This window comes from Oncorhynchus mykiss, chromosome 10, assembly GCF_013265735.2.
Source record: "Oncorhynchus mykiss isolate Arlee chromosome 10, USDA_OmykA_1.1, whole genome shotgun sequence".
Taxonomy (NCBI): domain Eukaryota; kingdom Metazoa; phylum Chordata; class Actinopteri; order Salmoniformes; family Salmonidae; genus Oncorhynchus; species Oncorhynchus mykiss.
The window spans coordinates 24,952,583-25,440,091 of NC_048574.1; the positions used below are offsets into that span (position 1 = coordinate 24,952,583).

At 42.4% G+C, this 487,509-nt stretch overlaps 1 protein-coding gene across 19 annotated transcripts; it reads left to right on the forward strand.

Annotated features, from left to right (window-relative positions):
- The first annotated feature begins 105,144 nt into the window (after positions 1-105,144).
- On the forward strand, positions 105,145-427,007 carry LOC110533530 (neural cell adhesion molecule 1). 19 transcript variants are annotated; one of them, XM_036989936.1, is made up of 25 exons: positions 105,145-105,453; positions 347,860-347,934; positions 348,670-348,879; positions 349,333-349,476; positions 350,822-350,959; positions 351,342-351,459; positions 354,230-354,390; positions 354,553-354,588; positions 355,084-355,226; positions 361,768-361,797; positions 366,675-366,825; positions 368,916-369,100; positions 369,727-369,823; positions 370,832-370,999; positions 376,398-376,523; positions 383,277-383,291; positions 383,573-383,608; positions 387,347-387,394; positions 391,582-391,584; positions 394,654-394,778; positions 395,188-395,368; positions 413,190-413,397; positions 413,597-413,710; positions 414,251-414,808; positions 423,496-427,007. In XM_036989936.1, the coding sequence occupies exons 1-25, from the start codon at positions 105,402-105,404 to the stop codon at positions 423,623-423,625; spliced, it is 3,252 nt and encodes a 1,083-aa protein (XP_036845831.1). In that variant the 5' UTR covers positions 105,145-105,401; the 3' UTR covers positions 423,626-427,007. The 19 variants fall into 19 exon arrangements, with proteins under 19 accessions (XP_036845831.1, XP_036845834.1, XP_036845832.1 ...); XM_036989939.1 differs by lacking the exon at positions 387,347-387,394 and having other exon boundaries at positions 105,146-105,453; XM_036989937.1 differs by lacking the exon at positions 383,573-383,608 and having other exon boundaries at positions 105,146-105,453.
- The last annotated feature ends 60,502 nt before the right edge of the window (positions 427,008-487,509 follow it).

Here is a 487,509-nt window from a genome sequence, read left to right on the forward strand (position 1 = left end):
TCAGTTGTAAAGACAAATGTGAGTAATGATAACAGAAGCAGGCAAATGTTCCCCATGGTATCAGTGCAATTTTGACTGCCAACTCGGACTAGGCTACATCTAAATATCTTATTTCCCAACATGGGAGCATACATAGTATACAGACAAAATCACCATAAACCAAATGAGTTATATCAAAGGCCTGTTCAGCATTGATAACAGAGTAAATTACAGGGTTAGTTCAGCTAAATTACAAATTGATATATTTGTTTATTTACCTTTAAAGCAGTTTATGGACAAGGAGAGAGTATAATTCACACTTCTGTTTTCTTAAACTAGCCACTGCCACCAACCGCTAATACTAAAAACACATGTAACTCCAGGTCTCCTAGTTATAGTTAACGCCGTGTCACCTGCGTTGCTATCGTAGTAACGACTACTCTGTGGCCTCCCTGTTCCATCTATTGCTGCCCCCATGGACCCTATGATCACTTGGCTACATAGCTGATGCCCGCTGGCCTGTCCATTAATCACGGTACTCCATTCGGTTTATTATTTTTTGTTTTATTATTATTATTATTATTTTTAATCTGTCGGTCCCAGCTGCGAACTCAGGCTCTGTGTGTAGTTAACCGACCCTCTGCCGACCCACCTCCATTTTGCCTGTTGTTGTTTTAGCTGATTAGCTGTTGTTGTCTTAGCTAGCTCTCCAAATCAACACCTGTGATTACTTTATGCCTCGCTGTATGTCTCTCTCATATGTCAATATGCCTTGTATACTGTTGTTTAGGTTAGTTATCATTGTTTTAGTTTACAATGGAGCCCCTAGTTCCACTCATTATACCTCTGATGCCTCCTTTGTCCCACCTCCCACACATGCAGTGACAGCTCCCAGTATAACCAGCTTGTCCAGAGATACAACCTCTCTTATCATCACTCAGTGCCTGGGCTTACCCCCGCTGTACCCACACCCCACCATACCCCTGTCTGCACATTATGCCCTGAATCTATTCTACCACGCCCAGAAATCTGCTCCTTTTATTCTTTGTCCCCAACGCTCTAGGCGACCAGTTTTGATAGCCTTTAGCTGTACCCTCATCCTACCCCTCCTCTGTTCCTCGGGTGATGTGGAGGTAAACCCAGGCCCCGCGTGTCCCCAGGCACCCTCATTTGTTGACTTCTGTGATCGAAAAAACCTTGGTTTTCATGCATGTCAACATCAGAAGCCTCCTCCCTAAGTTTGTTTTACTCACTGCTTTAGCACACTCCGCCAACCCTGATGTCCTTGCCGTGTCTGAATCCTGGCTTAGGAAGGCCAAAAACAATTCTGAGATTTCCATACCCAGCTACAACATTTTCCGTCAAGATAGAACTGCCAAAGGGGGAGGAGTTGCAATCTACTACAGAGACAGCCTGCAAAGTTCTGTCATACTTTCCAGGTCTACACCCAAACAGTTTGAACTTCTAATTTTAAAAATTAACCTCTCCAGAAATACCTATCTAAAGTCTTCAAAAGCCAAGTTAATAAACAGATCACTGACCATTTTGAATCCCACCGTACATTCTCCACTGTGCAATCCGGCTCCCGAGCCTGTCACGGTTGCACCTCAGCCACTACATTTCCGTATACTTCTGGCCCTTCCTTGGACACTGTGCTAACTAACCTCCAAACGAGCTTCAATGCCATACAACACTCCTTCGGAGGCCTCCAACTGCTCTTAAATGCTAGTAAAACATTACAAAATGCCCGACTAGCATCACCACCCTGGACGGTTCCGACCTAGAATATGTGGACAACTATAAATACCTAGGTGTCTGGCAAGACTGTAAACTCTCCTTCCAGACTTATATTAAACATCTCCAATCCGAAATCAAATCTAGAATCGGCTTTCTATTTCACAACAAAGCCTACTTCACTCACGCCGCCAAACTTACCCTAGTAAAACTGACTATCCTACCGATCCTCAACTTCGGCGATGTCATCTACAAAATAGTCTCCAACACACTACTCAGCAAACTGGATGCAGTCTATCACAGTGCCATCCATTTTGTTTCCAAATCACCTTATACTACCCACCACTGCGACCTGTATACTCTAGTCAGCTGGCCCTCATTACATATTCGTCGCCAGACCCACTGGCTCCAGGTCATCTATAAGTCTATGCTAGGTAAAGCTCCGCCTTATCTCAGTTCACTGGTCACGATAACTTTAAGCAACAACTATCTGAGTAGCTAACCAATCACTGCAGCTGTACATAGTCCATCTGTAAATAGCCCACCCAATCTACCTACCTTATCCCCATACTGTTTTTATTTTATTTACTTTTCTGTTCTTTTGCACACCAGTATCTCTACTTGCACATCATCATCTGCTCGGTTATCCCTCCAGTGTTAATCTGCTAAATTGTAATTAGTCGCTCCTATGGCCTATTTATTGCCTACCTCCTCATGCCTTTTGCACACACTGTATATAGACGTTCTTTTTTCTACTGTGTCATTGACGTGTTTGTGTTATTGGCTTGTTTATTGTTTACTCCATGTGTAACTCTGTGTTGTTGTCTGTGTCACACTTCTTTGCTTTACCTTGGCCAGGTCACAGTTGCAAATGAGAACATGTTCTCAACTAGCCTACCTGGTTGAATAAAATGAATAGTAATATGGTTCAATCATACCTAAAGTTTCAGAGTTTGAGCCATGCAATCCTTTTCAAACATTATTCTGACAATAATTATATCCTCACATACTTGTTTAGTAGTAGCTAGTCTAGTTGGTTTGTGGCAGGTAGCTTAGGATCTTTTTATATTCTTAATCACTGCCCCTCAAAGGTGTTTTGTTAGATCTCTTTCTCATCCTTGTTTTCAAATGTCAAAAAATGTCTATCCCCATCATAGGGAAGACATTATTTTTCATCCTCAAAGGGGTTTCAAGTCATTTCAAAGAGTAAGCATCAATAATAACATTAATTGAAATATCATGCATCTAATTGAACTTGCTAACAAGAATATCCAAGCAGTCATATTTCTCAAGTCAAGGACACATTTGATGTGAACTTTCAAAAATAGAAGGTACAAGAAAAGTATAAGATTCCCAGGGACTTGTGTGTGGGAAAACTGGTGAGGAGGAAACACTAGGGACAATCTGTGAAAAAATTAAATCAACTCAGTGCTTAATACATTTACTCAGCAAAGAGCTTAGGCCTTATCTCACAGGGTGATGTGTACACTGAGTGTACAAAATATTAAGAACAACTTCCTAGTATTGATTTTCACCCCCTTTTGCCCTCAGAACAGCCTCAATTCATTGGGGCATGTACTCTACAAGGTGTCAAAAGCGTTCCACAGGGATGCTGGCCCATGTTGACTCAAATGCTTCCCACAGTTGTGTCAAGTTGGCTGGATGTCCTTCGGGTGGTGGATAATTTTTGATACACGCGGGAAACTGCTGATCGTGAAAAACAGCAGTGTAGTTCTTGACACACTCTAACCAGTGCACCTGGCACCTACTACCATATCCCGTTCAAAGGCACTTAAATATGTTGTCTTGCCCATTCACCCTCTGAATGGCACACATACACAATCCATGACTCAATTGTCTCAAGGCTTAAAAATCCTTCTTTAACCTGTCTCCTCTTCATCTACACTGATTGAAGTAGATTTAACAAATTACATCAATAAGGGATCATAGGCTACACCTGGATTCACCTGGTCAGTCTATGTCATGGAAAGAGCAGATGTTCCTAATGTTTTGTACACTCAGTGTATGTCTGAGCCCCTGTGAAGTGCTCAGATTTCCCCCTAACAAAATAAGGGTTGAATATGTGGTCATTATCATAAACAAACATGAGCGGTATCTTACCTCAGATATCATTGTGTAACTGAAAAAGTTATTTTTGCAGTTGTACTCTTTTGACAATACAATGGTCAGTGGTCCCTTTCGTAGCCCACCACCCAACCCCACTCCCGCCCTTATGTAGGGACATTTCCTTGAAATATGTTTACTTACAACTACTGGACAGTTTTTGAAATATAAAACTGTGTTCTGAAAAATGCTTGAAAGGAATTACGCCTCAAGATATGCAGAACAGTTTTCTGGCATTTATTCCAGTCTGGTGTCCAGTTATGGTGGTTTTGAAGTATGCAAAGCCTTTGCCTCTATCCATCTGGATGTCGTTTTCTCTCAGAGAACTACAGACCCACAATTCATCCCCTCAAAAGCTACCTCCCAAATTGACAATTTTTGATTCACAGTGCCATTGACTTTGAGGTTACATTTCATGTTGGTTGGGTTCTGGCATACTGGCTCTACCATGTAGCTGAAACAGAAGGTTTGTGGAACCTTAATTGGGGAGGACAGGCCCATGGTAATGGCTGGAGTGGAATAGTATGAAATACATCAAAGATATGGTTTCCATGTGTTTGATGCATTCCATTTGCTCCATTCCAGCCATTATTATGAGCCATCCTCCCCTCAGCAGCCTCCTATGGTAGCTGAAATGTCTAAGGTATTTGCACCAAACTATAATTTTAATAACATATTGCTCAAGGACATCCAGGATTTCAGTCTTCTTCAGTCCCTTCACATTGTGTGTGTTTTTTTTAAATACATCTGTATGGAAATTGTATTTTTTTACAAATAAATGCCATGGACATTTGTCATTATGTGTGTCTCATCATTTGACCTCTTATTAGGATTAATTCTCGTCGAGTCAGAATGAGGCGATTGTGGCTTTTTCACTAGATATCACTTTTAATTCAAGGTTACTTTATTTAGATTTGTGCTGCCAGTTTTGCCTTTAAATTGGAAACAACCTGCTGAAAATTACATGTCTGGCACACTGGCGAGGTTTGGTCATGCATTTTATAGTGTCTGGTTTCTCTTAATCTCTGTCTGGGTTCTCGTCATTTTTTTTGTATCCGGCCTTTTCTCTTTCAACCATCCTCATTATATGTTTCTACCAAGGTTCACCGAAAGCCACTGATTATTTCCACTAGCTAGCTCTTTTGGCATGGGGGACTCAGGTTTCAGGGTTTGAACTTGTGTGTGGACTGTGAATAAGTGGATGATGAAGTGAACCCTAACCCTTGGGTGTCTCTTTTTTGAAAAATAACTTCATATGGGCCTGCTACAGTTCTACCATCCTCAGCATGCGTGTTCCTTCTTCTGGAAGTCGGAAGACAGGAAGCCTGTCAAGATAGTGGGGTGAAAGTTTTGTTACTTTCAGTTTATACAGATTAGAAAGGGGCTTTTTGGTGTTTTATTCCTGTTTGAAATAATACCAAATAAGTATCAAGTGTTCTTTTCTTATCTCATGAAATGCATTTTGTTTCTTGAGAGGTGAGAGGTAAGAACTACATCAATAGATAAAATCAGTGACGGTTCCAGCTTGTATGGCTCCCTGGGTGAACCCTCCACCTTCAGCCCCCCCAAAATAAATAATCATTAAATATAAAATATATACAAAAATAATACTCGTAAATATCAAAAAGAAGTAACAAAGACAAATGTTGATTTGACACTCAAGCATTACCCATCCCCCAACACTGTCAACCAAGAGTCAAGACCAAACCAATCCACCTTGGTGGTGTGCAGACTGGTTTTATATTATCCTGAACGATTTCGCACAAACCAGAAAAAAATGCAACAATATGTCTGTGAAACTATATATTCACAGCTTTAAGAATGAATTGTGGTTTATTTGGTAGCATTTCGTAGTGTGACTGATTTGACTAATTTCATTAGTACTGTACAAAGTTAGAGGTGCGCTATTTGATAGATTCCCCACTCCCCCTACCTCGGGCTTCCAGTGGGGAGACCAGTGGGGAGAACATGATATCATGTTGATGTTGATGTGCAAATGAGCGATAGAAAACCAATTGCGCAAATGTCACTATTCCAAATTGTTTGTGTGGGCACCCCGTGCCGCCAACGGCAAGATGCCGCCCTGGGCGGCTGCCCATGTCGCCTATATCTAAATCCGCCACTGGAGAAAATAATCACATCTGCAAATAAAAATGGCAGGGCTAAACCTTTCTCTGTCTTGACTTCACTGTGGAACACCCAATATTATCCATGGTAGAGATAATAAAAAACAGGAAAACAATCAAATACAACAATTGATAAAGAAATAATAGTACAAATACACTATACCATTCAAGATAGGGAAAGTTGTAAAATAAATAGTATTCGACTTTCTATTTATAGTATTTATAAATAGATAAAAGACAACACTATAATAAAGGACAATTATTGAAAAACAACATCTTCATATATAAGGAACTGGAACACAAAAGTACTCAAAAGCCCAAAATTAGGTAGGAATCAACATGGTAGAGATAAAAACACAGCAAACAGAGGACATAGAAGGAACAGTATGTGGGTATGTGCAGGTGTACATGTGGGGGTAGTGTTGTTGTAATGGAAGATGTGGTGTGTGTTTTTGTGATTGGAAAAGTATGGTGAGTTAAGTGAGTGAAAAATGAAAATGGTTACAAATGCCAGAGGCCATGTGTATCTGCAAGCAGGACGATATTGGATATACATTATAAAATAAATTACAAACATAGTTTATTTATTTATTGTCCTATCATGATGGAAGGGCCCCCGACCTTATACCCTAGACACCCACCTGATCGAACCACACATCATGGAGAAATCTTTATCTGTTTTATAGGCCTACTCCAAGTAGAAAAGTGTTTCCAAGATTATACAATCCCCAAAATTCTAACCTCTGTTGTCATTTGTAATGGTGAGAGGTTAGCATGTATTGATGTAGCTTTCTCACTCATCATTATTCATGATTTTTGTTAATCATGGCATTTTCAGGAATCATTTAGAAGTGTTCAGAAAGAAAATTACTCCAGTCTTTATATAAAGTGCTTTCATTTCTAAACAGTAAACAGATATGTATGAGAAATACACTAAAATAAAAGGTACTGTCGCCTCATATAAAACATTTGATCTAAAATCCAAAATGCTGGAGTATAGAGACAAATAAAACATGTAGCTTCAATATCCAACATATTGAGGAGAGTGTAGTTAGCAATAGCTCATACACTCTTTTTCTAGCTATCGTAGCACTCTCAGTAAAGGCTTCAGTCATACAAAAGCTATACTTAAATCCAAACTGGTTCTCTAGCAGATTAGTAAGAATGGCTCACCCCGTGTTCAACAATGGCCTTTTTCCTTTTATTCAGATTACAACCTCTCACTTTCGATTACTTGAAAATGAAATAATCTCTAAAATAACGCTATTTTTAAAACAAGCCATAAAATGTTGGTTGCAATTTCAGGTTAATCCACAAGAAAAGTCTAAACAAATATTACAACAAATGATATGGTTAGACTCAAATATACTAATTGATTAAAAAAAATTCAGATATTATCTTTGTAAATTATATCATATCATATCGTTGTCTTATCAGGGGTGATAGTCAGGTTCGTGTTTATCGAAGGAATGAGTGTTACACCAAGATCTGTACTCTGGAGACGGATCAATTTGGAGGTGGAGAGTCCGTCATGGTCTGAAGCGGTGTGTCGCAGAAGACATCCTCCTTCCTCATGTGGTTCCCTTCCAGCAGGTTCATCCTGAGATGACCCTCCAGCATGACAATGCAACCGCTATTCTGCTCGTTCTATGCGTGATTTACTGCAAGCTAGGAATGTCAGTGTTCTGCCATGGCCAGCGAAAAGCCCGGATCTCAATCCCATTGAGCACGTCTGGGCCCTGTTGGATCGGAGGGTGAGGGCTAGGGCCATTCCCCTCAGAAATGTCCGGGAACTTCCAGGTGCTCCCCTCAGAAATGTCTGGGAACTTCCAGGTGCCTTGGTGGAAGAGTGGGATAACATCTCACAGCAAGAACTGGCCATTCTGGTGCAGTCCATGACAAGGAGATGCACTGCAGTACTTAATGCAGCTGGTGGCCACACCAGATACTGACTGTTACTTTTGATTTTGTCCCTTTGTTCCGGGACACATTATTCAATTTCTGTTAGTCACATGTCTGTGGAACTTGTTCAGTTTATGTCTCAGTTGTTGAATCTTGTTGTGTTCATACAAATATTTACACATGTTAAGTTTGCTGAAAATAAACGCAGTTGACAGTGAGAGGACGTTTCTTGTTTTGCTGAATTTATATATTCTAGGTGTCACCAGTTTTCTTCATCTTGGCCCATTGTTACGGGTGTGTACTGGAGGCAAAGTCAGGTGCAGGAGAGCAGAGTGTAGTGTCACGACGTTGGCCTGTGGGTAAGGTTTATGCCCCCTCCCCATAAATACCTTTCTCCCTTCCCTCTCTCTTGACTCTACAGAGGGACTCTTGAATAGCCTTTGTTAAACAGAGAGTCTGGGAACATCAAACAAGTGGAGGGAAAGGAACCATATTTCGGTGATAGAACCAGTTGAAAATATGCGTTGGTACTTAATAATACTTGATTTTGAGTGTGAATTAAGTTTGAATGCACCACTGGTCTTTCAGGTAGCCAGCAGGTGTGAGCTTGAATCTTTTTTCTCTGCAGGAGAAGTGTGTGATTGTGTCCCGGCAATCTAAAACAAATTACTTGCCAGTAGACACCCGATGGGCACACCATGTAGTGTGGAGAATTAGGTAATATTTGGTAGAAACGTTGATCAATGAGAACCTTTTTTCACCTGCTCAAAAAGACAGACAATAGTTTGTTGAATGATCAATGGTTTATCACTATTCTTTCAACCATCTAAAAGCACAGCCAAATTCCAATGGAAAACCAATGTTTGATTTTTGGTGTAGTTGTCACCTAAATGATTTATCACTGAGCTTTCACCCATTTAAAAGCACACAAAAGTTAAATTGGGAATACAATGTCAGATATTTTGTTTATGTATACAACAACTTAATGTGTTATCACTGTGCTTAATCTAATAGCACAACCAAATGACCTGGATTGCAGTTAGTTCTGTGCAGCTGATTATGGAAATAGTGAAGATTTCCACAGACATGCGGCCCTGAACATGCACACTTTCTATGATTACATAAGAAGACATTTATTGTTACAGTAAACTCAAAATGTGGTCTTGGATGTGTTACAAATTTTAAGGTTGAATAAATACCTTTACATTAAGGGAGTATGCGAGTGTGCTTTGGCTCCGGCTTGCCTCTAGAAAAAACGTTGTGTGCCCGAACAGCCTAAAAAACCCTCACCACCTACTCATTCAAGGGTTTTTCTTTATTTTTACTATTTTCTACATTGTAGAATAATAGTGAAGACATCTAAACTATGAAATAACACATATGGAAACATGTAGTAACCCAAAAAGTGTTAAACAAGTCAAAATATATTTTATATTTGAGATTCTTTAAATTAACCACCCTTTGACTTGATGACAGCTTTGCACACTCTTGGCATTCTCTCAACCAGCTTCATGAGGAATGCTTTTCCAATAGTCTTGAAGGAGTTCCCACGTATGCTGAGCACTTGTTGGCTGCTTTTCCTTCACTTTGCGGTCCAACTAATCCCAAACCATTTCAATTAGGTTGAGTTCTGGTGATTGTGGAGGCCAGGTCATCTGATACAGGTCTGTTTTGGGTCATTGTCCCTTTGAAAAACAAATTATAATCCCACTAAGCGCAAAACATATGGGATGGTGTATCGCTGCAGAATACTGTGGTAACCATGCTGGTTAAGTGTGTCTTCAATTCTAAATAAATTACAGACAGTGTCACCAGCACATCACCCCTACACCCTCATATCTCCACCTCCATGCTTCACGGTGGGAATCACACATGCAGAGGTCATCCGTTCACCTACTCTGCATCTCACAAAGACTCATCGGAGTCGGTCGGTCTATTGTCCATTGCTCGAGTTTCTTGGCCCAAGCAAGTCTCTTCTTCTTATTGGTGTCCTTTAGTAGTGGTTTCTTTGTAGCAATTCGACCATGTCAGCTTCATTAAATAGTACCCGCAAAACACCAGTCTCAGGTACAACAGTGAAGAGGTGACTCCGGGATGCTGGCCTTCCAGGCAGAGTTGCAAAGAAAAAGCCATATCTTATCTCAGACTGGCCAATAAGAAGAAAAAATTAAGATGGGCAAAAGAACACAGACACTAGACAGAGGAACTCTGCCTAGAAGGCCAGCATCCCGGAGTCGCCTCTTCACTGTTGACGTTGAGACTGGTGTTTTGCGGGAACTTTTTAATGAAGCTGCCATGGTCAAATTGTTTCAAAGAAACCACTACTAAAGGACGCTATTTAATATTTTATGAATCTGCCAGTTGAGGACTTGTGAGACGTCTGTTTCTCAAACTAAACACTCTAATGTACTTGTCCTCTTGCTCAGTTGTGCACTGTGGCCTCCCACTCCTCTTTCTATTCTGGTTAGAGCCACTTTGCACTGTTCTATGAAGGGACTAGTACACAGTAGTATTCAGTTTCTTGGCAATTTCTCGCATGGAATAGCCTTAATTTCTCAGAACAAGAATAGACTGACGAGTTTCAGAAGAAATGCATTTGTTTATGGACATTTTGAGCCTAATCGAACCCACAAATGCTGATGTTCCAGATACTCAACTAGTCTAAAGAAGGACAGTTTTATGCTTTTTTAATCAAAACAACCGTTTTCAGCTGTGCTAACATAATTGCAAAAAGGTTTTCTATTGATCAATTAGCCTTTTAAAATGATTAACTTGGATTAGCTAACACAATGTTTCGGATCAATTTTATGTTATTTTAATGGACAAAAAATGTGCTTTTCTTTGAAGAACAAAGAAATGTCTAAGTGATCCCAAACTCTTGAACCGTAGTGTATAAATATTTTTTATTTGCTAAAAATGTGTCTCAGCCCCACCTGCCCTGAATGACGGATCGCCACTGGTTATTTCATAGTTTTGATGTCTTCACTATTATTCTACAATGTAGATGTAACGAGTGAGAGAGTCGGGAAGCGAGTTTGGGGAGTGAGTGTTTTAATAAATGAATGTCACATAATACAAAACAAGAAACCACGAACAATACACAGACATGACACAGAAACAGAAACAATGACGCCTGGGGAAGGAACCAACGGGAGTGACATATATAGGGCAAGTAATCAAGGAGGTGATGGAGTCCAGGTAAGTCAGACAACGCGCGCGTGTGTGTGCATAACGATGGTGACAGTTGCATGCCTAACGAGCAGACCTAGAGGCCGGAGAGGGAGCACACGTTACAGTAGAAAATAGTAAAAGAAATAAAGAAAAACACTTGAATTAGTAGATGTGTCCAAACTTTTGACTGGTACTGTATGCGCAAACTCTTTCAAACTATTTTGGCTGGGAAGCATGCGGATGCTTTTAGTTTGTAAGATAACTTTAACATTAGGCTACTTACCATATTGCAAAAGTGATACTTAATTGTGTTTGTGTCACATGGATGACGCTGGAGAGACAAAGCAGGTAAGGGGAGTCAAACATTTAGTATAGAACAGACATGGAACGAGACAGGAACAGCGTCAGAATAGAAGAAAATAAAGACAAAAACAATTAATGCAGCAGCGGAGAACAGAGCAAGGGAACTGACAAATATAGGGGAGGTAATAAACAGGTGAGTCGAATATCGCTATTGCGCATGACGAGGGAAGGCAGGTGTACGTAATAGATGGCAGGAATTGCGCACTCGAGCACCGGGGGGAAGAGAGGGAGCAGACTTGACAGTTTGGTTGTCAACGCAACCAAATATCAATGTTTGAAGGAGTATCTTTTGCTTGGATAGGTCCATCTCTGCCACTGAGTCTAATAAGTTGAAGATCTGACATTGTTTTAAAGGTACAAATTCAACATATTTTACACAAGGTTTATCTATGTTATAAAATTGGTTACCATTATGACAAATCCTGTGGTTTAAATTTTAACCCTCAAAACAAGAGTCGATTACTTTTTTAAATCCAATGAATTTTCCACAAATTACGTTGAAACAATGTTGATCTAACCAGTTTGTGCCCAATGGGCCGCAATTCCCTTTCCTAACCCTTTCCAGCATTGCATTTTCTCCAAACCTACTATCTCACTTTAATGTATTTCCAGTCGATGCTCCCACAGATGATCAGATGCATTGCCTCTCAGCTCTGCTCCATCAACCACTGTGAGAACTTATGCAGACTCACAACTTGCATATTTTAAACTTGGTAAATAGAATGTATGTTAGAATTCATTATTCCACCACTAAGCGATATCTGAAACAATTAATAGTTTGTTTTTGTAATATACGCTTTGAGAGAAAAATATTATAATTCTGGCATTTTCTTTGCCCACATCTGACTACTCTTTTAGAGGCAAATGGTTTAGGAAAGGTCTCTTAATGAGACAATGTGTTGTATTGAGCAACTGACATTTCTGAGGTCCCCAACACAGCTTTTACTGAAAACAATCTGCCCTCATGACTGGCTTTTCTTTTTAAAGGAAATAAATGTCTAATATGTTTCTGTGACAACCTTATGAGTGCCTTTTTTCTTTATCATTAGAAATGGTGGTGAACACAATTATATACCTACATTTAAATGTGTTTCAAGAGTTTATTTCCAAAATGCTAGATCCACCAATTTTTCACATTTGTTTTTTTTTCATCAGAAATTATTGATTATGGGTGCCTTCGTGTGTGTGTAAAATATGACTGTTTTCAGATTTTTCATTCACAGAGTTTAGATGTGTTTTAATGTTTTTTTGTAAAACTTTATCTGAGAGTGAGGAGGTTAAATAGCATTTTCAGCAGGTCCCTTGATTTCCATGGAAGCATCACTTATCAGCAGAGATTGAACCAGTTCAGGGAACAGAACCGAAAACTGGACAATATCACAATTTTTGTAGGAACGGAATCAGAACTGAGAACTAAAGTGATCTACATGTATACTGTTGTGGAACAGAACCGTTATTTTTAAAGCATGAGAACCAGTTAATAACGTTCTTTTACATTCCTGAACTTACATTCCAGCCCACTCTCTGAAGTTTAAATAGACTCAATGTTCCATCATAGAAGCCGCTCCTCCGTAGGTATAATTCTGTGAGCCTAATTCAGATAATGCATGTCATAAGAAGATACCCAGTGCTTCAAGCCAAGCCTCCTCCCCTACCCTCTCTCGCTCTCTCCCCTCCTGCAAAATTTCAGTAGCATCTTACGCCCTACACTTGCCTGTCCAATTCATGTAGGCTAAACAACTATAGCTTGCCTGCTCCATAGCAAGATCAAGCTGCTCTATAAAGTAATTTAATGTTGAGCTAAATACATTTTTTAAAGGATTTCAGAGGTTTAAAAAGGAACAGAAAGGAACGTTATAAACCATAACTTTTTGGGGGTTTGAATCGGTTCAGAACTTTATTTTGCTTGTTGGAACAGAAAAATTAAATAATGGTTCTGTTCAGAATGAACCGATTGGAAAATAATTTAGGTTCCAGCCCCTGCTTATCAGACATCTTAAATTGAAGTGGACATCCCACAATGTGGCCCATAATAACAATACAGCAAACATTGGTGGCTGCAATAAAACATTGTATTTAAACTATTTAACTAGGCAAGTCAGTTAAGAACAAAAACTTATTTACAATGACAGCCTACGAGGGAACAGTGGGTTGACTGCCTTGTTCAGGGGCAGAATGACAGATTCAGTTTGGGGATTTGATCCAGCAGCCTTTTGGTTACTGGCCCTATGCTCTAACTACTAGGCTACCTGCCACCCCTGAAGTTTGTGTCAGAAGTGGGATCAGCACCAACAATGCATAGAGGGTTAATTGGGGGACTGGTTTCAATTGGATGAAGATTTTAACCTTTGACTCTTCATCACTTAAGGAAATTCACTCTGTGTGGAGATGGGGTTGGGCTGCTTTGTCCAATCAATCCCCCAAGGGGCTGTAACTTAGTTTGTAGCCCATTTCAATATTTGAGCAATGTGCTACTTTCTTATGGCATTTCGCAAGCACACTAAATAAAATGTTAGAGAATGACCAAATACACTCGATTCCAAGTCAGATGTCACCTTGAGGCCCTCATTTTTGCTGTCTGAATAGAGGGTCTGTCATAAATTCCACAGTGATCAAATGCGTATTTTATTCTTCTGCGTTTCACAGCCTATTCAAGGTTTTATTGCCTCCAAGATCCACATCACAGCTGAGGGGGTCATTACAAACAATCCATTATGCCACTGATGAATAAACTTGAAATAACAGATAGACATTTCAATGAGGATGTTTGCCATTGTAACTGTAATTTGAGAATAACAAAGGCTCAAATGCCCAGGGAGTTGGGGATATAATTACTGAGCGAAGAGTTCTTGTAGAGCGGTAACAAAATCTGAGACTGTAAATCTTCAACTACAAAAAAAAATCCAGTTTGCCACCTGTCGTATTAAATCGTCATTAGTTATTAAATTTAGGGCCAGTCCAGACTCTTTGGCTCAACAATATGATACCGGGATTGGAGCACTAGTGGACTCACCCTGACTCTCTATCAAACTCTCGAACAATAGGTTTCACTACATTACACTACGGTTTTAGTAGATACAAGTGAACTACTTTAGCGAGACATTCTTTGAAACAAATGGGTGATTTTCTCCCTTAGTTGGCCCCTTCTTCAACGTTATCAGTTTTTTAAAAATTGCTCCCGAGTACCTGTGCCACTAGAGTATTTGGGTTTGAGTCCAGGCTTTGTCGCAGCCGGCCGCGACCGGGAGAACTATGGAGCGGCGCACAATTGATTGACCCAGCAGGGATGTTCTTGTCCCATCGTCCACTAGCGACTCCTGTGGCGCAATGCACACTGACACGGTCTCCAGGTGTACGGTGTTTCCTCCGACACATTGGTGCGGCTGGGTTCCGGGTTAATCGGGCATTGTGTCAAGAAGCGGCTTGGCTTGGCTGGGTTGTGTTTCGGAGGACGCACGGCTCTAAAAAAAATTGGAAAGGGAAGTGTATTTAGGTGGTGAAATGAGGTCAGTTATTTGAGACATCTCAGAGATTTAAAAGGACACAATGCTCAATATTGTCACCAAGATTTACAATATTCAACCTCAGCTGGAGGCAAATAAATCTCTTAAATTAAATATTCAAACAACAATCGTAGGGTAAACAGCCACTGGTTTTTACCAATGGGAAGTCAAAAAAGCGATAGATGTGTGTCTGTCAGGATTTTTTTATTAAATCAGTATTCACTGTGATGACTGGCACTCAACCTGCATTTCAAATTCTGCTTTGGGATATTTCCATGCTGGGCTTTCGCTGTCATCGTTGTGTTATCCCCTGGAGCCCTACCACCAGTCACATAGTAAACAGGTCTGTCCAACAACAGTTGGTGGCTTGATTATTATCTTGGCAGCCATAAGGTTTTGAGATAATGAGAATTAAGATGATGTTAATTCTCTCGGTCTCATCACGAGCCCTGTAGCAGGTTTTTAGCTCGGAACCGTCTGAACATCCACAGAGGTTTAGGCCTGTATATCATTCCCAACTGTAGCAATTCACTGATAGCGTAACGTGGGTCTTCACTGTATATGGTAAAATACTTCACTGAAGAATGTGAAACCCTGCCATGGCCCACCCATTATAGTGGCAGGTTTAGGGAAGAGGCCAGGGCCATGATGAGTTCATGACCGATAAATCTCAGACATGAATGACGATATACCCTATATGACCTCCAGCTGTGAGGGTACAATATCCTGCAGTATAATGTTACCATGGTTAAGTAGGTTGTGAGGTCAAGGTCTTTGAGAGGGTCAGATGTTTTTTCTAAATTGCAGTCAGAGATGTGGAACCATCAGATTTTCCTTAGACCTTAGAGTCATATTCAATATGTTTTGAACAAAAATAAGGCGGTCTGCTCCATTTAACCCTCTTGCTGAACTGTCAGCTTTTCTGTATCAGGTTTGCCTTGTATCCAGTATGTGAGCCAATTCCAAATAATTTCTGCATGGCATTCAAGTGTAAATAGAACTGATGTTCACCTCAAAAATTTTGAGTGGCACAATTGCTAGGGACTTTCAAAGTAGCCTACATGCCAATTAAATCTGAAAAGTTTATCACTGCAATCCTTTTAACTTAACTTTAACTTAATCCAAGCAGACAGTGCAAGTTATGGCCTTGATTCCAAAAATTGAAATGTTCATCTTTCCCTGCATACGGTTTCACAGCAGCTAGGACATACATTACCTCTTGGGTATTCAGTGCATTCAGAAATCTTGTTACGTTACAGCCTTACAGTTACGTTACAAAATTGATTAAATACTTGTTGTCCCTCATCAATCTACACACAATACCCCACAATGACAAAGTATAAACAGGTTTTTCAACATTTTTGTAAATGTATTAAAAATAAAAAACAGAAATACCTTATTTACATAAGTATGAGACTCGAAATTGAGCTCAGGTGCATCCTGTTTCCATTTGATCATCCTTGAGATGTTTCTATAACTTGATTGGAGTCCACCTATGGTAAATTCAATTGATTGGACATGATTTGGAAAGGCACACACCGGTCTATGTAAGGTCCCACAGTTGACAGTGTATGTCAGAGCAAAACCAAGCCACGAGGTCGAAGGAATTGTAAGTACAGCTCCGAGACAAGATTGTGTCGAGGTACAGATCTGGGGAAGGGTACCAATAAATTTCTGCAGCCTTGAAGGTCCGCGAGAACACAGCAGCCTACATCATTCTCATTCTTGGGGGGGGGGGGGGGGGGGGGGGGAGATGGGAGAACATTCCAGATGGACAACTATCTCTGCCGCACTTTACCAATCAGGCCTTTATGGTGGAGTGGCCAGATAGAAGCCACTGATCAGTAAAAGGCACATGACAGCCCACTTGGAGTTTGCCAAAGGACTGTCAGACCATGAGAAGCAAGATTCTCTGGTCTGATGAAACAAAGATTGAACTCTTTGTCCTGAATGCCAAGTGTCACGTCAGGAGGAAACATGGCACCATCCCTACGGTGAAGAATGGTGGTGGCAGCATCATGCTGTGGGATTGTTTTTTTAGTGGCAGGGACTGGGAGACTAGTCAGGATTGATGGAAAGATGAACAGAGCAAAGTACAGAGAGGTCCTTGATGAACCTGCTCCAGAGCTCTCAGGACCTCAGACTGGGGTAAAGGTTCACCTTCCAACAGGACAACGACCGAAAGCACACAGCCAAAACAGCGCAGGAGTGGCTTTGGGACAAGTCTCTGAATGTCTTTGAGCGGCCCAGCTAGAGCCCAGACTTGAACCCGATCGAACATCTCTCCACAGAGCTGAAAATAGCTGTGCAGCAACGCTCCCCATCCAACCTGACAGAGGTTGAGGGGATCTGCAGAGAAGAATGTGAGAAACTCCCCAAATACAATTATTGATGTGTCAGTGTCCCTAGTGAATGCACTAAATTAATGGTTTGTTTCATCCAGCAAAAATACTAAAATGAATATTAATTGTGGAGGGATTAAGCTTGTTTTCTTGCTTACACTATTATTCAATAACATATGTGAATATTTTGTAAAGGCTAGATAGAAAGTTCTGGAACTTGAATAGCTCATCCAATGTTCTTGCACAATAGCAGCTGAATCTGTTGAGAGTTGGATGGTAGGCCTACATAGCTGCCTGCACAGTGCACACACAATTCACATGTGATAGATTGTAAATAACCACTTGAGAAAGGCACTAGAGGTACATATTTCAAATAGTAGTGTCGGTTTTGGGTGTCATCAGTTCAGAGCGAGTTAAAATAATGAATGCGGTGCAATATAGGAGCGTTAAAACAGATGCTGATGTGGAGTGGTACAATAACTCGGGTCAAATCCCACTGGGACAGTTTAGTATGACAAATAGGTTGGATGAAAACATGTGACCCTTTTTTAAGGCGTCAACTTCCATCAGCATTCTGTTTATGTTCAGTGGAGAACGCTGTAGCAAATGGTTTGGAAATGTATGTATGATACACAATTGACCGAAGCATATATCACATTAAGAGGGACCCCACTAGGCACAAATATGGTTGAGTCAACGTTGTTTCAACATAATTTGTCCACATATTGTGATGTGGAATCTACATTTAAAATACATAGAAAAGTTATCAATGTAAACTGTTATTATATCTTCTATAAGAAATATTTTTTTTACTGTTGCTATTGAAGTAATTCCAAAGGGTAGGTTTAACCAAGCAAATGAAATGTAACCATACTCTATCATTTATATATTATCAATGATGCTATTTAGGACTATATAGCCATTTGCAAAGTCATCATCAGCTGTTGATCAATTCAACCCAGGATTCACATAGTCCTAGGGTTTTAAGCTCTGGTTGATTTAAAATGTAACGATATTTAGTCATATTGAATTGTGTTTGGTTGTCAACACAACTAAATATCAACATTTGAAGGAGATGTATCTTCTGCTTGGATAGTTCCATCTGTGCCACTAACTCAGTTTGCCTTTAACTCCAGTTTGTCTACAAATTAATAATTTATATGTTGGATTCATGTCTCCATCTCAACCAGAATTCTAAGTTAAAGAATAGGGCTAAATAACAAATATTGATTTGATTTAGTCACATTTTTTTATTTTGATACGTGAACCCAGCATATTGATTATGAATTTGTAGACAAACTGGAATTAAAGCCAGACATTGGCAAGCGGAAGATAAATCTCCTTCAAATGTTGACATTTGGATGCGATGACAACCAAACACAATATAACTCAATTTCACCTTTGGAATACAATAAATAGCTTATTAACTTGTCATATTCACGTCTCCAACTCAACCAAAAGTAAAAGAATGGGCATAAGCCAGTTGCTCAAATGGAACTATCCAAGCAGTAGATACATGGTGTTCAACCTTCCCGAGTTCTCCCATGTCACACCGCTCCTCCGCACACTACACTGGCTTGCAGTAGAAGCTCACATTCAGTACAAGACCATGGTGCTTGCCTACGGAGCAGCAAGAGGAACTGCCCCTCCCTACCGTCAGGCTATGCTCAAACCCTACACCCCAACCAGAGCACACCGTTCTGCCACTTCTGGTCTATTGGCCCTCCCACCCCTATGGGAGGGCAGCTCCCACTCAGCCCAGTCCAAGCTCTTCTCTGTCCTGGCACTCCAATAGTGGAAAATGTTACTTACTATGACTGCTACATGTGGTTGTCTTATCTAGCTATCTGAAGATACGATATCTTATCTTGTCTGCTAAATTACTCAAATGTAAATGTAAAATCTCCTTTAAAATGTTAATATTTGGTTGCATTGTCAACCAAACACAATTCAATATTACTTTTGTAATACAATAAATATCCACAAGGCTATCTTACAAACTAATGTAACATTCAACCTTAAAAGGAGTAATACATCTATGTATTTTTATGTACTTATAGGCATGCATGTTCAAGATAGGTTGTTGCAGGTCTGTGGAGATCTTTACAATTGCTGTAATAATCTCAAACAGCATTGATCACTTGCACCATGTACTTTTAATGTAATCACAACTGAAATCCAGGTTGTTTGTGTCACGCCCTGACCTTAGAGAGCCTATTTATTTTTCTATTTGGTTAGGTCGGGGTGTGATTTGGGTGGGCATTCTAGTTTTTCTATTTCTTTGTTGGCCGGGTATGGTTCCCAATCAGAGGCAGCTATCTATCATTGTCTCTGATTGGGGATCATACTTAGGCAGGCTTTTTTCCACCTTTAGTTTGTGGGATCTTGTTTTTGTATAGTTGCTGTGTTTATCCAGCCAGGATGCGTAGTGCCAGCTCTACGCTCCAGACCTCCAGTGCGCCTCCTCGGTCCAGGATATCCTGCGTCGGCTCTACGCACTGTGTCGCCAGTGCGCCTTCACAGCCCAGTGCGTCCTGTGCCAGCGCCCCGCACTTGCCGGGCTAAAGTGAGCATCCAGCCAGGACGCGTTGTGCCAGCTCCATGCACCCGGCCTCCAGTGCGTGTCTCCAGCCCTGTACGTCCTGTGCCTGGTCCACGCACGAAGCCTCCAGTGTTGATCCATGGCCCGAAGCCTCCAATGATGATCCTTGACACAAAGCCTCCAGTGATGATTCATGGCCTCCTGCGACGGTCTGCAGTCCAGAGTCTCCAGAGACGGTCTGTTCCTCCGGCGATGATCCACGGTCCAGTTCCTCCTGCGACTGCTTATCTCTCATTTACAAACAATTTAACATAAATGGTATCATAACAGCTGCCAAAAGACTGTACAATGTGTCAATAAACAAGCAACAACTTCCAGTGCGCTGGTTTTCCTTACGCTGGTTTACCTCTTAAAGGGTAAAGAAACCAATGTAATTTTGTAATTTGGGTGACCTGTCCTTTTATTGACTTTTAAGAGGTTTGAAGACTGTATGTGGTTCCTCAAAATTTCACCTTTCAACTAAGCATCTGTTATTGTGAAGGTTAGTGGAATGTTATTCCCTCAGAATGAAATTAAACGGGTTCATGCCAGTCCTACCTCAAGATGAGTCATCCTAGTTAATTACGAAACTACAAATTACCCACTCCTTGCATAAATCTATTAAGATATCAGCTAACTAAAAATGGGATAGGCAATCCAAAGGATACTACATGATGATTGATTGATTCTCTTTGAGATCCTCAAGTTTTACAAAGGTAGTCTGCAAGAGACGAAGAGTTTTATTTGTTTCATTTGCATGGCTTGGTATGATAGCCCTAAGGGGCAAATAATTTTCCCTGACTCAAGTTATGCTGGGTTGACAATTATCATTCCTTGTAGGTTGGCCACTTTTGAAGGTAGATATGACATCATTAGCAATATGACATCCTCATAGACAGCAGGGTGACTTCCTGCTCACAGACATGAGCAACATAACTTAAATCTGCCAACAACAAAAACATTCTCAATACATTTGGAATGTAAAGATGTCACAAACCACAATAATGTAAACAAAACTTTGTCTGTTTAGGAGATAGACTTTGCTTCCTAGCAAAGAGTGTTGAGCAGCTAATTAATGGTAAATAGCTATATTTTTTTGCCTCTCAGTTAGCCAAGATGGTTAGCTATCTATGCTATCTACCCAAGGTTGTTTAAATATACACTCCCCTCCATATCTATTTGGACAGTGAAGCTAATATAAAATGTGGCTCTATACTTGTCATGCCCTGATCTGTTTCACCTGTCCTTGTCTCCACCCCCCTCCAGGTGTCGCCCATTATCCCCTGTGTATTTATACCTGTGTTCTCTGTTTGTCTGTTGCCAGTTCATTTTGTTCATACACCCTACCAGCGTTTTGTTTCCCTGCTCCTGTTTTATAGTTTCCCGGTTCTGACCGTTCAGCCTGTACTAACCCTAATCCTGCCTGTCATCCTGTATCTTTTCCCCACTACTCTGGATAACCGACCTCTGCCTGACCTGAACCTGAGCCCTCTTGCTGTCCTGTACCTTCTTACACCCTCTCTGGATTATTGACCACTGCCTGCCTTGTCCTGTCGTTTGTTTCTTCAACACTTCAAACCTTAAAATGTGATAATACTCCAGCATTTTAGATTTAAGAGACTATTTTATATTAGGTGACAAATAGCTTTTATTTGTGGGTATCAGGCCACCATAGACCTAGACATACCAAAACCCCATGGAATTACAAAAAACCCTAGAGAAGACAAAAACACACATACCACCCTCGTCACACCCTGACCTAACCAAAATAATGAAGAAAACAAAGATAACTAAGGTCAGGGTGTGACAGTAACGGTTAATGTGATTGGATGTTAATTTGACTAGGCTACCTGTATTTGCCACTTTGCAGTGAAACGAGACTTCTCAGAAAAATCTTGCGAACACTTTGCATGACACCCAGTGTAATTTTAGTGATAATGCCCTCGAAGCCGGTGTTTGGAGGATATATTGGCACGGATTGCCGACCCTCGACTTTGTCAAGGGCCTAACAACACCCATGCCTACACACCAGCCACTTGGGCATTATCACTTAAATGACACTGGGTGTCAAGCAAAGTGTTACCAAGATTAAACAATCCCAAAAATCCTAACCTCGGTCATGGTGAGAGATTGGCATGTTTTGATGTAGTCCCTGTAACAACATCATTATTCATAATTCCTTTCATGATTTTTCTTAAACTTGGCATTTTCAGGATTAATTTAGAAGTGTTCAGAAATAAAATGACTGAGCATTATTTGAAGTGCTTTCATTTCTAAACAGTAAAACAGATATGTATGAAAGTACCCTAAAAAAGGGGACATTCTGTACTGTTGTCTTATATGAAACATTTGAGCTCAAATCCAACATGATGGAGTATAGAGACAAATAAAACATGTAGCTTCAATGTCCAAATACAGTACATATCTCGAAGTGTAGTTAGCAAATCGCTCATACACTCTTTTGCTAGCTATCACAACACTCACTTTTTTTAAACAAGCCATAGAAAGTTGGTTGCAATTTCAGTTTAATTCACCAGAAAAGACAGAACAAATAATACAAACAATATTATTGTTCAACTAAAATACAATAATATAATGGTATAACCTTTGTAAATTATATCATAAATATGACTGGTGGAGTTGTCACACATGCAGCTAACAAAAATAGAACCAGCTAATTGCAGCATTACCGCAAAAATGGAAGAGGAATGTGGAAGGGGGAGAAAATAAGGAACTTCTCAGTTGGCCCTGCATTAAAGACCAAAATTGGTTAAAGAAAGAAAAATAAATTGTAATAAATAAAAAAGTAGACCAGTTTCATTTAAGGGCAAAAAATGGACAGCTGTGCCATACAGATTGCAAAATAGTTGGGAAGAGATTTTCGATGTACCGATTCCATGGCACATGGTTTATGAAATGATACTCAAAACGACACCAGATTCAAAACTTAGGGGTTTTTCAATTGAAATTATTAAACAAAATTCTTATAACGTTTTTAATATATATGTATATATGTATATATATATATATGGGGGATACAACCGTCCCAGCTCTGCAGACTTTAGTGCGAAGAGACAGAATCATTAGATCATTTGCTTTGGTGCTGTCCATGTGTAGCTTGTTTTTGGGACGCATGTTCAGGAATTCTTGAAGAATTGTAACATTTACCTGGAGTTCACTCTCCAAATAGCACTCCTTGTTGATCTGAAAAGTCAGTCAATTGATCAATAATATAGTAAAACTATTTGCAAAAAAAAATTATATTTAATTTACAATTTGTAACTAGGAGTATAAAAAGGCTGAGAACGTCTGTTTAACATCACAGCACAGTTGAAAAATATAGAAAAAATAGATGGTGTTCAGAGATAGATGTGAGGGGTTGAGGGTAGCTGAAGGATGGGACTAAACACAAACAAAAGATAACTAATGTAAAATATACTGTGTCCGTAAAATGTATAAAGTATATGAATAAGCTGGAAGTAGAAGCTTAAGTGTTGTTGTCCATTAGTTTACTCCAATTAGGGGAGTGGAGGTCGGGTTATGGGAAAATAATAAAGGGGGGGATTATTTAAATATATATATATATATATATATATATATATATATATATATATATATATATATATATATATATACTGTATATACACTGCTCAAAAAAATAAAGGGAACACTAAAATAACACATCCTAAATCTGAATGAATTAAATATTCTTATTAAATACTTTTTTCTTTACATATTTGAATGTGCTGACAACAAACTCACAAAAATTACCAATGGAAATAAAATTTATCAACCCATGGAGGTCTGGATTTGGAGTCACGCTCAAAATTAAAGTGGAAAACCACACTACAGGCTGATCCAACTTTGATGTAGTGTCCTTAAAACAAGTCAAAATGAGGCTCTGTAGTGTGTGTGGCCTCCACGTGCCTGTATGACCTCCCTACAACGCCTGGGCATGCTACTGATGAGGTGGCGGATGGTCTCCTGAGGGATCTCCTCCCAGACCTGGACTAAAGCATCCGCCAACTCCTGGACAGTCTGTGGTGCAACTTGGTGGATGGAGCGAGACATGATGTCCCAGATGTGCTCAATTGGATTCAGGTCTGGGGAACGGGCGGACCAGTCCATAGCATCAATGCCTTCCTCTTGCAGGAACTGCTGACACACTCCAGCCACATGAGGTCTAGCATTGTCTTGCATTAGGAGGAACCCAGGGCCAACCGCACCAGCTTATGGTCTCACAACGGGTCTGAGGATCTCATCTCGGTACCTAATGGCAGTCAGGCTACCTCTGGCGAGCACATGGAGGTGTGCGGCCCCCCAAAGAAATGCCACCCCACACCATGACTGACCCACCGCCAAACCGGTCATGCTGGAGGATGTTGCAGGCAGCAGAACGTTCTTCCCGGCGTCTCCAGACTGTCACGTCTGTCACATGTGCTCAGTGTGAACCTGCTTTTAATCTGTGAAGAGCACAGGGCGCCAGTGGCGAATTTGCCAATCTTGGTGTTCTCTGGCAAATGCGTCCTGCACGGTGTAAGCACAACCCCCACGGTGGACATCGGGCCCTCATACCACCCTCATGGAGTCTGTTTCTGACCGTTTGAGCAGACACATGCACATTTGTGGCCTGCTGGAGGTAATTTTGCAGGGCTCTGGCAGTGCGCCTCCTGCTCCTCCTTGCACAAAGGCGGAGGTAGCAGTCCTGCTGCTGGGTTGTTGCCCTCCTGCGGCCTCCTCCACGTCTCCTGATGTACTGGCCTGTCTACTGGTAGCGCCTTCATGCTCTGGACACTACACTGACAGACACAGCAAACCTTCTTGCCACAGATCGCATTGATGTGCCATCCTGGATGAGCTGCACTACCTGAGCCACTTGTGTGGGTTGTAGACTCCGTCTCATGCTACCACTAGAGTGAAAGCACCGCCAGCATTCAAAAGTGACCAAAACATCAGCCAGGAAGCATAGGAACTGAGAAGTGATCTGTGATCCCCACCTGTAGAACCACTCCTTTATTTGGGGTGTCTTGCTAATTGCCTATAATTTCCACCTGTTGTCTATTCCATTTGCACAACAGCATGTGAAATTTATTCTCAATCAGTGTTGCTTCCTAAGTGGACAGTTTGATTTCACAGAAGTGTGATTGACTTACATTGTGTTGCTTAAGTGTTCCCTTTATTTTTTTGAGCAGTGTATATATACACACACACACACGTATATATGAAATAATATGTATATTTAACACCAAAAATATTTTGGGGATTGGAAATGATGCAGACAATTGCATTGATTGAAGTAACAATCTATTTGCAATACTAAAGCTGATATGGGGTGCCATAGCTTTCTTAATAATAATGACAACAAAATGTATCATAGCACTGTTGTGCCAAACACCTGTCTCTCATAATAACAAGGTGTCTCCAGTTGTTTAATAAGATATTGTGACGCACCTTCCATTACTTTCCATGTGTATTTGTGCCCTTCCTTGAGGCATGTCCACATTAAGAAAAGCCAATAGTGGCAGTAAGTTTGGAATTATTTTATTGTGAATAGGAAGTCTCCCGGGCTGTTTATAATGATGAACTGTAATACTTATTAATATTGTGCTTCAAAAATAAACGTACTAAACTTTCAGTATTTCGTTATACTAGAAGATTTGAAACTCAGATTAAAGCCCTGCACGAGGGAATTACCTCAGACGACAAAATACAAACAATTAGAACATGGCATAAGTTGAAGTAATTTGATTGCACAGTACAAATTTAAATGTATCATGGCATGCTATGTCAACTAATAGGAAGCCTTGCTTCTTACTATCCACTGTTGACAGCACTACTTGAAATGTTACATTAATGGCAACCATAAAAGTACTATGCAGTAACATCAAATTATTACATTTAAAACTGAGTGCGTGGATTGCTGGTCAATAACAAGGCATACTGTACCAATTAATTAGAGAAGACTCACATCTCCTATTTAAGGAAAAGTCAACAGGCTATATTATACAGTTATGAAATTAAACTCCCATTAGTAGGACTCTGAGGTGTATTGTGTTTGACTTAATTGAATTTTTTGGGAAAAGATGAGCTGTGAATCATAAACATGCCCACTGTGGCTACTCTCTGATCGAGTTAATCAATTGATATGAATTAAACATAGATCCCACTTTGCTGGCATTAAAATTATGATTTCCACCACAAGGTCCACTGTTTTCATATTCTACCTTTTCACCTTGTGCTTTATGGGATTTAGTTGTGCAGTTTGAATGCACTGATGGTGAAAATTAAGCACTGATAAAATAGTTTCTAAACGACCTATTCTGTACATGTAGTTTGTGGTCGCTGAACAGCCGCACTACAAACAAACCTTAGTGTTTCGCCTACCTCCAGACATCAAGGCACAGGGTAAATTGATTGTGGTCTGCACACAAGCCATGGTTATAATACCTTGATTGCACAGTACAGCATATTTTTTCTATATTATTATTTGCTTTCCCCATCACAGAAGTATAGTATTTGTAAGATATTTGCCAAGTGCTTTGGTGTTTATCTCTGTCACTGAATCACACAATATGTCTGATGTGGTTGTTGTTTTGTTCCAGAGGAGCTCATTAGGGAGGTTGCAATTTATTCCACAGTGACAGTTGAAACTACTCATCCCCCTACGGTGTCTGTCACAAGTTGTCCTGATACTCATAACACAGAGATCCAGCACCGTGTAGCCTAGAGGGGGCTATACAAGTTTTCTTTTCTTGTTGTTTCGACAGTTCATGATAATAGACTGCAGATATACAGTATATACACTGAGCGTACAAAACATCTTTCCATGACAGACTGACCAGGTGAAGGATGGGACTAAACACAAACAAAAGATAACTAATGTAAAATATGATCCTTTATTGATGATCCTTTATTGATGTCACTTGTTAAATCGACTTCAATCAGTGTAGATGAAGGGAGGAAATAAGGATTTTTAAGCTTTGAGACAATTGAGACCTGGATTGTGTATGTCTGCCATTCAGAAGGTGAATGGGCAAGATAAAATATTTAAGTGCCTTTATTTATTTATAGGGGACAAGGCACATTAATCAACACCAATATAACAATAATGCAACATCCATGTAAATGTGCCGGGGTTAGCCGAAAGCTCATTTACATTACATCCAATAATATATCATTCTAAACGACAACAACAACACTGTCATAAACTCTTGTCTTACATATGAGGAACCACAAATAACTCATGTGCACAGGTTTGGATAGATTTTAGTCATGTTTTCAATTCAAATTTAAAAGTACAATAATCAGTGCAGCTTCTCAAGTCCATGGGCATTGCATTCCAGTATATTATTGCTCTAACAGAGAAGGCCCTCTTGGCCGATTATACTATGTCGAAAAAGGCCGCAATCCCCTCTAGTTACTGCCCTAGTTATCCTGGAGGTGCCTTCCTTGAGCATGAGGTGGAGGGGCAAGACCATGCAGGATCTCAAAGACAAGACTTGCATCTACATACTCCTTAAAGCTAAATTATGTTTGTAACTGTTTGGTTTGTTATCAAAAATCTTAAGTGTTTGTTTGTAGAGTGATTAAATTGCTTTCAGAATAGTAGCTCCTGCTTGTGAGCAGCATGTGAGGTAATATCTCAAATGTGAGAAAATCATAGCCCTTTGAACGGAGTATGGTAGTGGGTACCTGGCGTACCGGTTTGTTTCAAGAACTGCACACTGCTGTGTTTTTCACGCTCAACAGTTTCCCGTGTGTATCAAGAATGGTCCATCAGCCAAGTTGACACAACTGTGGGAAGCAATGGTGTCAACATGGGCCAGCATCCCTGTTGAACGCTTTTAACACCTTGTAGTCCATGCCCCGACAAATTGAGGCTGTTCTGAGGGCAAAAGGGGGGGGTGCAACTCAATATTAGGAATGTGTTCATTAGGAAGTTGTGCCATTTAGCTGATGCTTTAATCCAAAGTGACTTCGAGTCATACGTGCAGTGACCCCAGCAGGAATTGAACCCACACTCTTGGCATTGCAACATGTCATCAGAGGAATTACAGCAAACACACTGAATGACTGAGCACTTCTCAGAATGTTAACCACTGTTAGGCAACTTTGTTCTTTTTTGTAATTGGTCTCTTGCAACTCAGAAGGTAACAGCGAATGTGGAATTGCAACAGATATTATAGAAGAGACATGGCAACGGTGGCATGAAGGTAGTTGACAAATCTCTGTTCATGATGACAAGTCAAGGTTGGAGCATTCAACCCAGCATTTCTCATTGGGGACTACTTTGTCTTACTATGGCCTTGATATTGACACAGAGAAACATCCCACTGGGCACAAACTTGTTGAATCAACGTTGTCAACGAATGGTCGAATCAATTTTTCCACGTTGGAATCAACGTGGAAAATACATTGGATTTGAAATAATGTCATCAACCAGTAGTGTTTTCATCTTATTTCAACCAGCGTTGTAAACATTATAATGAGGGTAAAATTATAACGTAAATACATTGACTTAACCTGACAAACAGATATATCAGTCTAATTTCAACATAATCATCAGATCCATGTATACATTGGAATAGAAAATGATATGTAGAAATGTAAAAATATTTATTATCCTATATTCAATATATACACTGAGTATACCAAACATTACAGCCGTATATATTCCCCCCCAAGCAGACACATCGATGGCTCTGAACAAACTTTATTTGACTCTTTGCAGCAGTGCCTCTTCAACCTCAGGAGGCTGAAGAAATTCGGCTTGTCACCAAAAGCACTCACAAACTTCTACAGATGCACAATCGAGAGCATCCTGTCGGGCTGTATCACCGCCTGGTACGGCAACTGCTCCCCCCACAACCGTAAGGCTCTCCAGAGGGTGGTGAGGTCTGCACAACGCATCACCGGGGGCAAACTACCTGCCCTCCAGGACACCTACACCACCCGATGTCACAGGAAGGCCATAAAGATCATCAAGGACAACAACCACCTGAGCCACTGCCTGTTCACCCCGCTATCATCCAGAAGGCGAGGTCAGTACAGGTGCATCAAAGCTGGGACCGAGAGACTGAAAAACAGCTTCTATCTCAAGGCCATCAGACTGTTAAACAGCCACCACTAACATTGAGTGGCTGCTGCCAACACACTGACTCAACTCCAGCCACTTTAATAATGGGAAATGATGTAAAATATATCACTAGCCACTTTAAACAATGCTACCTAATATAATGTTTACATACCCTACACTACTCATCTCATATGTATACGTATATACTGTACTCTATATCATCTACTGCATCTTTATGTAATACATGTATCACTAGCCACTTTAACTATGCCACTTTGTTTACATACTCATCTCATATGTATATACTGCACTCAATACCATCTACTGTATCTTGCCTATGCCGCTCTGTACCATCACTCATTCATATATCTTTATGTACATATTCTTTATCCCCTTACACTTGTGTGTATAAGGTAGTAGTTTTGGAATTGTTAGCTAGATTACTTGTTTGTTATTACTGCATTGTCAGAACTAGAAGCACAAGCATTTCGCTACACTCGCACTAACATCTGCTAACCATGTGTATGTGACAATTAAAATTGGATTTGATTTGATTTGATTTGATTTTGAACACCTTCCTAATATTGAGTTGCAACCCCCACAGAACAGCCTCAATTTGCTGGGGCATGGACTCTACAAGGTGTTGAAAGCATTCAACAGGGATGCCCATGTTGACTCCAATGCCTCCCACAGTTGTGTCAAGTTGGCTGGGTGATGTTTGGGTTGTGGACCATTCTTGATATACATGGGAAACTGTTGAGTGTGAAAACCTCAGCAGCGTTGCAGTTCTTGACACTAACCGATGCACCTCTCAGCTACTACCATACCACATTCCAAGGCACTCTTTTCTCTTGCCCATTTACCTTGTCAGTCTATGGCATGTAAAGAGCAGGTGTTCTTAATGTTTTGTATACTCAGGGGTTGAAATGATGTTGAATTTCATGTATGATTAGACATACTGTATGATATTTGAACTTGTTTCAATGTTGACAGTAAAAATGGTATGTTTTAATCAACGTAATTTTTTCAACGTCATGCCATCATAAATAAAGCAGAATATTGAAATAAAATGTACCACGTTTCCTGCCTGAACAGGCATTACTAATCAAATAATAACTTCAACCACCCAATATACTGTATATTGAATAAATAATATTTTACATTTATATGGAATTTTCAACGCAGTTCCAACACATACAGTGCATTTGGAAAGTATTCAGACCCCTTGACTTTTTCCACATTTTGTAACGTTACAGCTTTAGTATAAAATGTATTAAATTAACTGTTTTCCTCAGCAATCTACACACAATACCGCATAATGACAAATCAAAAACAGATTTAGACATTTTTGCACATGTATTAAAAATAAAAAACTGATACCTTATTTACATAAGTATTCAGACCCTGCACTGTAAGACTCTAAATTGTGCTCAGGTGCATCCTTTTTCCATTGATCATCCTTGAGATGTTTCTATAACTTGATTAAATTGATTGGGACATGATTTGGAAAGGCACACACCTGTCTATATAAGGTCCCACAGTTAACAGTGCAGTCAGAGCAAAAAACAAGCAATGAGGTCGAAGGAATTGTCTGTAGAGTTCCGAGACAGGATTGTGTCGAGGCACAGATTTGGGCAAGGTTATCAAAACATTTCTGCAGCATTGAAGGTCCCCAAGAACAGAGTGGCCTCCATCATTCTTAAATTGAATACGTTTTGAACCACCAAGACTCTTCCTAGAGCTAGCCGCCCGGAGTTTGAGCAGCCGCCCGGAGTTTGAGCCGCCGCATGGAGTTTGCCAAAAGGCACCTAAAGGACTCTCAGACCATGACAAACAAGATTCTTGGACTCCTTGGCCTGAATGCCAAGCGTCACGTCTGGAGGAAACCTTGCACCATCCTACGGCGAAACATGGGGGTGGCAGAATCATGCTATGTGGATGTTTTTCAGCAGCAGGGACTGGGAGACTAGTCAGAATCAAGGGAAAGATGAATGGAGCAAAGTACAGAGAGATCATTGATGAAACCCTGCTCCAGAGTGCTCAGGACCTCAGACTGGGAAGAATGTTCACCTTCCAACAGGACAACGACTCCAAGCACACAGCCAAGACAACGGAGGACAAGTCTTTGAATGTCCTTGAATGGTCAGCCAGAGTCCAGACTTGGACCCGATCGAAAATCTCTGAGGAGACCTGAAAATAACTGTGCAGTGATGCTCCCCATCCAACCTAACAACGCTTGAGAGGATCTGCAGAGAAGAATGGGAGAAACTCCCCAAATACAGGTGTGCCAAGCTTGTAGCGTTATACCCAAAAAGACTCAAGGCTGTAATCGCTGCCAAAGGTGTTTCAACAAATCAAATCAAAATGTATTGGTCACATACACATGGTTAGCAGATGTTAATGTGAGTGTAGCGAAATGCTTGTGCCTCTAGTTCTGACATGCAGTAATATCCAACAAGTAATCTAACAATTTTGCAACAACTACCTTTACACACAAGTGTAAAGTGTTGTCTCTTGATTTGATTTGATTTGATTTAAAGGAATGAATAAGAATATGTACAAAGTACTGAGTAAAGGGTCTGAATACTTATGTAAATGTGATATCAGTTTTTTTATTTTTTATTAAATTAGCTAAGATTACTAAAAAACTGTTTTGGCTTTGTCATTATGGGTTATTGTGTGTAGATCGATGAGGGGGAAAAACAATTTAATCAATTTTAGAATAAGGATTTAACGTATCAAAATGTTGATAAAGTCAAGGGTTCTGAATACTTTCCGAATGCATTAGTTGATCATAGTTGATTATACTGAAATTAGTTAGGTTAAGTCAATGTATTTAAGTTTATGTTTCACCCCATTTTAAATGTGTACAACGCTGGTTGAAATTAGATGAAAAAATACACTTTTTGAAATCGAATGTATTTTCCACGTTGATTACACATAACAATAAATTGACAAATTACTTTGAAACATTGAACCAGTTTGTGCCCAGTGGGATAGCCCCTAGCACAAAGCACCCCAGGAGGGCTTGGGAAGGTTCCTGTCAAACTCTAGGACGATATACCGTCCTGGATGCTGTAATGGTTCATAGGCCACATGCTACAGAGAGTCACCAGAGACAATGATTAGAAAAGGGCAGGAGAGAGCATACTCCAAGGCCATATTGTATTTCATTGATTTACTATTAACCACGGGTCTTCACATGCCTGGCACTGGGAATCGATGTTTCCATTACTGTTTTTTTCCCAGTTGTCTCAGATAAAACATGATGCAACACTTTAATAGAGTTAATAAGTGTATGCTAAATACACTTGGTGCTTGTGGAGATACCTCAGTCAATAAAAAGATCAGCCACCAATCACTTGAGTCGATTAAAGTAGCATACCGTTATTCAAAGTGTCATCTAAAAGATACAAACTTGGGGTTACGCCTGACCATTATTCATCAGTATCGCCTTTCTCTGGGGATCACCTTTCAAAACATAGGGGCACTTTTAGGCTCCTAAACCCATATTAATGATATATGCTACTGTGATACCGTCAGCCCTACCTCTGCTCCAGATGGATTTTTAACAGACAACACTTACTATGTCCCTGAGATTTATCTCAGCTAGCGTACTTCCCGTTCCTGTGAAATGAATACTCAGGTTATTAGGTGCAGTAATAAATTGCTTAGGCTGAGAGATCCATTGTAATGGAAGGTATGGTCCGATATACTTAATGGTTTACAGATGTAAAATGTTGGTCTTTGAAGTCCTAAGATGGACTTGGAGGGGAAAAAAAGAGTTGAGTGCACTTTTGGAGCCAACGTTGCGAAGTTTCACAGCTTGGATTAATGAATCGCTCTCTTCCTCATCTACTTCTCATTCAGTCCCTCTCCAACTTCCAACACTAAAACGGCTGGCTGTCAACTATACATTTCTTGTTAGGTCTTAACCCCCGTAACATAATTAAAATTAAAAATTTTACAGCACAAAATTAATACATTTAATAACACTTTTCAATTTCAACATAACCTCCATCGCTCCCTCACTTTAATTATTTAAAAAAAGTCATATCAAACAAACAATGAGCCACATGCTATTACTTTAATCAGCACATTCTGCAGCTTAATTTACATGAACTTTGAGTTCAGTTCATATGTAATTTCCTAAGTGAATAAAGACGGAAGACTTTTATAATGTGACTTCAGAATTACTGATACAGAAAGTCAGGAAGTAAAAAATATAAAATAATGGTTTCATTTATTCAGGGGAAAGAAGGAATTTCTACTCGTGACCCACTGTGGTGTCATTATACCAGTTCCAATATTCAGCAGTCAATGCTGGAGAAGAAGAAAACAGCATCCACTCAATGGAACGAGACACTAGATCATGGAGAATAACATATCCCCCCCAAAAATCTCAAAAGCCATATCTGCATTGAGAACAGATTGGATTTGGATGCCGGCTTAAAGGCCCGCTTATGTTGAATCCCCAGAGATAGCCACAGACAGTGAATGGTAACGGATTTCATTCAGAATATGTCTAACTTGGGAACATTTATGGGAAATTACAGCAGCTCTATTCAGCCTGCCAGCCCTATTCAACGAAAGTAACAGCAGGTGGAGCAGATTAGAAGACCCCAAGTCATTTAGCAATGCGACAACGTCAACAACAATGGACCCAAACAGAATAAATCTCACTTTTCTCCCAGTTCGCAAATACTGTCAAATTACTGGTTAATCACTAAAGTGTGGTGCAATAATTCACAATTCGCTTAATGTACCAGGGTGCTCTGAGAGGTCGCAATGATTGTCATTCCAGTGCGCCGCACACATTGCTTTCAGTCCAGCATCTGGCCATTGATTTTGAGGAACCTGTATTTGACCTTTTCCTTGGATGCAAACTTGCCCGACTGTTTCCAAGCTCTATAAGTGACAGGCGGAAGGTGAGAGTTGCTGACACAATGAGCCTCTTCAAGATATCAATGGACCTGGCTTTCCTCAGATTGACAGAGTACCTGTCTCTTCCTCTCTATCTCACCTCTCTCTCCTGCTTTATTTCCCCTCCTCCCCCTCTCTGTCTCTCTCTCCTGATTTCTTTCTCTCATCCTCTCCCTTGTCTTTTTTGGCTAAGGCCCCTCTGTGTAATGGTGTGAGCTGCAGCTGCACTCCAATCACCTCCCCTTAATCCCAACTTCACACCACAATCCAGGGGCTCACTGTTACAGCCAACCCTCTCTACTAGCAATGACTCCCTCCCAACCCCCATGCTCCTCTCGCTTCTGACTCCTGCACAGCAGCTAGCACCTTGTTTATTACATGTCACCCTTATTATTTGTCACATACTGTATACTGCGACATACAGCAGGGTATACAGACAGAAGAGTATCTCTCACACCTACTGTAACAACATCACACTAACAGACACACACATGTGTGCGCACACACACACACACACACACATGCACACACCATAATGCGATACAATTTCTGACACACTTCTCCTCGGCCTCACACACTATTCACTATCACACCAGTCACATGATGACACACACTTACACACTTCCCAACCTTCATCTCTGTGTGTTTCATCACCCCTCCCTCCCGCCGTCCCTCCCTGCCTCACAGAGCTCCAGCGAGTGAACAGGTTGTTTACTGCGGCTTGCCGAACTTTAACCGGCTGAGTCTGCAGGGACTGTGCAGTAAATATGGTGACAGACAGAATACAGGCCTCATGTCTCACCACATCCCCGGACAGCTCGGAGCTAGGAGGAGGAGAGGAGTAGGAAGGGGGCAGGAGTACAAGGCAGAGAGTGAACTAACTGGATGTGAAGCCATTCCCCTCAGGAGGGGTTGTGTGCTGAGCCTGTGGTGCTCTTCTACAGCCGACACAGCATGTACCGCCACTGATAGTTTTTAAATTGATATGATATCTAATGCATTATGAAAACGCTCAGCAGAACCGCTTGCTTTTCTCGCTGGGACACCACAGTAATATGAATTATGGTAAACATATTAGCCTTGATTAGTGGAACAAGAAAGACGTAAAATATTTTGGATTTGTGCTGACGTGCTCTGACAGAGAGGATGGGAGAAAAAAGAGAACTCAGTATAAGGAGCTGCCCACTCTCTCCTTTAACTCTGATTGAAAACAGAGGGAGCGTGATGAACTATAAAGTATGTCCATGCAGAGCCCGGTTGTCTAATTTTGTAATGGTATTTTGGCAGTGACCCCACGGTAGACTATATTTGTGATGTTGTTTCCCATAACAGAAGGTAGGTAGTCACATAGTTAACATGATTGATAAGGGTGCAGGAACAGCTAAAAAAAAAAAAATCTGTCAACACACTTAGCCAGGGTTAGAATGGAAAAATACTCCTTCAAATTGGTTGCCTGAGAAGGGAGATACACCAGACTATCCGTGGCTGATTCACTGTACAATCAACCTACCACGAGACTGGAAGGCCAAAACCTAGGACATAAGTGTACTTACTTGTCCCTAACTGTAATTATATCGTAAAACCATTGACCATGAAATACGAGCTTTCACTTTAAGTCGTCTCATTGGGGGAAAATGCTCAGAGTGGAATGTCAGTAGAAAACGGCAGTAAATAAACACGTTGTCAACAAAAACATAAACAAGTGCTGGAGGGAAACTGGACTGAAGGCAGGGTCAATGGTCAGAAAGGGAAATGAAGGGTCAGTGCAGTACAGTTGATAGTGTATATTACAGAAAGCAGGGTATAGTCTCTAGTATCTTGCCAACTGTTCTTCTTCAAGTTAAACAGTGAGGGAATAAAGGATTTGATCCCCTGCTGATCTTGTACGTTTGCCCACTGACAAAGAAATGATCCGTCTATAATTTTAATGATAGGTTTATTTGAACAGTGAGAGACAGAATAACAACAAAAAAATCCAGAAAAATGCATGTCAAAAATGTTAAATTGATTTGCATTTTAATGAGGGAAATAAGTATTTGACCCCCTCTCAATCAGAAAGATTTCTGGCCCCCGGGTGTCTTTTATACAGGTAACGAGCCGTCAATTTGGAGCACACTCTTAAAGGGAGTGCTCCTAATCTCAGTTTGTTACCTGTATAAAAGACACCTGTCCACAGAAGCAATCAATCAGATTCCAAACTCTCCACCATGCCAAGACCAAAGAGCTCTCCAAGGATGTCAGGGACAAGATTGTAGACCTACAGGCTGGAATGGGCTACAAGACCATCGCCAAGCAGCTTGGTGAGAAGGTGACAACAGTTGGTGCGATTATTCGCAAATGGAAGAAACACAAAATAACTGTCAATCTCCCTCGGTCTGGGGCTCCATGCAAGATCTCACCTCGTGGAGTTGCAATGATCATGAGAACGGTGAGGAATCAGCCCAGAACTACACGGGAGGATCTTGTCAATGATTTCAAGGCAGCTGGGACCATAGTCACCAAGAAAACAATTGGTAACACACTGCGCTGTGAAGGACTGTCTCTCACTGTTCAAATAAACCTACCATTAAAATTATAGACTGATAATTTCTTTGTCAGTGGGCAAACGTACAAAATCAGCAGGGGATAAAATACTTTTTTCCCTCATTGTTTAACCCATCTCTAAAAAATATCAGATATGTGGACAGGACCAAGCTGATTCAACTGTGACCTACAGGCTCAAATCGGCCTTATGTAGCAAAATTTAAAATTGTGTTTTTTAAATTGGATAAAAGTAGAGACTACAGAATGGTATATCATACACTGTATTTGAGGAAAGTAATTCTGCTTTGAAAGTTGATAAACTTGTAAACTCACTTTCGAGAAAATGGCCTTTAAATATTTTGGTACCTACTGGAGAGCTCTTTTGTCTACACCCATTCAGCATTGTTCACACCCTCTTAAGCCAGCACCACCCATCTCTTTAAGGATTCACATGTGAGGTCATATGCTAAACATTGAGTAGTATAGTAAGATTAAGAATAAAAGTAGCCTACAATAAGGAAAAATTCCTGGTAAACAGAAAGTGTCCAGATAAAGATATTCTATAAATATTAAATGACATTTACACAGACACACTTGTCTAAATTGATGGGTCATGTGAAATAAATGCTATAACCCCCAGCCACATATTATTGCCAAATGGATGGGTCTCTACAGAAGGTTTAAACGGTACAGCCAAATGGTTACTTGCATAGTAGCCATATCAGAAATAGATGTGTCAAAATAAATCAAATAATATACAGTATGTACAAGAAGAATATCAGTAATAGATTAGGTAGTTATATGTATACAATCAGGGGTAAAGTGGCTGAGCAGCAGGATGCATTTTGTTTTAAATAGTAGCAGCAACGTATGGTGTTGTAACGTTAGTCTTCGTGCTCCTCTGACGAGGAGTAAGACATGTCAGACCAATGCGCAGCGTGGTAAGTGTTCATCCTTTTAATAAACTGAACTGAACACTAAATACAAAGTAACAAAAGAGAACAAACGAAACAGCTCCGTCAGGTGCAACACACGCTAGAAATAGGTTAATGAAAAGAAAATGTAACATAATGTCATTTTTTAGGCAGCTGGGCCCATAGTCACCAAGAAAACAATTAGTAACACACTGCACCATGAAGGACTGAAATCCTGCAGCACCCGCAAGGTCCCCCTGCTCAAGAAAGCAAATATACATGCCCGTCTGAAGTTTGCCAATGAACATCTGAATGATTCAGAGAACAACTGGGTGAAAGTGTTGTGGTCAGATGAGACCAAAATGGAGCTCTTTGGCATCAACTCAACTCGCCGTGTTTGGCGGAGGAGGAATGCTGCCTATGACCCCAAGAACACCACCCCTACCGTCAAACATGGAGGTGGAAACATTATGCTTTGGGGGTGTTTTTCTGCTAAGGGGACAGGACAACTTCATTGCATCAAAAGGACAATGGACGGGGCCATGTACCTCCTTCCCTCAGCCAGGGCATTGAAAATGGGTTGTGGATGGATATTCCATCATGACAAGGACCCAAAACACGGCCAAGACAACAAAGGAGTGGCTCAAGAAGAAGCACATTAAGGTCCTGGAGTGGCCTAGCCAGTCTCCAGACCTTAATCCCATAGAAAATCTGTGGAGGGAGCTGAAGGTTCGAGTTGCCAAACGTCAGCCTCGAAACCTTAATGACTTGGAGAATATCTGCAAAGAGGAGTGGGGCAAAATCCCTCCTGAGATGTGTGCAAACCTGGTGGCCAACTACGAGAAACGTCTGACCTCTGTGATTGCCAACAAGGGTTTTGCCACCAAGTACTAAGTCATGTTTTGCAGAGGGATCAAATACTTATTTCCCTCATTAAAATGCAAATCAATTTATAACATTTTTGACATGCGTTTTTCTGGATTTTTTTGTTGTTATTCTGTCTCTCACTGTTCAAATAAACCTATCATTAAAATTATAGACGGATCATTTCTTTGTCAGTGGGCAAACGTACAAAATCAGCAGGGGATCAAATACTTTTTTCCCTCACTGTAGGTGAAATAACTCAAAATTGGCTTTTGAATTCTCAGACTGCAGCGCATACACAGAGCACTAAATAAGAAGAGTTTAGCTCCAGACTTGGCTTAACTTAATATGCTCAATTATTCTTCAGCAGCCCAGGCCTAAATGTGATATGCATAACATATGATGTACAGCAGCATCTCTCTGTATGATGAGGCAAAGAGTATGAGAGGGCTGATCATTTGGATCTGTCAGTGTTATTTAAATGCCCCTGGGCACCGTGCATATGGCAGGCAGCATTCAGAGCTTTCCGGTAAACAGAATCCTATGTTTGATATGCCAGGCTTACTGCAACTCAGCTCAGCAATATCCTCCAAAGCTGAGATCAGTACAGCATAACCCCCATCTGTATCCACACGCTCCCAGCCTCCCAGCTAGAGTAGGGTCCAAGTCCAGTTCACCTTTGTTGCATTGCATGATTTGGGAAGCGTTCCTTCTAAAGTAAAAGGGAGAGAAAGCATTGGGAGGGTTAGCGCTAGTGTTTTAATGCATATTCATAGTGATAGCCTTGCTTATTTTTCGCTTCTTTAGCTCGGAACTTTAAATATGTACGCCGCACATCGGCCAACTCTCATCGACTAGGGCCCTGCCATGCATACCAAGTCTATTATTAACAATAACCAAGAGACTTGGATGTGATCGAAGCCACTCTGTGCCAACAACGTGCAAAAGTTATTGTTGTGATTTTCCTCCCTCTCAGACTGAAATAGGTTTGTTTTGATTGTTTTCATATTTATATTTATTGTATTTTTATTTACAAGCACCCTATAAAACTGCATATGCATATGTACCAAAAACACTGTTGGTTTGACAAGTGACAATGAATCACTCATATTGATTAGGACACAACTAAGAAACCTCACATGAACTGGAAATATTGTTTACATCACTGGTTAAAGGACAATATGCTCAAGACAGTCAGTTACATTTTGGAGTGATCCATTTTGATTTAGGGAGGGGGGGTCGCCAAAAGAGAAACGCAACACTTATTTGTCAATCACTCATATCGATATCACGTTGAAATCAATAGAACAAGAGGGTCAGGTTACACATGCTGTTCAAACAAACTCTACTGAAAAAACACAGAATCTGGGAATAACATGTATATCATTGGTAAGAGGATAACTTTTAGAAGAGAGCCAGCTGCATTTTGGATTGTTGCATTTTGTTTCAACTAGGTCACCAACGCACAAAAGTAAACGCAACACAATTTTGTTAATCACTCATATCATTGTCACATTGAAATCAGTAGAACGGGGGCAAATGTTTGGGTTGTATGCATTGTTTAAACTAACAGTATTCAAAGGCCACACTGAATCTGATCAAATGTTTTATATCACTGGCTAGAAGAGACTTTGCTTAAGACAGTAGTCTACATTTTGTCAGATGGAGATTCTGGGAAGAAACAAATCACGACCAGACATAGAATATCAACACTGACAAGGGTTAGATGTTATTGGAGTAATAGTTTGACTCTCAAATCAGTATATTGGGGTGAGGCCAGTGACTTTGATAGAGAGAGCGCCCCAAATTCTATGTACCATTTGAGATAGAAAATGATTGCAGAGTTCTGCGACCCCAGTGCATGACAAAATCAACAGTACAAAACCAAATGATATGGTGTCATCGTGCTGACAAACTTTTATACAAAAATCACCAATCTGATGTGTAATTGCCCCCAATTCGATGTGGTCAAAATGTCATCTTGTGAAATGCAGTTACACATACTGTTCACAGCAAGGAAAGTAGCATCATATACATGATTAAATATAGCAAAATAATTATTGATTTTAATTTAGGATGATAGTAAATGAGGCAAACTCACAGATGTTTACAATAATCACATTTATTTATGACTAGTTTAACCATTTAGAAAGTAAAAAATGCTCATGCACAATTTAACCAGAGATTCTAGAAACAGTGCCCATAGTAGTCCACCCTATCACCAGGGTAGTATATTTTGGTAAACATCCCGAAACGTTGTTCTAATGCAATACACATGTAAGAGAAGGCATTGAATGACCACTGTGGCGCTACCTGGAGAGAACATGCCTCATGAGGATATGAAATATCAAAACAAACCCACACAACTCTCTCTTGGCTTTGAATGTAATAACTGTAATAACAGTTATTGTAATAGAATGTAATAACACTTTCATTGACACTATAAGCATTCATGAACGCTGTCTGAACCCTTAAAAAGCTTTATAAAGGATTGAGCACTTAAACGTTAATGTTACACTTGAGAATGCATTCTATAGCTATCGCATATGAATGTGTTTCATTGTTCTTCTGTGGGCTCTGAGGCATCACCTCAGACTCAAAAAGCCATTGGTAGAGAGTGAAACGAAATTCTTGGCTTTGGAGTCATTTTGAAAGCATGGGGGCGGGGGGAGGGAATGGCAGGAAGTAAGAGGAGCTAGCCCTAGTGCACAATCAAATCAAAGTGATATTGAATTTGTTCGTGAATAAGTCCATTATCTCTCACTTTTCAAATCCATTTTCTCAGTCAGTCCTGCTCTCATCTGTTTTTTCATGTCTTTCTTGAGTTGAAAGGCTCCTAAAGAGTATAATTCACCACTCAGCGGTACAGTCTTCCATCCTCTACCTGCCTTCCGCTTTGGTTGAAAAGAGCCCAGGAGGTGATGCCTGCGGTATGTGCCAAAACCCTGACACCACTTATACTTGTGTCACACTACTGAGCTTAACTGAGCTGTACTGGTTAAGTTATCCACCCTCAATATGGTATCTTTAGAATATGTAAAAAATAGTGACATAACCCTTGTAGTTATATATATACTCCCCTATATCTAACATGTTTAATTTGGCTCTATACTCCAGCATTTTGGATTTGAGATACAAATGTTTTATATGAGGGCATAGTGCAGAATATCACCTTTTATTTGAGGGTATTTTGATACATATCTGTTTCGCCATTTGGAAATGAAATCCCTTCATGTATCCAGTCCACCCATTTTAAGGTGTCATAAGTATTCACTTATAGTATTGTAGCAGGCTCAAGGGGTGGGGTTTCCACGTCACCAAGTTCAATAACCAAACACGCACGCGAACCACAACTAGAATACAAATAGGTTATTTATTAGGGAGATTTGCAAACTGTGGGAAAGGGAATTAAGCAAACCAGTTCACAGTCCACAATCCGTTCTCGCTGTCCGTTCCGTTCTGCAAGGGTAATCCTAAAACTCAGGTCCTCAGCCAAACTGGTTCGGTACACAGTAGGGGTAATCAGATAGTCCGGGTCACAAAGGGTAATCACACAGCTAATTCTCTCTCTTCTCACACTCTTCTCACACTCATTTCCCTCTGTCTTCTTCCTGTTTGTGCAGCCCACTTCATCTTTTGTCCCCAAGCACTTCATGGCCTAATGATCCACAGGCTTGCCTCGTAGGGGTAGGAAGTTCATATAAGGCTCGGGGTGGAGCCAGCGGGCTGCAAGAGATCTCCCTTCAATCACCACTCCCCTTACCTCTCCCTGCCATCTGCCACAGTCTATTCAATTTAGTCAGGAGTTTAATATTTTGTCCCATATTCCTAGCTCTTGTTAGATGCATTTGCAGTTTGTTTTGGTTGTGTTTCAGAAAATTGTTGTGTCCAATTGAAATGAATGGTAGATAATGTATTGTGTAATTTTGGAGTCATTTTAATTGTAAACAAGAAAATAATATGAATACTGCTGAGTGTGAAAGTTAGATATAAATATCATACCCCCCCAAAAAAATTATAACCTCCCCTGTTATTGGTAATTATGAGAGATTAGGATGTTTTGGAGGCATGACCTTTCTGCATCTGTAACATTCTCACTCATTATTCACGGTTCATTCATGATTATCCAATCATTGTAGCATTCACATTAATGTATAAAGGTTTCAAAATCATATGATTTGTTCATTGACAATAAAAGTGACTCCAAAATGACACAATACATGATTTACCAAATCAAATCAAATTTTATTGGTCACATACACATGGTAAGCAGATGTTAATGTGAGTGTAGCGAAATGCTTGTGCTTCTAGTTCCGACCATGCAGTAAAATCTAACAAGTAATCTAACAATTTCATAACAACTACCTTATACACACAAGTGTAAAGGAATGAATAAGAATATGTACATATAAATATATGGATGAGCGATGGCCAAATGGCCTGGGCAAGAGGCAGTAGATGGTATAGAGTACGTTATATACATATGAGATGAGTAATGTAGGGTATGTAAACATTATATAAAGCGGCATTGTTTAAAGTGACTAGTGATACATTTATTACATCCAATATTTTATTTTTAAAGTGGCTAGAGATTTGAGTCAAAATGTTGGCAGCAACCATTCAATGTTAGTGATGGCTGTTTAACAGTCTGAAGGCCTTGAGATAGAAGCTGTTTTTCAGTCTCTCGGTCCCTGCTTTGATGCACCCGTACTAACCTTGCCTTCTGGATGACTGCAGGGTGAACAGGCAGTGGCTCGGGTGGCTGTTGTCCTTGAAGACCTCACAACCCTCTAGAGAGCCTTGCGGGAGTAGGCGGAGCAGTTTCCGTACCAGGCGTTGATACAGGATGCTCTCGATTGTGCATCTGTAAAAGTTTGTGCGTGTTTTTGGTGACAAGCCAAATTTCTTCAGCCTACTGAGGTCCGTGACGTGTAAGCCGAGGAACTTAAAACTTTCCACCCTCTCCACTACGTCCATCGAAGTGCATAGTGGGTGCTCCCTCTGCTGTTTCCTGAAGTCCACTACGTCCGTCGAAGTGCATAGTGGGGTGCTCCCTCTGCTGTTTCCTGAAGTCCACGATCATCTACTTTGTTTTGTTGACGTTGAGTGTGAGGTTATTTTCCTGACACCACACTCCGAGTGCACTCTCCTCCTCCCTGTAGGCCATCTCGTCGTTGTTGGTAATCAAGCCTACCACTGTAGTGTCATCTGCAAACTTGAACAGGGAGTACAGGAGAGGGCTGAGAACGCACCCTTGTGAGGCCCCAGTGTTGAGGATCAGCAGGGTGGGGATGTTTTCTACCCTCACCACCTGGGGGCGGCCCGTCAGGACCCCATGCACAGGGCAGATCGAGACCCAGGGTCTCAAGCTTAATGACAAGTTTGGAGGGTACTAAGGGCGTTAAATGCTGAGCTGTAGTCAATGAACAGCATTTTTACATAGGTATTCCTCTTGTCCAGATGGGTTAGGGCAGTGTGCAGTGCGATTGCGTCGTCTGTGAACCTATTGGGGTGCAAATTGCAGTGGGTATCAGGTAGGGTGGAGGTGATATGATCCTTGACTAGTCTCTCAAAACACTTCATGACGGAAGAGTGCTATGGGGTGATAGTCGTTTAGCTCAGTTACCTTAACTTTCTTGGGAACAGGAACAATGGTGGCCCTCTTGAAGCATGTGGGAACAGCAGACTGGGATATGGATTGATTGAATATGTCCGTCAACACACCAGCCAGCTGGTCTGCGCATGCTCTGAGGACACGGCTAGGGATGCCGTCTGGGCCGGCAGCCTTGCGAGGGTTAACACGTTAAGATGTTTTACTCACGTTGGCTGCGGTGAAGGAGAGTCTGCAGGTTTTGGTAGTGGGCCGTGTCGGTGGCACTGTATTGTCCTCAAAGTGAGTTTGTCTGGGAGCACGACATCGGGGTCTGCGACGGGTCTTGATTTTCTTTTTGTAGTCCGTGATTGACTGTAGACCCTGCCACATACCTCGTGTCTGAGCCGTTGAATTGCGACTCTACTATGTCTCTGTACTGACCCCTAGCTTGTTTGATTGCCTTGCGGAGGGAATAGCTACACTGTTTGTATTTTGTCATGTTTCCGGTTGCCTAGCCCTGATTAAAACAGTGGTTCGCACTTTCAGTTTTGCGAGGGAGGGCTTTGTATGTGTTGCGAAAGTTAGAGTAACAATGATCCAGATTTTTTTCCAGCCCGGTTCAGGCATTCTATATGCTGATAAAATTTAGGGAGCCTTGTTTTCAGATTAGCCTTGTTAAAATCCCCAGCTACAATAAATGCAGCCTCAGGATATGTGGTTTCCAATTTACATGAAGTCCAATGAAGTTCTTTCAGGGCTGTTGAGGTGTCTGTGATTATAATCAAAGATAATTCTCTTGGTAGATAATGCAGTCGGCATTCTAGGTCAGGTGAACAAAAGGACTTCAGTTCCTGTATGTTGTTATGATCACACCACGACTCGTTAATCATAAGGCATACACCCTCGCCCTTCTTACCAGAGAGATGTTTTTTTCTGTTGGTGCGATGTGTGAAGAAACCAGGTGGATGTACCAACTGATAACGTATCCCGAGTGAGCCATGTTTCCGTGAAACATAGAATGTTACAAGCTCTGATGTCTCTCTGGAAGGCAGCCCTTGCTCGGATTTTGTTTACCTTGTTGTCAAGAGACCGAACATTGGCTAGTAGTATACTTGGGATCGGTGGGCGATGTGCCCGTCTATGGAGCCTGACCAGAAGACCGCTCCGTCTGCCCCTTCTGCGGCGCCGTTGTTTTGGCTCGCCTGCTGGGATCCGATCCATTGTCCTGGGTGGTGGACCAAACAGAGGATCAGTTTCAGGAAAGTCGTATTCCTTGTCGTAATGTTGGTGAGTTGCTCTTATATCCAATAGTTCCTCCCGGCTGTATGTAATAAGACTTAAGATTTCCTGGGGTAACAGGTAGAGCAGCTAGTGTTGAGCTGCCTTTTAGTAACCCATGGCTCAGCGTTTGGGCTGGTCTCAGTCATTTACTTTGATAAAATAAATACCAGGGCTGAGATGTGTTAGCCAGAAGGGCTGGTGTCATTTAGCTTTATCGATAAGCGGCATGTCATACATTACGCCCCATTCAAACATTATATGTCCTTAATTAGACCTATTCCCCATTCCAACAACTTCTTGTCAGTAGAAGTGAGTCATGTAGATCACACACACCCTCACTATTCACATAAAACTCACAACTATGTACAAGTAAATATACTTTTGTCATTGCTGTGCAGTTTTTAAGGGGTGGTTGAGTTTGAGATGGACAGGGCTCAAATCAAAGGTGGTTTGTGGATTGCATAACTGTCAATGTTGCTTTGTGATAACTCACTGAGTGTATAAGGATTTGAATGTGCTCATTTCTAAACACCACTCGTTTTGGACTGCACATAAACTGGTTAGAATGTCTTCTTCCCACAAAAACAGACTTCCCAAATGAGGTTTGGGCATTTTGGCATCAAACATGACTGCTGAGACCACATTTTGGAGCTGTCTGTTTTAAAAGCAAATGCAGTTCGCCGTTTTAGTGCTAATGATAGTCTTTGCCTTGTGTGCAAACTGCCATTACACTCCAACCAGTGCTGTTTGTCCTTGGTTGAGCATAATTTATTGTGAAATGAGAGACAGATTGTGTTCTCCCCTCATCAACAGTGGTCATTCAGAGCTTATCATAATTTTGGAGTTAATAGTGACAATTTGGCACACAAAAACAAACCAACACACTCTCTGGTGCTGGCCAAAAACAGAACTGTGTTCAAATCCCTTTGCCTTTTCATTCCACCATAGATACACGTATTTTATAGCAAGAAATGCTAGGAAATTCAAAATTGTTTATAAGTTGCCTTTGCCTTTTATAATTTACATTTCATTTATAATGACAGGAAGAAAGTTGTAGGTCCATTCTTGACTATTCCAAGGAGCAGAAGGCCAAAAACTTACAGAAAGCCATGTCATTCATATCTGCATATGAATGAATGAATCAGAGGTTTCGAACGTCTAATTGAATGAGATGTATTATTTGTTGCTGATAGTGACTCATGCTTGACCTATGAGTGTTTGCTGAGGAGAAATGTTTTAGTAATCAGCCCCCTTGCACTTTAAATCGTCAGTCTGGATAGCTCTAGCAGATTAATGGGACTATGATGGCGTTAGACCAGGTCCATGTGCAGGGAAGAAGAATTTTCCCCAAGTCGTTTCCAGCTCCACTGTTATAGCACAGTGATCACACCTGGAAAATACTTACTGTGATTTAGGAGTTTTTCCTGCCTTGGATGAGTGAGAAAATCACACCTACAGTCCTAGAAAAGAATTGTTCCAAAAGGGTTCTTCGGTTGCCCCCATAGAATAACTATTTTTTGTTCCAGGTAGAACCCTTTTGGGTTCTATCCAAAAAGAAAGGGTTCTTCAGAGGGTTATCCTATGGAGACAGCAGAAGATAGCAATTATTTTTCTATCTAGAACCTAAGAGTGTAGTAGTGGAAAGTTAGAAACTTCTTTCAGGTGTCTGAAAGTCACACACAATGGATTCCTGAATGTTTGAGATCAATAGCCCCCAACGGAAATAGTTGGTTCTGGAGCCAAAATATATTCCACTCTCTGGTCTCAAGGTATTATTCAATTTCATAAAGGATATAGCTACATTTATGTCTAAGAGCTTTCATAAGTTGCAGTAAGAACCTAAGTAGTCACCAAGTTACGGTCATTACTGCACTATGAGATAGCATGTTTGAATTTAAGGGGTAGTTGTCTAAAAATGCATAATTTCTTAATCTCTTACTAGTCCGCTTTTGATTGAGTATGGTCCATTGGTCCTCCCGATAACAGCATAGCACAGGGACCTAGTCCCGTATGACGGTGGCAAAGGTTTTTTTGCCCCACAAAAAAAAACAAATCAATAACCAAATTGATGTGCCTCGTGCACTTATTCTAACAAATCTGCCGATGCCATATTAATTGGGACCACATCCAAGCTCCTATTGTTCCCCTCAAGGCTACCTTTCACCACCAATTAGACATAATGACTTAGAGTGCATTAATGGAAATCAAAAGAACAAAGACACATGGAATACATCAGAACTGTCATTAAGTTGGCAAGGAACTCCAGAGATTTAAGTCTTTGCTGCCTTTTGCCTTTGTTATAAATGCCTCTTTTCATGTGCCATTGAAATGCTGGCTATGGTAAATGTGTTCTTAATTAGCTGTTAAGACGATGCACTGAAATCAGTCAATTATAATACTCTTACATGGTTATCAGTTTCAGTTATCAAAACCTTTGAGTGGATTTATGAAATCCCTTTGAACAATCAACAAGGCTTTCACTCTTCAATACTCCACAATAATACGCCTGTGGGTGTTTTGGGGTATCGTGTGGGTGTATGTGGAGTATGCTCAATACATTTCACTACTATCTTCAAGACATTATACAAACAAATCATACACTGGGCAGCTTGCTTCACCAACAGAGAGAAAATAGCTTTTCTGATTTCCTATACCCCCCAGTACAACAGTCTCAGAATTGTACATTGTGAATAAAAAAAAGTGTCATCCATTCTCAAAAATGAAATTCATGACACCTTGGTGGCCGCAACAGACGTGATGTGCACACTGCAATCATTCACAGACAAATGTTCAGTGGCATTCACTTCAAATCTAATGAAGCTACAAATCAGAAATCATGCCTTAGTTCATCATTAATAACAGCTGTTGCCATTCTAACCTAATTGTATCACATGGGATCAATGATAATGTTTTTGACTCATCGAATCAGCAGCAAACACCAAAATCACTACCATTACACCAACCAAGGTTTATTTTAAGAAGGGGCAGAGAAGTCATAATTCCTCCCATTACAGAAATGGACGTATATATATTTCTGCAGCCAGATAAACGTATTTAGGGAGCTGTTTCAGACTGTTGCCTCTGATATGTCCATACATCCGATAAAAATGTCCCCTGAAGGATAAGGAGCCTGATGCTATGAAATGCCTGTAAGCCCACTGCATGCTTGGGGATACCGTCCAATTTATACATATTTCAAATACTGAACATGTCATATTTATATGTTATGCTATACAGGCTTCTGGAAAATAATATTATAATGCATGCCACTGCTTGGCTTTGATTTATGGGAAGGGAAAAATTGTACCACCATACATTATCATTCAGACGTTACAGTCAACAACTTAATATTCTCTCAACAGTAACCCCTCCATCAGCCAACCTGGCAAAACTATTAACAGTGTGCAATACATTGTGCTTGCTAATGTTCAATGAGTAGGGAAAGGCTATTTTGACAGGGTTTGACAGGTCTTTGCCGGGTGTTTCTCCCATTGCCAATCAACCAATGGCTAGCTGAATGCAAGGGGGAGATACTAACTTGAAGCAGTGCTTGAAGTGTGCTGCTTCTACTTGCTAGATAAAGACGTCAATGTTCCTAATTTGTAAGTTGTTACTACAGTATATGTCTCTTGGACCTTCACAACCCTTAAATATTTCCCAACCCTTGTTTGACCTCAACCTAGTCCTTGTTTAAGACCTCACTATAGCCCTTATTTAAGACCTCACCCTAGTCCTTGTTTAAGACCTCACCCTAGCCCTTGTTTAAGACCTCACCATAGTCCTTGTTTAAGACCGCACTATAGTCCTTGTTTAAGACCTCACCATAGTCCTTGTTTATTAAGACCTCACCCAATCCCTTGCTTGACCTCACCCAGTCCTTGTTTAAGACCTCACTATAGCCCTTGTTTAAGACCTCACCCCAGTCCTTGTTTAAGACCTCACTATAGCCCTTGTTAAAGACCTCACCCTAGCCCTTGTTTAAGACCTCACTATAGTCCTTGTTTAAGACCTCACTATAGTCCTTGTTTAAGACCTCACTATAGTCCTTGTTTAAGACCTCACCCTAGCACTTGTTTTCCAGGAAAAACAGAGATTCAGGTTCAGCCCCCTTTGCTATCCGACACCATAATGAACCTACCGATGATATTAAGAGGTGAAGGAAGGGGATTAATCATTCATGAATTACTCCCCAATGATAATGGCTTCCTGAAGACTGTCATTAAATACTTTAATGGTGACTTTGGCCATTGACATACTCGAAATACTGCAGCATGGCAAGTTTTAGCATAGCTTCATTTAAAAACGATGCCCTTTGCTCCACTAAGAGCAAAAATGAATAGTTCCAGTTGTCAAATTAAAAGCGTTGGTTGAAATGTGAACGTCATATCTTGTGTAGGGTCTGTGATAGTCATTGTACACATTTTGCAACTGAATTTGCTTATTCTTGATTTGATGTGATCAAATTAGCTCTTCTACGTTACAATTCATGTATTGGTACAGTTTTATGGCACTTATTTATTGCTACTAAATATTTGGTGGCCATCTGATCGTGGACTGAATTTATGTAAACTGTAAAATTTGTTAAATTTATGTAATGCATTTGAAAAAAATCTTTCTTACTGCATATGCACATCTGTGATCCATCCATTTTAGCGTTAATAGTTTGAAATGAGTCATTTCTTTTCAAGGTCATCAATCTGTCTGGTAACCAAATGGATTTAAATTAGAATATTCCAATCTGGTTAAAATGGGAATTAGATTATGAAAGCAGGAAAGGCATACAATCTACCATTTAAATAACAAATTATCGCTCTCTGTCGCTCTTAACTTTGCAATCTGGAAAAACAAAGTTAACAGAAGGGAAAAATCTATAAGTATCCCACGGAGAGACACAAGAAAACCCAATAGTAATTTACTTTGACCCAGCCTCCCCTCACTAACTTTGCCCTGATCTGAGTATTGCGGGGCCTCCCCTGGCGTGTGACCATTTCGGCCCCACACCAGCACTGATGGAGGGGACTCCAGAGGGACTCACAACCTGAGACATCTGGAAGGGGAGGAGGAGGAGGGTGTTTCAGAAGAGGGGGTAACAGACTCCCACTTGGCCTCCCTGACAGCCCATTGACAAGATGCAGCTGCTGGGTAGACTCTCCTGCTGCTCTGCTGCTCTGGGGGCTACTGTTGCGCACGTGCCTGAAGTCAAGAGTCCTCTGTTTCATCACTTCCTGGCCCGCTAAGATTCCCTTCATTCCACTTAGTCTTTCTCTCCATTCATGAAATTGAATTAACATAATAAAAAAAAAAAGATTCTCACGAACACCATTTTGCTCTAGCCTCACAAGACTCCTCTGAAGGTCCCCTGATCTATAGCTGTCTATATTAGTTACTATGCTGTTACTAAGCAATAATGTATTACGGCAGTGTTCTGTTATGACACCTAATAGGAAGTGCACATGCGCACTATTGGGCCGGGGACCGCACTAAACAACATTAAACTGTACTCCCGTCTCCTTCCTGTTGATATTCTCCACAACACAAATAAAACCCCCGGTACCAGTTTAAAAAATTAATGGAAGTATATATGGAGATATTTTAGGTACTAAACTAAGGGAATAAATACATGTTAATTTAAATAAAGAAAACCTCTCATATATAGGACAGACACTTCAAAACAAACTTCCTTTAGATTTTTCGGGGGACTAACAGCAGTAATGCCAAATTCAATATTTCATCCAATTATTTTTTAAGTATTTTTTTTATACAGTAAGGCAGAGATCATCAACTAGGTTCAGCCGCGGTCCGATTTTTTTCTTGACCAGATGGTCAAGGGGGGCCGAAACATAATTACAAATCATTTGTAAACTGCAATTTGACAGCAAGAATCCCAAACAGATAATTTAAAACCTTGCTAACATTTTCATACGATCACGTTTCTCTATATTATGAGTGTGAATATGTGGGAACATATTTCCAAAATTAAAACCACTTAGAGCTGATTTCCTGGTGTTTTTACAGTCTTTTTTGCTTGGAAAAGTTGGGGGGCCAAATAAAACCACCCGCCAGTTGAGGAACCCTGCCTTTCAGAGGTCTTAAAATTCTAAATCAAATAGCTAAATTATCCTTGGTATGGCCATATTAAAACATTTCCAGATGTTATCTTAGAATCCCCCCGGCTAAGACCGGGCTAGAATCTAGACGTAAACATATTGCCGAGTAATAATAGGGGTTAAACTTTGTGCGTCCCCTCTCTGACCCACACAGCTCAAAAGAACACACAAGAGTTGGTACCGCCACAGTACAGAACTCCTATTTCACTTTATGGAACTTGAAATGAGATCCCACTCAGTGCTATTTTTTCTCCTTATTTCAAGTAGTCAAGTCATCTGTCAGATGCCTCTCACTTTAATTTCCTGCTTAGTAAGAGCAGTCCACTGGAGAGTTGCTCGAACCAGCAGCCCAGAGTTAATTTATGTATTATGTAAAATGGTCCTTTTCCCTCTCTGTGCCGCAGTTCCTGCATGTCACATTTGAGTCTTTGATTCATTCTTTGTCTCCGTCTGAGGCCTGTGCAGTGCCATTCCTCCCGTGCGCTTGGCAGCCTTCGACATCCATCTTATTTGTACAGGCATTAATCACCTTGCAGTAAAGTGGGCACCTTTTCAATGGAAGAGGGCCACAGCCACTCACCTCCATGGTAGTTAGTTTATTTTCTGTTTGTTCATTCTGAGTTTCTTTTGGAATGCGTAACAACCTAATGTGTTGTGTCTCTATAGTTTAACCATAATGTGTTTTTCTCTAGGGTTAAAAGCATTCAAGAGGTTATGGATATACATCATTGAAGTCTCCAATATTACATTACATTTTTCTACTAGTGTTCAATAGAGGTCGACTGATTAATCGGAATGGCCGATTTAATTAAGGCCGATTTCAAGTTTTCATAACAATTGGAAACTGCTATTTTTGGACACCGATTTGGCCAATTTTAATTTTTTACATTTATTTAACTAGGCAAGTCAGTTAAGAACACATTCTTATTTTTAAATGACGGCCTAGGAACGGTGGGTTAACTGCCTTGTTCAGGGGCAGAATGACAGATTTTTACCTTGTCAGCTCGGGGATTCAATCTTGCAACCTTACAGTTAACTAGTCCAACGCTCTAACCACCTGATTACATTGCACTCCACGAGGAGACTGCCTGTTATGCGAATGCAGTAAGTTGCTAGCTAGCATTAAACTTATCTTATAAAAAATCAATCAATTATAATCACTAGTTAACTACACATGGTTGATGATATTACTAGTTTATCTAGCGTGTCCTGCATTGCATATAATCGATGCGGTGCGTATTTGCGAAAAAGGACTGCCTTGCTCCAATGTGTACCTAACTATAAACATAAATGCCTTTCTTGAAAGTATATATTTTTAAACATGCATTTTTAGTTAATATTGCCTGCTAACCTGGCTCGTTGCGAACTTTGTGAAGACTATTTCTTCCTAACAAAGACAGCCAACTTCGCCAAACGGGGATGATTTAACAAAAACGCATTTGCGAAAAAAGCACAATTGTTGCACAACTGTACCTAACCATAAACATCAATGCCATTCTTAAAATCAATACACAGAAGTATATATTTTTAAACCTGCATATTTTGCTAAAAGAAATCCAGGTTAGCAGGCAATATTAACTAGGTGAAATTGTGTCACTTCTCTTGCGTTCATTGCATGTATATGCAACAGTTTGGCCGCCCAATTTGCCAGAATTTTACGTAATTATGACATAACATTGAAAGTTGTGCAATGTAACAGGAATATTTAGACTTGTGGATGCCACCCCTTAGATCAAATACGAAACGGTTCCGTATATCACTGAAATAATAAACGTCTTGTTTTCGAGATGATAGTTTCCGGATTCGACCATATTAATGACCTAAGGCTCGTATTTCTGTGTGTTATGTTATAATTAAGTCTATGATTTGATAGAGCAGTCTGACTGAGCGATGGTAGGCACCAGCAGGCTCGTAAGCATTCATTCAAACAGCACTTTGTGCGTTTTGCCAGCAGCTCTTCGCTGTGCTTCAAGCATTGAGCTGTTTATGACTTCAAGCCTATCAACTCCCGAGATTAGGCTGGTGTAACCGATGTGAAATGGCTAGCTAGTTAGCCAATAGCGTTTCAAATGTTACTCGCTCTGAGACTTGGAGTGGTTGTTCCCCTTGCTCTACAAGGGCCGCGGCTTTTGTGGAGCGATGGGTAACGCTGCTTCGAGGGTGGCTGTTGTCGATGTGTTCCTGGTTCGAGCCCAGGTAGGGGCGAGGAGAGGGACGGAAGCTATACTGTTACACTGGCAATACTAAAGTGCCTATAAGAACATCCAATAGTCAAAGGTATATGAAATACAAATCGTATAGAGAGAAATTGTCCTATAATTCCTATAATAACTACAACCTAAAACTTCTTACCTGGGAATATTGAAGACTCCTGTTAAAAGGAACCACCAGCTTTCAAATGTTCTCATGTTCTGAGCAAGGAACTTAAACGTTAGCTTTTTATATGGCAAATATTGCACTTTTACATTCTTCTCCGACACTTTGTTTTTGCATTATTTAAACCACTTACTTGGCTTACCGCGCTTTAGCGACTCTTGGCGGCATGCCGGGCGCATTCAGGCTGACTTCGGCCGTCAGATGAACATTGTTTCCTCCGACACATTGGTGCAGCTGGCTTCCGGGTTAAGCAGGCGGTTGTTAAGAAGAGCGGTTTGGAAGGTCATGTTTCGGAGGATGCATGACTAGACCTTTGCCTCTCCTGAGCCCGTTGGGGAGTTGCAGCGATGAGACAAGATCGCAATTGGATATCATGAAATTGGGGAGATAAAGGGGGGTAAAATCCACTCAAAAAAATTGGGGTCTGGGGCGTGGATCAGAAAACTAGTCAGTATCTGGTGTGACCACCATTTGCCTCATGCAGCACGTCATCTCCTTTGCATACAGTTGATCAGGCTGTTGATTGTGGCCTGTGGAATGTTGTCCCACTCCTCTTCAATGGCTGTGCGAAGTTGCTGGATAATGACAGGAACTGGAACACGCTGTCATACACATCGACCCAGAGCATCCCAAACATGCTCAATGGGTGACAGTTCTGGTGAGTATGCAGGCCATGTAATAACATGTTCAGCTTCCAGGAATTGTGTACAGAGCCTTCCGACATGGGGCCATGCATTATCATGCTGAAACATGAGGTGATGGTGGCGGATGAATGGCATGACAATTGGCCTCATCACGGTGTCTCTGTCCATTCAAATTGCTATCGATTAAATGCAATTGTTTTCTTTGTTTATGCCTGCCCATACCACAACCCCACTCTGTTTGCAACGTTGACATCAGCAAAATGCTCACCCACACGAAACCAGCGTTTGTGAGGTCAGGTGGACTTACTGACAAATTCTCTAAAACAATGTTGGAGGGGCGGTTTATAGTAGAGAAATGAACAATGAATTCTCTGGCAACAGCTCTGGTGGACATTCCTGCAGTCAGCATGTCAATTGCACAATCCCTCAAAACTAGAGACATCTGTGGCATTGTGTCGTGTGACAAAACTGCACATTTTAGAGTGGCCTATTATTGTCCCCAGCACAAGCTGCACCTGTGTAATTATCATGTTGTTTAATCAGCTGCTTGATATGCCACACCTGTCAGGTGTATGGATTATCTTGGCAAAGGAGAAACAAAATTAGATAAATAAGCTTTTTGTGAGTTTGGATCTTTTATTTCAGTTTATGAAACATGGGACCAACACTTTACATGTTGCATTTATATATATATTTTAAGTGTAGTATTCTAGACAGAATTAAGTAATACCAGAAGAGAAGCTGCATGAAGAAGCTGCATTTTTTTCCCACACACCCTGTCATTCAACTGTCCCTGAGTAACGTGCTGTAGGTAGCCTACATGAGCCTTTGAAGTAATTGTTTGACAAATCAGATAAAAACATCATGACTGGTTGGTGTTCATGCCACATTAGAAGTTAGACTAATATATTAAAAAACATCTTTACTATTAGGCCCATAGAGATCCTATTCAATTAATAGGGATTCTAAAGTGCCTTCCGAAAGTATTCACCCCCTTGACTTTCCCCACATTTTGTTGTGTTACAGCCTGAATTTAAAGGGGATTACATTTTTTTTTGTCACTGGCATACACACAATACCCCATAATGTTTACAAACTAATAACAAATTAAAACATGAAATGTCTTGAGTAAATAAGTATTCAACCCCTTTGTTATAGCAAGCCTAAACATTTGCTTAACAAGTCACATACAATTATTTGTAAGGTCCCTCAGTCGCACAATAAATTACAGATTCAACCACAAAGACCAGGGAGGTTAAAAAAAAGCAGACATTGAATATCCCTTTGAGCATGGTGAAGTTATTAAATTACTCATTGGATGGAGTATTAATACACCTAGTCACGACAAAGATACAGGCATCCTTCTTAACTCAGTTGCCAGAGAGGAAGGAAACCACTCAGGTTATTCACCATGAGGCCAATGGTGACTTTAAAACTGAATTTTACTCCACAATACTAACCTCATTGACAGTGAAAATAAGGAAAAATAAGGCAAAATCCTAGAGGAAAACCTGGTTCAGTCTCCTTTCCAACAGACATTGGGAAATTAATTCACCTTTCATCAGGACAATAACCTAAAAATCAAGGCCAAATCTACAGTTGCAATCTGCAAACTACAATCACAGCACTGTAAGGGACAGTATGCCACAGAAGTGCTTTCATTCATTGTTTCCCTTTCATGGGCAGAGTAACATTCCTATTAATTCACTGTTGTCTGACAGAAAGAGTCCTCTGCCTGGAACTTTTTGAAGTCTGTGTATGACCTCACATAATATGGAGAGCATCGCTGACGAGAGACTGGCCTTAACAATCCAGAAATGACCCCCTCGACAAACTACACACTTAAATACAGCTTTCAAGTGACATTAAATTCACTCACCACAACTCCTGCTTGGGTTGAGCTCTAGTTTTCCTTATGCTGAAGGTGTATTTTTTATTAATTCACCATGACACCCCATTTTATTTTAACCTATGAATAATAGAGACTTGACCTAATTTACTTTCAGGGATGGAACAACAACTAAAATGTAAAATGTGTCCCAAACTTAATAAACTGTTGTAAAACATGGGTTAGGATAGTTCTTGTGCATGTTGACTTTGTAATAGCTTTAGGGCCTAAACTGTTGCACTGTACATTTTTTTGGGGAGCTCAAGAACATTTCCGATAAGCGATGCTATCTACAGTATACAAAGTTTTCATTTAGAAAAATTCCGGAAAAGGTCTCAAGCAAAATATGAATGGCTTTGTTTAAATGTTATTCTTCCAACTTGTGGGGTTGTCCCTCACAAACAAACAAAAAATTCAGATTACTGAACTATAGTATAGGGTGTCCCTATTAGGAAAGCCTCAGAGTTCCTGGAGATAAGTTTAGATCTCACATACTGTCTTGAATAATTTTGTGGATATTACTCAGTTGTAGGCCTATGCACTAAAGTAGCGACTGACAACTGTTGAATTGCCAGAACTTTAACAGGCACACAGAAGCAGTACTGGTTCGCTAACTCCTGGGAGATCTATATGATCCAACCTACTGTAGCGACCCATCTGGAAGCACTTCCCCATTTCCCCTGCTGGAGTTTCAGATCCCAGTCATGGTGGGTCATAGGAGTATGATTTATGTTCGCACATGTGAAAGCTTTCCAGCTTCAGCTGCGGCCACCAGACTTCCATATCTGACAGCCAGCTCTTTTGGTCCTGAAGTGTGGTAAAAACAGATCTAGAGAGATGGGGGAGATAAGAGAGAGACAAAGAATGAGGGAAAGAGGGAAAAAGAGAGTGAAGGGGGGGCAGTAGTTTGTCATTGGGGGGCACATGTGACAAGATAGACTAGATGTGTTGGATGGGAAGGGGAAGGAATGCTGTCTGGTACTGATTTCACAGCTCAGTGAGCAGTCTCTCCGCAAACACACAGAGCCAGATCTGTTGTGAGGCAAGGCGGAGAGAAATAACAGTCCCTCCATAATTCATTCTAATTACCTCCGCTGTCAGACCTGGTTACTTATCAGTACAGTGAAAGCTTATTATTCCCCCCCTTTTACTATTATCCATGGTTCCCAGCAGTGTGTTGATAGTCACTTTTAACACTCCTTATACCTCTTCAAAAGTGCCTTGCTCATTCCCCCTCATTCCTCATGCCGAACGCTAGTTCAGTTTGACAGGTAATTAGAATGGTTCATTTGAGCAATGTGTTGTTACATTCCCCCCTAAAATGTGTTTTAAATGGAAATGTCGTCAATTTAGCATTGTGGGAAAGGTAATTACTGATTTAAAAGATGTGTTATGGAACTTAACACAGAGCTTGCAGGTGGATTGAGGATCATTGTTTGACTGAATGATAGTCATGATTTACTGTTCGAAATCTGACGTTAATTTAGAGAAATTGTAAGGGGGTCTAGAATTAGCCTACAGTGTTTTAAATTCAACAAACTATGTTTGACCACATTACCTTACTGCTCGATTTAGTCATTAGCACAGCCAGGAGACCTGGTCCACGGACCCTAAAAAAAACGCAGCTAAGCACACTCAATAGCTTACATTTGACATGTTTATATTTGAGCCATTCAGCAGATACTCTTATCCAAAGCGATTTACAGGAGCAATTAGGGTTAAGTGCCTCTTTCAAGGGAACATCAACCGATTTTTCACCTAGTTGGCTCAGGGATTCTAACCAACAACCTTTCGGTTTCCAGCCCAGTGGCAAAGGTTACCAACCTGTTGCCATATACTGCAGCATAAATGAGCATAAATTGTAAACTGCTGATAAATACTGAATAAAAATCAATACCTTACATTGTGGACCTTTGAATGTGGATAGCCTTCAATGACGGTAACTAACTCGCCCAGTTTCAAGATGCTGACAAGACCATTCCATTTTGAAACGCAAAAACTATTTCAAGCATTTTAATGCAATATGAATGAGGGGCATCTGATGGAGTAAGATAAAATACAGTTATGCCATGCGCCTGTACTCCCACAGCATAAACTATTAACTACTCATCTGGGTCTGTCTATGAGGGAGCACTTTAAAAGAGAGCGCAGGTGTTGCACAGTCAGTGACACAGACTCTATCTGAGAGGGCAAACTGCAAAGATACACAATTCTGAGCTGCGTTTCAAACTCATAAAAGAAACACCCTCGTCCACTTACCCTCACCTTCTGCCCTTGGGGGATCCCTGTCACCATCTAGGATGTTGGTCCAAACGATTAGCCAAACAAGGGAAGTTCGCAACGTAAGCTCCTCAGCCCTCATTTTTGATTGAGTTTGCGAGTGTACAATTATGTTCACTTTGGGGCCTGAAACGCCCCATAATTCAATTTGCGATGATTGTACATCCACTAAGAAAAGTCAGCCGAAACTTCAAATCTCAACGTCAATATGGATAAGTAAGTAAAAACTAATGTGAAAAGGTTAGAAATTGTGCTACTAATGCACATGAGGGCACAAACACATCGTCTCGTAAAAGTAATTCTATTTTTGTTTGGTTAGCTTTTGGAAATTGTAGAAATAAAACATTTTACATCTTCAGAAGTTCCAGCTAGGCAGGCTAACTTTAGTGAACTAACTATTTACTTATTATTTATTATACAGTAAGTACACATGCAATCATAGTTGACTGTAGCGCATATAAAGCACCCACAAGCTACCGGTGGCTGAAAACACAATCATCAGTGAATGAACGAGTGACGAATTTCCGGGCAATGGTCGTCCATTTAAAAACCATTCCTTCCTCCTTTGGCCTTTGCCCTGCAAGTGTATACTCTTAACCCTAGCAATTTGACTGGTAAACTCATAATGGCTGCCTGTTATTATGATGCAATACTTTCCATGGTAATGTAGAATGTTCATTCAAAAGATGTTAACCATTGTGGCTCATGCAATAGACCCAGTCGGTATTAGATAGGACATTGTGACCCTGCCAGCCTGTGGGAAAACAACCTGTGGTTACATAGGTTACCCCATTGGCTCACAGCAAAAACTATTTTTGTTGTTTGCTTGTTTTAGTCAATTACAAAACCACATTTGTGAAAAGTACAACCTGTCTAAAGATTATTTTTCAACATTGCCAGCTCCCTAGAATTCTCACTACTTAGAAAAAGGCATTTTCATAACGATGCTAGCAGCCACTTGAGTGAGGAAGTGCTAGCTAGCTATCGACCGGAACATTAAGCTAGCCAAGACTGACAACACAAACAAATGGACTACACATCTACAAGAAGTGAGTGGAATTACAAACAGACTATACTAAACAAGTGAATAGTCTTACCTGCTATTAAATGTTTTCCACACACCTGTAGCCTACTTGGACACCACGTCCCCACATGTCCCACTGCCACCCTGAATAGCCTGGAGCCACAGGGCTCTTCTCTCACGCTCTATTTCCCTACATGGTAGCATTGCAAAATGTAAATCTGGATGTTTTACCTGGCTACGTTTACATTGAACAACATCTTTTAGCCATTTTGTTATTTCTGTATAACAGAACATCAACGACATAGTTCCCTTTTTTTCAATGGGGGTCAATAGGTAATAATGTTGGTTTTCCCCAATTTGTGGGTGTGGTCCAGGGGAATTATTTATTATTAAACGAATACCGAGTGGGACTATGGAATACATTTTTTGTAATGTCAGTCAAGTTGAATCAACAAATCACAGCACATATTGAAGAGTATATTTCCTGCCCTGATCCTACGGGTACACTCGCAATGGCCGCCCATTATGCCATCACACACTTCCCCGGAGTCATGTGTACCCACTGTCACAGGAGGAGACGCTGGCTATGGAAACATATGTCACGGAAGCTCTGAGACAGGGGTACATTCGGCCCTCCATGTCACCCGTCTCCTCAAGTTTTTTTTTTGTGAGGAAAAAGGAGGGAGGTCTGCGTCCGTGCATTGATTATCGAGGTCTCAATTCGATCACAGTGGGTTTTAGTTATCCGCTACCTCTCATCGCTACGGCGGTGGAATCATTCCACAGAGCGCGTTTCTTCACAAAACTGGACCTCAGGAGCGCGTATAATCTGGTGCGTATTCGGGGAGGAGACGAGTGGAAAACAGCGTTTAGTACCACATCAGGCCACTATGAGTACCTCGTCATGCCGTATGGGTTGAAAAATGCTCCAGCCGTCTTTCAATCCTTTGTAGATGAGATTCTCAGGGACTTGCACGGGCAGGGTGTGGTAGTCTATATTGCTGACATCTTGATTTATTCTGCCACACGCGCCGCGCATGTTTCCCTGGTGCGCAAGGTTCTTGGGCGACTGCTGGAGCATGACCTATACGTCAAGGCTGAGAAATGTGTGTTCTCCAAACCAGCCGTTTCCTTCTTGGGTTATCGCATTTCCAGCTCGGGGATGATGATGGAGTGTGACCGCGTTAACGCCGTGCGTAATTGGCCGACTCCGACCACGGTAAAGGAGGTGCAGCGGTTTTTAGGGTTTGCCAAGTACTACCGGAGGTTTATCCGGGGTTTTGGCCAAGTAGCGGCGCCCATTACCTCACTGCTGAAGGGGGGGCCGGTGCGTTTGCGGTGGTCAGCAGAGGCTGATGCACTGTTCACTGAAGGCACTGTTCACTGGGGCTCCCGTGTTGGCGCATCCGGACCCTTCGTTAGCATTCATAGTGGAGGTGGATGCGTCCGAGGCTGGGGTTGGAGCCGTGCTGTCTCAGCGCTCAGGCACGCCACCGAAGCTCCGTCCCTGCGCTTTCTTTTCTAAGAAGCTGGGTCCGGCAGAGCGGAACTATGATGTGGGGGACCGGGAGTTACTAGCTATGGTAAAGGCCCTGAAGGTGTGGAGACACTGGCTAGAGGGGGCTAAACACCCTTTTCTCATCTGGACTGATCACCGTAATCTGGAGTATATTCGAGCAGCGAGGAGACTGAATCCGCGTCAGGCTAGGTGGGCCATGTTCTTTACACGTTTTAGATTTACGATCTCTTACAGACCAGGTTCCCTCAACACTAAGGCCGACGCGCTGTCCCGTCTCTATGACACCGAGGACCGGTCTATCGAACCCACTCCCATCCTCCCAGCTTCTCGGCTGGTGGCCCCAGTGGTATGGGAGGTGGACGCGGACATCGAGCGGGCGTTGAGGGTTGAACCTGCGCCTGCACAGTGTCCGACTGGTAGAAGTTACGTACAGCTTGGTGTCCGTGATAAGTTGATTCGGTGGGCTCACACACTACCGTCTGCGGGTCATCCGGGGATCGATAGGACAGTGCGGGGTCTTAGAGGGAAATACTGGTGGCCCACCTTAGCTAGGGATGTGAGGCTCTATGTATCTTCCTGTTCGGTATGCGCCCAGAGTAAGGCTCCTAGGCACCTTCCTAGAGGGAAGTTACAGCCCCTCCCGGTTCTACAACGGCCATGGTCCCATCTCTCGGTAGATTTCCTTACTGATCTTCCCCCATCTCAGGGGAACACTACCGTTTTGGTAAGTCCTGCCGTCTCCTCCCATTGCCTGGTCTCCCTACGGCCCTACAGACTGCAGAGGCTCTTTTTACCCACGTCTTCCGGCACTATGGGGTCCCAGAGGATATCGTCTCCGATCGGGGTCCCCAGTTCACATCTCGGGTTTGGAAGGCGTTTATGGAGCGTCTGGGGATCTCGGTCAGCCTTACCTCTGGTTATCACCCCGAAAGTAATGGGCAGGTGGAGAGAGTAAACCAGGAAGTGGGCAGGTTTCTGAGGTCGTATTGCCAGGACCGGCCAGGAGAATGGGTGAGGTACGTCCCGTGGGCAGAGTTAGCCCAGAATTCTCTTCGGCATTCGTCCACGAATATGTCGCCATTCGAATGTGTACTGGGCTACCAGCCGGTCCTGGCTCCATGGCATCAGAGTCAGACCGAGGCTCCTGCGGTGGAGGAGTGGGTACAGCGCTCTAGACAGACCTGGCGGGCAGTCCAGGATTCTCTCAGGCAGGCCAGTGAACGGCAGAAGAGAGACGCTGACCGCCACCGCAGTGAGGCCCCGGTGTTCGCACCAGGGGACAGGGTCTGGCTCTCGACCCGAAACCTGCCCCTCCGCCTGCCCTGCCGGAAGCTGGGGCCGCAGTGTGTGGGGCCATTTAAAGTCCTGAGGAGGATAAACGAGGTGTGTTATAGATTGCAACTTCCCTCTTATTATCGTATTAACCCCTCGTTTCATGTGTCTCTCCTCAGGCCGGTGGTAGCTGGTCCCCTACAAGACGGTGAGGTACCGGAGGTCCCTCCACCCCCTCTGGACATCGAGGGGTCCCCGGCGTACACAGTACGAGCTATTCTGGACTCGAGACGCCGGGTGAGGGGCCTGCAGTACCTCGTGGACTGGGAGGGGTACGGTCCGGAGGAGAGGTGCTGGGTACCGGGGAGGGACATTTTAGATCCTTCCCTCTTGAGGGATTTCCATCGCCTCCACCCGGATCGCCCTGCGCCTCGTCCTCCGGGTCGTCCTCGAGGCCGGGGTCGGCGCGCTGCAGGAGCCGCGCGTCAGTGGGGGGGGGGGTACTGTCACGAACCTCGCCGAGGATGGTGCCTCTTCCTGTTCGGGTGGTGCTCGGCGGTCGTCGTCGCCGGCCTATTAGCTGCCATCGATTCCCTTTCCGTTTGTTTTGGGTTATTGGGTAATTGGGTACACCTGTTTTGTATTAGGATTTGTTTGTAGGGTATTTAGGGGCACTAGGCCCGCTGGGTATTTGTGCGGGCTTGTTTTTGTTACTCTGTGTTTTGATGGTGTGATTTATTCTTGTATTTATTCTCCGGACTGTTTAGTCCTGTTGTTTTGGACTGGCAACTTATTTTACGCCCTGTGTGTTGGCGTGACTGTTTTTGTTGCGCTGGGGAATAAATCTGAAGAGATGACTGAACCCTGCTCTCTGCGCCTGATTCCAACCACCACACCTAGTAGATCGTAACACCCATTCTATATCTATGGGAGTGTATCCATAAAGCTGTAGCTGCGACTGCCTCCTAGGCTCTACCACACACATCTTAACTAGGCTACTGTCAATTAATCTCGAGTAGCAGCTTTGGAATGTGTGGGGAGGCTGGAATCAGTTGGGTTTGAAAAATCATTGGAGATTCAAAAAACTATATTTCTCACTGAATGAGAGGAGACTCTATTCTGTGCAAAATACCTCTGCCGTATGGGCCATATACTTTGAGTTGAGTGCATGTCTGATGAACGTGTGAAGCTGTGTGACAGGCCTGCTTCAATCCAAATTAAGGCCCTCATTGTGGGATAACCACTTGGGCCGTTTCCAAAGCAGTGCACCCGAATCATTGGGTGTTTAAGACCATTTGTTACATGCAAGCCCCAAACTGTACTATGAAACATTTATGATGGTGCTGAAACATGCAAGTGTGCCATTTCTACTTAAACTCATTGGGTCTGCCAATTCAAATGTATTCACAGTTTTGAAGAATTTGAAGAATGCTTTGGAATGTTTCAAATATGAGGTCTTCAAAACAAATATGAGATTTTAAAACATGTTGATGTAGTATCCATAGGTGCAGCAGTGGAATTTGTGAAAAGGATGGGCAGGTGCCCTTTTCACTGGACCTTTAACCTCAAGCCAAGCTGGAGCTTGAATAAATGATTCTCATCGCTCTCTTCGAGACTGGACCCCATACCACTTGAGCGAAATGAATGCCAGATCAAAAATAAGGCTAGTAAAATACAACAATACAGAATAACTTTGGTTGTTGAAAGATTATGTACTATCTAGTGTGCCAGGAGACAGGTTTGCCCTGTCTGATGTATCAATGTAAAAAGCCTATTTCACAAAGATTTATTGGTTTTAGAAAATGCATCTCTCCAAGTCTACAGTGAGCATTACTAGGCTTCCGTCCTTCATGATTTTACAAGATAGAGTCGATATAATTTTTAGAAGTTAAGACTTCCTTTGTTCTTTGATAAAGGAAGAGAAAATCTGAAAATAATGTAATGATAATGTTCCAGGCTATGCAAAGGTTCAAAGTCCTGCGCCTCAAAGTAAAAAACACTGATGTCTTTTTATCTAACATAAGGCTCTTGAAACCCTTTTATGTGGCGACTCCACAAGCAAGGCCCTTTTCCAGGAATCTATGCCATGTCCTCTAGGTGTGCACTGATTGCAGAATATCTTCTTATCAGATGTGGCATGTAACAGACAAGTTTTCAGCTCCTGGAAACTGCTGGATCAGGCCAATTCCAAAAATTGGAGGCACAATTGTTTGAGCTCATGTTTCGTATCAAAGGATACACATCTTTTCGACAGAGCCATGCTATGCATGCAGAGACATCCCACTGGGCACACCACATAATTTCAAAGTGGATAATTGGGTAATATTTAGTTGAGATGTTGATCAATGAGATCAACCCACTCAAAAATATATTTACCCACTCAACCAAATTCTAATGGAAAAACAATATCCGATTTTTGGTTTAGTTCTCACCCAAATGTCTATCACTGCGCTTTCAACCATTTAAAAGCACAGTAAAGTTCCAATGGGAATACAATGTCAGATATTTTGTTTATTTATACAACAGATTAATGTGTTATCACTGTGCCTCATCTAAAAGGCTTTTAGATTAGTATTTCTTTTAAACTGATTTGGATTTTACTGAACAGATTTTAGCATTAAAAGACAAAAAAAAACGTCCAATCGTGTCAGGTCCAGTACCATCGTTGGGCCGCGGGTGTGAAAGAGTCAGCAGACTGCTGGCATTACACATGTGCCAGACTGCTGATGTGTAATGCCGGTGGGAGTGTATCCATAAAGCTGTAGCTGCGACTGCCTCCTAGGGGTGTGCTTGAAAGGGTGTGCTTGAAAGATGGCACATAACTCTGCAATGTTGGGTTGTATTGGAGAGTCTCATTTTCCACACACAGTCTGTGCCTGTATTTAGTTTATGCTAGTGAGGGCCGAGAATCTACTCTCACATAGGTACGTGGTTGCAAAGGACATCAGTGTCTTAACAGCGCGAGAGGTATTGACATGTTGAATGCACCGAGAGGTCTGTCTAAACTACTGGCACATAGCTCAGACACCCATGCATACCACACAAAACATGCCACAAGAGGTCCCTTCCCAGTCCCCAAGTCCAGAACAGACTATGGGAGGCGCACAGTACTACATAGACTACATGGAACTCTATTCCACATCAAGTAACTGATGCAAGCAGTAAAATTTGACTTCAAAAACAGATAAAAAACACCTCATGGAACAGCAGGGACTGTGAAGCAACACAAACATAGGCACAGACACATGCATAGACACACGCACAATAACATGTGCACGATACACACACATACACATGGATTTAGTACTGTAGATATGTGGTAGTGGTGGAGTAGGGGCCTGAGGGCACACAGTGTGTTGTGAAATCTATGAATGTATTGTATTGTTTTTAAAATTGTATAAACTGCCTTAATTTTGCTGGACCCCAGGATGAGTACCTGCTGCCTTGGCAGAACCAAATGGCCTGGATTCCAGGACTACATGAAAAGTAAATGGCTGAAGTGAACAATGCAATTGATCAATGCAAATATCCTGCACACATTATTACAGAAATTGTGAAGATCTCGCGGATCGCAGATCGCCACAGATCTGCGACAACCTTCCGGCGCCGACAGAGATGGCCGTCTCGCTTCGCGTTCCTAGGAAACTATGCAGTTTTTTGTTTTTTTTACGTGTTATTTCTTACATTGGTACCCCAGGTCATCTTTGGTTTCATTACATACAGTCGAGAAGAACTACTGAATATAAGAGCAGCGTCAACTCACCATCAGTACGACCAAGAATATGACTTTCGCGAAGCGGATCCTGTGTTCTGCCTTTCACCCAGGACAACGGAATGGATCCCAGCCTGCGACCCAAAAAAACGACTTCGTAAAAGAGGGAAACGAAGCGGTCTTCTGGTCAGACTCCGGAGACGGGCACATCGCGCACCACTCCCTGGCATACTTCTCGCCAATGTCCAGTCTCTTGACAACAAGGTTGATGAAATCCGAGCAAGGGTAGCATTCCAGAGGGACATCAGAGACTGTAACGTTCTTTGCTTCACGGAAACATGGCTCACTGGAGAGACTCTATCGGAGTCGGTGCCGCCAGCTGGTTTCTCCAAGAATCGCGCCGACAGAAACAAACATGTTTCTGGTAAGAAGAGGGGCGGGGGCGTATGCTTTATGGTTAACGAGACGTGGTGTGGTCACAACAACATACAGGAAATCAAGTCCTTCTGTTCACCTGATTTAGAATTCCTTCGATTATAATCACAGCCGTATATATTCCCCCCCAAGCAGACACATCGATGGCTCTGAACGAACTTTATTTGACTCTTTGCAAACTGGACTCCACATATCCTGAGGCTGCATTCATTGTAGCTGGGGATTTTAACAAGGCTACTCTGAAAACAAGACTCCCTAAATTGTAACAGCATATCGATTGCGCAACCAGGGCTGGCAAAACCTTGGATCATTGCTACTCTAACTTCCGCGACGCATATAAGGCCCTCTCCCACTCTCCTTTCGGAAAAGCTGACCACGACTCCATTTTGTTGCTCCCTGCCTACAGACAGAAATTAAAACAAGAAGCTCCCGCGCTGAGGTCTGTTCAACGCTGGTCCGACCAATCTGATTCCACACTCCAAGACTGCTTCCATCACGTGGACTGGGATATGTTTCGTATTGCTTCAAACAACAACATAGACGAATACGCTGATTCGGTGAGCGAGTTCATTAGAACGTGCGTTGAAGATGTCGTTCCCATAGCAACGATTAAAACATTCCCCAACCAGAAACCGTGGATTGATGGCAGCGTTCGCGTGAAACTGAAAGCGCGAACCACTGCTTTTAATCAGGGCAAGGTGACCGGAAACATGACCAAATACAAACAGTGTAGCTATTCCCTCCGCAAGGCAATCAAACAAGCTAAGCGTCAATATAGAGACAAAGTAGAATCGCAATTCAACGGCTCAGACACAAGAGGTATGTGGCAGGGTCTACAGTCAATCACGGATTACAAAAAGAAAACCAGCCCAGTCACGGACCAGGATGCCTTGCTCCCAGGCAGACTAAATAACTTTTTTGCCCGCTTTGAGGACAATACAGTGCCGCTGACACGGCCCGCAACCAAAACATGCGGACTCTCCTTCACTGCAGACGGCATCCCCAGCCACGCCCTCAGAGCATGCGCAGACCAGCTGGCTGGTGTGTTTACGGACATATTCAATCAATCCCTATCCCAGTCTGCTGTTCCCACATGCTTCAAGAGGGCCACCATTGTTCCTGTTCCCAAGAAAGCTAAGGTAACTGAGCTAAACGACTACCGCCCCGTAGCACTCACTTCCGTCATCATGAAGTGCTTTGAGAGACTAGTCAAGGACCATATCACCTCCACCCTAACTGACACCCTAGACCCACTCCAATTTGCTTACCGCCCAAATAGGTCCACAGACGATGCAATCTCAACCACACTGCACACTGCCCTAACCCATCTGGACAAGAGGAATACCTATGTGAGAATGCTGTTCATCGACTACAGCTCAGCATTTAACACCATAGTACCCTCCAAACTCGTCATCAAGCTCGAGACCCTGGGTCTCGACCCCGCCCTGTGCAACTGGGTACTGGACTTCCTGACGGGCCGCCCCCAGGTGGTGAGGGTAGGTAACAACATCTCCACCCCGCTGATCCTCAACACTGGGGCCCCACAAGGGTGCGTTCTGAGCCCTCTCCTGTACTCCCTGTTCACCCACGACTGCGTGGCCACGCACGCCTCCAACTCAATCATCAAGTTTGCGGACGACACAACAGTGGTAGGCTTGATTACCAACAACGACGAGACGGCCTACAGGGAGGAGGTGAGGGCCCTCGGAGTGTGGTGTCAGGAAAATAACCTCACACTGAACGTCAACAAAACTAAGGAGATGATTGTGGACTTCAGGAAACAGCAGAGGTAACACCCCCCTATCCACATCGATGGAACAGCAGTGGAGAGGGTAGTAAGTTTTAAGTTCCTCGGCGTACACATCACAGACAAACTGAATTGGTCCACCCACACAGACAGCATCGTGAAGAAGGCGCAGCAGCGCCTCTTCAACCTCAGGAGGCTGAAGAAATTCAGCTTGTCACCAAAAGCACTCACAAACTTCTACAGATGCACAATCGAGAGCATCCTGTCGGGCTGTATCACCGCCTGGTACGGCAACTGCTCCGCCTACAACCGTAAGGCTCTCCAGAGGGTAGACGCACAACGCATCACCGGGGGCAAACTACCTGCCCTCCAGGACACCTACACCACCCGATGTCACAGGAAGGCCATAAAGATCATCAAGGACAACAACCACCCGAGCAACTGCCTGTTCACCCCGCTATCATCCAGAAGGCGAGGTCAGCACAGGTGCATCAAAGCTGGGACCGAGAGACTGAAAAACAGCTTCTATCTCAAGGCCATCAGACTGTTAAACAGCCACCACTAACATTGAGTAGCTGCTGCCAACACACTGACTCAACTCCAGCCACTTTAATAATGGGAATTGATGTAAAATATATCACTAGCCACTTTAAACAATGCTACTTAATATAATGTTTACATACCCTACATTATTCATCTCATATGTCTACGTATATACTGTACTCTATATCATCTACTGCATCTTTATGTAATACATGTATCACTAGCCACTTTAACTATGCCACTTTGTTTACATACTCATCTCATATGTATATACTGCACTCAATACCATCTACTGTATCTTGCCTATGCCGCTCTGTACCATCACTCATTCACATCTTTATGTACATATTCTTTATCCCTTTACACTTGTGTGTATAAGGTAGTAGTTTTGGAATTGATAGTTAGATTACTCTTTGGTTATTACTGCATTGTCGGAACTAGAAGCACAAGCATTTCGCTACACTCACATTAACATCTGCTAACCATGTGTATGTGACAAATTTGATTTGACCTATGCATGCTATCTGCATGCTTTATTTATATGATCACAAAAATACATTAATAGTTTCAGTAACCTCAAAATGTAGCCATGGTTGTGTTACTTATTTTAAGGTTGAATGTTACATTAACTTCAGGCTATTACAAAAGTAATATTGAATTGTGTAATAAATATTAACATTTAAAGGAGATGTATCTACTGCTTGGATAGTTCAATCTGAGCCACTGGCTTAATCCTATTCTTTAACTTGTATTTTTGGCTGGGAAAGGGGGATACCTAGTCAGTTGTACAACTGAATCCCTTCAACTGAAATGTGTCTTCCGCATTTAACCCAACCCCTCTGAATCAGAGAGGGGCTGCCTTAATCGACATCCACGTCTTCGGCGCCCAGGGAACAGTGAGTTAACTGCTTTAGTCAGGGGCAGAATGACAGATTTTAACCTTGTCAGCTCGGGGATTCGATCCAGCAACCTTTCGGTTACTGGCCCAACACTGTTGAGTTGGAGATGTGAATCCAACATCATTTGTTAACTTGTCGACAAGTTAATAGGCTATTTATTGTGTTTGGTTGTCATCACAAAGAAATAACATTTTAAGGAGATGTATCTTCTGCTTGGATAGTTCCATCTGTGACATTGACTTAGTCTGGGTTTAATTCCAGTTTGTATATAAATGAATCATGTATATGTTGGATTCACGCCTCCATCTCAACCAAAAATCTAAGTTAAAGTATAGGATCAAATCAAATCTAAATCTAAATGCACTTTAAAGTTTGCTTTGATTGTCCTATTGTTTAACATACATTTTTGGTTGAGATGGAGATGTGAATCCAAAATATAAATTATTAATTTGTAGACAAACTGGAGTTAAAGTCAGACTAAGTCAGTGACCAAGATGGAACTATCCAAGCAGAAGCTACATCTCCTTAAAATGTTGGTATTTGTTTGTGTTGACAACCAAACACAATTCAATATTTTAAAATGACCAGAGCTTGAAACCCTAGGCCTATTGTCTATTTTTTGTTGAATTCTGGGTTGAATTGATCAACAGCTGTTGATGACTTTGCGAATGCTATATAGGCGTAAATAGCATCATTGATTAAATATGAATGATAGAGCATGGTCACATTTAATTTGCTCTGTTAAACCTACCCTTTGGAATGACTTCAATAGCAACAGTGAATCGACTTTGTTTTTTAAGTGGCAAACTCTCAACTTTCATTCTCACGATAGCAAATAAGCACAATGCTAATAGTCAGCGAGAAATAGCATTGCTAAACAGGGCTGGGCTTGGTTTAAACCTTGGAGTGGAGACCAGTAGGAGGCACTGCCCAGCAAATTTGTATTTATTTATTGATGTAGATACAATGTTGAAGATCTGATGTTGTTTTAAAGGTACAAAGTCAACATATTTTATTCAAGGGTTGTCTATGTTGAAATTTGGTTACCATGATGACCTATTCCTGTGGTTGAAATCCCCCCCCCCCCTCAAACAATAGTTTACGTTGGTGACTTTTGTTAAAATCCAGTGTATTTTCCACGTAGATTCCACAAATTACATTTAAACAATGTTGATTCAACCAGTTTGTGCCCAGTGGGATTGTTCTGTGAAATAAAACAATTTTGAGTGACACAAATAATACAAAGAAGAAGATAAAGCTCTGTAATGTGATCATTTTTATTCCAGTGTGACGTAGTGTTTAAGAACAGAGCCTTTTTTAAATATATTTTCTATTTAACCTTTATTTAACCAGGTAAGCTAGTTGAGAACAAGTTCTCATTTACAACTGTGACCTGGCCAATATAAAGCAAAGCAGTGTGACACAGACAACAACACAGAGTTACACATGGAATAAAAAAGCATACAGTAAAAACACAATAGAAAAAAAGTATGTTTGTATACAGTGTGTGCAAATGGCGTGAGGAGGTAAGGCAATAAATAGGCCATAGTAGCAAAGTAATTACAATTTAGTAGATTAACACTGAAGTGATAGGTGAGCAGATGGTGATGGGCAAGTAGAAATACTGGTGTGCAAAGGGGCAGAAAAGTAAATAAAAACAATATAGGGGTGAGGTAGGTAGATTGGGTGAGCTATTTACAGATGGGCTAAGTACAGCTGCAGCGATCGGTTAGCTGCTCAGATAGCTGATGTTTAAAGTTAGTGATGGAAATATAAGTCTCCAGCTTCAGCGATTTTGCAATTCGTTCCAGTCACTGGCAGCAGAGAATTGGAAGGAAAGGCGGCCAAAGGAGGTGTTGGCTTTGGGGATGACCAGTGAGATATACGTAGTATAGACTTATAGATGACCTGGAGCCAGTGGGTCTTGCGACGAATATGTAGCGAGGGCCAGCCGACTAGAGCACACAGGTCACAGTGGTGGGTGATTTAAGGGGCTTTGGTGACAAAACGGATGGCACTGTGATAGACTGCATCCAGTTTGCTGAGTAGAGTATTGGAAGCTATTTTGTAAATGACATCGCCGAAGTAGCGGATCGGTAGGATAGTCAGTTTTACGAGGGTATGTTTGGTGGCGTGAGTGAAGGAGGCTTTGTTGCGAAATATGAAGCCGATTCTAGATTTGATTTTGGATTGGAGATGTTTAATATGAGTCTGGAAGGAGAGTTTACAGTCTAGCCAGACACCTAGGTATTTGTAGTTGTCCACATATTCTAAGTCAGAACCGTCCAGAGTAGTGATGCTAGTCGGGCGGGCAGGTGCGGGCAGCGAACGGTTGATAAGCATGTATTTGGTTTTACTAGCGTTTAAGAGCAGTTAGAGGCCACGGAAGGAGTGTTGTATGTCATTGAAGCTTGTTTGGAGCTCGTTTGGACACTGTTAGTTAACAGTGTCTAAAGAATGGTTTCGTCTGCGTAGAGGTTGATCAGGGAATCACTCGCAGCAAGAGCTACATCGTTGATATATACAGAGAAAAGAGTCAGGCCGATAATTGAACCCTGTGGTTCCACCATAGAGACAGCCAGAGGTCCGGACAATAGGCCCTCCGATTTGACACACTGAACTCTGTCTGAGAAGTAGTGGGTGAACCAGGCGAGGCAGTCATTTGAGAGTCCCCCTCAACAATAAAGCACTCTCAACTGATTATCCCTTAACTAATTAAAACATCCAAGATGGGGTGTCTGAGACTGCACCTATACAAAGAGAGAACTTCTCAGAGACTGGATATAACACAAATTTTGGAGAGACGAAGAGAGCGCTTTGTAAGGATATCCGTCCCCGTTACAGAGACACAGCTCTTTTAGGGATTCACAATGCACCGCGCCAATGTGTCGGAATGTCAACTAGCCAGATGTCCTGCCTCAGCCCAGATGCCACAACAGACAGTCACCCTTGTATCTTTCAAAGTGTCTGATGAGGAGACATTGGGTACAATGTTTATGTGCTTCAAGAGGGCCACTGAAATATTGGGACTTTTTATTGTATTCTTTTGAGCAGTCCAGTTTATGTGTGGGAGTGTAGTCCTCACAGCCAGACAGTCACCTTCCATCCCAATGGCTCAGAACATCCCCTGGTAATACTTAACAATAGCAGATGACATGCCAGTTGTAGTTTAAAATCAAACATATAGGCCTAGAAGTCTAAAACATGTTCAGTCTTACTATGCCAGTGGCGATTTCAAAAGTAGGGTGTGTTGTGGGGGGATTTGACAAGGAAATCAAATACAATCACTCAAGCTCTCAAAAATAGTCTCCCCCCATTTTACATCAGTGCTGTTCTCCCCTACATCATGCCCTGTTCTCCCCTTGTATTAAAATGTGCCTAACTTGCTGCTCTGCTGACTGTCAGGATGCAGTTTATATGATGACTGACCCAGCTGCTTCATCATGTTATTGTCATCATAAAAGATCTGTACCCTGCTGAATAACAGTAAAACACCTCCTCCACAGACCTCGTCTTCATTCCCAAACCTTTATCGGGCTCTATGTGTGACAAAATACTTTAAAATGAGAACCACTCGTGTTTTTTTTTATGCAAAATATCCCTGTCCTTTTGTGAAAACCATAATCATGTTTGGAGCCATGCTCAATGAAATATCTGGGGACAGCACATAGAACCATACTTGATTCTAATTTTGTATTTGTTTAATTCAACTGTAAAAGTGAATAACTATGCTAGGTACAGTACAAAAGGTCTGTGAGCTTCAGGGGAGTGAAAATAACCTCTTCAAAGCAAACAGCCTTATTCAGATAATAACTTAACAAGGTCCAGATTGGCCAAAGGTTGTCAATTTGAAGTGTTAAGGCAAATTCATCAATCTCTCTCTCTCTCTCGGTTGCCAGGTCCATTGGTGTCACATTGTCAGCACGGTGTTGACAATCAATGCATTAACATAGTTTTCCTAGCAAAGTAATTGGCTTGACCTGTACTTGCTGCTCGTTGGCCATGTTTTTTTTACGGAACATGTAAATTTTGGGGGGGGGAGTTCGGGTCATGTCGTTCACCTTGTACCAGGAAGTAGAAGGGCAAGGTCGATGTGGGAGAGTTGTCCAAAACTAAAAACTTTAATTTCAATTTATCTATTCTTCTTATGAATATTCCCTAAGGGGGGGAATGAATAGTGCACTTTATTATTTGTGTTGATCCTCTGGGAATGCTGACAATATTGTAACGATTGTCGTTGGTGGAAGAAGGTGAAGACCAAAGTGCAGCGTGGTACGTATTCATAATACTTTTAATAGAGATGAATACTGGAACAAAAACAACAAACCGACAAACGAACAGTTCTGCAAGGTGCAACAAAAACACTAAACAGAAAATAATCACCCACAACTCAAAATGGGAAAACAGGCTACCTAAGTATGGCTCTCAATCAGAGACAACGATAGACAGCTGCCTCTGATTGAGAACCACACCAGGCCAAACACATAGAAAAAGAAAACCTAGACCTACAACATAGAATACCCACATCACACCCTGACCAAACTAAAAATAGAAACATACAAAGCAATCTACGGTCAGGGCATGACAAATATTGTGGCCAAGGTAACTCCACATACAGATTAAACCAGTGCCTCTGTACACAGGCATAATGAAGTGTTTAAGATTATTTGTGTTTTATGAATCAGGCAAAAACTTTGATATTCTGGACAGGTCGTTCTATCAAAAAGGATATCATTGTTATTACCATTCAACTTGGTTTGATTTATATGACCATGAAGCAGGAGTGGTATGTAAGATGGTTACTGGTTAATTGTCACTTCCATTTATCTCATCTTCTGTAAAGGAAAGTTACATTCTCTTGAATTGAACTGACAATTGTGGTTGTGTTATATCTCAATGTTTGTTGTGTTGATTCATTACAGTCTGACATCACCAGATGTTGTCAACCAAATGCACCATTCCTTAGAATCAGTGGTGTAAAGTACTACTAAAGTAGTTTTTTGGGGTATTTGTACTTTACTACATTCCTAAATAAAATATAGTACTTTTTACTCCATACATTTTCTATCACGACTCAGGATATCAAATCAAAGTGTATTTGTCACGTGCTTACTTAGAAGCCCTAACCAACAGTGCATTTTTTAAGTAAAAAAAATGAGTATTGGGTAAACAATAGATAAGTAAAGATAAAAAATAAATTAAGTAAAATTACACTGAAAATAACAGGAGTGAGGCTATATACAGGTGGTACAGGTACAGAGTCAATGTGCGGGGGCACCGGTTAGTCAGGCTAATTGAGGTAATATGTACATGAATGTATAGGTAAAGTGACTCTGTTTATCATCTATGCATAGAGTAGCAGCAGCGTAAAAGAGGGGTTGGCGGGGGGGACACAATGCAAATAGTCCGGGTAGCCATTTTTTTACCTGTTCAGGAGTCTTATGGCTTGGGGGTAACAGCTGTTGAGAAGCATTTTGGTCTCGGTCCTCCTTTTCCTGTAGTCCACAATCATCTCCTTTGTCTTGATTACATTAGGTTAGGTTGTTATTCTGGCACCACCGGCCAGGTCTCTGACCTCCTCCCTATAGGTTGTTTGGTTGTTTTCGGTGATCAGGCCTATCACTGTTTTGTCGTCTTCAAACTTAATTTGGGGCCCTAGCCCCAAACTCAGGCCCTGTGTAGTTAACCAACCCTCTCTGCCCATTCATCGCCATTTGAGCTGTTGTTGTCTTAGCTGATTAGCTGTTGTCTTACCCTTTGTAGTCTTAGTTAGCTCTCCCAATCAACACCTGTGATTGCTTTATGCCTCGCTTTATGTCTCTCTCAAATGTCAATATACCTTGTATACTGTTGTTTAGGATAGTTATCCTTGTTTTAGTTTACAGTGGAGCCCCTAGTCCCACTGAAAATGCCTCAGATTCCTCCTTTGTCCCACCCCCCACACATGCGGTGACCTCACCCAGTATAACCAGCACGTCCAGAGATGCAACCTCTCTTATCACTCGGTGCCTGGGCTTACGTCCACTGTACTCGCACCCCACCGTGCCCTGAATCTATTCTACCATGCCCAGAAATCTGCTCCTTTAATTCTCTGTCCCCAATACACTACACAACCAGTTTTGATAGCCTTTAGCCGTATCTTCATCCTACTCCTCTGTTCCTCGGGTGATGTGGAGGTTAACCCAGGCCCTGCGTGTCCCCAGGGACTATCATTTGATGACTTCTGTAATCGAAAAAGCCTTGGTTTCATGCATGTCAACATCAGAAGCCTCCTCCCTAAGTTTGTTTCACTCACTGCTTTAGCACAGTCTGCCAACACTGATGTCCTTGCCATGTCTGAATCCTGGCTTAGGAAGGCCACCAAAAATTCTGAGATTTCCATACCCAACTACAACATTTTCCGCCAAGACAGAACTGCCAAAGGGGGAGGAGTTACAATCTACTGCAGAGATAGCTTGCAATGTTCGGTAAAACTTTTCAGGTCTATGCCCAAATGGTTTGAGCTTCTAATTAAAACAATTAATCTCTCCAGAAAAAAGTCTCTCACTGTTACCGCCTGTTATAGACCCCCCGCAGCTCCCAGCTTTGTCCTAGACACCATATGTGAATTGATTGCCCCTCATCTATCTTCAGAGTTCGTTCTGTTAAGTGACCTAAACTGTGATATGCTTAACACCCCAGCAGTCTAAGCTAGATGCCCTCAATCTCACACAAATCATCAAGGAACCCACCAGGTACAACCCTAAATTCGTAAACATGGGCACCCTCATAAATATTATCCTGACCAACTTACCCTCCAAATACACCTGTTTTCAACCAGGATCTCAGCGATCACTGCCTCATTGCCTGCATCCGCTATGGGTCCGCTGTCAAACGACCACCCATTATCACTGTCAAACACTCCCTAAAACACTTCTGCGAGCAGGCCTTTCTAATTGACCTGGCCCGGGTATCCTGGAAGGATATTGACCACATCCCGTCAGTAGAGGATGCCTGGTCGTTCATTAAAAGTAATTTCTTCACCATCTTAAATAAGCATGCCCCTTACAAAAAATGTAGAACTAAGAACAGAAATAGCCCTTGGTTCACTCCAGACCTGACTGCACACGATCAGCACCAAAAATTCCTGTGGCGGACTGCACTAGCATCGAATAGTCCTCGCAATACGCAACTTTTCAGGGAAGTCGGGAACCAATACACGCAGTCAGTCAGGAAAGCAAAGGCTAGCTTTTTCAAACAGAAATTTGCATCCTGTAGCTCTAACTCCAAAAAGTTTTGGGACACTGTAAAGTCCATGGAGAACAAGAGCACCTCCTCTCAGCTGCCCACTGCACTGAGGCTAGGTAACACGGTCCCCCCCAATAAATCCATGTTAATCGAAAATTTCAATAAGCATTTCTCTACGGCTGGCCATGCTTTCCTCCTTGCTACCCCAACCCCGGCCAACAGCTCCGCCCCTCCCCCGCAGCTACTTGCCCGAGCCTCCCCAGCTTCTCATCCACCCAAATCCAGATAGCTGATGTTCTGAAAGAGCTGCAAAACCTGGACCCCTACAAATCAGCTGGGCTAGACAATCTGGACCCTCTTTCTAAAATGATCCGCCGCCATTGTTGCAACCCCTATTACCAGTCTGTTCAACCTTTCTTTCTTATCGTCTGAGATCCCTAAAGATTGGAAAGCTGCCACGGTCATCCCCCTCTTCAAAGGCGGTGACACTCTAGACCTATATCCATCCTGCCCTGTCTCTCTAAAGTCTTTGAAAGCCAAGTTAATAAACTGATCACTGACCATTTCGAATCCATGGGTCTACCTCAGCCACGCTCAAGGTACTAAACGATATCATAACCGCCATCGATAAAAGATAGTACTGTGTAGCCGTCTTCATCGACCTGGCCAAGGCTTTCGACTCTGTCAATCACCGTATTCTTATCGGCAGACTCAATAGCCTTGGTTTTTCTGACGACTGCCTCGCCTGGTTCACCAACTACTTTGCAGGCAGGGTTCAGTGTGTCAAAGCGGAGGGCATGTTGTCCGGACCTCTGGCGGTCTCTATGGGGGTTCCACAGGGTTCAATTCTCGGGCCGACTCTTTTCTCTGTATATATCAATGATGTCACTCTTGCTGCGGGCGATTCCCTGATCCACCTCTACGCAGACAACACCATTCTGTATACTTCTGGCTCTTCCTTGGACACTGTGCTAACTAACCTCCTAACAAGCTTCAATGCCATACAACACTCCTTCCGTGGCCTCCAACTGCTCTTAAACGTTAGTAAAACCAAATGCATTTTTTCAACCGTTCGCTGCCCACACCCGCCCGCCCAACTAGCATCACCACCCTGGACGGTTCTGACCTAGAATATGTGGACAACTATAAATACCTAGGTGTCTGGCTAGACTGTAAACTCTCTTTCCAGACTCATATTAAACATCTCCAATCCAAAATCAAATCTAGAATCAGCTTCCTATTTCACAACAAAGCCTCCTTCACTCACGCCAAAATGTACTATAGTAAAACTGACTATCCTACCGGTCCTCGACTTCGGCGATGTCATCTACAAAATAGCTTCCAGTACTCTACTCAGCAAACTGTTTGTAGTCTATCACAGTGCCATCCGTTTAGTTACCAAAGCCCCTTATTACACCCACCACTGCGACCTGTGTGTTCTAGACGGCTGGCCCTCGCTACATATTTGTGGCAAGACCCACTGGCTCCAGGTAATCTATAAGTCTATACTAGGTAAAGCTCCGCCTTATCTCAGCTCACTGGTCACGATAACACCACCCACCCGTAGCACCCGCTTCAGCAGGTATGTTTCACTGGTCATCCCCAAAGTCAACACCTCCTTTGGCCGCCTTTCCTTCCAGTTCTCTGCTGCCAGTGACTGGAACGAATTGCAAAAATCGCTGAAGCTGGAGACTTATATTTCCCTCACTAACTTTAAACATCAGCTGTACGTAGTCCATCTGTAAATAGCCCACCCAATCTACCTACCTCATCCCCATATTGTTTTTATTTACTTTTCTGCTCTTTTGCACACCAGTATCTCTACTTGCACATCATCACCTGCTCATTTATCACTCCAGTGTTAACCTGCTAAATTGTAATGACTTCGCTACTATGGCCTATTTATTGCCTACCTCCTCACGCCATTTGCACACACTGTATATAGGCTTTCTTTTTTTCGATTGTGTTATTGACTGTACGCTTGTTAATTCCATGTGTAACTCTGTGTCGTTATTTGTGTCGCACTGCTTTGCTTTATTTTGGCCAGATCGCAGTTGTAAATGAGAACTTGTTCTCAACTAGCTTACCTGGTTAAATAAAGGTGAAATATAAAATAAAACCAGCTTTGGGCTGGATGTGTCAATTTGTAGTTCATACATGCATAACCTATGAGCAGAATTACTATTTAACATCAATTATCCATGAAATCCGTAGTTTGAAATCGACTATTTTTCTGGAAGTTGTGCTGTGCCATTGTCCACCATGCTGGCCAGCCCCTTAGCAATTTGAGTTCTAGCCTATTAGCTTCAGCCCCTGACCATTTGAGTGACAGTTAGCAAGATGCAGAGCTACTTTCAGAACTACTGGTTAAAAAGTATACACAAGGTATCTGAGATTCTCTTTATGTTTAGTGCCTGTATTCCTGCATTCTTGAACAGATTAAGAGGCATTAAATGCCGTTATGAATTATGCCTCCATACTGTAACAACCTAAAAGAAAGTTTGAGCAGCTGGCTAATGGGCGTCATTATGAGTTACATATTTTCACACATCACCTCTGACCTGCTGTTGCACTACTCCTTACCTCCATCTACCCACGAATGAAGGCCCTTGACCCCTCCACCATTAGTAATATTGCACAACCGACAAAGGCCCATTTGTTTTGTGCCGACCAACACTCGGGACAATTTCACTCTTCGCATAAATGGTATGAAAACACCAGCTACAATTATGTGTGACGGAGTCCACAAGCAATTTATTACTAAGTCCACAACTAGAGCCAGTCTCTTTTGTATTTTACTAGAGGCTTGTTGATAATCATATGTGTTTTTCAAAGGAATACCACAATATGCATTCCATGCATTTCTCACCTTTACAATATCTGACATAAACAAATTGGAAAAGCAATGAGGAACAGCATTAACATGAAAGTGAGAGGCATCAGGTGTAGGTTCAAAGCGAGCTTCCATGTACATGGTTGGATGAAAGTGGTGAAGGGGATGGAAATATTCCTATCTATCGGCATAGACTTACTCCAGTGTGTAGCAGAAGGGGAAGATTCATGTTAACAAAGGGTGCTCTTCAGCTTCAGTATAGAACGTATGACGCTACTGTAGATAATCACCCTTGGTTTCTGTTCTCCGAGGCCTTGGCTCGGTCAAATGGAGAAGAAGAGATAGGTAACTCGTGCCTAGTTAGGAGGCTGCACAGAGATATGGAAGAAGGCCATCGTTCATTAACAGCTCCTCATCAGCTCACCCCGGCTGGCTTTTTGCCACCAAATTTCCCCTTGCTGAGAATCTGAATCGGGCACATGCAAAACCATTGTTTTCCTGTTAGGATTGGGGGGGATAAGCCTGCATGAAAATGGAAACCATGCAGTGATGCCACAACCAGAGAAGTTTTACTTCCTTGAAAGTTTTCCTGGGAGGTTCTATTAACTATCTGAGAATGGAAATTATAAGAATTGTTTGTTAATTTTTTAATAACTTATTTCAAACTTTCACTGAATATTTCAATAAGACTGCTAGCTTATTCTGGGTAAACTTTCTTTAAACTCCAAGCACAGATAGGAAATTAATTTCCATGTGTCCTTCGGCATTAATCATGCAAACATATTTATTCTATATTGTGACACGGCATTAGTGAGATTCTAACCTATACTCTTCTGTTCTCTATCGATGGAATTAGTCCACTGGGCCACCAAGGTAGTGATAGCATGCCATGTTTTTTTACGCATACAAAGCTGTTTATTTCTGTCTATTCAAACAGACCCCATTTCAAAGGAAACAAGCATTCATTAAGGATACTCTCCTTTTTTTCAATATGCGCCTAAAATGACATATCCAAATCCAAATACAACTGCCTGTAGCTCAGGCCCTGAAGCAAGGATATGCATATTCTTGGTACCATATCAAAGAAAACACTTTGAACTTTGTAGAAATGTGAAAGGAATGTAGGAGAAAATAACAGAATAGATCTGGTAAAAGACAATACAAAGAAAAAAACAATCGTTCTTTTGTGTTTTTTTTGTAGCATTATCTTTGACATGCAAGAGAAAGGCCATAATGTATTATTCCAGCCCATGTGCAATTTAGATTTTGTCCACTAGATGGCAGTGTACGTGCAAAGTTTCAGACTGATCCAATGAACCATTGCATTTCTGTTAAAAATGTTTATCAAGACTGCCCAAATGTGCCTAATATGTTAAATAATAACTTTTCATGTTAAATATTATGCACTCTCCTCAAACAATAGCATGGTATTATTTCATTGTAATAGCAACTGTAAATTGGGCAGTGCAGTTAGATTAACAAGAATTGAAGCTTTCTGCCAATATCAGATATGTTTATGTCCTGGGAAATTTTCTTGTTACTTACAACCTCATGCTAATTGCATTAGCCTACGTTAGCTCAACCATCCTGTGGAAGGGACACCGATCCCAAAGAAATTTTAAGATCAGGTGTGACAAATTTGTGAGTGAGGTCAACAAACCTGAACACGCTTAACAAAGATAGAGGAGTTTTGTTGATGTTGAGAACAGAACTGTCTTTAAATAACATATATAACATTCTATAAATAACATTCTTAGAATGTTCTTTGAATGTTATTAATCTTTTCTTGTGGTTTTTATGTAATGTTTTAATGTTCTGAGAACATGATCTGAACCTCTTGCACTTAGCCATCCCGGATCCGGGATCGTGAATACAGCCTCAAGCTCATTACCATAACGCAACGTTAACTATTCATGAAAATCGCAAATGAAATTAAATAAATATGCTAGCTCTCAAGCTTAGCCTTTTGTTAACAACACTGTCATCTCAGATTTTCAAAATATGCTTCTCAACCATAGGAAAACAATCATTTGTGTAACAGTAGCTAGCTAGCGTAGCATTTAGCGTTAGCATTAGCGTTAGCATTCAGCAGGCAACATTTTCACAAAAAACAGAAAAGCATTCAAATAAAATCATCTACCTTTGAAGAACTTCAGATGTTTTCAATGAGGAGACTCTGTTAGATAGCAAATGTTCAGTTTTTCCTGAAAGATTATTTGTTTAGGAGAAATCGCTCCGTTTGGTGCGTCACGTTTGGCTACCAAAAAAAACCGAAAATCCAGTCATCAAAACGCCTAACTTTTTTCCAAATTAACTCCATAATATCGACTGAAACATGGCAAACGTTGTTTAGAACCAATCCTCAAGGTGTTTTTCACATATCTCTTCGATGATATATCGTTCGTGGAAGTGTGCTTTCTCTCCTGAATCCCAGGAGAAAATGCAAGCAATTGAAGATTACGCACCTCAACCCAATTGAGATGGTTTGGGATGAGTTGGACCGCAGAGTGAAGGAAAAGCAGCCAACAACTCAGCATATGTGGGAACTCCTTCAAGACTGTGGGAAAAGCATTCCAGGTGACTAGCTTACAAAGCTGGTTGAGAGAACGGCAAGAGTGTGCAAAGCTGTCATCAAGGCAAAGGGTGGCTACCTTGAAGAATCTTAAATAAACAGTGCCTTGCGAAAGTATTCGGCCCCCTTGAACTTTGCGACCTTTTGCCACATTTCAGGCTTCAAACATAAAGATATAAAACTGTATTTTTTTGTGAAGAATCAACAACAAGTGGGACACAATCATGAAGTGGAACGACATTTATTGGAAAATTTTAACTTTTTTAACAAATCAAAAACTGAAAAATTGGGCGTGCAAAATTATTCAGCCCCTTTACTTTCAGTGCAGCAAACTCTCTCCAGAAGTTCAGTGAGGATCTCTGAATGATCCAATGTTGACCTAAATGACTAATGATGATAAATACAATCCACCTGTGTGTAATCAAGTCTCCGTATAAATGCACCTGCACTGTGATAGTCTCAGAGGTCCGTTAAAAGCGCAGAGAGCATCATGAAGAACAAGGAACACACCAGGCAGGTCCGAGATACTGTTGTGAAGAAGTTTAAAGCCGGATTTGGATACAAAAAGATTTTCCAAGCTTTAAACATCCCAAGGAGCACTGTGCAAGCGATAATATTGAAATGGAAGGAGTATCAGACCACTGCAAATCTACCAAGACCTGGCCGTCCCTCTAAATTTTCAGCTCATACAAGGAGAAGACTGATCAGAGATGCAGCCAAGAGGCCCATGATCACTCTGGATGAACTGCAGAGATCTACAGCTGAGGTGGGAGACTCTGTCCATAGGACAACAATCAGTCGTATATTGCACAAATCTGGCCTTTATGGAAGAGTGACAAGAAGAAAGCCATTTCTTAAAGATATCCATAAAAAGTGTCGTTTAAAGTTTGCCACAAGCCACCTGGGAGACACACCAAACATGTGGAAGAAGGTGCTCGCAAAACGTTATGTTTGGCGTAAAAGCAACACAGCTGAACACACCATCCCCACTGTCAAACATGGTGGTGGCAGCATCATGGTTTGGGCCTGCTTTTCTTCAGCAGGGACAGGGAAGATGGTTAAAATGGATGGGAAGATGGATGGAGCCAAATACAGGACCATTCTGGAAGAAAACCTGATGGAGTCTGCAAAAGACCTGAGACTGGGACGGAGATTTGTCTTCCAACAAGACAATGATCCAAAACATAAAGCAAAATCTACAATGGAATGGTTCAAAAATAAACATATCCAGGTGTTAGAATGGCCAAGTCAAAGTCCAGACCTGAATCCAATCGAGAATCTGTGGAAAGAACTGAAAACTGCTGTTCACAAATGCTCTCCATCCAACCTCACTGAGCTCGAGCTGTTTTGCAAGGAGGAATGGGAAAAAATGTCAGTCTCTCGATGTGCAAAACTGATAGAGACATACCCCAAGCGACTTACAGCTGTAATCGCAGCAAAAGGTGGCGCTACAAAGTATTAACTTAAGGGGGCTGAACAATTTTGCACGCCCAATTTTTCAGTTTTAGATTTGTTAAAAAAGTTTGAAATATCCAATAAATGTCATTCCACTTCATGATTGTGTCCCACTTGTTGTTGATTCTTCACAAAAAAATACAGTTTTATATCTTTATGTTTGAAGCCTGAAATGTGGCAAAAGGTCGCAAAGTTCAAGGGGGCCGAATACTTACGCAAGGCACTGTATGTGTCCATATGTGTTATTTCATCGTTTTGATGCCTTCACTATTATTCTACAATTTAAAAAATATAAAAAATATAGATAAACCTTTGAATGAGTAGGTGTGTTCGAACTTTTGACTGGTGCTGTATACAGTGGGGCAAAAAAAGCATTTAGTCAGCCACCAATTGTGCAAGTTCTCCCACTTAAAAATATGAGAGAGGCCTGTAATTTTCATCATAGGTACACTTCAATTATGACAGACAAAATGAGAAAAAAATATTTTTTTCCCACTGTGTCCCCCCCCACCACTTCTAAAACCAAAGTTGTGCCCCTTGATGGACAGTATATGAAAAGAAAAGGAGTGTACAGCAGTGGTCATATCGCATGAGCTATGACTTGAATACAGTATATACATTTCAAGTAGGTAAAAAAGTATGCAAACATTATTAACGTGGAGGCCGTCTAGTGATGACTGCTTAAAGGTCTGATGGCCCCGGAGATACATGCTGTTTTTCTGTCTCTTGGTCACAGCTTTGATGCACCTGTACTGTCTCTGCCTTCTAGATGGTAGTGGCATGGACAGGCCATTTAAAAAAAAAATCTTAGTCTCACAAAATCCTGTGTTCTTTACTCCGATAATTAATCCACAGATAAAAGGGGAAACATAGTTGGTTTCTAGTAATCGCTCCTCCTTCATTCTTCTTCTGTGGACTTTATATGGCGGTTGGAAACCAACTTTAAGGTGCATTACGACCACCAACTGGACTGGAGTGTGGACCTCAGTTCAGTTTTCAATCACCAACCTGAGTATATGCTGCTAAAAACCAATGAGGAGATGGGAGAGGCAGTTTGTATGAAATTCTTGAATAACATGTATGTGTTCATTTATTTTGCAACACTTGTGCACACAACAGGTCAGCATGTTAGAGGCCAAGCCAAATTTCTTCAGCCCCATTAGGTTGGAGAGGCGCTGTTGCGTCTTCTTCACCACGCTGTTGGTGTGGAGGGACCATTTCAGGTCGTCAGTGATGTGCAAGCCGAGGAACTTGAAGCTTTTCACCCTCTCCACTGCTCTCTCTGCAATCTCCTGTAGACTGCGATCAGCTCCTTTGTTTTGTTTTACGTTGAAGGAAAGGTTATTTTGTTGGCACCACTCCCCCAGGGCTCTCACTTCCTCCCTGTAGGTTGTCTCGTCATTGTTGGTAATTAGGCTTACCATTGTTGTGTCGTCAGCAAACTTGGTGATTAAGTTGGAGACGTGCGGAGCCACGCAGTCATGGGTGAACAGTGAGTATAGGAGGGGGCAAGGTGGTGGTGATATGATCCTTAACTAGCCTCTCAAACCCCTTCATGATGACAGAAGTGAGTGCTACGGGGCGAAAGTAATTTAGTTCAGTTACCTTCGCTTTCTTTGGTACAGGAACAATGGTGGACATCTTGAAGCAAGTGGGGACAACAGACAGGAATAGGGAGAGATTGAATATGTTCGTAAACACTCCAGCCATCTGGTCTGCACATGCTCTGAGGACACAGCTTGGGAAGTCGTCTGAGCCGGCAGCCTTGCGAGGGGTAACATGATTGAATGTCTTACTCACGAGATCAGGAGCACACAGTCCTCGTGAGCGGCAGGGACCCAGGTCGGCGGCTCGATTTTGTTCTCCTCGAATGGAGCAAAGAACGTGTTTAGCTGTCCGGAAGTGAGGTGTCAGTGAATGCGATGTAGCTGGCATTCCATTTATAATCCGTGATTGACTGGAGTTCCTGCCACATTTGTCTCGTGTCTGAGCCATTGAATTGAGACTCCACTTTGTCCCTGGAATGTCATTTTGACCTGACACTGGCACTGAGTAAAGCCTGTGTGTCTATGTATGCTGAAGTCTCAACATTATACACTTCAGCTACCACAGCAATTGAAATCACTGCAACACTTAAAGAGCTGGAGACAGTTTTAGAATGGGTGGCAAGTAATAAGCTATTTCTAAATATTTCAAAAACTAAAAGCATTGTATTTGGGACAAATAATTTACTAAACCCTAAACCGGAACTAAATATTGTAATGAATATGTGGAATATGTGGAAATTTAGCAAGCTGAGGAGACTAAACTGCTTGGTGTAACCCTGGATTAGAAACTGTCAAGGTCGAAACACATTGATGCAACGGTAGCGAAGATGGGGAGTGGTCTGTCCATAATAAAGCACTGCTCTGCTTTCTTGACATTGCTATCAACAAAACAAGTCCTACATGCCCTAGTTTTTTCACACCTGGACTACTTCGCAGTCAAATCACAGTTGGCACAGAACAGAGCAGCACAGCTGGCCCTTAAATGTACACAGACAGCTAACATCAATGACATGCATGTCAATCTCTTCTGGCTCAAAGTAAAAGACAGATTGACTGCATCACTACTGGTCTTTGTGAGAGGTATTGACATGTTGAAAGCACCAAGCTGCCTGTTCAAACGACTAGCACACAAACCCAGACACCCATGCATACCCCACAAGACATGCCACCAGGGGTCTCTTTACAGTCCCCAAGTCCAGAACAGACTCTGGAAAACACACAGCACTAGACAGAGCCATAACTACATGGAACTTTTCTACATCAAGTATCTCTTGCAAGCAGTAAAATCAGATTTTTAAAAAATCGATAAACCTACAACCTTAAGTAACAACTCAGACTGTGAAGAGACACGGGCACACACATGCTAGCACACATATTTATGGTGGAATTATAAATGTTGTTTTGTAGATATGTAGTGGTGTAATAATGTTATGTACTGTTTTATTGTAGTTTTTTCCTTCATTTGTTTGGACCCCTGGAAGAGTAGGCAGCAGCTAACGGTGATCCGTAATAAATAAAAAACCAAAATCCACTTCAATACGTTTATATGAAGGGGAGGAGACAGGTCACATACATATGTTTAAGCCTAGAGACAATTGAAAGATGGATTGTGTATGTGTGCCATTCAGAGCATGAATGGGCAAGATAAAATATTTAAGTGCCTTTTGAACGGGGTATGGTAGTAGGTGCCAGGTGCACCGGTTTGAGTGTGTCAAGAACTGCAATGCTGCTGGGTTTTTCACACTCAACAGTTTCCCGTTTGGATCAAGAATGGTCCACCACCCAAAGGATATCCAGCCAAATTGACACATCTGTGTGAAGCATTAGGTTTAAATTACAGGCCTCTCTCATCTTTTTAAGTGGGAGAACTTGCACAATTGGTGGCTGACTAAATACTTCTTTGCCCCACTGTAGGTAGAGTAGCAGCAGTGTAAAAAAAAGTGTGGGGGGGGGCAATGCAAATAGTCTGGGTAGCCATTTGATTAGATGTTCAAGAGTCTTATAGCTTCGGGGTAGAAGCTGTTTAGAAGCCTCTTGGACCTAGACTAGGCGCTCCGGTACCACTTGTCATGCGGTAGCAGAGAGAACAGTATATGACTAGGGTGGCTATAGTGTTAGACCATTTTTAGGGCCTTCCTCTGACACTGCCTGGTATAGAGGTCCTGGATGGCAGGAAGCTTGGCCCCAGTGACGTACTGGGCCATACACATTACCATCTGTAGTGCCTTGCGGTCAGAGGCCGAGCAGTTACCATGCCAGGCAGTGGCGCAACCGGTCGGGATGCTCTCGATGGTGCAGCTGTAGAACTTATTTTTTTTGCCCCCTTTTTCTCCCCAATTTCGTGGTATCTAATTGTTAGTAGCTACTATCTTGTCTCATCGCTACAATTCCCGTACGGGCTCGGGAGAGACGAAGGATGACGAAGTCATGCGTCCTCCGATACACAACCCAATCAAGCCGCACTGCTTCTTAACACAGCGTGCATCCAACCCGGAAGCCAGCCGCACCAATGTGTCGGAGGAAACACCGTGCACCTGGCAACCTTGGTTAGTGTGCACTGCGCCCGGCCCGCTACAGGAGTCACTGGTGCGCGATGAGACAAGGATATCCCTACTGTCCAAACGCTCCCTAACGACGCTATGCCAATTTTGCGTCGCCCCACGGACCTCCCGGTCGCGGCCGGGTTATGACAGAGCCTGGGCGCAAACCCAGAGTCTCTGGTGGCACAGCTGGCACTGCAGTACAGCGCCCTTGACCACTGCGCCACCCGGGAGGCCCAGCTGTAGAACCTTTTGAGGATCTGAGGACCCATGCCAAATCTTGTTAGTTTGCTGGTGATGTGGACACCAAGGAAGTTGAAGCTCTCAACCTGCTCCACTACAGCCCTGTTGATGAGAATGGGGGTGTGCTCAGTCCTCCTTTTCCTGTAGTCCACAACCATCTCCTTTATCTTGATCATGTTGAGGGAGATGTTGTTTTCCTGGCACTACACGGCCAGGTCTCCGACCTCCTCCCTATAGGCTGTTTCATCGCTGTCGGTGATCAGACACTGTTGTGTCATCGGCAAACTTGATGATGGTGTTGGAGTCGTGCCTGGCAATGCAGTCATGAGTGAATGAGGAGTACAGAAGGGGACTGAGATTGCACCCCTGAGGGGCCACCGTGTTGAGGATCAGCGTGGCGGATGTGTTGCTACCTACCCTTACCACCTGAGGGCAGCCCGTCAGGAAGTCCAGGATCCAGGTGCAGAGGGAGGTGTTTAGTCCCAGGGTCCTTAGCTTAGTGATGATCTTCGAGGGCACTATGGTGTTGAACGCTAAGCTGTAGTCAATGAATAGCATGCTCACATAGGTGTTCCTTTTGTCCAGGTGGGAAAGGGCAGTGCTGAGTGTAATAGAGATTGCATCATCTGTGCATCTGTTGGGGTGGTATACAAATTGGAGTGGGTCTAGGGCAGTGGTTCTTAACCTGGATTCGATCGAACCCCAGGGGTTTGGTGAGTCAGTCTCAGGGGTTCGGCGGAGGTCAAGACACACATCCGATTCATATGATTCATGATGACACGCCCCGCTTGACCATCATTGGCTGCAGGTGATCACGCTACATCGCTTGGCCTATCTGTGCTGCAGGGAATTTGGTGCGCTCAGTAGTCGACTTGTGACTGTCGTGATGGTACGTCTTGTGATTTCTTTCTTAATATTTTAATCCCTTCATACTTACTATGTCGAGCAAAAAAAGAAAGTGGTCGGACGAATATGTACAATATGGATTCACATGTATAATGGAACGTGATGGGAGTCAGCATCCTAACTGCATGATTTGCATTGCCAAGTTGAGCAATTCTAGTTTAGCACCGGCAAAACTAGGAGAACACTTCCTTAAGCTGCATGGAGATTGAAAATACAAGAACACAACGCTCATTGAATTCAAGTTGAAGAGAGCCAGATTCGATGAAAAGGCTACTCTTACTGTTCTCGGCTTTGTACCCATCAACAAACCGATCCTCACAGCATCGTACGAAGTTGCTTACCTGATCGCAAAGCAGGGCAAACCACACACCATTGGTGAAACACTCATAAAACCAGCTGTGTTGAAGATGGCGAATATCATGCTGGGAAAAGAGGCTGAAGTTAAGTTATCCCAAATTCCTCTTTCAAATGACACCATCAGCGACAGAATAGAGGACATGAGCAAAGACATCTTGGCTCAAGTAGTTGCAGATCTGATTTCAAAATTCCCGGCAAAATTCAGCCTTCAACTCGACGAGACCACAGACGTTTCCAATCTAAGCCAGCTTGCTGTATTTGTGCGCTATGTGAAAGACGACGTGATAAAGGAAGATTTTTTATTTTGTAAGCCTCTTACAACAACAACTAAGGCAGCCGATGTGAAGAAACTTGTGGATGACTTCTTCAAAGACAACAATCTTTCATGGGATATGGTTTCTGCAGTTTGTTCAGACGGAGCTCCAGTCATGCTGGGAAGAAAGTCTGGTTTTGGTGCGCTAGTGAAAGCCGATGCACCACACATCATTGTTACGCATTGTATTCTGCACAGGCATGCGTTGGCAACAAAAACCTTGCCTCCAAAACTGGCAGAAGTATTAAAAATTGTAGTGGAATGCGTGAACTATGTGCGAACTAGTGCTCTGCGGCATCGCATCTTCAGTGAGCTGTGTAAAGAAATGGGCTCTGAATTCGAGGTACTTCTGTACCATTCTAACATTCGGTGGTTATCCCGGGGACAGGTGCTGAATCGTGGTTTTGCCTTGGTGTGGAATTAGCCCTGTTTTTGCAAGAGCACCAACATTGTCATGCAGATTGCTTCAGAGTTTGTCATGCAGAGTTCATTCTCATTTTAGCGTACATGGCCGATATCTTCGCAGCTCTCAATCAAAAGATGCAGGGCGGTGGAGTCAACATCATCGAAGCGGAGGAAAACCTGAAGGCTTTTCAAAAAAAAGCTACCGTTATGGAAACGACGAACAGAGAACAATAACTTCGCAAACTTTCCCCTGCTGGACGACTGTGCAAGTAAGATCGAAGATGTATCTGGAATCGGAGACATTTCTGTACCCGCGGAACTGAAGCAAGCAATTGCCACGCACTTAGATGAGCTTGTAAAGTCTCTCGACGGATACTTCCCTACAAGAGAGTCATATCCAGCATGGGTGAGACGGCCGTTCACGTTTAGTGTTGAGATAACAGATGTCAATGATGAATACCTCAATGAAATCATTGAAATTCAGCAGAGCCAGGTTCAACAGCAACTCTTCAGAACAACAACGCTTTCAACGTTTTGGTGTCAACAAATGGTAACGTACCCTGTTATTGCTAAGAAAGCTCTGGAGATTTTCATACCGTTTGTTACAACATATTTTTGCGAGCAATCCTTTTCGAGGGTGCTGGAAATAAAAACTAAGAAAAGGAACAGACTTTGTTGCGAAAATGACATGAGAGTGGCACTTGCCAAGCTGAAGCCGCGCATTTCTGAACTGGTCTCTGAAAGGCAACAGCAGAAGTCACACTGATTTGCAGTAAACATTCATTATTATGTTTCTGTTTTTGTGTGAAAATCATGTTTTGATGATTTTGTTCTTTGAACACAGTGATGTTGATGCACGGTTCATTTTGTGCACCAGTCAAATATATACCTATGTTTTGAATTTGAAAAAAATCATATTTTACTTTTCCAATTAAGAAGGGTTCGGTGAATGCGCATATGAAACTGGTGGGGTTCAGTACCTCCAACAAGGTTAAAAACCACTGGTCTAGGGTTTCTGGGATAATGGTGTTGATGTGAGTCATTACCAGCACTTCATGGCTACAGACGTGTGTGCTACAGGTCGGTAGTCATTCAGGCAGGTGACCTTAGTGATCCACTATGGTGGTCTGATTTAAAAATGCTGGTATTACAGACTGTCAGGGACAGGTTGAAAATGTCAGTGAAGACACTTGCCAGTTGGTCAGCGCATGCTCGGAGTACACGTCTTGGTGGACCAATGAAATCCAAAGATTAGGGCCTAAGGAATTTATCTCAATTGACTGATTTCATTTTTGAAATTGTTACATGTTGCGTTTATATTTTTGTTCAGTGTATATACTGAGTATACAAAACATTATGAACTTTTTCCATGACATAGGCTTGACAGGTGTGTCCAGATGAAAGCTATGATTCCTTATTGATGTCACTTTAATCCACTTTAATCAGTGTAGGGTAGGAGACAGGTTAAAGAAGGATTTTAAGCCTTGAGACATGTATTGTGTATGTGTGCCATTCAGAAAGTGAATTGGCAAGACAAAAGATTTAAGTGCCTTTGAACGGGTTATGGTTGTATGAGCCAGGTGCACCGGTTTGTGTCATGAACTGCAACGCTGCTGGGTTTTTCACACTCAACAGTTTCCTGTTTGGATCAAGAATGGTCCACCACCCAAAGGATATTCAGCCAAATTGACACATCTGTGTGAAGCATTGGAGTCAACATGGGCCAGCATTCCTGTGGAATGCATTTGACACCTTGTAGATTCCATGCCCCGAATTGAGGCTTTTCTGAGAGCAAAAATGGGGGTGGGGGGGTTCAACTCAATATTAGTATAAAATGTTTTGTACACTCAGCACCCACAATTTTGCCCAAGAACACAGCCATGAATAAAGAATGGTACCAACAGGAACAGGAACAGTTTGGTGACGAACAATTGATTTTGCAAGAATGGGCTGCCATCAGTCAGGATGTGGGCCAGAAGTTAATTGACAGCATGCCAGGGCGGATTGCAGAGGTTTTGAAAAAGAAGGGTTCAACACTGCAAATATCGACTCTTTGCATCAACTTCATGTAATTGTCAATAAAATCCTTTGGCACTTATGAAATGCTTGTAATTATACTTCAGTATTTCATAGTAACATCTGATAAAAATATCTAAAGACACTGAAGCAGCAAACTTTGTGGAAATTAATACTCGTCTTGGTAATCCATCTGGCCCATTGGCCTTGTGAATGTTGACCTGTTTAAAGGTCTTAGTCACATCGGCTGCTGAGAGCGTGATCACACAGTTGTCCGGAACAGCTAATGCTCTCATGCACATTTGCTACCCTTTAGCTCAGTGCGGATGTTGCCTGTAATCCATGGCTTCTGGTTGGGGTATGTACGTACGGTCACTGTGGGGACGACATCATCGATGCATTTATTGATGAAGCCAGCTACTGATGTGTTGTACTCCTCAATGCCATCGGAAGAATCCCGGAACATATGTGCTAGCAAAACAGTCCTGTAGCTTTGCATCTGCTTCATCTGACCACTTTTTGGTGGGTCGTAAATATAGTTTTTCTTCTCCCCTTACTCGCCCCCCTCTCCATGCCATCCTGCTGTGGTGCGACGAGTCCAGGCCTCTCCAGGTACTCATCGGCTCGGGGGCCGATGTGAGTCTTATGGATGTTCCCCTGGCTTCTGAGCTGGGCATCCCCACTCAACCCCTCTCCATTCCCACGGTTGTTAGAGCACTGGATGGGTGCTCTATGAGCCGGGTCACCAACCACACCACCCCCCTCAACCTATGAGTGTCAGGGACCCACAGCTAGACAATCCAATTCCTGCTAGTTGAGTCTCCGCAGGTTCCTGTGTTATTGGGATTCTCTTGACTCCAGCGGCACAATCCCTCTATTGACTGGGCTACTGGTGCCATTGTGGGCTGGAACCCATCCTGTCACACTCAATGCCTGAAGTCAGCTCTGCCTGCCCCGGGACATCTTCCTGGCGGCTTGGAAATTGCCCCGGACCTCTCCGCCAGCCCCACAGAGTACCAGGACCTCTGGGAGGGGTTCAGGAAGGCCCAGGCCACTTCGCTTCTGCAGGACCGACTGGTATCCAAGAAGGTCAAGGCACTATAGTCCAAAAAGGTCAAGCCACTAGTCCTGGCACGCCGCTATCGTCCTTCGGCTACACCTCCGGAAGCCAAGACGTTTTCCCCCCACTCCAAGATCATTAACCCCTCTGCTGTTCGTCCTCTGTTGCCCCGTACCTTCCGTATTCTTCCTACCTATCCTGTGTCTAGATTTAAAGTCATGTCTTACAGCCCTTTGTCTCCAGTTTCCTGACCCTGAACCTGCCTGCCGTCCTGTACCTTTGCCCCACTACTCTGGATTATCAACCCCTGCCTGCCTTGACCTGTCGTTTGCCTGCCCGTTGCTGTAATAAACATTGTTACTTCAACACAGTCTGCATTTGGATCTTACCTGAAACGTGATAGTCGGACTCGTTACAGGAAAAAGCTTATAACCAGTTCGTGGTGAGTAATCGCTGTTCTGATGTCCAGAAGTTATTTTCGGTCATAAGAGATGGTAACAGCAACATTATGTACAAAATACGTAAAAAAAAAAAAAGTTACAAACAATGCAAAAAAAATGAACTAGTAACACAGTTGGTTAGGAGCACATAAAACATCAGCCATCCTCTCCGGCGCAATTCTATGTGTGTTGCTTCATTGGCCTCGGCTATTGTTTGTTTGAATTCAAGACCAAATTGATCTCCGTTTGTCAGTTTCAGAGTAGCTGTTCATTTTGGTAATTTGTATGGTATTAAAAAAGATTAAGCTAATGTATTTTGTCATGTAAATGACATAGCATTGCATGAAATGCATTTTTAAAAGGCATATAAAAAATCTGACACTGCTCACATATTTTCCTTAAATGTAGTCTATGCCACATCTCAAATGTTATTATGGTTTTATTATAAGGGGGGGCTATTAAAAAACAAAGCCCCATGGCCTTTGATTTCTGAATCCGGCCCTACCTTTACATGTGATCACATGAAAACCTAATTTGATATTCATGTGCTTTTTCTAAAAGGGCCTAGTTTAATTATTTTTATTTCACCTTTATTTAACCAGGTAGGCTAGTTGAGAACAAGTTCTCATTTGCAACTGCGACCTGGCCAAGATAAAGCATAGCAGTGTGAACAGACAACAACACAGAGTTACACATGGAGTAAACAATAAACAATAAACAAGTCAATAACATAGTAGAAGAAAAAAAATTCTACATACATTGTGTGCAAAAGGCATGAGGAGGTAGGCAATAAATAGGCCATAGGAGTGAATAATTACAATTTAGCAGATTAACACGTGCAGGTAGAGATACTGGTGTGCAAAAAAGCAGAAAAGTAATGTCACGAACCGGCTCAAAGCCTGTAACAAAGGGAGACAAAGTGGAGATAAGGAGTAACAAAATATATATTTATTAACTAAAGCAACTAAGGAAAATATACAATGGTGTGTGCATTCAGTAATCAGTAGTGTAAGTGAGTGTTTTGCATGCATGAATGACTGTGATAATGCAGGGTGTTGAAAGGTGCCAAAGCAAACAAACAAAAGGCCACCAAGAACCACAACACAATCTACAAAGGTGTCTGCATGGAGAGAGTCTCCACCATGAATGTGGAAGAGGTCTATTTATCCTGGGACACACCTGGCCCAGGTGTTTCCCATGTAGCTGACGACCCTCCCAACTCCGCCCACCGGCATCCTAATGAGGAAACAAGAACAAAGAGAGAATACGGCAGACAGAGTGGGAGGGTCGTCACAGTAAATAAAATAAAAACAGTATGGGGATGAGGTAGGTAAATTGGGTGGGCTATATACCGATGGACTATGTACAGCTGCAGCGATCGGTTAGCTGCTCAGATAGCAGATGTTTAAAGTTGGTGAGGGAGATAAAAGTCTCCAACTTCAGAGATTTTTGCAATTCGTTCTAGTCGCAGGCAGCAGAGAACTGGAAGTAAAGGCGAACAAATGTGGTGAGGTTTTGGCTTTAGGGATGATCAGTGATATATATCTGCTGGAGCGCGTGCTATGGGTGGGTGTTGCCATCGTGACCAATGAACTGAGATAAGGCGGAGCTTTACCTAGCATAGACTTGTAGATGACCTGGAGCCAGTGGGTCTGGCGACGAACATGTAGCGAGGGCCAGCCGACTAGAGCATACAGGTCGCAGTGGTGGGTGGTATAAGGTGCTTTAGTAACAAAACGGATGGCACTGTGATAAACTGCATCCAGTTTGCTGAGTAGAGTATTGAAAGCTATTTTGTAGATGACATCGCTGAAGTCGAGGATTGGTAGGATAGTCAGTTTTACTAGGGTAAGTTTTGCGACGTGAGTGAAGGAGAAAGCCGATTTTTGATTGGAGATGTTTGATATGAGTCTGGAAGGAGAGTTTGCAGTCTAGCCAGACACCTAGGTACTTATAGATGTCCACATATTCTAGGTCGGAACCATCCAGGGTGGCTGAACTCCTAGTTGAACTCCTTTCCCCTCTCTTTGTGAGAGTGTGACCACTAACTTTTTGAAATTATACTTCCATCAACAATCTTTCTCTTCAAATGGTATAACTTCAAAAAGAAGTCCTAAATGTAATTTGTTCTATTTTGGTGTGTAAATGCCCTTCAGGAGCAAAGTTCCCTGGGGTGTCAATTGAGTAACTATTGCTCTAATCCGTCACACCCTAATCTAACAACCAATCTTTATCAAAGACAATGTTGGGGGGGGGGGGGGGGGGGGGGGGGGGGTGACGTGGAAAGGCTAAAAGAGGAGTGATCAGGAAACCCATTTGTGTGAAGGTATGTATCATTTTGTGGAGATACTCATGTTACGGTAACCTCTGGTGAATTTCAGGCTAGCTTAATATTGCAAACAAAAGCCTTTTTCATGGCTTTGGGGGTAGCATGTCAGTAACAATATCCTATTCAAGCTTATTTTTGTTCCTCGCACTGTTTTTGTTAAGTTTCACAATTTTTTTTACAGGTTTTGATTTGAATGGCTTGGAACAGCAGAGGCTATTTGAGTGCCCTGATCCAAGCTATTGCCAAAATAGCAACTAGGGCTTCCCCAGTTACACTTGGAATGTCCCTGCATGGGGGGACATTCCAAGTGTAAATGGGGAAGCCCTAGTTGCTATTTTGGCAATAGCATGGATCAGGGCATTCAAATAGCCTGTGCTGTTCCAAGCCAAGTTCAAATCAAAATCCAGCCCAATGGACATCTGTAAAATAAATAATGAAACTTAAAAACAATGCAAGGAACAAAAAATAAACATGAACAGGATATTTTTAGTGACATGCTACCCCCAAAAGCCACGAAAAAGGCTTTTGTTTGCAATGTTTGTTAAGTCATGAGAGTATCTAAACTAAATTATGCATACCTTCACACAAATGGATTTCCTGATCACTCCTCTTTCAGCCTCTCCAAGTCCTCTACTTCTTATTGTCTTTGATAAAGATTGGTTGTTTAACTCAGAGGAAGGAAGCCACTCAGGCTTTCACCATACAGCCAATGGTGACTTTAAAACAGTTTGTTGGCTGTGATAGGAGAAAACTGAGGATAGATTAACAATATTGTAGTTACTCCACAATACTAACCTAAATGACAGAGTGAAAAGAAGGAAGTCTCTACAGAATAAAAATATTCCAAAACAAGCATACTGTTTGCAACAAGGCACTAAAGTAATACTGCAAAAAATGTGGCAAAGCGATTAACTTTTGGTCCTGAATACAAAGTATTACTTTTGGGACAAATCCAATACATTACTGAGTATCGCTCTCCATATTTTCAAGCATAGTTGTGGCTGCATCATGTTATGGGTGTGTATATAATCGTTAAGTACTGGGGAGTTTTTCAGGATTAAAACAGAATGGAGCTAAGCACAGGCAAAATCCTAGAGGAAAACCTGGTTCAGTCTGCTTTCCACCAGACACTTGGAGTTGAATTCAACTGTCAGCAAGACAACAACATAAAACACAAGGCCAAATCAACACTGGAGTTGCTTACCAAGAAGACAGTGCATTTTTCTGAGTGGCTGTTAAAGTTTAGATTTAAGTCTGCTTGAAAATATATGGGAAGACCTGAAAATGGTTGTCTACCAATGAAAAACAACCAATTTGACAGAGCTTGAAGAATTCTGAAAAGAATAATGGGTAATTGTTGCACAATACAGGTGTGGAAAGCTCTTAGAGACTTACCCAGAAAGACTCAGAGCTGTTATCGCTACCAAAGGTGATTCTAACATGATTAACTATGCGTGGGGTTGAATACTTATCTAATCAAAATCAGGTAAATGCATTTTAATCCCACTTTGTAACAACAAAATGTGGAAAAAAAATCAAGGGGTGTGAATACTTTCTGAAGGCACTGATTATATACACACTCCGGACTCTGACATTGCTCTTCTGATTTATTTTTTTAACTTCCCATTAAGAAAAACAAAAATTGTTGCTCAAACTGAAGGGGGAACTAACAAAGAGACACTGACCACAACCAAAATAGGTGGGGTTCTAGGAGGGCTTCTGAAAGACACTCAAGGGGGTGTCCACTGAACATCCACTGAATGTTGACTAGCAACAACAACTGGAACCTAAAAAACATCCACCATGAGCACCCACAAAATAAAAACTCACACCAAACTTAAAGACAGAAAGCAAACCAAAAAGTAGAGCAAAATGAAAACAGGGAAGATCAGATAAAGGATAGTTTTTCTATAAATCAAATAGGGAGTGCCAACTAAACGTGTTAACTCTCCATATTTCTCAAGCCCTGGGCCAGCCACTCTTAATATCACCTGGGCCAGCACAGGTGAAACGCCTTCTAACTAACGAGATGGACAAGCCAGCACAGGTGGAACACATACTGACTAACGAGATGACACCAATCAGTGCGCCCCATGTGCTAACATGCTAACGCCCGACCTCAAAATATACATTGAAAATTCCAAAGCCTGTAACAGATTATTATGTGTGTATTGTTATTGTATTGCTAGATAGATATTACTTCACTGTTGGAACTAGAAACATAAGCATTTCACTCCACCTGTGAAAGCATCTGCAAATGTTTATAATGTTTGTTAAATTTTGTCGCTGTTTAATATATTCAAATAAACTGATCAAGAACGTGACGCATCTCTTCTTGCAGAACTTTGTGTTGTTCTGACATTTCGTCTTGTCATTTAAGTCTTCACAACTGAAGAATGTAGTATTTGAAGAGACACATTGGTAATTTCGTTACCAGCCATACACATCTCCCTCAAACATTTGCAAAACATTTTTTTAGATTCCCAGAATTCTGAGTTACGTGCAACAGAGAATTTCCAGAGGTGTCTAGCATGGTAGACACCTCTGAAAATGATCTGTTGCCTGTCACTCAGAAATCTGCTCAAATATTTATTGCAAATTGTTGAGGGAGGCTGGTATGGCTGGTAACGAAATACCAATTTGTCTTCAACTAGTACATGCTTCACTTGTGTTAGATGAAGTGTGAGAACAACACAAAGTTCTGCAAGAACATTACCTTTCAATGTTGTTTATATTCAAGTAATCTGCGGGACAGTGTATGCATCTCTATATAAAACTTCAGGATATTGAATGTAGCCTACAGTAGGCCTATATTAAGATCAAAATGGATATTAAAAGACACATTGCATTGTCTAGATCAGTTTATTTGAATACATTAAACAGCGACTAAATTGAACAAATATTATCAACAAAAAATAAAATTAATCAAACATTTTGATTTGATAGGACTTGGCTCTCAGAAGGTATTTTTGTTCATAATGCAGAATGATTAAGAGCTGGTGTGGTCCAGAAATACCTACCTCTCACAGACATATAGCTAGAAAAATCTGCTAAGATTTCTCTTTAAGATTTGCACCCCCCCCCCAAATTAACAGAGGGTCCCACTTAAAATAAGGTTCATGAAAATCTGCAAAGAATAACAATGTTTATATGTAACAATTTTTACCGACATCGTAATTACATTGTACAAGATGACGCCGAAAAATATGGGTGATGTTTTACATTCTCCCAACCAATTGTGCAATTTTTTTTTTGTGTGTGTTTTGTGTAACTTAATTTTTTTACTTATTGTGTACATAATGTTGCTGCTACCGTCTCTTATGACCGAAAATAACTTCTGGACATTAGAAAAACGATTACTCACCACAGACTGGAAGAGACTTTTTCCTTTAACGAGTCTGACGAGAAGGATATCCAGCTTTCACTGGAACAGGCCCAAATCCACACCTTTTGCGTGAAGAAAAGTGGCCGGAAAAGGGGACGCAGATCGGGGATCCTTATGAGAAGCCAGAGGCAAGCGAATAAACTCCCAATGCCTTCCATTCTCCTTGCGAATGTGCAATCGTTAGAAAATAAAATTGATGACCTACTATTAAGATTATCCTAGCAAAGGGACATTAAAAACTGTAAAATCTTATGTTTTGCCGAGACGTGACTGAATGAAGAAATGGACAATATAGAGCAGGCGGGTTCTTTCATGCACTGGCAGAACAGAGACGCTACCTCTGGTAAGACGAGGGGTGGGGGTGTGTGAATTTTTGTCAATAACAGCTGGTGCACGATGTCTAATATTAAAGAAGTCTCAAGGTATTGCTCGCCTGAGGTAGAGTACCTTATTATAAGCTGTCGACCACACTCTAACAAGAGAGTTCTCATCTGTATTATTCATAGCCGTCTATTTACCACCACAAAGCGAAGCTGGCACTAAGACCGCTCTCAACCAACTCTATAAGGCCTTAAGCAAAGAAAAAAATGCTCACCCAGAAGCGGCCCTCCTAGAGGCCGGGGACTTTAATGCAGGCAAACTTAAATCAATTTTACCAAATTTTTACCAGCATGTCACATGTGCAACCAGCGGTGGAAAAAAATCCTAGACCACCTTTACTCCACACACAGAGATGCATACAAAGCTCTCCCCCGTCCTCCATTTCGAAAATCCTCCTGATCCCTGCTTACAAGCAAAAACTAAAGCAGGAAGTACCAGTGACTCGCTCAATACATGGATTACAGGTAACATCCGCATCGAGCTAAAGGCTAGAGATTTCAAGGAGCGGGAGACTAATCCGGACGCTTATAAGAAATCCTGCTATGCCCTCAGATGAACCATCAAACAAGCAAAGTGTCAATACAGGATTAAGATTGAAATCTACTACACCGGCTCTGATGCTCGTCGGATGTGGCAGGGCTTGAAAACTATTACGGACTACAAATGGAAACCCAGACGCGCGCGGCCCAGTGACGTGAGCCTACCAGACGAGCTAAATGCCTTTTATACTCGCTTCGAGGCAAGCAACACCGAAGCATGCACGAGAGCACCAGCTGTTCTGGATGACTGTGTGATAACGCTCTCGGTAGCCGATGTGAACAAAACCTTTAAAGAGGTCAACATTCACAAAGCCGCTGGGCCAGACGGATTACCATGACATGTACTCAAAGCATCCGCAGGCCAACTGTCAAGTGTCTTCACTGACATTTTCAACCTCTCCCTGACCGAGTCTGTAATACCTGTTTCAAGCAGACCACCATAGTCCATGTGCAGAAGGGAGCCATGAAGGTCATTAAAAGGCTGGTCATGGCTCACATCAACAGCATCCTACCAGACACCCTAGATCCACTCCAATTCGCATACCGCCCCACAGATCCATAGATGACGCATTCTCAATCCCGCTCCACACCGCCCTTTCTCACCTGGTCAAAAGGAACACCTATGTGAATGCTGTTCATCGACTACAGCTCAGCATTCAACACCATAGTGCCCACGAATCTCTGGGACTAAACACATTCCTCCGCAACTGGATCCTGGACTTCCTGACGGGCCGCACCCAGGTGGTAGGAGTAGGCAACAACACATCTGCCACACTGATCCTTAATCCTTAACACTGTGGCCCCTTAGGGGTGAAACTTAGTCCCCTCCTGTATTCCCTGTTCACTCACAACTGCGTGGCCAAACACGACTCCAACACCATCATTAAGTTTGCTGACTACACAATAGTGGTTGGCCTGATCACCGACAACGATGAGACGGCCTATAGGGAGGAGGTCAGAGAACTGGCAGTGTGGTGCTAGGACAACAACCTTTCCCCTCAATGTGAGCAAGACAAAGTAGCTGATCGTGGAATACAGGAAAAGGCGGGCCGAACAGGCCCCGATTAACATCGACGGGGCTGTAGTGGAGCGGGTCGAGAGTTTCAAGTTCCTTGGTGTCCACATCACCAACGAACTATCATGGTCCAAACATACCAAGACAGTCGTGAAGAGGGCACAACAAAACCTTTTCCCCATCAGGAGAGATTTGGCATGGGCCCCCAGATCCTCAAAAGGTTCAACAGCTGCACCATCGAAAGCATCCTGAACGGTTGCCTCACCGCCTGGTATGGCAACTGCTCGGCATCTGACTGTAAGGTGCTACAGAGGGTAGTGCGATCAGCCCAGTACATCACTGGGGCCAAGCTTCCTGCCATCCAGGACCTATATAATAGGCATTGTCAGAGGAAAGCCCATAAAATTGTCAGAGACTCCAGTCACCCAAGTTATAGACTGGTTTCTCTGCTACTGCACGGCAAGCGGTACCGGAGCGCCATGTCGAGGACCAAAAGGCTCCTCAACAGCTTCTACCCCCAAGCCATTAGACTGCTGAACAATTCATAAAAATCACCACTGGACAATTTACATTGACTCCCTGTTACTCGCTGTTTGTTTGTTACCTATGTATAGTCACTTCGTCCTCACCTACATATACAGATTACTTCAACTAGACTGTACCCCTGCACTCTGACTCGGTACCGGTGCCCCCTGTATATAGCCTCGTTATTCTTATTGTGTAACTTTTTATTATTACTATTTATTTTAGCCTACCTGGTAAATATTTTCTTCTCCTTGAACTGCACTGTTGGTAAAGGGCTTGTAAGTAAGCATTTCACGGTAAAGTCTACACTTGTTGTATTGTATACATGTGGCAAATAAAGTTAGATTTGATTCGATTTGAACTACCATATACAGTGCCTTGCGAAAGTCTTCGGCCCCCTTGAACTTTGCGACCTTTTGCCACATTTCAGGCTTCAAACATAAAGATATAAAACTGTATTTTTTTGTGAAGAATCAACAACAAGTGGGACACAATCATGAAGTGGAACGACATTTATTGGATATTTCAAACTTTTTTAACAAATCAAAAACAGAAAAATTGGGCGTGCAAAATTATTCAGCCCCCTTAAGTTAATACTTTGTAGCGCCACCTTTTGCTGCGATTACAGCTGTAAGTCGCTTGGGGTATGTCTCTATCAGTTTTGCACATCGAGAGACTGAATTTTTTTCCCATTCCTCCTTGCAAAACAGCTCGAGCTCAGTGAGGTTGGATGGAGAGCATTTGTGAACAGCAGTTTTCAGTTCTTTCCACAGATTCTCGATTGGATTCAGGTCTGGACTTTGACTTGGCCATTCTAACACCTGGATATGTTTATTTTCGAACCATTCCATTGTAGATTTTGCTTTATGTTTTGGATCATTGTCTTGTTGGAAGACAAATCTCCGTCCCAGTCTCAGGTCTTTTGCAGAATGGTCCTGTATTTGGCTCCATCCATCTTCCCATCAATTTTAACCATCTTCCCTGTCCCTGCTGAAGAAAAGCAGGCCCAAACCATGATGCTGCCACCACCATGTTTGACAGTGGGGATGGTGTGTTCAGGGTGATGAGCTGTGTTGCTTTTACGCCAAACATAACATTTTGCATTGTTGCCAAAAAGTTCAATTTTGGTTTCATCTGACCAGAGCACCTTCTTCCACATGTTTGGTGTGTCTCCCAGGTGGCTTGTGGCAAACTTTAAACAACACTTTTTATGGATATCTTTAAGAAATGGCTTTCTTGCCACTCTTCCATAAAGGCCAGATTTGTGCAATATACGACTGATTGTTGTCCTATGGACAGAGTCTCCCACCTCAGCTGTAGATCTCTGCAGTTCATCCAGAGTGATCATGGGCCTCTTGGCTGCATCTCTGATCAGTCTTCTCCTTGTATGAGCTGAAAGTTTAGAGGGACGGCCAGGTCTTGGAAGATTTGCAGTGGTCTGATACTCCTTCCATTTCAATATTATCGCTTGCACAGTGCTCCTTGGGATGTTTAAAGCTTGGGAAATCTATTTGTATCCAAATCCGGCATTAAAGTTCATCACAACAGTATCTCGGACCTGCCTGGTGTGTTCCTTGTTCTTCATGATGCTCTCTGCGCTTTCAACGGACCTCTGAGACTATCACAGTGCAGGTGCATTTATACGGAGAGTTTGCTGCACTGAAAGTAAAGGGGCTGAATAATTTTGCACGCCCAATTTTTCAGTTTTTGATTTGTTAAAAAAGTTTGAAATATCCAATAAATGTCGTTCCACTTCATGATTGTGTCCCACTTGTTGTTGATTCTTCACAAAAAAATACAGTTTTATATCTTTATGTTTGAAGCCTGAAATGTGGCAAAAGGTCGCAAAGTTCAAGGGGGCCGAATACTTTCGCAAGGCACTGTAAATACATTGGTATTCTGGACACATTGTAAAGTTGGACCAAATTTGATGCACTTCCACAAGGCGACCAGTGGGGGCATCAGTTCCTATCTTTTTGGGCAACACCCGCAAGAAAAGTTCTGATGCATCAGCCACAGCATGAAGCCACCTGGCCTTCGAACCTCAGAACCCACATAGAAATATGAGTATTGTCTAACAGTTCCCAATTTCCTCATACACACCACCTTAGTCTAGTTAAGTTGCATCACAACAGACCCTGGTTCAATTCCAGGCTGTATCACTGGCTGTGATTGGGAGTCCCATAGGGCGGCGCACAATTGTCCCAGCGTCGTCCAGGTTAGGGTTTGGCCGGGTAGGCCGTCATTGTAAATAAGAATTTGTTTTGAACTGACTTGCCTAGTTAAATAAAGGTTAAATAAATAAAATATTAAGTTGATAATCTTTCAATGATTATAAAGCTTAGTTTAGCATGGATGTGGTAATATGGCAGGAGTTTAGCATCAGTTAATGCAGGTTTTTAATCAGCTTCGTTCTTTCCATTTGGGATTTGCTTAATAAAGTAGTACAAATGTGTGACAGATCTGCATTAACTGGACAGGTGCTCCATGAATAAGCATTTAAGGTCAGCTATTTAAGGATTGTCTCTTGCCAATGGGAATTTAATTACAGCTGGTAGATAGAATCTCAGTTTGTCTTACTGCAAGATGCCTATCTGATTATGGATTTTATATGTTTTGGACAGTGTACTGTGGTCTACATGTTCATGCATAAGTAGGCCTTTTCACCTTTTTCAATCAGATATTAACCATAGGAGCAAGTTCCATTGATCAAATGGATATCACTTGTGTGAATATGGAATATGAGAATATCTGCTCATGACAGATAGCCGTTGAAGGCATGAAATTATGTTAAATATATATGGTGTAAAATGCTAAGTAGACTATTAATCAAATGGCCATAGAAATGCAACTCTCGGTTTTCTATGGACAACCTCATGTTGCACCTGCTAATGAATTGTCTGCTCTAGTCATCCTGAAACTTAACATTAAATGTGTTTTTCACTTGGCATAAAGGGAGGCGTGCCACTTGCAGGATTTCTGTGTAGTCCCTTACTGCTAACAGGAATTGGAAACTATAAAAATATGCAGTTTAGTTAGAGGGGACTTGGGTGACGCAGTGCAGAGGATGCCCTATTTTCCCGGGAAGCATTTTAGGCTATTAATTAGGTCGCCGAGTGTCGTTGTCATGACCAGATGGTGACTGAGCTTCCTAAAAAAAATACGGACTGGTTTAAGATTCATGCATTTATGGACTAAGTAGGTACCACAGTGTGGTTAAATTAGGTGCTAAATACAAAACGTGGGAACCAATAAGGAAAGCTGCACATTAATTTTCATAATGAGAAAGATGAACTGGTAATTTGGCGAGTCACATGGTGATAAACAGTAGGTGGAGACAATGCACAATTGCGCAAAACTGCACATCTCCTCTGCAGGTGCGGATGTAGACTTACATTTTTTTCATGGTTGAAAATAACCGGGCAAAATATTTTTGGTTAAAGATCTTCTCAAAATGCACTTCTGTTTTGTAAGGCTCAAAAGTGGCTTCGTGAGATTCCTAATCCGAAATATTCACAAACTCCATGACAAGATTTTCCTAACACACCATCAGCCGTCTCTGTGCAGCCGCAGTGGAGAACGAATAACTGAGCGCACTAGTTTGTGCCTGCATCCCATTTCCCCCCTCGAGCGTGTGAGCGCAAACGCTTTGCCCTGGCGGATTAATTCGTGTTGTGTGTGCTACGGCTGCTGCTTGTCACTCATTCTTCGTTCTACTCGCGTGTGTTCCAGGGTAGCGGCAAGGACCAATTATAATATTGCTATCAGAATACAATAGTTGGAAAACAAATATTTATTCAGAACACAGAACTCTTCCAGCCAAGTCTGTCTATCTATTCTTCAAGGAGAATAACTTTGTGATATTGCAATGATTCAAACAATGGATCTCATCTGGGCATTGCTCTTCTTTGGCTATGCAGGTAAGATTGTTTTTATAAATAATTCAAATGTTTTATTGGAGATGGCCACCTTTATTCATTGAATAATGAAAGTTTTCTATAAATTCTGAAAGTTCAGTGTTTGTTCACTTTATAGAAGCATCCGTATCTCATCCGTGCTTACCGCGTCTCAAATGTGTTTCAATGGACAGTTAGTTATATCATATTGGAGCTGTTGCCTCGGATATAGGAAGGACACAGAGGCTATGGAAACATGAGAGAAACGGGATAGTAGGCTATGTTCTCTCAATAATGGCTGTGGTAACATGAAGGGAAATTAACTATATTTTGTGCCTTATTTCATCGCCGTATAGACTAAATCCCGAATAGTCTAATGTCCGTAGGCTACTGTCCGTAGGCTGCTGGTAACTATCTGCGTAATAAGATAATATCATTTGTCCTTTAATTGAGCTGTATTCCTCGTGATTTGGGCTCACTGGACTAGACATGGTTTGATAGGAGCAGTTTGACAACCTGTTTTTCCTAACCCTGAGCGTTGTTGTTGCTGAGGAGTGGGTTAAGCTCCAAGGGGAAGATGGGTGCATTTGGTCTTGGGGAAACAAGCATTTCATTGGTTCACCTTTGTGTCAGCAAAATCCTTCAAAGAGATTTTAGATTGTGTGTTAGATTTGATGCCTGTCACATAACATTTCTGAGAAACCTATAACCATTTACAGTAGTCTAATAAAATGAGTTGGGTAGCTTTTTATGCATTAAATATAGATGTTGAGGTCTCGCACATATTGTGCTCAAACGTTGGTTGCTAATGGGGATGCTTTGTTTTTCTGTCCTCAATTCTATGCACATGCAAAATATAAATTAGAACGCGCTAGCTACGGCATTTCTTAGTGGATTATAGTATTCTAGGTTAAACGTGAAAGCCTAATGTCTTATTTTGTTTTTAATGACAAGTGTTTAAAGGAGTTTTTTTTATAAATTCATGCGTACATGTGAGGTGATTGAAAATATCCCGAGGCTGATTGTCAGTTACAGAGTTACAGCCTTCAATATGATAGGCTACATTGTATTTGATTAATGGAGCTCCGTGCTGACAGACCGTGCATGCTTGTAACATGAACCACATAGTAGCATAGGTAGCTACCTCAATACATTTGACATTATACATACATTTGATGGACCTAGTAAGCCCTTCCAGTCAGGGTTATATGACACTTTGTATATGCGACTGATATTATTTTTCTCCCCCGAATTGGCCTATTGATTTTTGGGAGAGAAAACAGAAACCCATGGCTTGTACAGTGTTTTTCTTTCTGTCTATGGAGAATATATGCTACTATTATCAGTAGCAGGGTGTGAGTAAAATCACTGGGGAAGCCCACCCCCCAAAAATAAATTAACCTGTGTTGTGATATTTGCGTTGTTTGCGCTATAACCTGTTAAATTCCTATGCTTTGTGACTGTAATATATAGGCATAAAGACTGAGACAATAAGAATACAGTGTCAGAATAAATTCAATCACACCTTTGTTTTATCACCAAACCGGATAGCAACCTCTGTTTGGTGAAGTCTACAAAGCATACAGTAACATGCTGACCAAACCACAAGCTCGTGTGCGTCTGCTGTGTGCGTCTGCTGCCCTAGTTGATTTTGTTCACCCACATCAGAAGCGATCAGGACACACAGGTTGAAATGTCAAAACAAACTCTGAACAAATTATATTAATTTGGGGACAGGTCAAAAAGCCTTAAACATTTATGGCAATTAAGCTAGCTAGCTTGCTGTTGCTAGCTAATTTGTCCTGGTATATATTTGGGTTGTTATTTTACCTGAAATGCACAAGGTCTTCTACTTGGACAATTAATCCACAGATAAACCAAATTTGTTTCTCCTCATCTCTCCTCCTTCCTTCAGGCTTCGTTTTCTTATTTGGCCTTTATATGGCAGTTGGCAACCAACTTTACAGCATTACTACAACTGACCGGAGTGTGGACCTAAGTTCTTTCAATTACTCACATGGGTATATGCTCCTAAAAACCAATGAGGAGATGGGAGAGGCTGGACTTGCAGCAAGTTGAGAGTCACAAATAGAACCAATTTCTATTTTAGCGCCTGGCCACGCAGACGCTCACGAGCAATGTGGGTGCAATGATTGAATAACATGTATGTATACATTTGTTTTAGAATGCTTGCGCACGTGACGCGAGCGGTGTGGTCAGCTTTAGAGGTCGACCGATTATGATTTTTCAACGCCAATACCGATTATTGGAGGACCAAAAAATGCTAATACCGATTGATATATATATTTGTAATAATGACAATTTCAACAATACTGAATGAACACTTTCATTTGAACTTAATATAATCCATAAATAAAAATCGATTTAATCTCAAATAAATAATGAAACATGTTCAATTTGGTTGAAATAATGCAAAAACACAGTGTTGGAGAAGAAAGTAAAAGTGCAATATGTGCCATGTAAAAAAGCTAACGTTTCTGATCCTTGCTCAGAACATGAGAACATATGAAAGCTAGTGGTTCACCGCTACCACCACTCAGTCAGACTGCTCTATCAAATATCAAATCAAATACTTTATTATAATATAATAAACACACAGAAATAGGTTGTTAGTTTCCGGATTTGACCGTATTAACAACCTATCATTTTGAAAACAAAACGTTTATTCTTTCCTTGAAATACGGAAACGTTCTGTATTTTATCTAATACCAAACGGGTGGCATCCATAAGTCTAAATATTGCTGTTACATTGCACAACCTTCAATGTTATGTTATAATTATGTAAAATTCTGGCAAATTAATTACGGTCTTTGTAAGGAAGAAATGGTCTTCAAACAGTTAGCAACGATCCTGGCGGTCCAAACTGCTGCATATACCCTGACTCAGCTTGCACAAAATGCAAAAGAAGTGACAATTTCCCCAGTTAATATTGACTGCTAACATGAATTTATTTTAACTAAATATGCAGGTTTAGCGGGGTGGCGGGGTGGCGGGGTGGCCTAGTGGTTAGAGCATTGGACTAGGAACCGGAAGGTTGCAAGCCGACAAGGTACAAATCTGTCGTTCTGCCCCTGAACAGGCAGTTAACCCACTGTTTCTAGGCCGTCATTGAAAATAAGAATTTGTTCATAACTGACTTGCCTAGTTAAATAAAGGTTATTTTATTTATGTGTGTTTTATTTTAATTTATCCGTTATTTTACCAGTTAAGTTGACTGAGAACACGTTCTCATTTGCAGCAACGACCTGGGGAATAGTTACAGTGGAGAGGAGGGGGATGAATGAGCCAATTGTAAACTAGGGATTATTACACAATACTATTATTAGTATTGATTTTAAGAAAGGCATTGATTTTTATGGTTGGGATTTTTATGGTTGGGGGGGCTGGCTTTCTTTGGCATCCATGTATAAACGCCACTGACTATTTATGTAAAGATCTAAAGAAAGGGCTCAGTAGTCATTGTGAATTCCATGGTAAACAATTCTATCCAATCAGAGAGTGCTGTCCTCAGGCAGGAGGACCCCCCTCCTCGCTCTCTCTGACACACATGCACATGCAGATACACATTCCATAAAACTAATTGTTAAGAATAGGCCTACATGTGTGTTTTTGCATAAAGATGAGAATGAGTATGTTTTTTTTATTGACAAACACAAATCACTTTTGTCTTTGGTTGAGCTAGGGAGGTTTAGGAGAAGGGTAGCTCCAGTGACATTGTGAGGAAGAAAATGGTCATGAGGACTAAGAAACGGTAGGGGGAATATTAAGAGCTCCTCAAAATCAGTAGCCTACTCCAGTGTTCACTAGAAATACCTAGATTCAGTTCATTTTGAGGAGGGAAAGTGCAATGGACTATAGATAGATAATTTAACAATTGTGAATAACTAAGTCCCACTCCATTGAAAGGGAGTTGCGTGGCGCAGCGGTCTAAGGCACTGCATCTCAGTGCAAGAGGCATCACTACAGTCCCTGGTTCAAATCCAGGCTGTATCACATCTTGCTGTGATTGGGAGTCCCATAGGGCGGCGCACAATTTCCCCAGCGTTGTCTGGTTTTGGCCGGGGTAGGCCGTTGTTATAAATAAGAATTTGTTCTTAACTGAGTTAAGGTAAGGTAAATAAAGGTTAAATACAATTTTAAAAAGGATGACATTATTTGATTAGCCTGTGAGGTGTTAGTCCTAAGCAAGTAACAACAGTAATATGCTGTTAGAAAGCAGGAACAATGTAATTAAAAGTATTCAGTTCCAGTTCGCTGATAATTACATTCCAATGCCAGTGACTACTAACAAGGAACAATGGCCAACATCCAAGAAAATGCCGCTAGATTCTTTGCTGGATGAAATGATATACTGTATATTGTTTGAGAAAGAAACTAATTGAACATGAAATGTGGCTTATATTTTACGACTGGCTGGACTAAAAGGCAGCAAGACAAAGGCTTTGGCTGGTTGGGGGAGTATTAACAGTAACTAGTTCTGTGGAATGGAGGTGTATCATCACATCTGTTGCCATCAGTCTGAAGTCAGAGAGCACATAGGGGATCCAACTAGACAGACAGGGAGCTGTTGCTGGTTACATTTCATTCCCAGACTCAGTCAAGTGAGAAGCCATTCTTCCCTTCTCTTTTTCTTACATCACATTTGTCTCTCGGAAGCTGTTTTAAGGAGGTTTTGTAGTTGGCTCCTGTCACATTTGGAATATTGCATTGGGGCTGTGTGATTTGTGACAGATGGTAGTGGTGCAAAAACTGTGCCTGTGCTGTTGTTTGGTGTTGTCTGGTGTTGACATGTTATGACCCTTACCATTAAGTGCACGTGACTGCCAGCCAAACGATGGCTCCCGCCACAGATTCCCATCACATTGATGGCATTCTCTCGGAAGCTCCTGACTCTGGTGCTTTTTGGTAGGTTCAGGTCCGCATCAATGTCAAAAAAGTAAGTCCAGGAGAGAACACACTTCAGGGAGTTCTTTAAAATTAAGCAAATAAAAAATGGGGAGTGCAAAGACTTGTTGCAAAAAGTGTGTTGTTTTTGTGTTCGGAGTAGAGTTTACCTTAAGAAGAGGGTGAAGTTTAAGATTAGTCAACAGTTGGACAGAAAATAAACATTTCCAAGATGGTTAACATCTGGGATTTCAACTCATGTGGCAAGTTCAAAGCCACTATGAAAATATGATTCCCTTTTTTGAGAGGGGGAAACTGTAAAAAGCAGCTTAACAAGGGAAATTATAAGGCTTTCGGTCTGTTGCTTGGAATGAGATATGAATAAAAGATCCAGGTTCAAACCCTGCCCCGTTCCTGTTAGGTGAGAGGCATAGCGTTTAAAGGGATACACACACAAAGTTTTAGACTACTCTGTAATGTACATAATAATAATAATAATGTACAGCATTGTGTGTACCCAAAGTGGAGGTAAATTGTACTTTAAATTTGGCATAACATTGATAGTCTTCAACGTAGCTCTACTCTTGTTTGTAATGATTGGCTACGTCTGTGTGTATGAAGTACAGGTCATTCATCCTGTATGTAATACAAATCTGCTCTTTTTTTGTGGGGTTAACCACAACCTATTTTAAAGTTTATCATTCCTTCTGTCAGCTCACCTGCAGTCCTCCTGACTTCAATTGGAAAGGCTATTTGTATTTTCTCTGCATGATATGTCGATAATGAGGGGATTTGCTTTTTCACTGATTGGTTCTCCTCTGTCTTTCTCACTCCAACACCCACATGGAAAACCACACACAGTCTCTGAGCGCCGCCTCCTTCCAAACAACGTGAGGTCTCAACACCCCAGGATAGATTTTTTTTTAAAGATAACCAATCAAAGCTCAGCACATTTCTGTTCGAATCTGCATTTACAATGGCCTCCTTTGCAGACCAGTGTGTCACAGCTCTCCCTCGCTGTGAGTCGAGTTAGATTCTCGCAGCAGATTCTGCGGTCAATGCTGATTTTGTTCACTAAGATGTTGGAGAACCCCTGTGTGTCTAGGATTGTTCAAAAGACTGTGTGATTGTGGAGATGGGTGGCAATTCAATTTAGTGAGCCAAAGTGTGATTTTCTGTGGTTCATTGATAAGCCTCCTTTGGAAGAATTGATTTCATCCCAATGATGACTGTTCTTCATGGAAAATAAACTTAAGAGAGCCCCTTTCAACCAATCCAGTCAAAAGTACATTTAATTATTGAGTAAGACCTTAGCAAGTGCAATAATAGACTGAAAGCGGACTGGAACTACCAATTGGATACCACGAAAAAGGGGTAACAACAAAAAAACAGTCAATTTATTAAATCAGAACCTCGTGTCACATCACCCTTCTGAACAGTTTTAACCTCTTTGCATCTGCAAAAACCAGAACCTTACTTATGATTCAGTACTACACAAATGAGTTTAATTATTTATTTACTATCTAAGTAAATGGTAATACAGGATAAATATACACACTTAATACGTTAAAAACAGGTCCCTAGCAGAATGACACAACATGGCTGCTTGTTACAAAAGAGATGGAGAGGGGGGCAGAGAGGGACAGAGACATACTATTTTGGTACATTTAGAAACTTCTCTCACTTACAGTAATCATATACTTTGTACACGAACCGCCGCCCTGTTTTATTAAGAAATCATAAATGTATTTACGTGACATGTCTTGGTTTGCCGGATCTCTCTCGGTGGACCGGGCCACCTTGTAATGGGAGTTGGTCCTTTTTGCGGCACTTTTTGATTGTCAAAAATGGTTTCGACAAGTTTCATACTGTTGTCCTTTTGTAGTTGTCCAATGACTTGTCGTGTAGTCCTGAACAGAACTACAGAGTTTATTTTCCTTCCAATCGCTCCTGAAGATGGTTCTCTGAAGATAGGCTAGCCAGCCGGGTCGATGGTTCTCAGTGGGATAATGCGAGTAACGTAATGCGATGGTTTGAGTAGAGTAGTAAGATGGTCCTACTTAAATTCTCTTTCGAAGATATTAAACTTAGGACTGCTAATCAGCCATACCATTGATTGTCCAGGAGGTGAGAATAATGTCTCTACCTCGTGTTGAGATTCAGAGTTCAAACCACTTTTAGCGTGTAGCTACAGCGTCACACTTTTCTGGTCTGATATACTAATTCTTAACCCATAATTTGATATAGTTTGTTCAAAAGTTTGGTTCCGTCATGCTGACATGCTCTCTGACCTCACTCATTGGCGTGACTTGTCACTGTGCAAAGTGTATGTAAAACAATGATCTCTTATGGCTCCTAAAATCATATCCCTCTCTTAACAAAAACACTTTCATCATTTTTCATATTACATGCATAACACATCGGATGGAAACTTCATACATGTAGTGGGTATACTTTCCAAGTTACAGTATTTCCTTTATAACATTTTTAATGACATCACAAAATAACAAACAAAATGACATTAGTGTTCTCTGACCATTCCCCACGTTCTGTGTTAAAATTATTGTTCCTGTATTCACTTTTGAACGTGTTAGAGTTTCGGCGTGAAAAGTCTCTTGAAACAAAGCCACATTAGAGACCTGAATCGTCTCTCCTTGATTTACAAGAGGGTTGTTAACCCCCACAAGTTCCCTCCCCCCCCCCCCTCTGCGGTTGAGAGGGGGTCTGGTTGAAGTTATTCTTTGCAAACCTGATCTGACCTATTTGTATCCTCACAGGACAGCCATGACAATGCCATGGTTTTACTGTCTCATATTAAGATCAGTGAGTTAATGTGGAACAATTGTCAAAAACTGGGATGTTATTATCGAAACCAAATGGTTTCATATTTCACTTATTGAATGAACCAATTGCAGTTGAAAGGCCAAAGGGATGAAAAATCCAAAATGACTCCACTGGCAGCTTGCGTTGTATTTTTTTTATTGCTGACTGTTTGATAAGGATGGGCCGTCTTTGCATATTAATCAATCCATGAATAGGGACCCAGACTGATTTGCATTGTGTAAGCTCTGGACATTCTATAGAGTATTGGAGGGAGTAGAGAAAGGGGTTTTGGTTTGCTGAAAAGCAACCTCCCTCTCCCCTCGCCCACCCTGGTCTCTGAATGGATTTTTTTCTTCATTGAAGTGGAAAGGCCTTCGAAAGTTGAGAGGCGACCCTGTATGGCACCCCTCACGCACGCGCGCACACACACACACACACACACACATACATACACACGACTACTAAAACATGCTAACCACATCCCCTAGACATATACACACACACCCATGGTCTTGTTTTACTAACCTTGTGAGGACACAATTGATTCCCATTCAAAATTGTATTTTCCCTAACCACTAAACTTAACCCTAACCTTAACCGCTAACCCCAAAATCTAACCCTAACCTTTACACCTCTTATCTTAACACACATTTTTACCATAAACCTCAACCCCCTAGAAATAAAATGTTTCCTTGTTGGGACTGGCAAAATATCCCCAGTTGGTCGAATTTTTGTTTTACTATTCTTGTGGGGACTTCTGGTCTCCACAAATATAGTTAAACATGTCCACACAGATAGACACACAACACACACATTCATTCTTGGTATGGCTGTTGGGAGGGACAGATATAAAGGACTGGGGCATGTGTTGTATTGTCCCCCAAGCCCAGGGATTGACTCATCACTCTGATGTAATGCCTAGCAATTGCTCGAAGCTCATCCTGTGGGTTAGATGCACGCCTGCTGATTGGCTAGGTTGGTTTTGCAGGTGCTATAGATGTTGCTGCAGCATCTTTTGTGTGAAGCAAGGAAAACATGGCCTCCTCTGGGAGAGAAGAATATGGCAAGACATGTGCTAGTCTGAAATTTTTACCTTAGTAAATTGGTGCTGCTGTCTCCACACCCTAGGCACAGGCAATGTCGGTGTCTCAATGTTGATGCAAGACTATTCTTAGGTCATCAGAAAATAACTGTTTGCTATGTGATTCATGATAGACAGGGTTGGGTCTGTTACTTTCTAAATGTAATTCGTTAGTTATTAGTTAACCTGTCCAAAATTGTAATCAGTAAAAGTAACTTTTGGATTACCCAAACTCATTAACGTAATCATACTTTTAGATTACTTTCCTCTTCCTTAGAAGACAAAAATGAATATTACCAATTGAACGACATCTATTGCATGAAAAATCAATGTTTTAGTTTACATAAGTGGCCATAAATTGATGTCCTTCACATAAAGATTAGAGGTCGACCGATTATGATTTTTCAACACCGATTATTGGAGGACCAAAAAAAAGCAGATTCCGATTATTATTTATTTATTTGTAATAATGACAATTACAACAATACCGAATGAACACTTATTTTAACTTAATATAATACATCAATAAAAATCTATTTAGCCTCAAATAATGAAACATGTTCAATTTGGTTTAAATAATGCAAAAACAAAGTGTTGGAGAAGAAAGTAAAAGTGCAATATGTGCCATGTAAAAAAGCTAACGTTTGAGTTCCTTGCTCAGAACATGAGAACATATGAAAGTTGGTGGTTCCTTTTAACATGAAACTTCATGTTTCCAAGGTATTCCAAGGTAAGAAGTTTTAGGTTGTAGTTAATATAGTATTTATAGGACTATTTCTCTCTATACCATTTGTATTTCATATGCCTTTGACTATTGGATGTTCTTATAGGCACTTTAGTATTGCCAGTAACAGTATAGCTTCCGTCCCTCTCCTCGCCCCTACCTGGGCTCGAACCACGAACACATCGACAACAGCCACCCTCGAAGCAGCGTTACCCATGCAGAGCAAGGGGAACAACCACTCCAAGTCTCAGAGCGAGTGACGTTTGAAACGCGATTAGCGCGCACCCCGCTAACTAGCTAGCCATTTCACATCGGTTACACCAGGCATTAGGCTTTTAGGCTAGAAGTCATAAACAGCGCTGTGCTTACGAAGAGCTGCTAGCAAAACGCACGAAAGTGCTGTTTGAATGAATGCTTACGAGCCTGCTGCTGCCTCCATCGCTCAGTCAGACTGCTCTATCAAATCATAGACTTAATTATAACATAATAACACACAGAAATACGAGCCTTTTGTCATTAATATGGTCAAATCCGGAAACTATCATTTCGAAAACAAAACGTTTATTCTTTCAGTGAAATACGAAACCGTTTGGTATTTTATCTAACGGGTGGCATCCCTAAGTCTAAATATTCTTGTTACATTACACAACCTTCAATGTTATGTCATAATTACGTAAAATTCTGGCAAATTAGTTCGCAATGAGCCAGGCTGCTCAAACTGTTGCATATACCCTGACTCTGCGTGCAAGAGAAGAAGTGACACAATTTCACCTGAATATGCAGGTTTAAAAATATATTCTTCTCTTTTAAGAAAGGCATTGGTGTTTATGGTTAGGTACACATTGGAGCAACGACAGTCCAACGATTGTGCTTTTGTTAAATCATCCCACAGCGTTGCATGGATTATATGCAACGCAGGACACGCTAGATAAACTAGTAATATCATCAACCATGTGTAGTTATAACTAGTGATTATGATTGATTGATTGTTTTTTATAAGATAAGTTTAATGCTAGCTAGCAACTCACCTTGGCTTACTGAATTTGAGTAATAGGCAGTCTCCTTGTGGAGTGCAACGAGAGGTAGGTAGGTGGTCATAACGTTGGACTAGTTAACTGTAAGGTTGCAATTTTGGTTCCCCCGAGCTGACAAGGTGAAAATCTGTCGTTCTGCCCCAGAACAAGGCAGTTAACCCACCGTTCCTAGGCCGTCATTGAAAATAAGAATGTGTTCTTAACCTCTGTAGGGTGCGTGGGACGCTAGCGTCCCATCTGGCCAACATCCAGTGAGATTGCAGAGTACCAAATTCAATTACAGGAATGCTCATTATCAAAATTCAGAAAACAAAACATATTTTACATAGATTTAAAGATTAACTTCTTGTTAAACCAACCACAGTGTCAAATTTATAAAATGCTTTTCGGTGAAAGCATACCTAGCCCAGAACATTGCCCAGTTGACAAATTATTACAAACAGTAACCAGCCAAGCAGAAGCATTACAAAACTCAGAAATAGAGATACAATTAATCCCTTACCTTTGATGATCTTCATATGGTGGCAATCAGAAGACATTCATTTACTTTACTTTATGTTCCTTTTGTTCGATGAAGTCTCTTTATATCCAAAAAACTCAGTTTGTTAGCTGAACCACAGGCTCAAACGCAGTCAAAACAATCAGACAAAAAAATCCAAATTGTATCCGTAAAGTTCATAGAAACATATCAAACAATGTTTATATTCAATCCTCAGGTTGTTTTTAGCCTAAATGATCTATAATATTTCAACCGGACAATAACGTTGTCAATATAAAAGGTAAACAAGAAATGCACATGCAGCTGAAAAAGCTCTGCGACACGGTAGGGTACACTTGTTCAGACTGGTCTTACTCCCTCATTTATAAGAATACAAGCCTGAAACGATTTCTAAAGAATGTTGACATCTGGTGGAAGGCATAGGAACTGCAAATTGAGTCCTAAATCAATGGATACTGTAATGGCATTGAATAGAAAACTACAAAACCCCCAAAAAACTCCAGTCTGAATGGATTTTTCTCAGGTTTTCGCCTGCTAAATCAGTTCTATTATACTCACAGACACTATTTTAACGGTTTTGGAAACGTTAGAGTGTTTTCTATCCAAATCTCCAGTTATATGCATATCATATCTTCTGGGCCCGAGTAGAAGGCCGTTTAATTTGGGCATGCTTTTCATCCAAATTTCCGAATGTTGCCCCCTACCCTAGAGAAGTTAACTGACTTGCCTAGTTAAATAAAGGTATATATATATATATTTAAAAAAAAGTTAAATTGGCAAAATCGGTGCCCAAAAATACCGATTTCCGATTGTTATGAAAACTTGAAATAGGCCCTAATTAATCGGCCCTAATTAATCGGCCATTCCGATTAATCGGTCAACCTCTAATAAAGATATAGCATAATCGTAGTCAGATTTCATATCGTTACAATTCATTTAATTAATACTCTGTGATCTTCAAGAATATAAACATGACTTGGAAATATAGAAATATATATGCTCTGGTAAAACAAAGGACTTATTAGCCAACTGTTTTTTATGATTTTGATGTCATGGAGGACTGATTAGGCTCATTACTTTTTAGTTGAAAAATAAATGCTGCTTTAATGGAACGGTAGGCTTTGAGCACTACCGAAAAGTGCTATTTGCATGTGTTAAATGAATGCCATATCCTGCATTTGCTATAGGTGATATGATATGTTGATGTCGCGTTAATTTGCAGCTGTTTAAGTCTATCAAAAGTGTGCGGTTTTCAGCATATATAATTATTTTTGTTGTTAATCAGCACAAAATAGATTGAGCATTAAAATCCCTACTCATGGTCTTCCTAAATTAAACTCGTTTTTGACTCTATGGAGCACAATACCACCTAGAAGTTTAGAAGGCAGGAACTCTCTCAAGCTTTTATTCCATAGGCTGGGATCTGCACTATCCAGCTGTTTCAAGAGCATATTTTTCACTGGCTGTCCACTGGTTGCAATACACATATACACTGAATATACAAAACATTAGAAACACCTACTCTTTCCATGACATAGACTGACCAGGTGAATCCAGGTGAAAGTTATGATCCCTTATTGATGTCACTTGTTAAATGCACTTCAATCAGTGTAGATGAAGGGGAGGAGACTGGTTAAAGAATAATTTTTAAGCCTTGAGACAGTTCAGACTTGGATTGTGTATGTGTGCCATTCAAAGGGTGAATGGGCAAGACAAAATAAGTGCCTTTGAACAGCGTATGGTAGTAAGTGCCAGGCTCACCGGTTTGTGTCAAGAACAACAATACATCTGCCACGCTGTCCCTTAACACTGGGGCACCTGCGTGCTTAGTCCCCTCCTGTACTCCCTGTTCACCCATGACTGCGTGGCTGCGCACGACTCCAACACCATCATTAAGTATGCTGATTTCACAACGGTAGTAGGCCTGATCACTGACGACAATGAGACGGCCTATAGCAGCGGATCCCTAACTGGAGATAGAAACCCCACGTGGGGTCGTCTGATATGAAAATGAGGTCACGGGAGTTTCTAAAATCCTGAAGAAAAATAAAATATATAGATTATAATATCGTCTTTGTATCTCAATCATAGTAATTTGGTTAACCTTAAAAATCTAAATGAAAATTATCAAAATCTAAAAGATAAATTCAACCAAAGAGCGCCCTTCGATCATGGGAAAAGGCCACACTTGACCGTTGCACTTGAATTATTCCTGCGGTGAATGGCTAGGCCCGTTACGCTATGAAACCACTATTGCAGAGACTTTGATATTACCGGCTGCAATTGATATGGTGAAATAATGTTTGGGGAGGAAGAGGCACAAAAACACACATCAATACTTTTGTCACATAACACTGTTAAACAAAGAATTTATGCTATTGCTAGCAATCAAGAGGAAACTGACTGAATGACTCAAACTCCCCTGCTGATGCTCTCCAAATGGACGTTAGCTGTGAGGGCCTAGATGCCCATGCATTGACTTTTGTTTGCTATACATATTTAGTTTGCACAACATATTTTTCTGTCTCACGATTCCCAAGTATGAAACGGCACAGGGGATGTTCAGTATGCTGCGTGACTATATTGACGAAAAACAGATTCCATGGGATCGAATTGTGGGCTTTTGCACAGATTGGGCTCCATCTATGGTGGGACAGCGGGCACTCTAGTTATGAATGTGTCTCCCTCTGCCATATGGACACATTGTATGATACACTGAGATCAACTGGCAGCAAAAGAGCTGAGCACAGTACTCGGCGATGTACTGCAGCAGGTAACTCTGATTGAAAACAACATCAAACCATATCCACAGCGTGCATGCCTGTTTGTAAAACTATGTGGAGATATGGAATCAGAGCATGAAAATGTTCTATTTCATACCGAGACTTGGTGGTTATCAAGGGGGAGTGTTGGAAAGATTTGTCGCATTGAGAAAGGAGCTGTTGTCATTCACAATGGATGTAAAATTTAACAAAAAAGAAACAGCCTTGGTTGACATTCTGTGTAACATAAAGAAAATGTGTCCTAGCCTACGTAGCAGACATATTTGGGAAACTGAATAAACGGAATGCAAGCATGCAGGGGGAAAACAAAAACATTCTACAGATGAGTGACCAAATCAGTGGATTCAGAGGAAATAATTCTTATTGGAAAGAGTGTCTTTCAAAAGTGAACCATGCCCCCTTCCCTTGGCTGTGCATGTTTCTAACAGAAAACAACATCAGTAAGTGTACCACATGAGTGACAACTGCTTACCTCCAGCGCTTGGAAGAGAACTTTGGGACCTACTTCCCAATCCGTTTGACTGTGATCCTGGCTCAGATGACATGCCAGTAAGTGAAATCAAACAGCTGATCGAGCTGTCATGTGACTGATTGCATTCATGGGTCACTATGGAGGCGTTTTGGTTCCTGACTGGTCCCTGCCGTCTCCCTCTGAGCATTATAATGCCATGTTCAAAACACAAAACAACTGGAAACTCGGAATCTTTGACTTCTGACTTTAGTGAGTTCAAGACAACTTGGAATAAAATAATAATAAAAACAAGCTCCGACTGGGAAAAATATGGTCATATCTGTGTGAAGCTGTGCTCTCATCTGCATTAACCTTTTGTGACTAGAGGGCAGTATTTTCATTTTTGGAAAAATAACGTTCCCGTAGTAAATGGGATATTTTGTCAGGACAAGATGCTAGAATATGCATATAATTGACAGCTTAGGATAGAAAACACTCGAAAGGTTCCAAAACTGTAAAAATACTGTCTGTGAGTATAACAGAACTGATATTGCAGGCGAAAGCCTGAGAAAAATCCAATCCGGAAGTGACTCATCTTTTGAAAGCTCTGCGTTCCAATGCGTCCCTATTGAGCAGTGAATGGGCTATCAACCAGATTACTTTTTCTCCCAAGGTGTCTACAGCATTGTGACGTAGTTTTACGCATTTATGTTGAAGAATACCCGTAAGCGGCTACATTGCGCAACTGGTCACCTGATGGCTCCCAGAGTGATTCTCGCGTAAAATACAGAGGTAGCCATTATTCCAATCGGTCCTACTGAAAAACCAATTGTCCCGGTGGATATATTATCGAATAGATATTTGAAAAACACCTTGAGGATTGATTATAAACAACGTTTGCCATGTTTCTGTCGATATTATGGAGCTAATTTTGAATCTTTTTCGGTGTTTTCGTGACTGCAATTTCCGGCCGATTTGTCAGCCAAACGTGAAGAACAAACGGAGCTATTTCGCCTACAAAAATAATATTTTGGGAAAAAAGGAACATTGGCTATCTAACTGAGAGTCTCGTGAGTGAAAACATCTGAAGCTCATCAAAGGTAAACAATTTAATTTGATTGCTTTTCTGATTTCCGTGACCAAGTTACCTGCTGCTAGCTGGACAAAATGCTATGCTAGGCTATCGATAAACTTAACAAATGCTTGTCTAGCTTTGGCTGTAAAGCATATTTTGAAAATCTGAGATGACAGGGTGATTAACAAAAGGCTAAGCTGTGTCTCAATATATTTCACTTGTAATTTTCATGAATAGGAATATTTTCTAGGAATATTTATGTCCGTTGCGTTGTGCTAATTAGTGTCAGTCGATGATTACGCTCCTGCACCTGGGATGGGGGCCGACTGGGAAAAATATGGTCATATCTGTGTGAAGCTGGATTCAGTGCTCTCAACTGCATTAAAACCAAATATCGATCCAGGTTGGATGTGACAGCAGAGATGAGGTGCGCACTGCCGACCACGCCCTCTGACTTTGAGAAGCTCTGACGCTACATGCATCATGCACACCTATCTCATTAGTGGTGCTGAGATAAGATACTCACAATTGCAAATTAGTCTGACATAATGTATGTGATGGTGAGTTAAGAAGATAATCAGTGTTTTTTCATTGACTGCCATAGCCTCCAATAAAAAAAGTTAACACTGGCTGTTAATTACATACTTTCGTTCACATGGTTGGGGTTGTGAAAATGTTCAAATATCGAAATGGGGTCATGGGCCCAGAAAGTTTGGGAACCCCTGGCTCATCACATACACTGCTTCTACTGTTTATTATATATCATGTTGCCTAGTCACTTTACCCCTACCTATATGTATAAATATACCTAAATTATCTTGTATCCCTGCACCTCGACTACGTACTGGTACCCCGTGTAAATATAGCCAAGTTATCGTTACTCATTGTGTATTTATTCCTTGTGTTATTATTTTATATTTTTCTCTGCATTGATGGGAAGGGCCTTTTATTAGTCACATGCTTCGTAAACAACAGGTGTAGACTAGCAATGAAATGCTTATTTATGGCCCCTTTCCAACAATGCAGAGAGAAAATAAAGAAATAATAGAAAAGTAATAACACGTATTAATAAATACGCAATGAGTAATGATAACTTGGCTATAAACACAGGGTTCCAGTACTGAGTCAATGTGAAGGGGTGCGAGGTAATTGAGGTAGATACAGTGCCTTCAGAAAGTATTCACATCCCTTGAATTTTTCCACATTTTGTTATGTTACATCCTGACTTCAAAATGGATTGAAATTGTGTGGCACTGATCCACACACAGTACCCCACAACGTCAAAGTGTAATTTAGTTTTTAGAAATTGTTACAAATTAATACAGAATGTAAAGCTGAAATGGCTTGAGTCAATAAATATTCAACACAATTGATATGGCAAGCCTAAATAAGTTCAGGAGTAAATCATTTCTTAACACGTCGCATATTAAGTTGGATGGATTCACTCTGTGTGCAATAATAGTGGTTATGAATACCCCATCTCTAATGTCCCTCAGTCAAGTAGTGAATGTCAAGCACAAATTCAACCACAAAGACCATGGAGTTTTCCCAATGCCTTGCAAAGAAGGGCACCTATTGGTGGATGGGTAAAACTAAAAAAAGGAGACACTGAATATCCCTTTGAGCATGGTGAAATTAATTATGCTTTGGATGGTGTATCAATACACCCAGTCACAACAAAGATACAGGCGTCCTAGTTAGAGTTTCATGGCAGTGATAGGAAAGCATTGAGGATGGATCAATAACATTGTAGTTGCTCCACAATACTAACCTAAAGGACAGAATAACAATATTCCAAAACATGATGTTTGCAATAATGCACTAAACTAATACTGCAAAAAAAATGTGGCAAAGCTATGAAAGTTTTGTCCTGAATACAAAGCATTATGTTTGGGGAAAATCCAACACAACACTTCACTGAGTACCACTCTTCATATTTTCAAACATGGTGGTGGCTGCATAATGTTATGGATATACTAGTCATCAGCAAGGACAATGGAGTTTTTTTTGGGATAAAAATTAACGGAATAGAGATTAACAGGCAGAATCCTAGAGGAAAACCTGGTTCAGTCTGCATTCCAACAGACACTGGGAAACCAATTCACCTTTCAGCAGGACAGTAACCTAAAACACAAGGACAAATATACACTGGAGTTGCTCACCAAGACGACATTCAATGTTCCTGAGTGGCTTAGTTACAGTTTTGACTAAAATCGGCTTGAAAATATATGGCAAGACTTGAAAATGACTGACTAGCAATGATTAGCAACCAACTTGTTAGAGCTTGAAGAGTTTAAAATAGAATATTGGACAAATGTTGTACAATCCAGATGTGCAAAGCTCTTAGACTTACCCCTAAAGACTCACCTCTGTAATCACTGCCAAATGTGATTCTAACATGTATTGATTCAGGGGGTTGAATACATATCTAATCAAGATACAGTTGAAGTCGGAAGTTTACATACACCTTAGCCAAATAGATTTAAACTCAGTTTTTCACAATTCCTGTCATTTAATCCTAGTAAAAATTCCCTGTTTTAGGTCAGTTAGGATCACCACTTTATTTTTAGAATGTGAAATGTCAGAATAATACTAGAGAGAATGATTTATTTCAGCTTTTATTTCTTTCATCACATTCCCAGTGGGTCAGACGTTTACATACACTCAATTAGTATTTGGTAGCATTGCCTTTAAATTTTTTAACTTGGGCCAAACATTCCGGGTAGCCTTCCACAAGCTTCCCACAATAAGTTGGGTGAATTTTGGCCCATTCCTCCTGACACGCTTTTTCAGTTCTACCCACACATTTTCTATAGGTTTGAGGTCAGGGCTTTGTGATGACCACTCCAATACCCTGACTTTGTTTTCCACAACTTTGGAAGTATGCTTGGGGTCATTATCCATTTGGAAGACCCATTTGCGACCAAGCTTTAACTTCCTGACGGATGTCTTGAGATGTTGCTTCAATATATCCACATAATTTTGCCTCCTCATGCCATCTAGTTTGTGAAGTGCACCAGTCCCACCTGCAGCAAAGCACCCCCACAGAGTATGTGATGAGTCAAAAAGGGTCAATGCAGATAGGGGACTCCCAATCAAGGTAGCTATTTGGTTTAACTAACTATTTAGCAGTCTTATGGTTTGAGGGTAGAAGCTGTTCAGGTCCCTTGTTGGTACTGCTTACTACTATCAACAAGTGTTTACATTTCCCAGTAGTTTTCCAATGTTGTTTTTGACCTTTTTTTTAAGACATTCTGCTATCCAGACTGGGTCTGCTTGTTCTTAATAGACAATTATTTTCTGCACATAGGGACTCCCGAGTGGCGCAGCGGTCTAAGGCACTGCATCTCAGTGCTAGAGGTGTCACTACAGACCCTGGTTCAATTCCAGGCTGTAGCAAAACCGGATGTGATTGGTAGTCCCGTAGGGCGGTGCACATTTGGCCCAGCGTCGTTAGGGTTTGGCCGGGGTAGGCTGTCATTCTAAATAAGAATTTGTTCTTAACTTGCCTAGTTTAATAACATTAAATGTCACCCAATGCGTCTCTGTTTTCAACTGGCATTTTTTGGGGGGAGTCTTTTTTGGTGTTGGGTTCTCTTTCAGAGCACAAGAGGAGTTGAAAAACAGACAAACAGCGAACCCAAAAGTAATCATTGAGGCAACTAGAACAGAGAAATAATAATGGGGTCTTCCATTTCATGACAGAAATATGGTTTGTTGAAGCATAATGAAATGAATATTGAGTTTGTGTCTGCAGGCAACGATTTGGATCGCCTGGATATATCCAAGCCAAAATGTTAAAGCAGCTAAATTAATTTAAGATGGAAGAGATAATGCTTCCAGAGCCACCCTTTTACTTATTTTGCCGTCACGTGGAACATTATTGGAAGGCTTGGCAAGAATACTGAATTTATTCCTAGTCGTCCCCATACTGTTTATGCCCCTTAAATTCAAAAGCATCATCTAAATCAAATAACATTTATTTATAAAGCCCTTCTTACATCAGCTGATATCTCAAAGTGCTGTACAGAAACCCAGCCTAAACCCCAAACAGGAAGCAATGCAGGTGCACTGTGAAGCACTGTGGCTAGGAAAAACTCCCTAGAAAGGCCAGAACCTAGGAAGAAACCTAGAGAGGAACCAGGCTATGAGGGGTGGCCAGTCCTCTACCTGCTGTGCCGGGTGGAGATTATAACAGACAATTAGACACATTTGCTGTCAGTGTGGCATTGCTGTGATGTTCAATCTATGCATCGCTGTGTCAATGTCCTATGTTTTTTAAGGTAAACATTTTTTGCAGCAAAGAAAAGAAGTGAAAGACAAAACAGCACAGATAAAAAAAACTGTGCAAGCCAAGATCATGTTAGCAGAGACCAAACATTAGATTTACAGTGGTGGTGGTGGTTTTGGGTGGCAGAGGCACTCCTGCTGTCCATACGTAAATCCAGTTTGGACGACTTAATAATCTCTGTTTGGCTGAGATGAATGGTGGTGTTGTGTTCGGGGGTAGTAGGTGGTTAGTAGACTGATGTTATATTTCCTGAGAGAGATTTGTAATGTCCCTCCAGTCCCAAAGAATTGTTCCGGAGCCACACCACATTTCAACCAAAGTCTGGGAGGAGTCATTTTTTTTTGACAAGGTTTTTCTTTGCACCCGAATGTTGCAGAAAAATGTTACAAATTTGGAAAGATAAAAAAACTGTGTTGCTACTCAACTAATTATATTCAATCATATAATATGAGGACTACTTTGAAACAGCGTGAGACTTTCCCCCATTTGACCCCAATCTAAAGACTCTGAAGTAGGGCTTCTCATTATGTTGTTCATGGTCAAGCCACTCGGCTTCACAATAATAGGGAAGCCCGTGATTTATTAGGGTTATGCACTAAAAACAATAAAGAAAATCACTTAAAGAAAAACCCTGCTGGCGGAAGAGAGGCAAACAAAGGTAAAAGGGGTGAGGTGGGGGGAAGGGGTGGAGAAAGAGTGAGGGCACAATGGAGAGTGTCATCAGGGAGGGGCTGCTGGGTCGTTGAGCGAGCGTGCAGCTGAATTGATTGTTGTCCGTTGCTGTGTTTGCGCATATCATCTGTAATATGCCTCACTCAATGGGTTGTTAAGGCATTTTCTCAGTATAACCACACATCCATTTATATAATCCTGGACCATGACCAATCTCAGGCCTATAAAGATGCCTACTCTTTCATGTTCCCTATATTGTCTTGACCACATTTATGCATTTGAATAAAATAAATGGTATAATGAACAAAGCTGGTCATTGAAGACAAACATAGGGACTGTAGTGTGGGTGTATATATATATATATTATTATTATTATTTTTTTTCCAAATGAAGAAACGAGATCTCACAGCCCTTACTTCAAATATGCTTACAGAGGGGTTAAGTAAATTAATATCAAAAAATAGTTCAGACGGGACGCTCAGGCATCGAATCTAAACCACCAAACTCACTTGGCTGGAATTGAACGATTCATTATCGATTCATTATTACACCACAGTAGAGCTGCTCAGATGACTGACAGCTGTCTCGTTTCATCTACAGTGTCTGCTGTGAAAGTGGTGCTTTGCTGTTCAGTTAGCCATTGCAGCAAGGTTCTGCATCTGCACACAGAATAAGTCCACTAAGTGGACTGATAATGTTGTATTTTATGAAATAGTATGTTTAGCTCCAGGAAAACGACACTATTTCCCCACAATATATTAATGTTCCTAAACATGTACTGTAAGAAATATATTATGTAGCAACAGAATGTGCATCATCTATCTAGGTGCCGGAATCATGAAGGTATCGTATTGACATCATGGGCTTATATCTTACAGAGTTTAATCGTATACTTAATAATCTTTTTACACTCAGTCGCACTAGATATAACACCGAACTTGATTAATATGCTTATGGCACTTTCCCCACTGCACTAAAAACTGCTATGGTGAAACCCCTTCGGAAGAAAAGTCATCTAGATTCTTCAGCTCTTAGCTCTTATACATTTTAGGCTGATCTCCAACCTTCCATTTGTATTTGTATTTATTATGGCTCCCCATTAGCTGCTGCCAAAGCAGTGTGTTGCTTCACAGTCCCCGCTGTTCCATAAGGTGTTTTTTTTTATCTGTTTAAAAAAAAATCAAATTTTACTACTTGCGTCAGTTACTTGATGTGGAATAGAGTTCCATGTAGTCATGGCTCTATGTAGTACTGTGTGCCTCCCATATTCTGTTCTGGACTTAGGGACTGTGAAGAGACCTCTGGTGGCATGTCTTGTGGGGTATGCATGGGTGTCCGAGCTGTGTGCCAGTAGTTTAGACAGACCTATCGGTGCATTCAACATGTCAATACCTCTCATAAATACAAGTAGTGATGAAGTCAATCTCTACTCCACTTTCAGCCAGAAGAGATTGACATGCATATTATTAATATTAGCTCTCTGTGTACATGCAAGAGCCACTTAATAAAGGACAGCCGCAGACTCTAGGAGCTCAGAGGCAAAAATGTTATGTCCAACGTTTCGACAGATATGCTGTCTTCATCAGGGTATAATGACAAACACTACGGGGTGACTCATGTATATAGTGTCAAAAGACACATGTGTCTATAATCATGTCCGGGTGTGGCCTGATATCATTGGTTAATTCTCATATATTAAAATAGCATACAAAAAACATAAACGGATAGCGTACAATCATAGATCGAATCTGGATACATAAGCCTACAAAAATGTACAATAGCAAAATCACAATAATCACAAGAATGGCTTACATCCAAGGGCCAGCCATGCTACCCTGTTCTGAGCCAATTACAATTTTCGTAAGTCCTTGTTTGTAGCACTTGACCACATGACTGAACAGTAGTCAAGGTGTAGGGCCTGTAGGACCTGCCTTGTTGATAGTGTTATTAAGAAGGCAGAGCATCGCTTTATTATAGACATACTTCTCCCCATCTTAGCTACTCCTGTATCAATATGTTTTGACCATGACATTTTACAATCTCAACTTGCTCAATTTCCACATTATTTATTACAATATTTAGTTGAGGTTTAGTGAATGTTTTGTTCGAAATACAATACTTTTAGTTTTAGAAATATTTATGGCTAACTTATTCCTTGCCACCTACTCTGAAACTAACTGCAGCTCTTTGTTGAGTGTTGCAGTCATTTCAGTCGCTGTAGTAGCTGACATGTATAGCGTTGAGTCATCCGCATACATAGAAACTCTGGCTTTACTTAAAGTCAGCGGAATGTCACTATTATAGATGTTAAAATGCAATGGGCCTAAACAGTTACCTTGGGGAATTCCTGATTCTAACTGGATTATATTTGATAGGCCTCCAATAAAGAACACCCTCTGTGTTCTGTTAGACAAGTAGGTCTTTATCCACATTATAGCAGGGGGTGTAAAGTAATAACACACATTTTTCCAGCACCAGACTATGATCAATAATGTCAAAAGCTGCACTGAAGTCTAACAAGACAGCCCCCACAATCCTTTTATCATCAATTTCTCTCATCAGTCATTGTGTAAGTGCTGTGCTTGTTGAGTGGTCCTTCCCTTTAAGCATGCTGAAATTCTGTTGTCAATTTGTTTACTGTAGAATAGCATTGTATCTGGTCAAACACAACATTTTCCAGAAGTTTACTAAGGGTTGTTAACAGGCTGATTGGTCGGCTATTTGAGCCAGTAAATGGGGCTTTACTATTCTTGGGTAGCGGAATGACTTCCCTCCAGGCCTGAGGGCACACCCTCTCTAGTAGACTTAAATTGAAGATGTGGCAAATATGAGTGTCAATATCGTCTGCTATTATCCTCAATCATTTTCCATCTAGATTGTCAGACCCTGGTGGCTTGTCATTGTTGATAGACAATAATTTTTTCACCTCTTCCACACTGACTTTACGGAATTCAAAAGTACAATTCTTGTGTCTTTCATAATTTGGTTCGATATACTTGGATGTGTAGTGTCAGCGTTTGTTGCTGGCATGTCATCCCTACGTTTGCTTATCTTGACAATGAAAAAGTCATTAAAGTAGTTTGCGATATCAGTGGGCTTTATGATGAATGAGCCATCTGATTCAATAAATGAAGAAGAGTTGGCTTTTTATCCCAACATTTCATTTAAGGTGCCCCAAGGCTTTTTACTATCATTCTTTTGATAATTTATCTTTCTTTCATAGTGTAGTTTATTTTTCTTTAGTTTAGTCACATGATTTCTTAATTTGCAGTACGCTTGCCAATCAGTTGGGCTGCCAGACTTAATTGCCATACCTTTTGCCTCATCCCTCTCAACCATACACTTTTTCAATTCCTCATCAATCCAAGGGGATTTAACAGTTTCTACAGTCATTTTCTTATTGGGTGCGTGCTTATTAGTCACTGGAATAAGTAGGGGGGGCGAAACTGTGGACATATTTAAAAGTGATCTTAAAAAGCATCTTCTTGGCTTTCCTTAGGATGCTTTTTAGTTGTTCAGTTTGTCATTGTTTGTTGTGTTGTAAATATTTCAGCTTTTATTTTCATTGTTTTTTATTCGTTTTTTTTCCTGTAAAGCACATTCCCTGGCATTCCATGTCTGAAATGTGCAGTGTAAATAAAGCTTGATTAATGTCATAAATATGCTGTTAGAGCAGTGGTAAGAAACCTGGGAAACACCAGTGATCTTCCCTTCAGGACATCATAGCATAATTGTCCATCATTTACTGTTGAACACAAGTATCAATATGCACCAAGCATTATTCTTAAGTGACAAATGCACTCCCTAAATTCAACCCCTTCTCTTAGCCCCTTTAATATCACTTCACTATCAATTTACTCTAACCCGAGTTGTCTGAAGGCCCTCCAAGAACCTATTTAGCTTTTAATTTAATGTCAGTATCAATTTCTTCCATGCCAAGGGGCCTCACCGGCAGAGAGGCAGACCTGACATTTGCCACTTGCTTGAAATGGGAATAAAGGACTGAGCAGTACAGAGAACAATGTTATTCTCGCTCTTCATAATTCATAATTCCCCACCACAGAGAATTATCGACACAATCAATCCACCTCTTCAGCAGACCTGCAATTTAGAGGCACACCTCTGATTGTACCTGCCACTCTGATTGTTTCCGGTGCCTATACATGTCCAAACCTTACTTTATCAGAAAGCACTTCACTCTACCTATTCTACATTACATTTGTTTGCCCAAAAAACTTTGAATCATTGTGGCCAACCATGTTCATTTTCAATAGGGTGCTTCGAGCTCTCAGTTCTGGTTGCAAAGTCACTATCGTTAGCGGCTGACTAGGGACAGAGGCTGACCAAAATCTTGACAGATTAAAAGGTGATGACCTCGATGTGCGTTGCCAAATTGTCGTAATATTTGGGGTCATTAATCTAGCCTGTAGCTGCAAACAAGTCTGGCCATTTTATCTCCCACCACCTCTCCATCGCTCACCCATTTCTCTTGGCTGGGAAGGAGATAAGATGAGCAAGGAGGCAGGTGCATATGTGCTGCTCCTTCAGAGAGTGGAGGATACCTCCAAGAGATACCGGCTCCCAAGGAGTTTAACGGATTACAGTGATTAGCAGAAAAAATTGTCAGCACCACCTTGTCTGTGAAAAAGGATGCAGTGCTTTGACAAAACGTAGCTGCGAAATAGGCCTATTTTGGATAATAATTTGGCCAAAATAACCCTTTAAAGGTTTGATGTCACTTGAATAGAGTGAATAGAGTAGTGGACTTCTTCGGATTGCTTTTTTTACTCAAGCAAATCCCTCATTCCTCTACATAACTTGTGACAGACTGGTTATAGAGACAATATCAATGGAGATTGTTGCTGGGCCGGAAAGACATCTGTTTACAACAGAGGAACTGTCAGGCAACATATGATTGATAGTGCCCCGCAATATGGACATCCAGTTGGCCTGCACTCTGAAGTTAATGGTTGGTGTTAAGGGGTCACCCTTTTACCAATGCCAAGAAGGCCTCCTTCAGTTACTCAGTTGATAGGCCCAGGCCCCAAGATTTCAGATGTTCTTGGCATGGCTCATTTGCTTTCTTGTGTCATTGACGTTGTAGTGAATCTGCACATTAACGAGATTGGCTCAATAACATGATCCATATGGATATATTATAGTCCTCGCCCGGCAGTGTGGCATTCTAATTATTTGTCAGATGCTTCATATTCATAATTATTCGTATTGACATCTTCATGGTGTCAAGGGTTTTCAATCCATGCATACATACCCTCATCTACCCTAAAAATGGCCAACTGGGATCAGTGACGCATAGTGGATCTCCCATGAAGATAAGTGTTTGTTGAATGATACAGCAGTTGAACATTAATTAGACACTGTTGAACATCATATCCAGTATACCTCTCCTGTGGTAGTGTAAACAGTGGAGAGGGGGTGGGAATCAACAGAGCAATACTTTGTGAAAGTGTTTCTGTTACGGGACTTGAAAAGGTAGCAATTAGCATAAACCGTGTCTCGATTGTTTAGCCCTAATATATTTAAACCCCGTGTGCAATAGCTTCTGTTTGAAAGTCAATAAAATAATTGTAGTTCACACTTTAAACATACTGTATATCACCTCGGTGGAAATGGTTATCTGGAGTCTGGTAATCGCTTTTTAACAGTGGTGTAAAATACTTTAAAGTACTACTTATGTAGTTTTTGGGGGTATCTGTACTTAGTATTTATATTTTTGACAACTTTTACTTCACTACATTCCAAAATAAAATATTGTACTTTTTACATACATTTTTCCTGACAAACCGAAGTACTCGTTACACTTTAAATGCTTAGCAGAACAGGACAATTTTGAAATGTACACACTTATCAAGAGGTCATCCCTACTGCTTATGGTTTGGCGGACTCACTAAACACAAATGCATCTTTTGTAAATAATGTTGGAGTGTGCCCCAGGCTATCCGTACATTTTAAAAACAAGAAAATGGTGCATTTTGCTTTGTAACGGCTGTTGGAAGGAGAGGACCAAGGTGCAGTGTTGTACGTGTTCATGCTTTTTATTAGAACTGAACACTGAAATAACAAAGAGAATGAACGAAAACCGAAACAGTCCTGTCAGGTGCAGAAAGACACAAAACAGAAAATAACTACCCACCAAACACAGGTGGGAAAAGGCTACCTAAGTATGGTTCTCAATCAGAGACAACGATAGACAGCTGCCTCTGATTGAGAACCACACCCGGCCAAACACACAGAAATAGAAAAGATAGAACAAAACATAGAATGCCCACCCCAACTCACACCCTGATCAAACCAAAATAGAGACATAAAAATGATCTCTAAGGTCAGGATGTGACATGCTTAATATATGAAATTATTTATACTTCTACTTTTGATACTTAAGTATATTTTAGCAATTACATTTACTCATGATACTTAAGTATATTTAAAACCAAATACTTTTAGACTTTTACTCAAGTAGTATTTTACTGGGTGACTTTCACTTTTACTTGATTCACTTTCTATTAAGGTATCTATACTTTTACTCAAGTATGACAATTGGGTACTTTTTCAACCTTTTAATGGGGTTGCAGTGTGTCTGGCTTGGTCCAGTTGGAGAAAATCAATTACGATTGACAGCTGTTTAAAGCTAAACCATTTCATCTGGATTCAGAAAACCCCTAAAACGGCTACAGGACACATTGTTTATTTTTATGGTGCTGGAGGCTCCTCATTTGTCAACCTACAGCAAGGATCATCAACTAGATTCAGCTGCCGGGCCAATTTTTTTCTTGAGTGGATGGTCGGTGGACTGGAACATAATTACAAATAATTTGTAGACTGCAATTTGACTGCAAGAATCCCAAACAAATATAATATTTTACTAAAATATAATCACTTCAAACCTTACATTTGTATATGACCACATGTATCTATCTCTCCGTGGGAATGCGTGGTAACAGATTTCCAAAATTAAAATCAATTGGAGCGGATTTTCTTGGTGTTTTTAGTCATAAGTGCAACAATGACATTTGTATTTAAAATTGTATTTTAGTTCTTATATTTTTTTTTACCCTGTTTTCTCCTCAATTGGTAGTTAGTCTTGTCTCATCGCTGCAACTCCCGTACGGACTCGGGAGAGGCAAAGGTCGAGAGCCATGCGTCCTCTGAAACACAACCCAACCAAGCCACACTGCTTCTTGATACAATGCCCACTTAACCCGGAAGCCAGCCGCACCAATGTGTCGGAGGAAACACAGTACACCTGGCGACCGTGTCAGCATGCACTGTGCCCGGCCGCCACAGGAGTCGCTAGTGCGCGATGGGACAAGGACATCCCTGCCGGCCAAACCCTCCCCTTACCCGGACGACGCTGGGCCAATTGTGCACCGCCCCATGGGTCTCCCGGTCACGGTCGGTTGTGACAGAGCCTGGACTCAAACCCATAATCTGTAGTGGCACAGCCAGCACTGCGATGCAGTGTCTTAGACCACTGCGCCACTCGGGAGGCCCAACAATGATCTTGTTTTAAAATAAAACATATATTTATTTTTGCTCAGAAAACTTGGGTGGCAAATAAAACAACCCGCGGGCCAAACTCTGTCCTCTCGCAAGACATTCTACAGTATCTTGTGCGATGACAGAGCAATATACTTGGGCACTATGTGGGCTGTGTCAATAGACAAACCACTGGGATTGTTTTGTGTTAGTCACCCTCCCTTTGAACCAGAATGTAAAACTTTGAGTCCTCTGTCATACGATCTCATATCTTTTCACCTGGCTTTCAAGTGACAGCATTATCGAGCATCATGCATCTTCATTTTCAGACACAATACCGGTTGTATTGCAGAAATGCATTACCTATTATCTTACACTCTTATCGTCACATTATCACTGCTAATTGATAGGGCTGTCAATAGGCATTGATATCTCACTTATCTTCTGACCCATTGTCAATTTAAAGGCCAACTTGAAATGCCACATCAGAGGAATTTTCCACCATTTAATTCACAGAAACTATTTTCTCCCTTTTATACGACAGCTTTATGAAGCATACCATCCTCCATGAAGGCCACACTCTCAAAGCCTAGTATTGAGTCATACTCCACTGTGTCGTCAGGTCCAATGCATTTTAATGGCATAGTGCATCAATTGGATACCATACCAGATACTGTTCCATAGAAACCTCTGGGACTGTTGACCCCCAGGTTCTGGGCACATTCCTTAGAAATGGGTACCAGAAAAGGCAGTCCTCATTAATCACTGTGTCAGATTTACCCTGGGCAAATTATAACCAGAAATATCCCCAAAGTGTCATGAGGTAAAAAGGATGGTGTACATGAGAAATAGACTACCAATAAATGAGAGATGGAGAAAGAAAGAAAGAAAGAAAGAAAGAAAGAAAGAAAGAAAGAAAGAAAGAAAGAAAGAGGGAGAAAGAGAGAGTTGCTGGGGCTGAAAATGAGGCCGGATTTCTCGCTGGTGAGAATGAACTGGTTGTTAGCTATGCAGGATGCAGGAGACTGGGGCAGATGCAGTAGGCAGACATGGCCAGGTTCCCAAGGACTTCGCCTTTTTGGAGGCTCTTCTCATTAGAGGAACAGCTCCTATTGTTTATGGACCTTAATGAGGTTTGCCGCGACCAGGGAGAAAAACAAAGACGTCGCCATCATTCAGAATATAACATGTCTACTCTTCCAGAGAGGAGAGAGCTCCAAATCTCACCCCTTCCCCCCTCCTTTTGTGTTGACGCAGACAGGCACCTCATGGGTCTGAAGACTGCTCTCTTTCTCTCTCTCTCTCTCTCTCTCTCTCTCTCTCTCTCTCTCTCTCTCTCTCTCTCTCTCTCTTTTTCTCTCTCTCTATTTCATTCTTTCTCATTACCGTTATTGGGGAAGACAGTCTCAGGGTACCATTTTTCCTAGGACATTGAAGAGCCTTAATTAGTTCATTCCCCAAAATGGTAGTTCTTGCTAGTTCAATGGGTTTTAATGCCTCTGGAGAGCCGATCATTTCAAATTCCCTCCTATAGACAGAACCGTTAACACAAACAATATAATATACATCTCAAGTTATTGGTCTATTGGTAAATAGCCCACCCATTTTCACCTACCTCATCCCCATACTGTTTTTATTTATTTACTTTTCTGCTCTTTTGCACACCAATATCTCTACCTGTACATGACCATCTGATCATTTATCACTCCAGTGTTAATCTGCAAAATTGTAATTATTCGCCTACCTCATGCCTTTTGCACACATTGTATATAGACTCCCCCTTTGTTTTCTACTGTGTTATTGACTTGTTAATTGTTTACTCCATGTGTAACTCTGTGTTGTCTGCTCATACTGCTATGCTTTATCTTGGCCAGGTCGCAGTTGCAAATGAGAACTTGTTCTCAACTAGCCTACCTGGTTAAATAAAGGTGAAATAAAATAAAAAAATAAAAAAATACGGAGGCACCGTCTCAAGTGGTCACATTCAGTCTGTGCAATGCATTTATTTATATAATCTGTGCCCTTTTCTTAGACAGATTCAGTTCAATGCAAGGTGCGCACAGATTTCTGTCTCTTAACACTAGTAGGGACACAGAGAAATAAAAATACAGCAGTTAGCGTGGCAATGCATATGGAAGGGAAGTACGGGAGCCTGCGGTGGGATTAGCATGAATGCCCCAGGGGCCCTTCCTTTGCACAACATTTATCGCTGTCATCTTCATTCTTGATTTGCAGTATTCAAAACTGGTTAAACTAAATGAGGGAGGCTTGTGGGAGGGGCAGTCGGGTGTAGAGAATGGGGTATACAGAGAGCAAGGTTAAAAGGTAATTAAATAAATTCCTAGATGAAACTACTGTTTATATTCCTTTTTTTTAACTGCAGACAAACTTTGCACACAGGACTATTAGCATGGGTTGTTGTAACTTTAGTTTTCATGGGTAAATGCAACTTTCTGGGGTGTAGCTACAATTCAAGGGACACAAGTCTCTGCTATCAGTTGGATTTCCTCTGGAAATTAAATCATGTGAAGCATAGAATTAAGTTAGTCTGATTGAATGGGAAATCTAGTTGAGGCTGGCCATTGGTGGTGCTTCCTGTAACCCTACCCTGCTTGTGGATGGAAAGTATTTCTGTAATGATATTCAGTTTCTGGGCAATACAGTGACAGCTGTGAATGGCTTTGTAATGGGGGGGGGGGCACACTGGGATGAAAGCCCTGTGTCCATGGGTGCCTGGGCCAGGCCTATCGATGCAGCTGTGTTTGAACAGCCAGATTACACTTCGATCAACGGCCCCAGGGACCCTGTGTGTGATACAGGCTGAAGTAAAGAAATAACTTTATGCATTTCCCTTCTTGAATTTTTCAACAGTCAGGGAGTTGGCATAGCCCAAATTATCTTCAGAGAGTCAGGGACAACAGGGTAGTCTGAATGATTGACAATTAGACCAGTAAACCTTGTCTCTGAGAGATGAGGAAAGTCTGCAGTAAAGAATGCATGTTGCAATGACTTTAAGATGTAAGGGCCAGCTGAGCAAGGACCCAATCTAGGAAATGCCCACTAGCTTTTTGTTTATCGATATCTCTCACAGCCCTTACTTTGGATCTGCGCTCTTTGGATGCTCCAGGAGGGATTTTAAACTAACAGCTGCTCACTGCACCATAACCTCATTAAATGCTGACCTTTATTTCATTCATGGTTGGGGATGGCTGTGGTGGTGTGAGGGGATGGGGGTGGTGGGACAGGTTTTGGGGAAGGGGTGGTTGTCTGTACTGGCGTGTGTGGGTCATAGAGAGGTTGTGGCCCAGGCTCTAATGCCTGTTCTATATTTGACATGCTATTAGGCACATTTACGCTGTGCCTCCTCATCAGTGTCAAAACGAAGGGCCCATTATCTGCATGGCACTTACGCCACATCAGCTGCCAGTTTGCCTGTGGGCAAAAGGGTGTGCAAAGCAGGGGTCTGTTACTTCTGAGTGACTCGCTATCCTTGAAGCCTAGTAGCTGCTATCCTAGTGCATCATACAGTAAGCAACATACTGTATCTACTGTCTCTGCATATTAACCATTTGCTGCACCTAGCTATTAGGTATGGTCAGCACAGTAACCGTTTTCTGTCAAACCCTAGACAGTTGTCAAGTCACTTGTCAAGAAAACCAGTTGTCGCTGTGTAAATACGTTTTATAATGGCACAGATTATAGGTCAACCACTGTATTTCCCTCCAACTAAATCCTTGAAGTCTCTACTGTGATAATTCCTTGAGTGTGTTATAGTATTCACATTCAGAGACAAGTCTGTAGAAAAGGTGCTGTGCTTATGTGATTATGGTTATGGGAAGGTATGAATGGGCACCACAGCATGGAAGGGATCTTGTGATTGGCGTACAGTTCAAATGTAAATGGTCCCTTTCATAACCAGCTGCCATTTTCAGAAAATGCACACTGACCAACCACACACCATTTTCTATTCATCCTTTAAGGCAAAGGTCAACCAAATGTGTTGGTGTGTGAAAGGTTTAAACCTATGTTGCATTTCAGTGTCTCAGATAAGACCATGTGGACCCTTTCAAGTAGAGAAAGTATCAAGAGATATTCTTTGAATAGAGTCTTTGTGGGAAATGTAATTTGGCACATTCACCTTTCAAAGAATATTATATGTTGAGATCGATTACATTTAGGAGCAAAATTAGTTTACCTGAAAGAGGTGTTCAAACACACCATCATTGAATTGATTGAGGGAAGTGATTTTTTTTTCATGTCCTCCGCTTGAAGACATGCTCTGAGATGATGAAAAATGCATTGCGATTAGAATTTTGTTAAAATAAGCGATGGGTAAACAGATGAGGCACACATCCAAATAATCTGTTGTGAATTGTCAGAGAAGCCGGTAAACAAAACCCAATTAGATATAAAAAAAACATCACCTGAGGGGACACCCCCAGTTCCCTGTAGGCTGTAGAACAGTGGCACCAGCTATCCCGCTGAGATGCCAGGCGGTGGCGACAATGGTGTGCCCATGTCTGGCGAACACAGCGATCCACTTGTATGATGAATAATTAAGAAAACATTAATAATAAATACAGAACCCGGTATCCCCTGTGCTGATTGTGGCATTTAGTCTGGCTGGGGCTATGGAGGCCCCCATCAGCCCATTCTGCAGGGACTGCCAGTGCCAGACTGGCGTCATGCTGGGAGGCAGGGTGTGACCACCATGGGGGTGGCTGGTTCCCTCTAGTCAGGTGAGGGTGGCAGATGGCGAGGCACGCTGTAGCCCCCCTGTGGTTAGCAGAGTGGGAGAGACAGCCTGAGCCAAGCTGATGGGCTCCCAGGGGCAGCCATCTTCTGCTTGGCCTCACCCGAGACTCTGAGCCAGCCTGGCAGATTTGTGCCGAAAGGGGGCTGGAGGTGACACTAAGCCAAGAGACAAAAACAGTGCGAACAAAGGACCATACACTTAAGCACACACACTCTTGAGCCAGCACTTGTTGACATCTCAGTCGACCAGACAGGTCCTACAGGTTCTAGTTTTGTCGCACCTGGACTACTGCCCAGCTGTGTGGTTATGTGTGGCAAAGAGGGACATAGGTAAATTGAAGTTGGTCCAGAACAAAGCAGCACATATTGTACTTGATGTACACGGAGGCCAAGTGTCAGTAACATGCATGTCAGTCTCTCCTGGCTCAAAGTTAAGGAGAGATCGACTGCATCTCTATTGGTCTTTGTGTAATGTATTGATGTGTTGAAGGTACTGAACTGTTCAAGCAGTTGGCACACAGTTCAGACACTCATTGGTACAACACAAGACATGCAACCAGAGGTCTCTTCACAGTCCCAAGGTCCAGAACAGAGGCTGGGAAACACACAGTATTAAATAGAGCCATGACTACATGGAACTCTGCCACCCCAGATAAGCTAGCAATAAAACCAGATTCAAAAACCAGATGAAAGAACACCTTCCTGCATGCACAAAGGGGACTGTGAGGAGACACTTTTATATATATAGTGTATATAGAATGGCTGTATGTCGACCCCACTTCAAATTAGTGGATTTGGTTATTTCAGCCACACCTGTTGTTGACAGGTGTATACAATCGAGCACACGGCCGTGCAATCTCCATTGACAAACATTGGCAGTGGAATGGCCTTACTGAAGAGCTCAGTTACTTTCAACGTGGCACCGTCATAGGATGCTACCTTTCCAACAAGTCAGTTCAACAAATGTCTGCCTTGCTAGAGCTGCCCTGGACAACTGTAAGTGTTGTTATTGTGAAGTGGAAATCTCTAGGAGAAACAACGGCTCAGCCACAAAGTGGTATGCCACACCAGCTCACAGAACGGGACTGCTGATTGCTGAAGCGCGGAGCAGGTACAAATCGTCTATCCTCGGTTGACCGCTGATTGCTGAAGCGCGGAGCAGGTAAAAATTGTATCCTCGGTTGCAACACTCACTACCAAGTTCCAAACTGCCTCTAGGAGTAACGTCAGCACAAGAACTCGAGAGCTTCATAAAATGGGTTTCCATGGCCGAGCAGCCGCACACAAGCCAAAGATCACCATGCGCAATGCCAAGTATCGGCTGGAATTGTATATAGCTTGAAGACATTAGACTCTGGAGCAGTGGAAACTTTTCTGGAGTGATGAATCACACTTCACCAACTGGCAGTCCGATGGAGAAATCTGGGTTTGGCAGATGCCAGGAGAACGCTACCTGGCAAAATGCATAGTGCCAACTGTAAAGTTTGGCGGAGGAGGACTAATTGTTTGGGGCTGTTTTTCATGGTTTGGGCTAGGCCTCTTAGTGCCAGTGAAGGGATATCTTAATGCTGCAGCATATAATGACGTTCTAGACGGTTCTGTGCTTCCAACTTTGTGGCAACGTCCTTTCCTGTTTCAGCATGACAATGCCCCTGTGCACAAAGCAAAGTCTGTACAGAAATGGTTTGTCGAGATCGGTGTGGAAGACTTTGACTGGCCTGCACAGAGCCCTGATATCAACCCCATTGACCATCTTTGGGATAAATTGGAACACCGACTGCGAGCCAGGCCTAATCACCCAACTTCAATAATGCATGAGTTTTGCATGAGTTTTGCTTGCGCAACAGGGTGGGGCAGCCATTGTCTCTCCCTCTCCTATTGAAAAAGGGACAGTGCCGGTTGATATATTATTGATATATATTTCAAAAACACCCTGAGGATTGATTATAAAAAATGTTTGACATGTTTCTGTGGACATTACGGATACTATTTTGAATTTTCGTCTGCGATGTCGTGACCGCTCGAGCCTGTGGATTTCTGAACATGACGCGCCAAACAAATGGAGGTATTTTGGATATAAAAGTAATCTTTATGGAACAAAAGTAACATTTATTGTGTAACTGGGAGTCTCGTGAGTGAAAACATCCGAAGATCATCAAAGGTAAGCGATTAATTGTATTGCTTTTCTGATTTTCGTGACCAAGCTACTTTGATGCTAGGTGTTCATAATGTTTTGTCTAGTGATCGATAAACTCACACAAACGATTGGATTGCGTTCGCTGTAAAGCATATTTTCAAAATCTGACACGACAGGTGGATTAACAACAAGCCAAGCTGTGTTTTGCTATATTGCACTTGTGATTTCATGAATATAAACATTTTTGTAATTTTATTTGAATTTGACGCTGTGCAATTCAGTGGTTGTTAATGAAAATGATCCCGCTAAAGGGATCCGTGCGTCAAGAATTAAGTGATATGACATGCTATTCTATAAAATATTTTCTCCGTAATTAATATTACCTGATTGAGCTAATCATGTAAATGTAATTAACTAGAGAGTCGGGGCACCACGAAATAATATTTATAGAGCTGTTATCTTCCGAATAAACTCTTAAAGACCTAGTAATATTTTATATCAATAGCAGTCAATATTAATCGTCACCTTAATTCAGTCTCATCTGAAAGTTGAAAATTCTTGGTTATCTTCACAAACCCTGGCTAACAAGTTGAATCAGCAATGCAAAATTGGGTTTAATTATTTATTTACTAAATACCTAACTAATCACACAGAATTACACATACACATAATTAATCATAACTTGATTACAAATTACGTCATAAAGGAAAACGTCCCTATCGGGCTGAACAGATATGACAGCTTGTTACACAAAAGAAAAGGGTCTGGGTTTGAGTGAAAGAGCGGGAAGACTGAGTAACAAAGGAAGAAGCTGTGCTGTCGTAAATACAGTATCTTATGCATTCTAAATTACCGTCCATTTGGAAAAGGGAAATGCAATACATATTTACTCTGATCTGCGCTTCAGTAGGTTGGTGGTAGATGGAAGGCCGTGTTTCCAAACCGAGTCCGTTGTCCTTTGAAGAATGTCTCTGGTGGTCAACTGGATACGTTGTAGCAACGTCGTTGTATGATAGACGGGATACTCTGTCTGTTCCTTCCTAACCCTTGTTTGCAGCTGCTGTTGCTAACTCAACGGCTAGGAGGTATCACTTCTGTAGTGAATAAGACTTCGCAACCAAAGCTCATGCTGATGTTGGCTTCGTTCTGTAGTTATTATCTGAACCATTCTGACATCGGACCGTCGTCCTCACATCCTTGGAACAGGAGGTTACATTTTCGTCAAGGCTTTATATAGTGGAGCGAGAAGGGTGTGTCTGAAATATAACCCATGACTCTTCACAGGGGCGGGCCACTGATTGAGCAGAGCCCTAACCTTATGAAAACCCAATTCTCACATTTTAGAAGCTAAAATCACATTTCGTCCCATCATGAATAATTTCATGTTCCAACATTTAAATTGAACAACAATTCCATGTGAATCCGATAACTCTGATGTGTAGACTTTCCACTGTAGAGTTTATGTCATCTTATCATTGATGAGAATGTCTCAGATGACAACCGAACTGACATCATATTCATTAAGTACCAGTTAATTTCCCCCCACCTTCTGATGTTCCCAGAAGTTCTATGTTAACCAAGGGGTTTGCAAATGTAACATCAGTAGGGTAGAGAGATGAAAAAGGGGGGAAGAGGTATTTATGACTGTCATAAACCTATCCCCAGGCCAACGTCATGACATAGGCAATGTGTGATATTTTAAATGTATGCATTTCAGTCCTTGACTAATACTTTTCTGTATTATGTCATGTTCCATGTGGACCCTAGGAAGAATAGCTGCTGCTTTTGCAACGTCTAATGGGAATCCTAATAAATAACAAAAACCACTCATCAACATCAACCAACATCCTCCCCCCTCTCTCTTTCTCTTTCTACCTTACACGCTCTGGCCCCGGTCTGTCATTCTATTTACATGCCTCATTTTGTTCATTAGGGGGTTATGAGCAAGTCCAAGAACAAAATGCAAGAGAGTGCATTCGGAAAGTATTTCGACTCCTTCCCCTTTTCCACAATTTGTTATGTTACAGCCTTATTCTAAAATTGATTAAATATTTTTTTCTTCATTAATTTACACACTACCCCATAATGACAAAGCGAAAACAGGGTTTTAGAAATATTTGCAAATTTATTACAAATAACAAAACAAAATTCCTTATTTACATAAGTATTCAGACCCTTTGCTACAAGACCAGAAATTGAGCTCAGGTGCGTCCTGTTTCCATTGATCATCCTTGAAATGTTTCTACAACCAGATTGGATTCCACCTGTGGTAAATTCAATTGATTGAACATGATTTGGAAAGGCACACACATGTCTATACAAGGTCCCAGAGTTGACAGTGCATGTCAGAGCAAAAACCAAGCCATGAGGACAAAGGAATTGTCTGTAGAGCACCGAGACAGGATTGTGTCGAGGCACAGATCTGGGGAAGGGTACCAAAACATTTTTGCAGCACTGAAGGTCCCCAAGAACGCAGTGGCCTCCATCATTCTTAAATGGAATAATTTTGTAACCACCAAGACTCTTCCTAGAGCTGGCCCCCCAGACAAATTGATCAATCAGAGGAGAAGGGCTTTGGTTAGGGAGTTGACCAAGAACCGAATGGTCACTTTAACAGAGCCCCAGAGTTCCTCTGTGGAGATGGGAGAACCTTCCAGAAGGACAGCCATATATGCAGCACTCCGAAATTCAGGCCTTTATGGTAGAGTGGCAGACAGAAGCCACTCCTCAGTAAAAGTTACATGACAATCCCGCTTGGCGTTTGCCAAAAGGCACATAAGACTCTCAAGACATGAGAAGCAATATTCTCTGTTCTGATTTAACCAAGATTCAACACTTTGGCCTGAATGCCAAGTGTCACGTCTGGAGGACGTTGAAGCATGGTGGTGGCTGCATCATGCTGTGCGGATGTTTTTCAGTGGCAGGGACTGGGAGACTAGTCAGGATCAAGGGGAAAGATGAAAGGAGCAAGGCGCAGAGAGATCCTTGATGAAAATCTACTCCAGAGCGCTCAGGACCTCAGACTGGGGTGAAGGTTCAACTTCCGGACAACGACCCTAAGCACACAGCCAAGAAAATGCATGAGTGGCTTTGGGACAAGTCTCATTGTCCTTGAGTGGCCCAGCCAGAGCCCAGACTTGTTCCCGATCTCTGGAGAGACCTGAAAATAGCTGTACAGCGACACTCCCCATCCAACCTGACATACCCTGAGAGGGTCTGCAGAGAAGAATGGGAGAAACTCCCCAAATACAGGTGTGCCAAGCTTGTAGCGTCATACTAAAGGCTGTAATCGCTGCCAAAGGTGCTTAAACAAAGTACTGAGTGAAGGGTCTGAATACTGAATACTGAATGTGATATTTCCGTTTTTTTTAATTACTATTACCAAAAATGTCAAAAAGCCTGTTTTTGCTTTGTCATTTTCGAAAAAGGCTGTAACGTATAACATGTGGAAAAAGTCAATGAGTCTGAATACTTTCTGAAGGCACTGTATCTACCAGCTAAACCTCCGTACCCCTTGCTGTAGTACTGAGTCAGAGTAAAAATACTTTCCTGTCATCAGTCTAAAGTGGAAGCTTGCTGCTAAGAATCACTAATGCAGGGGGGAGTTGTGAATCAGCCTTGCTGACTGAACTAAGAGCTGTTTCACTGGGACCGTCTGTCTTCGAGGCTGTGCACATTGTGCTTGTTATCCCTGTCTGCACACACTAACCTAATGTGCTGATGTCATGGGCCTCCAGCCCTGTCCGCCCTTCCTCTCTGTCTTCTCTAGTCGACCATTCCTAGTGAGTGGACAATTCCTAGTGAGGGACTATGATCACAAAGGGATGTGATACTAGCCAAAAGCTTCCATTGGGGGAACCTGACCCATACTTCTAGCACCATGGGTGATGACTTTTGCTGAACGTTTCTATTCTGTAAGTTTAAGGTCAGTAGACCAGTGATTGTGTCTTTAACCCTTGGCTATTATGAAGGTGTGATATCCCAAGCTTACAATCAATACATTTTAGTCCCATTTTATCACCTCTCTAAAGCCAGACAATAAGCTTGATAAGATCAGGCGTGGCTCGCAGTCCACTAGAGGCCTCCATGCATCAGCTCGCTCTCCTCCGGAAGATCCCAAAATAGCCCCAAGGAGAGAACCCAGAAATGTGTCAAGGTTTGCTAGTGGAAACGGCTGATCCTGCTGAGATTAATCTACGTGACTACTCTTTGTTTCGGGGGTGATGTGATAAATCTTGAGAGAGGGAAATATGGCACTCTGGGTATTTGCGTGGGCTTCAGTGCAGTTTGTCTCCCCTTTCCTCTAAATGAAAGTGTGAGTCATCACAGTTTATTGTGTTGGGAAGAGGGCATTGTGACAATTGCAATAGTGCTTATTTATAGTCATATTAATCTTCATGCATGATAGGCTGTGACATTTCTCTATTTTCCCAATGTGGGCACTTGCCTTTAGTAAGCCAGTATGATAATATGAATAATGATATTAGTAGTAGTAGTACTAATCATTTAATTTTAAGATACTTTTATCCACTGATCTGACTAAGATATGACTCAAATGCACATAGTAATGATCATTATCTAAGTCCCTAGATGCCTGGCTGCCTTCAACCGTGTGTGTGTGTGGTGTGGTGTGGTGTGGTGTGGTGTGGTGTGTGTGTGTGTGTGGCGAGTCTTGTTCTCCTATCCTCGTGTGGACCTGAAATCCCCCAAAGTCCCGACAAGGATAGTAAAAGAAGAAATTGTCTCTCGTGGGGACATTTCCCACGTCCCCACAAGGACAAAAGCTATTTTAAGCTTAAGGGTTAGACGTTTGGGTTTGGGTTAAGGTAAGGGTTAGGTTAGGGGTTAGGGAAAATGGGTTTTGAATGGAAATAAATTGTGGGTCCCAATGAGGATAGAAAAACGTGTGTGTGAAAGTGTGCACAATTGTGTTTAAGTGTGTGCGTGCATGAGATGACTGATTCCCAGACAGCCCACAATTGTTTTTACGTTTACTCTCCTGGCTCCAGGGGAACATATGTCATTTTGGCTGAGATGATGGACAATGTGTTAAAGTAGCAGCTGTATACTGGATTTATTTTCACTCCAGTCCCAGATTGGATTTCAGTAAGAGGCTAGTAAGGGAGGCTATGACTGAGATCATTCAGTAGTATGTTCTATCAAGGGACAATTAAACTGTAGAGTGAGAAACAGTAATTGGATAAATTTTTTGTTTTACATTTATCTTTTATCTTTTGCTCTTATCTTTTTATGAAACACTTGGAACACATTAAATCCAGTTATGGATTGCTTATCCGTAATCAAATAGCATGTTACGACAATAGACCAAAACATTTGATTCTCACTGAACTTGGTTAGCATGCAGAGATTTAAGAGTTGTCCTTTCAAACCCCTTTTGCTCCAAACCTTTGAATAACAGGCCAGAGAGTGAGAGAACCCTCATCTGGTATTCCCCGTACTAATCGTCTTTTTACAGCCCTCGTGTTACTTCGCACTTCGGACACTGATCTGTCACTCCAAATTGCTACTGACATTACAGCGAAGCCCTACTGGGTTACCTCTCCCCGGTATACCCCTAATGATATTTTCATGCCTGTTATTCTCTTTATGGCCAGATGTATTTAGAGTGTCCAGTGCATTGGGATTTGGAGTCTTCCAGCAGATGAAGAGAGTACAGTAGACCCCATTATACTCAGCTGAAAGGAATGCTATTATTTAACTTTTCGCGCTCAGCAAGCAGAAATAATGCAGAGCATCATTTATTTACTTTTCGGTGGGTGGAATAAACCCATCCCAGCCCTCCATCCCATCCACCCAAACAGTTTTAACCATTTAGGATGCCCAGACAGTGGCACTGTGTGTTGCTGTCACACTGGCTTACAGTAATTGCTTTTTCTCCAGCATCACCCTGTAATGCGTAGAGCTGATCCCTGAGTATAAATCGCCTGAACTGGTGACACAGTCTCTCTAGTTGGGAAGGATAACAGCTAGTCCTATTCCATTAAACATGCATCGGGAAAAGCCCTCGTCCCTTCAAAGAGAAGAACAAAAGCAACATTTACGCTGCACCTGTCTGCAGTAGTTATACATATATTTTTATATTCCAATATCTTCCCTCTACTGTTTAGCCTAACTGCTTTACTGTCATTCTATTCATTGAGACGTTTTAAAATAGTGTAGACACTTTATTACTGGATACCCCGACTGCTGGTCACGTTTTCAATGCTAATCCTGTCGAATCCAGCAACGGAGCTGGTCCTATCAATTTGTTTATTTTCGAAAGGTTCCTCATAGAATTATTACATTGTTGTCTTGTGGCCTCATGGGTGGAATGTTATAAATAGTTTTCATAATTAATAAACATCATGTTTGTTTTTATTTTATTTATTTTTTACAAATTCCTTTCTATGTCAGTTGTTATATTTCAGTCATCTGATGTATATAAAGTGTAATATTGGGATGCAAACAAAAAATGTAATACATTTCAACTCTATATCTGACATGATACAGGAGTCTTCTTTTTTAAAGCACAACTATGTGTATGAGGTGTATAGTTTTGTTTCAAAGTAAGACCAAGAAACACTCTGTTTGACCCTGATTTAGGCCACTGCAGTAAAAGGTTAACATTCTCATCTTCAACCTAGAATAAAAGCAATAAGTAAAAACAGGAAGTGTACCCATCAATTTGTGTTGTGATTTGTTGAATCAACTCAACTGACATTACAAAAAAATATATTCCATTGCATGAGCCGCATCGGTTAGAGATGCAATATGCAGTAATCGCTCTCCATTTCCTTGTTGAATATTTTTTGAATAGTTTGCCTAATTTCTGTTTATGTGACAAAACAAGCAACGAAAGTGTAGAGAATCATTGTACAATCTCAGACGCTGTGAAATATATTTTCAACAACTACAAATATTATATTTTTAGTTGTTTGAAGCTGGTGTACAAAACCAAACTAAAATATGCAAAAACTAAACTTAAGAATGGGAAGTATAGAAATAGCGAGCTGATCCTCTGCTTATTAGACTTGAGTTCAATGAGAATGACAGATCTATAACTCACAATTCTATGTGAATTTGGTCAAGTTGCCCAAAAAGTTACATATTGCAGTTTTAACATTGTTCATTCAAATTTACTTAATTACCATGGAAATTATTGCATGGCAATACCAGGCACCCAGTGTACCCATTAATGTACCCATGAGTTTACTTACCAGTCAAATTGCCATGGTTAGAAGTTCCAAGCCCATTCTATTTCTATGTTTTTACTCCCCTCGTCATCTCGGATTAACTGATTTGAAACAGCCTAGCTTGCTAATCACAATTGTAATGAAGAAATCTAATTTACAGAAATGTAATCTGCGTCCCAACGTACTTGGCAATTCTTGCTTTAGCATTTAAATCTATTCATTATGATTTATCTCATTCTAATCAATTTGGCTAATGCCATTCTAACAATACATGTGACTTTACTGAGTGAAACATTGTGAATGTGGCGAGAAAGGTTGAATTTGCCCATAAGAGGGTGGGGTGGGGGGGAGGATAGATTACATTTCTGTGAATTAGATTTCTTCATTACAATTGTGAATAGCAAACTAGACGGTTTAAATCAGTTAGTCCGAGATGAGGGGAGTAAAAACATAGAAATATAATGAATAGAACGGTCTTGGAACCTCTAACCATGGCAATTTGACTGTTGGTGGTCAGCACCATAGAAGTCCCTGAATGAGGGGCATGCATTAAGATCTTAGAGAGTTCATGTTGAGGAAGGGGGTTTACTCCTCCTACTCATTCTCATGTGAATTGTGGTTGCAGGAGTTATATTTATCAGTGGAATGCACCATTGGTATATTTATACTGTACTTATGGCTAGAAAATGTAATCATGTGTCGATGTGTAGTAATTTTTTGTTGACACTTCATGCAGCATGTCTTCTGTTTCTTTTGTTAAGTGTCTTTCAATGCTTATAGCCTAGACTTTTTGTTGTGTCAGGGATTTTTAGCATGCAGTGTTTATATAGTAGAATACAGTGTTGAAATCGGTCTACCCATTATCGCTCTTGATATCTCTGTGTGTGTCTTTCAAGAGTTTCTGGCAAAAGGCAGCGCTATGAGATTTCACAAAAACATATAAATGGTCTCATCTTACAATCCTCAGTGGGCTGCCTGAAATGCCCCATAGCCCCACACTTTGAGCTGGTGAAGATCTTGACGACTTGCAAAGAATACTAATGGAAAAGCAATTACCGCTAAAGGGCAGATTGAACACGATTACCTGTCAATATACTGTAGCTGGTCTCATGCTGCTTGTCAAAGCAGACCGGTCTTTGCTCATGTTATTTGCAGTAACTCATAGATGGGTAATAGGCCTCCCTTATCTGTGTGTTTCAGCATTTACAGTAGTAGTGTTGTGGACAAATGGCATAAGGATGCCTTTGAGATGCAGGACAACAAAGGCACCATTGAGAACTCGTCGGAAGCCCTAGCCAGCCAGAGAAATGGACAGAGTCTGTGTAGCTGTTGTGGAGACCACTGATGGTTGCCAGTTGGACTCTGGACCATCTTGGACATGTTTCCTTCAATGTTCACATTTCTGTTTGTCAACAGCTGTTCATGTCTGGTTTGTGAATGTGGTTGTTAGACTTTTTGTTAACACCACCACTGGCAGACAAAGAGAGCACCTATGGTCTCCAAAGAAAAGTCGAGCAGACACTGAATGCTAGTTCTTGATCCTTGTTTGTTACTGCGAATTGGAGCACAGCTAGTTCGAATTTGGATTGATTCCCTAAATTAAGCCATGCCAACTATAATCATTCATGCATAAAGTGAAATGTCTCCAATTTGACGACCAGGGAAATTGTGTGTTCCATTGACTGCTTTTTCCGGCTGCATTCATGAATATTCCCATTTGTAGACTTCAATGTTCCCTGTTCTGATTTCTGTATCTGCTGAATGCTCAGAATAGAAGAACCTTGACTATCACCACAGCTCTACTACTACAGCTGTACTATAATTGAAATTCAAGAGGTGAAATCTGTTTTAGACTAGTTTTGAGGGGTTCTCAAGGCCATAAAATATATCTTGGAGCCTAATGCCTGCTGCCGCTTGCTTCATTCTCACTTCAGCCCACTAAGTGTGATTGATGGTGTCTTCGTGCCTGACCTGTGTGCTGTCGGCTCTGCAGCAGGGAAAGGACTGAGGGGAGAAGGGAAGCCGGGGCAAAAGGAACAAACAGCCCACCGGAACTTTATTAGTCACTGCAAATCATGTGACTGGAGTTTGCACCCCAGAAAGCATTAAAAGGGAACTGCTCATCCCTTGGCTCGGTGCCCATGGGGGCTCTGAGAGCCTGCGGGGGCTCTGAGAGCCTGCGGGGGGTCTGGGACAGTCTGCGGTCCCCGCTCTCCACAGGAAGTCAAAGAGCCAGAGAAGCGCTAGGTAAAGGAGGGGGCATTCTTTGTGTATTTCATAGTTGATGTTTTCACTATTATTCTACAATGTAGAAAATAGTAAAAACAAAGAAAAACCCTGGAATGAGTACGTGTGTGTAAACTTTTGACTGGTACTGTATGTGTAATGTTAACTGACTTGTACAGAAGCGACCTCAACTGCTGCAGTAAAGAGAAATTGTGCTGCTCTTTGATTTTCATGAGACGTGGAACGTGTAGCTTGTTGGCCAACCATTTATTTTACTAGGCAAGTCAGTTAAGAACACATTTTTATTTTCAATGACAGTTAACGGCCTGTTCAGGGGCAGAATGACAGATTTGTACCTTGTCAGCTCGGGGGTTTGAACTTGTAACCTTCCGGTTACTAGTCCACCGCTATAACCACTAGGCTACCCTGCTGCCCCTGCCAACCATAAGTCAGCAAAGTGGAAATAGGCTACAGTCATAGAGCCTCTGTGTGGGGCAAGTGTTAGGAGATATCAAATCAATGAATTAGAAGTTAAAGGCGAAGGATAGGCTACAATGACCAAGAGCCAACAGGTAGGCTGCTAAATTATATTCTAAACGGAGTTGTTGTTTGTAACTGTGTAGGACGAGAGCGCATACAGCCTCAATAAGCCTAGCTAGCTAGGTAGCTTAACTAGCTTCTGCCGGTTTGATGCAGTCAGGTACTATGTCATCATATTGGATGATAAATAACCAAGTTATGGCAGCTATTAGTCTACTATAGTGTGAGTCGCCTTGGTCGTTTGCTATCTCTCGTCTCTCCTTCCCTCCTCCCTGTTGTCCTTGCCCTGCTGCAGAGCCGTGTCACTCGCTCACACTCACAGTAGCCTACACACACAGCATGGCCCCTACTAGAGCATCACCTCTCTCTAACTCCTCTCCCTTACGCTTTATCAGCTTTGGTTAATAACGTAGCTTAAAAATGTACTTTTCTGCTACTTCCCTCACTTGGTCTGGATCCGATAAGGTCTAAACGGAACTGGTCTATTTGTCTTCGGGTCCATTCAGAACCTCTTATGTCAGACCCATTGTAATTACACAGAAACCCTGCCCAACTTCGCTCCAGGAGGCAATCTAAGCTGAGTGACCTCTCAGAGCCACCCTCCTTTCTGAAAAACATTTGGGGAAACAATCCTTCTCTGACCCCCCTCTGTAAGGGACCAGAGGGACACCTCCATAGCATATCAGCGCTTCCACAAAATCCATTAACTTTACCATGGTATCAAAGGCTGACTTCTTATTTATGGCATTTGATATTGAACTATGCATCTGGACGTGTTTCAAGCCTGCACCCCCATATATCTTGGTAGTGAGTGTAAAATGTTCCCAGTCGTTGTTTTTATGCATCACGGAGAGGCCCAGTACTAAAGTTTGTCAGTCAGGCCAGGTTGTTGGCCTTGTTGTTGGCCAACTTATTGGCCTTGTTCGAAGCTCGGGTTCAATTTCAGTACTCTCAGCACAAGTAGTTCACTCTTAACGGCAAGTAATAGCAAGCACTTTTCAAGGTCGTGATCCGTACTGAGGAGTAATTCTAGTCTGTATGGATGACAGGAGTCAGACAGTGTTATTGGACTGCAGCCTTTTGGGGAGTTAATTTCTGACTATTGGAATGCAGTCAGTCTAATCACTAAGGCTGCAATCGCGAACTGTCACAATGATTACTGAACAGGTGGAGATTGAGATCACACACATAGACTGAGCGATCTTGTTTGTTTGATCTAAAGTAACAACACGAGTTTCCCAGAAATATTGTACGTCAGAGCTGATCCCATTCACATTACAATGTCCTGTGTAGCTCCCAAGCTTGGTTTACTGCAGATCTCCAATCCTGATTTGTTCGATGATACGGTGTGTGTCACGGGTGAGGAAGTAATCCCCAAGGGTGGGAGATGAGATGGGAGAGGGCGGTGGTGAAAAATCACAGTCATGTTAACCAAGTCATCATCAATTTTGCTTGGTCAAGCTCTGATCACATGATCTTTTGCTGGGGGATTATAGGGGAGCTAAATTCTAGATGTTCCATCTTCTGTGGCTCAAATGAATCAGGATAAAACTCTACCGTGGGGCTTAACTTTTCCCTCGTCATATTACAGCTCTCGCCCTGCGCACCCAATGTGCTTTGCCTAGTTCAGTCGTAGTTATCGTCACACTATGGACACTATAAGATCCCATATGAGACATATGTTGACCAATAAATCAATCAAGGTGTCCAAATACTGTCTTCGATGCAATTAAATGCTATATTTATTAGGTTAACGAAAGAAAACACACACACACACACACATGTAGGATCTTAACTTGATCACCCTGTTGCATGAGAATTTAAAACTTGTAGTGTATTTGAGGTTTAAAAAGGGTTCTGAAGTTTGTAAGTTCCACTTTGAAATTTCAGACTAGATTTTCCATTACGAAAAATATATCAACCCCTACAAAATTGTCCATTATTAATTATAATCCACATAATTAGCATTTCCTGTTGCTGCAGGATTATTGTCCTGCTGTAGCAAACTGGCTTAAATTAAGATCCTACACCTGTACACACACACGTACACGGCAAATTCCCTCCCTCTCACACAGACAGACACACCCCCACAAACACAAACTGAATAAATACCTAGTGCCTTGTAACTCACGGACCCAGTCCCTTTTCATGTGAGGGAGCTCCCAAAGAACATATAAAAATGTAAGCTCACTTATCTCTTGCAAATCCTAATGAGGGAAAGCGTTAACTCATGTCACTTAAGGGGTTCGTCAGACTCATTTAATAGCCTTGTTTTCAGGAGGGCTTGAAGCTAGTGCTAATAGACTGACAGCTATATCCCACTTCCTTTATCTTTTAATGAACCACACTGTCACGGACAGCTCGGGTTTATAATGGAGGCCAGTTGTTGTTATTGGTCAACTGCTAGTCATAGCGGTGCCACCGACTACATGCCTGAAGCAGTGCAGTGTTTATTTGTGAGTGGCTATTGTGAGACCTTATCTTCAGCTTTCCCCCACGACACTACTGTACGCACGCACACACGCACACACACACACACACACACACACACACACACACACACACACACACACACACACACACACACACACACACACACACACACACACACACACACACACACACACACACACACACACACAATTTCTGCCTGAACACTTCATGGCTCACTGTGAAGGTTAACATCTTTAGCCTTGCAGTGGGACTCGGCTTATTAGAGTCTTGGTGGCTCTGAATCGATACATTAGTACCCTTTTTATGCTCAGGCCAGGGCCAAATCCAGGGGGACACCACGAGACCAACCACCTTATCAGCTTTTTCTCTTCTCTGATTGATCATCCCCTCATCTCATTAGTCTGTACGAGAGACACTGACATGAAAGGTACCAGAGAAGACAACAAAGGATCACTCGCTTATATTGAAATATTTATTTGCGGCCTGGAGTTTAACACCCCTCTCTACTCCTCCTAGTCCAAATCTCAACATCTGAAAGCATTTATATTTATTTTCTTCTAATATTATTTTATAATACAGAACAATGCGAGTGATTGCATTCTTGAGCAAATGAGCAAAAGCTCATTGCATGTGTTTATTCTAACTGTATTTTCTTTGGCATCTGCTGACTGCAAAGCTGTAGGGCTATCGCTGAATCAGTAGTATGTTTCAGTTTTACTGGCTCATGTTCAGCAGGGCCGTTTATTTACAATATCCTGAGAGGGGGATCTGAGAAGAGGAACATCTGTGAGTGATTGAGACAATTTCTTTTTTTTAAAGATGACAGGACCCTCTAAAGTGCTGCATGCATATACATTACGCATCATAGACCCTTTGCGGTGTGAGGAGCATCCGTATAAATAAACTACCGTTCAGCCTGGCAGGAATGAGCCTTAAGTAATCGCAATAGTCTACTGTGACGAAGGTTGAAAGTAGAAGCAAAAAAACAAGTTACTGCTAACGTCTCTTAAGGTTAATTTAAACCAGTTTTAAATCCCTGCTCTATCCACCCATACATAACCTCACCTCAGGCAGACAGATTGTTGGATTCAGAAGTCAGCCACACTGCTATCTTTGGCAATATAAATCAGCTCAGAGTTCTGGACCACTTTCAGAGGGCTTTGATTGGCTGCTGGACTTTGTAAACTCGCAGGGCCGCTCACCTTTGGGAGAAAGTTGGACAGGCGGCGGCCATCGTTGAAATGATAATAGAAGAGATGAGGGAGAGAGGGATGATTTAGCTAGCCTAACCAAGGTGGAAGGCACAAGATGGTTTAGAAGAGATAAGCCCAGGGAGATAGCACTCGTGTTTACCAGAGGGATAGAGATATGGTGAGAGGCTTAAGGAAGGGTAGGAAGATGAAGGGATTGAGTGGCAATCTTCAGATCAACAAGGTTGTAGAGACTATGATAATTAACCCACAATGGGTTTGGAGAGAAATAAAGGGTAGTGTGCAGAGGCTTATTATTTGAGCCGACGGCCCCCTCTTAAGGATCCGCCACTTTTTTCACATTTTCGCCTAAAATTACATACCCAAATCTAACTGCCTGTAGCTCAGGCCATGAAGCAAGGATGTGAAAATTCTTGGTACCATTTGAAAGGAAACACTTTGAGGTTTGAGGAAATGTGAAGGGAATGTAGGAGAATATAACACAATAGATCTGGTAAAACATAATACAAAGAAAAAAACAACTGTTCTTTAAATATTATTTGTACCATCTTTGAAATGCAAGAGAAAGGCCATAATGTATTATTCCAGCCCAAATGCAATTCAGATTTTGGCCACTAGATGACAGCAGTATATGTGCAAAGTTTTAGATTAATCCAATGAACCATTGTATTTCTGTTCAAAATGTTGTATCAAGACTGCCCAAATGTGCCTAATTGGTATATTAATAACTTTTGATGTTCAAAATTGTGCACTCTTCAAAAAATAGCATGGTATCTTTTCACTGTAATAGCTATTGTAAATTGCACAGAGCAGTTAGATTAACAAGAATTTAAGCTTTCTGACAATATCAGATATGTCTATGTCCCGAGAAATGTTCTTGTTACTTACAACCTCATGCTAATCGCATTAGCCTACATTAACTCAACCGTCCCGTGGACGGGACACCGATCCGAAAGAAGTTTTAGTGTCCTTCCAGAAGAAGCCTGACTTTGATCATTTCTTGTTGTCCTCTGCTGATTGTTCTGTATTCATTTCCAAAGTGGAGAATGTATTGCAGGTGATGAGCTTGATTCAATCTAATTCACTGTTTCCCAACATATGAGCCACACCTCTCCTGGATAGAGAACTGTTGGGGTCGTTAAAGATTTCCTCAATAAAAACTTGTGGCTCTCGGTACCATCATACAAAAGATTTGCCTCGCCTAATAACAGTATGTCAGAAATGGGACCTTTAAATCTGAGTTCTCCATCTTGCCGTAGCAGATATTGCTTGTCTGCCTCCACCAGCTACGTTTGTGACAACAGGGCATTTGTCACCGCACAAACCTGTTAAAACAGGGTGCACCAAGCGTTCACTTTTAGAATGACACAGCATTAAATCTGTGACAGGTGCATTGAAGAGGCAATGTTATCTCGACAGGGTTCAGAACCGTACTCTTTGTGTTACATGACAGGTGACTGATGGGAATCACAACTCTCTCTCGTCTGTCTTGGGGGAAATGTATTTTTGTTCCGAATACAGCCCACGTCTAGTATTTCTGTCCACGGAAATTGAGATATGAGGGGTTTTTCATTTTGAGTATTGACAAACATGTAACATGCATGGGCACTCCTTCGCTTTGTAATTTGGTATTTGGCCGGTGTTGACATTAGCTCTATCACTGTAAGCTCACCCAAACAAACTATAAAAGAGCTGAGTAAATGGTCGATTTCATTTGCCAGAGAAGCAAAGGTGTCGTTTTGCCTTCTAAAGTTTTTGCAAATTTGAAACTGCTGCTATTTGTTTTCTCAAGTCATTCAATTCCTTCATGTTACAGAGTCCTGAATAAAAGCGAATCAATTATGTGAACAAGTGCAATAGGAGGGCAAAAGTACAGCAGGCGGGATAGCAGCAGCAATGCTGTCCTCCATAAAGCACATTGGTAAACCAAGTACATTGGAAAGATGCATGTCTGCTGGCTGAATAGATGCTGAACCCAGTCTATCATAATAAAACTGGACTCCATAGAATGGAGTTCGATGAGGAAATAGACTGGCCTCTTAAAGAGCAGTGTGTGTATAGGGCCTGCAGATCAGTGGCCTGGGAGTCAAGAGTACCAGGGCCTGGATGAACCACAGATAAGGAGTTAATGATGATGATTACAATTAAATTCAGCAGCGAGCGAAACAAAAGATAGCAGGGGAGATAGTGTTTCCCATTAGGGGTCTGACAGGCTGTCAGCAATGATTGTCTGTGCACAGGTTGAAGGGCAAAATGCACTGTCATATTGATAAAAGTAATTGCGTTTTCTGTAATCTCTGAGAGGCTCGAGGTTCAGATTAGCATATTTTTCTAAATGGCCTGATACTTCACACACATTAATTGGTGTAGGCTTGATAGCTCTCTTTCTCTCTCTCTCTACAAGATGCAGGATCTCAGGTGTGCCAGCTTGCGAGGTAACAAAAATAACCCCAACAACAAACCTTGTCAATTTGAATAAGAGGACATAAGTCATTTTGAGGGAAGTTGTTAAATCTCGGGAAAAGTTTATTTGTTCCCAGGGGAACACAAGAGAAGATTGGCACATGCGAAACATTGCAAAATCTAGGACTCAGCACAAGGATTAGCATGCCAATTAGATTTTGCAAACATATTAAACCACATCTGTCATTACCAGTCAGTGTTTTCCAGGCAAAAACACTCAATTCTTTACATTTCTTTCTCCACTAACCAGTTTGTTTAAAAAAGTTTTTAAAGTCTTCATATTTCATTGACCGCCTTACTTTCCCCGGCAGTCTAGAACTTCTTTGTTACCCAGAGCTCATAGATTCTGGATGTTGTAGGGCACTCCACTCACTTTGTAGCAGGAGGATTCTGTGTTGTAAAGGGTTATTAAATGAAAATGTCACTGGAGGAAACATGAGATCCCAATGGAATATGCCCAAATGCCTCAGCAGATATAGGCTTAGGCCTACTACCAAGTTTTTGCTAATTTATGGTCAGAACTAATATCAATATTTCACAATTGGCAATGGCGATAATGTCACATTATGGCAGTCATTCAGGAAAATCATTGCTTTTTTATGCTATGTTGTTTACTAAGGTTCTGTGAGCTGTTAGCCAGTGTGCTTTTGGCTTGGCTTGAAGCGTTTTTAGCTTACCTTACCTCAACCTGTCAGGGGGAGTGCTAGTAATGATGAAGAGGGGCCTCAGTGGGCCAGTGGTGTCTGTCTGATTTAAGTGTAGGTTAGTCGAAGCAGGGCTCTTATCTGTTTGTAACTGCTTCTTTGGAATGACTGTCTCACCTGTCTAGCCCCTTTGAACAGTTCTTTTGGCACAACCACAATTTTGCAGGAACATATTAAGCAGTCAAAGACAGGTTCATCGAGAGACTGCAGATTGCCATTGTTGAGACAGAAAATAGTTAACTCCAGATGCTGAGATTGTCCAGAAATAGAACTCTCTGAAGAACACTGTTTAAATTTGTATTCCCTTTCATACAATACCATGATTCCATTCATGGTTTGTGGTTTCCTCAGCTGTTGTGTTTTTGTTGTGGGTAAATCTGTCTCAGTATTGTTATTATTCCCGTATTCCTACAAAAACTCTACTCTAAATGGTTTAGCTGGGTCTTTAATGTTATTTCTCCACAATAAAGTGTCCGCTTACTTGCAGAGTCTGTTAATATTTTGGAGTGCAGTGCTGTAGAGAGACATATTAATGTTGAGCTTTTTTATCCAATTCTAGGAATAGCACTTTTCTTCAAATCAAAAACATGTTGGCTTCTTTCTCAGTGGACAAATATCTCAGATGTAAGAGTGGCTCTTATAGAGATGTCCCGCCTCTGAACAACAACACCACCACCACCACCAACCTGCCTGGTGAAGCCTTTCCTCTGTGTAGCCTATTCTTACACAGCCTCACACCCACCGGATTCCCCTGAGATATTTTATTGATATGTAAGCCTCCAGCTGAATCGTGATGATTGTTTTCATCCCATCCCCTCTGCCCTCTCTACCCTACTTCATTCTTAGCCCCAACTTGTATTACTGTGTGGTAAACAAAGACCACATGGATCCCCTATCTCCTCCTCCAACCTCCACTACCCACACATCTTGTAGAATAACTGGTACCATCTGCCAAGTAACATTTGCCCAGGTTTCTGTTATGGAAGTGCATCCCGAGATGGTACAAAGTTTATGCATCCTCACTGCTAATCAACACCAGCCAGACTGTGTGTGTATGTACTTGTTGCAGTCTCCAAGGCCAGTCCTGTCTGGGTTCAGTGCATGGCATAAGCTTTTTCGAGGAGGGAGGCAGCTCTTGCAGGCGACACCGAAACAAATCCCTGCTCTTTGGCACTCCACTGCTCCTGCTGCAATATGAGATTGCATTAAGTGAGCAGTATCCGAGAGCATACAGCGCTCTCCATGAATCTAGGTTGATGGGTAGAGAGCGAACCAATGGAGAGCAGTAAGAGACTGAGACCTGCTACAACCCACCAGGAGGTCAGAAGAATGTACATGAAACATCGATTACATCAGCTTAGCTAAAACAAACTGCTGAATGAGGACAACACAAGTGGGAGAAAGAGAGAGAGGAGAGATGATCAAGTGTCTGCCTAGCTGCTGTAAGTAGGGTGGGGATGGGGGTGGGGGTGGGGGTGCTGCGATAGGGGGATGCAGAAGAAAAAAGTGCCCCCGTTGAAGATGTCTATATTAGTCCGCTAATACAGCCTAGTAAAGGCCCAGTGCACTACTTTAGTGAAATATGTTAAACTAAATGTATTTGAGTGTATCAGCATTTGTAACTTGAGTCTGATAATTATCTGTACAAAACAGTTCATCTGATAATACTTGTGGAACATAAAAATACTTGCTTGATATACAGTTTCTTGAAATACAACTTATTTCTATGTGAAAACTGAAATCGTCTATTCATTCCTTTTCCATTTTAATAGACACTCTTATACAGAGCAACTTACAGTTGTGAGTGCATACATGTTCATACTGGTCCCTTCTAGAAATGGAACCCACAACCCTAGCATTGCAAGCACCAAGCTCTACCAACTGAGCCACATCATCACATTACATCATCACAAACCACTTGATGTCTCAATGTACTCAGTTACTGTATTGGTCATTGATTTTCTTCATGGTGATGGAAAGTCTACAGGTACAAACCTAGATGACCAGCCTATGTACAACAAGTAATGTACATTTACATTAAGTGGTTTGTAAGAATAGTAAATGAATAGTGCACACAAAAACATTGTTTTCCCCATGTTATTTGATTAAGAAAAATATGTAATTTGATGTGGATGTTTTGTGTCTTTGCCCATAACTTTGCACCTTTTGATGTAAATGTTTGAGGACAGGGTTTTGTTCTATCTGGAATCCTAATGAAAGGGGTAGGGTAACAACTCTTACAATTCCAACTATTTAATCCTGCAAGACACTGTTCTTAATTACACTACCTTTTTTGCCAAAGCAGAGATGCTGCAAAAAAAACATGTTGCCCCTGCTACAGACGTCCATATAGGTCCGCTAATACTAGTAAAGGCTTAGTGCATTACTTTTGTGTGAAAAAAATATTTCACCCCCCAAAAATAAAAGGGAGTACAAGATCAAAATGTTGCTACATTTTTGCTTTAAATGCTACGGTCCCAGTGATGGCAGCATTGGCCTGGAAATGTGCAATCAAGACAGCGGGCGGTCTTTTTTCACTTTACAGTGAATACCAATGAACTGCATGTGTCAGCTTATGCATCCATCGTTAAATAACTTCTCTTTTTGCTTGGCCCTTTGTACCTCTATATACCAGCAAGTACTTTGATAAGATGTACTACCTGCCACTTATAACCTTGAACTGAAAGTTTGTTTTTGCAGAGATACAGTCAACCCTGGCATTTGTCACAAGACTTCACGTGTGCAAATTCCTATGTGTCCGATTGGCTCGTCGGCTGAATATTCACTGTGAATCTGAAGTTTATTGGAGGATGAATGAACGAGTGTTCTATGGTGTTGCTGGAATTTAGGAAGTGGTCTGGAATGGTCCAGGCTATTGGCTAAGGGGCTTAAATTCATGCCTTTTCCTGCCTTTAATAAAGATTTCTAGTGTTCTTCCGACAGAGCCTATTTGGAGCTTTGGGTTTTTGGAATAATTTTAAAGAATTTATCAGTTAATAATAGACTAAACCAGACAGTTGAATTCCACTCTGAGGAAAAATCTACAGCTGTGTTTCTCACTCCTTTTGTGTAATAAAGTGACCATTGCACAAAGATATTTGCGAATGCTTTTGCGAATGCTGACCCAAAGTCTGTTGGAGAGCAGGATATTGAAATCTCTCGCTTATTGCTGTGTTGGGGATCCCTGATTATAGTGTGACCTCCCCGCTGAAAGGGTGCCATGTAACCTGAGATAGTGTTAATCTCTTAAACCAACACAAATTCAATTACCGACAAGCAAACACAACGATGCTTTAGGTGCAGTGATTTTACCATTTGTAGATGGTATATCCATGACAATACCCTTAAAACGTGTCTAAAAGACACACCTTTGTAATTCAGATACGGTTCGCCACTGCATCGCAACAAATGTGAGAATATGATTAACCTTGGGCACGTAGTCTCGATTCACCTCCGTTGTTCATCATCATGTGAGAAATAATCACAAGATATGAGGACAGTCACATGAAGGTGAAAACAAAGTTCTCAAGAACTTCAGCTTATTGGCTGATGTCTCAATTAGCCATTAGTCTCAGGTACAGCCTTTTCAAAAGCTTCTTAGGAATTTTTCTCATGAAGATGACTGGTGAACTTTGTTGTTAATGGTACTGTAGACTTTCTGACCATGACTATCTTTTAGAAACTTTTCCATTACTGCACACCCAAAAATCAATATATGTTTTACAACCAGTATATTACCATGAAAATCATAAACCAATGACTAATTCAGGTTTTGTTCTTCTCTCTCTTTTCTCCTCTCCTCCACATCCTCTGGGGTATTAATGGTGTTTTCTTGGTATTCTGTCTCCTTCTTAAGGTAAGTCATTTTATTATTTACTAGTAACTTTGAAACTTTTCATCTAGGCTATTGCTTAGGTTGTTCATACTATTTCTACTTCTTTCACATTACTCCTATTTTTAAAATCAATTATGCAGAAAACTCCTTGATATATACTATTAAGTAATGCAAATGACCCAGCCACACCCAAGCGAAATGGCACCCAGAAATAACCCAGACATACTGACAAATCCATCCAAATCCCCTTACCCGTCACCTCATGCACGCACACACTTGTGCGAGGGCACACAAACACATACGCACATGCACACACACAGATGCAGATCTCCAGCACCACCTCAATATCACCAAATGAAAAAATGGCGTGTCTGTTTTGTAGTAAAAAAGATAAGTGTTTCCAATTACATCATCAACTAATTAATAAATAATTAGTAGGCGATGCATACTGATAAATGGTTAAAATCACAAGATATACACCGATGTCATTGGAAACACTTCTCTTCCGCTATCTTCTTTTCCACAAAACATAGAAATGCTCCATTTTCACATATGTTGATGTTGGGTTGGTGCTGAAAATGATGAACATGAAGTTCATGATGAAATTTCCCTTTAAAACCCATAAACCTTGCAAGCTTTTTGAGTTTTGTTTTCATCTTAATGCTCCAAATCTGGTTGCTATTAAGCAGCTCAGCAAGACCCTCTGGACATCGTCCATGCGCTGCCTTTCCTTTCTGCTCACTCCACTCCACCATTCACCATTGAACATTTTTCGAGAGGGTCCTCTGGCCTACGCCAATGTTCATTTTGGCACTCTTTTTTTAGATTTAGTCTAGTCTTTTTTTCTTACTCACATTGTCATTTGAATAATGATTTAGTCTAGTTATTGTCAAAATGACAAAAACATTGGGCTATTTTAGTAAATAAATCCTCTTTTTAGTCACATTTTAGTCACATCACGTTTGAATTGCCTCGAGTCCTGGTCCAAGTGCTGAAGTCTGAGTCACTGGGTCCACATTAACCTGTTGCGACGAGCAATCCCGCATCCGGGAGCGTAATTATAGTCTCAAGCTCATTACCATAACGCAACGTTAACTATTCATGAAAATCGCAAATGAAATGAAATAAATATATTGGCTCACAAGCTTAGCCTTTTGTTAACAACACTGTCATCTCAGATTTTCAAAAAATGCTTTTCAACCATAGCTACAAAAGCATTTGTATAAGAGTATTGATAGCTAGCATAGCATTAAGCCTAGCATTCAGCAGGCAACATTTTCACAAAAACAAGAAAAGCATTCAAATAAAATCATTTACCTTTGAAGAACTTCGGATGTTTTCAATGAGGAGACTCTCAGTTAGATAAAAAATGTTCAGTTTTTCCAAAAATATTATTTGTGTAGGAGAAATCGCTCCGTTTTGTTCATCACGTTTGGCTGAGAAAAAAACCCCAAAATTCAGTCATTACAACGCAAACTTTTTTCCAAATTAACTCCATAATATCGACAGAAACATGGCAAACGTTGTTTAGAATCAATCCTCAAGGTGTTTTTCACATATCTATTCGATGATAAGTCACTCGTGGCAGTTTGGTTTCTCCTCTGTTCAAAATGGAAAAATGTGTGCACCTAGAGATTACGCAATAGTTTTGACGGAGGACACAGAGCGGACACCTGGTAAATGTAGTCTCTTATGGTCAATTTTCCAATGATATGCCTACAAATACGTCACAATGCTGCAAACACCTTGGGGAAACGACAGAAAGTGTAGGCTCTCTCCTTGCGCATTCACAGCCATATAAGGAGACATTGGAACACAGCGCCTCAAAAATCTGGCTCACTTCCTGTATGAAATTTCATCTTGGTTTTGCATGTAGCATTAGTTCTGTGGCACTCACAGACAATATCTTTGCAGTTTTGGAAACGTCAGAGTGTTTTCTTTCCAAAGCTGTCAATTATATGCATAGTCGAGCATCTTTTCATGACAAAATATCTTGTTTAAAACGGGAACGTTTTTCATCCAAAAATGAAATACTGCCCCCAGAGGTTCAAGAGGTGAACTTAAAGTTATTTACACAGTCAGATATAGTGTAGTGGCAAGAGGAATTCAGCCTTTCCCTTTTCTTTTCCTTCTATGCCACCAAATGTTTGCATATAGGCTACTACAAATGCCACCTGGGCCACATTCTTGAACGTTGCAGATTCAACATGTCAAAGAGGCATGTTTGTTCTACATAGAAATATGCTATCTAAACGTTCCAAAACGTTGCGCGCTGCTGAACGCTGCCCAGGTAGTTAACTATAGCTAGCTAATGAGGTAAAATGACCGAACAAGGTGTAGCCTAAACATGCTTAACCGCAAGTAGCCTAGTTTTAGAACAGCATGCGATATGCTTTATGAATGTAAAATGCGGCCCGCCAATACACGATAGAAAGAAAAAAACGTAGGTCCGGTATTATGGGTCATATCTTTTGAATGGTAATCTCTCAAGCCGTTTTCTATGAGGAAAAGTGGGAGACTTGACTACGTAGGCTACAGAACCTGGCTATGAAATGCAGTGGGGAAAGTGGGAGGGTTGAGCGAGATTCAAAGATGGCATACTTTTTTATACTCAAGAGAGAGAAACTTAGCTAGACTGTTGTTTTACTATTGAACTCGATGCTACACTGAAAAAAATATATAAAACACAACATGTAAAGTGTTGATCCCATGTTTCATGAGATTAAAGATTCCAGAAATGTTCCATTTGCACAAAAAGCTTATTTCTCTCAAATGTTGTGCATAAATTTGTTTACATCTCTGTTTGTGAGAATTTCTCCACCAAGATAACCCATCCACCTGACAGTTGTGGCATATCAAGAAGCTGATTAAACAGCATGATCATTACACAGGTGCACCTTGTGTTGGGGATAATAAAAGACCACTCTAAAATGTATCTATTTTACCTTTATTTAACCAGGCAAGTAGGTTAAGAACAAATTCTTATTTACAATGACGACCTACTCCGGCCAAGCCCCGCCGACACTGGGCCAGTTGTGCACCGCCCAATCACAGCCGGGTGTGACACAGGCTGGATTTGAACCAGGTACTATAGTGATGCCTCTTGCACTGAGATGCAGTGCCTTAGACCACTGCGCCACTCAGGAGCCCAAGTGTACAGTTTTGTCACACAACACAATGCCAAAGATGTCTCAAGTTTTGAGGGAGCATGCAATTGGCATGCTGATTGCAGGAATGTCCACCAGAGCTGTTTCCAGATAATTGAATGTTAATTTGGCAATACATCCAATCGGCCTCAGAACCGCAGACCACCTGTAAACACGCCAGCTCAGGACCTCCACATCCAGCTTCTTCCCCTGCGGGATCGTCTGATAATACTGGTTTGCACAACCAAAGTTTTTCTGCACAAACTGTCAGAAACCGTCTCAGGGAAGCTCATTTGTCCTTTCCAGGGTCTTGACCTGACTGCAGTTTGGCGTTGTAACTGACTTCAGTGGGCAAATGTTCACCTTTGATGGCCACTGGCAAGCTGGAGAAGTGGGCTCTTCACTGATGAAGCGCGTTACTTTCAGTAGTTCCAAAACATCCGGTGATTTTGCAGAGAGACACATCAATTTACAGAAATACTCATAATAAACATTGCTAAAAGATACAAGTGTTATGCATGGAATTTTAGATCCACTTCTCCGATAAAGCACACCATGTAATAAACTGAGTACAGCGCTCAAACAACAAAACAAGCTATGCAGATATCCGCCATGTTGTGGAGTCAACAAAGTCAGAAATAGCATTATAAATATTCACTTACCTTTGATGATCTTCATCAGAATGCACTCCCAGGAATCCCAGTTCCACAATAAATATTTGATTTTGTTTGCGCGTTTAGCCCAGTAACCAAATGCTCAATGCGCGATCGCTTAGTTCAGACGAAAAGTCAAAAAAGGTATATTACAGTTCGTAGAATCAAGTCAAACGATGTAGAGAATCAATCTTTAGGATGTTATCATAAATCTTCAAAAATGTTCCAACCTGAGAATTCCTTTGTCTTCAGAAATGCAATGGAACTCGTGCTAACTCTCACGTGAACGCGCGCGGTCAGCTCATGCCTCTCTGGCAGACATCAGACCTCTGACTCAATCCCCTCTAATTCCCCCCTCCTTTACAGTAGAAGCATCAAACAAGGTTCTAAAGACTGTTGACATCTAGTGGAAGCCTTAGGAAGTGCAATTTGACCCCATAGACAATGTATATTCGATAGGCAATGAGTTGAAAAACTACAAACCTCAGATTTCCCACTTCCTGGTTGGATTGTTTCTCAGGTTTTTGCCTGCCATATGAGTTCTGTTATACTCACAGACATCATTCAAACCATTTTAGAAACTTCAGAGTGTTTTCTATCCAAATATACTAATAATATGCATATATTAGCAACTGGGCCTGAGTAGCAGGCAGTTTACTCTGGGCACTTTATTCATCCAAGCAACTCAATACTGCCAAACAGTCCCAAAGAACCAGGCAAAAGGTAGTAAACTGCTGCTAATATTTATTGTGCTTATCACTGAAAAGCTCTCAATTTCTCCGAAAAGTATTGTCCAGTCCCCTTGCTGGTCAGATTGTAGTCACAGAGATAATTTTGTCTCGTTTCAGTCAACTGAAAAATCTTTTTATTTTATTTTTCATTTTTTCTGGGTCTATTTAGGCAGTTATAGTTTTGTCAATTCCGACAAAAAAACGTGTGTTTCACGAATATTTGGGTCCCTATTTTTGTTGACGAAATTAACACTGGCCTACACGCCTTCTGTGTGGTATGGGGCCTTGTTCTGGGCCATAGGTGGTGGCCACTGTATTCTCTCCTATCAGCAAGGTTATGCACTGTCTAGCTCCGTCCATAATGATTAAGCTTCACACCCAGAATGTATCATTGTGTACTCATTTCTTCTTCCCAAGTGCTCATGCAGGGCAGATTTTTTTCCCCCCATTTTCAGCACTCATTGTGGGGACCTCCAACAGCTATAAAAATGGTAATATAAAATCAGCCTTGTGTGTTTTTAATTGCTTCATAATGAAATGTTTTAACAAAAGTGCCTTAACGCTCAAATCCACTAGTTAATCCTAATTTCATACATAGCAAGTGATTTGTAGCTTTCAAATCAAATCAAATCTTTGATTTTTGATGAATTTGATTTGATTTGATTTGATTTGTAGCTTTGATGATTTTCAAGTGCAGTGGTAACGGAATACTTACTTCCCCACATAAAGTTAGTGTAGGTTAAAAACCTGTTACTGTTGTTCAGTGGACATGAAGCAGAGGCGAGTGGCGACCCGGGGATAGCATTTCTGTCTGATGTCGCTAGCTGGACTTGGCTAATTGTCTCTGGGACTGCAGAGATCCAAAGATCCATCTAGCCTGGGTGGTGTTGTGTCGATACCAGGCCCAAAGAGAGAGAATCCACACGATGGGTGGGTTCTCCATAGACACCCAGTGCTCAAATGATATCCGGTCTCCTGGTAGTCTTCTTAATGGGGGTAATAATCTTAGATCCTATAATAACCCAGCTCAGGGTGTGAGGAAGTTGGCCTCGATCTGTGATTGGCTCACAGCCAACATGTTTGTTTGTGTTGGGACACACAACACTGTCCCCCCCCCCCCCCCACACACACACTAAAGCTGATTACACTAACCTTGGTTACAAAACATAGGGAAAGCGTGGTATAAATCCAATACATTAATATTATTGGATTTATTGTACACATTCATGAGTATGACAGTCGCTCAGTTAACTGAAAATGTCTGGTTTCATAAGAAAATTATTAGAAGACACTTTTGAGAAGAACAATCATGGTATCAGTGACTGAGGCCTAGGTGAGCTGGCAGGTATGTTTATTTTTTTTCTTAGTGTGGGATCTCTGTAATTGCTATAGACATTTTAATTAGGCTAGGGCCAGGATGGGAGGCTCCTGGTACAGCAGTAGGCATCATCACAGAGATGTCTGTTTGCCTTGTCAGTTTCCTGCTGGGACACTACTTTAGACATGTAAAATGGCTGCACTGTTACCGGATTGGAGGATATTCTGGACATGATAAAATTGCTAAGAGAGCATCCGAAGCGCCGAGAGCTAACCAAAAAATATATAATATAACAGCATGGCACTTTTCCCTTTTATTTTGACTCCAGTAAAAAAAATGCATTATTTAACAGCTTTGACAGCTGATGTATCTTTAGGAAAAGAATATAGTCATGATCTGATGTGGGGTAAAATGTATTTAAAAAACACTGACTTCCTAGTAAAATATGGATTGTCTGTTCATGGCCAGTGTCTCCCCTCGGTTGTTATTTTTTTAATTCTATGCTCCTCTGCCTCCACAACAGCACCGAAAATTAGAAACATACCCCTGGCAGTTCACCTCTCTATCTCTCTCTTAAACAAAAAAAATAGACTTTATGACTCGATTGTCCCTTGTGTGAACTTGAAGTGCTCAGAACTGCCAAATCAAGACGAGGTTGAAGGTCTCAGAGAACCACGAGAAAATTCACCCCTCCGCCGGTGTGTCAGAGCTGCGAGCTAAGTCTCGTCTGTGTCAGAAGGTATGGGAGAGCTGCGAGCTAAGTCTTGTCTGTGTCAGAAGGTATGGGAGAGCTGCGAGCTAAGTCTCGTCTGTGTCAGAAGGTATGGGAGAGCTGCGAGCTAAGTCTCGTCTGTGTCAGAAGGTATGGGAGAGCTGCAAGCTAAGTCTCGTCTGTGTCAGAAGGTATGGGAGAGCTGCAAGCTAAGTCTCGTCTGTGTCAGAAGGTATGGGAGAGCTGGTGTAGGATGCCAGCGAGTAAGCGCTGAGGATGTTTTCCCTGCTCCACATTCCCAGCGAAAACGCTCCGCTCTACTTACGGCCCGCCCCGTCGATTTCTGTAAGCCCTCTCCCTCTCCTAAACAGGTTGTAGCACATGGAATTCCCTGCCATCTGTCGTCCGTGTGAGATGGCTGCAAAGCAGGTCGACCCTCTTTGCAGCTCTGTTTGGTAATGACTCCCCGCCCCTAAAGACATCCCGACAATTTCCAAGATACTCCCTCAGGGTTAGCACACCCTGGCAGCCAGCGAGGTCAAACATGCAAAGACCTTGTGGTAAGTTCTGGGGGTTTTGGTGACATGAGGAACGGGACAGTTTCAAAGCCAACCACACTACTCGCACTCCAAAAAAAGGCAACACGGAGATGTCAAAATTATCCTGGAGCAGCCACAATTACAACCTTTAGAGTGAGAGGGGAGGAGAGCAGAGAGGGGAAGAATAAAAAAAGAGGTCATATGAATGTGGGTGAGTCAGGGATTTGACTGGTGTTGTGCAGGCTTTCATCTTCGGGGCTATTTTGAGAGCATGTCATTACACACTGAGGGCAGAGGATGCCGTTTGAAAAAATATAAAATATATAATAATTGTTGCATTCAAGTTGGGAACACATTGTCTTCCTGCATACATAAAACAATGTTTCATAACAGTGTATCCCATTAATTAGTTGTGAGTTAATTGCTTTACAGATGAAGCATTAATATCTCTTGAGCTTGAGCTGATGTTGCCATTTTTTATCTCCTGGAACTTGTAATGTACTTATGTACTGTTAACTTAATATAAGCCAATATCTTCCCTGCAACGCTGTATATCATAACAACTACAATCACTGAGGCTCAGCCCTTTTCTCTTTCTGGCTACAAAGGGAATCATCTTGAACCGGTTCTAATCGGGGCTGACAGTACAGGATACGGAGCTGTTAATGTTCCGATTAACCAAATGTAATTGTGTCCATCCCTCTGAATAGATTACAGCTTTGGTGAACCCTACATGTCTGGGTTGTCAAACTGAAAAAGAAAACACGTTCAAATGGCGATTGAAAAGCCAGCTTTCTCGTTTAAAATGAGGTCTAATCACCTCTAATGAAATGTCCTCCACTGTAAAACATGGATGGTGTAAATTGTAATAGAGCACAGGTCAGGATGACTATCTATTCCAATGTCTGTTGACTGAGTGATACAGAGAGAGAGAGGGAGTGGGATGAGAGAAACAGGGAGAGCGAGACAGAGCTTCTTTAGTTGTCAAGACATTGCAGATCCAACTACTTGGAGGTTTCTCTGAGTGTGGTGCAGCCAGGCAGGTTTAAATGCATTGAGGCTAATATCAGCTTAATGGAAAGCATCTGCAGAGAGGGCTGACAGACACAGAGCTGATTGACATGAACTATTTGGTCACAGGAACGCCTGCTAACAATAATATGCACATCTTCATCTCGGACTGCCAAGGGTGAGCAGCTCAGTCAATATACCCAGGCTCTACATCACATAGAGAGTAAACACTTTCTTGGAAAGAGAAGGACTGGAAGCCAAGGAAAGCTTCCATCTCCGGCTGCTTTTCAGTGTCTCCCCCCCCCCCCTTTCTGACACTTAACTTGACTGTTTATGAGAATCTCAATAAGCGTTTACTCTCCATTGCTTTCTTGATAGAACTAGGGTTGCGAAATTCTGGTAACTTACCCAAAATACCCAGGTTTTCCAGAAATCATGGTTAGAAGATTCTCAGAGTCAGGAAAGAAATATGCAGGAAATCCGGAATCCCCAAACCAGGATTTCTGGAAAACCAGGGAATTTTGGGAAGGTTCCCGAAATTGTGCAAACCTTGTTCCACCACTTCAGTGCACACAACACCAACTGGCTCAGAGGAATCATACAATAACTTGTTATGGCTGGGGGCAGTATTGAGTAGCTTGGATGAATAAGGTGCCTAGAGTAAACTGTCTTCTACTCAGGCCCAGTTGCTAATATATGCATATTATTAGTATATTTGGATAGAAAACACTCTGAAGTTTCTAGAACTGTTTGAATGATGTCTGTGTATAACAGAACTCATATGGCAGTCAAAAACCTGAGAAAAAAATTCAACCAGGAAGTGGGAAATCTGAGGTTTGTAGTTTTTCAAGTCATTGCCTATCGAATACACAGTGTCTATGGGGTCAAATTGCACTTCCCAAGGCTTCCACTAGATGTCAACAGTCTTTAGAACCTTGTTTGATGCTTCTACTGTAAAGGACGGGGGAATGCGAGGGGATTGAGTCAGAGGTCTGATGTCTGCCAGAGAGGCATGAGCTGACCGCGCGTGTTCACGTGAGAGTTAGCACGAGTTCCATTACATTTCTGAAGACAAAGGAATTCTCCGGTTTGAACATTATTGAAGATTTATGTTAAAAACATCCTAAAGATTGATTCTATACTTCTTTTGACATGTTTCTACAGACTGTAACGGAACTTTTTAACTTTTCGTCTGGACCTAGTGATCTCACGTCATGAATTTGGATACTGGGCTAAACGCACGAACAAAAGGGAGGTATTTGGACGTAAATTATGGACTTTATCGAACAAATCAAATATTTATTGTGGAACTGGGATTCCTGGTAGTGCATTCTGATGAAGATCATCAAAGGTAAGTGAATGTTTATAATGCTATTTCTGACTTCTGTTGACTCCCCGACATGGCGGATATCTGTATGGCTTGATTTTGTTGTCTGAGCGCTGTACTCAGATTATTGCATGGTGTGCTTTTTCGGTAAAGCTTTTTCGAACTCTGACACAGCGGTTGCATAATGGAGAAGTTTATCTAAAGTTCCATGTATTTAACCAGGAAGGGCTCATTGAGATTAAAATCTCTTTTTCAAGAGCACCGTGGCCAAGATAGGCAGCACCAAGTCATTACAAAAAAAATTACAGACAAACACAAAAAACTACAAGTAATCTAGTAAAAACCATTGATTTCACAAGAGTATAAAACAGCAAATTAAAAACATTGACAGGTCAGAGAATCAGCCTCAAAATCCTTCATCAGTGATTTAAAAGCACCAATCGGGACAAGTTTTTCCAGTTTAAAAGTATTTTGTAAGTTGTTCCAAGACGATGGCGCAGAGTACATAAAAGCCCTTTTACCAAATTCAGTTCGGACATTTGGAGCAGTTAGCAGGATAAAGTCCAGCGAACGAAGAGAGTACCCACCACATTTCTGAACAATAAAATGCACAAATAAAAAGGTAGTAAACCCAAAATGGCTTTGTAAATAAAAGTATACCAGTGACTGAGCCTACGAGTGACTAAAGAAGGCCAGCCAACCCTGGTATACAAAGTGCAGTGGTGCGTAAGGGTTTTGCAGTTTAAAATAAATCTCAAAGTGTCATGGTAAAGGGTGTCAATTGATCTCAAACACTGAGCGGAAGCATTCATATATAAAATATCTCCATAGTCTAGTAAAGGCATAAATGCAGCTGATACTAGCCTCATTCTGGCTTCAAAAGAAAAATAAGCCTTATTCCGAAAATAAAATCCCAATTTCAGCTTCAATTTTTTTGTAAGTTGTTGAATATGCAATTTAAAAGAGAGGCCATCATCAATTAAAATTCCAATATATTTATATGAGGTTACAACCTCAATCTCCTTGCCTTGACAGGTAGTAATAGGTGAAGGGTTCAGAAGTCTATTTCTTGCTTTAGAAAACACCATTAGTTTAGTTTTGTCAGTATTGAGGATAAGCTTCAATTGACACAAGCATATGTTGAACAGTATAAAAAGCAGTTTGCATGTTCTGGAAAGCTTTTGTAAGAGACTAGGCACAACAGTAAATAACAGTATCATCAGCATAAAAATGGAGTTGTGCATTTGACATTTTTGTCTAAATCATTTATATAAATAGTGAATAAGAGAGGACCAAGTACATAGCCTTGGGGCACACCATTCAAGACAGACAATTTAACAGACATAAGCCCATCAAATTGAGTGCACTGAGTTCTATCAGACAGATAGTTAGCAAACCATGCAACTGCATGCTCCGAAATACCTACACTCGACAATCTCTGCCTTAGTATAGCATGATCAACTGTATCAAAAGCCGTAGAGAGATCAATAAAAAGTGAGACACAGTGCTGTTTTTGTCAATGGCTTCAGTGATATCATTTAAAACCTTCATGGCTGCTGTAATTGTGCTATGCTTCTTCCTGAAGCCCGATTGGTACATTGATAAAATGGAGTCAGTAGATAAAAACTCTTTTAGCTGTTCACTTACAAGGGTTTCAAATATTTTCACCAGGGGTGACAGCTTTGAGATTGGCCTATAATTATTTAAAAGAGTTGGATCTCCCCCTTTTAAAAGTGGTAGGACAAATGCTGATTTCCAGATCTTTGGAATTTCATTACATTCCAAGGTTAGATTGAACAGAGATGTAAGTGGTTCAGCTATGAAATCAGCTGCCAGATCCAAAAGATCAGGACCTGCAGGTTCTCTCTTATCTAAGGATTTCAGGGCTTTATGTACCACCTGCACTGAGAATGGCAAAAAGCTAAAAGTTTGACCAGCTCTCACTGGTTCATCCACACAGGGTTGTACAGAGACAGAGGACACGGAATCAAACAGCCTACCAGATGATACAAAGTGCTCATTGAAACAATTCAACATTTCAGTTTTGTCATATATAGCAACAGAGTCCTTCAAAACACATGACGGTAATTCATTAACATTACTGTTACCAGCCATAGACTTAATAGCCTTTCAAAACTTTCTAGGGTCATTCAGGTTGTCCGTGGTAACAGACATAAAATATTCAGACTTGGCCTTCCTGAGAAAATAACACTTGTTTTGTAAATGCCTAAAAATAAGCCAATCAGCATCAGAACATGATTTCCTTGCTTTAGCCCAGGCTAGATTACAGTTGTGAATAATACAAGACAGCTCAGAAGAAAACCGTGGATTATCCCGCCCTTTAACCCTGAACCTGCGGAATGGGGCATGTTTGTTTACTATTTGGGGAAAAACCATCATGAAAGAATTTCCAGGCAGTTTCCACATCAGGGATAAGCTCAATCTTGCTCCAGTCAAAATAAAACAAATCATGAAAGAAAGCCTGGTCATTAAATCACTTCAAATTTCTCTTACGAATAAAACATGGGTTTGTCTTTGGAACCTTAGTATTTCTAACAGCAACAACAGCACAATGGTCGCTTAAATCATTACAAAAAACACCAACCGCAGAATATTTATGTGGAACATTTGTCAATATCAAATCAATCAGGGTAGATTTATCTGGGCATTTAAGATTTGGGCGAGTGGGTGAGTTAATTAATCAACTGGGTAAGATTCATAGAATTACAAAACATTTTTAAATTATCAGACACCAGCTTTAGCCAACACCAGTTAAGATCACCAATCAAGATCATTTCACTGTAAAGAAGTTTAGACATAAGGTGCGTCAAAGAAGAAAATGCATCACCAAGAGCAGAGGGGGGTCTATAACAGCCAATCACAGTTATAGAGAGGCCCATTGAAACCTCAATATTCAAAGCAAGAAATTCCAACTGTTTACAAATAGTTTCAGACTTTTCCACACTTACATGGAATTTAGATTTTACATATATAGCCACACCCCCACCTTTCTTAACCCGATCAGTGCGATAAACAGACTTGCTGAGCCTGTAATGCTCCGGGTGTCGTGGGTGTGGAGTCAAATGCAGGAGACAGAGAGTTCAATGCTGCGCGTCTTTTAATCGCACCAACGCACCACAGGGTGCTCACAAAAAATTTACGTTCCCAAAACACAGGGAATCAAAATGTACAATGGGAAACAATCCCGACCGGGCACTAACACGTGCCTATACCACAGAGCCGAAGGTTACATAGAAATAATCCCGCACAACAACCAGGCGGGCCGGCTGTCTAATAAAGACAAACTAATTAAACATCCACAGGTGCTACCACTCAACATACAAGGAGGGGGAGGAAAAACAATCAGTGGCAGCTAATAGGCCGGTGACGACGACCGCCGAGCGCCACCTGCCCGGGAAAGGGAAACACCCTCGGTCGGACTCGTGACAGAGCCAGGTTTCAGAAAACACAATTACATCAGCATCAGTTGATTTAGCCCAAATCCTAACCCCATCAAATTTTGACAACATTTAAATGAAAAATACCAAAATGATTTAAAATCAGAGGGGGTTTGGGACATACTGCATATCAGGGCCAGGGTTTGGTTGCACATTACCTGATATCAACAAAAGAAGAATAACTAGGCACCTCTGTTTAATAACCTTGCACGGCTTCTCTTTTTTAAGAGACCTATTGCAAGCGAATTCTACAAGGGAGTTTCCAGACAATACAAAACAGTCATTTAAAACCATTAGACTTTGGTAGTGACACAAATTCGTACTGTTCACATCATGCCACAAATACATTGGCACTTGGATGAGTGGACCGAGTGAAAAAGAGCAAGTTCCTGCAGACAAAATGTCCAATGGATGGGAGAGCACATTGTCAAGTGTACTCACCCAGTGACAATGTTCGTTTTCTCCAGAGTTCAGTAAAGTCAGTGCAAAAAGCAATACCACGAAAACTGTCATTTTCTCTGACATTTTTTTTATAACACTTGTATCTTTTATCAATGTTTATTATGAGTATTTCTGTAAATTGATGTGGCTCTCTGCAAAATCATCAGATGTTTTGGAACTACTAAACATAATGCACAAATGTACACTCAGATTTTTTTATATAAATATGAACTTTATTGAACAAAACATACATGTATTGTGTAACATGAAGTCCTATGAGTGTCATCTGATGAAGATCATCAAAGGTTAGTGATTCATTCTATCTCTATTTCTGCTTTTTGTGACTCCTCTCTTTGGCTGGAAAAATGGCTGTGTTTTTCTGTGACTAGGTGCAGACCTAACAATCATTTGGTATGCTTTCGCTGTAAAGCCTTTTTGAAATCGGACACAGTGGTGGGATTAACAAGAAGTGTATCTTTAAAATGGTGTGAAATACTTGTATGTTTGAGGAATTTTAATTATGAGATTTCTGTTGTTTTGAATTTGGCGCCCTGCACTTTCACTGGCTGTTGTCATATCGATCCCGTTAGCGGGATTCAAGCCATAAGAAGTTTAACGATGAGTTAGTGAGAGAACAAGAAAGCAATGGAGATCAAATCTGATAAAGAATCTGATAAACAGTCAAGTTATTTTCCAACCTTATGTAGAATATTTGAGCTCATCAAAGATATGGGCTCTTGTGGAATAAACCAAGTCTGTTGATCCACAAGCACACTTTCTACACATTTGTTGCTTGGGTTAGCAAACCATGCCAAAACAAAAGACAGCAAAGGAACAAAAACAGAACAGACCTACAGCACTGAGGTAAGCAAGCCAATCTGCCTCTTGAAGAAGTTTCAGTATAGCAGAGGCTGGCAGGGGCTGAGGTTATCACTGAAGCCATATGCCTCTGGCAGGAAGGACAGGTGGAGATCAATGCGTTCACGGAGCCTCTCGGCTGTCATTTTATGTCTGTGCCTCAGAGAGAGAGAGTAGTGGGAGTAGATGGGCCCCATCCATCCCATTCAACACTCCCATCCTGCATCTAATCAGATCCCTGCCTGAGCTTCGCCGAAACTCGATTAAAGGTTTGGCTCTGGCTTTTTAATGGCTTTTCTGCCACTTACCGAGTCACCCCTGTATAACTATCACCCACCGTAATGTTTATTTATATGTTTATTGCTACTGCTTTGATCCATTAAGGCACTCTCATTCTCCTTCCACCCCCCCACTCTCAACAATTTCTGCCCATAAACCGGCACACCAGAAATGGGCAGTGGACCATGGGAGAGCTGTGTAATCGTAAGAGGGAGCCTGGATTCTTTTGAGAAGATTCTTAGGTGCCTGAGTGTCATTGTCGTGGAATTACCCGTACAATTGTTATTTTGAAAATGGGGGTGAGCCATGCTTCCACTGCAGGCAGTTATCAGGCAGCTATGATGTGCATCCCTAGTTTTACCCTCTCCTGTGTTTGTTCTTCCTGTCTAGACATTGTTGTGTGCCAGACAATGACCATTGAGTATTACAGCACATTTTATTAGGACCATTTATTGAATTGCATCAATTGCATTCATCTGTCCAACAAATAAATTCACATGTTCTCGGCTCTATTGAATCGAGACCCTGATTTTGGAGGGTTATTTTGTGAAGAGGATATGTTTTCAATCCCACCACTGTAATAAACATATTAAAGATGTTTCAGACTGCCTTTGGTGTTAGACAATAAAGTACAGCAAATGAAAACAACACTTGTGTTATATTTCAGTTGTATTTTCAGGGTTAATCCCTTGACACGTAGCAACACACGGGTGTGAACATTCTACAGTGGTCCTTGCAGTGTACGCTCAAACCGCTGTGATTAGAACACTCATTTAGGACATCCAGTTTCGATTGATGCAACAGTCAGTGTTTGAGCTGGCCACACTGTTTTTTCACAGAAACATTTTGCACAAACGCAGTCCTTACAACGTTATGTCCTGAATGTCACCAGATTATTTTTGGTTGCAATGTTCAGGCATTCACAGAAGTATCTACAGCATAACCCAATCATCCAAACTGTCAAATGTAGGCTACATTAGTCCTAACGCTGACTGAGGAAAGATAGAGGTAACATATTTATCTAACTCTCGGCTGACGTAAACCATAATATGAATTAGCTAAAAGCCATTACTATTTACAATTCATCACATCACGGGTGATCTCACCATTGATTGAAATAATTGAGTAAAACACTTTAAAAAATCTAAAGTAATCTGACAATGGGTAGTTTGTGCAAGCCGCTATGTTAGTTTTTTTCTCTCGTGTCAACCAAAGATAAGAAAAGGAGACAAGATGAATTTATTGTGTTTGCAGTATGCATGTTGATGGGGATGTGTCGTCTACCATCATTCACTTCTGGAAGTTTACTCGAAAGATGTGAATCATCCCTTCACCTAATTTTGTTATAACATTTTTGGTCTGATAGACGTTTTCGTGTTACCCAAAATGCATTGTATAATGTCAACAAACATGGCGCCACACAAAGCTGGCAAATATCTTTGCATTAGCTCATCATAATCAGTTCAACCTTCGAAAAAGTATTTTACATACATCATATGGGTCCATTACAATCTATGCAAGAATCAGAATACATGATTTGTAACCAGAACTTGAAAAACGTGAAAAGCTGTAAATACACTGCTCAAAAAAATAAAGGGAACACTAAAATAACACATCCTAGATCTGAATGAATGAAATATTCATATTAAATACTTTTTTCTTTACATAGTTGAATGTGCTGACCACAAAATCACACAAAAATACAACTACTGGGCATGCTCCTGATGAGGTGGCCGATGGTCTCCTGAGGGATCTCCTCCCAGACCTGGACTACAGCATCCGCCAACTCCTGGACAGTCTGTGGGGCAACGTGGCGTTGGTGGATGGAGCGAGACATGATGTCCCAGATGTGCTCAATTGGATTCAGGTCTGGGGAACGGGCGGGCCAGTCCACAGCATCAATGCCTTGCTCTTGCAGGAACTGCTGACACACTCCAGCCACATGAGGTCTAGCATTGTCTTGCATTAGGAGGAACCCAGGGCCAACCGCACCAGCATATGGTCTCACAAGGGGTCTGAGGATCTCATCTCGGTACCTAATGGCAGTCAGGCTACCTCTGGCAAGCACATGGAGGGCTGTGCGGCCCCCCAAAGAAATGCCACCCCACACCTTGACTGACCCACCGCCAAACCGGTCATGCTGGAGGATGTTGCAGGCAGCAGAAAGTTCTCCACGGCGTCTCCAGACTCTGTCACGTCTGTCACGTGCTCAGTGTGAACCTGCTTTCATCTGTGAAGAGCACAGGGCGCCAGTGGCGAATTTCCCAATCTTGGTGTTCTCTGGCAAATGCCAAACGTCCTGCATGGTGTTGGGCTGTAAGCACAACCCACACCTGTGGACATCGGGCCCTCATACCACCCTCATGGAGTCTGTTTCTGACCGTTTGAGCAGACACATGCACATTTGTGGCCTGCTGGAGGTCATTTTGCAGGGCTCTGGCAGTGCTCCTCCTTGCACAAAGGCGGAGGTAGCGGTCCTGCTGCTGGGTTGTTGCCCTCCTACGGCCTCCTCCACGTCTCCTGATGTACTGACCTGTCTCCTGGTAGCGCCTCCATGCTCTAGACACTACGCTGACAGACACAGCAAACCTTCTTGCCACAACTCGCATTGATGTTCCATCCTGGATAAGCTGCACTACCTGATCCACTTGTGTGGGTTGTAGACTCCGTCTCATGCTACCACTAGAGTGAAAGCACCGCCAGTATTCAAAAGTGACCAAAACGTCAGCCAGGAAGCATAGGAACTGAGAAGTGGTCTGTGGGCACCACCTGCAGAACCACTCCTTTATTGGGGGTGTCTTGCTAATTGCCTATAATTTCCACCTGTTGTCTATTCCATTTGCACAACAGCATGTGAAATGTATTGTCAATCAGTGTTGCTTCCTAAGTGGACAGTTTGATTTCACAGAAGTGTGATTGACTTAGAGTTACATTGTGTTGTTTAAGTGTTCCCTTTATTTTTCTGAGCAGTGTATATTATACTCCATACGTACATACGGTATGCTACAGTAGAAACAACAACAAGATATAGAAAATAAGGCACTTACTTTGATAGGAACACACATTTGTAAGGAAAACAGCAAAAAAGGCACTGCGAGTGCCAGCCAAAAAATGTGCCGGGGGAAAAAGTTTGTGCATTACTGTGCAAATGTCTGCATACTTGATCCGCGGAAACACTGGGGAAGTGCTTTGGCTCTCGTGGAAGAGAAGTTTGTCCGGCTCAGTAAAGCATCCAACCTAAATTCTGGCATCTCGTGCATAAAGAAATTCACAATGGGGGCAACCGTTAGATATATTTGGAACTCACACGTGAAAAGGTTACTAGTATAGGGTGCAGTTGAAATTATTTAATCTGTTTCCGTATTAAGTTGATTGACAGGCACTGTGGCTTTAACTTTTTTAATGCTGATGAGCTCGACAATTGGGACATTACGCCAAGAAATGCAATACCCATAAAAAAGTAGCCTCACTAGATGTTTTTATTTCAGGGGAGTACATGTATTGATTTGCTGTCATAACTTGGCCTACAGTAAGACATTTCAGCCCATTACACATAATGGCTGAATGATTAAGTTAATAAAATTAATTGCAATGACATTACCACACAGGATTTGGAGCAGCTATGAGAGCAGGTGGCATAAGGTTGGAAATCGCTGTGCAGACATCTAGTTTGTCTGCTACTGTATTTCCAAAAGCTTGAACTGTTGGTGAAGTGCTCTATTCATCTGTCAATAAATTACTTCTATGTAAATAGAATAATCTCTTGCCAATTTTCACTTCTGCTCCTGTTAGCTAAGTGTTTTCAGTTGAGGTTTGCAGGGACAGTCAGCTGTCCACTTGTGATTGTGCTCAGACAATGTGCACTGCAGGCAGATTATATTTAAACAAAGTACAAAATAAAGTAGTTATGTAAAACTAATTTAAAGTATTACGTAAGTCGTTTTTTGGGGGTATCTGTACTTTACTATTTATATTTTTGATTACTTCTACTTCAGTACATTCTGAAATAAAATAATGTACTCATCTTCCTTAAATTTGCCCTGACACCCAAAAGTACTGAAAATGGTCCAAATCACGCAAAATGGTTTCATCCCTGCTTCCTCTGATTTGGCACTAAAAACAAATGCTTAATTCGTAAATTATGTCAATGTTGGAGTGTGCCCCTGACTATTCGTAGATTTAAAAAACAAGATAAGGAATTTGAAATTATTTAGACTTCACCATGACACTTAAGTATATTTTTGAAATTACATTTACTTTTGATACTTAAGTATATGTAAAAGCAAATACTTTAAAACTACTTTTACTCATGTAGTATTTTACTGGGTGACTTTCACTTTTACTTGAGTCATTTTCTGTTAATGTATCTTTACTTTTACTCAAGTAGGACAAATTGGTACTTTTTCCACCACTGATTTAAACCCTGTGGTACTGTAGATGTTGAAACTTATGGTCTGGATCCACAGACCTAGACAATGATTTCAGTGACTATATTACTGGCAGTTGTGGTCCGCTAACCTGAGCAACCAACATATTGCCTGGAATTGAGGCTTCTGGGATGTGGGGAGAGGTCATCAGTGTTTATCCATTGTTTCAGGCTTCTTACGTCAAGATGTTGTAAGATATTGGATAGTTGGAATAAACCAGAGAAGAGGGAAGAGCATGTTGAAAGCATGCCAAGCAAGAAGAGCAAATACTGTATCTACTCTTGGTGGGTGTTGGTTGTCATGGCTAAAACACACAACAGTTAATGAGGAGGGAAGGAATGGTCAGCTTATCGGCTCTAGTGTGTGTGCCGTGCGTTTGAACAGCTTTATAGACTCAGCTCTCATCGGAGGACCTTGCCAGTGAACGACTGTCTGGCCAGAGTGAAAATAGTGTCACATACTGTAGCCTTAAGTCAACTGACTCGTTTCCTATTACCATGGCTGGGTATGGGGGTCTTCACATACTGAGGAATGAAGCATGTACTCTGTACTTGAGATTCATGGTCTGTTGCTGAAATATCTCTAGGTCAAACATCCAACTAGGCTTTGAAGTCCCAACTTCTATCAACTGATAAGGTGTATCAGTTAATAATTAGTTCAATTCTTAAGTAAGACGTTTGCGAAATCCAATGCATTCCATGGTCGGGCACACTTACACAATTATGTTAATTGAACCCATCTAATGAATGATCATAAAACCATATTTGCGATCGTAGCACTGTTATTTGTGCGAAAAGTGAGGAGCCATTTACAGCACTGTAAAAAAATAAAAAGATGTTGATTCAACTTACAGTTGAACCAGCTGCAATAAGACTGAGTTTGCTCCACAAAATAGCATTGAAGTTGATTCAATGTACAATTGTAAGGCAACCAGCCTAATAGGATTGTGAGTTTGCTTAACATTTGGGCATATACTGTAGCTGAACCAACGTCAATTCAGAAATTTAATTTTATGTTCACTCAACTTGAATTTTTGGTTCAACTTGATAATTTATTCTACCTTATTTGCATATTTCCCAGTGTGCTTTGCCTTTCGAGTTAATTGTAGTTACCACCCATTACTATTTGTAGTGTTTACCAAGTGAGTGTCTAAGCCTGCATTCACACATGCAGCCCAATTCTAATATTTTGTTCACCTCTGAAAAATATCTGATTTGAAAAGATTTAATTTGATTGGTCAAAAGACCAAGTAGTGGAAAACAGATTTGAATTGGGCTGCCTGAAAGAGCCATCTCAGGAATGGGTGCAGTAAATCCAACTACTAACAGGTTGGATTAGTTTAGAAAAATGTATGTTATTTATGTTTGTGTAGCATAATATTAATCAAACAATCAATGTACATGCAAAAACACAGGTATTGAAATAAACAATTCTGAAAATCAACCTGCTATAGAGCATGCTGGGAAATATGATAATGATGAGCATGGTTTTGAGCAAACATGAATTTGTAATTCTATTCAACAAGATGGTTCGAATGCAGCTCACTTCGAGCTGAGTTAGTTTACTCAACAAACGCATTAACTAAAATTCTTCTCCTTTTGAAGTCCACTCAACTCACAGAATAACGCTGACTAAGCAAGTTGGCTTTTTTACAGTGTGAGAGGGTTCTGACTTAGAGGGAGTACAGCTACAGTATGACCAGAAGTGACTTTTTTGCAGCAGGTTAGGAGAATTAATGTGGCAGGTTAGAAGACTTAGGTTAAGTTTAGAAATAGGGTTAGGGTTAACAAAATGCTCTCCTAACCTGCTATAAAAAGTCATTTCCGGTCATGGCTGTACTTCCTCTAGTCACAACTGTGTGAGAGCCCTCCTCAGAATGCAACAAATAAGTATTCCCTTAATTTATGTTGTTTCTACGCCGTGCTGTCCTATTCTAATAGGACCATTTAAATTGCTTTGATCCTCGAAAGGCAATCTACAAAGAACTGTCAGCACCCCTAAACCTGCTTATTCAAGGGGAACATCCTCACACTCAGAAAGGCCTTTTTGACTGTTCTAAAGTACCATTAATTTGTGAAAGCAGTGTTTTCTTTCTTTTTCCCCGCTGTCAATATATTTATTTATATTTCCAGCAGCAGTTGACATATGAGTCTGTCTAATAGGCAGGGGGAAGGGGGGAAGAGGTTAAAACACCTCAGACAGTGAGATTGGGTTAAGCTGAATTAATTGTATGCATAAACATTAGGCCAAAAGCTGCTCATTGACTGCTGAATGTGCTTTCATTAGCATGAGTCATGCGTTGCCCCGAACACATTCAGGTAATAGAACTCAGTTTGCTGAGCTAGGGTGTAAAAAGAGAGAACTAACAGGTTGGTAAAGCCAAAGACACCTAATTAGACTTCTGGATCTCAATCGGAGTGTATTAAATGAGCTGGCTATGTGGTTTACCTTAACTAACTCTAAACAGAGACCCAGAGGCTTAGAGAGGTGAAGATCACAGCCTTTTAGCTCCTCATCACTTCTCTATAGGTCGGGCTGGGTCGAACCAGAGGATTTAACAACCAACTCGGAGACCATACTGTGAAGGATCAGGTAGGATCAGGTCCTTGTTGACAGTATTATTAGTGCTCCCTGCACACTCGTAAGCTTTAGAAGAGAACTACCTTCTTAAGCAACTTTAATTTGTCAAATTATCCGATAACATTAACCCACATTTTCAGAGTTGAAGGCACTCCCAAGAACAATAGCAAATTCCTTTCGTCATGAATCCCCTATTGCTACTGAGGATAATTTTCCTGGATTGCTTTCCACAAGTACACATTTTTTATGTCTCAGCACAGTTCGACTCCAGTGGTCATCTGCGTCGTGTTTTTTTTTCCAGCAGTGGTCTCAGACTTGGCAGTGAATAGATTTCCCTCATGTGCTCTATTAAAAAGACATTCAAATGCCTTTTCCCCCTTCTTGGCTCGGTGAACAAAGCTAAATAAACCTTAGCTCCACCAAACTTGAAGTTTCCCAGGAGTTCAGGCTTGATAGTGTATCTGATAAGCATTTAAAACCTTGAAGTTGCCCAGGAGTTCAGGCTTGATAGTGTATCTGATAAACATTTAAAAAGTTGAACCGAGCTTCCGCACAGACACTCTTTTTTTCCTGAGGAGAGAAGAAAACAAAATGATACTTTGCTACAGGCCCTAATTGATGTCTTTATCTCTTTCCTTCAGCTCTGTAGTAATTACAAAACCAGTCAGAAGAAAGTGAAAACTGTGGAGAAGTTAACTTTTTCTAATATTGTTATGGAAATGTGCGTTTTTTCAAATGCGTGTGTATATATCCATACCTTAAGCACGTCTCTGTAATGAAAGAAATTGGTTTGACACTAGTAGACATGCTTCCTCTTCACTAAGTGATAGACTGCATATTGATTGATGAAGGGAAATGGTCAATCCAATTAGAGTTCGATTGGTTTAACATCAGCGTGATTGAATCAAAAGTATTTCAGCTTTCTCATCGATCCTGCCAGAACTTAGGCCTAGTAGCTGTACATATCTAGAAAGGCATGCCCTCTTTACAGGATATATGTAGTGCACTCCAAGACACTCATTAATGTGATCAGTGGTGCACAGCAGACTTCCGGAGGTACAATACATGTGGATAAGAGCCCGGGGTAAATTGCCTTTGGCCTACCTGTACTGTTTAAAGTAACTGTCCACTGAAAATCTCAATTTTAAGTTCATATTCTGTTAATTTATACCCAAATAATGTTGTTGACTCGTCCTATACTCATATTTGTGGCTAAAGTATAAATTGGAGAAAACGCTTCAAAAGCCCCACCTCAAATTTGTATTTCAAACAAAAATGGTATTTCCTCAGAGGAGGATGTATTGGCCAATCAGCGGTCTAGAGGAGGATGAGTTGGCCAATCATTGGTCTACTCGCATTAATATTTTGAATGACCAGTATACTCCTACACCATTCTGTTGTTGGGTACACCCACACCATTCCAGCACAGAACATTTTATTTTTCACATACTTATTCCCATTTTTGAATAGAAAATTTCACTCATATTGTAAGTAATTCTAGGTCATATTTCATAGAAATCTGGAAACACTGGACAGTTTCTGTAGATCAGAATGCACCCTAACAGAGGATTATGTCACCCAGTTTTTTCCATACGGTTGCTGTGACCACTTACAAGAAAAACAAGAGTAATCGCCAATGTGTTTGGACTTTTTTAGTGAGAATGATTGGGTCATGTTATTGCTCTGTTCTCAAGTTAATTCATAAAAATAGTTCCTTGGCTGCACCCGCCATTTGTGTTGCAGTTGTTCCCTCACAAAGAACATATTGTTCTGCACTTCCACTCGCCGCTAAGTTTTTGTTATTGTGTTACATAAGTGGCATAGCCAAGTCAAGGCTATTCTATTCTCTTTCATGTCCACATTTGAGCTGGCTGGACTTCTGTGTTCACACTGGCCAGTTGCCTCCTACAAATAACCTTTCAAGCACCTCCTCGAAACATGTGTTGGAGAACAAGGTTACATTATCAAGCTATACACCTATGGAGAGCCAGAGACTCGAAAGAAACCTGCCTCGGGTGCATAATTAATCCTGAACTTTAGTTGGGGACAGCTTATAGCTCTGTAGCATATTGCTTAGCTCAACAAAGTGGCTCCAAGTTTGTCCTTCATTCTCCCCCCCCTGCCAATTTTAATATGGCCTGTCTTTTTGCGTCGGAAGCCTTGTGTCCAGTTCTACTTCATTGGCTTTTCCCTCCATTTTGTGCAGCTTTTGTCTGGAAGTCTAGTCCTGTAATCTTTAGGTCCGTTTTGGTAAAATAACCTTTTATTTTATTTCAGTAATGATAATAAGCTAATTCTAATGTATAGTCAATGAGTGTGCTGTGCTGGTAACTTTAATTATTTACTAGGAGCACTGCTTATACCTATTGTGTAGATTTTTTGTAAATCTTTGTTTCAAGTTATTTGATTAAGTATGTGTTGTCAAGAAATATGGGTGTATAAACCCCATTTAATTTACAATCTGGATTTTGTGTTTCAGCAAAGAGCTACTCCTCCATGTTTACTTGTTTTATCACTTACCTATTCTGTTGTTTTGATATCCCAATACAGTTTTTGGTCTACATCCCAAATACGTAGATACTTTAAGGGCATATCATGTTATGACATTTTCCCATAGGATTCCATTCAATTTAGAAATGCATCTAAAATACCTTAGAACCAAAGACGTTGGAGAAATAACTTTTTCAAAATAAAAGTCCACTTTTTAATGCAAGTCATTTGGGATTAACACACGACACAGTTTGATTATTTATTGGATTAGTGCATCTCTAATAGAGGTCAGTACACTTTTTCAATTGGAAAGTATGCAACACTCATTACCGTAACATGCGTTCACATCTCAGAAACCTGCTTATTACGTAATGCACCAATATTTCGGAAATATTAGGAAAAATACAACTTAATCTGATAGTGTGCCTCTTGTTTAACCAAATATGTGTACATAAAAATAGCATGTATACCCAAGTAAATATGACAAAAAACAAGATTCAGTAATGTGTAATGAGAGAAAGGACAAAATACATTGAAATAATTACATTTCGATGATATTTGTTTTCAGTGTTACATATACAGTGGGGCAAAAAGTATTTAGTCAGCCACCAATTGTGCAAGTTCTCCCACTTAAAAAGATGAGAGGCCTGTAATTTTCATCATAGGTACACTCCAACTATGACAGACAAAATGAGTTTAAAAAAATCCAGAAAATCACATTGTAGGATTTTTAATGAATTTATTTTCAAATTATGGTGGAAAATAAGTATTTGGTCAATAACAAAAGTTTATCTCAATACTTTGTTATATACCCTTTGTTGGCAATGACAGAGGTCCGTCTGAAGTTTGCTAGATTTTTTCTTCTCATTTTGTCTGTCATAGTTGAAGTGTACCTATGATAAAAATTACAGGCCTCTCTCATCTTTTTAAGTGGGAGAACTTGCACAATTGGTGGCTGACTAAATACTTGTTTTGCCCCACTGTAACTCCGGCCTTTTCATTAGGTGAGCAAATTAAAAAGAAATATAGAAAAAATCGATTTGTTTACTTTTTTGGACTTATAAACTGTTTGCGGTAATGAGAATTTTTGCGGTGGAAATTGTATAAATGCATAATATCTGATCAATAAACATAACAATAATTATGAAATAAATACAGATCCTAATCATAGTGATCCAAGAGGATTTTTTAAATATTTTTTGTCAAGTTCCAGTATTGTGAGAATCACCCGGGTGGGTTTTGCACCCATTATGTATGGCCTCTCATATATAGTCGTATTCTAACCCTGTTTGTTACATGGTAATAGTCGCAAAGACCAGCTGCATCTACTACACACTCCCCCTTTTTAAGAGTGTCCTTTATGGTAGAAGACTTCTCTTCATTTATGGCTCTTGGCTGGCCTCTTAAGTAGCATATGAACCTGAGAAGAGTAGACACAGATACGGATTTGTCATCTCACGCCCCCCATGGATTTAAAAGCCTTCCTTGGCTCTCTGGTGGAGATGGACACATAAGTGGTCAGTTCCACCAGCCTAGTATGGCTCGGTCACCCAGCTCTATATTAGCATCTGATTCACGCTGCTCCTCGCCACCAATTTACACCCGCAACAGATGTTTTATTAGCCCTTTACATATTTTATGGCCTCATTTGGGTCATTTTGGTACTATTTGCCAGTCCAGAGTCCAAGGGGGCTTTATTTGACCTCCTTAGTGCCGAAGTTAAAAAACAAAAAGAAGACCTTAATCAAACCCCATTTTGAAGGCTTTAACTCACAGCCTGCATGCAGTTTATCCTGATAAAAAATAATCATTTTCTATTTTTATAAAAGCCATGACCCTGACCATCAGAACCGTTTATTGGAATGATTTCAAGCCAGCCATGAAGTGTTTGTTTCCATGCAAATTCTCATTTCTGCGTGTGGCGAGAAAATATGCTCACCTCGGTTCATTTGTTTTTAATAACACAGGTTATGGTCTGCTAAGCTAGGCTAATGCTGGTGAGCTATAGATTTTTGCCAGTTTGCAGATGAAGTGAGTATTTGCACTCCACATTAGCTCATAACAGAGCCATATCTCCTTGATATTGATTAACCATTTTTTAGAGAGCCATTATTTTTCCCTCTACTTTCAGAAGTAGAATTTTAGTAGTATGATATTTAGTAGTATGCTATTTCCATCCCCAACCACATCTAGCTGGGATACCGAAGTGGAAAATTACATCGCAGGCCTGTTCTGTCGCCAACAAATTGGACATCACTGACGAATGACATCATTCCAAAGCAGCGTTGGTTTGCGTATCCTTGGGCCATTGTACATAGTGCACGGTTTGTTATAACACTCAATGCTTGTACAAATGCCTTTCAAACTAGCATGTCATTCCCCACAGCCAGAATGAATGGGGATCTGTTTAGGAGTCAATCTTTGTTTGCATAGCTAGATTGCAAAAAACATTGTTTGAAGAATAACATAAATTATACTAAAGGGTATTTCACAATGATGATATGGAATGCAATGTTCAGCAGCAATAGTGCAGAGATGTTTTCTACTGCTTCTGTGACCTGACTCAGATAATGGTTTTATATATGAGCTTTTTTCCTAATGAAATCGTTTTTTAACATTGTGCCCCCGCCAGGCTTTGACATACAGAATTCTGACTGCAGTCAACGTCTGCTCGAATGGAGGCCACCAGCAGCAGACTACAGAAATGCAAGAAGACCAAGCCCCCATTTGATCTTTAACTATGGGGGATATTGCTTGCTAAGCTTTTTTACATCTCCTTCAGTCTCCTCAACTTTACAGCTGTGCACACTTAACCGGATCTTGACGTCATCTTCCAGACCGCGCAGAAGTGGTTTTACATCACCGAGAAGAATCCTACTGGAATAAACGCATCAGACCCTGGGATATTGTGAAGACTTTAACAGACAACACTGTGGAAATGAAATATGTGCCTGCTCCATTGTGCTGGGAGGACTTCAAACGACAGACCTATAATCATTTCTCCAGTGCTTTACAGTGCAATGGGTTGACTGTCACAGGTTATGCCATGCTCCCCACACTCTGGTCCTAGCCTGCCAGCCAGGCAGGCAGCCCTCGGTCCTCCTCTCCCACATATAGGCCAGAGCCAGAGACCTCATGGAGTTTGTAGAGTTTAGTGGAGCGGGTCAGGCAGGGAAAGGGTGGAGGTGGGGAAGGAAAGGGGGGTCCCTCCAGTCCCCTTGAAAACAAGTGCTACCTCCTAACATCTGTCTAGACAGAATTAACATTCCGGGGAGTCGGGCCCTGATATGAAGAAGTGTCATCTGGAATATATGTGCACATGATCTAATTCGGATTTAAGGCTCCATTTCTGCCCCGTTGGATAGCTATAGGTCGTGGCTATTTCAAAGGTGTATATTCGCTTGATTGATACAAAAATGCTCTCACTAGGGCACCTTACATTCTTGCAGAGCTGTTTGTCAGTTTAAAATCTGCCGATCTCCCCCTCCTGTAGTTTTGATTCCTCCCACCACCTCATATGATATAGTCAGTCTACAAGGAGCAATAACTTCATTAAATCATTAAAATATCCCCTAAAAAGTATTTACAGAAGAGAACGCTTAAGAAAGCAGATTATTTTTAAGATTAGAGGAAGTGGCTGTAAAGAAAATGTTACTATAATCTCCCGATATAGACTTCCAAGGAGTGTTGAGACTTCCTGAGGCACAATTTCACGCTGCCCTTCTTTTTGAGACATTTTAAAACAATAACAAATAAAGACACAGGAGAAGCAGTTATCGTGAAGAGGAAATGTCTAGGAGCAACAACGGCTCAGCCTCAAAGTGTCTGAAGATCACCATGCGCAATGCCAAGCGTCCGCTGGAGTGGTGTAAAGCTCGCCACCATTGGACTCTGGAGCAGTGGAAACGTTTTCTCTGGACTGATGGATCACACAACATCATCTGGCAGTCCGACTGACAAATCTGGGTTTGGCGGATGCCAGGAGAATGCTACCTGCCCGAATGCATAGTGTCAACTGTAAAGTTTGGTGGAGGAAAATGGTCTGGGTCTGTTTTTCATGTTTCGGGCTAGGCACCTAAGTTCCAGTGAAGGGAATCCTTAACGCTACAACATACAATGACATTCTAGACGATTCTGTGCTTCCAACTTTGTGGCAACAGTTTCCTGTTTCAGCATGGCAATGCCCCCTTGCACAAAGTGAGGTCCATACAGAAATGGTTTGTCGAGATCGGTATGGAAGCACTTGACTGGCCTGCACAGAGCCCTGACCTCAACCCCATCGAACACCTTTGGGATTAATTGGAACGGCAACTGCAAGCCTGGCCTAATGGCCCAACATCAGTGCCCCACCTCACTAATGCTCTTGTGGCTAAATGGAAGGACGTTACCGCAGCAAGGTTCAAATAACTAGTGGAAAGCCTGCCCAGAAGGGTAGAGGCTGTTATAGCAGCAAAGGGGGGACCAACTCCATATTAATGTGCGTTATCTTGGAATTAGATGTTCGACGAACAGGTGTCCATATACTTTTGGTCATGTAGTATATAATGTCACCTCAGAGGAGAGAGGGAGGGGGGTGTGACTGTCCTACCATGGTGGAATTTGTTGTTTCAGAATTGTCAAGAGAACAAAATGGTGGGCCTACATACACAGTGAAGGCAACACAATTTAAATCATTTTCATGATTAGCCAGTCAATATTACAGTATTGTGTAGGATTGCAATTTCCAGTCCCCACACAGATCACAATTGCGTCGGGCAGACGGTGTCAATGGACGGTGGACCTTTGAAGCATGGCATGCGTGAATGTGGGCCGCAACCCCACAATACTGAATGTAATGAATTGTTGGTGGAATCGGCTAGAAAGCTTTGCAGCACCTCAGTGAGCACATACAGTGAACACACTGGAGTTCACTATAACTCTCATACCGTTGTTGGGCCAGCAATTGTTTTACATGCAAAGCCTGACGTTTGGAGGGAGAGAATGTGTATTTTACAGTGGCAATTGGCTGAATGGCTGGCTGAACATGTTACCAATGAATTCCATCATGGCTTCTCATTCCACCGTCTACTACAGGACTCAAAGTAAGGTACAGTTAATGTTCCCTGGGGCTGCTGAACCCTCTGACTCATTGTGGTTGGCTGTGTTTGGACCCTGAGCTACATGCAAATGCAGATTTTATGTAGCATGTAATTAAGGGACTGCTTAAGCATGGACATTCGAGCATTCAGCATTCAAGTCCGGGAGCGGTCAGTGAATCGCAATAGTTCCACGAGGACAGCCTTGCCTCTCTCCCAAAACACAATCCGCTGTGAAAAAGCCTGTCGGAGAACTGGCTGCCATTATCATAGTCGTCTCAGCTAGACTGAATGCGATTTATGTCTGTCAGCTTCTTTCTCTTCTCCATACAGAACTCTTCAGAAGGCAGCCCCTAACATGGCTGAGGATGTGCACAGTCTGGCAATGGAAAGGTGCCTAACCTGTGTGAATGGTCTTTTGGTCTAAATATTGAAAGCGCATTGAAAGTGCTGTGATATGGAAGAAGGACAACAGATCCAGAATGTGAAAGGACATCAATGCAAATCAGTGGAATCTCCTCAGAGGATACATAGGGTAGCCGGAGGATGGCTAGCTTCCATCCTCCTCTGGGTACATTGACTTCAATACAAAACCTAGGAGGCTCATGGTTCTCACCCTCTTCCATAGACTTACACAGTAATTATGACAACGTCCGTAAGATGTCCTCCAACCATCAGAGTTCTTGCAACATGAACTGACATGTTGTCCACCCAATCAAAGGATCAGAGAACAAATCTAGTACTGAAAGCATAAGATACAGCTAGCTATATCAAGAAAGGCATGTTTGAGATTAACCCTTGATGCTGTAGTTGCATGTCACAAAAATAGGGTTTCCCTAAGCCCCCTCTATAACAGTGAAGAGCCGGATGTAGAAGTAAAAAAACGAACAAATCAGAATTTTACCTTTTGCTGTCGATAAGCTACAGTATGTGTCATTCCACGAGAGTCCACGAGACAAGCATCAGTGCACACGACTGGCCGCAGCAGTGCCACCAACAGATTAACAGGCTCGCCCGGGGAATTGATGCAATTTCCCTACAAGTCTGTTTCCCTGGTTAATAGGTGCTTATGAAGGCTCTGAAGGGTGATGATACTGACACATAATCTAGAATTACTGATGACAAGGAGGCTATTTTGAGTCTTTGAAAACAACCAGTTTGACATTTTCCAGATTGTTTTCCCATTGGTCTATCCTGTTAGCATTTGTTACTTATGGTAAACATACAGTTGGTTCAAAGAGTTTCAGTAACTCCTGAGTTATGAGCTAATCCTTTACATGGGGTTTTCTTACTCTCCCTGTCTACATAGCTGTTTCATATTCTGCCCATTTATTCTGGGGATAGATCTCAAGTATCTGAGTCATGACACCGGGGGTAACTTGCACAATAAAGGCAGCAATTGAACCCGTGAACTCTGCTACCACACACCGCATTCCTAACCTAAATCCACAGGGGAGACATTTCTCAGAAGAGCCCTCTACACAATGAGCCATGGCAGCAGAACAATATTTATGTGTGTCCAACCTCATACTGAATACTTGATACATACAGCCATACTCTGACCCCTGACATTTATCTGGGGTAGAAGGTCAAATCAATATTTGGCTTTCAAATAACAATTTTTAACATCCACAGAGAATGTTCCCTATTGCTTTATTTTTGTAAGATAATATATATTTCTGGTGGGCGCATTCCACGGAGTAAAAACAGCAGAGCTCTGATTTTAATCAAGGCTAAGAAACCCTTGGATAACTTTAAATCCAACCTGACTCAATGCAAGCTTTGACCAGACAGCTTTGTTTAGTATGAACGTTTTTTTACTGAAGGAATGCACAATAACATTTCTCTGACTTCGGCTCGCAGTGAAGTCTCCATTGAGGCGAGATTTCTAATTGCCTTAAAACTCAAAGCCCTCTTTTACTAAAGATGTGTTCAACCAATCAACTTTGTTTCCAAGCATATGTAAGCATTGTATTGCTTTGTAACTTTCTGTTTAGAGTTAACATATTACTGAATGCCTCTTGTATTGGAAGCCAAATATGTGGTAGACTGCTGTCTTCTCTCCCAAATGGAAATTGATCATCATTACATTGTGGTTGGTCTCTGCTGTTGTTTTTTGAAACTGTTCTGTTGGATCTCCACTCTGCTACAGCCTTCATCTATTTTTGTCTTGTGTATAGGGCAATATCTCACTGTTCACTCCTTAATTAAAGTCACACAAACCAAAATGCCAATGCTCTTACCAGCATCGGTGTTATTGACCAGAAACATGTTTTTCATTTTGGAGGGAAAATGCCTTCCATAAATTGTACTCTTGTCAGATGTCTTGCCTTCTTAATCATAGCTGATTTTAAGCTTGTCCATAATATTTTAGGATTCTGCCTCATCACATTGCCAGAGGATGGCTAAGTAGACCAGTTAAGCCAGTATTTGCCACCTCAGTGCTTGGCTTTTGAACAGTCAGTCCTCGTGCCCTCCTGCAACATGGTTTGTATTATTACTGCAGTGTTTAGGGAGACCAGAGATAAACGCAATACTGTTAGCATTCAAAATAGCGCACACATGCCAGTATTCATAAAACTTGGCTATGAAGAAACGTTGAATAAACATGGCTGTCTTTTGTTAGCCTCTAAACCCCTTCAGTAGAAGGATCAGAGATGGTGTACATATAAATCCAGACCCAATGTGGGTTATTGCTTTCAGGAGGGTTGTACGAAAGAGACAGACTCAAAATACTTACTGAAGCTTTAAATCTACTCGTTAATGAGATGGAAGGGTGTGAGGAGAAATTAAAGAAAAATATACTATCTTTTAGAGAAAGTCAACCTTTGTTAGTGCTATGTTTTTGTTTAGCATGTCTCCCTTATGGCCCCCGTATTGAAATCATTAATTTTCACCCCTTTAAATATCCGCTGCATGCTTTTGACAATTTAGACTCTGTGCCATTGTGTGTGCTCTTGTGAGTGCTGATAATCAGCCATTAATGGTGCTCTGAGGCCAGTAGCCATGCAAATTCATATGTATTAAATATACGCCTTTTCGTCTTGGTGTGCGCTAATGGACTTGTGTGGCAGAGACTTTTTTTACCCTCTTTTTTTCCCTCCTCTTTCTTTGACCTTTCACATGGAGTTTTCTAGAAGAGCCCTATAAGAACTAATTTGCATAAAAGGTGCCACCCATTCAATAGCCAGGCATCCCTGATTTATGGTGGCCATTTAGAAAGGTGTCATATTAAATATACCCCATAAAGTTCCCATGCTATGTCATAGGGCAAGGGGGCAATGCTGAGAGAAACAAACTGATTTGTGTAGATAAAAATTACTCAGAGGAGTCATTTGAAGGTTAAAGACTACGTCATAATTATATATAATTTGATAGAGATGGCAACTTGAGTCTGAGACTCAAGTCGCACTTATTAAGTCGCAAAGAAAATGACTTGCAACTTGACTTAGACTCGTGATCAATAGACTTGACTTGGGCTAGACGAGAGACTTGTGAACAAGTCAGTACTGGGATAAGTTTTAGTTGTGCATTCTGTATCTAGCTTTCTTGTGTGTCATCTTTTAGCTAACTGGAAATGTATTACTGTCGAATATTTCTTGAAAGGTTAAGAGGTGGGTTAGCTAGGCCTACTTGTTAGCAGAGATTATTATGTTACATGTCGGCGATATACATATCACTCTGAGATGTTAAATAGTTTCTGTTGTAGCCTGGTCCTAGGAAGTAACTTAGTATAAAATGAGAGTTCAAAGCATGCAACTTCTTGGACATTTCTGCTGAAAAATCCCATAGACCATATATATCTGTTTGTGTCCTTGTACTTCCATCTCAAGTAAGCAGCAACTATCCATCATGTTGTTCATCTGCAGGCTCACTGAATTCTGCAAAGCAAAGGTGGCCAGTGCAAGGACAGAAGGACAGAGCAGCATTGACTCATTCTTGACCACCACAGGTGTCCATGTGTACAGCCAGGGCCACCCCAGGCAGAAGGCCATAACAGAGGCTTTACTGCAAGACCTGATCATTTCCTGCAACCTGCCTATGTCCTTAGTGGACAACCCTCACTTTAGGCATTTCATGTTAGTGGTAGATGACAAATATAGACCAGTAAGTAGGCCCACGTTGACCAGGTGCCTGCATGACTTAACACTGAACACAGAGGCTACAATCAAAAGTGCCCTAGAGAAGACAGAATCAGTGTCTGTCACTGTAGATATATGGACTGACAGGACCATGAGGGGCTTCATGAGAGTAACGGCCCATTACATGGTTAAAGGAAGAGAAAAAAACTCCCAGACTGGAGTCAATTCTGTTGAGCTGTGATATTCACAGGGTCACACACGTAATATGTGATCATTTTGGCATAAAACATAAATTACATTATATCATATGTGATAATTCTGAAAATATAAAAAAGGCCTTCACAGTTTGTTTTCCCCAAAGCAAGCAATGATCATGATGATGATGATGTGGATAACCCCAGCCTATGGGAATAATTTGGTGAAGAGTACAATGCTGATGTAGAGGTATCCAAACCAACTGCAGGCAACAGCACTTACAGTGCTTTGCCCATTCATTACAACTGGTGATTAGAGATGGACTGAAGGAAACAAAAGTCATAAACAGTGTGATGGCTAAGGTAATTAAACTTTGCAGCTTACTACATACTATCTGTGGTCTGAAAGAAGCATTTGAAGATGAGTTCGGAGCCAGACGTAGTATCCCTGCTGCTTTAACATCCTCCGGCTTGTTAAAGCAGTCACCAATCTGAATCAACAAAGCCCCAATACTCTACTTGAGGCCCAAGGAGACAAGGACATTTTGGACCCTTTTGTCCAGGCCACCGCCCTTACTCAGGGGGAGAAAGTGGTGACTCTCAGTGCTGCCCTTCCTTGTGTACTGTCACTAAACTATCATATGCAAAGTATACTGATCACCAAGTCGTCACCTAGTCAGTCTAGTAAAAGCACTGCAGCAGTCACTCAAACGCCGATTCCAGGGGTTGTTTGTGAATGTCAGAATGGAGCACTCGGATGAACAGGCAACAAAACGTTCATTTAGAGACAAATTATACATAATGGCTTCACTGCACTCTTTCTGCCTGTTCTGGCTTGATCATGATGTCCTCATACCACATGAAGATAAAGCTGAATTGAAGGAGAGTCTGATTCGTAGGTACAATGCATTGCAACATGCAACATTTTCTATGTCACTTGCATCCAAATAATGTTTTTTTTTATGTGTATTGTATACTGTTATATTCTTGAACATATACATCATTTAAAAAAATAATAATTCAGACCTTGTTTTGGCTGATGCACGGAAAGCCACCATTACGGAGAGCAGTAGTGGAGTAGAAGAACAACCACCACCTGCCAAAACCTCCAGACTGTTCTCTGACTACCACAACAAGATCAGCAAGAAGAAAGGAGACAAAGTCATGTCAGAGCAGAGATTATTTGCTACATTGAAGTATCTTTTGATGAAAATGAAGTTAATTCCCTGGATTTTTGGAGAATCCATGCAAAAGACTTTCCAAGGCTCAAGCAGGTAGCAATGACAGTGTTGGCTGTGCCTGCCACCAGTGCCTCAGTGTTTAGTCATGGAGGCCCCATCATGCGCCCTCATCGTGCCAGGCTCAGTGCAAGAACGCTGACAAACTTGATCTTTCTTTAATGTAACCTGTCTGCAACATAAATATTCTCTGTCTTAGAGCACAAGACGTAATTTGATATATAGGACACTTTAGTGGTGCAGTTATTGAACAGTTTGCTTGTCATTAATCTTCCCTCACCAGAGATTTTCTGTTTGTGTGGCAGAATGAAGTGAAATATAGACAATGTCTGCCACAAAATGCCATGAGCAGGTTATGTTAGGTTTTTTTCATATCCGGTACAATGACTTTTATTAATGTAAACTGTCTACATTTTAAAAGGAAATGTATTTTGATGTAAATAGTGCCTGATGTGCTTTCTTTCATACAAGTATGGACGAATGAACAAGGGAGTCTTTTCAAATAATTTACAATGTTTACAGTGTTTACCTAACCCACAGCAGGCAGAAAGCCATTGCCAAAAGGGACTTGAGACTTAACTTAGACTTGGCCCTAAAAGACTTGACTTGGACTCTACCTCAAAGACTTCTGAACATCTGTCATTTGAATCCATTGAGTGGATAGGCCTTGTCAATTTATTTGAAGCATTATCTTCCATTTATTCTATGAGGAATACCCTATGTGTGTATGTTGTCATAATATAGCCACCATACTGTATTACCATGTTGGTCACATTGACTTTGTTCATAATTCCCAGTCTTTAGTCACAAAGTTTGTTGTTTTATCAGCTGGAGGGATCAAATACCCCACAATGCCATCAAATGTCATGGGAATACTCAGCCATTTTGTGTCTTGTCCTTGACTTGTAGACATGTATGTGGTGTGAGTTGAGGTAATGTTGGCTGGTTTCGGAGCTAATGCTGAGTGTGGCCAGTGTGTGGCACGTGCTCCCAAAGACAAAAGGAAATCAGTGAAACTCCTGTGGCAGATCTGTAGAAAGAAATGTAATACAGCTCCACTCTCCCCTCTGGCCCTATTAATTTCACACTTGGTAGCCTACCGCCGTAACATGTGACCTAATCTTCCCCAACCTTCAACTTCAGGTATCAATGGCTTGTAAGTTTTGTCAGGGCTCCACACTCCGTTTCGCCTTCGCCGAAGGTCTTTCACATCAAATACTGTCATTTGAAGAGGCAGAACAACTCTTCACTCAGTGAGGATACTGCAATCTTGCCTCACTGGTGGCTCTTTAGCTAATGCTAATGCATGGTGTATAGGTTAAAGATGTTTTTTGGCACTTATCTACTTTTTCCTTCTCTTTTCTCCCATGATGCTGTGCTGACATTGGCTGTACTTTTCTTCATCATGATAAGGTAAGATACCTATTCTCTTAAAGAAAATTAAATCAACATGCAAGGTGTTCCTTGCAGTCAAACACAACAGTTAATGAGATCCAGTACCACAACTCTGCATGGATGCATTATAGCCTATTGATTAGCAACGCATCTTAAGATCATAATTTGATCATGAGTTATACACATCCTAATGTGAAGACCATCCTTGATAATGTCAACATAACATACCCCAGCTTATCATTCATCATATGAAGATAGCTTCTATGTCTTGAATGTCATAGCTATGTCAGATAAGATGGAGGAAATAGCCTTCTGCCGTTGCCCTCATCACGGGTTCAGTAGCAATGTCTGAGTTCAGTTCTGGGGTTAGCTTTATAAGGCTCCTTGAACGTCCTCCCGTAGGCTCCAGGGAAGGTTTGATGTTCAAAGGATCCCCCTGAAGCCATCTTCTATACTTCCACAGAGATAAGGAGAACATTTCCTCTTTCATTTTGTTTTTCTACCTATCACACTTGCCTCGTATTCTCCCAGGGCACTAATAGAAAGTGTTAAGTGGACACTTGGTTTTTAATTGATCTGGATACTGCTTTATGTACTGGCATATCTCCTGGGAAAGTGGAAATCTCCACTGTCGAAAAACAGGCATGTGTGTCTGTGACAGCCAGTGTGTGTGTGTCCATCCATTCAATCCTGATAAGTGGAAGTGAGAACTTCAACAGAGGTTTTTGCTCAGGGCTATAGCCATTGTCATCAGAGAGAAGCCACACATGGTGTCGGAGCCAAGGCCATTTTTCCAACATTGTTTCAGCTTCGACAGTGCAGCCAGATAGAAGCGCATTTTACCACAGCTATGTCCATAGACTTGTTCATTGCATCACAGATGCATTTTTTCCAATGCTCCTTTATGTCACCACAATCACTGAATACAAAGACATTTGTGCTACCAAGGTCCAAAATGAAAGGAAACACTGACATAGTGTCTTAATAGGGCGTTGGGCCGCCAGAACAGCTTCAATGCTCCTTGGCATAGATTCTACGTGTTCTAAGTGTCTGGAAGTCTATTGGGAGGAGGTAACACCATTCTACCACAAGAAATCCAGTAGTTATTGATGAAAAACATTGTCTCAGGCACACCAGAATATCCCAGAAGTGTTAAGTTGGGTTGAGATCTGGTGACTGAGACATACACACACCCTTTAAACTCTCTATGCTCCTTTGACACCTCTTTCAAAGTCACTGAGATCTCTTCTATTTGCCATGGTAGCCATAATAAATGGGCAACCGGACATTTTTATACACGACCCTGAGAATGATGGGATGTTAATTTGTTTCATTAACTAGAGAATAGAGATCGACCGATTATTTATCCATTTAATTAGGGCCGATTTCAAGTTTTCATTATAATCAGTAATCGGCATTTTTGGACACTGATTGTGGCCAATTCGTTTTTTTTATATTTTTTTTTACCTTTATTTAACTAGTCAATTCAGTTAAGAACACATTATTATTTCCAATGACGGCCTAGGAAAGGTGGGTTAACTGCCTTGTTCAGGGGCAGAACGAGAGATTTCTACCTTGTCAGCTCGGGGAATCGATCTTGCAACCTTCCGGTTACTAGTCCAACGCTCTAACCACCTGCCTTACATTGCACTCCACGAGGAGCCTGCGTGGCAGGCTGACTACCTCTTACACGAGTGCAGCAAAAAGCCAAGGTAAGTTTCTAGCTAGCATTAAACTTATCTTATAAAAAGCAATCAATCTTTACATAATCACTAGTTAACTACACATGGTTGATGATATTACTAGTTTATCTAGCGTGTCCTGCATTGCATATAATCGATGCGGTGCCTGTTAATTTATCATTGAATCATAGCCTACTTTGCCAAACGGGTGATGATTTAACAAGCGCATTTGCAAAAAAAAGCACGGTCGTTGCACCGATGTGTACCTAACCATAAACATCAATGCCTTTCTTTAAAATCAATACACAAGTATATATTTTTAAACCTGCATATTTAGTTCATATTGCCTGCTAACATTAATTTATTTTAACTAGGGAAATTGTGTCACTTCTCTTGCGTTCCGTGCAAGCAGTCAGGGTATATGCAGCAGTTTGGGCCGCCTGGCTCGTTGCGAACTGTGTGAAGACCATTTATTTCTAACAAAGACCGTAATTAATTTGCCAGAATTGTACATAATTATGACATAACATTGAAGGTTGTACAATGTAACAGCAATATTTAGACTTAGGGATGCCACCCGTTAGATAAAATACGGAACGGTTCCCTATTTCACTGAAAGAATAAACGTTTTGTTTTCAAAATGATTGTCTCCGGATTTGACCATATTAATGACCTAAGGCTCGTATTTCTGTGTGTTATTATGTTATAATTAGGTCTATGATTTGATATTTGATAGAGCAGTCTGACTGAGCGGTGGTAGGCAGCAGCAGGCTCGTAAGCATTCATTCAAACAGCACGTTTGTGTGTTTGCCTGCAGTTCTTTTCTGTGCTTCAAGCACTGAGCTGTTTATGACTTCAAGCCTATCAACTACCGAGATTAAGCTGGTGTAACCGATGTGAAATAGCTATCTAGTTAGCGGTGTGTGCACAAATAGCGTTTCAAATCGGTGACGTCACTCGCTCTGAGACCTTGGAAGTAGTTGTTCCCCTTGCTCTGCAAGGGCCGCAGCTTTTGTGGAGCGATGGGTAACGATGCTTCGAGGGTTGCTGTTGTCGATGTGTTCCTGGTTCGAGCCCAGGTAGGGGCGAGGAAAGGGACGGAAACTATACTGTTACACTGGCAATACTAAAGTGCCTATAAGAACATCCAATAGTCAAAGGTATATGAAATACAAATGGTATAGAAAGAAATAGTCCTATGATTCCTATAATAACTACAACCTAAAACTTCTTACCTGGGAATATTGAAGACTCATGTTTAAAGGAACCACCAGCTTTCAGATGTTCTCAAGTTCTGAGCAAGGAACTTAAACGTTAGCTTTTTTACACGGCAGATATTGCACTTTTACTTTCTTCTCCAACACTTTGTTTTTGCATTATTTAAACCAAATTGAATATGGTTCATTATTTATTTGAGGCTAAATTGATTTTATTGATGTATTATATTAAGTGAAAAAAAAGTTAATTCAGTATTGTTGTAATTGTCATTATTACAAATAATACTTTTTAAAAAATAAATCGGACGATTAATCGGTATCGGCTTTTTTTCGTCCTCTAATAATGGTTATCGGTCATAATCGGTCGACCTCTACTCAGGAACCACACCTGTGTGGAAGCACCTGCTTTCAATATACTGTACTTTGTATCCGTCATTTACTCAACTGTTTCCTTTAGTCAGTTACCTATCTTTCCCTGTTGCTCACTGTTCTCTCCAGTTTTTCTCCTCTATGGGATGGTACTGTGAATAGGCTTAGGCCTAGTCTTGTGTGGACTAACAGTAGTGTACAGAAATAAAGATGTGAACATAATGAATTGAACAAAAGCAAACAGACAGTTGGTTAATTGGTAGTCCCAGTCATGTGATAGGTGGAAGCTTAGGACTCACTAGTCTAAAGTGACTTGCTCTCCTTGTCTCCCCTTACTTTCATCCCTTTTTCGCTTCAGCTCAGACTAAGGAGACTATTGAGAAACACCTGCACTGACTTCTTTCCTTTCACTTTCAGGGTTCTCTGCCTTCCCACCCTTAGCCATGCTAGTCACGTTTCCAAGGAGCTGATAGCACAGGAATTTGAAATGTTGAAACGGCACTGATATATTTATTTATTACTGTCACCTTTTTAGTCGTGAAGATTTGTGACAGGGCATTTGCAACAATATTGAGGGTGTTTGCCCAGGCAGGCTGGGGGCCTCGGCAGATTATGTCGCCAGTGAAAAGGCTCCAGGTTCTCTCATTACTCCTGAATGGTTAAAATTGCGGGGGAGTGGGAAGTTTGACGAGACAAGATTGCTACTACCAAGGAAAGATTCCTCAGAAGAGGAGGTGATGGGAGGGGGGTACACACATTGCCTCTAGTAATGTTTTGTGGCTAATCGTAGTGTAGGAAGGTGAGAGAGCAACACTGCAAGTGTCAGGGACATCTCTTGTCATCAAGGGCCTGTTATATCTCACTGAGCCACCATTTTGGATGATGAAGGGGAGCAGGTTTGTGTCTCTAGTGACAAAATAACAAATCTGGGCTGGCTCAACAGTACTACTGTACTAAAGCACAGCTCTCTGTACTGTAGCATTTGTCACTTCCTGTAAGCTATCAAGTACCTTATCCCTGACCTTGTGGAAGCATTCACCATCTTTCTGAGGTACTGTGGAACAGAGGCACGGGCCAAAGGACATGTGGAATGCAAATGTCTGCAGCGCCTGAACCTCCAGTCTCCTCTGGTCTCTGAAAAACAATAGGCCAATTCTTTGTTAGACATATTGAGCATTGTCTCTCTCTCTCATCTCCACCCCTCCCCTCATAAAAGATCTCCACTTACCCACTGTTGTAGTGGATGATGGGCCCTCATTGCAGATGTTAATAGTCTATTGTTGAGCGTGACGTAGTGTCTGCTCAAGAGGGGGAGAGTGGTGGGGAAATGAGTCAGTCAGACATAGACAGTGGAATGGATGGGGAGGACTCAGAGCATTTCGTATTATTCGGTATGTAAATCAGAGATACTCCATTTACTTTACAGTGTATTCTGAAAGTATTCAGACCTGTTCCCATTTTCCAAATGTGGTACGTTACAGCCTCATTCGAAAATGTATTAAATAAAACATTTCTCAACACAATACCTACCCATAATGACAAAGCAAAAACAGGATTTTAGAAATACTTTCAAATGTATTAAAACTAATAAACAGAACAACCTTATTTACATAAGTATTCAGACTTTTTGCTATGAGAATCGAAATTCAGCTCAGGTGCATCCTGTTTCCATTGATCATCATTGAGATGTTTCTACAACTTGTTTGGAGTCCACCTGTGTTAAATTCAATTGATTGGACATGATTTGGAAAGGCACACACCTGTCTATATAAGGTCCCAGAGTTGAAAGTGCATGTCAGAGCAAAAACCAAGCCATGAGATCGAAGGAATTGTCTGTACAGATCTGGGGAAGGTTACCAAAATATTTCTGCAGCATTGAAGGTCCGCAAGAACACAGTGGCCTCCATCATTCTTAAATGGAAGAAGTTTGGAACCACCAAGACTCTTCCTAGAGCTGGCCACCTGGCCAAACTGAGCAATCAGAGGAGAAGGGTCTTGGTCAGGCAGGTGACCAAGACGGGAGGAACTATTGGATATAAGAGCAGTGTCAACTCACCAACATTACGACCACGAATACGACTTTCCCGAAGCGGATCCTCTGTTTGGCCTACCATCCAGGACAATGGATCAGACCCCAGCCGGCGACCCAACGCCGTAGAAGGGGCAGACGGACCAGTCTTCTGGTCAGGCTCCGTAGACAGGCACATCGCGCACCGCTCCTAAGCATACTACTCGCCAATGTCCAGTCTCCTGACAACAAGGTAGATGAAATCCGAGCAGGGGTTGCATTCCAGAGAGACATCCGAGACCATAACGTTCTTTGTTTCACAGAAACATGGCTCACTCGAGACACGCTATCTGAGTCGGTACAGCCACCTGGTTTCTTCACGCATCGCGCCGACAGAAACAAGCAACTCTCTGGTAAGAAGAAGGGCGGGGGTGTATGCCTTATGATTAACAAGACGTGGTGTGATCATAACAACATACAGGAACTCAAGTCCTTTTGCTCACCTGACTTATCAATCAAATGCCGACCGCATTATCTACCAAGAGAATTCTCTTCGATCATAATCACAGTCGTGTATATTCCCCCCCAAGCAGACACAGACGGCCCTGAAAGAACTTCATTGGACTCTATGTAAACTGGAAACCACATATCCTGAGGCTGCATTTATTTACAAGGCTAATCCTAAAACAAGGCTCCCCAAATTCTATCAGCATATCGATTGTTCTACCAGGGCTGGCAAAACCCTAGACCACTGTTATTCTTCCGCGACGCATATAAGGCCCTCCCCCGCCCTCCCTTCGGAAAAGCTGACCACGACTCCATTTTGTTGCTCCCAGCCTATAGACAGAAACTAAAACAGGAAGCTCCCGTGCTCAGGTCTGTTCAACGCTGGTCCGACCAATCGGATTCCACGCTTCAAGATTGCTTCAATCACGTGGACTGGGATATGTTCCGCAATGCGGTGAACAACAACATTGACGAATACGCTGATTCGGTGTGCGAGTTTATTATCAAGTGCATTGGTGATGTTGTACCCACAGCGTCTATTAAAACATTCCCCAACCAGAAACCGTGGATTGAGGTCAGCATTCGCGCAAAACTGAACGCGTGAACCACTGCTTTTAATCAGGACAAGGTGACCGGAAACATGACTGAATACAAACAGTGTAGCTATTCCCTCCGCAAGGCAATCAAACAAGCTACGCGTCAGTACAGAGACAAAGTGGAGTCGCAATTCAACGGCTCAGACGTGAGAGGTATGTGACAGGGTCTACAGTCAATCACAAAAGAAAAAAGAAAAACCAGCCCCGTCACGGATCACGATGCCTTGCTCCCAGACAGACTAAACAACTTTTTTGCTAGCTTTGAGGACAATACAGTGCCACTGACATGGCCCCCTACCAAAATCTGCGGGCTCTCCTTCACTGTAGCCAACGTGAGTCAAACATTTAAGCGTGTTTACCCTCGCAAGGCTGCAGGCCCAGACGGCATCCCCGGCCGCGTCCTCAGAGCATGCGCAGACCAGCTGGCTGGTGTGTGTTTACAGACATATTCAATCAATCCTTATCCCAGTCTGCTGTCCCCACATGCTTCAAGAGAGCCACCATTGTTCCTGTTCCCAAGAAAGCTAAGGTAACTGAGCTAAATGACTACCGCCCTGTAGCACTCACTTTTGTCATCATGAAGTGCTTTGAGAGACTAGTCAAGGATCATATCACCTCCATCCTACCTGACACCCTAGACCCACTCCAGTTTGCTTACCGCCCCAATAGGTCCACAGATGACGCGATCGCCATCACACTGCACACTGCCCTAACCCATCTGGACAAGAAGAATACCTACGTAAGAATGCTGTTCATCGATTACAGCTCAGCATTTAATACTATAGTACCCTCCAAACTCGTCATTAAGCTCGAGACCCTGGGTCTTGACCCCGCCCTGTGCAACTGGGTCCTGGACATCCTGACGAGCCGCCCCCAGGTGGTGAGAGTAGGTAACATCTCCACCTCGCTGATCCTCAACACTGGGTCCCCACAAGGGTGTGTTCTCAGCCCTCTCCTGTACTCCCTGTTCACCCACGACTGCATGGCCATGCACGATTCCAACTCAATCATCAAGTTTGCAGATGACACTACAATGTAGGCTTGATTACCAACAACGACGAGACGACCTACAGGGAGGAGGTGAGGGCCATCGGAGTGTGATGTCAGGAAAATAACCTCACACTCAATGTCAACAAAACAAAGGAGATGATTGTGGACTTCAGGAAACAGCAGAGGGAGCAGCCCCCTATCTACATTGACGGGACATTAGTGGAGAGGGTGTAAAGTTAAGTTCCTCGGCGTACGCAACACGGACAAACTGATATGGTCCACCCACACAGACAGCGTGGTGACGAAAGCGCAGCAGCGCCTCTTCAACCTCAGGAGGCTGAAGAAATTCGGCTTCTCACCAAAAACACTTTAAACAATGCCACTTTATATAATGTTCTCATACCCTACATTACTCATCTCATATGTATATACTGTACTCTATACCATCTACTGCATCTTGCTTATGCCGTTCGGCCATCACTCATTTATATATTTTTATGTACATATTCGTATTCATTCCTTTACACTTGTGTGTATAAGGTAGTTGTTGTGAAATTGTTAGGTTATATTTCTTGTTAGATATTACTGCATGGTCGGAACTAGAAGCACCAGCATTTCGCTACACTTGCATTAACACCTGCTAACCATGTGTATGTGACAAATAAATTTGATTTGATTTGAAGACAAGACAGGAATGGCTTCGGGACAAGCTCTGAATGTCCTTGAGTGGCCAAGCCAGAGCCCGGACTTGAACCCAATCGAACATGGAAAGACCTGAAAAAAGCTGTGCAGCGACGTTCCCCATCCAACTTGAAGAATTTGAGAAACTCCCCAAGCTTGTAGTGTCATACCCAAGAAGACTCGAGGCTGTAATCGCTGCCAAGGGTGCTTCAACAAAGTACTGAGTAAAGGGTTTGAATACTTACAGTTGAAGTCGGAAGTTTCCATACACCTTTGCTTAATACATTTAAACTCAGTTTTATACAATTCCTGACATTTAACCTTAGTATAGAATCCCTGTCTTAGGTCAGTTAGGATCACCACTTTATTTTAAGAATGTGAAATGTCAGAATAATAGTAGAGAGAATGATTTATTTCAGCTTTTATTTCTTTCATCACATTCCCAGTGGGTCAGAAGTTTACATATACTCAATTAGTATTTGGTAGCATTGCCTTTAAATATTTTAACTTGGGTCAAACATTTTGGGTAGCCTTGCACGAGCTTCCCACAATAAGTTGGGTGAATTTTGGCCCATTCCTTCTGACAGAGCTGGTGTAAATGAGTCAGGTTTGTAAGCCTCCTTGCTCGCACATGCTTTTTCAGTTCTGCCCACACATTTTCTATACAATTGAGGTCAGGGCTTTGTGATGGCCACTCCAATACCTTGACTTTGTTGTCCTTAAGCCATTTTACCACAACTTTGGAAGTATGCTTGGGGCTATTGTCCATTTGGAAGACCCATTTGCGACCAAGCTTTAACTTTAACTGACTGATGTCTTGAGATGTTGCTTCAATATATCCACATAATTTTGCCTCCTCATGAGGCCATCTATTTTTCATGCCACCCCCATGCTACACGGTTGGGATGGAGTTCTTCAGCTTGCAAGCCTCCCCCTTTTCCTCCAAACATAACACTGGTCATTTTGGCCAAACAGTTCTATGTTGTTTCATCAGACCAGAGGACATTTCTCCAAAAAGTACGATCTTTGTCCCCACGTGCAGTTGCAAACCGTAGTCTGACTTTTTGTTGAAGGAATTCTAAATTCCTCGGTTTTATTTCCCAATCAGAATTAAATACTCTGTCAATGCATTTAAGGGTTTGTAAGACCCTAATATTTTATAAGAATGGACAGAGCCCCGGTCTTAAAAGTCAGGTAACAGCGTTTAATTCAAGAGAGTACTGGGTACATACACATTTTTCCACAGGTTATAAACTGAAAATGACGTCAGCGTTTTCTAAATGTTCTATCTCTTCATGACACTGGTAGAGAGGCCCTATAGTTCTCGAGCCTTCCCTCCTCACCTGAAGCCAAGGTCAGTCAGTGTAGATAGCATTCTAGACAGTCTGGAGATAGTTCATTCATTTGTACCAAGGCATTGTTCTGAACTCCTGACTATATTATATACAATTGGGAAAGGGAGCAAGAGAGAAAATTCATACATGTACAGTACATAAAAACATTTGGACTAGTCAGTCCTGATTGAAATGTATACATAATTAGTCATCATTGATAAAAATTCCCTTAACACTTTTTTATGGCAGTTTTGGAGCAGTGACATCTTCCTTGCTGAGCGGCCTTTCAGGTTATGTCGATATAGGACTCGTTTTACTGTGGATATAGATACATTTGTACCCGTTTCCTCCAGCATCTTCACAAGGTCCTTTGCTGTTGTTCTGGAATAGATTTGCACTTTTCGTGCCAAAGTACGTTCATCTCTAGGAGACAGAATGCGTCTCCTTCCTGAGTGGCATGACGGCCTCATGGTCCCATGGTGTTTATACTTGCATACTATTGTTTGTACAGATGAACGTGGTACCTTCAGGCTTTTGGAAATTGCTCCCAAGGATAAACCAGACATTTTTTTTTTCTGAGGTCTTGGCTGATTTCTTTTGATTTTCCCATGATGTCAAGCAAAGAGTCACTGAGTTTGAAGGTATGCCTTGAAATACATCCACAGGTACACCTCAAATTGACTCAACTGAGGTCAATTAGCCTATCAGAAGCTTCTAAAGCCATGACATAATTTTCTGGAATTTTCCAACTGAGTGTATGTAAACTTCTGACCCACTGGAATTGTGATACAGTAAATTATAAGTGAAATTTCTGTCTGTAAACAATTGTTGGAAAAATGACTGGTGTCATCCACAAAGTAGATGTCCTAACCGACTTGCCAAAACTATAGTTTGTTAACAAGAAATTTGTGTAGTGGTTGAAAAACAACTTTTAATGACTCCAACCTAAGTGTATGTAATCCTCCGACTTCAACTGTGTGTACATATGCTCTTTCACCCATATTTGACTAATAACTAGAGCGATGGGGTGCTGTGTCAGATGACTTGGCCTCCACAATCGCCCGACAACATCCCAATTGAGACGGTTTTGGATGAGTTAGACCGTAGAGTGATGGAAAAGCAGCCAACAAGTGCCCAGCATATGTGGGAACTCCTTCAAGGCTGTTGAAAAAGCATTCCTGATGACTACCTCATGAAGCTGGTTGAGAGAATGCCAAATGTTTGCAAAGCTGTCAGAGGCAAAGGGTGGATGCTTTAAAGAATTTAAAATCTAAAATATTTGTTTATTTGTTTGACGCTTTTTGGGTTACTACATGATTCCATATGTGTTATTTCATAGTTTTTATGTCTTCACTGTTCTTCTACAATGTACAAAATACTTCAAACAAAGAAAAACCCTTGAATGAGTAGGTGTGCCCAAACTTTTGGCTGGTACTGATCATCCCCACTCCATCTTCCCCTGTATCTGGGCATCCAAACGATGTCTTACAATGCATATGTGCTTCCCCACTCCTCTACCCTACTCCCCTTCTCCATATAACAACCACTTGCCTTCCACCATTACAGTTACCATCAAGAACTCTCCTGGGTGTCTGGGAAGAAGAGGATAATCCATTAGACAATAGAGTGGAAGGAGAGAGCGGGACAAAGAAGTCTGTTATGCAATAATAATGAATTAAGCACTTTGTAAGGGGGGCTTTCCGACCTCGCCCCCCTGTCAAACTCCTATGGAGCCAATTAAATTGTTTCATTATCTAGACTGGCAGTGGTAGTGGGGAGAGCGGGACAGCTTTGGCTTCCTGAATGGAACATACTATACAGTAGTGTAGAGCACAATGTGAAAACAGTCCAAAAGTCTAACTTGACAGGGATCTGGAAAATCACCTTGATGGCTCTACTAATGATGATGCTGAACTCCTCAGCACAGGAGCTTATTTTGCGGCTGCTTGTCAACAAGATTAGTCGTCCCAGCCCTCCTTTTAGAAGTATATAGGACACCTCTCTGTCCCTCCCAGTAGGGAAATATACAGTACGTGTCGAGAAATTACATGTAGGCCGATATTCGTTATCATCCTTTGTGGCTTTCCATCTCAGACAACTGCCACAGGGCCACCTGATGCTACAGTGATGCCACTGTGGTACAGCATGGATTCATTTGGAGTTAGATTATTCCAGAGAAAAGGCTTGCTGAATGATGACTCAAAGTTTTCTGTTGTTTGCACATCTCTTCCCAGTTCTATCCCGATAAAAACCACAATAACATTAAATATTACATTTACTCCAGTAGATGACGTTGGTTTCTAATCAAGTAAAATGTACTATCTACAGAATACTGAACAAAAATATAAATGCAACATGCAACAATTTAAAAGATTTTACTGAGTTACAGTTCATATGAGGAAATCAGTCAATTGAAATAAATTAATTAGGCCCTAATCTATAGATTTCACATGATTGGGAAAACAGATACCTTAAAAAAAATGGGCCTTACAATGAGCATCAGGCTCCTGTATTTTTGTGCATTCTAATTGCCAATCGTTAAAATGCATTTGTGTTTGTTATCCGTAACTTATGCCTGCCCTTACCGTAACCCCACCGCCACCACGAGGCACTCTGTTCACAATGTTTACATCAGAAAACCACTCACCAACACAACAAGATTGTGAGGCCGGTTGGACGTCCTGCCAAGTTCTCTGAAACGACGTTGGAGGCGGCTCATGGTAGAGAAATTAACCTTAAATTCTCTGCAACAGTTCTGGTGGACATTCCTGCAGTCAGCATTCCGATTGCACACTCCCTCTAAGCTTGAGACATCTGTGGCATTTTGTTGTGTGACAAAACTGCACATTTTAGAGTGGCCTTTTCTTGTCCCCAGCACAAGATGCACCTGTGTAATGATCATTCCGTTTAATCAGCTTCTTGATATGCCACACATGTCATGTTGATGGATTATCTTGGCAAGGAAGAAATGCTCACTAACAAGAATGTAAACAAATGTGTGCACAACATTTTAGAGAAATAAGCTTTTGGTGCATATGGAACATTTTTGGGATCTTTTATTTCAGATCATGAAACATGGACCAATTACATGTTGTGTTTATATTTTTGTTCTGTGTATTTACTTTGAGTGGAATTTAATGCCATTGCGGTAGGAGATTTTTTTGGACTGCAGCCAGAATAAATGTTCCAGTGGAAATGGAAAATAGTATCAGATTTATCCAACCAGATTAACAATAACTCAGTTCATCATTGCCCTCCCATTTAAAGCATTGCAGGCCATGCATTCCACTGGGTTTGTGTGTCTTTCTAAACACAGAATAAACAGAGGAATTTAATGAGAATTACAAGGTAATGTTTTTATGACCTAGTAAGAGATGCTCCATTTATGTATTGCAATTTTTCCCATATAGCCTCAAACAATACACTTAGAATGTTAATTTCCTATTTAAAATGTTCCCAATAAATAAATAAAAATAATTATAACTTAAAACCTTTAGAGCTGACAAAAATCCTTGTCCCTGAAATCACATACTAGGCTGTTTAAATAACCCCCCCAAAAACTAGTCTGACATTGTGTTTCCGCTCGCTGCTGTGCGTCCAGTGGTGTGTATTATCTAGTGGACGTAAGCGGTACTACACAACCTACTTTTCGTAAGAGTCCCTGCTAAATTTTCATTGACTAAGAGAGGCTCGTGATGTCAACAGCTATTGACTGAGTTCTGTGTGAGGTAGATTGAACTGCAAGATACTGTTTTACTTGTCTGGTCCAGGAGAATCCAAAAACATGTCTAGTCTCTGTAGGACTTGACATCAGCCCCCCGGACCTCTTAAAAGGTCAAATACAATAACATTTTCAATAAATATGTGTTTGTCTAATATGGACACAAATTGTACCAAACAAAGCGCTTGGGCCTTGTGAGTTGTATCTTGTATAATTTGTCTGTGTCCGACAGAGGGGGCCAATGCTACAGTGAAATTAATGGATCCCCCCCAATTTTATTTATATATATATATATATATATATATATATATATTTACAATTACTCATTGCTTCATAATACATATTATATTTAACAGTCTAATTTTTTATTTGATACTCATGATTTTTATAGAAGAAAAAAAAATATTTTAATGATATATTTGAGCCTGTGCTGTAACAATTCATTAAGACTCACACAAATATGGACAAGTCCGTTGTTTTTACAGCTCCCAAGCTTTCGGTGTTTATAATGGTTTACTAGTCTATTCTTCATGGTCCTCTCTATACTTTATTTTATACGGGCATAACAAATATAAGAGAAAATCGCTCCAAGGCATTACATCTCAAAGGTCAGTCAGTGTGTTTTTGATGCCGTTTGACAACAGTGTCTAGAAATTCGCTACCTGCAGCTGACATTAGGACTCGGACTAAACAAGCAGGCTTGACATTTTCATCAGCCAGCCGTGATGGATGGCTTTGAAAGGCCATGTCCTCCAACATATGTGGGCTAGAGTAATGACTCCCTATGGTTTGTCAGAGTCATTGGAGAAGCTGCTACACCTTTGAAACTCATAGCCTACAATGAGGAATGTGTTCATTTTATTTAGACCTACCATTTGGAAAACCCATGCTATCTTGATTTTTAAAAGCATGGTGTTGAAATTAATGCAACAGCTTTTTGAAACCAGGACCGTCCAGATTCTTTCTTTGTTTTGCCACAGCTGTCTTGGTAGGCAATTCAGTTTGCCAGGTCATATATCAACGCCTGTGTGCAGTGAATCCATTTCAGCCAGGCAGACCTAGCAACCCCCTGCTGCCGTGACCGTCCAAAAGAAAGAGTGTACTTGTAAACTCTCAAATCCCCCTTTGATGGTATGCAGAAGTGCGAGCACAACTGAGAGGTATGAGCCTGCTTGCTCTGTCATTCTCTCTCTGTCCCCCCTCTCTCAGCTGGTGTTTGGGATCAGCAAGTCATTTTGGCAACCCGACCGTGACTATGCTTCACGTTAATTAAAAGGTCAGTTGAAAGTATAGTGGGAGACATGCAGGATAAGATTTGTCCAGCTACCCTGTCACCTTGTCCTTTCCCTGCTGCCTTGCCTTCCTCGCGCTGCTTCAGAGAGTATATACCAGTCTCCCGGAGAGAGCAATTTGTAATGATTAAGCTCTCTTATATTCAAAGTTCACTGGAAATATTCTTACTTTGTGTTTGTCTAGCTTCCTGGAATTAATACATCAATGATACTAGTCTTATCTCCTGATCGAACTGACCTCCAAGCAGCAAGTTTCTACAATGAGCATTAGTAAGTGGTACTGTTGCGCTGTACACTATTCCGCTCCACCCAACTGTGTATCCGGCATGATATGTTTCAGGTGGCAATATGATTTTGAACTAGTTAGGTTGTCATTGCACAAGGGCTCTGTAAACCTACTCAGTCCTTCCTTTGTAAAACACATGGTAACATGACTGATTCATGTTCAGATAAAGTCATCCGAGTCAGACCCTGTGTAACCTTAGAGGTGGAGTCATCACTACTGTAACGGCTTTCTTCTGTGGACGAAGGAGAGGACCAAAGCGCAGTGTGGTTAGTGTTCATCATGTTTAATAAAGACAGTAAACGGTGAACACTACAAAATACAAAACAACAAATGTGAAAAACTGAAACAGTTCTGTCTGGTGCAGACACACGAAGACAGAAGACAACCACCCACAAAAACCCAACACAAAACAGGCTACCTAAATATGGTTCCCAATCAGAGACAATGACTAACACCTTCCTCTGATTGAGAACCATATCAGGCCAAACATAGAAACAGGAAAACTAGACACACAACATAGAATGCCCACTCAGCTCACGTCCTGACCAACACTAAAACAAAGAAAACACAAAAGAACTATGGTCAGAACGTGACAACAACTATATATCCCACAGGTATCCTCTTACTCTCGAAGCCTATTGCGGAACAGAGAAGGTCTCGACCCAATTAGTCTTCCTCCATCACATAGGCCCCACATTGTTTTTGGTTAAACAGGTCCTGTAAAACTAGCCACACACTTTTCATCGCAGCTTAATTGTGGTAAAAAGAGCCTTAGTTTCCCCCCTCTGTGCCAAGGGAGGTGTTGAGTGCTGGAAGTGAATGTATACAAAACCCATCCATTAGATGGGCGGGAAAGGGAGGAGGGTGGGGGCTGGGGCCTGCTTTCCTCCTCTTCTCCTTCTCTCTTATTGTCCTCTTCTCCTCCCTCACAGTAGTTACCACACTGGTCTCACCGTCTGTATGTGTAGGGAAATGATCTTAATGAAAGACACTTGCCTTCCCATGACGAGTTCATGTTATTAGAAGTGTTCTGTACTTAAAGGGAGTGAGAATATTCCATTTCCGACCCTAACTCCAGAAATCCATCAGCATGAAACGGGAAACTCTGTGTTATTGCTGATGTTAAATTAGTAGGTATTCCTGAATTTGTAACATTTGTAACAGTTTGGCATGACCAAAATTAGAAAGGAAATATATTGCCTAGGCAAGTCTGAAACAGCCATTATTTTGGGGGACTGTGCAAGTGGGGGGTGTCTGTGCAAAATCACAGCTAATATCTTCCTTGTTCAAACAAGATGTAAGGACATGTACCGGTAATTTATCAGACCGGTAAATCAGTCAGCGTTTCAACCTTGTGAGAAATCTTATTAACCTAGGTGCTACCTGACACCATCCTTGTCACCATGCCCGCCCGGGTGCGTCGGCAAGTTAAGAACCCCTCACTCTTGTCGAGCCCTTCCTTTCCTTCGCACCCAGCAGCTCTCCAAATCCGTAGCCTTTGAAATGTTTCATTACAATATCCCTCTCATTTATACACTCCACTTAGTCTGGTAGCGTTCAGCAAAATACTGTTTTGGCGCTCCCGCCACCTCACACGGCCTCTATTGAAAACCAATTCCGTTGACACACACACTAAAGTCACTGTTGTTGAAAAGGCAGAATAAGGCTCAACAATAGAGATCGATCATCTTTGTTTATGTCTGCTGAGGGTAAGATGAGCAAGGGTGTAGGATGATACTCTAGCACAAAGGCTGGTTGGCAAAAGGTAGGATTAGTGACAGTAGTAATAATTCCTAGGTACTTTCAGTGCCTATTTTGGGCTTTATTATGTCACTGTTCCAATCTTTGACCTTTTCACTGTTACTTTGGTACATTGTTAAAAGCACAAGTTAAAAGGTCTTTCTCTAGTACTTTGGAAAAAGTGCCCTTTGGAAAATAAATTACGTTGGACATGTTTTAACCTCTGATAATACAATATGTACTGTATATCCTAATTATGCCAAAACTGACAAATGATCACCCAACTCAAAAAGTGCTGCCAGAGTTGGATGTTTGGTGTGTGAATGATATGTCAGCAAATAATAAGTCTGGTGAAAAACGGCCTACCATTCTCTGAAGTCAGCACCGCCCCCGTTGTTATTCAGTTAGTGGGTTTCCGGCTCTCTTAGTTGCAAAATATGTTGACATGGCAACCAGCGCAGCCTCCTGTTGGTGATGTTGATCCAAACTGTTGATCGAAATCTGTGTGTACAAGAGGTGAGGGATTCTGTTCTTTTATGGTCTAGCCCAAGCCTGTAGGAGGCCCATCGAAACCACTTTGTTTGCCAATGATCCAAGACGATTGATGTCCCCAATAATCTCGAATTAGAGTTCCATAACAAAAACATATGTGCAAAAATAATGAGATCATTAACACTTGAAAAGAAGACAACTCTTGAAAAAAAGTGTTTTCTTTCCAGGAAGCCTGTTATTTCCAGGACAAAAAAGCTTCTGATGCACCAGCAACAATGCTAAAAAGGAGCCTAAGTATTTGAAGTCTCGAATACAGTATACATTTGCATGTGTGAGATGTTTTCGAGATGGTCTCTTGTAGAGTGCCCTAGTTATGTTCCCTAACCTGTCTGTGGCTAATTCAGACTCTCTCGTAAACGGAGCGTAATTTTTTACGAGCTTTAATTTGTTGTGTCTGCACCTATTAGCCGGTGACAAATTGGAATGCGTTTTGTCCAATGAGACTGGATTGGTCTGATTTATGCCATTAGAGGCCAATGAAACCTGAGAGCTGACACCAGGTCAGTGGAATTCAAACCAGACCTCTGGGCTGCTTCAGGTTCTAGCTGTGGCTCTCTGTCTCTCGTACCTTCGAGTAGAGAGGTTTCTAATTTCTAATTCAGCCCATTTACCTCTAATGCCAGCTTGGTATGTTTTATCAGTGACCAGGACAGCTTCATGTCGAGAGCCATGTTAGTTTTTAAGACAGGCATTTCGGAGCATCAACTTTCCAACAAAGCAGTAGCAATTGCCCTATAACCATTAGCAGATGGTTTATTTTTAAAGTGACAGACGTGGGAAGATTGACACGAATATGGTGAACCACAGTCTTTTCTGTTACTCATTTAGTTTAGACATCCTGTCTGGAGCATTTGATTGTGTATTTCTAAGGGGTGGTCGTATTCGCTATGTGCTATTTTGGAATCACTTCCTCCATTGAAATACTATTTTCTACGTAAAGTAATTTGCTTATTAAATTATAGCTATACTGTCCATAGGTACACTGTCTAAACATAATACTATCATTACTAGGTAGGATGTCTACCTAGTGTTTATCGATTTGGCCTAGAGGTAAAAAGTCATGCTAAAAACGGAACCGACTGAACTCAAATCAAATCAAAGTTTATTGGTCTCATACACAGTTCAGCAAAACAAAACAAGAACACAAATGATCAAAAACAAGAAATCAAGAATGAATCCAATTAACAACCCAAATAACTCAGTAATCTAAATGCCATCTATGCGTATATACACCAAAAATATATATGAAGAATGATACTGTATGTACAACAGTAGATATATTACAGTGAGGCATGTCAAGAATTCAGTATAGAAGTATGCGGTACTCTGACATTTTCTGGGTAGATTCAGTAATTGAGCTCGACCCATCAGGGTGTTTTGGAGGCCTCTGTAGGGTTTCATGGGGGGACTATAAATGGTGGTGTCTGTGCTCATAAGCTGCAGGCTAGCCCTCCCCAGCCTGGATCAATGGGAACAGGGCAGCATAAGCTCATTAATGGATCACCGCTAGCTACCTCACTCTGCCTCACATCACCCCATTATCTGCTCTGTCAGATCAGTCAATAGCTACTGATTCCCCAGCAGAGGCACACTGATCCCCCCCCCCCCCCCCACACACACACATTTATGAACAAGCCACTTGAAAAACATTTAAATTACTTTTGGACTAAATTTGCAGTATTTGCAGCACCGTACTGACTAGTTGCAGTTGACTTTGTCTATTAGTTAGGGAACAATGCTTACTTATAAAGGTGCTATGAAGTACGTATGAAGTGACTGGTTTGTCAACTGCTATTTCTCTCTGAGGTTGCATGAACTTCATACTTCATACTTTGAACTTCCCTTTGAAGTTGCTTGAGGTTGCTTGAACCTACACCTGCATGGAAGAAGAAGAAGAGGGAGAGTTAAGAGTGAACATATCCAAGATGGTAGCAGCATCAGAATGTTAACCTTTCTGGCGCAGGCGTTCCGCTAGCGACCCACCTCGACAACATCCGGTGAAATTACAGAGCGCCAAGTTCAAAATATAGAAATAGTCATAATAAACATTCATAAAAAATACAAGTGTTATACATCGGCTTAAAGATTCATTTCTTGTTAATCCAGCCGCTTTGTCAGATTTCAAAAAGACTTTGAATACGATGCATACTATGTGATTATCTGAAGACAGCGCCCCGCTTACAAAAAGCATACAAACATTTTACAACCAAGTAAAGGAATTACAAAAGTCAGAAATAGCGATAAAATGTATCACTTACCTTTGAAGATCTTCATATGGTTGCAGTCACAGGAGTCCCAGCTACACAATAAATGTTTGTTTTGTTTGATAAAGTCTCTCTTTATATCCCCAAAACTCAGTTTTGTTGGCGCGTTTTGTTCAGTAATCCACTGGCTCAAAGGCGGGCAAAACATGCAGACGAATAGATCCTAATAGTACAGGTAAAGTTTGTCGAAACATGTCAAACGATGTTTATAATTAATCCTCAGGTTGTCAATTGTCTAAATAATCAATCATATTTCAACCGGAAAATAGCGTCATCAATAGAAAGGAAAAACAACGAAGGGCGCGCACTGGGTCACGCACGCAAACCAGCTCTGCATTCTTCCTTAGTCCACAGACAGAAAGGTCTCATTCTTCTTCATTTTTCAGAAAACAAGCCTGAAACAAAGACTGTTGACATCTAGTGGAAGCCATAAGAACTGCAATCTGGGTCGTAACCCATTAGATACTCTATAGGCATTCAATTGAAAATAACCACATCAAAAAAATCCCACTTCCTGGATGGATTTTCCTCAGGTTTTCGCCTGCCATATCAGTTCTGTTATACCTAGAGAGTTTTGGAAACTTTAGAGTGTTTTCTATCCAAATCGACCAATTATATGCATATCCTAGCTTCTGGGCCTGAGTAACAGGCAGTTTACTTTGGGCACGCTTATCATCCAGACGTCGAAATACTGCCGCCAAGCCATAAGAAGTTTTAATTAAGCCATTATTCCCCTTTACCCCTGCATACCCCCTGTATAATGTCCCCCACGTAGCATCCTTCCATACAGTGGTGGGACACGCTAGTGTGGTGAGGTCAGTCCAGAGAGTAGGCACCTAACAAAACAGGCAACAAACCCACCAGCAACAACATAGCCACGAGAGAGATTATACCAGGCAGTTTGAAACCCACGCTGAATAAGATTTCTGCTTGCTTCTTCATCTTCATCTCAGCTCAGTCTAGCAGAAACCCTTCTTCTGATTCATGACTAACTCTGCTGAGTCGTGGAGAAGGCCAAAACAGCATTGTTCCACTCCCATTTGCATTGATACAATTTATATGGAAATTGAACAATTCTTTGCATGGAGATGGTGGGAAATAAGTACAGTTGAAGTCGGTACATACACTGAATTAGTATTTGGTAGCATTGCCTTTAAATTGTTTAACTTGGGTCAACCGAGTTGTTCAACTTGGGTCAAGCTCCCCACAATAAGTTGGGTGAATTGTGGCCCATTCCTCCTGACAGAGCTGGTGTAACTGAGTCAGGTTTGTAGGCCTCCTTGCTCGTACACGCTTTTCAGTTCTGACCACACATTTTCTCTAGGGTTGAGGTCAGGGCTTTGTGATGGCCACTCCAATACCTTGACTTGTTGTCATTAAGCCATTTTGCCACAACTTTGGAAGTATGCTTGGGGTCGTTGTCCAGTTGGAAGACCCATTTGCGACCAAGCTTTAACTTCCTGACTGATGTCTTGAGATGTTGCTTCAATATATCCACATAATTTTGCCTCCTCATGATGCCATCTATTTTGTGAAGTGCACCAGTCCCTCTTGCAGCAAAGCACCCCCACAACAAGATGCTGCCAACCCTGTGCTTCACGGTTGTGATGGTGTTTTTCGGCTTGCAAGCCTCCTCCTTTTTCCTCAAAACATAACGATGGTCATTATCGCCAAACAGTTCTATTTTTGTTTCATCAGACCAGAGGACATTTCTCCAAAAAGTACAATCTTTGTACCTATGTGGAGTTGTAAACCGTAGTCTGGCTTTTTCTGGCGGTTTTGGAGCAGTGGCTTCTTCCTTGCTGAGCGGCCTTTCAGGTTATGTCGATATAGGACTCGTTTTACTATGGAGATACTCCACCATCTTCACAAGGTCCTTTGCTGTTGTTTTGCGAATGATTTGCACTTTTCACACCAAAGTTTGTTCATATCTAGGAGACAGAATGCGTCTCCTTCCTGAGCGGTATGACGGCTGCGCAGTCCCATGGTGTTTATACTTGCGTACTATTGTTTGTACAGATGAACGTGGTACCTTCAGGCGTTTGGAAATTGCCCCAAGGTGAACCAGACTTGTGGAGGTCTACAATTTTTTTCTGAGGTCTTGGCTGATTTCTTTTGATTTTCCCATGATGTCAAGCAAAGAATCACTGAGTTTAAAGGTACACCTCCAATTGACTCAAATTATGTCAATTAGCCTATCAGAAGCTTCTAAAGCCATGACATAATTTTCTGGAATTTTCCAAGCTGTTTAAAGGCACAGTCAACTTAGTGTATGTAAACGTCTGACCCACTGGAATTTTGACAAGTGAATTATAAGTGAAATGATCTGTCTGTAAACATTTATTGTAAAAATGAAAATGTCATGCACAAAGTAGATGTCCTAACCGACTTGCCAAAATTATAGTTTGTGAACAAAAATGTGTGGAGTGGTTGAAAACAAGTTTTAATTGTGTTACCTAAGTGTATGTAAACTTCCCAACTTCAACTGTATATAGATTTGTAGAGAAATGGGAACGGAAATACTCTTGTCAGGGTGATGATGAAAAAACAACAAAGTTTAAATGAAAGGCTTTCATGCATTTTTTGTCCAAAGTTGTGCAGGTGAAGCTTTTGTGGCAAAATGAATAATGCCTCAACCCCCTTGCCTCAACCCTGACCTCAACCCCCTTTATCAATCAGGCCCCTGTTTGATTTGCTTGTAGCACTCTTTGAAAACGGTACCATCCTATGACACGCCGCCCCAAAACAGGGATCTCAAGTCGAGCAGAAAGTGTGGAGTGGCGTAACAATGGCGCCTGTGTGGGGACATTTTAACAGTGGGCTGATAGGCGCCCTCAAGGTTTAAATCCATTGACCACTAATGAAAACAGCATGTTTGTTTCCCAGCTCACATACAGTAGTTGTCTACTGAGCTGTGTGTGTGTGGGGGAGACAAACTCTTCTCCCCGGCCCAAGCCACATTGGTATGAAGGTCAAATACTCCTTTGGAGAAAAACACTCATGTTTTTTGAAAGACTGTTAATTTAATTTTTATCTCCCTGATTCAAACTCAAATGAAGATCAGAGTCACTACTGTAGCCCAACTAGAACCTAATGTATTCCTCCCATTTAATGCATAGGAGATTAGGACTGAGTCAGGACACCTTAAACAGCATGGAGGGTACTAACAGGGACAGTTAATGATGTTATAGTGCACTCACATCTGACCCAGAAATGAATGTGTGTATGGTGTGTGTAGAACCATGTTTTAGGGGGCTTTCTAGGTTGTTCAACCCCTCTTGAGACTTCAGAAGGGGGCTGCTCTAGCTTTTGAAGTTTTTGAAGCACAGGTGAAGTAGCCTTGCAAAAGGAAGGATACATCCCATACAATGCATCACTGTTAATGTAGGAAGAAGACATAGCATGCCAGTGTTCCTTTATGTTTGCTAACACAAGCTGCCTATTGTGGTATGTCAACCATGACAGGTACATGTAGGAAGTGTTTATTAATAGAGGTGTATGAGCGGAGAAGACAGGGCTCAAGCTATTTGCTGCAAATCATTACTGTATAAGGAGAACATCTCTCTCTCGCTATGTATATCTCTTTATCTTCCTGTCTCCCTTCTTCTGTCCCTCCAAAAATATTTTTACAGAGGCCCTGAAGCTCCCAAATGTAGTGCTCCAGATCTGATGCAATCTCAGTCTAAATCATCCCTCTATTAATTCAGCGATGCAATCTTTTATTTATAGGCCATGTAGCTCTCAATATATGTTGGTAATTTGTGGCACTTTTCAAATAGAAGCCATGTCGCTTTTATGGAAAACTATTTTCAAGAACAGGACATTTCAAACCTTGAGGTGTTACACTCAGAGCACAGAGAAAAATGTGGCATTTTCCATTTGAGTTGTATTAAAAGGTATTCCGCTATTGGGCCAAACAGAGACACACAGTTAAGGCACACACCATTGACCATCCCAGTCTACCACCACATGTACTTTGAACATGTACAGTTTGAATATGGAGCAATCCAGATCAATTTTTTCATTAGCAGCAGCGCTGAGATTGGATGGCTGTGTGCGGGTCACAGATGGGCTGTGGCACACAATAACTTAGTTAATGATTATACCACACACTCTGGCTTTTCTGTTCTCACACAGCAGAGAGCCTGAGCACTGAGAGGTTCTGCTTAGCTTGTTAGCTCAAGTTTCCTCTTCTTTGCCCATGTTAGCCTTCCAGGAAAAGGAAGCAATAAGCACTCTCTTTCTGTTGTATACTGTACATAACAGCATTTTACTGTTACAGGAAATCTGAGAATGTTCCCATGTGCTGGTGCTGGAAGAGAGTGGTCAATTAACTGCCATGAGCTAAATTGGACAGTGTGCTCGTTACGCACTGTAACCAGGAGGGTTTCCAGGGAATGAGAGCAGTTGCCCCGCTGCTGGTACAGAATATACTATTTTAATGTGATCACATAGCCCCATGTACTAATCCAAACATATATGGGAGTAACCCCATCCCCACACACACCAACTCTGCAAAGTTCATAATACTCTAATTAAACAACATTTGCCCAAGATTATACATTTACGGAGTAGCATATTAACAGGCAGGTGTAAAAGCAGGACGATCTGCAAATCCTCTCCTCTAATATGTGATCACAATGAATTAACAGCATATGGGAAGAGTTGCATTAGTCTTAAAAGCAACTTTATGCGCTTTAAAAGCAGTAAATCAACTTTTAACTTATATATTTTTGCCACGTCTATGAATTAACGAGGCAGGATGTTGCTTGCACGGCTCTTTCCTGGGGCGGAGGATAAGTTAGAGACCCTGTCTGATGTCCGTATAAGGCTGCAGGAGAAGAAAACAGCCTTATTGAACAACTTTTATATATTTCCAGGACTGCCCTTCAGCCAGAGGAAAGCCAATGAGACGATGACGAACCTCTAATCCGGCCCAATGGGCATTAATAAAATGTAGTGGAAGTCAACAAACTTTGTGGCCGTAAATCTTCACAGAGGATGTTATCATCTCCCTGCAGAGGTTAAGACACAGCTTCTCCAGTATTTATTTAACCTTTATTTAACTAGGCAAGTCAGTTAAGAAGAAATTCTTATTTTACAATGACGGCCTACCCCAGCCAAACCCTCCCCTAACCCGGACGACGCTGGGCCAGTTGTGCGCCGCCCTACGGGACTCCTGATCACGGCCGGTTGTGATACAGAGCCGGGGTCTGTAGTGACGTCTCTGGCACTGAGACAGTGCCTTAGAACGCGCCGCCACTCGGGAGCCCTCTAAGGAGAGGGGAAATCCATGCTTCAGAATTGATTTGTTTTGTTTTGATATTTCACAGACAAAATAGATGAACAATTACAATGTAAAGATGTGTTGGTGTCCCTAGGTCTACCTACAGTCTTAGTTACGGCGGATGATTGACAGTAGTATCAATTTCCTGTTTGTCATGTTTTCTACAGCCTGCTGTGTGAACATGTTGAAGATATAATGCTATCAACATGTTATGTTTGTGATTGTATTGTCTATCTGCATTGAGGGAACTATCATCTGTCATCACCATTTCCACTACATTGATTGTGTAGGTCAGTAGTGCTTTGCTTGAGACTGGGGATTGTTTTGCCACGTTTGCTATCAAAGCTCTATATATTGTATTGGATACACTACAGGACATTACATGGATAAGCCATCATATCTGCAGTTGGGTGATTGAAGCTGACTTAGATGTCAAGTGCATTTTAATGCCCTCTCATTCCAAACAGGTGTATCTGGCACCTCTGGGGGACACATTCAATTGCATAAAACATAGAGTGATAATAGTTAGTGTGAAAGTTGAGATGTCGAAAGAGAATAATGTAACTCAATGCCAGACAATTCTAATTTGTTACGGGAATATATGCTTACATTTCAACCACTGAAAGATCTACTTTAATGTAAAGTATAGCCTATTACATGTATTGTGATCGTAAGCCTACATTCAAATCTCTCATTATAAACAGTGAGAAACAATCCAATTAAACATGTTTATTCTGGAGCATTGACAGTGGAACTTATTGTATTAATGTGGCTAATCTGAGCTATGCTGTCAAGAAGGAAAGTCGTGGGTGTATGTAATCGGGTGTAAGTAATGTGATGAATAGTTAAATCTTGAGTATGGAGGTGCCACTGGGTACGTCCATCCATAAACTCCTGAGAAGAGGAAGAATGACAGGTGGACGGGATCATTAAAATATCTCTCTAGAGAGTGAACCGCCTCGGCGAATGAACCGCAAGACTCTTTTCAGAAGCAGTGTACTGGTGTAAATGAATGTTGGCATTCGCTGACAATGGAAAAATCACCTCCTAATGTCGGATACATGGGGCTGTCCTGGGAAAAGAGGTTTGCAAATGGGATTCAGCAGTGCCAGCAGCAGTGACAACACACACTGCTCATCGCCAAATAACGCATCATTGTCTCTCTCTCTCCCCCATTCTCACCAGTTGTCAATTACATTTTCCAAAGTTTGTCGCTGAAACATGCACTTCCTGCACACGTCTCCTTTTGAAATATAATGTCTACCCCCTCCAATCCACCTTTTATTTCAGGAGAGATGTGCTTTGGGTCGAGACGCCACATAGATAATACCTCCATCTGTTAAAATAAGTTCCTGGAGTTTTTTATTTTCTCCCTCCAGACTTCTGTTGCTCTAATACCCGTATATAAAAAGCAGCTGCGCCTAATTAGAAAAAACTTGTGAAATTTAGGAAAGTATAGGCTGGGAGAACAAGAGACAAAGAATGCCTTTTATCAGCCGGGCATAAGTACGGGGAGGATAATGTATTCTGTTTACCATCCCGTTCGTCTGTTGAGAACGAAGTGAATGCCCCTGTTCTGTTATGTGGGCTTCCCCATTTTAGTTTTCAAACCTCGAGCAGGATGGTCTTTGTTTCCTGCTGCAAGATCCACATGGAGCCCATGTGAGGTATGCTGTTTATTCACCACATCTGTAATTTCTTCACTCTGTTTTGGAGGGATTCTGTATTAATGTGCATCTACCCCCCCCCCCCCCCCCCCCCCCAACAAACAAGTCTTGGAGCATATTCAGAAACTGAAGAGTGTGAAGTCTGTTAGCGATCCAATAATTTCTGTGCTTAAGAATATTTGACAAACCTAGGTGATAAAGTATCTTGAGCTTCCCAGCATTAATCGGCTGTTAATGTTTTTCACGATCCTAGTAATTAGCATCAAGTTATTTTGCTTGGCATGGGACATTTTAGATCATACCCCATAATAAATAATTAACTGATGTGTGGTCTTTGATCTCTTCTCTCACTTTCTCCAGTATGCCGTCAATGCACATTCTCATTTTACGCCAACAACAGAGAGCAAGGAACGCCATAAGCTTCAAATAACTCAAGGCCTTTAGGTCCTAGTCATAACACTGTCAGAATCATTAAATGTCTGGACCAAAGGAAATTAGTTTTGACCAGTGCAGGGCTCTACGCTGATCTTTTTTATAAGAAGCACGTTTGCACCTACAGTAAGTTGAAAAATGTAGGCGCAGACAGAGAAATGTAGGAGTACAATAAAAAATATTTGAGGTAATAAAGCTCCAGTGCCTTCAAAAAGTATTCACACCCCTTGACTTTTCCCACATTTTGTGTTACACCTTGAATTTAAAATGGCTTCAATTGAAGTTTTGTGTCACTGGCCTATACACAATACCCCATAATGTGGAATTAAGTAGACATTTTTACAAATTAAAAAAAGTTGAAATGTCATGAGTCAATAAGTATTCAACCCCTTTGTAATGGCAAGCCTAAATACGTTCAGGAGTAACAATGTGCTTAACAAGTCACATTTATAAGTTGCATGGACTCACTCTGTGTGCAATAATAGGGTTCAACATGATTTTTTAATGACTACCTCATCTTTGTTTCCCACAGAGATAATTACACTTTGGATGGTGTATGAATACACCCAGTCACTACAAAAGATACAGGTGTCCTTCCTAACTCAGTTGCCGGAGATGAAGGAAACTGTTCAAGGATTTCACCAATGGTGACATTAAAACTGAGTTTAATGGCTGTTATAGTGTCACGTTCTGACCTTAGTTCCTTTTTTATGTCTTTATTTTAGTTGGTCAGGGCGTGAGTTGGGGTGGGCATTCTATGTTGTTTTTCTATGTTTTGTTCTGTTGTTATATTTCTATGTGTTTGGCCTAGTATGGTTCTCAATCAGAGGCAGGTGTCAGTCGTTGTGTTTTGTGGGTGGTTGTATCCTGTGTTAGTGTTTTCACTATACGGGACTGTTTCGGTTGTTTGTTTGTACTTTTGTTATTTTGTTCAGTTGATTTATTAAATATATCATTATGGACACTTACCACGCTGCACATTGGTCTGATCCTTGCTACTCCTCTGAAGAAGAAGAGGAATTCCGTTACAGAACCACCCACCAAAAGAGGACCAAGCAGCGTGGTAACGAGCGGCAGAAATCTCAGGACTCCTGGATATGGGAGGAGATTCTGGACGGCAAGGGACCTTGGGCACAGGCTGGGGAATATCGCCGCCCCAAAGCAGAGCTGGAGGCAGCGAAAGCTGAGCGGCGGTGGTATGAGGAGGCAGCACGGCAGCGCGGCTGGGACGAGAGGCAGCCCCAAATATTTATTGGGGGGTGGCACACGGGGAGCGTGGCTAAGTCAGGTAGGAGACCTGAGCCAACTCCCCGTGCTTACCGTGGAGAGAGGTGGACCGGGCAGGCACCGTGTTATGCCGTGAGGCGCACGGTGTCCCCGGTGCGCAGTCATAGCCCGGTGCGTTACAGCGCAGCACCTCGTATCGGCCGGGCTAGAGTGGGCATCGAGCCAGGTGCCATGAAGCCGGCTCAGCGCATCTGGTCTCCAGTGCGTTTCCTCGGGCCGGGGTACATGGCACCAGCCCAACGCATGGTGTACCCGGTTCGCCAGCACAGCCCAGTGCGGTCTTTTCCACCTCGCCGCACTGGCCTGACTACTGGGAGTATCCAGCCAGGTAGGGTTGTGCAGGCTTGGTGCTCGAGACCTCCAGTGCGCCTCCACGGTCCGGTCTATCCGGTGCGTCTTCCACGCACCAGGCCTCCGGTGGCAGCCCCCCGCACCAGGCTGTCTCTCCGTCTCCTCCCTACAGGTGCTCCCACCCTTCCAGCGCTGCCAGAGTCTCCCTACTGTCCAGCGCTGCCAGAGTCTCCCGTCTGTCCTGAGCTGCCAGAGTCTCCCGTCTGTCCTGAGCTGCCAGAGTCTCCCGTCTGTCCTGAGCTGCCGGAGTCTCCCGTCTGTCCTGAGCTGCCGGAGTCTCCCGCCTGTCCTGAGCTGCCGGAGTCTCCCGTCTGTCCTGAGCTGCCGGAGCCGCCCGTCTGTCCTGAGCTGCCGGAGCTGCCCGTCTGTCCTGAGCTGCCGGAGCCGCCGGTCATTCAGGAGCTGCCGGAGCCGCCGGTCAGCTTCCGGAGCTGTCCGTTACTCCGGTGCTGCCGGAATCGCCCTTCACTCCGGAGCGGCCAGAATCGCCCGTCACTCCGGCGCTGCCGGAATCGCCTTTCACTCCGGAGCTGCCGGAGTCTCCCGCCTGTCCGGTGCTGCCGGAATCTCCCGTCCATTCGGGACCCGTTGCTAGGGTCGCCACTCCTAAGGTGCCACATAAGTGGGCTGAGACTATGGTGGAGTGGGGTCCACGTCCCGCTCCAGAGCCGTCACCGCGGTAAATGCCCACCCAGACCCTCCCCTATAGGTTCAGGTTTTGCGTCCGGAGTCCGCACCTTCGAGAGGGGGGGGGTACTGTCACGTTCTGACCTTAGTTCCTTTATTATGTCTTTATTTTAGTTGGTCAGGGCGTGAGTTAGGGTGGGCATTCTATGTTTGTTTTTTTTATGTTTTGTTCTGTTGTTATATTTCTATGTGTTTGGCCTAGTATGGTTCTCAATCAGAGGCAGGTGTCAGTCATTGTCTCTGATTGGGAGCCATATTTAGGTAGCCTGTTTTCTATTGTGTTTTGTAGGTGGTTGTATCCTGTGTTAGTGTTTTCACCATACGGGACTGTTTCGGTTGTTTGTTTGTACTTTTGTTATTTTGTTCAGTGTTCTGTTGATTTATTAAATATATCCTTATGGACACTTACCACGCTGCACATTAGTCTGATCCTTGCTACTCCTCCTCTGAAGAAGAGGAATTCCGTTACAGATAGGAGAAAACTGAGGATGGATCAACAACATTGTAGTTACTCCACAATACTAACCTACATGACAGTGTAAAAGAAGAAAGCCTGTACAGAATAAAAATATTTTAAAAAACATGCATCTTGTTTGCAATAAATCACTAAAGTAAAACTGAAAAAAAAGTGAAAATCGATGGCAAGAGTTAAATGGCTGTCTAGCTTTTATCAGCAACCAACCTGACATAACTTGAAGAATTTTTTAAAATAATAATGTGCAAATATTGTACAATACAGATGTGCAAAGCGTTTAGCGATTTACCCAGAAAGACTCACAGTTGTAATCGCTGCCAAAGGTGATTCAACCCATGGGGTTGAATACCTATGTAATCAAGATATATTAGTGTTTTATTTTTCATAATTTCTTTACAAATGTTACATTTTTTTCCACACTTTGACATTAGAGTATTTTGTGTAGATCATTGACAAAAAATTACAATTAAATCCATTTTAATCCCACCTTCTAACACAACAAAATTTGAAAAATGTTAAGGGGTGTGAATACTTTCTGAAGGCATGTACTGTAGAATGCTTAATTTCTCCAGGCGCGCTAGTGCTCCTAAATTGAAATTCCAGGTTACACAGCTAAGTATTTAGGCAAAATGGTTGCACTGTAGGGCCCTGCTGTTGATTGCTTATGTTTAATTTTTCAGCCACTGGCAAAGACATTGTGAAGATACAGAAAGCCCTTTAAATCCTGAAACATGGCACCCATGACAGTATGTTGGACCACAAAACTTCCATAACTGTATTCAAGATGAAATAATTACGCATATATTACTAAAAACACCTAATGCAATCAGGATTCCCCTATACTCAGTTTTGCTGTGTGGGCTTTTCCACTCAGAGAGCGCAAGCAAGCGCTTTTGGGAAATATGAGCAGGCCAAGTGGTGACCAAAGCTGCGAGATCTCTGAGCCAAAGGCAGTGCCCTCATCCTTCAGCAATGTGAAACTGCATGAGCCAAAGCTGTCAGGGCCTTGCTCTATAAAGAGCCATTAGAATCAGCAAGTCTAGCATTTTGGGCGCTACTGCTTACGAGAGTTGAATGGGAGTGCAGCTCTTATAGGAAATGGTCTCATCACAGAAATGGTTGCCTTAGTTCAGCTATAAATTGGAAGCAGATTCAGACCACTTGAGCTAGTTGTCAACATCAGACATCAAGCCTTGCCATCTGGAGAAGGCTACACAGCCTTTGCAGATGGAGACTTTTGGCTGACATATCACCCTGCCCATCCTATATAGTTGGCAGTGCATTTGGAAGAAAAAAGATCGTAGTCATTTTACCAGCCACCCTTTGGCGGTTTAGAATCGGAGTCAACTCATTTGTCTCCCCTGACTTATGTAATCGATGTGCAATGACTTGTGTCATGGGCTTGTTGAAGCCGGCGGTAAAGATAAAGTACCGTTGCTCCTGTTCCCTATCACTATTGGGCTTTAAAATCTGATATGCCAATGTCAGAGGATGTTTACTGTACTCTGACAAGACTTCGGGGCTGTCAAAGTGTGCATCGCGAGTTGTTTTCCAATTAGTTTTTGTATTCATTTATTTATAAACCTCATTTGAAATTCAAATGAGGCATGGTGCACAATCAAGCTATAATCAGAGCCAGAGCCAGCAGACTGACTTTGAAAACTCCTCTGCTTTATTGCGAAATATGTCCCATTCCCCCCACTCGTCCCACAATTGACGAGGCAGTGTTTGAATCCAGACATATTGCCTAGTCAACAGATGGCTCAATATGTATTATCTGGTCCTTGAATGAGCATGTTCTCCCAGTCACACTTTGTCTTGATGGCAGTACACTGTATTTAAACTGTAATGGTTTCCACCTTCATTCGTCAAAATTACACTCTCTCTCCATCACCCATAGTATTAGCCTCTGCATCAGCTTGAAGCTAATGGCTAACTCGTTCAATTAACGGTGATGAGTTTTAAGAGAGTGAGAAAAGATGTCAGTGAATGAATATTCGTCTTGGGGATAGAGTTGTGGAGGGAGGTGATATTCTAATAAACTGAAAAGTCTGTATTCCTGAAGCCATTGGTTCATTGGTGCAAGTTTTTTCTTCAAGGTTCTGCAAGTATTGTTAATCCTTTAACTGTTCCTCTTGTGGCTGGAAAATCCTTGTATGACATGTTTACATCCTCCTACGCTGGCTTGATGTGACTACACTTTCCATGTTTACTGGAAACCCCTCATTAATGAGATGCTAGTATGAAGGAGGTTCTTAGCATAATGCATATTCAAGGATTTTCACTTCTAGGTGACTTGCAGTGGCCGTGTTGTAGTCAGAGAACAAGCATGTTATCGTTGAGGGGGGAGTTCCAGCCATGGGCAATTGCATTGCAGTCAGAAAAATGTATATTTTGAAAAAGGGCTTGTCTTCCCCCGTTTGGCACAAGCATCAGCGATGTGTTCTAGGACCATCCTCTTAGTTTCTTGATCTATCGGGGGAATCTTAGGACAGTTTGCTATTCTTTGTCCAGGCCCAACAAGAGGCAGTGAGTGAGATGGTCCAAGATGACCCAGAGGAAGTGATGAACATGGAAGTGTTTGGCAGTGTTCTGTGGTTTTCTATTGATTTCTCTGATTTAAACATATTGTCTCTTTGGACTTTCTGTGACGTACATGGTTGAGAGGGCATAAGTGTACACATAAAACAATGTAGGGGTGATCCCTCCAAGTCATGACACTCCACACTTTGACTCAATAAGGAAGGTAACGTGATGATAGGATACTCATTGAGTCGTTCAAGCACCTTATAATTTTCCCTAATTTTCACCAGGAATAATTAGCTCTGTTGCCATGGTCGTGTCACGAGGCCTTACCGGTTTGTGACTGAAGCAGCACAATGACATCAGCTCCAGTTGCACTGGGGGCTCCAGGGTCCAATGAAAGGCCTTTGTTTTTCCAGCGTTCATTAGTGTCGTGGGTGGCACTCTATGTTCCTGAAGGACTTGCGCGGTTGCTTTTGTGTCTCTTGGTGATTATGGAGAAAGGGCATGTTTACTTCCAGGGGATTTGAGACTACCTGCTGCCATTCAGTAAGAATCGGAGCTCCAATGACAAGGGGACCGGGGAAGCAAGGCTGTTCCTTGGTTGTCAGTCAAAAGACGTGTTACGGTGTGAGAAACATATGTTTGCCTGGTTGCATTCATGCTGTATCTGTAGAGAGGGTCTATCGCCGGCGCAGTGCACCGTGTTACATAAATATTCCCCGGTGGCGCCAACGTGATTTATTGCTCAATGTGTATGCCACACCTTCCACAGCTCATGAATCTCTCCGCCAAATATCTGCCAGAGTATTTAAAGACAAACCCTCTCTCTCTCTTCCTCCAATAGAGTCAGTAAAGTGCATTGGCCACATATGTAATCTGTTACAGAAATTAAACTTGTTGCACCACTGGTTTTGTCCATTTAACCAAAACAATGTTATTGTCCTTGGTACATGGCACTTTATTTTTGAAAAATGACAACAGATAGCATGGCACTCAATTCCAAATATTCTCTACCAGTCCTGTGTGTGTGTTGTCAGAGGGGGACCAACCCCCTCCCCGTGCTCCACCCCCCTCTCTTCCCTAAGAGACAATTGGGAGCAGGAGTGTGGAGAGACAAAGGGAAGTAAATCACTGGAGGGGGCTTGCTGGCTGTCTCGGGGGTTCCTGGGGGGATGACAGACAGTACACAGTACCACAGAGCCGTGTAATGGAGTCCGCTGGACGCCAGATGTGAGAGCTGGAGAGAGGATGTGACCTCTGCGCATGTTAAACAAGTCTGCGTGTGTCTCGTGTGTGAGTGAGGCAGTGTGTGTGTGTGTGTGTGTGTGTGTGTGTGTGTGTGTGTGTGTGTGTGTGTGTGTGTGTGTGTGTGTGTGTGTGTGTGTGTGTGTGTGTATTTATCTGTTTGTCAGCACTTCTGCTTGTTTGTGCATTGTATATGTGGGTGGGGTTTTAGCTGGTGTCTGAGTGAGTGGGTCAGGTGTATGTGTGTGGCTGTCCATGTGGCTATGTTTGTCAGGCTGTGTGTGTGAGAATGAGTGTGTCAGCGTGTGTGTGTCCTGGGACTGGGAAATACAATCTGTATCCTAATGACACGTGAATTAATGGAAAAAAAGCCAACTCCATTTCTTGTTTATAGCATATGGAAATCTCAATCCTGCAAAATAGTTTCCCAAGCACAATGAGTTTAATTAAAGACACATGCGGTTGGCTGGGAGCTCAGTGCTAGTGTGGTAATACGCTAAGGTTAGCCTAGAGCTATAGCTTACTACAAGATCTACGCTAATGTAGAATTCAGAGTGTTGCAATGTCGTTTTCCTTCACAATATGCTCCGGCATTCAACATACTTTTTTACTACCTGAAAATTGAGACGCCATATCATTCCTTCCGCAGCTGTTGGGACAGTGTTGTCACTATAGCTACAGTACCTTCAGAAAGTGTTCAGACCCCTTGACTTTTCCAACATTGTGTTGTGTTACAGCCTGAATTTAAAATGGATTCAACTGAGATTTTTTTTGTCACTGGCCTACCTCCACACAGTACCCCATAATGTCCTAGTGGAATTATTAAAAATGTAAAGCTGAAAAGTATTCAACCCCTTTGTAACGGCAAGCCTAAGTTCAGGAGTAAAAATGTGCTTAACAAATAACATAATAAATTGCATGGAATAATAGTGTTGAACATGATTTTTGAATGACTACCTCATCTCTCTACCCCAGACATACAATTATCTGTAAGGACCCACAGTCGAGCAGTGAATTTCAAACACAGATTCAACCACAGAGACCAGGGAGATTTTCCAATGCCTTGCAAATGGTAGATGGGTAAAAATGTAAAAAGCAGACATTGAATATCCATTTGAGCATGGTGATGTTATTAATTAAACTATGGATGGTGTATCAATTAGAGGTCGACCGATTATGATTTTTCAACGCTGATACCGATTTAAGGACAAAATCAAGCCGATACCGATTAATCGGCCAATTTTTTTTATTTGTTTGTAATAATGACAACAATACTGAATGAACACATATTTTAACTTAATAAAATACATCAATAAAATCAATTAAGCCTCAAATAAATAATGAAACATGTTCAATTTGGTTTAAATAATGCAAAGAAAGTAAAAGTAAGAAGAAAGTAAAAGTGTGACATGTAAGAAAGCTAACGTTTAAGTTCCTTGCTCAGAACATGAGAACATGTGAAAGCTGGTTGTTCCTTTTAACATGAGTCTTCAAAATTCCCAGGTAAGAAGTTTTAGGTTCTAGTTATTATAGGAATTATAGGACTATTTCTCTCTATACCATTTGTATTTCATATACAGTACCTTTGACTATTGGATGTTCTTATAGGCACTTTAGTATTGCCAGTGTAACAGTATAGCTTCCGTACCTCTCCTCGCTCCTACCTGGGCTCGAACCAGGAACACAACGACAACAGCCACCCTCAAAGCAGCGTTACCCATGCAGAGCAAGGGGAACAACCACTCCAAGCCTCAGAGAGAGTAACGTTTGAAACACTATTAGCGCGAACCCCGCTAACTAGCTAGCCATTTCACATCGGTTACACCAGCCTAATCTCGGGAGTTGATAGGCTTGAAGTCATAAACAGCGCAATGCTTGACGCACAACGAAGAGCTACTTTTCAGTGTCCAAAAGTATCGATTTCCGATTGTTATGAAAACTTGAAATCGGCCCTAATTAATCGTCCATTCCGATTAATCGGTCGACTTCTAGTATCAATACACCCAGTCACTACAAAGATGGTCACTTCAAGAAACCTGGCTCAGACACTGGGAGCTGAATTCACCCTTCAGCTGGACAATAACCTAAAACACAAGGTCAAATCTGCACTGGAGTTGCTTACCAAGAAGACAGTGAATGTTCCTGAGTGGCAGCGTTACTGTTTTTACTTAAATCTTCATGGAATATATGGAATATATTGTCCAGCAATGATGAACAACCAATTTGACAAGGCTTGAAGAATTAGGAAAATAATAATTTGCAAATGTTGCACAATCCAGGTGAAAGACTCACTGTTGTAATAGCTGCCAAAGGTGCTTCTACAAAGTATTAACTCAGGGGTGTAGATTTAATTTAAAAAAAAATCATTTTACCGTTATTTAACTAGGCAAGTCAGTTAAGAACAAATTCTTATTTTCAATGACGGCCTAAGAACAGTGGGTTAACTGCCTTGTTCAGGCAGATTTGCACTTTGTCAGCTTGGGGATTCAAACTTGCAACCTTTCGGTTACCGGTCCAATGCTCTAACCACTAGGCTACCCTGCTGCCCCATATGTAAATTATATGTTTCGGTATTTATTTTTAAATAAATATAAAAAAATATTTTACTTTGCCATTATGGAGTAGTGTGTGTAGAACGGTGAGAAATTGTGTTATTTTAATCAATTTTGAATCTAGGCTGTAACACAATCAAATGTGAAATACATCAAGGGGTATAAATACTTTCTGAAGGCTATTCATCAAAGTAGCCTATTTTGCAATGATAACCAAATATAATCTCATCAACTGTTCAAACAGTAAACCAAACAGCAAGAATCCACCCAATAAGGTATTTTATTTAATAACTAATAACTAACTAGTGATTACAGGTTATTGTGAAATGGTAGAACCTGCTGTAACCAACTAGCTTTCTCAATGACTCAAACATGATGATGTTCTATTTTAGCTGATATGGGAATGAATACACAAGCAGCATATCAAACTGGGATCGTGTTTTAGGTTACACCGGGAAGTAGAAGAATATTTGGCAGGGCTTCTTTTAAAAATATATACATCTGATTATTTCACATGAGATGTTGGAAGTTAAAAAGGCTAACTAGTTTGCTATGTTTTTAGCCAGACTAAAGCCAGTTAGCCAGGCTGCCAGCTAGCTGCTACTAGCAGGGGAAGGAGGCTCTTCCTATCGCCCTCTTGTGAATGGGAGTGGGACCAACGAGGATGTCATGTTACCAAACGGTGTTCACTACTCCACCCACATGCACACACACACGTAGATCAACGGAGTGAAGCTTGTAGTAACTTTATGCTAACAGAGGGAAACAACACCAGGAGCTGTTGGCTCTGGGGCTCGACCAGTCCTGATTGAGTCTCACTACACCTCAGCAGTAATAAAGTGACTTTAAGGCTCAGTCCTCCCCTCACATTTCACACCCAGAGAAGTATCCACTTTATCGGAACATCAATACATACCTCTTTATTAAGGCATCCTGCATCAAAATGAAATACAGGGTCTATTATTATTGTTGTGCACATGCCTGTCCAGGATTGTAGAACCGAATCAGTCTACCAAATACGTTTAAGGACTTATTTGGCCTATTTCCCCCATAGACCTGCAGCTTTGTAGGACAAGTGGGGTATATATTCTTTCAGAGTATTCATCCAACAGAACCTATTATTTTCTACCGTTTAAGGGGCTGGACTACATTAGACACAATACACTTCTTATATCATGCAGTGCAGTTTATAATACCAAAGGTTGTCTTATAAAGAATTGTAATGCTAGCTAGGATGGTACTCAGTTTTTGTTTATGACAGGGTGGTAGTTAGGGGTTGCTGTGACAGAAAGACATGGGGATTGTTATACGGTGTGCGCATGGGTGAGTGTGTTTGGCTGTCAAGCTTCCTAAAGGCGTCCACATGCTTCCCAGCTGAAACAGTTAGGAAAAGTTGGTGCATATACAGTATTATGATGGCATTATGTCATGTTTTTGTTAATTTTGGACTTCGGGCACACAACCCTTATGAAAAAAGATTGTGGTCAGAGTGCAGTACACTGCAGTTATTCTGCAATCACTACGTCCAAAATACCACAGTCGACTGCATTTACTTCACTTTTACTGCCGTTTCAAACCGCAATATTTTTTTGTAAGAGCATTTTTACTCAAGGCCAGCCGAAGTTCAAGAGCCGAAGTCTACGCCCCTTCGTCCGTGATTGATGTACTGTTGGGATTCTTTAGTAAAGTCTTCGTTGTCATTCAAGTCATTTTCATGTAAATTTTTTCATTGAGAAAGACTGCACCAAAGATCTTAGTTAGATGTAAAATTGCACAACTAAGATCTTCTCAGAAAAAAAATGTCACAATTAATGACAGATTTCTTGAATTATCTTAGATTAATTTTTACTATTTTGAGGAAGTGTATACTGGCTACACAGCATCTAAAAATGTATAAACAGTACTGTTGACACTTTTTTATAATTTTTAGGGCGAAGGTCTTTTAAGGAGTATGCGAGCACACATGTTTGGTTCGCCTAGCCAACTTCGGCTAGCTGCCAGCCGAACTTAAGCACACCTTTATGGAGAGGAAGGCAGGGGAGGGGTATTTCACGTCAAATAATTAGCTAAAAACAAACCCCCAGCCGCAGTGCTAGCTTATTGTTTTTAGCTGCTAGCATTAGTGGAGGGAAAAATCTATCCTGAGATCTACCGTGCTGTGGAGGAGTCATCCATTACTCAGGGCCATTCTGACATGGTATCAATGATTTCAGATAATAATGAGAGCATATGTAGCCTACGACATGTGCATTATGTATGAGTTTCAAGGTCTTTCAATTTATTGTAAATGTGGATCCATTGAAATTATATGATGCTTAGATGCATGCTTTCTGTCCTTATTTGATTTTCCATCATTGTATAATCTTGCACAGTATCTTGCAATGACATGCAAATTAACTGCACTGAAAACAATTATGAGAAACGCACATGTATCTGTAACTTAGTATTTGGCCCACTAAACCCAGCTTCAGCGGAGTAAGTGTGGGACCCCCCCCCACCCCACCCCAAACACACACACACAATGTTGAGAAATTGTCTCGCTCTCTGTCAATGAAAGGAATGCTGTGGGCTTTGCTTTAACTTTCTGAAATGGAAGAGCGATGCTGCTACTCCATATCCCATTATGACTAGTCAACCAGGGCACTGCTTCTCCGTCTCTCTCTCTTTCTCTCTCTCTCTCTGGCTGGGAAGCATCTGTCTCTCTGGATTGAAATGATTCCCTCCTCCCTCCTTTTCTCTCTCCCATTGATCCCCTTCCTTGTCAAGTCTCCAGCATCCCTTATCCCCCACCAGCACATCATCACCATCCTCCCTTCCTCCCTTCAATGTCTCCCTTCCCTGCCACCCCCTGTCCCTCAGCAGATTCCCACAGCTTGTTGCCTATCGAGAGAGACATGATCCTCAGACTTCCTGCCAACGTGGAGGGGAAAAAAGGGGCCTGGATTTTGGGCAGAACATCTTGTGCCAGAGTGAGCAATCTGTGGGCATTGTGCTCTGGCTTTGTTTCCTCCCTCTCTCTCTCCGTTTGTCACAGTGGGTCTGCCGAGGGTTGCGGCAAGTTCCCAGAATCTAACACTCTAGAGGGAACACAACACGGCCTCAGAGAGGAGAACTTGGAGAGGAGAATGGTAATCTCCTTCATAACTTTGTTGTTGTAAACAGTATGTTGGGACCAGGCAAAGAGTGGGTTGGAAGAGAGGACAGGGCAGAGGTTGACAGCTCTACTCTATATTCCACTAGTCAAATGAAAATTTGAGATTCATGTCTCGCTACTGTTATTTATTCCTAAAAATGCGAAGATTTCCTGGACTACAAGAGCTGCCCAAAATGCTTAATATGACAAATGGCTTCAATTTATGCAGATTATTATATTTTTGAGGATAAATTATATATTCAGAATAATACAATTTATTCACAAGTCCAAAGTCCTTGAATGACCCTCATGTGTGTGCACCACCTGCACCTGTGTAGTTATCGATAACCAGTAGTTGTTCAGTGTTTTTCTTTTAAGGATATCTCCCGCATACTTGACTAGTATTAATGAGAAATAAAAATGAAAGAATCTGATCTGCCTAAAGACATTCTGCCCTACGGGAGTGTTAACACTCTCTAAGATCCCAAAATACTTTTAGAAACTTGTGTAGATGCCAGATTTAATCTCTTAACTCTTTCAGTATGAATTGAGGCTACGTGACTATCCCTATGGATAAACCTGCAAAGAATAGCACCGGCCTCATTCAGTTACAGGAGCCATGAGATGAAAAATCCTAGAATATGAAACCATACTCTATATTTACTGAGAATATATTGAAGTCTGGAAAGCCCAATAATGAAACCAGCCTGGGTAATGATAATGAACAGCTAAAATGTAAAACAAAGTCTGCCAACAGACTCCCAGGCACCATGGAGGGAGGCCTCTCCGGGTCCTCATGGTAGTCAGACAGGCCTCCTCATCAAGGATCTGTCGGGTCATTCTGCCGATGTGGTTTTTATGTCTGACGTGGCAGGTATCTCCCAGCGGGAGAGAACGCTCTTGATCCATAGTTATGAGAAGATTCAGACACACACACACACAAATGTTTAACATCTGTGTGTAGACCACTGACACTGATAACTCACCACAATTGTTGCTTAGAAATAAAGTAATACTTTTTTAATGTGACCAAGATGGAGTTATGTAGCCTGTGTCACTGCATACCAATATATTAGAAATTCAAACACCAACTAAACAAATGTGACACATACACTACATGACCAAAAGTATGTGGACACCTACTCGTTGAACATCTCATTCCAAAATCATGGGCTTAAAAAATAGAGTTGATCCCCCTTTACAGCGATAACAGCCTCCACTCTTCTGGGAAGGCTTTCCACTAGATGTTGGAACATTGCTACGGGGACTTTCTGCCATTCAGCCATGAGCATTAGTGAGGCCGGGCACTGATGTTGGGTGATTAGGCCTGGCTCGCAGTCGGCATTCCAATTCATCCCAAAGGTGTTCGATGAAGTTGAGGTCAGGGCTCTGTGCAAGCCAGTCAAGTTCTTCCACATCAATCTCAACAAAACATTTCTGTATGGACCTCACTTTGTGCACAGGGGCATTGTCAAAGTTGGAAGCACAGAATCATCTAGAATGTCATTGTATGTTGTAGCGTTAAGGATTCCCTTCACTGGAACTAAGGAGCCTAGCCCGAAACATGAACCATTTATACACCTTTCAGCAATGGGTGTCACAGTCAAACTTAGAGTTGAAGTCAGAAGTTTACATACCCTTAAGTTGGAGTCATTAAAACTCGTTTTTTAACCACTCCACAAATGTCTTGTGAACAAACTATAGTTTTGCTAAGTCGGTTAGGACATCTACTTTGTGCATGACAAGTATTTTTACAACAATTGTTTACAGACAGATTATTTCACTTATAATTCACTGTATCACAATTCCAGTTGGTCAGAAGTTTACATACACTAAGTTGACTGTGCCTTTAAACAGCTTGGAAAATTACAGAAAATGATATCATGGCTGTAGAAGCTTCTGATAGGCTAATTGACATCATTTGAGTCAATTGGAGGTGTACCTGTGGATGTATTTCAAGGCCTACCTTCAAACTCTTTGCTTGACATCATGGGAAGAAAACAATAATCAGCCGAGACCTCAGAAAAAAATGTAGACCTCCACAAGTCTGGTTCATCCTTGGGAGCAATTTCCAAACGCCTGAAGGTACCACGTTCATCTGTACAAACAATAGTATGCAAGTGTAAACACCATGGGACCACGCAGCCGTCATGTACTTTGATGGAAGGCTACTCGAAACGTTTGACCCATGTTAAACAATTTAAAGTCAATGCTACCAAATACTAATTGAGTGTATGTAAACTTCTGACCCACTGGGAATGTGATGAAAGAAATAAAAGCTGAAATAAATCAATAATTCTCCCTACTATTATTCTGTCTTTTCACATTCTTAAAAGAAAGAGCTAACTGACCTAAAACAGGGAATTTTTACTAGGATTAAATGTCAGGAATTGTGAAAAACTGAGTTTAAATGTATTTAGCTAAGGTGCATGTAAACCTCTGACTTCAACTGTAGATGCATAAAGTACTGGTCGGATGTGAGCTCTAATGGGGCACTCCCGTTATTTCATTTAGATACTGACAATTTATATTTGCATGATTTAGCTTATTCATCTTTCATAATTAATATTTTCTTCATTCATGTGACGACGAATACTCGGTCCACTTCTACTCCCCGGGTGCTCTCATTTGTTGACTTCTGTAACCCTAAAAGCCTTGGTTTCATGCATGTTAACATTAAAGCCTCCTCCCTAAAAAGTCTAGAACACATCCTGGTTCTTAAACACTAGACCAGTGGGTATGTGACAGACCAATACTGGGTCCTGGTATGTGACAGAGGCTTCTCTCTAAGCTGAGACCTTGAAACTGAGGGATCCTTTCTCTCAACAAGGTTCTGGGTTTACTGCCAAATTCAGATATTGATAGTGAGGATTTATTCAATCAGTCACTTGCATGAACTTTAAGGGCACAGGGCGAGACCCAGATGCAGATGGTTTGAGTCTGATATTTATTATAATCCAAGGGGCAGGCAAGAGAATGGTCATGGGCAGGCAAAATATCATAAACAAGGTCAGAGTCCAGGAGGTACAGAGTAGCAGGCAGGATTGCTAGCCGCTGCATATCGGACTGTTAGCTAATAGGCCCATCGGCTAATTTCTCGTTCCACTATACCTATTTTGCCAATTGGCCTGGGCCCCTTTTACTCAACGAAGCCCTGCTTATCCATCACGACTGGACTACCAATATAATCTGTCCGAGGGTTTTTTCCAACAGGCCCCTCAGGTGACCTAAACTGGGACATGCTTAACACCCCAGCCATCCTATAATCTAAGCTTGATGCCCTCAATCTCACACAAATTATCAATGAACCCACCAGGTACAAGCCCGAAAACACGGGCACCCTCACAGATATCATCCTAACCAACTTGCCCTCCAAATACACCTCTGCTGTTTTCAACCAAGATCTCATCGATCACTGCCTCATTGCTTGCATCCGTAATGGGTCTGCGGTCAAACGACAACCCCTCATCACTGTCAAACACTCTAAAACACTTCAGCGAACAGGCCTTTCTAATCGACCTGGCCCGGGTATCCTGGAAGGTTATTGACCTCATCCCGTCAGTAGAGGATGCCTGGTTATTCTTTAAAAGTTCCTTCCTCGCCATCTTAAATAAGCATGCCAAATTCAATTTTTTTTTTAACCAGGAACAGATATGGCCCTTGGTTCTCTCCAGACCTGACTGCCCTTGACCAGCACAAAAACATCCTGTGGCGTTCTGCATTAGTATCGAATTAGCCCCTGTGATTTGCAACATTTCAGGTAAGTTAGGAACCAATATACACAGGCAGTTAGGAAAGCTACGGCTAGCTTTTTCAAGCAGAAATTTGCATCCTGTAGCACAAACTCAAAAAAGTTCTGGGACACTGTAAAGTCCATGGAGAATAAGAGTACCTCCTCCCAGCTGCCCACTGCACTGAGGCTAGGAAACACTGTCACCACCGATAAATACATTATAATTGATAATTTTTTAAGCATTTTTCTACAGATGGCCATGCTTTCCACCTGGCTACCCCTACCCTGTTAACAGCCCTGCACCCCCCACAGCAACTTGCTCAAGCCTCCCCCATTTCTCTTTCACCCAAATCCAGATAGCTGATGTTATGAAAGAGCTGCAAAGTCTGGACCCCTACAAACCAGCCGGGCTAGACAATCTGGGTCCTCTCTTTCCAAAATGATCTGCTGAAATTGTTGCAACCCCTATTACTAGCCTGTTTAACTTCTCTTTTGTATCATCTGAGATTCCCAAAGATTGGAAAGCTGCCGCGGTCATCCCCCTCTTCAAAGGTGGAGACACTCTACACCCAAACTGCTACAGACCTATATCTATTCTACCCTGCCTTTCTAAGGTCTTCGAAAGCCAAGTTAACCAACAGATTACCGACCATTTCAAATCCCACCATACCTTCTCCACTATGCAATCTGGTTTCAGAGCTAGTCATGGGTGCACCTCAGCCATGCTCAAGGTCCTAAACGATATCATAACTGCTATTAATAAGATACATTACTGTGTAGCTGTATTCATCGACCTGGCCAAGGCTTTCGACTCTGCCAATCACCACATTCTTATTGGCAGACTCAACAGCCTTGGTTTCTCAAATGATTGCTTCGCCTGGTTCACCAACTACTTTCTTGATAGAGTTCAGTGTGTCAAATCGGAGAGCCTGTTGTCCGGACCTCTGGCAGTCTCTATGGGGTGCCACAGGGTTAAATTCTTCGTCCGATTCTCTTCTCTGTATACATCAATGATGTCGCTCTTGCTGCTGGTGATTCTCTGATCAACCTCTACGCAGACGACACCATTCTGGATACTTCTGACCCTTCATTGGACACTGTGTAACCTCTTAGAGCTACCCACCTACTTTTTTCAATTTCCGGCTGAAGACATACCCAAATCTAACTGCCTGTAGCTCTGGCCCAGAAGCAAGGATATGCATATTCTTGGTACCGTTTGAAAGAAAACACTCTGAAGTTTGTGTAAATGTGAATTGAATGTAGGAGAATATAACACAATAGATCTGGTTTAGATAATACAATTTTATTGTTTTATCATCATCTTTAAAATGAACAAGATAAAACAAACATTCAGATAGGATGATGGGGACAATTTCAGTGAAAAACATAAGAGGGCAACAGTACTTGTGCAACGTTTCAGAATGATAACTTCCAAAATGAGTGTGCTACATGACATTTATCATGAAGGCCCACAGTTGTCCCACACAAGTAGCCCAAATGTACCCAAGTGGCCTTATTGGTGAAGGTATACATTTTGAAACAAATAACTATATACAAAATACCAAAATGGTATTCCAAAAAATGGAGAAAAAAATATTGGAAAACAATATGAAGAAAAAAATATATACATTTACAAAATAACATGGGTAACTATTTACACACTTTCAATATTTGGAAGACCCTCAGTCCTCTATCAAATCAAATGTATTTATATAGCAATTCGTACATCAGATAGTATCTCAAAGTGCTGTAAAGAAACCCAGCCTAAAACCCCAAACAGCAAGCAATGCAGGTGTAGAAGCTCCGTGGCTAGGAAAAACTCCCTAGAAAGGCCAAAACCTAGGAAGAAACCTAGAGAGGAACCACTATGAGGGGTGGCCAGTCCTCTTCTGGCTGTGCCGGGTGGAGATTATAACAGAACATGGCCGAGATTTTCAAACGTTCATAGATGACCAGCAGGGTCAAATAATAATAATCACAGTAGTTGTAGAGGATGCAACAGGACAGCACCTCAAGAGTAAATATGAACAGTTTAGGGTTCTATGGCCGCAGGCAGAACAGTTGAAACTGGAACAGCAGCAAGGCCAGATGGACTGGCGACAGCAAGGAGTCATCATGCCAGGTAGTCCTGAGGCATGGTCCTAGGGCTCAGGTCCTCCGTGAGAGAGAAAGAGAGAATTAGAGATAGCATACTTAAATTCACACAGGACACCGGATAAGACAGAAGAAGTGCTCCAGATATAACAAACTGACCCTAGCCCCCCGACACAAACTACTGCAGCATAAATACTGGAGGCTGAGACAGGAGGGGTCAGGAGACACTGTGGCCCCATCCGATGAGACCCCCGGACAGGGCCAAACAGGCAGGATATAACCCCACCCACTTTGCCAAAGCTCTACACAATATTGTGCTGCTGATGCCAGGTGCCATAGCAGTCTCTTTCTGCTGTAAAGCAGAGGGTCACCAAGCATGTGGCGCAGGTGATGGGGGACTTATTTTTGCAAAGAACACAGCGACGCCTCCATGCTGTGCCCTTTTGGCCCTGAGGCAGATCCATGCCTGCAGAAATAAATTTGGGCAGATGAACACCACTTGTGGCAGGAGCTGGATGAACCAGCTTCAGTGGGGGATGGCCACCTTGGCCCTGGGGGCTGCCATTCGGAGTCAGTGTCACTGTGAAAGAAAATGTTCAGTTAGAATAGTTTCACATATGAGCTCTGTATCAACAGGTATAATAAACAGATATACTGTATATAGAGTACAGGGAACATAAGGATAAATATATTATGACAGACCAGCTAGATCTACTGTCTTTATTATATTACAACAGACCAGCTGTATCTACTGTCTCCATTTCACGTTGGCCATTGTTGTGGGCCTGCCCTCCCCTCAACAGCCTCAAATAGGCTCATGAAGTGGGTTGGGGTGGGGCGGCAGACAGACGCATCTCACATTTCATGACATTACATGTTTATATATTGCTTCTAAAATGTAAAAAAAATCACAAATAATATTTTATATTATTAATTAGGGCATTAGCATGAGAAGAACTTACCAGTCCAAAACGATGTCCTCTCCCGTTCAAAAAAATATTCCTCCACTTGGGAATCGCTAAATGAATCGTCCTACAACAATCTCTGTCTCACTTTCCCAATCAATTTATTCTAAAATTGTGTGTACATCTGTATATCTAGACTTAGATTTAGCTTTCCCTGACTTAGTCGCCATAATGATTGATATATAAACAGCTGAATATGCGAAACAACGTTGTGCGTAATATGTGTTGCTCCTTCCGGAATGAAACTTAAATAGCGAATTACTCTCTTTACGCCAGAGCTTACTACATGGGTTGGTCTTGCAACACATAAACATGACCTATTGCCGTTTACCTCAGCTCATTGGCTATCTACCCAGCTCGATTTCAAGACGATCAGTGGTCATTGGGTTAAAATACAGTCAATCAACGAAACAGCGGGCAAATCATTGGTGCACAATGATGTCATTACTTGTTGTCTTCAAATCGGGTTCTTTCAGTCAATACGTCCCGTGAAATGACCCATCAGGTTTGATTATGTTACAAACAAACCAGTTGATTGCAGTGACACCAAACATGACTGGAAAAGTCACTTTCTATGTGGGTTATTTACCTGGAATGTGTCGTCGAAAATGGAATGAGACGGAATTCACGACACAAGCGGTTCACAAAATGTTTCGTGTTAGGCTATAAAAACTGATTTTATCAAACAAAAGATCATTCATTGTGTAACAATGAGCATTGGGATTGCGAACAGACGAAGATCGTCAAAGGTAAACAATTTATTTTAATGCAGTTTGTGATTATGTTACGCCTGTGCTGGTTGAAATTGATGTTTTTTATGGGGCTCTATACTCAGATAATCGAGTCATATTCTTTCGCAGTAAATCCTTTTTTATATCTGACAACGCAGTTGGATTAGCAAGATTCTAGGCTTTCGATACATGTGAGACACTTGTATTTTCATGAATGTTTAATATATGACTATTTATGTAGCGATCACCCTATGTTGTGGAATTTCAGCCCGCTACCGGGTTCCGTGCTCAGAGCGGTTAATGGATTTTGCATTTGAGTTTTCTCGCTGAAATTTTGTTTCTCTTTCAAATGACTGCTTGACTTGTTGACTGCTTGATCCCCACAGCAGACATTGTGGGCTAGTTTAGGAATGCTGTGTTGCACGTATAGCGCAAAATTTTACGTGGCGTCATTACTTCATGTACCTTCGTTATATAGATTTGACATCGGTTTTGCACATCGGGCATTAAACTAGACATCGGCCGATACCGATTTTGGCATTTTTAGCTAGTATCGGACGATTCCGATATGTTCACCGATATATTGATCGTGCGTAACAACCTAGTAATTTACATAGGCTTTCTAGGTCAGACCAGGGCTTTTGGCACAGCTAGTTTGTTACGCAGTGGCCAATCAGCAGGTCTCTTGACTTCATGCTTCAAATCAAATAAAATTGTATTTGTCACATACACATGGTTAGCAGATGTTAATGCTAGTGTAGCGAAATGCTTGTGCTTCTAGTTCCGACCATGCAGTAATATCTAACAAGTAATCTAACCTAACATTTTCACAACAACAACCTTATACACACAAGTGTAAAGGAATGAATACGAATATGTACAGAAAAATATATGAATGAGCGATGGCCGAACGGCATAGGCAAGATGCAGTAGATGGTATAGAGTACAGTATATACATATGAGATGAGTAATTTAGGGTATGTAAACATTATATAAAGTGGTATTGTTTAAAGTCACTAGTGATGCATTTATTACATACATTTTTCAGTATTAAAGTGGCTAGAGATGAGTCAGTATGTTGGCAGCAGCCACTCAATGTTAGTGATGACTGTTTAACAGTCTGATGGCCTTGAGATGAGACTGAAAAACAGCTCCTTCGGTCCCCGCTTTGATGCACCTGTACTGACCCCGCCCTCTGGATGATAGACCAGGCAGTGGCTTGGGTGGTTGTTGTTCTTAATGATCTTTATGGCCTTCCTGTGACATCGGATGGTGTAGGTGTCCTGGAGGGCAGGTAGTTTGCCCCCGGTGATGCGTTGTGCAGACCTCACTACCCTCTGGAGAGCCTTACGGTTGTGGGCGGAGCAGTTGCCGTAACAGGTGGTGGGTGATACAGCCCGACAGGATGCTCTCGATTGTGTATCTGTAAAAGTTTGAGTGTTTTTTGTTGACAAGACTAATTTCTTCATCCTCCTGAGGTTGAGGAGGCGCTGCTGCACTTTCTTCACAACGCTGTCTGTGTGGGTGGACCATTTCAGTTTTCAGTGGACCATTTCCCCTATCCACAGTCAATGTGGATAGGGGGCTGCACGATCATCTCCTTTGTTTTGTTGACACTGAGTGTGAGGGTATTTTCCTGACACCACATTCCGAGGGCCCTCACCTCCTCCCTGTGGGCCTCTCGTCGTTGTTGGTAATAAGGCCTACCATTGTAGTGTCGTCTGCAAACTTGATGATTGAGTTGGAGGTGTGCATGGCCACGCAGTCATGGGTGAACAGGGTGTACAGGAGAGGGCTGATTAGCTCAATAAATAATTTTACGCTTTGATTCTGCGGTTTGAGTATTTCCCAGTAACGGACAAGGCTGCTTTCACAAAGTTGGGCTGGTCGGTGAAATGAATTTTAGTCTCTTTGAGGCCATTCGAATGCTGCGTTGAGGGTTTCTGAGTTAGCTAATTGACAGCAACATCACATCTCTCTCCTTATGTCGTCACACTGACTGGTGCAAACCAACCACATTTCAGCCAGTCGGTCCCTTTCCCTTACGAGGAATACTGCTCAAAAACTGTAAACTATCCAAATAATTCATAAATGCCAAACAAAAGTGTTAATATAACCATCTCATGTTTAATTTATGAGACTGTTGTCTATCTCTATTATTGCAGCATTGTTTGCAGAAATCAGACACACACTGGCAAATTGTAAGCAGCAGCCTAATCAGTTTTTACATGGCATCCTAGTAACCCTGCAGGTGTTCTTTTTCCCTGTAAAATAACAAGTTACAAATCATCCTTTATGGGACAGCGTTTCACTAAGAGGCGTTTAGATGGCCAACGAGGAGGCAACGCAATTAAATCCTGTGGGCAAGGGGAGATATCTATGGCAACGACAATACCTAGACTCTATTAGGGACGAAGCATGTGAGTAATGAGGTATTAATATTTCCATCAGGACTTGGTAAACAGATTAACAGGACACTGTGTTAATTAATCAAGGTTAGTTGATACAGCGCCTTCCCAAGGAGAACATTTGTCAGAATCTGGCACTCGACAATCTGCAATATTTATCGGAATTCCAACTTTATCCCTGAACCTGCAGAGCTGAGTTTGATGACTCATGCTTTCTTTCTCAAGGGGACTCAAAAGCAATCGCAGAAAAAAAGAGGTGGGAATCTTTTTTTTTTAAAGGATGGTCCTTGTGTTAAAAGGCCAATCAGGCACTGTATCCCTAGAATGGCAGAATTCAATAATTCAGAGGGAAATCACTCCTGTGAAGATGATGTGAATAATTCAGAGTATTATGACTTAAAAGATCTACCATCTGCATTCAGAATGGAGAGAACAATGATTAATTCAACAACTGAACTAATAGAGTTTCTTTCAGAAACCTTGATTTACATTGGCGGACTCCCTCTCTCACTGTCTACCTACTTTGAGGGGAAAAGAAAGGGCTCATTTGCCCGAGTCTATATTTCGACTGCGGGGCGGGCACAGTGCCCGTTCATTCATTCCAGCAGCACTGTTCGGGTCTTGAAAGAAAACACAAAAATTGGGTGAGCTTAAAGTCTGCGTCTCTGAGAGCATCGATTTTTGTGAGTGGCGCATTAGAAGATAATATGTCTGTCACTGAAGACAGATATGAGGTTGAGATCATTAGAGGACACATATCTACATCCCAAATTGCACCCTATACATAGGGAATAGGGTACCATTTGGGACGGACCCTCTACACAGTACAGTATTGGCCTGTGGTTTGTTATTATTTATTTTATTTTTCTCTCTGCATTGTTTGGAAGGGCCCGTAAGTAAGCATTTCACTGTTAGTCTACACCTGTTGTTTACGAAGCATGTGAAAAATACTATTTTCTTTTATTTGTGGGCGAATGTTGAAGAAAGTGGTGCAAACATATCTTACAGTTAAAACGCTGCGGTGCGTTATGTGACTACAACAAATGGAAAATGAAAATAAACACTTCTGTCATCTCTCTGATCTTGGAATTCTGATCATGAAAAGAGGCATGGAGTACGGTGTCCTTATGAGGAGAGCATCTCAAATAACACTCCCTTTGATACCTTTCCTTTTTGTCCTGAGTCATTGGTTTCGTGTAAAGTCATTGGTTTACAGATGTTGGTTAACCTACTAATACATTGGAGTGGGTTCAATAATCCAGATGTTTCTGTGTGGAGCATTTGAGGTTGAAAGTGAAAGTTGAAAATATGTCTTTCTCAGGTCATTAAAAACGCATGTTTTTCATGTCGTTGAAATAACTAGATTTAAATGTACTTGCAGCCTATACAAAAGGACGCAGTATAAAAAAAAATGGTCAATGAACAATTTGATTAACAATCATACGTCACTCCAGTATTCACACACAGTATTTCTTTATAACATTCAATTATTAATTGTCTTTATTCCACAACTGAAGAAGCATGACTCGAATTATCATACCTACTCATATTTCAAACATCCAACATGACAAAGGATATATATTTTTTATTATTCCATGCCTCACCATGAAGTGAATTATTGCCAATACATACAGTGGTAGGCTTGATTACCAACAACAATGAGACGGCCTACAGGGAGGAGGTGTGGTGTCAGGAAAATAACCTCACACTCAACGTCAACAAAACAAAGGAGATGATCGTGGACTTCAGGAAACAGCAGAGGGAGCACCTCCCTATCCACATCGATGGGACAGTAGTGGAGAGGGTAGTAAGTTTTAAGTTCCTCGGCGTACACATCACAGACAGACTGAATTGGTCCACCCACACAGACAGCGTTGTGAAGAAGGCGCAGCAGCGCCTCTTCAACCTCAGGAGTCTGAAGAAATTTGGCTTGTCACCAAAAGCACTCACAAACTTCTACAGATGCACAATCGAGAGCGTCCTGTCGGGCTGTATCACCACCTGGTACGGCAACTGCTCCGCCCACAACCGTAAGGCTCTCCAGAGGGTAGTGAGGTCTGCACAACGCATCACCGGGGGCAAACTACCTGCCCTCCAGGACACCTACACCACCCGATGTCACAGGAAGGCCATAAAGATCATCAAGGACAACAACCACCCGAGCCACTGCCTGTTCCCCCCGCTATCATCCAGAAGGCGAAGTCAGTACAGGTGCATCAAAGTGGGGACCGAGAGACTGAAAAACAGCTTCTATCTCAAGGCCATCAGACTGTTAAACAGCCACCACTAACATTGAGTGGCTGCTGCCAACATACTGACTATAATGTTTACACACCCTAGATTACTCATCTCATATGTATATACTGTACTCAATATCATTGTAACGGCTTTCATCGGAAGAAGAGGAATCGTCAGACAAAATGCAGCGGGATACGTGTTCATCTTTATTATAAGGAACTGAACACTGAATACAAAAATAACAAAAGGAAAACCCGAAACAGTCCTGCAAGGTGAAACAAACACTAAACAGAAATACAACTACCCACAACTAAAAGTGGAAAAACAGGCTACCTAAATATGATTTCCAACGATAGATAGACAGCTGTCCCAACGATAGACAGCTGTCCCTGATTGAGAACCACACCCGGCCGATACATAGAAATACAAAAACCTAGACATACAAACATAGAATTCCCACCCAAATCATACCCTGACCAAACAAAAATAGAAACATACAAAGCAATCTACGGTCAGGGCGTGACAATAATCTACTGCATCTTGCCATCTTTATGTAATACATGTATCACTAGCCACTTTAAACTATGCCACTTTTATGTTTACATACCCTACATTACTCATCTCATATGTATATAATGTACTCGATACCATCTACTGCATGATGCCTATGCCTTTCTTTACCATCACTCATATTTACCATCACTCATATTCTTTATCCCTTTACACTTGTGTGTATAAGGCAGTAGTTGTGGAATTGTTAGGTTAGATTACTCATTGGTTATTACTGCATTGTCGGAACTATAAGCACAAGCATTTCGCTACACTCGCATTAACATCTGCTAACCATGTGTATGTGACAAATAACATTTGATTTGATTTGATAACAAAGGGGTTTCCATTCGGTTTTGAAATGTCATATATATATTTAATGTAACTTTTAGCAATCATCATTACTTATTCAACCAATCATTTTTTTGTACAATTATATTGTTTACAAATAATGGAGTAAAACAAGCTTATATTTTGGGTTGGACATTGTATCCTATTCTTACTATTTTAATCAATGGCATCAACATTTTGCTAATTTATTGAAAATTAAATACAGAAATCGAATTTACATAAGTATATACACCCCTGAGTCAATGCTTTGTAGAATAACCTTTGGTGGCGATTACAGCTTTGAGACGATTTTGGTATGTCTGTATCAGCTTTGAGACGATTTTGGTATGTCTGTATCAGCTTTGAGACGATTTTGGTATGTCTGTATCAGCTTTGAGACAATTTTGGTATGTCTGTATCAGCTTTGAAACGATTTTGGTATGTCTGTATCAGCTTTGAGACCATTTTGGTATGTCTGTATCAGCTTTGAGACGATTTTGATATGTCTGTATCAGCTTTGAGACCATTTTGGTATGTCTGTATCAGCTTTGAGACCATTTTGGTATGTCCGTATCAGCTTTGAGACGATTTTGGTATGTCGGTATAAGCTTTGAGACAATTTTGGTATGTCTGTATCAGCTTTGAGACAATTTGGGTATGTCTGTATCAGCTTTGAGACGATTTTGGTATGTCTGTATCAGCTTTGAGACGATTTTGGTATGTCTGTATCAGCTTTGCACATCTGGATTTTTCCTTTCAGATTTTCTTAAGCTCTGTTAAATTACGTGGGGAGAACAGCAATCAAGTCTTTCCACTGATTTTCAATGGGATTCAAGTCTGGGCTTTGGCTGGACCACTCAAGGACTTTCACATTATTGTTCTGAAGCCATTCCAGCATTGCTTTGGCTGTATGCTTGGAGTCACTGTCTTGTTGGAACGTATCTTCGCCCCCAGTCTCAGGTTGTTTGCAATCTGAAGCAGGTTCTCATCAAGGATTTGCCTGTATTTTGCTCCTTTCATTGTTCTCTCTATCCTTACCAGTCACCCAGTCCCTGCCGCTGAAAAGCATCCCCACCACCATGCTTCACGGTAGGGATGGTGTTAGATGGGTGATGAGCTGTGCCTGGTTTTCTCCAGACATAGCTCTTTGCATTCAGGCCAAATAGTAACATTTTTGTCTGTCTTTCATGTGCCTTTTTCTCAGGAACGGCTTTGTCTGGCCACACTCCCATAAAGCCCAGATTGGTTAAGTGCTGTATTGTCCTTCTGGTAGTTTCTCCCATCTCAGCCAAGGAACTCTGTAGTTTTGTGAGAGTGATCATTGAGTTCTTGGTCACCTCCCTAACCAAGGTCCTTCTTGCCCGGTTACTCAGTTTTGTCGGATGTCCAGCTCTAGGCAGTCTGGGCAGTTCCAGACTGTTACATATTTTTTCAATTTTCGAATGATAGAGACCACTGTGCTCTTGGAAACTTTCAACACTCTCAGGGATCTACGGACAGTTCCTTGATCTTCATGGTTTCTGTTCTGACATGCACTGTCAACTGTGGGACCTTATATTGACAGGTGTGTGGGCCACAAGTGGACTCCAATCAAGTTGTAGTGACATCTCAAGGATGATCAAAGGAAATTCAATTTGGAGTGTCATAACAAAGGTGTGTGAATACTTATGTAGATATTTCTGTATTTCATTTTCAATTCATTTGATAACATTTCTAAAAACATGTTTTCACTTTGTCATTATGGGGTATTTTGTGTAGATGGTGAGAACATCTATTTAATCCATTTTGAATTCATGCTGTAACACAACAACATGTGGAATAAGTGAAGGGGTATGAATACTTTCTGAAGGCACTGTATATTCCACTATTTCAAAATTGTGCATGGTATGTAAGTGTTGTATTACTTTTCAACCAATCCAGTGCAATTTTGTTGAAAATGAAATGTTGAAATTAACAATATGCCAAAGGACTAAACAACTGAAACAAACAAAGACAAACAGATCAATCCCACTTTTCAAGCCTGGTGAAGGTGTGTGCCGGTGGCATGGTTTCTGAACATCAAGTTCTTTCAGATCAGTATCAGCAGAGAAAAGAAAATAGTGATAGCGAGCCACTTTAGACTATTGAGATGCACCCAAAACCTTGGGTAAGTGTAATGATCGTCATTGGAATGAGACCAAAGCACAGCGTGGAAATTGTTCATATTTAATGTTCACAAAAAACACTCAAACAAAATGACAAACAGAGAAAACAAAAGCGCACAGTTCAGTCAGGGAAACAACCTAAACAGAAAACAATCACCCACATCTAAAATGGGGAAAACAGGCTACCTAAGTATGATTCTCAATCAGAGACAACGAACGACACCTGCCTCTGATTGAGAACCATAATAGGCCAAACACATAGAAAAAAAGAACATAGACTACCCACCCCAACTCACGCTCTGACCAACGTAAAACAAAGACATAACAAAGGAACTAAGGTCAGAATGTGACAGTAAGGTGCCATACTGTACTGTTCCTCGATTTTGAGCTTTGCTCCATTGATGCGCCTCACACGCACTACGCTGCTGTCCAGATGGCTCTGCATCCCTCCCAAGATGGACACATACACGTACTGCTCTGTTATAGACATGTTCATTTTTGAGATACCTCTTAGCATCCACACTCCTGCTGAATAGTCCTGAACAGTACATACACACGCATGTCTGATTCAGTTTGGAATACGTTGCATAACCAATATCTTTGAGTGTTTTGTTTTTCCTATAACTCACCCAAGAGCTCTACTTGCTGAGTCGGCCAGGGAAGATGTGCCATATAGAAAGGTCATATATTAATAAAAAGAAGGACCCAGATATTTATAATTGCTAGAAAACTCACAAATGTCTTCTCTTAGTACCTGGTTTTCTAAAATGCATTATCTCTGTTTTTTTCTGGATGTGGACACCCCTTCAAATGAGTGGATTCAGGTATTTCAGCCATACCAGTTGCAGACAGTTGTATAAAATTGAGCACACAATACAATTTTCATAGACAAACATTGGCAGCAGAATGGCCTTACTGAAGAGCTCTGTGACTTTCAACGTGGCTTCGTCATAGGATGCCACCTTTCCAACAAATAAGTTCGTCAAATTTCTGCCCTGCTAGAGCTGCCCTGGTCAACTGTAAGTGTTGTTATTGTGAAGTAGAAATGTCTAGGATCAACAACGGCTCTGCCGCGAAGTGGTAGGCCACACAAGCTCACAGAATGGGACCACCGAGGGCTGAAGATCGTAGTGTGTAAAAATTGTCTGTCCTTGGTTGCAACACTCACTACCGAGTTACAAACTGCCTCTGGAAGCAACGTTAGCACAAGAACTGATCGTCGGGAGCTTCATGAAAGGGGTTTCCATGGCCGAGCAGCCGCACACAAGCCTAAGATCCGATTGCGCAATGCCAAGCGTAGGCTGAAGTGGTGTACCGCTCGCTGCCATTGGACTCTGGAGCAGTGGAAATGTGTTCTCTGGAGTGATGAATCACGCTTCACCATCTTGCAGTCTGGCGGACAAATCTGGGTGTGGTGGATACCAGGAGAACGCTACCTGCCCAAATGCATAGTGCCAACTGTAAAGTTTGGTGGATGATAAATAATGGTCTGGAACAGTTGTCACTCAGTGCCTCACAGCCTAACAAAACTCTGGTAAGGAGAATGAACAGCTCTCTCATCTTTCAATTGCATTTGCTAGTGAGAGTGCATACAGACACAAGAGACGGAGAAACAAAAGCAGAGAGGGTGGTGAAGGTTTTAACTAAATTTGGACAGGCTGATTCTTGATTTTGCTCCCTTAAAACATGTTTGACTAGCTATCTAATACAAATGGTGCAGTAATCAAATGTATCACGGCAGAAAAGGTGCATGCTCATGCACCAGCAGTAGGTACATTTGGCCAAGTCATTCCCACTTCTTAGCAATTAGCAGTATATTAACGCCCCTTTCTTACAAGCTAGCTAGCTATGATAGCTATGATAGTTGGATAGCTACAGCAAGCCAATTAGTTAGCTAACCAGCTAGCTATGCTTTCCCGCCTTGCTAACTAGCTAGCTAGCATCTGACTGCAGGTAACATTAACCAGAATAGCTAACGTTTACGTTAGCTGCTAGATTTTCTTTTCATGGCTAACATTAGTTAGCTACACGCGCACACAACAATGACTAATCACCAGCAGTAGCTAGATAGCTAACTAGCTACATTTGGCCAACTCATTGTCCTCATCCCCCCTTCTTAATGCCCCTCTCTCATGAACGTTGATAGATAAATAGCTAGTTAACCTATACATCAAGCTATTTAGTTTGCAAATCAGTTAGCTATGCTTTCCCTTTTGTATCATTAGCTAGCTATAATTCAATGTCTGTGGACATCATGTGCTGAGTGGGCTTAGTTTTTAGACCTTTTCAGGACCCACACCTTGACTTTTCCACATTTTCTTGTGTTACAGACTGAATTTAAAATAGATTAATTTGAGATTTTGTGACACCGGCTTGCACACAATTATGTTTTTATAAATGTTTACTAATGACTCAAAAATGAAAATCTGAAATGTCTTGAGAATAAGTATTTAACCCCTTTGTTATTTCGAATAAAAATGTCACATAATAAATTGCATGAACTCACTCTGTGTGCAATAATAGTGATTTTTTTAAAGACTACTTCATCTCGGTACCCCACATATACAATTATCTGTAAAGTCCTTCAGTCGAGCAGTGAATTTCAAACATAGATTCAACCACAAAGACCAGGGAGGTTTTCTAAAAGTAGGGCACCTTTTGGTAGATGGGTAACAAATGACAGTGAATATCCCATTGAGCATGGTGAAGTTATTACACTTTGGATGGTGTATCAATACACCCAGTCACCACAAATATACAGGTGTCCTTCCAAACTCAGTTGCCGGAGAGGAAGGAAACCACTCAGGGATTTCACCATGAGGCCAATGGTGACATTAAATCAGTTAGAGTTTAATGGCTGATAGGAGAAAACTGTGGATATATCAACAACATTGTAGTTCCTCCCAAAATATGAACCTACATGACAGTGAAAAGAAGGCAGCCTGTTTTCAATAAGACACTAAAGTAAAACTGCAAAAAATGTGCCAAAAATTAATACTTCATGCCCAGAATACAAAGTGCTGTGTTTGGGGTAAATCCAACATAACATATCACTGAGTACCATTCTTCATATTTTCAAGCATGGCAGTGGCTGCATCATGTTATGGGTATTCTTGTCATGGCAAGGACTAGAGAGTTTTTGGGGGATAAAAAGAAACGGAGTAGGGCTAAGCACAGGCAAAATCCTATAGGAAAACGTGGTTCAGTCTGCTTTCCAACAGACACTGGTAGACAAATCCACTTTTCACCAGGACAATAAGCTAAAACACATGGCCAAATATACACTGAAGGTGCTTACTAAGACAACATTGAATGTAAGTTTGACTTAAATCTGCTTGAAAATATATGGCAAGACTCAAATGTCTGTCTAGCAATGATCAACAACCAACTTGAGAGAGCTTAAAGAATTTTTATATATAATAATGTGCAAATATTGTACAATCCAAGTGTGCCTAAAGCTCTTAGAGACTTACCCAGAAAGACTCACAGCTGTAATCGCTGCCAAAGATGGTGTATTGACTGTAAATAATACTTTTGTAAATGATATACCATATTTTTGATCCAATGTATTGATGTCAGTGAGGAAGTGTGTGAGTGTTTGGGGTTGCATTTGAGTAAACATGTAAATTGACAGATTTAGTTCATACCCCCCAAAATCAATGGCACACACACACCCTCTGAATCCATGATGTGTCACGTCCAGAGTGCAGCCAATGATGAAGTTCTTTCCCACGATCCGCATGGATCGCCTGTCTCTTCTCAAGGTCACCATGCCACAGGCTCATTTAGTGCGTGTGTGTGTCTGTCTGTCTATTTGTGTGTGGTGTGTGTATGTGCATACGTGCACATTTCTTATCAGGTCAAGTCAGATCTTTAAATGGTCATTAAGTTCAGTATAGCCTCCATATACAGTGCCTTGCGAAAGTATTCGGCCCCCTTGAACTTTGCGACCTTTTGCCACATTTCAGGCTTCAAACATAAAGATATAAAACTGTATTTTTTTGTGAAGAATCAACAACAAGTGGGACACAATCATGAAGTGGAACGACATTTATTGGATATTTCAAACTTTTTAAACAAATCAAAAACTGAAAAATTGGGCGTGCAAAATTATTCAGCCCCCTTAAGTTAATACTTTGTAGCACCACCTTTTGCTGCGATTACAGCTGTAAGTCGCTTGGGGTATGTCTCTATCAGATTTGCACATCGAGAGACTGACATTTTTTCCCATTCCTCCTTGCAAAACAGCTCGAGCTCAGTGAGGTTGGATGGAGAGCATTTGTGAACAGCAGTTTTCAGTTCTTTCCACAGATTCTCGATTGGATTCAGGTCTGGACTTTGACTTGGCCATTCTAACACCTGGATATGTTTATTTTTGAACCATTCCATTGTAGATTTTGCTTTATGTTTTGGATCATTGTCTTGTTGGAAGACAAATCTCCATCCCAGTCTCAGGTCTTTTGCAGACTCCATCAGGTTTTCTTCCAGAATGGTCCTGTATTTGGCTCCATCCATCTTCCCATCCATTTTAACCATCTTCCCTGTCCCTGCTGAAGAAAAGCAGGCCCAAACCATGATGCTGCCACCACCATGTTTGACAGTGGGGATGGTGTGTTCAGCTGTGTTGCTTTTACGCCAAACATAACGTTTTGCATTGTTGCCAAAAAGTTCAATTTTGGTTTCATCTGACCAGAGCACCTTCTTCCACATGTTTGGTGTGTCTCCCAGGTGGCTTGTGGCAAACTTTAAACGACACTTTTTATGGATATCTTTAAGAAATGGCTTTCTTCTTGCCACTCTTCCATAAAGGCCAGATTTGTGCAATATACAACTGATTGTTGTCCTATGGACAGAGTCTCCCACCTCAGCAGTAGATCTCTGCAGTACATCCATAGTGATCATGGGCCTTGGCTGCATCTCTGATCAGTCTTCTCCTTGTATGAGCTGAAAGTTTAGAGGGACGGCCAGGTCTTGGTAGATTTGCAGTGGTCTGATACTCCTTCCATTTCAATATTATCGCTTGCACAGTGCTCCTTGGGATGTTTAAAGCTTGGGAAATCTTTTTGTATCCAAATCCGGCTTTAAACTTCTTCACAACAGTATCTCGGACCTGCCTGGTGTGTTCCTTGTTCTTCATGATGCTCTCTGCGCTTTTAACGGACCTCTGAGACTATCACAGTGCAGGTGCATTGATACGGAGACTTGATTACACACAGGTGGATTGTATTTATCATCATTAGTCATTTAGGTCCACATTGGATCATTCAGAGATCCTCACTGAACTTCTGGAGAGAGTTTGCTGCACTGAAAGTAAAGGGGCTGAATAAATTTGCACGCCCAATTTTTCAGTTTTTGATTTGTTAAAAAAGTTTGAAATATCCAATAAATGTCGTTCCACTTCATGATTGTGTCCCACTTGTTGTTGATTCTTCACAAAAAAATACAGTTTTAAATCTTTATTTGAAGCCTGAAATGTGGCAAAAGGTCGCAAAGTTCAAGGGGGCCGAATACTTTCGTAAGGCACTGTATGTGGGTGGACCCATTCTCTCACTTATACCTTAGCACAGTCTTCACAAACAATTCTCTCTCCTAGTGGTAGTTTAATAAAGTTGCATTTCATATTCCACACGGCCAACTTTATCAATCTGACTCCTAAAGTATTTGGACTGCCCTGATTCTGCTTCTCTCCGTGCAGTTCATTGTTTGTTGAAAGCTGACAAAACTGCTGTGACATTTTGAGACCCAAAACAGCCCTGAATGTAGATGACTGGCAGAGGAGGTTTTGATCTTGTGCTGCTGTTGAACACACCCAACTGGCTGTGTGTGTGCAGAGAGGACGGGACTCTCCACACAGTGTAATGTGTTAGCTATACTGTATACTTGGGTGGAGCAGGGAGACGAGAGGAGAGGAGTGGATGGGAGGCCCAGTGTCAGAGCCAGCCCTGATTTGATGAAACGAGTGCAGTCATGCATAAGTAAATAAGGATGGGGGGGCTGTTCACAAGGCAACCCATGTCTCCATCCCTCCCTCCCTCAAGTCTCTCTCCCTGACCGTTCCTGTAGCCAAGTGCTAACAGATTGGAGAGATACAGGAGGGAAATGAATGGGATTTTCATTTCTCCTCTTTTCTCATTTAATCTTTTTGTTCTTTTTTTGTCATCGGAGATCACTCGTTTTGCGCTATCGCTCTTCTCCGGGCAGACCGGGGCCTTTTGCGCCAGTGTCTTTGACCCTACTGGTACAACCCTCACCTTTATAATGAGTGCACTTTCTTTTTAAAGGGGGAGCATGTTGCTGTGAAACAGTCAGTTCTCCAGGTCCTCCAGAGCTCAGGCCATGCTAAGATTATAGAACCATAAATTGGATTTCTTATGGATTACAAGTATTGCTTTGCTGTGTCGTTTTTTCTCTCTGAATAAATAGAGTGGGAGAGAGAGACAGGGAGGGCGAAAGAACACAGTTTGGAGCAGGTATTCAACATTTTTCTAGACTCTTAGAAATAAAAGTGCTATCTAGAACCTAAAAGGGTTCTTCGGCTCTCCCCATAGGAGAACCCTTTGAAAACCCTTTTCGAGTTCAGGTAGAGCTCTTTCCTCTGTGGAAAGGGTTTTACATGTAACACAAAAAAAGGGTTGTCCTTTTTTTTAATAGCCATTTCAGACAGAAGATGTGGTATATTACCTGAAAAAATATAAGGCAATGTTTATATGACCCCCTTTCAAACAGCCCTTTTTTCTAAAAACACGTTCTTATAGGTATATCGCTTTTATACATATAATTTGGTAACTGGCAATTTGGGAGGGGTGGGGAGTGTTGTTAAACTTTTAATTTGCCATGTTTTTTTTACGCCCATACCCTTTACAGGCAGACTTTACTGTATGTTGCCTGTAAAAACAATTCTGGCAATGTTTTGGGAGTAGACATGGGCCATTGGGAGTAGACATGGGCCATTGGGAGTGGTCTATTTTTATTAATCCATTGAATATACCCCATCACAAAGAAATCCATTATTAATATGATTGAGGCAGGTCTTAAGAAACATTATATGACTAATAAGGTGTCATTTCAAAAGAATAGAATGGCAGATTTTGATTATGTTACTGGTCTGTGCAGCCTATAGGCTACATGGCTGCGCCATGCACATTAAATCAATAGTTATTTTGTTCACTAAACATTTAGTCAACTGGCCGATTTTTTTTTTAGTCAACTGGCCGTCAGTTGCAAATGTTTATTTTTTATTGTGCACAAGACACCTGTCTGATTCGCACCTGTCTGAGTGGACTAATCTGTTGCGGAGGCCATGGGGATGGCAGAATCCATCACTGATATTGTATATGGTTAGATTGTCAGAACAATGGTGCAACACTAATAAAAATAATATTATTTAAAACAAATTCGCTTTCTCCCGCGTTAGGTAGAGGTTGCTGTCCGCTGCAGTTTGTTATAAACAATTTATTGATGCAATTATGATAGGCTAAAGGTCAGGCCACATTGGTCATGTGCATGTGATTCATACATGTGTCAAGTAAAGAGAGTAAGGGTTGAGAGAATAGGGTATGTTTTTCCTAAACAAGTTAAGGATTTCAGTAACAAAACTTTTCAGTCAGAAATGGCTGTAATTATGTTGCAGCCTCAGCAACACGGACAGCGAGATAAACACTGTTGATGTTCTGTGGTGGTCACTGCAGCAGGGAGGAGAGAAAGACAACGGGTGCTAGTCACACAGGCACTCGCTGTAAAAAAATATGTACACCACGCAGTCTGAGCCTGGCCCAGCACAATCAAATCAATTTAGGTTGGACTCCCTGTAGAGTAATTTGTGTGTCTTGTTTATTTCATCAAACAGTGCGCTTAAAGCATCAGACAAGCTCAGTTCATATAGTTGGTTTTATTAAAACACATATGGTGTGCCTATACCTATACCTGTCACGACTTCCGCCGAAGTTGGTCCCTCTCCTTGTTCGGGCGGCATTCGGCGGTCGACGTCACCGGCTTTCTAGCCACATTGGCTTGAGGGGGCTAAACACACTTTTCTCATCTGGACTGACCACCGCAATCTGGAGTACATCCGGGCGGCGAGAAGACTGAACCCTCGCCAGGCAAGGTGGGCTATGTTCTTTACCCATTTTGTTTTCACTCTTTCCTACAGACCAGGTTCCCAGAACGCTAAGGCAGACGCACTGTCCCGGATGTATGACACAGAGGAGCGGTCCATGGATCACACTCCCATACTTCCGGCCTCTTGCCGGGTGGCACCGGTGGTGTAGGAGCTGGACGCGGACATCGAGTGGGCATTACGTACAGAGCACACTCCCCCCCAGTGTCCAGTTCCGTCCGCTGTCTGTGACCGTTTCATCTATTGGGCCCATACGTCAGTCACCATCCTCTGGTCATCCTGGCATCGGTCGGACGGTGCGTTGCCTTAGTGGGAAGTACTGGTGGCCCACCTTGACCAAGGATGTGAGTGTATGGGTGTATGTTTCCTCCTTCCTGCTCAGTGTCCGCCCAGTGCAAGGCTCCCAGGCACCTGCCCAGAGGGAAATTACAACCCCTACCCGTTCCACAACGGTCGTGGTCCTGTCGGTGGACTTCCTGACGGATCTTCCTCCCTCACTGGGCAACACCACGATCCTGGTCATTGTGGATCGATTTTCTAAGTCCTGCCGTCTCCTCCTTTTTCCCGGTCTCCCTATGGCCCTACAGACTGCGGAGGCCTTGTTCACACACGTCTTCCGGCACTACGGGGTGCCCGAGGACATAGTTTCTGAGGTACAGGAGGTTCCTCCGCCCCCTCTGGACATCAAAGGGGCCCCGGCGTATGCTGTTCAAGCCATCCTGGACTTGAGGCGAGGGGCCTTCAGTACCTCGTGGAGTGGGAGGGGTACGGTCCGGAGGAGAGATGCTGGGTGCCGGTGGAGGACGTCCTGGACCCTTCGTTGCTGTGGGATTTCCACCGTCTCCATCCGGATCGCCTTACTCCTCGTCCTCTGGGTTGTCCCCAAGGTCGGTGTCGGCGCGCTGCTGGAGCCGCGTGTCAAGGGGGGGGGATACTGTCATGACTTCCGCCGAAGTCGGTCCCTCTCCTTGTTCGGGCGACGTTCAGTGGTTGACGTCACCGGCTTTCTAGCCACCGCCGATCCACTTTTCATTTTCCATTTGTTCTGTCTTTGTCTTACACACCTGGCTTAACTCAACCAATTACTTGTTTATTATTTAACCCTCTGTTTCCCATGATGTGTTTGTGAGTGATTGTTTATTGTAATTCGGTCCGTCTTTGTGGGCTTGTGATGTTACTTTGTATATTTGTCTTTTTGAGTAAAGTACATTGATTACTCATATCTGCTGTCCTGCGCCTGACTCTCTACAACAGCTACACACAGGACCCTTACAATACCAGTCAGAAGTTTGGACACACCTACTCATTCAAGGCTTTTTCTTTATTTTTTTACTATTTTCTACATTGTAGAACAATAGTGAAGACATCAAAACTATGAAATAATGCATATGGAATCATGTAGTAACCAAAAAACTGTTAAACAAATCAAAATATATGTTATATCTGCGATTCTTCAAAGTAGCTACACTTTGCATTGATGACAGCTTTGCACACTCTTGGCATTCTCTCAACCTAGTTCACCTGGAATGCTTTTCCAACAGTCTTGAAGGAGCTCCCAAATAAGGTCTATTTGACCAAGAAGGAGAGTGATGGAGTTCTGAATCAGATGATCTGGCCTCCACAATCACAGGACCTCAACCCAATTGAGATGGTTTGGGATGAGTTGGACCTCAGAGTGAAGGAAAAGCTTACTAAATTATTCCATGTGTGTCATTTCATAGTTTTGATATCCTCGAAATTATTCTGCAATGTAGAAAATAGTAAAATTAAGATAAACCCTTGAATGAGTAGGTCTGTCCAAACTTTTGACTGGTACTACATGGACAAATACACATTTTTAAAATGTCAACTAATCGATTCATCAAAAGAACAGCCTACTCTCGGTCGACCAATTTCATTGAACATTGATTGAGTTATCAAGAGTCCCCACGCTTGTCTCAATGCAGCGCAAAACGATGCTGAAATAGTTGACCACACGTGGGTAGACTAATGCTTGAAATGTATTATAGCCTAACAATTGGATGACCTTGGGAGTTTCAGTAAGCAACAATTTTATGCCTTCAATTGCATTAGCCTTTTTTTTCCAATATTTTTATCATTCAGTGATATTTATACAGTAATTCTTTATGGATCCATCCAATTGTGGTTAAGAAAGCAGTGCATGTGGTGGGCTATGTGAAGAGATGGGTGAAGTGTCATGCCTAGTAAAGTTTAGAACTGTCAGGGGTATAGTAGTAATGGGCGCTGCCTAGCAACCATCAAATGCTTGTGAACGTAGTGCGTGCCAATGCAGCCTCAGCATTACAGCTACATTTCATCCTAAGCCATAGGCAATCACCCTGGTGGATAAGGCTTGTCAAACATGGTGGCAGGCAGTACAAGCATTACCCGTGTCTATTCCTTACCCGCTCTTCATCGGCCTACGTTCTTGATGTTATTTAGCACTCCATCTATTACACACAAAATGTTATTTTACACACAGATGAGCCCACCGTCAATATCCACTATGGATGTGGATGGGGGAAATCTGTTGAACATCTGGGACTTCTGTATTTGCTAAAACTGTGTTTACGCAGCTAACAAATCGCTGTGTTCTCAGAGCAACAAATATGGCTGCCCCAGGGTTCAGAACATACTCTGATTCAAGGGGTGAATTTAAAGGCAAGCTCTCCTTAGAGAGTAGAATATTTATTTGAGAAAGCCTTTCCCCCCCTTCATGCCCTACATCCAATAAACTTTAGTAAGGATGTTTACAAATTAGGTCTATCTTGGGGAATCCTTTTTAGTTTTTGCTGTTGACTTCTTTATTTTGTCTGGATGTGTTAAATACTGCTTATTCGGAGACAATGGTGACTTTAGCATCTGTGAAACAGTAGTTGCTTCCGTCTGAATGATAAAGGCACAGCGACCACCCACTGTGAACAGTTACACTGATACTACACAGTAAAGCCTCAGCCTCGTAAAATATGTCTACCCTCCCCATATACTGCCATGGAAACTGTTTATATGTGGGCAGTGGGCTTGATAACAAGCTACACATTTTTATAGATTTTTTCCAACAGTGTCTTCTACCTGATCTTTATAGTAACCTTAAACTCTGTTGCTCCAATGGTGCATGGTAGCAAGCCAGTAGGGTACTTTTAATTCAGCCCTGAAAAACATAGAACTCTGTCAGTCTTTCAGACCCTTTGTATCTGTCTGTAGTAGTTTTATAACATCACATAAGTGCTCATCAATGAGATCAATAATAATTATCAATAAGATCATTTTATCTAGATGGAGGAAAGCGTTACATAACAGGGAGCAAGCACTAAGTTGTTATGAGGGCGGTGACCTTAACATGCTGTGTCTCTCTCAGCTCTTTGACATGGTCTGCCCTCTGTGATGACATCACGCTCCGTCACCATGTCATCAGCTGCGTGTAGCAGTAATACCGCCTGGCATTTAGCACGGCTCCATCCTCCCACAATTGATTTCTGAGCTAGCCCTGATTGTTTCTCATAGTGAGATATTTGATTCTCTTTGCCTCCATCAAGAGGACATTTCCTATGTTGTATTAATGATTATCTCCCCCCTCCCTCCCTCCCTCCCTCCCTCCCTCCCTCCCTCCCTCCCTCCCTCCCTCCCTCCCTCCCTCCCTCCCTCTGCATACTGGTGATTGGTGCCTACCCTTTGTCTGCCATGCCTCGCCACGTCTGGATGAAGGTAAGAGTTGTGTGCTTTTAATTAACTACATATACAATAGCATCCCCGCCGTAAATCCCCTGCCCTGATCACAAGGAGACATAACAAAATGGTTACCCTTGTGCTCGTGATGTATGGACGAGCTCCAGTGAATTGGAGCGTGATCTTAATTCCTCCTACCTCTCTATGGTCTTCTTGCATCGCTAGGAGGGGATAAAAAAAGTAGATTTGATTAATGTAGTCCGTTTGTTTGGACGGAATTACTACATAAGTAAATAACATACCTTTACAGAGGCATTCGATTTTCTCCCACTTTCCTTTTCTTAAAAAGGAACTGATTTCTTAATATAATGAAATACTCTTGTCCAGTCCCTTGTGACTGTGTTACTAGTATGTATCCTGCATATTTCATTAGTTTAGCTATACAGGATGACAGCAATTCATAAACAAGACTGAGCACTCCACTGACTTGCCAAGTTCTGTTAGGCCCCCATTGACGGCAATCAGATGAAATACACACACCTCAAAATATCCCACAACCACTTCCTTCCTCTTGGCAATGCCCCTGACTTTTGTTACTGTATTTGCTTTCCTCGCTCTCTCTTTCTTGTTAGAATACACATTATGTCAGAAAAACAAAGCGCAGACTCAATTAGCCCGGTGCAAGAGGAGCGAGAGAATATGAGAAGAAGAATATGGTAAAAAGGAATATGCCTTCCCTTTGTAACTTATCTCCTCAGAGCCCGCTGTAGCAATCCTCACTCTAATCTCCTCTTTGTTTTGATGCCTTTTTATTCTACAGTCTTTTGTACTCCACAGCTTTATCTAAGATTCAGGGAGATGCACACAAAAACACCTTACAGGAAGAGTGCGGATTGCAAACAATGGATGCGAAATACGTTTAGCCATCGGGTATAATCAAGACCCTTTCACTCGTTCACTTGTTCACTCTCAAACTGCCTGCGGTGGCTAAGGTGTTTGTTTTGAAGACGAACAAAGTGGCTAATTAGAGCACTATTCCCTCCACCCACGCCTCTCTCCACTTCCTCAACCTCCCGCCCCCTTGCCCTTTACTTGAACACGGCTGACGTGAAGATGCGAGGTACAACTATGGGTCATCTGACCCTGACGGTCTCCTCCCATTCGCAGGGGTTGATTGGTGTCATGGTAACGGGGGTGAGCACAGGGCTGTAATGACAGAGAGAACTCCTATTGACAGCACTCTTTCTAGGCACTGACACCTGTGTGACAAGTCTCTCATAGCATCCCAGCCAACAGCTACAGCACAATACAGGAAATAGATAGATAGAGTGCAGCTGGGGTTGCATTGAAAACAGCCCCCCTTCATTTCCATACCATGCCCCATTGATAAGCACTGTTGACAAAATGAGCATATTCTGTAATTTGTTATTGTAAACAGTGCCCATTCAATGCTGCTCTGAATTAGTCCTGTAAATTTAGTTTTTTTTCAAAAATAAGCACCCCGTGTTTGTGTACTTTGTCCTGTTTGTTGAACTAATTTCCCCTGATTTTTTTTTTTTTGATAATTTTCTCTTTTATTCTCTGTCTGCTTTTATCCACTTCAGTGGAAAAGCAAGAGCTCTTCTGACTCTAATATGTTTGGTTTTTTCCCGTTGGCGCCTACGATTGATTTCTTTGTCACAACCATTAAGATGTTTAGAATGGCAGTTAGAGAAGCTCTGACAAATCCAGAAAACGATAAGCCACCTCCGGGTCCCATGCTGTGAATGCTGCTCCTTCCCAGGAGTAATGCTTCCTCTCTCATGTCATGTGACTGCTGATATCACTGCTCAGCAAGCCTCAGTGAAAGCATGCCAGGTGCTAATCACCTTAGCCCTCCAAATTTTGTGTGTGCCAGCAGAGGTGTATCTATCGCTCATTCGAGTAGATAGTAGGGCTGTTGCGGTGACCGTATTACCGCCACACCGGCAGTCATGATTCATGACGGTAATTTCATTTTATTCCCTCTGGACGTGCGTTGGTAGTACTCAACTCGTTAACTGCCATCAGGTCCTAATGGCCTGGTACTCAGTGCTCTATTGTCCCTGTAAGCAATGGAAATGCTATCGATAATCACATCAAACACTCATCAAAACAGTATTGTTCTGTAAGTGATCAATTTGAAGACAGATGTTCAACAACAGGTTGAAACTAAGTGGAAAACATGGTCGTTGTGGATGTTGTTTCAAAGCCTAAAACCGAACTGGACAGCGCTTTCTAAGGCGATTATTGATTAATTCAAAACACCCATACGCATATTAGAGCTTATGCATATGCATAGGCCTATGAGCCCAAGCCTCCCCCGAAAAACGGAATTAAAATAATGATTGTGGCGTTATACAATATATAGCCTGCTGCATATTACGCATGGCAGAGAAATGCAAATAAAACTGATTTTAAGATTTGTTTGGTACATACTTGGTCCAGCCTATACTTAAAAATTAAACAAATTCTAGTAATTGCCTTTGGCATTTGGGGTATTTTATTAGGACCCCATTAGCTGTTACAAAGCAGCAGCCGTTCTTCCTGGGATCCACACAAAACATGAAACATGACATAAGAACATTAATAGACAGGAACAGCTCAAGGACAGAACTAAAATGTTTTAAAAAATGGCACACAGCCTACATATCAATACATACACACAATATCTATATAAAATACGGGAAAGGCGTTGTGAGGTGGTGCATTATGTTTTTTAAACCATGTTTGCTGTTCATTTGAGAAATATGAGATGAAGTGAGGCAGTCAGTCTGTCTTCAACCCTCAGCCAAGAGAGACTGGCATGCAAAGTATTTATACTAGCCCTCTAATTACAATGAAGAGCAAGATGTGCTGCTCTGTTCTGGCCAGCTGCATCATAACTAGGTATTTTTTTGCAGCATTTGACCACATGACTGGACAATAATCAAGATAAGATGGGGTGTCAAATAAGCAGAGCATCTCTTTATTATGGACAGACCTCTCGCCATCTTTACAACCATTGAATCTATATGTTTTTACCATGACAGTTTACAATCTAAGGTAACACCAAGTAATTTAGTCTCCTCGACTTGTTCAACAGTCACACCATTCATTACCAGATTCAGCTAAGGTCTAGTTTAGGGAATGATTTGTACCAAATACAATTCTCTTTGTTTTAGAGATGTTCAGGACCAGTTTATTACTGGCCACCCATTCCAAAACAGACTGCAACGGTAACATCCCACCTGGCCAACATCCGGTGAAATTGCAGAGTGCGAAATTCAAAAATACCAAATTCAAATATTTAACATTCTTGAAAATATATGTGTTTTACATCAAAATAAAGCTTAACTTCTTGTTAATCCAGCCGCTGTGTCAGGTTTCAAAAAGGCTTTACAGCGAAAGCAAACCATGCAATTATCTGAGGACAGTGCCCCGCATATAAACACATGAAAATGCCTTACCTTTGAAGATCTTCTTCTGTTGGCACTCCAAAATGTCCCAGAAACATCACAAATGGTCCTGTTGTTCGATAATGTCCTTCTTTATGTCGCAGAAATGTCCATTTATTTGGCGTGTTTGATTCAGAAATACACCGGTTTCAACTCGCTCAACATGCCTACAAAGTATCTAATAAGTTACCTGTAAACTTGGTCCAAACATTTCAAACAACGTTCCTAATCCAACCTCAGGTACCCTAAAATGTAAATAATCGATTAAAGATGGAATAAACTGTTTCTAATTCCGGATAAAAACAACGTGAAGCGCGCTCCAGTTCACATGCATCAAAACAGTAGAGTCCACCTGGAGTGACACTTACAATGAACAGGACTACTTCTTCATTTCTCAAAAGAAAAACATTGAACAATTTCTAAAGAAAGACTGTTGACATCTAGGAAGCCATAGGAACTGCAACCAGGTTCCTAATAATAAGGGTATCCCATAGAAAACAATTGGAAAATCCTATGACCTCAATTTGTTTTTCCCCTGGATGGTTTGTCCTCTGGGTTTTGCCTGCCAAATCAGTTATGTTATACTCACAGACATTATTTTAACAGTTTTAGAAACTTTAGAATGTTTTCTATCCAAATCTATTATATGCATATCCTAGCTTCTGGGCTTGAGTAACAGGCAGTTTACTTTGGGCATGCTTTTCATCCGGAGTTGAAAATACTGCCCCCTACCCAAGAGAGGTTAAAGAAAACCCTCTGAGTTCTATTAGATAGATACAGTAGCTCTGAAACCATAATATGGCAGGTTGAAAATCCATAAAACATACAGTACCATTCAAAAGTTTGGGGTCACTTAGAAATGTCCTTGTTTTTGAAAGAAAAGCATATTTTTTGTCCATTAAAATAACATCAAATTGATCAGAAGTACAGTGTGGACATTGGTAATGTTGTAAATGACTATTGTAGATGGAAATGGCTGATTTGTAATGGAATATCTACGTAGTTGTACAGAGGCCCATTATCAGCAACCACAACTCCTGTGTTCCAATGGCACGTTGTGTTAGCTAATAGAAGGCTAATTGATCATTAGAAAATAATTTTGCAATTATGTTAGCACAGCTGAAACTGTTGTTCTGATTAAAGAAGCAATAAAACTGGCCTTCTTTAGACTAGTTGAGTATCTGAAGCATCAACATTTGTGGGTTCGATTACAGGCTCAAAATGGCCACAAAAAAAGACCTTACGTCTGAAATTCATCAGTCTTGTTCTGAGAAATGAAGGCTATTCCATGCGAGAAATTGCCAAGAAACTGAAGATCTCGTGCAACGCTGTGTACTACTCCCTTCACAGAACAGCGCAAACTGGCTCTAACCAGAATAGAAAGAGGAGTGGGAGGACCCGGTGCACAATTGAGCAAGAGGACGAGTACACTAGTGTCTAGTTTGAGAAACAGATGCCTCACAAGTCCTCAACTGGCAGTTTCATTGAATAGTACCCGAAAACACCAGTTTCAAGAGTGAAGAGGCGACTCCGGGATATATATATTTTATTTACCCCCCTTTTTCTCCCCAATTGTTGATCTTGTCTCATCTCTCCAACTCCCCAAAGGCCTGCTCCTTAACACCCGGCAGCTTAACCCAAACACCAACCGCACCAATGTGTCAGAGGAAGCGTCGTTCAACTGGCGACCTGGGTCAGCCTGCAGACCCTGCAGAACCTGGCATGCCACAAGGAGTCGCTAGAGCGTGATGAGCCTGGATGACACTGGGCCAATTGTGCGCCGTCCAATGGACTCCCGTTCACGCCTGGTTGTGGCACTGCCCGGGTCTGTAGTAATACCTCTAGCATTGCGATGCTGGGCCTTAGACAGCTGCGCCACTTGAGAGGCCCTGAACCTCAGAAACTTTACCACTATTGGCCTGGGCCAGTCACCTGGGCCGGTGGTGGGTTTTCCAATCCTGTGGGAGTGCTCCACCTCAATCTTCCTGTGGTCCATCTTCAGTTTCTCTGAGATAATTTCCCTCACTTTGTCCTCAGACATCCAGGTCTCATGTGGAGATTCTGCAATTCTGTTCACAACAACGTTTTTCAGCCTTGATTGTCCCTGTAGATAATCTGATTTATCCTTCATTGTTATTATGGATTCACATACAGAACTGATGTCTTCTCTCAACGACTTACAGATTGCTGTCATTTGCAGGTTTTCCTGTTAAAACTCATCAACTGAGAGAACTCCAAACTGTTCTTCAGGTCTTGGACCTCTCTGGTCAGATTGTCCATTCTTTTATTAGTCAACTCCACCAGTATTAACACTTGAAGCTATTTTCTTGTTGTTATAACACTTGCTTGTAGAAATGTTTTTGTTCTTTTAAAAGATCCTTCACCTGTGATAGAGAGATACAATTGTCCTCATCGGTACTCCTTGTAGTTCCAGACAGGGCAGGTCGCAGCAACACACAGCAGGGATCTAGACAGTCACAAGCCTCGGACAATCCTTGGTCCCAGCCACAAGGACTAACCGCATCACGGGCTGCATTCAAGCCCTCAAGGAAATCCCGCTAGCTTGATAGGCAGCTAATTGTGGCAGCTAGGCTAGCTGCTATTCCAGGTAGCTCATCACACCCTTAGTCGGCAGGATGCCTGGACAGATAGCAGCTGTCCCAACAAGTGATACCAACCATGTTGTGGGATCCAAACTCAAAAAGGTAGCTAGCTAGTAACCAAACTTTTTCAATATAACACTATTTCTGAGACTTTCAAAACTTTCCAAAACAGCAAACTGAGCTCTCCCTTGTTCTGCGTTCAACAGGAAGTAATGAAGACGCGCATGAACTGGAATGCCTTTGAGTGTGGACTGTATTATTGTGCATACTGGGTGGACTGGATACTTTATGATGCGCTCCAAACTTTCTATCCATGAGTCTGGGAGAGTACGCATAGGCCTAGGCGATGCTGTTGGTTCATTGATTGTGCAAGGCGGCTAAGCCTACAATTATAGTGAATAGCCTAGTAATAGGGAATTTTATATATTTTCATAATTAATAGGCTGACACATTACCTTTAACTACAGAATATCTCACCACTGTGCGTTTCTATCTTCTCCTCTCTCTCCTTCATTTCTTTCTCGAGTGCGCAGAGAGAGTGGTTGTCAACAGTTTAATGTGTTTCGCTGTAAAAACATGTTACTATCCATGTTCCCGAACAGATTTCAATAGGTTTCCCAAATTAAGTACTGGGTAGCTGCAGCAACAGGGTTGGAGAGCCCATGGCATACAGAGTTTCTGCGGAATATCACCTGTCACGCAATGAGAGGCTGCATGCTCTTCAAACAGTGGTTGATCCATGGAGTGAAATAACCGGAGTAGCCTACCTGGCATGATTGGGAAAAAAAACAGGGAAAGCGGCCTCCATTCACTATTGGAATGCGTATGGATGACGTGTGTTTTATCCTCTGACCATGTTCCTGCCCATTTGATAATGGGCCATTGTAAATCAAAGACAAGATTAAATTGAGAAATAGTGAAAGTATGATCGCTTGATGAGAGAATAGCTGTGCAGCCTGAGGCATGGAACAGTTTTTTTTACAACTTTCGCAAATAATCAATAGCGTGCAGCCCATATATGTTTGATTTCTAAAACATTCTAAGGCTTGCATCATTCACAACTAAAGTTGCCAAATAACTCTAAATCTAGTGTATAGAACCTGTTTCAAATGATCACTTTACACTCAACATAGCCACTTCATATGCATACTCACTCCCGAATGGGAAAAATATCATTTTTATTTTATTCAGCTAAGTTAAATTATATTCTTATTATAAAATCATATAATATAAAATAATGGCACGGGACTTTGTGTTTGCTCAATGCCTACAGCCTATGACATGGCACATAGCCAGGTAACATACAGTAGGCAAAGTCATATTCGGTTCTTCTGAACAAAAAAAAAATCATAGCCTAATGTTTCTTTAGACCAGCCTAATATAAATAAAGGATTTATTGTGATGGTGTATATTGCATTTATTTATTAGACTATTTAAATGTAGTGTTACAGAGGCACTCATCAGTGGCTTGTGTGTGTGGAGGCCTGGAGATAAACATGTATTTATGTTAATTAACAATCAATTACTGTGAGACATGTCCTTACCTCTTGCCATCCACACAAGGGGGGCATGGTCAGTGATCAGGGTGAACTTCCTCCCGTGGAGGTAATACTTGAGGGTGTCCAGTGCCCACTTCACAGTGAGGCACTCCTTCTCGACAATTGAGTACCTCTCCCTTGGGAGGAGCTTCCTGCTGACATACATGATTTGGTGCTCCTCGCCTTCCTGCTCTTGGGACAAAACGGCCCCTACCCCTGTGTCAGACGCGTCTGTCTGGACCAGGAGGTTTTTTGAGAAGTCCAAGGTGATGTGTACTGGGTGCGAACATAGCGCCTCCTTCAGGGCCTGGAACGCAGCCTCTGTGTCATCCGTCTGGGGTAGTCGTGCCTTCATTAAGTTTGTGAGGGGAGAAGCTATTGCGGCAAAGTTAGGTACAAATCGACTGCAGTAGCCTGCTAACCCCAGGAATGACTTCATCTGCCTCTAGGTTCGGGGGACCGCCCATCCACTTGGGACCCCTTGGGTCTTCACATTTCCCCTACCGATCTGATAGCCCAGGTACTCCACCTCGGCGTAGCCCAGCTTGCACTTGTGGGGGTTTGCGGTCAGACCTGCATCCCTTAGCGCATCCACCACTGCCTGTAACCTACAAAGATGTGACTCCCAACTGTCACTGTGCACAATTATGTCATCCAAATAAGCAGCCGCGTACTCACTGTGCGGCATCGAACTTACTGATCTCGTTCAGGCCCCAGAAGTCCTTGCAGAGGCGGACTGTTCCGTCCGGTTTCGGAACCAGCACTATAGGGCCAGATCACCCACTGTGGGACTCCTCCAGGACCCCCATCTCTAGCATTGTCGTCACTTCCCACTGGACCGCCACCCTCCAGGATTCTGGTATCCGGTATGGCCGTTTACGCACTTTTTCTCCCAGACGTGTGTGGATATGATGTTCCACGAGATCCGTGCTCTCCGGCACCTCAGAGAACACGACCATATTCTGCTGGACCAACTCTCTGAGCTCTTGTCGTTGGGTCAAGCTGAGGTCTTCCCCCATTGCAACTTCAACAGAGGGCGGGCTCTGCTGTGGCCGGGTCCACGTTAAGCACAGTGCCTCTCGTGCGTGCCATTTTTTCAGCAAATTCACATGGTAAAGCTGGAGGAGTTTTCTCCTCCCCGTTTGGCAGATAATTGACGTTGCCTACCTGCTCAACGATGTCGTAGGGGCCATTCCACTGAGCCAGCAATTTACTCTCCGTTGTAGGGATCAGCACCAAGACCTTCTCACCTGGTTGGAACGCTCGTGGTTAGGCCCCTCAGTTGTAGACACGTTCCTGGGCACGTTGCGCCTGGGCCATGTGCTCTCTCACCGTTGGCCAAATCGCCATCATCCTCTCCCTCATCTCCTTCACATGTTCTAGTATGCTGTGAAAGGGGGTTGGCTGCTCTTCCCAGACCTCCTAGGCTAGGTCCAGCAGTCCGACGGCCATACAGGAGCCGACGGCCATACAGGAGCTCAAAGGGGAAGAACCCAGTGGATGCTTGGGGTACCTCACGCAATGAAAACATCAGGTGGGGCAGCAGCTGGTCCCAGTTCCTCCCGTCTCTCTCGATGACCATTTTCAGCATCTGTTTTGGGGTCTTATTGAAGCGTTCAACTAGCCTGTCCGTTTGTGGATGGTACACACTGGTCTTCGCCTGTTTTATTCGTAATAGATTTTAGACGTCTTTCATCACACGAGACATGAACGCGGTGCCCTGGTCCGTCAGGATTTCCCACGGAATACCCACCCGGCTAAATAAATGGAAGAGCTCCCGTGCGATAAATTTTGCAGCCGCCTTGCGTAGCAGGATTATATCAGGATACCGGGTGGCGTAATCCACGATTACCAGGATGTGTTGGTGTCCCCTCACGCTCTTTACCAATGGACCCACCAGATCCATGGCCACAGATCCATGGCCACGCTCAAATGGCACTCCTATAATGTTCAAGGGAACCCAAGGATTTCTATAATGTACCCTTGGAGCTGTGATCTGGTAATCCACGACGTGCTTGACTCAAGGCCAGTGGAACCAGTTCCCGATCTGCACCCTGGTTTTCTCCATCCCCAGGTGTGCCCCAAGCAGGTGGGTGTGGGCAAGCTGCAACACAGTCCTAACATACTGGCTGGGTATGAGTAACAAGTATTTTGTCTCCCCATTGTGCTTTACTACCTGATACAATAAAGTTTGCATACACCTTGGCAAAATACATTTAAACTCAGTTTTTCACAATCCCTGAAATTTAATCAGAGTAAAAATGTCATGTTTTAGGTCAGTTAGGATCACCACTTTATTTTAAGAATGTGAAATGTCAGAATAATAGTAGAGAGAAGGATTTATTTCAGCTTTTATTTCTTTCATCACATTCCCAGTGGGTCAGATGTTTACATACACTCAATTAGTATTTGGTAGCATTGCCTTTAAATTGTTTAACTTGGGTCAAACGTTTTGGGTAGCCTTCCACAAGCTTCCCACAATGCGTTGGGTGAATTTTGGCCCATTCCTCCTGACAGAGCTGGTGTAACTGAGTCAGGTTTGTTGGACTCCTTGCCCGCATACACTTTTTCAGTTCTGCCCACAAATTTTCTATAGGATTGAGGTCAGGTCTTTGGGATGGCCACTCCAATACCTTGACTTTGTTGTCCTTAAGCCATTTTGCCACGGCTTTGGAAGTATGCTTGAGGTCATTGTCCATTTGGAAGACCCATTTGTGACCAAGCATTAACTTCCTGACTGATGTCTTGAGATTGCTTCAAAATATCCACATAATTTTGCCTCCTCATGATGCCATCTATTTTGTGAAGTACACCAGTCCTTCCGGCAGAAAAGCACCCCCACAACATGATGCTGCCACCCCCATGCATCACGGTTGTGATGGTGTTCTTCGGCTTGCAGCTTCCCCCTTTTTCCTCCAAACATAACGATGGTCATTATGGCCAAACAGTTCTATTTTTGTTTCATCAGACCAGAGGACATTTCTCCAAAAAGTACGATCTTTGTCCCTATGTGCAGCTGCAAACCGTAGTCTGTCTTTTTTATCGTAGTTTTGGAGCAGTGACTTCTTCCTTGCTGAGCGGCCTATCAGGTTATGTCAATATAGGACTCGTTTGACTGTGGATATACAGTGGAGCAAAAAAGTATTTAGTCAGCCACCAATTGTGCAAATTCTCCCACTTAAAAAGATGAGAGAGGCCTGTAGGATTTTTAATGAATTTATTTGCAAATTATGGTGGAAAATAAATATTTGGTCACCTACAAACAAGCAAGATTTCTGGCTCTCACAGACCTGTAACTTATTATTTAAGAGACTCCTTTGTTCTCCACTCGTTACCTGTATTAATGGCACCTGTTTGAACTTGTTATCAGTATAAAAGACACCTGTCCACAACCTCAAACAGTCACACTCCAAACTCCACTATGGCCAAGACCAAAGAGCTATCAAAGGACACCAGAAACAAAATTGTAGACCTGCACCAGGCTGGGAAGACTGAATCTGCAATAGGTAAGCAGCTTGGTTTGAAGAAATCAACTGTGGGAGCAATTATTAGTAAATGGAAGCTCCACGCAAGATCTCACCCCTTGGGGTCAAAATGATCACAAGAACGGTGAGCAAAAATCCCAGAACCACACGGGGGGACCTTGCGAATGACCTTGCGAATGATTTTTTTTCTCATTTTGTCTGTCATAGTTGAAGTGTTCCTATGATGAAAATTACAGGCCTCTCTCATCTTTTTAAGTGGGAGAACTTGCACAATTGGTGGCTTTCTAAATACTTTTTTGCCCCACTGTAGATTATTTTGAACTTGTTTCCTCCAGCATCTTCACAAGATCCTTTGCTATTGTTCTTGCACTTTTCGCACCAAAGTACGTTCATCTCTAGGAGACAGAATGCGTCTCCTTCCTGAGCGGTATGATGGCTGCGTGGTCCCATGGTGTGTATACTTGCATACTATTGTTTGTACAGGTGAACACAGTACCTTCAGTTGTTTGGAAATTGCTCCCAAGGATGAACCAGAGTTGTCGAGGTCTACAATTCCTTTTCTGAGGTCTTGGCTGATTTCTTTTTTTCCATGATGTCAAGCAAAGAGGCACTGAGTTTGAAGGTAGGCCTTGAAATACATCCACAGGTACAACCCCAATTGACTCAAATGATGTCAATTAGCCAATCGGAAGCTTCTAAAGCCATGACATCATTTTCTGGAATTTTCAAGCTTTTGAAAAACAAGTTTTAATGACTCCAACCTAAGTGTATGCAAACTTCCCACTTCAACAGTATATTTTTGGACTTGATATACAGCCATTGATTCTTGAATATTATATCTTATTTGGGCCTAACTATATCTTTACAATAGCTACCATCAAACACTTCTGTTGGTGTTTTACTTCCTTTTGGCCTTTACTGTCGCTCTTAAGAGGCTCATAGATATGCATGAGATGTCTCTGGTCTTGTTTGCACTCCGTCCACATCGGCATGAACGCCTCTTTCTGAGCGCCTTCAAATGTATGACCTTCTAAATGGATTGTGTTTATTATCAGAGGGCCCACAACTCAAAAAGGAAGTGCTTTATGTATTCTTTATTCATTCCCTGAATGTAGTTTATTTGTTCTTTCTTAATACATATAGCTTTTATTTTATCAAATGATTTAACTGAATAAACAGCCTCATACTTTTGTTGTGGATCAGAGAGAAACTTGGCCGGGACGTGAAGGGTTTGAATCAAGATGAAAGCAAAACAAACAGCTAACAATGAAACACAAAACATAGTCCATAGGAGTGTTGTTTCTAGTAGTATTGTTTTTTAACGGCAGTCTCTTTGAAATGTACACATTGTCAAGAGAGTAGTGGTGCACACTCTCGTGTCTGGGGGAGCACATGGAATTGAACAGCGAAAATAATATTTTATATGTATACATATTTAATTGGTATAGGGGGTTGCCACGGCAACAGCTATGGCCCGGAGTAATTCCTGACAGCTGCCGAGTTGAATAAATGGCTCTGGGAATTGGGGAACACTCCACATAACCATTGAAAGGGATACATTTAGCTGGTCGGAAAAGAGGGAGCAGCGAAGGGATGACTGAAGGGAAATAGTACTGCACAGAGAACTTTCTTCCTCTCATTATCTTCTATAGACTCTCTGTTCAGAGAAAAAACTCCTATGTTGAGTGACTTGTACAGTACCAGTCAAAAGTTTGGACACACCTACTTCCATGGTTTTTCTTTTTGACAATTTTCTACATTGTAGAATAATAGTGAAGACATCAACACTATGAAATAACACATATGGAATCATGTAGTAACCAAAAAAGTGTTAAACAAATCAAAATATAGATTATTTGAAAGTACAGTGGTTCCTCCTTTAAAAGTAGGACACATCTTGCATTTTGTGGTACATCATTTAATTTTCAGCCATTTTTGATAGCATTTGATAGTATTCCGTATTGGCATTACCAGAGAATTTAAAACCTTTTATGTAATAACATAGTATTTGGGATTGATTTTAAGAAATTTGGATTCATTAATTTGATTAATATTATGGTGTTTCTATTCAGAGAAAAATGAAACCCTCAGGGTTTCCGTTAGGATGGAATGGAAAATATAGCGCTGTACAAGTGACGGTCGGCAGTACATTACTGGGCTATATTTTTGAGATTTAGTTTTCATTTAACCTAGTGAGCGAGAATAAGGCAATTCTGGAACATGGGGTGAGACATTCTAACTAATTTGTCAATAAAGCCAGTTTGTTATTTAGAATGATTTATTTCTAGAGAAACCTAACTTGATTTTTTAGCAGACATCACTTGCTTATATTCGCCGAACACATATCTTTGAACATTTTCATTTCTCCATGCTTGTCTCAGAGCAGCACGAAACGGTGCTAAATAGACGCCCACGCGTGATATCTCGCTTCGGTTACACATCCATAGAATAGCAGAACAGCAAAACAGTCCGGGCAGCCCTTGCTGTGCCTGGTGAGCAGTTGGTCAAGTTCTGTTGTCAGAAGAGGAAACGAAAAGTCAGGGTGAACCAAAGACCTGATGAATATGTTGACTCTGCCTGTCAGAGGTGGAGTTCCAGAGTTCACAGGTGTGCCTGGCATGGATTGTGACTCCATCTCGTTCCTCGCTCTTTTCAACGCATGAGTGAGTCAATGATTCCAATGATTCGTCTGACAAACAAAGAACTTTGCGTTCTGAAGGCCCAGGCATGGATCAAAGCTGGCGAGACATTCAATAATGTCATCTTCACATACAAATCAACCATGGCCCTTGAGCAATTTGCTCAAAATTGCTACAGAAAAAAGGAAGAATATCAAGAAGATTAACGAAATCAAAAGAAGTTGATGAAGAAATGCTGTTTGCTGTTTTGAGTCAGAAATGTAACTCTTTAGAGTACTTCATCTTATGGCTTGAATCCCGCCACAGTGTCCGATTTCAAAAAGACTTTACGACGAAAGCACACCAAACGATTATGTTAGGTCTGCACCTAGTCACAGAAAAACAGCAATTTTTTCCCGCCAAAGAGAGGAGTCACAAAAAGCAGAAATAGAGATAAAATTAATCACTAACCTTTGATGATCTTCATCAGATGACACTCATAGGACTTCATGTATGTTACATGTATGTTTTGTTCGATAAAGTTCATATTTATATAAAAAAATCTGAGTTTACATTGGCGGGTTATGTTTATATTATTTACATTGGCGGGTTATGTTTATAGAAATATTCATAATAAACATTGATAAAAGATACAACTCTTATGCATGGAATTATAGATACACTTCTCCTTAATGCAACCGCTGTGTCAGATTTCAAAAAAGTTTTACCGAATAAACACACCATGCAATAATCTGAGTACAGCGCTCAGACAACAAATCAAGCCATACAGATATCCGCCATGTAGTGGAGTCAACAGAAGTCAGAAATAACATTATAAATATTCACTTACCTTTGATGATCTTCATCAGAATGCACTCATAGGACTCCCGGTTCCACAATAAATGTTTGATTTGTTCGGTAAAGTCCATCATTTATGTCCAAATACCTCCTTTTTGTTTGCGCGTTTAGCCCAATAATCCAAATGCTCAATGCGTGATCTCTTAGTTTCTCCAACCGGAGAATTTCTTTGTCTTCAGAAATGCAATGGAACTCAAGGTAACTCTCACGTGAACGCGTGGTCCGCTCATGCCACTCTGCCAGACCTCTGACTCAATCCCCTCTCATTCCCCCCTCCTTTACAGTAGAAGCATCAAACAAGGTTCTAAAGACTGTTGACATCTAGTGGAAGCCTTAGGAAGTGCAATTTGACCCCATAGACACTGTATATTCGATAGGCAAAGAGTTGAAAAACTACAAACCTCAGATTTCTCACTTCCTGGTTGGATTTTTTTCTCAGGTTTTTGCCTGCAGTAGGAGTTCTGTTATACTCACAGACATCATTCAAACAGTTTTAGAAACTTCAGAGTGTTTTCCATCCAAATATACTAATAATATGCATATATTAGCAACTGGTTCTGAGTAGCAGGCAGTTTACTCTGGGCACCTTATTCATCCAAGCTACTCAATACTGCCCCCAGCCATAACAAGTTAAGCATCAAATACATTGCAAGTTGAGGGATTTTCACAACAGTAGCCGGGCTATAAAAAGTCTACTGTCCTGCTAATAGGAAACCCTACATTATTTATTATAACCACAATGTCACACATCATTTGTATCTACCTTTCCAATTACTTTCAGACTTTGTGATTTACAAATGTGTGCTTTTAATTATTAGTTACATTGTTTTAGTTTTGTTTTTTCTATAAATTACTTAAACAATTTAGCCCTCTTGTTGTTTGTAAAGTCAAATTAAATGAATATTATTGTTGAAATTAATTGCTTGACTGGTGTAGGTTTTCTCCATCTGTTGGTGTGTGACACTTGCATAACAAGTTAGCTATATTTTCAGCACCAGCCACTGTTCACATCCTATTGATTGTGCTGCGGTTGCCGCCAGTTTAAAAAAAACTGAACCTTTATTTAACTAGGCAAGTCAGGTAAGAACACATTCTTATTTACAATGAAAGCCTACCCCGGCCAAACCTGGATGACGCTGGGCCAATTGTGCACCGCCTTATGGCACTCCCAATCACGGTCAGATGTGATTCAGCCTGAATTCGAACCAGGGACTGTAGTAAAGCCTCTTGCACCAAGATGCATTGCCTTAGACCGCTGCACCACTCTGGAACCATGACCTGAATATATATATATTTATTATTACTTTAAAAAATCTGAACATTAACCGTGTGTAGGTAGATGTGGCGTGGAGGTGGAGGTAGATACGTGTGTAGGTAGATGTGGAAAGATAGATACAAATTATTTGTCGGGGGGGTTCACACCCAGCTCGAGGGGCGAGGGTGTCACACCTAGCTCGGCTATTAGACAAGTCTTTAGTAAAGGTTGAATAGTCTACTGTTCAGATAATAGCCCATCTTGCTACACTTGTGAAAAACACATTATAATACTTTTTCCCCTTTCCACATGTTAAAGATTCCAATAGATAAATGTTTTTATCCACAATCGGCCCCAACCCCAATTAATACATTTGGGCACAGTCGAAAGTGTGCTGGACTTCGGGCTAGAATGTTGAGGGTTCAAAACTTGCTCCCTGCTTGTTTCATTACATTATTATGTCGGTCTCAGAGCACATAGCCTGGATTGTTACTCCCATCTGGTTCCTTGCTCTCTTCCATGCGTCATTCAGCACGCTTCTGGGCGTGCTGGCAGGATGTACTGTTTTTTATTCTGTATATATGAATGATAAATCAACCTTTACTTAAATCATGTTTCTAGTCTAATGCATAGTAACAATGTTTAATCATTGATGTCCCAGGAGGAGGAGTGGTAAACACTGTTGAAGTGTATCATTGTAATCCATACATGCATCATTCAAATCATGGAGTTTGACACACCTGGTATTGGATATGACGGGAAAAAAACTTGCTAAATAGCGATTTTCGTAAGTTAACTTTATGACAAAAAAATATGCACAATAGTTTGTCTCTACATTAACTAACATATTCCTCTCAATTGTACATTTTTTGCTTGACTCGTTATGACGTTATAACTACTTACATTTGCTTCCCCCGTAATGTTTTGTCAGCCATCTTTGCTGAAAAAAGTCACCAGGGCTGGGTGGCTCTCGTCAAATTCGTCATTGGAACTACTCGATATGCTCTCAATTGTACATTTTTTGCCTGACCCGTTATGACGTTATAAGTACTTACATTTGCTTCCCTCGTAATGTTTTGTCAGCCATCTTTGCTGAAGAAAGTCACCAGGGATGGGTGGCTTGCGTCAAATTCGTCATTGGAACTACTCGATATGATTGGTCATATAAAAACCTTGGGACCCAAATGCATAATGACTACTCTAACTCCCCCTTGTGGTGGTCTGGAGCAATGAAGCCGTGATGCTGGGTACCTCTTAAGTCCTGCGGTGTAAGCTCGCAACTTTAACGGAGGAACCACTGTAGCCACTCTTTGCCTTGATGACAGCTTTGCACACTCTTTTCATTCTCTCAACCAGCTTCATGAAGTAGTCACATGGAATGCATTTCAATTAACAGGTATGCCTTGTTAAAAGTTCATTTGTGGAATGTCTTTCCTTCTTAATGCTTTTGAGCCAATCAGTTGTGTTGTGACAAGGTATGGGTGGTATACAGAATATGGCCCTGTTTGGTAAAATATCAAGTCCATGTTATGACAAGAACAGCTAAAATAAGCAAAGAGAAATTACAGTCCATCATTACTTTAAAACATGAAGGTCAGTCAATGCGTAAAATTTCAAGAACTTTTCAAGAAAGTTTCTTCAAGTGCAGTTGCAAAAACCATTAAGCGCTATGATGAAATTGGCTCTCATGAGGACCACCACAGGAAAGGAAGACCCAGAGTTACCTCTGCTGCAGAGGATAGGTTCATTAGAGTTACCAGCCCAAATAAATGCTTCACAGAGTTCAAGTAACAGACACATCTCAACATCAACTGTTCAGAGGAGACTGTGTGAATCAGGCCTTCATGGTCGAATTGCTGCAAAGAAACCACTACTAAAGGACACATGATTCCGTATGTGTTATTTCATAGTTTTGATGTCTTCACTATTATTCTACAATGTAGAAAATAGTAAAAATAAAGAAAAACCCTAGAGGACAAGGCATAGATGATGGCAAGGAATTCTCCATGAAAAATTACCTCTCTCACACGCAGCCATTCCACTCTATCATGTGCTATATGCTTGTTATCGCTGAGCATAGCAGGTAAAAAAACAAACACAGGCCGGAAAATTTTTGTAGTGCTTGGGCGTAAATGGCCCTCCAAGCGTTTAGGCAGTCACACACACACAGTGTGGTTGTCTGTGTTTTTGTAAGCTATTGTCCAAGCTTAATTTAAGTTTACCAGATCAGTAGTAGTTTATCTACTTGTTGCCTTTTTCAACCAAGGTTGATTTCACCACAACCATATGGTGCAATACATTCACAGATTGAAAGACCTGCATTAGCTACTGGATGGATGGTGGAAAATAAGTATTTGGTCAATAACAAAAGTTTATCTCAATACTTTGTTATATACCCTTTGTTAGCAATGACAGAGGTCAAACGTTTTCTGTAAGTCTTCACAATGTTTTCACACACTGTTGCTGGTATTTTGGCCCATTCCTCCATGCAGATCTCCTCTTGAGCAGTGATGTTTTGGGGCTGTTGCTGGGCAACACGGACTTTCAACTCCCTCCAAAGATTTTCTATGGGGTTGAGATCTGGAGACTGGCTAGGCCACTCCAGGACCTTGAAATGCTTCTTACGAAGCCACTCCTTCGTTGCCCAGCGGTGTGTTTGGGATCATTGTCATGCTGAAAGACCCAGCCACGTTTCATCTTCAATGCCCTTCCAGATGAGCCTCTTCAAGAAGAAGTTACAGGTCTGTGAGAGCCAGAAATCTTGCTTGTTTGTAGGTGACCAAATACTTATTTTCCACCATAATTTGCAAATAAATTCATTAAAAATCCTACAATGTGATTTTCTGGATTTTTTATTCTCATTTTGTCTGTCATAGTTGAAGTGTACCTATGATGAAAATTACAGGCCTCTCTCATCTTTTTAAGTGGGAGAACTTGCACAATTGGTGGCTGACTAAATACTTTTTTGCCCCACTGTATATCTGGTACCTACCCCCTCAGAAGGAGGGAAAACGGCCAGGGGTGGGAAGTGTGTGTATGTGGAGGGGTGTGTGTGTGTGTGTGTGTGTGTGTGTGTGTGTAGGGGGTGTTACTTGACAGACAAGCAGCATTTGATGACATTTTCTCCTTGCTAAATGGGACTTCAGGTCTGTTTTTATAGTCCTGGGCCTTTCGTATGTACATCTGGACTGCCCAGTTCCCTTTGTCTCAGCCCATTGGAAGATATTGGCCACAGGATAGAGGCTCCATTTACCGTGGTAAAGCTGGGGGCAGCAGAGGGTTACGGCTGAGGCCACCACTTCATCCCGCCAGCGAGTTTAAACCTCTCCACACACAATACTCCAAAGCAACACATTCAGCAAACCACAGATATGTTGTTGTACACACACACACACACACACACACACACACACACACACACACACACACACACACACACGCACAGAGCTCTCCAAAATCTGAAGCACTCGAAGCCAAAATCTTTTTTCCTTCAGACTTTGTAGATTAGCAACAGAGGTCTGAGAAGCAATGAATCATGACATTCGTAAACATTTGAAAAAGGTAAAGTTATTGCGCTAACGTTCACACAACTCTTGCTGATGGAGGTCTTCTAACACAGAAGTGCTGTTTTCCTCTTAGTCAGACATATTGCTACTATCTGGCACCCTCCTTCTCTCTCTAATTCACAGTTTCCCATCGTTCCACCGACATGCCTCGTTTGATAAGGGCGGCATCATATTGGTGATCTTCGCCGCCTCATGCATTCAGTTAGGAAAATAAATGGCAAAAAATGTATTTATGCCACTGGGTGAACCGGGCCTGCCATTCTTTCTCTTTTTCTCTGTTTTATCATACTCTCTGTGAATGTTAAATCCTCCACGACTGTATGAAGACTAACTGGCCTCATTTTTCTCCCTCACCCGGGCTCTCTCTCCTCAAAAAGCAGCCATTGTACACACGTTTCAAAGCCCAAAAGTCTGAGGCGCAATAAGAGAAGAAACCACAATCTCCTCCTCCCAGCAACCCCACAGTAAAGATTCACCTTGAAAGGAGATGGAAATGAAGGGGGAGAGAGGCGCCAGATAGAGATTGGACAGAGAGAGAGAGAGAGAGGGATAGGGGAAGAAGAGGGGGGAAAACATTAACACAGATATCAGAACCTTCACTTTTAAATGGTTTACCGAATCTGGAGGCAATTATAGGGGGCGGGCCTCCTAATCTGGAGTGTCAGCAACTTGACAGACAGGGTTAATCTGGACCAGGGCTATAGTTCACCTCTGCTCTCCAGTAGCACAGCACAGCATGGTAAACAGTCCAACCGTTTCCACTCCCACTCTATACAAATCAAATTTTATTGGTCACATACACATGGTTAGCAGATGTTAATGCGAGTGTAGCAAAATGCTTGTGCTTCTTGTTCTGACAGTGCTGGAATATCTAACAAGTAATCTAACAATTCCCAACAACTACCTTATACACACAAATCTAAAGGGGTGAATGAGAATATGTACATGTAAATATATGGATGAGCGATGGCCGAGCGGCATAGGCAAAGTGCAATAGATGGTAGAAAATACATGTGATATGAGTAATGTAAGATATGTAAACATTATTAAAGTGGCATTATGTAGAGTGGCATTGTTTAAATTGACTAGTGATCCATTTATTAGTGTCCAGTGATTGGGTCTCAATGTAGGCAGCAGCCTCTCTGAGTTAGTGATTGTTGTTTAGCAGTCTGATGGCCTTGAGATAGAAGCTTTTCAGTCTCTCGGTCCCAGCTTTGATGCACCTGTACTGACCTCGCCTTCTAGATGGTAGTGGTGTGAACAGGCAGTGGCTTGGGTGGGTTTTGGCTTCCCTGTGACATTGGGTGCTGTAGGTGTCATGGAGGGCAGGTAGTTTGCCCCCGGTGATGCGTTGTGCAGACCACACTACCCTCTGGAGAGCCTTGCAGTTGAGAGTGGTGCAGTTGCCATACCAGGCTGTGATACAGCCCGACAGGATGCTCTCGATTGTGCATCTGTAAAAGTTTGTCAGAGTATTGGGTGCCAAGACCCATTTCCTCAGCCTTCTGAGGTTGAAGAAGCACTGTTGCGCCGCCTTCACCACACTGTCTGGGTGGGTGGACCATTTCAGTTTGTCTGTGATGTGTACGCCGAGGAACTTAAAACTTTCCACCTTTTCCACTGCTGTCCCTTCGATGTAGATAGGGGTGTGCTCCCTCTACTGTTTTCTGAAGTCCACTATCTTCTCTTTTGTTTTGTTGACTTTGAATGAGAGGTTGTTTTCCTGACACCACACGCGGAATGCCCTCACCTCCTCCCTGTAGGCTGTCTCGTCGTTGTTGGTAATCAAGCCCACTACTGTTGTGTCGTCTGCAAACTTGATGATTGACTTGGAGACGTACATGGCCACGTAGTCATGGGTGAACAGGGAGTACAGGAGAGGGCTGAGAACTCACCCTTGTGGGGCCCCAGTGTTGAGGGTCAGCGAAGTGGAGATGTTTTTTCCTACCTTCACCACCTAGGGGTGGTCCGTCAAAGTCCAGGACACAATTGCACAGGGAAGGGTTGAGACCCAGGGCCTCCAGCTTGATCAAATGAAGAAAAATATTTTAAAAAATGTCACATGCGCCGAATACAACCAGTGAAATGCTTACTTACAGGCTCTAACCAATAGTGCAAAAAGTATTTGGTGAACCATTGGTAAGTAAAGAAATAAAAACAACAGTGAATAGACAGTGAAAAATAACAGTAGGGAGGCTATGTACAGTAGCGAGGCTATAAAAGTAGCGAGGCTACATACAGACACCGGTTAGTCGGGCTGATTGAGGTAGTATGTACATGTAGATATAGTTAAAGTGACTATGCATATATGATGAAAAGAAAGTAGCAGTAGTGTAAAAGAGGGGTTGGTGGGTGGTGGGTGACGGGACACAATTCAGATAGCCTCGTTAGCCAATGTGCGAGAGCACTGGTTGGTCAGGCCAATTCAGGTAGTATGTACATGAATGTATAGTTAAAGTGTCTATGCATATATGATTAACAGAGAGTAGCAGCAGCGTAAAAGAGGGGTAATGAGCTTGGAGGGTACTAGCGGGCCGCGATGGTGGCACTGTATTATCCTCAAAGCGGGCAAAGAAGGTGTTTAGTTTGTCTGGAAGTGTGACGTCGGTGTCCGTGACGTGGCTGGTTTTCTTTTTGTAGTCCGTGATTTCCTGTAGACTGGGCAACAGGATATAAGAGTATTAGCTGCTTGTATGTGAGTGGGTGTCTCGGTATGTAGTCAGGATAAATGTATGTGCATATTATGTGTGCGTGAGCAAATGATGGAGTGAGTGTTTGTGTGTGTTGGAGTGACTGTGTGTGAGTGTGCATAGAGACAGTGCAAAGATTGAAATAAAAGGTTAATAAAGATACAAGGTAAACTCATATAGTCCATGTAGCTATTTTGTTAGCTATTATCAGTTTCATTGCTTGAGGATAGAAGCTGTTCAAGAGCCTGTTTATGTCAGACTTGATGCACCGGTACCTCTTGCTGTGCGGAAGCAGAGAAAAATTGTCTATGGCTTTGATGGTTTGAGTCTTTGACGATTTTCCTGTTCTTCTTTTCACTCCGCCTGATATAGATGCCCTTGATGGCAGGGAGCTGAGCCCCAGTGATGTACTGGTGATGTACAGTGATGTACAGTGATGTACTGATGTACAGGCTGTCCGCACATCCCTCTGTATTGGTTATTGGTCTTTAGGCATCACCCCTGGAAGCATCTCGGGTGCATTTCCCACCTCTGTGTTGAGAAATGGAGGGGTTGAGTCCTTCTGAAAAGAAAAAATGGATTAGCTCATTTTAGCTGTTCTCCTGCCTTCATTCCCTGGTTACACTGAGCCATCTGTTCGCTTATCTTTTGATGTAGCGTTGTGTGATTAATAGTTCTTCCCTTTGGGCCTTTTTCCCTCGTAATGAAGCACTCACGCTTCTGTTGCTGCCAGCCAAGGCACGCTGCATGCTAACTGGTTAATTTATCCCCACAACCCATTGGGGATGAGGCGATGAGGAATAGATAGCTTGGTACTTCGATAGCTTGGCGGCTTTGCTGATAACACTTGCTGAGAGGGTCAGTGTTAGGGGCTAGTTGTGTATTAACACACTAGGTCACAACATCAGATTGAGGAGATGCAGGGGAGCCAATCCTGGGTCATCCTGTTGTGAGGTCACAGGGGGACCTTTTTGTCTGACAGAATTCTAGGATTGGACAAATGAAATGCCTTTTCAGGTTGTCACACACAGTACATGCTTGTTTCTTCAAGGTCAATCGTAGAGTCAGGCGAAAGTCAAGAGCCATGCGTCTTCTGAAACACAGCCCTGTCAAGTCACACTGCTCGCTTAACCCGGAAGCCAGCCGCACCAATGTGTCAGAGGAAACACTGTCCAACTGGCGACCATGTCAGTGTGCATGCCCCTGGCCCGCCACAGGAGTCACTAGTGGCAAATTGGACAAGGACGCCCCGGCCGGCCAAACCCTCCCAAAAACCTTGATGACGCTGGGCCAATTGGGTCTCCCGGTCACCGCCAGCTGCAACACAGCCCGGGATCAAATCCCGATCTGTAGTGACGCCTCTAGCACTGCGATGCAGTTCCTTAGACCACTGTGCCACTCGGGAGGCGCAGTAACTTTTTATTCAACTTTTATTTAACTTCTTGGCGCTACCCATCCTGTTAGCGGGATCATTTTCGTCAGCAACCGCTGAATAGCATAGCGCAACAGTCAAATAATATTGCTAAAAAATATTCAGATTCATGAAATCACAAGTGCAATATTGCAAAACAAAGCTCAGCCTTTTGTTAATCCACCTGTCGTCTCAGATTTTGAAATTATGCTTTACAGCAAAAGCAATCCAAGCGTTTGTGTAAGTTTATTGATAGCATAGCATAACATCATGTACACTTAGCATCAGGAAGCTTGGTCACGAAAATCAGAAAAGCAATCAAATTAATCGTTTACCTTTGATGATCTTCGGATGTTTTCACTCAGGAGACTCCCAGTTACACAACAAATGTTCCTTTTGTTCCAGAAAGATTATTTTTATACCCAAAATACCAACGTTTGTTTGTCGCGTTATGTTCAGAAATCCACAGGAAAGAGCAGTGATGACAACGCAGCCGTATATTCCAAATAATATCCATAATGTCCACAGAAACATGTCAAACGTTTTGTATAATCAATCCTCATGTTGTTTTTAAAATATATATTCGATAATATATGAACCGAGTGTGTAGGTTTTTCAATAACAGCGGGAGGAACAATGGCCGCTTTACTCAGTTGCACAAAAACTCACTCTGAGAGCCCCCACCTATCCACTTACGCAATGTGATCCTTCACGCTCATTTTTCAAAATAAAAGCCTGAAACTATGTCTAAAGACTGTTGACACCTTAGGGATATCCCTTTAAATGGAGGATAGGCTGCATAGGAACAGAGAGGTTTCAAAATGAGAGGCACTTCCTGATTGGATTTTCCTCAGGCTTTCGCCTGCAATATCAGTTTGTTATACTCACAGACTATTTTTACAGTTTTGGAAACTTTAGAGTGTTTTCTATCCTAATCTGACAATTATATGCATATTCTAGTTTCTGGGGCTGAGAAATAGGCCGTTTCAAATGGGTACAGAATACCTCTTTCTCAAGGGTGACCTGGTGCTCAACTGAAGCTGGGTCCAGGACAGGAGGGTCTCCTTTAGTCATGTGTAGAACATTGAGTGGCAGCAAGCAGCTTTTTGTGCAAGTGTGTCCCGTGCAGAGGTCAACAGTCCATGACGGGTGCCCTCACAACTAAAGTCATTTATTGTCAATGGGTTGTGAAAAAAGGCCCAACTTCCTTTTGCAGCCAAACATTCTAAACCCTAATCACTTTTCCATTTCCAAACCGAGTACACAGACCGCTGTCTCCACATTTGAGAGAAAAACTACTCGTCATTACAGGAGACAATGGTGTAATGAATGATAGTCATTCTCCTCCAACAACACAGCCCCTAATAAAACTCTCCACACAGTCTCTCTAGCACAGACTCTCTGAAATCAATGTGACATGCTAGCCTCCTAGTCATTGCTATATATACTGTATCTGGATGGGGAGTGAGTGAGCGAGCCATCAAGGCGATGATTGGGCGAGCAGGCATGCTGCACTCATTCACATCGCCGACCAGAGCCGTCAGCCTAGTTCTGGGTTCCCGTCCTCCTTTTTCAAGGGCAAAGCGCCCGGTAAACAGCTTGTTACACCTCTGCCAGTGGAGCCGACAGGAGTGGCTGCCGCTGCCCTCCTCACTTCCTCCCTCTCTCCTCTGACGTGGTGTGTTGTCTTCCCTACCCACTGCCAGGAGGCTGTCTTATGTCATACATTATTTAACAAGAAAAGGAAAGGAAAAATAACTGAGGCCATCAGTCTACAGCTCAGCTAGCAAGCACATATCTCCTCCTACAGTACACAGAGAATATGGATGCTAATGGTCATTTTAGGACCTGTGTTCAGTGGTTGAGTGTTAGTACGTGGTCATTAGGACAGACAGTAATGGCATACACACGTCACCTCAGTTGTGGATGCAGCACAGTGGGAAATGAGAGATTGTTTGTTTACTGACACTGCTACATTATTCAAGTGGGAGGGGCTAGCTAGAATGATATTGCATTTTCAGTCCATGTACAGTAGCTACCTCTCTCAAGTTTGTTTTCATACAAAGCTTATTGACTGGCGCTTTCTAGATGTTACTACTCTGTCTCCCTTTAGTTTGACACAGGAACTATGGTAGAGTGGATATCACAGTCATAACTATGCACTGTGCCCCCAAAGTATGTCACTTTGAAACAATCCCACTTTCATCTGAACATGCAGTAGGAACGCTAAAGAATGTGATTGCTAGAATGTGCCTCACGCTTGTTACACTTATCTTTGATATTCATATCAACCACCTGCCGTAGCTACACCAGAATGATACATTTGTTTATCTGTTCTACCGATGGCAACCATGTGCCTCTTGTTCCTGGTCTATTGTACGCCTAAAATAGAAGTTATCCTAATGTAGTAGCCATAAAAGCCACTGAATCATGACATCTCACATGACCCTGTGTCCTGGAAGCCTGCTCGGCAGTGAGTTAATACATGCACACAGATGAATCAGCACAAATGCCCCATGATCCCCGGCAACAGAACAGGTACCGTGCGCTGCGTTCATATGGAGATGACGCTCACAAACATGTGAATCAAATAGAATCTCTCACAGGTTTTAAATGAGCCCAGAGCAGAGACTCAAAATAATAAGGCTCTTCTATCGTTCCTAATGTTTCCATGCATTGCCTCCTACTGGCTTTTGTGATGCACGTTAACAAACAGAATAAAGAAGTTAGTGTAGTTGCCTGTTGTTATTCATGAACATAAGTGGCATTCATAATGCGCTCAGTTTATTAAAGAGCTTTCAGATGCTGTTGTAGCCCTCCTGTAATGACAACGGAGCGTGTCAAAGTACGGAGCTGTGTGAGGTACTCTGCCGCCTCGGGTGATGACACACCATTGACTCCTAGGTGAACAGGTCATGAGTGACATATTAAGGAAAGATTATAACTGGGGATGATATATAAAAAGAGTTTGACGATGAGCAATCTTTTTGTTACAGGTCAACAGGTCATAAGTGACAGGGAGCCTTTGTCAATATATTCTCAGTGACAAGGACACCATTTTCCCCTTCCAAGAGTTACTGTCATCTGTCATGATGCTGTCTATGGGAGCATTCAATGGCAGACAGTGGTGCTATCAAAATACTGAAGATCCTTCCATTTTTAATACGTATTGGGAGAATATACATTTGTGTTCGTAGCATGAGGTAGAATATGCTATCAGCGATATGCTAATGGTATACTGTATGTTTCTAAAGAAAATATAATGCTAGCAACCACAATTCCATTGTTTTAAACTGAAATGAACTCTATCAGGAAGTGCAACGTCTGTGCGTATTGCACTTTTGACATCCTCTGTCTGTAATAGACTGAAACATTAAGTTCATGATGTTGTACATTATGCCTCTCAGGATATGAAACATGAATGTTTTCTGAATTACTGTTATTACTTTTTCATTAGCCGCAATTAGTTACTGACGGCACAACTAGTAATGTATTCGCTTCGTTGTTTTTATGCCTTTGATATCTGTATTTGAATTTGGGGAATGAAGCTAGATTAGAGAAATTGCCCCAGGTGGGAGGTGATTATTATATTCTATCAATGTCATCAGACTCTGGCCAAAGTATTGAACAGACAGCTTTTTCTACTATCAGGACTATGTTCCGCAGTGGGCTTCTCATGTTCTATGGAGGGTGTGTTAGATCTTGTGGAGTAGAAAATTGTTGTCAGTCACGGCATATTAAAATCCCCTTGCACATGGTGGAAATCAGATTGGACATGAAAATAAACAAGCTTGTGTCATGAAAAATTCATTCAAATGAGTTTTATAGCTTTACATTTTATAGAACGTATCAGCATTTCTCTCGGATAGCAAGAATATTTGTAGAGTTGGAGATAATGAAAAAAGTGCTACAATCACAAAAAGCAATCAAAATGTTGGCTCGATATATATATTCATATTCAGTGATTATTCTTGAAATAGCATTCATTCAGTATACAGCCAGTGCCATCAGCTTATTATTGGTCTTAACAGGCCCCCCAAACAGTCTTGAGTCTGATCCAGCGATGGATGCTGTCGCACAGTGTGAATATCAAAGAGAAATCCAATTGGAATCAAATGTCTCTCACTAACAAAAGCTTGTTGATTTGAATACAGCGGGGAAGACAGGCTCTCTCCAACTCACCAGGTGACTTGCGCCACCATTTTAATGCATGTCCAGACAAACCTATCTATTCCCTGTCTGTCCTCACTTTTACCCGCTGTGTCATCGAGCTGCACATCCTGTCCCCAAGCTCAGGAGGACGCCCTGCCGTCTCAGACAAAGATGGATGACTCAGTGAGGAGGATAATGTTATCCTGTATGTTTAATCTGGACTTCCAATCTCACCTTTGTCTTCAGATTACCATACCCCAAATATTAAGGAAAGATTATAACCGGGGATGATATATAAAAAGAGTTTGACGATGAGCAATCTTTTTGTTACTTTTATCAAATACTGAAATAACTTTATAGTTGAAAATACGTTGTTTTAGCCATCCAATGTTTCCTCGGAAATGTTTTACACGCCCTAAGAATATCTATAGTACAGTATACTCATCATAGCCTCAAGGTCAGAAGCACTTGTGTATTTTTTTCTAAATGGTAGTTATTTAATGGATTCATGCGATTAGCCGAAGGTTCCACTCACCTGGTGTTCCAGGTCTGAATCAGTCCCTGATTAGAGGAAAGACTGCAAACCAGCAGTGCTGTAGACCTCAAGGCCCAGATTTGGGAGGGGATCTATACATGATACAAGAAACTTGGCAGCCCACAACTGACCTCATTAAATCCGAAAGTTGTTGCGTGGCTGTCACACAAGTCTAGTAAGACTTTTTTCTACTCCCACTCCAGTACCAATGTACAATGTAGATTATATCTGCAAAAGAGGATTGTACAGGTGGGGAGTTAGCCTATTCAATATCTGTGCACTTTCTTATTTAGATGTATTCATTTGAAGAAATAGGGGGAAAAAAGCCCCAAGCACTTTGATAAATCTAGGAATTATCTGCATAATGTGATTTTAGCATAGCAATGAATTACTGATAAATCCATAGAGAGAGCTTACTCATCTCTCTAGACTAGTGTGTTAGCAAGTTCACTTAAAGACAGGGGGCAAGGGAGGAAGCATTTATAGCAAAAGCCAGTAAAACTAAAAATGCGAAAGATTCCTTCTATATGGATGGGATTACAAAGAATTTAAAAACTACACAGCCGTTCTGGAAATACGCAAATTACTGTTTAGATTGGTTTAAATAATCAACCTATTCAGCAAATAATCCTAAGTGACCATGTCATTCAAGAGCCAGCAGATATAGCTGATGTTTTTAATCAGCATTTCTCATCTGTTACCTCAAATAATATTGTCATCCACAATTCTATCAATGCTAGGTATACATGGAACCAGGAGATCAACACCCCAAATCAGACAATTAACTTCAGAAAGATCAAACCAACTGATATGCTGTCTGTCCTCAATTAAATAAATATTAGCAAAGAAGCTGACCTAGATGGACTGGAACCCCAATGTATAAGGTGGTCCGCTAATGTTATAATGTATCCTTGAGCAGATCTACTGGTGAAAACCTTTTGTATAGCAATTTATACGAGTGACCCCTCTTCATAAAGGTGGAAACTCCTTAGACCATAAATAACTATAGACCTATATCTATAATCTGTTCATTAGCAAAAATCCTTGAGAATTTAATATATTCACAAATGTATCAGTACCTAGATTCATTTAATATCACCCTTTCAATCTGGTTTTAGACCCAACCATTCTACCACGATAGCATTAGTGAAACTTAACAAGGATATAAATTCTTCATCTGACCATGGAAAACTTACTAGTGCCATCTTTATTGATCAACTACATTTGATGTAGTTGATCATTCTATCTTACTAGGAAAACTATCTTAGCAATAGGAAAACAATGTGTTTTCATAGAAGGACACAAATCACAACTTCTTGGACTCAGGAGAGGAGTACCTCAAGGCTCGGCATTGGCCCCATTCTTTTCTGTATATTCATAAATGAATTGCCTATAATTTATCAGAATACACATGTTCACTTATACGCTGATGATACAGCACTCTATACATCAGGTTTTGCACAAACAAGCAACTCTCCAAGATGATTTTAACACTTTACAAAAATGGTTTCATAGCAAAAAAAGGTGAGGTTTTAAGGAAAACAAAGTTATATTTGGTAAACGGCAAAGAATAAGCTCCACAGCTGACAAATTCCAAATTAATGCAAGTGATGGAACAAAGCTTGAAAGTGTTGATTGTTTGAAATATCTGGATTTGAGGATGGATTCTGAATGATCTTTTGGAAAGGATATTGATTATATTAGAAAAACAATTAACTTCTTATGGCTGCAGGGGCAGTATTGAGTAGTGTGGATGAAAGGTGCCCAGAGTAAATGGCCTGCTCCTCAGTCCCAGTTGCTAATATATGCATATTATTATTAGTATTGGATATAAAACACTCCAACGTTTCTAAAACTGTTTGAATGATGTCTGTGAGTATAACAGAACTCATATGGCAAGCAAAAACCTGAGAAGAAATCCAAACAGGAAGTGGGAAATCTGAGGTTGGTCGATTTTCAACCCAGCCCCTATTAAATACACATTGGTGATGTTGCACTTCCTATAGCTTCCACTAGATGTTAACCGTCTTTAGAAACTTGAATGAGGCTTCTACTGTGCAGTGGAGCCGGATGGGAGCTGTTTGAGTCAGTGGTCTGGCAGAGAGCCAGGTCCTGGTCACACGCATTTCACATGATAGCGACCTGCGTTCCATGGCTTTTCTACAGACAAAGGAAGTCTCCTGTTGGAACATTATTGTAGATTTATGATAACAACATCCTAAAGATTGATTCTATACTTAGTTTGACAAGTTTCTTCGACCTGTAATATAACTTTTTGAAGTTTTTGTCCGACGTTCGGCTGGACCTGCACGAGCGTTTGGAAAAGTAGCAACTTGGACATAAATAATGGACATTATCGAACAAATCGAGCATTTATTGTGGAACTAGGATTCCTGGGAGTGCATTCTGATGAAGATCATCAAAGGTAAGGGTATATTTATAATGTGATTTCTGATTTCTGTTGACTCCAACATGGCGGATAATGTTTTTTTTTCTGAGCGCCGTCTCAGATTATTGCATGGTTTGCTTTTTCCGTAATAAAAAAAAAAAAATCTGACTCAGTGGTTGCATTAAGGAGAGGTATATCTATAGTTCCATGTCTAACAATTGTATTTATCAACATTTATAATGAGTATTTCTGCAAAATGATATTGCTCTCTGCAATATCAACGGATGTTTTTGGAACTAGTGAACATAACGCGCCAATATATACTGAGATTTGTTTTATATAAATATGAACTTTATCAAACAAAACATACATGTATTGTGTAACATCAAGTCCTATGAGTGTCATCTGATGAAGATCATCAAAGGTTAGTGATTAATTTTATCTCTATTTGTGCTTTTTGTGACTCCTCTCTTTTGCTGGAAAAATTGACACATTTTTCTGTGAGTTGGTGGTGACCTAACATAATCGTTTGTGGTGCTTTTGCTGTAAAGCCTATTTGAAACCGGTCACTGTGGTGGGATTAACAACAAGATTACCTGTATAAAATACATGTATGTTTGAGAAATATTTGAGGAATATTAATTATGATTGTTACTGTTGTTTTGAATTTGGCGCCCTGCACTTTCACTGGCTGTTGTCATATCGATCCCGTTAACGGGATTGCAGCCCTAAGAAGTTTTTAAGTATACAACTTGGATACTATACAGATCTATTTTTTTTTATACTTTATCCATTAAAAATACCTTAGTAACCCAACTGCAGCTTCCTAGACTATGGCGACATCATTTATCAAAACACAACCAAGACCTTACATTGCGAATTAGATATTTATAACTATCTTTGCATATTCATTATTAGATGCCATTATAAGACACATCATTGCACAATGTATGAATCACTAAATTGGCTTTCACTTCCAAACAGATGTCAACTGCATTGGTACCTATTGATTTTTAAATATATCAACTTAAATGTCCCTTTATATATTAACCTCTTCAATATAGGGGGCGCTATTTTAATTTTTGGCTGAAAAACGTTCTCGTTTTAAACAAGTATTTTGTCACGAAAAGATGCTCGACTATGCATATAATTGACAGCTTTGGAAAGAAAACACTGACGTTTCCAAAACTGCAAAGATATTGTCTGTGAGTGTGCCACAGAACTGATGTTACAGGCGAAACCCAGATAAAAATCCAATCAGGAAGTGCCGCATTTTTTGAAACCGCCTCATGCCAATGACTCCTTATATGGCTGTGAATGAGCTACGAATGAGCTTACGTTTTCCACGTTTTCCCCAAGGTGTCTACAGCATTGTGACGTCTTTTTAGGCATTTCCCTTGAGGGGACCATATATGGCATATGGTCACATGGTGTCTCCCGCAGAAAACCTTGCGTAAAATACTGAGGTAGCCATTTTTCCAATCGCTTCTTATGAGAAACCAACTGCCTCGACGGATATGTTATCGAATACATATGTTAAAAACACCTTGAGGATGGATCCTAAACAACGTTTGCCGTGTTTCTGTCGATATTATGGAGCAAATTTTGAAAAAAGTTTGGCGTTATTGTAACGGTTTTCTGTATGTGAAGGAGAGTCGGACCAAAATGCAGCGTGTAGATTGCGATCCATGTTTTAATGAACAAACGTAAAACACGAATCATTGCAAACACTACAAAATAAAGAACGTGATGAACGTAACGAAAACCTAAAACAGCCTATCTGGTGAAAAACACATAGACAGGAACAATCACCCACAAACACACAGTGAAACCCAGGCTACCTAAATATGGTTCCCAATCAGAGATAATGACGAACACCTGCCTCTGATTGAGAACCATATCAGGCCGAACATAGAACTGGACAAACTAGACATGTAACATAGAATGCCCACTCAGATCACACCCTGACCAACCAAAACATAGAAATATACAAAGTAAACTATGGTCAGGGTGTGACAGTACCCCCCCCCCCCAAGGTGCGGACTCCGGCCGCAAAACCTGAACCTATAGGGGAGGGTCTGGGTGGGCATCTGTCCGCGGTGGCGGCTCTGGCGCTGGACGTGGACCCCACTCCATAATAGTTTTAGTCCACCTCCTTAGCGTCCCTAGATAGGTTACCCTCCTAAATGACAGCTCGGGACAGAGGGGCAGCTCGGGACAGAGGTAGCTCGGGACAGATGGGTAGCTTAGCACTGAGAGGAAGCTCAGCACTGAGAGGAAGCTCAGCACTGAGAGGAAGCTCAGCACTGAGAGGAAGCTCAGCACTGAGAGGAAGCCCAGGCAGGTAGTTGGATCTGGAAGAGTCTGGTCGACTGGCAGATCTGGAAGAGTCTGGTCGACTGGCAGATCTGGAAGAGTCTGGTCGACTGGCAGATCTGGAAGAGTCTGGTCGACTGGCAGATCTGGAAGAGTCTGGTCGACTGGCAGATCTGGAAGAGTCCGGTCGACTGGCAGATCTGGAAGAGTCCGGTCGACTGGCAGATCTGGAAGAGTCCGGTCGACTGGCAGCTCTGGCTGCTCCATGCTGACTGGTTGCTCCATGATGACTGGCAGCTCTGGCTGCTCCATGCTGACTGGCTGCTCCATGCTGACTGGCAGCTCTGGCTGCTCCATGCTGACTGGCTGCTCCATGCTGACTGGCAGCTCTGGCTGCTCCATGCTGACTGGCTGCTCCATGCTGACTGGCAGCTCTGGCTGCTCCATGCTGACTGGCTGCTCTGGCTGCTCCATGCTGACTGGCGGCTCTGGCTGCTCCATGCTGACTGGCGGCCCTGGCTGCTCCATGCTGACTGGCGGCCCTGGCTGCTCCATGCTGACTGGCGGCCCTGGCTGCTCCATGCTGACTGGCGGCCCTGGCTGCTCCATGCTGACTGGCGGCCCTGGCTGCTCCATGCTGACTGGCAGCTCTGGCGGCTCCTTGCAGACTGGCAGCTCTGGCGGCTCCTTGCAGACTGGCAGCTCTGGCGGCTCCTTGCAGACTGGCAGCTCTGGCGGCTCCTTGCAGACTGGCAGCTTTGGCGGCATCCTGCAGACAGGCAGCTCTGGCGGCTCCTTGCAGACTGGCAGCTCCTTGCAGACTGGCAGCTCCTTGCAGACTGGCAGCTCCTTGCAGACTGGCAGCTCCTTGCAGACTGGCAGCTCTATGCAGACTGGCAGCTCCATGCAGACTGGCAGCTCTATGCAGACTGGCAGTTCTGAACAGGCGGGAGACTCCGGCAGCGCTGTAGAGAAGGAAGGCTCTAACAGCGCTAAACAGGCGGGAGACTCCGACAGCGCTGGAGAGAAGGAGGGCTCCGACAGCGCTGGACAGGCGAGGCACACTGTAGGCCTGATGCGTGGTGCTGGCACTGGTGGTACTGGGCCGAGGACACGCACAGGAAGCCTGGTGCGGGGAGCTGCTACCGGAGGGCTGGGGTGTGGAGGTGGTACTGGAAAAACCGGACCGTGCAGGCGCACTGGAGCTCTTGAGCACCGATCCTGCCCAACCTTACCTGGTTGAATGCTCACGGTCGCCCTGCCAGTGCGGCGAGGTGGAATAGCCCGCACTGGGCTATGCAGGCAAACCGGAGACACCGAGCGCAAGGCTGGTGCCATGTAAGCCGGCCCAAGGAGACGCACTGGGGACCAGCTGCGTAGAGCCGGCTTCATGGCATTAGGCTCGACGCTCAATCTAGCCCGGCCGACACGCGGAGCTGGAATATACCGCACCGGGCTATGCACCCGCACTGGAGACACCGTGCGCACCACTGCATAACACGGTGCCTGTCCGGTTTCTCTAGCCCCCCGGTAAGCACAGGGAGTCTGCCCAGGTCTCCTACCTGGCGTAGCCATACTCCCTGTTAGCCCCCCCTCAATACATTTTTGGGGCTGCCTCTCAGGCTTCCATCCGCTACGTCGTGCTGCCTCCTCATATCTGCGCCTCTCCGCTTTCGCCGCCTCCAGTTCTTCTTTGGGGCGGCGATATTCTCCTGGCTGAGCCCAGGGTCCTCTTCCTTCTAATTCGTCCTCCCATGTCCATACCTCCTCTTTGGGCTGCTCCTGTTGCCTCTTCTCCTGCTGCACCTTTGGGCGGCTACACTCCCCTGGTTTAGCCCAGGGTCCTCTCCCGTCGAGGATTTCCTCCCATGTCCAGAAATCCTTATTGCGCATCTCCTCGCGCTGCTCCTGCCTGTTGACACGCTGCTTGGTCCTTTTGTGGTGGGTGATTCTGTAACGGTTTTCTGTATGTGAAGGAGAGTCGGACCAAAATGCAGCGTGTAGATTGCGATCCATGTTTTAATGAACAAACGTAAAACACGAATCAATGCAAACACTACAAAATAAAGAACGTGATGAACGTAACGAAAACCTAAAACAGCCTATCTGGTGAAAAACACATAGACAGGAACAATCACCCACAAACACACAGTGAAACCCAGGCTACCTAAATATGGTTCCCAATCAGAGATAATGACGAACACCTGCCTCTGATTGAGAACCATATCAGGCCGAACATAGAACTGGACAAACTAGACATGTAACATAGAATGCCCACTCAGATCACACCCTGACCAACCAAAACATAGAAATATACAAAGTAAACTATGGTCAGGGTGTGACAGTACCCCCCCCCCCCCAAGGTGCGGACTCCGGCCGCAAAACCTGAACCTATAGGGGAGGGTCTGGGTGGGCATCTGTCCGCGGTGGCGGCTCTGGCGCTGGACGTGGACCCCACTCCATAATAGTTTTAGTCCACCTCCTTAGCGTCCCTAGATAGGTTACCCTCCTAAATGACAGCTCGGGACAGAGGGGCAGCTCGGGACAGAGGTAGCTCGGGACAGATGGGTAGCTTAGCACTGAGAGGAAGCTCAGCACTGAGAGGAAGCTCAGCACTGAGAGGAAGCTCAGCACTGAGAGGAAGCTCAGCACTGAGAGGAAGCCCAGGCAGGTAGTTGGATCTGGAAGAGTCTGGTCGACTGGCAGATCTGGAAGAGTCTGGTCGACTGGCAGATCTGGAAGAGTCTGGTCGACTGGCAGATCTGGAAGAGTCTGGTCGACTGGCAGATCTGGAAGAGTCTGGTCGACTGGCAGATCTGGAAGAGTCCGGTCGACTGGCAGATCTGGAAGAGTCCGGTCGACTGGCAGATCTGGAAGAGTCCGGTCGACTGGCAGCTCTGGCTGCTCCATGCTGACTGGTTGCTCCATGATGACTGGCAGCTCTGGCTGCTCCATGCTGACTGGCTGCTCCATGCTGACTGGCAGCTCTGGCTGCTCCATGCTGACTGGCTGCTCCATGCTGACTGGCAGCTCTGGCTGCTCCATGCTGACTGGCTGCTCCATGCTGACTGGCAGCTCTGGCTGCTCCATGCTGACTGGCTGCTCTGGCTGCTCCATGCTGACTGGCGGCTCTGGCTGCTCCATGCTGACTGGCGGCCCTGGCTGCTCCATGCTGACTGGCGGCCCTGGCTGCTCCATGCTGACTGGCGGCCCTGGCTGCTCCATGCTGACTGGCGGCCCTGGCTGCTCCATGCTGACTGGCGGCCCTGGCTGCTCCATGCTGACTGGCAGCTCTGGCGGCTCCTTGCAGACTGGCAGCTCTGGCGGCTCCTTGCAGACTGGCAGCTCTGGCGGCTCCTTGCAGACTGGCAGCTCTGGCGGCTCCTTGCAGACTGGCAGCTTTGGCGGCATCCTGCAGACAGGCAGCTCTGGCGGCTCCTTGCAGACTGGCAGCTCCTTGCAGACTGGCAGCTCCTTGCAGACTGGCAGCTCCTTGCAGACTGGCAGCTCCTTGCAGACTGGCAGCTCTATGCAGACTGGCAGCTCCATGCAGACTGGCAGCTCTATGCAGACTGGCAGTTCTGAACAGGCGGGAGACTCCGGCAGCGCTGTAGAGAAGGAAGGCTCTAACAGCGCTAAACAGGCGGGAGACTCCGACAGCGCTGGAGAGAAGGAGGGCTCCGACAGCGCTGGACAGGCGAGGCGCACTGTAGGCCTGATGCGTGGTGCTGGCACTGGTGGTACTGGGCCGAGGACACGCACAGGAAGCCTGGTGCGGGGAGCTGCTACCGGAGGGCTGGGGTGTGGAGGTGGTACTGGAAAAACCGGACCGTGCAGGCGCACTGGAGCTCTTGAGCACCGATCCTGCCCAACCTTACCTGGTTGAATGCTCACGGTCGCCCTGCCAGTGCGGCGAGGTGGAATAGCCCGCACTGGGCTATGCAGGCAAACCGGAGACACCGAGCGCAAGGCTGGTGCCATGTAAGCCGGCCCAAGGAGACGCACTGGGGACCAGCTGCGTAGAGCCGGCTTCATGGCATTAGGCTCGACGCTCAATCTAGCCCGGCCGACACGCGGAGCTGGAATATACCGCACCGGGCTATGCACCCGCACTGGAGACACCGTGCGCACCACTGCATAACACGGTGCCTGTCCGGTTTCTCTAGCCCCCCGGTAAGCACAGGGAGTCTGCCCAGGTCTCCTACCTGGCGTAGCCATACTCCCTGTTAGCCCCCCCTCAATAAATTTTTGGGGCTGCCTCTCAGGCTTCCATCCGCTACGTCGTGCTGCCTCCTCATATCTGCGCCTCTCCGCTTTCGCCGCCTCCAGTTCTTCTTTGGGGCGGCGATATTCTCCTGGCTGAGCCCAGGGTCCTCTTCCTTCTAATTCGTCCTCCCATGTCCATACCTCCTCTTTGGGCTGCTCCTGTTGCCTCTTCTCCTGCTGCACCTTTGGGCGGCTACACTCCCCTGGTTTAGCCCAGGGTCCTCTCCCGTCGAGGATTTCCTCCCATGTCCAGAAATCCTTATTGCGCATCTCCTCGCGCTGCTCCTGCCTGTTGACACGCTGCTTGGTCCTTTTGTGGTGGGTGATTCTGTAACGGTTTTCTGTATGTGAAGGAGAGTCGGACCAAAATGCAGCGTGTAGATTGCGATCCATGTTTTAATGAACAAACGTAAAACACGAATCAATGCAAACACTACAAAATAAAGAACGTGATGAACGTAACGAAAACCTAAAACAGCCTATCTGGTGAAAAACACATAGACAGGAACAATCACCCACAAACACACAGTGAAACCCAGGCTACCTAAATATGGTTCCCAATCAGAGATAATGACGAACACCTGCCTCTGATTGAGAACCATATCAGGCCGAACATAGAACTGGACAAACTAGACATGTAACATAGAATGCCCACTCAGATCACACCCTGACCAACCAAAACATAGAAATATACAAAGTAAACTATGGTCAGGGTGTGACAGTTATAGTTTAAGTATTTTTCGGTCGATTTCTCAGCCAAAACTGATGAACAAACGGGACCTTTTTCGCCTACAAAAAAATATTTTTGGAAAAAAGGAACATTTGCTATCTAACTGGGAGTCTCCTGAGTGAAAGCATCTGAAGTTCTTCAAAGGTAAATTATTTAATTTGGTTGCTTTTCTTATATTTGTGAAAATGTTGCCTGCTGCCAGCAGAGCCTAGCATAGCATTATGCCATGATAAACTTACACAAATGCTTGTCTAGAGTTGGCTGTAACGCATATTTAGAAAATCTGAGATGACAATGTTGTTAACAAAAGGCTAAGCTTGTGTTTGAATATATTTATTTCATTTCATTTGCGATTTTCATGAATAGGAAAAGTTGCGTTATGGTAATGCGCTTGAGGCTATGATTACGCTCCCGGATACGGGATTGCTAGTCGCAAGGATCACCTAACTTTACAATACTCACACTAATCCTTTCAACAACAGCAGCAATTACAAACTCCAAGAGTACATCATGAGGTTGGAGTAAGATCTTTCAGATACAAAGGCCCAACTGACTGGAATCATTTACCTATAGAAATCAGGGCAATGAAATCAGACAGTGAATTTAAAATGTTAAGATCAAACTGTTTGTGTTTTTAACTAATATAAATATCACCATATGAAGATCTTTGGAAATATACTGTATATGTATATGTTATTGGAGCCAAAGCACAGAGAGAGAATCTTGCCGCACATTTTAATTCACGGGCAATAAAGATAAAACACCAGGTAAAAAGCAGAGGTGTTATTTTAGATTCTGAACACACATTAGGAATGTGACCAAAATAGATTTTTACCACCTGAGGAACTTTGCCAAACTGTGGCCATTTCTCTCTCAGGCTGATACAGAGAGACTCATTCATGCTTTTATTACAAGCAGGCTTGACTACTATAATGCTCTCCTACCTGGTATACCCAAGAAAGCCATTGGTCAACTGCAAAACATACAGAATGCTGCACCATGGGTGCTGACCAAGACCAGACAGAGAGCACACATTAAATACACCGGTTTTAATTGATCTGCCTGCACTGGCTGCCTGTGAGTTTTAGAATTAATTTTAAGATTATGCTATATGCTATTGGTTTTTAAATCAATACACTATTGTGCTCCCTAAAACATGTCAGACATGCTTTTAAATTATGTACCCAGTAGGTCCCTCAGGTCCTCTGGTACTGGCCTTTTAACTATCCCAAAGCCTAGGATCAAGAGGCATGGAGAGGCAGCCTTTAGATATTATGCCCCCAGCCTCTGGAATAGCCTGCCAGAGAACCTGAGGGGGGCCGAAACTGTGGACATATTTAAAAGAGATCTTAAAACACATCTTTTTAGCTTTGCTTTTCCTTAGGATGCTCTTTAGTTGTTCAGTTTTGTCATTCTTTTTTGTTTTTAGTAGTTGTAGCAGTAGTTTTTAGTAGTTGTAGGCTTATTAGTTGTTGCTCATTAAAAAACTTTAATGAGCAAGCCTTCCTTCATGAACTGGACTCTGTAAAATGGTATAGAATCAGCTTGATCCCCTCTATCGAAGACACTTGGAACTTCTTTTTAGATATTTTCAGTTGTATTGTTAACAAACACGCCCCTATAAATAAAATGAGAATTAGAAACAGGTTCAGCCCCCGGTTCGACCGTGATCTTGCAGAGTTACTCCACCTCAAGAATTGCATTTGGCGAAAGGCTCGTCACACGCATACTCAGGCCGACTGGCTCTCGCTCAGGCAAATGAGAAATAAGTGCACTCAGGCTATCCAGAAGGTGAAAGTTAGTTACTTTAAGGAGCAGTTCTCTCTCTGTGGGTCTAACCCCAAGAAGTTCTGGAAAATGGATAAAGACCTGGAGAATACCCCTCTTCCTCACAGCTGCCCATGTCCCTTAAAGTTGATGATATGGTTGTTAATGACATGAAGCCTATGGCTGAGCTCTTTAATTACCACTTCATTAACTCAGGATTCCTATTTAACTCAGCCATGCCTCCTTGCCCGTCCAACATTTCCATATCTCCCACCACTTCTAATGCAACTATCTCCCTCTTTTTCCCCTGCCCCGCAAACAAAGTTTCTCCCTGCAGCCAGTCACTGAGTCCGAGGTGCTAGAGGAGCTCCTGAAACTTGACCCCAAAAAAACAATCTGGGTCAGATGGTTTAGACCCTTCTTTAAGGTTGCTGCCCCGATCATCGCCAAGCCTATCTCCGACCTTTTTAACCCGTCTCTCCTTTCTGGGGAGGTTCCCATTGCTTGGAAGGCAGCCACGGTTCATCCTTTATTTAAAGAGGGAGATCAAGCTGATCCTAACTGTTATAGGCCTATATCTATTTTTGCCCTGTTTATCAAAAGTGTTGGAAAAACTTGTCAATAATTAACTGACTGGTTTTCTTGATGTCTATAGTATTCTCTCTGGTATGCAATTTGGTTTCCGCTCAGGTTATGGATGTGTCACTGCAACCTTAAAGGTCCTCAATGATGTCACCATTGCACATGATTCTAAGCAATGTTGTCCTGCTATTTTTATTGACTTGGCCAAAGCTTTTGATATGGTAGACCATTCCATTCTTGTGGGCCGGCTCCGGCTCAGTGTCTCTGAGGGGTCTTTGGTCTGGTTTTCTAACTACCTCTCTCAAAGAGTGCAGTGTATAAAGTCAGAAACTCTGCTGTCTCAGCCACTGCCTGTCACCAAGTGATTACACCAAGGCTCAATCCTAGGCCCCACACTCTTCTCAATTTACATCAACAGCATAGCTCAGGCAGTAGAAAGCTCTCTCATCCATTTATACGCAGATGATACAGTCTTATACTCAGCTGGCCCCTCCCCTGATTTTGTGTCAAATGCTCTACAACAAAGCTTTCTTAGTGTCCAACAAACTTTCTCTAACCCTTAACCTTGTTCTGAACACCTCCAAAGCAAAGATCATGTGGTTTGGTAAGAAGAATGCCCCTCTCCCCACAGGTGTGATTACTACCTCTGAGGGTTTAGAGCTTGAGGAAGTCATCTCATACAAGTACTTGGGAGTACTTGTCCTTCTCTCTGCACATATCAAAGCTGCAGGCTAAAGTTAAATCTAGACTTTGTTTCCTCTATCGTCATCGCTCTTTCACCCCAGCTGCCAAACTAACCCTGATTCAGATGACCATCCTACCCATGCTAGATTAAGGAGGCATAATTTATAGATCAGCAGGTAAGGGTGCTCTCGAGCATTTCTAGATGTTCTTTACCATTCAGCCATCAGATTTGCCACCAATGCACCTTATAGGACACATCACTGCACTCTATACTCCTATGTAAACTGGCCATCTATGTATACCCGTCGCCAGACACACTGGTTGATGCTTATTTATAAACCCCTCTTAGGCCTCACTCCCCCCTATCTGAGATATCTACTGCAGCCCTCATCCTCCACATACAACACCTGTTCTGCCAGTCACATTCTGTTAAAGGTTCCCAAAGCACACACATCCCTGGGTCGCTCGTCTTTTCAGTTCGCTGCAGCTAGAGACTGGAACGAGCTGCAACACACACTCAAACTGTACAGTTTTATCTCAATCCCTTCATTCAAAGACTCAATCATAGACACTCTTACTGACAGTTGTGGCTGCTTTGCGTGATGTATTGTTGTCTCTACCTTCTTGCCCTTTGTGCTGTTGTCTGTGCCCAATAATGTTTGTGCAATGTTTTGTGCTGCTACCATGTTTTTTTGCTACAATGTCGTTGTCGTCATGTTTTGTTGCTACCATGCTGTGTTGTCATGTGTTGCTACCTTGCTATGTTCTTGTCTTAGGTCTCTCTTTATTTCGTTTTGTGTTGTCTCTCTTGTCGTGATGTGTGTTTTGTTCTATATTTATATGTTATTTAAAAATATACACACTACTGGTTATTCAAGTTTTTTTTTTATGTACTATTTTCTACATTGTAGAATAATAATGAAGACATCAAAACTATTAAATAACACATATGGAATCATGTAGTAACCAAAAAAGTGTTATACAAATCAAAATATATTTTATATTTCATATTCTTCAAATTGCCACCCTTTGCCTGATGACAGTTTTGCACACTCTTGGCATTCTGTCAATCAGCTTCATGAAGTAGTCACCTGGAATGCATTTCAATTAACAGGTGTGCCTTCTTAAAAGTTAATTTGTGGAATTTCTTTCCTTCTTAATGAATTTGAGCCAATCAGTTGTGTTGTGACAAGGTGTGTGTGTGTGTGTGTGGGGGGAGGGTGAAACTGAAACTGATGAAACTGTCTCTGATGAGGACTGCCACAGGGATGGAATACCAGAGTTACCTCTGCTGCAGAGGATACGTTCATTAGAGTTACCAGCCTCAGAAATTGCAGCCCAAATAAATGCTTCACGGAGTTCAAACAACAGACATCTCAACATCAACTGTTCAGAGGAGACTGTGTGAATCAGGCCTTTGTGGTCGAATTGCTGCAAAGAAACCACTACTAAAGGACACCAATAATAAGAAGAGACTTGCTTGGGCCAAGAAACACGAGCAATGGACATTCGACCGGTGGAAATTTGTCCTTTGGTCTGGAGTCCAAATTGGAGATTTTTGGTTCTAACCGCCATGTCTTTGTGAGACGCTGTGTGGGTGAACGGATGATCGCCGCATGTGTATTCCCCAACGTAAAGCATGGAGGAGGTGGTGTGATAGTGTGGGGGTGCTTTGCTCGTGACACTGTCAGTGATTTATTTTGAATTCAAGGCACACTTAACCAGCATGTCTACCACAGCATTCTGCAGTGATACGTCATCCCATCTGGTTTGCGCTTAGTGGGACTTTAATTTGTTTGAATGACCCAACACACCTCCAGGCTGTGTAAGGGCTATTTTACCAAGAAGGAGAGTGATGGAGTGCTGCATCAGATGACCTGGCCTCCACATCACCCAACCTCAACCAAATTGAGATGGTTTGGGATGAGTCGGACCGCAGAGTGAAGGAAAAGCAGCCAACAAGTGCTCAGCATGCGTTGAAACTCCTTTAAGACTGTTGGAAAAGCATTCCAGGTGAAGCTGGTTGAGAGAATGCCAAGAGTGCGCAAAGCTGTCGTCAACGCCAAGTGTGGCTACTTTGAAGAATCGCAAATATAACATATATTTTGATTTGTTTAACAGTTTTTTGGTTACGACATGATTCCATATCTGCTATGTCATAGTTTTCATGTCTAGAAAATAGTCCAAATAAATAAAAACCCTTGAATGAGTAGGTGTTCTAAAACCTTTGACCGGTAGTGTATATTGTTTAATTGTTATCATTATTAGACAGTAGTTGCCATATTATTATTCATAAGTATTGTTTATTTTAGTTTTTTTCATTTGGACATGTATATGTTGATCCTAATTGGGAAACCAAAATAAGCTTGGAAGGTCTCATTCATAAATCAATTTGAGGAGGAGTAACACAAATTGCTGTTCATAATGTTATTAGTATTGGGCCTCCTAAATGCTAAGCTGGCACGTTCTGCCTCAGGACCCCCCTCGATGAAAGTCATGCAGTCAGTCAACTGTCGAAGCCTGCGGTTTTTCAACTTCTCAAAATAGCTACCATTGGCAACTTGTCATTTGGTTTTAGTGTAACCAGAAACAATGTGGTTATTCCCAAACAATTTAATGTTAATGTATTTTTTTCTAATTTGCCATTCCTCCTCAGGGATCATAGTCTGGACAAAGCCCCCTTTCTCCTCTTGATTTTTTTTCTTAACCAGTTCCAGGACGTCTGCGGGGGGTACTTCAGTTCCGAATAGCTGGAATGTGCTTCTCTGTAGTGTTTTTTTGTCAGCCTTAGTGGGCCCCTTCAGAAAACATGGCACACGCCTAGCACCGTTTCTCTCAGCGCACCATTACGGCATTACACCATCACACCGGGCTCTGGGTCGATTTAATGACATGGACAGCTGCCAAAAACACCGGCTCCACACATCCACGGGCGCTGATTGATGACATGGGGGCCTGGCCGGCGGAAGCAATAATTTTTAGGAACGCTCCTACAAATCACAGTGGGGAGAATAGTGGAGGAGGTGCGATCCGCTAGGAGACTGGCCAATCGAAGAAGCACAGCCACAAATCTTTCACCAAAAAGATTATAAGAAGTCTAGATAGTCGTTTTTTTGGCATCTCTTAATTTATCGTTGCCCTTCCCCTCAGAATAGCGCAGAGCTCCCTAGGTACTGAAAGTCTAGGAAATCCCATGAATTACCCTGGCATGAATTCATTTGGGTTGTAAATGTGACTCTTTAAGTCTGGGTTGTCTTGATTTTTGTTGTATTTGTGTTCCAGATTTCTTTATTTCCAGCTTGTTACTGACTGAATGCATATCAAAGCATTGGCATTTGTACAGCTGCTGTCTTACAGTAGTTAGCTTAATTTTACTGCCTTTTCTATGGGTATTCAAAGTTTTATTTTGCATCTAGGCGCGACGGAGAGGGACATAGATGTAAGGATTAAGATGGTCTCTCACAGCTGAGGTATAACCAAGTTGCAGTTTGTGAGTGATATCAACAGTGTCTCTGCAGCTGAAGAACATCAATTCTCTAAGGGGATTGGTATCATAGACCAGCACAGCGATAGGCCTCCAGTATCACTCAATAAGTTCCTATTTTCACACACTTCTAGACCAGCCCTCTGAAAGTTACATTGGCTGTGTAAGAAATCCTAACTCATCAACAGCAAAGTGTTCCTTGGGACTATAGCATCTCTGTTTGGTATTAACATACAGAGAGAGACCTCATGCTATAAGTTCATGGTCCGAGTGTGAGGATTGAGAGTGGGGAATTAGTATCCAATTCTTGATGAGCCAAAAAGCTTTCTGCCATTTCAATCAACCAGGATGGATTCCCATCAGTTTTGCTATGAGCCATTCCACACGCGGTGGTTATGGCGTCTCCATAACATTCATCACCTTCATCATTCTCCCAGTGCTATGTCCATGGAGAGATTCATAGGAACAGTGGTTATGCATCATTCAGGGCAAGTGGGGCAGAGCCTGTTTTGAGCACTGCCTGTTGCCTGTTTTGTATGTTATTTTGGCATTAATATGTGTCACGTATCAGATTGCAAACAATGTAAAAAATATATATTTAATTGAGTTAAGAAAGCCACATACAAACATGGTCTCTTTTTTTGCTTTCTTGTCTAAGGCAGCTCCAAAATGCAGCCTAGCTCAGTGCTTTCTTTGGTGGTGGGGCAGCCATGGGAAATTACAGAGCGTTGGGGTTGGTAATGTTCTCTAGTTGCGCCGTGATTGTCTCACTTATGGGGACACTACGTCACCTCAAAATCTATAGGCAGAGCTCGAAAAGTCAAGCCCCCTGGGTGCTGCCATAAACTTACATTACAAGTGCCCATCCAAGAAGACCAAGGTCATTGGCCATAAATGAAATTAGGTCAAATCAAGTTTTATCTACCGTAGCTTTGATTGGACTGATCATGTCAACGTCATACTTTCAAAATCTTAGCTAGCAAGCTAGACAAGCAGTCATCGTCATGCATCAAGTCGGCAATCTACTGGCAAATCCTTTTCAATACTTGTCATATGAAGAGAAATTATAAATGAAACGTATCGGTGCTCATTGGACATAAACATTACACACCAAGTTGGAACTCGCAAATTCAACAATGAGTACAAAGGTACCACTGCAGCCCCGGGTTTGATCCCAGGCTGTATCACAGCCAGTTGTGACCGGGAGACCCATGAGATGGCACACAATTGGCCCAGCATCGTCCAGTTTAGGGGAAGGTTTTGCAAGCTGGGATGTCCTTGTCTCATCGTGCTCTCGCCACCTTCCTGTTCAAGTGAGCACAGCATAACACGATGATTCCAAAAATGTCTTGTATGCTGCTGCATAAATGATGTAATATGCCAGGGAGATATTTATACTGTAGCCAAGAAAGTAATACTAAGTGTATGTTGTGTAGTAAGCTGTTAGTAGCCCATGTGCCGCATCCTAATAATTTGTTATATTTACCCCTCTTACTTTCGCCTACTGTTCTGACCAGATGGTGCACATGTAGCCTAAAGCCTGTTTTAGAGAAATGTAATCATTGAATATTGTAAGAGCTTTCATTGTCTGCTTATATGCCTCCTATATTTATCCTACGGTTCTGACTTGGTATACAGGGAGAATACTTTAAGAATGGCACATGTTCGGAATTCTGTCGCTGTCAATTTCAAAAGTCATTGTACAAATAATTATATTGACTACATCCGTCCTAGCTCACTCATTAATGTCTTAATCTCTTATTCACTCGTTGTTCCCTTATGCATAGTTTGTACATTCAATTGTCAGTAGAAACCACATTTGTTTAAGCAAGTCAGCCATATCAGCTATGTTTTTTTTTAAATACAGTAAATGAGGCCGAATTAACTGTTTCACTGCCATACAAGGCTCCGCTGATAGCCAGGTGTAGTGGGATAAGGATTCACTCCATGGTGCTGAAAGTAAAGCGCTGCTGTTGGGACAGCTTTATGTAGGCCCAGTTTGTGGGCACCATTTGTCTCCGTTATAGTGCAATTCATGTATTTTTTGGTGTTGTGTAGTGGTTTTGCTGGCATGCATTAAAAAATTATAATAATTGTTTACCCCACCAAGATTTACATGCTAAAATCGGCACTGCATAGAAATTCACTCAAACTCTTAACCTCTCTGGGATATGTGGGACGCTAGTGTCCCACCTGGCCAAATTCAAATAAATTACTATAAAAATCTAACTTTCATGAAATCACACATGTAAGATACCAAATTAAAGCTACATGTGTTGTGAATCCAGCCAACATGTCAGATTTCAAAAAGGCTTTTCGGCGAAAGCAAACGACGCTATTATCTGAGGGTAGCACCTCCGTAAACAAAGAGAGAAAACATATTTCAACCCTGCAGGCGCAACACAAAACACAGAAATAAAAATATAATTCATGCCTTACCTTTGACGAGCTTATTTCGTTGGCACTCCAATATGTCCTTTTGTTCTATTAATTTCGTCGATATATATCCAAAATGTCCATTTATTTTTGAAAATACACCGGTTCCAACTTGCGCAACGTGACTACAAAATAGCTCAAAAGTTACCTGTAAACTTTGCCAAAACATTTCAAACTACTTTTGTAATACAACTTTAGGTATTTTTGAAAGTAAATAATCGATAAATTGAAGACGGGATGATCTGTGTTCAATACAGGAAGGAAAACACACTGACTTTCTGGTCACGCGCCTCTATCTACTTGAAGTGACCCTCGTTTTGAACAGGGCTACTTCTTCATTACACAAAGGAAAAACCTCAACCAATTTTTAAAGACTGGTGACATCCACTGGAAGTGGTAGGAACTGCAAAAGGTCCCTTAGAAATCTGGATTCCCAATGAAAAACACATTGAAAAGAGAGTGTCCTCAAAAAAAAACTGAATGGTTTGTCCTCTGGGTTTCGCCTGTTACATAAGTTCTGTTATACTCACAGACATGTTTTCTATCCAAATCTACTAATAATATGCATATTTTATCTTCTGGGGATGAGTAGCAGGCAGTTGAATTTGGGCATGCATTTAATCCGGTCATGAAAATACTTTTTATTTTCCTTTATTTAATTAGGCAAGTCAGTTAAGAACAAATTCTTATTTTCAATGACGGCCTAGGAACAGTGGGTTAACTGCCTGTTCAGGGGCAGAACTACAGATTTTTACCTTGTCAGCTTGGGGATTTGAACTTGCAACCTCTCGGCTGCTAGTCCAACGCTCTAACCACTAGGCTACCCTGTCGCCTAGAAGTTAACTCAAATATGTGTGTAAGTGATATTAAAACCTCTTGACAAGGTGTCTTAGGTATTGTTTGAGGAATGAAGTACGAAATAGCTTAAATAGTGCCCGCAGGATGAAGACAGTGTTGAAGAGATTTAGTTGGATTTAGAGTTACCTCAGACAGTGTTTGCTACATATCCTCACTGAAGGATCTGTTTGAGTCTGTGCAGTGAGCATAGGTATTATTGCAGACCCGCATACTATTGCAGACCCATATCCTGGACATTCCTCTGCCGAGCAGAACAGGTAGCTAGTGCTAATAGGGAATCAAAGTGTGGGCATCCTCCAGGGATAGCAGTACACATTTGGCACCATCTACAGTATAAGAGATCCCTAGAGCAGCTCCTCCCATTTTTCAAATGTCAACCATGCAAAACCAAAGCTGTTTTCTCTGGCTAATTAACACATCAGAGACTTGAGGAGATGAGCCCTGGAACTGGTTTCATACTTCTCGTTGGAGAGTATATAGGCGCTATACTCTATCTTTGAGAGACCTCCATCAATACTCACTTTGACATACCCCTCAAGCACAGTGCCTGCTGCACTGTATGGCCCGTTGCTAGGCAACAAAGAAAAGAGAAAGCGCTCCTCGACCTTACATTTCAACTTTAAAGAGGAGGCCATCCGGCACATGGATCTATCGGGCTGATAATAGAGAGATATTCTCCTGAGGAGGGCTTTTCTGCCTGGGAGAGAGAAGATAGATAGATAAAGACCCGTCTTAAGGTTTTATTCCCCCTCCCCATTCCCCTCCGTGAACTGTGTGATTATGCCCCCATTGATAGAATGCTCAGACGGAAGAGTCAATTCACTGCACCGCCCAGGTTTTGTATTGGAATTACAGGCTACCACATTGGTATTAATGGTTTGGGTAGAATCGACTTTCCCTTTGGACTTTACAGAAAGACATTATCCCTTGGCACCCAGAGTGTCAGTAGAACTGTGCAGAAGGTTGCCTGCAGACCTCCTCCAGATCGATCACGTACCGTTGTCACGCACAGTGATTATATGTGGTCTCTATTTTTGCCCTGACCTTTCTAAAGCCTCCACTTCGAAAACAACTGTTCGAAAAAAGTATTTGTGTTTTCAAAGTTTCTAACAGAAGAGTTGCCTCTGTATCTAGGGATGCTTTGGTTCATTTGTGAAGGTAAGAGGTTTTCTTCAAAGAACTAGCTGTGCTTTGGTGCTACTTCCAGGTTCAAGCTGTGCTGGGCTGCAATAGATACCCCCTTGAAGGGCTTGTGATGACAAATTGTCAAATGGGCTTCTTTAATACAGGCCCTGGGCTCGCAGCATAACTTCCTCAATTGCAGCGAGTTTACCTAAGCTACTCGCTGCCTAGACAGCTGCTCAGGTCATTTAACCACTGTCAACATTCGGATGAGATTGCTGGCCCATGAAGGATAACACAACCACGTCTCCCCCAGCCTCGTATCATGCTTGGAAACATTGTAACTGAGAGGTACAGTACCCTTGCATACGAATCGGTAAACATACAGGCCAAAGTGGTGCTACCGGATCACACTTTTGTATTAGCTTAATTTGTCTCACTCATGTTCTATTCCCACGAGAACACAAAGGCTACGGCACAAAGGTTTGGAGGATATGTAATGGGTTATCAATGCTCCCCTGAAACACACAGAGCCAACTCAAGTTAGCCAGATGCACTTAGATTCAGTTGATTTTCATAACATACCTTTTGTCTCAAATCAAATCAGATTGTATTTGTCACATGCGCCGAATACAACAGGTAGACCTTACAGTGATATGCTTACATACAAGCCCTTAACCAACAATGCAGTTTTAAGAAAAATACTTAAAAAAATAAGAAATAAATCGAGGTAATTGAGGTAATATGTACATGTAGAGTTATTAAAATGACTATGCATAGATAATAAAGTAAGTAGCAGCAGCGTAAAAGGGGGGTGCAATGCAAATAGTCTGGGTAGCCATTTGATTAGATGTTCAGGAGTAGAAGCTGTTTAGAAGCCTCTTGGACCTAGACGTATCGCTCCCGTACGGCTTGCCATGCGGTAGCAGAGAGAAGAGTCTATGACTGGGGTGGCTGGAGAATTTTTAGGGCCTTCCTCTGACACTGCCTGGTATGGAGGTCCTGGATGGCAGGAAGCTTGGCCCCAGTGATGTATTGGGCCATACACACTATTCTTTTTAGTGCCTTGCGTCGGAGGTCGGGCAGTTGCCGTACTAGGCAGTGATGCAACTAGTCAGGATGCTCTCGATGGTGCAGCTGTAGAACCTTTTGAGGATCTGAGAACCCATGCCAAATATTTTCAGTCTCCTGAGGGGGAATAGGTTGGGTCATGCCCTCTTCATGACTGTCTTGGTGTGCTTGGACCATGTTAGTTTGTTGGTGATGTGGACACCAAGGAACTTGAAACTCTCGACCTGCTCCACTACAGCCCCGACGATGAGAATGGGGCGTGCTCGTTCCTCTTTTTCCTGTATATCCACAAGCATCTCCTTCCTGTAGTGCACTCTCAATCGTTTGAAGTGGCTGCAAAGGGGAGAAATTAAAGTTTCTTCTTGGTCAAATAGAGAAATGGAGGGTTTAACTACAAACGGGATTAGGGGACTATTCTTGGTCCTTAGTGATATTTGCATAACATCTCAACAACATATTAAATTATGCATATATAACGTGCTCTCTTGGAGGAAAATACATCTCTGCAGAACAGTTACAGAGATGAAAGACTGTGGCTGAGGGGAACTATGTGTCCCTGGTTTGTACATGACATTCTAATAAGGGCACAGGGCATGTCCAGCCAACCGGGGAGGGGGGTTGGGAGTCCATTTCTTCGTTAGTTAATTAGAGTACAATCCCGAGACTTCGCTCACTCACTTTTGTACCAGCATACCCCGTTCCAGAAATAGAATGAGAATTAATGAGAGAGAAAGTGTGAGAAAGAGAGTGAAGGGAAAAAGGCAGAGGGGGTATTCACACACTGGTCAGTATCACTTAGTTTTAGTTGACATTCTGAATGCTGACACCATTGAACTCCAGGACCCCTGAACCTCAGTTAGGGTCATACGGATGGCCTGCAGATGTTACATTAGCAATTCAATGTACCATCTCTAGTTAACTATGTAGACTATTTCTAGATGTCTCTCCGGAAATGTTTGGTAAGGCAAGTTGGGGCACGTAATGAGCCACAGTGGCATCGGAAGTATTAATATGCTTTGATATGTAGCCATTTATTAATCTCTCTTGGAAGTCATACAACAAAAGAAGTTTCAAACAAGTTTCAACAAGAGGCATGATTTACTTTCACATGCCAGGTTTCTTGTTGACTTTACCCTGGCAGCATATTCAGAGAATCTTTTCAAAGTTAACAGTCACTTTGTAGTTTCTGGCATCAGCAGACTCCCCCTTCCACTGTTCCTCAGCATGTCTGTGTCCTCAAGAGCCTCAGACTGTCAGATCGCCTTTTGTCCTGCAGTTTGTTCCACCGAGGCCATTGTTAAAATGCTTAGACCCCACAGCCTGTTCTAGTGCACAGTACCTCTGTTATGTGTTCCCTTGTAGTGAATGATGCTGACATAGGTCTCAGTTTAAAGTCACGGTGCCTCCAAGTCAAACCAGATGAGTGCCAGATTTTTCCTTCAGGCAACTTTTAATGCAGAAACAGTTAAAAGAAGGAAAGCTTCACTACTTGCAATGAATGTTTCAAGAATCACTGTAAGAGTTAGCTGATGCTTTTCCTTTACATTTCATTTACTGTCTTGAATGCATTAAAATATAGTTCCAGGTCTGGTTAAGTGGCAGATACTGTACCTACAGTCCATTTTCATGTCTTCAGACCCAGGAAAAAAGCAGGTGAAATGGAGATTGATAAGGCTATATCAGACTTTGGGTCGAAGTTCCATTGGGCTCTATGAGTTCGACCTGCAAAGCCCAACGGAGTAGAGAAGCATCAGTATTCAATGAGCTGGTCCACATCAAAAAAAAGTGCAGGTGCAGGAGTCTTTGATTAGTTGGGCATCGATAAGAAAATGGATTCTGTGCAGCTTAAGGAGACTGTCTCTGGAGGACAGTTTTTGTTTTTAGAGGGGTTTTAGAAATGATAATTTTTAAAGGTGGGTCTTTTACTTTTTTCCCAGTAGATTTTGGAACAGATTTGTATTTTGTGGTCCTAAAACGTCTAGAATACAAGTCATTCAATATGATACGTAGGTAGAAGCCTAATTGCCAAGTTAACAGCCTTCCTGGCTTACATTCATTTTTGACATTCATGATATTACTTTTAATGTCAGACAAAACAAATTAAGCTCATTTCAGTCGTTGGTATTCCTTTGGAAAGGCTGTAAAGAGGAAACTTGCACAGTATGTCTACCATGTGCGTACATTTCATTAGAAACACTCATTGCATTACAGTAAAAAAAATAATAATTCAAAACAAAACATCCGATTAAACTAAAACATTAACAAAGAGAGGGGTGGCTCAAGGAAGGCTGTATAATAGATAGTCTGTTGGTCACTCGAGTATACAGCATATTACACTTTCACTTTAAATGTGTAGCTATAGCACTTTGAATGAATTCTATTGTGTAGTTTCTGTATTTTCATGTTTTTTGTACCGTCTTTTTAAGCACATGACCAAATGAATTTCCCCCTGGTGCGATAATAAAGTTTATCTAAATCTCTCTGGAAGGGAAAGCGTGTGATGTTTCAGTGTACGGGGAGGGTAGGGTTGGGGTTTGGATACAAACCCCAGTTTAGGGTTTGGGGAGGGTGGGGCTGGGGTTAGGATACGAACCTTGCAAGATACGAACCCGGCAAGAGCTTTGTAATGTAGGTCAGAAGGAAGTAATAAATGCATTGGGAGACGAGGAGCCAGTGGTGTTCACAGAGGACAGGGGTGATGTGCTGCCAGGACTTAGTATGGGTGAGGATTAGGCTGCAGAGTTTTGAACCATTTGAAGCTTATGGAGGGGGTTTGAGTTGATGCTGGAGAGTGGTGAGTTGCAGTATTCAAGATGGGAGAAGATGAATGCATGTATGAGGGTTTCAGCGGCAGGACTGGAGAGGGAGGACCTGACATTGGCAATGTTGTGGAAGAATGAGGATTTGACAGTCGGTCTTATGTGGTGGTCAAATGAGAGGGTGGAGTCCAGGAGGATGCCAAGGTTGCGTGTGTGGTGGGAGGGAGGGACAGTGGTGTCGTCAATGGTGAGGGTGAGGTTGCCAGCTTTGGTGAGGGTGGCTTTGGTGCCTATGAGGAGGTGTTTTGTTTTATCACTGTTGAGGTTGAGGAAGTTTTGTTGTATCCATGTTTTTATTGCAGAGAGCCAGGATTCAGTGTGGGTTGAGGAGGGATTTGGTGCTGAGGTTGATCTGGGTGTCATCGGCATAGCAGTGGAAGTCAAGGTTGAAGTGACAGAGGATCTGACCAAGGGGGAGGATATAGATGATGAAGGGCAAAGGACCCAACACAGAGCCCTGGGGGATACCCTGTGTAACTGCACCTGAGTCTGAGGTGTGACTGTTAAGGGAAATCGGGATGTTGAGGGCTCCAGCATCAGCAGAGTTGAGGAGGTAATTGACAACTTTGAGGAGTGCAGCATCACTACTATGGAGGGGGTGGAAATTAGACTTTAGGGGCTCGAATAGGTTGTTAGCTGGTGGGTTTGTAATTGGGAGGCAACAGTCTGTTCCAGAGTCTTGGCAAAGAAGGAGAGGTTGGAAATGGGGTGGAAGTTATTGAGGATGGTGGTGTCCAATCCTGGATTTTTTTGAAATGGGGGTGACTGCAGCTGTTTTGTAGTTAGAGGGGACAGTTCCGTGGGCGAGGGAGAGGTTGAAGATGTGTGTGATATATGGACAGAGATCAGGCTTGCAGGCTTTGATGAGAACAGTGGGGAGAAGATCCAGGGAGCAAGTTGTAGTCTTGGATGACATGATGAGTTTTGATATATCGGGAGAGTCAATTGGGGGCAAATTCAGAGACCCGGGTTACAGGGGTGACAGTTGGGGGGTTGACAGGGGGAAGGGCGAATTTATTTAGCTGATCTTTTCCTTGAAAAACTGAAGGAAGTAGTTGCGGAATTAAGTGGAGGGAGTAGAGAAGGTGTCTTCACGGGGCCTTCAAGTAGTTTGCTGCCAGTTGAGAACAGTCTGGGAGTACTACTTGGAACTGTGGATGATGTTGGAGAAGTAGGCCAACCTGGCAGCACTGAGGGCATCTCTATAGGTGGAGAGGTAGCGTTTGTAGGCCTAAGTGTGGACAGTGAGCCCAGACTTCCTGCTCAGGCTCATCAGGCTTGCTCATCAGCTTGCTTGTACAGAGCTCAGGGGTAAACAAGGAGGAGAAGGAGGCCAGGTTTAGTTTGGAGGGATCCAGAGAGTTGAGGGAGACAGATACAGCAGTGTTGAATTGGGCAGCTAGTTCATCAGGTGAGTTGGGGGCGTGGTCAAGGATCAGGGCAGAGCAGATGGCATCAGAGACATGGAGGGGGTCGACAGCTTTGATGTTGCAGAAGGAGAGTGTGGAGTGAGTATGAGGGAAGAGAGAAGCTAAGGATCTTGTGGTCAGACAGACGGAACAGGGAGGGGGAAATATGAGTTAGGTTTAGGCCAACCGAGAAGACGAGATCAACTATGTGTCCCTTAAAGAGATTGGGAAAATGTACATGTTGGGTAATATTGAAACAGTCCAGAACAGCAATAAAATCAGAGGCAAGTGGGCCTCCCGAGTGCCGCAGCGGTCTAAGGCACTGCATCGCAGAGCTGCGGCGTAACTACAGCCTGGAGTTCGATCCCGGGAGTCCCATAGGGCGGCTCACAATTGGCCCAGTGTCGACCGGGTTAGTGGAGGGTTTGGCCAGGGGGGGCTTTGCTTGGCTCATCGCGCTCTAGCGACTCCTTGTGGCGGGCCGGGTGCCTGCAGGCTGACTTTGGTTGTCAGTTGAACGGTGTTTCCTCTGACACATTGGTGCGTCTGGCTTCCGGGTTAAGCGAGAAGGTGTTAAGAATCGCGGTGGGCGGGTCATGTTTCAGAGGATGCATATGACTCAACCTTTGCCTCTCCCCAGCCCATTGGGGAGTTGCAGCGACGAGACAAAATCGTAATATCATGAAATTTGGGAGAAAAAGGGGGTAATTTTTGTAATAAATCATTGTAGATATTCATATTGCCAAGCAACTGTAAGCAGGGAAGGAGTGGGACAGCAATGTTGAGTAGTTCAGACAGGAATTATTAATTTCCTTTTGGAGGACGGTACACAAGCAATGTATTCAAATGAGACAGTAGGGAGAGACAGTAGGGAGAGAGTTCAGTTATTTCGATTTTGGAGTTGACATGCCAACTCTCCCCTGTGAGGATTGTAGAGTCAAGGCTACTTCAGGAGTCTCACGCCTCATCACACGAGGGGAAGGGATAAACTGATGGCTTTGCCAGGCGCCTCGGCCTCAGCCAACCCCCAGAGTCCCACAGCGCTTATCCAGGCTCCTTCACCATTTCCCCTGTTCTTACCACCCATCATAATTAATGTCCCCAAATGTGATTTTCCTTGTCTCCTTGGAAGTTTCCTCCAAGGATATGGGTACCTGACAAATACGTTTTTCCTGAGTGCAGTTTTATTTTTTCTCTCAGCTGACCAGACACATGGTATTCCCCTCACATGCTTTCCACACACTGCAAGGTCAGAGACCCCTGACCAGAGGCCCACGGGTCAATGATTTTTGTTTCAGGTAGAGATATTTCCATTGCATCCTTGAGCCGGCTTCCTAGCTTGCTCCATTGCACAGCGAATGAAATCGAAATCCACCACAGCCATGAAATTGGATCCAGTCTGTGTTGACTCTGTAATATATAACTTTTCCATTGGTTTTTATCTATTGTTTTAGAACGTACAGACAAACAATGTTTGTTTGTGTGCGAGACAAAGACAGAGTATATATATGACCTTCTCAAATACTTGTCTTGTATAGACAATTCCCCTAACCCGGCATACTTATAGTTTGATTATTTTATATCTTATAAGGAAAATGCATACTTTGTATTGTGTAATACAAGTATGCAATTAAAGGTTTCAAACATAACTCAAAGTAGGCTTCCAACTCAGAGGGGTTGAGCTAGCAACATACTGCAGATAATGCTTGGCATACTCCCTGTGTAACAGTGTTGCTTCTGTCCCTTTCCTTGCCCCAACCTGGGCTTGAACCAGGGATCCTCTGACCACATCAACAACTGCCTCCCACAAACATCTGTCTATCGCTCCACAAAAGCCGATGCCCTTGCAGACCAAGGGAAACAACTACTTCAAGGTCTCTGAGTAAGTGGCGTCACCGATTGAGACGGCACTAGCATGCACTGCTAACTAGCTAGCCATTTCACAGAAGTTACACCTGCAGACATCCGGATGGTCCCTGGGTGTCAGGTCTTAACCAAGCTGAAGGCCGTGTTAACCCTAAGCCAATATAACACCAGCGTCCTTCATTTATTCACTGCCAGGCTTTGCCTGGATTAAGTCCTGTACCATCACTCCCCACGGCACCTCTCCAACTTGTCATCTGAGCCCAGTGCTGAGGGACATCGAAGGGGGTTGGGGGATGACTAGGCTGTAGCAATTACAAATGTGATCCTTCCTGAACTTAAATGGCGATTTATAGACCTCTCAACAAAAGGATAAATAAGCTTTTGTCCAAGGGCTTCTAGGAAGTCAAATGTACCTCTGTCGATTGAGCCAATTGCAATAATATTTTTTAGGGGGTAGATCAGCTTTAATATTGCAGGTAGATTGTGGCTTCTAGCAATGTAATTATCTGCATAATTTCCAATCCCCCATATATTTTTGGGGTAATATGTATATTTTATTATAGATTTCCCTTTATTATTTTCCCCTACCCCTACCATCTCTTCCCTAATTGGAGTAAACTAATGGACAACAATACTTTTACTTCCAGTTTATACGTACTATATACATTTTACGGACACAGTATATTTTATATTAGTTATCTTGTTTTTTTGTTATTTTTAGTCCCACCCTTCAGCTCCCCTCAACCCCTCTTAACATCATCCAGTTTTGATTTCTATCTGCCATATATTTTTCAACTGTGCTGTGATGTTTTACAAAAGTTCTGAACATTTCTATTCTCATAGTTTCTACAGATTGTAAATATTTATTTTTGGGGGGCTAAGAGTATTATTATATTTTTTTATCGATTGAATATGACTTTTCAAATCACCCAGGAGTGCTATTTGGAGAGTTAGCTCCAGGTAAATGTTGCAATTCTTCACTAGGCTACCCGGGGCTTCAGGTAGCCTAGAGGTTAGAGTGTTGGACTAGTAACCGGAAGGTTGCAAGATTGAATCCCCAAGGTACAAATCTGTCATTCTGCCCCTGAACAAGGCAGTTAACCCACTGTTCCTAGGTCGTCTTTGAAAATAAGAATTTGTTCTTAACTGACTTGCCTAGTTAAATAAAGGTAAAATACATGTTAAAAAGTCCTGAACCTGTGACCAAAATCTGTGACCAAAACTGCATATTTTAGAGAGGCCTTTTAATGTCCCCGGCACAAGGTGCACCTTTGTAATGATCATGCTGTTTAATCAGCTTCATGATATGCCACACCTGTCAGTTGGATGGATTATTTTTGGCAAACTAGAAATGCTCACTAACAGGGATGTAAACATTTTTTCAGCTTTTTGTGGGTATGAAACATTTCTGGGATATTTTATTTCAGCTCATGAAACATGGAACTAACACTTTACATGTTGCATTTATATTTTTGTTCAGTATAATATACTTTCGGTTGTAATCCAGAGGTTAGAAAAATTATCTTGATCCTCTATTAGGCTGAATGTAGGGATCCAAATTGTGGATTTAAAAGAACATGAATCATCAGTGTACAATGACAAGCCCTGGATTTCTAGCCCCTTGATATTATTGTTGGATCTGATTTTCATAGCTAAAATTTTGATGGCCATAATAAATAGAATTGAAGGTAGTGGACAACCTTGTTATACTCTTGACAGTTCTATTGTTTCCAGTACTTGTCTTATAATTATCTCCGTATCGTCCACATAAAAAACATTTCTGATTAGGATGAATAATATCCGACAATACCTTTTTTAAATTCTATGCACTATGCATTCACAACACTGAAGTGTAAGGGGCCTCCAATTTTTTAAATGGACTGGATCTTTATATTTACCACCTGGGTCCTGTTTCAGTAATAGTGAAATCGGACCTTGTTGACTATCGGATAGTCTACCATTTTTATAGGAGTGGATAAAACATGCTAATAACGGTCTTCTGAGTACATCAAAAAAAGTTTGATATACCTCAACTGGTATGCCATCAAGCCCTGGAGTTTTCCAAGACTTAGCCCTCGTGTGGTGTTTGTTATTCACCCAATGTCCGTCAATTGGGTGAAATCAAATCAATTAGAAGCAATATAGACAGCATACATGGTTAATATTTGCCATTTTCCTCTGCTAGATCACATTTATCAATAAAAGCAACATTTTTGGGGGGGTGAAATGTGATTTTTGTAAACCAAAAAAATCTATTATAATCAAGACATGGGTAGAATACATCATGTTTATTTTGAGCAAATATAAATGAAACAATGTTTTCATCACTATTGATGTTTAACTGAACAAATTTGGAAGGACAACATACAGTATTTTATGGAAATCATAAATGAGCCCCATTGAACACAAACTAAGGCCGGTCTACACACAACGTGAGAGTTTTATGTGTGTGTGTTGCAAATGCACTTCTTGCACTTGATGCATGTGTACTGTGTCTTCCTGTCCTTCTTGGTTCCACACTCATTGCAGCGCTTCTTCTTGTTGCTACCGGCTGCAATCTAGAATGATGAAAATACTTACCATCTCACACACTCACATATATAGTTACAGCAGACCAAGGTAGGAGAGTCAGACGCACACACATGCAACAACATCACTCACACTTACTTCTGATATTGGAGTTGTTGGTTCTGTGGTTCGGGCAGATGGGGCACCAGCATCCTCCTTCTGAATCCTCCCCACGATGGCTGCAGAAGCTGGGGTCTTTGGGATATGTTACCTCCTCTGGATTTTAGGTTTTACCAATGTCTTGCCCAGCTCCTCGAGAAAGAGCCGAGACGGAGCTTACCTCTGTTCCAATCTGGGTTCAACCCCATCCAGATGACAAACACGTTGTATGCCGAGATGTCCAAGATGTTGAAGAATATCACTAGTGGCCAGCGTAGGGTTCTTCTTTTGCAGCTGTAGCCAGTCACCAGCTTGACTAAATTGTCCACCCCTCCTTTTGTGGTAATGTAATCCATGATGATTTCTGTTTTTTGATGCTCCTGGCCACAGATTCTCCCATCCCTATGCAGCGTACTCATGAGAACCACATTTTTGATTTTCTTTGGCACGTAGGACACTAGGGATGTGTTTGGCCTTGAACACAGGCTTAGAGGAATCGATAGGCCTGTTCTGTGTATTCAACAGCTGAGTTGGGAGCATTTCACACTGGTTACACATGTTCGTTGTCAGCTAGCAACATTAGGCTCTAACTAGAACAGCATATGGCTCTGGGAAACAAATAATAACGTCAGCTAGGGAGTCAGCCAGTTAACGTTAGCTAGTTAACAGTACACTTGAGCTTAAGACATATAGCTTGCTAGCTAGGTAAACAATGTACCTATCCGGCGATGGTCTCCAGTCCAGAGATTCCGGCGACGGTCCCCAGTCCAGAGCTTCCGGCGACGGTCCCCAGTCCAGAGCTTCCGGCGACGGTCCCCAGTCCAGAGCTTCCGGCGACGGTCCCCAGTCCAGAGCTTCCGGCGAAGGTCCCCAGTCCAGAGCTTCCGGCGAAGGTCCCCAGTCCAGAGCTTCCGGCGAAGGTCCCCAGTCCAGAGCTTCCAGCGAAGGTCCCCAGTCCAGAGCTTCCGGCGAAGGTCCCCAGTCAAGAGCTTCCGGCAAAGGTCCCCAGTCCAGAGCTTCCGGCAAAGGTCACCAGTCCAGAGCTTCCGGCGACGGTCCACAGTCCGGAACCTCCTGCGACGGTCCACAGTCCGGAACCTCCTGCGACGGTCCACATTGCGGAACCTCCGACGACAGGCCACGGTCCAGAACCTCCGACAACGGTCCACGGTCCGGAACCTCCAATGACAATTCACGGTCCGGAACCTCCTGCGACGGTCCACGGTCCGGAACCTCCTGCGACGGTCCACGGTTCGGAACCTCCTGCGACGTTCCACAGTCAGGAACCTTCTGCGACGGTCCACAGTCCGGAACCTCCTGCGACGGTCCACATTGCGGAACCTCCGACGACAGGCCACGGTCCAGAACCTCCGACAACGGTCCACGGTCCGGAACCTCCAATGACAATTCACGGTCCGGAACCTCCTGCGACGGTCCACGGTCCGGAACCTCCTGCGACGGTCCACGGTTCGGAACCTCCTGCGACGTTCCACAGTCAGGAACCTTCTGCGACGGTCCACAGTCCGGAACCTCCTGCGACGGTCCACAGTCCGGAGCCTTCCTGTGCACTGATGTCCAGTCCAGGCACAGCTTCCAGTCCTGCTCCATGGCCGGAGCCTTCTTCTGCGCCGGGGCCCAGTCCAGGCACGGTGTCCAGTCCAGCTCCAAGGCCGGAGCCTTCCTCTGTGCCGGTGCCCAGTCCAGGCACAGCGTCCAGTCCCGCTCCAAGGCAGGAGCCTTCCTCTGCGCCGGTGCCCGGTCCAGGCACAGCGTCCAGTCCCGCTCCAAGGCAGGAGCCTTCCTCTGCGCCGATGTCCAGGCATGGCGTCCAGTCCAACTCCAAGGCCGGAGCCTTCCTCTGCCCAACTCAGCTCCATGGCCGGAGCCTTCCTCGGCGCCGGTGCCCAGTCCGGGTGCGGCGTTCAACCCAGCTCCATGGCCGGGGCCCTCCTCTGCTCCGAGGCCCAGTCTGGGCACGGCGTTCCACCGGGCTCCATGGCCGGATCCGTGGTCTGGGTGGGGGCAAAGTCCCACACCAGAGCCGCCACCGATGCTGGATCCGCGGGATGAGCAGGTTCTTTGCCCCGCCCCGGAGCCGCCACCGATGCTAGATGCCCACCCAGATCCTCCCCTATCGAGTCAGATTTTGCGGCCAGAGTCCTCACCTTTGAGGGGGGGTACTGTCACGCCTTGCCCATAGAGAGCCTTTTTATTCTCTATTTTGGTTAGGTCGGGGTGTGACTAGGGTGGGTAATCTATGTTGTTTTATTTCTATGTTGGCCTGGTATGGTTCCAAATCAGAAGCAGCTGTTCAGCGTTGTCTCTGATTGGGGATCAGCCATTTCCCCACTGTTTTTTTGTGGGATCTTGTTTATGTGTAGTTGCCTGTGAGCACGCCATAGCTTCACGTTTCGTTTGCTTTAGAAAAAATAATGTTTTGTGTGTTTCACAAAATAAAAGATGTGGAACCCATATCACGCTGCGCCTTGGTCCGAATGTTATTTTGACGATCGTGACAAGAACAAAGGACATGTCTGGGAATTGAACCCCGGTCTCCCGCGTGACCACATTCTCTTGTACAGTCACTATTGAAGGCTATCAAATGCTTCTCTAAGATGCCCTCTGGTGGTCAAACTAGCACTAACAAGCATTAATGAATGGTACCAGTGGTCCACACTTAAATAACATGCCATAGAATTCTGCGGCACTATGCAAGCTGCGCCGCAGTACGCTGCAACCTTTAAAGGAGGAACCACTGTAGATAAACAAAGTAAGTTCACACACGTCACATAACGTTAGCTAACAAGCCAGCCAGCTAATGATAGCTTAAACAACAATGACCAGTGCCAACGATGCCATAGTTCTGGGAGCTAACCAACCATGTTCAATGTTAGCTAGCTAAAATTAGGCTCTAACTAGAAAAGTAAACGGTTCTGGGAAACAAATAATAACATCAGCTATGGATCCAGCCAACTAACATTAGCTAGCTAGCTAACAGTACACTTTAGCTTGAAATGAAACTACTTTGTGTCAAAATTAGAAAATGTGTCATATCTGAAAATGTAACGCTAGCTAGCTAACGCTAGACTATCTTACCTGTATACATCATCGTGCATGGATGTGTCTCCCTGTTAGGAATGCCATGCCACGGTTGCCCTTAGTTTGAAGATGTAATCCGGAGACAGGTGTTTCCTCCAACTGTTTTGCTATCAAACTCTAATTCCACTGATTTCAAAACTTGATCCCCCAGAAAGAGGAGAGCCACACTTATGTAGCTCCACTACACAATACATTTTAAAAAAGCAACGTTTGACAGGATTACCCACAATGACGGATGAGATTCTATGGCAAACCAATCCGAACTCTCTCTGCATGTCCAGCCCACTCATTATCTCAGCCAATCGTGGCTAGTAGGGAAGGTTGCTATGGCTTAACCAACAAGGCTCATAATATAACATTGTATTTGTATTTACAGATGGCATACAAGTTTGTTATTAAGGCACATGAAAGTTCACATTTTCTAGAAGGCATTTTTGCCCAAAAACGTTTTGAGAAAAAAAAGAATGTCTAGTTTCCTGAATCAGGTCACATATGATGAAGCAGCATCGCAGGCAGCCCAGATCTTGATTCCGTATTTGCGGGTTTAGACGGTATGTACTGCTTGAAGTGGCAGCGGCCCCTAAATGGCATAAACTGCTCATCAACAGTAACTTTGGGCACAGCGTTGTAAAACAGGGGAAGGTGGTCCACCCACTTGTCCCACACTGAGCTGATTGCAGCTAGTTTGTCTCTCTGCCGCCGAGCTGGTCTGGTGTCACGGTCATGAAAGCGGATAATCCTGGAAATAATGTGGAAGTTTGAAAAAGTTTGGAAGTGATTGGAAAAGTTCTGACAGTTTCTTCATCCCACAGGGATTATGTGGATTCCCCATTGGATCTAAAAACACCAGCAAGGTTAAGAAACCCAAAATATGCATGGAAATTAGTTTGGTCCTTCTCCTTCCATCTCTCTCCAGAAATATGCCTTCCCTCCAAATTAGTGCAGAATTACTTTCTGGATGGTGTCTGGAATGAACAGTTCAAAAGAAGACTTTATGTCCTGCACATAAGTAACCGCCATCTGTGTCGGCGCTGGTTGCATCCTTATCCTCATTGGCAGCCATGCGGGGTGGCTCCTTCCTTGGGCAAGAAGAACATTCAATTTAAAAAAAATTGACATCCATATTTCTCCTCCTGCAGGCTGCTGATGAGCTGGTTGCTGACGGGCTGGTTGCTGATGGGCTGGTCCTGGGGCTGGCTGCTGATGGGCTGGTCCTGGGGCTGGCTGCTGACGGGCTGGTCCTGGGGCTGGCTGAGGGTCAATCTCATCCTCTTCTTCCAACTCACTGTCAGACTCCGAATTGATGGAGACATGATTCTCATATTCTGAAAATTCTTCATCTTCCATACTAGCTTCTCTCTCTGCAATTGTTTCTAAAGCCCTCTGAACAGAGATTATTTTTGCCATACTGATTGATTGTGGTAAGGAGCCTCACATACAAAGCTATTTATTTATTGTGCCGGTAGAGTGTGGGAAAATACAGTATTTTTTCAATGTATCGAAATAATGTATTGTAATAACATTGTGCAGGTTCCTGCAAGACATTGTGTAGTTTCACACACTACAAAGGGTAAAGAGTACGAAAAAGCGGGAGACTGGCAGACAGACAGGGAGATAGACAGGTTATTGGTGTTATGTTGAAACAGCAGGCCCAGGGAGGAGGAAGACAGAGTGAAGGTACACAGCAAACCTTATTGTTTCATTTTTACTTGTTTTCACCTACACCCTTTCCCACACTTTTACCCAGTGGACCCGAACACCACATAATATAAATGTGTAGGGGGGTGCACAGTGTGCACTCAATGAAAATGTGTTCTTTTACATGTTCTTCACAGAAAATGAGCCAAGGCAAATGAGTCTCCGGTTAAAGGCTTTAAATGCATCAAGAAGTTCCTCCTCTGTAATTTGACCTTCACATTAGTTTTTCTGTACAGCTGTTCATTTTACATTATTAATAGAAAAACAATCCTTACAATTAACTTTGTTTAGTGGAGATGGAGGAGACTGAAACGAAAAGTCTACCTCTAGGCATTTTGCAGCGAATACCTCTAGGCATTTCGCAGCTCTCTAACCCAAGTCGTTCTGCCCCATGTTGTTTTATTGAATGACGCAGAGAAGATAAGACAGTCTCTATCTTCTGTTTATTGTTTACCGATTTGAGATTAACACTTCAATGAGCAAATGTATGATTTTGAAGAGGGGGAGGAGGAGAGCCGTCTGTGTGCTGCAGAAAAACAATAAACAAATTTGTTTCCAATCCGGTGCTACTCCGTTGTCTTGTGAAGATTTTCCTCTCTGCCCTTCAAATAAAATGTCAGACTAATTATCAAATCGCTTTATATGGGGAATGCCAAGTATAGCACAGGTTTCAAAATGGCTGAGGGGACCCGAGTAGAAGAAAGGGAAAAGCATGTTATTTTAAGCCACCCCCAAGGAAAACCTGCGTTGGTTTAACCTTTTTCTGCTCTTTCGCTGACACCGTACTCAAGCCACCAGTCCCGATGACTTTCAATAGTGAGTCAATTAAGCCTAATTATGGCTCAGTGGAGGCCCCCGCCATGGGAAACCTGACTTCAGGGCCCGTTCCTGGGGGCCCCACCTATTAATCTGGTTCCACAGCTACTCCCCCTTTTCATCATTATCCACACAAATAAGCTCCCTGCTACTGTTTAATAAGCTATTCTCACACTGTTATGATCTACATCTCGAGTTATCAGGAAGGAGGAAAAGCTCCCCTTGCCTTGGCTACATTACACTAGCAGGCTAGCAGGAACTTCTAAGAGCTAGGCTGAACCCTGGGTTTATAGCCATGGCTGTTGTGCTATTTGAAAAGAAAACAGTTCATTTGTTTAGGTTGTTAATTATTTAAACTGCTGTGGGGAAAAAATTGCAGGTGCTGTGTTATTGATAGAACTATAACTCACAGAGACAGAGCTTGACATTGCTAAGTAGCGCCAGTGTCAGAGTTCTGTCACCTAAATCTCCCCAACTCTGTGCAACTAGAGTCCTGCAAGATCCCTAGCCTTGTGTCAGTGAAAGGAAGCCATGCTTCTTCCATTGAACTGAGAGGGCAAACTGCAGGCATCATTATCATTAATGCTAGGATTACTGAGCCGAGCAGTAATTTGGGAAGAGAGAACTTATTTTTTGTTAATTGTGTGTGAGAGAGAAAATAACAGAGCCTTAAAAGAGCCAATGGTGTGTCTCAATTAGGACGAGAGGAAGCATATGTTTGGGATCCCTGTAGCTTTGGTCACCTAGAATGTTTTCTGATGCTTTGAAGGACTGTATTGCCATCACATGAGTGGTAATGATGCATGACAATGCTGTGCAGTAGAAAGAAGGGGAGAGGGGGGAAGAACAATTGCAGTTTATAATTGCTGTTTCCCAAATCCGGCGTAATGGCTATTACGGATGTTAATGAAACAAGGACATTGACCCTGGACATGGCATGCTGCGTGGTTCAATGACTGAAGTGGACGCAATCGTTGGCTCCAATAGCTTTTGCAATATTCATTTGCAAACCATTTTATGGTTGTTGTGCCACCCAAGAGCTTTAAGTGCATTCACTATAGATTAGTAATTTGAGTGCTGCACAATTTTAGCTGTCCTTTCCTTTCTCCTGTAGCCTTGGATTCCCTTTTTACCTATGATTGTTTGTCTTTTGGCCAACGCTGGGCCCCTCAACTCATCCGAAATGGCGTCAAAGCCTGATGTTGAGTCAAATTGACTGAAATGTCACCATGAATCAGTCTCTGTCTTTCTTCTTTCTCTCTCTCTCTCATTCTTTTTCTCTCTCTCTCACACTCTCTTCCCTTGGCTCCCCCATCTCTCTCTTAACAGCCCAGATCAGACTCCCACCACACCCCGTTGCCATCCCCTTTATCTCTGTGCTCCTCCAATGTGGGGGAAAGCCTATCTCCATTAAATGAGAATAACTTTTGGCTCTCTGGGGTACTGATGCGTCCACAGTGACTTGTCAGTTTTGTGGAACCCCAAGGGTCCCTGGCTCTCTGCTCCCTGTCCATTAGCCCTCCTCTCCTCTCTGCCCTAGTGGCTGGCTGACACATGTATGACATCCACACATAGAGCACTAATGCTTGGATAAGGTCAGAAACAATCTCTCAGATCAGTCTCTGATTTATGCTCCATTTGGGTGTATCTGGCCTCTGATCACAAGTGGATATATAAGCCCTCAAAGGCATTGGTGGGAATGCTAAGGAGGCTCTATATTCAAACATTGTTGTTTTTAGGAAATTATGTTCAGTGACATTGATTATATTGTATTCTGCAGTAAAGTGTTATCTATTTAGACTCGTCACAGATTCATTAAATCATCTCCTCGATTTATTCATGGCCGTTGTTTACGTGTGCGGGTTTTGTGCAACACAAAGTTTTGATATTACCTTTTGAAAAGATGATTTTCATTGACCTTTCATTTGAGGAAAATTGCAGAGAAAACCAACTAACATCCATAACAATTAGTTTAGTTTGAAAAGGCAAAATTTTCCAATTGTCTTTATTGGCATATTCATTAAGGTGCATTAATGCGTGATGGCCATCGCTCTACCTCGCCTGCATTGATCCCCCTCCATTTCTTATGCTGTAATTGTGCAAACCTCGTTGACAGGGGATTACGATTGCCATTGGTGCGCTTTATCCCTCCACTATCTCTTGCCCTTGATGCAATTAGTCAGGCCTGATGGGGGCTGAAAGTAGTCTTGATGGGCCAAGTATAATACTCACAAAGTTATGAGCGCACTAATAATTGCACCGAAGACAGAGCATTGTGGCAGTCCCTCCATTGTGATGACTTCTTCCTGTAAAATGGAAAGAGGGAAAACCCTAAAATGCCAGACAGTAGTGCATTGTGGGCGCTCGCAGGATGATAATAAGAGGGCCCTAGAATGTAATTGTCATCAAGAGAGGTTACATTCTTAGTGCCGTCCGTTACAGTTACCTGTGCAGAATTTTAATCGGTAACATACCTTTTGGATTACCCAAACTCAGTAACGTAATTTGATTACTTTCAGTTACTTTTGGATTACTTTTTAACTTTTCGAAAACTTTTTTAACTTCTTATGGCTGGGGGGCAGTATTGAGTAGCTTGGATGAATAAGGTGCCCTAAGTAAACGGCCTGCTCCTAAGTCTCAGTTGCGAATATATGCATATTATTATTAGTATTGGATAGAAAACACTCTGATGTTTCTAAAACTGTTTGAATGAAGTCTGTGAGTGTAACAGAACTCATATGGCAGGCAAAAACCTGAGGAGAAATCAAAACAGGAAGTGAGAAATCTGAGGCTGGTATGTACTCAACACAGTTCCCATTGAAATCCGCTTGAGATATTAATGATGTTGCACTTCCTAAGGCTTCCACTAGATGTCAACCGTCTATAGAAATTTGAATGAGGCTTCTACTGTGTTGTGGGACTGAATGACAGCAGAATGAATCAAGTGTCTGGAAGTCAGCCATTTTCTGGTCATGCGCATTGCACATGATAGCAACCTGCGTTCCATGGCTTTTGAAGACACAAAGGAATACTCCGGTTGGAACTTTATTGAAGATTAATGTTAAAAACATCCTAATGATTGATTCTGTACTTAGTTTGAAATGTTTCTTCGACCTGTAATATAACTTTTTGAAGTTTTTGTCCAACATAACGCTGACCAGAACGAGAGTTTGGATATGGAAACAAAACACGCTAACAAAAGTAGCCAATTGGACATATATAACGGACATTATCAAACAAATCAAGCATTTATTGTGGACCTGGGATTCCCTGGAGTGCATTATGATGAAGATCATCAAAGGTAAGGGAATATTTAGCATGTCATTTATGGTTTATGTTGACTACATCATGGCGGCTATTTTGACTTGATTGTTCTGAGCGCCGTATCAGATTATTGCATGGTTTGCTTTTTCAGTAAGTTTTAAAAAAAAATCTGACACAGCGGTTGCGTTAACTTCTTATGGCTGCAATCCCGTTAACGGGAGCGATTTGACAACAGCCAGTTAAAGTGTAGGGTTCCATTTTCAAAACATCAAAAATCTCATAGTTAACATTCCTCAAAACATACATGTATCTCATACCATTTTAAAGCTAGTCTCGTTGTTATTCCCACCACAGTGTCCGATTTCAAATATGCTTTACAGCAAAAGCACCACAAACAATTATGTTAGGTCACCACATAGCCACAGAAAAACACAGCCATTTTTTTTCAGCCAAAGAGAGGAGTTTCAAAAAGCAGAAAATAGAGATAAAATTCATCACTAACCTTTGATGATCTTCATCAGATGACACTAATAGGACTTCATGTTACACAATACATGTACGTTTTGTTTGATAAAGTTCATATTTATCAAAATATGAGTTTACATTGGCGCGTCACATTCACTAGTTCCAAAAACATCCAGTGATTTTGCATAGCCACATCATTCAACAGAAATACTCACCATAAATGTAGATGATAATACTAGTTATACACATGGAATTATAGATATACCTCTCCTTAGTGCAACCGCTGTGTCTGATTTAAAAAAAAACTTTACAGAACTTTACGGAATAAGCCAAATCTATCCAAATCTACCATATATGCATATCATATCTTCTGGGCCCGAGTAGCAGGCCGTTTAATTTGGGCATGCTTTTCATCCAAAATTCCGAATGCTGCCCCCTACCCTAGAGAGGTTAACATATAGCTTCAATAAAGTTCCAACCGGTTTACTCGTTCTTGTCTTCGTGAGCAATGGAACGAAAGTGACTACCGTGAGGAATAAGCATGATCAGAAAATGGCTGCCTGCCAGACTGATTCTGCTATCATTCACTCCCACAACTCCATAGAAGTCTTATTATAATTTCTATTGATGGTTGACATCTAGTGGAACCCCTAGGCAGTGCAACATCATTAATATCTCAAGGGGATTTCATTGGGGACTCTGAATACATACAAAGCTCAGATTTCTGACTTCCTGTTTTGATTTAAACTCGGGATTTTGCCTGCCATATGAGTTCTGTTATACTCACAGACATCATTCAAACAGTTTTAGAAACTGTAGAGTGTTTTCTATCCAATACTAATAATAATATGCATATATTAGCAACTGAGACGGAGGAGCAGGCCATTTACTTTAGGCATCTTATTAATCCAAGCTACTCAATACTGCCCCCCAGCCATAAGAAGTTGAGGACAGGTATATCTATAATTCCATGTGTATAACTTGTATTATCATCTACATTTATGATGAGTATTTCTGTTGAATCGATGTAGCTATGCAAAATCACTGGATGTTTTTGGAACTAGTGAATGTAACGCGCCAATGTAAACTCAGATTTTTTTATATAAATATGAACTTTATCAATCAAAATACACATGTATTGTGTAACATTAAGTCCTATGAGTGTCATCTGATGAAGATCATCAAAGGTTAGTGATTCATTTTATCTCTATTTGTGGTTTTTGTGACTTCTCTCTTTGGCTGGAAAAATGACTGTGTTTTATTGTGACTAGGTGCTGACCTAACATAATTGTTTGTGGTGCTTTCGCCGTAAATCCCATTTGAAATCGGACACTGTGGTGTGATTAACAACAAGAATATCTTCAAAACGGTATAAGATACATGTATGTTTGAGGAATTTTAATTATGAGATTTCTGTTGTTTTGAATTTGGCGCCCTGCACTTTCAGTGGCTGTCGTCATATCATCCCGGTAACGGGATTTTAAGATTTTAAGATTTTAAGAGGCATTAGAAGAAGACAAAAAAGGATCCATCAAATGCATTTGGTGTGTCATCATAGTGGTCTCTGACTTGTGATCAGACTCGCTCAGGAGGAACAAACTTAAACTTGCACCTTTTTTCTATGCTGAATTGAATGTCATTGAGAGAACAAAGGTTTCACAATGTTTTTTTTTCTCTCGCAAACATAATTTCTAAATTCAACAGTAATCAAATGTCATTGAGAAAACAAAAAGGTGTTATGTTTTTTTTTTTTTGCAAACATAATTTCTAAAATTGAACAGTAATCCAAAAAGTAATAATCTTGTTTTTCAACAGTATCTATAATCTGATTACAATATTTTTGCTGGCAACGTAACTGATTACAGAGTGGATGGATGGAAGGGGAATCGCTAGCTGTATCTATGGCTATAGTGCCTCTCCTCGTCATTGTCATGTTCGTAATGGAATAGTGCAGCTATAGTGCCAGCAGCACTGGCACAGTGTACACGTGGAGAAATGTATTGCTGTCTTATGAGCGTGACTGTTTATATCATGGTAGACTATTGATTGGTCAGTATTCTTTCCAATGCTCTAGTCTACCGTTATTACTTTTCACAGCCTGTTCTTTTGTGGGGTGCCCAGTTGGACCCGGTAATAGAGAAGCATGACTAGCCAAGCGAACAAAAATAAACTGGAGGGAAAGGAATTTCCAATGATGCGACATCGTTTTATGCCAGTTTGAAGCTGTGTGAGACAATGTCAACAGGGTAAGACCATTACCAGCCCCATTATCAATGCTGGCTCTTTTTTCTCACTTCCATGTATTGCCCAAGGACACGGCATGTTGCTGCTGCATGGTTGGCGCCTCCCACGCACCTGGTTGGAGAGGAACAGTGGAAGTGGAACAGTCGGACAATTATGTGATTGGGTTGAGCCCTGCCAGGGAGGCCCCTTAATGAGGGCAACTCTTTCCCCCCTTCACCCCACATGGCCCTCACCCCTGGCACCTGACAACCATTTTTTATAAAGGAAAAAAGATTGCCCATTCTCAGTGTTCTCTCCCCCACCACTTTGTTTCTTCCAAACAAATAGGATTATATGTGATTGAAAACATGTATCACTAATATCACTTAAGAGCATGCTTTTTTAATGAGTTGAATTTGAAGTTGGAGTGCTATTCTCTGCTGAAGGTCTTTTTCATAACTTCCAGCCAAATAAATTACTGAGGAAAATGTGTGCGTTAATAAAATGTTGCAAGGCAGGGGCACTTGACCGAGAAGAAATGTTGTATACAAAGTAGACACACTTGGCAGTGGTCGCCTGGCAGCAGGTGTTGGATCTGCTATTTGCTGTATAAAGGCATACTGAGTAACTAATATGGACAGTGAGTAGTGTTTACCTATAATTAATGGAGATTACCAATTCAGATAAGTAGAGATGCTGTCAATTTAGCAGTCCATTTAGCATCCAGGTGGAGAACCTAAATGTACAATTTGGAATTGCATGGGGTTTAGCATACATTAGAATCTCGCTCTGAGCACCTGAAAACCAAGGGAGTGACATAAAGAGGAATGCTCCCAGGCTTATCCTCTGCCTCTCCTTAGTTTGTCTATGAGTGTGTGTGTGTACGTGTGTATATGCGGCAGTTTGTGTTTGTCTGTGGGGCCTTAATCTTGTGATTGGAAATGATTGCGTCTTCGTAGGATCTTGGCCATGCTCTTTTGATAAGTGCATCGTGGCCTGAATGGCATGGCATTATAAAGCACCACGTTCCCGCCTGAAAGCAGTGCAAAAGTACATTCTCTGTCAGAAAAGTTTGTTTCTGGTGGAATATTTTTTATCTTGGGCCTTCAAAGTTCTTTTGCCTTTCTGTGAGCAGACATCCCAATGACAAGAACTTACCTGACACAGGGCGGCTTAAATCACATAGAATCCTAAATAAGAGCATAGATTTTGAAGTAATAAGGGTAGATTTACAGTGCCTTGCGAAAGTATTCGGCCCCTTGAACTTTGCGACCTTTTGCCACATTGCAGGCTTCAAACATAAAGATATAAAACTGTATTTTTTTGTGAAGAATCAACAACAAGTGGGACACAATCATGAAGTGGAACGACATTTATTGGATATTTCAAACTTTTTTAACAAATCAAAAACTGAAAAATTGGGCGTGCAAAATTATTCAGCCCCTTTACTTTCAGTGCAGCAAACTCTCTCCAGAAGTTCAGTGAGGATCTCTGAATGATCCAATGTTGACCTAAATGACTAATGATGATTAATACAATCCACCTGTGTGTAATCAAGTCTCCGTATAAATGCACCTGCACTGTGATAGTCTCAGAGGTCCGTTAAAAGCGCAGAGAGCATCATGAAGAACAAGGAACACACCAGGCAAGTCCGAGATACTGTTGTGAAGAAGTTTAAAGCCGGATTTGGATACAAAAAAAATTCCCAAGCTTTAAACATCCCAAGGAGCACTGTGCAAGCGATAATATTGAAATGGAAGGAGTATCAGACCACTGCAAATCTACCAAGACCTGGCCGTCCCTCTAAACTTTCAGCTCATACAAGGAGAAGACTGATCAGAGATGCAGCCAAGAGGCCCATGATCACTCTGGATGAACTGCAGAGATCTACAGCTGAGGTGGGAGACTCTGTCCATAGGACATCAATCAGTCGTATATTGCACAAATCTGGCCTTTATGGAAGAGTGGCAAGAAGAAAGCCATTTTTTAAAGATATCCATAAAAAGTGTCGTTTAAAATTTGCCACAAGCCACCTGGGAGACACACCAAACATGTGGAAGAAGGTGCTCTGGTCAGATGAAACCAAAATTGAACTTTTTGGCAACAATGCAAAACGTTATGTTTGGCGTAAAAGCAACACAGCTGAACACACCATCCCCACTGTCAAACATGGTGGTGGCAGCATCATGGTTTGGGCCTGCTTTTCTTCAGCAGGGACAGGGAAGATGGTTAAAATTGATGGGAAGATGGATGGAGCCAAATACAGGACCATTCTGGAAGAAAACCTGATGGAGTCTGCAAAAGACCTGAGACTGGGACGGAGATTTGTCTTCCAACAAGACAATGATCCAAAACATAAAGCAAAATCTACAATGGAATGGTTCAAAAATAAACATATCCAGGTGTTAGAATGGCCAAGTCAAAGTCCAGACCTGAATCCAATCGAGAATCTGTGGAAAGAACTGAAAACTGCTGTTCACAAATGCTCTCCATCCAACCTCACTGAGCTCGAGCTGTTTTGCAAGGAGGAATGGGAAAAAATGTCAGTCTCTCGATGTGCAAAACTGATAGAGACATACCCCAAGCGACTTACAGCTGTAATTGCAGCAAAAGGTGGCGCTACAAAGTATTAACTTAAGGGGGCTGAATAATTTTGCACGCCCAATTTTTCAGTTTTTGATTTGTTAAAAAAGTTTGAAATATCCAATAAATGTCATTCCACTTCATGATTGTGTCCCACTTGTTGATTCTTCACAAAAAAATACAGTTTTATATCTTTATGTTTGAAGCCTGAAATGTGGCAAAAGGTCGCAAAGTTCAAGGGGGCCGAATACTTTCGCAAGGCACTGTAAAGTCTCTGGTTTGTACGTTTCTGGCTTACACACCAGTGCCACCTGTCTAGCAGAGGTTAACCTTTCTAGCGTAGGCGTTCCGCTAGCGGAACCCCTTGACAACATTCCGCTGAAAAGGCAGCGCGCCAAATTCAAATATATTTTTTTGAAATATGTAACTTTCACACATTAACAAGTCCAATGCAGCAAATGAAAGATAAACATCTTGTTAATCTACCCATCGTGTCCGATTTCAAAAATGCTTTACAGCGAAAGCACAACATTTGATTATGTTAGGTCATAGCATAGAAAAAGTCAAAAAAACACACAGCCATTTTTCCAGCCAAAGATAGGAGTCACATAAAGCAGAAATATAGATAAAAATGAATCACTAACCTTTGATTATCTTCATCAGATGACACTCTTGGGACGTCATGTTACTCAATACCTGTATGTTTTCTTCGATAATGTGCATATTTATATCCAAAGATCTCAGTTTACATTGGCGCCTTACGTGCAGTAATGTTTTGATTCCAAAACATCCGGTGATTTTGCAGAAATACTCATAATAAACATTGATAAAAGATACAAATGTTATTCACAGAATAAAAGATAGACTTCTCCTTAACTTCTCTAGGATAGGGGGCAGCATTTGGAATTTTGGATGAATAGCATTCTCAAATTCAACTGCCTGCTACTCATCCCCAGAAGATAAGATATGCATATTATTAGTAGAACACTCTGAATTTTCTAAAACTGTTTGAATCATGTCTGTGAGTATAACAGAACTTATGTAGCAGGCGAAACCCAGAGGACGAACCATTCAGATTTTCTTTCTTTTGAGGTCACTCTCTTTTCAATGTGTTTTTCATTGGGAAACCAGATTTCTAAGGGACTTGCTTGCAGTTCATACCGCTTCCACTAGATGTCAACAGTCTTTAGAAATTGGTTGAGGTTTTTCCTTTGTGTAATGAAGAAGTAGCCCTGTTCAAAACGAGGGTCGCTTCATGTGTACTGCGCATGACCAGAAAGCTAGCGTCAGTGTGTTTTCTTCCTGTATTGAACACAGATCATCCTGTCTTCAATTTTATCGATAATTTACTTTAAAAAATACCTAAGGTTGTATTACAAAAGTAGTTTGAAATGTTTTGGCAAGTTTACAGGTAACTTTTGAGATATTTTGTAGTCACGTTGCGCAAGTTGGAACCAGTGTTTTCCTGGATCAAACGCGCCAAATAAATTGACATTTTGGATATATATGAATGGAATTAATCGAACAAAAGGACCATTTGTGATGTTTATGGGACATATTGGAGTGCCAACAAAAGAAGCTCGTCAAAGGTAAGGCATGATTTATATTTTTATTTCTCAGTTTTGTGTCGCGCCTGCAGGGTTGAAATATGTTTTCTCTCTTTTGTTTACGGAGGTAATAGTATCGTTTGCTTTCGCTGAAAAGCCTTTTTGAAATCTGGCATGTTGGCTGGATTCACAACAGTTGAAACTGGAGCAGCAGCATGGCCAGGTGGACTGGGGACAGCAAGGAGTCATCATGTCAGGTAGTCCTGAGGCATGGTCCTAGGGCTCAGCTCCTCCGAGAGAGAGAAAGAAAGAGAGAATTAGAGAGAGCATACTTAAATTCACACAGGACACCGGATAAGACAGGAGAAGTACTCCACATATAACAAACTGACCCTAGCCCCCCGACACATAAACTACTGCAGCATAAATACTGGAGGCTGAGACAGGAGGGGTCAGGAGACAGTGTGGCCCCATCCGATGAGACCCCCGGACAGGGCCAAACAGGAAGGATATAACCCCACCCACTTTGCCAAAGCACAGCCCCCACACCACTAGAGGGATATCTTCAACCACCAACTTACCATCCTGAGAAAAGGTTGAGTATAGCCCACAAAGATCTCTCTGCCACGGCACAACCCAAAACGGGGGCGCCAACCCATCTGCCAACCTTTCAGTTACTGGGCCAACGCTCTAACCACTAGGCTACCTGCCGCCCCAGGAATTTTTAACCCTTGAGGCCAAATTGCATCATACATCATGAACCAAATCCACCCCATTCATTAACAGTAATTCAATGTCAGTTTCAACCATGTATTCCAACTCTGAATATTGTTGTTAATCTCTTGCTCTCATGTTCATTTTCTGTGCTGACTTGATTATTTTGTCTTGCATCAAATGTTCCATAAGTGAATGACAGGTAGAAACAATGGTGAAGTCCAATTGAATAGTGATATGTGAAGATCTTGAGTTTGTTTTACGTCAGAGTTGATTCACATGAAAACCTTGATGATCTTTTATTTCATGATGAATCGATATGGCTGTCTCCAGTGAAAATATACTAAGTGATTTATGAGCAAAAGCACACTTGGGCTCATGTGAATTTACAGGTTCAATGTATGGCCTGTGTTCATTTGCTACCCAAGATTAATGTTATCATTCAGCTAGGTAGAAAGGTTGTTATCCAATGTATATTGAATGAAAAAATGTAATATATATCTCCAGGAATGGCTAGTGTGCAGATGCTTTATGCTTGTAACATTCTCTAGTGTAACATGCGGAGCGCCATAGAGAAGTTGCATCTTTATACCTAGTAGCGCAGCGTTCTAAGGCACTGGTTTGGCCGGGTTAGGCCGTCATTGTAAATAAGAATTTGTTCTTAACTGACTTGCTTAGTTAAATAAAGGTTAAATTAAATAAATAAATTAGACTTTAAATGGAACATAGCCTATGGCGTAGTTTCTATACTGACTACATTTCTAACAATGGAGACACAGCCCTGTTTGATTATAAGCTATTAGCAGTTGAACACATTCTCTGATTGAAGTTGAATCATTTCAAATTGACATTTGAGTTATCCATTCTTGTTTAATGTGTGACATGAAAATGTGGAGGGCGGATATAGATTTGTGTGTATTGTTGTGAATTGTTAGATATCACTGTTGGAGCTAGGAACACAAGTATTTCGCTACACACATGATCATGTCTGCTTTTCACTGCCTCTGAAGTTTGGTGGAGGAGGAATAATGGTCTGGGGCTGTTTTTAATGATTCTGGCTAGGCCTGTTAGTTCCAGTGAAGGGGTATCTTAATGCTACATCATACAATGACATTCTAGACGATTCTGTGCTTTCAACTTTGTGGCAACAGTTTCGGGAAGGCCATTTCTTGTTTAATGATGACAGTGCCTCCATGAACTAAGCAAGGTCCATACAGACATGGTTCATCGAGATTAGTGTGGAAGAACTTGACTGGCCTGCACATAGCCCTGACCTCAACCCCATAGAACACCTTTGGGATGAATTGGAACGCCAACTGCGAGCAAGGCATAGTCTCCCAACATCAGTGCCCGACCTCACTTATGCTCTTGTGGCTCAATGGAAGCAAGTCCACACAGCAATGTTCCAACATATAGTGGAAAGCCTTCCCATAAGAGTGGAGGCTTTTATAGATTCAAAGAGGGTATCGACTCCATATTAATGCCCATGGTTTTGGAATGAAATGCTCGATGAGCAGGTGTCCACATACTTTTGGTCCTGTAGTGTATGTTCAGTTGGCTTCCTCGACTTTTAAAACTGTCCAATGAACTACCTTATCGTATCTGCTCGCTGCTCCAGTAGTGAGCTGTTTCCAACTTGCACAGCACATGCCTGTGTGCATGTTCTATTAGGAGTTTTTTCCTAGGCCCTCATCGTTCAGAAATGCATATCCAGAATAAAGCGCTACACTTATCTCTCTATTAAATTACGGGCAGTATTGCTTGGTGTGCAGGGACTGTGCTCTGGGCCCCATGTGCTGGAACATTTGAGCAGAAGCAGGAGCAGAAGCAGACAGCAGCAGTAAGGGCTGAAGTGTTTGGGATTTGTATTGTAATTAAGGTTATCGATCTCCCGCCTCAGTATGTTTAGTGTGCTTATTTGTTTCCTATATGCTCTCAGCAAAGGACACATCATCTCACTTTTTGCTGTGTCGACAGTTGGAAGTGTACGAGGTTAAAACACTCTACCGTGCTACTGTATTCACTCTGGAGTTTCAAGCTTCAGCCTCCTTTTAAAGAGTTTGAAACACCGAAAAATATAATTTTTACCATATTGACCTGAAATACATTTCGTTTGTTTTTCACCGGTTGTCTTTGTCCTCAGAGTTCGTGTTTGTGGTGCGGTTTTGCCAATCGTGAGACCCGGAATAAGAGCTGTTATTGTTGTCCCTGTACGATACCTCATAGAAAGCAGTGCGAACATGCTTTAGACAGCTCTGTTTCCATCTAACAAAGCACAAGAGAGAGGATTTGATGTTTATGAATTTCTCAATTAATCTGCAGGGAGATATAGTTTGGATTTCAGTAAGTCTTTTGAAGCAATATTATTTTTGTCAGCATCATCGTCTAGATGTCTGGAACTGAAATCGAAGCCAAAAACCGTATGAAACCTATGAAGCTTATATAAATATCTAAGAGGGTCGTTCCACCCCAAAAGCGCAAGAAAGAGGATTTCGATATCCACCATCTCAGATTGTTCTGAAATCGTTTCTGTTGTTAGAAACAGATAAGATTAGCATTCCTGCAACATTATGTCTCCCTCACTAACTTTAAGCATCAGCTGTCAGAGCAGCTTACAGATCATTGCACCTGTACAAAACCCACCTGTGAACAGCCCATCCAACTGCCTCATCCCCGTAATGCTATTTATTTTTTTGCCCCTTTGCATCCCAGTATCTCTACTTGCACAATCATCTTCTGCACGTCTATCACTCCAGTGTTTAATTGCTAAATTGTAATTACTTCGCCACTACGGCCTATTTATTGCATTACCTCCCTAATCTTACCTCATTTTCACACACTATATATAGACTTTTCTATTGTGTTATTGACTGTACGTTTGTTTATTCCATGTGTAACTCTGTGTTGTTGTTTGTCTCACTGCTTTGCTTTAGCTTGGTCAGGTTGCAGTTTTAAAAGATAACTTATTTTGTTGAAATATAATTTGATCTCTGAGAAATTATTACATTTATAGGATTCATATAATTGTCAATAAATATAGGACCAAACATTCAATTTTGACCAAACGTTTCTCTAACAATAAATTAGACATGAGGGATCCAAAGAAATTGTAACAAGCCACCCACGTTTCCCCCAACACCAACCTCACCCCAACAACAAGTATATAGTATCAGTTCTCTGTTTGACAACTAGTATGGAGCTGCGGCTATGAGTATTTTTTCTTCATCCTATGTAATGTATTCTCAGTGAATTTGGTGATGTTTTTTCACCCTTTTTAGAGAAATTTGCCATTGAAGTTGTTGGGTTTATGTCCCATCCTACATTCTGAAATTACCAGGTTCTGACCACTAGATGGTGCTGTTCCTGCTAGTAGGTGATACTTTTTTAGAGACACCCCCCCCCCCCCCCCCCCCACATTGTTAAAGGTATAGTTCACCCAAATTACATAATTGTATTGGAAAGAAGGTATACCCAATCGCGCTTTAGCACAGCTTGAACAAAAAAGGGTAAATCGGCTGCTCTACAGAGGGACTTGAAAAAGTAGCATGGATCGTTTCGGCTCTGATCAAGGCGATTCATGCTGAAATGTGAGCCTATTTTTTACTTGTCCTGTCAATAATTTTATCAGATTCATGCAGCGACAGTGTGCTCCTTTTTCTTTGTTCACCCCGGTTGTCACCAGTTAAAGTATCCTGCGGTAAGGAATGTTTTTACACAATTGCCTGCATCCAGCAACGTCACAAGTCATGTCAGCTGTTTTTGCAGCTGTTTCAGTACAGCACTCCAGGGAGAGAGAGGGGGAGAGGGCCAACTCAACTGAACTAGTTTCAATGTATGGAATCACTTGAAAGTTTCTGGATTTTGGATCTCTGGATGTCCTTTAATTTATGTTCTTCCCAGATATGTTAGCTGTGAAAGTCTTCCATACTGTGAGGGAGTGTTTAAAAAGCACAGCACTGACGACCACCGGTGTGTGGTCCCTACCAGTCCACTTTTTGTTGTTAGCTTTAGCATTAGCTCATACGTGTTGGCAGTTGGCATAACCTGTTAAACTCTGAGTGATTGTTTTGGACCCTGTCGGGGCTCCGGCAAGTTTGGGAGGGTACCCACCCTAATTTATGGGGGTCAGAAAATAGAAAGTGACTTATGATTTGAAAGCTACAGCCATTGTCGTTTTGGAAATCAAACTCAAATCTTACTGCTGGCAACATCATACGAATCCCCCCCCCTCCCCCAAACTGGGAATCAGACGGGATATATTTACACTATATACAAAATAATATGTCACCCCCAAAAATCTGACCTTTTACCTAATGGTGGTGCTCTAAACATTGGCAAATTCCCATATATAACCATTTTAAAAGTGCAGGGCTTGTGCAATGTGCTATGCCTAATTTTTTTATCTTACAGGACTGATATACTTACACTATATACACAAAAGTTTGTGGACACCCCTTCAAATTAGTGGATTCAACTATTTCAGCCACACCCGTTGCTGACAGGTGTATAAAATCGAGCACACAGCAATGCAATCTCCATAAACAAATATTGGCAGTAGAATGGCCTTACTGAAGAGTGCAGTGACTCAACGTGGCACCGTCATAGAATGCCACCTTTCCAACAAGTCATTTCATCACATTTTATGCCCTGCTACAGCTGCCTTGGTCCAATGTAAGTGCTGTTATTGTGAAGTGGAAACATTGAGGAGCAACGGTTAGGTCACAGAAGCTCACAGAATGGGACTGGTCTGAATGGTCTGTCTCCGGTTGCAACACTCACTACCAAGTTCCAAACTGCACAAGAACTGTTCGTCGGGAGCTTCATGAATGGGTTTCCATTGCCGAGCAGCCGCACACAAGCCTAAGATCACCATGCGCAATGCCAAGCATCAGCTGGAGTGGTGTGAAGCACACCGCCATTGGACTCTGGAGCAGTGGAAACACTTTTTCCGGAGTGATGAATCACGCTTCACAATCTGGCAGTCCGACGGACAAATCTGGGTTTGGCAGTTGCCAGTAGAACGCTACCTGAATGCTACATGATATACAATAAATAAATTATCTTACTACAATACATTTTTATAGAAAGTTAGCAAAAATATATTATATTTTACTACCATGGAAAGGAAAGTACCTGTCTATTTGTGGAAAAATCACCCTGATTAACTTTAGTTATGCCCAGATTTTTTTCAATTTTGGTCATTCTCTTATAAAATGGGTAAAAATAATGTATTGCAACCCCAGGTATAAAATAGTAAATAACGGCAACTTCTCAGAGAGTTTTGAATTGTCAAGAGGAGTTAACAAGGGTGTCCGCTGTCACTATATCTATTCGTTATGGGCATCTAAATGCTAGCTATTAAAATGAGATCCAATAACAACATTAGAGGATTAGAAATCCAAGGCTTAAAAACAAAGGTGTCCATGTATGCCGATGACTCAAGTTTTATATTAAGTCCGCAAGATTTATCCCTGCAATGTGTTATTGAAGATCTAGGTAACTTTTCTATACTTTCTGGACTAAAACCTAATTATGATAAGTGTACAATATTACATATTGGATCTTTGAAAAATACAACTTTTACATTACCTTGCAGTTTACATATAAAATGGGCTGAAGGTAAAGTAGACATATTTAGTATTCATATCACAAAACGTATAAATAAGCGCTCCACAATGAATTTCAATAGAAAATGTAAAACTTATAAATAGACAAGACCCTGCAACCATGGAGAGGTAAATACCTGTCTATTTATGGAAAAATTGCCCTGATTATCTCCTTAGTCATATCTCAGTTTACTCACTTACTTATGGCGCTGCCTACTCCTGATGATTCGTTTTTGAAATCATATGAGCAAAAAATATTTCACTTTATCTGGGACGCTAAACCAGACAAAATGAAAAGTGCCTGTCTATATAATGAATATGAATTGGGTTGGGTTAAGATTATTAAATATAAAAGCACTAAACCTCTATAAAAGCTTCACTTATTCAAAAGTTTTACTTGAACCCTAAATGGTTCTCAAGTAAATTACATTGTTTAAAAATGGCCTTTTTGCCTTTGTGCAGATTGCCATGTCTCATTTTCGGGTTAATTGAAAACAATAATAAAAAAATGACTTTTTTCAAAGTATCTCTCTTTTTCAGACAAGCATTGCAGAGCAGGCTACAATTCCATCCCCCTGAAAAGATAGAACAAATATTACAACAAATAATAGGGCTGAACTCAAATGTGCTGGTTGCTAAAATACCTGTATTTATGGGAAAGATGTTTGAAAGGGGTATTTTGTTCTTAAATGATATTGGAAATTGGGATGGTAGAGTTATGTCCTTCATGGAGTTATCAGAATTGTACGGGAAGGTCTGCTCAATCCAAGTGTACAACCAATTGATTACAGCAATACCCCAAAAATGGAGGAGGCAGGTGGCAGCAGGAGGAGGTAGGGAACTGGTCTGTCTGCCCAATATAAAGGATCAAAACTGGCAGAGGAATAAAAATAGCATAAATAGGAAAGTATACCAGTTTCATTTGAGGACCAGTATGTGTATAACTGTGCCATAGATATTGCAAAATAGTTGAGAAGAGATTTTTGATGTACCGATTCCATGGTGTATGAGTTGATATATAAAACAATGCAAGATTCAAGACCGTGCTTTTCAGCTAAAATTATTATATAGAGTTCTTGCCACTAATTTTTTTTTTGAATATTTGGGGCATAAAATCATCGAAGCTCTGTAGATTTTGTTGTGAGGATACAGAATCAATATACCATTTATTTTGGTATTGCCCTCAGGTAGCCTGTTTCTGGTCTCAGGTTCAGGAATAGCTGAAAATGCATAGCATTGATCTAAAATTGACCCTAGAAATAGTACTGTTATGAGTTCGCATTCTGTGGATTCTATTCGATTAGATAGATTGAAATTGTACGTTAAACATCACAGCATAGTTGAAAGATATGTGTTGCATAGAAACCCGGAGTGGGTGGCCAGCAGAGATAGATGGGATGGGCTGAGGGAAGCTGAGGGTTGGGATGTGGAATTGGAGACAAGTGGGAGTGGAGTTGATGTGTGGGAGATAGAATGATGGTCAAAGATAAAAGTAAAAATAAAAATAAAACATAATAAAAGTATGTTTGAAAGACACTGAGGGGCAGTGTTTTTACAACTAATGCCGGTTTGCCTGAGGCTGATGCCGTGCAGGTGTTTGTACACATGCATATACACACACTCTCATTCAAATAAACGCATACAAGAACACACACATACATGTAATATTGCCAGACATGCACACAAACATATACAGTTGCCATTGTTGTTATGATTTTAGTTGTCCTTGATGTCCTTTGTTTTAAATTTATTATTTTGTTTAATTTTTTTGCATTGTTGTTTGCTGTTTTCTGTCTTTCTCTTTTTTCTCTTTAGTTCATTCTCTTGGTTCAATAAAGTGAAAAATAATATCCCAGTTTACCTATTTGCTAATGGTCTTGCCTACACCTAGCGACCAGTTTCTTTAATTATATGAGCAAAAAATATTCAATTTTATGTGGAACGGCAAGACAAAATTAAAAGGGGCCTATTTATATAAAGAATGTGAATTCAGAGGGCAGAAATGATTAAATATGAAAGCATTAGACCTCTATCTAAAGGCATCAGTCATACAAAAGTTATATTTAAATCCAAACTGGTTCTCTAACAGATTAGTAAGAATGTCCCACCCCGTGTTCAAGACTGGCCTTTTTCCATTTATTCAGACTAAAAGCTCTAACTTTTGGTTATTTGAAAATGAAATCATCTCCAATATATCGCTAATTTTCTAAGCCATAGAAAGTTAGTTGCAATTTCAGTTTAATCCACCAGAAAAGACAGAACAAATAATACAAACAATATTGTGGTTAAACTCAAATATACTAATTGATACTAAAAAATATACAAAAAATATATTGAAATGTCAGCTCTACCCAAACTTACAACCAACTAATTGAAGAATTACCACATAAATGGAAGGGAAGGGAGGAAAAGTAAGGAACTTGTCAGTTGACCCTGCATTAAATGCCAAAGTGTATTAAATAATATTGTGATTAATAAAACGTATATGGGAGGGGTTGAGTGGAGCTGAGGGGTTCATTTGTAAACAAATGAAAGATACCTATTGTAAAATACATTGTGTCCATAAAATTGATATAGTATGTGTCAGCTGGAAGTAGAAGCCTAAGTGTTGTTGTCCATTAGTTTACTCCAATTAGGAGAGGGGTGGTAGGGTTAGGAGACAATAATAAACAGAAATATATTTAAAAGAGATGACGGCCTAGGAACAGTGGGTTAACTGCCTGTTCAGGGGGAGAACGACAGATTTGTACCTTGTCAGCTCGGTGATTTGAACTTGCAACCTTTCGGTTACTAGTCCAATGCTCTAACCACTAGGATACCCTGCCACGCCATGTATGTGTATGTATACATACAGTACCAGTCAAAAGTTTGAACACACCTACTCATTCAAGGGTTTTCTTTGTGTTTTACTATTTTCTACATTATAGAATAATTGTGAAGACAGCAAAACTATATAAAACACATATGGAATCATGTAGTAACCAAAAAAGTGTTAAACATATCAAAATAATTTTATATTTTAGGTTCTTCAAAGTAGCCACCATTTGCCTTGATGACAGCTTTGCACACTCTTGGCATTCTCTCAACCAGCTTCACCTGGAATGTTTTTCCAACAGTCTTGAAGGAGTTCCCACATATGCTGAGCACTTGTTGGCTGCTTTTCCTTCACTCTGCGGTCCAACTCATCCCAAACCATCTCAATTGGGTTGAGGTCAGGTGATTGTGGAGGCCAGGTCATCTGATGCAGCGCTCCATCCTTCTCCTTCTAGGTCAAATAGCCCTTACACAGCCTCTAGGTGTGTTTGGTCTTTGTCCTGTTGAAAAACAAATGATAACCCCACTAATGGTGGGTATGGTGTGTCCACGGTACGGTGTGCTCCCACTATTTATTTTGCCAGGATGCCGTACTGGACCGGACATGCCTACTTTCACCTCTGCTCTTGAGGCACAGATCATGACAGAGAGAGTACCAGACCTGATTTCCTGATTTGGTAAGAGAAACGTTTTAAAATAGGCCACATCGGAGAATTTTTAAGAAAGATTGTCCAGGCACACCTTGGGTTAAGAAGATGTAAATATTTAAGGTATGCTGTCCCGAACTTTGGAGTATGTCTCTCCTGTCTCTCACCAAGTTGGAAGTTGATTCCTCTTTAATTTATCCAGCAGAGCTGAAGAGAACAAACACCAGCTGATTCTCTCCGGTACATTCTAAATCTCATCTCTGTCACCCACTTTAGTTGATGCAGAAATATTAAATGTATTCGGCAGCATCTTAGGAAGCTAATATGCTTTGATTTACGGCATTACACTTCCTGAGCGGACACTCTGTGTCAGACGAAAAAATTGTGAGAACACAGGGATAGCTCGGTCAGGTGATTATAAAATCTTATCGGACGCCTGGGTAATTACAAGTCTAAAATACATTTGAAAGGCATATAATTAATGGTCCTTTAAGATAGTGCCAGGGCATAATTGTCATATTTTGTCAGAGAATCTGCCTGTCCAACACAGAGGTTTTTCAATAAGTGGATTTGACAGGACTTGCCATAGCTATGTGTTGTTCCACCACATTTCATTATGTTACCCGCCCGCACACCCCTACCATCATCCCAACCTCATTAACAATCCCACCAATGCCGATGGGAGCTGCCTACTGCATTAGCAATGCTGGGACCTTGCCAGAGCGCCAACAATTAACACATTGTTATCTAAATACATGCTACTGTGGCCTATACGGCTACAATGTGGGAATGTTGTTTTCATTTGTTGACTTAGCATACCAACTTTTTAGTGACTGTGCTTTTACTAAAATGAGGCTGCAAATAATAAAATACTTATTTGTTAACTGAATCCAATTAACGGCATTATATTGAAAAGTGAAAGGTGGGAAACGGCTCATCTTAGGTTGATCAGCAGCAGATGTTCAGTCAAGCTGTTGATGCATTCAAGTGTGCCATACCTTGTCTCACTGTGCTTTGCCGCTGTGTCATCCTGTTCCCCTCCCCTTGCTCACGCCTGTTATAGGACCTGCTGTGTGGAAAGTGTATTGGAACGATGTAAAAGTGCAGAGTTTGACTTGAACTGTTCTGAGACCTGCTCTGTCTGTGTTTTTCTCTTCTAGCCTCCCTACAAGTGGAGATCACACCGATGCAAGGAGAGATCAGCGTGGGGGAGTCCAAATTCTTCCTCTGCGAAGGTAGGTGTGGTACAGATACAATCGCCTCCATAACTGCAAACTCCCAAATAGCTACAGTATTTTGACAGCTTGATATAGAAAATAACTCTACATAAAGTGAAGGTGCTACAGCAGTTCTCAAGGCTGCAGTAGCATGGGTTTCCCAGGACGCTGACCTGCAACTGTGGTCAGTTACCCCCCACTACTGGCAGACTCCTGCAGGCCAGCATCCTGTTGTTGAATAGCAAAGAGAAAATAGAGGCTCAATATGTCATAGCAAAGATGAGAACATTTCACTTTAGCAATGTTTCCTTTAGATGAAAAGAACTGTAGATAGCTGTGTACTTTTATTGCAGTAAGATGTCAGCAAAATACTGTTTGCTTCAGCACGTCTTTGTTCCATTATGAATGAGGGAGTGAAAGATTTCAGAAAATGTGACTTGGCTTTGCCCTTCTTTCAAAATATCAATGGCAGCATTTTAATTTCAGTCTTTTTTCAGGTAGTATATCATCTGAGCAAATATGTAAAATAGTTCTCTTTTTGTGCATATTGGTATGAAGATGGCCTTCATAAAGCAGAGAAACCCTAGGCCAAAAAAAACTATAATGCATACCTCAGATGCAGCATACCTCAGATGCAGCATCACCTCGCAAGGCAGCACATATTTATCTGTTTGGTTATCATTCATACTAACTGCTGAAGACACATAAACAGTGCATTTGCACTCTGCTCACACATCCACCCTGCCTCCTCAGTTGTTGGAGACGCAAAGGACATTGATTGGTATGCCCCGAACGGCGAGAAGCTTTTACCGAACAGACAGGACATCATTGTGAACCGCAACGACGAGTCCTCGTCCACCCTTACTATCTACAATGCTGATGTGGACAATGCCGGTGTCTACAAGTGTGTGGCCAAAAATGCAGACAAGGAGTCTCAGGGCACTGTCAACGTGAAAATCTTCCGTAAGTTCCCTCTCAAACTCAGTCCTTGAAAAGTGTTGATATTATTCATTGTAATTTAGTGGATTGCCCCCAAATGAAATCCCCTTACTGTATTATCTGTGCATATGTGACGTGCACGATGTCATTTTGAAGAATGTAATTTAAGTGTCTGTGCATATTTTGTGCATATTTGTTTTCTTCAATTGTCCTTCATACAGTATTGTTGATTGTATCTTCGCCCTAGTGTCATTGTAAAGGTAACTATTCCTCTCCATTTAGAGAACCCGCGTATTTAGAATATACAACTAAACTAACTGTATAGTATGTTCCATCAGGAACAGGTGGAATGCCATGACAAATGCATAGACTGGGTAACAAAGGGAGCACTCACCATAGAACATGTTGGTCTATTAACTTTGTTGACTTGTTCGGGAAATGCAGTTGACAGTGGACTTCTATTCTTCTCCCCTACAGAAAAGATAACCTTCAAGAACGCCCCTTCCCCACAGGAGTTTAATGAAGGGGATGACGCTGACATCATCTGTGACGTCGTCAGCTCGCCTCCCGCCAGCATCATCTGGAAGCACAAAGGCTCAAAGATCCAGGTTACAAAAGATGGTAAGGCTTGTACACAAATCAATGTGCCAATGTGTGAGTTGCCTACTACCCAGAGTCGTGGAGACCCCCCCCTCCCCAGTTTTTTTGTTTGCTTTCATTATATCTGCCAGCTCTTTTTTTATTCACCCCACATTCATTCGCTCTCTCCCTAAGAGCACAGCCCTCCCTGCCTTTTGGTAATTTGAGTGTTTCAACATAATAGATGAAGTGAGGACAGGAAACAGGATATTTCTTGATCAAGAGAAATGGTGGTTGTCAGTTGTGAAAGGATATTTGAAGGCTTCATATTCAGACGAGTGGGATGCTGTCAGAGAGGCATTCTGAAGGATTTTGTTTTTCTCCGGACTGCACTATTCTAACCTTAGAGGACCCCTCCCTCTGGCGACCACTGGGAGGCTCAGGGTGACCACAGCGCTCTGGTGTGTGGCGTTTTCTTGGACTCTGGACAGGGATGTGTTTTTCTCTAGAAAACCACTAATTGCAGCCCAGACTGAAACCCATACTGCTTATGTAAATACAATTTTCCACATTGCTCCAGTTAACTTTTTCCATATCAAAGCTGCATGTGCTTATAGCTCTAAGTACACATCTTTTTCATGCTAAAATGTGATTCACAGCTCAGAGAGAGCTATTTAAAAAGTCTGGTTAATGAATTCAAAGCTTTTGCCCAAATACAGATTCACTAAACCAGATCTACAGCTGGCATCGCTTCAAAAGAGGGTTGAATTAACACAGTTGCCATACAATATTTGTACGCTGGCTGCCAGATGTTTGAACTTACAGAGTAAAGAGGATTCATAGAATATTTACATAGTAGAGCTATGACAACGCAATTCAAGAAGTAGTAGTAGTTGCTTTCAGCGTCTCACATTTACTACAGTAGGGATATAAAGGACAAAGAATAAGAGGCACAATGCCATGGCAATGCTCTGTTGAGCAATGTAACAAAATCTCACAGTGAATAGTACACCACTTAATTATCTAAATAAACATTGAAACAATGAACATACTGTATGTAAATTAACATTTTTTCCAGTGGATGGATGGTAAAGCTTTCTTTTGATGAGTCTATATGTCACTAGTTTTTCTGGTGGCGAGTTATTGACTATCGTGTGGTTCTAAAAATCATCTTCCCTCCACACCTATGTATAACTCATGACTATTTTTACATTGTAATATTGATGCTGAGAGGGAGCAAATGCAGCATTCAACTGTAACTCAGATCACGCCTCCTGAATTCTCATTGTATGTGTGCCTTCCCATGTTGCCTTGTGTTAAACCTGCACCACCTATTGTTAATGATGATTGAGCCTTCTCTCTTTCCTTTTCTTGCGATTGTTCACAGTTCGATTTAAGATCATGGGCAACAACCACCTCCAGATCCGAGGCATCAAGAAAACGGATGAAGGGGCGTACACCTGTGAGGCTCGTGTTATGGCCCGGGGAGAGATTGACCTGAAGATCATCAAGGTCATCGTCAACGGTGAGTATCACATCCTCCCTCTCACCCTACCCCCTCTTTCTCCGCCTATGCTCTCACCCTGGGATTTGGATCTGAGCACACTTAGAATATAGTGTAGTTATAGATCCAATACTGTGCTATTATGAAGACCATTACAGAATAATAAAAAAAGAACAATCCTGTAACAAGCTTAGAGTAACATTTATTTACTCCTATCATACTTAAAACCAACCACTATAGTGCATCATGATCTGATTATAAACCATTTTAAGACTTGTTTGAAGCACATAACAACCTTACATTGTCTTATCTTAGTATCACAGTAGTATAATTAATTTCCTACTCACGTATGACCTCTGTATCTTTCAATAATGCTTGTATCTACTGTATGTCTGTGTTTCAGTGCTCCCTAGCATCCGCACCAGGCAGTCGGAGGTGAATGCCACGGCGGACATAAACCAGTCTGTGATGCTGGCCTGTGACGCTGATGGCTTCCCTGAACCCACAGTCACCTGGGCCCGGTAAGTCACACCGACTATCTTGTCTTTCAAATCAAACCAAATGTTATTTGTCACATGTGCCGAATACAACAGGTGTAGTAAACCTTACAGTGCAATCAATGCTTTCTTACAAGCCATTAACCAACAGTGTGGTTTCAAGAAAAATAAGTGTTAAGTGAAAAATAGATAAGTAACAGATAACAAATAATTAATGAGCACCAGTAAATAACAGTAGCGAGGCTATACCAAATCAAATACATTTGTATTGGTCACATACACATGGTTAGAAAATGTTATTGCGAGTGTAGAGAAATGCTTATGCTTCTAGTTCCGACAGTGCAGCAGTATCTAACATGTAATCTAACAATTCCACAAGAACTACCTAATGCACACAAATCTACAGTAAGTAAAGGAATGGAATAAGAGTATATGCATATAAATATATGGATGAGCAATGACAGAGTGGCATAGGCACGATACAATAGATGGTATAAAATACAGTATACTGTATACATATGGGATGAGTAATGCAAGATATGTAAACATTATTAAAGTGGCATTATTAAAGTGACTAGTGAGCCATGTATTAAAGTGGCCAATGATTGAAGTCTGTATGTAGGCAGTAGCCTCTCTGTGTTAGTGATGTTGTTAGTGATAGCTGTTTAACAGTCTGATGGCCTTGAGATAGAAGCTGTTTTTCAGTCTCTCGGTCCCAGCTTTGATAAACCTGTACTGACCTCGCCTTCTGGATGATAGCGGTGTGAGCAGGCAGTGGCTCGGGTGGTTGTTATACTTGATGATCTTTTTGGCCTTGATGTGACATCGGTGCTGTAGGTGTCATGGAGGGCAGGTACTTTGCCCCCGGTGATGCGTGGGCGGTGCAGTTTCTGTACCAGGCAGTGATACAGCCCGACAGGATGCTCTCAATTGTACATCTGTCAAGGTTTGTGAGGGTTTCAGGGGACAAGCCAAATGTCTCCAGCCTCCTGAGGTTGAAGAGGCGCTGTTCCGCCTTCTTCACCACACTGTCTGTGTGGGTGGACCATTTCAGTTTGTCCACTGCTGTTCCGTCAATGTGGATAGGGGGTGCTTCCTCTGCTGTTTCCTGAAGTCCACGATCATGAGTGAGAAGTTGTTTTTCTGACACCACACTCCGAGTGCTCTCACCTCCCTGTCTCGCTGTCTCGTTGTTGGCAATCAAGCCCACTACTGTTGTGTCATCTCAAACTTGATGATTGAGTTGGAGGCGTGCATGGCCACACAGTCATTGGTGAACAGGGAGTACAGGAGGGGGCTGAGCACGCACCATTGTGGGGCCCCAGTGTTGAGGATCAGCGAAGTGGAGGTGTTGTTTGCTACCTTTACCATCTTGGGGCGGCCCGTCAAGAGGTCCAGGACCCAATTACACAGGGCGTGGTTGAGACCCAGGGCCTCAACAGGGGGTATACATGAGGTACCGGTACAGAGTCAATGTGCGGGAGCACAGGTTAGTCAAGGTAATTGAGGTAATATGTACATGTAGGTAGAGTTAAAGTGACTAGATAATAAACAGAGAGTATGCATAGATAATAAACAGAGAGTAGCAGCAGCGTAAAAGAGGGGGGGGGGGGACAATGAAAATAGTCTGTGTAGGCATTTGATTAGCTGTTCAGGAGTATTATGGCTTGGGGGTAGAAGCTGTTAGGAAGCCTTTGAGACCTAGACTTGGCGCTCCCATATCATTTGCCATTCGGTAGCAGAGAGAACAGTCTATGACTAGGGTGGCTGGTGTCTTTGACCATTTTTAGGGCCTTCCTCTGACACCTCCTGATATAGAGGTCCTGGATGGCAGGATGTACTGGGCCGTACGCACGATCCTCTGTACTGCCTTGCGGTCCGAGGCCAAGCAGTTGCCGTACCAGGCAGTGATGCAGCGCTTTCATGAGCATAAATAAAGTGGTTTGTATCAGCTGGTTGGGGAGATCGAGGTTAATGTTGTTTTTTTGTAATCAAAGGGTAAGCATTCTCACAATAAAAGAAGAAATGGGTCAACAGTATGAATTCCATTTATCTAATTGCTTGAAGATGGCCAAAGCTCTATTGTTTGATCTATCCTCAGCATAGCTGTTGACACAACTAGTAAAGTGGGGGAAGAATTACAACACTACAGAGTTACTGTAGTGTTTCTCTTGGAGTTTAAATGAATGAGAGGGATAGGAGGACGAGGAGACCCATCTGATCAGTGCTTGGCCTCAACGGAGGAGGAAGGAGAAAAGTGGGGTCTGGTGTCGGGAGGGGGGCCAGCACCTCCCACCATTTGTAATTTATTTAATGGGCCGCTGATAGGCCTGTCATTTGGTATCCCTTGGAGAACGCTTCAGGATTGAAGCTCCTACAAGCATACAGATGAAGGACTGCAGTCCAAACCCAGTGTATGCACGTCTGATTTAGAGTTCAAGGAAAGCTCAGGCATGTCGTGGTTCAAAGGGTGCCGAAAAAAATCCTTAACTTGACATCATACAGTCTATCACCATCCTATGGATGTTGTCCCTTTGTAAAACAGCCATGATATAGTTACAGTGCAGAGCCAGAGAAAGAAGCTTTGTTTAACGATTTCTGATGTGGAGATCTGGTCCGACGCTTCAAAGACTTACGGTTCTGAGCCAAGCATTTTGTTTACCAACTGCTCAACTTTGAGATAAAGCCCCCAAACTGATCTCAGTCACAGACTGAAGAGGACTGTTTTTAGCTTCATGTTGTGGAGACAAAAGTCTGTGATGTGAACTTTGTGTTTCTGCCTCTCCCCCCTCAGTGACATCATTGTCCTTGAATCGGACGATAAATACAGCTTGAATGACGACGGCTCGGAGCTGATAATAAAGGATGTCAAGAAAGTGGATGAAGGAGATTACACATGCATCGCCCGGAACAAGGCTGGGGAGAAGGAGGAGGAAGTCAGCTTGAATGTGTTCGGTAAGAGTAAAATTATTCCCATTAACTGCTGTAAAAGACCTTTGCGTTTTTGTGCTTTTTAAATGTTTTTCTTGGTTTTACGATAGCGATGTGCATACAAGCAATACACATAACATTGGGAACACCTTCCTAATATTGAGTTGCATCCCCTTTTGCCCTCAGAACAGCCTCAATTCGCCGTGGCATGGACTCTACAAGGTGTCAAAGGCGTTCCACAGGGATGCTGGCCCATGTTGACTCCAATGCTTCCCACAGTTGTGTCAAGTTGGCTGGATGTCCTTTGAGTGGTGGACCATTCTTGATACACATGGGAAACTGAAACTGAAAAACACAGCAGCGTTATTGTTCTTGACACACTCAAATCGGTGCGCCTGGCACCTACTACCATACCCCGTTCAAATTGACTTAAATCTTTTGTATTGCCCATTTACCCTTTGAATGGTACACATACACAATCCATATCTTAATTGTCTCAAGGCTTAAAAATCATTATTTAACCTATCCCCTCCCCTTCAGCTACACTGATTTGAAGTGGATTTAACCAGTGACATCAATAAGGGCTCATAGCTTTCACCTGGATTCACCTGGTCTGTCTATGTCATGAAAAGAGCAGTTGTTCCTAATGTTTTGTACACTCAGTGTATATTCCATTGGCATCTATCAAATGTATTGTATTTTTTCCTTTTTATCTAGTGCAACCAAGGATCACCTACCTGGACAATCAGACTGCATCAGAGCTGGAGGAGCAGATCACCCTGACTTGCGAGGCCTCTGGAGACCCCACCCCCACCATCACCTGGAGCTTTGGCCGGAGGTTCTTCACAGAGGGAGAGCAGGTACTGGTGTCTGGGGACCAGGGACGGGCATGGAACCAGGGGCCCGAGCTGTGGTGGACAGGATGTGTCAATCAGAGTGCCAACTACTGCCAACTGAATATTGATATAAAAACTTAAAGACAAGCACAGCTCCATTTCATCCATGGTATTATACCAAACGCCTTTCAAAAGTCCCGTTGAGCAAGTCCAACAGTAATAGGCAGTGGACATGTACTAGTCTGTCCTGGTGGTTTCATTCATGGTTTCTTCGTCTAAAGGAGCCTCTAAGCAGGATTTACCAGGTATGATATTCAGATGGTTAGGTAATGCAACTCCATATACATGAAAAATAAAACCCTGATAGAATCGAGCAGATCATCCTGTCGTCCGCTAAAAAATCCCTGTCACTTTTTGCCCCCTTAACGTCTGATCTTATTAGTGTTCGACACTTTGATGATGCTGTGTGCATGGTCACTGTGAATCATAGATTACACTCAATTCCCCCCCACCTCTTTCATCCTCTACCCAGTGTTCATTTGGAGGCATGTGTTTCAGTGCATGGTCCTATCTGACGCTCCACTAGAAGGCTTTCATATCCCTTTACAACCAGCCGCTCCAAGTCATACTGTAGCTTTACTCAAATAATGAAAGAAACGCAGCAACATCAGCGATCCCTGAACCCCAGGTGCAGCTGCATCTCTCAGCATATTTCACCCAGACAAATGTAATTAGAAATTCCACATCAGTTGTTAAGCATCATTTCATGTTTTCTCATCCAAACGCAATCAAGCAATATCTATCGACAACTGCTAACAGCTCTTATCAATATTCAGCCATGGTGAGAAACTCTTTTCCCACTTTACACTCTCACTTTTACACTCACTTTCACACTCTTCCTCTGCTTTGCTCTTTTTCTCTCTCTATCTCTATCTCTCTTACTAGGACAGAGGCTTATCATATTCCCCTGCAATTACTTTAGTCTCTTTGCACCTCTGCATTCCGCTCGCTAACAGCACTCTTACTAATTATTAGCACTTCGGAGGGGGCATATGTGTGAATTGGAATGATTGGAGCAGAAAGCATTTTATAAAGGAAAGAAATAGGTTTTATACGTGGACTCAGAGTAAAGTTTGATTTTTTATATATATTTTTTTATCTACTCACTCAATCCCTAGGTCAGTGTGTCCCCTTTAGTATAGGTTTGTACCTTGTTTCTTTACTTCAAAAACGTGGATGTTTACATAGGCACCCGATGCATTTGACAAGTCAAGGTATTTCTAAAACAATTTGTGACTAAGACTATGCTTTATCTTAAGGACACGGAGTAGCATTAGCATTTTCTTCAAAGGGCAGATTTGATTCCAGATTGTGCGTGTGTATCTACATGCGGTTATGCATCTCTGTCACTGCCAGCATTATGCTCCTAAAAGGAGAACAGGAGCTCTCAGCAGAATTATATGATATATTACACACCATCTACTGTATATATGAATAGCCCACCTCTGTGTATATTCCTATCTTGCAAGGATGTCAGATTCAAAGGCATTATCGCTGTTCTGCATTTAGAGTAAAGGCAAATAACCTAATTTCAAGCCTATTTTCATGCTCTTATTGCTGCATTCTGATGGTGTGGTCGGCTTTTCTAAACCCATCTTTTAGTGTTCGATTCTGATTGTGAGTTGTGTAAGAAAAGTCTGCTGGATTAGTCAGTTGAGAGAGATAATGTTTCCTTCTAGTTCAAGTGGTGTTTAAACATTATAAGCACTTTATAATTACCTTTTCATTTAAAAGCGATCTGGTTTATTCACTACACCGTATGTCAGTAATTATCCCTGGAATAAAACTTTGAAAACTAGCTCTCTGCTTCTTGTACAGAATCTCAAAGCATGTTTCTCCGCAGAGAATCTTACTATTTATGGTGTTTTTACACCGTAAGATATGAGTCTGAGGGGGAAAGTTTCCAAAGTACTTCAAAAGTGCATCAATAATTCTCTGTGAGACAACAATGTGGTGCGTTGCTTTACATCAGAAAGTGCAAAGAGAATATTTGATTCACATTTGCTATTGGAATAAACAAGATCTTTGGTGATGTATATAGTCATATATTCAGAGCCTTCGGAAAGTATTCAGACCCCTTGACTTTTTCCACTTTGTTACGTTACAGCCTTATTCTAAAATGGATTAAATTAAACAATTTCTATCACAATCAACACACAATACCCAATAATGACAAAGCGAAAACCTTATGTAGATACACTACCGTTCAAAAGTTTGGGGTCACTTAGAACTTTTTGAAAGAAAAGCTGATTTTTGTACATTAAAATAACACCAAATTGATCCGAAACACAGTGTAGACATTGTTAATGTTGTAAATGACTATTGTAGTTGGAAACGGCAGATTTTTTATGGAATATCTACATAGGCGTACAGAGGCCCATTATCAGCAACCATCACTCCTGTGTTCCAATGTGTTAGCTAATCCAAGTTTATAATTTTAAAAGGCTAATTGATCATTAGAATAACCCTATTGCAATTATGTTAGCACAGCTGAAAACTGTTGTCCTCATTAAAGAAGCAATACAACTGGCCTTCTTTAGACTAGTTGAGTATCTGGAGCATCATCATTTGTGGCTTCGATTACAGGTTCAAAATGGCCAGAAACAAAGAACTTTCTTCTGAAACTCGTCAGTCTATTCAGTTTCTAAGAAATTAAGGATATTCCATGCGAGAAATTGTCAAGAAACTGAAGATATTGTACAACGCTGTGGACTACTCCCTTCACAGAATAGCACAAACTGGCCCTAACCAGAAAATAAAGAGAAGTGGGAGACCCCGGGGCACAACTGAGCAAGAGGACAAGTACATTAGAGTGTCTAGTTTGAGAAACAAACACCTCACAAGTCCTAAACAGGTAACTTCATTAAATAGTACCCGCAAAACACCAGTCTCAACGTCGACTGTGAAGAGGCGACTCCAGGATGCTGGCCTTCTGCAGCAGAGGTAACTCTGGGTCTTCCTTTCCAGTGGCGGTCCTCATGAGAGCCAGTTTCATCATAGCCCTTGATGGTTTTTGCACTGCACTTGAAGAAAATGTCAAAGTTATTGAAATTTTTCCCATTGACTAACCTTCATGTCTTAAAGTAATGATGGACTGTTGTTTCTCTTTACTTATTTGAGCTGGTCTTGCCATAATATGGACTTGGTATTTTACCAAATAGGGCTATCTTCTGTATACCACCCCTACCTTGTCACAATACAACTGATTGGCTCAAATGCATTAAGAAGGAAATAAATTCAACACATTAACTTTTAACAAGGCACATCTGTTAATTGAAATGCATTCCAGGTGACTACCTCATGAAGCTGGTTGAGAGAATGCCAAGAGTGTGCAAAACTATCATCAAGGCAAAGGGTGGCTACTTTGAAGATTCTCAAATCTAAAATATATTTTGATTTGTTTAACACTTTTTTGGTTACTACATGATTCCATATGTGTTATTTCATAGTGTTGATGTATTCACTGTTATTCTACAATGTAGACAATAGTAAAAATAACAAAAAACCCTGGAATGAGTAGGTGTGTCCAAACTTTTGACTGGGACTGTATATACACACAGTATATTCACAATACCTAGTATAATGTGGCATCAACTACTAATAGGCCCAATATACTGTACCTTAACACACTTAGTCGCCTCTCTTGTGTGTAGTCTCAGGGAGTCACAGTTATCTCAGCATTCTACATCTGGGTCACGCTGCCCTACTTTGGTTTAGATGGACAATCCAACCATTTTAATGTAGATGACAAGAGAGAGTGCTGAAAGAGGCCCTGTGAACAACAAGAATAAAAGTTGAAACCAAAAGCGACTAGAGGAGGAAGGAAGAGTGTGTTACATTTAAAATAAAACGTTTTCAGGGAGACAGTTATTTTATTGGTGGTGGTAGTGTGAGAAGTGGCTTGAACAGAGATGGTTTTGAGATTTTGGCCTGTCATGAAAGACGCCCTGCATCCTCTTCAGTGGGATGGACTGTCTGCAGGAAACGTACATTAGATGCTACATTTCAAATAGACCCCTAGCCCTATAGCCCTTGCAGACACTCACTTTCTCCCTTCCACTCTTATAGCTCTGTTGTGGTTTTGTGTTGTTTCCACACCTCTCTTATCACCAGTATATGCTCCATGTTTTAAGAGGTCTTCTCACAACTGGACACCTATTAAAACATGGCTCCTTAACCACTATGAAAGAAGAATTGTGCGTCACTCAAAACACCAACCACTGCTGTTAATCCTCAATTACTTTTATGGTGGCTCGCTACCTGAGATGTTGCTTTAAACACACGACTGATACTCTATTCAATCCACAGGACCATAGGTTAATGCATATGCATGCAGTATGACGGTCACAAGCCCATAGAGTTCATCAAGCCAATGCTATTCCAACAAACACAGAATAGATAGCAAATGTCCAACTTAGCATTTATCCTCAGTTGAACTGGGACTAGTGGTTGCCAGGCTCAAATAACATTCTTGAAGCTTTCTTATGCTGATGGCTCTCTTGGCTTCTTTGACAGCGCCGGTAGCTGGAAGCTTAGACATTTAAAGAGGATGTGTGAATGTCTTGCAGCATTTCCTTCACTAAAAAGTCATGCTTGACTCCATAATAAGTAGCCGGGTAATGCTTTATAACGGGCTGGCTGTGCAGGATGCACATCATGATGAAGTTTACTCTAGACTCTGATCTTTTGTCAGTTTTGTATTTTCCCCATAAATATTTAAGTTTAGTATTAGGGGAGGGGAAGCTGGTCCTAGATCTGTATCTAGGGGAAACTTCACCCCAGAGCCATCAAGATGATGTGGAGGAAGGTGTCAAAACACCTCCCAGCTCACACTCCCCTCAATGACCATGCAGGAGGAAATGGATAACTGGAAGTCAGTAGGCAACACCACCATCCCTTGCTTGAGATCACAGGAGATGCTCCATCATACTATATTTATCATGCTATATTTATCATTTAATAATAATAGAACTGACTATTAATGTTTTATTTTCACTTGATTGATATTCTAGATTGTATTGTCGTATCTGGACCATCTTCCCTTCTGGTAAGGTGTATTACTCTAGATTGAAGGAAGTCACTTTAATTAAGAATCCCAAGCCACTTACAATTCCCAATGTCATATATCAGTGGAAATCAATGGAACCAGTCCAAGTCAACAGTGCATACATGACAGTCTTGTCTAAAACTTATAACACCGTCCTCCACTAACACGAATGATCCACCTGGATAACATTGCTTTGTCACTGCTCACTAACCCCAGTGTCTATCTCCTCCCTTTCACTCTGTATCTGTCTGCCTCTTTTTTCTGGGTGTCACCGAGGATTTTATTTACCGCCCTCTGTAATGGGAAAAACCTGCTGTTCCTGTGATAAAAGCTGTCAAAGATTCCATTGGTTCTTTGTCATTCCGTCATGTCATTGAACCAGTTCCTTCCTACCTCTCTCCATCTTCCATTCATGTCCCTTTTGATTTATCAGAGTTGTGGATCAAATCTATGAGATTGCGCATGCATATTCATCATGACACGTTCCACCAAAGAATTCATCTATTGATTCCTAATGTATCTCAAACTAAAATGGACTGCATAAAAACCACCTGGTTTTCATCCTATTCCAGCCTTGAAACTGCGTATCCAGTGTGTGTCCTTTGGTTGTTGATGATGATGGTGTTGTTTTTGCTATTGTTTGTGATGAGATGATAACATGGAAAACTAAAAATGACAAAGCTGAAGCTGTTGGAAGCTGTTAATGTAATAAAAGTCAAATGTTTGAGGGCAATTTTAAAACAAAATCTAGATAAGTCATCATTGGCGGTGAGGGCTTATTCACCTAAAATAAATGTTTAAATGGCCATGTCCGAATACCCAGACTTGCATTCAAAGATGAAGGCATTTTGAGTGTGAAAAAATATACTGTTTTATAGAATGTGAAATTTCAAACTGTAGTATGCTTTAAATGGCTACATGCTATACTCTTTTCAGCTTTCATTTAGTATTAATTCAATGCATGCTTTTGAGGTAGAGAATAATCTTTTCATACCCACGACTGTACCAGACATGCAGTACCAAAATGAATGAATGGCGGGAAAACAACACAGTTGTGCATTAGATGGCGCCACCTCAGTTTGGGTGAGTCTAGTATGTTGATATTTGTTGCTTACTGCATACAATTTTACTAAACAGTACATTCTAAATAGCATGTCAAATAATTAGTACAGAGTGTGTAGTTTTAGTAAGTCATAGGCAAGACAGATTTCGGACATGGCCATGTTTTATTTACGCTTCTTTAACATGTATTTTCTCATTAAACCCCATGCATCTTTGTTTTGAACATGAGCTAATTTCACTGGACCTCTACAGGTAAAATACAGCCTGTATCAGCAGCAACTAACATGTGCATTTCAATGCAATGCATGTCTTGAGCTTTGTGTTTGAGGGTTAATTTTTAAAGGCTTTTTTTCCCGCTGTTTTGTGTGTTGTTCCCTGTGTGTTTGTCCTCTCCAGGCTTCTTGGACTCGGCCCGAGACGTTCGAGGTATGGCTACTGAACACGTAGCCAGACTCCAGATCCAGTGCTTCACACTGGATCTAGACAAACCCTGTTCACTGCAGAGCATCAGTGTTGGCTTTTTTACCCCAAAGCCTTTTCTCAAACTCTCCAAAATCTACAACAAATATGATTCCAGACTAATGAAGTCCAATTCGGGAGTATGAAATGAGACGCTTCCTTTTGAACGTCTATTTTACATTAGATGTTCTGATTGCTAATTTGCAACTTGCCCTCAAGTTCAGTCCCTCCTCATTTTGCATTCATTCCTCTCATATCGTTGGTTTCATAACCACTTATTAGGAAGGTGTCGACAGTTCCCCCATAGCTGCAGATGCTCCAGGTCTACTTCCTTGTAGTTGTTTTCATTCCCATTCATGGTGTGATAACTGCCAGGCTCGTCCCAATGACTGCGAGTCCTGTTTAGCCAGGCAACATTGAAAAACCTCAATTAGCCAACACTCTCTGCTCTGCCGTGGACCAAGCCAAGCCAATCTAGCTGAGCCTTTTGAAAACACTAACCAGCCATGCTGTAGACTGCACAAGAAAACCCTAAAATAGAGATGCACCTTAATATTGGCTACTCCCCTGCTTGTTAGAAAGAAAGAAAAATAAATAATATAAGAAGAATTCAAGAAATGCTTATGCCTTTGTGGTAAATATCCGAGGCATTTACTCAACAATCTCAATGTCTCTGTCACATTAGGCATAACTGTTGATTTTGTTTGAATATTCATCAACATGTGTTCTGTGTTTATAATGAATGATTCAGTGACATATGAATGGTGTGGATTGGGGAAAATAAGTTTCCCAGAGTTTTAACTACAGGTGAAAAATCCCAGTTATCATCTTGCAAGCCGTTATTAATGAATCCCACCGCATGTACAGAAAAAAAATCTGTTAATTGGAAAACATAGCTTCTTGTATCTATAACATCTTCATTATTAATTCAGGTCTCAGTTGATCTTTACTCTGGCATCCAACCATGAATTCACATCAGAAAACCCAAACGTCAGTTTTTAGGTTTTGAGTATCAGTTCAGGAAGATGGCCATGTAGCCTATATAATCACCCCACAGCCACAGTATCTTCATAACTGAAATTCTGATAATTCAGAATTCAATAATTTAATACACATACAAAAGTATGTGGACACCCCTTCAAGTGTGTGGATTCGGCTATTTCAGCTGCACCCGTTGCTGACAGATGTATAAAATCAAGCACACAGCCATGCAATCTCCATAGACAAACATTGGCAGTAGAATGGCCCGTTCTGAAGACCTCAATGAATGTCAACGTGGAACCATCATAGGATGCCACCTTTCCAACAGGTCAAACTGTAAGTGCTATTATTGTGAAGTGGAAATGTCTACGAACAACGATTCCAGACTAATGAAGTCCAATTCGGGAGTATGAAATGAGACGCTTCCTTTTGAACATCTATTTTACATTAGATGTTCTGATTGCTAATTTGCAACTTGCCCTCAAGTTCAGTCCCTCCTCATTTTGCATTAATTCCTCTCATATCGTTGGTTTCATAACCACTTATTAGGAAGGTGTCGACAGTGGTAGGCCCCACAAGCTCACAGAACGGGACTACAGAGTGCTGAAGCGCGTAGCGTGTAAAAATCATCTGTCCTCGGTTGCAACACTCACTACCGAGTTCCAAACTCCCTCTGAAAGTAATGTCAACACAAGACCTGTTTGTCAGGAGCTTCATGAAATGGGTTTCAATGGCCGAGCAGCCGCACACAAGCCTAAGATCACCTTGCGGAATGCCAAGCGTCGGCTGGAGTGGCGTAAAGCTCGCCGCCATTTGACTCTGGAGCAGTGGAAACGCATTTGCTGGAGTGAATCACACTTCACCATCTGACAGTCTGACGGACAAATCTGGTTTTGGCGTATGCCAGGAGAACGCTACCTGCTGCAATGCATAGTGCCAACTGTAAAGTTGGGTGGAGGAGGAATAATGGTCTGGGGCTGTTTTTGATGGTTTGGGCTAGGCCCCTAAGTTCCAGTGAAGGGAAATCTGAACGCTCCAGCATACAATGACATTCTAGACAATTATGTGCTTCCAACTTTGAGGCAACAGTTTGGGGTAGGGTCCTTTCCTATTTCAGCATGACAATGCCCCCGTGCACAAAGCGGAGTCCATACAGAATTGGTTTGTCGAAGATTTTGACTCGCCTGCACAGAACCCTGACCTCAACCCCCTCGAACACCTTTGAGATGATTTGGAACACCGACTGCGAGCCAGGCCTAATCGCTCAACATCAGTGCCCAACCTCACTAAGGCTGAATGGAAGCAAGTCCCCTCAGAAATGTACGTGGAAAGCCTTCCCAGAAGAGTGGAGGCTGTTATAGCTGCAAAGGGGGGACCAACTCCATATTAATGGCCAAGATTTTGGAATGAGATTTTAGACGAGCAGGTGTCCACATACCTTTGGTTATGTAGTGTATTTTGGCCCTCCCAGTTTAGCTAATTTTAGCGTAGCTTCAGTAGATAACTAGTGTTGCTAAATCCTTCTTTCAGATGCAGAGTAGTGTTCCAGCTGTCTTAGTCCCTGGTATTATAGACACATAGTTTGTAGGAAAAGTAGTTTGCATTCCACATAATGTCATACCATGTCTTTGCTTTTGATATTTCGAATAAGCTGCTCTGATCTTTTCACCATTGTTTGAGTCAACATTTGCCTCGTGTACGCTGGTAGTGTGGGTAGAGGATTTATCCATGCTTTCCTGGGTTCACCCTCAATACGACGGGTCAGTTGGTCAGTTTAGCAAAACCCCACTGTAAGTGTGTCACGGCGTTCGTAGCACACTCTAGTCTGGCCTCCTTCAGACATGATACCTTTTGAGAGAGAAGCGAGACACCCATCCCCAGAGGGCACGACCGTTTCTGAAGGCTTGGTGAGACATCGAGCTGGGTTTTTCACTCTTGTTCCTGGGCTCAGCCAGCCATCCTATTTTCCTTGAACTTTTATTAGAATGAGAAAAGGGGTTGGCAGAATGATGCTTCTGCGCTTTTTATTAGAGGAGATAAGAGCCACAGACACAGAATTGTATTATGGGACCACATTGCAAAGCCTCCCTTTTGCAAAGCTCCCTCACTCTCTCTCTCTCCTGTTCCTCTTGATATGTGACAACACAAGAATATCTGCATGAGGGGAAGGTGTGACATGAATCGTGCCTCAGCTTTGCTAGCGTGCGACCGACCCTCACAATGTAAAGCAATGTCCACACTGCATATATATTACATTTTCCCCCCGCCTCGGAACACATGTAATGAGAAAGGCCCTGCATGTGTAGCTTACCGCCAATTACTTGGCGAGGAAGCTGCTATGTAGACAGCCCTGCATACTAACAGGTTATGGAGCGTGAGGCATAAACGGGATGGGATCCACGCTCCAAAAAGCCTGTCTATAATTTAAAGGACTCAATGTCTTTGGATCATGACTAAGCCATCCCACCTTAAATCGACTTACCGAATAGATTGAATTGCAAAGCTCCAAATGTGCGATACAGACCAAATCCCCTCTGGCCATTGAACAAGTCATTTGTGGACTTAAGAAGACCTCCCAAAGGGTGTTACATGATGTCATACATACAGTAATAAACAAGTTCTGTCTCAGAAACATTGACCTGAAGATCAGTTGCTGACTATTCCCCACAACTGATCCAATAATTAGATTGATGTAGATTGATGATGTACATGTCAGTGCTATTGATTTAGTGATACTGTGAGATGCATAGACCTTCCAGATAAGTTATGATGCACCCTTTACTCATTTGTTGGGGTCACCACACCTATTTTGATACTGGCGTCCTGCTTGCCATGAAACATTTGCAAGATGGCGTGACTTAGTTTAATGCGTTTAAGTCTACTACTGACAGTACGAGCATGATGAACATCTTACATCTTTTGACAGCTTATCTAATAGGGTTTCAGCTGGCATGACTAATACATCTATTAAAATGTGTCAGGGAAGAGACTTCTCAACGGTTAAAACGGGTCAATTAACTTTCATGTTTTCCTTGATATCAGTGTGTGCCATTCATTAACCAATCTTCCCATTAAATGCCATAATGAGTTTCAGTACCATTTTGATTTTGTCAATGAAATTAGCTCTTTATCATAGAATAAATGAAAACAGCCTTTGCACTTAGATGTGCTGCATTATTTATATTCAGGCTTCATAAGACACAGGAGCAGATGCTTGCTCTAAAATTCCCTTAACACAAGATTAATGCTGCCCTTTGAAAAGGTTGTAGGGCACTCTTCAGATCCTCAGCCAGCTGTTTTTACAGTGCTGCACAGCCATTCTCACGACACAGAGAAGATAACACAATAGGGATGGCCTCACGTATCAATTCTGAATCTATTATTCAAATAAAGCACAAGCTGAAGTGTGTGGAATGCTGTTTAGAAAATAGTCAGAGAGTGTTAGTACCTTAACAAGTAGATGTGTTTCTGCTCATTGGTGTGAAGCTGTGTGAAGCCCAAAGCAAGCTGGAAGTATAGCCGTTGGATTTGTTTTCAGACATGCTTTTAGAAAACCTGCTGCATTGATTTGCTCCATTATTGATGTGTTTGGTTTTCCCGCCACCTCCTGCAAAGCAGCCCAGATAATATCTAAAAACATCCGCTGGATGTTTGCCATCTTTATTTGGCAGTATTTTGTTAAGGAATTGTGTAGAAAAAGACAAATCTAGGAAAATGAAATTCTGTCCAAATTCCGACAGGTGCACAGAAAAAAATACATTTTAAATCCGAAGAAAGAAGGTTGCACCTTGAGTGGTCAAGTAATCCAAAAACATGAAATAGTCAAAGTGTTCATTGTGGTTCTTCTCTTTCCTTCCTCGTAGAGTCTTGATGGGAACGTAATGGTGCGTAGTCACGCACGGGTGTCCTCTCTAACCCTAAAGTACGTGCAGTTCACCGATGCTGGCCAGTACCTCTGCACTGCCCGCAACTCCATTGGTCAGGACCAGCAGACCATGTACCTGGAAGTGCGCTGTAAGACACCTATCTGTCTCTATTAACTTTTCACATCACACCTCACATCCGTTTTCACTGAAACCATTTTTTACCAGTATCTTTAAAAGTTTCCTGAATCATCACGACCATTTGCAAATAACAATTTTATACTTTATCGATGAGATTGTCATGGAGAGGGATAGTCCAAGAAATTCTTGCTAGATCAGAAGTTACCAAAAGACACCTACTCTTGAATTTGACACACTTTACACCAGAAGCCATGGACCCCTGACCTTTGACCCTTTGATTTTTCCTTTCTGCTGTGTCAGTAGATTTTAATGGATTGTTCACAGTATCTAAAACTCTGTAAGGACAGCTTTGTAGGCTTGCCAAAGATTGAATTGAATTTTCTGGCTTACAAACGGAAAATGGGCTAGTAAATTTCAATGTTAATGAGTTCCAGACGCATCAGATTACAGTCACAGCCAGCTAACGGTACATAACACAGAGCTGTGCACAGGCAAGTGAGAGCCAAATCATGCATAATCTCATTTTTGCACATTCAAATGTTCCATGAATATGGAGAAGGAAGAGAGAGAAAAAAATACAGTATGTACCCAATAATGAACGTCTAATTGGATTAAATTCCCTTTCCCCAAACACAGGCAATCTGCTCCGAAAACCAGATACCATCACAATAAACAATTGATAGGATTGTGAGGACTAGCGTTTAGCCGGAGTCTGGCTAGTGGGTAATCAGGTTGTTAGTTCAGTGTTGCACAGTAATTAGTGAAAATAAAAGGTGCTTTGTCTTGAGCAGAGCTCTCTCTCTCCAAAATTAAACTCAACCAGATTGTACAATCAGGACAGTATCTACACATAGGAGGATTGAGACAATTGAGACACTCAATTCCCATTATCTGTGGTGTGCGATCTTTGTTTGTGCAACCCATGTGCCGATAGGAAAGTGTTGTCTTTTCTGTTTGGCCTTGGCTCTTTCGGTGTACATCAGTCTGTTTGGCATGAATATCTTATTAAAACAATGATTGTTTTAGCTCTCCTCTCGATAAGCAGGGTTTATTTTGAGAAATCCATTTAGCTGGTCCAGTCTAGAGTAATTGAATGGCAGGGTCGTGGGCACAGGCTTGTCACAGCCTCAGAGAGTGGGATGAGATTGCGGAAAAGGAGCAAGGCCTTATAGGGGGAGCGGGATGGAGAATCTGCCAATTTAGTGATGTCCATCAATCCCAACAGCTGGGGACAGCAATGGCATAAAGTACCCAGGGTTGGAACTTGAACCAAGGCCTAGCAGTGTCATGGGAGACCTTAGTATCAGGGACGTATTAGAGAGAAGTACAATATTTTACACAGTTTATGTGGGGCCAGTGAATCCCAGGGTTACTTTCTTACAATATAAAACATGCTTGACTAAAACACTTGAGGGGTGTGTGCTAGATCAATAAATTGTGATAGCTCTATAGCAACTGCAGTGAATCGGTTAAATAGAGTGCATAGAGTGGCATTAAGTGAAAGTGTTTTACTGACCACTGGTTGATCTATGCTTGCCATTTAAAGGCAAAGCAAAGAATCATATACACCAACAAATAAAAATTATTTTTTACACGGTAGCTTTACTATTCACATTGGTGCATAAATTGCATAATAAAACAAATGTATGTATCATGTAGAGGTGCCGAATGAAGATTCAGCCTCTGTCTTATCTAGCGTTATTTTTACACTGAGTTGCTGGCTCAACACTTTTTCCTTGAATGCAACTAACCACAGCAGCTTCTGTGATTGTATTTCATGGTGTAGCACAAAGTTATTATGCTCACGATATGATGTATACAGCCTTATGTCCTCATAGAAAAAACAAAAAACAGAATGGGCAACTATTTTAATGTAAAATGTTTTTAGTATAGTGCTTACTGTGGGAGACGTATCCAGAACAATAAAAAAAAAACACCCTGAGTACTAGTAATATAGTATTCTAGTATTTATTCAGGATAGTGTTTCAGCTATTTATAGATTTTATGTCTGTGGTGGACAGGTTGCTATGTCTGCTGCAGTATGTTTATAAACAGAAGTCTGTGTGTTGACCTTCTGGTGACCCCCCCGTGCCATTGCAGATGCTCCTAAGATCCAGGGCTCAGTGACGGTCTACACCTGGGAAAGGAACGCTGCCAACATCAGCTGTGAGGTTCTGGCCCATCCGGGGGCCTCGGTGGTGTGGTTCAGAGATGGCCAGCAGCTGCCTAGCGCGAACACCACCAACGTCAAGATCTACAACACACCAGCCATTAGCTACCTCGAGGTATGGTACAATAGGGCTAAGATGGTTTAAGTGCCTTTCTAAAGGATGTAACCTCAGTAGTTACATTCCTCCTGGGATTGACAACTACTTTTTGGGTTATACAATTTACAATGTTAAAACGCAAGCTCAAACTGGGCTTCTCAAGCAGAACATAGAACATATTTTCTGCATCCCAAATGGCGCCCTATTCCCTATAGTGCACTAATTTTGACCCTATGGGCCCTGGTCTAAGTAGTGCACTATAATGGGATTAGGGTGCCATATGGGACACAACCCTTGAGTCTGTTCCCAGGACCTGGGTAGACACAGTCAGCATGCATGACCTGCTGTGCTGAATCTCGGGCAGTGAGACTTCCCATTCAAAAGTGAGTTTCATGCCCCGAGTCCCCTGAACCCAGAACACTCTCTGTGGCACAAAGAGGCCTGTATGAGCCGCTGGTACATTTACACTAAAATGGCTGGTTAATGGTGCCGCCGGAGGGTCCAACCGCCCCCACCACTTGATAATTATTGAGCAAGACATGTGCAAGTGGTGAGGAACAAAAGGCACTGCTATCATCTGGGGTACGTCAGATCACTGAAGGAAGAAGATGTTGTTGATGCAGACATCTTATGTCTTCTTCTAGGTCACCCCAGATTCCCAGAATGACTTTGGAAGCTACAACTGCACAGCCACCAACTTAATCGGAACAGAGTCCAAGGAGTTCCTCCTCATCCAAGCAGGTCAGTAAACAGGGCTTACTCTGTAATATAATGTACACAATGATTTCACCAAGATATATTCAGATTCATATGTATTCGTTATTGTTTAATTGATTGTGAATTCATTATGAAACTGTATAGCTGAACCAAGATAGCAATAGAAGTTTGTATTTTCATTTAAATGGAAGGAAAATCCAATGCAGCCGCCCAGTGTCATTACCACACCTCAAGCATTCTCAACCATTTCTGGAACAGTTCAGCGGAGGCCCACCGTGAAGTTTGGTCTTGATTTTACTTTAAAAACCTCAAGTATTTTTCTCTGTTAGTTTCATACATCACATCTGGAGGTTGACTTACTGTTTATAGCTTCAAGATTAGTTACTTTTCAGTTGTTAAGGTGAAGTGCCATTGTGATAAAAACATAATGGGTATAATTTTCAGGGCGTTTTCAGACATATTGGCGTTTAGTGCAAATTGAGGGCTGCTATTTTGGCGGACTATAAACCAGTGCAGATGTCATGGGTAGTTGGCCAAGTGTTTTTTTTTGTCGTCTGCAACACAGTGGTGACATGCACTTTAACACCTTTTTTAGTAGAGTGGCAATGTGTGCTTGTGAGTGCACCAATGGGAGAACCATGCTTACATTTTTTAAGCTCGTTTTTTAAGCTAGTTTTTTAGGCACCCTGTGTCAGTAAACCATGTGCTTCTCAGAATATCATCCCAACATGTTCTTGAGTGCCTGAGACTTGCCAAAAGGATTTGGAAGATATCATTTGCATTATTCCATTGCAGTTGGTACAGCATTTCACATGTACTGTAGCTCCCGTCACCTGTAGTAACATGAGACTGCCAGCACCTTGAAACCGTTATTGACTGATCTCTTCACATGTGGCCCTATGATTGGATGAATTTGGCACATTTCTCTTTATGATTGGTTGAATCCTTGAAATCCTTGATCCTGATTGGCTACACATCCTGTGGGTCTCCAGGGACAGGATTAAACCTGTATGTTTCCGTGGTGTTGTGTAGATGTGCCGTCGGCGCCCGCCATCGAGCGCGTGGAGCCTTTCTCCAGTACAGTCGTTGTAGAGTTTGAGGAGCCCGATGCCAGCGGCGGAGTTGCCATCCTCAAATATCGGGCCGAGTGGCGCATGAAGGGCCAAGACTGGACCAGCAGGGAGTACGACGCAGAGGATGGTGAGTCTCACAGACAGACAGACAGACAGACAGACAGACAGACAGACAGACAGACAGACAGACAGACAGACAGACAGACAGACAGACCAGAACAAGATGACATTGCCAGTAGACCAGAGCCATATACATACAGAAATGTTTCTGGAGTAGGCAAGTTTATCAAAGCAAGCCAGAAATGTGAACGTCAGCATTCAGTTTGAATAAGGCTTGTTCGTAGAAACAGGCCTAGAGTCAGAGCATTATCAATAGCTTTCATATTGAGTCTTGGCCAGTGTTCTCTTGGAGGAGACGAACCACCTCAATGGGTCATGGATAAATAACGTGTAAATAAAATATAAGGGGAAAGGGGAGACCTATTCCGTTGCACAACTGAATGCATTCAACCAAAATATAACCCAATCCCTCTGAATCATAGAGGTGCTGGGGGCTGCCTTAATCCACATCCACTGCACCCGAGGAGCAGTTGGTGTTGGAGGTTAACTGCTTTTCTCAAGGGTAGAACAGCAGATTTTTCCTCCTTGCCGGCTCGGGGATTCAAACCAGGGACCTTTTGTTTACTGGCCCAACACTCTTAACCGCTAGGCTATATGCCGCCCATCATTTATGTAGGATATTGGGGTAGATATTAGAATTTGATTATCAGTGCGGCAACACAACGCGCCAAATCTGTCAGGGGCTAGAAGTCTATGTGGGCTAGAATCCTGCGCGTGTCCATTTTTTGGAGCTACACTCGCCCCACACCGGCCACATCAATTCTGAGCCCCACCTGATACCCGACATAAGATTTTTCTCCGCAACCTGACCTACCAGCATAGATTTGTTCCGAGAGCCGATCTGTGACCTGACAAATAGTATTGTTTTTATGACTCCAGAGTAGGAGTAGTAGCGATTATTCCCCTCCCTGCATGAATTGATTTATCTTCATGACTTTTCAACATTTGGATAAAAGGAAACCATGCCATGAATTAATGATATCTTTTTAGTTTTACAATGAGATGCGGCTCATTGACATCTTAAATCGCTCTGTTAAAATGGGCCTTCTAATTACCTTTATTACCTAATGAAAGCCTATAGCTGACATAACAGACCCGGCGCCAGGATCAAGTGACCAAGGGGACAGTTGAAACTCCACATGTTTGGTGGTTCTTGCATTGGAATTATATTGAATTCTGCTTAAATAATTATGCTATACCACAGTAAACATAAAGTTCAAATGCCAAGACTCAAAAATCATTGTTTTTGAAATCTGTAGCCTCTCTGCTGCTCTATATCAGCACGATGGAAAGCGCCCTACAGGTCAAATTTGACCCATGTATTGACCCATTGATCATCAGTTATCTTGGCCCATTGATCATCAGTTATATAATAAAATCATATTTTCTCCGACCATGGCTAAATGTGCAAAATTGCAGGAAATGAACATTAAAGCTAAAAAAGAATGTATATTCGCTGGCACAAAGGGGGCCGCTAAAATGTTTTTCTCGCAAGGTGGGGGGGGGGGGGGGGGGGGGGGGGGGGGTGAAGGATGTGGGCCACTGAGGACCCATGAGCCACTGCGGCCCCTTATGATGAGTTCTGTTTTTTGTTTATATAGGGACATTAGACTACAACTGAGGGGGCTAAAGTTTGAACTGAGGGGGCTAAGTCACTTTAGCCCCCTTGTGGAACCGGGCCCACGACATAACAAAACAAGACCTTTACGTTCAATATTGTTTAGATAATCAAATAGTTTAATTGAAGCTGAAATAAACAATTCCCAGAATCTAATATTGGCAGCATACATTTATTTACCACTCAAACATTGACCAGCACACTGGTTTAAACTTGATATGGCTGCATAAGGTCTGAATGAACGAAAGCCTGAATTAAAGTAATAATTAACTGATAATAAACTGAATTAGCCTATCGTCAACAAATACCTGCTTGCACTTTTTGCTGGCTGTGTATCCAGCTACCGGGTTGTTGTCCTTGTCCACAATGAGTCCCAAATCCTTCCCAACCAAACTGGGGATTTTACTTGTGCAGCACCTGTTTCCACGATGGTATAGGTCCATTTCATAACCTTTCTTTTTATTTATCCTACGTTAGACATTTTTCTGTGAGCTAAGCTAGCCAGGGAAAGTACACTTGGCAACTTATTTTGACGTGGGAGGATGAAACATAAATTTCAGCACTACACAAATAATAGACAGTTCCCTGATCCACTGCATGCATGGCTGGTAGCCTATACAGTTGTTTACATACACATTAGCCAAATACATTTAAACTCAGTTTTTCACAATTCCTGACATTTAATCAGAGTAAATATTCCCTGTCTTAGGTCAGTTAGGATCACCACTTTATTTTAGGAATGTGAAATAATGAGAGAATTATTTATTTCAGCTTTTATTTCTTTCATCACATTCCCAGTGGGTCAGAAGTTTACATAGACTCAATTAGTATTTGGTAGCATTACCTTTAAATTAATAAACTTTTGCCAAACGTTTAGGGTTGCCTTCCACAATAGGTTGGGTGAGTTTTGGCCCATTCCTCCTGACAGACCTGAGTCAGGTTTAGGCCTCCTTGCTCACACAGGCTTTTCAGTTCTGCCCACAAATTTTCTATAGGATTGAGGTCAGGGCTTTGTGATGGCCACTCCAATACCTTGACTTCGTTGTCCTTAAGCCATTTTGGAAGTATGCTTGGGGTCATTGTCCATTTGGGAGACCCATTTTCAACCAAGCTTTAACTTCCTGACTGATGTTTTGAGATGTTGTTTCAATATAGCCACAGAAATGTTCTTCTCTTGATGCCATCTATTTCATGAAGTGCACCAGTCCCTCCTGCAGCAAATCACCCCCACAACATTCATTTTTACCTTTATTTAACTAGGAAAGTCAGTTAAGAACAAATTCTTATTTTCAATGACGGCCTAGGAACAGTGGGTTAACTGCCTGTTCAGGGGCAGAACGACCTTGTCAGCTTGGGGATTTGAACATGAAACCTTTCGGTTACTAGTCCAACGCTCTAACCACTAGGCTACCCTGCCGCCCCACATGATGCTGCCACCCCCGTGCTTCACTTTTGGGACGGTGTTCTTCGGCTTGCAAGCCTCCCCCTTTTTCCTTCAAACATAACGATGGTAATTATGGCCAAACAGTTATATTTTTGTTTCATACCAAAAAAACGTACGATCTTTGTCCCCATGTGCAGTTGCAAACCGTAGTCTGGCTTTTTTATGCCGATTTTGGAGCAATGGCTTCTTCCTTGCTGAGCGGCCTTTCAGGTTATGTCGATATAGGACTCGTTTTACTGTGGATATAGATACTTTTGTACCTGTTTCCTCCAGCATCTTCACAAGGTCCTTTGCTGTTGTTCTGTTATTGATTTGCACTTTTCACACCAAAGTACGTTCATCTCTAGGAGACAGAATGCGTCTCCTTCCTGAGCGGTATGATGGCTGTGAGGTCCCATGATCCCATGGTGCGTACTATTGTTTGTACAGATAAACGTGGTACCTTCAGGCGTTTGGAAATTGCTCCCAAGGATGAACCAGACCTGTGGAGGTCTACAACTTTTTTTCTGAGGTCTTGGCTGATTTCATTTGATTTTCCCATGATGTCAAGCAAAGAGGCACTGCGTTTGAAGGTAGACTTTGAAATACATCCACAGGTACACCTCCAATTGACTTCAATGATGTAAATTAGCCTATCAGAAGCTTCTAAAGCCATGACATAATTTTCTGGAATTTTCCAAGCTGTTTAAAGGCACACTCAACTTAGTGTATGTAAACTTCTGACACACTGGAATTGTGATACAGTTAATTATACGTGAAATAATCTGTCTGTAAACAGTTGTTGGAAAAATTACTTGTGTCATGCACAAAGTAGATGTTCTAACAGACTTGCCAAAACTATAGTTTGTTAACAAGAAATTTGTGGAGTGGTTGAAAAATGAGTTTTAATGACTCCAACCTAAGTGTATGTAAACTCACAGAATGTGATTCGCAACACAACACAACAAGCTCCTGGCTTTGTAAAAATGTTTACATTTTATTTAACGTTTCTGTCCCGCAATATAATTGTTCTGAACCGCGAGCTGACCTGCAGGTTGAAATCATTTTTTCATTCCACCCACTAGCTGATTTTTTTTGCGGGTGAACTGTGGGGAACCGTGGGTATCCAACCTGATGCAGGACTCTAATGTGGGCACATCTGTTGGTCTGTCTGTCTTACTCTCACATGGGATATATCAGCAGATTGTTGACAGGCTGCTCTGTCAGCCCAGAACCCAGGGGCCACTTGTCACAGCCCAGCCTGATGCGCGCACACACACACACACACACACACACACACACACACACACACACACACACACACACACACACACATACACACACACACACACACACACACACACACACACTCACACACACACACACACACACACACACACACACACACACACACACACACACACACACACACACACACACACACACACACACAGAAGCACCCAAACTAAAGGCAACTTGGTTCACACACCAGTGACTGCAATTCTGCACACAGACACACACATAACAGCCTGCCAATAGACATTTGCACTGTGAAAGGCCTGCCAACAACTACACACAGATACCTAGTTATGGACTAGAAAATATTCACACACACACAGAAACAAAACACAGACAACCTAAACATATGGCATCCTCACACACACTCCCCCCCCCCCCCCACACACACAGTGTCAAGCAATAAACCTCCCCACTCACTCACTCAAACAGACAAGGGCCAGCCTCTACGCTCGCTCATACACAAAAAACAGTGCCAACATACCCCCTCTCAGATCACTCTCTTTTCCACCACACTGTCTTGCTCCTCGACAGAGAGGAGATCGCAATAACAACCATCACTCTGTCCTGCCCTCTGCTCCTCTTAGCAGAGGCCTCCCATTGCATCACTCATCCTAGAGCAAGGTTCCCCAACTGGAGGCCCGTGGGTAATTTTATTTGGCCCTTAAAGTTTTCTGAGCAATTTTGGGACATAAGACTGTAAAAACACCAGCAAATCAGCTCCAAGTAATTTTAATTTAGGAAATCTATTCCAAAGTATTCCTATGCATAGTAGAGTGATCGTATACAAATGTAAGCAAGGTTTGAAATGAGTATGTTTTAGTCAAATATTATATCGGTTTGGGCTTCTTGCAGTCAATTTGTAGTCTACAAATGATTTGTAATTATGTCTGGCCTGCTGACCATCCACTCAACAACAAAAAATTGGCCCAGGGTTGAATCTAGTTGATGATCCTTGTCCTTGAGCCATCCAAGACATTACAAGTGGGCTTCATCAGCCAGCCGGGTGACTAGGTCTGTATCAATGTCTTTAATGGAGCTTTCTAAAATCCCCCTTTTTTCCGACAGGCCTGAGCATGATCACCATCGTTGGCCTGAAGCCCGAGACCTTCTATGAGGTCAAGATGTCTGCCATCAACGGCAAGGGTGAGGGCGAGAGCAGCACTCCTCTGAACTTCAAGACAGAGCCAGTTCGTAAGTTCTTCCCTCCTTCCTTGTTCCCTCCTGCAGAGAGATAGCACTCACCTGACCCGAATGCTTTTCCTCCCTATCACCACCTTGTGTAGTCTAGCCATCCAGCCGCGACCACCTATCCCTCCCAAGCTCCCAGCGCCACATGCATAATGCATCTTCCTTCTGATCTCCTTGAAGGACCAGCCACTGCGCTCCAGGGATGCATTGCCAACTGCCCCCAGCCTGTGTGTCTGTTTGCATTAGCCTTAGCGGAGTTACCAACCACCGGATGTTCCGGTTTTCAGGGATACATCTATTTTCACCCTAGCTTCCTTTTCCACTGAAAACTGGATGTGGGAATTCCACTGAGGTGTTTCTCTTATGCCTGTTACGTTAAGTTAGGTTACGTTAGACCTACGTTTTTCAGCTAACGGGTGGTGGAAGGGGGTCGCCATCCAAATTTCTGTCCTCCCTTTCGCTGGTCCTGGTGACCTTAGTGTCTGTGTGTGTTTGTCACACACACACACACACACACACACACACACACACACACACACACACACACACACACACACACACATAGGCCTACAGTGTTTTACCCAGTTCTGGTGTATTTAGTCCTTCTGTCCCCATGGGATGTTGTTATTTCTAGAGGGCTAGACAGCCCCCTTCCCTACCCCACATACCACCCCTCCCAACCTTCAGAGTATAATTTGCTAGGTGCAGAAAAGATATTGTCTCGTCTCTATCTCTGTGTGTCGGCATTCTCAGTGTACACAACTCAAACTTTTTCCATTTATTGTGAAGCTAACTTCAGTCCGTGCATTTCTGCAAGCTGTTTTGGGACAATGTCCCTCTTCATAAGGACAATGAAAGACAATATCTACGATGACAACTGTAAATGTTATCAGAGCACAATTCTTTGTCGTTTTGAGATTTTCTCTTGACAGGTATCTGATAGATCAATTCATGCTAATGCCTAACTAATCATTAAATGAAAGGAACAACGCTCGCATCACTCACACTACACAACACAACATCAAAAACAATTTTGACAAATGTATTTTAAGGCTGCTATTTTGGTGGACTAAAAATCTGTGTAGATGTCAAGGTAAATTGGCCAAGTGTTATTTTGGTCGTCTGCAACACAGTGGTGACTAGCACTTTAACACATTTGTTAGTAAAGAGGCGCTGTGTGCTTGTGAGTGCACCAATCGGAGAGCATGAACACACAAAAAATGAACACACAAAAAATGAACACACATCACACACATAAACCTACAGTGTTTTACCCTGTTCTGGTAAAACACACATTTACGATTAGTCTGGACACTGAAGAGTTAATTATTAAGCAATTACTTACTAACTTCAAGATTGGCAAAAAATTTGCCCGGATCTTCAAAACTTGTAAAACATTGTGAATTTGGAGTTAAACAATACATTGTGCCTATGTCAGTATAATGGAAGATTCCTATAGATTAACGGTATCTTCAGACAAATCAACACTGAGGGTTTGATATTCTGAATCTCAGATGCAGTCACAAGTAAGAAGAGGTTGTTTCTGCAAGTTCTACCTACGGACGAATCCAAAATCCAGGTTGTGAAAATGTTGTTATACAGTGCCTTGCAAAAGTATTCACCCCCCTTGGCGTTTTCAAATTTTGTTGCATTACAACCTGTAATTTAAATATATTTTTATTTGGATTTCATGTAATGGACATACACAAAATAGTATAAATTGGTGAAGTCTAATGAATTTTTTTAAACTTGTTTAAAAAAAATCTAAAAAATAAAACATGGAAAAGTGCTGTGTGCATATGTATTCACCCCCTTTGCTATGAAGCCCCTAAATAAGATCTGGTGCAACCAACTACCTTCAGAAGCCACATAATTAGTTAAATAAAGTCCACCTGTGTGCAATCTAAGTGTCACATGATCTCAGTATATATACACCTGTTCTGAAAGGCCCCAGAGTCTGAAACACAACTAAGCAAGGGGCACCACCAAGCAAGCGGCACTATGAAGACCAAGGAGCTCTCCGTACAGGTCAGGGAAAAAGTTGTGGAGAAGTACAGATCAGGGTTGGGCTATAAAAAAATATCCAAAACTTTGAACATCCCACAGAGCACCATTAAATCCATTATTAAAAAGTGGAAAGAATATGGCACCACAACAAACCTGCCAAGAGAGGGCCGCCCACCAAAACTCATGGACCAGGCATTAATCAGAGAGGCAACAAAGAGACCAAAGATAACGCTAAAGGAGCTGCAAGCTCCACAGCGGAGATTGGAGTATCTGTCCATAGGACCACTTTAAGCTGTACACTCCACAGAGCTGGGCTTTACGGATGAATGGTGTCACGAACCGGCTTAAAGCCCGTAACAAAGGGAGACAACATGGAGATAAGGAGTAACAAAATATATATTTATTAACTAAAGCAACTAAGGAAAATATACAAAGCAAACAAACGGCCACCAAGAACCACAACACAATCTACAAAGGTGTCTGCATGGAGAGAGTCTCCTCCATGAATGGGGAAGGGGTGTATTTATCCTGGGAAACACCTGGGCCCAGGTGTTTCCCATGTAGCTGACGACCCTCTCAACTCCGCCCACCGGCATCCTAATAAGGAAAGAAGAACAAAGACAAAATACGGCAGACAGAGTGGGAGGGTCGTCACAATGGCCAGAAAAAAAAGGCAAACATGTTTGGTGTTCGACAAAAGGCATGTGGGAGACTCCCCAAACATATGGAAGAAGGTACTCTGGTCAGATGAGACTAAAATATTGCTTTTTGGTCATCAAGGAAAATGCTATATCTGGCACAAACCCAACACCTCTCATCACCCCAAGAACACCATCCCTACAGTGAAGCATGGTGGTGGCAGCATCATGCTGTAGGGATGTTTTTCATCGGCAGGAACTGGGAAACTGTTGGATGGCGCTAAATACGGGGAAATTCTTGAGGGAAACCTGTTTCAGTCTTCCAGTGATTTGAGACTGGGACTGAGGTTCACCTTCCAGCAGGACAATGACCCTAAGCATACTGCTAAAGCAACACTCAAGTGGTTTAAGGGGAAACATTTAAATGTCTTGGAATGGCCTAGTCAAAGCCCAGACCTCAATCCAATTGAGAATCTGTGGTATGACTTAAAGATTGCTGTGAATCAGCGGAACCCATTCAACTTGAAGGAGCTGGAGCAGTTTTGCCTTGAAGAACGGGCAAAAATCTCAGCGGCTAGATGTGCCAAGCTTATAGAGACATACCCAAAGATACTTGCAGCTGTAATTGCTGCAAAAGGTGGCTCTACAAAGTATTGACTTTGGGGGGGGGGGGGGGGGGGGGGGGTGAATAGTTATGCATGCTTAAGTTTTCAGGTTTTTTTTCTTATTATTTCTTCTTTGTTTCACAATAAATAAAAAAAATTTGCATCTTCAAAGTAGTAGGCATGTTGTGTAAATCAAATGATACAAACCTCCCCCCAAAATACATTTTAATTCCAGGTTGTAAAGCAACAAAATAGGAAAAATGCCAAGGGGGTGAATACTTTCATAAGCCACTGTATGCGTAGAGTAGCACGGGCATAGGGGGAACATTCAATCTGAAAATATAGAGATTCATTTACTACCAGAACAGTTTATGATTGCGCCATTTTTGGGATGTTTTATTAAGGCCACTTTACACATTTAAGTCACTGGATCTCATTTGTAAGAGCTGCATAATAAAATAGCATAATATGAATCTGCCCAGATTCACACACTGTGTTAGCCATCTAAAAACACTGAAGGAATTAGAGTTGGAATGGAAAAGCGACCCCATATTTTATTTTCTCCCTCCTAGTTTGTCAGTCATGCTGAACGGTGTTGCTGTACGTGGTAGTTAAGGTTATTTTCTCTAGGTTTATTCACTTCTGATTCAACACATTTAAGGCATGAATCAGTCTGATTCTGTTTTGCTTCTTGCCATGCTTCCATCTGTGCTTTTCACCCTCTGTGCTTCTGTAGCAACCACCCTTAGTTCCCACTTAGACCCTTTTTTCAGTCTGAAGTCTAGAGGGATGCCTTGTCCTTTTACTTAATCTTGATTTGGAGCATTGAGTACCTTAATCAGATAAACAGCGACCTAAAGTCATATCTCTCTATTACTCTATTTCATAATGTTCTGAATGTTTTCTCACCTTGAAAGTACTGTGACATTATTTGAAGTCTGTCCAGAATGCTAAACATGCCTAATTTATAAGGTACATTGATTAGGTATGTTTATTTTACGGCTCATGAGCTCTATAAATCTATGATTTTTTTTCCTGATAATAGTTACAGTGCCTTCAGAAATTGTTCATACCCTTTCTCCTTTTCCACATTTTGTTGTATTGCAGCCTGAATTTAAAATGGATATAATTTTGACTTTTTGTCACTGGGCTCAACACAATACCCCATAATGTCAGAGTGGAATTTAAACAAAGTAATTCAAAATGAAAAACTGAAGTGTCTTGAGTTAATAAGTATTAAACCCCTTTTTATTGCACGCCTAAATAAGTTCAGGAGTAAAAAAGTCACATTATGAGCTGCATGGATAGTGTTTAACGTGATTTTTGAATGACTACCTCATCTCTGTACTCCACACATACTGTACAAGTATCTGTCCCACAGTGTCCCCCAGTGAATCTCATACCCAGATTCAACCATAAAGACCAGGGAGGTTTTCCATTGCCTCGCAAAGAAGGGCACCTATTGGTAGATGGGTTTTAAAAAAGCAAGACATTGAATATCCCTTTGAGCATGGTAAAGTTATTAATTACACTTTGGATGGTGTATCAGTCACGACGAAGAGAGCAGCATAGCACCCTGCATCCCTCTGCTGGTTTTTCTCTGAAACTAAGCAGGGTTGATTCTGGTTGGTCCCTGAATGGGACCCCAGATGCTGTTGGAGGGCCAGTAGGAGGCACTCTTTACTCTGGTCTGAAAAAAAAATATCCCAATGCCCCAGGGCAATGATTGGCCTGTGTAAGGTGGTGCCTTTTGTCCTGACTCTCTGTGGTCATTAAAGATGCCATGGCACTTATTGGTCTTAATTCCCAATCTGTCCTTCATACCATCATGACCACCTAACCATCCCCAGCTTACAATTGGCTCATTCATCCCCCCTCCTCTCCCCTGTAACTATTCCCCAGGTTGTTGCTGTAGATGAGAATGGGTTCTCAGTCAAGCTGGTAAAGTAAGGGTTAAACATACAGAACAAAAATATAAATGCAACAATTTCAAAGATTTTACTGAGTTGCAGTTCATATAACGAAATCAGTCATCTGAAATAAATGAATTAGGCCCTAATCTATGGATTTCACATGACTGGGCAGGGATGCAGCCGTGGATGGGCCTTGGAGGGCATACGCCCCCCCCCCCCCGTGTAATGATCATGCTGTTTAATCAGCTTTTTGAAATGCCTTACCTGACAGGTAATGGATTATCGTGGCAAAGGATACATGCTAACTAACAGGGAAGTAAACAAACTTGTGCACAAAATGTGAGAGAACCTTTTTTGTGCGTATGGAACATTTCTGTGATTTTTTTATTTCAACTCATGAAGCATGGGACAAACACCTTACATGTTGCATTTATATTTTTGTTCAGTGTAAAAACAAAGGAAGGAAACTGCTCAGGGATTTCACCATGAGGCCAATAGTGAATTAAAACAGTTAGTTTAATGGCTGTGACAGGAGAAAACTGAGACTGGATCAACAACATTGTAGGACTCCACAATACTAACCTAAATGACAGAGTGAACAGAAGGAAGCCCTTACAGAATTAATAATATTCCAAAACATGCATCCTGTTTGCAACAAAGTTGGGGCAAAGCAATACATTTTTTGTCCTGAATACAAAGTGTTATGTTTGGGGCAAATCCAATACAACCCATTACTGAGTACCACTCTCCATATGTTTAAGCATGGTGGTGGCTGCATCATCTTATGGGTTTTGTTGTAATTGTTAAGGACTGGGAAGTTTTTCAGGATAAAAAAATAAACAATATGGAGCTAAGCACAGGCAAAATCCTAGAGGAAAACCTGGTTCCCTCTGTTTTCCTCCAGACACTGGGAGATGAATTCAGAAGGACAATAACCTAAAACACAAGGCCAACTGGAGTTGCCAACCAAGAAGATAGTGAATGTTCCTGAGTGACCAGTTTACAGTTTTTACTTAAATCGTATTGAAAATCTATGGCAAGACCTGAAAATGGTTGTCTAGCAATGATCAACAACCAATTTGACAGAACTTGAAGAATTTTTAAAAGAATAATGGGCAAATGTTGCACAATCCAAGTGTGGAAAGCTCTTAGAGACGTAGCCAGAAAGACTCACAGCTGTAATCGCTGCCAAAAGGTGCTTCTACTACAAAGTACTGACTCGGGGGTGTGAATACTTGTGTAAATTTGATATTTCTGTATTTAATTTTCAATACATTTTCAAAACTTTCTAAAAACTTGTTTTCAATTTGTCCTTATAGGGTATTGTGTGTAGATGTGAATCCATTTTGAATTCAGGCTGTAACACAACATAATGTGGAATATGTCAAGGTGCGTGAATACTTTCTGAAGACATTGTATACTTTACCAAAGTGAACTATCCCATTATCACTGTTTATCATGGTTCATATTTAGTTGTGAAGTGACAGGACAGTCACCTTCTACCATTTTTGTACATTTCTGTTTTAATTGTTTCTGTTTCTTCTGATTTTGTTCATCTTTACCCATCTATTTTTGTTGAATTGGACTTCTCAGGCTATACTTTCACAAGTAAGTTTCTCGTCTGCCTGTCTTTGCATCCTTCTCTTTCACTGTTTTCATTTCATCCATTTATTTTAAACATTTATGTAAAAAACTGAATTAACAATTGCTAGTTTTATAGATGAAAAAACATATTTTCAATGGACAATTGAATTTGCTTTGTTTCGTTATCTCATTGAATTAAGAATTCTACTTAGCCATTACCTCAAAGCTTTGATTGGAGCATTTTGGTATTTGCTTTCAATAAATTAAAACGTTCACACAATAACTCTTGTCTCAAACATTTCCAGACGGCATACCATTTCATTACTCTAACATGGACTCAGGTTTGTTTCAGTCATATTGTAGTTTCTAACCAGACTTTGAGCGTGTAATACATGAGTGACCATGTACCGTGCAATCACATAGTTCCATAGCTCATTTTTAGCCACTTGCTTCTCCTGTGTGCATCTTGTCCCCTCTCCCTTTGTACAGTGAACTGATTGACCCCTGATTGACTTAAAATAGTCACTCAATCCTTAGCCAATTGTACAGATACTCAGTAATTCGTATGAACATAATGAGCAATAACAACATGTTGGACAGTGTTATTGCCCATACAGCAGCGTATACAAACAAAGACAAAGAACTGAGCCGCATTATCAGCCAAAGGGAAATATAAATATTCAGTGCCATTAGTTTCTCAATGATGACTCATTGTTTATGTGGCACAATTTAAATGTAGCCTGAGATATCGGCAACAGACAGGATCCAGCCGTGGTTGGGTTTGATGGTTTGTTGCCGTTCATGAAGGGATACTTTGGGATTTTGGCAATCTGCATCCAGTATGAAGGAAGTTAAGTGGTAGTTTCGTGAGCCAATGCTAACTAGCATTAGCACAATGACTGGAAGTCTATTGTATCTACTAGTATGCTAGCAGTTACCATAGACTTCCAGTCATTGCACTAATGCTAGTTAGCAATTTCATTAACACTAGTCAGCAACTTCCTTCAAACTGCACGCGAGACATAAAAATGGTATCCACAAGCTAATCTGACTCTGCCAAAAATGGGCAAAATTCTGAAGTATCCCTTTAAGGCATCCCTAATTCACCGGGCATCAGCTTTTCCACCGGGTTTATTGCATCTCTGCTCAGCCATGACAGTGTGAGGCAACATTACAGAGAAGCCTATTTTTCCCCCTCATAAGACCCTAGTACAAAGGCAGAGAAGGGCAACAAAGACAACATCTCATAATTATGCTGATTCTCTTATGTTGTTATGTTTGGAGGAGATGGATACCATCATCTGTTTTTATTGTGGAGGCTAACCTGCCTGGATGGGAGAGGTGATTGGTGGGATAATGGTTGGAACACTCCAAACACACACTTAACATTCCTCAGGGCCTGCATGACTAGCCAGGAGCACAGGGATGGCATAGACTTTAGTCTTCTCTGTTGTTGTATGAGTACTACTGTATTACAGTACTACTGTATTTCCAGGGTGTAAGGGACAACTTGTAAATCTAGACAAAAGCTGTTGATATGAAATGGCATATAATGAAATAATTACTTTAAAAACATATGATCATATATATTTAATATAATTATGTTATACAAGTTTTAAATTAATCTCCTTTAATTGGTTTGTGTGTGCAGGCGTGTGTGTCATAGTACTAGTTAGGAGGACTCAGGGTTTACAAGATGGGCCATAGTGAATGCTCTCTTGTACATTTCTGTGTCATGCCATTGTTCTACACAGTGTCTCCATCAATTGGGAACAGAAGACATGTCTTAGTTTTTGAAATACCGTGACCTAAGTTAAAACAATTAGAAGTCCATAGTGTCACAACCACCCTTATAGAAGTCCTACTAGAATAAGAGGTAAGCCAGGTGTCCACCGAACCTGTAAAGGGATATGACAATTCACTAAGGGCTAACCCGATGCTCAAGGTTCCTAACCAGATCCCCAGGACATTTCAACCAAAGCTGAGGACCAGGGAGGTGTAGTCATGGGTACCATGTCAGAGACAGAGCCCCCTGTGTTGAGGTTCCCCTTTCCCTCTGGGGACTCCACCTGATGACCCACAGAGGGCAGCGGGTAACACAGCTGTTCCTGTAGCCATGACAACACATATCCTCGCTCCAGTCAAGGCAACAGAGACCCAGTGACCCATGGCAATAGCCTTGAGGACAACTCTGTAGATTGCATGTAGAAGGGGGTTTTACCTCTGTAGGTAGAGGAAGTCACCAGTAAACCGGCCATGGTGGTCGAGGCTGAGGTGGTGGAAGGAACTATGGAGACTGTTCTAACGTCAGCAACCACACCTCAAATTACATATACAACAGCAGCTACCTCACAAAATGCTCCCAACACACTCACGCAGCATTCCAGCTGGTGATCTGACGTAATTGGAGAGTGAGTATGCCTTTTTAAGGGATGGCTCAGCCTCCTTCTCCCTTTTTTTTTTTCAGAAACCCTTCTAACATGATGTGCCTTGGCTATGGCACCATGGAAACCTGGCTATAAATACCTCGGCTGCCTCTCAGCTTTTATGCAATTGCAGTGAAAAAAAATATGTTTATTGGTTATTATGCAGCTATCCAAAATGTGATTTCCAGTCTGCTCTAAGCGTCCGTCTCTCCCCAGCATGCTTGTGTGGACCGAATCCCTATTAATAATTAAAAGGTTGAGAAGATTTTTCTTTAGGTCATTTTTGCATTCTCTCAAAATGTATTATCTGCAATGGACTTTACCACAAATATGTGGTTTGCAATATCTGCGGTTTGCCAGACATAGTTGCTGGCCTGCTCATGCAAGACGGATTATCACTCAAATTCTAACCGGCGACACAACTGAATTTCTGATTGTACTTCTGTTTCTGAACTGATGACAACTTAAAGGCAGTCAAGCAGTGTGAAGCTTCTTTGCGAAGTCGATGGCTTATGAGCGTTTCTTGCAAATATCATGTCAAAAGCAGGCATGCTTTTTTCAAATTAAATTTCAAATTACAACATTTCTCATTTTTAAATTGGCAGTGTTCTACCAAGTCTTTTTCACTCTGGTTGGAGTTGTTCTGTCAATGGCCGCAGTGTTGCTTTTATCATTTGGTGTCTTTGTCTGCCATACCATTCCTCACCTCATTTACAGTATATCTAAGGAAAGCCTGACCCACTTGAAGCAACAACTTAGGTTCCCTTAGACAGTTCTACCCTCACTTGTGTACAAATAGAGCCTGGTAAATTAGGCGTATTGTACATTGATAGTCCATTTTATGGTTCACTTACACAATATGCTTTTGTCACTAATAACAAGATTTTAGATGTTCACAGTTAATTAATTGAGTCATACAAGAGAATAGTTTCTCATATAACTATTTTCAGCTGACTACCAATGATACATTTTCATTGTCATGAGTCTGCACAAATCGGTGGTTTTTACAAGAACACCTACCTTGTGGGTAATGACTCATGATTATCTTGAGAAAGCAGCTTGGTGGAAATGAATTGTGTTTGTGTTGATAAAGTGGGTTCAATTCTAATGATAATTGTCAAACATAGACCAACATACTACCTGCTTCAAACAAGGCTTATGGAAACTCATCTTCTGCTCTTAGGAATTTTAATGTGGGGAGGTCAATATGTATTTAGAATTTACAGGGCTACCTGCTGGTGTTCCTAATGAGATAAGAATATGATAGTGTACGTTAAAGGAGTGTGAAACTTTATTTTATTACAGTACAATGTAGATTCCAGCTGATTTTAATGATAAAACACAGTTAAATACGTTCCATAATAGCAGCATCTCAGGTTGTGGTATGACACATTCTCATGGTGAATGTGATGTTGTACTGTACATCATGATTTTGAAGTGCTCTTGTTCATGAGGTGTTTCATGCTGCTCAGCATAAGCCTTATCTGAAAGTCGATATGACGCTCTATGGTGGGTTGGTGCCAGTGGATGACTGATGTGTACCGAGGGGGTGCTCTGCCATCAGGATGTTCAGTCGTCTGTAACACTAACGACTTGCACTGCCCTCTCTGGGGAATCGCGGGCACCTCTCACCATGTTTTCACCATCTTGCAGTTTCGTCAGTGACACCAACCTTCATTCCTTCAACCAGTGCAGCCCTTAGTGAGTATGCCGGTGTGTCTCCCTCTACCCCCCAATATCCCTCTCTATGCCTGCTTGGTCTCACACTGCTTAGTGCTACTCGCTCCGCTTTAGAGACGAGGAGCTACTGCTGTACTGTTATTAGTTATAGGGTTGGTCAGTGATACAGAGAGACATTCAGGCAGTCACTGACTCTGCTCACTGCCTCAATCCTTAGTACAGTTCCACTGACTAACCTCAGCCAGCAAGAAACAGGTTGCCCTCTACTTAAAACAGGTTGCCCTCTACTTGATATGAATTCAGTTAACCCCAAACGCATGTATTACAAAACACTGTGCTTTTGGTATCGGCCCCCACAGTTTGGCGTGTGTTTGATTTCAAGGAATTTAGAGTGGGTTTTACAGACATTCTTCTTTAATGTCGAAGCAGTGCAGTGCAGCATGCAGCACACATCTGATTACAGGATTGATCACTGCAACATTAGGTAACACTACTGCATGTTGTCTGATTAGTCTAAAGAAGGGCGCTACCGTCCTGCCATTAACTAACATCTCCACCATTAGCTTTAGCACACCTAGAGCTTCTCTGCCCTTTAGATATATAGCTAGTCTCTTTATTTTGTACATTCCATTCTCTGTCTTTCTTCCTGTCTGTGCATCTGTGGCTCCTCGGCTATGCCAGGTGTTATGTCTGAACACTCTTCTAAGATGTAGGCAGCTCCCTTCATTGACCTCTTCTGTCTTTCCCCTGGCGGCTATGGTATTGACAGTGACGTCAGGTAATATTTGGGGTGTTCCATGGCTAACCATGACAGAGTGCATTTCATATACACTAGATGACCAGAGGTATGTGGACACCTGCTCGCCGAACATCTCATTCCAAAATCATGGTCATTAACATGGAGTTGGTCCCCCCTTTGCTGCTATAACAGCCTCCACTCTTCTTGGAAGGCTTTCTACTAGATGTTGGAACATTGCTGGAGGGCCACAAGAGCATTAGTGAGGTTGGCCACTGATGTTGGGCGCCTATGCCTGGCTCGCAGATCTCGACAAACCATTTCTGTATGGACCTCGCTTTGTGCACGGGGGCATTATCATGCTGAAACAGCAAAGTGCCTTCCCCAAACTGTTGCCACAAGGTTGGAAGCACAGAATCGTCTAGAATGTCATTATATGCTGTACTGTTAAGATTTCCCTTCACTTGATCTAACGGTCCTAATCCGAACCATGAAAAACAGCCCCAGACCATTATTCCTCCTCCACCAAACTTTACAGTTAGCACTATGCGTACGAGCAGGTAGCTCCCGGCATCCGCCAAACCAAGATTCGTCTGTCGGACTGCCAGATGGTGAAGCGTGATTAATCACTCCAAAGAACACATTTCCACTGCCCCAGAGTCCAATGGCAGCGAGCTTTACACCACTCCAGCCGATTGCGCATTGTGATCTTAGGCTTGTGTGCCCTGCTCGGCCATGGAAACCCATTTCATGAAGCTCCTGATGAACAGTTCTTGTGCTGACGTTGCTTCCAGAAGATGTTTTGAACTCCGTAGTGAGTGTTGCAACCTAGGACAGACAATTTTTACACACTACACGCTTCAGCACTCGGCGGTACCGTTCTCTGAGCTTGTGTGGCCTACCACTTTGCGGCTGAGCCGTTGTTGCTCCTAGATGTTTTCACTTCACAATAACAGAACTTACAGTTGACCCAACTCGAGCAGGGCAGAAATTTGACGAACTGACTTGCTGGAAAGGTGGTATCCTATGACGGTGCCATGTTGAAAGTCACTGACCTCTTCAGTAAGGCCATTCTACTGCCAATGATTGTCTATGAAGATTGCATGGCTAGGTGCTTGATTTTATACACCTGTCAGCAACGGGTGTGACTGAAATAGCCGAATACACTCAATTGAAGAGGTGTCCACATACTTTTGTATATATAGTGTACTTGTATCTAAGGGAGCCTGGTTTGACAGACAGCAAAAAAAAAAGATTATTCTGACAGACTGGGGATTTCTGAAAGATAACTGATCTTTGATTTAAAAGAAGAGAGGATAACAGGGAAAAAAAGCATATAATGATGCATTTAGCTGTTCTAAGAGTGGTCTAATGCAGGCGTTAGATTACGAGCGTTTTCAAGTACAATGTTAATAATGATGTTTTTAGGAAACAACTCGGTGATTTAACGATGCTCCTACGAAGGTTCTTACGATGAGTTTAGCCTTAAGATGCTTTTGGGAAACTGGGCCCAGGACTTAAATTTTCCCAGTATCTTTAACAGATTTATGAATAACAGTAGGGATGTTAATCTGTCCTAACATAAATCCTGTGACTCATGAAAAGAGAAGGAAGAAAGGGGGGGGGGGGGGGGATTCATAAAATAACAATTCTCTGGTGGCAAAGAATGAGAGGCATAGATGAGCAACTTCCTATTATAAGATAAAGCTATGCTCTTGTGTATCATGTTACTGAGACTCATGGTTGTTGATGACAGTTACTGATAAGATTGATTAGAAAATGTGGTTTGTTTGCAGGATAGTGTGTTTTAATGAGGATTTTGAAGTTCCCACATTGGTAACCTAGCCATGTGTTTCATGCTCTTGGGAGAGGTAAAGGCTACATACAGGTTCGGGAAAGGTAAATCAGGTTTCCCTAAGGTATTGTTAGGATAAACATAGATGATTTGATTGGCTGTAAATTAGGAAGCTGCTATGGGTCAACATTGGGTCCTCGTGTGTGTGTGTGTGTGTGTGTGTGTGTGAAAATATAAGGAAGCCTGAGGAACTATTTTGTAGGTCATGTACCAGGCTGACCAATATACATCATATAACAGCTGTATAATAACACTGGTCTATTAGTTACTAATTCGATTTTGACTCACCTGTAGAATGATAAGTTCTTGAGCTTATAGGCTCTATGTAACTAATATTAACAAATCAGTCATTATTCACTACTGATTGCCTTCACGTGTGATTAGTATTCTAGTTAGCTAAATGTGAAAAATGGCATGAGGGATTTTTCCTCTAGGCTTCAGGTGTGTTAACAAGTGTGCGTTCTTTATATGCATTTGATACTAGGTAATTGGAGTAAGTATGTTGCATGTCTAATGATGTTTATAATTCATTAAACGAGGTTCAGAGTTCACTCAGTGTTGCTGTGATTCATGTTTATTTCCTCTATGAACATATATACATTATTTCTTAAAGTATGGGACTTTATACTATGGTATGGGTTTATTCTCCATTCTCATACATCGAGGCCATACATTTTGACAATATGCCCTCAGAGATACAGTATGTACCCTGAAGTCCTACAATGTGTGAGGACTTCAGCTATCTCATTTAGCTATCTCATCTGTTGCTGATCACCCCCCCCCCCCCCCCCCCATTTAGCTATCTCCTCTGTTGCTGATCAACCCCCCCACCCGCAAATGTGGTCATATTGTTGTTGTCATAAACCATATTTAGTTGCACATATGACATTTGACAATGTGCTTTGTCAATCAGTATTGTCAATACTGCAGAGTTTCCTCTGGTTTCCTTCTTTTTTTTTACACAACTTGGTTGGAGCCAAAATGTACAATGTACACAGAAAACAAGGTTCTATGAAGACACTTTAAGGTCAAGAGTTTTCCTAAATATATATTACAGTCTCATATAAAGCCATTATTTTGTTTGTGTAGAAATAGAGTATAAAAAATGTATATTTGCATGAATTCCAGTCCAGAGGAAATACTGTTTCAAAGAAAGATGCATGAGGCAAATTTGGACGGACAGCATTTGATGGAATTGGCATCTAGTTCACACAAAAACATTACAGTGACATATCTTAACCTGCATATATGAGCCTGCTTATTCCTGGTCATGACATATCTATTCAATACACTGAAAACCCGAAACTGGATGTCTTAAAATGCTTCATGTATCTAGTTGCTGTACATGTTTTCTATGTCTATTTGATGTGTAAAGAAGTTCTATTGTGAACTTATGTATTTATTTTTGTCCTTTGTGTTTCTGTTTTGTATCATTTTGTCTTTAACTTTCTTATTGTTTTGTACCTTACCCATGTTTACATAATTTAAAAATGTTTTGTATTTTCCATGTGACCCCCCCTCCACTTTCCTTTCAACCAATCATGTGCCTGCGTATCATATGACTTTGTCATGTGGCTCTTGCATGGTGCTGATGATGTCGTCTTCGTTGGTGAACAGAAGGTAATTATTTTTGTTCTGTTTAGTCAATTCGTATTATATCAACAAGCAGCAGTGGGAAACATCGATTTGATTTTAAGCTAAAATAATCTACTTTGATAGAACAATAGAGAGCAACCATTGAATAGATTTTGACCTTAGGTCAACCTGCATTCTATCCAATCATATTACTACAATTGTATGTAGATTTGTGTATGCTTACTTGGTATCCCACTAAAAGACAGGGTATAATTCACATTTTTATGAGAGGTGTATATTTCCCTCTTTGCCTTCTTAAAAGCTATAATATATTAAATATGCTGCTATATAGCTATCAGTGAGCATTACATAATGAAGTTGAAGATAAGCAAGTGGTTGACCTCTAACCCTGATGTATTTTCTAGAGTTTTCTTTTTTGGTGCCTCCAATGGCTATCATATGCAAACAGAACATATTTTTAAAGCACTTTTTTTGAAACCATCACCTATAGCAACTGCATCGCACTCTCATTGAATTGTATATTACCTGGATTGACCTACTCATCCATGGAGTTAATTCCTTTTCAAACTCTGTCTCCCAGAATGCTTTTCTGGACAGACTAACAGTGGTATTCACCCCACATTACTGCATGCATGCAAGTTCACTCCTCTTTCCTCCAACTTCCTTGTTTCTTTTCAACTGTCTCACCAGACAGGAAGTTCTGGCCTGTCTGCATGTACAGTATGTCCTGTCTGTCTGTCTGTGTTCGTCTTCCAGAGTGCCTCTGTGTTATTCACATGTATTGATACAGACTGAAAACTTACAGTCCCATTTACAATTCATGAGTTCTTTAACCCATCTGGTGTGACAATAATATTTCCATTGCATTTGGGCACAACAAACCTATCAATAAGCTCATTTGTTCACACATGCGGGGATGTCTTTAAAGGAGCTGAAAAAGTGAATAAGAATTTAGGTGATTCAGTGAAGGTAGCTCAAGTTTTATTTACTCCAGAACATAATTGCCTTTAACCATGTCAGTTCATGTCAGTTAGAGTAAAGGATCTGACAAATAAAACCTTTTTGTCTAATGTAACGTTCAGAAATTGATATGACGTATGTATGCACTACTGTGCAGACACACTTAAAGTAATGCTATCTGTACAGTATTTATTTAGGGAGACCAATAAAAAGGTTGAGTTATTGTTGCATCAGATGAAAATGGGCATGATCATGCGACTATCACAAATTGATACTTCAAAATCTCCCCGAATCACTACATATTGAATAAAATATGGTGTTTGCATGAAAGAGCATGTTTTTGTTAATATCTCTAATTCATGTATAACCTTAATGGCTCTTCTTTCTTCTTAGCATTTGGAAAAACCTCACCTAACTGGGAATGATGCTCATGACTGGATAAACTATGAATATAACTCTCTGTACATGCCACTTTTTCTTATCACTAACCCTGTTTATTTCAATTCCGGCATCATATCATGCTTACTCCAAGACTATTTATTCTAATGCATTTTCAAGAGAATGTAATCAGAAAATCTGAGATCAAGAACAAGTGCCTTCACGCATGCCTAATTGACTAATTGTGTAATCCCTGCAATCAATGTTTCAAGTGTCATTAATTAAGATACAACTCAATTTAAATAAAAATGAAAGAAAGTACTCAGCTTTTCAGGGCCACGGTAGAGGATAAAAATGAAAAATACAATCCAATCATCATAGGATTCAGTCAGGTTGAAGTCAGGGAGCTTTAGGCCAAGATCCACTTGATCGGGTGGAGCAGGTTTCAACCGTCTGTCTTTAACCCTATGATTTCTTATTTTTCTTACCTTATTTTGGCTGAAGTCAAAGGAGGTGGTCCAAACAGACTTCCATGCTGAAGTATAATTGAAAGTCCAACATTAATATTTCCTCCTGCACTTCCATAGGTTTCTTTCAGAATGCCTGGAACCATTTCTGTTGTCAACTGCTCTTTCACTGCCCTCTGTGGGAATGATCTGCTCTCAGAGTTAATTGGTGGTTAAATATCATCAGGGTGATCATGGGCAACAATGCTCCCTCAAGATTGGCACTGAGCTTCAAAACTTGTACCAGTTGTGACCTAAGGTCAGGGTGTCTGACTGCAAAATGTCAGAAAAGAATACATACAAATGGGACAGTAAATAATCTCCTTTGATCTCAGCAAAAAAACAAGCAATTCGGTGTACATTGCAGATGTGCTGCAGCAGCCAATTGAAACCTGATACCACCTTTTGGGCGGTTAGTGATAGTGGGGAGTAGAATACTGGAGCTGTATGTAACATTCTGTGAGTTATTTAAATAGCATATTCACACCGCTAACTGTGTGTAACCAATGTGCCCATGATGAATGAGTTATGGTGATTGAAGTCTCCTCCCTAAACTCTCTTTGACTGAGGTGACATGGCTGTAAATTTGAACGCTAACATCATTAGACACGAACACAGGCACTCTCAAAAGGTGCACACACACACACATACTGTACACATGCTGGAACACACCAACCCTCCCTTCCCAGCAGATCATGATTATGTTATTAAATGTAATAGAGTAACATGTCTAATCAAGATGAGGAGGATAATTAGCCTGTGTCCCTGTCATTAGTCTGGAGGAGAGGCCAGATAACGAGCTGCACCTGAAGGAGAATTACATATTCCCATCAGCTCACCCCACTACCCACGGCCCTCACCCCACTACCCACTGTCCCTCTGTCATAAAACCGCCCTTGAGTCTATGAGGGACAAAACTTAATTGTATCGTCTTGTAACATCCTCTGCCACTGCCACTATAAAGACAATCCATTTGTCCTCTAGATGTATGACATTTAAAGCAGTAAATGCACAAAAACCAGAGTAAAGCGATGGACAATAAGTGCGTATCCCACAGTGGTTTGGGCTCCTGAAGCGGTGGGGCAGAGTGGGAACGTGTGTTGGTTCTCCGACAATGGGCTTTGATGAGGGACAGATGCATTCAGCCATGCCACCTGCATTAAGGGCCAAGGGCAGGAGACTGAGCTGAGCATGTAGGTCGATGCCATGGTAACTGACTGACCGCGGTGTCCCGCTATGTCCCGTTTAGGGGAGCCCAGTCCCCCTAAGCTGGAGGGAAAGCTGCAGACCATGGGCAACGCCCTCAAGGTCAACTGGATCAAGCAGGACGATGGGGGCTCGCCCATCAAACATTACCTGATCAGATACAGGGCTGTGAGTATGACAAACAAGGAGGTAACGCTGTGTATACCGCTTTGCTTCCTGGTTTTCCCCAAAAATATGATTTTCAGAGTATTTATTACGTATCTCCCCTGTTTGATTGTACTGTGATGATTTCAGTTTAGCAAAACGCACATAGACTTATGGATATACATATGAAAAACTGAGGAATGGATCATATGATTTGAATAGATTGACAACAGATCACTATTGTGTTTATGCCTAGATTAATAAATGGTTAGGGATTCATGTAGGAAGATTCATGGATGGCCAAATAAGTGTGAATGCATAGAAAGATTTTACAGTGATATAAAGTGATGGGCAGTTTGCTTGAGTGTCATAGCCACGGATGTCTGAGTCCTGTCTGAGTGTTTCACCCCCCCTTTTCTGCGACCCTCCCTAGAAGCACGTTTCGGACTGGAAGCCGGAGATCCGTCTGCCCCATGGCAGTGAGTACGTGGTGCTGAGCAGTCTGGACTGGAACACAGAGTATGAAGTCTACGTGGTGGCCGAGAACCAGCAGGGCAAGTCCCAGCCCGGCACCATCTCCTTTAGGACTGCAGCAGAGCCTACCACCATCCCAGGTACTGCCCCCCCACCCTGCACCTCAATGACACACACACTGCCAACAGAAACACTGCCACCGTGACCAGATGTATCTATGTTTATTCCTCCAGTCCTTCACCCAAATGGACTTCTAGTCAGGTCTTGAGACAACCGTAGTGCTGACACAGATATAGACGTCATTCCTCTGTCCTGATATGTTGGATTAACCTGTTGGGGTAATTGATTGGTTTGAACCTTTCTGCTGGATGATGGCAGTTACATGCTGTTACAGCAGTTACATGCTGACTACACCGGGCACGCAAGTGCGTCTGTACGCATGTTGATTTTGTCCATCCACACCAAATGCGATCAGGTTGATATATCAAAACAAATTCTGAACCAACTATATTAATTTGGAGACAGGTCGATACACATTCATGGACATTTAGCTCGCTAGCTAGCTTAGTATTGCTAGCTAATTTGTCCTGGGATATAATTAAACATTGGGTTGTTATTTTACCTGAAATGCACAAGGTCCTTTTTTTCCTGGATCTCAATTTTGAGACACAAAATCAAGTGTTCTCTACTCTGACAATTAATCCACAGATAAAAGGGGAAACCTAGTTAGTTTCTTGTAATCTCTCCTCCTTCAGTCTTAGTCTTCTTCTTCTTCTGTGGACTTTATATGCCAGTTGGCAACCAACTTTAAGATGCATCTCAGCTTAGCTTTCAATCACCCACCTGGGTATATGCTCCTAAAAACCAATGAGGAGATGGGAGAGTTGGGACTTGCAGGAGATGGGCGAGGCGGGACTTAGCACCTGGCTACGCAGATGCTCATTGACTCACGCGAGCAGTCTGGAAGAAATGGTTTAATAACATGTATGTGTAACATTATTTTCGCAACTCTTGCGTGCGCAACACGAACGGTGTGGTCAGCATTTTAGTCTCACTGTTTTAGGCAGAATATTTTTGCCCACTGTGAGTCTTTGTTGCCGTAGGGTAGGGCTGTTCAATATGGGTCCTGGAAGGCCAAAACACTTCTGTTTTTCATCCTCTACATCTAATAAGGGACTGTTTTAGACCTAGGAGCACCAGAGTGGAATTAAGTACCAAGTAGAAACAAAAAATTGTGTTTCGGCCTCCAGGACCGGAAATTGAACAGCCCTGCTGTAGAGTGAGATTAGTCCTTTGGTCTCTGCAGGCCTATAACGTCTTGGCTGACACTGCTGCACAGGTTCAGTGAGCAATAATGTCAGGACAAATTGTATCTGTCAGGCCTAGAACATTCTCTTCAAGTCCATAGCGATGCCCCTGCCTCGGTGGTCACGGTCAGCTGATGCTCTGTTGACAGTGTTGTGGCCTGAGAGGTTTGCATTTTAACTTGGGTTGCCTCCCCACTGACCAAACCTGAGCTTGGAACCTGTCTCTTTCTATTTATCTCTTTCTCTTCATCTATATGTTTTTGTCTCTCTTACTTTTCCACCTCCCTTCTGTCTTTTTCTCTTTCTTATGCCTCTATTGGTAGCTCCCTCTATCTCTTTTGAGCTCTCTTTTTCCCCATCTTCCATGCTTCCTCTCTCTTGCAATTTATCCCATGCACATTCTCTCTCTCTGGCTTTTTTGATGTTTCAATGAAAGAGGATCAAAAGTCAGTGTCTCTCCATCTTGCTCTCCACTATCTCTCTTTCTTTTTCTCTTTTTTTCTCTTTCTGTCTGTCTTTCTATTTCAACGCCAGGTTTAATGGGTCTCAGTTCAGGCTCACTGCTGTATTTACTGACCTGAATATGTGCCTTGGCTCTGTAGGGATGCAGCCTCCGTGGGGATGCAGCCTCCAGTCTTGCATGGGGACGCTTCAATAGGATTAATGTGTTAATGCTTTACTTGAGACCTAACAGGCATCTATCTGCCAGTGCATGGCACAGGGACCGGCTTTTTCACGCACTTTGTGGGAACCATCCATATACTGTAGCAGTGGGAGGTTTGGATCACTCATTATTCCACCAGAGCAGGTTCACGGACACCGTCCAAGTTCCCTTTTTATGTACTTCTTTATTACATTTTTTCATTAGAGTTATTTTGCCACTACATGTGTTGCAGTGCTAATGCCAGTGCCAGTTGTTTTTATGCGAAGCTTGTGGGTGTTTGAGGATTAAAAAGGGGGGTATATTTTTAAGCTAAACATCTGCACTGACGTAAGGTCCACAGCTGTTATTGGTAAATGTGGCCAAAAACAGCTGCTGTGTCATAAATCCAGACTCGCTCTGTGTTATATATTGGCTATGCAACTTATTAGCTAAATAAATATAAGTGAGTGCATATGATATGAAGTTTACTATTTTTTGTTGACTTTATCCTCTTCATACAGTTCCAGTCAAAAGTTTGAACACACCTACTCATTCAAGGATTTTTCTTTATTTTTTTGTCTTTTCTACATTGTAGAATAATAGTGAAGACATCAAAACTATTAAATAACACATATGGAATCATGTAGTAAGCAACAAAATGTTAAGCAAATCAAAATTTATTTTGTATTTGAGATTTTTCAAACTAGTCACGCTTTGCAGTGATGACAGCTTTGCACACTCTCTAGAAAATTGAAAAAATAAAGAAAAACCCTTGGACCCTTGAAGGTGTATCCAAACTTTTGACTGGTACTGTCTGTATATATATATATATATATATATATATATTCTAAAAAGTAAACTTCAATCGATGTTCCTCAGTGCAGGTCAAGTTAAAAACAAGGTAAGGTTGAATAAAGAAAATACTGACCCACTTGTTTTCACGTCTCCTGGAAGGATTGATATTTTGAGCGTGCTCAATACTGAGCGTTCAAGGGTCACTGGAGTCCTAAATTGACCAATCCAAATCTCCCTGGCTAAGGTTGACATGGAGTAAAGCTATTCAAAAGCAATTCACTTTTGCAGTTTTAGTAACATGAGATCACCCATTAATCCATTTCACCTGCCATTTGATATCGCCTTGACATTGTAACCAGTTTTTATTTTTGAATGTGTGTTTTGCTTGGGCAACTCTTCCGCATGGAGAATTCGATTTAATTACTCTCTCCTTGATGTGATCTCACATCCAGGGGCTTGCCCATTATTTAAATTATACAAACAGTATGATCTGTACTGTAATTGTTGTGAGAACACACCTGTTGTTAATTAACCAGGGAGAATGTCCTATATGTGTTATTATAAACTGGGTAGTTTGGGTCCTGGATGCTGATTGGCTGAAAGCTGTGGTATATCTGACAATCTACCACGGGTATGACACAAAATTACTGTTCTAATTATCTTGGTAACCAGTTTATAATTGCAATAAGGCACTTTGGGAGTGTGTAGTATAAGCAATAAGGCCAGAAGGAGGTTGAGTATATGGCCAATATTATACCACGGCTAAGTGCTGTATCCAGGCAATCCGCGTTGTGTCGTGCTTCAGAACAGCCCTTTGCTGTGGTATATTGGCCATATACCCGACCTCCTCGGGCCATATTGCTGAAATATATGTGTCTCTGTCGATATTTCCCATCACGCAGCACCTTTAACTATTCTCTGACCTTTCACCTTTGCTTGCTGTGATACACTTCATTTGTTGTGCTACTAACATGCTATTGATTTTATTTTTTACTTTGATCCTCTAACTTGCTTGGATTTCCTTTTTTATTCCCTTGTTTAGTCTCAATTAACTTTTCGAACTTGCGTTTCTGTATTTCTGACCTATTTTCTATCTCTCTTTTTTCTCTCTCCCTTTTCCTATTTCTCTCCCACCTCCCCTTCTCTCCTTGTGCTGTCTTCATGTGTGGTCTTCGGCACCTCTGGACCTTTACGTTTGTCATACACTAAATTGTTGTTGTTGTTTTTTTGGTGTAAACTTTTATTTTCCACGTTTTTACTGTGAATATCTGTGAACAATCTTTGTGTTTTGTGTGGTTCTGCCCGTGTTTTTGTGGTCTCAGCTACCCTTGGTTGCTTGTGTGTGAAATACACTCTGGCATCTCTCATCCTCTCCATGCTGACTGTGTTCTTGCTCTCATAAACTGGGTTTCGCTTAAGGAGAGAGGATAGCTTTGCCTTCAAATCTCGGCCAGACCCCTTTGTTTTTTATGCCTTTTGACCCTTGTGCAGACATATACACACACACACACACACACACACACACACACACACACACACACACACACACACACACACACACACAAAAGACGAATAATCAAGATATCAGTTTTATGTTAAAGGGTTAAAATGGGGTGCTTGGTACTTATATCATTCTGAATGTTTTAGATTTTTTTTGTCATACATTTTTATTTTACATAAAGTAAAAATTATGGATTTGAATAAGGCAGCATTGAAAAAGTTATGTTATACCACACAATGGACATGAGTCATATTGGGACATTGTAGGGGAAAAAAACAGTGCTTACCTTGTGTATTTGGATAAAAGCTCCAATTGTCATTGTTCCCACTTTACATAACAGGGAAGGCAGATTTTTCAGAAGATTTTTGCATTGGTTAAGATAAGTCATGAAGATCATGCATCGGTTAAGATAAGTCATGAAGATCATGCATCGGTTAAGATAAGTCATGAAGATCATACATTGGTTAAGATAAGTCATGAAGATCATGACAAGTTTCTTACGTCTTCTCATTTCTTTTCATAGTCAAGGCTTGTTTTGAACGGGATGATTCAATGAAGAACAAGCTACTGCCTTGTCCGTTTGAAGGTCATTCAAATGATGTTTTGTGACAAAGTGTACATAATATTTTCAAAAGATCTTCAGAACAAAATATAGGCTGTTCTTTTTGTTCTTTCTTTTGTTCTCTTTTTACCTGGAAACAGAAAATGCTCAAAATTAATGCTACAGCTGTTTACAACTAAAAATCTGTCAGTCATTTTCAATAATGTGAAATTATTATATTCTATGACACATTTTTGTAGGTACATACCAGTGTGTTTCCATGCTGTAATCATTGTAGGTTTTAAGAAGAAATTATAAAATAGTGTGTTATGACTTTTTTTGAAAAAATAACAGCTAGAGCTCGAGACTTGCATACTGAAATGCAAGAGTGTGACACAGTGCTGACTTCTGTTGACTGTTCATCCTCAGAAATGCTAAGTTTGTTTTAGCCCATATCTTGTGCTCCTCTGATACTTGAACAAAGTGTCATATATCATGGGGTTGTAAACCAAGGTTAGGACTGTCCCTAAAGTCTGACTGCACTGAAAACACCCTGTCATGGGAAAGAGAGATCAATGTCCTTTGTTCAAAACTCAGATGAGCATTTTTTAATTGACTCTGAAGGTAATAAAGTGATGCGCCTGGAGTTTGGCTCCTGGGTTCGCATGTGCCAATCCCATTGTTTGGTTCTTCTTTCATACAAGCAAGTGCTACTCCTTAAAGACGCCCGCCAAGGTTTCATAGGCGACAGCAGGTTGAGTTGAAACTTGTCACTTTTATGATATCAAGTAGGGAGAGTAATCTGTCTAGAGATAAGGAGCACACTATTGTGGATCGTTTTGAACCTGTGTGGGTACCCATATGTTCACTTTTTGAATCCATGCAATACCTTAACCGTACTGTACTACTATGCAAAGTCATACCCAGAGGGCAAAACAGGTTGCAATGATGTCAGGCCGTCGTCTTTAGTGCCCTACATAGTCAGGTTGCATAATGATTGTAAAATTACAAATGACCAGATAACCTGGTTGTAATCTAGTTATCTGACCAGATAACAAAGTATTATGTATTTCCCAGGCATATTGATGCCATGAAAAAGACAGCAAAACCTGGTTCTGTTTGACCAGATAACCAGTTTACAATCAGAGAACGAAAACATTATGACATCCCATGCCAAATGTTGCCCGCTGGTTAGGACACTAATGCTTCATAGTGTAATGACTAATCTCTTACCTTGGAGACTTTTTATTAATGGTGTTATTGACTCTCCTACTTCCTGTATTCTGTTTGGTATCAGCAGGATGATCTGAGAAATGTGCGGCAAACACCTGAATGTCTGTTACAAATATTTGATGCTCTGTGCTGACATTGCATGTCTCTGTGTTTCTCAGTTTCCAAGAAAGCTTTGTGAGCCGACCCCATCTGTGTTAAAATGTGTGATGTGATTTATCGCACTTTTTAAGATGTAGACGGAACAGCGGGAAAACAAGCATCATGACTCTGCCCTGCAGGTGAATGTTTAGTCTCTCTCCTGCTCTTAGCAATGGCAGTAAATAAAGAGTTGCCTGTCAGAGCTACTGCCGCCACAGAGGGAGACTCAACTTAATAGACTTTCGGAGAATATGGCCAATTAGTGTGAGAGGAAATGACAATTGGCCGCTCAGCTGTACTCAGCGCCTCTACCTCTCTTCAGAGGTCTTATGCCTCTAAAAGGCCAGCATCCCGGAGTCACCTTATCACTGTTGATGTTGAGACTGGTGTTTTGCGGGTACTATTTAATGAAGCTGCCAGTTGAGGACTTGCGAGGCATCTGTTTCTCAAACTAGACACTCTAATGTACTTGTCCTCTTGCTCAGTTGTGCACTGGGGCCTCCCACTCCTCTTTCTATCCTGGTTAGAGCCAGTTTGTTCTGTGAAGAGAATAGTACACAGTGTTGTACGAGATTTTCAGTTTCTTGGCAATTTCTCGCATGGAATAGCCTTTATTAGTCTAAAGAAGGCCAGTTTTATTGCTTCTTTAATCACACAACAGTTTTCAGCTGTGCGAACATAATTGCAAAAGGGTTTTCTAATGATCAATTAGCCTTTTAAAATGATCAACTTTGATTAGCTAACACAATGTGTAATTGGAACACAGGAGTGATGGTTGCTGATATTGGGCCTCTGTACGCCTATGTAGATATTTCATTAAAAATCCGACCTTTCCAGCATTAACAATGTCTACACTGTATTTCTGATCAATTTGATGTTATTTTAATGGACAAAAAAAATACAAATGTGATTTTCTTTCAGAAACATGGACATTTCTAAGTGACCCCAAACTGTTGAATGGTAGTGTATGTTTCGCCCCCTGTGGCTGAATCTAGTTAATGATCCCTGGTATACACTATGTGAGGCCACTGGGCTTTCATTTCTCGAAGCGTTTTTACTTGGCTGGGAGGATGTTATATACTGTGAATATAAATACTGATTGAATGATTGTCATGGTAACTACCTGATGGTGCTGTTTATACTAGGCTAAAACCCGGTAAAGCGATTTGCCAGGACTTTCTTTGAGTTGTTCCCTAGCACTGCTGCAGTCGCTGAAAAGTATGTTCCTATCAGCTCCCTGGTGCATGGTATTAATAAATGAGCTGCCCTCCAATACATTAGCTGTAGCCATATGAGGGGTATATTGAGGTTTATATCAACAACGGAATCATTAAAGCCATTCCAGCAGAGGCAGAAAGCACACATCTCAACTCTCAGTTGCACTATACTCTGTGCTAGACTTATAGAAATTTATGCCATGGGTATCCATTTTGACTCAAATCTGGTGACTCACTCAGGTAATGACATTTACGACCATTTCCGATGTTTTCCCTGATGAGATTTTTATATTATTTGAACATACCATTTGCAAGGTATTGGAATATACAATACAGTACTGCACTGCATGGTGCTAAATCTTTGTCAACTATTGCCTGTATAATTTTTTTTTACTACTGTCATATCATCCCTCTTTATGCGTAATGTAGACTGGTGGAATTACAATATGCAGTCAACAACATGATTTCAAAGAAGAGCAATCAGTGACAGTGACAGATACAGTAAGCTCTAGTCTGACTAGACGCTACAAGTCTACAAATACATAAATGAAAGTGTGTGTCTGAATTTGTGTTTCTGCCACACAAAGTATCCTCCCTTTCAAGTTACCAGTGTCGAGTGGATTTGCATAAATGTACACAAATCAAATCATCAAATGTTATTTGTCACATGCGTCGAATACAAGTACTGTTAAATGCTTACTTACAAGCCCTTAAACTTCTTAGGGCTGCAATCCCGTTAACGGGATCGATATGACAACAGCCAGTGAAAGTGCAGGGCGCGAAATTCAAAACTACAGAAATCTCATAATTAAAATTCCTCAAACATACATGTATTTTATACCGTTTTAAAGGTAATATTGTTGTTAATCTCACCACAGTGTCCGATTTCAAATAGGCTTTACAGCGAAGGCACCACAAACGATTATGTTAGGTCACCACCAACTCACAGAAAAATTCCAGCCAAAGAGAGGAGTCACAAAACGCACAAATAGAGATAAGGTTAATCACTAACCTTTGATGATCTTCATTAGATGACACTCATAGGACTTCATGTTACACAGTACATGTATGTTTTGTTTGATAAAATTCATATTTATATAAAAAAAATCTCAGTTTACATTGCCGCGTTACGTTCACTAGTTCCAAAAACATCCGGTGATATTGCAGAGAGCCACATCATTTTACAGAAATTCTCATTATAAATGTCGATAAAATACAACTGTTAGACATGGAAATATATATAATATCTTCTTAATGCAACCGCTGTGTCAGATTTCAAAAAAACTTTACGGAAAAAGAAAACCATGCAATAATCTGAGACGGCGCTCAGAAAATAAATAAAATTATCTGCCATGTTGGAGTCAACAGAAATCAGAAATCACATTATAAATATTCCCTTACCTTCGATCTTCATCAGAATGCACTCCCAGGAATCCTAGTTCCACAATAAATGCTTGATTTGTTTGATATTGTCCATTATTTATGTCCAAGTAGATACTTTTGTTAGCGCGTTTAGTACACAAATCCAAACGCCCGTGCAGGTCCAGCCGAACGTCGGACAAAACTTCAAAAAGTTATATTACAGGTTGAAGAAACTTGTCAAACTAAGTATAGAATCAATCTTTAGGATGTTGTTATCATAAATCTTCAATAAAGTTCCAACCGGAGAACTCTAATGTCTGTAGAGAAGCCATGGAACACAGGTCACTATCATGTGAAATGCGTGTGACCAGGACCTGGCTCTCTGCCAGACCACTGACTCAAAGAGCTCCCATCCAGCTTCACAACACAGTAGAAGCCTCATTCAAGTTTATAATGACGGTTGACATCTAGTGGAAGCCCTAGGAAGTGCAACTTTATCCATATCCCACTGTGTATTCAATGGGGGCTGGGTTGAAAATCGACCAACCTCAGATTTCCCACTTCCTGTTTGGATTTCTTCTCAGGTTTTTGCCTGTTATACTCACAGACATCATTCAAACAGTTTTAGAAACTTCAGAGTGTTTTCTATCCAATACTAATAATAATATGCATATATTAGCAACTGGGACTGAGGAGCAGGCCGTTTACTCTGGGCACCTCTGTGTACCTTTCATCCAAGCTACTCAATACTGCCCCTGCAGCCATAAGAAGTTAAACAACAATGTATTTTTAAGAAAAATAAGAGTGAAGAAAATACTGACTAAATACATTTTAAAAAGTAGCAAAATAAGGAGGGTATATACAGTACATGGGGTAACGGTACCGAGTAAATGTGCGGGGGTATAGGTTAGTCGAGGTAATTGAGGTAATATGTACAGTACATGTGGGTAGGGGTAAAGTGACTGCATAGATAATAAAGAGCGAGTAGTAGTAGCGTAAAAATAAATTCTAATAAAAAAAATGGGGGTCAATGCAAATAGTCCGGGTAGCTATTTGGCTTGGGGCCAAGACTGCTTTTTGGACCTAGACGCTCCGGTACCGCTTTCCATGCGGTAGCAGAGAGAACAGTCTATGACTAGGATGGCTGGAGTCTTTGACAATTTTTAGGGCCTTCCTCTGACACCACCAGGCATAGAGGAAGCTTGGCCCCAGCGATGTACTGGGCCGTACGCACTACCCTCTGTAGCGCCTTGCGGTCCTTTCTATGCAGCCAAGTCTCAATTAGTCTCCTTAAACATATTTTATTGATGTTACAGTGCGTGAATGAGGACCCAAAAGCGAATTAACAAAACAGAGTATCTTTAATTACAAAACAAAACGTAGGCTCAGACGGACAGGCAGATTCCGACAGGACAGGACAAGGTTACAGGAACACGACGATGGTCTGGTTCAGGCATGAATGACACAAACAAACAAACAAGAATCCGACAAGGACAGGAGCAGAAACAGAGAGAGATATAGGGACCTAATCAGAGGGAAAAAGGGAACAGGTGGGGAACGGGGTGAATGGGTAATTAGGAGGAGACAAGGCACAGCTGGGGAAAAGAGGGGGAGAAAAGGTAACATAACAACGACCAGCAGAGGGAGACAGGGTGAAGGGAAAGGACAGAGACAAGACAACATGACAGTACATGACAGTACCCCCCCACTCACCGAGCGCCTCCTGGCGCACTCGAGGAGGAAACCTGGCGGCAACGGAGGAAATCCTCGATCAGCGCACGGTCCAGCACGTCCCGAGAGGGAACCCAACTCCTCTCCTCCGGACCGTACCCCTCCCAATCAACAAGGTACTGGTGACCACGGCCCCGAGGACGCATGTCCAAAATCCTGCGGACCCTGTAGATGGGTGCGCCCTCGACAAGGATGGGGGGGGGGGGGGGGAAGACGAGCGGGGGCGCGAAGAACGGGCTTAACACAAGAGACATGGAAGACCGGGTGGACGCGACGAAGGTATCGCGGAAGAAGAAGTCGAACTGCGACAGGATTAATGACCCGAGAAATACGGAACGGACCAATGAACCGCGGGGTCAACTTGCGAGACGCCGTCTTAAGGGGAAGGTTCTGAGTGGAGAGCCAAACTCTCTGACCGCGACAATATCTAGGACTCTTAGTTCTACGCTTATTAGCAGCCCTCACAGTCTGCGTCCTATAACGGCAAAGTGCAGACCTGACCCTCTTCCAGGTGCGCTCGCAACGTTGGACAAAAGCCTGAGCGGAGGGGACGCTGGACTCGGCGAACTGAGATGAGAACAGCGGAGGCTGGTACCCGAGGCTACTCTGAAAAGGAGATAGCCCGGTTGCAGACGAAGGAAGCGAGTTGTGGGCGTATTCTGCCCAGGGGAGCTGTTCTGACCAAGACGCAGGGTTGCGAAAAGAAAGACTGCGTAAGATGCGACCAATAGTCTGATTGGCCCGTTCTGCTTGACCGTTAGACTGGGGGTGAAAGCCGGAAGAGAGACTGACGGAAGCCCCAATCAAACGGCAAAACTCCCTCCAAAATTGAGACGTGAATTGCGGACCTCTGTCCGAAACGACGTCTGACGGAAGGCCATGAATTCTGAAAACATTCTCGATGATGATTTGTGCCGTCTCTTTAGCAGAAGGAAGCTTAGCAAGGGGAATGAAATGAGCCGCCTTAGAGAACCTATCGACAACCGTAAGAATAACAGTCTTCCCCGCTGACGAAGGCAGTCCGGTGACAAAATCTAAGGCGATGTGAGACCACGGTCGAGAGGGAATGGGAAGCGGCCTGAGACGGCCGGCAGGAGGGGAGTTACCGGACTTAGTCTGCGCGCAGACCGAACAAGCAGCCACGAAACGACGCGTGTCATGCTCCCGGGTGGGCCACCAAAAACGCTGGCGAATGGAAGCAAGCGTACCCCGAACGCCAGGGTGGCCGGCTAACTTGGCAGAGTGAGCCCACTGAAGAACGGCCAGACGAGTAGGAACGGGAACGAAAAGAAGGTTCCTAGGACAAGCGCGCGGCGACGGAGTGTGAGTGAGCGCTTGCTTTACCTGCCTCTCAATTCCCCAGACAGTCAACCCGACAACACGCCCCTCAGGGAGAATCCCCTCGGGGTCAGTGGAGGCTACTGAAGAACTGAAGAGACGAGATAAAGCATCAGGCTTGGTGTTCTTAGAGCCCGGACGATAAGAAATCACGAACTCGAAACGAGCGAAAAACAGCGCCCAACGCGCCTGACGCGCATTAAGTCGTTTGGCAGAACGGATGTACTCAAGGTTCCTATGGTCAGTCCAAACGACAAAAGGAACGGTCGCCCCCTCCAACCACTGTCGCCATTCGCCTAGGGCTAACCGGATGGCGAGCAGTTCGCGGTTTCCCACATCATAGTTACGTTCCGACGGGGACAGGCGATGAGAAAAATACGCGCATGGGTGGACCTTGTCGTCAGAGAGGGAGCGCTGAGAAAGAATGGCTCCCACGCCCACCTCTGACGCGTCAACCTCGACAACGAACTGTCTAGAGACGTCAGGTGTAACAAGGATAGGAGCGGATGTAAAACGATTCTTGAGGAGATCAAAAGCTCCCTGGGCGGAAACGGACCACTTAAAGCACGTCTTGACAGAAGTAAGGGCTGTGAGAGGAGCTGCCACCTGACCGAAATTTCGGATGAAACGACGATAGAAGTTCGCGAAGCCGAGAAAGCGCTGCAGCTCGACGCGTGACTTAGGAGCGGGCCAATCAATGACAGCTTGGACCTTAGCGGGATCCATCTTAATGCCTTCAGCGGAAATAACAGAACCGAGAAATGTGACGGAGGAGGCATGAAAAGTGCACTTCTCAGCCTTCACAAAAAGACAATTCTCTAAAAGGCGCTGGAGGACACGTCGAACGTGCTGAAGATGAATCTGGAGTGACGGTGAAAAAATCAGGATATCGTCAAGGTAAACGAAAACAAAGATGTTCAGCATGTCTCTCAGGACATCATTGACTAATGCCTGAAAGACAGCTGGAGCGTTAGCGAGGCCGAAAGGAAGAACCCGGTATTCAAAGTGCCCTAACGGAGTGTTAAACGCCGTCTTCCACTCGTCCCCCTCCCTGATGCGCACGAGATGGTAAGCGTTACGAAGGTCCAACTTAGTGAAAAACCTGGCTCCCTGCAGGATCTCGAAGGCTGAAGACATAAGAGGAAGCGGATAACGATTCTTAACTGTTATGTCATTCAGCCCTCGATAATCTATGCAGGGGCGCAGAGACCCGTCCTTCTTCTTGACAAAAAAAAACCCCGCTCCGGCGGGAGAGGAGGAGGGGACTATGGTACCGGCGTCAAGAGCTACAGACAAATAATCCTCGAGAGCCTTACGTTCGGGAGCCGACAGAGAGTATAGTCTACCCCGGGGGGGAGTGGTTCCCGGAAGGAGATCAATACTACAATCATACGACCGGTGTGGAGGAAGAGAGGTGGCCCTGGACCGACTGAACACCGTGCGCAGATCGTGATATTCCTCCGGCACCCCTGTCAAATCACCAGGCTCCTCCTGTGAAGAAGAAACAGAGGAAACAGGAGGGATAGCAGACATTAAACATTTCACATGACAAGAGACGTTCCAGGAGAGGATAGAATTACTAGACCAATTAATGGAAGGATTATGACAAACTAGCCAGGGATGGCCCAAAACAACAGGTGTAAAAGGTGAACGAAAAATCAAAAAAGAAATGGTTTCGCTATGATTACCAGAAACAGTGAGGGTTAAAGGTAGCGTCTCACGCTGAATCCTGGGGAGAGGACTACCATCCAGGGCGAACAAGGCCGTGGACTCCCTTAACTGTCTGAGAGGAATGTCATGTTCCCGAGCCCAGGTCTCGTCCATAAAACAGCCCTCCGCCCCAGAGTCTATTAAGGCACTGCAGGAAGCTGACGAACCGGTCCAGCGTAGATGGACCGACAAGGTAGTGCAGGATCTTGAAGGAGAGACAGGAGTAGTAGCGCTCACCAGTAGCCCTCCGCTTACTGATGAGCTCTGGCTTTTACTGGACATGAAGTGACAAAATGACCAGCAGAACCGCAATAGAGACAGAGGCGGTTGGTGATTCTCCGTTCCCTCTCCTTAGTCGAGATGCGGATACCTCCCAGCTGCATAGGCTCAGCTCCCGAGCCGGCAGAGGAAGATGGTAGTGATGCGGAGAGGGGGGCAACGGAGAACGCGAGCTCCTTTCCACGAGCTCGGTGACGAAGATCAACCCGTCGCTCAATGCGAATAGCGAGTTCAATCAAGGAATCCACGCTGGAAGGAACCTCCCGGGAGAGAATCTCATCCTTTACCTCTGCGCGGAGACCCTCCAGAAGACGAGCGAGCAAAGCCGGCTCGTTCCAGCCACTGGAGGCAGCAAGAGTGCGAAACTCAATAGAGTAGTCTGTTATGGATCGATTGCCTTGACATAGGGAAGACAGGGCCCTGGAAGCCTCCTCCCCAAAAACAGATCGATCAAAAACCCGTATCATCTCCTCCTTAAAGTCCTGATACTGGTTAGTACACTCAGCCCTTGCCTCCCAGATTGCCGTGCCCCACTCACGAGCCCGTCCAGTAAGGAGAGATATGACGTAGGCGACACGAGCAGTGCTCCTGGCGTAAGTGTTGGGCTGGAGAGAAAACACAATATCACACTGGGTGAGGAACGAGCGGCATTCAGTGGGCTCCCCAGAGTAACACGGCGGGTTATTGATTCTGGGCTCCGGAGATTCGAAAGCCCTGGAAGTGGCCGGTGGATCGAGGCGGAGATGGTGAACCTGTTCTGTGAGGTTGGAGACTTGGGTGGCCAGGGTCTCAACGGCATGTCGAGCAGCAGACAATTCCTGCTCGTGTCTGCCTAGCATCGCTCCCTGGATCTCGACGGCTGAGTGGAGAGGATCCGAAGTCGCTGGGTCCATTCTTGGTCGGATTCTTCTGTTACAGTGCGTGAATGAGGACCCAAAAGCGAATTAACAAAACAGAGTATCTTTAATTACAAAACAAAACGTAGGCTCAGACGGACAGGCAGATTCCGACAGGACAGGACAAGGTTACAGGAACACGACGATGGTCTGGTTCAGGCATGAATGACACAAACAAACAAACAAGAATCCGACAAGGACAGGAGCAGAAACAGAGAGAGATATAGGGACCTAATCAGAGGGAAAAAGGGAACAGGTGGGGAACGGGGTGAATGGGTAATTAGGAGGAGACAAGGCACAGCTGGGGAAAAGAGGGGGAGAAAAGGTAACATAACAACGACCAGCAGAGGGAGACAGGGTGAAGGGAAAGGACAGAGACAAGACAACATGACAGTACATGACAATTGATCCTGGAGCACAAACATTGCCTACTGTTTGCCAAAATCACTTTGTGTATTACAGTAAGATAAGACCCAGGCATCCTGGTAATTTGAAAGGAATGCTCTCAATTTATTTCTATGGGAATGAGCACTTTGCTTGAATTTTTTAATAAAGGGTGCAATATGAAGAAATCGCTCTGTGATTTCCTGGTTGCTAAAGTTCGAATAGTTTGCCTAATTTTTGTTTATCTGTCAAAGTAAGCAATATATAGTGTCCCATCTAAATCGCTGTGACATATCTTTTAAAAAAACAACAATTTAGCATTTTCAGGTGTTTTAAGCTGGTGTACAAAACCAAAAGTAAATGAAGCGAAAACCAAACTTAAGAAGAGGAAGCATAGAAACAGCCCACATAAAACACATCTACCGCTTCTTAGTCTTGCTTTCAATGAGAATGACATATCTATAACACACATTTCTTCTTTTTGTACACCTTTTTCTCCCCAATTTCATGGTATCCAATTGTTTAGTAGCTACTATCTTGTCTCATCGCTACAACTCCCGTACGGGCTCGGGAGAGACGAAGGTTGAAAGTCATGCATCCTCCGATACACATCCCAACCAAGCCGCACTGCTTCTTAACACAGCGCGCATCCAACCCGGAAGCCAGCCGCACCAATGTGTCAGAGGAAACACCGTGCACCTGGCAACCTTGGCGTGCACTGCGCCCGGCCCGCCACAGGAGTCGCTGGTGCGCGATGAGACAAGGATATCCCTACCGGCCAAGCCCTCCCTAACCCGGACGACGCTAAGCCAATTGTGCGTCGCCCCACGGACCTCCCGGTCGCGGCAGCGCCCCCCGGGAGGCCTATAACACACATTTCTATCGGGTCACCCAAAAAATAACAAATTGCAGCTTTAAAGTCTCTTCCCGTGCATTTCATTGAACTCAGAAAGGGAACCATGTCAATTAAATTGCATGATAGGTTCATATGACTCAACTACATTGGACCAGGTCTCTCTTGTAAAAGAGATGTTATCTCAATGAGAAAACTTGAATTGAGTTCAACTACTCCACTAGCCAGCACCTCGCCTAAATAGGTGTGCGTTTCTTTTTCTTCTAGATCTCAATGAGAAAAACCTGAAGAAAAATAGTTTTTTTTTAAATTATAATAAAAAATTCAAAAAAAATGCCTACCCTGGAGCTTTCCCTGTTTTGATTATGTTTTTCCAGTAAATCATAGAACTATTCAGTACCGGTTCATTTTATTGCATTGATTCTACTGTGAATACTGTGTGGTGTATTAGTCTGACATTTGGACAACCTGACATTCTCAATATGACAAGAGCAAAGAGTAAGTCCCAATCAAGGATTGCCTGCGTTTTGCTTTCATTCAGAATACAAATTGTCTCATATTTGACCCCTAACAAAGCTAACAAAGATTGGAGTTAAAACTTTGATCCGGCATCAGAATTCTAGCTAACCTGTTTGTCATATGTAGAGCATTATGTGTCAAATCAAGCATACTCCAAATGCTCCTGTTTGTATTGAACTAACAGGAGTTTTAGATTATTCTGTCAGAGCAAATCTCTGATCACTTTGTGTGTCGGTTTACTGAATGCAAATTAGGTGCAAATGATTTCAAAATTTGATTGTGTGAGATTGATTTGACACAAAGCATCGTAATACATTTTGTGTGAAACATTCATCTGTTTAACAGTTTTGTGGTTGGGTTACTAGCTCGCATTAACTCATGTTCATGATAATGTATGGTGTGTGTGTGTTCATGTAGAACAATGTATGTGGAAGGCAGAGTATTAACAGTGTGGATGCATGCTCAACCATTGTAGTGGAGCAATGCATATTATAGATCCTTATTCATATTAATATTGTAGTATTTTACATAGTCCTGAATATAACCTTGTTCATTTTCTGGTAAGTACTGTAGCTCGTGTATGATTACTTTATGAAAACACAATGCATTGCCCTAATGATTGGCTTTATTTCCGCATTGTTTGTTTCTGTGTGCATTTGTTTGTGTGCAGTATTCATCTATGTAAAAGAGATTGAAACGTATTTGCACAATGTTTGATTTGACTGTCTTTCCACTGCTTTTTGCTGTCAACAATAGTGAGAGTGGGTAAGCGAAATACACATAATGGGTCATATAGGCATATGACCCTTACAGGCAGTGATGATATGAAAACAAGCATATTTATTTAACATTGCCGTATCTTATTTTGGATTTTCCAATGGTTGACCTGTTTATGAACTCAACTTTATGATTTTTGATTGACGCACCATTAGATTGCTTCATGTTCTAATGATTAGATTAGTATAGCATGTCGTGATTGGCATGTCTGGTGTGTTGTCTTAATATGGGTAATATATGTATCAGCTCACCACTAATATAGTATCGTACATGGCTGATACATGCAATGGTGTGTCTAACATATTAACTTAGATAGTAACTGACAGTTGTTAATTGGTTGAATGCAACTAATGAAATGCTGTGTGATTTCCCTAGGCCCAAGATTGTGGTGTTTGATAATCAGACCATCAACCTATTTTTAATCATAACAGATTAAATCAAGTGCCGAAATTAGTTGTGTCACTCTGATGTTTTTGGAGTAGAATATGTAATGATTTGGCCCAGAGCCTACTAAAAGAACAACAACACACTTGAGGCCTGGAGGGAAGCAGTCTGACATTCTGAAGTTATGGATGAAAGGTTGGAGATAAAATCTATATTTTCCTCGCTCTCTGTAACTTTCTCTTTAACTCCCTCTCTTCCCGTATTTTCTCCCTCCCTCTAACTTTCTCTCCACTCTCTCTGTCTTCCTTATTCTGTCTCTCTTCTCTCTCTTCCTTCTCTTTCCTTCATTCCAGACACCATGACTAGCGGCTCAGGCCTGGGCACGGGGGCCATCGTGGGGATCCTCATCGTGGTCTTTGTGCTGCTGCTGGTGGGTGTTGACGTGACCTGCTACTTCCTCAACAAGTGTGGCTTCCTCATGTGCATTGCCGTTAATTTTTGCGGCAAGTCTGGACCTGGAGCAAAGAACAAGGACATCGAGGAGGGAAAAGCGGCATTCATGTGAGTCTCTCTTCTTCTCTGCTCCCTGGCCCCCTTGCTTTTCTCTCTGAAATGCTGTATGCACTTTGAGCAGTAGCTACTCCCAGACACTAGACCACAGTTTGGCAGTGCAGAATTGCAGTGTTTTTAACCAAAACGACTCACTACAGTATAGTTGTACTGCACCAGCATTTATTCAAAACTATTTTTCCCCTTACAGAAAGGACGAGTCAAAGGAGCCCATCGTGGAGGTGAGGACAGAGGACCGCACCCCTAACCATGAAGGGGGTGGACCCACAGAGCCCAATGAGACCACCCCTCTTACCGATCCCGAGTGAGTACTCCAGCACTGGCTGTAGGTAGACCCCCTGCACTAGGGTTGCCTTAGGCTGGAAAACCCATACTAATCATGTGATATGTCTATGTAGGAGATATACTTCTTAATCCATGACAGCAGTTGAGCATTTTGATCATGTGTTTGCTGACATATTGGCTAAACTAATTGATAAAAGAATGTGAGAATGGAATATCAACACCAAATACTGAAGATGTGCTCTGATGTTTGTTGTTTACGCTAATGGTAACAAACATAGCTAGTTGTTGTGTGTACCAGCCTTAATAACCTAGACCCTAAACTGATTTTGGTTTAATTTGCTTTAGTTTGCTTAAGATAGTGTTTGTGTCTATCCCTCACTGCACTTTAACGTTTTGAATCTCTAGTTCTTTGCTTTATCACTGCATGTAGCACTCACTTTGGATGTGTGTTTGTGCCTTGGTCTCCCCTCCCTACCCGTCCCTGCTCTCTCTCTCTCCTCTCTCACCCTCTCGCTGCTCGATGGCTCGTCTCTTTCCTGCTCTCCTCCTCTACTCACAGGCCCACTGCTGACACTACTGCCACCGTGGTGGACTTGCTCCCCTCTATCGCCACTAACTCTGACCCCGTCACTGAGAGCTTTAGCACACCCCAGAATAGCCCAGCTAGCGAGACTACCACCCTCACTTCCAGCACAGCTGCCCCAACCCTTGCCCCGACCGAGGCCAAAACTTTCCCTAATAGCACCCCTGCCCCCATCATCCAGTCCAGCACGCCCAAAGCTAGCGCTCCTGCCGCTCAGTTTGCCGCACAATCTGACGTGGCTCCCCTCGTCGACCTAAGCGAGGCTCCAAAAGCCACGCCCTTGTCCGACCCTAAGCCCGCCACCCCCGCAACCTCTTCCGTAGAGCCAGCCAAGGCCACCTCTAACCTCCCCTCTGCCAAAGCCGATGCCGCTCCACAGAGCCAGCCCGAACCCGTCCAAAGCACCCCTGCCAGCGACAGTCAGAATAAGGACTTACAGATAGACTGCCTGGCCAAGGATGTGTTTGATACACTGGGCAAAAGCTCAGAGGCCCCAGCAGACTCCACTGCTGCTCCCGCACCGACCAAAGACGAGTATGACCTCCTCCCTTCCTCAGAGTCTGTTTTACTGTGTGTATGTTTTCGCTCACCCACCTCCACCACCACCACCTACTGTATCCCTCTGTCTGTTCTCATAGTTTTGGGCAACCTCCCTTTGTTACACTCTTTCTATCAATCACTATACTACAACTGCAGCCATTCAATCAGCTACATCGCCACGGATGACACCTAACGCTTTAACAAAGCGCGAGATTCGCGACCCTGATCAGCAGACGAACCCTGCTGTACTCTCTGGACATCCTAAAGGCCTTCGGCCTAGAATGTAAAGCCGGGCGACCGGCGGAGACTGAAAGGGAGAAAGAGGGCGACGAAAAGGAGTGAGCAGGGCAGGAGATAGGCAGCAAAGGAAACAGGCAAGTCAGATCCGTAACCCATGGGATAAGGATTGGCTCTGCCTCAGGTCGGAAGGTAGGCGGCTGATGCGCAGCCCAAAAATGTCGAAATGTCAAAGCTCGCTGGGTTTGGCGCATCAGGGTATCAAAGTGAAGAGATCCGACCGGCGGAACTCCTGTAGTGGCCCGTGCTCCTCATGCGTAGCATGTAAAAATCGAGGTTGCGCAGGTTACGGCGAGAGCAACTATGACTCACTTACGGTAGCCAAATGCCTCGTCATCTAATTAGTGACGCGCATGAATGGATGAACAAGATTCCCACTGTCCCTACCTACTATCTAGCGAAACATAGAAACAAAATACATTTTTTTCTCAATCATTTTGTGTTGTTTTGTGTCTTTTGTTTTTTTATTTTACATATCATGTCATGATAAATGCCATATCAGAAGTTTTACCAAATCTGATAGATACGACAGAATTATGGCCTGAATGTTACTGCCACAATCATCTTCTGCCTTTGTTATCTCCTGAAAATAATCCTTCTTCGTAACAACAATAAAAAGCCATTATGATCATCGGCAGTATGAAAGGGCTTTGTTCTACGTTTCAGTCTTATCTCAGACAAACCCTTAGGATGATGAGGCAAACTCTGGGGAGAGATATTCCAGGAGCTTGCTCTTGTCCCACGCTTTTCACCCAGAACACCCCAAACAAAAAACAAAACATCACTGATGGATTATCAGGACTTAACGTTCATTACAATGAGGCTGTCGTCAACGTATCAGGACTTAACGTTCATTACAATGAGGCTGTCATCAACGGAGCATCGGTGTGATGAAGCAGGACTCATCAACGGATAGATTTGTCTTCATAAGTCTGGTGGGTCTGAGGCACCTCCTTCCCCGTCTCCACGGTGATTTGTCTTCCACACAACAACCAACCAGTCTTGTCAGGCGTCTTGAAGGCTCACTACATTCCTGGACTTGTCCACTGAGGACCCCTTCTTCCACTTCCCGGGGTAGAATAGTCTCCTCCCCAGGCTGTGCTATATAAGGCTGTGCGGCACCTATCCGCTGTATGTGACAATAAATAAAACTAAAATAAATAAACAATTAATTATACTGATCCCTCTGTACATTCAAAGGACTAGTGTTAACAAGGCTGGCATGGTGTCCGTGGACAGTTGTTAGATGGTTTTGATTTGACTGAGACTTGTTTGAAAGAAAGCCTTGACGGCTGGGTTTGAAGGCCACCCCTTAGAGGTTGTACTTTGAGATCCTAGGATCATCAATGTGTGAAAGCCCTTTGAGCTCTTGTGGGTAAATTATTTCCCCATTTGGTTCCTCTCAGCCAAAACACAGGCAGTAAGTTCATCTGCATTCTGTCCGTGGTGGTCATGTGTTAGGAATTAGTGAACTACAGGTTGTTCAACTAGTAATTTAACTACGTTTTGCAGTAGCTTGATGGTACAATAGTTGAACTCAATTCAAATCTAGGTAGTGTTGTGCCAATTTGGACAGTAGCTAATAACTTTTTTTTGCCATGTAGTGGTGTAGCTAAATACTGGAACTACACAATACTTTTAATTTAAAAAATAATAAATATGGTTGAAGTAGGCAATCATTTCCTTTCTTTTTCGGCATCAGACCTGCTTAATTCTCACTTGAAACATTGTTTTTAAGTTTAATAGGCTAAATTACACATTCTGTTCACATGGTCCCAATGTGATTTGTTGTTGCAATTTGTAGTCTGACATTTCAGATGTACACTGCATTCGGAAAGTATTCACACCCAGTTTACACATTTTGTTACGTTACAGCCTTATTCTAAAATGTATTAAATTCATGTTTTTCCTCATAAATACCCCATAATGAGAAAGCGAAAAACGTTTTTTTTTTTATGTTAAAAAAAATATTTTAAAAAATACCTTATTTAAATAAGTATTCAGACCCTTTGCTATGAGACATGAAATCTAGGTCAGGTGCATTCTGTTTCCCAAGATCATCCTTAAAATGTTTCTACAATTTCATTGGAGTCCACCTGTGGTAAATTCAATTAATTGGACATGATTTGGAAAGGCACACACGTCTATATAAGGTCCCACAGTTGACAGTGCATGTCAGAGCAAAAACCAAGCAATGAGGTCGAAGGAATTGTCCATAGAGCTCCGAGACAGGATTGTGTCAGTTCTGGGGAAGGGTACCAAAAAATGTAGACAGCATTGAAGGTCCCCAAGAACAGAGTGGCTTCCGCCATTCTTAAATGGAAAAAGTTTGGAACCACCAAGACTCCCTAGAGCTGGCCACCTGGCAAAGCTGAGCAATCGGGGGAGAAGGGCCTTGGTCAGGGAGGTGACCAAGAACCTGATGGTCACTCTGACAGAGCTCCAGAGTTCCTCTGTGGAGATGGGAGAACCTTCCAGAAGGACAACCATCTCTGCAGCACTCCACCAATCAGGCCTTTATGGTAGAGTGGCCATACAGTGCCTTCAGAAAGTATTCACACCGCTTGACTATTTCCACATTTTGTTGTTTTACAGCCTGAATTTAAAATGGATACAATTTAGATTGTTTTGTCACTGGCCAACACGCAATACCCCATAATGTCAAAGTGGAATTTTGTTTTCAAATTATTACAAATTAATAAAAAAATGAAAAGCTGAAATGTCTTGAGTTAATAAGTATTCAACCCATTTGTTATAGCAAGCCTAAATAAGTTCAGGAGTAAACATTTTGCTTAACAATTCACATTATACGTTTCATGGATTCTGTGTGCAATAGTCTTTAACATGATTTTTGAATGACTGCCTCATCTCTGTACCCCACACATACAATGATCTGTAGTTGAGCAGTGAATTTCAAACAGATTTCAACCACAAATATCAGGGAGGTTTTCCAATGCCTTGTGAAGAAGGGCAACTATTCGCAGATGGGTACATTTTTAAAAAGCAGACTTTGAATATCCCATTGAGCATGGTGAATTAATTAATTAAACTTTGGATGGTGTATCAATACACCCAGTCATTACAAAAGTACAGGTGTCCTTCCTAGCTCAGTTATCGGAGAGGAAGGAAACAACTCAGGGATTTCACCATGAGGCCAATGGTGAATTAAAGCAGAGTTTAATGGCTGTGATAAGAGAAAACAACTCAGGATGGATCAACAACATTATAATTATTCCACAATTACTAACCTAATTGACAAATTGAACAGAAGGAAGCCTGTAAAATATTTTTTTTAAATCCAAAACATGCATCCTGTTTGCAACAAGGCACTAAAGTAATAGTGAAAAAAATGTGGCAAAGCAATTACCTGTTTTGACCCGAATACTAAGTGTTAAGTTTGGGGCAAATCCAATACAACCCATTACTGAGTATCACTCTCCATATGTTTAAGCATAGTGGTGGCTGCATCATCTTATGGGTGTTGATGTAATTGTTAAGGACTTGGGAAGTTTTTCAGGATAAAAAATTAACAACATGGAGCTAAGCACAGGCAAAATCCCAGAGGAAAACCTGGTTCCCTCTGTTTTCCTCCGGACACTGGCAGATTAATTCAAATCTACACTGTAGTTGTTTACCAAGAAGTAAATGCTCCTGAGTGGCCGAGTAACAGTTTTGATTTAAATCTACTACACCTGAAAATGGTTGTCTAGCAATGATCAACAACCAACTTGAAGAAAATTTACCAAAATCCAATTGTGGAAAGGTCTTAGAGACTTACCCAGAAAGACACAGCTGTAATCACTGCAAAAGGTGCTTCTACAAAGTATTGACTCAGCGGTGTGAATACTTATGTTAATTAGATGATTCTGTGTTTCATTTTCAATAAATTTGCAAACATTTCTAAAGACATGTTTTCACTTAGTCATAATGGGTTATTGTGCCTAGATGGGTGAGAAACAAAATCAATTTAATCAATTTTGTTAATCAGGCTGCAGGCTGTAACTCAACAAAATGTGGAATAAGTTGAGGGGTATGAATACTTTCTGAAGGCACTGTATGATCATTTTTCACGATGGGCACTCTTAAAATAATTACAACAATCTTTTGATTCTTCCTGCCCCTTCTCTTTTTGGTGCTCAGGGGTTTGTTCATCCCCCTTCCTCACTTCGCTGCCTTTGAGTATTGGGGCTCCCTCTTCGTTGACTGCCGCTGTCAGCTCTGTGCACCGGGCACCATGGGAAGGATCCCTTTGCAATCTGGTTTTACCGGTACAGAAAGCAAACAGAGTCTCTCCACCCTCCCATCTCAGAACGGAGGACATTTTTTATTTTACCTAGGCGTAAGGAAACTGTAGGACTTTCGGATGGCTTGGCCACCCATTGCATGCGCGCATACACACATACACACACACAAACACACACACAGCTCTGCCCTCCAGCTGACATGTAGCTACACTGCAGCTGGCAGGTGTAACTGCACCTCTGCATCTGGGTGCTAAAACAAACCAGCAACTACTCTGTTTTCATCCATTATATCATCATATTGGACAGATAAAATCTATCTTCCCTGGCACCCAGTATTACCCAGACCAGGGTTCCCATAGCAACAGGAGCAGAGTTTAAAAAAAAAAAATTAACAAATTTGTTTGTCACATGCTCCAAATACAACTGTGAAATGCACACTTGCAAGCCCTTAACCAACAATGTAGTTCAAGAAATAGAGTTAATAAAATATTGACAAAATAAACTAAAGTAACACAATAAATGTACATAACAATAACGAGGCTATATACAGGGGGTACCGGTACCGATTCAATGTGCGGGGGTACAGGTTAGTCGAGGTAATTTGTAAAGTGTCTATGCATAGATAATAAACAGCGTGTAGCAACAGTGTAAAAACAAGGGGGGGGTGTCAATGTAAATAGTCCGGGTGGTCATTTGATTAGTTGTTCAGCAGTCTTATGGCTTGGGGGTAGAAGCTGTTAAGGAGCCTTTTGGTCCTAGACTTGGCTCCCTGATACAGCTTGCGGTGCGGTAACAGAGAGAATAGTATATGTCTTGGGTGACTGCAGTCTTTGACAATTTTTGGGCCTTCCTCTGATATCGCTTAGTATATAGGTCCTGGATGTCAGAAAGCTTGGCCCCAGTGATGTACTGGGCCGTATACACTACCCTCTGTAGCGCCTTACGGTCAGATGCTCTCGATGGTGCAGCCGTAGAACTTTTTGAGGATCTGGGGATCCATGCCAAATCTTCTCATTCTCCTGAGGGGAAAAGGTGTTGTCGTGCCCTCTTCACAACTGTCTTGGTGTGTTTGGACCATGATAGTTTGTTGGTGATGTGGACACCAAGGAACTTGAAACTCTCGACCCGCTCTACTTCAGTCCCGTCGATGTTGATGGGGGCCTGACGGCGCTCCTTTTCCTGTAGTCCACGATCAGCTCTTTTGTCTTGCTCACATTGAGAGAGAGATTTTTGTCCTGGCACCACACTGCCAGGTCTCTGACCTCCCTATAGGCTGTCTCATTGTTGTGTTGTCAGCAAACGTAATGATGGTGTTGGAGTAGTGCTTGGCCACGCAATCGTGGGTGAACAGGGAGTACAGGAGGGGACTAAGCACACACCCCTGAAGGGACCCCCGTGTTAACGATCAGCATGGCAGATGTGTTGTAGCCTACCCTTACCACTTGGGGGCGGCCCTTCAGGAAGTTCAGGATCCAGTTGCAGAGGGAGGTGTTTAGTCCCAGGGTCCTTAGCTAAGTGATGAGCTTTGTGGACACTATGGTGTTGAACGTTAAGCTATAGTCAATGAACAGCATTCTCACATAGGTGTTCCTTTTGTCCAGGTGGGAAACGGCAGTGTGGAATGCGATTGAGATTGTGTTTGTTTGGGCAGTGTGCGAATTGGTCGGGTGGTCTAGGGTTTCTGCCATGATGGTGTTGATGTCAGCCATGACCAGCCTTTCAAAGCACTTCATGGCTACCGACGTGAGAGCTACGGAGCGGTAATAATTTAGGCAGGTTACCTTTGCTTTCTTTGGCACAGGGACAATGGTGGTCTGCATGAAACATGTAGGTATTACAGACTTGGCCAGAGAGAGGTTGAAAATGTCTGTGAAGACACTTGCCAGTTGGTTCACCATTATTAATGAGACTTATGGTGTTGCATGTGGAATAAGGTGCCTCATTTTTCCCTTCCACTCTCCTGCTAGTCCAGACCAGCCTAGCCTAGTTTCCCCTGCCCTGGCCAAACCCAGGCTGGTCAGTTTTTCCTCCAGGCAATAACAACGCCACACTTTAATAGCCGTCCAGGCTGTTATCCTAATTAGCTACATTTACAGTATGCCACCATAGCAGGATTCATGGAGAAAAGCCTTTTAGGCTCCCAGTTTATCTGCATTGTCTAGCAGTTAATTAGGCCGACTTACCATTTGCTTGGGTGGTCCTGTCGTGACGGTATGCTGAGCTGTTTGTTTTTTTCCTACGGCAACTTTAGTTTTGTCACTGTTGATACCATTCCTGTTCTACTCTCTACTGCCAAAGTCAGCCAGTGCTGAGATAAATGACCCTGTGACTTTTTCCCCCGTCAGCCAACCTGGTAATTTTATCGCTACTCTGACAAATTCAACCGCAGGGCGATACAGCACCAGACCTCTGACAGACAAAGCCACCCCTGAGGTCACAAAATGTCCACCGCAATAGTCCTGTCCTTGTCAGGTAGAAGATAGCCTGCGGTTTTCCACTCTTTAACTGCAACCGGCAGAGTGCTTTGGCCCTGACACCGCCAAAGAGGAAAGTGCCTTTTCACGGATGCAACTGATGCCCGCTGAGCCACAAGGTGTTGGGTAGTGTTGTTGAATACACCCCCTGCATGGCCGGCCGGGCGGTCACCCACTGTGCCCAGCAGCTTCTGTCCTCCCAGAGAGGGTTATTGTGGACAAGGTAATGGAAGTCCTGATGCTGTCGTAATCAAACCCAAATCTCTGGGATCAGATACCTGGTGTGGAGTTTAGCTGACAGTAGGAGCCAGATCCCAGTGGACTCCAACAAAGCCCAGTCCACCAGGCGGATTGTGTAGATATTGTAGATGGTAAAGAATTAGCTTTTCCGCTTTGAGTCCGCCACAATGACCCACAATGCCTCTCTGTCGCTAACGGAGGAGACCGGAGAGACTCAGGTCTTTATCAGCAATCATTCACCCCACTTCCTTGTTTTCTCTGTCACTGTGCCCTTATATACAGGGGCTTTTCATTAAGGGGGTTCCCTTGGTAGTAGAATACATGGTTTCCTAGGTATAATACAATGCCATGGTAGGTGAAATTCTCCAACATGGTTCTTTGCCATACAGAAGATCAGTACCATACTACTCAGATAACCTGGGAGTCCTCAGGCTTAGTTACTACCAGAGAGAGACCCAGGTGACAAGTCCATCCTTACTATCTAGCCCATAGCCGTTATTCGTCACCTGAAGTATTTGAAGAATATCGTTGAACATAAAAGAGACAGTGGAAGAGGTTTGTGAAAAGCATAGGAAAACTGAGGCACACCGCACCAATTAAGACTCACTCCAAGTCACTTCAGGATTCTCAGCTCTACGGCTTGACCCATTTTGATCATTCATTAGCCGTTATGATTGGACTCACAGATACAGGATCGGAAGAGTCTTTTCCTTGGACAGTCAATCAATACAAACTAACCCCTGACTAATCATAGGGTGAAAGCAATTTGATGAGAAGTGCACTACCCTGCTCTGTCACATCTGATGGGATACAAGTTTGACTCAATTTCATTGAATTATCAAAGTACGATCTAAAGCCATTTGTGAAATTGCATGACTAGGCAAAAATGTCTGACCCTGTCACAAAGCTATTGTACTTTACTGCACTTTTGGAGAGAATGAACTATAGTAATCAGTGCCATCATTTTGTTGCAGTCTTGAAGTGGATGTTTTGTAGTACAGTCAGTGACTTAATGTGGGAAGATTCCTCTCCATTCTCTGTTCTACCTATTCATCATTTGCTCCTCCTTCAATTCAGACCAACTGTATCTCCTCTCACAATTGTATTGATGTTCTGTTTGTGTGCCATTCCCTCATGTACCATATCTCTGCTCTGTCATTTCCCAAATCACCATGCATTCTCCCATGAAATGTCTGCGACATCCGTGTGGCTGTCTTTGATGTCAGGATAGGATAGCAGAGCATATCCTGTTATGTGTGAAACACGTTTGGTTCCAGGGGATACAAATTCCCAGAAAAAACTCAAGCAATTATTTTACCTATTTTTTGAAGACAAAAAGCAGCTTAGAACAGACAGTTGTGTGCTACAAGAGATTGTGTATTCATCCCTTAAATAATCTCTCTCTCCTCTGTGTGGTTTTCTCCAGCGGGAAAATCATGACAGAAGATAAAAGTATAGCGCCAGAGATGGAGACAGAGGTGAAGAAAGCCCCAACCGAGGTGAAGACCGTCCCCAATGAAGCTGCTCAGACAAACGGCAACGAGAGCAAAGCATGATCCCGACCGCGAGAAGGGAGGAGGGATCAGGGGAGGGTTCACGACAGTCCAGAGGAAAACGTCAAACACCACTCCATCAAATGACAAAAAGCTAAAAAAAAAAGGGTATCTTTCTTCAGTGTCTTCTATTAGTTTTCCAAACAAAAGATGAGTTTGTTAGACATGTAGATTGGGAATAAGACCTCATGCACATGCCTTAGTGTTTCTTTCTTTCTTTATCTCTTATTCCTTTTGTAATTTTCTCTCTTTATTCACGGGAAGAAGGAAAATCCTTACCTCTAGTTCACTCTCCTTGTCCTCCTTTTGTATATAACATCAAAGTTACCAGTCTTTTAAATAGGACAGAAGCTAAATATCAGTTGGCATAGATAACCATGGGGGATTGTAGCTTTATTTCAGAACCATGCCTTTACGATGTGCACACATATAAATCCAACACCTTATCCACACACTATTTCCAGTTATGTTTTCACTTTGTTATGCAGTATTGCCATCAATATTTTCACTGCTAATGGATTATGAGTACGTTTTTAATGTTTGTCATGTTTAAATCATGTGCAAAGGTAACTGCCTTTTATTGTATCTTTATTTTTCATGTATCATTTTTGAGAGCTAGAGATTAGCATTAGCATATCTACTTTGCGGGAAAATATTTTTCCATATGTTCTTGTCTTTTTTTGTTTTCATTTAGTTCCTGAATGTTTACACTGTGTTAACTCTATCCTAAGATTGTGTAGACACAACAAAACAAAAGAAGACACCGCAGAAAGACAATGTTTCATTCCACAGAAATTACGCAATATATTGACTCTTAAGATTCAATTTTTTGGTTAATTTGCTTTGGTTTTAATTTGGCAAGAACACACATTTTCTCTCTCTCACACACATACCTGTATATCTTTGTCATTAAGTCTTCAATTAGAAGCGCTTTGGACCTGTTCCACACTCCAAGGGTTTCAGGGATCACCTTTAATCCCGAAAATGTTACAGGTCCCAAGGGCTCACAGAGAGTTACGGGCGTACAGAGTAGCACGGCCCACAATCTTGGCTTACGGGAGAATGATGTAATCAAAGGCCGGATATGAGTGGTAGCAGTTGAATGTACGAACAGAAGCCCTTAAAATAGCCTAGAAACAGTTCTGTTTATTCCCTTGTTTGATGGCTTTGTCCCATAAATTCAGATTACTGTGCCTGTTGCGAACAGCACTTCCGATTTAGTGATTGGGCCACATCTCAAAATGTAAGGGAAGAAAAAAAGTTGGTGTTGTGTTTTTAAGCATATTTTTAAGCATATAAACACATTTAGTGGCCAGATTGATTCATTTCTTATTTAAGCCATAGTACTCCAGTGTGGATTTGGGAAAATCAAAACAAATATTCAATCTGAACTTTTTGTACAGTGTTTCTCATACTTTAGACTGCAAGCTTGTGCACTGTGAATGCGTGAATATCCTAGTGTGAATACAATGTGTTCTTTGTCATAGAATAAAAAAATATGCATAGTTTGGTTATGAAAGGTATAGCTAATAGTACAGATGACAAAAAAAGTTGGCAGCAACGAGCAAATAGACAATGACAAGATCAAAAAGACAATAAGGAGATGGTGCCTTCTGAAACATGTCAAAATGGTGGCATGTGTTCCATCCTGCTCAGTGTTTGCCTATTCCACCTCTAGGAGGCGACGGCGTAAGGTTTCACATCCTAATAGTTCTGTCCATCACCATGCCTTTTCTGAACGGTCCAAGGAAAACACAGGAAGAGTACTGACAATGTAACTGATTTGTAAAGTGTGAAAACAATACTAAACGGCTATGTCATTGAGTTATTGAATATGGAGGTGGTAGGTTGTGTCCACATTGTTTTCACATGGCTCCTCATTCACTATTTATCCATGTGACTAATGCAAAAAACAATTTCATCCCCAAGCAAACAAGGAAAAACACCATTCATTCCAATGATTAACTCATGATAACTACACCAAGAGTTAAGTTTCAAAACAAACACATAACCTTGGACATTATTAAATACGATCTCATTTGGCTCAAATTACTTGTAGTGCTCACGGTTTGTCCTCAAAACCGAGCATCCAGCAATGAAGGTCAAATGTGTTTTTTCTTGACCTGAAACAAGCATGCAATGTACTTTTATCTTGGATTTAGATGGATTTCATTGGTGTGGCAGAACTGAAAAGTTCCTGAAATAGGAATTGACGAAGGCTTTATCTGTTGTACATTGATCTTTTGAAGTGTATAAACTGTTGTCTATTCCAAACTTTTAGTTTTCTTCAAAATAGACATCAAGTGCTTTTACTCCACAAGGTTATGTAATCTAAAGGGGTAGGTGTGTCAAAATGACACTGTTTCTGATTAAATGTGTATAAACCATACCTAACAATTATGTCATTTTAAAAAACATTATGGGTTTCTCTTGTCCCCAAAAAAGCAGGAGACTGCTGTGGCTTTTGACCTGTATTTTCAAATGCAATTCTAATGTGGGACCAATTTCTATATACGTTTACATGGAAATGTTCACCAGTGCACCGTGCCATGGAACTTATTTCAGGAAACAAGTCAGGGAACAAAAAATGCTACACATTTATTTTGTTGAAAATTCAGTAAGAAGGAAAAAACACTCTTTCTCTGACTTCCTCACTTCCTGAAAGTGACCACTTACCTGACACAGTTGGCTTGGTGAAAGTGAGGTGTCATCATATTGCTTTCACCTCACCAAACATGCCAGACTATTTCAAGGAATAGAGGAAGTATAAAAGTGTTTGAATGGAGACTAGGGCCATATTCAGTAAGAAAACACTGTGGAACATTGCAGATAGAAATGCCATTGCTAGCGCTGACGTGATTTCTTATGTGTAGGCCCTACGAGATAGAAATGTATGATGTAGAACAAAAATACCTGTGTCCTGCTGAACGCTGCCCAGCTATTCCAACAAGCTTTGAAGTCTCTTACTCCGATAGCCAAACAAAAGTCTGTAATGTTTCATTTTCAGTCAGATAGGGCCCTTGTCCCTCCAAACCAAGACCTTTCCCAGTAACTTCCATTTTCATTCCTACCCACCATTCCTTGCTTTTGGGGGCCTTCTCTCTTATATACAGATTTTTACTAAGTGAAGCATTGGTACCACCTCTCTTTCCACTGTCACTGGTGTAAATACTGAGTACTAACCGAAAAAAAACATTTTGACTTTACATTCTGTCAGAAATTGTGTTCAATAAAGTTAAAGAAAAAAATGATTGCGTAATTGACGTTTACTTAGCCACAACAATGACAAGAAGAAGCCCCTCGAAGAAAGTATTCTGAAGATGTTTTGTTGGAATTTTGTTGCTCATGACTTCAGTAATAGTGTCAATAAAAAATCTATATTTTATGGTAGTTTGTAGTGTACCGCTTGTTTGAAATTTGGATACGATGAATGAAGACACTTTGTTTACCAAAAAAATGTAATTAAATGTTCAGTGACTGCTCAAATTTGCTGGGATCCGTTGTTGTTCAGAGGGTTTACTCAGTCACTTTGTAGCTCAAAGACTGTAAGTAAACAACAATGGGCTTTAAGTACACTGCTACGCTCAAACCTGAGTAAATTATTGTCATTCATGATTAATTGTTAGAATATGCTGTAACCAATGACTGTATGGCTGTAGCACAGACAACCATACATTGCCCATACAATACAACCACAGAGGCCTTTTGCTTCTGAGGATTACAACTCTAGATGGTGGTATAGTTGCACTACGTTTAATGACCAAAGACAGGTTGGTGTGTAATTGTTTATATATCCATTTGCAGTGGTGTCATTAGTCCTGGTCTTCTTGAGCTTCAGCCACATATGTTTTTGGTCCAGCCCCAAACCTTTTGATGGTACCAACAAACAAAAAATCATTTCGGTCTGATATGAGTTTTCATAACCACTTGCGCAATGCAGTATAAAAATGTTTTTTTTATTTTTTATTCACTGACAAAAAATAAACTGCACTAGCAGGCCAGGCACTGCAAGAAAACCCTGGAGGGAAGTGGTGCCTGCCGTGGTTGGTTGAGATTTCACAACACAGTGGACCACTCCTGTCTCTTGACCCCTCCCCCCCAGCACCTCTACAATGTCAATGTCATCACTCAGAAGTGGGATGTATTCATTTGATATTTGTAATTTAGCAGACACTCTTATCCAGAACGACTTACAGTAGTGAGCGCATACGTTTTCAAACTGGTTCTCATTGGGAATTGAACCCACAACCCTCATGTTGCAAGTGCAATGGTCTACCAACTGAGCAACATGGGACCCTGCCAAACAATTGACAAAGAAAAAAAGGAAAAAACATCTAAACTAATTTATCTTTAGTCTCTCTGTGTTTCATAATTTTCCTTCAATTCACAAGAGGCTGAATGTATGTCCCTGGAGAAAGCATCTGAGTGAGCGAAACAGCGCCCCTCTGTCTCTGTGTAGCCCATCTCTATCTGATGCTGTCTGGTCAAAAAGAGTATGACATTGTTGCTGCCCATAGCATTGAATGCAAGGGAAGCCAGCGAGCATTTGGCCTCCCTTGATAACAAAAGTATAAAAAAAATAGCCAATCAGTGTTGCGCTAAACTGATTGAGCTTAACTGTGAATGGTCCTGGCGCACCAAAAAAAGGTGTCAAGGGAAGCCAGTTTGGATTTGGCTTCACACCAATTACAGCAAAAGCAAAACGTCATTGACAGAAAAAGCTTGAACTGCATCTCACTGTGTTGTTGTCCTCCGGTGACTAGCTAGCTAAAATGGGACCTTTCCTAAATTAGCCATGGATGGAGATAGGGATTTGGACTGGTGGCTTTACTTAATCCTCCGTTCTTGCTAATGATTATAGCGGCGATTCTGATCCAACCATAAATTCATACATTGCCCTGAGAGGATGGAAGTTCAACATGTAGCTAGATGTTTTTTAAATGTTTTATTTAACCTTTATTTAACTATGCAAATCAGTTAAGAACAAATACTTATTTACAATGATAGCCTAGGAACAGTGGGTTAACTGCCTTGTTCAAGGGCAGAACGACAGAGTCTTACCTTGCTAGCTTGGGGATTCGATCTTGCAACCTTTACGGCTGCTGGCCCAATGCTCTAACCACTAGGCTACCTGCTGCCCCAGATGTAACTTAGTGAGCTAATGTTAACTAGCTGGCTCATCGTTGCCCATGAAAGTAAGTTAGGCTAGCGAGCAAGCATTTTAGCCAGGTAGCCTAGGACAGCTACAAGCGTATACTTACTGTATGACGTTGTTTCTCTACAAGTAGGGTGAGTCAACATGTATTTTCAACTTGCACGCACACACAGAGAGAGAGAGAGAGAGAGAGAGAAATCAGAACCATGGACAGCCACATCATTTAGTTTACGATGACTCAACTAAATTGTTTTTGTTATATTTTAGTTGTCACTGTATTAGACTAAGCATAGGTGATTTGATAATGTTGAAGTTGAAATGGTGCTGGAATAGTGGAGGCAGAGCCTGTTTTGTTTGCGACTGGCTAGTATCTCTCAGCATATGGGTTGGCTATTGCCAATACGCTAGCATTAGCACTCAGTATCCTTAACCTATTGGGTGTTAGTCAGAGTTATTAACAGTATATTTAGTGAATGGGCAAGATAAGGATGTTGATATATGTCGTGATATTAGGAAAAGTGTTTATTTCCAGAGAGTCTATTTATTGGATTTCGTTTCTGTAACTAGCTGTCTGGCTAGCTAATTTGGTAGCTACTGCCTGGCTAGCTAGCTGAGACCGAAGAGATGAGAACATTTTTCTGACTGAAGCCTGAGAGGAAGAGGCGAAGCGAGAGGGATAACTGGCCGCAAAATCGGTCTTTTCCAGCAGGTGTTGTTGTTTTTTCATTTTTTTAACTCACCAAGCGAGGAGTTGTGGAGGTCAAAGAAAGAGTTTCGGATTTGGTAACAAAAAATGTAATGGCTTATTTGATTGAATAGAAGTTACGTAATGTTTAGGTTATTACGAGTGTAAATAGGACACGTGAAATCACATTTTTAATTTTTTATTGTTTTATTTATCCTTTATTTAACTAGGCAAGTCAGTTAAGAACAAATTCTTATCTACCAGCACAGCCTACCAAAAGGCAAAAGACCTCCTGCAGGGATGGGGTCTGGGATTAAAAATACAAATAAATTAAATAAAAATATAGGACAAAACACACATCATAGACAATACTACATAAAGAGATACCTAAGATGACAACATAGCATAGCAGCAACACATGACATCACAGTATGGTAGCAACATACGACAACAACATGGTAGCAACACAACATGGCAGCAGCACAACATGGTAGCAACAAGATAGATAATAAACAGTAACAGTAACGACGTTCTAATGTATGTTGATGAGTCAAAAGCGATTAGTGCAAAAATGGTCAATATAGATATTCCAGGTAGCTATTAACTATTTAATTAAAGATGCAATTTGCAGAAATCCCTCCGCCATTTCCTGGTTGCTAAAATTCTAATAGTTTGCCTAATTTCAGTTTATGTGACAAAACAACCAGTCATTGTGAAGAGAATCATTGTATAATTTAAACCGCTGTGAAACATATTTTCCATAACCAAAAATATTGGATTTTCAGCTGTTTTGAAGCTACTGTACAAAACCCGAAATTAAAAGATGCAAAAACTAAACTTAAGAAAGGGAAGTATAGAAATGGCTTATATAGAACAGGTCTACCGCTTCTTAGACATGCTTTGAATGAGAATGTCAGATCTGTAACAAACATTTCTATGTGAATTTGTTCAGGTTGCCCCAAACAATTACATATTGTAGCTTTAATTAACTATTTAGCAGTCTTATAGCTTGGGGATAGAAGCTGCTCAGGATCCTGTTGTTTCCAAACTTGGTGCATCGGTACCACTTGCCGTGCGGTAGCAGAGAGAATAGTCTATGACTTGGGTGGCTGGAGTCTGACCATTTTTAGGGCCTTACTCTGACACTGCCTGGTATAGAGGTCCTGGATGGCAGGGAGCTCGGCCCCAGTGATGTACTGGGCAATACGCATTACCCTCTGTAGCGCCTTGTGGTCGGATGCTAAGCATTTGCCATACCAAGCGGTGATGCAGCCAGTCAAGATGTTCTCAATGGTGCAGCTGTAGCGCTTTTTGAGGATCTGAGGGCCCATGCCAAATCTTTTAAGCCTCCTGAGGGGGAAGAGGCGTTGTCATGTCCTTTCCTCGACTGTGTTGATGTGTGTGGACCATGATAATTCCTTAGTGATGTAGACACCGAGTGACTTGAAGACATCCCGGTAACTTTGAGAAAAAAATGTTTTTATGTAAGTGTTATGGCTGTTATCACACTCTTATCTGCCTTCTCTTTTGTTAGAATGGTCCCACCTGATCTTGCCTGCCTCCTCCCGAATGCCTTCCCATTTTGAAGACATTTATTTTCATTGTTAGAGCGGGCAATTGTGTCTGGTCAAAACAATGGATAATATGTGCTGAAGCACATATTATCTTCTGACAGTGACACAGTGCCCCCCTGTGGACGGAAGCTAAACTTTACAACAAATTGATATTTAACCCTGTTTAAAGTGGGCAATGTTCAGGTGGTAGAACTGACAAAATGAAATGAATCACTAGCACCATTTATACCTGGTTCTAACATGCGTATGTTGTCCTGATCTTGTCCACATTCTGATTGTGCCCACATTTGTTGACAAGTGTAGACAATCAAAATACTCATTGCTATCTGCTTGGGATTAGATCTTCCTGACCACTTCTGGAGGTAGTCGAAGACACATCTTGTACGCATATCCTTGAAGTGTAAACAAATCATGACAACGAAAGCGTATATATTTTGCCAACGTCATAGTTGTCACGCCCTCTCAAAAAAATCACCGGCCAGTTGAGGTAGTAATTATGCACAAGTTCAACGATACCGCTACAATTCCTCCAGAATTAAGATCATGGTCTTCATTAGAAACCAGTTCCTACTGGCACTGTGGTCGGATGCCACAGACATATCTAAATTTGATCACGCATATAGAAATAAAGATATTTATGAATGAGAAAAAGGGTTCCACCCGTTCCCACTTCCAATGCTAGCACAAAATCAAATATTTAAAAACATTGTACAGAAAGGCCAATGCCCATTTTCATGTTTGATTTGTCACATGCTTCATAAACAGCAGGTGACTAGCAGTGAAATGCTAACTTATGGACCCTTCCCAAAATGCAGAGAGAAAAATAATAGAAAAAATAATAAAAGGAATAAATACACAATGAGTTCCATCTGTTATTGGTTCAGGGACACCATCCCTCCAACCCAAGGCATTTCCTTTTGCAATTTTTGACTTTTTCTATTTTCTATTAATTTTATCAAATTATGTCAAGAATACTTTCTTAAAAATTCAATAGCTTCAATCCAATATGACTTGCATGAATACAACCACTTGTTTTTGGTCCAGGGACCTCATCCCTTCATTCAATGGCAATTACCTTTGTATTTTGGGGGTTTGGCTATTTTCTATATATGTACATTTACTTTACATTAAAACCTTTAAACTTAAATAGCTTCCACCTCATAAGACTTTCATGAATACAGCCAACTGTTATTGGTTCAGGAACCTCAGCCCTCCAATCAACAGTAATTACTTTAGTAGTTTCTTACTTTGGTGAATTTTTATGAATTTGATTGGCTTTACACAAAAAAATACTTAATTAAAACATCAATATCTTCTATCCCGTAGTACTTAAATTAATACAACCAACTGGTATTGGTTCAGGGAACTCTTCGCTCCAATCCATGTGTCATGGCGTTGGCCTGTGGGTAAGGTTTATGACCACCCCATAAATACCTTTCTCCCTTCCCTCTCTCTTGACTCTTCAGAGGGACTCTTGAATAGCCTTTGTTAAACAGAGATTCTGGGAACATCAGAAGGTGGGAGAAATGAACCATATTTTGGTAATCCAACCAGTTGAACATATGCGTTGGTACTTAATGAATATGATGTCAGTTCGGTTGTCATCTGAGACATTCTCGTCAATGATAGGATGACATAAAAGGTACAGTGGAAAGTCTACACATTATAGTTATCAGATTCACATGGAATTGTTGTGCAATTTAAATGTTTGAATATTAAATTATTTGGGAAGGGATGAAATCTGATTTTAGCTTCTAAAATGTGAGAATTGGGTTTTCATGAGTGAATTAGGCCCGACTCAGTGGCCCGCCCACGTGAAGAGACATTGGTTATAAACTATGAAACATGCCCTCCTCTCCCTTCCTATATAAAGCCTTGACGACAATATAACTTTCTGTTCCGGGTGCATTAGGATGACGATCCGATGTCAGAAGGGTTCAGATAATAACAACAGAAGGAAGCCAACCTCAGCGTGAGCTTTGGTTGCGAATGGTATGAACTTTCAACTCTTATTCGCTACAGAAGTGATACCTCCTAGCCGTTGAGTTAGCAACAGCAGCTGCAAACGTGGGCTAGGAAAGAACAGACAGAGTATTCCGTCTACCACACAACGACGTTACTCCAACGTATCCAATTTACCACCAGAGACATTCTTCCGAGGACAAGAAGATCTCTGTTGGCCAACACGACCAGCATCTACGACCAACCTACCGAAGCGCAGCTCAGAGTAAATATTTATTGTATTTTCCTTTTCCAAATGGGCGGTAATTTAGAATGCATAAGATTCTGTGTTTGTGATAGAGTAGCTGCCTACGGCACAATAGAGACATCACTTCAGTCTTCCCGCTCTTTCACTCAAACCCAACCCCCTTTTCTTTGGGTAACCAGCTGTCATATATCTGTTCCGTCCGCTAGGGACGTTTTCCTTTATGACATAATTTGTAATCAATGTATGGTTCATTCTGTGTATATGTAATTCTGTGTGATTAGTTAGGTATTTAGTAAATAAATAATTAAACCCAATTTTGTATTGCTGATTCAACTTGTTAGCCAGGGTTCGTGAAGATGAGACTGAAATAAGGTGATGATTGATATTGACTGCTATTGATGTAAAATATTACTAGGTCTTTAAGAGTTTATTCGGAAGATAACTGCTCTATAAATATTATTTCGTAGTGCCCCGACTTTCCAGTTAATTACATTTACATGATTAGCTCAATCGGGTAATATTAATTACAGAGAAAAGATTTTATAGAATAGAATGTCATATCACTTAATCCAGCATAACCAAAGACACGACACATGGCAATTGCTTTTGCGATTTTTACGTTGTATTTTTTTTAAATCAACGTTAATTGTATTTACATGACCAATACTTTCTTAAACTTTAATTACTTCCATCCCATATGACTTGAATGAATGAAAAAGTTACAAAGACCAGCTTTCGCTCCACCGGCTGTTTTAGAGCAGTGTGAAGCCATTTGTCTACATTAAAGGGATAATCCACCCCAGAAGTAAAAATCATGGAACTCCTGACAATTTGGTGAAAACCTATGTTCTATCAATGGGTAAAATAAATGTTTTCCCAAGATTTAACTTCTATTTAACTTCTAAGTGGTCCGTCTGTGAAATCAGGAAATCGTGAAGGAACGCGTCATAGCTACATGGTTCATGTCACTGGCAATATGGCATAACACACTATCACATTTCTTAATGCTTTTAAAACAATTACCTTCGCTCCAGATCGCCAAATCAGCCAATGATTTTATGGGCGTACTTGTCTAAAAAACATTCATCTGTTTATATCGTCATGATAACAAAGTATATATTTTGCTTAGATGTGCTCAATCTAAACAGTGTAGCAAATAATTCAACTCGCCTACAAGTACCATCTTGCAATGCGCTTTGCGTGTCTGTGGGAAACGTGGGAAAGGGCTGTTGTTGCCATAGCAACATAATCTGCACTCGCTATGGGCAGAGATTAACCGCAATTTGAGCTTTGTGAGATTGATAGTGCAGGTTGATTAAGCGATATTACAGCTAGCTAGCTACTTCACATGTTGATATTGAGCCCAGAGCGAAAGCATTACGTTGTGGGTTTTGTAATCGACTTGAACTCCAAAATGGTTTTCACATGTTGCTACAAACCTTGTTATAACGGCCAATTAAAACATTTGTTCACGGGGGCCTCCCGGGTGGCACAGTGGCCTAGGGCACTGCATCGCAGCGCTAGCTGTTCCACCAGAGACCCTGGGTACGCACCAAGGCTCTGTCACAGCCGACCGGGAGGTCCGTGGGGCGACGCACAATTGGCCTAGCATCGTCCGGGTTCGGGAGGGTTTGGCCGGTAGGGATATCCTTGTCTCATCGCACACCAGCAACTCCTGTGGCGGGCCTGCGCAGTGCGCGCTAATCAAGGTAGCCAGGTGCACGGTGTTTCTTCCGACACATTGGTGCGGCGGGCTTCCGGGTTGGAGGTGCGCTGTGTTAAAAAGCAGTGCGGCTTGGTTGGGTTGTGTTTCGGAGGATGCATCGCTTTAGACCTTCGTCTCTCCCGAGCCCGTATGGGAGTTGTAGCGATGAGACAAGATAGTAATTACCAACAATTGGATGCCACGAAATTGGGGAGAAAAGGGGGAAAAATTAAAATAAAATAAAAATGTTTTCGCATATTAGTGTTGTTTTGAGGGCATGGCAGATTTACGCCCCCTTTGGAGAAATTGGGTACCCCTAGTAAACTGAAAAAAAAATTATCAAAAATTGCTAATATATGCATATAATAATTATTATTGGATAGAAAACACTCTAAAGCTTCTAAAACCGTTGGAATTATGTCTGTAAGTATAGCAGAACTCACAGGGCATGCATTCTTCCAAACTAGTTTTTGTGGCCATGAAAGTTGGAGCAACTTTGACGTCATGGCCCCCACCCTTCCCGACCACTTATGGATCTGGGGACACTTTCCATCTCTTCCACTAGATGTCCTCTTTCTTTAGAGCGTTCAATCGTTCAAATCGCGCGATAATTGGCCCTATAGGAGTGATTGGAGTAAGTGTCGCGAGAAAAAAACCTGTGCATTAGGGCGCGAATTGGTCACAGCCATTCCTTTGTTCCAGCACTCCTGGGAAGAGCAAACGATGCCCGGTTGAATTGAAGTTTGTTTTGCACGTCTAAAACATCATAAAGCTTGCTTCTGCACTTAGTTTGACCTGTTTAGTCGACATATAATGTGTAATTTTGAAGTTTTGATGCGCAACTTATCCGGACCGGAGGACGTTTTGGGTGCATTTCAGCTGATGTTATTAGCAGTAGCTAATACAAAGACGCAAGACTTGAAACCAAACGATGTATTGGGTAAGTATGAACCCTTCCAGAACATTCTGAACGAAGACCATCGAAGGTAAGGGAATATTTATGCTTAAATCTGTGTTTCTGTTGACTCCAACATTACGTGGAAATGTAGCTTGGAACTGAGCGCTGTCTCAGCATATGGAATAGTGTGCGATTTCTGTAACGTTAAAAATAAATCTAACACAGCGGTTGCATAAAGAAGCAGTGTATCTTTCTAACTATATGTAGAACATGTATATTTAGCCAAAGTTTATGATGTCTATTTATGTTATCTTGCCGAGCTACCTAGATTTCCTGCGGGCATTTTTGAGTAATTTCTGAACATGAGTACATTGTAAATGGACATTTATGGATATATATGGCATATTATTGAAAAAAAAAAAAAGTACTGTGTAACATGTCCTATCACTGTCATCTGATGAAGATTTTCAAAAGGTTAGTGAGCGATTTATTTTTTAATCCTGCTTTTATAATTTTATATTTTCTGGGACAAAATGGCTGCCGCTTGTCTTGGTTTCGGTGGTGGTCTAATATAAATGTGTGGTGTGTTTTCGCCGTAAAACATTTAAAAAATCTGACATGCTGGGTAGATGAACAAGGTGTTTATCTTTCATTTGAGCTATTGGACTTGTTAATGTGTGGAGGTTAAATATTTCTAAGAATATTTTTGCGTTCCATGCGCCACCGTTTGAGCTGAACGGTGGGGGGGGTGTTCCTCTAGAGGAACTCCTGGCATCAACAGGTTTAACACTGTTAATCATAGGAATTAGTGGTTTGGGGTGGATTATCCCTTTAAGTAGTTACTCATAGTTACTCCCGCCCTTCATCCGCGCTTGATTGCATTGAATGAGAGAGCTCCAGAGGGCCAGGAAGGTCTGGGCTGACCCCCCTCCCCGCTCGCGTTGAAGGCAGTCGGGGGCTCCACTCCATACAGCCAGCTTTCTGCCCCAGGGAATGGGCCATGGAGCACTGGGGCAGCCCCAGGGACCCTGCTCTGCACCCCAGAAGGACAGTGTCATTCACCAAGTAACCCAGCCCCAGCTTTAGGCCTCCACCCAGACTCCTTGCTCCGGCCAAACGCTATCCCACACCCACGGATGTTAGTTTCTGGCTCTGAGTATTGCTCCCGACCCGTCACCGAATGCGAACACATTCGGAGCTGTTTGATTGGTCCAGAAGCCAATGGGTTAGGCCAGAGCCAGAACACACGTGGGTGAAACGTTCACAACAACCCTTGTGCACCAGGTCACCACAAACAACATCAATGAAAGCAGGTATGTAACAAACAACAGAGGAGTGGAAGAATTTAGTGTGAGTCATCTGGCTACATCCACACACCAGAGGTCCAGTGGGCCTGACTAGTGTACCCCGTCCCCCCCACGTCACAATGAGACTCAAAGTGTTCTAACTTCTGTTGCAAGGATTGTTGCTAGAACTTGCACAATTCTGACTGGCTTACGTAATGAACCAAAGCGTCCGTTGCTATGCTGGTTGCTTGGCTCTATTTTACTTCGTAGCAGTCGCAAAGGACAGAGGACGCAGGCAGTTCTAGTTCTATTTCACCTCATAAGCGCTCGCCTCTTCCATGTAGGCTGTCTCGTCATTGTTGGTAATCAGGCCTACTACTGTTGTGTCATCTGCAAACTTGATGATTGAGTTGGAGGCGTGTGTGGTCAAGCAGTCATGGGTGAACAGGGAGTACAAGAGGGGGCTGAGCAAGCACCCTTGTTGGGCCCATGTGTTGAGGATCAGCGAAGTCAAGATGTTGTTTCCTACCTTTCCTACCTTCACCACCTGGGGGGCGGCCCGTCAGGAAGTCCAGGACCCAGGAAGTCCAGGACAGGGCGGGGTCGAATGTAATGATGAGCTTGGATTGTACCTTGGTGTTGAAGGCTGAGCTATAGTCAATGAACAGCATTTTTACCTAAGTATTCCTCTTCTCCAGATGGGATAGGGCAGTGTGCAGTGCGATGATGATTGCATCGTCTGTGGATCGATTGCATCGGTAAGCAAATTGAAGTGCGTCTAGGGTGTCAGGTAAAGTAGAGGTGATATGATCCTTAACTAGCCTCTCAAAGCACTTCATGATGACAGAAGTGAGTGCTACGGGGCGAGAGTCATTTAGTTCAGTTACCTTTGCTTTCTTGGGTACAGGAATAAGAGTGGACATCTTGAAGCAAGTGGAGATCGTAGACTGGGATATGAAGATATTGAATATGTCCGTAAAAACACCAGCCAGCTGGTCTGCGCATGCTCTGAGGATGCGCTAGGGATGCAATCTGGGCCGGCAGCCATGCGAGGGTTAACACGCTTAAATGTCTTACTCATGTCCGCCACGGGGAGAACTAAAGGAGCGGGCCGCTTCGTTGGCACTGTGTTATCTTCAAAGAGGGCGAAGAAGATGTTTAGCTTGTCCGGGAGCAAGACATCGGTTTTGTAATCAGTGATTGTCTATAGAACCTACCACATATGTCTCGTGTCTGAGCCATTGAATAGCGACTCCACTTTGTCTCTGTACTGACATTTTGCCTGTTTACAGAGGGAATAACTACACTGTTTGTATTCAACCATATTACAAGTCACCTTGCCATGGTCAAATTTTTATTTTACCTTTATTTAACTAGGCAAGTCAGTTAAGAACAAATTCATATTTTCAATGACGGGCCTAGGAACAGTGGGTTAACTGCCTTTTCAGGGGTAGAACGACAAATTTGTACCTTGTCAGCTCGGGGGTTTGAACTTGCAACCTTCCGGTTACTAGTCCAACGCTCTAGCCACTAGGCTACCCTGCCACCCCCGGTAGCCTAGTGGCTAAATGCGGTGGTTCACGGTTTCAATTTTGCGCGAATGCTGTCATCTGTCCACAGTTTCTGGATTGGGTAGGTTTTAATAGTGGATGAACTCATTCACCGTATCCATGTATAAGTCAATGTAATTCTCAGAGACTACCCAGAACATATCCCAGTCCGTATGATCAAAAGAATCTTGAGCATGGATTCTTATTGGTCAGACCAGGGTTGAATAAACCTCAGCACAGGTACTTCCTGTTTGAGTTTCTGCCTATAGGAAGGGAGGAGCAAAATGGAGTTGTGATGTGATTTGCCGAAGGGAGGGCGGGGAGGGCCTTGTAGGCATTTCGAAAGGGGGAGTAGCAGTGGTCGAGTGTTTTCCCAGAGCGAATACTACAGTCAATGTGTTGATAGAACTTTGGTAGCATTTTCCTCAGGATATGTGGTTTCCAGTTTGTATAATGTCCAGTGTAGTTCCTTGAGGGCCGTAGTGGTATCGGCTTGAGGGGGAATATACACGGCTGTGACTATAACTGAGGTCGGGTGAACAAAAGGACTTGAGTTTCTGTTTGTTATCACAATCACACCATGAGGAGTTAATCATGAAACATACACCAGCGCCTTTATTCTTCCCAGAGAGTTCTTTATTCCTCTCTGCGCGATGTACTGAGAATGGCTGTATGGATGGGGACAGTGATTCCATGACACAGAGTATGTTACAGTCCCTGATGTGTCTTTGACAGGAGATCCTTGCGCTGAGTTCGTTTACTTTATTGTCCAGTAACTGAACACTTGCGAGTAATATACCTGGAAACAGTGGATGGTGTGCACACCTCCTGAGTTGGACTAGAAGTCCACGCCGAATACCTCCTCTCCGCTGGCAGTGTCTTGGAGCAACCTCTGGGATAATTTCATTTTCCCTGGTTGGTACGAACAAAGGATCCAATTCTGGAAAGTTGTATTCCTGGTCATCATGCTGGTGAGTTACCACCGCTATGATATCCAAAAGTTACTTCCGTCCGTATGTAATAACATAAAAAACATTCTGGGCTAATTATGAAATTAAATAACTCAGGAGAAAACAAATACTGCAAAGTTGCTTAGGAGCTAGAAGCAGAGCTTCCATGTGTCGGCACCATCGACCCTAAGCACACTGCCAAGACAACGCAGTAGTGGCTTCAGGACGAGTCTCTGAATGTCCTTGAGTGGCCCAGTCAAAGCCGGGACCTGAACCCGATTAAACATCTCTGGAGAGACCTGAACAAATCTGTGCAGCAACGCTCCCCATCCAACCTGACAGAGCTTGAGAGGATCTGCATAGAAGAATGGGAGAAACTCCCCAAATATAGGTGTGCCAAGCTTGTAGCGTTATACCCAAGAAGACTTGAGGATGTAATCATTGCCAAAGGTGCTTCAACTAAGTACTGAGTAAAGGGTCTGAATACCTATGTAAATGTTATATTTCAGTATTTTATTTTACATACACTACCGTTCAAAAGTTTGGGGTCACTTATAAATGTCCTTGTATTTGAAAGAAAAGTAATTTTAGGTTGTAACGATCGTTGTCCTCCTCAGATGAGGAATAGGAAGGCTCAGACCAAAATGCAGCGTGGTAAGTGTCCATGTTAATTTAAAAAAATAAACTGAACACTGCAATAACCAAAAAACAAAGAGAGAGAGTGAACGAAATGAAACAGTTCTGTAAGGTGAAGACACACAAAACAGAAAACAACTACCAACAAACACAGGTGGGAACAGGCTACCTAAGTATGGTTCTCAATCAGAGACAACGATAGACAGCTGCCTCTGATTGGGAACCATACCAGGCCAAACACAGAAATACAAAACATAGAACAAAAACATAGAATGCCCACCCCAACTCACGCCCTGACCAAACCAAAAATAGAGACATAAAACAAGGAACTAAGGTCAGAACGTGACATATGTCCATTAAAATAATATCAAATTGATCAGAAATACAGTGTAGACATTGTTAATGTTGTAAATGACCTTTGTAGCTAGAAACTGACCATTTTTTAAATGAAATATATACAAAGGCGTACAGAGGCACATTATCAGCAACCATCACTCCTGTGTTCCAATGGCACATTGTGTTAGCTAATCCAAGTTTATCATTTAAAAGGCTAATTGATCATTAGAAACCCCTTTTGCAATTATGTTAGCCCAGCTGAAATCTGATGTCCTGATTAAAGAAGCAATAAAACTGTCCTTCTTTAGACTAGTTGAGTATCTGGAGCACCAGCATTTGTGGGTTCGATTACAGGTTCAAAATGGCCGGAAACAAATAACTTTCTTCTGAAACTCATCATTCTATTCTTGTTCTGAGAAATGAAGGCTATTCCATGTGAGAAATTGCCAAGAAACTGAAGATCTCGTACAACGCTGTGTACTACTCCCTTCACAGAACAGCACAAACTGGCCCTAACCAGATTAGAAAGAGGAGTGGGAGGCCCTGGTGCACAACTGAGCAAGAGGACATGTACATTAGAGTGTCTAGTTTGAGAAACAGATGCTTCACAAGTTCTCAACTGGCAGCTTCATTAAATAGTACCCGCAAAACACCAGTCTCAACATCAACAGTGAAGCGGTGACTCCTGGATGCTGGCCTTTTAGGCAAAGCTCCTCTGTCCAGTGTCTGTGTTCTTTTGCCCATATTAATATTTCCTTTTTATTGGCCAGTCTGAAATATGGCTTTTTCTTTGCAACTCTGCCTAGAAGGCCAGCATCCCGGAGTCGCCTCTTCACTGTTGACGATGAGACAGTGCAATGAAATGTTTACTTGCAGGTTAACCTCTGGACAATGCAATAACAATAGAAAAACATGTAAGTAAGTGAATAAAAAGAGTAATACAAATAAAAGCTCAATTAAATTATTTCACCAGTTTTTAAAAAAACAAACAATAGATACATAGTATCACACAGCCTGGAGTGGTGGGTGCAGAGTCAAGCGCAGAGAGCAGAGGATAATGGGGGAAACCGGACTTTATTGCGGCATCCAAAACACACGCCCAAAACAACAGGTGAATATCCAAAAGTGTCCAACCCAAAACAGGGCACAAACAGACAGAGAGCACAACACGCAACAACCTTGACTAACAGAAAACAAGCCCGCACAAAAACAGGCGGGCCTAACAGGCTTCAATAGTCCTGGATCAAAACTAAAACAAGACACAGGTGCAAACAATAAGACATAACAAACAGAAAAGGAAAAGGGAATCGGTGGCAGCTAATAGACCGGCGACGACGACCTCCGAGCGCCGCCCGAACAGGCAGGGGAGCCACCTTCGGTGGAAGTCGTGACACATAACCTATATAGACATAAGATACATGTGCCAAGCATGTTTACCTGTAGAATTGGTTATAAGACCTTTATAGACGTGGTTACACCTTGCATTAACATGTGGTTTTTGTCATCTGATCAAGATTTGTTGCATCTATACATGATAATAAAATGTGTCTCTTATCAGTCCACTTTGTCCTTATTGTGACTAGATTCCCTGGTCCCTCTCTGTATGATAATGTTTAATTAGACCTGACTAAAATAGATAATGGATTTATTGTGAAGGTATACTGTATATTAAATCGATTTATTCTACATTTTCCATCAAGACAGAACTGCTGAAGGGGGCGGAATTGCAATCTACTGTGGAGAGAGTCTGCAGAGTTCTGTCATACTATCCAGGTCTATGCCCAAACAGTTCGAGCTTCTACTTTTAAAGATCCATCTCTCCAGAAACAAGTCCCTCACTGTTGCTGCTTGTTATAGAGCCCCCTCAGCTCCCAGCAGGGCCCTGGACACCATATGTGAATTGATTGCCCCCCATCTATTGCCAGAGTTCGTATTGCTTGGTGACCTAAATTGGGATATGCTTTACACCCTGGCCGTCCTACAATCTAAGCTAGATGCCCTCAATTTCACTCTAGACCCAAACTGTCACAGACCTATATTCATCCTGCCCTGCCTTTCTAAAGACTGCGAAAGCCAAGTTAACAAACAGATCACTGACCAATTTGAATCCCACCATACCTTCTCCGCTATGCAATCTGGTTTCCGAGCTGGTCATGGGTGCACCTCAGCCACGCTCAAGGTCCTAAACGATATCATAACCGCCATCGATAAAAGACAGTACTGTGTAGCCGTCTTCATCGATCTGGCCAAGGCTTTCAACTCTGTCAATCACCATATTCTTATCGGCAGACTCAACAGCCTTGGTTTCTCAAATGACTGCCTCGCCTGGTTTACTAACTACTTCTCAGATAGAGTTCAGTGTGTCAAATCGGAGGGCCTGTTGTCCGGACCTCTGGCAGTCTCTATGGGGGTGCACACAGGGTTCAATTCTCGAGCCTACCTTTTCTCTGTATATATAAATTATTGTCGCTCTTGCTACGGGTGATTATTTGATCCACCTCTATGCAAACAACACCATTCTGTATTCATCCTGCCCTTCTTTGGACACTGTGTTAACAAACCTCCGAACGAGCTTCAACGCCACACAACACTACATCACTCCACTTCACAAAATGCATGCTCTTCAACCGATCGCTGCCAGCACCCACCCGCCCGACTAGCATCACTACTCTGGACGGTTCTGACTTAGAATATGTGGACAAGTATAAATACCTAGGTCTGGTTAGACTGTAAACTCTCCTTCCAGACTCACATTAAGCATCTTCAATCCAAAGTTAAATTTAGAATCGGCTTCCTATTTCGCAACAAAGCATCCTTCACTCATGATGCCAAACATACCCTCATAAAACTGACTATCCTTCCGATCCTTGACTTCAGCGATGTCATTTACAAAATAGTCTCCAACACTCTACCTAGCAAATTGGATGTAGTCTATCACAGTGCCATCCGTTTTGTTACCAAAGCCCCATATATTACACCCACCACTGTGACCTGTATGATCTCGTTGGCTGGCCTTCGCTACATATTCGTCGCCAAACCCTCTGGCTCCAGGTCATCTATCAGTCTTTGCTAGGTAAAGCTCCGCCTTATCTCAGCTCACTGGTCACCATAGCAGCACCCACTCGTAGCATGCGCTCCAGCCGGTATATTTTACTGGTCATCCCCAAAGCCAACACCTCTTTTGGCCGCCTTTCCTTCCAGTTCTCTGAAGCCAATGACTGGAACGAATTGCAAAAATCACTGAAGCTGGAGACTCATATCTCACTCACTACCTTTAAGCATCAGCTGTCAGAGCAGCTTACCGGTCACTGCAGCTGTACACAGCCCATCTGTAAATAGCCCATCCAACCAACTACCTCATCCCCATATTTGTTTTTGTTTTTCTGCTCTTTTGCACACCAGTATTTATTCTTGCACATCCTCATCTGGACATCTATCACTCCAGTGTAAATTGCTAAATTGTAATTACTTCGCCACTATTGGCCTATTTATTGCCTTACCTACTTACTTCATTTTGCACACACTGTATACATATTTTTCTATTGTGTTATTGACTGTACGTTTGTTTATTCCATGTGTATCTCTGTGTTGTTGTTTTTGTCGGACTGCTTTGCTTTATCTTGGCCAGGTCGCAGTTGTAAATGAGAACTTCTTCTCAACTGGCCTACCTGGTTAAATAAAGGTGAAATGAAATGTAAATGTCGATATTCCAAAGGCAGTGGTTAGTATGCGTGGAGGCCTGGTGATGCTAAAAAGGCTTATGTTAATTAACGGTCAATTAACTTGAGACCGGCAGGCTTTACATGACAATAACCGGCTGACAAAATGTAATGACAGCCATAGCCCTAGTCATGACTGCATCACAATGTAAATGAAGGGTGGATTTGTTTCAATCCTGCGAACACACACGAGACACCCACATCAAACTATACCCGAAAACAACTCACGTTTGAATTCAGTCATGGCCGCTAGCAACAGAATAATAGGTGTACAGAGTGGTGATGGAGAGCGATACAACCGACAAGACACAGCAACCGCAACAGAAGATTAGGTGATGGAGAGCGACACACCAGACAAGACACAGAGACAGCAACAGAAGAATATGATATGATGAAGAGAGACACCAGAAGCACAGAACAGGCCATAAGAGGATAGACAAATGATACAATAACAAACAAGACACAGACAACAACAGACAAGACACAGAGGGGGCAGATGGAGAGAGAACAAAGGTAGGTTGCGCACACAATGGCATTTTATTGCTTTGAAATGTATAGGAATGAAGGATGTAGTTAATGTTGTCAGTCTGGTGCAGAAGGATTGTTCTACTCAGTTATATCACCATCACCAGCTGGGTGTTCTGTGTGCAAGGAGTTCTGAATATTTGTTTGATTTGTTTGATTTATTGCTTCAAGCTGCTCTATATATTCTAATTTGTTTTGTTTCTTTTCACAAATTAGAACAGGTGAAATACAGACAGTGAAATGTAAAACATAGTTTACAAAAAAATATGCAGGTGAGGTGAAACAATATGTGATATTACTATTAAAACAATTGTTTACTTTTACACTTTTTCCAACCAGAACAGGAAGAGAGAGGAGGGTAGACAAGAGACAGGAACAGAAGAGAGCAGACAAAAGCGACAGCAACAGACAACACAGAGAAAGCTATGGAGAGAGAAAGAGGAGGGAGGGAGCACACAGTAGACTGTATCAATTAAAGCTGCTCTATTAATATCAATTACTGCAAAGTTTGTGTGTGTGTGTGTGTGTGTGTGTGTGTGTGTGTGTGTGTGTGTGTGTGTGTGTGTGTGTGTGTGTGTGTGTGTGTGTGTGTGTGTGTGTGTGTGTGTGTGTGTGTGTGTGTGTGTGTGTGTGTGTGTGTGGGAACGTGTGTGTGTGTGGGAACGTGTGTGTGTGGGAACGTGCGTGAACGTGCACTTTTTAAAACCTCTACAGGATCGTTGGGTCTCCCGCAGGACGGTTGAGCTACTGTAGGCTAATGCTATTAACATGAGGTTGTAAGTAACCACAAAAATTCCCAGGACATAGACATATCTGATATTGGCAGAAAGCTTAAATTCTTGTTAATCTAACTGCACTGTCCAATTTACAGTAGCTATTACAGTGAAAGAATACAATGCTATTGTTTGAGGAGAGTGCACAGTTATGAACTTGAAAATGTATTAATAAACCAATTAGGCACATTTGGGCAGTCTTGATATAACATTTTTGAACAGAAATACAATGGTTCATTGGATCAGTCTAAAACATTGCACATACACTGCTGCCATCTAATGGCCAAAATCTAAATTGTGCCTTTGCTGGAATGATAGATTATGGCCATTCTCTTGCATTTTAAAGATGATGGTACAAACAAATACAAAAGAAAGCATGTTTTTTTCTTTTGTATTGTCTTTTACCAGATCTCAAGTGTTATGTTCTCCTACATTCATTTCACATTTCTACAAACTTCAAACTGTTTCCTTTCAAATGGTATCAAGAATATGCACATCCTTGCTTCAGGTCCTGAGCTACAGGCAGTTTGATTTGGGTATGTCATTTTAGGCAAAAATGTAAAAAAAGTGGCGGATCCTTGGCTCATTGGACAGGTCAGAGTCTATGTTTGAAGTTATTAAGTGGTATGGAGGTTTTTGGCAATACACTGTAGATATATGCGTTCCGGAATAGAGAGTAGAGAGTGTTTAAGAGTAGAGAGACCCACAGTAGCTACTGTAATTGAATACTCTGCTGTGACAGGTGGGAAGGTGCAAGCTACCTGAAAAATATTAATTATCTCATTGTACAGCTTCTACCCTCAAGCCATAAGACTGCTGAGCAAATAATCAAATGGCCACCTGGACTAATCACTTTACCCCTACAGTACTTACATGTACAAATTACCTCGACTAACCTGTACCCCCGCACATTGACTCAGTACCGGTACCCCCTGTATATAGCTTTATTATTGTTATTTCATTTTGTAACTTTTTATTTGTATAACATTTTTTTACTTTAGTTTATTTAGTAAATATTTTGTTAACTCAATTTTTAAAAACTGCATTGTTGGTTAAAGGCTTGTATGTAAGCATTTCACGGTAAGGGCCACACCTGTTGTATTCGGCGCATCTGACAAATACAATTTGATTTGATTTGATCTCTCAATGTTAATCTCAAATTGAACCAAATTCATGCATTTAGCTGTTGAAATTCCTAACCTTGTCTATAGATGTTTTCATTTTACAAGTCAACAGAAATACAACTGACGTGTTTGAGAGACTGTGCTGTAAAGAGAAATGATGATCGATGAATTGGAATCTCTAACCGTATGGATGCATTTCTAACTCTTCTCCACTAGATGGCAGAGTGGTACTCTTTATTAACATTTCTGGATCCATAGGCTGACTTGACCCTAACTGGCTTGTCTCAGATGCATACTGCTATGTAGTAGCAATTCAATTTTATATATGTATCCGCTCAAAATCTATTGATTTCATAGTTTGGACCAGTATTTGTCAGTGCACTGGCCCTTGAAGGGTTAAACAATGACTAGTCCACCTCCAGCCTCAGCAATTGAGAATCACTGTCACATTTCACCAGACAGTACCAAGTGTTGGAATAACTTGTCAATAATCAACTGACTGGCTTTCTTGATGTATATACTATAGTATGCAATCTGTTTTCCGCTCAGGTTATGGATGTGTCACTGCAACCTTAAAGGTCCTCAATGAAATGAAGAGCAAAAGTCTGATGATGACAGTGGATGAAATTGTGAGATGTTTGTCTGTAGCTTGTGTGGCTGTCTAAAGGCCAAATTTGGAGCTCAATAGAAGCGTCTGGTCTGGTGCCCTGTTATGAAACAATCTGGCAGATACTGGAGAGACAGAGAAAGAGAGGGAGAGACAAACAGAGAGAGAGAGAGAGAGAGAGAGAGAGAGAGAGATAGGGTAGTCCCACAGGCTGTTCCACAAATATGTCTGTTTAGTTCAAAATGTTCCCTCGGAGGAATGCCACTGGCCCATCTCTGCTGTTCCCTTCCATCGCAGTGAGGAGAGAGAGAGAGTAAACACCCACTGCTTGTCGCTCTCCTCGGTGTTAAGTGGCAGTAAATAGGTTACATAAACTTGGACCTATCAAATTTTCCCTGTTTATTATTTTGGGGAAACAATTTACGTAATTATAAGTCTGTGGGGTGTCATAATCTTGGAAATGAGCGGACCAAGGCGCAGCGTGAGTATAGTTCCACATATTTATTTAAGTGAAACTAACAAAACAAAATAACAACCTTACAAAGACAGTGAGGCCGTAGTGCCCAAACACACTAACAAACAATCAATATCCCACAAACACAGGTGCGTAAAAATGATACCTAAATATGATCCCCAATTAGAGGCAACGATTTCCAGCTGCCTCTAATTGGGAACGAAACCAAAACACCAACGAAGAAATGTTAAACTAGAACAACCCTTGTCACGCCCTGACCTACTACACCATAGAGAAACAAGGGCTCTCTATGGTCAGGGCGTGACAGTGGGAGAAATATTGTATGTTCTTATTACTGTATGTTCTCCTGGAAACGTATTGGAGTCAACCCTGTTACTAAAATGTTAAAACTATTTAACCCTTGTGTGGTGTTCAGGTCTGTGAGACCCATTTCCAATGTTTACTGAAAGAAAAATGATACAATTAATAATTTTTTCAACCTGAGACTCAATGGCCTCATTTTCTGGACCCGAGGGTAATAAAAGTGTGGGAAAATGTGTGTGTGTAGGTGAAAACAAGTCAAAATGAAACAAAGGTTTGCTATGTGAATTGGCTTCCTATTTCGCAACAAAGCATCCTTCACGCATGCTGCCAAACATACCCTTGGAAAACTGTCCATCCTACCAATCCTCGACTCCGGCGATGTAATTTACAAAATAGACTCCAATACCCTACTCAACAAATTGGATACAGTCTATCACAGTGCCATCCGTTTTGTCACCAAAGCCCATATACTACCCACCATTGTGACCTGTACGCTCTCGTTGGCTGGCCCTCGCTTCATACTCGTCGCCAAACCCCCTGGCTCCATGTCATCTACAAGACCCTGCTAGGTAAAGCTCCCCCTTATCTCAGCTCGCTGGTCACCATAGCATCACCCACCCGTAGCACGCGCTCCAGCAGGTATATCTCTCTGGTCACCCCCAAAACCAATTCTTTCTTTGGCCGCCTCTCCTTCCAGTTCTCTGCTGCCAATGACTGGAACGAACTACAAAAATCTCTGAAACTGGAAACACTTGTCTCCCTCACTAGCTTTAAGCACCAGCTGTCAGAGCAGCTCACAGATTACTGCACCTGTACATAGCCCACCTGTAATTTAGCCCAAACAACTACCTCTTTCGCTACTGTATTTATTTTATTTTATTTATTTATTTATTTTGCTCCTTTGCACCCCATTATTTTTATTTCTACTTTCCACATTCTTCCACTGCAAATCTACCATTCCAGTGTTTTACTTGCTAAATTGTATTTACTTTGCCACCATGGCCTTTTTTTGCCTTTACCTCCCTTATCTCACCTCATTTGCTCACATCTAAATTGTTTTTCCAGTATTATTTACTGTATGTTTGTTTTACTCCATGAGTAACTCTGTGTCGTTGTATGTGTCGAACTGCTTTGCTTTATCTTGGCCAGGTCGCAATTGTAAATGAGAACTTGTTCTCAACTTGCCTACCTGGTTAAATAAAGGTGAAATAAAAAATAAATAAATAAATGTGCCTTCACTCTGTCTTCCTCTTCCCTGGGCCTGCTGTTTCAACATAGCACCAAGAACCTGTCTGTCTGTCTCCCTGCCTGTCTGGCTGTCTACTGCTTTTCTCCCAATCTTTATCATTTGTATTGTGTGAAAGTACATAATATCTTGCTGGAACCTGCACAATGTTATTACATAACATTATTTCGATACTTTGTAAAAAAAAAAAAATCTGTATTTTCCCACACTCTACCCCAGCCAGGTGCAAATTGGGGAGAGACACAACAAATAAATAGCTTTTCATGTGTGGCTCCTTACCTCAATCAATTAGTATGGCAAAAATAGTCTCTGCTCAGAAAGACTTAGATGTTAAAAAAAAATCTGTGGACACCTACTCGTTGAACATCTCATTCCAAAATCATGGGCATTAATATGGAGTTGGTCCCACCTTTGCTGCTATACTCTTCTGCTAAGGCTTATCACTAGATATTGGAACTTGCTTCCATTCAGTCACAAGAGCATTAGTGAGGTCGTGCACTGATGTTGGGTGATTAGGCCTGGCTCGCAGTCGGCGTTCCAACTCACCCCAAAGGTGTTCGATGGGGTTGAGGCCTGGGCTCTGTGCAGGCCAGTCAAGTTCTTTCACACTGATCTTGACAAACCATTTATGTATGGACCTTGCTTTGTGCATATGGGGGCATTGTCATGCTGAAACAGGAAAGGGCCTTTCACAAGCTGTTGCCACAAAGCTGGAAGCACAGAATCGTCTAGAATGTCATTGTATGCTGTAGCATTAAGATTTCCCTTCACTGGAACTTAGGGGCTTAGCCCGAACCATGAAAAACAACCCCAGACCATTATTCTTCCTCCAGCAAACTTTACAGTTTGCACTATGCATTTGGCCAGGTAGCGTTCTCCTGGCATCTGCCAAACCCAGATTTGTGCTGTTGGACTGCCAGATGGTGAAGCGTGAGTCCAATGGCGTAGAGCTTTACTCCACTCCAGCCAATGATTGGCATTGTGCATGTGTAACCGATGTGAAATGGCTAGCTAGTTAGCGGTGGTGTGAGCTAATATAACTCAAATTCCAGGGGTTCCTAACCCCATTTTGATATCTGAAAATTCTGAAAAATACGAGGTCAAATAATGATGCCAGTGATCTTTAGGTTGGAAAGTCAAAGCTCTAGAAAGAGTCCTGAGTTCCCGAGTTGTAATTCGGAGTTGGATGACTGTTCAAAACTATTTTTCCCAGTTGGAGCTAGTTTTCTTTCCCACTTATCTTGAACGCACTGAAGTCGGAGATTTCCGAGTTCCCAGTTGTTTTGAACGCGGCATGAATTAATGCTCAGAGGCAGATGGCAGGGTATTCCCTTGGAGTCAGGAACCAAATCTCCTCTGTAGTGTCCCATGAATGCATTCGGTCATATGACAACTCAAGCAACTGTTCAATTTCATTTACTGCCATGTCACAGTCAAACAGATTGGGAAGTAAGTTCCAAAGTGCTCTTCCATTGTGAATGACAACAGCTCCTTTCTCAATGCGACAAATCTTTCCAACACTCCCCCTTGATAACCACCAAGTCTCGGTATGAAATAGAACATTTTCATGCTCTGATTCCATATCTCCACATAGTTTTACAAACAGGCATGCACGCTGTGGATATGGTTTGATGTAGTTTACAATCGAAGTTACCTGCTGCAGTACATCGCCGAGTACTGTGCCTCAGCTCTTTTCCCGCAGTGCCTTCGGTGTATCATACAACGCATCCATATGGCAGAGGGAGAGACATTCATAACTAGAGTGCAGAGGCTGGCCTGCTGTCCCACCATAGATGGAGCCCCATCTGTGTAAAAGCCCGCCATTTGATCCCATGGAATCGTTTTTTTCGTCAAAATATAGCCACGCTCACACTGTCTCACCTAGCTATCTTAAGATTGGAGCCCCATCTGTGTAAAAGCCCGCCATTCGATCCCATGGAATCGTTTTTTTCGTCAAAATATAGCCACGCTCACACTGTCTCACCTAGCTATCTTAAGATGCACTAATTGTAAGTCGCTCTGGATAAGATTGTCTGTAAAATGACAAAAATGTAAATGTCCGTACAGTATGCAAGGCAAATAGCTTTTCAGGACCATATTAAAGCTCAGGCCAGGGATGGGTAACTGGCAAGCCGCAGGCCTCACCAATTTGACAGGTCCTCAAATGATTCCTGACAGTTAGAATAATAGCATACAGAAGGTGCAATTTTGAAAATGCGATTGTGCATCAGCAGTCACTCAACTAGCCCATGTCAGCAATAATTTTTTTGGACTGGTAAGTTAGTGTAGCGGCAAGCTATCTAAACTTGTAGCATGGTCGAATTACTGACTGGGGTATGGCCCATTGATCATCAGTTATCATTATAAAAAAACTGCAGACATTTGCCACCACCGAATGGTAAAATATGTAGAATTGCAGGAAATGAGCTATAAACCTGCTAACGTTCCTCTCAGCCTGATTGCAAAATTAGTAGGGGGGGTGATAAGTACTAAATGAAGACAGTAGTAAGCACTTGTGATTAATACAACCATAGCAAGTTTCCTGTGCAAACATAATACATTTTAACCGATTTTAGGTGAATTGATTGAGGATACTCTTGAGTTAACTTAGTCCACTCCTTTAGGGGAAAGAAACATTATTTGGCCACTTGATGGGAAAGCTTTGAACTGGAACATGAACACAACTCATCTTTGGGACACAAGGTATGAAAAGAGCAGACAATGTTGATTTGATTGATTTAATTCATATCTCTCATTGCAAAGACATGATTTTGGGACATACATTACTGTAACACACTGTATTGTGCTATAGGCTATATGCTATGCAAACAGTTTTTCTAATGTGAGCCATTTTCTGAAAACCCCAGGTTTGTTCAGACAGAGATTCTGAGGTTCCAGTTTTTTGATCATAACCACTTCACTTCCTAGACTGAACAAAAAGTCCTCTTGAAATGAATGGCTTTTTCTCACAGCGTGTGGCCGCAGCTGGCAGTATTGTTGCCCACTCTCGTCCTCCGTCCAGAGAGACCGGGAGAGAAGGCCACGCTACAGGTACACACATGAAAGGAGTGCAATTATACCCACGTTTCCTTAAAACGTTGTGTTCACTGCTCTGCTTTGTATGGCGCTGTTTGGCTGTTTGAACGTTGTTGTTTATAGGTGTGATATTCAATTGCTATTTGTATAATTGAGCAGAAACAACTGATGATTACTGATTTTCAAGGTCTTGAGACTTGGCAACATTTTCAGTGATAACTTATGAACCAAAAATCAGACACTGTTTTTATATTGGAACTTGTTTGTGCTTTTAGATGGTTGAAAGAAACCTGATGACACATTGGAAATTCAACTTAACTTTTGGCAGTCTTTTTGAGTGGGTGAATATAAGTTGTAATCTCATTGGTAAACGTCTTAACCAAATATTACCCAATAATCCGCAGTGAAATGACGTAGTATGCCCAGTGGGTTGGATTCCAAGCTGCTGCTGATGCTGATTATGATGAAGATGGTGATGATAACGATGATGACAATGGTGATAATGTGGATGACGGTGGTGATGACGATGATGATGTCATTGATGACGACGCTATGATAGCAACCACAACAGAGAACTGCATATTCAGCCAACAGAAACTCTCCCAGCAGGCATGAGATCTTCCATCAACAGAAGTCAAATGTAAAGATCACCGATGTATCCATAAGCTGTTGTTGTGCGTAAAACAGATACTCTTATCACTAATATAATTTTCTAAACATGAGTGGTCTGTGTGCAATCCCACTACATTAAACACTGTACACTGCAGCCTCAGTCAAGCATACCATCCCTACACTGTCACAAAGGGTTTATGAATCACTACTAAACAGCATATGCCTCAGGAGGACAGCGGACATATGACATGACACTCTATGATCAATGACATAACATCAGCTCCTGGGTAGTGGATGGGACATCACGTCATATCACATATTATATGCAGCTAACTGTCAGAAAGCAGTACTTTGTGAATGCAAATCATTCATATATGGCTCCTGTTGAGTGACTGTGACACCACATGGCTATAACAGATAAAGTGTGAGTTATGTCTGGTGATTTTACATTTAAATGTAAGTCATTTAGCAGACGCTCGTATCCAGAGCGACTTACCTGAGTGAGTGTATACATTTTTGTACTGTTTTTTTCATACTGGTGATGTTGACATACTTCAAAGACCGTAAATACTGTAAATTCTACATCAAATGGCATGTGGCTGTTTTGAATATGGAATGTAGTGGAGAAGTTTTGTCCTTCTCATTAGGGTAGATTTTGCACATATCATAACGGTTAAGAATGACAATGGTTACGAATGAGAAAACTGTTTGTCTCACAGTAAAGTATGTATGTGTAAGGGCGTTCGTCTGTAGGAGGAAGAGAAGCGGACCAAAGCGCAGCGTGGTGGTTATTCATGTTTTAATAACTCAATACACATGAACAAACTAACAAAACCAAGAAATGTGCAAACGCAAAACAGTCCTCTCCTGTGACAAACAAACACAGTGACAGGAACAATCACCCACAAACACACAGTGAAACCCAGGCTACCTAAATATGGTTCCCAATCAGAGACAATGACGAACACCTGCCTCTGATTGAGAACCATATCAGGCCGAACATAGAACTAGACCAAAACATAGAAAAACAAACATAGACTGCCCACCCAACTCACGCCCTGACCATACTAAATAAATACAAAAACAAAGGAAATAGAGGTCAGAACGTGACAGTACCCCCCCCCAAAGGTGCGGACTCCGGCCGCAAAACCTTGACCTATAGGGGAGGGTCTGGGTGGGCGTCTGTCCGCGGTGGCGGCTCTGGCGCGGGACGCGGACCCCACTTCGCCATTGTCTTAGTCCGCCTTATTGTCCGCCTCCCTGGCTTACTCACCATGACCACCCCTCTCAATGACCCCACTGGACAGAGGGGCTGCTCGGGACAGAGGGGCAGCTCGGGACAGAGGTGAAGCAGCTGCTCGGGACAGAGGGACAACTGCTCGGGACAAAGGGGCGATAGCAGCTCGGGACAGAGGGGCGATGGCTGCTCTGGACAGAGGGACAGCTGCTCGGGACAGAGGGGCAGCTGCTCGGGACAGAGGGGCGGCAGCAGCTTGGGACAGAGGGGCGACAGCAGCTCTGGACAGAGGGGCAGCTGCTCGGGCGGCCCCTGGCTGACTGACGGCACTGGCGGCCCCTGGCTTACTGGCGGCACTGGCGGCCCCTGGCTTACTGGCGGCCCCTGGCTGACTGGCGGCCCCTGGCTGACTGGCGGCACTGGCGGCCCCTGGCTGACTGGCGGCACTGGCGGCCCCTGGCTGACTGGCGGCACTGGCGGCCCCTGGCTGACTGGCGGCACTGGCGGCCCCTGGCTGACTGGCGGCACTGGCGGCCCCTGGCTGACTGGCGGCACTGGCGGCCCCTGGCTGACGGGCGGCACTGGCGGCCCCTGGCTGACGGGCGGCACTGGCGGCCCCTGGCAGACGGGCGGCACTGGCGGCCCCTGGCAGACGGGCGGCACTGGCGGCGCTGGGCAGACGGGCGGCACTGGCGGCGCTGGGCAGACGGGCGGCACTGGCGGCGCTGGGCAGACGGGCGGCGTTGGCGGCGCTGGGCAGACGGGAGGCTCAGCTGGTGCTGGGCAGACGGGAAGCTCAGCTGGCGCTGGACAGACGGGAAGCTCAGCTGGCGCTGGGCAGACGGGAAGCTCAGCTGGCGCTGGGCAGACGGGAAGCTCCGGCAACGCTGGAGAAACGGAAGGCCCCGGCAGAGGCGCCGGACAGGCGGGAGGCTCCGGCAGAGGCGCCGGACAGGCGGGAGGCTCCGGCAGAGGCGCCGGACAGGCGGGAGGCGCCGGACAGGCGGGAGGCTCCGGCAGAGGCGCCGGACAGGCGGGAGGCTCCGGCAGCGGCGCCGGACAGGCGGGAGGCTCCGGCAGAGGCGCCGGACAGGCGGGAGGCTCCGGCAGAGGCGCCGGACAGGCGGGAGGCTCCGGCAGAGGCGCCGGACAGGCGGGAGGCTCCGGCGGGAGGCTCCGGACAGGCGGGAGGCTCCGGCAGAGGCGCCGGACAGGCGGGAGGCGCCGGACAGGCGGGAGGCTCCGGCAGAGGCGCCGGACAGGCGGGAGGCTCCGGCAGCGGCGCCGGACAGGCGAGAGGCTCCGGCAGAGGCGCCGGACAGGTGGGAGGCTCCGGCAGCGCTGGAGAGGAGGAAGGCTCTGGTAGCGCCGGAGAGGCGGGAGACTCCGGCAGCGCTGGAGAGGAGGAAGGCTCTGGACGGATGGGCCGGAGAGACAGCCTGGTACGGGGGGCTGCCACCGGAGGGCTGGTGCGTGGAGGTGGTGACGGATAGACCGGACCGTGAAGGCGTACTGGAGATCTTGAGAGCAGGGCTGGCACCAACCGCCCTGGCTGGATCCTCACCCTAGCCCGGCAGATGTGGGGAGCTGGGATGTAGCGCACCGGGCTAAGCACGCGTACTGGGGACACCGTGCGCACAACTGCATAACACGGTGCCTGACCAGCACCACGCCCGCCACAGTTAGCACTGCTAGGAGCACTGTAGTGCTGAGATGGCACAGGACGTGCAAGGCTAGGGAGATGCACAGGAGGCCTGGTGCGTGAGGCTGGCACAGTCTTCACCAGACCCCTCGCACGCACCTCAGGATGAGTATGGAGAGCTGACCCCGGTGCCATTAAATCCCTGACACGCTCCGTCGGGCGAATGTCGTGCCTCATGCACCAAACCAGCAAGTCCCTCATATCACTCTCCTCCAATTTCCCCATTAACTCCTTCACAGTCTCTGCTTCGCTCACCTCCAACACCAGCTCTGGTTCTGAGCTCCTCCTTGGCTCCTCACGATAAACGGGGGGAGTTGGCTCAGGTCTGACTCCTGACTCTGCCACACTCCCCCTGTGCCCCCCCCCAAGAAATTTTTGGGGGTGACTCTCGGGCTTCCATCCGCTCTGCCGTGCTAGTTCCTCATAATGCCACCTCTCTGCTTTTGCTGCCTCCAGCTCGGCCTTGGGGCGGCAATATTCTCCTGGCTCTGCCCAGGGTCCTTTCCCGTCCAGTTCTTCCTCCCATGTCCATTTCTCCAGGTGGTGCAGCCTCTCCCACTGTAGCTGCTGCTGCTCCTGCTGCTGCTGCCTTTGCTGCTGCTGCTGTTGCTCCTGCTGCACCAGTCGCTTCTCCTGCTGCTGCTGTTGCTGCTGCCTCTGTTTACCACGCCGCTTGGTCCTTGGTAGGTGGGTGATTCTGTAAGGGCGTTCGTCTGTAGGAGGAAGAGAAGCGGACCAAAGCGCAGCGTGGTGGTTATTCATGTTTTAATAACTCAATACACATGAACAAACTAACAAAACCAAGAAATGTGCAAACGCAAAACAGTCCTCTCCTGTGACAAACAAACACAGTGACAGGAACAATCACCCACAAACACACAGTGAAACCCAGGCTACCTAAATATGGTTCCCAATCAGAGACAATGACGAACACCTGCCTCTGATTGAGAACCATATCAGGCCGAACATAGAACTAGACCAAAACATAGAAAAACAAACATAGACTGCCCACCCAACTCACGCCCTGACCATACTAAATAAATACAAAAACAAAGGAAATAGAGGTCAGAACGTGACAGTATGTGTCACGGCCGTTAAAAGAAGAGGACCAAGGTGCAGCGTAGTGAGCGTACATTTTCTCTTTGTTTGGAAAATGACGCCGAACAAAACAATAAACACTACAAAAACAAACCGTGAAGCTAAAGGCTATGTGCCATAAACAAAGTCAACCTCCCACCAAGACAGGTGGAAAAAAGGGCTACCTAAGTGTGGTTCTCAATCTTCCCGGCCAAAACATAGAAATACAAATAATAGAGTATAGAATACCCACCCCAACTCACACACTGTCCAAACCAAAATAGAAACATAAACAGGATCTCTAAGGTCAGGGCGTGACAGTATCCCCCCCCCCCCCCCCCCCCCCCCCCAAAAGGTGCGGGGACCCTCGTCGCTGACCCCAGACTGGGCACCCTCGTTGCGGGCCCCGGACTGGGCACCACGTTGCGGGCCCCGGACTGGGAACCCTCGTTGCGGGCCCCGGACTAGGCACCCTCGTCTCTGGAGGCTCCGGACTGGAGATCGTCTCTGGAGGCTCCGGACTAGAGACCGTCTCTGGAGGCTCCGGACTGAAGGACGTCGCTGGAGGCTCCGGACTGAAGGACGTCGCTGGAGGCTCCGGACTGAAGGACGTCGCTCAAGGCTCCGGACTAGAGGCTGCCATTGGAGGATTCGTGCCATGACTCCTCACTGGAGGCTCCGTGCCATGGATCATCAGTGGAGGCTTCGTGCCATGGATCATCACTGGAGGCTTCGTGCCATGGATCATCACTGGAGACTTCTTGCTATGGATCATCACTGGAGTGGAGAGACACACAGGAGGCCTGGTTCTAGGAGCAGGCACAGGACTCACCAGGCTGGGGAGACATACAAAAGGCTTAGTTCTAGGCGCAGGCACAGTACTCCCCAGGCTGGGGAGACATACAGGAGGCTTAGTTCTGGCAGAGGCACCGGATACCCCATCCAACGTTACCCAATCCCCATCCAACATTTCCCAATCCCCATGCAACATTACCCAATCCCCATCCAACATTACCCAGTCCCCATCCAACATTACCCAATCCCCATCCAACATTACCCAATCCCCATCCAACATTACCCAATCCCCATCCAACATTACCCAATCCCCATCCAACATTACCCAGTCCCCATCCAACATTACCCAGTCCCCATCCAACATTACCCAATCCCCACCCAACATTACCCAATCCCCATCCAACATTACCCAATCTCCATCCAACATGACCCAATCCCCATCCAACATTACCCAATCTCCATCCAACATGACCCAATCCCCATCCAACATTACCCAGTCCCTGTGTAACATATGGAGGATTGCATACCACTAAGTGCTTATCTACACTGAGTGTATAATACATTAGGAACGCATTCCTAATATTGAGTTGCGCTCACGTTTGCCCTCAGATAAGCATCAATTCGTCGGAGTATGGACTCTAAAAGGTGTTGAAAGCATTCCACAGGGATGCTGGCCAATGTTGACTCCTTTGCTTACCACAGTTGTGTCAAGTCGGTTGGATGTCCATTGGGTGGTGGACCATTCTTGATATACATGGGAAACTGTTGAGCGGGAAAAAGCATTGCAGTCCTTGAAACACCCAAACCGGTGTGCCTGGCACCTTCTACCATACCCCGTTCAAAGGCACTTACATCTTTTGTCTGGCCAAATCACCCTCTGAATGGCACACATGCACAATCATTGTCTCAATTGTTTCAAGGCTTAAAAAAAATCCTTTAACCTGTCTCCTTCCCTTCATCTACACTGATTGAAGTGGATTTAACAAGTGACATCAATAAGGGATCACAGCTTTCACCTGGATTCACCTGATCAGTCTATGTCATGGAAAGAGATGGTGTTCCTAATGTTTCTACTTCCAGAGTATATTCTACTATTCAAATGTTTTATTCAGACATCTCGATTCTACTGTCATCTGTTTACAGTCTAATTACATCAGCGTGGTGGCGAAGTTCCTGGCTGTGTTCCAAATCGCACCCTATTCCCTATGTAGTGCAGTACATAGGGAATAGGGTGCCATTTGGGATGCATATCCTGAGTGTCACCCCCCTGCCGCAGCTCCCCTTTGTTACAGTAGTTACAGTCTTCATAATGGCTATTGTTTATTATTCAGTCAGTGACTTCCTCATGTATATTTAATGAGCATCAGACTCATTTTATTATCACTGGAAATGGTTCAGGGGTGGTAAATCCACACCCGTGTTCTCCTAATGTATTTAATTATGGGTGATTTATCATGGCATATTAATTATTGATAAAAAGGCGATGTGGTGTGCAGTCAATGAGGTGCAGAGAAATGGGGCCCAGGTGATGAAAGGACCCAAATATAATGGCAAATGAGACATAGAGGGCACCGTCTCGCAGGAAATACATCCTTACCTGTCAGCACGCTCTGTGTGTGCGTGCACGTGTTTGTGGATGTGTGTGCGCATGGGTGTGGGTGTGTGTGTTTGTGTGTGCTCAGTCCTACAATGTATTTACAGTACAGTGTATTTGTGTACAGAAGTGTTTATGCAAATGTTTGGTGTATTTAGTCCAGCAGAGTGGCTACTACAAACATTACATCTTTGTTTTCACAGTGTTAAGTGAACATCAACCACCGCTATAGGTGCCGCTGGACAGACAGAGTTTATGTGGATTCTTACTGTATATTCCAGGGGGAATGCTTATGGAGGGGAGGGATCCGGGGTATCCGGGATCCGGGGTAGCGGACCTGACATCCTTGAGCAGCTAAAGGATCCTCCACCTCCAGAGCTGCTCTGAACGGCGGACTGAAATGAAAAAGGGAGAGAGAGAAAATCCAGGGATTAGCCGAAGGAGCTTCCCTGTGGCTAGCTGTCCCTCTTTCCCAGGAACACTGTAATATAATTACTCTGTTGTTTGCCATCGGTCCAGTGGCTAAGCACTACGGAGAAGAAGGACAGAGTACCTCCACTAATGGACAATGGGTCCAGAGAGAGAGAGATTTTTCAAGGTCATTTTTTTAAATCTGCTCCACTGGGAACAGCTGGATTCTTACACTGGGAGAGATAGCTGTGGAGAGAGACAGAGTGATAGGGGTAAGAGAAAGACAGAGAGAGACAGAGACAGAGAGACAGAGTGATAGGGGTAAGAGAGAGACAGAGAGAGACAGAGACAGAGAGACAGAGTGATAGGGGTAAGAGAGAGAGAGACAGAGTGACAGAGTGATAGGGGTAAGAGAGAGAGAGAGAGAGAGAGAGAGAGAGAGAGAGAGACAGAGAGACAGAGTGACAGAGTGATAGGGGTAAGAGAGAGAGAGAGAGAGAGAGAGAGAGAGAGACAGAGACAGAGTGACAGAGTGACAGAGTGATAGGGGTAAGAGAGAGAGAGAGGGAGACAGAGAGACAGAGTGACAGAGTGATAGGGGTAAGAGAGAGACAGAGAGAGACAGAGAGACAGAGTGACAGAGTGATAGGGGTAAGAGAGAGACAGTGAGAGACAGAGAGACAGAGTGACAGAGTGATAGGGGTAAGAGAGAGACAGAGAGAGACAGAGAGACAGAGTGATAGGGGTAAGAGAGAGACAGAGAGACAGAGTGACAGAGTGATAGGGGTAAGAGAGAGACAGAGAGAGACAGAGAGACAGAGTGATAGGGGTAAGAGAGAGACAGAGAGACAGAGTGACAGAGTGATAGGGGTAAGAGAGAGAGAGAGAGAGACAGAGAGAAGAAGGGCATTCTATGCCATCAAAAGGAACATAAATTTCAACATACCAATTAGGATCTGGCTAAAAATACTTGAATCAGTCATAGAGCCCATTGCCCTTTATGGTTGTGAGGTCTGGGGTCCGCTCACCAACCAAGACTTCACAAAATGGGACAAACACCAAATTGAGACTCTGCACACAGAATTCTGCAAAAATATCCTCCGTGTACAACGTAGAACACCAAATAATGCATGCAGAGCAGAATTAGGCCGATACCCACTAATTATCAAAATCCAGAAAAGAGCCGTTAAATTCCATAACCACCTAAAAGGAAGCGATTCCCAAACCTTCCACAACAAAGCCATCACCTACAGAGAGATGAACCTGGAGAAGAGTCCCCTAAGCAAGCTGGTCCTGGGGCTCTGTTCACAAACACAAACACACCCTACAGAGCCCCAGGACAGCAGCACAATTAGACCCAACCAAATCATGAGAAAACAAAAAGATAATTACTTGACACATTGGAAAGAATTAACAAAAAAACAGAGCAAACTAGAATGCTATTTGGCCCTACACAGAGAGTACACAGCGGCAGAATACCTGACCACTGTGACTGACCCAAAATTAAGGAAAGCTTTGACTATGTACAGACTCAGTGAGCAAAGCCTTGCTATTGAGAAAGGCCGCCGTAGGCAGACATGGATCTCAAGAGAAGACAGGCTATGTGCTCACTGCCCACAAAATGAGGTGAAAACTGAGCTGCACTTCCTAACCTCCTGCCCAATGTATGACCATATTAGAGAGACATATTTCCCTTAGATTACACAGATCCACAAAGAATTCGAAAACAAATCCAATTTTGAAAAACACCCATATCTACTGGGTGAAATTCCACAGTGTGCCATCACAGCAGCAAGATTTGTGACCTGTTGCCACGAGAAAAGGGCAACCAGTGAAGAACACACACCATTGTAAATACAACCCATATTTATGCTTATTTATTTTATCTTGTGTCCTTTAACCATTTGTACATTGTTAAAACACTGTATATATATAATATGACATTTGTAATGTCTTTATTGTTTTGAAACTTCTGTATGTGTAATGTTTACTGTTCATTTTTATTGTTTATTTCACTTTATAAATTCACTTTATATATTATCTACCTCACTTGCTTTGGCAATGTTAACACATGTTTCCCATGCCAATAAAGCCCTTGAATTGAATTGAATTGACAGAGAGACAGAGAGACAGAGTGATAGGGGTAAGAGAGATAGAGAGACAGAGAGACAGAGAGAGCGATATAGAGAGAGACATAGTGATAGGGGTAAGAGAGAGAGAGAGAGAGACAGAGAGATAGAGAGAGAGAGACAGAGAGACAGAGTGACAGAGAGATAGAGAGACAGAGCGAGAGAGAGACAGAGTGATATTGGTAAGAGAGATAGAGAGACAGAGAGACAGAGAGACAGAGAGAGCGATATAGAGAGAGAGACATAGTGATAGGGGTAAGAGAGAGACAGAGAGATAGAGACAGAGAGACAGAGAGACAGAGTGACAGAGAGATAGAGAGACAGAGAGACAGAGACAGAGAGACAGAGAGAGTGATATAGAGAGAGAGACAGAGAGACAGAGAGACAGAGAGAGCGATATAGAGAGAGAGACAGAGAGTGGCTCGAGGGAAAGGAAATGTTATTTTATTTTGGCTGAATAAAAGGCAGCTGTGCCCTTGGTCAGCAGAGATGGATCAAATAGAGTGGGAGGAGTGGATAGTGGCCCTCCACACACACTTAAGGATGTGTGTGAGTGCGCACACACACACACACGTACACGTACACCTACTGCTTTCACACCACCAATGAATACACAATACACAACCAACCACTCATCGGCTAATAGTCATTCTTAGTTTGGCCCTGGCCCCTCTCTCTTGGTCAGCCCAGCTGAAAGATTGGATGCACTCCTAGTGAATGGAGCTATGCAAGACATCCCACAGAAAAGTGGTCCAAGGGGGAAAAAACACATGGATGGACCCTACAGGCCTCCATAGTTCTAACTCTCCACACTGACATCACTCAGGGACACTTGAGGCTAAGGTGGTGAAATGGACTCCCGGCCTTTGAAAGATGCACAGCCAGCACAGAATTGACCAGGGACAGCTCAGGGCAGTGTGTTAGATGTGATTGTGCGTGTGGGTGTGTTATATGTAGGTACAAAACAAGAGTATGTGCCCTGTTATGTGTACACGACCATGTCAGTGATTTATGTCTGTGTGCGTTCGGTGGTTCCTGTCATGCAATGGCATATTGACATGGCACATAATTTACAAACTCAAACACAAACTGCAGCATATTCAACCTGTCCCTATTGGATCCCTATTGTGATGAGGGGGGATACATTTTAGTTTTAGGGGACAGGAACACTGGTGGAGGAAAAAAGCCACACTCAGCAGTGTTTGTTTGGCGACGCCATCATTGATCATCATTGCCTTTGTCTTAACTTAACTGACTGGTCCAGGACCTGTTCAGAGAGAGGACAATGGCCACTCAGAGCAGGGGAGACACGTGAAAGAAAGTTTATACATTTTTGTCTGAAAGGGAACTGCAGGGAACCGCCTTTTAAGGAGCTTAGTATGCATTGGTCCTCTGACCAGGCAGGGGACCCAGGGCTCCTTCTTTGAAAGGCTGCACCACTCCTAAAAGGACCTCTAAACCTCATTAGCCAACAGAGGAGAATCTCTGAGATACGAGAGGTTGGTTGGCCATGTGGAAAGGGATAGGTGAGGTAAAGGAGAGAGAAGGGAGGGAGAGACAGAGAGAGAGACAGAGAGAGAGACAGAGAGAGAGAGAGAGAGAGAGAGAGAGAGAGAGAGAGAGATATAGAGAGAGAGAGAGAGAGAGAGCGATATATATATATATATATATATATATATATATATATATATATATATATATATATATATATAGAGAGAGAGAGAGAGAGAGAGAGAGAGAGAGAAATGTTTACAGTTCACTTTTATTGTTTACTTCACTTTTGTTTATTATTTACTTCACTTGCTTTGGCAATGTTAACATATGTTTCCCATGCCAATAAAGCCCCTTGAACTGAATTGAATTGAATTGAGAGAGTGAGTACATGCATGAGGGCACTCGGAGAGTGGTGTCAGGAAAACAACCTCTCACTCAAAGTCAACAAAACAAAGGAGATGATTGTGGACTTCAGGAAACCGCAGAGAGAGCACCCCCCTATCCACATCGAATGGACAGCAGTGGAGAAGGTGGAAAGTTTTAAGTTCCTAGGCATACACATCACAGACAAACTGAAATGGTCCACCCACACAGACAGTGTGGTGAAGAAGGTGCAACAGCATCTCTTCAACCTCAGGAGGCTGAAGAAATGTGGCTTGTCACTCAAAACCCTGACGAACTTTTGAAGATGCACAATCGAGAGCATCCTGTCGTGCTGTATCACAGCCTGGTACGGCAACTGCACCGCACCTCAACCGCAAGGCTCTCCAGAGGGTAGTGAGGTCTGCACAACGCATCACGCATCACCGCACAACCTGCCCTCCATGACACCTACAGCACCCGATGTCACAGGAAGGCCATAAAGATCATCAAGGACAAAAACCACCCGAGCCACTGCCTGTTCACCCCGCTATCATCCAGAAGGCGAGGTCAGTACAGGTGCATCAAAGCAGGGACCGAGAGACTGAAAAACAGCTTCTATCTCAAGGCCATCAATCTGCTTAACAGCAATCACTAACTCAGAGAAGCTGCTGCCTACACTGAGACCCAATCACTAGTCACTTTAAACAATGCCACTTTGAATAACGCCACTCTAATCATGTTTACATATCTTACATTACTCATATCATATCTGCTAACCATGTGTATGTGACCAATAACATTTTATGTAATATGATGTACTGTTAATGTCTCTCTATGATTACCTGACAGAAATAACTGGCCTTGAGGACAATGGATGTTTTTGTGTATGTAAGAAAGAAAGAGTTTCACATTATAGTGGTAGAAATTAAATTGTGAGATAATTACTTAATGATTACTATTTGGTGTCTTTGTAAATCAGTAAATCACGCATAATTACTGTACTATCTGAAATAGGATTGTAAAGAAAGTGCCCCTGAGATTGTCTTAATTTCTAAATGCATGTTCTTTTTCACAAGTAGATCTGATGAATTTTTACTCACATGTCAATTTAACATTGAACCCCATTACTGTGATGTTTTGCATGTAGATGATCATCCACACAACAGAAGCAACAAGTGGCTAATTTTCAGGTAGATCATAATAAATAATCAATTGACTACCTCTCTCTCTCTCTCTTTCTCTCTCTCTCTCTCTCTCTCTCTCTCTCCCTCTCTCTCTCTCACTCTCTCTCTCTTTCGCTATAACTTCAATATGGGCATTACTCTAGTGTGGAGCTCTCACTAAAAAAGTAATTTGTATATTGCAACACTAGTGGGCACTTACAAGGCCCATGCCATCACTGAAATAGCATAACTACAATGAGAAACCATTTATTGTCATATTTGGTCATAAAAATGCAACTGTAGTTATAGATATATAACCACTGCAGGCTCCGGGCCATGGATCATCACTGGAGGCTTCGTGCCATGGATCATCACTAGAGGCTTCATGCCATGGATCATCACTGGAGGCTTCGAGCCATGGATCATCACTTGAGGCTTCGTGCCATGGATTATCACTGGAGGCTTCGGCCATGGATCATCACAGGAGGCTTCGCACGTGGAGCCGGAACAGGTCTCACCAGACTGAGGAGACGTACTGGCAGCCTAGTGAGTGGAGCTGCCACAACACATCCTGGCTGGATACCCACTTAAGCTCGGTGAGTGTGGAGAACTGGCACAGGACACACTGGTTCTATGAAGTCGCACTGGAGGCATAGTGCGTAGAGCCAGCGCAAGATACACTGGACCGTGGAGGCGCACCGGAGGTCTGGAGCGCAGAGCTGGCACAATGCGTCCTGGCTGAATAACCCCTGTAGCACTGCAAGTGCGGGGAGTTGGCACACTGGGTGGTGCTGGCAAACTGGGGATACCGTGCGTAGAACTGGCGCAGGATATCCTGGACCGAGGAGAGGAGACGAACTGGAGACCAGGACCGCTGAGCTGGCACAATCCGTCCTGGCTGGATTCTCACTCTAACCCGGCAACTGCGAGGAGCTGGCACCTGTTTCTTGTTTAAGTTTTGATTCAGGACTATTTAAGCCTGTTAGGCCCGCCTGTTTTTGTGCGGGCTTGTTTTCTGTTAGTCAAGGTTGTTGCGTGTTGGGCTCTCTGTCTGTTTGTGCCCTGTTTTGGGTTGGACACTTTTTGATATTCGCCTGTTGTTTTGAGCGTATGTTGTGGATGCCGCAATAAAGTCCGGTTTCACCCATTATTCTCTGCTCTCTGCGCTTGACTCTGCACCCACCACTCCAGGCTGTGTGACAGAATCAAATCAAATCAAATCAAATGTATTTATATAGCCCTTCGTACATCAGCTGATATCTCAAAGTGCTGTACAGAAACCCAGCCTAAAACCCCAAACAGCAAGCAATGCAGGTGTAGAAGCACGGTGGCTAGGAAAAACTCCCTAGAAAGGCCAAAACCTAGGAAGAAACCTAGAGAGGAACCAGGCTATGTGGGGTGGCCAGTCCTCTTCTGGCTGTGCCGGGTGGAGATTATAACAGAACATGGCCAAGATGTTCAAATGTTCATAAATGACCAGCATGGTCCAATAATAATAAGGCAGAACAGTTGAAACATGAGCAGCAGCACGGCCAGGTGGACTGGGGACAGCAAGGAGTCATCATGTCAGGTAGTCCTGAGGCATGGTCCTAGGGCTCAGGTCCTCCGAGAGAGAGAAAGAAAGAGAGAAAGGGAGAATTAGAGAGAGCACACTTAAATTCACACAGGACACTGAATAGGACAGGAGAAGTACTCCAGATATAACAAACTGACCCTAGCCCCCCGACACATAAACTACTGCAGCATGAATACTGGAGGCTGAGACAGGAGGGGTCAGGAGACACTGTGGCCCCATCCGAGGACACCCCCGGACAGGGCCAAACAGGAAGGATATAACCCCACCCACTTTGCCAAAGCACAGCCCCCACACCACTAGAGGGATATCTTCAACCACCAACTTACCATCATGAGACAAGGCTGAGTATAGCCCACAAAGATCTCCGCCACGGCACAACCCAAGGGGGGGGCGCCAACCCAGACAGGATGATCACATCAGTGACTCAACCCACTCAGGTGACGCACCCCCCCCAGGGACGGTATGAGAGAGCCCCAGTAAGCCAGTGACTCAGCCCCTGTAACAGGGTTAGAGGCAGAGAATCCCAGTGGAAAGAGGGGAACCGGCCAGGCAGAGACAGCAAGGGCGGTTCGTTGCTCCAGAGCCTTTCTGTTCACCTTCCCACTCCTGGGCCAGACTAAACTCAATCATATGACCCATATGACAGAAGCCCGCACCAGTTCCCATGAGGTCAGCAGGAGCAGCTGCACCCCATCTCCCATCAATGGAGGAGCGAGTCCTCCATCATAAGGCCATTCTCCACTGAATCGGGTCAGCAATGGACCAAATTATGGAGAGAATGGACCGATGGGAGAGGAGTGGCCTCCCTACCTCACCCCCAGCTCCTCCTCCGCCAGCACAACCTACCCCTCCTACGACGTCCGGATCCAGTGCTCTGCGCCTGGCGCTCCCCAGGGAGTACGATGGGACGGCGGCTGGGTGCCAGGGGTTCTTACTACAGCTTGAGCTGTACCTGGCTACCGTTCATCTGACTCCCTCTGGTGAGGAGAGCGTCAGCGTACTCGTCTCCTGTCTGACGGGTCGAGCCCTGTAGTGGGCCAACGCAGTGTGAAATAGCCCAGACTCGGCGAGGGACCACTACCCCGAGTTCACCCGCCGGTTCCGGGCCGTGTTCGACCACCCACCCAACGGCTTTTTCACCTGCGACAGGAGCCGAGGAGCGCGCAGGACTTTGCTCTGGAGTTCCGGACCTTGCCCGCTGGAGCGGGGTGGAACGACAGGGCCCTGATGGACCACTATTGTCATAGCCTCCAGGAGGACGTCCGCAGGGAGCTAGCTTGTCGGGACACCACCCTCTCCCTCGACGAACTCATTGACATGTCGATCCGACTGGACAACCTGCTGGCTGCCCGACGGTGTCCAGAACGGGCCCTGTTAGTTCCACCTCCTGGCCCTCCTGCTCCAATCCCTATGGAGTTAGGGGGGGCCGCATCGAGGGGGACCAGAGGAGTAGACTCCTCCTGCACCAGGTGTGGAGGACACACTGCCGATCGGTGCTGGAGGAGCTCGTGTGGGAGTCGAGAGGGCAGGCAGAGCACTTCTCGGTCACCCCAGGTGAGTCAGCACCAGACTCACCCAGAGCTCCATGTTGGTCACATGTTCTTACTAATTTCTTTCTCAGAGTTTTCTTCTTCTCTTCAGCATAAGGCGCTAGTCGATTCAGGTGCAGCTGGAAACTTTATGGATCGTGGAGTCGGGTTAAGACTAGGGATTCCACTAGTGCTGCTAGACCAACCCTTCCTGTGCACTCCTTAGATATCCGACCATTAGGGTCAGGGCTGGTCAGGGAGGCCACGGTTCCACTGGACATGGTAACGCAGGGGGAACATAAGGAGCGGATTAGTCTCTTCCTTATTGATTCACCTGCGTTTCCAGTGGTGCTGGTGATTCCCTGGCTGGCTAATCACAATCCTGAGATTTCATGGAAATGGGGATCTCCGAGGGTGGTCAGAGGAGTGTTCAGGTAGGTGCAGAGGAGTTTCCATCGGTGCGACGACGGTGGAGAGTCCAGACCAGGTTTCCACTGTGAGCATTCCCTCTAAATATGCCGATTTAGCTATCGCTTTCTGTAAAAAGGGGGCGACCCAATTACCATCTCATCGACGAGGGGATTGCGCAATAAACCTTCTGGTAAACGCTACACGTCCCAGGAGTCACATGTACCTGTTGTCCCAGGAGGAGACAGTGGCTATGGAAACATATGTCATTGAATCTCTGGGACAGGGGTACATTCGGCCCTCCACGTCACCCGTCTCCTCGAGTTTCTTTTTTGTGAAGAAAAAGGAGGGAGGTCTGCGTCCGTGCATTGATTATAGAGGTCTAAATGCCATCACAGTGGGGTTTAGTTACCCGCTACCTCTCATCGCCACGGCGGTGGACTCATTTCACAGGGAGCGTTTTTTCATAAAGCTGGACTTTAGGAGTGTGTATAATTTGGTGCGTATCCGGGAGGGAGATGAGTGGAAGACCACGTTTCGTACCACATCTGGCCATTATGAGTACCTCGTCATGCCGTATGGGTTGAAGAATGCTCCAGCCGTCTTTCAATCTTTCATAGACGAGATTCTCAGAGACCTGCACAGGCAGGGTGTGGAGGTGTATATCGATGATATACTGATCTATTCTGCCACACGCACCACGCATGTGTCTCTGGTGCATAAGGTACTTGGGCGACTGCTGGAGCATGACCTGTACGTCAAGGCTGAGAAATGTGTGTTCTTCAAACAAGCCATTTCCTTCCTGAGTTATCGCATTTCCACCTCTGGGGTGGTGATGGAGTGTGACCGTGTTATAGCCGTGCGTAATTGGCCAACTCCGACCACCGTAAAGGAGGTGCAGCGGTTTTTAGGGTTTGCCAATTACTACCGGAAGGTTTATCTGGGGTTTTTGTCAGGTAGCTACTCCCATTACCTCACTGCTGAAGGGGGGTCCGACGTGCTTGCAGTGGTCAGCGGAGGAGGACAGAGCCTTCAGTCGTCTGAAGTCGTCGGTTCACGATCTCCTATAGGCCAGGCTCCCTTAATACTAAGGCTGACGCGCTGTCCCGTCTCTATGACACAGAGGAGCGGTCCATCGATCCTACTCCCATCCTTCCAGCTTCATGTCTGGTAGCACTGGTGGTATAGGAGGTGGACGCAGAAATCGAGCGGGCGTTACGGTTGGAACCTGCACCTCCTCAGTGTCCCGCGGGTGTTCAGTACGTTTGATTCGATGGGCCCATACGCCCTCTTCGGGTCATCCTGGTATTGAGAGGACAGTGCGGAGTCTTAGGGGGAGGTACTGGTGGCCCACTTTGGCCAAGGACGTGAGGTTTTATGTCTCCTCCTGCTCGGTGTGCGCTCAGAGCAAGGCTCCTCGACAGCTGCCTAGAGGGAAGTTACAGCCCCTCCCCGTTCCACAACGGCCGTGGTCGCATTTGTCGGTGGATTTTCTCACTGACCTTCCCCCGTCCCAGGGAAATTATCCTGGTCGTTGTGGATCAGTTTTCTAAGTCCTGCCGTCTCATCCCGTTGCCGGTCTCCCTACGGCCCTACAGACTGCGGAGGCCCTGTTTACCCACGTCTTCCGGCACTACGGGGAGCCTGAGGACATCGTTTCAGATCGGGGTCCCCAGTTCACGTCCAGGGCGTTTGGAGGGCATTCATGGAACGTCTGGGGGGTCTCGATCAGCCTGACCTTGGGTTTTCACCCCGAGCGCAATAGGCAGGTGGAGAGAGTGAACCAGGATGTGGGTAGGTTTCTGCGGTCGTATTGCCAGGACCGGCCTGGTGAATGGGCGAGGTACGTCCTATGGGCCGGGGTGGCTCAGAATTCCCTTCGCCACTCCTCCTCTAACATGTAACCATTCCAGTGCGTGTTGGGCTACCAGCCGGTCCTGGCCCCATGGCATCAGCGCCAGACAGAATCTCCTGCGGTGGAGGAGTGGGTGCAGCGCTCGAATGAGACCTGGAGAGCCGTCCAGGAATCACTTAAACAAGCTGGTGGACGGCAGAAGAGGAACGCTGACCGTCACCGCAGTGAAGCCCCCATGTTCGCACCGGGGGACCAGGTCTGGCTCTCGACCCAAAACCTGCCCCTCTGCCTGCCCTGCCGGAAGCTGGGGCCGCAGTATGTGGGGCCATTTAAAGTCCTGAGGAGGATAAACAAGGTGTGTTATAGGTTACAGCTTCCTTCTTACTATCGTATTAACCCCTCGTTTCATGTGTCTCTCCTCAGGCCGGTGGTGGCTGGTCACCTGCAGGAAGATGAGGTGCCAGAGGTCCCTCCGCCCCTTCTGGACATCGAGAGGTCTCCGGCATACACTGTACGTTCCATTCTCGATTCTAGACGCCGAGTGAGGGGCCTACAGTACCTCGTGGATTGGGAGGGGTACGGTCCGGAGGAGAGGTGGAGGACATCTTGGATCCATCACTACTGAGGGAGTTCCACCGCCTCCATCCGGATCACCCTGCGCGTTGCCCTCGAGGCCGGCGGCGGCGCGCTGCAGGACCCGCGCGTCAGGGGTGGTACTGCCACCGAAGGTGGCTCCCCTGCCTGTTCGGGCGGCCCTCAGAGGTCGTCGTTGCCCTTTTCCTTTTCTGTTTGTTATGTCTTATTGGTTGCAACTGTTTCTTGTTTTAGTTTTGATCCAGGACTATTGAAGCCTGTTAGGCCCGCCTGTTTTTGTGCGGGCTTGTTTTCTGTTCGTCTAGGTTGTTGCGTGTTGTGTTCCCTGTCTGTTTGTTCCCTGTTTTGGGTTGGACACTTTTTGATATTCGCCTGTTGTTTTGTGTTTTGGATACCGCAATAAAGTCCGGTTTCCCCCATTATCCTCTGTTCGGTTTCTCCCATTATCCTCTGCTCTCTGCGCTTGACTCCGCACCCACCACTCCTGGCTGTGTGACATAAATACTTTACCTACTGATTTTATAGTTTCCATGTGCCCAACATGGTCAAAACACGCACTAATCATGTTTTAGCAAAATTATTAGCTCTCTTAAGAATACTTCCTCAACCACTGGAGGGGCCCTTTAAGATAATGATACTTGTCACCCTAACTGACCAAGCAGCCATGTTGGTCCAACTGCCATTGTGCCGTATTGACTTGGAATACTTTTAACTGGGACACTTTGTTTACTGACCAGCCAGGTGAAGGCTTGGCTGAAGCCTTGGAATGGTGGGGTAAATATACACTTGGTAAATAAAACACCTAGGTCAACATGGCTATTTCACCCATTAACCTAGTCCACTCTTATAGGAAGGACAGTGAATAGCCTACAAGGAATGGGGAAACTGCAACCAACTCGACAAACGATTATCAGTTTTGAGTGTTTGTTGTTTTATATAGTGCAACATAGGACAAAATGAATAATTTAGTAATATCTCAGTTTACCTATGTACTTATGGACCTGCCTACATCGAATGATTTGTCTTTTAAGTTATTTGAGCAAAAAATATTTCCCTTTATTTGTAACAGCAAGCCAGACAAAATGAAATGTGCTTATTCATATAATTAATATGAGATCAGGGGGCTCAAATTATTAAATATTAAAGCGTTACCTCTCACTAAAAGCATCAGTCATGTAAAAACTTGAACTGGTTCTCCAGTAGATTAGTAAGAATGGATCACCCCTTTTTCAAAAATGGCCTTTTTCCTTTTATCCAGATTACAACCTCTCACTTTCAGTTAATTGAAAATGAAACTTTTTTCAAAATATTGCCCTTTCTAAAACAAGCCATACAAAGCCAATACCCCTTTCATCCTCCAGAAAAGACTAAACAAATTACAACAAATATTATGTTGAAATATGCTAATTGATTAAATCACTTTTTTTATGGAATTAAAAAAATGAATTAACTGGCCTCCCGGGTGGGTCAGTGCTTAAGGGTACTGCAGCGCCAGCTGTGCCACCAGAGACTCTGGGTTTGCGCCCAGGCTCTGTCGTAACCGGCCGCGACCGGGAGGTCTGTGGGGCGACTCACAATTGGCCTTGCGTCGTCCAGGTTAGGGAGGGTTTGGCCGGTAGGGATATCCTCATCACGCACCACGCGACTCCTGTGGCGGGCCGGGCGCAGTGCACACTAACCAAGGTTGCCAGGTGCACGGTGTTTCCTCCGACACATTGGTGCGGCTGGCTTCCGGGTTTGATGCAGGCTGTGTTAAGAAGCAGTGCGGCTTGGTTGGGTTGTGTATCGGAGGACGCATGACTTTCAACCTTCGTCTCTCCCGAGCCCAAATGGGAGTTGTAGCGATGAGACAAGATAGTAGCAATTGGATACCACAAAACTGGCAAGAAAAAGGGGCAAAATAAAATACAAATAATAATTTTTTTTTTTAAGGAATTATCTTTGTTGAAGATATTATGAATAGGAAAGGTAGAGTTATGTCACATGTGCAGTTAAAAATAATTGGAAAGGTTTGCTCAATCCAAAATTACAACCAACTGATTGCTACCGCAAAAATGTAGGAGGCAAGTGGAAGAGGAAGAAGGTAGGGAACTTGTCTGCCCTTTATTAAAGACCAAAATTGGCAACATTTTTTTAGTTCTTGTCATAAATAAATACATATGGCAGTTTTACTTGAGGACCAAAATGTTGACAGCAGCGCAATACAGGTTGCAAAATAGTTGGGAAGACATTTTCAATATGCCGATTCCATGGGACATGGTTTATGAATTGATCAATAAAAGAATGCTTGATTCAAAACGGAGAGTTTTTCTATTTAAATCATCATACTAAATTATTGCCACAAACAGAAATGCTATGTACAGCGTATTCTGAAAGTATTCAGATCCCTTGACTTTTCCCACATTTTGTTAAGTTACAGCCTTTTTCTAAAATTGATTCAATATTTTTGTCTCATCCATATACACACAATACACCATATTGACAAAGCAAAACAGTTTTTTTTGCACATTTATTAAAAATAAAAACAGAAATACCATATTTACATAAGTATTCAGACCCTATGAGACACAAAATTGAGTTCAAGTACATCCTGTTTCCATTGATCATCCTTGAGATGTTTCTACAACTTGATTGGAGTCCACCTGCGGTAAATTCAATTGATTGGACATGATTTGTTAAGGCACACACCTGCCTTTATAAGGTCCCACAGTTGACAGTGCACGTCAGAGCAAAAAACAAGCCATGAGGTCAAATAAATTTTCCGTGAAGCTCCGAAACAGGATTGTGTCGAGGCACAGATCTGGGGAAGGGTACCAAAACATTTCTGCAGCATTGAAGGTCCCCAAGAACACAGTGGCCTCCATCATTCTTCCATGGAATAAATCTGGAATCACCAAGACTCTTCCTAGAGCTGGCCGCCCAACCCAACTGAGCAATCGGGGGAGAAGGGCATTGGTCAGGGAGGTGACGAAGAACCTAATGGTAACTCTGACAGAGCTCCAGAGCTCCTCTGTGGAGATGGGAGAACCTTCCAAAAGGAAAACCATCTCTGCAGCACTCCATCAATCAGGCTTTTATGGTAGAGTGGCCAGACAGAAGCCACTCCTCAGTAAAAAGCACATGACAGCCCGCTTGGAGTTTGCCAATTGCAAAGCATAACGGTGGAGGCATTGTGCTTTTACTATGTTTTTCAACAATAGGGACTGGGAGACTAGCCAGGATAGAAGGAAAGATGAACAGAGCAAAGTACAGAGAGATCCTTGATGAAAACCTGCTCCAGAGCGCTCAGGACCTCAGACTGGGATGAAGGTTCACCTACCAACAGGACAACAACCCTAAGCACACAGCCAGGACAACGCAGTAGTTGTTTTGGGACAAGTCTCTGAATGTTCTTGAGTGGCCCAGCCAGAGCCTGGACTTGACCCGATTGAACATCTCTGGAGAGACCTGAAAATAGCTGTGCATTGACTCTCCCCATTCAACCTGACAGAGCTTGAGAGGATCTGCAGAGAAGAATGGGAGAAACCCCCCAAATACAGGTGTGCCATGCTTGTAGCGTCATACCCAAGAAGACTGGAGGCTGTAATCGCTGCCAGACAGTGCTTCAATTACAGTGGGGCAAAAAAGTATTTAGTCAGCCACCAATTGTGCAAGTTCTCCCACTTAAAAAGATGAGAGAGGCCTGTAATTTTCATCATAGGTACACTTCAACTATGACAGACGAAATTAGAAAAAAATCCAGAAAATCACATTGTAGGATTTTTAATGAATTGGAAAATAAGTATTTGGTCACCTACAAACAAGCAAGATTCCTGGCTCTCACAGACCTGTAACTGCTTCTTTAAGAGGCTCCTCTGTCCTCCACTCGTTACCTGTATTAGTGGCACCTGTTTGAACTTGTTATCAGTATAAAAGACACCTGTCCACAACCTCAAACAGTCACACTCCAAACTCCACTATGGCCAAGACCAAAGAGCTGTCAAAGGACACCAGAAACAAAATTGTAGACCTGCACCAGGCTGGGAAGACTGAATCTGCAATAGGTAAGCAGCTTGGTTTGAAGAAATCAACTGTGGGAGCAATTATTAGGAAATGGAAGACATACAAGACCACTGATAATCTCCCTCGATCTGGGGCTCCACGCAAGATCTCACCCCGTGGGGTCAAAATGATCACAAGAACGGTGAGCAAAAATCCCAGAACCACACGGGGGGACCTAGTGAATGACCTGCAGAGAGCTGGGACCAAAGTAACAAAGCCTACCATCAGTAACACACTACGCCGCCAGGGACTCAAATCCTGCAGTGCCAGACGTGTCCCCCTGCTTAAGCCAGTACATGTCCAGGGCCGTCTGAAGTTTGCTAGAGAGCATTTGGATGATCCAGAAGAAGATTGGGAGAATGTCATATGGTCAGATGAAACCAAAATATACCTTTTTGGTAAAAACTCAACTCGTCGTGTTTGGAGGACAAAGAATGCTGAGTTGCATCCACAGAACACCATACCTACTGTGAAGCATGGGGGTGGAAACATCATGCTTTGGGGCTGTTTTCTGCAAAGGGACCAGGACGACTGATCCGTGTAAAAGAAAGAATGAACGGGGCCATGAATCGTGAGATTTTGAGTGAAAACCTCCTTCCATCAGCAAGGGCATTGAAGATGAAACGTGGCTGGGTCTTTCAGCATGACAATGATCCCAAACACACCGCCCGGGCAACGAAGGAGTGGCTTCGTAAGAAGCATTTCAAGGTCCTGGAGTGGCCTAGCCAGTCTCCAGATCTCAACCCCATAGAAAATCTTTGGAGGGAGTTGAAAGTCCGTGTTGCCCAGCAACAGCCCCAAAACATCACTGCTCTAGAGGAGATCTGCATGGAGGAATGGGCCAAAATACCAGCAACAGTGTGTGAAAACCTTGTGAAGACATACAGAAAACGTTTGACCTCTGTCATTGCCAACAAAGGGCATATAACAAAGTATTGAGATAAACTTTTGTTATTGACCAAATACTTATTTTCCACCATAATTTGCAAATAAATTCATTAAAAATCCTACAATGTGATTTTCTGGATAATTTTTTCTCATTTTGTCTGTCATAGTTGAAGTGTACCTATGATGAAAATTACAGGCCTCTCTCATATTTTTAAGTGGGAGAACTTGCACAATTGGTGGCTGACTAAATACTTTTTTTGCCCCACTGTAAGTACTGAGTAAAGGGTCTGCATAGTTATGTAAATGTAATATTTCCCCCAAAAAATTAAATACATTTGCAAACATTTTGAGTTCTGTCACACATTCAGTTAACAAAAACATATGGAAATGTCTGCTCTACCCAAAATTGGACCTCGGGTCTCTTTCTAGAGCTCCGACCTGAAGATCACTGACGTCATGATTCAACCTTGTTTTTTCAGAGTTCCCAGCTGTTTTGAAATCACCACAAATCCAGAGAATGTCAGACTTTGATGACATAGTTAGATGACAAAATTTGCCCATGATGGACTGCCACCTTCCTGTTCAAGTGAGCACAGCACAACAAGGTGAGTCCAAAAATGTATTGTATGCTGCTGCAGAAATCATGTAGTATGCCAGGGAGTAACTTAACTTAGCCTACTGTTCTGACTTGGTGGTGCACATGTAGCCTATAGCATGTTTAAGAGAGATGTCATCATTGAATTCTGTCGCTGTACATTTCAAAAGTCCTGAAAAAATATTATATTGACTACGTCCATCCTAACTCGCTCATTAATGTCTTAATAAAAATGACTAAGTGCCTCTTGTCTGCTCGTTGTCCCCACATTTCAAAAGTGCTGAACAAATAATGATATTGACTACGTATGTCCTTGCTCGCTCATTATTTTCTTAATCAAAATTAATAATTGCCACTCGAATACCATAGTTTGTGCATCTCAAATGTCAGTTGAAACCACATTTGTTTAAGAAAGTCTGCGATTTCAGCAATGTTTTTATGAAAGGCAGTGAATGAGGCTGAATTAATTGTTTCAGTGCCAGACAAGGCTCCGCTGATAGCAAGTTGCAGCAGTGGTAAGGTGTAGGGACTCCGCTGTTAGGACAGCTGTTGGGACTCTAGGCCCTAACAGTTTGTGGGCACCGTTTGTCACCGTTTAGTGCAATTAATGTATTGTTTAGTGTTGTGTTGTGTAGTGTAGTAGCTTTGCTGTCATGCATCTAAAACAATTGGGGGAGTTTGCCCCACCAAGATTTATATGCTAAAATCGCCACTGCATCTATCTAAAATTATCCCTTCAAATAGCAGTGTTGGGAGATATGGAAAGCATAATCAATCAATCAACAATATAATAATACTTTTAGTAAAAATATTTGTCTTTAAATTACAATCTGTAGATACTATGCGATGAGAAAGGTTCCGAATTTCTGTGAAATATCACAGCACAATTTAAATATATACTGTGTGTTACATGAAAAACATACCAAAATCTTTATTGATTTGAAAAGTAAATCAATGCATGTAAGATCTGTTGCTCATAACTTTTTTATATCATACTGCCATTGGTTTTAGAGAAGAGTCACTGACAAACAGTAGTTGGCCTGAGCACATGGGGACGGTAATGTGTTCAGGACTAAATCCACTAGAGGTCAGACGTTAGGGTCAGAGGTCAGAGAGGCGGGCTCCTGTCCCAGATACGCCCCAGATTTACACAAGTGTAAAAAGAGTCTATTCAGACCCAGTGTATGGACATAGTTTTACAAAGATCTACTGTGGGCCCCATACATACCACTCTTCCCCCCTGCAAAGCAAGCCTGTAGAGGACACAGACAATGCCTGTGATTCTGGTGATTATGGCTGTGTGTGTGTGTGTGTGTGTGTGTGTGTGTGTGTGTGTGTGTGTGTGTGTGTGTGTGTGTGTGTGTGTGTGTGTGTGTGTGTGTGTGTGTGTGTGTGTGTGTGTGTTCACCTCACAGAGGTGGATTCTTCCAGGATTCTTCCAATGACATTGAGGAGTACACCACATCAGTCACTGGCTTCATCAATAAGTGCATCGAGGACGTCGACCCCACAGTGACCGTACGTACATACCCCAACCAGAAGCCATGGATTACAGGCAACATTTGAATGAGCTAAAGGGTAGAGCTGCCGCTTTCAAGGTGCGGGACTCTAACCCGGAAGCTTACAAGAAATCCTGAAATGCCCTGAGACGAACCATCAAACAGGAAAAGCGTCAATACAGAGCTAAGATTGAATCATACAACACCGGCTCCGATGCCCATCATATGTGGCAGGGCTTGCAAACTATTACAGACTACAAAGGGAAGCACAGCCGAGAACTGCAGTGACATGAGCCTACCAGACGAGCTAAATCACTTCTATGCTTGTGTCGAGGCAAGCAACACTGAGGCGTGCATGAGAGCATCAGCTGTTCCAGACGAGTGTGTGATCACGCTCTCTGTAGCTGACGTGAGTAAGACCTTTAAACAGGTCAACATACACAATCCTGTGGGGCCAGACGGATTACCAGGACGTGTGCTCCGGGCATGTGCTGACTAACTGGCAGGTGTCTTCACTGACATTTTCAACATGTCCCTGATTGAGTCTGTAACACCAACATGTTTCAAGCAGACCACCATAGTCCCTGTGCCCGAGAACACAAAGGCAACCTGCCTAAATGACTACAGACCCGTAGCACTCACGTCCGTAGCCATGAAGTGCTTTGAAAGGCTGGTCATGGCTCACATCAACACCATTATCCCAGACACCCTAGACCCACTCCAATTTGCAAACCGCCCAAACAGATCCACAGATGATGCAATCTCTATTGCACTCCACACTGCCCTTTCCCACCTGGAAAAAAGGAACACTTCTATGAGAATGCTATTTATTGACTACAGCTCAGCATTCAACATCATAGTACCCTCAAAGCCCATCACTAAGCTAAGGATCCTGGGACTTAACACTTCCTGACGGGCCGCCCCAAGGTGGTGAGGATAGGTAGTAACACATCTGGCAGGCTGATCCTCAACACTGGAGCCCCCCAGGGGTGCGTGCTCAGTCCCCTCCTGTACTCCCTGTTCACCCACGACTGCATGGCACGACTCCAACACCATCATTAAGTTTGCTGACGACACAACAGTGGTAGGCCTGATCACCGACAACGACGAGACAGCCTATAGGGAGGAGGACAGAGACCTGGCCGGGTGGTGCCAGAATAACAACATATCCCTCAATGCGATTGTGGAGGTGATTGTGGACTACAGGAAAAGGAGGACCGAGCACGCCCCCATTCTCATCGACAGGGCTGTAGTGGAGCAGGTTGAGAGCTTCAGGTTCCTTGGTGTCCACATCAACAACAAACTAGAATGGTCCAAACACATCAAGACAGTCATGAAGAGGGCATGACAAAGCCTATTCCCCCTCAGGAAACTGAAAAGATTTGGCATGGGTCCTGAGATCCTCAAAAGGTTCTACAGCTGCAACATCGTGCAACAGTGTTTTTCACTGTCTTTCTACTGTTGTTTTTATTTCTTTACTTACCTATTGTTCACCTAATACCTTTTTTGCACTATTCGTTAGAGCCTATAAGTAAGCATTTCACTGTTATATTTGCCGCACGTGACAAATAAACTGTGATTTCACTTGATTTGAGAGTAACTATTGCTCACCAATCTTGTAGTAACCACGTTCTGCTAGTGAAATGAAAATGAATTAATTTATCAATGCAGAACTGGGTTAAAGAGCAGGTTGCAATATTCTTTATATATTTTTTCTTTCAGCTTTTTCCCCACAGACTATCTGAAGATAAATATTCACACTCTATCCCATGTTCTTAACAAGTCCAAAAATGCTAATATAGGTACAATGTCTTGCCAAAGAAATCATCCCCCTTCGCGTTTTTACTATTTTGTTGCATTACAACCTGTAATTTAAATGTATTTTTATTTGGATTTCATATAATGGACATACATACATTTTTTTAATGAAAAACGGAAAAGTGGTGCGTGCAACCAATTACCTTCAGAAGATACATAATTAGTTAAATAAAGTCCACCTGTGTGCAATTTAAGTGTCACATGATCTGTCACATGATCTCAGTATATATACAACTGTTCACCAAAGGCCCCAGAGTCTGCAACACCACTAAGCAAGGGGCACCACCAAGCACCATGAAGACGAATGAGCTCTCCAAACAGGTCAGGGACAAAGTTGTAGAGAAGTACAGATCAGGGTTGAGTTATAAAAAAATATCCGAAACTTTGAACATCCCACGGAGCACCATTAAATCCATTATTACAAAAATTGAAAGAATATGGCACCACAACAAACCTGCCAGAGAGGGCCCCCCACTGAAACTCACAGACCAGGCAAGGAGGGCATTAATCAGAGGCAACAAAGTGACCAAAGTTAACCCTGAAGGTCCACAGCGGAGATTGGAGTATCTGTCCATAGGACCACTTGAAGCCGTACACTCCACAGAGCTAGGCTTTACGGAAGAGTGGCCAGAAAAAAAGTTATTTGCTTAAAGACAAAAATAAGCAAACACGTTTGGTGTTTGCCAAAAGGCATGTGGGAGACTCCCCAAACATATAGAAGAAGATACTCTGGTCGGATGAGACTAAAATTGAGCTTTTTGGCCATCAAGGAAAATGCTATGTCTGGCGCAAACCCAACACCTCTCATCACCCCGAGAACACCATCCCCACAGTGAAGCATGGTGGTGGCAGCATCATTCTGTGGGGATGTTTTCATCGGCAGGGACTGGGAAATTAGTTAGATTTGAAGGAATGATGGATGGCACTAAATACAGGGAAATTATTGAGGGAAACCTGTTTCAGCCTTCAATAGATTTGAGACTGGGACGGAGGTTCACCTTCCAGCAGGACAATGACACTAAGCATACTGTTAAAGCAACACTCAAATGGTTTAAGAGGAAATATTTAAATGTCTTGGAGTGGCCTAGTCAAAGCCCAGACCTCAATCCAATTGAGAATCTGTGGTGTATGACTTAACTTGATCCTACTTGAGACGCAGACGTCTCATCTAGACACCTGGAAATGCAAATGCGCTACGCTAAATGCTAAATGTACTCGTTAAAACTCAAACGTTCATTAAAACACACATGCAGGGTATTGAATTAAAGCTACACTCGTTGTGAATCTAGCCAACAAGTCAGATTTTTAAAATGATTTTCGGCAAAAGCATGAGAAGCTATTATCTGATAGCATGCAACACCCCAATATACCTGAAGGGGACGTAAACAAAATAATTAGCGTAGCCGGCGCTACACAAAACACAAAAATAAAGTTTAAAACATTCATTACCTTTGATGATATTCTTTGTTGGCACTCCTATATGTTCCATAAACATCACAATTGGGTCTTTTTCCCGATTAAATTAGTCCATGTATGCCCAAAATATCAATTTGTATAGCCTGTCTGGTTCAGGAAAAAAGCTCTCTTCCAACACGCAACGTAATTTTTAAAAATTATATAAGTTGCCTATATTCTTTGACAAAACACTTCAACCTACTTTTGTAACCCAACTTTAGGTATTTGTAAACATTAATAAGCGGTCAAATTGATCACTGGGCGATCTGTATTCAATAGCAGCTACTCAAGAAAACAATGTCCTTTTTCTCTCTTCCAAAATCGATTGCTGTATGCTGGACGGAATGAAGGATCTATTTGTCATTACACAAAGGATTTTTGTCAATGAAAATTACGTTTTTGGCTACATCGTGTGGAAGTTGTAGGAACTGCAAGCTCCCTGCTATATATTTTTGCTTGCCATAAACAACTCAGAGACTGGCGGATTAATACTTTTCTGTGGTTTTTGTGACCAGGTTTTTCTGGGGATTTCGCTTGCTGTTCACGTTCTGTTATAGTCAGACATTATTTAAACAGTTTTAGAAACTTCATAGTGTTTTCTATCCACACATACTAATCATATGCATATACTATATTCCTGGCATGAGTAGCAGGACGCTGAAATGTTGCGCGATTTTTAACAGAATGTTCGAAAAAGGAGGGGGTAGACTGAAGAGGTTTTAAAGATTGCTGTAAACCAGCGGAACCAATCCAACTTGAAGAAGCTGGAGCACTTTTGCCTTGAAGAATGGGCAAAAATCCCATTGGCTAGATGTGCCAAGATTATAGAGACATGCCATAAGAGACTCTACAAAGTATTGCCTTTGGGGGGGTGAATAGTTATGCTCAAGTTTTCTGTTTTTTGTCTTATTTCTTTTTTGTTTCACAATAAAACATAAAGTGGGAGGCGTGTTGTGTAAGTCAAATGATACAAACCCCCCAAAAATATATTTTAATTCCAGGTTCTAAGGCAACAAAATAGGAAATATGCCAAGGGGGGTGAATACTTTCGCAAGCCACTGTACCATTGATTTGCATTGGATTTGTGCCACAAATGCTAAAATGTTAGCATTTGAAAAGTGGCTAGGTCAACAAAACCAAGACATGGATTGATGTCATACCTCGTCCATAGACTGCTTACAGGGTAAGGAAATCAATATGTAATTTTGTACTTTGGGGGAACTATTCCTTTAAGTTACCACAACACCATATGCTATGGACAGTTGCACAGTCACACCAGAGTTACAAAGGCAGCCTTCAACAGCAACCTCTGTATTGTTTTAGTTGAGTGATAATAATAAAGTGTTGTAATTTACAACTGGTCTTTCTTTCCCTTGGTGAAATGGGGATTAAATGGAGATTGGGGCAATGCCTTTTTTCTTTCTCCCTGGGTAAGCCAGCACAGCATGCAGCTCAAAGGTAATAAAGCACTCTGTGATCCTGACTTGGATGGAGCTAAAAACTCGCCATGCACCGCTGCATATTAAGACTCCACATCTATCTCATGTTTTCCATCTTAATATACACTGCTCAAAAAAATAAAGGGAACACTAAAATAACACATCCTAGATCTGAATTAATGAAATATTCTTATTAAATACTTTTTTCTTTACATAGTTGAATGTGCTGACAACACAATCACACAAAAATTATCAATGGAAATCAAATTTATCAACCCATGGAGGTCTGGATTTGGAGTCACACTCAAAATTAAAGTGGAAAACCACACTACAGGCTGATCCAACTTTGATGTAATGTCCTTAAAACAAGTCAAAATGAGGCTCAGTTGTGTGTGTGGCCTCCACGTTTCTGTATGACCTCCCTACAACGCCTGGGCATTTTCCTGATGAGGTGGCGGATGGTCTCCTGAGGGATCTCCTCCCAGACCTGGACTAAAGCATCCAACTAAAGCAGCCAACTCCTGGACAGTCTGTGGTGCAATGTGGCGTTGGTGGATGGAGCGAGACATGATGTCCCAGATGTGCTCAATTGGATTCAGGTCTGGGGAACGGGTGGTCCATAGCATCAATGCCTTCCTCTTGCAGGAACTGCTGACACACTCCAGCCACATGAGGTCTAGCATTGTCTTGCATTAGAAGGAACCCAGGGCCAACCGCACCAGCCAACCGCACCAACCGCACTCATCTCGGTACCTAATGGCAGTCAGGCTACCTCTGGCGAGCACATGGAGGGCTGTGCGGCCCCCCAAAGAAAAGCCACCCCACACCATGACTGACCCACCGCCAAACCGGTCATGCTGGAGGATGTTGCAGGCAGCAGAACGTTCTCCCCGGCGTCTCCAGACTTTCACGTCTGTCACATGTGCTCAGTGTGAACCTGCTTTCATCTGTGAAGAGCACAGGGCGCCAGTGGCGAATTTACCAATCTTGGTGTTCTCTGGCAAATGCCAAACGTCCTGCACGGTGTTGGGCTGTAAGCACAACCCCCACCTGTGGACGTCTGGCCTTCATATCACCCTCATGGAGTCTGTTTCTGACCATTTGAGCAGACACATGCACATTTGTGGCCTGCTGGAGGTCATTTTGCAGGGCTCTGGCAGTGCTCCTCCTGCTCCTCCTTGCACAAAGGCGGAGGAAGCGGTCCTGCTGCTGGGTTGTTGCCCTCCTACGGCCTCCTCCATGTCTCCTGATGTACTGGCCTGTCTCCTGGTAGCGCCTCCATGCTCTGCACACTACGCTGACAGACACAAACAAACCTTCTTGCCGCAGCTCGCATTGATATGCCTTCCTGGATGACCTGCACTACCTGAGCCACTTGTGTGGGTTGTAGACTCCATCTCATGCTACCACTAGAGTGAAAGCACCGCCAACATTCAAAAGTGACCAAAATGTCAGCCAGGAAGCATAGGAACTGAGAAGTGGTCTGTGGTCACCACCTGCACAACCACTCCTTTATTGGGGGTGTCTTGCTAATTGCCTATAATTTCCACCTGTTGTCTATTCCATTTGCACAACAGCATTTGAAATTTATTGTCAATCAGTGTTGCTTTCTAAGTGGACAGTTTGATTTCACAGAAGTGTGATTGACTTGGAGTTACATTGTGTTGTTTAAGTGTTCCCTTTATTTTTTTTGAGCAGTGTATGTTTCAAATGTAACCATTGGTCAGTATGAAATTACAGACTTGTTGCTTATGAATTTTGTGTGAGAGGGATTCAACATGCCAGCTAGATGTTAAATGGGGAAACTATACTGAACAAAAATATAAATGCAACATGAAATAAATAGGTTTTGTCGTGCCCTCTTCACGACTGTCTTGGTGTGCTTGGACCATGTTAGTTTGTTGGTGATGTGGACAATAAGGAACTTGAAGCTCTCAACCTGCTCCACTGCAGCCCCGTCAATGAGAATATGGGGGTGTGCTCGAACCTCTTTTTCCTGTAGTCCACAATCTCCTTTGTCTTGATCACGTTGAGGGGAGGTTGTTGTCCTGGCACCACACGGCCAGGTCTCTGACCTCCTCCCTATAGACTGTCTCATCGTTGTTGGTGATCAGGCACAACACTGTTGTGTTATCGGCAAACGTAATGATGGTGTTGGAGTCGTGCCTGGCCGTGCAGTCATGAGTGTACAGGGAGTACAGGAGGGGACTGAGCATGCACCCCTGAGGTGCCACTGTGTTGAGGATCAGCGTAGCGGATGTGTTGTTACCTACCCTCACCACCTGGGGCGGCCCATCAGGAAGTCCAGGATCCAGTTGCAGAGGGAGGTGTTTAGTCCCAGGGTCCTTAGCTTAGTGATGAGCTTTGAGGGCACTGTGATGTTGAACGCTGAGCTGTAGTCAATGAATAGCATTCTCACATAGGTGTTCCTTTTCTCCAGGTCATCATCTGCATCATCTGTGGATCTGTTGTGGTGGTATGCAAATTGGAGTGGGTGTTGATGTGAGCTATGACCAACCTTTCAAAGCACTTCATGGCTCCAGACGTGAGTGCTACGGGTCGGTAATAATTTAGGCAGGTTACCTTAGTGTTCTTGGGCACAGGCACTATAGTGGTCTGCTTGAAACATATTGGTATTACAGACTCGGACAGGGAGAGGTTGAAAATGTCAGTGAAGACACTTGCCAGTTGGTCAGCGCATGCTCGCAGTACACGTCCTGGTAATCCGTCTAGCCCTGCAGCCTTGTGAATGTTGACCTGTTTAAAGCTCTTACTCACATCGGCTGCGGCGAGCGTGATCACACTGTCACTGATCACACAGCTGGTGCTCTCATCCATGTTTCAGTGTTATTTGCCTTGAAGCAAGCATGGAAGTAGTTTAGTTCGTCTGGTAGGCTCGTGTCACTGGGCAGCTCTCGGCTGTGCTTCCCTTTGTAGTCTGTAATGATTTGCAAGCCCTGCAACTTCCGACAAGTGTCAGAGCCGGTGTATTATGATTCGATCTTCTTCCTGTATTGACACTTTGCCTGTTTGATGGTTCGTCAGAGGGCATAGCGGGATTTCTTGTAAGCTTCCGGGTAAGAGACCCGCTCCTTGAAAGCGGCAGCTCTAGCATTTATTCAGTGCGAATGTTGCCTGTAATCCATGGCTTCTGTTTGGGGTATGTGGTTGGGGGTAACATGCAACAATTTCTAAGATTTTACTGAGTTACAGTTCAAAAGGAAATCAGTCAATCGAAATAAATCCATTAGGCCCTAATCAATGGATTTCACATGACTGGGAATACAGATATGCATCTGTTGGATACCTTAAAAAAAAGATAGGGGTGTGGATTATAAAACCAGTCAGTAGCTGGTGTGACCATCATTTGCCTCGTGCAGTGCGACACATCTCCTTTGCATAGAGTTGATCAAGCTGTTGATTGTGGCCTGTGGAATGTTGTCCCACTCCTCTTTAATGGCTGTGCGAAGTTGATGTACATTGACGGGAACTGGAACACACCATTGTACACATCAGTAGAGGCTGCTGATGGGAGGACGGCTCATAATAATGGCTGTAATGGCGCAAACGGAATGGCATCAAACCATGTGTTTGATGTATTTGATACTATTCCACCAATTCCGCTCCAGCCATTACCACGAGTCCGTCCTCCACAATTTAGTTGCCACCAACCTCCTGGAACACGTCGATCCAGAGCTCAATGGGTGACATGTCTGAGTATGCAGGCCATTACATTTTTTTGACATTTTCAACTTCCAGGAATTGTACAGATCCTTGCGATATGGGGCTGTGAATATAATTCTGAAACATTAGGTGATCGCGCCGGATGAATGGCACGACAATGGTCCTCAGGACAGTGAATACAATTGTGTTCGTTGTCCATAGCTTATGCCTGACCATACCATAACCCCACCACCACCATGGGGCACTCTGTTCACAATGTTGACATCAGCAAACCGCTTGCCCACACGACACCATACACATGGTTTGCATTTGGGAGGCCAAGTTGGACATACTGCCAAATTATCTAAAATGATGTTGGAGGCGGCTTATGGTAGAGAAATTAACATTAAATTCTCCGGCAATAGTTCTGGTGGACATTCCTACAGTCAGCATGCCAATTGCATGCTCCCTCAAAACTTCAGACATCTGTGATGTTGTGTGACAAAACTGCACATTTTAAAGTGGCCTTTTATTCTCCCCGGCACAAGGTGCACCTGTGTAATGCTTGTGCTGTTTAAATTAGCTTCTTGATATGCCACACCTGTCAGGTGTTTGGAACAATATACTCTACAAGTACATCAAATTTCCAGTGGGTTCTGTTAATTCTGAACTCCTTCTGCTGCTGACTATCTGAATGTGCAATCCTAAAGGAGGACTGTGATTGGTTAATTACCTATAATGTCCATCTCTATGTATAAAATGGGTCATAATTAAAAGTGCCATAGAGCCCACTCTGGAAATGTGACCTGTTTAAAGAGTATATTGTTATAAACAATATGTCTAAAAGTAAGCTACATTTAAAAAGGGTAGTTTTGAGATATTGTAATGTTGAATAAATGAATGTGAAAATGTGTATTTCAGAATATAAACATACCCCATATTTGAGAGAACACTATAAGGAGTATAATGACACGAAGATGTTGTCTGTATCGTGTACAGTTCACAGATCATATGGTCTAAAAAATAACCTAAAATGGTCAATTTCATCATAATTTTAAGGAAATTGGTTGTGATACAAATGTAAAAAGCATGTTAAACATCCTTCTTCCCAATTAAATTCATATGTGAGAATTGCTAGAACAATCTGCAATACCAAAA

Excerpts from the sequence above, each read along its gene's own strand:
- LOC110533530 (XM_036989936.1), top strand. The coding sequence starts at position 105,402 with ATGATTCAAACAATGGATCTCATCTGGGCATTGCTCTTCTTTGGCTAT. Across the intron at positions 395,369-413,189 it reads AGAGCCTACCACCATCCCAG|ACACCATGACTAGCGGCTCA; the intron begins GTACTGCCCCCC and ends CCTTCATTCCAG. Across the intron at positions 413,398-413,596 it reads GAGGGAAAAGCGGCATTCAT|AAAGGACGAGTCAAAGGAGC; the intron begins GTGAGTCTCTCT and ends TTCCCCTTACAG.